A 569,525-nucleotide genomic window follows, 5' to 3' on the forward strand; every position below is an offset into this window, starting at 1 on the left:
GCTTGTAACTTCGGCCACGCTTTACAGTATCTCAACTTACAAGCAACACGAGTTTATATTACAGAAAGAAATCCATTTCACAATATTGAATACATATAGGACAGCAAATTTCTATTTACATGACAAGCTTTTCGCACAAAAATACGTAATTTATATAGAACTATTTACGCTATAGATAAGAAAATCAAAATCCTTGCCGCCGATTCGGAATTTAACACGATTCAACAAAATTGGTGGAATAATGCACAAAATAACACAACAAACTAGTGTTCCACCTTCGATTCCGCCTGACCAGATAAAAATTCATATGTATATTTCGGAATATCGACGCGTCCAATGAGCGCCGAACGGATTAAAGACATTCAATTAATATGTAGCTTGATTAGAATGACAGTTAGTAATAGTGACGACATAACTTTGTAGTATACATAGTGCATATTGATAAAGGACTCGGCATATTTGCATGTTTCTTTCATTACAAACAAACGTTGGGCCAGAATCACACCTGATAGAAAGTGATGATGTGGCCTTAGACAGGACGCGTCTGCCTAGAAAATCCTTATTCACTCTCGTTTTAAAGATACCCGGATTATAATTAATAGAAAACTCAGATCTCGAAAGAGTATTCCAAACCTTAGTCATGAGTACGAGGAATTCGTGATTCGTGAAAAAATTTCGTGCGTAGAGATAGAATGTCGACGACATAAGGATGGAAATTCGGTCGACGTCTTGCGGTTCAGTGGTAAAAAGGGAAGAGGGGACAAGATCGAAAAGTTCCTTACAACATTTTCCGAAATATATCCTATAAAACACCGATAAACCGCCGACCTTACGGCGGTGATCGAGACTTTGAAGTTTCGCCAGTAAAGTAGAAGGAGTGTCATGTCAAAGGTATGATTAGTCATTAATCTAAGGATTAACCGTACTTTTGACTTGAGCAAAACTTTGAGTTGGCACAAAGCAAATGTGACGAGTCCTTTACGCACTATAAATGCGATAACGAATAATATTTAGCAGCAAGGACTTTTTACGAAGAACGCCTATCAGAATACCTTTGACACAAGAAAAATAATGTTATTATGACCTATTATGCAACAATTTCGAAGCGCTAAAAGAATATTATTAAAACGATATCTTGCTTACTATAATATGACACATGTAAGACCGGGTTTAGAATTCGGCGATTGCAAACAAATTACTATGTTGCAATTAGTTGCAACCCGCAAATCTCAACGCTAAATTATTCCTCCTTATGCTAAGACGTATACAGCGTACTTTGACTAAGATCAGACTTAAAACAGTTCAAACAAGACAGACTTTTTTAATTTTAAGGCTGAGATCTATAGAGGGAACTTTGACTTTGCTCAGACTTAAGACACTGTTAAAACGAGACAGCGTTATACCACTGACATAACTCTGTCTCGTTTTAATCAAACTTACGAGTATGTCTAACTAAAATCAAAGTAAGCTCTATAGACCTCAGCCTAAGTCTTTGCAAATTCAAAGTACACTCTATACTTACACCTCAGCATTAGGGTGTTGCCATATTCATTCGACCGGCACGCCGTCGACCGACGCCATCGATATCCATTCGACCGACATACAGGGCGTAGACCGACGCCATCGATCGGCGTGCATCGTTTGATGTGATAGTTTCAACTGTTCGATGGATACCGGGACATAAATATACATACATTTGAACGACGCTGAGCTACGCAACCGACAGCTTAACTGCCAAGTGTACCAGGCCATAAGTGACGTGTACATGTCAAGCATATGGGGGACATAAAATTATCGATCGATGGTCGTTTAGTGGCATAGAAAATCGCTAATTTCGAGCAAATCGATTTGTTATCGATCGACTAACATCGACTTGATCTCATACTACATCGACATTGTCTAATACCATTATAAAAATGCAGGACGCCGATAGCCCAGGTTGGCATTGTTTTAAATATAATTAACATTTTGAAACTTGCGTTTTTAACTGGTTTTTTTTTTTTTCAACCCAATAATCTTTGAGTACTGTCATCTCACGACACAGTAATTTGTTTGCACTCTTATTATTTTTTCTGATTTTTTTTCTTTACGACAGTAATATGTTCATAAAACCCGGCCTGAATTCTTATATTTTAAGACAGATTTAGATGGAACCTATTTTGTACACATATCGGGTATTGAGGTAGTATTGTTAAACCGTCAGTTTCGGTCGCAGTTGTCGCTTACATATCGAGATATCATTAACACTTCCGTAAAATAGAACCACAATACCCTGTGCTCGAGTCTAACCTAAACACTGTTGATCTCGCTTTCAACACTAGATTACAAACAATCGTATCGATAAAACATTCTCTTTAGATACAGGGACGATTGAGTCAATAGGCATCTTACCTATATCTATTCTAAAGTCCACAAAATGTAATTAAGTTTAATTTTTTTTACTTGTAAATTTACGCAACGTTTTAGTTAAACTAAACACGCTCAAGATTCCAATTTTTGAAAATGCAAAAAACACGCACGCCAAATTCATAAAAATACAGCACTGTTCGATAAAATATACTCCGAATAACACTCATTTCATTTTGCAAAATATAGGCGTGTTAAAAAATTGTGTTTTTTGAAATTCAAAGTGGCACATGTGTTGGTCTTATAAATATTCACTGTAGAAATTATTTTTTAAAATCTTTCTGAATAGGAGATGGACTCGGTACTGCCTGTTTGTTATCTAGTTCAAGCGAGACCAACACTAAGACCTAAAGCTAAGGACAATAAGATCGCAAAGGTTACAATCAGGAAATTTTCTTCATATCAAAAATAAGATAGATTACATACAATTTCACCTTTTGTATAATATAAATAGTAAATATATTTAATAGTAAAACACTTTGCAAAATGCGATCGCCGCACATTAAAAATACATTAAATGCATAATAATACATATACGTCACTAAAATTCTTATGATATTAAAAGCATCAAGGGAATTTTTATATGTAGATATTTGCGATTTACAGTTATTTTTAGTGTTTTGCTGATCTTCAGATACACAGCTGATTCTGGCGGATGTCATTTTATGACATTTTGCAATTGATAAGGACAAGCCCGCACTTTGAACACTCGCTAAACGTTTTTTCGCGCGTCTTTTAAATGACCCGTGTGTATATTTCGAGGGCTTCATAGCAAAAGGGCGTATATGCAAAAATGCAATTTCTCGTTTTTTACTGCATTAAATAGCACAAAACAAGTTCCACAGTATTGCAGGTCAAATATTTACCTAGAAAGAGACATATTCCAAAATATCAGCCTTATATCAGCTATTTTTGATTTTATTTACGATTTTGTCCCACCTGTAAAACTGCACTTTTGTCTATACGCCCTTTTGCTACAAAGTCCTCGATTTACAAAATGTCCATGTGCAAAAGTGGTACAAAGATGTAAAGAATATTTTTTTTTTTGCTGTGCGGGCCAGCCCTTAAGCATTGTAAACTATGATACCAGGATGTAAGTTAAATCCATCTCTGACTTTGATTCAAAAGAAAAATTATCAATTTTATCCCGATTGTCAATAAACAAAATCTAAAAACTTCAATAAAAATAAAAATAAACGTTTAGAAAGACGTTTGTACATACAATATTAAAATTCAAACATTTGTAAACCAGATTTAGAAACACTTTCCGGCTATGATTTTATAAAATAACAAGAAACTAAGAAATAAACGATTGCATTAGGATAAGTTTTTTAGTGTTTGGGATTCCATGAGAAAATATTATCATTGAACAATAAAGGGAAAAAAAATGTAAAAGTTTAAAGAGTGTAAAAAACTCCACAATATTGCTACCTTTGCGACGAAATATACAAATAGAGAAACTGTTATTTTATTATGAATACAGAAGTTTTGAATAAGTACTATTACATTGAACGATGATGTTTATTTAAGACTATGCAACACCACCAAAATATTATGCTATGCACTGTCGTAACGGAACAAAATACACTGCGACGCAACGCTATTATGACAAATGACGGCTTTATTATGGCAAAAAAGAAAAAAAAAACAGTCATTTGAACTTAAAATTCCATCCATGTATCATCTAAAAAAAAATCTTGTATTTTTTTTTCAATTGTAGTCAGTTTTGTGGACTGAATTAAAAAAAACGTTGGAAAACATGAAGGTATCTAATGTTACTTTTAAATTAAGAGTTTATTCATATTCAAACGTAGTAGTTGGGCTCTCATTTAAATATCAATCAATCAAACTAGATAGATACTAATAAAACATTTTAGTCCAGAATATATGCTCCAGAATATAATAGCAAGGCTAATCAACATAATAAATTAGAGCCTCGATAGCTCAACGGTTGAGGAGCGGACTGAATTGCATCGCACCCGTTGCACTCCTGGTACCAGCTATACGCTTAGTTGGAGGGGAAAGGAAAGTATTAATCATGATTAGCATGGCTAATATTCTTTTATCTTTTGACCCATAAACAGTTTCGATTTTTTCCACTGCTCCGAATGAATTTGGTTCTTAGCTCAAGATTTATAGAGCGCACTTTGACTTTGCTTAGACTTAAGACACTGTCAAAACGAGACAGCGTTATATCGGTGGCATAAATCTGTCTCGTTTTAACTGAAACTAAGTCTAAGCAAAGTCAAATAACACTCTATAAATCTCGGCTTCATTCTATAATATTAATGACCTACACATTTTCCAACGTTAACACCTCCTTCCACCACCTTTTTGGAAGTCGGTTAAAAACAAGTCCCAGATAACAGGCTCGTAGTCGAGGCCTTCTGAATTTACCTGATAGAAGTATTTTATATTGAGCCTTGATAGCTCAACGGTTTAGGAGCGGACTGAATTCCGAAAGGTCGGCGGTTCAAACCCCACCCGTTGCACTATTGTCGTACCCACTCCTAACACAAGCTTTACGCTTAATTGGAGGGTAAAGGGGGGTATTAATCATGATTTGAATGGCTAATATTTTTTTTTTTAAGTATTTCATTATTAAAACAGGGGCGAAAACCTAAAGTCGCAGTGTATTTTGCAGCAGCTAGGTTTGTATTGACAGTTCCACTGCGCTGTAGTCCAGACACTGAGCCTATGTCCACTAACGCCATCTTGACACTTCACAATTTTATTTACAGGAAAATATTTATATCGCAGAAACATTCACTCTTAAACACGGGGAGACAGTTTATACTAAGAACTTTGCAAACTACAGACTTTTGATCGGCCAGTTAACTAAATAGGACTGAAATAAAAAACTGAAACTGACTGCAATCACACCAAAGTAGGTCATGATCATGATGCAGTCTAAAATGGAGTGCACTCGCCTAGGCACCTTGCCTATTCAATCTTCTTTTGAAAATCCCAAAGATGTAATTGGCACAGTATACGGAAGGTTATTCCATTTTCTAGCAGTGCGAATAAGAAACAAGGAAGCGAATCGCTTCGTAGGAGTCCGTGGAATTTCAACTAGGTGTGAGATACGGGATAGGCTTGCGACTAAACGATTTGCCGACGAAAAGTCTCTAGTGTGTAGAAGCCCTAAAAATGAGTGACTACAGCGCAGTTACACCAAGAGTGAACGATTGATAATCGAAAGGGGAGGATCGCCTAACAGGTAACCCTGAATCCTGAGTTCTCGGTAGAACTGGAAAAAGTAATCTCTCCCCACTATTACTATATAATTTTGTATTATTCCAAAGCATGTCGTCAGTCGACTTCATCATGCGTTTTGTCCTCTGTGACGGGTATCGAAACCTGCTTGTTATACTCTGCGAGCCAGCCGTTCGCGCGGCGGCCATCTTGTGTCTATTTTCGTCGAAGCCAAAATTTTGTCCGAAAGCTATTCATATTTTTTGATCACATCTGACTGTTTTCCCGGATTTACCTCCAATACTTTATTAAGTTCATTGAACTTATAAATACGTTACAGTCTTTGGATACTTTTTATCACTAAGACCCCTTCGCCGCGAATTTTGTAAATAGTTTACTCTCTCGAAAATATATTTCGGAGTTTTTTTTAATCAATATTTTTTTTCTCTTTCTTTAAAATCTAATTTTTTTCGTTTTGCCTTGCAGTAAATCTGCGATCAATTTGTCCTGTCAATTTTTACGTGAAAATCTACACGATTTTTAACCGCATATGGATTTTGTCAGGTTATGGAATCATATCTTCTTTTCAAACAAGTATTTAAAGTTATAGGTTTGCCGATTGACTCGTTGGGTGCGAGTTGTGGGAAAGTGACAGCGACATTGAATTCCTTGATTTTTGCGTTAACTGTCACTCTCCCGCAATTCGCATCCTACCTCAATGAAACGGTATACTTATAGATACGTGAAAACATCTTTTTCGATTTATCGGACATAATAACAACATACGTACGTATGTGTCACCAATACAAACAGATACGTATTTGTTCAAATGTTTGCATTCATCCATATGCGTTTAGGTTATGTAGTGGCGTCCTTATTCTCTACGCATAATTTGCGCAATATTATGACTGGTCTTTCGTTACAATACGGCAAAAGATATGCCCTTAGTGGATACCACAGAGCATTAATTTCAGACTCGCATTGCGCATCAGAATTTTGCCAGAATTTTTTGACATAAAACTTGACGAGAACTGTCAAAATTGTCGTCAAAAATGTGCTGATTGAACGTAAGGCCGCATCTAGACTAACAAGTGACTTTTATAACATAGTTTTAAGTAAAACGTCACTTGTTAACATAGACGTGCCCGAAGTTTTTCGAATAAGGACGCGCACATAATGTTGTTTTATCGTAAATAATGTATTTTGTACTCGCTCTTCAGACGACCTACTCTTACAATCTAAATATACATAAAAATATCACAGCACTATCGATTCACTTACACTAAAACCGACGACGCTTTGCGCCACGATTACAAAATTATAAACAAAAAGGAATCGAAATTGAAATGCAAAAACGTCACCGCTGGGACAACAAAAAAAAATACTATAAAAATGTGGAAAAAAATATTTTTCACAAAATTATGAAAACGTCGATTTTAAAACAAAAAATATTACAAATCAAGCGGTATAAAAAAAATCAAGCATAATAAAATGCGAATTACAGAAGTGCCGCAAAATATTTACAAAAACTTTTGGGAATTCTTCTTTTTTTTTGTTGTTGATTATAATCGCATGATAAATGCTGCCAATCCCATGAATTTAAAAAAAAGGGTTTGTTTGGCTCTCAAATTCTTTTAAAGTTAAAATTGATTCATTTAATTGGGTTATTTTTAATACTTGACATCTCTTGATTATATAAACGGGATATTTTGAAAAACTCCATTAAAAAGTAAGTGTGTAAAGGGAACATACAGCAAAGTTTTAAACACTACAAAAAAAATTGTCAAACAAAAGATTTTTAGAATTTCGGTCAAAAATGGCAACATTCATCACACGCAAAACTTTTTTCAGTCCCGAATATCATTTTTTTTAATCATTTAGTACAAATTTTGAGATGCGGATTCCACGAAATCTATTTTCAAAACAACTTCCGATCCTAGAAAACGGCAAAAGCGTTCTCATACTATTCGAGTCCGCACACACGCAACAAGTAATACGCACGCTACACGCACACACGCATCGAACTCGACGTCGATTGCAAGCAGTTTTAACCGCGTAAGGCCTGATGTACTTTATAATGCACAAACAATTTGTAATGTACGTTAAAATGTACACAAAAATACAGTAATATTTCCGGACCAGACATTTTGAGTTATGTACATTCTTTAGCACTAAGATTTCTCACACACTAGTAGTCTAACGGCCGTATTCACAATCATTACTGTGAGGTCTCACAGTGCACTCGAACGCATAGTGTAGGTTCCACCAATCAGATCATTGTAAATTGACGTGATACAGTAATCTGATTGGTGGAACCTACAGTGTGCGTTCGAGTCCCCCCTGGACCTCATAATTACTTTTGTGAATAAGGGTGTACGTCCCAGACTACTGGACGCATTGAACCAGATGTTCTACGAAACTATTCATTCTGTCACGCACTTGTTCGCGTCTAGTTGGACATGTGGTCCAATCCGTTGACTGGACGCACAGACATGTATATTCTTAGCGTTGTATGAGAGTCCGCGAACAGCTGTGACCAATCGTAGACCAGTTAAACCAGCGAGTGTCTACTGTTATAACGGTAGTATTGTACCAACATATTGGTCTTGTGATAAGTCACTAAATTAGCCTAAGCGAGCTAATGTCTAGTTGCATCCAATGGGCTTGGACTTGGATGACTAGTGTGCACGATTCTTAAAGGTAGGAAGGAATACCTTGGTGCATATAAACGTAACATAAAAACGCACAAGCTGAATAATATTGAAATACAGAGTTGTTCACTTTCGGTAGTTTTAATGCTACTTACCTTGAAAACTATTGAATGCTCAATGTGCATTATAATGTACAATGCTGTTCTTCATAAAATTCTTATATGGCCAACGTGAAATAAATTCCCGTAAAGCGTTCTTGTTCCCAACATTTTAAGTTAAAAAGTAATGTACTTTATAATGGACATTGGGTTTGTAAGTGTTACATTTCGAGGCCTTACGAAGCTAAAGAGAGAAACTTAACTAAATGAGGTAGCATCACTACGAATTATGATAACATTAACCGTCTAATGTTTGGTGGGATATATGTTAAAAATGTATACTCTATAAACATTAAAATAGATACTATTGTATAACTGAGGTACATCATCGTTTCCGTTCGAGGTAGCTGGGTGGGGCGGAACGGCGTCGTGCGACATTAATGACGGCCTTGCGACAAAAAAGTCGCATTCCTAACACGTGAGTCTGTACTATGTAACAATTCATGATAAATAATATTTTGTCATGTTATAATTGTATAAACTGTCAAAAATGTAAAGTAAATAAATAATAACTCAATCGTGATATGTTATAAATTGGTTTTCTCAGTATATTTCTCTGTTTATAAAACATTTTATGTTTATGTATATTTATTTTTCACCGTGGACAAATGTTATATAAGAGTGTTAAATAATGTAGATGTGTTCGGCAACAAGTTTTATAGCATGTTACACAATCTTAAAATGTTATTGAAATATGAAAACGTGTAAGAATTATTTTATTGTGTGATGTGGCATGTTTCACGGATTTATAACAATAAATAAGTTTTATAACATATTACACAATCTGGATGCATCTTATGACACTTATTGAAATACCAATGTTTTGATTTTGTTGTAATTTAATGTGGCAATGGTAGTGTAATTTATGGAAATATTTTAACATTTAGATACTACTGAAGGATTTTGTATATTACTAAAAGTTATATAACAAGTTACACATTACAAACTCGCATTAACACGCACGAAGTCGTTCCGGCCTTAACGCGTAGATACAAAAATACGATTATGAACTATGTAAAGAAAAACTCTTCAAAATATATCAGTGTTCATCATAGACAGCCGATTCGAGTCGACCATGTCCCCATAACCGTAGGGGTACTCGGGGCAAACCTTGGTGAATATCGGGGGCTCCCACTTGGGGGCTACTTGGTACATACCAGCGTCCAAGTCTAGAAGTGGAAGGTCGTTGTGGTTGATCTCCTCGGTCTTGATGGTCAATAGGGGGTCTATGTGAGGTAGCATGTGGTCATCTAAGTCGAGAAAGCCGTAGCTGTCTCCGAGGACAAACTCTGGCCCGTACTCTGGAGGGAAGTTGTTCGCTTCGGTGGGAGCCGTGCTTGGAGGTACTTCTGTGCCTGCTGGAATAGAATAACATACAATTGATAAAAGAGCCTGGATTTGATTCGCAGTTCCAATCCATACTAATATTATAAATGAGGAAGTGTGACTGTCTGTCCGTCTGCTAGTTTTGCACGGTCCATCCGTTTAACTGATTTAAATAAAAATTTGGTACAGCGGTAGCTTGCATCCCGGAAATTGGCATAGGCAACTTTTATCCCAAAAAATCAAAGAGAATACGCAATTTTCAAAATCTAAAACCACGCAGATGAACTCGCGGCATCATCTAGTCACTTATACATAGCATATCATATATTTTACAGTTCCAAGGGTCTATACTCTTTTTATAGAGCTGAGTCATTGAATTATTTACTATACACACACTTATACTTATATTATATTTTTTATAATTGTATATTTTGTAATGTTTGTAGCGGCGGCGGACGGACGGACGGACGGTCGGACGGACGGACGGACGGTCGGACGGACGGACGGACGGTCGGACGGACGGACGGCCAGACAACAAAGTGATCCTATAAGGGTTCCGTTTTTCTCTTTGAGGTACGGAACCCTAAATATTTGATTATTATTAGGCAGGGTACTCACCTAGCCCTGTAGCATTCTATGTATTGATTGATGATACTGTATCAACCTGCAAGTGGGTACGGCTCGTCCACGGGCACCGCGTGGATACTTTGCCTACAAGTTGCTAGTTATAGTTTTAAAAATGTACTCACCATTATCAAAAATAGTTGGATGAGTAGCAAGCACATCCACAATTTCAACATTGTTGTTCTGGTTCTCCGAAATGTTCTCCAAAATCTGTAGCTCCTTCTCAATGTCTATGTGGATTATTGACTCTGCCTCCATATTGTTATCTTGTATTTGATCTATGTGGTCTATAGTCTCTGGTTCTTGTATGTTGATACTATTTGTAGTCTGTGTCTCGTTACCATTATCTTGTACTTGGTACACGTAATTGAGTTTAATATCTGTGTCGTTTATTTGGGGGTTCACTTCTGCCAAACTTTCATCATGTTCGGATGAGTGTGAATTTGAATAGTTTATATCATTTTGAGTGCATTCTTCTTCAGAATATCCATTTTTGACATCAGAAGTGGGATTGTGTGTATTATATATTTTCTCTTCGATGTTGTGCATGCGACGCTTATGTGTGGACCAGTTGGCATAGCTAGCGAATGTTCTGGAGCAAATGGGGCATTTGTACGGCTTGGCGCCGGTGTGGATGTTGAGGTGTTCCTGCAGACGCTCCAGCTTGGGGAAGCCTTTGCCGCAGTATGAGCAGCTGTGGATTTTCTTCTCGCTGTGGGTCTTCAAGTGTTCCATGAAGTTGCGCCGGTTGTTGTACACCTTACCGCATACCTTGAAATGCCAAGAATAGGGGTTATGGATGTATTAATCTGAAATAAAAACCTCTTTAGATGTTATATGAGAGTAACTTAAACCTTTTTCGATTGGAACTAACGTTCTAACGTCACATCCGCCAAATTCGTCGCCAAACAGAACAGCTGTTTTGGGGTGGCCATCTTTTATCAAGACGTTCTCCATTTTTTTTTTGGTACAGAGAAGGTTCTTGATTCCAGATAGCGTGTGAGCTTACTCGGAACTAAATGTTAGTAATTTGACATGTTGTGTCAACAAGAAGACCAAGTGTCAATTTTAACTCCCAGTACCCGTGGGCTGGGGTGCTTAGAATCGGCAAAAAAACAATCCATAAATAACTATCATTTTATATGGTACACGGCTTCCAGCGTACTAGTATATGACGAATAGTAACTAATATGTAAACCTTAAATATAATGATGATCGAGCTGAAGTCAGGATTATAACTTTCAGATTAGATGGATTCATGGGCGCACTAACGAACTACCCTGAGCAATGATTAATATAACCCTCGCTTGTAAATCATGAGGCCAACGTCCCCAATAGACAACGCTAACTAACCCTACCTAAGTTACCTCCACATCGCCCCTTATAGCGATTTTATGAATGTCTATTGTAATGCTAACGTCTAAGTAACCTAAGAAATTAAAGTTTTACTTCAAAATACCTTGCATATATGCAGGATACTGGTGAAGTGCTGGGCGAGGTGGTTCAAGAGCATGTGTCTCTCGTGGTAGGTCTTGTTGCACACGGGGCAGCCGAACAGCTTCCTCTTGTGCGCTTCCAGGTGCTGCGAGCAGGAGATGAGCGTGGGGAAGGGCAGGTTGCACTGCCTGCACCAGTTCTGGTGGGTGCTGTGGACTTGCCGGTGGAGTAGCAGCTCTCTTGGGGATGCGAATCTGAAAAATTTTTTGGTTACCTACTTTTGCTGACACGGGGGAAGGAGGGAGAGGGGGAGAGGGGACGGTATTCATTTATAATGTTCGGAACACCATTGTAAATGAAATTTGAATAGTCCCCTTCAAGGTCAAAGTTCACAAATATGGGGTTTTTGCATTTTTCAGCTAAAAGTTTTATCATAAAAATAAGTTAAACTAAATAATCATCAAATTTATCTATCAAAATTTTCTTTACACTTTTTTCTCCTAAGATTCACCGTTTCTGAGATATTACGATTCAAATAGTTGAAAAGTCATTTCATTCATATTTTGCAAAAGTGCGCCGCGTTTAAACATCATTGAAGCTATAATATAGAGTTTTTAGTTTAAGACTATTTTTGTGACGGGTCTATACTAATTAGGAACTACTACGACTTTACGACTGTACTAGTCAGGAATATGAAATCATGCAGCATATTTAAACGACCAATACTGAAACAACAACATTACAATGATTCATAAAGTGGTTTAGAAGCTGTGACCAAAATAATGAACATTTTTTGGGTTTTTTTCATGGTTTGTTGCAATATCTCAGATGACAGCTCGGAAAGAAATATTTCATACACCCAAAATATGTTGTTCATGACAATGTACGGAACCCTAAAAGAGCGAGGAGCGACTCGCGCTTGGCCGGTTTCTTTTTCTTTGTGACCGATATTTAAGACAACATATAAATTTTTTTTAATTATTTAATTTAAATAAAAACTTGTCTCACGTTTTCTGGCAGTGCTCCACGGGGCACGTGAGGCAGTGAAGGCCGTGCTCGTCGAGCAAGTGTTGGCGCAGGCGCCGCTCAGTGACGTAGCGACGCTCGCACTCCGAGCATGCGAAGGGCTTGCCGCTGGCGTCGGCGTCGGCCTTGCATGCTGCCGTATGCACGCTCAGCAGCGATAGACGGTTGAAGGGCTTGAGGCATATGCTGCAGCTACAATAAGTAAACAAGAAAACTGTTCAGTGTGGCTCTTAACTAATAACATGTACAGTATGTACCACCACTTTTATGCACCGCATCGGCATTAACTAACAGAGTGTACACCAATGAAATACGGACCTTATAATAAAACATGGCGCGTGGGCAGCAACCAATACCCGACCGAGATGGTAGATGCTTTTGACGATTCAAAAGTACTTGTAAAAGTTTAATTGAATTAAAATATTTTGAATTTCGGATTCGGACGCGCGCTGTGTTAACAGAGATATTGTCTCGCCATTCAAAAATTAAGCTACATTTGAACTTTATTTTCTTATAAGTTAAGATCAATTTTTCATAACGAAAAATTGCTGACCTGGCTGTTTTACCCACCCCGAAATCGCACCAAGTTTTTACTATAAAAAATCATACTCACCAATATCGATTTTTAGCGCGATGATTGTAAGCATGCTCCGCAAACACAGAGTACTTCTCAAATGATTTGTCACAAACGACACACATGTACACGATATCTTCATCCCCATGCTCGTGTGAGAAGTGCGCATCGAATTCAACCCTGTTCTTCGACACCACAGGGCAATATCTACATGCTATACCTCCCAAGTATTCCACCGACGTCTCAGGGTTATCAGAATTTACCTCCAGTTTTATATCTAGGTTATCCTAGAAATAAAATTTATTTACTGAATATGAGTACAATAGATGTTTTACATACTATTATAACTTAGTATAAGCAACTAAGTATCATATTCTAGTATAGAATGCAAATATTTAATATTCATCAGGAATAATCTATATAAATAATCTTAAAGATTAATATAAACTATGAAATTATTAAAAAAAATCCTTCACTATACCAAATTATATTCATATTACTTGTTATCACAACAAAGGAATTAAAATATTGAGTATTATGTGTAAGTTTTGAGAAAAGTCTCGCCATATTTGCTGTGTCAACTGGCATATCAAAACTACGGTTTACCTAAAATGACAGCTCTACAGTGTGACAATCGCAATCATCTCTCATTGGCCGACACTCGCTCAGTATTGGCTACAATGCACTTTTGCAACAATACCATGAATTTCAGCCAATCAAAACAATTGCAATTGATTTATGCAGATTTCCGGAATCGACCTTGACACATAATGGCGCAAATATGGCTAGTCCTTTTTCAAAATGTACACACTATAAAATGATTTTCCACACAACCAAAGAGTTTTTTTTAAAGTAGGTACTTCGTACTGTTACCTCCACATTATCGAAATGTTTTATAAGATGGTCGGCAGCGTTGTCTCGACTTGGTATATTTTCGTTGCAAATTGGGCAACTATATATGTTCACGGTATGCATGTCAGCATGGTTTTTGCAACTGTCCAGGGTATCTATCTCCACTTCGCATATCTGGCAGTGGTACGGTGGTGCGTTCGATGTTTCGTGGATAGTCTGGTGAAGTACTAGCTCGTTTTTGGATGAAAATCTAATGAACAACAAAATATTAGGTATCACATGTTTACAGTTAGGACAGTTGAATGCCTACAGGTCAGCACCACCAAAGTAAAGCATTCAAATATGAGCCTTATATCATGTCTATGTGACAGTGGTATTTCAAAAAAAACTGGCCAAGTGCGAGTCAAACTCGCGCACCGAGGGTTCCGTACTCGAGTATTTTTACCGACATTTTGCACGATAAATCAAAAACTATTATACATAAAAATAAACAAATATCTGTTTTAGAATGTACAGGCAAAGCCCTTTCATAAGATACCTCACTTGGTATAGTTATCTTACTTTGGAAATTGAAGCACATTTTAATTTTTTTTTTAATGATGTAACCACAAATTCATGGTTTTCCTTTTGAGGTACGGAACCCTAAAAATGAAAAAGGTTAAAAAGGAGTGTACATCGTGTGGACCTTATGTTGCTTTCATTTGTCTTATCTCGTTGGAAGCTTGGGACGGCATCACTAAATGACCCTTTGATCCCTATAATATTTATTTTTCACAGATTTGACTCCCAAATGGGTCTATGAAGGGAATAACAAAATGAATAACGAAGTATAACAAGCAAAGCGAGCAGGACTAATAAAGGTTTGGACTCCCTAGACCAGAGGCTTGTGCCCCATTTTAGTTTGCTTAATGTAAACATAAACATCAGGTGACCAGCCTGGTCATTTGCTCACTATTTTTTTTTTTTTTTGAAAAAGACATTCCAAACTTGTATTAGATTCACTTGATGATTCAAAAGCACTTTAAAAAGTTTGTTTGAGTAAAAAAATCTGTTACTATTAGTAATTTGAATGTAATTATTAGATTTTAACATATTACATTCATTATATGATTTGGTATATTAGATATTTTCAGTTTTATTGTAACTTCTACTGAAGTGAAGACTTACTGCTTACTGCAGGTAGAACATTTGAAGATGTGCATAATTTTGGTATGTTCCTTCAGAGCTGCAAACTTTGAGAAAGTTTTGTTACAAAATTCACACCTGAAAAGAAAATTGTTTTATTTTCTGTTTTATTGCACTGTAACTGTAATAATTTCACAAAAGACAAAAATATATTTGCAATATATTTTTGTCTTTAGTAGTGAGCCTTGTCCCAATAAGGTACTATTATGTACTAGCTGATACCAGCGATTTCATCCATGTGGATTAACATTTTTAAAAATCCTGTGGGAACTTTTTGACATTTCTGGGATAAAGGTAGCCTATGTCACTCCCCAGCCAGGTCTTTAACTATACCCATGCAAAAATCACGTCATTGCAACGTGATTGAAGGACAAATCAATAAACCAACAAACAAACACACATTCGCATTTATAATATGGGTAGTGATTTTGTGGTAATACATAAAAATACAAACTTGTGTCTTTCCTTGATGACATGAATGGTGTAACAATGACCTCGGAAACTGGGATAGCTCTTAAATTCTTTGTAGCACACCACACAACCATACATGGGCTCCCCACTGCCATGTTTAGCATAATGAACATCAAATTCCTTTTTATTGGAATATGGTAACTTGCATGTGTGACAGAATATGCCACCCACTAATTCAATTGTAGTTGCTTTGGCAGTCAGACCTTGCGTTTTATTCTCCACGTTTTTGTGAGACTTTTTGTCTGGTAAATTCCCATCATTTTCTATATTATGGTGTGTAACCAAACTGTCCAGGTCTTTATTAGCCGGATCTGATATTTTTTCAACAATTCTCATTTTCTTTCCCTGGTCTAAGATAATTTTGTGAGGTTCCATGTTTCTATAAGTTGTCATTTTTTGTTTTTTTGTTATAAAATGTTGTGATAATATCTCTATATTTGGGCGGGTATGCGAAGCCATCTTTGCGCATCTATGTGCAGTCCATTTATTGAGCGTGTTTCCAATGTGTCAAGTAGGTGTTCTTGAGATGACTATTGATGGCGGTAACGACATTTTGTTTTTGTGCTCCCTACATATTTAGTAAGCTGGTCTTGGCCTGGAAGTGAAAATAATAATTTAAAAATATCTAGTTTATCCAAAGTCTTACAAAATAAATCTCTGACGCCTTTGAAGAAGTGTAACTTGAATGCACACCAAAGAACAGAGCAATAAAAAACAGAATAAATGAACAAAATAATGATGACAGGCAGCCTTATGGCGACCAGCAATCTCTTAGAGGCAATATTTGATAAAAGCTTCAATAAATTCAATAGTTTAAAATACAGTGCCAACCCTACACAGTGTGGGATAAGGACAGGAAAGAGTTTAAAATAGAAAAGCCTAATAAATCCTACCCTTATTGGGAAATACTTTTAGTTAAAACCTTAAAAAGACAAAAATTGAACTCATTCTCTTATAAGAACTCTTTGGAAGAAGAAATGTGCACGTAGCTTATTAGAAAGTAATAATACTTAGATCTAAACAAAACAGATCTCTAAGTATTATAGGAGTATAACAGACAAAATCTAAGTTTATTACGTTACGTTTCAGTTATGTTCAATGCAAAGTATTTGAATGTGTAGGTATGTTTGCCTACACATTCAATTTTACTTGCTTATCTTGTAAGGAGGTCAACAGATTATCAGTTAAACTCAAGCGTTCTAAAGTTTTGAAGTATTTTATTTAGGAGAGCTTATGAAAATAAGGATTACTCTATCCGACTCTAACAAGTATAGCTAAATATTTTGGGTACTGTAAAAACTTTCCGACACCGGCGACCTTGACTATCGGAATAATGCCAAAAATGAGCATTTTATAAACACAAACCTGTAAGGGACATTTTAAATTATGCTGCTTATCAATTAAATCACACAAGTGAGCAGCTTTTCCAGTACTCTCAATATTTCGTCTATACCAAGTAACGAAAACATTAGGATTCTAATTCCAATTCATCAATAATTTCAAGGGTGGAAACAAGGGTTCTTTTGTAGCGCTTCAGTTAAAGAAATGTATGTGAATTACTTACAGATTCGGATTTGAACTTATAATCCTGCATCGGACATTAGTCCAACGTTACATTTTACATTACAACAGCCGAAATAAAATATAAACGATAAAAAATGTAACGCCGGACGAGAAACAACGCCAAGAAAACGTGTGAAATTTTTCTTTTTTTGTCTGTGCTTTTTTGCATTATTTGACATAAGAGTAGACTCAAGACTGTACATAGACATGTCTCTACTCTATGGAATACTAGGTATATTCTGTAGAAAAATCACTAAATAATGATAAATTCACACTATCCACTAGAGGTGTAAAAGTAACGAAAACGAGCGTACCCGTATGCATTCGTTACTATAACAATTAGTACTCGTTACTTTTGTATCGTTACTCGTTACTTTTGATACCACGTAAGATGAACGAATCGAGTCGTATTGCGTACGACAGTATGATGTCGCGGCGTCCGCGTCGCAACATTCGTAATTTGTAGAAAACATACTTAGGTCTACATTACATACAAAGCTGCGTAAGGTGCATTTTCTCACTTTTCCGTATTTTGAACCAGACGTGTGTTTAAGTTATTCTCAATTTAGTTTGATTTAATAAGTGTAGAACTACAAGTGAACTGTTGACGGAATAAAATATTAAAAAAAATTACCTTGAGCTTGAGCTTATGTTAAATATCTATACTAATAAATAAAATTAGAGTGTCTGTCTACAATTTCGAAATAACTGTCTCATTATTAAGCTCATATGGTTATTTGAACGATACCATAACAGAATCGTACGTTTTTAAAATTTTAACAATAAACTAAACAAACATCGGTTTTTGTAACGTACGTTTTTAAATTCACCGAATGAGCGCGCCTGCGCGTAAAACATACGGTTAGCAAACATTTCAATACACGTATCTACGGTACTTGCGTGAACCGAAACAGTGTAGGGTCATACGACGAAAAGTGCGAGTAACGAGATGCATTTGTGAGTAACGATTCGGTACTCGGTACTAGATGGCGCACCCGTTACTCAGTAACGAATACATACGGTTCGCTACAGCTCTACTATCCACATTCAACAGAAGTCAGAACAACCATCTAAAGTAGAAAGATAATACCTAAGATGCCATCACTAGTAGAAGTAAAGAATTTGGCGGCCAAATCCCGCCAAATCCTTTACTCCTTTCCATACTCTATGCTCAAAGCTGCTTTGTTTTGCTGTCCAATTGCTGTCTTTGCTTTACTTTATGGACAAATCACGAAGCTCAAAAGTAAATAAAATATTCCCTCAAAATAAAATGTTAGACAACAAGATTTTTAAGGAAAAATAATCAATTTATTATTCCATTATTGTTGTAAGTAAATTACGTTACGTTAAAGTTTGGACTATTAATATTTCTGTTAAATTGTCTCTACAAACAGTGAAGATAAATCGTCAAAGTTGTAATGTTATTCGGTAAGTAGCAATTCAATCATTTTTATACATAATTAGACGAAAAAGATCCTAAAAAGTAACAAATTTCTGTATAATGTAGTTTCTAGTTCTTATGAAAATTATTAGGGAGATCTGTATTAAATAAATTTTTCATTAATGAATATAATTTTTTTATCAAATGCATATTCATCAGTCTATCAATATCATCAATAATACTTGTGTTACTGTCGCGCCGGTTTTTACGTTTTTCGCTAGAGTAGGTACAAGTTCACTTAACACTCGGCTCAGTCCTACGCAAACGGAATATCAAAGGCTTGTTTTTTAATCAAAACTACCTATATCTGGCATCACGCCAACCCAGTTCCAGAAATAGATTATGGAATAACGTGCGTCGCGTAAACGCGTAAAACCGCAATTTTTTTACCAAATTATATTGTGTGTGTAAAATGGACCGGCACCACAACCACTCAAGTATCCATGGCTCCTGCAGGAGTAAGGACTCCACTTCTACCACTGAGAGCGACCCCCGGGAGAAAATTAAAGACTGTTTGAGAAAATTCATAGCATTTATGTTTACACAAGTGGGAGTCGGTGCTCTTGTAGTTTGTTATGCGATTCTCGGCGCTGCGAGTTTCATGCACATTGAGAAGGACAGTCCAGACGAACAGCTGGAAAACGTTCTGCAATGGAGACAGAACTGTGTAGAAGAACTGTGGAATATTACCAATAAATACAATGTGTTAAACTACACTGCTTGGATGTCTAACAGCAATAATGTTTTGAAAGTATTTCAAAACAATCTAACAGGAGCTATACATTTGGGTTATAACGGTCGAGCTTCCGAGGATATATGGTCTTTCCCCGCTGCTTTAATGTACTCCCTATCAGTTTTCACAATGATTGGGTATGGCAATGTAGTACCGAAAACAGTATGGGGCAAAATTGGTACTATAGCATATGCATGCTTTGGGATACCGATATACGTGTTATACTTCTGTAATATGGGCAAAGTGTTGGCAAAAACTTTTAAATGGCTGTACATAACCGCTCATGAGTGCAGTCGAAGGGATGATACTTTACTTGAAGATGGGGAAATTCAACCTATTAAAAGGAAGATCACAGTACCATCGACAGCTTGTCTATGGGTCATTTCCTTTTATATTTTAACTGGAACTATTATGTTTGGAGCTTGGGAGCATTGGAACTATTTGGACTCAACCTATTTTTGTGTAATTAGTTTATGTAAAATTGGTTTCGGAGATTTTGTCCCAGGAGCAAACATTGCAGACTCGGCTGAAGGTTCCCATTTGAAATTAGTGATAAACTTTATATATGTTCTACTAGGAATGGGTCTTGTGGCCATGTGCTATAATTTAATGTGCGAAGATGTACGAGTCAAAGTGAGAGAGCTCCGACAAGACTTGAAGAATTGCTTGGATGATATTACATTGAAAATTACAGTTTGTATGAACGATACAAAATATTATCATCAGAAACAAACTAGAAATATAAAATGATGCTCTAGAAATTTTGTAGAGATTTTTTGTTTTAACAGCAGAGTCAATCTTCTTGTAGCTGTAAAGAGGTATGCTTTCTTGGATTTGGGCTGTTCTAGGACAGCAGAGAAATTTTTCTAGAAATAGTCTCATCCTGAAAGTTGAAACCAACTTTGAATGCATACTAAATATTTTTTTTTTCCACAAATCCACTGATCATTATTTTTCAGGGTTGGAATATATTATTATGATATTTCTTAAGAGTTCATTCTCTATTTTCACGTTTCAAGTTTTATGTTTAAAGTTAGTTTTAAGTTATTTAGATGTTGTATACACAAAATTTGGTCCTTTCAGGTTTATAGGGAAGTCTATTCCACCTAAGCTTTATTTACTTATGTAAGTAAGTTAAGTTTTTTTGTACGAGAATTGTAATAAACACTATCTTGGTTGTGAATATAATTTTTTTATAGTTATAAATATGTAATTACTTAATAACAAAATTGTATTCAAAATAAAGCAAAATTTTGTTTGTTGTTATTACTAATAATTAAAATAATAATAATAATTTAAATGTTTTTGTTAATTGTTAATGTTTATATTTATAAAATTAATAATTTTAGATCAACAGCTAGAAGCATTTTTCTCTAGATAATGCTAGCTTTGTCCACGTTGATATAAGTTTTTTTTAAATCTTGGGATAAAAGTAGCCTGTTAATTCTGGGTGATGGGTATAAGTTATCTCCATTTCCAGCCAAATCATTTCTGTCCTTGCAGCCATAAAGGAGAAACTAATGTCCAATTTTTCACATTTATAATATTAAAATAACATTAGGGTCAGCTCATAGGATGACTATATTATTATTTATTTATTTATTTAATTAGAACGGACATTTCAGTCCAATTACACTAATTAAATTACACAGTTAAAAATTTGTTTCATTTATAATCTTACTAGCTGACGCCCGCGACTTCGTCCGCGTGGATTTAGGTTTTTCGAAATCCCGTGGGAACTCTTTGGTTTTCCGGGATAAAATGTAGCCTATGTGCTAATCCAGGATATTATCTATCTCCATTCCGAATTTCAGCCAAATCCGTCCAGTAGATTTTGCGTGAAGGAGTAACAAACATACACACACACACACACACACACACACACACACACACACACACACACACACACACACACACACACACACACACACACACATACAAACTTTCGCTTTTATAATATTAGTGTGATATGTAAACTACAAATTCTCACAAAAGTGCAGGATCTGACCTCATAGGTCAGCCCATTTGTAAATATTTTAAACTTAATTGATTAAAATTAGAAGTTGATCATTTTAAAATAATAAATGGTTTTCTATGATTGTAACCTGTTTCATTTCCACCCAAAATACTGTCAGAACTCTAGGTACCTTATGCATGTTCTGAGTTTATTGGTAGGTATATCACAAGTACAGGAATAAATCTGAAAACCACGGATTATACCGAGTGGGGTATCAAATGAAAGGGCTTTACCTGTAGATTCTAAAACAGATTTTTAATTATTTTTTATGCATAATAGTTTTTGATTTATCGTACAAAATGTCGGAAAAATACCCGAGTACGGAACCCTCGGTGCGCGAGTCTGGCTCGCACTTTAACGTACGTTAAATCACTGACGAAACTGGGTCCAATTAAATTTAAAACCGTCCGTTTTTGTAAAAGTTTTATTTAGTGAGTCAGTATGTCGTGTGTCAGCTATGTGTCGCGGGTGAGCGGCGCGGCGATGCTGCCGCTGCGGCTGCGGCGCGTGGGCGGCCACGACGGCCGCGTCAACGACGTGCTGTTCCACCCGCCGGCCAAGCCGCCCGCCTCACACTCCTCGCCGCCAGCCGCGCACGCCCTCGTGTTCTTTGGCGGAGATGTACAGGTATAATGTAGCTACAAACGATCAGTATGTCTGTGTCAGCTATGTGTCGCGGGTGAGCGGCGCGGCGATGCTGCCGCTGCGGCTGCGGCGCGTGGGCGGCCACGACGGCCGCGTCAACGACGTGCTGTTCCACCCGCCGGCCAAGCCGCCCGCCTCACACTCCTCGCCGCCAGCCGCGCACGCCCTCGTGTTCTTTGGCGGAGATGTACAGGTATAATGTAGCTACAAACGGTCAGTATGTCTGTGTCAGCTATGTGTCGCGGGTGAGCGGCGCGGCGATGCTGCCGCTGCGGCTGCGGCGCGTGGGCGGCCACGACGGCCGCGTCAACGACGTGCTGTTCCACCCGCCGGCCAAGCCGCCCGCCTCACACTCCTCGCCGCCAGCCGCGCACGCCCTCGTGTTCTTTGGCGGAGATGTACAGGTATAATGTAGCTACAAACGGTCAGTATGTCTGTGTCAGCTATGTGTCGCGGGTGAGCGGCGCGGCGATGCTGCCGCTGCGGCTGCGGCGCGTGGGCGGCCACGACGGCCGCGTCAACGACGTGCTGTTCCACCCGCCGGCCAAGCCGCCCGCCTCACACTCCTCGCCGCCAGCCGCGCACGCCCTCGTGTTCTTTGGCGGAGATGTACAGGTATAATGTAGCTACAAACGGCCAGTATGTCTGTGTCAGCTATGTGTCGCGGCGCGGTCGTGCTGCCGCTGTGGCTGCGGCGCGTGGGCAGTCATGACGCCCGTGTCAACGCGTCCGTTATACATTCTCACGAAGACGGCGGGAAGGATGACGTAGCGATCGATTACGCAAAGTGCTTACAACTAAAAGTCAAAGCTGCGACACGGCCATACTGACTTGCGTACGTTCTCGTTCGCCAAGAATTACATAGACTTTTGAATCGTCAAATGCATCTACCACTGGTCCTAAATGCCTTTCCAAGAACACTCAGCAAGAAGCTCGCGGTTGCTCTTTCCAAAGATACCTCTGTTATAGGACTACCCGGAAGTGATGCAAGCACATCGCGACAACCGGAACTACGTGAAGTGGAACCTGGAGAGCACGGCGCGAGGGCTGGCGCGGGACTTCCCCACGCAACACATACTGGTTGTGAGACCCGCTAGGTAAAAACAACTATTAACTACAATGGTATGCATATAAATACAACTTGTTATAACTCTTGCCATTATAAAATCATTCCTAACTTTTGACCATTCGTCAATATAGAAACCTAGTACCTGCGTATGTAATAGGTATAATGCCTACAAATTGAGAACTCACTCACCATTTTATAACTGGCATGTCAAAAGTACAATTTCAGTCCTTATGTTAAAGGTGAACAGTACTTTTGACAGACAGTAGACACAGAGTTAAAATGGCGAGTGATTTCTCAGTTCTACGGACTATATTATTCAATTTAACAAAGTAAACAATCAAAAACCTTAATTTTGTCTGAATGTTTTACTCCAAGTTCAAAATACTTAATTCGCCCATGCCGAATGTACGTTAGGCTTGCAATATGCGTTCTCATTGTGTCGATAACTGTAAATAATTGTAAATTGTATGACTCATTGTATGAGGTATAAGCTAATTGCTAGCTAAGCTAGTAAGTTAGTATAATTAGTAGGGATTCTGTATGTTTACCTCCAATGCAGTATTTTCCGTGGATTGCAGGATAGAGTACAAAAGCTTCAGCTGCTACGACAACTTCGTTCCTAGCAACAACGCGGGCGTACCCGACCATACTCCCACCCATAACGCGCTGCACCATCTCGAAAGGTAAATAGATTTCTGATTTAATCACATAAACTCCAAACATAGCTCTCTCCATCGCCTGCTAAATGACTGAGTTTTGACGTGACAACGTCTTATAATTCGATAGAGCCGGCTGCACGCACTAAAAACATGCGGCGTTACCTCGCTCTGAGGCGTTCCATGTAAGGCTTGAAGTGCAAGCGAGAGCGCGGAACGAGCGACAAAGAAGCACAATCGGCCTTTGTTGTCACGTTCAACTATCGTCAGTAAACCGACTTTACAGACAACCAATTTTTTTTTTTATTAGGCCTATAGTTAACAAACATGTCTTGGAGCCATATGTCATCACTGGCAACACAAACTTTTCGATGACTTTGGTCTTCAAGCACTGAGGAATTTCAGTGAAGTTGGATACATCTAATTCGATTGTTATTGAATCATTTGATTGTTATTCGAATGATTCGATTGTGAATCGTCCAGCGCTAGTAGAGATTTATCTGTTTTGGCGGGTCTATTTGTCCGTTGTAGATCAATGACCTGCGAGCATAAAGTGGAGTTTTTTTTTTTATTCACTATAGGTAAGCGCTTGACCACAATCACACCTGATGGAAAGTGATGATGTGGTCTAAGATGGGACGCGTTTACCTAGAAGGTGCCTATTCACTCTTGTTTTAAACTTTGTTTATTGTGTTGTGTTTTTGTTTGTTGTGTTGTGTGTGTTGTTGTGTTGTTTAGTTGTTTCGTATGTAGGTTGCTGCAGAGTGTGAGCAGCAGACTAAAGTCGATGCCCACCGCGGAGCTGTTGGAGGCAGTGTCGTGCGTCTCGCTGCCGGAGGACATCGACATAGAAGAGTTACATGTAAGTATTTCTCAGGAATATAATGTAGGCTAGTCATATTAGATTTTTCTGGTTATAATTACCGATAATTCCGAACCGAGCCTCCGCTGTCTGTCTGTCTCTCTGTCAGCGGGTTGTATATCATGAAGATATTTTCGCAGAGAAATTTTCTATTGCCGCTATAAGTATAACAGCAAATAATAAAAACTTCAAAATGACTTCCATGCATATTAGTAAAAAGGTGTTATATCTTGTACAATGGTAGGGAACCCTTCGTGTGCAGTCCGACTCGCACTTGAGCAGTTTCTCGTTTCATCACGTCTAAATCAGTGATAGTAAACTAACCTATTTAACTAATTGTTAAATACATTGATATTATTATATTATAATCATTTAGTTTGAAGTGTTAGTAAAAACACTCATGAAAAGTATAAATGGTTACTCTATTGTACGCGACTTTGAGGTGGGGGACGCCTCGCTCACTCGCAGCAGGGTGTGCAGGCCTTCCCAACCTGTTTACCCTCTCAACCAGTCGCGCACTATTCTACTCGGTCAAGCTAAGTTTGCACATTGCGTCGATTACGTCACACTGACGCTTACATACGGTATACGAACCGTCCTGACGCGACATGACGACCGCGGGGAGGTGAGCGGGGAAGTGGGAGAGGCGCCGCATTCCAGCGAGGTGCAAACTTAGCGCGACCGGGTTATGGTCCGATTCGCTAGTAAAGTTGGAAATGTGAACTCAACAGAACGCGTCAATCCACCGCTCGGGCTCGGCGCACGCGAACGGGTCCGCGGCGCACGGCCCCCACGCCGCGCACACGCCGTGAGTAGGTTTAGTTCCAATGGATGTTGTGGTACTATCTAACATTACTGTAGAGCCTTGTCAATCTGGGCGATCTAACTTAGGGCGCCCTCCACGGTAACTTTTAAAGCGATTCAGTGACGATACAGTCGCGATACTGCCGCTAGACGTATACCTTCGCTCACTTGATTGAATGATTTTGCACCGCTACTATCGCTTTACAGAATCGATACAAACCTGAACTAGCATCAATAATAAATAATCGATACAGTCGTGCCACCGTCCCGTCCTCCCCTCTGCTCTTTTTGTGCCCGATGTCTCGAAACAGTCGCGCGATTGTAGCGATACAGAAGAGATACCGAATTAATACTATACCTACTAATATTGTGCGGTGTACCACTACTGAACCCCTACTGTCGCGTGTTACAAATGCAACTAACGGCCAAAAGTAGCGACGCAGACGCGCGTTAACGGGAAATCGCTGCAAAAAGTCGCCGTGAGCGACTTCCCTTAGGGCTCACGCGAGTATGATTCTTGTTTTTTTCCGTATCGTCATTTTTCATGATTTGTGATATTTTAACGGCGGCAATGGTTCAAAGTGACCGTGTTCACGTATCACTAAAGGAGAAAATGACGGATACGATTTTTGTGGCGGATCGACGCCCCGCACACTTCAGTAAATTTGATTGACTTAAGATGTTTAAAATCTGATTACAAAAACATTCTAAAAGTCTATTTGTCTAGAATACGTTTTTCGTGTTCGTGAAAGAAATGTATTGTTACGTGTCGTAATTACAGAGATCTGGAGCCACTGTGGTGGCGGGAAAAATTGGCGCTTGACGAGTGCTCTCTAACCCTGGTGGGGTTCAGCAAGGGCTGCGTGGTGCTCAACCAGCTCATCTACGAGTTCCACTACACCAAGACCCTCACTCCTGGAGACGCGCATATGATGAGGTGGGTCAAGTGATGTGGCTATACATTCCACCAACCAGCTGTAGTGGCAGTGCGCAAAACCGTGACCTCACTCTTTAAGGCTCCCACTGAAAACCAGCGCTGCAGCTTGCTGCAGCATTATGCTGAGTGGGAGACCTATATTTGGTCACATGTGACATTTTAATTTTACTATATATTAACTTATAAGTATAATATTATTAGGTAGATATTCATTCAATTAATTTTAAGACATATTGTATTGTAATGTGATGTAGTGATCAAATAAAAAAGTTTTCTTTAATTTCTTTCTTTCTTTCAAAACTGTAACTAAAATTGCGTCCACAGTTCGTGATATCCATCAAAACGTTACAATAGGGATGGTGCCTATTAGTCAAATCAGCAACTTTTTATTCAACGTCATAAGTCATAACGCTCGTTCAGTATGGGAGCTTGTATGAAATGTATCGATGTGAGGTCACATTTGACGTACTTTTTTAGTAGCCCTGTTCGAACCTTGGGAACAGCTTTAGAGAGACAAAAGTATAGTGTATAGTAATTGCAGGTTCATGTCGCGCATCGAGGACATGTACTGGCTGGACGGCGGCCACGCGGGCGGCAAGAACACCTGGATCACTTCCCGCAGCCTGCTGGAGACACTCACCAGGCTCGGTATGGCTTTCACATCATCATCATCAGTCTGTGGACGTCCACTGTTGGACATAGGCCTTCCCTAAATAGTGCCACCACAGCCGGTCTTCAGCCTTACTCATCCAGCCACTTCCCGCCAGCTGCTTTATATCGTCGGTCCATAGTGCTGGAGGGCGTCCCACACGATGGCGGGTGGCTTTCATATAGTGTATAGTCATTGCAGGTTGCAGATATGAGACTTCATGCTACACTTTTTAAAACTGAATGTATGTGTTTTGCTTATCTGGAATTTAGTATAGAAGCAGGCGTTATTTCGCAAAAGTCCATGCAAGGAACCAAAAGCTTAATTTGCTACGAGTATAATCCGTTATACCACTGTATCCGGTTTAACGTTTGGTTTACCGAATTATAGCAAATTAAGCTTTTAGTTCCTTGTATATCTGAAGTTTTATTATTAAAATCTTTGGGTATTCTATATATTTATGACAGACGTGAACATCTTCGTGCACGTGAGCCCCTACCAGGTGCAGGACTCGGGGCGGCCGTGGATCGGCCGCGAGGAGAAGGCCTTCACCGGCTTGCTGAGCAAGCTGGGCGCTAAGGTAACTTTAATTACGTACCTACGATATTCGATTTTACTAAGCAACTAATTCACGGTATGTTCGTTTACGTAGTGACTGCCCGCAGCATCGCTTTACAAAATTATTTCCCGTCCTCTAAGAATTTCGAAAAATTCGGTCTTGTTCCTTGTCTATTATCCCGTTTCCAGAAGGAGTTCCAAGAAACTTTTTTTGGAACAGAAGTCTACGCGAACTAAATCACGGGCATCAGCTAGTTATACAATAGACGAATTATTTAATGACACGGTTGCGTGGAAGCAACCAGCTACCTTTCAGTTGCCACCAAATTGTTGAAGTGTATTGTTAGTTTTATATTCTAACTTTTAATGAAAAGAGCCGAGTTTCTTGCCGGCTCTTCTCAGTAAAATCTGCTTTCCGAACCGGTAGTAGTGACAGATATCCTACATGAAATGAATAAGTGATCTTATTTCCTACTTCACCCAGGTGCGGAGATACCTCCACTCGCAGTCCAGCGCGCCGCACTCCCTGCACATGCACTTCGACGTGCTCGCCAACTTCAAGAGCATGCAGGACTCCGCTCCGCACGCGCTGCCGGACGTGTCCGACGACGAGCCCTAACCGCACTACGATACCCGAGGCACACTGTTACAAATGCTATCACTTTTATAAGTCGCATTCAACTAAGCAAATTCTTTTTCTCAGAATAGCGCAACATTACGCCGACTAAAACCGACTGTACACCAATGAAATATAGACCTTAGTAGCTGATGCCCACGACTTCGTCCGTGTGGATTTAAGTTTTCTGAAATCCCGTAGGAACTCTGATTTTTCGGGATAAAAAATAGCCTATGTGCTAAGCCAGAATATTATCTATCTCCATTCTAAATTTCAGGCAAATCCGTCCCGTAGTTTTTTCGTGAAGGAGTAACAAACACACACACACACATACACACAAACTTTCGCCTTTATAATGTTAGTGTGATTGCTTGACGATAAAATTTTACACAAGAACAACAGAGACTCGTGCTATCTCGCTCATAATTTGCGCGTAGGCAACAACCAATAGCGGACGGACGCTCGCCCATGATTGGTTGAGATTTGCACCATTCAAAAATAAGATTTCTGCGCAGGTACATCGGCGTAACTTATAAAAAGTGGTAGCACTACACGTCATGTTATTAGGTCACTTCACTAAAATAATTACTTAATTTTTTTCGAGGACCATATTTTCGTTTCAATAAGTCGCACCTTCAAAATAAATCTATTGAATGGCTATTCTGAATTTAGATAAAGCATTAATGATAAACATATACTTTTGTATTCTCTGACAGAAAAGTCTGCCTTGAATTTATTTACTTTAAAGAAAAATCCAAAGGGCAGGTGATCCAAATGCCATCATAAAAGTTAGACACGATATCAAAAACAAACTACACGTCCCAAAAGAAATGAAATGAATTAAGAAAAGAAATGTGTTTAGTGACGTGATTGAAGTATGGTCCCTTGCAGAGCCTTTTGATCTTAATACCATTCGGTATTTTCTATTATTATGATATAAGATCAGTTATGAAAGTGGACAACTTTGGGCAAACATACTGAACATAATATTATGTTTAAATAGAAATCAGTATTACATTGTACATATTATTTCTTAACAAGAGAAAGTATTTAAAAAAAGAGGAATTTCTTAAATGCTGTACAAAACGTACCTAGTAATTTAATTAGTTCTACAACTCAATTGGACATAGAAAGATGTTTTAAGAATTATTTCGCGAATAAAATCTATTTTCAGTCAAACTTGTTTGATTTTTTACTACCTGTGCAAAGGGCTCATACGTAACGTGTTTTTCTCGTACCGGACAGAAAGGGAGGATTTCTTGAATTGGATAACTAGGAAATGGGCGGGACGGGATGTTTTAGTTTTCCAATATCCCTTTCAGTTATGCACGAGAAAAACACGTTACGCATGCTTCTTTTAAATAATTGGAGTGTTATAAGTAACAACTAATAATAATAATCAAATTAAATTGTAATATACAGTAAAAACCACATAAGCTAACCTGCTGGGCGATTCAGAACACTCGATTCGGTAAGTTATCGTTCGATAAGATGTATTTTTCAATGAAAAGTACGTCTTATCGAACGGTTACTTACCGAATCGAGTTTTCTGAATCGTCCGGCTGATTCCTATCGTACGCGTAAGGGCCTGGCGTAGACGAGTGAGTTTTGTTTGCGGAGGGAAAAAATTAGATAAAATCTCTAGCTCACAACCGAAACATATGGGACAACGACTAGAGTATGGTCGATAGCCAGGCGGATTCGGGACTTCATCTCCGGGTTACTTAACATCCTTTAGGAAACAAAAATAAAACTAGTAAAATACAGCCAACAATGTATTTTCAATAAATCAAGAGACAGAAAAACTAAGCTACATCAAAATCCTTATAAAATAAACTATCGAGTGGACACTGTTAAATTATTATGTTGAAAGTTTTGAACTTAACACTAAATTGACAGCTAATAATTTTTTTTTTTCTTCTCTGGTCTGGCTTTACACTGATTAGCCAATGTCAAGTGTGTAGTTATTTACAAGTTAGGAAAACTATATTATGTATAAGTATGGACTTCGTCTGTGCTGGCGCCCGCCGACATACACGCGGCGCCCCTTTAGAGCGCTTCTCAGTCAGTTCCTCGGTCAGTTCCACCACCAATAAACACCAGCGGGACACAAAAACCGGCCACTTCTAACAAAAAAACACTCCAAAAAGTCACAACACGCGCGCCAACAAACGCCACCACAGACAAAGTCCCAGCTAATAATTACATACCTATCTATGTAATAATACAGTGCTCGGCAAACAACTTCACCATTGACGTGACTGGCTGGTTAACGGGTGCAAGCGATTGGTTGATAAGTTAGCGCGGCCGCACGCCATTGGTTGATATAATTTGACCCTTGCGTCCTACATTCGCCAACTGCCGCCCACTAAGTTTTTTGCTGGGCACTATAGCCTTTGCTTTTGTAATGAATAAGTGAAAAAGAGACAGCATTAATTTTAGTCTGTCGATTTAGTTTAGTATACAAAAGAAAAAAAAAATCTTATTAGAGAACAGAAAACCCACATTTCAAAATAGACAAACGTGAAAAGGTTATAGATATTCTTAGGAGTCTAAAAAGAATCTAATATGACACATTATTATGTATAAAGTTTTCGTAATAATCTAATAGGTACAGACCGTTCACTACATGTCCATGCTTCACTATAACTTGTCCCTTGCCGTCATGTTGGCACTATTGCAAATCACACAATAAACCCTAAGTTCTAAAGAATAAAGCACACAAAGCAATGATGCCAACATGACGACAAGGGACAAGTTACAGTTATAGTGAACAATCTGAACATTATACATGGAATGAATAAGTTTTCAAGTTTAAACGGACATTCAAAGCATTACTTGTAATTGACAAAAATTACATTTTATATTGAGTGTTGTTATTTGGTAATTAGTATTGGTCTACAAATTCTTTGAACATAAATAAAAATAAAATCTTATAGATTAGTAAACTTATATCTGATTAGGTATTTCAGGGCCGAGATCCATAAAATAGTATATTCTGATCAAATCACATTTTAAACTTATATTAAAAATGAAAAAAATACTTTGGTTTATGAAGGTTTTACTGTAATTGAAAACCTTCAGATTCTTAAGCCACCAATTTAAAAAAAAAAATAGTGTGAGATTTCATTAACGCTGATAGAATTCAAGCATAGAAACATTATCACACTAATATTAGAAAGCCGAAGTTTGTATGTGTGTATGTGTGTGTGTGTGTGTATGTTTGTTACTCCTTCACGCAAAAACTACTAGGCGGATTTGGCTTAAATTTGGAATGGAGATAGATAATATCCTGGATTAACACATAGGCTACTTTTTATCCCGGAAAATCAAAGCGTTTCCACGGGATTTCGAAAAACCTAAATCCACGCGGGCGAAGCCGCGGGCATCGGCTAGTATGTATATAATATCAAATTAAAATGGACTAGTCTCTACATTACAGTAAAAAATCTAGTACCACCTATTTTAATTTTGCAATATTTCCTACACTGGAATTCAGACAAGATAGGGGCTTCTTAATGAAATGCATTTAGGTTGAATATGACACATGCCATCTGAATGCTTCCCTAAAGAAGTCCATATCTTGACTATGAATTCGAGTCTTACAGCCCCTGGAAGTAGATGTATGAACGAATTTGAACTTTAATGCAAGGTCGTTAAGGTCCATTTTATTTTATCGATGAAGTGTTTTGTTACTCGAAATCTATCAACGCAGGCGAAATGTAACACACTGCCATTAATTATTTATTAATTATTATTATTTATACAATCACCAATGCCATAGGTATATATTATATTGCTATATTTTTATAACTAGCTGTGCCCGCGACTTCGTTCGCGTGGAATAGTGACTTTTCGCGCTTTATATAGCCACGGACGCTCAGGCGCGAGGCGCCGTGATTCTTTAAATTGACATAACTTTTTTATTTATGAACCGATTGACATGAAATAAACACTAAATCCTAAGTGAAGCTTACTACAATATATTAGTGAAAACCGTATCTAAATCGAATAAGCCGTTTCTGAGATTAGCGTGCACAAACACACAGACAAACAGACAAAAAAAAAAAAAAATTACAATTTCGGGTTCGGCATCGATATAATAACAAGCCCTGCTACTTTTTTTTTATATATTTCCATTGTACAGACACCACTTTTCTACAATTTTATTATATGTATAGATAACCAAGTTTACAATACAACATCGCAAATATTGACACAAGTGTTTGATCAAACGTTTCACATGTTCTCGAATTGTCCGTCCTTGTCTAGCAGCAGTATGTTAGGGTTCTCCTTCTCGAACTCCGTGGGTTTCCTGTCCCTCTGCTCGTCCGTCCACTCGCCCTCCCCCTTGCCCCACTCGCCAACCTTCTCTCCAATGACGTCGAACATCTGCTTGGCTTTTAGCTTCTCCACCTGCGAAACATTCACACATCCTAGAAGAAAGAGAGAAAGTCATTTTCGTCTTTGTTCCACAATTATTAAATTCGCTTAAAAATTGGAATAGGGACAATGACTACTAGTTAAATCAGTGAATTTTTATCAAACGTCAAAACGCTCGCTTGGTAAGGGAGCTTCCTTAGTATGAAATTCACAGAAGTGACATTATAAACATTTGACGTATTTTGACGCACTTTTTTTGTTAAATCGATAATTTAAAATGGTTAGCAAACTTAAAACTAACAGCGGACGTGGATTTTACGAATTTGATTTACTTTGTGTTGTGTGCAAGCCATACTAATATTATAAATCCTAAAAAGTATCTGACTGTCTGTCTGTCTGCAACGTTTTTACGGCTCAACCGCTGAACCGATTTTAATGAAAGGTACAGAGCTAGTAGCTTACATCCCGAGGTCGGACATTGGCTACTTTTTATCCCGTAAAAACAAAGAGTTCCTACGGGATTTTTAAGGGTCTATCCGTTTAACCGATTTATATGTTTGACACAGAGGTACTCGTAGCTTACGCCCCGAAAATTGACTTCAGCGACTTTTTATCCCGGAAAAGCAGAGTTCCCACGAGATTTAAAAACCTAAATCCACGCGGACGGAGTCGCGGGTATCATCTAGTAAGAATAAATAATAATAATAATTGTTAGCCCACTACTGAGAGTGGATCTCCTGTGCTCAGTGGTGCACCGGCGATGGGCTGAGATGTAGATGATGATGATGATGATGATTTGTGTGAGCTCACCTGCGCGTCGCGGTGCGCGAACTTGTCGAACATGTTCGCGTACATGGTCTTCTCACGTTGTTTCTGCTGCTGCAGCTTGGCTCGGCAAACGATGATCTGATTGGCCGCCGCCTGCAACAACACATCACTGATTGGTCAGATGAATTTGGCATTGTCCTTTTGGCAAAAAGTAGCTAACCAGTTAGAAAATAGGAATTTTGAAAAACATACGTTTCTAAAAAAGTACTTATATCCGTATTTAAAATGCCGCCAAACAAAACAGCTCTTTTGAGGCGGCCAAAATTTATTTACGCTTTTGTTACATGGTCTGTCCTCTCTGTCCTCATAATGATGTGGTAGTTATTAGGAATGTATTTTTTAATTTTTAATCGAACCTTACAGGGACGAATGACAGTACAATTATTTCAAGCTAGGGCATTATTCAAATCGCCCATCTTTTGACATTGGCAATTTTCAAAATGCAGAGAAAAATATAAAGTTAAATTGCATTAATCAAATCGCCCAGTTCAACTCTCCATTATTCATATTGCCTGGACTTAAAATTCTAGCTTACCTTATTCTGTGGCTCGGCTTCCACCACCTTCTGGAAGTCTTGCAAAGCCTGTTCAGCCTCACCCATTCCCAGCAAGGCCTGGCCTCGTCGGAACAGACCCTTCACATTACTCGGGTCAATATCCAGGGCTTTCGTTGCATGGTCTCTGGCATCGTAGTGGTGTGGTGGGGTCACCTTAAGGTACACTAATGCAAGATTGAGATAGACTGATAGTAGGAGGTCTTTGGCTTTCGTTTTGTTTTCTTCTGTGTCGATCGTGCTTTTTGGTATATCTGTAAGAAAACTATGCATTATGCTCTATCCACGGAGAGAAATTTCTCTCTGTGGATCATTTGTATGGGACTAAGGCTGAAATCTATAAAGCGCACTTTGACTTTGCTCCGACTTAAGATTGAGTTAAAACGGAAAGATTTATGTGAGAGATATAGCTCTGTCTCGTCTTAAGTCTAAGCAAAGGCAGAGCGCGCTCTATAGATCTCACCCTAAGTGATAGAGAGAGCCCTATACTACCTTGTGGACAGTGGCGTGCAGGTCATAGAGGCATAAAGGCACTGCTTACCCTAGTTGTCACTGGTCAGTGCTGATTTTCAATATGAGTTGCCACACAGTAAGTTCCTATGTATTGAATGCCTACCCTGAGCCTTTAAGACTGGGCACGCCATTGCTTGTGGGTGACTATGTTCATCTCTTTTTACTCTCTAGTCATATTCGAATTCTTAGCAGAGTCGCGTCAAAGTCGGTACGTAAAACTAATTTATTTTTTTTAAGTTGACCGCCAAACAGAACAGCTGTTTTAAGGCCACCTTTGATCCTTTTATCAAAGAGTTTAAAGCACCATCCAAAATTTTTTTAAATGAGTCTCAAAAGGATTTTATATCATATCACGGTAGTAAGTAAAAACAGATTTTTCAATCTATAGCAAAACTACTTGGTACTTATGATAGCAATATTGAAACAGCTGTTCTTTTTGGCGGCTATTTTAACACAACCGTTACTTCCGTCTGGAACAGACCTTAATTAAACACTCAAATAGTTTTACTACTTTGATTTCTGTTTGTTTCGTTTTTATCAGTGTATTTCATTCATTCATTCAAACTTCAAAAATACTTACCCTCTATCAAAGACAAAACCTTCTTATACTTCTTAATGGCCAGTTGATATTTGCTGTCCTTAAAGTAATTGGTGCCACTCTCCTTCAATATTTTGGACTGCTCTATCTTTTCGTCAGTCTCCATTTCCCAGGGTTCCTTGCTCTTTTCGAAACTGACTAACTTGACTGTGTATTCCACAACAGAGTTGGGTGGTACCCCTAATTCAACGTTTCCTTCGGACTTGAAGGCGTATTTAGGTTGGAGGGTTAGTCGGGACTTTTCCCCTTGGTTGAACTTCTCTAAGGCTTTTTCGATGCCGTCACAAATGTTGCTAGCACTCCCTTCGCCCAGTATGAAGGATACCGTGCGAGTGTCGAAAACTTTGCCATCAGGAAGCTTGCCCTCCAATTCCACTGGAATAAATCAATTCATTTTAATCCATACTAATATTGTAAATGTGAAAGTGTGTCTGTCTGTCTGCCTGTCTGCTACATTTTCACGGCCCAACCACTGAACCAATTTTAATGAAATTTGGTACAGACTTGAGATACATCCTGGGGAAGGACATAGGCTACTTTTATCCTGGAAAATTGAAGAGTTCCTATGGGATTTAAAAAAAACCGAAATCAAAGCGTGCAAAGCCACAAGCATTTTCTAGTTTATGATAAATGGTAAATAGTAATGTATAATTTACTTGCTGATAGCCTGATGCTCGCGGCTTAGCCCACATGGATTTACATTTATAAAAATCCTGTGGGAACTCTTAGATTTTCCACGATAAAACTCATGTCACTCTCCATGCTTTAACTATATCCATGCAAAAAATCACCTCGCAACGGAGCAACTGTTTGACGTAATTAGACAAACCAAAAACTAACAAACAAACACATTTTTGTATTTATAATATGGGTAGTTAGGTAGTGATTTTTCATTCAAATTACTATATTTGAAATAAATGAAAAATCTTTTTGGTGTCTGTCTGTTTGTTACAATGTTTGGGCATTCTTCATTTGATTTAGTCAAAACTTTGTACATTAGACTTCTGCAGGTCTGAACCCCAGGGTCAAATCTATATAAAGTAGTTAGTTATCACGCGTGGAAAATCTCCGCGTATAGTTTCGCGTCGACCGTCTCCGATATTCATCAAGTTCCGTGCCAATCCTTATGGCCACCAGGTACGTTTAAAATATTGATTGACATACAGCATCCGTTCACATAAATATAATATCCAATTAGGGAAAACACATTGTACACCCTTGGGAAACTACTTTTAATTCCAGTCAGGAAAGTGCTGCTGTGCTGACGGCCACAAGTAAGTATTAGCAACGATTTCATATGACTAACAATCCTAGTTTGATATCTATAGAGCACACTTTAACTTTGCTTAGACATAAGTTTCAGTTAAAACGAGACAGATTTAAGCCAGCAGTATAGCGCTGTCTTGTTTTAACAGTGTCTTAAGTCCGAGCTATACATCTCAGCCCTAATGCCTACTTACCGGTAACCTGAGCGCCATCGTTTGGGCAGTTATGGTCGTCTCCCTCCTCAATCTTGTGTCGGAGGATACCCTTGTTCTTGTTGGGACTCAGATCTTCCTCTGTCCAGTCTATCATTTCAATCTAAAAAATTATACACAATGTATAAACTACAAAGTACTACCAGCTTTATAAGTTACGCCTATGTACCTGTGCAGAAATCGTATTTTTGAATGGCGCGAAAATATCTCCACCAACCATAGCACGCGAGCACCGTGTTTTGTACACGCAAATTATGAGAGAGATAGCATGAGTGTCTGTTGTTCTTGTGTTAACAATGTTAACAGAAGAATAAGCACTAAGCAAGAAGGTCTTTATTTCATTGGTGTACATTTGGTTTTAGTCAGTGTTAGGTTGCACTGTTCTGCACAAACAAATTATGTGACTTTGTCTGCCATGGCTGGAATTCAATTGGGTGGATATTACATACCTCAAATTGCAATGTGGAGTTAGGAGGAATCTTGGGAGGGCTGCCGGTCGCGCCGTAAGCGTACTCCGGCGCGCAAGTGAGCACACAGACTTCTCCTTTCTTCATCGTGGCCACACCAATGTCCCATGATTTTATAACTGTACCTATAATAATAAAGGGAACTTCTGAGATAAGCTCTCAACTGGAATTAATGAAATGAGCTCATTAAAAATATGTTTTTTCTTGTAAGACTCTTTATCACTCTTATAACATGAAAGTCTACCACTGTCCACCAGTGTGGAAAGCAGATTCTACTAAGAAGAGTCAGCAAGAAACTCACGACATTTTTTTAGACATACAAGTGTGTTCTACAAAGCCTGCCAATGTCAAGAGTGCCTATATCGATTTGTGAAACACAATGAATCAAGGTCAAGAGTCAAGACATGTTACAAGCTTCATACATATTTATTTTCTTTTTACTTAATACAACACCTTTCTAGAACATATACAAAATGTATTACTTAATAATTTCAAAATAATGCATCACAGCTATTTTAGCCTATCAAATTTTATAAAAATAATATAAAAAAGTAGGTACTCAGAGAAGGAAACTTTATAAATTCTGAACCTATTCTGATTCCTCTAAGGCTTTAACCTGAAAGGCCAAGAGGTTTAAATATGAAGTAGGTACAAAATATGAAAATGTGATTAGTGGTTCTAGAAAAATTCTAACCTTTGCCAAGTTGAAACTCGAAGGGTTCGTTCCGGTCTCGACTGGAATCGAACTTCGTGCCATCAAGGAGAGTTCCAGTGTAATGCACCGTAACCTGGCAGCCGGCGCTTGGCGTTTCCGTGCCTTCGCCCTCCTTGGTTATGCGTTTTAGCACGCCGCGGTCACCCGCCTCGGTGATATCGACTCCTGCGTTCACAGTCATGCTCAGATTGCTCTCACTGCTATAACAAATTGATAGTGAAATCTGAACTGTATATTTTAAGTATTACAATAATTTTATTTTCATCCAAATGTGATAATTTTTTAAACTTTTCACGATGGTTTTGGGTGGTTTTGGGCAAAGAGTATGTAGTTTTTTTTTTAATAATAGAACACAGACGAATAATCTAACTAGAGTCAACTAGAGTTAAAAACTAGTGTTTATATTCTCTTTGACTAGTTGACTAGAGTTGAAATAAAATGGATAAATACATGTACACTAGAAAGGTGAACCACACAAATTGACAGTTATTTTTTACGTCGTCGATTTGAAGCACTCCACCAAGTGCACTGGGCAATAGAGTTGACTCAGCGTCAAATGGTCTTCGTGTTGAAACTACCTGAATATGAATTAGTTTATAAATTATATATGAATTATACTATGAATTAATACCTCATCACTAACATTAATTAGTCCTGAGTACGCTTACATGACGCCCATTGCTACTTTCAGTTACTATCAGCATCAAAACGAAAAAATCAAGTTGTTTCATAAAACAATTCAGCACAAGCAAGGAGCACATTAGGTATTTCACTACGTTTTAACTTTTTAAGCATTTTAATCGCAAGTCCAGCGTACTTGTTTAAGTAAAGGTTGGGGCTTGGATGGGGCTTGGTTTGATATCTATCACAGACCATAAGATTTTTTTTTTCTTCTCGTCTGGCTTTACACAGATTAGCCAATGTCAGGTTTGTGACCATAAGTTTTTTTTTTTTTTCTCTCTCGTCTGGCTTTTACAATGATTAGCCAATGTCAAGTTTGTAGTTATTCGTAACAAGTTAGCTAAACTATGCAAGTATGGACCCCGTCTGTGCTGGCGCTCGCCGACATACGCACGGCACCCCCTTAGAGCGCTTTCCAGTCAGTTTTAACAAAAAAAACCACTCCAAAAAGTCACAACACGCGCGCCAGCAAACGCCACCACAGACGAAGTCCCGACCATAAGATTGGAGATTGGAGTATCCACGGCCCACAGACTAAGTATATATAAACCACGGCCTATCGAATTTATGGTCAAAATCGGTGATTCCGTGAAACCGGGTAACTTTAGCAACACAATAAACATTGTGACCACATAAAAGTGGTTTCCAGTTAGAATCAGGGCATTTTGGTTGATTAGCTTCATAGATTAATATATTATATTATGTAAAATTATTTAACCTGATCAGCTTAGCCTTGGCTATCTGTTGATCAACATACCCTATGAATCTGTGATCAATAGGTACTAATATTATAATACCTAGAAAGAATATCTTTCCAATTTGATTAGATTTAATGGACATATGAAATCTATTCGAGGGTGCATCTTGATACTAAAATGAACATAGTCATAGTTTAACAGAAAGTTATCAAATGTAAAAAGAAAATAAATTTTTTAGCATTTAATATTTATTCATACAAATATTAGGTAATGAATTTAGAAGTTATAAATATAAGGTAACAAGGTTTTCACATTTTTTCCTGCAGACAAAATATTAAACTAACATGAAAATAAAATTTTGTTTTTTGACAAATAACAACATTGCTAACTTAGCAGCAGAGTTTAGAGATAGATTTTTTATTAATTCTGACAATAAATGGATACATAGTAGTTTAATAGTTATCAGTCTTTTATGCCTTAAACTAGTTTTGTATGATTTTACTCTTATGAAACAATAATTGAAAAAATGTACAGAAAAATGACATAAAAACATTTTCTAAAAGTTGAGACACATATTTTTTATAACTTTCCATTGAATTACTTTTTTATTTGTAATAGTTATTTCTTTGATACAATATGTAGACTAGAAACTTTTATTATTAAGTGTAAACTATAATCTATGTGCTGCTTTAATTTTTTTATATTTAGGTACATATTACTAATACCTATTCCTAAAATTAAAAGTAAGTGAATGGTAGGTTAGCTAAAGGTAGCTTTTTAATATAATGGAACTATAATTCTTTAAAATTGCCAAAATATACACAAACAATAATAGGTATTTATACTATATAATTAATAATTGGAAAAATTCATTATTAACTTAGTAGTAAGTATAAGGGTCTCCACAGTTGAGGGACTATTGTCTGTGGAGACAAAATTTCATCATCTTTAAAAGTTTAAAACACTAAATGACTAAAAACTTTAAAACATCTTTTAGGTCTACTTTACTCTCACATCATATTTTTTCTGTAGTCTACAAAGTCTAAAGGTTTAAATTCATACTAAGGTACAGCTAACTCCATATTATGGTAAATGGTAGGCACTAGGCACATACCACAATGAATATATAATGATAAAATCATTGTATCAGTTATGGATATGGTACAAACCCACTATTTACTTTATTTTATGGTGTTAAGCTGTAAAATAAGCCTAAAATCAATAGCTAATTCAAATGTAAGTGTTGGGTATGAGATTTATGCTTAAGACAATATAAGACATCAACAGCCAATGTAATCCTGGCAAAAACATTTTGTTAACTATTTACAACCTTTTACAACAACCTTGATTCATCGTAATTACTTTTGACAGACATTAGGGCACCTAGTCACATAAAATCTGTAATGTTTTGATGAACTTTGACTTAGAAGTTTACCTCCTTCATGTATCCACTCATCTGACCCATCGCAGCAATCGCAAATACCGTCATTAACCTTACCAGATGGCACAACAAATAGTTCTTGCTTCTTTTGGTTTTGAGTTTGGCAATAAAAAACTCCAGTAGGGCAAGCATTAGTGCTCGGCTCATCCGTCCCGTCTTCACAATCGCAAAAATCATCATTCATTTGCTCATAAGGTATACGTTGATCCGATTTTCTACATTTAAATTCGTTATTCGAATCCGGCCTGTAATCGTTAATTTTTGTATAGAAAACGCCTCGTATCATACCATTTTCGTTAATGTATTTATCTTCTTCTGATCGCAAGTGCAAGACTTCTCTGATGGTATCGTGGTCTAGCACCGGTACCACTCGGTTGCCCTCGTTTACTTCTGATGTGATGGTTAGGAAGAAATACAGCTGGTAGAGAATATAACATGAAGCCATGCAAGATGAGATAATGATAACATTTTTCTTCTTTTTAAGTCCCATTATAATGATCACTGTTTAAAAATGATTTACGGTGGCTTTTTAAACAGAAATTAGTTTTTAGATAAATATTGTTTTTGTACAACCTTTCTTTTCTTCAAAAATTTTGTCAATTTTATTTTGTAAATATTAGCCATAGACTTACTAAATAATCTAAAGATTATAGATTATTGTACTCTATGATTAGAATCAATCAAAGACACAATGATCCATAGAGTATACAGACTGAGTTTAAACTATAGAGTATCACACTAATATTATAAAGGCGAAAGTTTGTAAGTATGTGTGTGTGTGTGTGTGTGTATGTTTGTTACTCCTTCACTCAAAAACTACTGAACGGATTTGGCTGAAATTTAGAATGGAGATAGATAATATCCTGGATTAGCACATAGGCTACTTTTTATCCCGGGAAATCAAAGAGTTCCCACGGGATTTCGAAAAACCTAAATCCACGCGGACGAAGTCGCGGGCATCGGCTAGTAGACTATATGTGTCAAACATTGTGAGCTTTATTCTTTAGTCCTGAATGTTGAGTACTGGTCTGTGGTTGAGATAAGATCAGTGTCGCAAACTATCGATAGTTTGAGTATCGATAATTGACTTTGAAAACTTTTCAAGATATCGATACCAGTTATAGTTTACTTACAACATTATGGAAACATAGGTGACTATCGTTAGTATTGAACGTAGAATTGTCGATAGTATCGCTAGTGTTGCTTGGAAAGCGCTATCGATACTTTTGACATATGGTTATCCTATCCATAGATTGTAGTTACTATTGGTTTTGCTTTAACTATTGATAGAATATCGACAGTCTATCGATATTGAATTAATTATTATTATCGATAGGCAACACTAGATGTTAGACGGTGGATGTGTTAAGCACAGTTACCAAAGAGTATGTAATCACTAACCACAGACCAATAACATATAGGACAGTTACATTGGTATGTGTTGAGTTGTTGACACTTTTTATTTTGGGATTTTGGTATTGGTGATTTTTGGAAAATGGTTTCGGTGTGGAGTGGAATATTTAGAAAAGGTATACTTACATGATGTACACCAGTAAAAGTAATCCTAAACACTACACAACTACACAATTCGCAGTAGATCAGTGTACCAAAATGATAAGAATAAAGAATTTTTTGTTTTCTTAATGTGCGACTTCTTGAATACATTTTAATTTAATGTTAACAATAATATGTTATTTCAAATTTCCAGCGTGAATGATCAATGAAACATTGGCACCATGAATTACTTAAACGTGGACTCTGCTACGGCATCGAAAAGTGCAGATGGTAAAGATGAAACAAACAATGAAGACCTCGAAGTAAGTAGGATGATGCCCGCGACTTCGTCTGCGTGGATTTAGGTTTTGAAAAAGTGGAAACATATATTTTCTGGAATATAAATTAGAATATCCAGGATATAAGCTATCTGTGTACTAATTAGGTGTCTGTGACCCAATTGGTTTTAGGTTTTTCTCATAAATCCTGTGGGAGCCCGTATTTATAAAAGTATCCTATGTCCGTTGCTAAGATGCAAGTTATTTCTGTACCAAATTTAGACAATTTTGGTTAAACTAATGGGCCATGATAAGCTAGCAGACAGACAGATAAGTTTTAATATTTTGAAGCCATTCACTAAAGAATTGAAAATCATTGTCTTTGCCAGTGTTTGGAGAGCAGTTCAAAACACGGATTGAAGGTTGTATGTATGTATTTAAGGTGGATAATTCGAAGAGTGTGCTGTTCAAGATAGCAACACTGTATGCGGAACAGTTGATGAGTGACTTGGTGCTGGAAGTGGCAGGCGTGGGGTACCCGGCCCACAGGCTTATATTGTGCGCCAGCAGTGAAGTGTTTCAGGTCAGTTTCTCATTCTATTTTATGTAGTAAGGTCTAAAGTAGGCCAACAAGATGAGATAAAGATATTGTAAACCTATTCACAGTGACAACATTATTGCTCAAGTCAGAGTCATGGTCATAGTCATTTAAACTTCTTAATATACAGACAAGGAGTAAGGAGAAGAGAGAGAGAGACTTTCTCAGAGAGTGATAGAGGCAGAGATAATAATTACCTACTGGTACGGAACCTTGAAAAGACAGGGTTTTTTCTGATGGAAAGATATCACAACCCTCAGCAATGCTTTTGTCTTGATGGATTTCTTTTTTCTTTGTTGTAGGTAATGTTAATGAATCGTGAATGGAGCGAGTGGCGTGAGAGCCGCATAGTGCTGCAGGAGACCCCCACAGCTGCTTCTGTGTTTCCGCACTTTCTCAAATACTTCTACACGGGGCAGATCAAGATCTCGCATCAGACTGTGCTGCCTGTGCTTTCGCTTGCTGACAAATACAATGTTAAAGTAAGTTTTATAATATACAGTGTTTTTTTAAATGGGACAGTATGGGGAAATCCAAAACTATAGGAGATAAAGAAAAACTGTTTGAGACACCTTTAAGTCTTTTTTTTGTGTAAACAATTTTAGCATACTCAGTGTTTTGATCAAGCGTGAGCTGTACATAAAAATATATGAAAATGACAAAAAAATTTCAGTTCAGTTTCATGTAAGGATCATTTCATTGTATCGAAAGAAAAAAATCGGGACAGCAGAAGTTGGTTAATTAAATATGAGATGGCTTTAACAGTGAAGGAATGGAGTTGTGGAAATGAAATTGAAATTGAAGGAAAACATAGTGAGGAAACCTGCAGGCCTGATAGTTTGCCCTAATGTTCTCAAAGATGTGTGGAAGACGGCTAAAGAAAAGTGGTATGGAACCCCTCATTTGTGAATCTGACTTGTGCTTGACCAGTTTTTTATTTTGTCACCAGGATCTAGTCACACTATGCCTGGGCTACATGTCACAGCACATTCCTCAGGCAGCGAGACGAGGCCACCTCATTGCTTGGATGCAGTATACCATGGCATGTGGACACGATGATGTTGCTAAGGTAATTTCGTTTATTTAATCTAGTTACAATTTCATCATTCATTCGTACTAGCTGTCACCAATGGGCCTATTGGAAACATCTCAGGAACAATCTGACTTTTCCCAAATTCATTCCTTAGGCTCCATTTACACAAGAGCTTTTTTAACGGATGTTAAAAAAGCGTCTAAATATAACAAATGTATTCCCAGGTATCTGTTCACATGTAAAAAAAAGTTGACAGATCAGTCAGTCACCTTTTCTACATATATTTAGATAGATAAGAAAATTAATTAAATGTGACAGTATGTGTTGTGGTCAGGCGTGCCAGAACTACGTGAAATGGAACCTCGAGTGTATCCACGACAGCGAGCTGGCGGAGCTGGAGGACGACACGCTTCTGCTGCTGCTGCAGCACAGCGACCTCGTGCTGCACAACGAGATGACGCTCTACCAGTGCGTACGCTAACGTCAACGCACTCACTCACTCAAGCATGCATTCACTCACGCATGCACTTACTCACTCACATACACTCACTCATACACACTCACTCACTCACACACTCACGCACTCACTCCCTCACTCACTCACTCACCCGCTCACTGACTCCTGTACTCACACTCACACACATAAATTTGTCAAAAATGGGTTTTGTTCTTCATGAATGTAGAGTCTAATTCTGTTGTAAACTAAAACCCAACTTAATTGAAAGGTCTAAATCTAATGTCATCGTTTTTCAAGGGAGCACTATGAAAGGAAAAGACCTAAATTTAGATCTGTCAATTTAGGTACGGCTACAATATTTAAGTATTTTTCTAGTTTCGTGGTTCGTTGGCTCAACAAACAACGCAAGAGGTTAAACACGAGTGAACTAAGCGAAAACGAACTCAAGATGCACTGGGACTCGCTAGTTACTACTGTGTTCTCTCATGTCAGGTAATTAATTGTTATTATTGTTTTTAGGGTTCCATGATTAAATGGAAAAAAGGAACCCTTATGGTCTGTCTTTAGCCACTTGGCCAGCTTATTTTTTACCCTACTGTGGTGAAGCCCAAAGGGCGCTTATTAGTTTGACCTGTATTTTACTGTAAGTTACAATTAAAATTTGTAAGTATAGTAGGAATATTCATGGTCTCAGGTAGAGTGCCAGAGTATTCATGCTCCCAGATTAGGTGACAGAATATTTTGTGGTCCCAGATTTGGCGCCAGTATATTTGTGATCCCAGATTTGATGCCACAATATTTGAATAATAGGGTCAGAATATTTGTGGACCTAGGTTTGGCGTCAGTATATTCTTGATGCCAAAATGGTCGCCAGAATATTTGTCTTCCCTGATTGGCTATCAGAATAATTGTGTTGCCATATTGGGCGCCAAAATATCTGCCGATGTATCGATTTTTCTGAAACCATATTATTTAGTCTGTTGGAAGTTTTTTTTAATCATTTTGAGTTTAAATCTAATTTAATTATTTTGAACTAAATTGCAGATTTCCTATGATGTGTCCCAATCAACTAGCGAAGTTGTTGCTATGTCCGTTGACGCAGGAACACAAAGAGTTCTTTATGGAGAGAATGGCGGTAGCCATGAGTTATCAGTCAGGTATGTTTCTTATATGAATTAAAAGATATGATAGGTACTTACTTTATTATAGGGTTGGATGGTTTTTAACCCCCAATCTAAAAAGAGGGGTGTTTGACGTGTGTATCTGTGTATCTGTCTGTGGCATCGTAGCTCCTAAACTAAGGAACCGATTTTAATTTAGTTTTTTTAGTTTAAAAGGGGCCTTGATCGAGAGTGTTCTTAGCTATAATCCAAGAAAATCGGTTCAGCCGTTTGAAAGTTATCAGCTCTTTTCTAGTTATTACTGTAACCTTCACTTGTCGGGGCTGTTATAAATTTTTAATTTACACTTGTAAAGTCTATAACAGGCATAGGTAGAAACATTTTTGTGTTTTATATATTGTTGAAACTTATAAATAGGTACAATAACTTCCATATTTCAATAATATATGCTATTTGGATGTTTGATCTAAAGTTATGAGATGGAGACACAATTAAATAAAATTTCTTTGATAGAAAAAATCTGAAGAATGCTAAATTTTGAAAAACATCTAGATTTTTAGTTTTAATCGGAAACGTTAATTCTTTTTTTTTGTAGTTTTTGTAATAAGTAACTACAATTTCCAAAAATGCCATGCTATTGTTTAACACTCTTAGTTCATTTTTAGATTTAATTAGATTTTTTGCTTTCGTCGCAGCCAACATTGCTTTATTGCCATCTCTTCCTCAATACACTCAGTGAATAAATCTATCCTTCTCACTTTTTGCTCGGTTCTGGCTTAACAGGTCAATATGAAAGGATAAAAGAGATCCAGCAAACGGAAGCCGGTCGGATGCTCTTCACCCCCCGGCTTTACACGGAAGATACGTGGGGCACGGTGCTCGCGGTGGACAATTTCCACTCCCTGCCGTGCTACCACACTAGGACCTTCATCTTTTCCACCAAACCCTCGATCGCGGATGTGGCCACGGACAAACTGACCGAGTGGACTGTGGACCTGTATCCCAAAGGGGTTTGGTTTAGGAAAAGCATGCTCATTGTATGGGCTGGAACTTATGATGTGAGTTTTAGTAGTATATAAAATAAAATAAAATACACTTTATTTGCACAACCACAAGAAGGATTACATTAAAGAATACAAAACACAGACAGAGGGAAGATACAAAAGGCGGCCTTATCGCTAATTAGTGATCTGTACCAGGCAACCTTAAAGATTGGAAAGTATAAGGAAAATTAGACTGCAGGTGGTGTGTAATATACTAATAAACATACATTCAAATAACTGATACATTATAAATATTATAATTAATGTGGGTTATGTGGGTTTAGGTGTTCCAAAAATTCTGCTGAAACTCGAAGTCCTTCGAGTTCCTACTAGGGATCCTACCCATGTTATAAATGCGTTATAGGTATGTAATGATTGCGTGCATATAAATTTGTTTGTTGATTTATTAGTAATCATGGCTCAAGGGAACAAAGAATCCACATGTTTTTTTGAAAATACTACGGGAGCTCGCACATTGTGTACGAGTTAGAAGTACTTACAGCCAGCCCGAGTGCTCCCATAGTACTCGGGATTATTCGTGCGTCTTCGTACGTACTCGCACGAGTCAAATTCGTACGAATACGCACCCAAAGTGTGATCGGACTATGTGATTTAATTAATTAATTAATTAAAAATATTTTTATTGAATTAATTTTTTTTAAAGTATTTCTATAAGTATAATACTTTTGAATCGTCAAAAACATCTACCACTGGTTCAAAATGCTTTTCCTTCCGAGAAGAACAGCAAGAAACTCGTCGGTTGCTCTTTTCAGGGATTTGATATACAATATTGCTGGAGCGAGCTGCAGGTCAAATCCACGCTCTTTCATCGTTTACATAATGTTCCATTGTATAATATGCCTTGCTCAGAAGCATAGTTTTTGACCAATGAGCCCGGCCAGGTCCTAATGAGAGGTGAAGCACTAGTATACTACCTCAATCAGTCATGTCAGTCAGTTTCTCCTTCCTCCACGTCAGGTTCCCGAAGTGGTCCTGCGCACGGTGCGGATATCTATCACGTGCCAGAACTGTCCGGAGCAGGGCGACGAGGACCGCGACTACAACGACTACTACGAGCCGGACGTCCGGGTCAAGGTAAACGATACACATCGGGTCCCGGAGGTGCTGTTGCGCACGGTGCGGATATCCATACTTACATTAAACTTACTTTAAGACTTAGATCTATAGAGCGCACGTTGACTTTGCCCAGATTTAAGACACTGTTAAAACGAGACAGCGTAATACCGCTTGCATATATCTGTCTCGTTTTAACTGAAACTTAAGTCTAAGCAAAGTCAAAGTGCGTTCTATAGATCCAGCCTTAGAGCTCGTTCACACAGGCTGCGTAAGCGTTTACGTAGCGTGCGTGGCGTGAACGTTCACGTAGACGTAATGCGTCTACGTGAACGTAAAATTACGTCTATGGGTTCATGCGCGTCACTACGCACGTGTCACGTGTACGAGCTGCATACGCAATTGGTGTGAATCGGCCATGAAACCTTTAAAACCTCGTCGCATCGCTTTTAAACTCACACTCCTGTTTTAATGCAACCGTTTCTACTTAAACAATATATTATTATAATATTATGTATTATGTACAAATTCTTAGGCTGAGATCTATAGAGCGCACTTCGACTTTTCTCAGTCGTAAGACACAGTTAAAACGAGACAGCGTTATGTCGCTGGCATAAGTCTGTCTCGTTTTAACTGGAACTTAAGTATAAGCAAATTCAAAGTGCGCTCTATAGATTTCAACCTTAGTATAGCCTTATAAAGTGACGTCATTGTCCCCAGATAGGCATCCTGTTGTGGGGCGTGCAGGACGGAGTGGAGCACGTCACCTCCGTCGTAGAGAGAGTGCATCGCTTCTCCGCCCAGAACAGGTGATTCAACTCTTTCTTATATGAAAAATCTCGAGCAAATGAGTAGGCAGGTCACCTGGTGTTAAATGATTACTGCCGCCCATGAACATTTGCAGCACCAGAGGTACGGCTGATGCTTTGCCGGCCTTTCACTAATTTATTGGTCCGCTCCTTGAATAACCCCTCTTGAAGCAAGGTTGTTGTCCCCAGATAGGCATCCTGGGGTGTGCAGGACGAAGCATGTCTGTGCAAAATTCCAGATTTCTAGGTTCAAAGGTTAACCCTGATGCAGGGTACAACCAAACGATATGTGTTCAGGAATTGTTGATGGCGAAATAATCACACTATCACACTAATATTATAAAGGCGAAAGTTTGTATGTGTGTGTGTGTGTGTGTGTATGTTTGTTACTCCTTCACGCAAAAACTACTGGACGGATTTGGCTGAAATTTGGAATGGAGATAGATAATATCCTGGATTAGCACATAGGCTACTTTTTATCCCGGAAAATCAACGAGTTCCCACGGGATTTCGAAAAACCTAAATCCACGCGGGCGAAGTCGCGGGCATCGGCTAGTATTTTTATAGGTGTCGAAAACTTTATTAAAGTGGAATTGAAATGTTTTAGAGTGCTGAATATAGACGGCGCACTAGACTTTGACGAGCTAAATACCCCGCTGTACACGCCGGCCGCATCCGAGCTCTCCACGTCCACCGCCGGCTCGCCCGGCGCCAAGGGGAGCGGGTGAGTTTAGCACTAATAAATAAATTATTTGTATTTATTTATTCTTCGTTTCAGACTTATAAAAGCACTTACGAAAGTCACAATACACTGAAAAAATAAGTCTACCAAATATGTAGGATCTAAATAATATCAAAATAACAATAGTAACAATAAATTAATTTCATTTGCTAATATACAGAGTGTCACCAGAACCCTAGCAAAAATTTAGCGTTCTTATTATACTACGGTAACACAATCCAATGTCAATAACCATTTGCCTTATTTTGTAGTTTTAGTGATTTAGTTTTTTCAAACCTGCAACATGTAGCATGCAAAACTCGGGTCAATGCCCCGCCTACCACGCGGCATTGACCTCGAGTGGCCTATTTACGTAACGTTAGTTGGCCTCTAGCTTCAATGTTTTATTGTAAACTTTTAAAATAATAAAAAAACGCGTTTTTTTTTGTAGTACCTTCTCAGTAATCATCAGTACTTTCACCTGTCTTCGTCATTGCTAGTATTCTGGTGACGCCTTGTATGATCGTCAAATAAATGAATGTAATTCGCTTGCAGACGCTGTCCAAAGTGCTCGGATAGCTACGAAGCGCCTGAGACGAGGCATCTTTTTGGACCCCTTCGTGATCAATTACGGGTAACTATAAATGAGTAATAATCTGTTTAGTATGTAGTACAACGTTTCAACTCAATCGGACGAATTATAATAGGTAACAAACAGAGAGACAAACATACAATAAACCCTTAAATTGTTGACATATAGATGATAGACTTTAGAAAGAATACCCGGCTGAGTTAATTGTGGGCTCTTCTCAGACCTGAGCGCGTTTGGAACCCTTGTTTTGCTTTAGTTTTAAGTTTACGTAGTTAATTATTATCGCCACTATATCATCTTACAAATCTAACAATTATGACTATCAAGAGGATGTACAATAGTACCTACTTTAAATACTTAAATGATTTTGATTTTAATTGCAACCTTTTCTTTTCAGATACAAGTAGTGATAGTACCTCTAAACGACTTTTGCCACGTCGGCGTTCCCGACGCGCGCGTGTGACCACTCACCACGTGCAGGACTGACTGACTGTGGAGTACTGACTAACTGACTGGAGAGGCTAAGATTTCGCGTTTTTGGCGTTGTGCGTCCAAACGACTTGAACTCCTGTCATGTAACTGGACCTAAGGCTGTAATCTATAGGGCGCACTTAGACTTAAAACAGAGTTTTTTAATGTTTGTCCTATATTTCTTCTGACATGATGTTGGACACTTTTGATAACTGACATGGCTTAATTTTTTTTCATTGTCTTGCTCTCTTCGACAAGAAAATGTGACAGACTATCTTTGCATAAAGCTGTCTCTATTCAACTCCGTCTTAACTGTGGGCTAAGTCAATGTACGCTATAGATCTCAGACTAAGGCTGAAATCTATAGTGCGCACTTTGACTTTGCTTAGATTTAAGTTTCAGTTAAAACGAGACAGATTTATGCCAGCGATATAACGCTGTCTCGTTTTAACAGTGTCTTAAGTATGAGCAAAGTCAAAGTACGCTATAGATCTCAGACTAAGAATCCTAAGGTTATCTTAAAGATAGTTATTGATGCTTGACTTCAAAATAAAAACATTTATTGTGTTGTTTTGAATTTGAGGTGTTAAAGCTTTGTTGTATTGAATGTTGTAAGTATTGTTTCATTTATCTTAAAGTTAGGTTTGGTTTGTTTACTATCACCCTACGATATCTAAAGAAATGTAACTCTCATACATTGGTACTGATTCTGATCCCAACTAAAAGAGTAACTAGTGGGAACACTGCCGATGGGAGTTGATCTTTTAATGCACTCTACTTTTTAAACAATTAGGTTCATGAGTGCCACGAGGTTTGACAGTTCTAAATTAAATTATGTTTGTCTGTCCTTTTCATAATACATTAGTAAGAAGAGGATGCGAATGTTCTAATATTTAGTTGTGTTCAGAATAAGTACCAATGACGGCTTTAAATCTGAAACTTTATCGCATATCAGCTCTTCCTACACTGTGTATTCACTAAACTCTAAGGCCTCATTCGCACGAGAGCTTTTTTAACGTCCGTTAAAGCGTTTAAATAGAACAAATGCATTCCCAAGTATCTGTTCACACGTCAACGCTTTTTTAACGCGCACTTTGAATTTTCAGCGCAACGCCGGGTTTTAACGCAACGCTTTTTTAACGCTCGTGCGAATTAGGACTAAGACCTCATAGCAATGATTGTTATTACCGGTGTTAGAATATTTCGGCGTTTTCCTATAATCCTGCGTTATTTTTTTTTTCAGGAAGTTATGATATTTTTATGTTATAATAAATTGTATCTTTTGATTAGAATATGTGGTGGAGTCGTTAGGACACATCGGATTGTATGAAAACGCTCTTTCTAATTTAGATATTTTTATATTTCAAATATTGAGTGGTTTCAAGAACTTTCGAAGTGTCATCTTCATAGATTATTTATTTAAAAGTTTCGATGTTTGCAATATCTTTAGTTAGTAGTAATTAATGTATTTTTTTTTCATTACTTTATTCTTGTTTCCAAATGCATACTTTCATTAAACGTTTGTACGGAACTGGTGTGCAATGAAGTTGACATTAAAGGCCGGACTGCATTACAGCGGCGCGGCTCAGCGCGGCAGAAAGCGTCAAAATAACAGTCGTTTTCGTTTGCTTTTTTTGTGCTCATTTGCGTGATTTGAGCATGTGCAGGTGCGCGCGCCAATTTAAATTTTTAGGGTTCCGTACGTCAAAATTAAAAACGGAACCCTTATAGGATCACTTTGTTGTCTGTCTGCCTGCCTGTCTGTCTGTCTTGCTGTCTGTCTGTCTGTCTGTCTGTCTGTCTGCCTGTCTGTCTGTCTGTCTGTCTGTCTGTCTGTCTGTCTGTCTGTCTGTCTGTCTGTCTGTCTGTCTGTCTGTCTGTCTGTCTGTCTGTCTGTCTGTCTGTCTGTCTGTCTGTCTGTCTGTCTGTCTGTCTGTCTGTCTGTCTGTCTGTCTGTCTGTCTGTCTGTCTGTCTGTCTGTCAAGAAACCTATAGGGTACTTCCCGTTGACCGAGAATCATGAAATTTGGTAGGTAGGTAGGTCTTATAGCACAAGTACAGGAATAAATCTGAAAACCGCGAATTTTTGGTTACGTCATTCAAAAAAAAATTAAAATGTGTTTCAATTTTCAAAATAAGAACTATACCAAGTGGGGTATCATATGAACCTGTACATCCTAAAACAGATTTTTATTTATTTTTAAGTATAATAGTTTTTGATTTATCGTGCAAAATGTTGGAAAAAATACCCGAGTACGGAACCCTCAGTGCGCAAGTCTGACTCCCGTTTGACCGGTTTTTTTTATTATTTTATCAAAAACTGAGTGTCTTATGTTTATGATCGCATCTTCAAATCATGTACATGCCTATAAAAAAAGCAAACGAACACGACTAATTATTATTTCAATCATTTCGTATGGTGCATGTCGCACTGCTCAAGTATTAGCGGCGCCGGAATTACAACCCGTAGGTATAATTACTGGTAATGTGTGGCACAGCTTTCAAAAATAAAAGTTTTTTCTTTCTTTCATTAGAGCGTTGTTGCGCGTCGCGACATAGAAAATATTTCGACACGAAGCGACGCTCCGCGCAGCGCCGTTGCAATGCAGTCGGGCCTATAAATGCAAAAAGCTTTCATATAAATATGAGAACTGAACTCCGCATAAATGCATATTTTGTGACCAAAATGGAAACGATTTTATGGATTTACTGATTGAAATGCGATTTTGAGCGACATTGTTTCTTGTTGAGTAATATTAAAAAATATTTGATTCATCTGTGCGTTTTATTGATGCATACCTATTACCTACTAATATGAATGTGGAAGTGTCTGTGTGCTAGCTTTTCAGGGTCCCGTTTTAAAATCCGATTTTGACGAAATGTGGTACCTACACAAAATAGACATTTTCAAGGTTACAATAATTTGCATAGAGCTAAAAATTGGTACGAATGTTGCGAACAGCATCATAAATGAATCATTGTGAAAAGTCTACATCGATCCCACATTTATTATTCAAGGATAAAGTTCATCGTATCGTTCAAGTATCGGTTTGGGAAGGAATAACAATATGAATAACTAGATGATGCGCGCAGCTTCGCCCGTGAGGATTGGTCAGAACCCCTGCAGCATCAGGATTAAGGAGTTGGAATCCAAATTTCTAATGGAACAATGTCCTAAAGTTCCTCTGTCGATTTAAAAAAAAACTCAAATTGGTTCAGAAATCTCAGCGATATCGGTGCATAGGTAGAGAAACACAACTCCTCCATTTTTAGAGTCGGTTAAAAAACAGCCTATGCTACCCCTTGGTTAATCCTCTACTTGTCTGTGAAAGTCCTGTCAAAATAGGTTCAGCCATTCCGAAGATTAGCCCGTTCAAACAGACAATCACTACAATTTTATTTATTAGTATTAGTATATGGATAACCGTTAGATGTCGCTTCCTACAGATACGCCTTTGTCACGACGAAGCTGAACCAAGGTTTGCTCAGTTTGTATTGTGCAAGTTAGTATAGTAGTATTAGTTTAGTTTCACGTCACTAGATGTCACTTAACGGTTTATTGTCATAAGTTAATGGCGCTAAAAAGGACTGTTTACCGAAATATGACACTAACTGGATCAGCCAGTTTTGTTAAGACCTTACTTCATAGGATCATTTCTATAGTAAGCTCTTAACAAGACGCACACATCATGTGAGCCCAGTACAGGTCACGATGACGAGACGTGGCGCGGCGGCCTGAGCGTGAGGCGGACGATGGTGCAAACCGTCAGTCTTCGATGATCGTTCATTCTTCTCTTCGGAGAGGGGCGTGGGTCGCTGTCGCTTTCTGAGTGGCTTTTTGAACCCCTTTTAATTTAATATATCGCATTGCAAAAATTAGCAATTACTTACTAACTTTTCACTATTGTAATTTGTATCTACTACCTACTTGCTTTAATTAGTAAGTAGATTATTATGAGTTTATTTATTAGGACGCTATTACTATTTATCAAGCGTCCGCTGTTCGTCCGCTCCGCCTGTCTGTCAGTGGGCTGTATCTCGTGAACCGTAACCGCCCGTCCACACACTGCTCTACTCGCGCAATTAATCGCGAGTCACTCGCCTTTGCAACGCGATGGACGTCGAAACTGTACGCTATTGCATACTTACCGACAAAATAGGGAGCGATGGGCATGAACGAGGAACATGCGAGTAACGCGGCCACACTGTCTCTGCCTCGGTTCCTCGCTCCTTCCCATGCCACACGGGCAGTGTGTGGACGGGGGCTTATAGGCAAAGTTGTCACACGATTGTTGCAGTTGTATAGTGTACACTCTAAGTTAGTCTTAGGTTTAGTAGATCTATAGAACGCACTTTGACTTTGCTCAGAATTAAGTTTCAGTTAAAACGAGACAGCTTTTTTCAGCGATGTAACGCTGTCTCGTTTTAACAGTCTTAGTGCGATATAAGCACACTAGCGACCCGCCCCGGCTTCGCACGGGTGGACATTTATTTTTTCTATTTTCCGGGATAAAATATAGCCTGATATAGTACCCAGGTCGAACCCCGCTTCACGCCCCTGTCGTATGCGGCGAGCGCCGGTTCGTTATGCAGCCCCTCTTCCCTCACCCCCTCAGTCCGTTCTGAACCACCGAATCCCGCGCCTGTGCGCAGGATAAGCGGTGCCGCGTAAATTGTCTCGTCTAGTCGTAATAAGTTGTTTTTCATAATTAATACAGTGTTTATACGCTTACACGGGTCTTTTATTACTTACCCTATAAGTGGCGCCCAACGTGGGGCCGTGTAAAGTGTTCAGACAGTGGTTAATGGAAAAAACCCAACCACGACTAGAAAAATCGATAACTACGCAGTACTCACGAACATTCGAAGTGTTTATTATTATTCCTAGAATAGGTGTATAGACACTTACGAACAGTTTTGTGTGTGTGTTTTGTCAGTTCGGGCTCAAAAAAACAAACTGATCTAGTGCTTTACGGGTACGAGTGGATTGTAAGTGCTCACAGTTAGGCATCCTTAGTGCTTGGGTAGGTTACCTAGGTAGTGGGATAGGTGTGACGTTACAAGCCGTAAACCGGTGAACATTAGCTATCAGTGAACATTACCTAAGGTGTTTCGTACCGCTTCGTGTAGGGAGTCTATTTATAGACGGGCCCGTCGAACGTTACGTAGAAATAGGTACCTATTTGTCGGTGAACAGTTGGATGCCTACAGAGACGCTTTGTGTGATACTAGGTATTGGTACGTTATGGCTACCTAGGACCGCGACGAACGTTTATTTAGGGTAACGACAGTGACACTTTGTGCTAACCTAGATTTAGGTATTAAGTTAGGGTACCTAGAAGCCTGGAATACAGGTGTGGTGAATAAAACTTTTGAACTGAGGGGTTTCCTACAAACGCTTCGTGTGGGAGTCTAGGTATAGACGGCCCCATCGAACGTTACGGTAGATTTAGGTATTAAGTTAGGGTACCTAGAAACCCGGAATACATCGTGTAGTGAATAAAACTTTTGAACTAAGGTGTTTCCGTGTTTAGGTATTAAGTCTAGTTTGGACTTGTTTTAAGAAAAACATTCAAGTTACTACGGCGGCGTGCGCGCGTACGTATGACTTAGATACCTAACTTCGCGTGGTTTATGAACAGTTGTCGAACTTTGTTGTTGCTAGGCGGCCTAGATAGGTAGCCTAGGTACCTACCGACGTTACTACTTTTGTGGTGCATTAACTTCGCGAGAGTGCGTGTTGACTATAGGTATAGTGCGTAATAGACTTATGTGGACATGGTGCTAACACGGTCGCGTGCTAGTAGTGCTTCGCGTGGTACACAGCAGCCTGTAGCGGATACAATGCAGGCAGATGGAGGTGATTTATTCGTCGACGTGCGGACGACGACGCCGCCGCTGGCGGGCGCCGCCTCCGGCGACGCGCCCTCCCCGGCGCCGCAGCAAGTGTACGGGCGTGAGCCGCCTGACTTTGAGCAAATGGAACAGTTTGGGCAGGCTCCGTCCGGCGCCGCGTTACCATCACAACCGAGTACAGCCGCACCCGTGGTAATGACGAACCAACAACTAGCATTCATCATACAATCTTTACGGTCGCAGCCGCCTGCGCAAGGCGCGCCGCCACCGTCAACGACTGTGAGTACAAATTTAGCTAAATGTACGGCGAGATACAATGGAGTCGCCGATGTTCTGGCGTTCATAGACTCTGTACAGATTTATAAGGAGTGTGTGGGCGTTAGCGACGATATTGCCTTAAGAGGCCTGCCAATGCTACTGACGGACTTTGCAGCGACCTGGTGGCAGGGCGTTAAGCATTCAGTTTTGAGTTGGCAGGAAGCAATAAGCTTACTTCGGCAAACGTTTGGGCCACGCCTCCCGCCGCACAGAATTTATCGGGAGATATTCAGCCGGGAGCAACGTGAGGAGCGCACCGATGTCTTTGTGTGTAGAGTAAGAGCCCTTATTGCCCAGTTAGCTCCAAATACTCTACCTGAGAATCCAGTACAGCTCGATATGGTATATGGGCTGCTCCATAAGAGAATCCGTGAGAAGATAGTAAGGACTGCCTTCACATCGTTCACTGAGCTGCTGCAACAAGCACGGGTAGTAGAGGAGGTCCTAGAGGAAGGGAGTGCGGTGGCTCCCACTGGGAAAAATACATCTACATGTGCCTACCCGTCACCGTCTGTGGCACAGGCTTCAACCTCTCCACCAGCTTCTGATGTGAAACCAGAAAAAGCCTCACAGAGCAAGCCGAGACCACGGTGCTCTTTTTGTAAGATGTTCGGCCATGTCAAGGAGGACTGCCGCCGAATCAAGAACAAGCTCACTCCAGCTCCCGTCAAGAGTGAACCTGCCGCAGCATCGTCGGAGCTGCGCCCAGCCATAACATGTTTTGGTTGCGGTGCACCCGGCGTTATACGATCCAATTGCAAGACGTGTAAAGAAAAGAACACTCCACCTCCGTCAACGACAGCGTTTCAATCAGTGTCCGTAGGTGAATTCGTGCTAAGCCCGCGTGTGCGTCCAATATTTAACATTGAAGTGTTCGGGGCTATAGGTACGGCACTGCTCGATACCGGTGCAAAGCAATCAGTGGCTAGTGATAGTTTAGCAAAGCATTTAAGGTCAAATGGCCAAGTGTTCAATAGTGTAGAAACTGAATTGCGTTTAGCGGACGGAAGTCAACGAGTCCAGGTTGTAGAGACGGCTTTAGTAAATGTAAAGGTGCAGGAAGTGGAGGTGTCAACCCTTTTTATGGTCTTGCCTGGTGCTATAGACTCCCTATTAGGAATGAATTTTATTAGGGACGCTGGCATGGTACTTGATTTTCAAAAAAATAGGTTTTCGTTACGGTCGACAGAGTTCCATGAACTAATGTATGAAACCACTAACCACGCGGTGGTTAGTGCTGCGGTTACCCTTCGTGAAGGCGAAGGCACTCTCTTATGTCCAGCTGATAAAGAGCAATTGAGTAGGCTATTAGAAGAGAATGAAGAAATCTTTGGTGCAGGGGGAGGGCCGACGCCCTTTGCTATGCATAGGATCGATACAGGGAACGCCGCGCCCATTTCAACCCCACCGTATCGGGTTACCCCCGCGAAGAAAGAAATAATAAGAGCGGGAATTGATAAGATGCTAGAACTTGATGTTATCGAGGAAGCTGAGTCCGAGTGGACCTCACCTGTGGTTCTAGTACCCAAGAAAAATGGTGAGACCAGATTTTGCGTAGACTATAGGAAGTTGAACGCCGTAACACGAACGGACAAGTATCCGCTTCCATTAATAGACGATCTACTGGCTTCTGCCAAGAGTAACTGTGTGATGTCCACGATCGACTTGCGATCAGGCTACTGGCAAGTTGAGGTGGCCCCAGAGGATCGACACAAAACGGCCTTCGTTTCACCGTTTGGGACGTTTCAATTTCGGCGCATGCCCTTTGGCTTGAAGAACTCGCCGTCCACGTTCCAGCGGCTAATGGATCGGTTCCGTGCCGGCCTTAAGGATATTGCCGTGGTAGCTTATTTGGACGATATTTTGGTAATTTCCGAAAACCTACCAGCACACGTGCGCGATTTGCAGCAGGTGTTCGACCGCCTGCGACAATTCCATCTCCGCGCAAACCGTGAAAAATGTGTGTTTGCCAGGGAGAGAGTAACATTTTTAGGGCACGTGGTGACCGTCCGTGGAATAGAGCCGGATCCCGGGAAAATTGAAGCTATTGTGGGTAGACTTCCGCCTACCAACCTAAAGGGATTAAGAAGCTTCCTGCAAACCTGTTGTTGGTTTCGGAAGTTTATTCCCCAATTTTCGGAAGTTGCCCGCGCCTTGACGGATCTCACTAAAAAAGATAGACCCTGGAAATGGGGAGCGGAGGAGACCAAAGCATTCAATGAGCTTAAGAGGCGACTCACGACGAGTCCGATCCTCCAGCAACCAGACTTTGAGCGGGGATTCGTATTGCGCACTGATGCTAGTGATTATGCATTGGGTGCCGTGCTGATGCAAGGCCCGGATCAGAAATCTGAGAAACCCATTGAGTATGCCAGCAGGTTATTGACCTCCGCAGAACGGAACTATTCCACCACGGAGAAAGAGGCGCTGGCGGTGGTATGGGCCTTAGAGAAATTTCGAGGGTACCTCGAAGGCGCCCAAGTCCAGGTGGCATCGGACCACCAGCCTCTGAAGTGGCTCCTTTCTTTGAAAACACCAAGCGGTCGCCTAGCCCGATGGGCCCTTAAGATTCAGGCTTTTAATCTGAATATTGAGTACACTCCGGGGCGGGTCAATGTGGTGGCGGACACCCTTAGCCGTCCCGTCTGTGACTCCTCCCGGAATGACGTGGTAGAAACCACATGCGACATCTGTCCTGTCTCCGTCGATCTACCTCACCGTAGCTCCGAAGAGCTGCGCGCTGCTCAGCTCGGAGATCCTGAAATAGCGAAGATACTTTCAGACTTCGAAGACGGTGAAGCTGCCACTCGTTGGACCGATCGCGGATATTATGTTTCGAATGGAGTTCTATTTCGGTTTGATCCGATTTGCGAATCCGAGGAGCCCCAGTTGGTAGTACCGGAATCTATGCGTGCGGAAGTCCTGAAGCAGCTCCATGATGCCCCAACTGCGGGTCATTTAGGCCTGGAGCGCACTCTAAAACGGATCAAGGAGAGATTCTATTTCCCAAACATGCGCCAGTACGTGACCACCTATCTAAAGGCTTGTGATTTGTGTCAGAAGTTCAAGCCGACCAACCTCAAACCAGCCGGTCTTCTACAAACCCCTGTTCCAGCCCAAAGGTTTGAAGTCCTCGCTATGGACTTATTTGGCCCACTACCAGAAGGTAGCCAGGGGGAGAAATATATATTCCTTGTAGAAGACACCGCAAGCAGATGGGTGGAATTGATTCCTTTGACTGACGCCACTGCCGAGAGTTGTGCCAGAGCCCTTATTGAGGAAGTGTTCCTACGTTATGGGTTTCCGCGCCGTGTCATCTCGGACAATGGGGTCCAATTCGTTTCAGCGGTGATGCAGAAGGCCCTGCACGTTCTCGGGGTGAACCAGAACTTAATTCCAGTGTACCACCCCGAAGCTAACCCAGCTGAACGGAAAAATCGAGAAATGAAACAGATGCTGGCGATGATGATCGATCCTGAGCATCGTCGTTGGCCGGAAGCATTACCTTCGGTGGTCTTTGCGCTTAATACGGCACCTAACCAGGGCACAGGACACTCCGCCGCTTATTTAACCTTTGCGCGCGAGTTCCGGTCTCCCCTAGATGTAGCCTGCGACCTGAGGGCAGTTGTAGAGCAGGAGAACTACGTACCACAAATCACGCCGTACTTGAGGGACTTCGTAGAGCGCCTACAGGAAGTGAAGTGGCGAGTCGAACGGCAACAAGATCTTCGGAAGGAGTCCGCAGATAAAGCCCGCCGTCCAGGGCCAACCTACAAAGAGGGTGACCTCGTTCTACTGGAAAGTCATCGTGCTAGTCAGGCGGTGAAAGGTTTTACTTCCAAGTTTGCTCCCCGACGGGAAGGCCCGTATCGGGTTAGTAGGGTTATCTCCCCCACCACGTATGAGGTGGTCGATGGTGAGGGCACGCCTCGGGGCAAGTACCATGCCAGCCTCCTGACCCCGTATGCAGGAGGTTGTGGGGCCATTACTCATGTCCGAAAGAAGGGTAGGCCCCGGAAAACAGCTAGTCCCAAGCCAGCTCCAGAATCTTCTGCTGGCTTGGAGGGAGAGGATATAGTACCCAGGTCGAACCCCGCTTCACGCCCCTGTCGTATGCGGCGAGCGCCGGTTCGTTATGCAGCCCCTCTTCCCTCACCCCCTCAGTCCGTTCTGAACCACCGAATCCCGCGCCTGTGCGCAGGATAAGCGGTGCCGCGTAAATTGTCTCGTCTAGTCGTAATAAGTTGTTTTTCCTAATTAATACAGTGTTTATACGCTTACACGGGTCTTTTATTACTTACCCTATACTATACGGATTCGGAAGAATCCCTCTAAGTAATGATAAAAGAAATTTTGAAATCGGTCCAGTAGTTTTTGAGCCTATTCAATACAAACATACAAAAATACAAAGGTTTCGTCTTTATAGCGATACATAATGACTTGTTATTTTAGTTAGGATTGTGTACATAAAAATAGCTGCAATTTTTGATGTGGCCCGCTTGAAAAGATAATCGCATGTTACGAGACGATTCGCAGCGTGGTTTTAGTCAAAAGGTTTTCATATATGTTTGAGTAGGCAATAGGCATCATAAATAAGACAAAAAAAATGTATATATAATTTTTTTAATATGCATAACTCAATATTGCAGGTCTATTACAGTTTCTTTTTTATAATTTCTTTCTAAGCGATAGACCTTTATAATATAAGTGAAACTTTGTTTCTAAAACGCATCGTTTTATAACAAGCAAATTCCCTAACACAAAGCAGATAACTCTTAAGGAGCGCTCAAAACTCAGCGAAATTAGGGCTTAGGGCGCCTGCAAAGCCGCAAAGTGCAGCGTGAAAGCAAAGCAGCACGGCACAGTAAAAAAAGCATATTAGCCATGTTAAAATGACTAATATTCCCCTTTCCTCTCCAACTAGCGTTTCATCGAATAGTACCTATGGCGTTATGTTGGCTCCCCTGTCTATCCAACTCATTGGCACCATATTTGCATAAGAAGACGCAGATTTTGTTTGTTTTCAATTGATTTTCCTGAATGAATGGAATGAAAATCAAATGAAAATAAACAAAATCTGCGTCTTCTCATGCCAATATGGTGCCAATGACCACCCAACAGACAGGAGGGGGACCACTATAAGCGTCAGGCTTGTGCTAGGAGTAGGTACGACAATAGTGCAACGGGCATAGCATAGCTTTGTAAATACATATAAATAATAATGCGTGACTGGAGCGCTATGCACGCGTTGCAGCCGTGTGTCAGTTCATCGATCGAAATTATATGGATTTACAAAGCATCGCGACCACTTTACGGCTTTGAAGGCGCTCTTAACAACCAAACGCTTCCATTGCTGAAAACAACAAACGCTCTAGGCTTAGTTTTAGACTATAGATGCTTGAAAATAAAATATTAAAATTAAATTTTTGCCAACCCGCACATTGTATTGATAAATGAAGTTACTATATTATCTCACATGTGCAACTTTCGAACTAAAACTTTTCTAAACTCCAATGCAATCGATCGCTTTGATAAATAATATACCTATTACATTTCAATAGCACCCGTCGAACGACATAAGTTGCCTTCAAACTACGGAAATATAATATAATATATAAATATCGCTCACCCTACTTTTTAATGTCACTGTTCACACTTAGATGTAATATAATATTAGGTACTAGTTTGAAGGCAACTTTAACTGGTTGAGAACTATATAAAGGCCTGCACAGACTAGGGACAGTCTTCGGGGTACTTTTATGCCAGTCAAAATATTATATCGCTTACAATTGCATCGAATAAAGCATACGGGGGAATTAAAGTCCCCCGAATAGCCGAGGACATTACATACCGGATTGCACAAGTATGGGGAAGTTCTCGAAAAAATAGAACGTGTCAGCGCAGACGGCGGATTTTAGTCCGTGTGCCCGTTAGTTTGTTTGTGCGTTGAGTCCGTGCCAAGTTTCCGGTGGATATTTTACCTACACTCCGGGGATTTTTGCCCGCGCACAAAAGTCTTACGTCTGCGCAGGCCCTAAACGTGGAAACATAAAGTGGAATTCAGCTTGCAAAGCTCTGCTTGGGCCTAAAATTTAAAAAACGCGAAATATGTAGCCAAATATTAAAAAAAAATAGTATAGGTAACCTATTTACGAAAAGAGTAAAAATTAAGTACTTAATTGAAAATATTAAAAATAATGGTTGGGATACACTCGATTTCTTAAGTACAGACAATAATCACTAGGATCTCATTACATATACTATGTATTTATATAACTATGTATATTTTATCATTAGATTACACTTCGGTGGATCGTGAAGTGGTTATATTATTTCGGTTAAAAAGTTTAGTAGAAAAAGCGAACATGCTTTTTGGTATCGCCATTCGCCAGTCTTTATTTTTTAGTAAGTAGATCAAAATCAACCGTTTGGCTATCTTCGTGTTTCAGAACATTAGATAAGACTTTCATAAGTATAATATATAATTATAATATATGTATAGTATCTTATCTTATTCATACATCATATTGAAAAACTTAACGTCCGGTACTTCCCGTTGACCTAAAGTCATGAAATTTGGCAATCTGTTCTACATAAAAGTGTTAGGGACGTATATCTTATACGATGGTAGAGAATCCTGAGTGTGCGAGTTAGATTCCCACTTGACCGGTTTTTTCTACAATACGACTGCATTGAATTTGATTCGTTAGTATTCAAATGAGAGTCAAACTACGTTTGTATGGAGCCCACTACGAATAAACTCCTCTCAACAGATTTTTGTTTACCTTTTGTGCAAGAAATAAGTTTAAGTACATTTTGTTCCCAAGTATGAAGATAACCAACCGGCATAGTTAATTAGATTGCTTTATATTGGCCAAAACGTTGAACTCTCAAGTTCACAGTTAATTTTATCACAGCACGATGTCTTCGTCTTATTATAATAATTTTAAAACCCTGAACGATTGTAGACATAATAAAAATTTCGTTATATTTCATCCAAAGTAAAAATGTTTCAAACATTTCAACCAACTTTTTGTAAAACACTATTTTAATAGGATTGTGTAAACAATTAGATTTATATAAATATCTAAAGCTAGGCCAATGAGATGCGATATAATGTTTGTATTGAAACAAGATGGCGCAGCCGTGTTAGCAAGACTTGGAACCACAGATGTATAGTTATTAATATATGTGTTGGGGACAATATGCAGATAAGTAATAATCTTCCAGCGTTTATAAAATAACGAAGGCCTGGCACACGCTGGCTCTTAGTCACTTTGCAGATATTTCATTGGCCTTGCTTTAGAATCTAAAATATTGTTAAGCTTAAAATAATTTCGATAAAACTTTACAACATAATGTCTTTCGTAACTTTAAGCTCTTATTTTTCACCACAGCTTAGTAACCATACAGTTCGGAAACGTCTATACAAGTGGACCCAAAATCACTTGTTTAAAGTAATATGTATAGTATGACAAATTTTTGTCACATAGTTTCCGCTTGGGGCCCCAGTATAGAACTCGAAGTTTAAACAAACTTGTTACACTACTGTATGATTGCTGAACTATGGTGAAATCGCGGTATACACATACAAACACTGGGGAAGCGACTTGTACACCTAATTGGCAGTAAATGGTCATAGCAAAAGCTCCTTTGGGAAAAGATTCATTGAAGCATAATCTTCTAGTACCTGAAACAAATTGCAAAACACATTTTTTAATATTTTATAGCTATAAGATGGCAAACGACCACAATCTCACCTGCTGGTGAGATGGACGCGGGCTAACCTACAAGGGGTGTGGCAGTCTTTTTTAAGCTGATGCATACCCTTTGGTTTCTACATGACACCGTACCAGAACGCTAAATCGCGTCTAAAGAAGTTTTACTTCAGGGCTCCAGCGGCGTGTGCTCCAGCGCGTACTTGCGGCAGATGTCCGCTTGTGGAACGCAGCTGCTCTGTTTGGCGGCCACTTCACAAACCTACCTCTAGCAGCTTGTCGACGCTGGGTGCGGGCACGTCGGGCTGCAGTATCGCCCTGAGCTTGGCTCCGTCGAGACACAGCTGCTTGTTGAGCAGCAGTTCCGCGCCGGCGCTGGGCTCCAGCGGCGTGTGCTCCAGCGCGTACTTGCGGCAGATGTCCGCTTGTGGAACGCAGCTGCTCTGTTTGGCGGCCACTTCACAAACCTACCTCCAGCAGCTTGTCGACGCTGGGCGCGGGCACGTCGGGCTGCAGTATCGCCCTGAGCTTGGCTCCGTCGAGACACAGCTGCTTGTTGAGCAGCAGTTCCGCGCCGGCGCTGGGCTCCAGCGGCGTGTGCTCCAGCGCGTACTTGCGGCAGATGTCCGCCCACGCTGTGAGATGCTTGTCGTTAGCCTCTTCAGCTACGGACGCTATGTCGTTCTGGAACAAGTAATTTAAAAGATAAAAAAAATCTAACTGCGGTTTGCACTGCGTCTTTTTCAGTCGCACATTATAGCGCACAAAATCTGCCATTTTTAAAATTCGAGGTACGGATTTTTTAAAAAGGAAAAAAGGAACCTTTAAAGTTCAAAGGATCACTTCGTAGGCTGTCTATCGCGTCTGTCAAGAAAAACTATAAGGTACTTCCCGTTGACCTCGAATCATTAAAGGCATATAAGTATGTCTTATAGCACAAAGTAAGGGAAAGAATCCGAAAACCGTGAATTTAAAAAATAAAAAATTCCCTTCCCATTCTAAGTACGCTTCACATTCTGAGAGGAGACCTATGCTCAGTGGATCGGCAATGGGTTGATGATGATGTTGATGATGATGGTGGTATGTAGATGCACTCTAAAAATATACTTACCTTAGCCAATGTAGATATAGTAGTGCCATAGTAATCATGGTTTATCTTGAATATCTCCGCTACCAGTTCTGCTAGACTGCCTTGGCTGCTGTTGGCTTCGTCCACTACGTTGTATATCTGCCCCTTGGCGTCGGGTCTAAGGCCCAGAGTCCAAATAGCACGGCACACGTCTCTGACGTGAACGGTATTCATCTTTAGGTCGGCAGTCCACAGAAGCTTCATGGTTTCACCGAGATGCTTGTATATGCCGCCGTAGAGGAGACGCGGTGCTGGATAAAGGTCAGTCAGTTATTAAAAAGGTCAGTTAGTTGAAGGTAATATAAAAAAATTGGTACAGAAAGCTAGCATTCTGGGGATGGGCCTAGGCTTCTTTTTGTCCTGGAAAATCTGAATTCAATTTTTTTAAAATTTTAAATCCATGCAGACGAAGTCGCGGGTATCATGTAGTTGATTATATGTCAGTTCTAAGTTTTATCTTTTTACTAGTTGATGCCCGCAACTTCGTTCGGGTGGATTATGAATAAATCTCGTGAGATCTCTTTGATTTTCCAGGATAAAATGTAGCCTATGTCACTCTCCAGGTTTTTTAACTAAAATCCATGTTTTATCCATGTAAAAAATCACGTCGATCCGTTGCTCTGATATGACGTGATTGAAGAACAAACCAATAAACAACACCTTTCGAATCCATAATATGGGTAGTGACACAATTGGTGGGTCTCATAGAGTCGACAAAATTGGGCCTAGTTTCACTACATTGTAGGTATGGATTATAATACTTACTCAAGCTTCTCCTATCTCCAACACCATAGACAATGGCGGGCCTCAGGATGGTGTAGTCGAGTTGGGGCATGTTCTTGAGCTCCTGCTCCACGCGACTCTTCATGCGCCCCTCCACCGTCCATGGCTCTATGGGACACTCTTCTTTTTGCGGCTGAAAGGGTTTATTTTTGTTAGAAGAGTTTGTACTTGCATTTAATATTAGGTGTTATATAAAATATTCGCACGCCATTGCATGGCAAATGTGGTGATATGATACTACTAAATGAATAATTGTAATATCTTTGTTAACCTGCATTTAGAGCAAATAAATGATTGGTTGATTGAAAATAGCATATCGCTTCTTAACCTGGGGATCAGGATCCTTGAGGGTTGGCCAGCGTGGACTATGGCTAAACCCTTCTCATTCTGAGAGGAGACTCGTGCTCAGTAGTGAGCCGGCGACGATAATGATGATGATGAATAGGTGACGTCATACGTTTCGCGCCAGCTCATCTGTGACGAGCGCTTATTTCTTCAAGTAAAACCATCAAAGAAAATAACGCTCGTTTTTTTCTTAGACAGGATTTTAGGTACCTTGTCACTGTGTTGATTTTTTCCGAACGTGGCCGGTCGGCTTTGGTTTCTACACGGCATCGTACCGGAACGCTAAATCGCTTGGCGGCACGGTTTTGCCGATAGGATGGTAACTAGCCACGGCCGAAGCGACCCAACAGACCCAGACCAAAGAAAATTGAGAAATTATAAAATTCAAAATTGCCACGGGAATCGAACCCGGGACCTTCTACTAATAACACCACAGCGCTCTTCGTTGCGCAATGAAGGTCGTCAAAAATGACAGTGATAGATAAATAACTTGTATCGAGTCAAGAAGGCGTTATCGGGAACCCCGCCAGAAGCAAATACTCAACTTCAAGAGCCTGGATAGCTCAACTGTTGACGAGCGGACTGATTTCCGAAAGGTCCGCGGTTCAAACCCCACCCGTTGCACTATTGTCGTACCCACTCCTTTACGCTTTACGCTTAATTGGAGGGAAAAGGGGAGTATTAGTCATAATTAGCGTGGCTAATATTCTTTTTTTTTTTAAATACTAAGGGGTTATAGGGCCCATATAACCGGGAAGTTGGTGAGGCCACGGGAGGTGGAGGGTTGTACCTTGTCGCTGCTGTACATGTGCCCGCTGGATATCTCCACGAGGCGCACGGCCAGCGCGGCGCATTGCTTGGCGACGTTGGCGCTCAGCGTGACGATGCCCTCCGCGTACACCGCCTCGGTCTGTCCGCCGCGCGTCTCCCCCGCGCAGTTCACCACCAGCGCCCAGGGCTTCCCATCCGGCTCTAGCGCTGTCGCACATGATGCTGGAAACAAGTTACCTATTAATAATTTATCCTATCTTTTTCGTCTTAGCATAATCATGATCTTTAAGAGCGGTAACGCACTCATCCGATTAGTGTTCGTGAAAATACGAATAAGTATAAAAAACTTGTATACAAGGAATCAAAAGCTTAATTTGCTATAATCCGCCGAAGCAACGAAATCTGTATGGTACGCAGCACCACACAAATTCCAACACCACTCGACGCGCGTTTCGCCCCGACACCGGAGCAAAGTCTTTGCAATTAGACATTGTAAGGTCTACATCTCCTGAGGATGCTCCGGTGTCGGGACGAAACGCGCGGTGTTGGAATTTGTGTGGTGCTGCGTACCATACAGATTTCGTTGGTTTGGCGGATTATAGCAAATTAAGCTTTTGGTTCCTTGTATATCATGGACTTCCGCAGAATAACGCCTGCTTCTATAATACATAAAAAACTTGTGGACCGAACTCGGATATTGCTTACGTACTAATCCGATCTCTGATCAAAATCCTAGCTATTCAGTGGACATCTTTGACATGACGATTTGAATCCGAGGCATCCGAGATATTTTCAATAATGTCAGAATAACTCGCATGATGGAAGTCGGAGCTAGTGCGTAAGTTACACAAATAGTTCTATGACTACTTCAGAACGTATTTTCACGGATTCGGTTCGGACACAGTGCGTAATCGCCCTAAACCTCTCTTCTAATTGGCCGTATTCGTGGCATACTTGCTGCAACAAGGAACTATTCGACCTACTCGTAGTTTGCCCTCGCCATTTTACTATCGGACCGCATGAAATCAGAAAAATCATCTATTTTTGATAGACCGAGGACCACAGCTAAGTAAGCAAGCCTCTAATGTCTAGACCAACGATGCAGTTATTAATATATTCGTATAATATTATTATTTCATCCAGCATTGTGAAGGGCGGTCGCCGGCGCCCATTGTTCAGTGCAGCGATGCGTGAATACTAATCATATTACAATTTACTTGTACGAGTATTGTCTATCCGTCTAGACTCTAGCATATTCTTTTTTGATTCCAATAAGCTTCCCTCTATATTCCTCTGTATAAAGAAATTCATCTAAGTATAATACTAATGGACCATGAATAAGCGTAAACCAAAAACTTATCGGTACATCTAGAAAAGACCATTGAAATTTTGTAAAAAGGGTTATCTATTGAATTTAGAAGAAAGGCTGAATTTTTCAAAATTCCCACGAGAGCGAAGTTGTAGGCCGTTGCTAGTGATAATATAAAATATAAGGATAACACTGTATTGCTGACTAACTGACATAATAACAACTTACGAAGAGCTTAAATGGCTAAGTTAAAAATTTAAGCATTTGCATGTAGGTTTTCTTTATAATGCCTCTTCCTAAAAATATTCTTGTGCTCTCGAGAGAATCGTGGTGAATCAGTACTAATAATATATTGGCAAGGCAGAAAGAAACATACTTATTGAGGTCGGCCGTCAGGATATGTGACTCACATTTCAAAGTAGGTTCATTGGACAGAAGTTTTTCTTATGAAGTTATGTAGGTACTTATCCATATTAATATAATAAATGCGAAAATGTGTCTATCTGCCTGATAGCTTTTCATGGCTTATCCGTTTCTTTATATTTGGTACAGAAATAGTGATGAAATAATTGCAGCCCGGGGATAGACATAGGCTGCTTTGGTCCCGAAAAATCAGTCAGACTCACGCACGAAGATTCCCGTACAAAGCCTATGTTCGTTCGCTGGATGCAAGTAATCTTTGTACCTTTTTACAAAATCAGTTGAGCGAATGAGCCGTGAAAAACTAGCAGACAGACAGACAGAGTCGAGTTTCGCGTTTGTAATATTAAGTATCTATGGAAGTATGGATAGATGTTCCCATGGACATTAAAATCCTAAATCCACACAGACGCAGTTGCTGGCATCAGCTAGTGTATATTATAGTCCACAGACTACAGGAAGAGTAGCAAATAACATGGAAATGAATCATCCTTCGCGATAAGCTATCAGAGGCCAAAGTCAACACTGCATTTATAATTAAGTCTGTCTCCGTTTTAGGTCCAACCAAAAATGTCATGTATTACTTGTTAACAAGATAAAAATTAACAGCAATCCCGACTACTACCCGCGGTCTGTCGATAGATAGCAACAGATATGTATAGTGCAGAGTGTCAATAGACAGCGACATAAAAAAAAATACTATACATAATTACATTTGTAGATTGTAGAGTCTCAATAGCGCAACGGTTGAGGAGCGAACTATGATTTCCGAAAGGTTGGCGGTTCAAACCCTACCCATTGCACTATTGTCGCACCCACTCCTGGCACAAGCTTTACGCTTAGTTGGAGGGGAAAAGGGAGTATTAGTCATGATTAGCATGGCTAATATTTTATAAAAAAAAAATATGAATGTATAGTAAAATTGTTTTTTATCCTTCGCAATTGCGCGTACTTTTACGCGTTCTAACCTGCACGCTCCGATCGCGAGCGAAAGAGCGTATAGTGTAAAGGCAGCTCTATTCTCCGAGTTCAAAGGAAATTCAAGTTTTGCCTCAAGGAAGACTAGCTATGGTGATAACCACTATACCTACCTAATGATTTAAATATAATAAGTAATAACATACAGTCAAACAATAATAATAACAATCTAGTGGTCAATACAAGCCACATCCATACTAATATTTTAAATGCGAATGTGTGTCTGTCTATTTGCTAACTTTTCATGGTCTATCCGTTTAACTGATTTTGACAAAAGGCACTGAAATAGCTTGCAGCCTGGGTAAGGACATAGACTACTCTTCGTCCCAGACAATCAAGAAGTTCCCACTGGATTTTTAAATACCTTAATCCACACCAAATAAGTTACAAGCTTTATCCAAGTATTTGGTACTGGGTCATATTGAAACTTACGCGGGCATAATCTAGTTAGTGTCTGTTTTATTTGAAAGCTAACAATTATAAAAACAAGAGTATTTCAGTTTCAATTTACTTAGAATGGAACGCTTCAATAAGTTTCCAATTCATTACACACTCATTGTGCAATGTTAATTAAGTTATATCACTGTTATAATTAGGCTTCCTGCTGTATCAAATAGCACTTAACTTTTTGTGGCTTCCCTCTTTGTCTGGGTTGGTTTGACATGATTGTTTTCTAACTATATACCAACTTTCACTATGCAATGGTGCTGATTCTGACCACAACTAAATTTTTGAGTATTCACATCCTTTACTTACTTATGTAATACTAGCTGACGCCCACTAAAATCCTGTGGGATCTCTTTAATTTTCCGTGATAAAAAGTAGCCTATGTGCTAATCCAGGATATTATCTATATCCATTCTGAATTTCAGCCAAATCTGTCCAGTGGTTTTTGCGTGAAGGAGTAACAAACATACACACACACGCATACAAACTTTCGCCTTTATAATATTATAGTGTGATGAAAGGAATAACCTAGTTTGACAGGGGGTTTTAATTTAAAACTGTCAAACTTCGTGTGAATCGTGAGCTCATTGTTTTTGTAGTGAACTAAAATTTTGTCTTTAAATTTAAAATTCATTTTGTGTCCAGACAGAACACAAAATGAATGAAAACAGAACATTTAACAGAATCGGCGCCAATTGACATTTATGGATGCAACATCCACCAGGTAATTTTTTTTCATATAAGCCCATGTCACCCAGAACATAATAACAGATTGATTGTCACCTCATTGATCATCAATTGGCTCAGTAATTCAGGCATTACAGTGGAACACACAGGATCTGATACAAACATACATACATACACTGTTAAAATCATAACCCTGCCATTTAGCTTTGCTGTAGTCAGGTAAAAGGCAGCCTTATCGGTTATTAGTTATCACTACCAGGCAACTATATAATGATGCAAGTATAGGAGGCTGGAGTAAACAACGATTGAGAAGGTTAGCTGAATGAAGGGATGATGAAATAAGACTTTTGGAATAGCTCACTTAAAAGAAACAATAAATCAGTTATTAAATTACAAAGTCCACTTACTTGAATTTATAAGGTTGGCACTTTTGTACTCCACCCGAGGATCTTCAAAGCATTTCAAATGTGTGGGATTGAGGAAGGCCAGCTGCGGAGGGGTCTTGTCAACCACTCGCAACCCACTCACCAGGTCATTGCTTATTAAGTACTCCACCAGGTTGCGACCAATGAAACCACACCCTGAAGCAAACCAAAATATCTGTAAAATGCTGAAATTTGATCATAGATGGTTCAAATATAGATCCATCTAAGTATACTACTCCTACTAATATTATAAACAAAGTTTGTACGTATGGATGGATGTATGCTTGTTACTCTTTCACGCAAAAACTACTACACTGATTTGGCTGAAATCTGGAATGGTGATAGATTATACCCTGAATTAACACATAAGTTACTTTTTATCCCGGATAATCAATGAGTTCCCACAGGTTTTCTAAAAATCTATCCTCGGGAACTAAGTCGCAGGCATCAGCTAGGTTATCTGCAACACAGGCATAAGGAATTCCAGAAATTCTACCAGAGTGAAACAGGGACGGATCATTTACTTATTGTTTAACTTTTGAAGCATTGTAAATGTCTAAATAAAGCATCAAAATACACTTGCTAACAATCCAGTAGATTCTCATTCTTGCATGCAGTGACTCAATCAGAGTGTTTGCAGATATAATCTTTATGTTATATCCTTTGGTTCAGTGATGGTTACATTTATAAACTTTCACTAAAAAGCATTAAATACGAGTGTTTCGTTATTTCCACACTAAGGGCTGGGTCTTTTTATGCAGATGCACTACGACTTTTCTAGACCTTTTGTTCTTGCCCCTGGTTACACAAAAGTGAAGGTTTTCTTCGCCGATAAGCATGTTAGTTTTTGTTGAAAATTAAAAGGTTACTTGGATTTATACTCCTGATTGTCGGTAGGGATCCATGCGCTAACTACTATGCTATCAGGTCCTACGAACCCGTAAAAAGAAATAAGCCCGTATAAGAGTAAAAAAGTCGTATGACACCCGATGGGTGATGATGACTAACACAGAGAAACCGTTACGGACTTTCGAATCACAAACTTGCTATTCAACTGAAAATATTTTTATCACACCAATAACACTATTCTAAGGATTCTGGCTTAATTATAGTGATATCTACCTCCTAAAACAACAACTCGAGGTTTTAAATTATCGCCGGCGGAATCGGACATCTCGCTAGCAGTTTTACAAAAGTTGAATGACAGTTTGACAGCAATTTGACAGGTTGTCAGTTGTGACTTGAGTGAACTAGTGTTTCCACTTAACGGTTTTGGTTTACCCTTGATTCTGTAGGAAATAGGAATTCACCCTAAAATTATTCAAGATACCCCAATTTACAATAGAGCGTATTTTCGAGTCTCGGTTTGATCTTGAAGCGACGATATTATGTCAAATATTCTTTAATAGGTGACATTTCACGGTCGTAAATCTCGAGTGTCAAGTAACGAAGAAGGTGTTTGCTCGTTATTTTCTTTTGATTTCCAATTTTAATAACACTGTCTCATATGAATAGTTATATGATGTTTGGTGATTAATAAGGTACGCTATTACTCCGCGCCGCAGACTGAAATACTTTTTAATTAACCAACCTACTTACCTACCTACCTTCCTACCTACTTAAAGGGAAAGCTTTTGGTCCTTCTACTTTTTGATAAGTCTAACAAAATGCAAAATACCGTATATTATATGTATGTAAAAAATAAGCTTAACACCAGAGGGATGTTTTCACTCCTAATTATCCTAAATCCCTGTCAACGTAAAAAGCCCTAAGCCTCACTTAATATTAGTCATTTCGCCATGAATACGGCGAAATCCTTAAAAGTGAAAACACTGGTGTGAACTGTGATGTGACATTTTAAAATGTTTTTTTTTTCTTCTCGTCTGGCTTTTAAAATGTTGCTATTGTAAAAAATTATGATAAGTATTATAAGTGTGGGCATTCACATGGGATTGGGTAATGCATAAAAGTTAAGGGGAAGCTAATATTTTAATTTTAAAAATCAATGACGTTCAATCAATAATCATCTAGAAGAAAAATATTGCAAAATAGAAAGACCTACACAGAGCTACACACTAGACGTCACATCTTCCTCTGTATGCTGATATATCATCATTATCATCACCATGATCAACGCATCGGCGGGCGGTTATAATGATAACAGAGGACGGGTCTCAGAGTGGAAAGGGTTCTGGCCATAGTCTACCACGCTGACCAAGTGCGGATTGTGCGGACTTCACATACCTTTGAGAAGATTATGGAGAAATCTCAGGCATGCAGGTTTCCTCGAGATGTTTTCTTTCACCCTTAAAGCAAACAGTTTAGTTAGGTAAAACGCACATAACTCCGAAAAGTTAAAGGTACGTGCCATGGATCGAACCCCCGACTTCAGATTAGGATGCTATTCATTTGTTAAATAGTTTCGTATTACTTATCGAAATAGCGGATATGAGTGACTAAGACTGACTAGGGATTAGGCATGGATTAGGTAATAAATTCAAAAATAGGTAACGTCATTTCATAAAATTTAATCTTTACAAAAAGTTAGTATCCACACGAATTATCTATTATTTTACCTAAACCATTTAGTTAATATTATAATTTGGTGCTTTCAATGTTTTCTTTGTTGGATGTCGGTTTGTCTGGCGGCAAGAAGAACGATACGAAGAGTCCAGCTGAAACAGAATAATAAAAACGTTTTTTTAAATAAAATACTACCAAGGTCAATAAAAGAACTAACTGCATTCGACTCTTCAGAGTGAATGTGCCTGTATACAGTCTTGTAGGTACACTAATTTATTTATTTTTTAATTATAATTCAAATTGCAATAATCTCTGTGAAGATTTTAAGAATCTCTTCGCTACCTAAATATTATATGTATAAAAGGAAAAACTAACTGACTGATCTACTAACGCACAGCTCTAAATTCAAAACAATAACGTAGACATCCGTTAAGAAAGGATTTTTGAAAATTCAACCCCTAAGAGGATAAAATAGGGATTTCAAATCCGTGTCCGCATACGAAGACGCGGGCATAAGCTAGTTATGTCATAAATGGAAATACTCAACTAGCAATAATAATGAGGACTACGAACATTACGAAGTACACAATAATAATATTGTTTTGCTTTGTAACTAACTATGTGTTTTTCTGTATTAATTTGGTGGTGCACAGTAAAAGTATATTCAACCATTCATTCATTCATTCAAAAAAACTCACATGCAATAAGCACGATGTACCCGGCGATCATGGGCGTGCAGTGGTCGGCCAGCAGGCTCGCGATGAGCTGCACGCTGAAGAACCCGAAGCCGCGCGCCACCACCACCGACAGACACGTAGCCATGCCTCTGCGAAACAAAGTGTCATCAATCAAGCAGCCTGTAGGTCAATTACGGTGAAATGGCAGCTACAATGACACGATCGCAATCACCTCTGATTGGTTGACGCTTGCTCACTATTGGCTACAATGAATGCATTGTTGCAACAAGAAGACCATTTTAGCTAATCACAACAATTGCGTTTGTAATAATGATTGATGCAGTTTTCCGCGATCGACCACCTGTTTACGTTCACACTCCACTGTTAGACATAGGCCTTCCCGAGAGTGCGCCACCACACATACTCCTCCGCCTTCCTCATCCACCCACTTCCCGCTACCTCTTTAAGGTCGTCAGTTCAACGGGTTGGAGGTCGTCCCACATATTATATTGCACTTGCTGCTTCGCGACCGCTATTCTTTTTAACCCCTGACCCAAAAAGAAGGGTGTTCTAAATTTGACATGTGTATCTGTGTATCTGTTTGTGGCATCGTAGCTCCTAAACTAATGAACCGATTTAAATTTAGTTTTTTTGGTTTGAAAGGTGGCCTGATCGAGAGTGTTCTTAGCTATAATCCAAGAAAATCGGTTCAGCCGTTTGAAAGTTATCAGCTCTTTTCTAGTTACGGTAACCTTCACTTGTCGAGGGTGTTATACCTAAATTTTTAATTAACACTTGTGTTTATTGACAATAATGTACGACTACGACCGTGTGCTACATGACATGACCGATGTTAGTAGGTGCAACTTACCTCAAATACGTAGGATTCAGCTCCACCAAATAAGTGTTAACATTTCCCAAAATGAGCGCCACGTAGAGGAAGAAGTAGAACAGTGCAATGCTCATGAGTGGTATCCTGATGAACAGCAGAACTATTCCACTGACGATGGCGATCGCGAACACTAGGATAGTGGTTCTTCTCTTGCCCAGGGGTCCAACAATGAAGGTTAACATGATATTCAGGGTGCCAGAAATGCCAGAGTAGCACATGACCGCGTAGAGAGTCATCGGCTTAATGACGCTGTCGCAGTCAGTTGTGGACTGTAAAAGAAGGAATTTTTGAAGAGAAAATTTCTTTCGACGCGTTGGGCGATTTTTCTAATGGGCGAAAACTTCAAGGTCGGGTCACCGACACCTAACACATTTGGTGTACACAACTACTGTGAAATAAAGTTTAGTTTTACAGCAAAATTAGACGAGCTGTTCAAGTTTGAATAAGACATTGTCAGAGTTGTAAAATAAACGTAATTTTTTCGATTAAGTCCATCTTAACCCATCGCCGTCCCACTACTGAGAGCGGGGCTTTTTTCACCCTTCTATGCTAAGATGTGTTTAAACATTCAATGAATTACTTCTACCACGTAAAGTAGATAATATAAGGGATTTTTAAAGTAGAGGACTAAGTATTTACTAATTCAAATTCAAATCAAAATGTTTTTATTCAATTAAACTTTTACAAGTGCATTTGAATCGTCAAAAAAATCTACCACTGGTTGCATGCCGTTCCTACTGAGAAGAACCAGCAAGAAACTCGGCGGTTGCTCTTTTCAAGTGCATATTCAATTTACAATGATCACACTTCACACTAATATTATAAAGGAGAAAGTTTGTATGTGTGTGTGTGTGTGTGTGTGTGTATGTTTGTTACTCCTTCACTCAAAAACTAGGTACTGGACGGATTGGGCTGAAATTTAGAATGGAGATAGATTATACCCTGGATTAGCACATAGGCTACTTTTTATCCCGACGTATCATAGGATACTTTTATTCCCACGGGAATTTTAAAAAACCTACATCCACGCGAACGAAGTCGCGGGCAATAGCTACTATGCCATAATGCTTCTACCTCTTTAACTCGAGTAGATAGCACTATCTTATTACTTCAGGTATAATCTCATTAAGAATTATTATCTATCTAATTACATAATGGAACTGAGCAATACCAATTAATGACTTGAGTCTACTTGGGTGAGTTTCCATTAAATGTCTGTTCATAATTCATATGTCAGAGCGTCATATAAATCCTGATTGCCTGGGCACTAATAAAGTAGGTATCGTTTCGTACCGTGTCGTTGGACGTCGACGTAGCAGCTGTACTGGCCACCTCGCAGAACACTTTACCAGTTCTGTCCTCACCATCGAAATATGCGTTCGTCATTGTTGGCACCCACATAGTGTAACCGGTGGATCTGAAAATCCAAGGGCTGATTTTAAAAATCACCATCACCACCATTGTCAACCGACAGAAGCCCACGCTGGATATAAATCGCCTGCAGGGGTCTCCACACGTTGCCACGTCACAGTGTTAGAAGATTTTCCACTAGGTGGACGGTGGACAGTGACATCAAGAGATTTTCGGGGAGTAGCTGTATTCAGGCGGTACAATACCGCGGCGTGTGAAACTCCTTCAAGAGACATCCAATTCCAATTGTGGATATCCATTGGTTGACTAAGACGCCGCATAGGAACCAATACCGGGTTCAAACTACCGTACCATTTCCAAGTTAGCTGGCATTCATCTTAAAAGACTGCATCGTCATCAGGTGCGATTGCAGTCAATGGATAACTGTTCATCGAATATTTTTTTTTAGTAGGATGAAAAAAATATTGAACTTACGTCATATAAGCGCAGAGTAAGATGTAGTAGAGTTTGAGGGAGTTCTTAAGCAGCGGCGGCTGGAAGAGTGGTGCCGTTTGATTCCATATCTTGCGCAGAAACGACACGTGCCCGTTGTCTGCCATCGATGTCTCTTCTAGGAATATTGATTTTACCTAAAGATCATTGGATATTAAAGTTAAGAATAATTAGATTAGCTAGCTCTATATGTTTTATTGAAATATTTTCAGTGAAAAATGTAGTCCTTATGCATATAACCCGAATAGGATACTTCAAAGCTCCAAAGATACTTACCGGGTACGTATCTCTATCCAATCCTCGATTCCACACATAAATGACTTTCAGAACATCAATAGCATCTTCCTCCTTTCCCTTGCTCAAGAGAAACTTAGGGCTTTCCTTTAAGAAGAACATGCCAATGGCTCCGATGATACCCGGTATGCAGATGACTTGGAGGAGTAGCCGCCACGGTCGGTAGGTGAGACCCAGCCAGGAGACGTCGATGGTGAAAGATGTGCTGGTGATTGGTAACGCGATCACTGTGAAGGAAAATTATGTCTCTCTCTATATGTTTATAATCTACTGCTCTCATTTTTTGAGCACTGCTTTCATCACTTGCATAGTACCATAACTGCATCACATGTTTAAAAAAAAATTATTATCGGTCTGTTTGTGTATCTGTCTGTTTGAACGGGCTAATCTTTAGAAGCTGAACCTATTTTGACGGGATTTTCACAGACAAATAGATGATTAACGAAGGAGTAAAGGAGGAGTTGTGTTTTTCTACATTATGTACTACGACATCTTAGAGATTTCTGTACCGATTCGTGTAGATTTTTCTTTTAATCGATAAAGAATCTTTTCGGAATCAAAGAATTCCCACGGGATTTGTAAGAAACTTAACTCCACGCGGACAAAGTTGTGGGAATCATCTAGAATCATTTGGAATCACACTTTCCCCCAAGAGAACAAAGGGTGCCGACACAATTCCTCAGTTTATTTACTATTGTAACTTACCACAAATGACGAGCTGCACGTACATGGTTGCGCTGGCCATGAGGAACATGAATCGTCCCCGGAACCTGTTCGGAACACTCTCCCCCAGGAGAACAAACCCAGCGGCGTTCGCTGATGAGGTGCTGCAATCATTCCTCACTTCATAATATGGCATTCATGAAAATGTGTATATGTGTGTGTGTACTGCACGTACGTTCAGTACACACACATGGTGGCACAGACCACGAAGAACATGAATCGTCCCCGAAACCTGTCCAGCACACTTTCCCCCAGGAGAACAAAGCCAGCGGCATTGGCTGATGAAGGCAAAACGTACTAAACGTGTGAATGTGTGTGTGTGTGTAACGCGTGTATGTGTGAGTGTGATTGTATGAGTAATGAGTATGTTTGAATGTGCATCAGTCTTAGAACTCGAAGTGCACACTACTGCGGGTCTAGGGAGGTTCTCACTTACAGTATTTTCAAACTATACTTACAAGCCTGCTGAGAAGAACTTCAGTGCAGCTAAAGCGGCGTAGTTCGGCGCAAGACTGGCTCCCAGGTTCAGAAGCATTCCTGCTGGCATCGCGAACAGCAGAGTTGTCCGTCTTCCCAGCGTGTCAGCGCAGAGGCCCCAGGCGTACGAAGATATCATCACACCTGGAAGAGAATTTCATTTCATATCAAAGTTTTTCAGTTTTCTAGAGATGTGGCACAAAATGGTCTGGTGAATGATCGATGGAGGTGATCAAGGTCTTCGTCAACCTATAGACATCTACCGGCATAGATAGACTTCATATGCAACAGTCTGTCACTGCCTGTATTCAGCGGTTTTGTTTGATGTCGTCCTTCCAGTTGCACTTTCCAGTGCGAAGTCGCCATTCTAACACCTTTCGTCATGTGTGTCACTCTCAACATCTATTAGTTCTTTGAATTATGTACCCACCCATTGCCACTTCAGCTTCGGGACTCGTTGAGCTATGTTGGTTACTCTGATTCCTCTGAGGATCTTTGTATTTCTCATTGGATCACGTAAAGAAACTGCAGACACAGCTCTCTCCATTGCCGGCTAAGTGACTCTGAGCTTTCTTATGAGACCCATAATTAGCAACTCGACCATGACTTGGATCTGTACTTGGAGCCGTTGATCAGCACTCACCAATTAGCGGCACAGCAGAGAGCAGGCCCTGTTGGGCAGTGTTGAGCTGCATGTCGCACGCTACGCTGGGCAGCGCCACGGAGAAGCCGAAGATGTCGATGTACATCGCCAGGATCAAAAGACAGCATATTACCAGTTGCGCCAAGTTGTATTTACCAAACCCTGTAAGTGTTAGGGATGTTATTACCTAGTCTAAGTCAAAATCATAAGGTATCGACTGCTTACATGGCTGGATCTAGAAATTGAGATTTTGCATTTCGGTGTTCTCTATCGTAGTAATCGTAGACTCCCTCTAATTATACCAGATGGCTTACTCGCTGATGCCCGTGAATTCGATCACGTGGGTTTCATCATCATCTCAATACACTACTGAGAATGGGTCTCCTCTCACAATGAAACGGGCTTACCGCACTGGTCAAGTAAGGACTTCACACACTTTTGAGAACATTCTGAAGAACTCTTCGGTATGAAGGTTTCCTCAGACCATTTTCCTTACATGTGGGTTTAGTTTTTTAAAAGTTCCACGGGAAAAGTTTTATTTTCTTTCTGTCACTTTGTGTCCATTATAATTTTTTTCCGAAATAAACAAAAAAATCAAAGGTTTTTAAAAACCACGTGGATCACGGGGCACCATATTATTTAAGCTTCAGGGATATGTTATAAAAACTTACCAGTTACATTTAATGCAGTTTCAAAATCACACTTCTTTCCGATTTGATTTATGTTATTAGGCAAATTCATCTTCACAAGTAAGAAAGATTTAAAAATCCAAAAAAAAATCGTTTTTTTTTTTTTAAATATTTTATTATTCGGTCTGCTTAATATTAAAAGCGCACTAATACATTTGTCGGGGAGGTGTTACCTCACTGTGTTAGGTACTTAATTTTTTAATTATCATGGATAAATATTTTACTCGGTTTTTAATTTTACTTTTTTTCAGAAGAATGTAATATCTTAGTACTTATTGAATAAAGTAAAAGCTTTGGTAGCAGATTAAATGGCTGTTTCCGTCGGAATCGTCAACATGGTAATGAAGTGAGGTTCATTGAAATAATTTCTCTGTCATTTTGTTAGATAATGTATTGTTTTGTGACAAAAGTTTGTCATGGGTTTTATCAAGTCCTTTGGTAGAGCACAGAGCATTTACTGAATAACGAGTACATAAATAATAATAATTTAATAATAATAAGTACTTTTAATATTATGTAAAGAGTAAATAAAACCGGCCAAGTGATCATACTCATGCACCGAAATTAGGATACCACACATGGCATTACTAATCCTAACCCAAATATACCCCATCGGGTATTTTTTCTACATTTTGGGCGATATTAAATCAAAAACTATTATGCATAAAAATAAATAAAAATCTGTTTTAGAATGTAGGTACAGGTCTTTACAGGTAAACCCCTTTCATATGATACCCAACTTGGTATACTTGACAGTGTTATCTTACTTTGAAAATTAAAAATACCTACTATTATTTGTTCATGAACATAATTTTTTTGATGTAGGTAAGTAGGTATAACCACGAATTCACGGTTTTCGGATATTTTCCTTTACTTGTGCTGTAAGACGTACCTACATGCCAAACATGGGTCAAACATGGCCCTAGGTCAACGGGAAGTACCCTATAGGCTTTCTTGACAGACACGACAGACGGACAGACATACAGACAACGAAGTGATCCTTTAAGGGTTCCTTTTTCCCTTTTGAGTTTGACTTTGACCTTTAGAAGTAGGCATAAGACGATAATAATTTAAATTTACACTTACTAAGTAATACTTATCATAATAACGTGTTAATTTATTTTCTTGAATAAATTAATAACAGGATTCCGTAGATAATGTAAGAAGGTCCTTAGTACATCCATACTAAAATTATAAATGCGAAAGTGTGTCTGTCTGTCTGCTACCTTTTCACGGCCCAACAGTTTAACCGATTCTGACGAAATTTGGTACAGGGTTAGCTTATATCCCGGGGACGGACATAATCTACTTTTTATCCCGGAAAACCAAAGAGTTCCCACGGGATTCCTAAAAAAACCATCCGCTTAAGATCCGCTTAACCGATTTGTATGAATGTATTATAGAAGCAGGCTTTATTTTGCGGGAGTCCATGATATACAAGGAACCAAAAGTTTAATTTGCTATAATCCGCCAAACCAACGAAATCTACCTATATGGTACGCAGCACCACACAAATTCCAACACCACTCGACGCGCGTTTCGCCCCGACACCGGAGCATCCTCAGGAGATCGATTTCGCCTCTCAGAATGAGAAGGGTTTTAGACCATAGTCTGCCATGCTGGCCCAGCGCGGATGGCAGACTTCACATACCTTTGCGAACATTATGAGGAACTCTCAGGTATGCAGGTGTCCCCAAGATGTTTTCCTTCACCGTTATAGCTATTTTCTTAGTAATTAGCTCCAAAAAGTTAGGGGTGCGTGCCCGGGATCGAACCCCCACCTCCTGAATAGAAGCTTCTAATCGCCGCTCTAAATTTTATAATATTATGATCGAGTTCGCTCTGCCTGTAGTTAGTCTGTACGAAGTAGAGAAAACCACGTTGTTGAAAACACTGTTTCAATTTGTATGAATGAATACTTCAATAGCTTTTAGTGATAGCGACGTTAGAGTGCCTACCTATCTATTTTCCAACAAATAAGGAAAATCTATATATATATACTGTTATGAAGAACCTCCTTAGAAGTGCAACGAGACTTATGAAGATAGCTGTCATCTTTCGATTGTCATGGATACATCACGTCAAACAATCATTAATTAATTGTTGATATCTCAAGCTCTACAATTTCGATATTTTCCTACGATTATATTATTCCAAATTGCCCTTTTTGTTCATTTTATAAGATCAGAAGCGGGATTGAAGGCCTATTTCGTTCGATACCATCTCTGATTTTATAAATTTGAAGAAGTATCTAAATTTTGATGATTTTGATATGTTCTAAAATTTTCGACTAAATTTTTCATTGTTCTGTTAACACTGAGCAGAGATACTTACAATACCGTCTGATATCTAGCAGACGTAGTAAAACTAAAGAGGACGTCCTTTGCGGACTCTCTCAACCACTAATTGTTTGGAAAAGCTTTTACAGTGTTTTCACGTTTGAAGAAATGTCACGTGCGGGTACGGTTCCGGTAGCCGTTACTAACTTCGGTGGTGCTGATGCATGGGAGCAGCCAGACGCGATCCGTGTCGGTGCCGTATTGCGGAGCCTAGCCAGGCTCTGGTGCTGCACAGCACGTCGCCGTGAGCTTCACTGCTCTCCGCGGGCGTGAAGCCTTGCTGTCGTGCCGTGGCGGGATGCCACGAATGTCTTTGCGAGCTTCAGCGCTCTCCGGAGCGCGAGGCTTTGTTGTGCTGTGGCACGACGCCGAGTACATCGCTACGGGTTTCGACGCTCTTCGCTAGTACGAGGCCTTCTGCACGTCACTGCCAGACGTAACGCCTCGTCACGGTATCCGAGTGCGTGCCGCCAGCGCCAGGTTGCAGTCAACGGGTATCTGAGTGCTACAACATCGATGCCGCGCCGTGCAGCGATATGCATAACGCTGCAGACCGTTTGTATAAACCTATCGTTCCCTTTTTATCACTACGAGTGTTCATGATATCGATATGGTCTGGTAAAATATTTGCTTTGTATCATTGGGAAAATAGAAAACCACAATCATTGCCTTAAAGGTGAAACATACCTAGCTCAATGAATGTGAACAGACTAGCGCTGTACACATTTTATCTCTTTTCTTTATAAGTTATGCTCACGAGTTGTCGATATTACGAACATTCTCTGTTTGTTTATAGTTTAGACTCAGTAAGCCAGACAGACTTTCCACTTTTCCAGAATGCTTGCGATGCGATTTTTGAGATTTTTGCTGAAAATATGCATGTCAAATTGCTTTAACATTTTGCTGTTTGCTGTTTATTTGATTGACGAATCGAAATATAATACCTGGATTACATCATATTGCCGACCCATAGATTTGTGCCTATGCTTAGATGAATTGATTCTTGATAGCACTGTGGAATATTTGTCAAACTGCTGAAATAACAAACTCTCATAACGTGTCTAATCAAACCAGTTGTTAAATGTTTTTGAACCAGTCAACCAATCTTCAAATTAGTTGTGATTTATTACGGTTCAAATAATGGCGCGTTAGGTAGTATGCATTATATTACATCAAAAATATTGTTCCTTGTGTGTGTATCAGTCCAAATAAAACACAGTTTTGTCCGAAAATGACTGAAGGCAGATTTAGAAGATGTAAGATCTAAAATACATGGTCAAGTCAAGTAGTGAAGTTCATAATCGAAAAGTACCTATCTAATTTTATTAAGCGATGAGTAATTCAATATTGGTCTACCAAGGAATGCATTACATTACTTTACAAGTAAGAAATTTATTTTTGTCAGCAATTTATACATTCTACCGGATAGGACGATTCATAGTAACAGAAAATCAGTTCAGGAACTCCTCCAATCGAGTTCATAGTCCCATAGATGTAAGTCTGTTCTACGCACTTTGTGTCGGTTTAAAAATCGTATGAGATGACATCATTTAATAATTTTTGGTATCAGCTTTTGTTAACACCTTCGACCAGTTAGGCACCTATTGTTATGATTTTGAGAAACCTAATGGCATTGTCTTATGAAAGAATAGGGATGACGACTACTTACTAGTCAAATCGGCGACTTTTTACTTGCTTTTTACTCGCTTAGTAAGGGAGCTCGAATGAAATTCACAGATGTGACGTCATAACATTTGACGTAATTTAACATATTTCTTTGAGTTAAATCGATAATTTAAAATGGTTAGCAATATTATAACTAGCATCGAATGCGCATTTTAAGAACTTTGGAAGATACTCTTTTGAATAATTACTAAGAAATAATTTATTATGATGACATAGGCATCATCCCCATTGCGCTTATGTATACATGTAACCATTAACCTCTACTACAAGTGAGTAAGTACGCTGGATTTGCGATTGAATAACTTAGTTTTGTAGCAAATCATTTTCGTCATTCTGGTACGGTTAGCAGCAGTGAGTGAAGGTGAACTAAACGTTAGTGTTGAGATATCTATCTGCCAACGCCAGTGTAGGTAATATCGACGAGAAGACTACCAATTACTGAAACAGTGACAATTTCAATTCGTATCAAGTTATTACAAAAACTATTGTAATTTGTGTAATATTTACATCTTTTCTCGCGTACTTGTATGAATCTAATCCTATGCATATGACTTATCTCCACTGAATGACAAGATTAAAGACAAATAATAATTAGGGTCAGGTAGACCGAACGGTTCTAAAATTAATCAGACTGACTAATGATACCTATGTTCTCAGTTACGCAGACTAGTCTTGTTAGCGTATGCTGTTATACGCCTACTTGGGAATTAATTTACATATGTAGTTGAGTTTTTATTTTCACACCCTCATCACGGAAAGTTTATTTTTATTTCATCGCCAATCCTGTACTGACTAAATTCAATATTATAAAATTACCTACGGAACTACAATATTTTACACAACAAAGCGAAAATGAATGTCAATGCGTAACGATGTAAAGTCTTACTTTCTGTAGAAGTATTTAATTTTCATTACTCGGTGATAGATTAGCATGCAAGTTTTTGATATACCTGCCAATGCAAACCAGGATAATGTTTTCACTACTGTAGAGAAATATAACAGGCATAGTATTAAGCTTCGGTAACTTTTTCGTATAAAATACCTCGTGTATCGTTATAGCTTATTGCATCTTTGCAACTTATGTTATCTTCGTGACAAAAGGCTCGTATCGTTCGAAAGGTAGACATATTATGCCGATCAACTCGGTTGAATGAAATAATTAAATAGTTTCAACTGGATTTTAAGTACATTAAGATAAATAACTGATGTGTCCATATATTGCATGCTATACGGTCTATGACAAGACTGTGATCAGAATTATCTCGTTGTTTAGCACTTTTAAGCAATTAGGGTGCGATCATACTCGAATGATTAATAAAAGCGAATTTGAACAACGCTTTACTAATTTTGGGGTTGTAAACTATCAGTTCAACTAATTAATTTGGTTAAAGCAAATCTATCGGTTTAATAGTTTTATAAACTCATCGAAGTGGAGACAAATATCGTTGTGAATACGTCAATACGAGTACTTCATACTGGGTATCTAATGAACTTTTAGTTAGAACTTTAGAGTTGTTTAGAGAACTTGTACAGGTGCGTCTAAAACTTGACAGATGCTTGTTTTACATTGACGACGTGCATATTACCAGGTATTGCTAGATAGTCGTGACGACTATGTACACAAAATAGGGCTCTAATTCTTCTTGAATGTTTCTGATTAACGATTTGGTTCATAATAATGAATATGTTTGTGTTATAAACGTTCGTAAAATACTGGTTAATTAGACAGCGGCATGAGAGGTCCGAATAAAGTAAATGAAGTTGGTTCAAGTATTTGAAATGAACGTGTCTTTTGAACGTGGCTTTTAGCTATGTGACTTTTGGCTATGAAGTTTTTAGCTTATGTGATACTTATCGTGGATTTTTGTGCTGATGCTTATGGCAAGAGCAATACTGACTGAGTTCATGGTGTCGTGCTTTGAGCGATGACACCTTAATTATTACATTACAGTATTTTGAAAGTTAGTCAAGAACATCGATGGTTAAGAACATGTTGAGAACCTCCTGAGTTTTAAAATTAAGTACTATTTGAACCCAACTTTCGTTTGCTTTAGTGATTTTGAATTTTACAGTCTATGTACCAACCAAACAATCATAAGTTGCTTTCGTATTTTGTGATACATGTCTCTTCGTTCTGTTCTTCTGTTTGTGATGTTGTTGGTGATCCCCTAAGCAGAGTTAGTGCTATGTGAAAATCATAAAAATGTGCAAATAAATGAAATTGAAATGAATTGAATGTGGTGTTGCACGCAATGAAACTGGTGTGGTAACGAAGTTTATTCGTCGAAAAGCAATCAACTATTATACTGTGATGTTAGCACTGTTTATTGATATCACTATGTCATTGTTTTAATAAAATGAAGTAAAGATTACATTGGATATAATTACATGATGCAACGAACAATGTGAACCGTGCTATAGCCGATGGAAGAGAGATTGAAGGAAACTGTCAGCTTGACAGCATATAAGTCAAATGTCAGAATGATGTATTAGAGAGGATATACTTACAGATGAAAAAAAAAAAAATATTATTTTAACAGAATCTTTGATACTTACAGATGAAATAAACATTATTTTAACAGAATCTTTATGGAGGCCTCCGTGTTTGGAAAGGGGATCGACCGTTGTGGCCCATTTTGTGCCTGTGAGCATACCAGCTGAGGGTATGGCTTGCGTTTTGGCTGTCAGTCTTACCAGTTGAGGGTCTGGCTTGCAGACGAGGTGGCGAGGTGTCAGTAGGGGCCCATGCTGACCCTGCGTTATAAATCCTCGGTAGGTATCGTGTGGGTGACCTACTTTAACTGGAGTAAGTCCTTAGTGCACGTGGCATTCGGTGTGGGAATATACCACCGTGTAATTCCTACTCTTGTGATCGTCGAGACGTGTTATTTTGTGTTTTAATGTCATAAGTGTACTTGCAACTATGATGAATTGTTGCGTGCGACACAATTGTTGCGTGCGACTGAATTGTCGCGTGCGACTGAATTGTTGCGTGCGACTGTCTGATTATGTTCGTAAGTATACTTTCAACCGTGATGAGTTGTCGCGTGTGACTGACTGATTGTGTTATTCGGTACATAGGCTGGACATAGACAAAATAGGTAATGAACCATAATAATTAAATGCTTTTTAATTGCTGATTAATAATAATTACCGTGAAGTTCTTCGAAAGCTTTACATATTGAACAAAAAAAATTGTTAAATTAAGGACCAATTTTATCAACATAAAATAAGTCTTATCCGAGGTTAAATCTGAAATTTTGACAGATTATCCATATAAAACTGTCTTTACGCCTACGGTCTACGTTTATGTTTACGTTCTACGGTTAAACATCATGCAACGTTGGTGAAATCAGCACCTAGATTGTGTGCTAAATGATTGTTCTGGTTACAGGTTGTGGTTACTGCTCAGTCTATGAATAGCGGAAGGAGAGGGCACCGAGGACGGCGCCGTGGTCAGTCTGGCCGTGTTATGAAGAACCTCCTTAGAAGTGCAACGAGACTTATGAAGATAGCTGTCATCTTTCGATTGTCATGGATACATCACGTCAAACAATCATTAATTAATTGTTGATATCTCAAGCTCTACAATTTCGATATCTTCCTACGATTATATTATTCCAAATTGCCCTTTTTGTTCATTTTATAAGAATACATATTATAAAAGGAACAGCTGACTGACTGACTGACTGACTGACTGATCTATCAACGCATAGCTCAAACTACTGGACTGATCAGGCTGGGCATGCAGATAGCTATTATGACGTACACATCCGCTTAGAAAGGATTTTTGAAAATTCAATCCATAAAGGGTTTTACCCGTCAGGGGTTTGAAATTTGTGTAGTCCACGCGTATGAAGTCGCGGGCACTAGCTAGTTTTTAACCGACTTCAAAAAAGGAGGAGTTTGGTGAAGAACTGATGAATATCTTCGGAGATGGAGAACTGCAGAACTCTCACAGAACTCTCAATGGACGAGAGTAGGTACGTTAATTGCTCGCGATCAGTGTAAAATAGCTTAGTAAACAGTACGTACCTATTTAACTAGGCATAGCATAAGTAGGTATAATTGTACAGTAATACAGTGGGGCGGTGTAGGGTCACTAAAAATTGAGATAATTTTTTTTTTCAAAAAAAAAAAAAACCGACTTCACCGGCTCAAAAATATGTTATTATAGAACTACAATAATTCTTGCTTTTCAGTGTTTGCGGTAATTGAAGTCGGTTTTTTTTTGAATTTACTTTATTGCCCGGAATTCGGACGCCCAAGGAAGCTGCGCTTAATAAAAGGCATTCAAAAAATTCAATAACTTTAATAAATCTGCGAGGTAGTAAATAAATGACATCCAATTTGAAGTAGCTACTTTGTAAATATCTAACTATAGGTACTCTATCCACGGAAAGAAGTTAGTATAACGCTCTCTCTCTTTGTTACGTAATACCATACAAACGAAAGAGATAAAAATCTCAGTGAGCGATAATAATTTTGAGTCAACTACCAAACATGTATTCAAAAACTATTCGTATTTCAGTTCAATAATGTTTTCAAAAACATTCGTTTAATATGAAAACATAGTTTCGTCTGTGATTGGTTTGTATGGAAGTAGAGAAAGCGCTATACTATTATTTCCGTGGTTAGAGGTAGGTATACTAAAATAATCTCACAGGATATTCTTAAAATTTTATCTCTCGAAAAGCTCAAATCTATGCTACTACTAAAGAGTAACCTTCATTTCATCGTGTGCTTCCGGTAACTTTGCAGTTTGTATGTAACCTTTGATTTTATTCTTCTTCTTCTTATCTTGTTTAATGGCGATGTTGTCACATGGTGTACGTGAAGTTTTGCTGCATCCTTTAACGTCAGGTGGTAGAAAACAAGCTGTTATCAGACCAACTGCAAAGGGAAAACTTACATAACTTTATGCACTTAAAAACTTTTTTTAATAAATCCTCGATAGCTTAACGGTTGAGGAGCAGGCTGAATTCCGAAAGGTCGGAGGTTCGAACCCCACCCGTTACTCTATTGTCGTACCCACTCCTGGCACAAGCTTTACGCTTAATTTGAGGGGAAAGGGGAGTATTAGTCATGATTAGCGTTGTTAATATTGTTAAAAAAAATTAAAAATTAACCCAGCTGCGACCTCATGCGTTGGTTGTTTTTCCCTCAGAAAACCCCCTAATATTTATATTTCAGGGTCCTTGAATATCTTGAATATTTTGTTTAAACCTATTATAATTTAATTATTTTATAAAATGATTTGGTGACGACTGCGACTTCGTCCGCATGGATTAAGGATTTTAAAAATCCCGTAGGAACTCTTTGGTTTTCCGGGATAAAAAGTAGCCTATGTCACTCGCTATGCTAGAAATCACGTTGAACCAATCAGTTGCTCCATTGCGACGTGGTTGAAGGACAAACAAACAAACAAACACACTTTCGCATTTATAATATGGGTAGTGATTACTACATAATAGTATGGTCACCTAGCACTATGCATTTCTGCCATAATATTAATTTATACTTAGTATCGAATGATAAACTTACGTAAGACTAGTACGATGTACCCGGTTATCATGGGCTCGCAGTGTTCGAGCAGCAGCAAGCCTATCAGCTGTACACTCACGAAGCCGAAGCCTCGCGCCACCACCACTGACAGGCACGTCGCCATGCCTCTGTAGCATTAGAAATATAGAAATACAAAAAATTGGTTGTCTGTAAAGTCGGTTTACTGACGATAGTTGAACGTGACAACAAAAAGGCCGATTGTGCTTCTTTGTCGCTCGTTCCGCGCTCTCGCTTGCACTTCAAGCCTTACGTGGAACGCCTCAGAGCGAGGTATCGCCGAATGAGTCATGTTTTTTCGTGCGTGTAGCCGGCTCTATCGAATTATAAGACGTTGTCACGTCAAAAAAAGATAACCTCGACTGCGGTATGCAATGCATCGTTTTCAGCCCGCTTTAAGCGCATAAAATCGTCCATTTTGATTTTTTAAGAATTTTTTTGTAAGTAAGTATATCCAGTAACACTCTTAACGAATTTAATGACGTACCTATCATTCATCAAAATCGGTAGTAGCTAGTGGACATAAGAACGGACATATGACATATATCTAACACTATTTTGGCCTTCGCCGCAGTCGGATAAAAAAGCGTCCATACTTGAAACATAGGTAACTAAGTACATTACTAAAAAAATATATGAGGACTCTGGACTTGCTTACCGCAAATAAGTCGGGTTCAGCTCAACCAAATAGCTGTTAATGTTCCCCAATATTAGCGCCACGTACGGGAACACATAAAACATCAGGATGCTTAACATCGGCACTCTTATGAACATCAGGACGATCCCACTGATGATGCAGACCGTGAACACGAGTAGCGTTGTCCTCTTCTTCCCTAGGGGCCCGACTATGAACGTGAGCAGGAGGTTGAGTGTGCCACAGAGGCCGGAGTAGACCATCACGGCGTACAGTGTCAGAGGTTTTATGACCTGGTCGCAGTCCCTTACGATGGATGTCTGTAAATTATTGTACGGGCAATGTTATTATTTGGAAAGAATTTATTGAATCCAAAGCAGCTTAGCCAAAGAAGCTTAAAAAAAATTGCGCTTGGCTGCAATTAGAGCTACTGGCAAGTGATGATGCAGCCTAATATGGAGCACGCTTTCCTAGAAGATGCCTGTTCATTCTTGACTTAAAAGTAGGTATAGGGGAAAAATGATGTCGGAAGAGCTTTCCATATCCTAGCGGTTCGGATTAGAAACGAGGATGCAAATCGCTTCGTACATGTGCGTATGGAATGAGCCAGTGCTTCTCTTGACGATTATAAAGTTATTTGATTAAAAAAACTTTCATTTTCTATTGCATCATAAGAGGGTATTAAAATCATTTAAAAATTGACTAGCTAAACACTTACATAGTTAGAGTATCTTGATGAATGCCTGGTAGCTATGATGGAGGACGTAAGAACCTCACAAAACGTCTTGCCTGAAGTATCGTCGCCATTAAAGTATGCATTGGTCATTGTCGGCACCCACATGGTGAACCCAGTTGACCTGAAAGCAATAGACTATCCAACATTTTTGATTTGTAGAGCATTTGACTGCAATTAGACCTGCTGGCAAGTGATGCAGCCTAACATGACATAGTTTATTCCGGCATTTCTTCTACTTCAAGTCTTTAGGCTTTTTAAGAGGTAGCAGGATAACCAACTCCTTAGGTATAACTGGTGATGTGTGGCACTTGACAACTTTAAAAAACAAACGTTTTTGCGTTCTTTCTGAGATGAAGCGCGCTTGCCTAGAAGATGCTCAATTAAATCTTGACTTGAAGGTCTGATATCACCCTATGATGCCAAAAACTGCTAATATAATAAACTCACGTCATGTAAGCACAAAGCAGGATGAAGTACAGCATGAGGGAGTTTTTCAGCAGCGGAGGCTTGAACAGCGGCGCCGTCTGGTTCCACATGTGACGCAGGAAGGAGGAGTTGGCGCTGGCAGTTGCTTCCGACTTTTCAAGGCACAGAGTTTGCACCTACAGGGTACATAAATCGTTTCATCATATAACTGGGAGGTCCCGGGTTCAATTCCGGGCAATTTAAGAATTTACAGTTTCTAAATTGTCTCTGATCTGGTCTAGACTCTAGTGGAAGGCTTTGGTCGTGGCTACTTACCCGGAAAATTCGGGCCACCAAGCGATTTACCGTTCCAGTACGATGCTGCAACAACAATACAACAACAACAAGCATATAGATTTCCTCACAATGTTTTCCTTTACCGTTGGGTTTGTGCCCGGGATTGAAACCTGGTAGCGTCGAATAGGAGTCGTTATACACTTACTGGGTACTTATCATTGTCTAATCCGGTATTATAATGATACATTTGCTTCAACACTTCCAAAGCCCTATCCTCCAGGCCCTTGCTGAGGAGGAATTTAGGGCTTTCTTCCAGCACGATCAGGCCAAAGATGCCGATCAGCCCAGGGAGACACAGGATCTGCATCAGCAACCTCCAGGGCCGGTACTCCATGGCTAACCAGGGTACGGTGATGTGGAATTTCAGGGAGAAGATTGGTAGAGCTGGTACTGGTAAAAGATTTTTTAAATTCAATTCGATGATAATTTAGCTCTTGGCTGCGATCTTACTGCAGTCTTAGCTGCAAGCGGGCTAATATGGAAGGAGTATACTATCATCATCATTGTTAATCCATTGCCGGACACTACTGAGCACGGGCTCCCCTCAGAATGAGAGTCGCCCTTCTCATTCTGAGTCTACCACGTCGCTGGCCAAGACGTGCGGATTAACAAACTTCACACACCTTTACCATTATGAAGAATTCACAGGCATGCAGGTTTCTTCACGACGTTTTCCTTCACTGTTAAAGCAAACGTAAAGGTTCGAGTCCGGGATCGAACCCCTGACCTCCCGAACAGAAAGCCGATGTCTTAACTACTAAGCTATCACCGCATTAAACTCCGTATCCATAATTGGTAAAGACTAGAATGAAGCCTGAGCATCGTTCATGAGCCTGAGCGACTTTACAATTGAGCTCTCATTCATTTTATCTCAAGTGACATCTCAACAGTGTATCTCAATAAACAACGATGTGATTCCATCAGTCGTGTAATATTCACAGAAGTCATTGATTGTAGACACGACGGTGTGACGGAGCCATAACAACCTCTCATTGTTTCGTTTTCAATGATCACTTTACTATAACCAAGTCGTGCAATAGCGGCTAATAGATCGATAAAAGTAATCCTAAATCATTTCATTTCAAATCGAGAAGATACGATAATAATTTATTGATTGTGACATTTGGTACAGAGATAATGCTTGCTTGCATTCTGGGGGCGAAAATATACTTTTGGGTACTTCTCTGATTTGACGCAAATCGGAGAAAATAAGAGAATTTTTTAAATTGTGAAAATTGCTGAACTAAACTAAAATATAGGTGAAATCAAAAAGAATGACCGAGTTATATCAAATTGCACCCATGAATTTCAGAGATATATGCATTTGAAGTTTTCAGTTACTGAAGGTAATGAGTTCTAGTGTGCTGGTAATGATTTTGGTGGAGAAGGCGTTGATGTTTATGCGATGGTAATGAAGCAATATTTCATTTTCAAAAAAGAACGTATTTCTTCATCTCATTAATCAAGTAAACAGAATTAATAACGGAAATATTGCAAACTTTAACAAAAATATTATTCCAGACATATCATCACCTATAAATTTTACTTGAAATGTATAAAATAATCGTGCTGCGAGAGCATATTATCACGAAAACAAATGTTTGGTGATAGAACAGTATGAGCGAAAACATGATTATTTTAATTTGCATAGAAATGGCAGACCTGCGAAGAGTGTCGTATATAAACAGTTTAGTTGATGATAAAGTTAAACCAATTTTGGACACTGAAGTCAAAAAGAATTTGTAAAACTATATATACAAAACAATATGTTCGCAGACACATGTCAAGGAATCATTGCAACATCTTGGGAATGTTAAGAAATGCAATGAATACCGCACTATCAGCCTCATGAGTCATGTTCCAAAGATGTTTCTACTTATCAGCTCTTAAGGGATTAGAAATAAATGTGACAACTACTTTAATGAGAGTCAGTTTGGATTTAGATTTGGTGTTGTAACATGAGAAGCATTATTTGCTATAAACGTACTAGTCCAAAAATATAGAGACATGCAAACTGATGTATGAATTTCCTTCATTGATTATGAGAAAGTCTTTGACCGTGTGCAATAAGTGGTACTTATTCGTCGTTTGCAGGATGTTGAACTCGTTTGCACAAAAGGGTTCTTTATATAATCCCATCCTCGTCGCCACTGAAATATACAAGAAGTAAATAACCATGGTCATTTCGATACGCCATTTTATTCGAAGACACGTCAAAGCGTCGAAACAAAAGCCTAATATAATTATTGACATACACCATCGACAATTTATATTATACAAAGCTAGCCCTTGACGTCAATTGTTGAGGTTTTGACGAATACATAACATCTTTTATTACTATAGGAGTAGTAAGTTCACAAGGAGCACATTCTTTTTCCTGTGGATGATTTTCTTCTAAATCCCTTGTTATCTTAAACAGTATTTCTCAATCGGCTTACTTCTTTTTATTTTTTCTATATGTTTTTTTAATTTTCAAGTAACTTTTTTCGCTGTATTCTTTGTTGTCTTGGAGTCAAAAATAATCCGTAGAGTTAAGCAAGGATGTCTTCCTCACCACTGTTATTTATCTTGCTTATCGACGAAGTTATGCGTCGTGTCACCAATAGTCCGAGAGGGATATCATGGAGCAGTAGGCAACTTGAAGACCTTGACTATGTGGATGACCTGGTTCTCATATCAGATCGACTTGAATACATTAAGGGGCATGAGACGGGTCTGCCCGCGAAATTCAAATTTAATTTGGTTTTTCCACAATTTATAAACTAATACGACAACGTAGGCTTATGATATTTTAATTGTGACAATAGCAGTAACATCCTCACAGGTTTATATAAAAATCTTTACTTGAAAGGGTCCAGTTTAAGAAATTAATTCTAGTATCGACTATTCTCACAAATTAGTGAGAACAGTCGATAATAGAATTAATTTCTAGTCTGCCGATTACCACAAAGAAAACAGTGGAGATGAGGATAAGTTCTACTGCTTCAGAACCGTTTTATTTAGAATACAAACCAATTAACCGAGTGGAGGAGTTCTGTAACCTCAGTAGCATCATTTCTCCTAGCGGCGGTGCCGAGGCTGATGTCGATAACTGGATTATAAAAGCTAAAGCTCTCTCTGTTTGAATAGTTTGTAAATTCAGTCTTCTTATACAGGTGTGAAACGTGAAAATAACTATATCGCTAATCCACAGAATTCAGGTTTTCCACAATAAGTGTTTCAGTGTTATTCCCCGCATTTTCTGGCCTAACACGATCAGAAATGAGGACTTGTGGTAAAAATGCCAGCAACTCAAAGAAATAGCTTTGAATGCGATTGCGATTGGCCGGGCATATTTTGCGAAGAGAGGAAGAAAACGCTGCTCAAGCGGCGTTTATTGAAACCTGTCTGCCTGACACCCTGGCGGTCAAATAAGACCTGGTCGACCAACCAACTCCTAGGAGTTGGTTGGTCTAGAGGTCTGCTTAAAAGAGTGGAATTCTCGTGGAACCATGTCAAAGCAGCAAAAAAAGGCAGGGAGATATAGAAAATAACTGCTGCAGCCCTAATATCCAAGAAGGAATGAAAGGACTCCATCATTCTTCTTTACGTTTCGCATATTTTTCTGGATCTTTCTTTAGTTCTTCGTTTTTTGTGTTTTTAGCCTGCGCTAAATTTTTTTCGCGCGTTTTTGACTATTTCTTTTCACTATGGTAGTTTCTAAAATCGATATATGATGGTTATTTTTAATATTGAAATACCACGAGGTGCAATAATTTTGAATAGTTATTTCTAAATTGCTTGGAACAATATGGGCTACTAATTCAACTGATTAGTTAAAGAATTACTGAAGATTAATATTTTGTCACGTGATTTAACGTCAAAGGATATGAAGAAAATTACACAATTTTGGTATAACAATATTTCCTGAAAAAATCATCACCTCCTTCAATTCAACATCATTACCTTCAATTTTAAAACGGAAGGTAAATTACGGTAATGATAGTAACGGTAAAGAGGTTTTGGCAGTTTTAATTTTCTAACGTCGTATTTTAAAATGCAATATATATGAACATCAAACTACATACTTATGTTGTTATTAGTACATGAAAGAAAATAAAATTATTAAGAAAAACTAATTATTTGTCCTAAAATGATGTTGAAGGTAAAGAGTGAAAAGTCGTGCCAAACACCAGTTTTGGCACCAAAAGCGTAAATTTTTTTTTTTCTACAAGTGCACGGCCACTTTCCGCAACATGCCTAGATAGACTGATTATGGCTTAGTACGGGGCAGGGGAGAACGGAAGGCAATATGTATACTAGAAGGATATTTTGGAGGTGCCATCTCAGTTGCAGGTAATGACTTTTTTTCTGTGCCAAACATTTGTTATTTTTTTATGACGTAATTAAATGATTCGTACGTGTAAAAATGCATTTTAATTGCTTCTCAGGATGTATATAATAATATGTGAAAAACTCGAGCTCGTTTAAAACCGTCTTCTTTGAAAATCATAGCGATTTTTCCTGAGACTCCTGTTTTACCCTCAGAAGGAGGTGAGTTTTTAATATCAAAAATATTATTTCTGAAGTAACCTTTGTAGTTACAATTTTGAATTTTGGGGCACCCGTAGCTGAATATACAAGAGTTCTTTTGTAATGCAATTCTCATCTGTAACTTCATTAATTTTTTTTTTATTGGACCTGAAATGCCATTTGCGCCAAATCTGAGAATCACCGTTTTGTCCTGCAAAATCAAACAGTTCCCAGATTTTCAAAAAATTATATCCACACGAACAAAGAAGTACAAAGAAGAACATCCAGTTTTTACATAAAATATTGTAATTAAAAATTGCAACTCACGACATATGAAAAGTTGCCCCACCATGGTAGCGCTGGCCATGAGGAACATGAAGCGATTTCGATACTTCAATGGCACTGTCTCCCCGAGCAATACGAAAGCAGCGGCGTTTGCCGACGAAGAGCTGCAATTTAACAATTATCATCACCTCAATCTATGGCTGGCTTACTCTGACCGTGGGTCTCCTATTAGAATGAGAAGGGTTTAGGCATAGGGCATAATCCACTCTTCTCAGAATGTGAGGGACTAGTTACCATCCTACCAGCAAAGCTGTGCCGGGAAGCGACTTAGCGTTCCGGTACGATACCGTGTAGAAGCCAAAGGAGTGATTCCCCCTTCCTGGTTAGCCCGCTTCCTTCTTAGACTTTATAATCACTTACCACCAGATGAGATTGCAGTCAAGGGCTAACTTGTATCTGAATAACAAAATGAACTCACAATCCAGCAGACAAGAACTTCAGCAAGCAGAGACTTTTGAAGTTGGGAGCGATGCTGGTCACCAGGTTGAAGAATAGGCCGATAGGCATAGCGATGGTCATGGTCCTACGTCGACCCAGCGTGTCGGCGCATAGGCCCCAGGCGTACGATGATACCATGACACCTGAAAAACAACAAAGAAGCATTTTTACACAACATCCCAAAAAACGGTGAGACGTTTTCAGGAGTCATGTATGTAGTGTAGTGAGTTACTTCTCTATGTGAGTTTTTTATTCCGCCATAAATTTTAAAAGCCCGAACAGATTTGAACCTATGGAGCATCGTTAGAATCTTTACATTATCTCGAGTGGCTTCGGCTTTTTTTTTTGTAAAAAATAACATTAAGTATGGCGGCTGTTTGGTGCCATTTTCAAATATGAAATTTTTTAAGCGCGGGATTGCAATTATTTTTACCCGGCTACGGCAAAACCAAAAGGAATGGTTATGATTTTAGCAGTCTATCAGGCATGTACTTTTATACATTTAGCAGGTATGTACCTACTTTTATACATGGTTAAGTATATTTTGTTTTGTAATAGAATGTTTGAAAATAATTGAAAAACCATCGCCAATTTTTGGCTGGTTCGGTACAGGAATGGCATTCCGAAGTTCTAACCAGTGGTCGATGCATTTGACGATTCAAAAGTACTTGTGAAAGTTTATTTTTGTCAAATTTTCTATATTTTCAAAAGTAAGATGCGATCTATTTCTTATTTCTATATTTTCAAAAGTAAGATACGGACCTACCAACGGTATAGCGGACAGGATCCCCTGCTCTCTGGTCGTAAGATTCAAGTCGCAGGAGACACTCGGCAGCAGCACGGACAACCCGAAGATGTCTATGTACATCCCCAAGATCAGCAGACAGCACACTGTCAGCAAACCATAGTTGTATTTGCCGCAACCTGTAAATAATATGATTACGCTTAACTAACTGGAATGTTTTGCTTAAAGACATCATCACCAACAACCCATTGCCAGCTAAGTACTCCTCCGAGTACGGGTCTCCTCTCAGACATCATCAATGTTTCATTCCGATTCCCATCTCACTTCAATAAGTTTCCTTTCAGAATGAGAAGAGTTGGATTGGCGCTTGGCAGACTTCACATACCTTTGTGAACATTAAGGAGGTGTGCAGGTTTCTTCGTGAAATTTCATTCACCGTTAAAGCAAGTGACATCATCATCTTATCCCAATTCCCATCGTCTACCCATTATAGCAAGTGTTTTCTTAAAAAGAGAAGAATTTAGATCATACTCCTCCACTATTCCAAGTGCGGATTGAAAGTCGACAGACTTCACATACCTTTGAAAACATTACGGAAAACCCTCAGGCGAGCAACTTTCTTCACGACGTTTTTCTTCAGCTTTAAAGCAAGTGATGTTTAACTATGCTCTTACCTCCGAAAAGTTAGAAAGACCTTAACTTGCCCTGTGGAGTTCTGAAATCCTACTCAGGACGTGATGGAATGAGATGATGAAATTAAATTGAAATAGAAAATCAATTAATTATTATTATTTCTTGAATGATATACCTATACCTATATTATTATGATATCTATATAAAATTATATCAATGTGTTTATGCATAAAATGTTATTGGTTTGTGGTATCTTCTTACAACTGTGATGGATATTAACAAGCTCCCTCGCATTTAATAGAAGTCAATCAATGGCAAGTATTCTTATTAGATAGGATGTGTTCAGGAAATTGTAGCGACATTTCAGAAATATCTACATCTAGGTAACTAGGTATACAAAGCTCTGTGGTGTAAAATTTGATGACGCATAGTTCACGACAGGTTGACATGGCAACTGAGGTGGGGACGCCCCGCACACCCCCCGCGTTAATCCAGTGCGGGATAGTGCGGATTGAGCTGCCAGCTTAGTGCAATACTTTTAAAAGCTATCTAATGAATTTTTCGGTTTTCAAGATGTCGATGTTTAAACCGTCCTGCAACATAAAAGGTCCCGGTATATGACCTGCTGACTTGATTACCTAAGAACATGCATTTATTAGCTTGAAGTTCTAATATGAGAACTTTTTTTACAGAGCTTATTTTTCGGTCTTATAGTAATTTTTGTATGTACGAGAAAAGGACGGAAAACATACTTACACACAGCGTTACATTAGTAGACGCACCCATGAGGCATAGCCCCAGGAGCGGAGGGTGTGGCTGTGATGGGTGGTTGGTGATGAATGTTTCATCAGTCATCACCCATCCAATCACTGGCTGCCCCACCGGTTTCTTGCCTGTCCAGTTTGGTGACGGGCGAGGGATGTTTTAGATGGGGGACGTGGAGAGGGAATTACCCTCTCTGCGAACCCTAGCCCTCGGGAGGACCTGTGGATGATGGGCACGGGAGGCGGTGGTATCATGAAGTATTTTCCTCACGAAAAAAGGGCCTCTGTACAGTGTACTGAAATCATAATAAATTAAAACACACTCACCGCTCACATCTAAGGCGTCCTCAAATGTCCATTTTCCTAAAACAGCTTTGTCTTCAGTTTCCTCCATATTTTATTTAACTAACTTGTGAAAACTATAAACTAACTATTTGAATGTTAATTAAGTCTAGTTAATGTTGGTGACAATGCGCGCGCGTGCATTCTGTGTCGCCTGCAGTGCATTTGTAAATGAATGGAGTCGGCCTTTGTGAATTACCAAATTAATTGTAATAAGAAATGATTGCCCTGCAGTACCTACATAGGAGCAATAGGAGCTATCCTGGAAAACTGGGTTTTCCTGCAAAATCTAATTGTCCAGGATAAGCTAAGTAGATTATGTGCTACTAAATATTACTTATTTTATATTTTCAGATTTCAGAATAGAATAGAATATGCTGCAGAATAGAATGGACAGAGATTCAGGTGTGGTCGATTATTTTTTCATAGCAATTATCGCAATCATTATGTTGGCTAGATTGATGGTATCGACACTTCACCTATAATATGACTGTGATATAGATAAATCATTATGATCTCTACGAAGATAGCAATGTAAAGAATTTAAAATTTATTGATTGCCATTTTTCATCACGATCACAAAACAAAAAAATAACACAATAATGGTTTATGCTAAGTTGTTTCCTAGTTGCATATTTTTCTAGTAGCTACCTATGACCCTTGCCTGGGGTTAAATAGGCGCGAACTTTACCCACGTGGTAAAAAAAAATCTATAGAAACAAGACTACTTTTAAATCTATAACGCCCTGGTACAGTCGAATGTTTGGAAACTTGTTGCAAAGAATCTTGGGAGGAATTTCCAATAGGAATTTGAAAGGAATTTTTTGGAATGCTTCCGAGTGGTTTCAGAACTGCATAGTGCAAAAACTAAACATGGTTTAGAAAATAGTTTTTTTTTATGACAAATTTTTGTTCATAATGTGGCCCGCATGTTTGCATGTTTTACTAGGATATACATATCTGTGCTAGGATATGCCTATATTGGGGAGTATTCTGAGGAGTTGCTTGCCTTATTTGACCCACCTTTTTCTACAACCGCACCGCACGCAACCGAAAGCAATATCACTCGCTTGCTGATTACCCCTTCCAGGTTAGCCCGCTTCCATCTTCCATCTGCATCGTCACTTATCACCAGGTGAGATTGCAGTCAGGGGCTAACTTGTATCTGAATTTAAAAAAATCGGACAGCTCATTGTTCGCTTCCCCGAGGGTCCGGATGTCGGCGGGGAATTTCCGCTTTACATCCGGAAAATTACGCAACAACCCTAACAAACAAGTTTCCTCCATATCCGCTATACCAGGATATCATGTAGAGTAAGAATATGTATTTCAGAGTCACAAAGAAGTATGAAATTTGCTGAAGAAATGGAGATGGTAAACGTTGTAAATATGCCTGTCTATCTGTATGTCAGTTACCAGCTTTTCACAACCCATTCGCTTAACTGATTTTAAAAAAATGATTAAAAAGAAAAAAAACCTATATAAACGCTGTCGAAGAATTTTCTAAATTGAATTTTTGAGACCTAATTATTACGTAATTGTCTAACTCTAGATGATGCTCGCAATTTCATCTGCGTGGATTTAGGTTTTCAAAAATCCCGTTGAAACTCTTTAATTTTTTGGTGTATGATTAGTATATGTATAGGTGTAGTTGCGGTATAAAAAATAGGTAGCCTATGTTCGTCCCTGGGATGCAAAATTTTTGTACCGGAAAATCAGAGAACCGGTCAAGTGTGATTCGGGTCTCGCTCTTTCAGGGTTCTTTACATAATAATTATTATGAACATCATTTGGGGTTTGTGAATGTTTATGTTCCAAGCTAGAGTATCGCAATACACCGTGAAAGAAAAGTCCAAAAAATGTTCGTTTGCTTTGGTCACAGCTTACAAACTATTTCATAAGTTATTGTCACGCGGGTGAAGTCGCGGGGATCATCTATTTTTAACCCCCGACCCAAAAAGAGGGGTGTTATAAGTTTGACGTGTGTATCTGTGTATCTGTGTGTCTGTGTATCTGTGTATCTGTGTATCTGTGTATCTGTGTATCTGTGTATCTGTCTGTGGCATCGTAGCGCCTAAACGAATGAACCGATTTTAATTTAGTTTTTTTTGTTTGAAAGGTGGCTTGATCGAGAGTGTTCTTAGCTATAATCCAAAAAAATTGGTTCAGCCGTTTAAGAGTTATCAGCTCTTTTCTAGTTTTCTTGTAGAAAAGAAGGTTACATAACCGTTAGGTTCATAATATTATGTCAATTGACAAATGTCAAGCTGTCAAGATGGACGTTGCCTAGATATACATAATTATTTATTTGAAAATGATTTGTCGGGGGTGTTGAAAATTTTTAATTTACACTTGTAGCTATAGTTGTCGCGTCGCCTTCTGCTTTAAGACTTTTATTAGTTTCATAAAGGAATTTCCACTTAAATGAAACTTACAGGCTATGTTACAGAGTTCAAAATTACATTTTAGAGCGCACAATTATTATAGAATAGATATGTTAGTAGACAATTAAGATATGTTATTTCAATTTCTAACTTCTAATACATAATATTATAATATTACACTAGTGGGTAGATTTATACTTTAATTCTTAAAGTACCATCGCAACAAAAAACATACAAACGCGCGCCTTCATGTCTTTACTACGTGAATGTTTTGCATAGGGGTGCGGAAAATCAATATTATGACGCATGCGTAGAAATAAATATAACCACCAGTTGCTTAGCTTGACTTCCTATAAACTTTGCGCTCCTGGTATCGCCGCCCACAAGTCAGAAATTTTCCTGCCCTCCTCCAGGTTTTCCCGGAAGCTAAGACCTTAAGCTTCCGGCCTCTAGGGCGGGGAAGATGTTCCGTTTTCCGCCCAAGTCCAACGAAGGTGAAAATTATAGGTATTTTCCCCAGTTAAAGATAACAGAAATCTACAGAAATAGACGTTTGTTTGTTTGCGCATCTTTCTGCGCAGATTGAATCAACAGGTGCTTTTTTTTTTTTTTTTTCTTCGGGGGAGGAAAAAATCCCTACGAATCAACAGGTGCTATGACGTCAGTTTTGCTAGGTTTGATCACAGTCACAGTAAGTTTATTCAGATTTTGTTTTTTTTATGAAAGTTTAACGAAGTCGAAACTTTATATTATAATTTTTCAATTACTTTCGTAGAACTGTGCCGCTGAGTATTTACTGACTTGTTGATCTTAGAATATAAATAAACAAATAAATTAGTTGTTAAGCTTTCTTTATTGATTATTCACTTTTGTACATTAAAAGTCATCTTTAATAATAGTACAAAATATGGTAATTATGTAAGTACATACTAAGGTAGGTACTTTGTTTTTAGAAGTCAATTGACAATTTTTGTTAAATAAAACCTAAAATTTATAACAAAATATTAAGAAACATGTAAGTACCTAAATTATTTATTTACAATTTTATCATAGTCTGAAGTAATTTAACTTTGCAATAATATTTTGTTTATTTACTTGCCTACAATTTCATCAGTATCAAATTAATTATTGAAATTAAAACTAAATGGCATATACATATAATTATCTATATTTATTACATAAATTTTGGTTTAGTGCGTCTGTTTTTATTTTGTTCAAGTTAATATTTCTTAGATTTAGACAATTTACTGTGTCTACTTTGTCACTTACTGAGAAAAAGAAAAAACGGAAGCAATAAACTAAAATTCATTAATTTATCTTAAATCTAATAAATTAAAGGTAACTTATCTAAAATTACAAACCAATAATATCGCCACCCAAGAAACATCTATCTACGAGTGTAGGTATATTTCTCATCTTGTCCAGAATCTCATTGTATTTTTCAAAAACATTTCTTTATCTATGCAGCTATGCTACGTTATTAAAGCTTAAAATGTTAAAATTTGATCAACTCAAGAAAATGATCCGATTCAGTTCCATAAATTTATAAATTAGCGTTTTGAATTATGTAGACAGACAGACTCACTGGCTTTATTCTAGGTAGGTAGGTCAGTATGTAGTGATTTTTAAAAGTAGGTACTACCTGCCCGACTTCTGAAAATCATTCCTTAGTAGGAGTCTACGTTACAGAGATAACTTATTTCCAAAATGTCAAGTCTTAGACCCTTAAATTACATGCATAGATTACATTTTTGAGACGGTTCACTATTTCTAAAAATATTTTTTGCGTTTATTTAAAGTTTCAAAGTTTAAAGTAAGCAACGATATATCCTTATTTAATTCACAGCCTCTATACACGATATGTAAGGAATCCGGAAACACCCGACAAGAGCCGGAAATTTCCGACAAAATCCGAGAATACCCGACATATGTGCGAATTGTCTTCATGCAGGTTCGTGAGTTTGGTATTGTGTCGCTTCTGTCTTGTGCTTCTCGATAGGACCACTGTTCTTGCCCGGTAGAGTGAGACAGCATAATGCACATACTAAAATAAGAAAAGGAAAAAAACATTGTTATATTTGTTGTCAAAAGCATCATCCCGTGTTGCAAGTTGCCAAGAGAAAACTAATGAAGTGAATAAGACTAGCGGACCCAATATTACTCCAGAATATACCTCGTATAGTTCTATTATCTTCTTTGTACATGTATTCTGGCAATTAAACGCTATTGATTGATTGATATTGATTATTATTATTGATTGAATCAACACAGTCACAAAGATAAAATTAAAAACGTTCAGGAGAGAGTGCCATTGGAAAAAATAGAAGTACCCTGATGTTTCTGTTAGGCAATCCTTGCAATAAATGACAAATAAATATTATGTAATCTAGAAGTACAGAAAGTTACCTATAATGATGGAGCCGAAGAGGTAGAAGCTCGCGCCGCAGTTGATGGTGAGGAACAAGCCGATGAGGTTGGAGCCGGCCATAGACCCCACGCGACCCATCATCATTGATAAGCATACCGCCATTGCCCTGTAGGAAACAAGACGTAAAATTAAATATAAAATCCACGACGAATAAAGCCGCCGACATACAGCGCCCACTGATGGCCTAACCTTAGAACATCCATACTATTACCTGTTATTTACCATTTTTTACTATTATGTTTTAAATGCGAAAGTGTCTGTCTGTCTGTCTGCTAGCTTTTCACGGCCCAATAGTTTAATCTTGTCAGTTAGCCTACATCTTGGAGACAGACATAGGCTACTTTTTATCCCGGAAAATCAAAGAGTTCCTACGGAATTCTTAAAAGTCCATACGTTTGACCGATTTGTAGGAAATTTTGTAGGAAAAGCAATAGCAACCCTCACGTGATCTGTCTTATGGGCGATCTACCACGTGCTCTAGCAAGGAGGAAATTAAAACTCACCTATATTTCGTAGGGAACAGCTCGACTGTAACAGCGTTCATCAGGCCAATGCACGCGCCACACATCTGGAAGATCGCGAACAGGCCGACCGCCAGCATCTGGCTGACAGCGTGGTGCGCGGCGATGCCACACAGCCCAGTGCTGGCCAACAGCACCACGAGGATAAGCTTCTTGCCTATGAAGTCCACGAGGAAGCCCACGATTATGTACATGGAGCAGAACACCAGCCCGATGTAGATCGACATCTCAAACGTTGCAGTATTCATTGTGTCGTCACATTTGATCTGTGGAATAAATAGATTTTAAAGTATTTTAAGAAAAATATTCATGAGAGATTTTTATTCAAATCTGTCAAAATGATTGAACAAAGTTACAAGGTTTTTTTGGGTCAACGGTCTTTGGCAGTGTAGTTCAGCGCCTGTGCATCAAATTCAAATTCAAAATATTTTTATTCAATTAGACTTTTATAAGTACTTTTGGATCGTCAAGAGCATCTACCACTGGTTCGGAATGCCTGTCCTACCGAGAATTCCTATCATCATAATAGCACTACAGTCAGTCTCTGAAAAAACGTTTTTGTTTTATCAAAAAATTACGTATTTGTTATTGTTATTGTATTCATTGTATTCACAATGGCAGCACATCATTCTTCCTTCACCATTCACAGAACACTTCTGATACGAACCGCTAAGGCGTGGAATGCCTTCCAGCATCCGTGTTTTCTGTAACGTACCTACCTATAACTTAAGTATCTCCAAGGCAAGCATAAATAACCATCTTCCTCACCTTCATCTAAAACGAAACATTACTTGCCATTGCGCATGATTGGCGTCAAGTGCAAGTTTATCTGGCAATTAAAAAAACAAGGAGAATACTTCCTACCTGTGTCCCATTGGCAGGCTTGGCTTGGCTGGCGTCAAGCACGGCACATATCCTGGTCTCAACGCCTTCGTGGTTGGCGAGAGAGTTCAGAATGGTTGGAATCCAAATATAGAACCCATTTGTGCTAAAATGTAATATAGATTTATGAGTTTCAGGTTTCAAACAACATACAACAATATTATTCTTCTCCTCCAGCTCTTTCTGCTGCTTTCAAGTAGCTTATCGGGAAGTTAGTTTATAATCGATTGCATTTGTACTGAACAAACAAGCAAACAGACAGACAGGAAAGGGAGTCAATAAAAACGTGTCAATAAAATGTCAGCTGATAGAAAAGTATTATAGTTCTTGCATTTCACAAGTGTGCGTGGCTCATACTTGTGTTTACGTCGTATCGGTATGAGTAAAGTTTAGTAAATGTGTGCGTTTGCGAGCGCTTACTCGCGACTGATTGGTCCGACGGGCACACACACATAAGTAATGTTCTTGTACATAACGTAACCACTAGTAAAGTTCATGTACAGTCAAAGTCGTTAAGAACCTTAATGATCCTATTCGCGTGGCACGGTTATGCACATGCGTTAGGTGTGTGTGTCGTGTTTATAGAAAAAGCTCATACTTTGATGCCATAGTTTCGCGGAGTTGCTACTCGAATTCTGAAGCCCACCACACGCTTGTGAATTGTAAGAACTATATCAGCAACGTACGTGGCAAATATCCCGAACTGTACGAAGCAGGTGAGACATGTCCAAGGCAGCAGCGGTGAACGGAACAGAGGCGCTGTCTGCTCCCGCATCGATGTGAGGATGCCTGCCAGACCCTTGGTGTCCTTGGACTTAGAGCTGGTGGCTTCCGATACTAACGTTTTCACCTACGACAGCCAAAATAACAAATGCTAAAATAATTTTTAGTTTCACAGCGTGAATATAGCTTTTAAAAATTCCTTTGGTAATTTTAATTTTCTGGGATAAAAACACCCTACATCCATCTGCAGGATGCAAGCTTTTTTATAGGTACCAGATTTTGTCAAAATCGGTTGGGCCGTAAAATAAATAGCTTGAGACAAGACCTATAGGCTGCTGTCCCGGAAATAAAAGAATCCTACGGTTTTTTTAAGCTATAGATAATAATCCACGTGGATCATACATATGTATGACGCAGATACACTCGTGGACGTAAGCTAGTAGGTAATAAGTGATTTAAAAATGATTCATTGAGTAGAAATGAGTAATGACGTCAGAAAAGAATCTTCAAGTTAAGAGTGAATACTGAATAGGCAACTTCTAGGCAAGCACGCTCCATCTTAGGCTGCATCATCTCTTGCCAGTAAGACTCCGATTGCAGCTAAGTGAGAGTCGATAAATAAAATAAAAAAAACAAAAAACTTACCGGATAGGTTTCCTCAGACAATCTCCCGTTCACAGCGTAAATCTTCCTCAGTACTGCTAAACACTCTTCAGATTTCCCCGAAGCGCTGAGAAACTTGGGGCTCTCCGGAGCGATGATCAGGAACAGCGTGCCCAAGACAAACGGTAGCGTGCAAGCGACTATCAGTAGCCTCCAGGGCCGGTAGTCGATACCCAGGAATGGCACTGGGAGGGAGAACTCCAGGGGAAGAATGAGCCACGATACAGCTGAAGATAAAACATCAATTTGGTATTTTTAACAAGGTTTTGCTCTTTACTGCGATCCCTGAATATACGACTGCCCACAAAAGAAGTATAATGTTTTTAAGGTTCCTGTCTGTCTGTGAGTTTATTTGTTCCACCATAACTTCTAAATGCCTGAACTGATGTGGATGTATGCGTTGTTCAAACCTTAACATAATTCCGAATGGCAATGTCTATAAATTAAAAAATAAAACTAAGTCATTTATTCAAATAAATATTGAAAATATTAGGTATGTACTATTGTATAGTTACCTACGTTTTGAATTTAGATTTTTTTAATCACTACTTTTAATGTCTACAGCTCATGATTTCTTTACATTTAATATGATGTGATTTAAATATACCATGCCAATGTATTTATATCAATAATGTTTGCACGTGCATTGGCATACAACCGCATACGGTAAAATGTTATCCCACCAAAAACATTTCATGTAAAAAGGTAGCCAAGACTCACAAGTTCATAATGTTTTCACTGTTAAAAAGTTATGAGATCTCTAGTAGAGCCAAGCCCCTAGCTGAGCTTAGATTTGTGCTGGCCATGGGAGCTATCCCAAGTCCAAAGTATATAGCTTTTAAATGTTCTTGACTATATGACATTTATAACAATAAATAACAAATCACTCTACTTACAAGCTCTGATTCTACAAACCCTACATCTTGGTAAAAAAGGACGGCTTGGCCGTTTAATGTTCGTAAAACTAATACATGACATAACATATTTTAAGGCCATAAGGAATAGTTTGTTCGACAATTACTAATTTGTATTGTACTTCGTGATGGTCGCAGAAGCTATTCCGGGCTTAAATGTTATTTCAGATAAAAAATCCACGAACTGTAAACGGCCAAGCCGTACTTTTTTACCAAGATATAGGGTTTGTAGAATCAGAGCTTGTAAGTAGAGTGATTTGTTATTTATTGTTATAAATGTCATATAGTCAAGAACATTTAAAAGCTATATACTTTGGACTTGGGATAGCTCCCATGGCCAGCACAAATCTAAGCTCAGCTAGGGGCTTGGCTCTACTAGAGATCTCATAACTTTTTAACAGTGAAAACATTATGAACTTGTGAGTCTTGGCTACCTTTTTACATGAAATGTTTTTGGTGGGATTTCATTTCTTTTTGGCAGGTGCCCTAGATTTTTTTTGGATCTATTTCTTGTAGGTACATCATTTACATGGCCCACTCTCTATCGTTACCTCTTTTTTTAAAAGCTTTTATTCAACTTGCAATGTACTCGTATGTAAATATGTTTGTTCGGGTGGAATCTTGCAACTCAATTTTGAAGCAGATATACCAAACTTCAGTCTTTTCTCAGTCAGTCAATAAATCTGAAACTATAAAAGCTAGACAATTGATACTCAGTGCGTTTAATAAATCTGCCAAAGACATCTTATCCTGAAAATATCAGCATTCTAGCGACAGAATTTACAGATTTGCTTTTCTCATAAGAGGCGTAGAGGGGGGGCAATTTCCGATTTCTTAATTTTCCTGTAGTTTGTATGCAATTTCTAGTCTACATACCAAATTTCAGTCTTCTAGCACTTCGGGAAGTACCCTAGAATTACAGACTAGAAGTTTTGACTGTCAATAAATCTGAAACTATAAAAGCTAGACAATTGATACTCAGTGCGTTTAATAAATCTGCCAAGGACATCTTATCCTGAAAATATCAGCATTCTAGCGACAGAATTTACAGATTTGCTTTTCCCATAAGAGGCGTAGAGGGGGGGCAATTTCCAATTTCTTAATTTTCCTGTAGTTTGTATGCAATTTCTAGTCTACATACCAAATTTCAGTCTTCTAGGACTTCGGGAAGTACCTTAGAGGTTTTGAGTAGAGGTTTTGATGATCATCAGTGAGGGACGAAATCGGCGTATTTTAGGTATCAATAAATCTGTAACTATAAAAGCTAGATATTTGATACTTGGTATATTTGGTAAATTTGCTGAGGACACCTTATATTGAAAATTTCAGCTTTCTAACGTCATCCAGACCGAAGTTATGACGGGTCGAAAATACGGCGAAACACTTCGAGAAAAAGGTACGTAGCGCCCCGGCCGCCGTTTGGCTCGTCTTGGCGGGGGCACTGCCGTGCCCCCTGATGTACCTACCTATCTACTAGAAAATGGGCTCACTGGGCAATTAATTCCCCTGCATATTAACGATATGATTATGTTAGTAGTTATATCTTGTATACGGTATAATTTAAGGAAAAACCCCAACACATACAATGTATGCTATATTTTTTTAAATTTATAAATAAATCTAAGAACTTCTGTGAGTCTGCCAATCCACACTTAGCCAGTATGGTGGCCAAACTCTTTTCCTTCTGAGGAGACTCGATCATGATGATGATAATGATGAAAAAATATTGATAAAGAATGCCTATGTCAATTACAGGGATGCAAGCTACCTCGGTACAAAATTTCATACAAATCGGTCAAGCGGATGGGTTTTTAGAAATCCCGTGGGAACTCGATTTTCCGGGATAAAAAGTAGCATATGTCCGTCCACGGAATATAAGCTAACCCTGTAGGTACCCGTCAGAATCGGTTAAACTGTTGGGCCGTGAAAAGGTAGCAGACAAACAGACAGACACACTTTCGCATTTATAATATTATTATGGATTATTATGGAAATAATAGAATTATGGATTATGGAAATGATGGAATTGTGGATTATGGATATTATGGATTGAAGGATAAGGGCGTGAAAAATAGGAACTGTTCGTGCAGGTGGTAATGGTTAGTAATTATAATAATTGAATAACATTACTCCATTGATTAATAATAATTATTATTAACTAGCTGAGGCCCGCGACTTCGTCCCCATTGATTTACGTTTTTCAAAATCCCGCGGGAACTCTTTGATTATCCGATTATTAACTCTTTGATTTGATTATCCTTTGTTAATCCAGGGTACCTATAATCTATTTCCATTCCCAGCCAAATCCGTCAAAATCTCACTCTCAAAGTCTTTAACTATAACTATACAAAAAACACGTTGATCCGTTACTCCGTTGCGACGTGATTAAAATAATAATCAATAAACACAGTTTGGCTTTTAATGGTAGTGGTTTTGGTGGTACAGCGATTTTACTTTTAAAAAAAATTGGTTGTCTGTAAAGTCGGTTTACTGACGATAGTTGAACGTGACAACAAAGGCCGATTGTGCTTCTTTGTCACTCGTTCCGCGCTCTCGCTTGCACTTCAAGCCTTACATGGAACGCCTCAGAGCGAGGTAACGCCTCATGAGTCATGTTTTTTCGTGCGTGCAGCCGGCTCTATCGAATTATAAGACGTTGTCACGTCAAAAAGTCGCACTCTTGAAATAGGTGAGATCCTAGTCAAGAATCCCAAGAACTAACCGGCCACTACCAATCAAAAATAAAAAAGCTATATACCTGGCAGTACAACGGTCCCAATCCCAACGAAGGAAGATCCGAAGGCCACCATCTTGTCCCGATGCCGCAGGTTGGTGAACTCCCCCAGGTACGTGTACACGACTGCTGATGACCCAGACATGCTGGAAAGATGTTTGATGAGTTAGCTAACCTGGTGTGCCTGGATTTGAACCGGTTTTGAAAAGAAGACGATTATATTTTTAACCCCCGACCCAAAAAGAGGGGTATTATAAGTTTGACGTGTGTATCTGTGTATCTGTGTATCTGTCTGTGGCATCGTAGCTCCTAAACTAATGAACCGATTTTAATTTAGTTTTTTTTTGTTTGAAAGGTGGCTTGATTGAGAGTGTTCTTAGCTAAAATCCAAGAAAATCGGTTCAGCCGTTTGAAAGTTATCAGCTCTTTTCTAGTTACTGTAACCTTCACTTGTCGGGGGTGTTATAAATTTTTAATTTACACTTGTTAGAACGAGAGTTCCCCTGAGAGAAGTAGTGCATTTAAGACAAAACTTGATGGAGTGATCTACGGGTAACACTTGAACTTAAAGATTTCTTTTTATGGTCCGTAGTAAAATAAGGAATCCTTAGTTTCATCCAGTACCTCTAAATAAAAAATTTCACTCAAAAAGTTAGTGTACTTTCCAGATAACAATAAAAGGTAATACAATATTATGTTCCCAAGATAATGTATAAGAATAAAAGGATCCGTCGTAATACATAAATGTTGAAGCATATTGAACAAGTACCATTTGACTGACGTGTGGCATAATTAAAATGATAATTCCAATAATAAAAACATTATGTACATGATAAAAATGTCGATAAATACATCGATGTGTCACGCAGTTACCAACTTTATGTTTAACAATGTTATTAACCAGATACGTAGCGATATTATTGATTTATTAGCGATTTAAATGTGCCTAGGTATTTATGATTCCTACCCATCACTCTCGTAGAATCATGATAATAGGCCAGAATTTTTTTTTGAGGATTCAAAATGCGCGACTAATAGGCTAATTATGTATGCTCAAAATAAACTTGAGATATATAAATACTAGATGATGCCCGCGACTTCGTCCGCGTAGATTTAGATTTTGAAAAATTCCGTGGGAACTTTGATTTTCCGGGCTAATAAGTTCCCTATCTCAATTTCCGGGACGCAAGCTACCTCTGTACCAAATGTCATATAAATTGGTTAAACAGGTGGGAACTCTTTAGTTTTTCGGCATTAAAAGTAGTCTATGTCCGTCCACGGGTTATAAGATAACTGTGTATCATATTTCATCAAACTCGGTTAAACAGTTGGGCCGTGAAAAGCTAGCAGACAGACAGACAGACAAGTGTGCCACACGTCACATATACCTAAGAGTTGGTTATCCTGGCGCAATGAGCATTGAAGCCAAAATGCCTCAAGCAGCATAAGCGCTGGAATTATCTGAATAAGATAACTTACAAAACAGCGGAGCAAAAGGCCAGTACACCGAAGGAGATCATGTCGGGCGCGAGGCTGGCCAGCACGGAGAAGCCCACGGAGATCATCATGGAGAACAGCATCACGAAGCGACGGCCACGCGTGTCCGCCAACCAGCCCCAGAAGTATGATGTTAGGATGATAGCTGGAAAAATACGTTTCATTTTTCATTATCATCATCAGCATTTTGCATCTAATGTAGGTAGTTTTATTTTTGGGCTAGAGAAAATCCTCTAAGGCGCTTGAATACTCAGCACTTGATAGTCAGCTCTTGGGTTTTTGTTGGGAATTCTTAGTTTTTCCTTTATTTTTAGAATTGCAGATCCTTTGATGCATTCTTTTCCTTTGCTTCTTTTAACGAGAATAGAACATTAAGTAGTTTCTCTTTTAGAGTTTTGAAGTATTTTTCGATGTGTGCACCTGACCTGACCTACTTCTTGTGATAAGGAATTGTGGGGGGTTGTGAACAATTTGCATAGCTATGCATGATCATCCCTATCAGGACCAGACGACTGAGCAGCATATGCAATATTATCATGTTACCTAGGAAAGGTATGGCAGAGAGCCAGCCTCGCTGCGGCAGGGTGAGGTCCAGGTCGCACTGCGCGGCCGGCATCACGTACCCCATCACCAGACTCTGCATGATCACCCCCATCAGGACCAGACGACTGAGCAGCATATGCAATATTATCATGTTACCTAGGAAAGGTATGGCAGAGAGCCAGCCTCGCTGCGGCAGGGTGAGGTCCAGGTCGCACTGCGCGGCCGGCATCACGTACCCCATCACCAGACTCTGCATGATCACCCCCATCAGGATCAGACCACTGAGCAGCATATGCAATATTATCATGTTACCTAGGAAAGGTATGGCAGAGAGCCAGCCTCGCTGCGGCAGGGTGAGGTCCAGGTCGCACTGCGCGGCCGGCATCACGTACCCCATCACCAGACTCTGCATGATCACCCCCATCAGGATCAGACCACTGAGCAGCATATGCAATATTATCATGTTACCTAGGAAAGGTATGGCAGAGAGCCAGCCTCGCTGCGGCAGGGTGAGGTCCAGGTCGCACTGCGCGGCCGGCATCACGTACCCCATCACCAGACTCTGCATGATCACCCCCATCAGGATCAGACCACTGAGCAGCATATGCAATATTATCATGTTACCTAGGAAAGGTATGGCAGAGAGCCAGCCTCGCTGCGGCAGGGTGAGGTCCAGGTCGCACTGCGCGGCCGGCATCACGTACCCCATCACCAGACTCTGCATGATCACCCCCATCAGGATCAGACCACTGAGCAGCATATGCAGGATATTGTATATGCCGAAACCTGCAAACAATCACATTATTTCTATATTAATCTAGGCAGTTAACCCTATCTAGGTAGGTATGCCCTTGAAAAAGGTGCTCATGATCATCATTATCGTCACCCGGTAGACATCCACCGCTGGATATAGGTTTCTTATAGGGACTTGCTTCACCACATGCCTCATTCTTGCGCACAATCATATGCAAGGTAACACTATAAGTATAGATTACCACGATACGATACGATATGGTCATGATAGTTTAAACGCTAAGATGTAACACTTTTTGATTTTCATCGTAGCCATTTTGAATTTTTTATTATTTGTTGTATAGCGGCAATAGAAATACGCATTCTGTGAAAATTTCAATTCTGAGCTATCTATATTACGTACTTACGTTTCACAAAATACAGCCCGCCGTAGCTACTGAGCCGATTTTCATGAATAAGGTGTAAATCGAATTGTTATTATGATCTGAGTGGTAGGTATAGGCTACATTTTATAGTTTAGTTTTTTAGTTGGGTTTAGTACTGTTTAACTTTATCTTGTACTAGCCGATGCCCACGACTTCGCCCGCATGGATCTTGATTTTTCGAAATCCCGTGGAAAATCTTTAATTTTCCGGGATAAAAAGTAGCCTGTGCTAATCCAGGATATTATTTATCTCCATTCCAAATTACAGCCAAATCCGTCCAGTAGTTTTTGCGTGAAGGAGTAACATACATACATACACACAAACTTTCGCCTTTATAATAATATTAAGTATGATGTGAAGTGTGGTAATAAGTAGTGGCAGTAGTACAAAGGCATCGCGTCCATAAAAACATCTTAATAAATAATGAAAACAAGATAAGAGGACAATCTTACATGGCATTATCTTATAGGTACTTTATTGCATGTCTTTTCTTCTCATTAACGAAATAGGATTCAAGAAAAATGACCAGTTGCTAATTTAATGATTACTATTTAAATAGGAACAACGGCGATACTGGTCCGGGGTTCAAACTACTACACCCTAATGCCGTAGCATTAGGGTGCCTTTCCACTAGAGATGTGCTATGCAGCTATGCTACGAAGATGTGAAATCTACGCTACGAAAATATGTGACCGTTTCCACCAATACTAAGCTAGCAGGCATCTATAGCACGCAGCCATAGCACGCATCCATAGCACGCATCGTTCCATATAAAAACATATCTTAGTTGAATCCGTTTCCACCAGTGCTAAGTTATGTGAACCAATGAATATGATTGGTGGATATCAAATGCATTCATAGCAACGTAGCATAGCACATCTGTGGTGGAAAAGCAGCCTTATGCCTGCTTTTATCGACCTTACCAACTTTGCAAGTTTTTGTAGGCAAAGGCTTGGTAAAGGTCTGTCTCATAAACCTTTCGTTAGAGAGCACCTACATTCCTTGTAAATTACGTACTGTCGAATTCTAATTAGCTAAATAGGTACTTGTTGTTTCTTATTAACCCCCGACCCAAAAAGAGGGGTGTTATAAGTTTAACGTGTGTATCTGTGTATCTGTGTGTCTGTGTACCTGTGTATCTGTCTGTGGCATCGTAGCGCCTAAACGAATGAACCGATTTAAATTTACTTTTTTTTGTTTGAAAGGTGGCTTGATCGAGAGTGTTTTTAGCTATAATCCAAAAAAATTGGTTCAGCCGTTTAAGAGTTATCAGCTCTTTTCTAGTTTTCTTGTAGAAAAGAAGGTTAGATAACCGTTAGGTTCTTAATATTAAGTCAATTGACAAATGTCAAGCTGTCAAGATGGACGTTGCCTAGATATACATTATTATTTATTTGAAAATGATGTTTTAGAAAACTCCAAGTTTTTGAAAGTTATCAGCTCTTTTCTAGTTACTGAAACCTTCACTGGTCGGGGGTGTTGAAAATTTTTAATTTACACTTGATTTATTTTAGAATATTAACTTACAAAAAAAATTATCCAAGTAAACAAGCTGGGCCGCAGATACATATTATTTTAAAACTGGTCGAAATGGGTTCTACGCAAAATAATTTATGATGAAATATTTATCCTTTGTTAATCATAAAGTACCTACCTATATCCACTTACCTATCTAATTAAAATACATATACATATTATTATAGGTGTTATACCTAGTAGTAATTGCAATAATTACAAGTGTAAATTAAAAGTTTATAACACCCCCGACAAGTGAAGTTTACAGTAACTAGAAAAGAGCAGATACACAGATACACACGTCAAACTTATAACACCCCTCTTTTGGGTCGGGGGTTAAAAAAAGAATTTATTTTGTGCTTGTATTTCATTTTGTAAAACTCCGCAGGAACCCCGTTGTCCCGAATTTAAAATATAAACTTAGTAGCTTAATTCTTGTTATTATAATAGCAAGTTCTCGACTTGCCATGAAAAACACTATCAAATAGGTATGTTTACTTAAAATACATATATATTATATATAGTTAAATATCTTTGTTAATAACTGCATAGGTACGAGTTAGTGAAACCCAGTAGTTAGTTACTAATGTGGAAATCACAGATAAATATCTTCCCTACTCAATTTTATTTATTTGTACAGACTTATCTTTGCTCTCGGCTAGCCCTAATATTATGCATGCTAGGTCAATTGTTATTGTACTAATTATTTTGATCAAAGTAATTGTAGAGCATCTTTTAGCTTTATAACACAGTAGACCGTCCCACACACCTTGACTGAACATCAACTCGACTCAAAGAAAATATTTTATTTTATAAATTAAATTTATTAATATAAATTAAGTATTAATTTAATTAAAAATTTTATTTTATTTTATAATTATTTTATTGGGTTGATATAATGTGCGAAAGTTCTAACGTGGTTTTCTAATATTTTTATTAAATACTAGCTGATGCTCGCGACTTCGTTCCTGTGGATATAGGTTTTTCAAAATCGCGTAGGAAATCATTGATTTTCCGGGATGAAAAGTTGCAAATATGTTAATCCAGGGTATAATCTATCTCCATTACTTTCAGTCAAATCCATCCAGTAGTTTTTGCGTGAAAGACATCCATCCAGAACAAACATCCATATACATACCTACATACAAACTTTCGCGTTTATAATATTAGTAGGATTCAGATTTGAACTGTATTTTCATTGTGGTTTTTACGTGAATTGACAAACAAACACAATTTTATACAGTATATTAGGTAAGTACTTTATCAAGGCTTTAAAATAAGCTTGTAGCAAATACATAAACGTAATAGGTAGATATCAATTATAATGCTTGTTGAAACAAACCGTGTTTTGCGTGTGTCTTGTTAATCTAGTAAAACAGAGCTTAAATGTTATTTGCTTTGGGAAACCCCATTATTGTTAAGAAATACGTCATAAAGTGTAGTTGAAGCATTTATAGATATTTTAATTACGATGCAAAATAAAAAAAAAATTCAATCGACGAATGAAAATATTATAGAATATGTACCTATATAGAGGCAAATAGAAGAGGAGAACCATAGGATACGCATGACTCGTCAGAGGCGCATTTATTAAAAAATCAGTGAAGTGCGAGTCGGATGACACTAAGGGTTCCGTACCATCGTACTTATAACATTTAACACTATAGCTTCTTACGTTCACAAGTTTTTAATTTTCATGTCGGCATTTTGATATTTTGTTGTTATTTGTTGTTATAGTGGCAATTGAAATGCACACTCTGTGAAAATTTCAACTTCCTACCATTAAATATAACGGTTCATGATATAGGTAGGTGGAGCCTGCTGACAGACAGGCAGATGGCCGGACAACGGAAGCTTAGTAATATGGTACCGTTGGCACCCCTCGATTACGGAGCCCTAAAAACGAAAACGCAGACGAAATCGCGGGCATCATCTAGTAAGAATACATGCAAGCGGCGCAGTCATTCTATCAGTAGGTAACAAATAACAATCAAAACCCAATCAATGAGAACTCGACGGGTAAAAAACATATAAAATGTAGTCATTGTAACAGCAAGACTCATTAGAAGTAAAAAAAAATCGTGTTCTACGGAAGCTAATCTAAAGCTAATTTAAAGAATGACAATCATATAAAACCTTATCTCATTGAAAAAATAGGTGGGTCGGTAAAGCATCATCTAAACCTGTGCGACCAACGGAGCATGCACATTGCACACTTATGATGCGGCGAAAATTTAAATTCAAATTCACATTATTATTTTTATTCAATTAAACTTTTACAAGTGCTTTCGAATCGTCAAAATAATCTACCACTGGTTCGGAATGCCGTTCCTACCGAGAAGAACCAGCAAGAAACTCGGCGGTTGCTCTTTTCAAGTATTCAATTTACAATAATATGCCAATTCGGCTTTTCGGCAACCATTCGTTGGTAGGGCCGGCGTCAACCGTATCATTTGACATTCGCAAAACATTTGCCAAACATTCGTGTCTAGGCGGCAATTTGGCCTGCATCAAAGGAAACTTCTCCAAACTCCAAACATTCGCGCAGTGGAGCTACGCTAAGCGTAGTGTACTAATTAATATTAGAGCCCATAATTATTATCAAACTAAAATAAGATAAATAGATAAATAAGTAGAATACGTAAGAAATTATGTATACAATATATTAATGGAATAATATGTTACATATGCATATAAATATCAGCTTAATAGAATAAAGTAAAAAACTAAGGCTTTGCATAGAAATCATGATCACAGTACAAGAAAAACCTGTTTCATGACAATCTGAACAGAACAAGGTTAAAAAAAAATGCCGTGTTAAGCTATACAAAGTCCCCGATAACCATGTCGGAGGGTTGACAGCAAAACATACATTAAAAAAAAAGCGTAGTGTACTACGCTTGCGTTTATAGATTCGCGTGGGCGCGCCCGCTTTCCGCGTTCATTACGCGCAGGTGTGGCCGTAGCTTTAAGTAGGTAGGTAGTGTTGTTATAAATAAGCGTGTGATTGTAAAAAAAAAATACGAGCTTTATATAGAAGTATGTTTCTGTGTTCATTATTCCATGGTGCCACCCGAATTAGGGTTTCGGCTAAAAACCAGAGCTGTATATATTTGTATATATTATAACATGTAAGGCATACAGCAGTTAATGTTGAGTTTGGTCGTTTTTAACCCCCGGCCCAAAAAGAGGGGTGTTATAAGTTTGACGTGTGTATCAGTGTATCTGTCTGTGGCATCGTTGCTCCTAAACGAATGAACCGATTTTAATTTAATTTTTTTTGTTTGAAAGGTGGCCTGATCGAGAGTGTTCTTAGCTATAATTGAAGAAAATCGATTCAGCCATTTGAAAGTTATCAGCTCTTTTCTAGTTTTCTTATAGAGGTTTTTGTCGGGGATTTTTTAAATTTTGAGTTATTATTCATTTCGGGTTGTGCCACACATGACAGAGTTTTTTCTGGCGCTTCTTCTGCTTGAGGTACTTTGGCTCAAGTATTAGGGGCACCAGGATAACTAACCCGTAGGTATAACTGGTGATATGTGCCGCAGCTTTCAAAAATAACAGTTTTCTCTCTTTATTTCTTTCATTCTTAAATAAGCCGTTTCTAGTTAGCCGTTTCTAGATAAGTTTTTAAGGGCTAGGACTAAAAAGTGCACCATAATATTTCTCCCCTGAACCTTCGAAAATTGATCCTATACTCAGACCCCTTAATTTCCTACAAAAAATAACAATTTTTACAGCCATTTTAAAAGGAAACATCCAAATTATTCTCTATCTATGATCTATTTATTGCTTTCTATCTTTTATTACATCGCGGAATTGACACGAATCGACGGATTATGACGGTTTATTATTTTATTGCACTATTTTTGCGGTAAATTTTCCTTAACAGGGTTCTCTCCGTCACTCGCTTCATACAGTCGTAGTTCCAATTTCATTTGAATACTAAGCAACCAAAGTCCATGAAATTTTGCAGACATATTCTGGAAACTATATGTGCTTGTGGTGTTTTAGATTTTTCTAAAAATATGTAGTTTTAAAATTACAGGGGCTCAAAGATTTGTATGTGAATTTTTAAGACCGCGTAACTTTGAAACCGAATATTTTAACAGAAATCTGGAAAACCACGGGCATAGATATTAGTTTCTAGAATATTTCTGCAAAATTTCATGGACTTTGGTTGCTTAATATTCAAATGAAATTGGAACTACGTTTGTATGGAGCGAGTGACGGAGAGACCCCTCCTAATGAAAGAAAATCAATGTCAAACAGGTTGAATGCTTGATAAGGACTTCGCAGGGTTCTGCCACAAGTTCTGTCTTATCACATGATTACAAATCCATCGCGTGAATTTATTGTTGCTCTCGAATCTATATTTAAAATTTAAAACTTAAAAAAACTGGCTAAGCGCGTGCCTGAACTCAGATAAGGGTTCCGTAGCTTTGTTAGCCGCCAAAAACTTTTGCTGTCATTATTTCTCAAACATTTTTTTTGTATTGTAGTCTTTTTAGGGTTCAAAAGGAACCCGTAACTCCGTACCTCAAAAGGAAATCGGAACCCTTATAAGATCACTTTGTTGTATGTCTGTCTGTCTGTCTGTCCGTCCGTCCGTCCGTCCGTCTGTCCATCCGTCGTGTCTGTCAAGAAAACTTATAGGATACTTCCCGTTGACCTAGAATCATAAAATTTGGCAAGTAGGTATAGGTCTTATAACACAAGTAAAGGAATAAATCTGAAAACCGCGAATTTGTGGTTACATCACTAAAAAAAATATTAAAATGTGTTTATATTTTCAAAGAAAACTATACCAAGTGGGGTATCATATGAAAGGGCTTCACTTGTATATCCTAAAACAGATTTTTATTTCTTTTTATGCATAATAGTTTTTGATTTATCGTGCAAAATGTCGGAAAAATTACCCGAGTACGGAACCTTCGGTGAGCGAGTTTGATTCGCACTTGGCCGGTTTTTTTTAAACCGGCGACTTTCCGAGATGGTGATCGGGTTTAATCCGCACAGTTAGCACACACGCTAACGCACGGACTGAGCGTGTGTTTGGGGCGTCCCCGCCACGATTGCCATCTCGACCTGTCGTGTACTATAAGCACCCTAACATCTATTGATTTATTCTGGCGCCAGAATTGAATTCCGAGGAAGCAAAGAATACTAAAGTTTTTGGTAAAGTTTAAGTTTTACTTGTGGCTCAAAAATAGAATCCTGAGCGTAGCAAGGAATTCAAAGGCGCGAGAGCAAATTTTGCACGACTTTTCACCTACAGTGGGGAAGATGCTTGATACAAGAGGTGGTTTCAACAAGTGCTGTGGAGGTTTCAACAAGAAGTTTCTATAAGTCTTAGACCATGAAGGAGGTTCTAATTCAAGAAAATTCTAATGAATTAAGTTTTTTTCGGGAATGTCTACGGATGATAATGATAAAACTGAACAACTTATCTCACTGTAAGCTTTCACGTGTTAATCCACAGGGGATAGCGTGTCTCTACAGGGGGTCATATTGATAGAGTTTGTTATTAATTATAATATTATGATATAAACCATCGCGTTAATCGCCAATAAATATTATAATAATTTATATAAAACGTCTGTTTTCATAAACGCACATTATCTGATCTATTTGCGAATAATATATTATTTATTTAATAGAACGATCGGTATTGATATTTATTAGAGGAAGATTTCGAGTATGCAATGCCATTCATAAAGCTTTATTTACGCCAGAGAAATATAATATAGTGCGGCCATTTGCGATATTGCGACATGCCACAGAATGGCATGCTTCTTCATACAAACGTTTTACGCCCATTATTCTATTATTCGTTGTTCTAGATCTAAAACTAAGTGAGATATCGATTATCGCTCCAATTTTCTATGCCCTAAAATAATAAATATACTAAAACTGTATTTATTTTAACGTTACGAACATTGTAACACCTGTATTTTTGCGGCTACTTTGCGCGTAAATAAACCATGTAAGAAAGTATGAAATTGCAAAGATTTAAGTTAAACTTTACTTCATAATAATTTCAAATCTCTTTTATCAAAAGTTTTTAGTTTGTTAAAAGTACTAATTAATTTTCATTAAAAAAAACCGTTGGTTCGTGTTGTTCACACATCACGCATCTCACTCTCGATGTGTTCTGCCCGTAAAATATGTTGATTGCAATAGCATAATCTCATGCTCCACTTGGAGCGGCCAATCAATCAATCAATCAATCAATCAATCAATCAATCAATCAATCAATTTATTTATTTGCTGATACAGGTATTACAGGTGTAATTATAAAAATAGTCCAGCTGTATCACGCCAAGCTGGCATGCAAATACATTAATTCAAAATAGTGAATAGACAAATTAAATTAAGAGTAAAATTTTCGTTTGTTTGAAATAAATGAAGTTATACAATAAAAGGAATTTACAATTCTGAATACTTAATATTTAAAAAAAAATATATATTAGAGCCATGGAGAGCACTCTTAATTTTTTTATATTTTTTTATTTTTAAATTTTAAAGGAGGCGACAATGACCTTATTTTTTTTTAAACGCTGGGGAATGCATCCTAGGAATATGGAGCTTGCATATTATATCTCAGATTTAATCACTTTAAATCAATTTCTTTTGCTATCAAAGACCATCTGGAATCGGTAAATATTTCAATTTGTAATTATTGATTGTGAATTGGATTTGTTTGCAAAATATTTATCCTATTTAACACGAAAATGTTACAAATACAGTGTGTTCAAGAATACAAAGCTAATACATAGATAGTTGATAAGGTAGTAAGGTAGGATTTTGTCCGATATAGCCATAGCGATTTTAACCATACTTACTAACTAAACTGTGATAAGTTGTGATGTTGGACTGCTATTCCGGAGGTAGAGTGTTCATTAATCACTTGCCAAATATCACTTGCCAAAGCAAGTTTTTCTTCCTGGTTAAAACCGGGACATCGCGGGGAAACCGCTTGTCTGAGGAGTTCTTCATAATGTTCTTAAAGATGTATGAATATACCACGCTGACCAAGTGCAGATTGGCACTTGGTCAGCGTGGTAAGACTATGGCCCCTGGCCAAACTCTTCTGATTTTGAGAGGAGAGTATGCTCATCATGCTCAGTAGTGAACCGGTGATAGATTGCTGATGATGAATTTGCCACGGAACCCTAAGCACACTCTTCCGTTAACAAGACAATTGCTCGTTGCTGATATTACTGATACAACGCTCAAGGCCACGTAAATTAGGACATAGACCCATATTGATGTCTAGCCTTGATTGGACTAGATTATTGTGGAATCACACTGTATACTCCACTCAAGTAGGTACTTTGATGTCCTCATTAAAGCTAATTAATTATACACATCAGATAACCTAGTCTATTGCATTTGATGATTGCATTTAATATTACGGTCTACGATAAGATTTTTTAAGTCCTGATAACTAATCAACAATTCAACAATAGAAAAGTAAACCAGAAAATTTTGGGTTAGTAGTTTTGGAATGCTGGAAGCAGCCAAAAAAACCCGGCCAAGTGCGAGTCAGGTCTCGCTCTTTTAGGGTTCCATACATTTTTATGGACAATTTTTAGGGATCCGTACCCAAATGGTAAAAACGGAGCCCTGTTAATGTCACTCTGCTGTCTGTCTGTCCAAATCATGTCTCAGGTCTCTAGCTCGTAAATGAGTTACAAACCTGAAATTTTGGTATTCGGTGTAAAATGTTGACCCGAACCCAAATATTGAATAAGAAATTCAATTAAATTATTTTCCAGGGGGCTTCTAGTCTATACTCACTAAAAAAGGATTTTCAGAAATCCCACCTGAGCCAAGCCCGAAGAGTCAACTAGACTATACTACCTACTAGTTTGGAAAATTAAATCTCCTAAACCAAATCAATGAGGATTAAACTTGCAACCTTTTACATATAAGGCCATATAGGTACGTGCCATTACGCCACAGAGGGTGTTGGGCACTTATGTCATTTTTATTTGTTTTCTAATATTTCATACACATTTTATCTCTATTTTATTGGGACTGATACCTACTACCTAATGCTTAATCTCTTATCTAATCTATGTAATAAACCCGTGGTTGTAATTGTTACCTAGTAACTGTGTTCATTCAAAATCGTGCGTTTTTTATCTGCATCAAATTATCATGCTGCATTTTTTTTTAATCCCGTGAGAACTCTTTTATTTTCCGGGATAAAACGTTGCCTATGTCCTTCCCAGGTATGTAAGCCAACTCTGAACCGAATTTCATCAAAATCGGTTAAACTGTTGATGTTGGCCGTGATAGACTAGCAGATAGACACACATTTTTCATTTATGATAATAGTAAGTATGGATAAAAAATTTCGCTTATTGGTACTTATGTGCTGGTGATAATGTTATTTTTAATTGTATATGGGAGAAAAAAATTCTTGCAATTTAAGGCCTGGAGAGCGCCAAGATGGAATCTCGCGGAATGACGCGGACAGTTTTCTTTACTATTAAAGTTGACCCCAGGCACTGTACCATGAGCTACGAGTAAGACCCGCAAAAACTGGGGTTGTGAGTGCTCCTCTTCACTACGCATACAATATCACTCATGGTGCCAACCACGGTTAACTTTACATTACAAGACAAGTCGACTGTATAAATACATTATAATAGTTATATTAATTCAAAAAATTAAAAAAAATGAGACTGGAGCCTTATCCGATGAATTTCTAGGGGCCTCTAACATAATATTAGGGATCTATCTCTTTCAGGTTAGCTTCCATAATAGAGCTTCCATTTTTATTAGGTCAAATTAAATGCTTGAAAAAATAAGCGACCTTGTGACCAAGTGGACATAAAGAAATAAAAGGATAGGAAATAATTCTATAAAGAAATCGTTTTTCAATATTTTTATGACATTTATTGTTTTCCTAGTTCCTCCATAAATGATTAACAATGTGACTTGTTAATTCAATTACTACGATTGATTTGCATGATGTACCTACTTTGGATTTAATTAATAAACTATGGGTAATATAATAAGTAATAACCATCGTGATTCGTGGCCTCTGTTTGACATAATAATTGTTCCAATTATAAATATGTTATTTATGGCAAAAATATAAGGTCACCATCGTTTTGGCCGTCTAAGTTCAAAATCAAATTCAAAATGTTTTTATTCAATTAGACTTTTACAAGTACTTTTGAATCGTCAGGAGCATCTACTACTGGGTCGGAATACCTTTCTTCCCGAGAAGAACCAGCAAGAAACTCGGCGGTTGCTCTTTAGCATTAAATTTATACCTATTAATCACTACCTATATTATTATAAAGTGCGTTTGTTTGTTGGTTGATTGATTTGTTGGTTTGTCCTTCAATAATGCAGCAACGGGGTTGATCTGATTTTTTACATAGATAGGTATAGTTGAAGACCTGAATAGTGACATAGGCTACTTTTTTATCCCGAAAAATCAAAGAGTTCCCATGAGATTTTTGAAAATCTAAATCCACGCGGACGAAGTCGCGGATCAGCTAGTCTTAAATCCCTAGAGATTTTGACATAAAGATAATTAGTATGAATTGCTTAAAGGGCATAGCTATCGCGAGCTTCCAACACATCTTGAGTTAAAAGGCCGGCGTTAGGAGAAGCAAAAGAAGCGCCGGAAGTGGGAATAAACTATGTTAGCACTTTTCCTTAGAAACGTCCGTTTTTGAAAGTTTCCATTTCTTCGCGATAACTCAAAAACTACTTTTTGAGTAGCTAAACAACGCTCAATAAAAAAATTGATTTATTGATTCCAAACAAACACGAAAGAGTCACCCAAAATAAAATACTACTTATGACTTTTAAACTCTACTCTCTGTCTCAAAATAAATTTAATATTTCGACTTACCAGTTAATAACATCGCCTCGTCGAGTGTTGCAATGGAAGAGTCATTTTTCACATTTTTGTCCAATTTTCCGTTCACCACCATGATTGCCTAAAATAAATAAAAGAAGACATAAAAATATATACCTCATGGCTTTATCACACATTAATTTTATTCTGATTAAGTAGTCCATATCTTTCAACACTACACACAAGTTTAGACATACGTAAATCTTTTAATAAAAATGAAAGTAACGAAAAAAGCTTAATAGAGCGTATTTTTTTATATAAAAATTAAAAATCTGAACTATTAAAGCCGTGTCCACACCATTTAAAAACGCCGTGTGTTGTACGCATGCGGTATTAATATTTTCGCCGCAAGCGAATATAAGCGAATATAAAGACGTCTTACACTGACAAAAATTTGAGCTTCGACACAATAAACTTCGCTAAACACAACACAACGCAAATTTATTGGTGCGGATCAAACTTTTTTTCATTAATCAATCGGTAACCAAATAAAATAATTTCAATAATGAAAATAAAATAAATCAAATGAGAGTAAAATGACAAAGTTATTGAAAAACATTAAAACGGTGTTAAAGTTTGCTTTTATAAAATAAAAAAGAAGTTAGCTAACTAATTTTATAAAAAGAATATCAACAATATTAATAAAAATAAAAATATCACTTTACATTAAATTAACGTCTTCAAATACGCTGATAAATTGAACTCTTTTTGTTTTCTTTTGAATTAAAAAGTTTATCAGAGTTTCAATCGTCTAGAAGTAGGCGAAGAGACCGTGCGACCGCCTTGAGCCGTTCCCCTACAGTCAGTGCAATTATTAAGCAAAACAACAATTAATATCACCCAGCTGATGACGAATGATAACAAAATAATCTATCTTTACTGGCACAAAACATCTACGCAAGCGCGTATGCTTGTAAAAGCCTATAAATAAAGGAGTAAAAAAAAAGCGCGTATGCTCATCATCATCATCGTCAACCCATCTCCGGCTCAATAAGAAGGGTTTTAGCTATAGCCTATCCAACATCTGTCTGAGGCGGGTGATCGATTACTTCGGTCACATTGCTAGGAAAAACCGGCCAAGTGCTAGTCAGACTCGCGCACTGAGGGTTCCGTACTCGGGTAATTTTCCGACATTTTGCACGATAAATCAAAAACTATCATGCACAAAAATAAATAAAATCTGTTTTAGAATATACAGGTGAAGCCCTTTCATGTGATACCCTACTCGGTATAGTTGTCTTACTTTGAAAATTGAAACACATTTTAATTTTTTTTTAATGATGTAACCACAAATTCACGGTATTCGGATTTATTCCTTTATTTGTGTCATAAGACCTACCTACCTGCCAAATTTCATGATTCTAGGTTAATGGGAAGTACCCTATAGGTTTTCTTACGCACAACAGACGGAAACGTTTAAGTGCGGAAACCAGCCCAGAGAGAAGAAGATAGGTTTTCTTGACAGACACGACGGACGGACGGACGGACGGACGGACAGACAGACAGACAACAAAGTGATACTATAAGGGTTCCGTTTTTCCTTTTGAGGTACGGAACCCTAAAAACGCGAGTAGCATAGAGAAAGCCTTGGTCACTGGCAAGATCGGAGGAAAGAGACCCAGCCCGAGACGTTGGTCTGACATCTGAGAAGCGGTCGATACACTCTTGTGATGTAATGTCTTCCGTACGGCCTCTAAACAGGGAAAATGGCGCAACATCGTGAAGAAGGTCTCGAGGGAGCCACGATCCTCAAAATTGAGGGATTAGATTTATGAAATGTCATCATAAGTGTAACATAACTATCGATAGAGAATTTACTGTGTAATAAAGAGGTTCGGGTAGGCACTAGGCAGTTATCTTTATTGGCTGTTATTACGGTTAGTGGTCATACGGTCACCTTTTTGTTACCAACTGAGAAAATAATGTTCATTTTACTTTCATCAGTGAAGAAAGTTCTTCTTACCCGAAAGGAAGAGTTGTGATCTTAGCAGTCTATGCACGTATGTAGGTTTGTATTTATGTGTGTTCCATTGTAACGCCTAAACTATTAAGCCGATTTTGATGAATGAGGTATCAATTGATTCATTATTATTATACTGGTTTCTTATTTCTTAACGGTATTGTGCGGAACCCTTCGTGTGCGAGTTCGACTCGCACAGCGCACTTGACCCTTGATTTGTTTTAGGAATCAACAGCGGTTCAACTGCTAGAGTTCCCCATACTTACTCGTAGGTACTACCCAGAAACTAACTTAGGTACAACACAAAAGATTTAAAAAGCACACATATCTCCCATTTAGTAACAAACCTTTTCAGTTGCTCCATACGATTTCACGAACACTTGTAAGTTCAATTTTTTGCCAATAGATGGCGCTGTACCAAAGACCCCGGGTTTGAGATCGCGATTACAGTAAGTTTTTTCATTGGCCGCGCGTCCACGAGCGACCGCGACTGCCAGGTTTCTTGCAGACTCATTCGTTATATTATAGACACCGACTAAAGGTCTGAACACACAAAACGCGCGATAGCTACGCACAAAATACACATATGAGTAAAGTACTTAATAATAATAACATGTATTTGTATGTAGTATGTAAGTTGAAAATGAAAAATGAAAAAATATTTTTTATCATTCGGAGTTCGTCTATCATTAAATGTTGTGTACCTTATGGGAGTTTGTCCACCAAGCGCAGCATTGGCAGATCCCTTACTTTAACACATTTTTATTTTATTTTACGCACATCTGACTAATCAGAGTTATATGTGCGTTTTAAGCAATTAAGTTGCTTTAACGGTGAAGGAAAACATTGTGAGGAAACCTGCCTGAGAGTAATTCTCACAGTTTCAGGGTGCGTGATGTTTGCCAATCGATGCTTTTTAGGGAAAGAGCTTGGAAAGAACGACAGAATGTGGGTAATGCCCACAAGCCGAGACAGAGTTGTAGTTATTTGTTCAACAAGATGGCAAAGTTCATTTTTGTTGTGTGTGCCTAGTTTGAATTCCAGCGGGCAATGGATTCTATGATAGCATCACTCGCTACGCTCGTGCGCTAATTACGAGCATAGCGAGTGATTCTAAGTTAGAATCCTGAGTGTAGTGACGGATTCAAAAGTACAAGAAACAAAAACTTTGCTATCGTGTGATACATACAACTTTTCACCTCGATAGTTCAAAAAGGGCACTTTTGCTGTCTAATACCAGTGAGCAAAAGTCGTTTTTGCTCAATCAGTGAGAAAAAGTGTTGTATCAAGAAAAGTTCAACAGCTTTTCTCACCGAGTGAGCAAAAACGACTTTTGCTCACTGGTTTTAGACAGCAAAGATGCTTTTTTTGAGCTAGTGAGGTGAAAAAGACATATTTTAAGTAAGTCGTTATATTGGCGTAAATATTCCACTTTTTATACACTCACAATTCACAAGTCACAGTCATCACTGCTACTGATAATGAGATGCTGCGGGGTTTGAGCCGTTGACATAGATTAAAAGGTCAAAGTTGGAGATTTGGCTATGTACAGCAACAGCAAATGTTTCTAATTTCGTTTCATATCAAGAGATACAAGAACCACAGAATTGAAACAAATAGAATTAGTTTTAACAGTGAATAGGAAAATATCGTGAGGAAACATGTGTGACATGAGTGCATGCCTGAAGTTTTCAAATATGTTTTTTTTAACAATTAAGGCACGAGCTGACTGCAGTCACATAAAATTGTAGCTGCCAATGCAGCCTAAGGTGGAGCGCGCCAGTATAGAAGATGCCTCTGCGTTCTTAATTTGAAAGTCCCTATATTGTAGCTGGAGGGAAAACGAAAGCCGGAGCGGATAACCTGTTTTACAGGCACTATGCGGAACCCTAAAAATATATGTTTAAGCTCTAAAAGGGTTCAATTGTATTATTATATAAACATGTGACGACCTTGAAAGTAACCTGTCGCATACAGTACAAAGGCTAAATATTTCCTAGTTTTTTATTCCTATTTAGCATAAAACAAAATATGACTATTCTAAATCAGGCTGATCAATTTTTTACACTGAATTGTTTGTATTATAAAAAGGTGTTTCAATCATATCTATCTATATTGGTGTAAACACCAAAAATTCCAAAGTTCATATTAGGTACCTAAATGGCGTTTTTACTATCTTTATATAGGTACTTAATAATTATTTTCACGAAGAATGTTTATTTATGTATCTATTAGGTACAATAAAACTTTCTGTGTAAGAGCTAGTCCGCACAGCGAATAAAAATCGCGCGTTTTTCTTCCGCAAATATATTGTGACATTTGCAATCATATTATAGAGATGCGCGCACTGCGATTTAAAATTCTGATAAAAGTATGGAGTTGCATGGATTTGTATGGTGGTCGTCGCATTCGCAGTGCGGGCAGGTGAAATTCCGTACGCGAAAAATAAATCGCGCTAATCAAATTCGCACGGAATAAAAATCTTTGATTGCGATATTAAATTCGCACGAAAATTTTGTGCAGTATGGAGTTGTATGGAATTTTATGTTGGTCGCCACATTCGCAGTGCGGGCAGGTGAAATTCCAAACGCGGTAGATAAATCGCGCGAATAAAAGTCGCTGTGTGGACTAGGCCTTACTTACTGGATTATTTATTGGTTGTAGAACCTAAATATCGCAAAGTACAACTAATTATGCTAACTAATTCTAATTATGCTGGACCAATGACTTGAAGAAGGTGTCGGGGAGCGGGTGGATGAGGAAGGCGCAGGACCGTGTTTGGTGGCGCGCTCTTGGAAAGGCCTATGTCCAGCTGTGGACGCTTACAGGCTGATGGAATGGAATGGAAAAACTAATTATTCTGCGTTATGCTATTCATGCTGAAAGACGGAAATAGTTTGCAATCGAATAAAACACCTTTGTACCAAAATAAGTAATTTATTTTCGTAGATCCACTATACTTACCTAGTACAGTCACTTAATATTATGCCAATTCCTCACTCGCGCGTAAATCGCGACGCGAAAGCCCGTGAACGTAGTGCTGTCGACTGCTTCCCGAAAAACGCATTAAACTAACCACAAAAATGCACTAGAATTATTAGATAAGTGCTAATTTTGTTTAAAAAAAAGCACTAAATCGTTGAAAATAAAATTAACTCGACGATCTTTTTAAAAAAATATAATTCGGATATAGTGTGTTATTCACTATTGAAATGGTAAACGATATTCCTATCAGGTAGTTAAACATGACAATGCCAGTGATAGGGCCCACAATGCTATTAGCAACAACTATTTGTATGCTCCAGTAAAGGAGTGTTTTAGCCTCGCCTCTCATGAAAAGTGTCGAATTTGAGTTGTTCCCTTTTTATTAGAGACACACAATATAGGAGAGTTAAGAGTAAAATAAATCTCTGTATGATCAGTGACGTCAGTAGTTTTTTTAATGAAAAGAATACTCATTAGGCAGTAAAATCAAAGTATAAGAGCTGAAATATAAAAAAAATTATGTCTACTGCCGAAAGGAAGTAAGTTGGGAAAATTGCGTGGACGGAGCAAAATAATAAGTGAGGTCGTTGATTCGCGCCGTTCACGGAGCGTTCCCGGACCTTCGGGCCGCGATTTGCGCGCGAGTGTAGAGCGGGCATTACAACAAACTTTTCTTAAATACAAATAAATGCATTGTGTATAAAATAAAGCTAATATTCACATGATTTACTATTAGTTTCAGTCAGAGTATTAAAAAGTAGCATATAAAAGTAGTTCATCATCCAACTTTGCTCGCCGGCTGGTCTCGCGGTAGTAGAAAGCTCAGGCCTGCGCACACTGAAAATAAATACCTAAGTTAAAAACACATTTACCGTAGGTACTATCAGCTTGTAAAAACGGACAAGTGCGAGTCAGACTCGCACACCTCAGGTTCCGTACTACAGTCGTATTTTTTGCACGATAAATCAAAAACTATTATGCATAAAAATAAATAAAAATCTGTTTTAGAATTACCAGGTAAAGCCCTTTCATATGATACATGGGGTGGGAATTGGTTTAGTCTACGCGGACGAAGTCGCGGGCACTACCTAGTTTCCCCATAAATAATTATATGGGTTTTCATAGTTGGTATAGATTTCACAATATGATAAAATATTCTTACAGAACAGAAGCGCCGCGAATCCGTAGAACGTGGCAGTGCAGGCTCCAGCCAAGAAGATGCCAGCAGCGTTGGCGCCCGTCACCGAACCCAGGCGTCCAAACATCAGCACGGCGCCAACTGCCGTGCCTCTGGGGAAAGAGAACAATAAGATGAACTTCGGTTCTGTTCGGTTCTACCTGCCTTTGTTTCCGCTGGTGAAAATGCAGTTATCCCGCCCATATGCGGGTCTGTGGGACTCACTAGGCATGCATTTGATGCAGCATTCTACAGTATACCCTCTAAAAAGCCCAGCGGTACCGTCCGCGTCAGGTATGCCTCTTTTTGATTCAAATAAACTTTTACAAGTGCTTTTGAATCTTCAAATAATTTACCACTGGTTCGGAATGCCGTATGGGACTGAGACGTCCCGACTTTGAACCGGCACAGGTGGTTTACCTCCAATTTCTAGTGCAGGAGAAGATGAGCATAATGTCTTCTTCTTCTCCCCTGTTTTCGTCAGAGACCACAGGAACCGTCGGGAAATGATTTGGAGCCACTTCCCATCCAATTCCAACTCCCTTTACGGCGTGCCTTACGTATTAGCGCCCACGCAGTGTTCAATAAGCACTTCAAACAAAACCCGCCTAGTAGGAGTCGGACTCGTACACAAGGGGTTCCGTACCATTCTACTAGACTATATACTTTTTAAGCATGGCGGCCAGTTTGAAAATTATTAGTTGTTATTGCGGCAATAGAATATACTTACACACTCTGTGAAAATTTTAAGTCTCTACCTATTACGGTTCATGATATACAAGCCCGCTGACAGACAGACAGACAGACGGACGGAGAGTGAAGACTTAGTCTTTTAGTAATTATTTAATTAAAAATTGGGTAAGTAAAAGTTATTGGGTATTTTTCTAAACGCATATTATTTTGTTAAAAACCGTTATCTTTGACGCCATAAAGATTGTAGCATATTTAGTTTACTTCATTATTATCATAATAACAACGTTAGCAAATATTTAGTCTTCGCAGCTAACTAGTAGGGAAACCCCAAATCTCTGTTATAAATTAATCTCGCACGCTGTTGACATTGTAAAATATACCCCGCGAATTTATTTACTATAGATTATTATTTTAAATCTTGAAATAACATTATGTAATATCACTGTTTACCCACTTTTCTGGTGTTTTTCCATTTTAAGAAAAAATAAACTTTCACGATACTAAGATTTTTTTTCTTGCGTACCTACCTACCCAATTTTCTTTAATGAAAATTATTATTTATAGTTGATTTTACAATGAAGTCGACAATTTCTATAGACTTTAATAATAGTAATATTAATGTATTTCAATGATCAAGTCAACTACGGTGGTTTGGGTACGATAATATTATAGGTATTCGTTTTTTTTGCCCTAATGTTCTTTGTCCAAGGATTAATTAAAATTATTTTTAACACTTTTTTATTCCTAATACCTAACTACTCTCCATTCTGGACTTTTAACTTCAAAGGTCTCATATTTGGCTTAACGAAAATTTTTATAGAAAATTTTATTGGTCTTGATTTGTTCTAAATTTTTTTCGGACATGATTACTGTTTTACTAACTGACTGAGTTATACCTACTTGGCAGGTAATAGGGGCTTTTTCGTTACACTCGAATTTTGCATGGATTGTCGCCATTACCTTAAACTAGTAGGGAAGAGTTGCACGGTGTAGGCGCAGAGAGGACCAATGCCAAGCGCAGTTATCTGAAGAGCTGACATCGATATCCCGGCGATGATCCTGTAACGATTGACAGCAAGGTAGTTAGTTTAAGTACTGTAAGGTATATTTTATAACTATTCCGATTTAATTTGATAGTGGTTAAAGGCCGGAACACATTACAGCGGTGCTGCGCTGCATTGCATAGCGCGGCACAAAACGTCAAAATATCACTCGTATGTTGCATAATATCGCACTAGAACTTGTCCCTTGCCGGCCGTCATGTTGGCACCATTGTTTGTTTTATTTATTCCTTACAACTTTAGGTTTATTTTTGTGTGATTGGCAATGAGGCCAACATAACGTCAGGGGAGTCAACGTATAGTGAACGGTCACACTAATATTATAAAGGCGAAAGTCTGTATGTGTGTGTGTGTGTGTGTGTATGTTTGTTACTCCTTCACGCTAAAACCACTCGACGGATTTGGCTGGAATTTGGAAAACCAAAGAGTTCCCACGGGATTTCGAAAAACCTAAATCCACGCGGACGAAGTCGCGGGCGTCAGCTAGTAGAGAATATTTTGACGCGAAGCCGTGCAGCTGATGCGGTCCGGCCTTAAGTTGGATATCCTATGGCAACGTGAAAACTGCTTTTTGATACCAAAACCACACCATCGTCTAATTAGAAAACGTCATTATAGTTCATTATAGTCATTAGATGCCTTGATTACTTGAACAATGATCCAGATCATCGCGGTGATCTGGAACCCCACCTGTTGCTCGTGAGAGCGGACACGAGGCAGTTGGCGCCGACGGCAGCGTACATGCCGACCAGCAAAGCCTTCTTGCTGAGCGGGCTGAGGCTGAGCAGCAGCACCAGCACGCCGTAGACCACTGACGTCACCGCGGTGATCTGGAACGTGTCGTAGGAGATGCTGTCCGAACAGGTTGCGTCAGCGGTCTAAAAGAGAGGAAATAAGGATATTATTTTTACTGCTGTAGTACCTATCTGATTTGAATAGTGGTGTTGGAAAGCCACCACCAGCATCACCAAACTTAGTTCACATCATCAGCTGTTTTGGAAAGGAATTCAATAAGCTAAAGCTAATCCAAAAAAAATTAAATGATCTTCTTAGTAAGTTTCCCTCGCATTTCTAATAGAATTTGGCTGGTCTAATAAAGTTATCTTCTTGAAATATCTCGATCCTTTTAAGATCTAGATTTTTGTTTTTGTAAAATGCCGCTGACTGATTACGTAATGTGTGCAACAAAAATAAAAACTGACCTAGATGATCGAGCACATTAGATAATTCTAGAACTATCGTACATTTAATAATTAAGTATAACGTCGTGTGAAATGAATGTATTGCATTGATTTTAATTGGCAAAGTGAGAAGATTCCTTACTTGGTTTTCAGGTTGGTTCATCAACATACAAATCGTGGCAGGTTGGTTTGACTGAGTCATCACCTTGTTTATCGTGTTGGGAGCGAACAAGAATAGCCCGTTCAATCTGTAATGTAATAATGGACATACTTAGAGTTCTCATTATCATCTCAATCCATCGCCAGCCCATTTGTCCACAACACATACAGGTCCCTCTCGGAATGAGAATGAGAAGGATTTAGGGCATTGTTTACCTGGCTAAAGGTGGATTGGCAGAATTCACACACCTCTGAAAATATTATGGAGAACTCAGCTCTGGCATACAGGTTTCCTCACAATGTTTTCCTTCACCGATAAAGCAAGTTATAATAAGTTCTCTTACTGTGGATTAAAATTTTCAATTACTCTACGTACAAAAGTTAACTGCATCAATCAATGCTAAATTCCTAATTAGTGTTCTGTTTGATTGAGTATGTTCATGTTTTAGCTCAACGATACATGAAATGATATTTAAAGAATACGAAATTGTTGTAGAAAATAAGCCGTTTCACTAATAATATGCCGGAAACCGTGAAATAAGTTTGAAAAAATCTAAAATCAGGATTCCCCTCTCTCTTCTGCGTCACATGTATCTCAGCCAATAGTAAGAGAGTATCAGCCAATCAGAGGTCATTGCAATCATCATACTATAATAGCTGTCGAACTAGGAGGTGCCAGGTCCTGATATACAGCAGCGTTACTCACAAGGAAAACAAGCCGAACATCAAGAAGCCAGCCAATATGAGCCACTTCAAATGCGGTGGTCGCAGCAACGCCCACGTTGTCTGACTGCCACCACTCGCTGCACACTCACTGTCCACTGATTTGTCTTCTTCACTCTGCAGTGATGTAACCTGGAAAAGAATCATATTTTTTTCAAATATAATATACTTATCTCAAAGTTTGTTATTTTACTTTTAACTTATTCTAAGTTACGAACTCACACAATAGGTATTCTTCTCGCATCTGCTATTGAAAGAAAAGATATGCCTTAGCACTTCCAAAGCTTCGCCCGGTTTGCCCTTGGTCATCAGGAACTTGGGGCTCTCCTTGGCCTGTGTCAACCACGCTGCAGCGAGGATGAGAGGAGTAGCGTACACTGAGGTCAGGACCCTCCAGGGTTGAAGACCCAGGGTCTGCCAGTTGATGGATAGCACGCCCCAGGCAAAAACTGAAAGTTAATGCAGCGGATATTATAGTGCACGAGTGTGTACGCAAATACAGATGAAATCTCTATTCCCTCACTCTTATAGTCCGATGGGACTAAAATGTGATACGACTGAAAAGAGATCTAAGAGATTTTGTTCATCCTGTAAGTTTTCTTGATAGTAAAATGTTGTGCTTTCATCCTCATTCACTCACACGCGCCTAAACTAACAGGGCTAAATTATCCCTTTCCTAATACTGCCTGCGGATAATGATAGCGTTTGATTTTGTTGTGGGCTCTTCTAAAACCCGGGTGCGTTTGGAACTCTCGTAGCTTTAGTTTTAAGTTTATGTAATTAATCACAACTAGGTATAATCATCTTACAAATCTAACAATTTTGACCATCAAAAAGAGTACACTTATAGAAGTAGCTGTACCTACTTTGGTAAATGATTTGAGTTTTAGTTTAAGTTTGAGTTTGAACCTATCAATTTAGCCCGTAGTCTAATAAAAAATAAAAATTTGTTTATTAATCGTTATTAATAAAAAATTTAATCCTTCATCATCCAGAAAAATTATTAGATCCATCTTGTACATGACGTTCATGTAATTTTATCTCCCTGGATCAAAATTATCTGCACTTGGCTTCGATTAAAAAACCGTCAGTTTTAATAAAATCAACTGTCTGCCCGTCTCTTTCAATTAAGCCAACAAATTTGCGGCTGCTTTTTTAACTGTCCTGAAATTTTTAAATTAAATTTTGTTCGTACATTACGAACGTAACTAATTATTTCTTAACGAAAATCTTGAGCGAGCAGGCTTGATGATATTATAACTTTTTTTAACAAATCCTTTTGTATCTACTAGATTTGCTAGCGAAGCGAGCTTGAAAATTTTCTTTAATTTTACTGGTGGATTAATACGATTATTATTTTATTTTAAGGGTACCGTATGCCCAGGGAAAAAAGGAATCCTTATATAGGATGACTTCGTTGTGTGTCTGTCGTGTCCGTCAAGGCCTGTCAAGGGAATCGAAACCTACAGGATGCTTCCCGCTGACCTAGAATCATGAAACTGAACTTAAAATACAAAAACGGAACAGAAAATTAATTAGCTCCTGTAACCTATAATATTGAATTTGCTTTCTTTTATATTTATTGTTTTCCAAAAAAAAATTGGCAAAATCAGGAAACCGTTTTGTGGTTACATGAAAAAAAAAGGTTTACTTATTTCTTCCTTCCTTCTGGCATAGAACATAGCTCTGGCATAGAACCGGTCAATGCCAGAGCAACATTTTTAACATTGTGGCGTGCCACAGGCGACAAAGAAGAAGAAGGCAAACTTACTAGGACACAATGAAGCAATCAGCATCAGCAGAGCATTGCATATCAACACCGCGAGATCTCTCTTCGCCCTCGGCATCAGCTCTCCCGCGTACGCGAAGCCCAGGGACGAAGGGCAGGAAAGACTGAAAACTAACTTGCTTTAAGGTATCACATCAGCGCTTTTTTACGACTGCTGCAATGCTGCATTTTTAAACTACTGCGACTTTTAAAATGCTGAAGCATTTGTATCTGATGAAACAGACTAGCCTAACTATTAAGGTTCTCTATCTCTTAAAAGAAAGACATGCAACCTAACTTGTATATACAGTATCTAGTAATGACACTTGCATCGTTTGTTTTGTTGTTTTCTATCACACTTTTTTTTAATTAGTCTAATTGTAAGAGAATTTGGTTGGAGAATTTTGTTAAAAAACCCAAAAATATTCATAACTTTTAGGGCAATTTAAATATGGCCATGCTGTAGAAGAAAAAATGTTTTGTTGGAAATGACCTCTTCTATCTCCCTATTGCGTTTGATCCACGACTTATTGGACACCCTGTATATAACATAGCTGTTTTTTTCCTTTATTTATTTTGGGACTTTTATTTCTAATACACGTGTATTTAGAAATAAAAGTCCCTAAAAAAATAATAATAATAGCTCGTCAGCCCTATCATAATCTAAGTAAGTACCTACATGAAATCAAAACAAGAAATTCAACCTAACAATATAATCGAACAAAAAGAAAAAGAAAATAAAAATCATACAGTCTTCAAGAAATAAGGCTTAGCGGTTATGATGTCCACCTCTTTAATCGAAAGGTCAGGGATTTAATTCTGGGCACGCCTATAACCTCTAACGTTTCGGAGTCATATTAATTATTATTATATGCGTTTTAGGCAATTAAATATCACTTGTTTTAGCGGTGAGAGAAAACGTCGTGCGGAAACCTGCATGCCTGCATGACCAGCGCTGAGGACTTTGGCCTAAACCCTTCTCATTCTGAGAGGAGACCCGTCCTCAGTAGTGAGCCGGTGATGGGCTGACCATGATGATATTAATTATGGAGTAGGTAATGGGCTGAGCATGATGATATTAAGTATAAGATAGGTATTATAATATAGGTACTTACAACAGGGAACCAGCAAACTTGCACAACGCAAAGCTCAGCAGGTTGGGCATGAAGGAAGCCAGCAGCGCGATGACTCCAGCCACGGCGGTGGAGAACAGTAGAACTGGCTTCCTGCCGAAGGTGTCTGCCGCACGACCCCAGAACGGCGCCGTCAGTATCACTCCTGGAATATTCATAAAATTCATTTACAATACTTCACCTGGTTTGCCCTTAGTCATCAGGAATTTGAGACTCTCCTGGCCTGCGTCAGAATGAGAGGAGTTGCGTAGACTGAGGTTAGGACCCTTTAAGGTTTGAGACTCAGGGTGTGCTGGTTGTAGGATTGTGAGATTTCTTTGTTTAGGTCTATTGTTTCAATCAAATTTTCCAGGTTCAGCAAAACATTTTCATCTGACAACCTCCCTGACGCAATGATGAGCGCTCTGGTTTAATAAGAGATCCAGGGTTTGATTTCCGGCAGGGGTACCTGCCTAAGTGAGAAACTTAATACTGGTTAGTTATTAGGGTTCCGTACCTTAAAAGGAAAAACGGAACCCTTATAGGAAAATCGTGAATTTGTGGTTACATGAGCGAAGCGAAAATTGTATGTCTATGGTTACATCATAAAAAAATATTAAAATGTGTTTAAGTTTTGAAGGTAAGAAAACTATACCATGTGGCGGGTGTATCACATGAAAGGGCTTTACATGTACATTCTAAAACAGATTTTTTATTTATTTTTATGCATAATAGTTTTTGATTTATCGTGCAAAATGTCGGAAAAAATACCCGAGTACGAACCCTCGGTGTGCGAGTCTGACTCGCACTTAGCTGGTTTTTTTTAATTGCCTCCGCTTTGGTCTGGTGGAAGACATTGGCCGAGGCTATAACGCCAGGTTTCTTGCTTATAAGACGACTTCCCTGGCACAGTGGTGAGCGCTGTGGTCTTATAAATGAGAAGCTCTAGGTTCGATTCCCGGTAGGGGCAATCTGGGAATTTATAATTCCAGGAAAGGTCGCAGTCAACAGATCAGAAAGATCAGAGCAGAAAATACCTTAGCATAATATGAATAACTTATTTCATATTAAGTACAATTAGGTATCCGTTTATTTGGGATTCATCTGATTCAAATCACACTAATATTATAAAGGCGAAAGTTTGTATGTGTGTGTGTGTGTGTGTGTGTGTGTGTGTATGTTTGTTACTCCTTTACGCAAAAACTACTGGACGGATTTGGCTGAAATTTGGAATGGAGATAGATAATATGCTGGATTAGCACATAGGCTACTTTTTATCCCGGAAAATCAAAGAGTTCCCACGGGATTTCAAAAAACCTAAATCCACGCGGGCGAAGTCGCGGGCATCGGCTAGTGACAAATAAACGGAGAAAATATTAGGCCTTGTAATTTTTTTTTATCATACCTATATTAGGGATGGACGTAATAATTCCTCGCAAATGATCAGGTATATCCAAATTGCAGGCAGCGGCTGGTAAGATAAAGGAGGAGCCAATCATCTCTAGCATGGCCGCACCAAGTATGATCACCATCAAAGCACAGTGAAAAATCTGATATCTTCCGACGCCTGTGAAAATAAAATAGCAGTTTTGTACACAGTACATTGCGCCTGAAGAAATAGTTATAGCAATAGGAGTATGAATAAATTTGCGGACGAAAAAATTCGAGTTTTTTTAACGCTTCCATAATTTAGTGAAGTGAACTCACCACAAAGTTCTAAAGCTCTCTCCAAGTCAACCTCCATATTAATGTCCAACTTGTCAATGGGAACTTGCTGTAGGGGGAGGTCATCTTTGCCTTTTTTCATGTTGCTGCAAAAAACCTTTAAAAAATTACAACCAATAAATCAAAGGTTACGTTTATTGATAACAATCATCATAATCGTCGCAACCCATCGCCTAGTCCGCTACTGAGTTCGGATCTCCTCTTAGAATGAGAAGGGTTTAGGCCACTGTCCATCGTAGAGAGAGCCAGCGAGTGCCAGACCTTCGTTACTTTATAAAAGCTGAAAGTTTCTCTGCGTAGTGTTCCCATTAAAGGGAGGCATGATCAGCGACTATGAAGTTTGGATCAGGGTGGCTTTGGTAGATAACAGTTAATAAAGGTGTAAAAATATTACGTCGAAGTATAAAGTTATACCTAGTAGTAGTTATAAGTATAAAGTCAAATTTTTTCATATCTTCTTCGAAACAATATTAGAAATTACGTCATGCATTGCCAGACACTGGCATCGTTGCAACTCCTTGCAAGTCTTTAAACTTTTAAACTGGGTTGCCATATCCGGAATGAGTACCTATCCTATAGAAATGATTACCGAAGCACAACTTATTATAACTATTATTATTATCACAACGCACCGTAATATAAAGAATCTTGCAAATGGCAAAACATTTGAGAATTGATCGATTTAGAAGCATTTATGTTTGCTCCGATATGAACAATGGTCTAATTGCTAAGCAAAGAAACATCTTAGCGGTTTTTCACAAATGAAACCCCATGATTCACAACTTGCTAATTGGACAGCATATAAAACAGACAGCGCTTACTTACACCTCTCTGCCCGGCTAGCATGGGCAGTAGATAAAAATTATATCCCCCGATTATATCCACTGATGTCATAGAAATGCCCATGCTAAGTAAGCGCTGTGGACTTATTTTTAGGGTTCCGTATCTCAAAAGGAAAATAGAATGCTCACAAAAATTAGATAGGTAGGTAGTTCATTTAAAATGGCAATTTAATGGTTTTTCACTCTACTATAATATAATATTATAAGATCTTCACTTTTTTTAATAATTTGGTTTCACGATGATTTTTTCACTTTAACTACTATCTAGTGAGAATCCTAAGAACAATAAATAAATAATTAGAAATGATCATAGTTATCTATCGTAAAAACAACCATAAATAATAATTAATGATCGTTACTTTAATGAATAACTAATTAATATTACCTAAGTACCTACTACTTAGACGAGTCCGGAAAAATAAATTACATAAACAAACAAAACGAAAAAGACGATTAGCAGTAATCAAATATTATTAACCCCCGACCCAAAAAGAGGGGTGTTATAAGTTTGCCGTGTGTATCTGTGTATCTGTATATCTGTGTATCTGTGTATCTGTATATCTGTGTATCTGTGTATCCGTCTGTGGCATCGTAGCTCCTAAACTAATGAACCGATTTTAGTTTAGTTTTTTTGTTTAAAAGGAGGCTTGATCGAGAGTGTTCTTAGCTATTATACTAATCCAAAAAAATCGGTTCAGCTGTTTGAAAGTTATCAGCTCTTTTCTAGTTATTGTAATCTTCACTTGTCGGGGGTGTTATAAATTTTTTATTTACACTTTTTTAAAATTACTGTTTACATAATTATTGTTTTAAAAAGTTAAAAATATTATTAATTTTGAGACAAGATTCAAGTTAGTGAAGCAAACAAAGCCTAATGAGTCATGATGAAAGTCATCATCATTGTGAACCAATAGATGTCCACAGCTGGACATAAGTCTCTTGCAGGGACTTCCACCGCCACTTTCTTACACCGCCGCGCTGCCTGAATTCAGCGGCTCCCTGCGACTCGTTTGATGTCCAAGCAGGTATGTGCTGTGCTTTTGCCACTTCAGCGACATAAAGTATACGGCCCGGATATATTTTATACATTTCCTGAATGTTTTAGGTATTCATTTAGAATAATCACCGAGGTATTCTATAGAATGCCCAGGTATCCTATACAATATTACAATAAGACAGCCATAGTCTGAGATTAATGATTGAAAAATTACCTTAAAACCTCAGAACAATGTGCTTCCAACAGTTAATTAATTTTAATTTCTCAATCAAATAACTCAATGTTTACTATACAATTCAAACACAACGCATCGATCTCATAGCACTCACTCGGAAAGATGTGTAAACAACAATAATAATAAAATAACTGATACGTTCCAATTTCTCCGCCGCCTACTCTCTCCTTTCTCGAGGAGCCATGACCCTGTTCAGCTATCTATATCACACATAACATAGTAAAAGTGAAGTCAGGGGCGTCTGTAGGTACACAAAAATAAAATTTCCTCATTCTCATTTCAAGGACTTTCGGGCACGTAGTTTTGTTTTTCTTAATCAAGAATTTGATGCGCGCGTTGAGCAGCTTGGGCCAGAAAATGGCATTTTTCTCATTTCTGGAATACTGTACGAACATCACGTGTAGAATGTATATGCATAAACAGTTGTAAGCCCGACTATGGTGTTTCGAACCTTATAAAAAAGGATCCCGGATGGGTTCGAAACTAGTCGGGCTTACATCGCCTATACGTGAGTATAGCCGTAACAACCTATACTTATAATCGCCATTTTTGCGTCAAATTTTTAAGCCTCCAAATGCACGGACGAACAAATTACTGGCGGGTCAAATAGCCGCCTTCAGAGTGAAGCTAGTTATTCCTGTGGCCTGTGGCTATACGATGCGTTGCGTTGGCGGTGTGCTGCGTCATCCTATACAGAAATCACTGTACATATCACAGGATGCGTTAGGAGGGACGTCTTGTGACGCCGCACCGCACGCGTAATGGATTTAGGACCAGAGAGACGAAGCGGAAAGGAGTGGTGCGATAGTACCTACACCATACTTTCCGCCGGAGGGGCAATCCGGCACCATGTGGCACCCGTGTGGCACCCAATACTTAAATCCACAGCGGGCAACGCATCGTATGACCTCAGTCTAGACTGCAAGCTATTTTCTCGTCTAGTTCTCCTACGGATCTCCTCATATCTGATTCGATCATGTAGACTGTAGAGAAACACTCACAGTAAAGTCACTTTCTGTAATTTTTTTCCAATGGGTAGGAAAGAAAAAAAAAGCGTTTATTTGGAACCACAGACTTGTAAAGGATTTTTTTTTAAATAAAATAGCGAGCAAACGAGCAGGCGGGGCACCTGATGTGAAGTGATTACCGCCGCCCATGATCATTTGCAGCACCAGAGGTACCGGCCGATGCCTTTCAGGAATTTGTTGGTCCGCCCCTTGAATAACCCCACGTTGCGTTGCGAAAACAAGGTGCGTTGTTTCCGCAATGTTTCTTGCAGGATTCCTTTTAGGGGCATCTCACTGGCGTAGGTATTGCTATGGAAGTTACTAGAATTTTTTTTGAGATAACTATAAAAATAAATTTGAAAAATGGCAGACAAAGTGGCTTCCATCATCGTAGTTAATAATGTTCTAGTAAATATTTTTTGCTAATTAATTACTTATTTATTGCGAGGAATAAAAATAACAAAACTTTAATCAATTTATTGTTCGAAATGGTTCCGCAGATATTTAGTTATAAGTATTATTAAGTATCTGTTGCAAAAATTCTGAATCTACATACCTACGTTCCGAATTTTTACTAGTTACATAGCTGTTGAAAATTCAGAGTTCCTGTATGCATGTATGTACGTGAGTTTCTTTATTTCACAACAACTTCTAAATGCCTGAACTTTGGATGTGTGGAGGATCGTTAGAATCTAATACATCATACCGAGTAACACTGGCTATAGGTAAATCTCTTGAAAAAAATTCAATATGTCGCCTGCGTGGCGCTTGGGCGCTATTTACAAAAAATGTGAAAATCGCTTTTAGGCATAGGAGTCGTGATGGAGTCGTGTTTTTTTATTTTTTTTTAAATTACGACTTGTTTCTATTTCTGTTTGAAACTTGACAAGTTGTAGTATCTACTTGGCTTAGTACTTACTAAGTATTGATTAACAGGAACAGGACAGGAAAATTCGCCCAAGTAGACTCGGAGACCTCATATCACTCGGTCATATGATCTCATATAACATTGGGTGTACGGAGCCCTAAATAAATATAAATTAAAGACATTCAATTAATGGCGTAATTAGTTTCAACAATAAAGCCAGATAGCATACGCGCCCATTTGTCACAACTGATGTATTGCAATAAAAATATTCCCAGTTAGCAGAGCAATAAACTTGTACTGATATAACTGTGAGTCTAGACTCTATGTTGCGAATGTCAGTAAAGAGTAGGCACTATGGAGAAAGAGCCAGCGCGTGCCAGATATTCGTTATTTTATAAAAGCTGGGGCCCTACTACCACCGCTAAAAGTTATAATGTTTCAATATTGTTTTGATACAATCACACTAATATTATAAAGGCGAAAGTTTGTATGTGTGTGTGTGTGTGTGTGTATGTTTGTTACTCCTTCACGCAAAAACTACTGGACGGATTTGGCTGAAATTCGGAATGGAGATAGATAATATCCTGGATTAGCACATAGGCTACTTTTTATCCCGGAAAACCAAAGAGTTCCCACGGGATTTCGAAAAACCTAAATCCACGCGGACGAAGTCGCGGGCGTCAGCTAGTTTCATATAAGTTTTATATGAAAATGTCAAAACAATACATTAATAATCAAAATCAACCGGGGACCTGAGAGCTGGTAGCTACGAGTACCTTGGGTAAAGAATTAGTTGGCCATCCAAAGGGGTAATGCTGCATCTTGGATACAATCCCTCGCTGCGGTGGTCTCCATGAGGTTTTAGATTTAGTTTAGTTTATTTTAGTTTTTAATAAAAAAATAGTCTTAATTTATTTAGATTTAAGTTTATTTTATAGAATTTTCAATTACTATATTATACCTATCTAATTCTGTATGTGACTAATAAAAATAAATTATTCACAAGTTTTTGCGTAAACAAAGATAAAGATAAATAGAATATAGATCACATCGCGGAATGTTCCGCTACGATGTTCCAGCACTGATAACGTTTAAGGTGCATCTACACCTGCGCACGCGCAAGAACCATGCACATGACGAGCATCGAATACCTATGGACGCGTCACTGTCTCTGTGCGCATGTGCAAGTTGCGAATGCCTATACCATGTTCGTACTCACTTCCAAAACTCACGAATATGACGGGTTTGCCGTGGCTTGTGCAACATGCTCGCGAACCACTCGCAATCCACTCGCGGACACTTCTTCTTTTTCTTTGTTAACCCTTATTAATCCATTGTTGGACATAGGACTCACGTGCACACCAATCTTCTCGGTGTTGGACGAGCGTCCTCCAAATTTTCCCCGCAAGCTTGGTGATGTCGTCAGTCCAGCGGGATGGTTGAAACGTTATGTTCTTATTACCCGCGTTGTGATAGTCAAGTGGTTAAGACATTGGCCTTCTATTCGGGAGGTCAGGGGTTCGATCCCGGGCGCACACCTCTAATTTTTCGGAGTAATGTGAGTTTTAAGCAATTAAATATCACTTGCTTTAATGGTGAAGAATTATATTATAAGGGAACCTGCATGCCTGAGAGTTCTCTATAGTGTCTTCAAAGCCATGTGAAGTCTGGCAATTCACACTGGCGGAGTATAACCTAAAACCTTCTCTTTTCTCAGTAGGATTTGCTTTCTGAATCGGTGTTAGAGCTTTGACATATAAGTGGCACATACTGGCCTACATGATATTAAATATAATTTAATTTCATTTCATTAATCCTTCTAACTTTGAGATGTGACTCGTACTTAGTAGTGGGCCGGTGATGGATTGATCGTAATGATGATGTTGATGATGATGCGCGTTGTGTGCACGTTTCGTGCGCATGCGCAGGTGTGGATCAGCCTCAAAGTTTGCGCGTGTGTTTATTTGCACGGTTTGCCGTGGGGGGTCGACAATCTAGATGCGATAACACTATTTACATTTTATGACGCACCTACAGTTGCCGTCAGGAAAAATAAACAAGGTCAGGTAAAACCCTAGAGCAAGGCCGGCGATGGGTTGAGATGACGATGATGACTATAAGTCAAAGTCATTTATTCACAATACAATTTTACTTTTTAAATATTTTTTATGACATTCGTTAATTTTTTTGATCCAAATAGGTGAGCAGGAAGCTTGTTTGGGTTGCAACGTGTGCAGACACTTTAGCTGCATCCCACATACAGGCGACCTCGGTAGCGGGTGCAGCGGCTACCAGCGCCGAACAGGCCAAGAGGCGTAAATATAAAAAACGTCAAGAAGGGTGGAGACCTTGGGGCCGTGGGGCCCGGAGGCCTCGAGCTCTTTTTGACGAAATTTCAAAAAGGGTTATCGAGTCAACCGGGGACCCGAGAGCTGGTAGCTACCTTGGACAAAGAATTAGTTTGGCCATCCAAAGGGGCAATGCTGCCAGCATCTTGGGTGCAATGCGTCGCTGCGGTGATCTCGATGAGGCTTTAGATTTAATTTAATTTATTTTTAAGTTTTAATTAAGATTAAGTTTATTTTAAGTAATATGGAATTTTTAATTATTAAGTATAATAATGATTTGATTTTACCTTTTTGATTTTCAACTGTCGAATTGTACCTAAAATATAATCAATTACGTAAACTTAACACTAAAGATTCCAAACGAGCTTTGTTCTGAGAAGAATCCCATAACAAACTTAGCCGGGAATTATTGACCGTTTTACAAAAGCTTTGAACTTGTTGAGATACATCTCCAATTATTATTATTGTCTCCTGAGAGCTTATTATAAATGAATTGCTAAGTTTACATGGAAATGTAGATTATACATAAGAAGAAGAACCACTTACGTATACCTACGCCAGTTGATATTTTCCTCCAAAAACCATAAACGAAAAATTCAAAATTAAGTACGGATAGATAGGTACTAATAGCAAAAATCCACTACGGTCAAGAGTAGAGTAGTTTTCAAAGATTTTCAGTAAACTGAGCCATTATGCACGATGCATGGTGACCACGAAAATGCGAAAACCATAAAGCAATAAATAATATTATAATTACCTTAATACATGGTGTATTTATTACCCGGTACGCGTTACTTCCGTGAATCAACCATGATGGACAGAAGTAGTAAAAAAATCCTACTTCATTAGGATGCGGATTAGAAGGATACACACACCTTTGAGAACATTATGAAGAACTTTTAGGCATGCAGATTTTCTCACGATGTTTTCCTTCACCGTTAAAACAAGTTACCTACATTACCCCGAAATGTTAGAGGGGCGTGCCCGGTGCCTGAAATCGAACTGCAGATTCCCTGAATAGAAGGCCTAAAGTGGAATATTATAAAGGCGAAAGTTTGTATGTGTGTGTGTGTGTGTGTGTGTGTATGTTTGTTACTCCTTCACGCAATAACCACTGGACGGATTTGGCTGAAATTCGGAATGGAGATAGATAATATATATATATAATACTTTTTATTCCGGAAAATCAAAGAGTTTCCACGGGAATTTTAAAAAACCTACATCCACGCGAACGAAGTCGCGGGCATCAGCTTCCTTTATAGGTCCCAAAAACATGCTACTTACCTTTCTAATTTCATTTTGTACGAATTCTATTTTGTAGACACGTAGATACAATGGTGTTAGAGCGTAAGCACTTTTCCACTTATCAAAATTTACTGCTTCGAGGAGATCTATTCAATCCGGCGGATCTAACGGATGCTGAGGATTTCATGACTATTTGTGTGATTATTGATTAGATGAGATTAGATCAACCTATTTCCATGTCTATTATTATTAGGGTCAGCGCAGACCGTCACGTTGAGTGACGGCGAGTACAGAGTCGAGACGCGGAGAAGGCGTCGTGCAGTCGGTCGGTGGCAGGTAATGCACGGTTATTATAGAGCGAGAATCGGCTGGCTGGCTAGAGGCGCTAAAAAGCGCTCATTTTAACAATGATAAGTTCAATCGTATGTCCAAGTGAATTAACTAAGCAAAAAAAGAGTTATTTAACATCTGTCCGCGGAGAACCCTCGAGTACTTCGGTCACATTGCCAGAAAGAACGCCAGTAATATTAATATTGAAAAACAAAAACTCGTAGTCACTGGTAAGGTCTAAGGAAAGAAACTCAGTGGATGTTAGCCAGGCAAGCTACATCAATCATTATTATAATCTCAACTGTTGTGATTGGCCGAATTTAGGGTATTCTTGTTGCAACAATGCATTGCAACCAGTAGTGAGCAGTGTCGGCCAATCTGAGGTAATTGCAATCGTCACACTGTAGCTGTCAAACTACCGCGGCAAGTCCTCAGATAAATAAGCGTCCAACACATTTACCTCCAATGTCATTCCGGCAGGGAATAGAGGAAAATGGAACAATGTCATCAAAAAAATGATAATATCGAATGAGAGTCACGATCCTCAAAGTTGAGGGAACGATGCTATGAAAAGAGGAGTCAAAATAATTAATAAATCAAAGTAAGTAATCAAAAGCAAAGATCAAAACAAAAGCCGCGGCCTCAGCGCCACTCCGCTCCACCTGTGAGCGTTGCGTTTTACACTGATGTTGCAAGTTGACAGTTGATTTCGAAACTTGTAACAGTTAATATTGGTTATTTTTCTTATTTACATGGATGGCCTCATCTGATATCTTTTGATTATGGAAAATTTACGATGATAGCCTAGTCTCTAGTGGCTTCGTCGTTCCTTAGACGTCGGTCTTTTATTCGGGAGGTCTGGGGTTCGATCCCGGGCACACACCAACTTTTCGAAGTTATGTACGTTTTAAGTAATATAACATCACTTGCTTACACGGTGAAGGAAAACATCGTGAGAAAACCTGCATGCCTGAGAGTTTTCCATAATGTTCTCAAAGGTGTGTAAAACTATATAGAACTACATGCCCAACCCGATCCGTCCAGTAGTCTGAGCTGTGCGTTGATACATCAGTTAGTCAGTATTTTCATAAACCTATATTTAGATCTTAAATATGCCTCTTTTAAGTACTATCCTTCCGTCGTGGGAAATAACAATAGGAAGCTAGAACACAATCGTAGTATCAGCTCATTAGTTAATTATTTACTAGATAATATATAAAACAAACAGTGCATCTACAGTAGTGTAGGTACATATTTATTTATTTATCTCATAGTATACACAAACACGCATGGGTCGCGAAGTAAACTAATCTAATTTTAGAAGTCGGGAAATATAAAACAAACAGTACCTACGAGATATATGACGTTAGATAATAGGTAATTTCGCAAAACTATGACGTTGCTATCTATAATGTAAAAGAAAATCTGTGCGGAAAATTTGTTTGTGCAATAATTATTTTATTAAACACTGAAAGTAAAAAACCGGCCAAGTGCGAATCGAACTCGCACACCAAGGGTTCGGTACCATCATACAGGATTATTTAATTTATTTATTTTTTATTTACATGGCTCCATTTTGAAAATTTTATTATATTTTGTTGTAGCGGCAAATACACACTCGTGAAAATTTCAACTTTACCTATTACAGTTCATTAGATAGAGCCCGCTGACAGATAGACGGACGGACAGTGGAGGCTCAGTAATAGGGTTCCGTTCGCACTTTTTGGGTACAGAACCTTAACATCTGTCAAAGCAACGGAACTATTTGAAAATTCATTTATTTCACGTAAATAACCGATATTTTTTTCTACATCATAAAATAAAGTTTAGTTTAGTCTAGACTTTAGAGCCTATTTAGAGTCTAAAATTTATAGAGAGACATTCTTACTGTACTTACTCTTAGATAAGAAGAAGCAGAAAAAATCCAGATCCAATATAAGATCCAGGCTCCAAGAACACTGCCGTAGAAAACTGGGCACTATCCGACAATAAAGACAAACTTGTACACAAGGTGAATCCCTTTGACTAAAATATTTCTCCATTTAATTTTATTCAAGCGGATTTAATTTATTTAATATCCGTTTCGGTCTAACTAACTTGTTTTTTTAACATAAAGTTAGAAACACAGAATTCAAAATGGGTAAAGAAATGACAAAAAAGTGTGAGCCGTTCACCGCGCAGATGACTAGTGACAAATCATTAAGCGATACAGTCTATTGAATGGTAGAGATAGGTATTACAGTAGCGATGGTCTTCTTCTTCTTCTTAGGTGTGACGTACCATTTTGAGTGGCCAACCAATCACAAACGAACCTTGGACCACGAACTTATGACAACTGTCACCCTTCCGCACCGCTCTACTCATGCGATATACCTTAGACTGTAAGAATTATTTAGTAGGCATCTACTTATTCTTCTATAATTCATAATTCTGTGGTTAAAAGATATGATGAGGTAGGTAGGTACGATTATCATACCATAGGTCACACTTATTTTTAAATGTTTTTGATACTTAAGGAAATTCTTGCTCATAATACAATAAGGTGATGCAAAATTTCACGAAATAAAGTGCATAAAGTCTAGTAGCAATATTTGCAGAAGTTAGCTTTGACAAGTCACTTGCACTGTTGCACTTTTGTCGCTTGACTTGCAGCGAGTGCTCCACTGTGCAAGTGGATTGCAAAGCTGATTTCTGCAATTATAAGTACTAGTGATCATGATAACTATAATAAGTGCATCAATTGACAACATTAATATTTATTTGGTTACATAATATCACATAATATTATTGTCTAAATTAGAAATAAAGCAGATACGACGTTCACACTGGCAACACTAGAAAAAAATGTTGACTGATTTATTTAACTTAAACTGGCATACTCGTACTTAAGTAAAAATTATGATCAGAATTCAGAATATTAAAATATCCTCGTGCACTAGAAGATATTATTAAAATTTTAATTTGGTTAAAACGATGACTGTTGAAATAGTAAAACTGATATTATTAATTTCATCCATCTGCGGCGCCATCAATAGTCCGATGGGCCGGCAATCTGACACGACCAGAACGAGAACAGATCCAGGATGTACAGCTTTGCATGCTCTCCAAGGCACGAGCGTGTAATAAACAGCGTAGGTAAAAATAATAAAATAAAATGAACTTCACTTCTCAGTATTCAAGAATATTTATTATCAACATACAGAATGTAATAATAACTGACAGTTCTATATAATAAACTTAAATCTAAATTAAAACTAATGAAAATATTAAATTAAAAACTAAAATAAATTAAATTAAATCTAAAACCTAATCGAGACCATTGCAGCAAGGCATTGTATTGTACCCAAGATGCTGGCAGCATCGCCCCTTTGGATTCTTTCTTTTTCTTTTCTTTTACTTAAGATTAATTTCACATAGCTATTATTATACTAGCACATAGTTATTGTTGTAGTAGTAGTAGTACGTAGACAGTAGTATAGACAGCAGGCGATTGTTTTAGAATGGCTATAGATACGGTCTACGTATAATTTTGTTCGTTTAAAAATTAGCATGTCGGTGACGCAACCTTCGAGTTTTACTCATTTCGAAATCACTCAACGCGCCTAAAGCAGTTTTCACTTCTTGATATAATATTTAGGCAATAATAATTAACTAAAATTTCGATGATTATTAACAATAATAATTACCTAACTAAAAATGTTAGTTAAAATAACACACGCAAACTCGCGAACGGCGCCTAGTGCTAACTAGATCTTCAGGATGACGTCTTCCGATTTCAGTATATAAAGATAAAAACACCTAGATAGCTTCTAATTGCCTTACAAAAATAATTACAACTAGACTGAACACATAAGACTGAGTGAAAGAAATTATTTGTTTATTTTATGTATTTGTACTTCAAAAAATCAATATTTAAAATTTAGGTTGACCTAACTGATTCGAGGTAGGTTTGAAATAATCAATTTCTAGACATCATCATCTTCATGTTAAACCCTTCGGCGGCCCTATACTGAGCACGGGTCTTATATCAAAATGAAAAGGATGAGCAAATCAATAAATCAATAGTCTACCACGCTCGCCAAGTGCGGATTGGCAGACTTTACACACCTTTGAGAACAATATGGAGACTCTCAGACATGCAGGTTTCCTGACGAGTTTTTTAGCAAATGATATTTACTACGAAAGTTTAGATAAGCGTTCCCGAAATCGTATCTCCGATCCCCCGAATTGGAGACCGAAGCGGATGTCTTAATCAGTATTCCAGCACCAAGCCAGTAGGCTAGGCTAGGCCACAGTAATACCTATTTTTTTTAAATAATACCTACCTAATACCTAATTTACAAGATACCTAATTTTTTAACCGTCTCCTTTTTTAAGTAGGGTTAAAGGAAGAAGAAAACTACAAAAGAGAACATAATTATCATACAAGGAAAAGCCAGTCCTAGATAACTATAGTGAACTTACATTACAATATTGATTTATTGTACCTACGACTCTTTTTAAGAATGCATCTGAAATTGGGCAAAAGTGATAAGAAACTTGAGGCGGATAAACAACAGCCACTGAAATATGCAGCGGACATCGAAGACGCACTAGACGCCACAGGTCAGTACCTATAATCAGATAGCTTGCTCTCTCATGAATGAAGGGAGGGGATCCCTTGTATTAATGGGCTTTTATTGGCATCATAATGTGAAATACTCCCAGATTTTTTCACATTCCAGAAATAGCATAAAATTGATTTATTTCATAAGAATTTTCTAGAGTTTTTTGGTCTCATTTTTCGGATATAATGCAATCTTAGTTTCGATGAATTTACTTAAAACATTGATCGATGGAGTGTATACGGGTTCTAATTCTAACTCGTTTTGGCCTGAAACACCAATGCTTTGGAAAAACCATGCTTTGAACTCTACAGGCTCTACTTGATAACATCAAACTTTTTCAGGGCAAAAAAGACCTATAATATGTGTATATGTTAAACGAGAGAAAATTAAAGCTCCTACCCTTAATTTGTAGTGGGCACTTATCTATAAAATAAATATTAATCGTCCAAGGTTTTGGCAAATACAACTTCGGTCTGCTGCTGGTATGCAGTTGGACCCTGCAGGCCATGGGGATGGATCTGTTCGGCACCAGCTTCGTGGTCGCCGCAGCGGTGTGCGACCTTAATCTGAGCATGCAGCAGCGGGCGTTGTTGACTGCGACGCCGCTCATTGGTGAGTTTTGACGCGTCTTCATCAAATGTCAAAGTCAAAGTAGAGCCTCGATAGCTCTACGTCGTACCCATTATTATGTTTAATTGTCGTACCCACTCCTGGCACAAGTTTTACGCTTAATTGGAGGGGAAAGGGGAATTTTAGCATGGCCAGTATACATTTCATACATTTCCCCTACTCTTACTCTTCTTACTCGTATTTCCCCTAATCATCATCATCAACAACCACTGTCTTAGGCTGCCAGCGGCTGTCTGCGAGTTGCCTGATGTCGTTAGTCCATCTAGTGGAGGGTCTCCCAACGCTGCGCTTTCCGGTGTAAGGTCAACATTCCAGCACCTTGGGGTCCCAACGTCTATCGGTTTTTCGAACTTTGTGCCCTGCCCTGTGCAGCTTCACCACCCGTTGAGCTATGTCGGTTACTCTGCTTCTCCTACGGATCCCCTCATTTCTGATTTGATCACGTAGAGTAACTACAAGGATAGCTTTCTCTGAGTACTGACGGTACCTTTGATTAGATATATCCAATCAAAGGTCGGTACTGAGTTTGACGGGTAATTTCGTCAAATAGATAAATGTCCTCTAATCTTCCAAAAACAACAAATAAAAAATACAAACAGATAAAATAACATAGGGGGAACCAAGGAGCCCAACAAAGTTTATATTCCTTGGGTCCTCAAGACCTAGGTAACCACTTTTTAAATTTAGCTTAATATCTTGTTGGCTGAGCGGGGCACTGCCTCATCTTGATGCGATAAATGGATGTCAAGGCTAACGTACAGAAAAACAGGCAGACAGATAGACAATTTCGCATTTATGAGTATAGATTGGTTTGATTTTATCCACAGGAGTAGTTCTTGGCGCCCAGCTGTGGGGCTATGTGTCAGACACGAAAGGACGGCGTTTGACCCTGATGCTGTCCATGTCAGTGGGGTTTGTGTTCGCTGCACTCAGCAGTTTCGCTCCCAACTGGGAAATCATGGCTCTCCTCAAGCTGGCATCCTCTACCTTGTGAGTACCCGATTTATCCTATATTTTTATCATTAATCATTATGCATGAAGATGTGGACCGGCCAACACTCTGTCTAGGGACCAGCTTTATTCTGTTCCAAGACGGAGGAATGTGTTCTCTGAAGACCGAGCCTCTGGTGTTAGTGCATTCTTACCCATTGTGGACGCTTGGAAGAACGCATCCCCGGTAGTGTTTATGCTGATATTTGGGTGTCAGAGTCCTTGCGCTATAGACAGTTTGCTAACTAACTACTATATCCGAGTAGTCTACCCTCCCAGGGCCATCTTAACTCATATAGAGGCCTTGAGCACACAGAATTAGTGACCCTTTTAGAAGGTAATGAAAATTTCAGAATGTAATGTTCAAAGTGAAAAGTTGAAACATCAAAGTTGGTAGCAATATGTTTCAAATTAAAGAAAACTTTTGCTAAGTATAGTATTTAAGAAGTTAAAGTATTTTTTTAATTGTTTTATTGAATGAAAAATCTCTCGGTAATTTCAGCATTTCGAGGCTCCTATCAGGCCCTAAGCTCCTTCCCAAGTGCCTTTATGGTACACCATTGTGTAACTGGATTATCTGGATGATAACAACCTATTTTAGAATTCTTAGACGCTACTTCCAAAAAAAATATTGTTATATGCAGCTATAATTAAAGACATTATTTACTTTGAACGTATTTCCCAGCGAAACAGCATAAACAAATGCCTGATACCTCCCACATACGTCATAGCATCTCACATGTTACTGTTATCTTTCCTTATCTACAGAGCTATTTACTTTTCTTGACACTGAAAGTAGATGACCTAATAATTACATAGTTATTTGTGTCACTCGGGGCCAAAAATAATATTTTGTTCCTCGAGAATTAAAAAAATATGTTATAATGAATTAAAAAAAAACCATTTGTTCCCAGCACGTCAGCCAGCAACTCAGGCGCATACACACTTCTTGGAGAGAGCTGCTCGCGGCGCGCGCGCGGACGCTCCATGCTGCTCTGCACGTGCGCGCTGATGTGCTCGCAGGCTACCGTTGCTGGTGAGTTCACAATCGAATCTATCGAGCACTTCAATTTGACCTGATAGACCTCTGGTGGTTACAACTGCAAATTTTATGAAGTGAAATCTTCTAAAAGCACGTTGACCGATTTTAGGATACCTAGGCTAAAACTTGATGGTCGCGTCAGACACATGCTATTTTTATTTTAGCTACAAAATTTGTTCCTTAACGCAACTTATCGACATGATCAACCCATTACCGGCCCACTACTGAGCACGGGTCTCTTCTCAGAGTGAGAAGGTTTAGGCCACAGTCTGCCACGCTGGCCCAATGCGGATTGGCCGACTTCACACACCTTTGAGAACATGGAGAACTCTCAGGCATGCAGGTTTCCTCACGATGTTTTCCTTCACCGTCAAAGCTAGTGGTATTTAATTGCTTAAAACGCACATAACTGAAAAGTTAGTGGTGCGTGCCCGGGATCGAACCCCGACCTCTGATTAGGAGGCGGATGTTCTAACCACTAGGCTATCACAGCTTTTTATTCTTTTATCACAACTTATCGAACGAAGTGTTAAATATGATTTCGATAGTCGGAGTACCTCTTAACAGCTCATACTTTTTCAATAGTTGTAATTTTCCACTCCTGTCGGCCGTCTCCGTTGACTGCCAATATTTTTTTTAAATATAGGGGGAAGTCTCCTTCAGAATAACAATCTCCGAACAAAGTTGGATATGGCCCGCATTTGATTCCTGGCAGCAATTTGCTAATTTTTAAATTTTCAAAAAGATTCAGATCGATCTGGTGCAAAGCTTCGATCGTGGCTAGTTACGCTATCGAGTTTAAGCGTTTCGGTACGATGCAGGATGCAGCGTAAAAAGTGATTATTTAAAACTGTCATACTCCTTCCAAATAGCCCATTTCCATCGATTATATTATTACTGAATAGGTACATTAAGTTATAACTTCTCAATAAATAAATAATATATTTATTTTCTAGATGGAAGATATATTATTTATTTGAAATTGGCATCAACATAAGACTGATTTTAGTCTCACGCCGACCACACGCGCACCGTCAGCGCTGATGGCCGAGATATATAAACTTATGGGAAGCGTTTTTGAAAGGCGCGTAGCTATCAGCGCGCACGGTGGTCAGCGCTGATAGCTACGCGGCTGCACGCGTCGCGCGTCTGCGCCGCGTAGCGGTCGGCGCTGACCATTGCAAGAGCGCCTCTGCCTTCTATGAGCGTTCTAGTGTCGAGCGGAGCGGATGTAGTCAGCGTGTACAGTCATGGCGAATCGCCGGTTTCTATTCCTTTGGGATAGGTAGTACAAAGCAGCAATAATTAATACACTCCGCATTTTTGTCGTCGTCTGTACAGTAAGGCGTTCAGTACAATACTGAAACGAGCCACGCTGAGCCTCAGCGCTGACGAACTACGCGCTGAGCTATGAGCGCTGACGGTGAGCGTGAGACTAAAATCAGCCTAAGAGTTTGGATTGTAGCAAAAAAGCCAGCCACTACACGAATTCCCATGATGTCAGACTACTATTTCTACTAATTATGCACTTCATATTTCAGTGTTCGCATATCCCATTCTTCCTCTCAACTTCGCCTACCCAATCAACTTCCTGGGCATCATCTACCGGCCGTGGCGGCTCCTCGCCCTCGTCATGGCCACTCCTTGCTTAGCGACGGCTTGCCTGCTGCAACTCTTCCACGAGAGCCCCAAGTTCCTCCTCTCCAGGGGACAGCATGAAGAAGCTTTGGAGGTGCTGAAGAAGATATACGCGTGCAATACTGGAAAGAGCCCTGAAAATTTTCCAGTAAGTGACGTGTTACAATATATTTAAAAGGTAGCCTTACAATCAGCTGATGTCCACATCAAGTAGCCATGTACCAAATTTCGTCAGAAGGCTGTGAAAAGTTAATAGATTCGTAGGTAGAACATAGGCTAATATCACTGTAACAGACTGACAGATAGACTAGACGAGATAAACAGATTTAGAATATAGATTTACTTTGCCCCCCAAAGACGAATAAAGGCTACTTATTATTCTGGAAAATTAAACAGTTTCTACAGGAATTTTAGAAACTTAAAGCGGACAGAATCGCACACTTCATCTATCACAAAATAATTTATGATTCTTCTACATGATTTTCTTTTTAGGTGAGGAAGCTAATCGACGATTCAGAGGAAACTGCCTGCGAGGAGTCAATCTTGAAGGCGATGTGGCAGCAGACCACGGCGCTGTTCAGGCCGCCACTGCTGAAGGTCACCCTCAAGCTGTTCTACCTCGTCACTATCGTTTACATGACGTGAGTACATATCTACGAGGGGGTTTCGAGGTCCGAAAGGGTAGAGATCCGTACTCCGGGGATATATATAATAATAATCTTAATACGTTTTTTGAGTTATGTGTGTGTCAACCAATCACTTCTACTCTTTCTTCACTTGCTTTAATCGTGATGAAAGAAGAGAAATCGTGAGGAAACCAGCATGCGTGAGAATTCTTTATAAGTATTATTAAGTTCTCAAACAGCCATTGTGTAATTTTTACTATTTGTTGTTTTATTATTTGTATTTCACAGAGTGTGCATTGCCGCTATCGGCAATGCACACTCTGTGAAATCTGTACCTATTACAAAAATGTAGCCCGCTAAGAGACAGACAAACAGAAGGAAAGACGGACGGACGGACAGACAGACGAACGAACAGCAGAGGCTTAGTAAGAGGGTCCCGGTGGCACTCTTCGGGTACGGAACCCTAGAAATGGTTTGGGTATGAGCAGTTCTGTTATAGTACTACGTAACTCTTGTCCACAGTGGTAGCGGCTTCATCCTGTGGCTGCCGTACATCATGAACAACCTATTCTCCGTCCTGGAGTCCGGCGGTGGGAGCGGCATGAACCTGTGCACTGTCCTCCGCCACTCTGCCGACAGCACTATTGTTGTTGGAAATGGCACTGTGAGTTATTAGTTGTAGTGTTTTTTATTGTTGACTAGATGATGCCCGCGTGAATTGGTCAGATCTCCTGCAGCAGCAGGATTGATGAATTGGAATCCAATTTTTTTATGGAACAATGTCGCAAAGTTCCCGATTATTAGATTAACCCGTTCAAACAGACACGACACAGTATAGATGGATTTGCGCTAAGCTATGATTAAATAATTCCACACACTTTGAGAACAATACACACACACCTCTAACTTTTCGGAGATAGGTGTGTTTTAAGCAATTAAATATCATTTGCATTAACAGTAAAGGAAAACCTGCATGCACGAGAGTTCCCCATAATAGTTTCAAAGGTGTGTGTCATTTTTTTATTCATTATAGCAAGCGCTTGACCACAGTGATGATGTGGCTTAAGATGAAGATGAAGATGCCTATTCACTCTTGTTTATAGATAGGTACCCGGATTGTAATCTGCCACTCTGCACTTGGCCAGCGTGGTAGATTATGGCCCCCTTCTCTTTCTGAGAGAAGACCCGTGAGGTGAACTTAATACCTATTTGCTTTCAGATAGTCCAAGAAGTATGCAACGACACAATCCAAGAAACAACTCTCTTATCCGCCATGTCATACGGCGCTTTGGCCAGTTCCGCGAACCTGGTGCTCTCCCTCACATGTGGCTCAAGGAAGAGACTGGCGATGCTGTTCATCATCATACTGTCCGCGATGGCTGCTGTACTCCTCAACGTGGTAGCTGTTCCTATCGCTGGAGGGATATTCTTCTTCATCTTCCTGCTCTGTGCGCTCTCTATGGGGATACTGAGTGTTTACTTTGTGGAGCTGTATCCTACTTCGTTGAGGTAATTTTTAGAGTTCCTATCTGCAGAGAAAAAAGGAACCCTTATTAGGATCACTTCGTTGTCCGTCTGTCGTGTCTGTCAAGAGTTCAAGACCTGATATCCAAACCTGTAGGGTGCTTCCTGTTCACCTAGAAGCATAGCAGGTAGCAGTGTCTTATAGCAAGCGAAAACACATGTTACTTGACAAAAAGCCTTTCAAGTGCGAGTCAGACTTGCGTATCGAGGGTTTCGCATACTCAAGTATTTTTTCCGACTTTTTGCACGATAAATCAAAAACTATTATGTAAAAATAAATAAAAATCTGTTTTAGAATGTACATATGATTCCCCTATACACATATTAAGCCTTTTCATATGATACCCCATTTGGTATAGAGTATAGACATATCAGACAGACAGACAGACAGACGGACGGATGGACGGACGGACGGACGGACGAACATCTTGGCTGGCTCATCGCTTGGAAGTATATTATGAGTATTGTTATTACAGAGGCATGGCGTCGTGTCTGTCTGTGATGCTAGGAAGATCCAGCGCATTCCTGGGCGTTAATGCGATCGGAGCTCTCATTTCGGCCAACTGTGAGGCCACGTTCTACGCCTGGTCGGTGCTGTTATTGAGTAAGTCATCTTCATTATCATTCCAACCCATCGCCAGCTCTCCGAGTGCACATCTCCTTTCAGATAAAAAAAAATCAGATACAAGTTAGCCCTTGACTGCAATCTCACTTGGTGATAAGTGATGATGCAGTCTAAGATGGAAGTGGGCTAACCTGGAAGGGGTATGGCAGTTTTCATTAAACCCATACTTCTTTGGTCTCTACTAGACACGGCTTTGTCGGTAGGGTGGTTACTAGCCACGGCCGTAGCCTGCCACCCGACCAGACCAGAAATTTAGAAATTATGAAATTCCAAACCCTTGCCGGGAATCAAACCCGGCAAGAAAATGAGAAGGATGGACGCTAATGTCTGCTACGCTGGCTGGTTTGTTGATATATTAGCAGAGATTACACACATTTGAGAGAGTGACCCACACAAGTGTGTAACGTGAACTGGAACGTCGTCGCGTCACTTCACCACCCTCGTTCTGACAGGTCTATGCCTGTCAACTACTATCTATGGCTAAGTTAACTCTCAAGGTGCCAACGTAGTGATATTCATTTTGCAACGTACATTGTATTCTAATTTTTGTGTATTCGGTCTCTGTGACACTGTGCGCTCTTTACAAAGGCGCATTTGGAACCCTAGTCCTTTATAAGTTTGCAAATCAACTTACAAGTGTCATTTAATTGCTCATGTACATACTCGTAACTCCGAATACTTACTTAGAGGTTCATTCCTGGGATCAACCCCTCGACCTCCGAGAAGGCACCAGGACCTTCGGAGGTCGGATGGATATTATTTGTATTAGATATCTATGATCTAGGCAACCTCATATTGAAGAATGTGCCTTAAATCCAACATCCTTTTTCAGGTGCAGCGGTTTTTGCGTGGTACCTTCCGAAAGACAAAAAGCCGAATCAGTGAGCTGAGATCTACAAACTGGATTCTGAGAAAAGAACAAACATAATATTGAAGAAAAGTTTGAACTTTGAAGTGATATTAAAATTCTTCAAATGCTGTGTCAGTCTTGATGTCTGAAACCTGAATACGCTGTTGTTATTTTCGTATTAGGTAGTAGGGTCTTGGACTGTAATAATAAAATGATGTGATATGTTTGTATAGCGGTAGTTTGTCAAAAGTCATGATTTTTATTTATTTTTAACACGCTGTACGGAAGGTGATCAATGTCGAAATAAAAAAACATGGCTTTTGTTTAATTATATCTATTATTCTCTTAAGTTAAGTTTTCGTGTTTAATTGGAATTGCTTCTAAACTGCAAACAGAGCCAAATAAGAATAAAATAAATAAATATACTTTATTTGGGACTATAAGCTAGAATCGGATAGGTACTATCGATACTATCTACTTTATCACTGATTTTAAAGAATACTGCCATATTAAATTAGAATTGTAGCCATATTATTTATGTCACGTAGTTTTTAAGCAAGTAACTTATTTTCGTAAGTTAAAGTGCCTATGTTTGGCCTTTGTGAATAAGTGAAAATTGCGTTATTTTGTGCTTTATTTATTTTTGTTTTGCTTTAAATTAAATGCAATGCTAATAATGCCTCGCTGTGATGATTTCGATGAGGTATTAAATTTAGTTTAATTTATTTTAGTTTTTATTTAATTATTTTAGTTTCAGTTTAGATTTAAGTTTATTTTATAGAATAGGTACATTGATTTATTATGAGGGAACGTTAAAGTAAATGAAAACTTTGAACTCTAAATCGCCATATTTGATTTAAACCCTTCTTTTCAATAATAGTACAATATCCTAACTCCTAAGCTATAGAGAGAGCTTTGTCCAAAACAAGAATAAGAATTTTCCGACATGGTGTTCAGTCTTCGCTATAGAAATATTTTTTATTTTCTTTTCAATCGATTTTATGTAATGTAGAATCATTTCAATGAAATAAGTATTTTCCGTGTAAACTGTAATTTTCAAGATTTCACAGACAGATATAGGAAACATGGCTTTCCTATTCTTAGTTCGGACGCATTATTTAAACACGTAATTCTACGTAAATATGTAATACTATTTACTATTCATAGTGAAAACATAAAAGATGATTTCCACCTTCAAATGCGGATGGGCTCTAGTAACTAGCAGGATATAGAGTAAGTAGGTAAATTAACTAGGTAACTTTAATTGATTAACACAAGCGGCTAATAAGATAGTGTGGCTTATTTGCCCAGTGATCTCCCATCTAAGTAAACGTGAAGTGCTTGTTATAATCACTAGCTTTACTTACTTAACCAAATAATTTAATTACTTAATTAACTAAATAATCATTTATTTGTTAGAACGTTGGTACAACGAAATACTGATATTATAAATAATTATGTGAAAGTGTTTGTTCGATAGTTTGTCCTTCAATCACGCTGCAACGGAGACACGGATCGTCGTGATTTTTTGCATGGATATAGTTAAAGACTGACATAGAGTGACATAGAGTACTTACTACTTACGCAAATCAAAATTTCTACGGAATTTTGTTTCATTTTCAAACAAACGTAGTCGTGGGTATCATCTATTTCTAAATATAATAACAGATCATATAAATTGGTCAAGTGCAAGTCACACTTGCACACGAAGGGTTCCATACCATCGCAGAAGAAAGAAGTATATTTTTTTTAACTTTCATGACGACCATTTTGAAAGGTTTATTAATTTAATAAGTAATAGTATATAGTATAGTATTAATTTAATAATAATAGTAATTTTATTTGTTTTAAAATTCTGTGAAATTTTCAGCTGTCTACTTATTACTGTTCATGAGAAACAGCCCGCTGACAGACCGACGGACGGACGGACGGACGGACTGCGGAGTCTTAGTAATAGGGTCCCGGTGGCACCATCCGGGTACGGAGCCCTAAAAATGTAACTCTCGATAAAAGAGGCATACAGACCTACCTGCGCTGCTTACCGGTTTCAGCCATTTCAGCTGCGGCTTACTTGGACAAGAATAGAATAGAATAGATTTTTATTCAAATAAACTTTTACAAGTGCTTTTGAATCGTTAAAATAATTTAGCACTGGTTCGGAATGCCGTCCTACCGAGAAGAACCAGCAAGAAACTCGGCGGTTGCTCTTAGTCAAGTGCCTTTATGATCAAGTTAAACGTACGGTCTATAAACTAGTTAGACTGCATAGCGATGCAAGTATTGCACTATCGAATGGCGACCTACAATTACCATCAGTTAGATCGCTGTCTAGTTTACCTTGATCTCGAAAACATCTACAACTTAGGAGTTAGTAAGTTTAGAGTTATCACCAAAACTTGTAAATCAAAAAATTATGTTTCCAAAGAAGAATGCTACGAAGGGAGAGTAGAAGAGTTTTTAACTCGTTTTTAGGGTTCCGTACCTCAGAAGGATAAACGGAACCCTTATAGGATCACCGTTGTTGTTGACACCACCATATGTTTAGGAATACCGTGGGAACTCTTTGATTTTCCGGGATAAAAAGTAGCCTATGTCCATCCCCGGGATATACGCTAACTCTGTACCAAACGTCAAAATCGGTTAAACTGTTGGGCCGTGAAACGGTAGCAGACAGACAGACAGACAGAGAGGCGGACAGACAGACGGACAGACAGACAGACACACTTTCGCATTTATAATATTATAGTATAATAGTATATAGTAAGATAAGAAATTATAGTAAATAGTAATAGTAATAAATAGTAATAGTATGGATAGATTTTTAGTGAAACTATTGGTGTGAATGAAACAAGTGCAGTTCGTAATAAATAATGGAGAGATCCCAGAACGCGGACGCCAGCAAGGTTACGTTCGAGGAAGCACTCGACAGAACCGGTACGTGTTTCCGAACTAAATGTACTTACTTCTACTTATATAATAACTAGCTGTGCCCGCGACTTCGTTCTCGTGGATGTAGGTTTTTGAAGATCCCGTGGGAACTCTTTGATTTTCCGGGATAAAAAGTAGCCTATGTCCGTCCCCGGGATATAAGCTAACTCTGTACCATATTTCGTCAGAATCGGTTAAACTGTTGGTGGACTTCACGTGCGTGCCATCACTCATGCGTGTCTAGAATTTACCCGCGGACTCCACTGTTTTATCTTTAGTGGATTTTCTAAAAGCCGCAAGATCCCGTGCAAAGACCCGTGTAGTCCCGTTGTCCCCGTTAGCCGTATCCCCGTTAACGGGGACAGCGGGAACTAAATAAAATGATTGAAAATCAATCCCGCTGTCCCCGTTCTCTATTCCCGTTCAACGGGGACTGCGGTTTAAGTAGTTATACATCAAGGTTTTTTTATTATTATAAGATTGAAGATGATGAGAAGAGCTGATTATTATTTACTAAGAATTTACTTTCATTTAAGATAGAACTAAGTGTACGCTGATAGAGAAGTGGAAATTGGGGTGACGCCTAATGGTTCAAGCTTTGCTCTTCTATTTGGAGGGTCCCAGACACGCAACTCTAACTTTCCAAAGTTATATGTGTTTTAAGCAATTATATATCACTTGCTTTAAGGGTGAAGAAAATCATATTTGGGAAACCTGCATGCCTGATCAGAAGTCTTCATAATGTTCTCAATGGTAGGTGAAGTCTGCCAATTTACACTGGGCCAAGGTGGTGGACTACGAGCAAGTAAAATCTTCTCACTCTAGAGGAACCCCGTACTCAGTAGTGGGCTGGCGATGGGTTGATGAAGATGATTTTTTTTTTGAAGATGAATTTTGTTTTTCTCCAGGTTTTGGTCTGTACAGCTACCTCGTAGTAAGTCTAGCGGGGATGATAGTGATTGCGCTGGTGTGTACTGCGTTTGGCACTAACATCATCGTCCCCACGAGCGCCTGCGAACTGGGCACCACCACCACGCAGCGAGGGATGTTGGCCGGGGCACCGGTCATAGGTAAATGACAAAATTAAATAATATTATAAGACGTCATCATCCGTGGGATAGGACACCATTAGCATTCCACATGCTTGGACTACCGTGACGGTGCCAGCGATGAAGATCTGCAGGAACTGTCAGGAGCTTAACTTCCCGAAGTTTTTCTCCGAGGTGTAGCGGTTGCCACATTCGCAAGAAGATGTCGCTTCTAAACTCAATGAATCAACAACGCTCGAAACACTAGATGGCAGCACGGGTAGCCTAATTGAAAACTCAAAATAGAACACGCAACTTTCAATCGCAATGACAGAGCGTTTACCAAATTGCACTATATATAGAAGTTTCAACGTACTACCGTCGGCCCAGCTGGCGCCACCGAGCACAACACTGCTCGGTTGGGAAATTTCCCTATTGGTACGGTCGACCACAAGCAGACACAGGCTCCCGTACAGAGGAAACCAGATCCTGGTAGAAGACTGGACCCTCTACCTCACGAACCCCCACCCAATACACATAAGAGACCTAATTGCAGATTATATAACAGGGACTAGTCTACAATATCTTATACTGTTACGTTATCCTATACTATACCCTAGTTATTTACTTCCAGGATTGATCCTCGGGGGACCGCTATGGGGCTACCTGGCCGACGTCTGGGGGCGAAGGTACACGCTCATAATATCCCTGCTCGCGGCCGCCGCCGTCAACGCGCTAGCTAGTCTATCCGTCAACTGGCTGATGCTCATGATCCTACAGTTCTTCGCTACCTTCCTGTAAGTATGGACAAGATTATTTTAAATGTAGTATAGAAGCAGGCGTTATTTTGCGGAAGTCCATTTGCGGATTTGTTTTGCGGAGTTGAGTGGTATTGGGAAGTGCGTGCTTGGTGGCTGGCTTTTCCTGCACGTTTATCAGTGGGAGGGCGGGCTGTGCATGTCGCATGCTGCATGTTGCACCATACAGATTTCTTTGGTTTGGCGGATTATAGCAAATTAAGCTTTTGGTTCCTTGTAAGATTATTTTATTATTATTTTAAGACTAGTTAGCCTAAATAAGTGATATTTGATTGACAATTTGATGTTTTGTCAGGAGCGCAGGACAGTTCCCTCAAGCTATGACGATCGTCGGCGAGAGTGTCCCCATGGCTAAGAGGAACATATCTATCCTGCTGGTTGGGAGCATATTTCTTCTGTCCCAAGGACTTATGGCAGGTAAAGTATATAAATTAAATTATCAATCAGCCTGTTTGCGTCCACTGCTGGACATAGGCCTTCTCAGGGGCGTGCCACAACACACAGCAAAAAAAAACCGGCAAAGTGCGAGTCAGACTCGCGCACCGAGGGTAACATAAATCAAAAACTATTATGCATAAAATAAATAAAAATCTGTTTTAGAATGAAAAGCCCTTTCATATGATACCCCACTTGGTACATAGTTATCTTACTTTGAAAATTGCACCACATTTTAATATTTTTTTGTGATGTAACCACAAATTCACGGTTTTCAGTTTTATGCTTTTACTTGTGCTATAAGACCTAACTACCTGCCTTTCATGATTCTAGGTCAATTCGGGAAGTACCGTATAGGTTTTCTTGACAGACAGACAGACGGACAGACAGACAGACAACAAAGTGATCCTATTAGGGTTCCGTTTTTCCTTTTGAGGTACGGAACCCTAATTATGTCAGATGCATGTGAGGAACACAAATCTGTCTCGTTCTCACTGAAACTTATGTCTAATTAAAGTCTAGGTATAGAATTCGGTTGGAAATTTGGATAGTGAACTTAGCCAATGCGCATAATAATATACAAATTAGGAGAAACAGGCTTGTTGGTGGTTTTACTTTTAATTACATCCGAGCTAATTTCTTTTAGTTTTGGCGATACCTATAATCCCCCTCACGTTCTCTTACTACCTGCCCAGTCTTGGCATCTACTGGAACTCGTGGAGAACACTCATGCTGGTGTACTGTACGCCTAGCCTGGTCTGCGCCTTGTGGCTATACTTCATGAGCGAGAGCCCCAAGTTCCTGTTTGCCAAGGGCCGAGAGGCAGAGGCGATGGAAACGCTGAGGAAAATCCATAAACTGAATAATTTAGGATCAAATACACAACTTCAAGTAAGTAATTAGCTGTGTTAAAGCACAGTTCACGACAGTTAGGCCCGGTATCCACCTAAGCGGAGAGGAGAGGAGATGTGTACGAGTATAGTCAACCAATCGGATTTTTAAAAGATGACGTGATCATTTTTTCGCGTCATCTATTATGAATCTGGTCGAATGAACACATCTCCTCTCCTCTCCACTGAGGTGGATACCGGGCCTTAGGGAACCTCTAACAAAACGTCGGAGCATTGACTACGAAAATAAAGTAGGTATACTTAGCCATAGATATATATATATATATATATATATAATACTTGTAAGATTTTAAAACAAAAAGCATGGGGCGATATTTTCATAGCTAAATATAATTTTAAGAATTTTATACTTTTTCGTCCATTTTAAAACGTATATTTAGTTAAGTTAACGTACTAAACATTACTTACTTAATCTTTGTTTTATCAGATAAGCGGTGGAATTCTATTGGAATCTATTGAACGTGACGAATCCAAATTGGGGAAAAAGAGCAAGCAAGTTGCGCCATTGTTTAAGACACCCTTACTGAAATCTACGATTATCATGGCCATTCTGTTTTTATTTCAACAGTTAAGTATTTTGCTTTTTACGATTTTGCCTTGTAGAGCAACTAGCTACTTATTCTCGATGGCTCTTCTCAGTAGAATTTACTTTCCGAACGCTAGTAAAGTTTTGACTTGTCCTAAGTTAGTCTACACAATATGAAATAAATATTTTTCTATTGGATCATACCTAGGTATATATTATACCTATTATAATTATATTCAGTTTTGCTTTTTAACCCCCGACCCAAAAAGAGGGGTGTTATAAGTTTGTAGTGTGTATCTGTGTATCGGTGTATCTGTGTCTGTGTGTATCTATCTGTGGCACCGTAGCTCCTAAATTAATGAACCGATTTTAATTTAGTTTTTTTCGTTTGAAAGGTGGCTTGATCGAGAGTGTTCTTAGCTATAATCCAAGAAAATCGGTTCAGCCGTTTGAAAGTTATCAGCTCTTTTCTAGTTACTGTAACCTTCGCTCTTGTCGGGGGTGTTATAAATTTTTAATTTACACTCGTTATTGAAATAATTGCAAGCGAATGAGATAAATTGTTAATGACCTTTTAACATCAGCATTATTAGAACACCTAAATACGTACAACTATGCTTTGAGGAATTTTCATGAATTTATTTGTCCGGCTCTCGTTGTTCCTACTAGCGTACTAGGCCAAACTCAAGAAATTGAAGTATCCTCAAAAATGAGGGTTTGGGACTTCAATCCTTAATATGAAAAGATTTTGGATCCAAATGAGACATGAATACCAAATATTATTTTGTTTTCCAGAATTCCAGCGTTTATGATCTGGTTACCAACTATTTCCTCCCAATTCGTGGAAATACTGGAGACAGGCGAAGGTTCAAACCTCACATTATGTGCCATCATTAGGAAAAGCTTGGACTCCCCTCCTGATGTAAGAACTATATTATCTTTAACATTCTTTTCAACCAGGAAAGTTTAGCGTGGTTTAGCGAAGGATATCTGAGAAACCGTTTGATAACTTAGCTCCTCTAAACTTAATGAATTATAGAAAAAAAGGAGAAGAAGAAACGCTTGCTTATAAATTGTGCCACACATAACCAGGTAGGTCATCCTGGCTCCTCCTCTTGGGTATTTCAACTGATGCCTCTAGCAGAAAAAGCGCCCTAGTAACCAGCGTCATGTGAGACACAACCTGAAAAAAAAAAGTCTCAGCCCAGCCTGCTGCATGATGCTGTAGGCAGATATGCCCTTGCATAAACGAGCATACAACGCTGATTTTCAGCTGTGATGATCCTGGATGATTTTGCTTGACGTCTCTGATATGAACCGCCAAGGTTTGGAGTGCCCTTCCAGTATCCGTGTTTCCTGCCACATATACCTAACAAAACCTTCAAAGCAAAAGTGACAACGCATCTTGTAGACAAGGCCCTCCAACCTGTACCTCATCAGTTCTTTCTTAAGCATGATTGTCATCCAGCGCAAGCCTATCACGCAATTTAAAAATAAGTACATTAGATTGTGTAATCACTTTTGTTCCTTTCAGCCTGATGATACGTGCGCGTTAAATGTGACGTCACTCCTGATCGTGCTGGTGGTGGGTGCCGTACTATCCGTGGCGAACGTGCTTATAAGCTTGGTAAGTTTTTAACCCCCCGTCCACACACTTCCCGTGTGGCATGGATAGGAGCGAGGAACGGAGGCAGAAACGTAGTGTGGCCGCGTTACTCGCATGTTCCTCGTTCGAATGCCTATCGCTCCCTATTTCAAAATTCAAAAAAATTCAAAATGTTTTTATTCAATTACACTTTAAAAAGTGCTTTTGAATCGTCAAAAAAATCTACCACTGGTTCGGAATGCCGTTCCTACCGAGAAGAACCAGCAAGAAACTTGGAGGTTCGTCGGTAAGGATGCAATAGCGCGCACGCTGCCACAGTTTTGACGTCCATCGCGTTGCAAAGGCAAAGCGACCTAGTGCGGCGGCGCGGCTTCGCGATCATTTGCGCGAGTAGAGCAGTGTATGGACGCACAGTAATAATGAATTGAGAAACCTACGATCTATTTAGTGATCAGTTATTATCTGGGTATAGATTTTTTGCAGGGATTATCACACTTCGGGGTCTTTTTAACCGACTTCAAAAAAACAGGAGGTTCTCAATTCGGCCCTTTTTTGTATGAACATACACCGTTTGTTTCGAAGTTACTGGACCATTTTGCATTTTTTTTTTTAAATCAACAGCAAAAGTTTTATCGAAATTGATTTAAACTGTGTAGTAGTGAAACACGCATAACTGATTCAATACTGCTTTATTTAACACAATTAAATTTTATGATGTACATTCAATAACTTCAACTTTGTTTCAATTGCACAGATTGTAAATTACACCGGCCGACGCAACTTGGCGATGTTCATGACCGCCCTCTGCGGTGTTTGTGGCATCGTCGCCAACCTGATCCCCAACGCCATCGCCAGCGGACTGGTGTTCTTCATCTTCCTCCTCGGTGTCGTCAACATAGGCCTGTACACCGCCATCGCTGTTGCCCTGTTTCCCACTGCTCTAAGGCAAGTTTTATAATGTCTTGTGTGACAGTATTTGTGACTGCATCTCAGGTATTAGCAGTATCATCGTCAACCGGATCCCCAACGCCATCACCAGTGGGCTAGGGTTTTTTGTATTCCTCATAGGCATCGAGATCACACAAGGCTTGTATACCACCATCGCTGTCACCCTGTTCCCCACTTCTCTGAGTCTCTGAGTTATAATAGTCTTGTATGACAGTATTTGTGACTGCATCTCAGGTATTAGCAGTAGGTATCATCGTCAACCTGATCCCCAACGCCATCACCAGTGAGCTAGGGTTTTTTGTATTCCTCATAGGCTTGAGATCACACAAGGCTTGTATACCACCATTGCTGTCACCCTGTTCCCCACTTCTCTGAGTCTCTGAGTTATAATAGTCTTGTATGACAGTATTTGTGACTGGATCTACGGTATTGGCGGTGTTATCGTCAAACTGATCTCCAACGCCATCACCAGTGGAATGGTGTCCTTCACCGTCTTCATCGGTATCATATCACACAGGCTTCTATATCGCCATCGCTGTCACTTTTGTTCCCCACTAACTTTTAAGCCGAGTTTACATTACGAATTTAATGGCTTGAAATTAGTTTCATGACATTAATTTCGTGCGTATTAAAATTAGTTGCGTGACATTAATGACATTTATCTAAATCATATGCAAATAATGTCGTGGACTTCGTCTGCGATGGCGTTTGCTGGCGCGCGTGCTGTGCTTGTTTGGAGTGTTTTGTTTTTGTTAAGAGTGGCTGGTTTTTGTGTTAGTTGGTGTTTTTTGGTGGTGGAACTGACTGGGAAGCGTTCTAAAGGGGCGCCGCGCGTATGTCGGCGGGCGCCGGCGCAGACGGAGTCCATACTTGTATAAATTCAATAACTTGAAAATATCACAAACTTGACATTGGCTAATCAGAGTAAAGCCAGATTTAAAGAAAAAAAAAAATGTCGTAACGTAAATTCGGCCTTACGGTAAAATAAAGCATCTTAAGGAAACCTACATGAGTGAGAACTGCCCATTATGTGTTAAAAGGTGTGTGAAGTCTGCCAATCTGCATCTAGGTGTTGGCCAGCACCGTATAGTATGGTTGCTTATTCTTTAGGTTAGAAGAGATCTGGCCTGGTAATGTCTTGATGATGACGATTAGGAGTTTAATAATTGCCTGTTTCCAGAACTCTAGCAGTGGCGTTGATCTTGACCGGGCATCGGATTGGTGCCTTCGCCTCAGTGCAAATCATCAACCAGCTGTTCGAAAGTAACTGTGAAGCGGCATTCTATGTGTATGCGTCCATATTTGCATGTAAGTTTCATCCAGTGGTTTACGTAGGTTTACGAAATTAATTATCAAAACGTGTACAATGATACCCAATTTGAATAAATTATTTGATTTAGATTTTCGATATCGCGGTGCGATTTTCTAACTTTTCGGAGCTATGCAAGTTTTATGCAATTAAATATAAGCGGAATTTACATTACAAATTTAGTGGCACGAATTGGCAATTATTGATAATGAAATTAATGTCGTCAATCTACTTTTGTGTCACTAATTTCGTAATGTAAATTCCGCTTAATGGTCAAAAAAACATAGCTCGATAAAAATTTTTGTTTGCCTATCCCTCTATCTACCTAACGTTGCTAACCTACCTATGAATTTTCATATCGTACAAACTTCATCCGATTGAGTTATGACCTTAAAAATTGTTTAGAACTCTGGTAGGGATTTGCCATCAACGCCTGGCATAGAGGCGTCCGAGTCACATTGAAACGCATGCCAGGCATTAAATCACTACCCATATTATAAATATAAAAGTGTGTTTGTTTGTTGGTTTATTGGTTTGCCGATTTGTCCTTCAATCACGTCGCAACGGAGCAACTGATTGACGCGATTTTTCGCACAAGTATAGTTAAAGACCTGGAGAGTGACATAGGCTACTTTTTATCGCGGAAAATCAAAGAGTACCCACGGGATTTTGAAAAACCTAAGTCACTAACTAACTTAGTAATTTTATTAGTCGCAAATAAAAGTAAATAATGCCTAAGAAATTCTGTTTTTTTTTTCAGTGTCCACCGTAGTAGCCGCATTTTTGGTCGACGATCGGAAACTGCAAACAGAACGCGATGATGCTACAAAGCTGTAGTAGAAAAGCTAAAAGCCAATAAATCTTTATTGAGTGTGTTATATAGACTTATTGGGTTTTAGCACTAAGTATAGGTACCTACCTTCGTTTTATAAGATAGGTACTTACTATTATTATGTCCAAGTGGTCCAAATAACGATTAAGAGTTATTATTGTAAATATACGTTTTTTTTTGTAATAAGTCATCTTTTGCAATAAAGAAATTTGATTTGATTTGATTGGATTTGATTTGAAAAAAGTTGTATAAATTGTTTTTCCCATAGACATACACGAAAATTCGTATGTCTATGGTTTTTCCCCCCTTTTGTATGAAAATATTTTTCGTCAAATATTTAAAAACCGCGGGCAACACATGCTTTATGCTTTGAGCAGATTGGTCAACCTGTGAATTCTACTGTCTATGGTGTATAGTGTGGTTTTAATTACATAACCCTTCTGATTGATACATTAGAACAGCTCACATCATTCGTAACAATCATTCTTAGTTAACTATATAGTTATAATATTAATTTTGTGTTTAGAGCCAGTCTTAAAAGAACTCCATTAGGAAAAGCGTAAATAAACTAAATAATTCACTCCTTTTATTATTAAATAATTATTGTATTTGTTAACTAATTAAATGTTGTGATTGTCTGAATTTATGGTATTATTAATAGTGAGTGAGCGTTAATCAATCAGCAAAATCGATTTGGTAAGCTATCATTCGATAACTTACCAAATTCATTCATAAAAAATGGTGTTCAGCTGAATCGCCCGGCAGAGGTGATTGCGATCGTGACATTTTAGCTGTCATTCTAGCGCAATGCGAGCACCATGTTATCTAAGTAAAATGTTTAACAAAATAAACTTTTGTGGACTTTGCTGCTTTGACAGACTCCATATAGTTAAGTAAGTAAAATAATTATTTTGAAGATCGCAATGATTGTAATCGTCTGTGAAAGTTACGTAGTTGGAGCCCAAGCAAGTAAAGTACTGTCATTTAAACTGTCATTTGTCAAGCGTCAAACGTCAGTAAATGTCAGTTTCCCATGGTTTCTGCGAGTTTGCGAGTGATAAGACGATTGTAGAAGTAGAAAATTATGGTTTTATTAATAATTTCAATATCAAAATAAAATATATGGGCTGTCTATGTTAGCCGAAGGTACGGCCCACGTTATATTTGCCTCAGGGCAATAAATTCACGGCAGGAACCAACGTGAAGTGAAGTTTTCGCATGCATCGATTTTTCGATAAAAGTCTTATTAGTACTGTCTGGTCATTAAGACCGAGTTGAAGAGAAGTGTAAAGTTCACTCTTCAGAAGTTGAGACACGCCTAGATTGGCTATGTTTTTGAGTTAACGCCAGCTTCTAGTGTATGTTTTTGGAGCTTTTTATCTTGGAAGAAGGTATGTAATCATTCATTAATATAGATAATTAAGTTGAAATATCATCAATTAAAGTTGTTTAATTTAGATCATGAATTTCCATGGTTTTATTATTGTTTTAACGCAAAAGTAGAAAGGTTTTACATAATATTATTCAGTTCAGTTGACAGCTAGCCTCAGCCACCTGTTGCTATTGAATCAAATTTAACAATATAGGTCCATAGATTTAATATGGATCTGGAAAAATGCATAAATATCCAAATTACAATAAGAAAATCACCTTCTTTCTTTCTTCTCTCTGGGCTGATTTCCACACTTAAACAGTTCCGTCTGTTGTGCGTGCAAAGAAAATCGCCTATGGAGAACTATTCTTCACACAACTAAGTACTTCTTTATTACTTACTTCTGGGTGTTAATTTTATGGAGAGTGGTTTCCATCTACAATATATGTGTTGTTTAAATAGCTACACTTATGGATAAAGAAGCAATGGTAAAATAATGATTAAAATCGCTTCAGTAGTTTCAGAGTTAAAATCTATTCTCTCTATAATGTTAATTTAAGGTACGCTTACATGGGCAATTAAAATTCCAGAATTCCGGGCAATTTAGTCAATTTTGATGCCAAAACCACATGAAGCAATTAACTGTAATACCCAGCAGTACCTAAAAATTTCAGCAATGTTATGTGAAATAATTTCTCTAGATTGCGTTGCAAGTGTTGCCGTGCTACAATTGCTCAAAAAATTTACAATGTCAGTGCACCATGAGATACATACCTCATTGCCACAAATGTGAAAATTATAGAACCATTTCACTCCTGGTCTTAGAAGAAGCCCAATTGAAAACTGTTATTTCTAGTATGATGGTATGGAAATCTTCATGTGCGAGTGAAACTTGCACTTGACTTTATTTTATTAGTACACCCCTTCCACTTTCTTTAATTTTTATTATCTCCTCACCCTAAGGTTGCCTGGAAGAGATCGCTATTTTAGCGATAAGGCCACCTTTTGTACATAAATCTATAATGTTATTTATATATTACTGTCTTGTTGGTGTACAATAAAGGATATTTTACTTTTACTTTTTAATTGACCCGTTTGTTTTATAAAACTAGTGGGCAAACAAGCTTTATTGGGTCACCTGATGTTATTAATCAATAACCACCCATAAACATTTGCAGAACAGATGAAACTAATGCCTTGCAGGAATTTCATGATCTGCCTCTTAAATAAAACTCGTCTTGAGATTACCATTGAAAACGGTTTGTTATTTTTTGGTGACTGGTTAGTTGGTTAATTAGTAGAATATTCATAAAATCTTGTTTTAAGCAACACAACTCAAAATAAGAGCTGACCAATCATTCATTTTATGCATAATAGTTGTTTTAAAATGTACAGGTAAAGTCCTTTCATATGATACCCCACTTGGCATAGTTACCTTACTTTGAAAACAGAAAATACTATTTATTTTTCATGAACACATTTTAAGAGGATCCTTGTCAACGATCCCCCGTTGATTTCCTACGTATGATATTATTGTTCTCATCTCTATCTGCCCTGGTTCGTGCATTCTCGGTTCCTAGATCGGTACATTTGTGATATCCAATTCAAATTGCTGTGATTGGCTGAATTTACCATGTTCTTGCTGCGACAGTGAGTTTGAGCCACTAGCGGAACAATGTTAGCCGGTCAGAAATGATTGCAATTAGTCAACCTGTTTGACGTCCGTGTTCTGTTTCCGATTACATAAAAGAAAATATTGTTGTTGCAATCATCAATTTTAGCAAATAGTGAAAGAGAGTTGGCCAATCAGAGGTCACAACTACCGTCACACTTTCTGTCACACTATGGCAGTAGGCATACCGAGTAATGAAAACAATTTTTCATTCTGTCTAGGTCTAGTCTAGGGTTGCCACCTGCCTCTTTTTGATTTACAGGCTACCACCATCAAAAATACGGGGTTTAGATTTGAAGAAATTTGAAAATTTGAAGTATTTGAAGAAATAGGCGGTGGTTCTCTCTGAAATGCATGGAAAGCCTATTTAGATATTTCAGTTTATTTGTAAGTTTTGTATTTTTTCTCTGTATGTTGCCGTGTCTTGATTGGTGAACTGTGTTTGCAATGTGGTTTTAAATAAAAGATTTATTTATTTAAATAGCTTTTAAAAACTCTTAGTTTTGTAAAGCAAAATGTTATACATTTCATGCATACAATCTTTTCATTTTAACTTAAAATTACATTTAATTTGTAATTCCACCTTCACAGTATCAATACTATGGCCGTAGCCAGGAATCGATTTCGGGAGAGGTTTTATCAGGGCCGGAACTGAATCATGTCATGAGGAAAAAAACATTCGCTCAACTTTATGGGCTAATTACCTGGTTAGTGGAATTTCGCCTTTCAATTTGACAGTGAGATAAAATACAACAATAAAAAAGCGCGAGCGCAGTGAGCGTAAGTGTTTTTGGTTCAATACAGAAAGAATTAAAGTGAAAGGGAAATGAGTTTAGCCATAGCAAGATTTTATTTTTAAAGCTCCCTATCCATACTAATATTACGAATACGACAGTATATCTATTTGCCTATCTATTTGTTACCCTTTCACGGCCCATCTTCTTTACCAAAATTTTGGTACTTACTATTCAGAGGTAACTTGCATCCCAGACATAAGCTTTTTAGTCCGGAAAATCCCCCACGGAATTTTTAAAACTCTAAATTCATGCAAACGAAATTGCGGGGCTTACACCAAGTAATACAAATTCAAAGCGCGAGTGAAGTGAGCGCGAAATGTTTGATATATTTCCAAAAAAAAATTGGTAAGCAAATGCAAGAAATAGTGTAAGTATTATTTTAGGCTTAGGTTTTTGACGGCTTCCCAGGCGCAGTCGCCATTTCTAAATTTCTGGTCTGGTGAGAGGCTTCGGTCATGGCTAGTTATATGGTTAGTATGGCCCTAACGGCCAAAAAATTAAACTGCATCATCACTTACCACTAGAAAAGATTAAAGTCACGGGCTAACTTGTATAAAAAAAGGCTAACATCCTCAAACCAAGCCCCGCCGCCTTGGCTACGACCATGATCAATATCGAGTGGGTTTCGGCTACGCATTGCCGCAAAAGGAAAATATTCTTTCTACAGGACATAACGTCAGTGTTCGGTTTCGCCAGCCAAGTGCGAGTCAGACTCACGCACCGAGGGTTCCGATTCAGGTATTTTTTTCGACATTTTACACGAGAAATCAAAAACTGTTATGCATTAAAAAAATTATGCATAAAAATAAATAAAAATCTGTTTTAGAATGAACAGGTAAAGCCCTTTCATATGATAACCCACTTGATATATGTAGTTATCTTACTTTGAAAATTGAAAATACTAATATTTGTTCATGAACACATGACAGACGGATAGAAGGACAGATGGACAGACGGACAGACGGAAAGACAGACAGACTGATAGACAACGAAGTGATCCTATAAGAGTTCTTTTTGCTTTTGAGTTACGGAACCCTAAAATATTTAGTTTTATTTGCCCCGTATTTTATTTTCATAATTACCGGTTTCTCGATCCTGAAATACGGGGTAACCAGTAAAATACGGGGCCTCTGGCAACCCTATTCGGAAAACACTGTCACATTCAAGTTAATGTCAAATATTTTGTTTTCAATTACAGAAAGCTGCATCAATCATTATTACAATATTTTCTTTGTTGTGATTGGCTGAATTTTTGAGTTTCAGCCAATAAACAGACTGTTTGCCAATTAAACGTCGTAACAATATAAATGCCAGAAAGTTTAACCAAATAAAACAAACTTAATGAGAACTTAGTGAGAATGCAAACGGCACACAATTTATAATACATATTATGTTAGTCGTATATAATAGATATTATAGTAGTCATTCACTTTGGTGTAGTATAATAGTCAGATTGTCATCAGTAAAATTGATATTGGTTGATGTATCGTAAATTATTGTTTCGGTGACAAATATTTTTATTTTCTATTTATCTTTGAACAGAATGGAATAGAATGAAATGGAATGGAATACAATGATAAATTTTTATTCCTGTAAACTTTTAGGTAAACTTCAAAGTGTTTTTGAATGGTCAGAAAAATTTACCACTGGTTCGGAATGCCGTTCCTACGTTTTCTAGGGTTTCGTACCTCAAAACGAAAAACGGAACTCTTATAGGATCACTTTGTTGTCTATCTGTCTGTCTGTCGTGTGTGTCAAGAAAACCTCTAGGGTACTTCCCGTTGACTCAAAACCATGAAATTTGGCAGGTAACCTAACTGCGTAATTTTGGGTAGTTTTTTGCGACATTGTTCAATAAAAAATTTGGATTCCAACTCCTCAATCCTGATGTTGCAGGAGACCTGACTACTAAAGCTAATGTCGATTATTAATTGATATTGAAGGTATCTATACCAAGTAAATACTTTGTCGTTGACCTCAACCCTGATGCTGTAAGAAATTGCATTCCTAAATCCTGGTGATCCCTCGGGATTTGAAAAGGATCATCCGTTTAAATGTTCTTACGTGATACAGAAACAAGTTGCATCCCGGGGACGGGCTATTACGGAGAGGCAACTTTTGTTCTGGGAAATGAAAGGATCGGGATTTTTAATAACCTAAATCCACGCGAGCGAAGCTGCGGGCATTAGCTAGTTGTAAATATATTTAGAAGCTACTATAAGATAATAGATAAGGTACTTATTTCCTTATATTTTTATTGTATGGCAGCGCGCGGTTTTAAATTATAAATTGCACGTCCTGTCCTTTTCTGTAATACATTTTTTTCTCAATATCTACCGCTTTATCTCATAGGAAGAGTCCGTAAGACATAATACAGTGAAAATAGGCAAAATATACAATTTTTGCAGTTTCCACGTCAGTACCTGTCGATTTTTTCTAACAGTGTAAGCAGCAGAGCTGAGTTTACCATCAAGTGTTGATATATGGGTGTTCCATAGAAGCTTTGCATCTAACGTTATACCGAGAAACACGGGGTTCTCCTTTATTTTCAACATATGATTATTTATCAATGAATTTATGTCATTTAAGGTCCTGGTATTGGGCAGTGTGAATTCAACACACTTAGATTTCTTTGCATTTGGAAGTAAATTGTTAGAAATAAATCAGAGAGTGACCTGTGATATGGCATTACATATAGTATACATTGCCAGCAAACATGAGACATATTTTTATCTACAGGCATACGTCTGAGTAGGTAACGCATACGTCTAACGCAAGTTGAAATGTACCAGTGTATTTAGTTAGACCTATCGACAAGTTTGGAGTCGGGTTCAGTCTAAATGTGGCCCGTGTGTTTAGACTGTCAGTTTCTGTCAGTTTCACGTGTCGTCCCCCGCACTTCACCACCCCGCTTGCACAAATCGAGACAGCACGAAATTTTCAAGATTTCTGGGTGTAATTTCTGCTTTTCGTAGTTCCAACATAATTATAACAATATAAAATATATAACGATAATTTTTTTACTGCATAATATTCATTAAATTTTCTAGGTCTGTGGTTTTTCCAAATTTCATTAAATTGCTTCGTTGTCTAGAAAAACGAGCACAAAGTTAGGCCTTTTTTTAAAGAAAAATACAAATTTTTGAGCCCCTGTAATTTTAAAACTACATATTTTTAGAAAAATCTAAAACACCACAGACACAGATATTAGTTTCTAGACTATGTCTGCAAAATTTCATGGCCTTTGGTTGCTTAATATTCAAATGAAATGGGAACTACGATTGTATGGAGTAAGTGACGGAGAGTGCCCTGTTAATTATTTTTTTTGTGATGTAACGACAGATTTTATCATTTACTTGTACTATAGACCTGCCTACCTGCCAAATTTCATGATTCTAGGTCAATGAGAAGTACACTTTTCTTTCTTTCTTTCTTGTCTCTGGGGTGGTTTCTGTACTTAAAAGTTTCCATGGGCACGTACCCTGTAGGTTTTCTTGACAGACATGACAGACAGACAACAAAGTGATGAGATAAGGATTCCCGTTTTCCTTTTGAGGTACAGAACCCTTAAAATATTTCTTATGATTGTTATAGCGTGTAGTTACAAAGTATTAGGAATACCCACAAGAACATGGAAGCTACAAAGTAACTACTTAGTTATGTGTGTTAAATAGATCTTAACCTAAATCCTATTATCAAAATGACTCGTAAGCCAATTTCATTTGACTTTGTTTCTATAGAACAAGTAAAATTTTTGGTATTTTGTAACAAAATGCACTAAGTCTGTCTGTCTGTCACAACAGCTTATTTCATTTAACCGACTATTCTATTTTTAACCGACTTCCAAAAAAGGAGGAGGTTCTCAATTCGTCGGGATCTTTTTTTTTTTTATGCCGTAATATTTGTTTGAATATTATTTTCGCAAAAAACCTCGCTCTAACTAATTGGGAGCTAGAGTGTCCCTCTTAACCTTTGTCATTTGCTTTTCAAAGTGTGGGATCTGAATTATAAAGAGAAACTGGGAACAATTGTGCTAAGTGTGGTTGTATTATCACTGAGGATGATCTGCCTACGTCAAGAGTTTTGCGTCATGATCTTGTGAGCGAAGTTTGTGATTATTATTTTTTTGCGGCGTAAATCCCCGGCTAAAGGTCGTGTTTAAAGTTTAAACAGAAGTGTCACATCTTTCTTTATATCAACACATCGGTGTATATTATTATACTAGTAGCGTCGGCCCACTACGGGTTTCCTCTCAGAATGAGAAGGGTTCTGACCAAGTGCGGATCGGTAGACTTCACACACCTCGAGAACATTATGGAGAACTCTCAGGCATGCAGGCTTCCTCACGACGTTTCCTTCACTATTAAAGCAAGTGATATTTACTTTGCTTAGTAGGGTCGATGTACCTATACTAGCAGCAGATTCGCAAATTTAACACAGCATATTGACCTCTATCTCCACATGTAAAGCACCAATTTCGCGCGAATTCGCTGCTATTCTGCCTGACCTTATCCCACGCTACGTGGGGTCGGCACAACATGTCTTCCTCTTTCACTCCCTTCTGTCATCCATCAACGTATCATCCACCCCCTTTTATACGCATATCTTCTTGCTGCTAGTATAAAATGTATCGACCCTTAAAACGCACATAACTCCGAAAAGTTAGAGGCGCGTGTCCAGAATCGAACTCCCTACCTCCCGAATGAGAGGCGGAAGACAGAACCACTAGGCTTTCACGGCTTTTCTTGTTTCAGTTAGTATAAAATGGCGAGTGGATCCTGGGAAGAGTTCTTCGCGGTGCACCTGCCTCCCACGGACTTCGAAGACAACCGGTCGCTGCTGAAGGAGTTCTGCGAGAGACACGACCAGTACGGAAACAAGATTGTCCTTGTAACTGTAAGTAACCAAATTACTTCATAACCGCCCAAACCTCCTTCCTTCATGGCGCGTGAGTTCTCAGAATGTATGCATTATAAAATGTTTGACCGGCAAGTATTTTTCCAGTCAGGAGGAACAACGGTCCCCCTGGAGCACAACACGGTGCGGTTCGTGGACAACTTCAGCGCGGGCACGCGCGGCGCGGCGTCCGCCGAGTACTTCCTGGAGCACGGCTACGCGGTCATCTTCATGCACCGCCAGAAGTCGCTGGAGCCGTTCACGAGGAACTTCAGCGGGCAGAAGCTGTTCGACATGCTGGACCTGCAGGAACGAGGACCTAACACTACTATCACTGGTGAGGAGAAAGTTTTGAGGGCTGCGTACCCGATGAGTGCCAACGGGAGCTTATCACTAGACCTCCGCTGTCCGTCCGTCTGTCCATCTGTCTATCAGCGAGCACAGCGCTGTCTGTCTGTCATACAATTTACAGGGTTAGTTTCAACCCACCTCCCGTGGGCCCAACAACCACGCGGTGATATGGGCCGAAACGCGGGAGGACGCCCGTTCGGTACTTGCTTTTTGGTGTAACTCCCCTGGCTCCTCTTTGACTCCCTACAAACCCTACTCCTCCCTTTTCTGTCTACTTCCTTGTGCCTAAGTGTCACTCTCCCCTTTTTGGTGTAGACGCCACAGTTACAGGAGAACCCCATCGCCGTTCGTGGTGTCTCCTGTTACCCACTTTCTCTCACAGACGGGCAGACAGGCTGACAACAAAGTGATTCTATAAAGTTTCCGCTTTTCCTTTTTTCCCTTTTTGAAAAAAAATATTGAAAAGTGTAATTTTTGTACGATGGTACGGAACCCTTAGTGTGTGAATCCAACCTGCACTTGACCAGTTTTTTTTTAAAGATTTACTTCACAAATATTTTCGGTCTCCACCACCGATTATTTATTATTTATCCATCCATATATCCATCGGCTATGTATGGCCACAATTCGCCTTTGCTTGTTATCGCTGCTCAGTCTATACATGGCCTTAAACTTTGAACTAGAAAAATAACGTAAATAGACGCCCAGTCGTGATACAAAGAACATAAAGCAAAGCACCATACGAGTAAGTAGGTACTCATGCAAAGCTTGTGTGTGACGGACAGCCGTCAAGTACACACGTGCCAGTTCAAGGCTGATGCCCGACAGCCGGCATTTAACTTTGTTTGACTAATCGATGCCACGAATACGGGGGTGCTTGGCTATTTGTGGCTCTGACCTCGACATCTATCACTTATGTTTGTCTGGGCATTAGCAACGTCCAGTTGAAATTACTGATCTACAAAAACAACTAACATAGTAAGAAAAAAAATCGGCCAAGTGCAAGTCAGACTAGCTCACCGAGGGTTTGCACGATAAATCAAAAACTGTTATGCATAAAAATAAATAATAATCTGTTTTAAAATGTACAGGTAAAGCCCTTTCCTATGATACCCCACTTGGTATAGTTATCTTACTTTGAAAATTGAAAATACTAATTATTAATTGAATATACTCCTTTTTTTTTGTGATGTAACGACAAATTCAGGGTTTTCGGTTTTTTTCCCTTTTGGTGCTATAAGACCCACCCTACCTGCCAAATTTCGTGATTCTAGGTCAACGGGAAGTACCTTATAGGTTTTCTTGACAGATGCGGAAAACGGACAGGCGGAGGACAAACAGACAGACATACAGACAACAAAGTGATCCTATAAGGGTTCCGTTTTTCCTTTTGAGGTACGGAACCCTAAAAATAGGGGAATAAGTCAAAAAATTATTTTAAGTAGGGCAAGTAATGTCTCATTACTATTATGCTTCGACTGTGCCTCTACCGCCAGTTCAAAAAACAGATTTTACTCGGGAAATAAACTCAGCTCATTCAATTTGAACACGCCTGGGATTGTTGTTGAGCTCATTGCTTCGGCTTCAAACCGCAAGGGCATGTCAACGGTCTCACTCTGGAATCGGAAACTGACTAAACATTTAGCTGACGAGGATCCAAAGCCAATGATGTCCTTGGGCGAATATTATTTGTCCTAAATAAACTCAATCTTTCCAGTAAAGCAAGACAGCGTATACGTGCTGGCACCCATCCTGGCGCGATATCAAGCTGCGCACGCGGCGGGGGCCTTGCTGCACGTGTCGTTCACCACAGTGTCGGAGTACTTCTGGCTGCTACGAGCCGCCTGCGAGGTGTTGGCGCACACCGGAGCGCGCGCGCTGCTGTACCTCGCCGCCGCTGTGTCCGACTTCTATGTACCCAAGGATAGAGTTGTGAGTATCAGCTGCACGTGTCGTTCACCAGTGTCGGAGTACTTCTGGCTGCTACGAGCCGCCTGCGAGGTGTTGGCGCACACCGGAACGCGCGCGCTGCTGTACCTCGCCGCCGCTGTGTCCGACTTCTATGTACCCAAGGATAGAGTTGTGAGTATCAGCTGCACGTGTCGTTCACCAGTGTCGGAGTACTTCTGGCTGCTACGAGCCGCCTGCGAGGTGTTGGCGCACACCGGAACGCGCGCGCTGCTGTACCTCGCCGCCGCTGTGTCCGACTTCTATGTACCCAAGGATAGAGTTGTGAGTATCAGCTGCACGTGTCGTTCACCAGTGTCGGAGTACTTCTGGCTGCTACGAGCCGCCTGCGAGGTGTTGGCGCACACCGGAGCGCGCGCGCTGCTGTACCTCGCCGCCGCTGTGTCCGACTTCTATGTACCCAAGGATAGAGTTGTGAGTATCAGCTGCACGTGTCGTTCACCAGTGTCGGAGTACTTCTGGCTGCTACGAGCCGCCTGCGAGGTGTTGGCGCACACTGGAGCGCGCGCGCTGCTGTACCTCGCCGCCGCTGTGTCCGACTTCTATGTACCCAAGGATAGAGTTGTGAGTATCAGCTGCACGTGTCGTTCACCACAGTGTCGGAGTACTTCTGGCTGCTACGAGCCGCCTGCGAGGTGTTGGCGCACACCGGAGCGCGCGCGCTGCTGTACCTCGCCGCCGCTGTGTCCGACTTCTATGTACCCAAGGATAGAGTTGTGAGTATCAGCTGCACGTGTCGTTCACCACAGTGTCGGAGTACTTCTGGCTGCTACGAGCCGCCTGCGAGGTGTTGGCGCACACCGGAGCGCGTGCGCTGCTGTACCTCGCCGCCGCTGTGTCCGACTTCTATGTACCCAAGGATAGAGTTGTGAGTATCAGCTGCACGTGTCGTTAACCAGTGTCGGAGTACTTCTGGCTGCTACGAGCCGCCTGCGAGGTGTTGGCGCACACCGGAGCGCGCGCGCTGCTGTACCTCGCCGCCGCTGTGTCCGACTTCTATGTACCCAAGGATAGAGTTGTGAGTATCAGCTGCACGTGTCGTTCACCAGTGTCGGAGTACTTCTGGCTGCTACGAGCCGCCTGCGAGGTGTTGGCGCACACCGGAGCGCGCGCGCTGCTGTACCTCGCCGCCGCTGTGTCCGACTTCTATGTACCCAAGGATAGAGTTGTGAGTATCAGCTGCACGTGTCGTTCACCAGTGTCGGAGTACTTCTGGCTGCTACGAGCCGCCTGCGAGGTGTTGGCGCACACCGGAGCGCGCGCGCTGCTGTACCTCGCCGCCGCTGTGTCCGACTTCTATGTACCCAAGGATAGAGTTGTGAGTATCAGCTGCACGTGTCGTTCACCAGTGTCGGAGTACTTCTGGCTGCTACGAGCCGCCTGCGAGGTGTTGGCGCACACCGGAGCGCGCGCGCTGCTGTACCTCGCCGCCGCTGTGTCCGACTTCTATGTACCCAAGGATAGAGTTGTGAGTATCAGCTGCACGTGTCGTTCACCAGTGTCGGAGTACTTCTGGCTGCTACGAGCCGCCTGCGAGGTGTTGGCGCACACCGGAGCGCGCGCGCTGCTGTACCTCGCCGCCGCTGTGTCCGACTTCTATGTACCCAAGGATAGCGTTGTGAGTATCAGCTGCACGTGTCGTTCACCAGTGTCGGAGTACTTCTGGCTGCTACGAGCCGCCTGCGAGGTGTTGGCGCACACCGGAGCGCGCGCGCTGCTGTACCTCGCCGCCGCTGTGTCCGACTTCTATGTACCCAAGGATAGAGTTGTGAGTATCAGCTGCACGTGTCGTTCACCAGTGTCGGAGTACTTCTGGCTGCTACGAGCCGCCTGCGAGGTGTTGGCGCACACCGGAGCGCGCGCGCTGCTGTACCTCGCCGCCGCTGTGTCCGACTTCTATGTACCCAAGGATAGAGTTGTGAGTATCAGCTGCACGTGTCGTTCACCAGTGTCGGAGTACTTCTGGCTGCTACGAGCCGCCTGCGAGGTGTTGGCGCACACCGGAGCGCGCGCGCTGCTGTACCTCGCCGCTGCTGTGTCCGACTTCTATGTACCCAAGGATAGAGTTGTGAGTATCAGCTGCACGTGTCGTTCACCAGTGTCGGAGTACTTCTGGCTGCTACGAGCCGCCTGCGAGGTGTTGGCGCACACCGGAGCGCGCGCGCTGCTGTACCTCGCCGCCGCTGTGTCCGACTTCTATGTACCCAAGGATAGAGTTGTGAGTATCAGCTGCACGTGTCGTTCACCAGTGTCGGAGTACTTCTGGCTGCTACGAGCCGCCTGCGAGGTGTTGGCGCACACCGGAGCGCGCGCGCTGCTGTACCTCGCCGCCGCTGTGTCCGACTTCTATGTACCCAAGGATAGAGTTGTGAGTATCAGCTGCACGTGTCGTTCACCAGTGTCGGAGTACTTCTGGCTGCTACGAGCCGCCTGCGAGGTGTTGGCGCACACCGGAACGCGCGCGCTGCTGTACCTCGCCGCCGCTGTGTCCGACTTCTATGTACCCAAGGATAGAGTTGTGAGTATCAGCTGCACGTGTCGTTCACCAGTGTCGGAGTACTTCTGGCTGCTACGAGCCGCCTGCGAGGTGTTGGCGCACACCGGAGCGCGCGCGCTGCTGTACCTCGCCGCCGCTGTGTCCGACTTCTATGTACCCAAGGATAGAGTTGTGAGTATCAGCTGCACGTGTCGTTCACCACAGTGTCGGAGTACTTCTGGCTGCTACGAGCCGCCTGCGAGGTGTTGGCGCACACCGGAGCGCGCGCGCTGCTGTACCTCGCCGCCGCTGTGTCCGACTTCTATGTACCCAAGGATAGAGTTGTGAGTATCAGCTGCACGTGTCGTTCACCAGTGTCGGAGTACTTCTGGCTGCTACGAGCCGCCTGCGAGGTGTTGGCGCACACCGGAGCGCGCGCGCTGCTGTACCTCGCCGCCGCTGTGTCCGACTTCTATGTACCCAAGGATAGAGTTGTGAGTATCAGCTGCACGTGTCGTTCACCAGTGTCGGAGTACTTCTGGCTGCTACGAGCCGCCTGCGAGGTGTTGGCGCACACCGGAGCGCGCGCGCTGCTGTACCTCGCCGCCGCTGTGTCCGACTTCTATGTACCCAAGGATAGAGTTGTGAGTATCAGCTGCACGTGTCGTTCACCAGTGTCGGAGTACTTCTGGCTGCTACGAGCCGCCTGCGAGGTGTTGGCGCACACCGGAACGCGCGCGCTGCTGTACCTCGCCGCCGCTGTGTCCGACTTCTATGTACCCAAGGATAGAGTTGTGAGTATCAGCTGCACGTGTCGTTCACCAGTGTCGGAGTACTTCTGGCTGCTACGAGCCGCCTGCGAGGTGTTGGCGATTGTAATAAGCGCCTCTCTTTCTATCGCGTGAACTCGTCTGTTAGATCTCTCCATTCTTATCTATGATCTGCTGTGTTTATGTTGGGTTGTCGCTACAAGATGTGCTAAGGGGGTTAAAGGATTTAATTATTTCAGCCTACCCACAAGATGCAGTCGGCGAGCGGGCCGCCAGTGATCCAGCTGCACTTGGTGCCCAAGATGCTGGCGCCGCTCGTCAACCTGTGGGTGCCAGAAGCGTACGTGGTCTCCTTCAAGCTGGAGACCGACGAGAACCTTCTCATCCCTAAAGCGCGGGCGGCGCTCGACAAATATAAACACAAGGTGATGTGTATATAGGTTTGGTTAAGCAAAGACAATAGCATCTGTCAGACATAAAGTGAATAGTTACTTTGACAGATTGAAGAGACATGTATTTTGTGACTTGTGACTTGGACGCATTTTTTTTTTTTTAATAACCATAAAGTACTGACAGCAGTACTTTATTAAGATTACAATCTAGCCTACGAGTAAAGCTAATAAGTAATATTATGTTAACCTAAACTTATAAAAGTACTTATATCTAAGAGTCCGTCCATTGACATATTTCTTAGGACGCATGGCAACAAAATGTAACCACGTGAGTCCATACGTTATAACACAAGGTATTGCCGCTCTACCCACCTCTAACCAGACCCATTGGTCTGGCCATCAATTTTAGTCAAAGCGATCTAGGAAAAGGTTTTTAGTTTTTAATATATTTTAAATATAGATAAGGGAGATACTGAAGATCAATCTTAAAAAAAATTTAACCTGATACTGTGACAACGCACAGCTCAAACCGGTGGACATCATAGGACTTCGTCATTTCTTAGTTAAGTTTCCCCGCCCACCATAGAGTTGTCCCACCATAGAGCATTCAAGAAGTTTGGCGTCACCAATACCGGTGTTGTTTTCAGATGGTAGTGGCGAACATGCTGCAGACACGCCACCAGAGGGTGATCCTCGTCACTCCTGACTCCAACCAGGAGATAGTGCTCTCTAGAGAGGAAGTGCATGCAGGTATACTGTCTGTCTACTATTATAATTATTGATTTTTAGGGTTCCGTACCTCAAAAGAAAAAACGGAAACCTTATAGGATCACTTTGTTTTCTGTCTGTCCATCTGTCCGTCAAGAAGTTTTGTGTCCACATTTTGATTTTTTTATTGTGATGTAACCACAAATTCACTGTTTTGACATGATGAACATGATTCTTCAGGTCAACAGGAAGTACCCTAAAGGTTTTCTTGACAGACACGACAGGCGGACAGAAGGACAGACAGACAATAAAGTGATCCTATAAGAGTTCCGTTTTTCCTTTTGAGGTATGGAATCCTAAAAATCGGTACAAAGGATGTTATTATCGGTCGTACAGGCATAGACATCGAGGGTCTGATCGTGGCGGATATCGTGCGGCAGCACGCCGCGCACACCACGCGCACCGCGCCGCCGCCGCGCCCCGCGCGCTGAGACTCGCGCGCGCGCCTGCCGAGGCTCTACCTCACCGACTAGGCGCCGCCGAACACCCCACCCACGATAAACATACTCGCGAAAGACGAAACTAACACCCCTCACAAACGGTGAACTAAACGTAATTACAGTGTGACTACAGTGACAAAAGTGTACAAACTACACAGTGAATATCTTTAATCAGGGTTACAGATAATCATTTTTCTCTAGAACACCCGGCAAGTTGTGCCGCCAAGCGATTTAGCGTTCCGGTACGATGCCGCGCGGAAATCGATAACCGGATATCCTTCCGGTTATCGGTGTCTACTATATTGTGTCTTTTAACGTATTATTAATGGCGTGAACTTCATAGTTTAATAATTGTGGATATAAAACCTTATTGTATGTCAGAAGCCTAGTAACATTTCAAGTTAGCTTACGTGACAAATAAGTCGTGATAGCCTAGTTGTTAAGACGTCCGCATCCTATTCAGAGGTCGGGGGTTCGATCCCAGGCACGCACTTCCAACTTTTCGGGGTTATGTGCGTTTTAAGAAATTAAATATCACTTGCTGTGCAAAGAAAACATCGTGCGGAAACCTACATGTCTGAGAATTCTCCATAATGTTCTCAAATGTGTCAATCTGACATGATGATCAAAAATGAAGTCTGCCAATCCGCACCTGGCCAGCGTGGTGGTCTACCGTCAAATCTTTCTCGTTAGATTCACCCGTATGTAGTTAGCTAGTGATGGGTTGGTGAAACATGCGTAAAGAGCCTTAGGGCCTGTTTTACAACCACCAGATAAACTGTATCTAACGAATTTTGACGTTATGACAGTTTTTGTATGGAAAATGACAATGATATAGTTTATCTGGCGCTAGTGAAACAGATCCTTTATATGTCATGTAGTAAGAACGTGCAAATGTAATGACTTGATATCTCTGTGACTAATAGCAAGTTAAAAGTATAGTTCGCGACAGGTCGACATGGCAATCGGGGCATGAGGTGAGTAGTGGAGGGGGGCACACTCCGCACACCCGCGCAGTGTCCGTATCCCGCACCGGGTTAGCGCGGGGGTTGTCTGTGTGTGCCGGGCGTCCCCACCCCCACCCTGTCGTGAACTATAACTTCCATATTGTCAGGTTTGTTAACTTGAAAACTTACAAAAAGCGCTCAGAATTTACTATCATAGATAGTTGAATGTTATTTTAAGTTTTAAGAAAAACTGATAGAATATACTTTGTATTAAGGACATGAATATTTTATGTAAACATAGCTTTAAATGTTTGGTGTTATGATAATAATTTTATATTTATCCTGGGTATATACTAGTTGTAACTTGTAGTTATTACTCTATCCACGGGAAGAAGTCAGTGTAGCGCTCTCTCTGTTACATAATGCCATACAAATGAAGGAGACAAAAATCTCAGTCGGCGTTTTGATACACCAATCAATCACAAACGAAAGTACAGGACCCGGCAGAAAATATTGTACATCGACCTTTAGAAAGAGATAGCGGTGTCGTAGAGCGTTGTCTCTATCGTTGAGACCGATAAAACGTCACATAGGTATGAATAACAGACACTCTACGAAGACAAAATCTCTTTCTAAAGGTCGATGTTACAATATTTCCTTGGCCATAACTGTATGTTTTCTAATTGAATTTCGAATGTTGTATGAAAACATTTCCGAATTGAATTTCAAAATGTTTGTGATTGGTTGGTGACCCAAAATGGTTAACACCCACTGAGATTTTTGACTCTATTATTTGGATAGGAAAGAGTTATACTAACTTCTTTCCGTTGATAGGGTATAGTTATATTTTGCTGCAAAGCTTACATTTTTGAGTAACTAAGTCCTCAAAAATTCTATTCAATTGAAATAAAAATTGAATTGAATCTTTGAGTCACTAATCAATTGTACTCTGCAGCAAGGCGGGTTAACTTTAAAGAATAGTATTAAAATAATATGTAAAATTATCATACAAGATCTTGCAGTGAAACTGTTATTTTAAAAATAAAAGTTACTTTTGTTTACAATTATATTGTGATTAGTTATTTTGATATTTGAAACTATATTAGTAGGTAGTTCCTATCGTTTTACTAAAATAATATAAAGGTAAGCTCAACCTGCTTATACAATGAGCCTCGTAGCCATGATACTTACCTACCCTTGATATGAGGACTTCAAGAATTTGTTTAAAACTCCACTGTGACAACCCTGCAAACAGCTGATCGCGGAACTGTACTCGCAAAAAAACTTCTGTGAACTCGAAGGACCGTTCGAACATTCGTCAAGTAGCAGAGACAAACACGCTGTATATTTGAGTTACTAAGTATAGTTTATACAGGGTGTAACCAGAACTGACAGAGGGATTACAGATAAAATGCCATAAAAAAATCTTGTATTTTATAAAAGTTCACAATATATTGCAAATAAAAATTCTCAGTGACGCTTGAGGTCAACGAACTTTTTGTAAATATGTCACTCGAAGTCAATGCCACGTCGTAGGTGGGGCATTGACCCGAGTTTTGCACGCTATACAATGCGGGTTTGGAAAATACTAAATAACTAAAACTACAAGATAGGGTAAATGGTTATTAATGGCATTGGATTGTGTTAAGGTAGTATAATAATAACGCTAAGTATTACTATCGTCCCGGTTACACCCTGTGTTATTCATAAAAAATAATCTTTGTCTGTCTGCTGTCCGTTACCTATGCGCTCGCGCATCGTTCGTCCGATTGAGTTAAAACTATGTACAGTTGTTGTTAAGTCCCTAATGTGGTGTCTTCTCGACAGGCCGAAGTTTGTCGGAGTATGGGCCTCGAGGCTGAGCCTCCTTGCCCGGGCGTGTCCTCTTGTTTTATATTTTGGACATTTTTCATACTGAGCTCATAGTGCAGGCACATAAAGTTAAAAAGATAAGTAAATAAAGAAAGTTTTGTTTCTAAATACCTAGTTGGGCCAAATAACAAAATCATATCAAAATGCATTTATGTTAAGAAACTAATTGAAGCCTACGACATAATATTTATAAATATCTTTTTTTTTTTAACGGCGTGATCGAGAAAAATTTTGTTGCTTAAGGGCCGTTTTACTATCAAATGTCTTGACTATGACTATGTTTACGCCGGCCACATATTGTCAGAAATTGTCTGTCGGAAAACTTTCTGTCGCACTCACTCAGGTCGTAATCTATAGAGTGCATCTTGATGTTGCTCATACTTAAGACATTTTTCATGGTTTGAGTTATTATAAGTACCTAAGTACTTATCAAAGTTTTTATAAGCTGACCAGCTCTGGCTTTGCTCAGGTGAAATTTCCGAAAATCGTTTCCACTGATCCGAAATTGGATATAATATAAGTTATTTTATTCATGTATTTGAGTTCTTGTTAATGCGTATCAAATTCTTGGGATGAATAATATGTGTAATAATTTAAATTACTTATATCAAAATTATTATTAGCTTGCATGAAATTTGTAATCAATATTTATCAAAGACATGTGTTATGTGTATCAATCGTTACGTATTAAATATATTTCTAAGAAGATTAGTGTATAGTATTATTTATATAAAGAATAAACATATTTGTTTACAATATTGCTAAGTTGTTTATTTTTAGAGATAAAGTGAATCATCTATGTTTAATAGCCAAATAAGAATATAGGTAGATTGGATTCCTGTAATATTTTATTTATTATTGTTTTTCTTACATAGCAGCAGTGTAAGCTAATTTTTTGATAAAAAACGTTGCTAATTAACTAATGACAGATTATGGATATCGAAGATCATGTAAATCCGACACTTTAAGCCTTTCTTCGAGGTTATATCAAATTGATGTAAGAGCTACTTATTCTCAATTGTTTTATCTTGATGGGTATAGATAAATAGATTGTAAGAAAAAATGTCCCTGTGTCATGTATTTTGTATACCTACTATTTACCAGTTATTATTGTATTATTAAAACGTCAAAACGCCTATTCACCTATGATGTTCTATACATTATAACTATTTTTGAAAACAAATAGTTTGAGCAGATGTTTAGAACAAGTTTGATTGTTTACAGGCCTTAAGGCCTCGTTTAGGGAGACGCGGGGCGTTTTCCAGCGTGCTTTTATATAAAGTCCATTTCGGTTTGCCTTCTACCGAATCCAAATCTGTATAGACTACCATGTTAAAGCCAAACGCGCGTCGCAACGAAGAGTCCCTATGAACGATTTTGTCTACAGAAGTTTCATTTGGTCAGGCTACGCACAACGCGCCTCGTCTCTTTGAACGTACCTTGGTAGAGTTCCAACTCTATCAAATAGTGGTTTACCTGTCATCTATAGAATGAGGCTCTGAAGGCTTGGACAGAAACTCTGTGACGGCAACGGCACGGCAAGATACAGTCCGATAAGGCTCTTTTGGCGCGTGGCCAAAATCGGAACTAAAGCCGCCATCTTGAGAAGTGCACTTGTTGATAGTTCGCTGTGTCGGCATAAAGCTACAACAGCGCCCTCACTCAAGTGCCAAAAGAGCCTTGTCGGACTGTATCACGCGTATATCTAACGATTTGTAGCTATACCTACAGATGATGTAAGGATTCTAACGATACCCCATCATGCGTCTAAATCTGATCAGGGCATAATTACAATTAGTTACATTACATTATGAACTCTGAAAACATACACTCCTTTTTTGGACAGTTGTGCAAAATAGTAGTAGTCTAAAGAGAAGTCTGCAAGAAACTGTAGTTATATAGGTACCTACTCTTCAAAAAGCAAAATAACGGTTCCTTAGTTATTTACATTACAACTTGAGGTGCTTTGGTGCTGTGGCCGTCACGCGTTGTGTTTGTCCAAGCCTTTAAGTTCTTTTTGTTGTATTGTATAGTAGAGGTTTGGTGTGTACTGTAATGTATTATGTAACAAATGGGTATCTCTTGTTGTGATAACGTACTACACGGATGATGTAGCCTTAGACGAGATTTTAATACACCTGAATATATATTTCGTCATTTTACATTGTGTTGTTACTTAATATCCCTTGTACTTACGTCTTTGGAAGCAGGTGTTAGATAGATAGATAGATAGATAGAACTCTTTATTGCACACAAAAACACATGTAAAGGATCACAACACAGAAAGAAGAAAACAGAAAAAACAATTGTGTGCAAAGGCGGCTTTATTGCTTAAAGCAATCTCTACCAGGCATCCTTTGCTGAAAGGAGAAGCTAGTGTTGGATAGTACCAAGTCGCAAAGAATAAAATATAATTATAAAAAAAGTTATTTTTGATGACATTCTCATTCATACAGTGTCATGGCCTGTCAAAATCTAACATAAATATTTGCGAAATAATATAAAATCTCGCGTCCTCGTGGTTACACTTGGTTCAAAATCCAAATGCGGCGTTTTACGTAGTTTTTGTTCTAAATTCCACTAGCATGGTAAGTTAATATGAAATTATTAAAATCCCTTAGTAATATTAAAACAATTCTAAAAGTTTGTCAGTCTGTTTGTCACGTTCTGCCGGCGAAATTAAAATCCATGTCTTTGATTGAACCTGGATAATAACAGAGATAGAAGATAGGTAGGTACAAAGCTTTTATTCTGATGAAATATATCCTGTATCCTGAAAAACTACGTTGTCAATATCTAGATAAGTCCAGTGGCATCTAACTTCAAATATAATACGTTATCTATAAAGAAAAACACAGGTGGTGGTCTTCATGTCATCTTTTTGACTTGAGAGGATAACTTCCATCATTGACTGGTCGGACTGACTGAATCAATACGTGCGTTTTCGTGATTTCATTAGTCCATATAACACGTTCCAGTTAGCTAGGTATGTGGAAATAATCGTTAAATGAACCAAAAGTAATTGGCAACCTTATCTAACAGGATGATGAAGTCGAAGACATCGTAGGTGACGTACGGTATACGGATTCCCAAAAAAGTGTAACCACATCGGTCGTCTATTCCCTGGACTTCACAGACAGCAGTCCCGAGCGATACAACTCATCTGGCAAGGAGACGTACATCATAGAGCAGGATGAAAGCGACGACAGCGAAGCCACCTTTCACACACACATAAACGAAAGCTTCAACAAGTTAACAGAAGCAAAGTCTACTGATACGCAGCAATTAGTCCACAATGAAATCAACAAACCCATTCTTGCCAATCTCAATAAACCAAACTTAACCCACGAATTCACACAAACAAGCAAAACTATTATTGAACTTGCAAAAAACGAAATTGTCGTAGTACACCAACCGACACAAAGTAAATCTTTAGAAACGCAAACCTCTTATGTATCAATAAAAGAAGATAAAACAGTAGATTGTAAGATACACCTTGATTGTATATCTAATGAAAATGAAGATATACGTGATGATATGTATGATATCAGTCCTAAGTTTAGGCCGGTCACTCAAAGTGATCATAAAAATATTGATGAAGAGAATGCCAATACAGTTTTGAACCCCGATGCGCAAAGTTCTCCAAACATTACAAACGAACAAGCTACTGCAGAAAAAAATACACGTTCAAACGTTCAGGAAATAGTCTTGGAAACTACAACAGGCGATCAGGGTGAACACAAATCTGAAGATAAAATAATACCATTCATTGACGATGAATCAATAGAGAGAGAGGATCAGCAAGAGGCAAGTTATGAAAGTACTAGTGAAGCTGAGTCTTCCAAATATGATTCTGATATTGAAGAAGATTCTCTAATGTTAGAAAGTGAATATCGAAGCAGTAGGAGAAGTAAAGGAGACAACGCTAGCGAAACGAGCGAGATACAAAATTCTATAGAAAACGACGTAGCAGAGTTGTACTATAAGTTATCAGAAAGTCCTCTTTTGCTGTCCCCTGAAAATTCTATGGAACCGAGTGCACGAAAGATTGGAACGCTGACGCCGCTTACTGAGGAAACTTCACAGAAAAAAAGCTTTCTAGACATTACTACCAGTTCCCAAACGGTAATGGAACCCATTAAAGACACATATTGTAATGAAGCACTAGTTGACAATGCTGGCGTGAAAGTGAAAATGTTTACGAACAGTGAGGTTGTTAAAGAAAATGACAAATTCAGATTACCACCGATTCCTAACAAGTCTTGCCCGACTAGCCCACACTTAAACTTTTTGTTTTCTGTGAACACTAACCCATTGGGAAAAGTGCGGAACTTACCATGTCTGTTAGAAGGTCACAATGATGGAATGTTCCAGAGCTGGGAGATCGGCGCGAATCAGTTAGCATCTGGCGAAAGTCCACTCATAAGTGAAAGAAGTGGTAAATATTCTACCTTATATTAATACGTATTGAGTATTCTACGGACAATGTCACCGTTCTTAGTATAAGAGGCTGGTGTTAAATTTATTTCATCTCTCTCCGAGCATGTCGGAATTTCGGTCCCATTGGACTTTGAGATGAGAGTAAGGACATAGAAAGGGCACCTGTGTTTGCGTACATACTTGTGCATTATATTATCTGCCAAATCTCTGGAGATGGACCACCGGGCCGCAATTCGGTCGCGAGAACATTATTTATTACATAGGTATCCCTTCCGATCCTAACCCTAGGTAGTGCGCTTAGACTGCATCATCACTTACAACCTGGTGAGATTGCTGTCAAAAGCCAACTTGTATCAGAATTCAAAAATATCGAACCATCAGCGCTGACAGGTTAGAAGGAAACCAGCCTAAGTGAGGATACTCTTATAGGTCCTGTCAAGATACCACGAGAGTCAGTCCACTTACCACCGATCCACATAGAGGGAGCTATATACCACAACACCACTAAGCCCATAAGCCTTGTGTCGCCAACCCAGAACACCTCGTCCCTTGATGCCATCAGCATCAACGACAGGATCAGAGAGCTCAAGACGATGACCTATAACACAACCAGGTATAAAATTGTTACTACCCTTAGCTCTGTCATTAGCTTAAGCCGTAGGAAAAATATAAGCGAACTGCGGACTTTGAGGGGCGTGTGGCCTAGTTGCGACAGCGCATGATAGGTATCAAACGTACAACGTGGTTGGTAACTGGCTTTAGGTGTCGGAATATGGCTTTTGTGTTTCCGCCGTGCCTCGGAGAGAACGCTAAGCCATCGTTCCCGGCTATTACTTACTATACAACATAATATTGACTATGGAACAATATATACCTACTGGAAACATACAACATACCTATAACTGGAAAGTTTCACCAGAGCATTGGTACCTACGCAATTTTTTTAATCAGGTCAAAAGCAGAGAGCAGAAGTATGTCTCCAACCAGCATCTCACCTTGCGAGGAGAGTAGGATGTCTGACCTGGCTGAAAGAGGATGTGACAATGTCTGTATCGATCTACTCAGGAGGCTGCGATCCTCATCGTGGTAAGACCAAGGGAATACTCAAATTGAAAGCCATAGTTTACATTAAAATTCTGCTGCTAAGATGCACTACATCTACGCACTAAAATAGAATCATGGTCATTACCATGCGATCAACCTATTGCCGGCTTACTACAGAGCACGGGTCTCCTCTCAGAGAAGGGTTTGGGCTATAGTCCACTACGCTGGCCAATTGCGGATTGGCAGACTTCAGACACCTTTATGAGAAATGTTCTCATAATGGTGTGTGAGGAGTACTCTCAGGCATGCAGGTTCCCTCACGATGTTTTCCTTCACCGTTGCCTCCCCTGCCCCCACCTGCTCGTTTGCTCACGATTTTTATTGAAGAAAATCCGTGAAATTAAGTGATATTTATTTATGTTATTTATTTATTTGTACCAGAAAGTTGTAATAATAAAGAGAAAAAGTGGACAGGGAAGCACTTATCTGTATAAGAGATCTCTACCAGTGACCCTTTGCAGTGCGAGAGGTTGTAAAGGGAGTAGAATAGGTACAGCAAAGATTTAATTGCTTAAATGCATATAACTCCGCGAAAACAGAATCCCGAATAGGCATAGTAGAAGGCGCGGATGTCTTAACTATAAGGTTCTCATTGTTTTAGGGTGGAAGTCTTAGAGAGCTTAGAGGATATACCGAGATCTCTCGAGAAGTTTTGGTCGGTATTGACGGCCAATCGAACTGCTGAGTTGATAAGACAGGTAATTAATTTAGCCAATGCATTTTTCAATTTTGACCTTGTGTGAGCTCACATGGGCGACTATAAGGGAACCGGGTCATCGGTCGAGTCATCATCATCATCTTTAGAAGTTCAACCTATTTACGTTTTTGCGATGACATCATTATTCTCTCAGGTAACCGCGCATGTAGACTCTCCACGGACGCAAGTCGCTCGCTGCGCTTGCACCATTCTCGCGCACATACTCAAGAACACCAACTATACCAGAAAACCGGTGAGAGGTTCACTTTACTCTCTCTCTTTATCTCTTTCTCTCTCTATCTGTCTCTCTACCTCTCACTTTCTCTCTCTCTCTAACTATCTCTTTATCTCTGTCTCTCTCTATATCTCTTTGCGTCGTGTTTTCCACCTCCGAGGGTTGCGACCCGTTCTAGCAAGGATGCTTTTGCGCATCAAGCATGCGCATGCGCAAGGACGCATCGAGCTACGTCCCCGAGGTGTATTTCCGTCCACTTTCAGTTTAAGTTTGGGGTAAAAAAATAAAATATTTTAGAAAAATAAATAGGTAAATAAGTGGAATTTTAATTTTAATAATAATGTTTTAAATAACATATTATTATTTCTTAGTGTGTTACTCGTAAATATAAACCAGGACTTCTACGAAGCGATGGCAATGCTGTTGACTAAGACGGGCAGCTTTAGCCGGCCGGTGCGGCACGCGGCCAACGTCGCGCTCGACGACGTCGCGTGCGGCCTCGACGTCGCGCACGCCGCCGCCGCCATCTGCATCTACGGAGTCGGGTGCGACACATGTTACTAAAGATCGGGCCCTTTCCCATGGGTGAATCATTTTTAGGGCTTTTTGGCTTGCAGCCCAGAGCCCCGTGGCTATACAGGACCCGCAGCCCCCGTTAGACTAAATGGACAATATATTGCGTTGCGAGTAAGTCAAAATTAAAAAAAAAATAAATGTTTCATGAGTTTAGCAACCCTAAAATCAATTGAACCGTGTGCATGCCTATCAAAATATGAAACGAGGGATTTCCCGAAGCTATTTTTGGTTGTATTTTCTCGCTATTACGCTCCTCGCTCCTACAATAGGTACTACCACAACGGTTCGTCCCTGTTAAAAATTGCTCAAGTTAGCAGCGTGAACCGCCTAACGTGCATGACAGAGACGCATCGCTATTGCTGCTGGGTTTGCGCCTTCGTACTATCTATATAAAACAAGAGAAGACCAATCAACACGCCCCATCAACGCGTGCGTGACTCTGAACACCAGACGCTATAATATCTGGAGTGCACCTTCTATCAAAGTCCATCACTCGCATGACAACAAAGCCTCAGCTCTCTTTATGAAACTGTCAGGCACAAGAGCGCACTGGTGCGTTGTGCGTCAGCGCGTCTGCTAGTGGTGTGCTGTGCGTTGGCTGAAGGCGGACGTCAGATCCTGCGCGCTCGTCCGCCGACCGCTGCAACTGCGCGGAGGCACGTGCTGCGCGCCCTCGCGGAGCTGCTGCAAGACAAGAACATCGACACTAGGTAACGCACAAAAGCGCACTGGTGCGTTATGCGCCTAGAACTATTTGCTGTCATAGCTTGACGCAACTGCCGACCGGTTAATTTGCCCAACTAGTTACTTATTTAATTTAAAAATTCAAACAAAACACATGCCGTGTCCCGAAAAGTATTTTGCCGAATGCCGAACTATCGTAAGCCCGAAATCTCATTAGGTATTAAGTAGGTATATTTTTTACCAAGCAATATAACAATTTGCTCTACAGTATCATAAAAAATAGAGCTGAAAATGTTATTGATATTACACACCTTGTATTTAATATTGATTTACCTACTTTTACCTTTTATTTGATATACCTACCTTAACAGAAAATACGCGGAGCGCCTGTACACGATCCTGCGTCCCCTGCCGACGTTCAAAGCCTACTTCCTCACAGACGTGGACGTGGAGCTAGCGTCACGACACATGAAGAAGTACGACCCACTCCTCATACACAACCAGAGAGACAGGTGAACCTTTTTCATATCCTATACAGTGTTGTTCCCGATACGATAATAGCTAATAGTCTGTACCAGTTAGTGAAAGCTGATAGCGGGAAAGAGCAGTAAATAAAATTTTAGGGTCCTGTTTCACAACCTCCAGATAAACTTTCAATTCAATTCAATTTCAATTTCAATCCATTTTTTTATGCTCTATATTTAACTTAAATTCCGATTCCATTTCAATAAAACTCAACTTTTTTTAAATATTAGCTTTTAGGTGTGCAGATAAACTTTATCTAACGAATTGATATTTTGACAGATTCGCAAATACAAAAACTGTTATAGTTAAAATTTATCTGAAGATGGAGAAAGAGGCCCTTAAAAGTTCTAGTTAACTAAGAAAATGACGTATATATATATTATGCCTAAAATCTAGATAAACCATTTGACCAGAAACTTTTTTAGTTACCCATTTTACACATTGTTTTGTTCCAGCGTGGAATCTTTGTCTATCTTCAGTTGAGCAAGGTCCGTGTCCTTTGTCAAGACTCACGGATTGAGATTTGCGTTTATATTACTAGACTTTACTTGTTACTGTCAAAATCTGATTACCTACTCAATCCTCATAATATTGTGACTATATCCACTCTTTCCATGAAGAGAAGTTAATACGTATGAGGCTCTCTCTTTTTTTATATTTTCTTCAGAATTGTATTCATGCATTGTGCCAGACACTTAGTATCGTGGCAACGCCCTGCCAGACACCGTTAAACTTTTAAACTTTAAAGGCATCTGGCAGGGGGTTACGACGATACTAAGAGTCTGGCAATGCATGACGTGATTACGCAAAAAAAAAAAATTAGACTTTATACTTTGACGAATTTTTTTTTTACACCTTTGTCACCTGATATCTTCCAAAGCCACCATGATCCAAACTTCATAGTCGCTGATCGTTCTCCCTGTTGGGGACAAAACGCAGAGAAACTTTCAGCTTTTACAAAATAACGAAGGTCTAGCACTCGCTGGCTCTCTCTGTATTAGATAGGTACCTACTGATTATAACGAATGACGTGGAAAAACCAAGTCGTTACATTGTTAAGAGTATCGTTATAACGATAAAAATAACGAAGCCTCGATAACTTTATCTGCAACACAAAACAATCACAATTTATATTTGTGTCCTGTCCGATTGTTGACCTTATTATCTCCAAAATTGTTGCATCATTTCATAACAATTTTCCGTGAAGTTTATTTGTAATCAAAACATTACATGAAAAAAAAATTTAAATGCGCGTAATAAATAATTAGGTATTTATCATGTAGGTAAGTTAGAACGTTGAAATGAAAGCCTACGTGGTGTAATTTGGTGCGTTATTTTATTTTTATCTGTTACGATCAAATAAATGATAAATTATGTAACTATCCATCTTTTATTTAATGCATATCTTTCCTATCCCCTTCTTATCCTTAAGGTATATCCTTTGACCCTTTTAAGGCATTATTTAGCAACGTTGAACTTAAATGAAATCTATGTGCTAAGTGGCTAAGTGCTTTAATGACAATTTACAGATAGATAGATATTAATTAACTGAAATTAATTCTTGCACCGTTCGTGCACCACATTTTCAACAGTTAACTCGTTATACAAACGTTTTAAGTCGCACGTGAAAATGTTACCGTGGCCCGTGTGTGAAGTCTCTTATAATGGGTATCTAACATAAGCTACCCAGTCCTAGAATTGGCTAGCTTTGAACTTTTTCACGACTATACACATATGCAATGTATGTATGTAGGTTTATATTTATGAGTGTTCCCCCGTAACGCCTAAATTACTGAACCGGTTTTGATGAATGAGGTGTCAATCGATTCGTTATTAATATAGCATGGTCCGGGTGACGCTACATTTTATACGGAAAAAAAAATCGACCTGATGGATGATACATCCAAAATAGTGGGGGTCTCCAAAAAACTTTTTTTTATGAGTTCATAAATATAAGTAAATATAGCAATGCTAAAATACGATAAGTCGGGTTTTAGTGCAGTTTAACTTTATCCTGTTTAAACCCTTTAATTTCTATAGTACGCGACAGGTCGAGATGCCAATCGAGGTATGAGGCGACGCCTCGCACAACTGCACGTCACCCGCGCTACCCCGTACGGGTTTGCGCGAGAGGCTATACGGGGTGTTCCTACCCCGATTGCCATTGCGATCAGTCGCGCACTATAGATAGTTAGGTTTTATTACCTACTGTTGGTTGTTTTATTTATAGGATCATGTTTATTAATGGATTAATGTGATGCGATTGTAATCAATTGCTTGTGTCGGTCAATACTTACCAACCAACGTAGGTCCTTGAACTGTATTGGTGCATCCACACTGGCGCAGTGCACGTGCACTTAGCTTTACGTGTAATGCACGCTTAACAAATAACAACAACGTACGTAACGTAGTATCTACGTAAGAACATTAAATCCAAACGTGTAAGATAGAACATACCAAGAACATTATTCAATGCGCAGAGTGTTTAGACTGTTTAGTGTACCTACTACACTCCGGTGTTAGCATTAATCGATAAATTTTTCAATCGATTAGTTAATTAGATTAATTTTAGTCAGATTAAATTAATCGCGATAAAATTAACCATAATCGTTAATCATTAATTTGATTAATATTTCTGACAGATTCAGGTTAAGGTTCAGGTAGATTAAGGTACCTAAGTATTTTTAAAACAAGACAATTTACAAGGCTCAGCTAGCGTTACCACAGTCGCTATTTGTAGTCCATAACTCACTAGGTATTGTTGGTACGGGACCCTTCGTGTACGAGCCCGACTCGCACTTGGCCAGTTTTTATTTGTACTCATTGTTGGTAAAATGGAACGCAGCCCATAGACGAAATATTCAATTGACTATCTGCCTCTGGCAACACTGCTCTCTTACGTCTTGTCTCCGCCGCGTAATAAAGTTTGTTCTCTTGTATTTTGTGAATATATTTAAATAATTATAAATTCCAAGCCCGTGTTTTAATTTACATCTCATCACTCATAGAAGATGGATAGAGTCAACCAGATCTTTGGTAGGTATCTATGTACATTGCGCGAGTAGCACACAGATAACTTAGTGCACGCGCACTCAACTGTCCTTGTAAGCAATACATACGATATTCCCTCATCGTCCCATCTCCCACCCACGTCGCGTAATCTTAATGACAGTGAAAACACTCTCCGAGTCTCTGTAGTATCGATAATACGCTGACCTCTTATAGAGCAAAATACCGGAACCGCCAGACCTTACTTATTTTCTGAGAAACAAAATGGGTGCGATAGAGTAGTATACTATTTATTTATTAGAGTAGTATACCTACTACTAAATATTTTTTTTTGTATACATATTACTAAAAAAAATACTATTAATGTAGTAATGTACTGAGTGTAACTTGTACTATTAATGTTGTTGTATTATCGACTACTATTAATGTACGCATATATCGAAAAGATAATTATTATAAATCTACTAATATTACAAAGAAGTAAAGTTTGTAGGTTTGTTTGTAGGAAGTAACATTATTCTTAAGTAACATAGGCTATATTTTATTTCCAGAAAATTTGAGATTCCTTCGAAAATTGAAATTAAGCTGCCCGTGCGAAGCCGGGGCGGGTCGCTAGTCTTACGCATAGTCTGAATCGCAATTTTTATATCATGATAATCCAGAAATATACATAACAAACATCACTCAGACTTTTAGAAAAGTGAATTTATTACGTACCTTTAGCATATAGCTAAAGCTAATTAAGCTAGCATTTATGCGTACGTTACAAATACAGACTAATACTTTTCTATCACACATATTTCGTTTCTCACAAATTAAGTAACGTCTGGCGATACTAGGATCTTGGACCATTTTCTCTATTACAATGTCATAAGGTTGATTATCGTTTGGCAGAGATAACAGTTGATTGATTTATTAAACTTGGTGTCGAAGTGCGTCAGTAGACTTAATGTAAGATCCATATTTCCATACTAATGCTATAAATGCGAAAGAGTGTCTGTCGGTCTGTCTGTTTGTCTGTTACGTTTTCACGGTTCAACCGCAGAACTGATTTTAATGAAAGGTAGGTTTAGAGTTAGCTTACATCCCGGGGACGGACATAGGCTACTTTTTATCCCGAAAAATCAAAGAGTTCCTACGGGATTCTTCAGGGTTTATGCGTTTAACCGAGTTATATGAAATTTTGTACAAAGATAGTTTACGCCCCGGAAATTGACTTCAGCAACTTTTTGTTCCGGAAAAGCAAAGAGTTCCCACGGGATTTAAAAAAAAACCTACAGCCACGCGGACGGAGTCACGGGCATCATCTAGTTTTACATACGTTGACTGAATTCGAGCGTCGAAACACTTCAGCGAGAAACTTCATCTACTTCTACCTAGCCAGCGCACAAAAATTCGGTACCGCTTTTAATATCCAACGTGCCCAACGTTGGATATTAAAAGCGGTACCGAATTTTTGACTTAAAATCAAGTAGATTTATGTCCATTTTACACTGAAGTTAGTGTTTTGACTGTCGAATCTTCCAACGTTCGCGTTGGTGAGATGAGAACTCATACTAACGCTTCATGCTGAGTTTTGCTTGCAATTTGCAAATGCAACGGTGCGTGCTCGTGGCCATAGCTACGTTCATTCACGGTTTTCGGATTTTTTCCTTTAATTGTGCCTTAAGGCTATCGTTGTCAACGATCCCCCGTCGATTTCCTACGTATGATATTATTGTTCTTATCTCTATTTGCCCTGGTTCGTGCATTCTCGGTTCCTAGATCGGTACATTTGTGATAACCAAATTTCAAATTGCTGTGATTGGCTGAATTTACCATGTTCTTGCTGCGACAGTGAGTTTGAGCCACTAGCGGAACAATGTTAGCCGGTCAGAAATGATTGCAATTAGTCAACCTGTTTGACGTCCGTGTTCTGTTTTCGATTACAAAAAAGAAAAAATTGTTGTTGCAATCATCAATTTTAGCAAATAGTGAAAGAGAGTCGGCCAATCAGAGGTCACAACTACCGTCACACTTTCTGTCACACTATGGCAGTAGGCATACCGAGTAATGAAAACAATTTTTCATTCTGTCTAGGTCGAAGTAGGGTTGCCACCTGGCTCTTTTTGATTTACAGGCTACCACCATCAAAAATACGGGGTTTAGATTTGAAGAAATTTGAAAATTTGAAGTATTTGAAGAAATAGGCGGTGGTTCTCTCTGAAATGCATGGAAAGCCTATTTAGATATTTCAGTTTATTTGTAAGTTTTGTATTTTTTCTCTGTATGTTGCCGTGTCTTGATTGGTGAACTGTGTTTGCAATGTGGTTTTAAATAAAAGATTTATTTATTTAAATAGCTTTTAAAACTCTTAGTGTTGTAAAGCAAAATGTTATACATTTCATGCATACAATCTTTTCATTTCAACTTAAAATTACATTTAATTTGTAATTCCACCTTCACAGTATCAATACTATGGCCGTAGCCAGGAATCGATTGCGGGAGAGGTTTTATCAGGGCCGGAACTGAATCCTGTCATGAGGAAAAAAACATTCGCTCAACTTTATGGGCTAATTACCTGGTTAGTGGAATTTCGCCTTTCAATTTGACAGTGAGATAAAATACAACAATAAAAAAGCGCGAGCGCAGTGAGCGTAAGTGTTTTTGGTTCAATACAGAAAAAATAAAGTGAAAGGGAAACGAGTGTAGCCATAGCAAGATTTTATTTTTAAAGCTTCCTATCTATACTAATATTACGAATACGACAGTATATCTATTTACCTATCTATTTGTTACCCTTTCACGGCCCATCTTCTTTACCAAAATTTTGGTACTTACTATTCAGAGGTAACTTGCATCCCTGAAATTTTTTTTTAGGCGGCTTTTTAGCCCGGAAAATCCCCCACGGAATTTTTAAAAATCTAAATTCATGCAAACGAAATTGCGGCGTTTACACCAAGCAATAGAAATTCAAAGCGCGAGTGAAGTGAGCGCGAAATGTTTGATATATTTCCAAAAAAAAAATTGGTAAGCAAATGCAAGAAATAGTGTAAGTATTATTTTAGGCTTAGGTTTTTGACGGCTGTCCAGGCGCAGTCGCCATTTCAAAATTTCTGGTCTGGTGGGAGGCTTCGGTCATGGCTAGTTATATGGTTAGTATGGCCCTAACGGCCAAGAAATTAGACTGCATCATCACTTACCACTAGAAAAGATTAAAGTCACGGGCTAACTTGTATAAAAAAAGGCTTACATCCTCAAACCAAGCCCCGCCGCCTTGACTACGACCATGATCAATATCGAGTGGATTTCGGCTACGCCTTGCCGCAAAAGGAAAATATTCTTTCTACTGGACATAACGTCAGTGTTTAATTTCGCCAGCCAGCTCCTGCTGAATTTGTAAAAAACCGGCCAAGTGCGAGTCAGACCCACGCACCGAGGGTTCCGTATTCGGGTATTTTTTCCGACATTTTACTCGAGAAATCAAAAACAGTTATGCATTAAAAAAATATGCATAAAAATAAATAAAAATCTGTTTTAGAATGAACAGGTAAAGCCCTTTCATATGATAACCCACTTGATATATGTAGTTATCTTACTTTGAAAATTGAAAATACTAATATTTGTTCATGAACACATGACAGACGGATAGAAGGACAGATGGACAGATGGACAGACGGAAAGACTGACAGACTGACAGACAACGAAGTGATCCTATAAGAGTTCTTTTTTGCTTTTGAGTTACGGAACTCTAAAAATATTTAGTTTTATTTGCCCCGTATTTTATTTTCATAATTACAGGTTTCTGTATCTTGAAATACGGGGTAACCAGTAAAATACGGGGCCTCTGGCAACCCTATTCGGAAAACACTGTCACATTCAAGTTAATGTCAAATATTTTGTTTTCAATTACAGAAAGCTGCATCAATCATTATTACAATATTTTCTTTGTTGTGATTGGCTGAATTTTTGAGTTTCAGCCAATAAATAGACTGTTTGCCAATTAAACGTCATAACAATATAAATGCCAGAAAGTTTAACCAAATAAAACAAACTTAATGAGAACCTAGTGAGAATGCAAACGGCACACAATTTATAATACATATTATGTTAGTCGTATATAATAGATATTATAGTAGTCGTTCACTTTGGTAATAGTCAGATTGTCATCAGTAAAATTGATATTGGTTGATGTATCGTAAATTATTGTTTCGGTGACAAATATTTTTATTATCTATTTATCTTTGAACAGAATGGAATAGAATGAAATGGAATGGAATACAATGATAAATTTTTATTCCTGTAAACTTTTAGGTAAACTTCAAAGTGTTTTTGGATGGTCAGAAAAATTTACCACTGGTTGGGAATGCCGTTCCTACGTTTTCTAGGGTTTCGTACCTCAAAATGAAAAACGGAACTCTTATAGGATCACTTTGTTGTCTATCTCTCTGTCTGTCGTGTGTGTCAAGAAAACGTCTAGGGTAATTCCCGTTGACTCAAAACCATGAAATTTGGCAGGTAACCTAACTGCGTAATTTTGGGTAGTTTTTTAATCGATAAAGAAAGTTTGCGACATTGTTCAATAAAAAATTTGGATTCCAACTCCTCAATCCTGATGTTGCAGGGGACCTGACTACTAAAGCTAATGGGATTTAAAAAGTGTCGATTATTAATTGATATTGAAGGTATCTATACCAAGTAAACACTTTGTCGTTGACCTCAACCCTGATGCTGTAAGAAATTGCATTCCTAAATCCTGGTGATCCCTCGGGATTTGGAAAGGATAATCCGTTTAAATATTCTTACGTGATACAGAAACAAGTTGCATCCCGGGGACGGGCTATTACGGAGAGGCAACTTTTGTTCTGGGAAATGAAAGGATCGGGATTTTTAAAAACCTAAATCCACGCGAGCGAAGCTGCGGGCATTAGCTAGTTGTAAATATATTTAGAAGCTACTATAAGATAATAGATAAGGTACTTATTTCCTTATATTTTTATTGTATGGCAGCGCGCGGTTTTAAATTATAAATTGCACGTCCTGTCCTTTTCTGTAATACATTTTTTTCTCAATATCTACCGCTTTATCTCATAGCAAGAGTCTGTAAGACATAATACAGTGAATATAGGCAAAATATACAATTTTTGCAGTTTCCGTCACGTCAGTACCTGTCGAATTTTTCTAACAGTGTAAGCAGCAGAGCTGAGTTTACCATCAAGTGTTGATATGTGGGTGTTCCATAGAAGCTTTGCATCTAACATTATACCGAGAAACACGAGGTTCTCCTTTATTTTCAACATATGATTATTTATCAATGAATTTATGTCATTTAAGGTCCTGGTATTGGGCAGTGTGAATTCAACACACTTAGATTTCTTTGCATTTGGAATTGATTTGGAAGTAAATTGTTAGCAATAAATCAGAGAGTGACCTGTGATATGGCATTACATATAGTATACATTGTCAAAAATTATAATATTAAAGCTGTGCGTATTGCGTGAGGAATAGGTTGCAAGAGAGTTGCAACTTGCAGGGTTTGATGCATGCGCTATTGCCAGCAAACATGAGACATATTTTTATCTACAGGCAACGTCTGAGTAGGTAACGCATACGTCTAACGCAAGTTGAAATGTACCAGTGTATTTAGTTAGACCTATCGACAAGTTTGGAGTTGGGTGCAGTCTAAATGTGGCCCGTGTGTTTAGACTGTCAGTTTCTGTCAGTTTCTGTCAGTTTCACGTGTCGTCCCCCGCACTTCACCACCCCGCTTGCACAAATCGAGACAGCACGAAATTTTCAAGATTTCTGGGTGTAATTTCTGGTTTTCGTAGTTCCCACATAATTATAACAATATAAAATATATAACGATAATTTTTTTACTACATAATATTCATTAAATTTTCTAGGTCTGTGGTTTTTCCAAATTTCATTAAATTGCTTCGTTGTCTAGAAAAACGAGCACAAAGTTGGGCCTTTTTTTAAAGAAAAATACAAATCTTTGAGCCCCTGTAATTTTAAAACTACATATTTTTAGAAAAATCTAAAACACCACAGACACAGATATTAGTTTCTAGACTATGTCTGCAAAATTTCATGGACTTTGGTTGCTTAATATTCAAATGAAATGGGAACTACGATTGTATGGAGTAAGTGACGGAGAGAGCTCTGTTAAGACCTATACCTACCTGCCAAACATGATTCTAGGACAACGAGAAGTACCCTATAGGTTATCTTGACAGACAGACAGACATACTTCAAAATTATCCTAATAAGGGTTCCGTTTTTCTTTTTGAGGCACGGAACCCTAAAAACCTAAATCCACGACAACAATGACGCTTGCGAAAACTAGCTATATACCTCCGTTAATCGTGTTTTGTACATAAATAATTATTATTGTACTACAAAGAAGCAAAGATATCGCTTTAAACGTGGCATGATCGAGTCGCGTAGGTGCTACGAACTTTTACATTTCGTAGCACTTTCGTAGACCATGTAGATTGTAGACCATACTACACCGTCTCATTTCTACTGCGAAAAAATATATTATTATAATTAAAGTCGGGGTTGGTATTGTTAACAAAAACAATTTTAAACAGTCTACAACATGTTTTAAATCCTATTTTAAACAAAAATGTTTTAGATAAACATCCAAAACATTTTTAACCGACTTCAAAAAAGGAGGAGGTTCTCAATTCAGTTGTTTTTTTTTTCAACCATTCCTCAAGCCGGTCCTTTTTATTCCCTATCCCATTGGAACTAAAAAAAGATCGTCTTTTTACATGACTGCGTAAAAAAGGAGTGTAATGTTTTCAGGGTTCATGTATATGTGTAGAGGGTATGTGAGTGTATTTGTGTCACCATAATTTCTAAATGCTTGAAGATATGTGGATGTAAGGGGTATCGTTAGAATTCTTATAATTTCAGCCTGAGTGACTCTTGCTATAATTTTTGAAAAAAATCAATATGGCAGATAATGAGAGTCTTGTTTTTAATTATCTCTTGTGATGATTTGTTTATTTAAAAAATCTTAGTGTTTGGGACACTTTTTCAGTGGGTATAAAAATTAATATTTTGGAATATTACAAATCACAATTCTATCTTGAAACAGTATTTTATTATTTGATATTATTTTCTTAAAATTTATCAATGAAATTTAATATTTAAGTAGGTATAAAGAATAACAAATGTAAGCATTATCGTAAAATGTAAGCATACGACCGGCAAAAGCATACAATCATAATTAAACTTAACCCTTCCTTGCGATGGTCGTAAAGACTGCTTAACACCTTTTAACACGGCACTTATGACCCGACACACCCCCTGGTTTTATCAAACTACAAGACATTGAACGATAAAAATATTATCTCTAATAAGCTATCAATAACGCATACTAATTATATTAACCTAATACAATTTGAACTAATTATTTCATACCTAATCTTTTTGTGATTAGTAAGAAAGTAGCTACTTGCAATATATTTGTATTTAATCATATTACTTATCTATGTTTTGATGACGTAAAACCTAGTTCTTAGAAATCTATGTGAAGCAATGAAATTTTATATTCTGAATTACAAAAAGAGCCATTTAAGTATTTTGCATACTTCGGATTTTTCAGTGTAATTTCTTTACTTACATTTTTTTTAGAATCTAAAACAGTCTTTAATAATATCCTAAACAATGTTTTTTCGTGTTTATTAAATGTTATTTATCTTGAAATCAGATGAGAAGTGTCGGAGATTATCACCTACAACCAAACTTACAAACTGTAGGTACCTCTTTATAATATTAGTGTATAAAATCTCTGCACTGGTATTAGGGTATTAGGGAAATAAAAATAAAATATTTTTGACATAGTTTATAATTTATTTAAAATTGTTTTAAATAAGCTTACTTATAAATATATAATAAGTCGTATACAATAGCTAAAAATACTACATTGATTACTGTGAGTTTTACAGTACAATAACGTTTTACATATTTTACGCTTGTAACACTTATATTAAGCAAAATGCCTACTCTACAAAATTACGTCTAAATTAACTACATTTTTCTATACACTAAAAAATACTTGGATTACATTTTTAAGTACAGATTTACTTCTGTTAGGCAGTGACCTAATGTAGGTCGAAAAAAATGAGTACCTAAATAAGTACTCCTAGTAATAAAATAATTAAGCTATGCATAAACCATCATCTTTAACACAATTGTACAGTTAAATTATTCATGTGCTTTTTATCAGCACATTATTGTCATGGCATAGTCTAAGAAATGGTATTATACGCTGGAGCTAAATAATCATAAAATTAACTTAATCTAGTGATTCTTCATTATTCACCATGATTAAACCTGTAGCGAGAAATTTCAGCTCTCCAAGACAAAGATATCTCAATTTGACATTGATTTGAACTTGAAAAGATATTTGTACTAAGTAGCTTGTATCTTCAATTCTTTTACTTCAGTGTCCAACTCCAAAAAGTGCTTGTGGAGTTCAAAAATCTTGTGAAATGAGCTCTACATCGGGCGACGAAAGTTTCTACGATTTTCGCCCTTCTAAAATCCCAGTCATTGACGAAGGTTCCGTTTCTTCATGCTTTACTTTTGTCTGAGTATGCAATGGGCGGCCAGCTACATATTTTGAAAAAGCACCACGACCGTTTGCGTACGTGGTTCCTCTTGATATGCGGTGCACAACCGCACGCCTGCGCGGACAGCAGCAGAATGGCGAAAATTACGAGGAATATGTTCAAAAAACGCATCTTGGGTGTCACAATTGCCTCAACAATGTTCAGGTCAAGAACTGATGTAACAGTAGTACACAAATTGCAATCGCTCGGGTACAAATAGTCCACATACAGTACTGCAGGGTTAACGCGGTCAATGTAAGAGTTATCTCGGAGTATGAATGTGAACTGAAGATGTCGGTGTATATCCCAGCCTTATATAGAAGCCGGGGTTATCTTGGCGCGTGTAGTGATAACCAATAACCCACCGAATTGTGATTACTTCGATTACAAGTTCGATGACTGGCCGCCAATGTCATGCGACTCATTGTTGTAGTAAAATTATCTTTCTATAGGTAGGTTATGGAGCCACTAACGTAAGATGCTTAATTAATATTTTAGTTTTCGTTTCAGTTGATTAATTAGTGCGTAATTGATATAAAATGTGTTGTAATTATGTGTTTCATTGACGGTTGCCACTTTGAGATATCTATTACTGGCTCTTCGGTGATTAACTCTAGAATCTTGCAAGTCTAATACGGCATGTAACATGTTATTTTATTTCCTGGCTTTCTTACTACTCTCTGCCTAGTTTTTCTTTTTTAATTTTTATAAAAAAGTAGGAGCAGCGTCTTTTTTATTTTGAGTAGGTAGATGAAACCCGCGATTTCATCTGCGTAGATTTGGTTTCTTGAAAATCCCATGGGAACTCTTTGATTTTCCGGAACAAAAAGGAGTCTAGGCCCGTCCCCATCAGGTTGCAATCTATCTTTGTACCGTCAAAATCGGTTAAACAGATGGGCCGTGAAAAGTTAGCAGATAGACAGTCAGGCACACTTTTGAATTTAAAAATTAATATAGATAATAATATGGATGGTAGAATGGATGTTGCGGTGCGTTGTGTTGGGGCGGAGTTACCACGTTTGGTGGTCTTCTTGAGACATTTCAAAACGCAGGCGTGCGGACGTATTACAATAGATTTCATCGACATATTGCTAGGTAGAAGATTTACAAAAAAGTTTCCAGCCCCTGAAATTAACGACCCGTAACCCTTCCGCCAGCAGGGCCGCGTCGCGACGGCCGTAGAGTATCGCTGGATATATTATAATCAAATGCACGTAAATAATATAACACTTAGAGATTAGACCGCAAAGACGCGCGCCACAAAATGGTACCTACATCGATGGTCCACAATTACCAGGGGCGGATTTGACATCTTGGCTGCCCTAAACCTATGGAAGTTTGCCGCCCCGCTAGTACTGCCTGTAAAACACGGGAAATTGAACGAGCAAAATGAAAAGATACCTATATATTATACACTTGAACTTGAAGCAAATTCGTAAGTAAAGATCCAGTTCGATGATCCAAATTTTTAATAAACGTAATCTCCATACGTACCTATAATTTTTTTGCGGGGTGCTACATTATGGGCGCATTCGTGGGTTCGCAGAAAGCGCGACTACTAAAAAAATCTTACCAAATTTCGTCACCCAATAAATTATACCGAAATCCTCCCATGTCCACAACTATTTATATTGCATCATGCATACGTAGAACAAATATGTAACCTACTAGTTATTTATTAATCCAGGCTATAATCTATCTCCATTCCAAATTTCAGCCAAATCTGTCGTGTAGTTTTTGCGTGAAAGAGTAAAAAACATCCATCCATACATACTTACAAACTTTCGCGTTTATGATATTAGTAGGATTCAAAAAGAAGTAGGTACGTACCTACCTACCTAAAGTAACTACGTCATAGACTGTAAGTTAAGTTTTTTTAAACAGAAAGTAGGTGGTACATCTACCTAGGTAGATAGGTACTAATCGAAATAGATAGTGCAAGGTGGTGAGATTAAATTCGGTACGTACCACGTACGACTTACTACTTATCAAAAAAATGTATGATGAAATCGCTGTTCAATATAAATCACACGCAACTGCGCATTTTAAAACTTTGGTAAAAGGGAATTTTATCATTTATTTCTGGGTTTCTTTAAGGAAAACTATGTGGATTTTATTAGACAAAAACATCACGTGCATCAAATGATTTTGGGATTTGTGTGGTGCTGCGTGGTGGTGCGTATTGCTTGCTTGGTGGCTGGTTTTTCCTGCATGTTTAGCAGTGGGAGGGCGGGCGGTGCATATCGCATGCTGCATGTTGCACCATACAGATTTGTCTGTTTCAGCGGATTATACTTAGTACTTTTAAACTTTTGGTTCCTTGTAAATCTTAAAGATATGAAATAGTTTGACCATTTTTTTCGAACCAACACGAAAGAATTTTGGTGGTCTTAGTTCATGACCGGAAATGAGTCAACGGAACGACGAGATTTGGTCAGGTCATGACATCCAAATGACGCCGATAGATGATAACAATTCGGGGAAGTTGAGTTAAAAGTGCTGGATCAGATAACGAAATTTCTCTATATCGAAGCTTTGCTACTTGATTATTCTTGAGTTATACTGGGGGCGACAGCATGGGGTGCGAAAGGAAACATTTCCGTATCCTTATAATTTTATAAGTAAGCAAAATTTTACATATATATGAGGCTTTTACAGTTAATTTGTGATCTGTACCTAGTACTCGCGGACGCTGCTCGCGATTCTACGATTTCTGCCGCTTCAGATAATAGTGACTGAAATAGGGTTGCGGCCTGACTTTACCTGCGTACTACTTGTAAAGTATGTCCTTTACTCTGCCGGAAAAAAAAAAAATTGGTTGTCTGTAAAGTCGGTTTGCTGACGATAGTTGAAGTGACAACAAAGGCCGATTGTGCTTCTTTGTCGCTCGTTCCGCGCTCTCGCTTGCACTTCAAGCCTTACATGGAACGCCTCAGAGCGAGGTAACGCCGCATGAGTCATGTTTTTTCGTGCGTGCAGCCGGCTCTATTGAATTATAAGACGTTGTCACGTCAAATAAAAAACAAACAAATAGAGCTCTGTAGTTCCCGGGGAACCAAGGAACCTACGCAACGGAATTGTATGCGTTAAACATCGTAAGGAAACCTGCATACCTGAGAGTTCTCCATGATGTTCTTAAGGGTGTGTGAAGTCTGCCAATCCACACTTGGCCAGCTTGGTTGACTATGATCAAACTTCTCATTCTTTAACCATAACATATGCTTAACCCAAGCAACAGCTGGCTGTAATAAAATAGTAGGTGCCTATTTAGAAAATTGGATACCCATACAGATAAGTAATCCTACTAGGTAATTATTTTAAACGCGAAAAAAAATAAGTTTGTATGTATGGGTGGATGTTTTTTAAGCTCTTTCACGCAAAAACTACTGGACCGATTTGGTTTAAAGGAATGGAGATAGATTATACCGTGGATTCACATAGGCTACTTTTATCCCGGAAAATCAAACAGTTCCCACCTGGAAGGATCTTTGAAAACCTAATTCCACGCGGACGAACTCGCGTGCATCCTCTAGTGTGAAATAAATAGAAGGATCTGAGAGGAGATCCGTACTCCGTAGTGGGCCGACTATGGGTCAATGACGATACAACAGGATGTTGCATTTAACATTGGAATACTATTCCATATAACACAAGTAGGTATTTACTGTTACCTAACCTAATTAGATAAACTGTTACTGTCCAAGTTATTTACAGTGATCAAGGCTCCCTAGTATCACTGACCTACTTACTGTGTTTATGAGTTAGGTGTGATAGCCGACACGAGGTCGCGGGTTTGACTCCGGCGGAGACTCGTCTAGTCTCAAATTAGGTTTCTAGAAAATGCCCTTGCAGTTTTGCACGCAGTGCATGTGTGATGCGATAACGATAGTCTTTCTGACACAGAGCGAAGAAGAAAAAGATTGAATAGGCATCTTCTAGCAAGCGCCCCACTTTAGACGGCATCATCAACTAAATACCTACTGTTTAGGTATGATTGCAGTCAAGCGCATGCCTATTAAGTTAAAAAAAAATTACTAAGCCACTTAAGCTACTTACATTTCATCAACATAAAATACCTAAGTCTTATCCGAGAGTATAAAGTTATTTTGGGAGGTTTTCAATACAAAAACTGTCATTTAAAAAAAAAACAATATGGAAGGGCATTCATGTTTTTAGATTATTTTGTTTGTTACTTCTTTACTCCTTTTCTTTGTTTGTTTCTTCTTTAGTTGGTGCCTATAGTTAGGCTATAAAATCAGATATCTCTGCTATCACCAATAATTCTATAAATATTGCAGATAAGCACATCTTACGACGCAGTATGCAAATAATAATAACGTAATTAATCAATACAATATACCTATAAAACTGTATCTTGATTTGTGACTAACAGACAATACACAATAATATATGTACATTGCAGAGCCAAACCAAAGAATTATGTTATTGCACAGCCCAAACCACATTTCGCATAGCGCACCCCTATGTCAAAACTGTTTCAACTCAAAAACCTCATTTTTTTCATAAAGAATATTAGCCATGCTAATCACGACTAATACTCCCCTTTCCCCTCCAATTAAGCGTTAAGCTTGTGCCAGGAGTGGGTACGACAATAGCGTAACGGGTGGGTTTGAACCCCCGACCTACGAAATTCAGCTCCTCAACCGTTGAGCTATCGAGGTTTATTTTATTATCGGTGATTCAATTATATCTGGATGAGAATAAGTAGAACGTCTTAATACGGTCTAAACTAGCGAATCAGCCCGCTTATCGAACGATACTGAAAATTACTGGGCCGATTTTGATGAATGAGGTGTCAATCAATTCGTTATTGTAGTCCGGGTGATATAGGCCACTACTATTTATACGAAAAAATCGACCTGACGGATGTTACATTATAAAAAAGGGGGGATCCAAAAGTTTTCTTTTGCTATTTTATCGAGTGGGGATATCAAAAGATAGAAAAAAAATCTGAATTCATAAATATATTATAGTACAATGTTAAAATACACCGAGCGACAGAAAAACAATTTTACTATATTTATCGGTAGTTCGCCGGTAGTAGTTGGATTTTGTTCTATTTAGGTAGGTACCTAACAAAATTAATTTATCTCAATATCATGAAAAGTATTTATCCGCAACCGGATGAATCCAGATTTTGAGTTAATTTTATTTATTTATATTTAAGAAATGTCTTACCTAATTAAACACATCATTCATTTGTCACGCGCCGAAGATAAAAATAATTGCGTCCCACGTACCGAAGTGTACCGTAAAGTGCGTGTTGAATTAGCCCATCAGTGTTCTGTATAGCCCAAAAAAGATATTCTTCTAATTTCTTATAACAATCTCTATAAAATTTCGCTTCCTTATAACTACTTCAATATGGACGATGTATATATGTAATGATATACAGACTCTCCTCTGTATATATCTACCATATTGATTTCTTTTCCATATACATACCACAGATACCATACCATTCTACCCTATTGATTTGGTTTCTATCCACGCAACCTTATTGAAACTATTTTTAATTCCAACTTAGAGTTCTTATATTTTATTCGAGCATCTATCTTGTTAAAATAAATTTAGGTACTTATACGGAACCCTTAGGAATAATTAAGACATTCGATCAACAATCACTCATTATTTGAAGCAAAAAATTAATGATGAAATTATAGTTCTGATATTCTGTTATCATTATCATGAAAATTCTCGTATCTTTCACCTTACACAAAACGTAACTAGGGTACCTAACTATTAAAATTTGAAATAACCTACTAAAAAACCGAATAAATATGAAATACATAATAAATAAACAAGAAAAATAATAAATCTAATGAATAAACAAGAACTTATTTGAATACCTAGGTAATTTTTCATTTTGTCTACAAATTTTTAACAGCCTTTTAGTTCAAATGAAAATTACTGCTGAAAAATGTTTTCTTGCATTGCTTGGTATTAAAGTCTAGGATAACTTAACCAAATAGGTAATAAGTAAATAAAATTGTTGCCATTTGCTAGCAAAATAATCGAGACGGATAAAAAACACGGAAGGGTAGTTTAAAAATAAATAGATTAGGTATGTAGTAATGATGTTTGGGTGCGATTCTTTATTTAGCTACAAATACTTATTTCTGTTTATGTACTGATAAGGACACAATAATTGTTCCGCGATCCGCGATCCGCGGACGTAGATGTTGGACTACCTACCCATTTTTAGGGTTCCGTACCTCAAAAGGAAAAACGGAACCTTTATAGGATCACTTTGTTGTCTGTCTGTCCGTCCATCCGTCATGTCTGTCAAGAAACCTATAGGGTACTTCCCGTTGACCTAGAATCAAGAAATTTGGTAGGTAGGTAGGTCTTATAGTACAAGTACAGGAATAAATCTGAAAACCGCGAATTTGTGGTTACATCATTAAAAAAAAATTTAAATGTGTTTTAATTTTCAAAATAAGATAACTATACCAAGTGGGGTATCATATGAAAGGGTTTTTACCTGTACATCCTAAAACAGATTTTATTTATTTTTATGAATAATAGTTTGTGATTTTTCGTGCAAAATGTTGGAAAAAATACCCGAGTACGGAACCCGCAGTGCGCGAGTCTGACTCACACTTGGCCGGTTTTTTGTTTAATATAAGAACCGTGATAGGTTCCTTCATCCGCATCCTATTCGCGAGGTCAAGGGTTCCATCCCGGGCTCTACACTAATATAATTTGCTTTAAAGGCGAAGGAAAACATCGTGAGGAAACCTGCATGCCTGAGAGATTCCCATAATGTTCTCAAAGGAACGTTAAGTCTGTCAATCCGCACTTGACCAGCGTGGCGGACAATGGTCTTATATATGGCCCATCCGTTAAACCGATTTTCTTTTCGCGACACCCAATAGGTAGGTATGTGATCTGATACATAATATCGATAATCGAATAATGACTAATGCGAAAATACTCTTACATAAAAATGCCTTTATCACCATTATTTAGGTACAATGGATTAAATAGATTTGATAAAAGACACAGATAAAACAGCATTTCTCGATGATAAGATGTGATAAGCGCATCGCGCGATCAGTGATGTATTATTGTTTGGGCAAATGTCAATAATAACATGACGTATTCATGGTCCGATATCTTAGAAATGCGTGTAGGTACCTATCTACTATGATACCACAACAATGTTGAGGCAAGTTCCTTATCACTTGCAAGTACCTAGGTAGATGAAAAGTGTATATAGGGACCTTCTAGGCAGGCGCGCTCCATGTTAGGCTGCATCATCACTTACTACTTGGTGTGATGAGTGATCAAGCTCGGTGTTAGTCAAGCGCAAGCCTAACTATAGGTATCTATAGTTTAAAAAATTATAGCCATCATGTTACAAATTGTAATTATGTTCGTTTTTAGGGGTTTTCCGGAATAAAAAATTGTCTATTACATCCCAAATTTCAGCCAAATCCGTTTTTGCGAGAAAGAGTAACCATACCAACATACACACATACAAACTTTCGCCTTTATAATATTTCGGCCGTTAGTTAGTTAGTCATCACGCCACCTTTTTATCATATGATGCAAGAACACTCCGCAACATTTTCGCACGCCTGAAACAAAAGACTTCAACGTGAGCTTCATCCACTCGCACGTGATTACGGATGACTTAAAGCTTGGAGATGTATCAAAAATTTTTGTTTTTCAAGCTATATAATGATTTGTTTAATTAATAATACACTAAGAATTTGTAATAGTGTCAATATCTTGACTCACTCACAGATTGACTCATCAACGACCAGCCCAAATTCTTCGACCTAGAAAGCCGAATTTAGTCAGAGTTTTTACATCCGTTCTTTCACGGATTTTGATCGGATGACTGCGTAACCGCTCTAAGAGGCGCACTATACGCGGCCTATGGGACCTTCTCTCCGCGAATTGACAAAAAGTATGTGCAAACCATTGATTTTGAAAGAGCCGCCCTGCAAACCTACACAACAAACTCCAGAAGGTCTAAAGTGCATAGCAAATTGCGTCGCTTACGCGTTCCTCCGAGAAAGTTTCTGCGATTTGTTTGTTAAGTCAGCCAAGGAAAACTAAAGCATAGCTACGCTGGCGCACGTGGTAGGGTGTGTCACGGCCCATTGCTTTTACAACGATAACAATCAGCATGCAATAAACATAAATAACAATATCTGTTGACGTAATGCTGCCATTGATGTAGGGTTGCGAATGGCGATAGCCTGCGCGATACCGTGTTGACGTATCGTTTTATTGTTGTGCGCACTTTAGCGGAAAGTATAGATAAGGACCAGCCCTTCGGAGATACCTACAACGAACAGTGGCGTGCACTCAATCCTACTAATATTATAAACGCGAAAGTTTGTATGTATAGATGGCTGTATGGATGTTTATTACCCTTTCACGCATAATCTAGCTACCGATGGACGGATGGACGGATTTGACTGAGGAACGGAGATAGATTATACCCTGGATTAACACATAGGCTACTTTTTAATCCGGAAAATCAATGAGTTCCCTCGGGAATTCTAACAATCTAAGTATATCCACGCGAACGAAGTCGCATGTATAGGCATAAATTTACTGATTACTCTAGTTGAAATAGGTAGCTCAATGTTGGTTTTTCATCATGACCTGCCACCGCCAGTAAACATGATCCTGCCGAATTAATGCTTAAACCCTGTATTCAAAATCAGTGCACACCTCTGTCAACGAAGTAGGTAAAATCTTAAGGTTACTAATTTCAAGTTAAAAGGTTCAGTTTTCCTTACTTTGCTTAAGATAAACAAATCACAGATGCCTTCCCAGAGAGACGCGTAGGTGACGCTATTGCCTATTCGGCGTTTTAAACCTACCGGAGTTAGGATTTTCACTTGCATCATGATTTCACTGTCGGTTCGCGCTCCTGCTAATTTCGACTTCGGCTAGCCAACTACGCAGGCGATATTGCAGTTTCTCTTTCTATTCCTTAACTCTCATTGTATGAAGGGACAGCAATACAACACCACCGGAGAGAAATCAGGAGCAACACCAACTGCTTACATGCTCTCCGAGGCACGGGATTGTCAAACCGCTTTTCAACTCTGAACTTGGTACTGAAATCTTGTTGACAGAAAAGTTCATTTTGTTTTTGGTTCGATCTGGGATTCGAACCAGGGACCGCACATCTGCAGCAAAATAAGCACTACACCAACGAGGGATGTGATGTTACACGTGTCATATACTTTTACAATGTAACATCCTACAACAATCATATTAATTGCTAGGTATCGAGGAAATAATAAAATATATCGTCTCCGTAGAGCGAAAAGCCCGTAAGTCAAAAAGTTGAAAACTAAAACCCGACTGCGATCGTTTTAATAAACGCTGAAATATTAGAGTAAAATTGTTTTTCTGTCACTTGGTAGGTATATATTAATGTTGTTGTACATTTATAAGATCAGAATTTTCTCCTCTTTTATTTGACATCCCACTCGATACAATAGCAAAACACTTTTTTTGGAGAATTCCACTTTTTTATGCGTTAGGTAGATTTTTTTTGTATAAAGTAGGTATAGCCTTTGTCACCCGGATCTTTACAACGAATCAATTGACACCTCATTCATCAAAATCAGCCCAGTAGTTTAGTAGTAGTAGTTAGCTACAGTGGATCACACATAATCTGGATACAAACATACATACATAGACTGCTAAAATCATAATCCTTCCTTTTGGCTTTTCCGGAGTCGGGTAAAAATGACCAAACTGAGATAGGAACGAAGCTTCAAAAAAATCACACTAATATTATAAAGGCGAAAGTTTGTATGTGTGTGTGTGTGTGTGTGTGTGTGTGTGTGTGTGTATGTTTGTTACTCCTTCACGCAAAAACCACTGGACGGATTTGGCTGAAATTTGGAATGGAGATAGATAATATCCTGGATTAGCCATAGGCTACTTTTTATCCCGAAAAATCAAAGAGTTCCCACGGGATTTCGAAAAAACCTAAATCCACGCGGACGAAGTCGCGGGCGTCAGCTAGAGAAAAATAAACCATCAAGTCTACTTATTTATTACAATTCACGAGATACAGTCCGCTGACAGACGAACGGGTCTCGAACCGACGCGACGGTCGGGTACGGAACCTTAAAAATAAGTTTACTAAGGTTCCCTAAACTTTAGGGTTCAACATGTTAACATGACGTGTTTTAACCGTCGGCGGCGTACCGCGTAGCGCGGCACTGCCGCGCGTCGCGGCTGGAGAGACTATCGTGCAGCGCGCTGCCGCGACGCGCAGTTCAGCTGCAGTGCAGTTCAAGTGCGTGGGCACCTTTAGAGTTGATGGCATGAATAAAAATTCGCCATTTTTGGACTTAGCGCCTTTTCGCTCTATGGGTACGATACACGGTCGCCTATTTTGTTTTGTTTAGTGATGAATGGAGCTGACGTAGCCAAACAAACATTATCTATCGATGTAATGTTTACACTTATTTACATTTATCACCAACCATTACTTATGTGAATTGATAAACATCTTATAGAATTCATGACCTTTTTATCTCTACATTATACTTTTTACGCCTGCTATCGGATATATACAGCTACAGCTCTTACAGTTTATTTATGAAATGCAGAAGACGAGCAAATTGACTGGACAAAACTATAAAAAATCGGTCAAGTAGGTACGAGTTGGACTTGCAAATTCAAATTATTTTTATTCAATTAGACTTTTACAAGTTCTTTTGAATCGTCAAAAGCATCTACCACTGGTTCAGAATGCCTTTCCTACCGAGGCGAACCAGCAAGAAACTCGGCGGTTGCTCTTTTCAAAGATTTGATATACAATATTACAATACACAAGAAGAAAGATTCCGTACCATCGCACAAGAAATAACACTTTCTTATTTGACAGCCATTTTGACATGTTTAATATAATAGAAATACACGTTCTGTAAAAATTTCAACACTACTTATAATAGTAGAGTTGAAATTTTCACCTTGGTTCACGAGATACAGTCCACTGACAAATAGACGGACGGACGGACCAACAGCGTAGGCTTAGTACTAGTCCCGTTGCCATGTTTCTGATACGGAACCCTAAAACATACATCTATCTATACTTAAGCAAAAAAATGATTAAGTAAATTTAACTTTCCAGAAGTTTCCAGGTTTACGTGTTCCACTTTGCCTATCTGAAAATTTACACAATAGAAACTACAATCAAATCAAAACTCATTTGTGTTGAGAATAACGTAGAAATTTGTTTGCATTTAGAAAAGGCCTAATTTGGAAACTGATAAACAAATTGGTTTTAACTAAATTTTGTTTAAAGGTTATCGTTCATAGATAGCGAAGTAGGTATAAATTCTACATTTTACGCATGTAAGTACCTACCTACCTACCTACAGCCTGGGGTGCAGTTTTTTCACAAGTACAAAATATTAGGTTCGTTTTTTTATATTTTTCGAGGAAAATATAAGAAAACCGGCTAAGTGCGAGTCAGACTCGCGCACTGAGGGTTCCGTACTCGGGTATTTTTTTCCAACATTTTGCACGATAAATCAAAAACTATTATGCATAAAAATAAATAAAAATCTGTTTTAGAATGTACAGATAAAGCCCTTTCATATGATACCCCACTTGGTATAGTTATCTTACTTTGAAAATTGAAACACATTTTAATTATTTTTTTGCAGACATAACCACAAATTCGCGCTTTTCAAATTTATTCCTGTATTTGTACTATAAGACCTACCTACCTGACAAATTTCATGATTCTAGGTCAAAAGGAAGTAACCTATATAGCTTTTTTGACAGACGGACAGACAGACAGACAGACAACAAAGTGATCCTATAAGGGTCCGTTTTTCCTTTTGAGGTACGGAACCCAAAAATTAGCTTTATACTTTGAAGTTAGATTTTTTTACACCTTTGTTACCTGTTAACCCCCAAAGCCACCATGATCAAAACTTTATAGTCGCTGATCGTTCCTCTTTTTGTTGGGGACAATACGCAGATAAACTTTTAGCTTTTATAAAATAGCAAAGGTCTGGCACGCGCTGGCTCTCTGTCTATAGGTTCGCGTTATTTGCGGGTTGTCATTCATTTACGCCTATTGTGTAACATTTTATACGGGGTCACCAACCTGATACGAAGATAAAATGATTATTTTAATAATATTGGCGATAGCTGTGTATGTAAATAACCCTGTTTTTATATCTCCCACTATCACTTATAAAACAAAAAATCGACTCGAATGTGGTCTTTCTTGATACTACAGACGTACTTACTATCAAAAAGCCGGCCAAGTGTGAGTCGGACGTTGTTTTTTTAGGGTTCTTTCCGTACATAATTATGAACAACATATTTTGGATGTAAGTGTGAAAATATTTGATTGATTATATTATCTAATAGTGATTGGTTGGCCACTCAAAATGATTAACGCCCACTGAGTTTTTGTTTAGGCCAGGAAACTAGATAGTCCTCTCTGGAGGTGCTGGGGGGGGGGGGGGGGGGGGGGGTGCGCACATAGACGCCAAGAGGCTCCCTCGGGCTTTTTAGATATAGTTTTAGTTATAGAATTAGTTGTTAAGCTAAGTACCTACTAACATAGTTTTAAGTGATTTGTCATACTAACACAATTATGGGTCTAATGGCCTGAAATAAAAGTTAATTTATTTATTTATGTCATTCGTATATTATATATATTGTACCAAGTTAAAAATAGTTAAGTATGTACGTAGGTAGTTGTGACATGCCCCGCGACCCGCTGGCTGATAACTTGATTGCCTCAAGTTTCCCCCACCCGGCCCGTTACAGCGTGCTGCGTTTGCATTTATCTTATACTGAACGGAAATTACAAAAATATTATTACATATTTCAAAATGTAAATAAAAGAAGCCGAAATAGGGGTCAAAATTCTAAAGATCAAGTAGAATATCTTCTATGATTCATTAGATTTTTAGTTCTTATTTGTTTTAAGCGTCGTAGTTTTTGACTTGTGATGAAAAATGTACATGAATCGATAGCTATCTCGTTCGTTATTTTCTCTCCTGAAACGGGCATACTGAACGGGCTGTAAGTAAAACCAAACATGAATGAACTTATTATAATTATTTATTGCAGACACTAGTGTCCAGCCCAGGGACCCCGCCGAGCTGAGTTTTGGTGTACGGCCCACGTGTACAAGTTATTACTAAATAAACTAATCGTATGTATTTACAAATTATTTTAAAATAAATAACCAATTTATTCTAATAACCGAGTAGGGACCAAAGCCTATTTCGAAAACGTTCGATATTGTAATCCCCGTGCGATATGTTGTTTAGTTACATAATCGATCGATAATAATAATTATAACGACTAGCAATTAACTACGTCACATAATTTATAGCTTCAAGCTGTACAACATGAAAACTATAACTGCGCAAGCGATGATTTTCTCGATCTAACGCCGGTTTCCCACGGCGCGTGATTATGCAGATTATCACGCACGGCCGACGACCACGGACAGCCTCGCACCGCGCAAGGCTCGGACGACACGACGACGTGTTCTTCTCGTGGTACGTCGGTGCGGGCTGGTCCGCGTCCGTCCGCAATATCATGCTCCGTGGGAAGCCGGTATAAGGGATGTTTAGAAACTTGGTAGGTACTGGTATTAAAATACGTATGTTGCCTATAATATTGAGATTATAAAAAAAAAGTACGTGTAACCTACGCGCGGCTGAAGTAAAAAACAAGACAACTTCCATTTCAAGGCTTCCATTTTGAAAACAAGTCAACATGTGTTTATATCGTATTAAGTAAAAAATAGATTAGTTAGGTACTTTAAAACACATATAAAATACCGCCTGCAAAACAGTTGTTGTTTGGCAGTCATTTTCAACGGAGTTACTTTCAAATTGCGCCTTAATAAGTTCAACTTTGAATGCTTTTTATAAAATGAATTCACTCAATCAATCTATTGAGAAAATATTCGCCTCCACACTTAATAAAGTTTCCACCCCTCTATAGAACATACAATCTTTGAAACCTTTTGTAAGTCTCTGTGAATTCTCTGACTTGTGACGTAATCAATGGACGGTTTCTTTAATAGATTTTAATCGAACGTTTCAAAATGAGGCCAGGGAATTAATCCTATCCAATTTTACTACAATAAGTAAAAAAAAACATTAAACTTTTGTTGTGTTAAAATACGAGATCATTGTTTTACGTTTAAAGAATACAAAAATTAAAATACGACATTTAGACATATGGGTGATGAACACAGCTGGTGTGATTCATTTGCAACTCATACAACTTTTTATTTATCATATTAATTAAATTCCATACCTTTTTAATCTATTGAACAAAAGTATTTGCACAAAACTAAAACTAAAACAAATTCACTGCATAAAAAGGGCATTACCCTTTGCACTATGATAAGTTTGATTAATTAAATTATTAGGTATAATGCTAAAATTTAGTTTCAAGTTTTGTGCACAACGGAATAAAAATTAATCAAAACAACAAAACTGCATTTACAAATTGCACATTTTGCATATTTTTTATAAAAAAATATAAATTAAAATAGAAACAATGAAAACTATCTCCACTCATCACAGAACATAAAAATATTACATAAACGTCGTATCATGTAAATTGTAAACGTTGTTACGCATAAAAAAGCACACGTCGCGTCGCCAACGACTTTATGGCAACGAAAAAATCGAACTTATGTATTAAAATTATGCAAATTAAAATCAAAACTGTCGTAAATGTAAACATAATATATATATAGTACACTGCCAGTGCGTCGCCGTTCTCATCAGAATTTTTTTTCATATAAGAACTTGGCTGGACACACTAGCCGTGCGTATTGATTCTGAAATAAAGTCGTATTACATGCATTATCCGTGCTAAGTGACAATAAACGGTGGGGACCTATGGTTTTTGACCCCCAACGCAAAAATGGGGTGTTATAAGTTTGAGGTGTGTATCTGTCTGTGGCATTGTAGCTCCTAAACGAATGAACCGATTTTAGTTTAGTTTTTTTTTGTTTGAAAGCTTGATTCAAACAAAAGCTTGGCTTGATCGAGTGTTCTTAGCTATAATCGAAGAAAATCGGTTAACGCCGGGTTTTAACGCAACGCTTTTTTAACGCTCGTGCGAATTAGGGCTAACTGATAGATAAAATAACGCCTGCCCATGCAATTCGCTATGCATATTATGTGAAAGGGTGAATCCCTTGGCAATTGTAAGTGTGCGAAATACGGATTTAATAAAAGGTAAAAAGCGGATACCTACTGCAGTTAATAAGAAGATTTAAAAATAAAATTATTAAATTTAAAAACTTCGTTTTTTTAATAATTTAAATCACTTATGGCGATACTAAATATTTTTTAATATCAAATCAAATCATCAGCTAGTAATTAAAACAATTTCGCTTAGCACAGATAATGACAAGTAGTAAATATATGTAGCTAAATATATATGTATAACATACGAATTAATGACATCTCTTATTTGTGCCGATTCGAAGCGCCCCAACGAGCGTACGGGAAATTAAGATTGACATTTTGTGTAATGATCTTCATGTTGACAGGTATTCTCATCACTAGCATTTAGTTCCGAGTACGCTCACATGACGATCGCTGCTGCTATCAGCAACAAAATGGTGATAATCAAGTTGCTTCAAAAACACGTCATCAATCGCATAGGTACATAACTACATGGCGTACTTTATAAATAGTATTATTATACAGGGTGTAATTAGAATGCTTGCAAAAACTACGCAATTATTTTAGGGCTATCTAGACACAAACCGACACCAATAACTACATTTGCCTTATACTTGTAGTTTTATTGATTTAATATTTTACAAACACACAATGTATAGCGTGAAACATTACAGGGGTTAATGCCCCGCCTACGACGCGGCATTGACCCCGATGCCCTTATCTACGCAACGTTCGTTGACCTCTAGTGTCAGTCAGATGTTTTATTTGCAATACAAGGTTTTTATTTTTTTGCGTTTTACTGTGGTATCTTATTAGTAATCATCAGTACTATAACTTTTTTCGTTTTTGCTAACGTTCTACTTACACCCTGTATGCTATCAATAAATATATTAAAAAATGAAATTTACATCAATAAAAAAAAAGTATACATATATGAATTTGGATAAAATCTTTCAATCCGTATTTCATTAGTGGGATATGGAAGACAATGTTAAAGATATCTTTCTCTTCAATTTTGTCAATGATTCAAAATTAAATGGTACGTAAGTAAAATTAATATTAAGAAATACAAGTAAAAATAAATAATGCTACAGCTAATTAATAATTAATAATAAGAAAAAAAAATTACGTTTAATAGTAATATAAAATTAAATTAAGTTCTCAAAAGTCTACCATGTATGGTAATTCTATTTTTTTTTCATATTATTCACTCCGATTTTTTTTCCCACTGACTTCTTATGTTAAACAGATTTCTCCGAGATTCCAAAATCATTTTTTGATGATCATCAAATTTTGATGATCATTTCAAATGATTTTTTTAAAATTAAACTTGCTAATCCTTGGTTGAGTACTAAGTAGATTTTAATTGATTTTTGGTTTTTTAAGATATTGTATTTTTCAAATTTGAAACTTCTTATTTTTGTTCAATTGATTTACTTACTTCATTGAAAATATAATTTCAATTTTAAATACATCTTCACGTTTACATTTGATACATTTTTGTATCGAAACGAATAATATGAAAACATTTTCACTATTATATTAGCATTATTTTTATGGAGACTCATATGAAAATGCTTTTGCAATGATACCTTTTTCTTATAACCTTTTTTGGTTTCTAGATTTACGAAGGCATTTAATGGCAGTGACGTAATACTTTTTAGCGGCAAAACCTTACCACCAAGTAGCACGATTTTGTCAACCTTTTCGACAATTGGTATGGTGTCTGGTTCTTGGTAATTTCGTAGGCGGCCAAAGGGATCATATCACGTTGAAGGTTCAAAATTGCGGCAACTCTCTTGCCAAGTTCAGCCGTTATGCTTTTTGCTGTCAAGCTTGTCGGGCCTGTCTCCTGTCCGTATCGACAAGACCGGGCTTCGTGCTGCGTTTGAAACTCCAGCTGTACTAGTGGAGATGCTCATGATCACCCTATAACTCCGCTAACTCCTGCTCATGTTCCCACAAGGCGTAAGAGGGACTTCGAAAATTCGTCCGTCCACTGTTAATTTTAGGTATGCTAAACATTTTGAATGAAGTATGAAAAATTACGCCAATGTTTATGACGTCACATCTATGAACGTATGTAATGTATTTCATACAAGCTACCATGCAAAGCGAGTGTTTTGACGTTTGATAAAAAGTTGCTGATTTGACTAGGCACCATCCCTATTATCATCATAGTTCGAAGAATACACATACAACGAATTGAAAAATGCAATTTAATTAATGGGTGGAAGTTATTACCTTTTGGCTATGTGAAGGATCCTATAGTCCAAAAACCAAATGAGTGAGGCAATCTAGTTAATTTTAACCATTCTAATAGTCCAATCGTAAATAATTATAACAAAAGACAATTTTTGAAGGACTATCATAAAAGCGAAATTGTAAAAGAGTTAAGTGCTCCATAAAAATAAACTAAAATTACCAACCAAAATATTCATAGACAATTTTGTTATAACTATTCTCTATAATAAATTGATTTCTTGTGCTATTCTTTTCGCAGGGAACATTAAAAAAGGGATAGCAATACGTTTAGACGTGTCATTTTAGTTTAGAGATTGTGTACAACAGAATTAGCCATATTGACGTCTATAACTCTAATGTTGAGATCTATAAAGCGCACTTTGACTTTGCTCGGTCTTAAGACACTGTTAAAACGAGATAGCGCTATACCGCTGGCATAAATCTGTCTCGTTTTAACTGAAACTTAAGTCTAAGTAAAGTCAAAGTGGGCTCTATAGATTTCACGCTAAGTTTGAGCAAAACTTTCGATATCTTAGTCTCGCAAAAAATTCTGTGAAATAATAATTTTCAGTTTTTAAGTAATAAAGGCATATAATAAAGGCAGGTTTTATTACTAACATGTATTGCTTTGCTTTAGAAAATTTGTACTCAATACAAACATTTAGTGTCTTCAACAAGACAAAATGGTTACCGCCATCACTTGTACCTATATACTCGTATGTACATAAATATAACAGAAAAATACCTAAAATTTTAAACCGAAAACCTTTTAAACAAAATACATGAGTAAGTAATTATTTACAAAATACATAATATTCCACAGAAATTTAGAACTATACGATAATTATTTATTTCATAGACTCAATAAAATTAAAGCTAGTTTAATAGAGAACAAAGTGAGGTCTCTATAGATTAAAAAAAAAATTACACAGGCTGAATAAAAAACTACTTTCAGACTTCTTACATCTTTCTCATCAAAGTAATCCCAAGTTGGGGTTCCAAGGTGCTGACATGTCGACCACGCACCGGCATGCGCAGCGTTGGAAGACCCTCCACTAAGTGTCCAGACTATATAAAATGAGTCGCAGGGAGCCGCTGGATTCAGGCGGCGCAAGACTAACGTGTGGAAGTCTTTACAAGGGACCAAGTACTCGGTCAAGCTAAGTTTGCACCTCGCGTCGATTACGTCACACTGACGCTTAGGTACGGTATGAACCGTACTGACGCGACAAGACGACCGCGGGGAGGTGAGCGGGGAAGTGGGAGAGGCGCCGCATTCCAGCGAGGTGCAAACTTAGCGCGACCGGGTTATGTCCAGCCGTGGGCATCTATCGGTTGACAATGATGATGATAAATCTATCTCATTTTAACTATAGATCTCTTTCTAAGGTTTCTTTCGTACGGAAGCAATTTTAAAATCAGCCTGTATAAGCGGGGTACCTTTACCGAAATGCCCATTTATTAATTTGACTAAAATACTCATTAGATTTACCGTAACATCACACTAGAGATCTTGTTTACCCACCCCTTAAATAACCCCATGTTAAAACCTAGGTAGCGCTAGAGAAACTTCTCTTAATAATATAGTGGATTAAATATCATAGCTGACATTAGTACTGCTGCTGATCCCAACTAAATAGAGTATTCGCATCTTTTTCTTACATTGGTAATAAGAAAAGGACATACAAACTCTTTTAATTTAACACTGACAAACCTCGTGACTTTAGGGTTGAAATCTATAGAGCGCACTTTGACTTTGCTCAGACTTAAGACACTGTTAAAACGAGACAGTGTTTTACCGCTGGCATAAATCTGTCTCGTTTTAACTGAAACTTCAGTCTAAACAAAATCAAAGTGCGCTCTATAGATTTCAAACTAGGTGCCATCTACCAGTCTTGAGCATAGTGCTCTTTGTAGAGCAGCATTAAAAATTTAAGTCGTTTATTTAAAATTCATTTTCCGTCCTCTTTAAACAATATTAAAACAAAAAAGATGCAGATTCTCTAAATTTAATTTTGAGAAAGACATTGGATTCGACACCAGTATGAAATGTCGCCCTTGGCCGGGTTTTGATTGATTTGTCTCTGTCACATCATTCACTAGCAAGATGTTGAGTTTCTTGCTGGTTCTTCTAAAGGGCATTCAGAACCAAAGGTAGATGCATTTTGACGATTCAAAAGTACTTGTAAAAGATTAATTGAATAAAATTGATTGGTTGATTTGGTTGAAATGAAAATCCCTAGTATGATGTTACCCTTGCTTGTGGTACGACTGAATTTATTATATTGGTTTTCTATACACCTATTTACAAAAATTCGTTTAGTTTTGTTGAGTTAACATCATTTACCTCACAACCTATTGATATTCCAAAATTAAGGCTCGCGCACATTTAGGTAGATGGAATATCCAAATCCAAGCTACGTGGACATCTTTGACATATCTACGTAATATGTCCGATTTGAATCCGCGATTTTCTTACGGATGATGTTCAGAACTCGGATGACGGAAGTCGCAGTTAGTGCGTAAGCTACCATACAAATAGTTCTATGACTACTACGGAACGTATTTTCTCGAACTCGGATCGGGTGAGTGCGAAACCGCCGTAAGGTTATGTTAGTTTCATTTTGTTCCAGTGGTACCAAACATAGTATATGTAAGTTACTTAAAAATAGGATACTTTAGAACCGTAAAATTGCATACTAAGCAGGAAAATTTTTAATATATCAACTTTTTATTAAAATAGGAAGCGTTTATTATAACGTAGTTACCAAAACACAATAATCTCAGTCATACCACAGCGTTGAATTGATTTAATTGTAAAATGCTCTCCGTGACACACACAGTCAATTTACACAAAAACCTTGGTCCTGTATTTACACAATAAAAATTATTAATTTACCTAGATATTTACAACGCGGTGATTCGGGGTGTCTTTTTGAAAAATTGTGTCATTTATGGAAATTACTGGCTGGTGCCCGCGACTTCGTCCGCGTGGATTTAGGTTTTTACAGTCACGTGGGAACGTTTTGATTTTCCGGGATAAAAAAGTAGCCTGTGTCACTTTCACACGCACAGCGACGTGAAAGTGTGTTGTTGGTTTGTCTTTCAATCATGTCAACGTAACGACGGGTCGACGTGCTTTTTTGCATGGTTAAGGACCTGGCGAGTGACATAGGCTACTTTTTAACCCAGAAATCAAAGATTTCATTTATTTAATTCGACTCAAGACTCAAGTTAACCCTTGACTGCAATCTCACCTGGTGGAAAGTGAGGATGCAGTCTAAGATGGAAGCGGGCTAACCTGGAAGGGGTATGGCAGTTTTTATTATACCCCTTCGGTTTCTACACGGCATCATACCGGCAAGCTAAATTACTTGGCGACACGACTTTGCCGGTAGGGTGGTAAGTAGCCACGGCCAAAGCCTCCCCCAGACTAGACCAGAGATTTAGAAACTATAAAATTCCAAACCCTTGCCGGGAACTCGGGACCTCCCACTAATAAGTCCACAGCATTTACCACTGCGCCCGAGAGGTCGTTCCCACGGGATTTAAATAAAATCTAAACCCACGCGTACAAAGTCGCTAGCATCAGCTAATATTTTAATAAATATAAGCTTCGATCATTCGAAACAATTCGTCCAATGTTTAACAATTCACACACACATTATCAAAAGTGACACTATTAAAAAAACTCATAAAAAAAATTCGACCCCGAATAGAAAAGCGACGTACACTTACGCCTCAGTAGCGATGGGTTCCCGCGCGTGATGGATCTTCACGTGCTTATTATGATTGGACTTGTTACTGGAAGTCTTTCCGCAGATGTTGCAAGAGAACGGCCTGGCGCCACTGTGCACTTTCATATGTTCAGACAGGTAGTAACTCCTATGGAACGTCTTCCCGCACTCGGGCACTTTGCACGCATACTTCTTCGCCATTTCGTGTTCGCGGACGTGCCTTTGACAGTTATACTTTCTTATGAACTGACAGCCGCAGTATTTACAGGTGTACGGGCGAACGGATTTGTGCGCGTTCATGTGGGAGACGTACTCGGTGTGTCGGATAAAGGCGCCTTTGCACAGGGAGCACTTGTACGGCTTCGCGGAGCGGCCGACGTGGGTCCAGCGGTGGAGCTTGAGGTTCCACTTGGTGGTGAAGGACTTGTTGCACACCACGCAGTGGAAGGGTCGCTTGCCGCTGTGCGTCAGCAGGTGCGCACGCAGGTTCGGCCGTAGGTACATCTGCGAGAAAAACTACTGTAAAAGACACTATCCCTGACATTTCTTTTCTTTTTATTGTTAGATAGGCTTGCGCGTGACTACAATTATGCCTGAGAAACATAGCAATGATGAGGTCTAGCGTTGGAGCGCGCCTGCCTGTGGAATTAATTACCTTCTTTATTTGGAGAATTTAAGACATTACACAGTTGTTACTGTGTAATTATTATGATCTTAATTAATATCGGAATACGTAATCACGTTTCAAAGTAATATCGTTACAGCGTGCACTGTGGTCTATACAGGGCATGTGAAAAGCTCACCTGCTTGCACACGGGGCAAGGCACGTTGTCTATCTTGCCTTTGTGACTATCGGACCCTTCACTAATATCGGTATTCGTAATAACGTTCCATATACCAAATTAAATATAATCCTCAGAGATAAGGGTTTATGTTTCAAAGTAATATTGTCATAACATGTTCAATGGTCTACACTTTACACAGGGCATATAAAAAGCAAACCACCTTGCAGTCTGAGCAAGAATCAGCCGCAATAACGCGTTCATAGTTCATATCAACACAGATAATAACGTTCCATAGTATACGATAACGATATACGAAGTAACGTTAAAAATGTCGTTAACGAAAAAATCGTTATAACATGCTCAGTGGTCTAAAAGCTCACCTGCTTGCAGACAGGGCAAGGCACGTTCTCGATCTTGCCTTTGTGTGTGTCAGACACGAAGCACTCGTTGTGCGCGCGCCGCACGTGGCGCGTGAGCGACGCCGCGTGCACGAACTTGTCGCTGCAGTAGAGGCAGGCTTTGGGCTTGTCGTCGTGCGTCTCCTTGTGCCACAGCAGCTTGGCGCGCGAGTGGAACACGGCCCCGCAATGATGGCAAACAAAGTCGCGCACTTTCGCCTTCTTCTTCAAATGGTGGCGGTCTCTGGAATAGGAAAATTCATGCATTACACTTCAGTTAACCTAAACGGGTGACTGTTACTAATTATTATTAGTAGATTTAACCAATCAGAGCTCAGTGTTTTTTTTTAATATAGATATAGACTCACCTTCGACTGCAATATCAACAAACAGTAGACCTTGAACACTGTTTCAAGTTTATTGTCATTCCACATACCTGTGCTGCACCATGTTGGAGTAACGCCTGAAGGTGTCGTCACACTCGGTGCACTTGACGGGCGCGCGGCCGGTGTGGATGTTGTGGTGCTCGGACAGCTTCTGCCGCGTGATGAATGCCTTCCCGCACACATCACATCTGTGGACACAGGACATTGGGTTAGCTAGTGCCCATAAGTGTTACACGCATGACACTGATACGAAAATTCATACTTCCATACAAATATTATAACTGTCTGGCATTTCGCACTAGTCCGGTAGACAGACTATGGTCAAACTCTTCTCATTCTGAGATTTCTTTCTTGTTGGGCGAAATGTTCAATCAACTTTAATGGTTTAATTTATTTTCGTGATACCAGATGGCACTAGTAGTGCGTAAACTCACGCTTTTGTTTCATTAAGATATCTAAGTAAGCAAATTGATTGTTTCTTACAACAACAGCAACCAGCCAACGCTTGGCTTTCCTATATTGTACCTATAAAGTTTACTGAATTCACTCACTTATAGTTCCTGATGCCCAGATGCGTCTTGAGATGCAGCGCGAGGTTAGCACGCCGGTAGAAGCACTTTCCACACGTCAGGCAAAGCAGAGGGTGCGTCTTAAGATGCGCGTGGAAAGCCGTATCCGTCACTTGGTCCACTTGGCAGGTTGGGCACTTGAAATCCTTGCGTCTCCTCTTGGTCTCTTGCTTGATGAGTCCAACTATTGGTTTGGTTTCCGCCATAGTGTCGTATACTTGCTGCATTGTGGTCGATATGGCTTCCTTTGAGTCTATTGATAAGAGATTTTCTGGAAATAAAAAAAATATTTTATTTTAATCTTAACTCTTAAGGAAACACAGTAACCAACGAGGCAATGGACGCGGTGCATAGCGGCGAAGAACCAATATACTTGGGATCCCAAGGTGCTTGAATAGGGACTTTCCATCGGAAAGTGCATCATTGGCACACCCTAAGGCCTTAGTGAACAGACTTCATCAAACGAGTTGACGGCAGGGAGAAAAGGGCACTTTGTAGATATGGGTATACCTAGGCATATTGTATCGAACTGGGACCCTATGTTCGCTACCAAGCGAGTTGCGCTATAGTTTCAACATACAGCACTAAATATCCTCCTTAGGTTACTGAGCTAACAAATTATGTAAGTCCTCACCTGACAACACAGTTTCATCAGGTTTCTCCTCCTTCTTGATAGCCCTGGCAGTGACGAGGCGGCTGTACGTGGTCTTGGCGTTGGAGCACGTGGGCGGCGCGTGCGCGAGCGCTTTGTGCGCGCGCATCTCCTTCAGGCACGCGAACTTGTTGCCACACTGCGCGCAATTGTACAGACGAGTCTTGGGGAAGTGGAGATCGTCTTCACTGTAAGATAAAGGAAATTTTGTGCTGAAGTAGGCGTTAAAAAGAAAATTGGGAAAAAATTAACGTTGGTGCCATGAGCAAGGGCAAGGCACCAACCTGAAAGGGGCACAAACTATTAAATAAGATTTAAAAAAAATTCAAATACACATGTGTACTGCGCGTACTATCCAACACACCTGCCTCTCCTCTTGCCTGGTGGCAACTTGCTTTAAAAAATAAGGCCGCCTTTGCATACAATTGCTATAAGTTTTTAGTTTCCTTGTGTTTTTTTCTTGTTTTGTGTGCAATAAAGTTTTTCTATCTAACCAATATAAATAATAAAATTAACCAAAAGGAGGATAAAATATTTTTGATAACAGCTAGGATGTGAGGGAAGGTATACTAACATGTGATCAGCCTTCTCATTGGCGTCCACGTCGGAACCGTCGGAGACCCAGCTCTCGCGCGCCATGAGGTCGTAGGGCTCCGCTGGCGGCACGCTCGCGTACATCTGCAATGTAACACAAATATTCTTTATAACAAGTAATTTAAGCAGAAAGACAGACTATGGCCTAAACTCTTCTCATTCTGAGAAGACTCGTCTCAGTAGTGGGCCGGCAGTGGGTTGTTCATGATGAACATAGTTTTGTTTGTGATGAATGATGGTTGGTGTCTCAAAATGGTTCCTCAGACGAACATAGGCTATTTATTATCCCTGAAAATCGAAGAGTTCCCACAGGCTCTTCAAAAACCTTAATGGATTAAGGCTGCGTGGACGCAGAGGACTACATTTAGTAATATTGTAAATGTAAAAGTTTGAATGTTTGTTAGTCCTTCACGCACGCCACAATTAAATCCCATGGGAACTTTTTGATTTTCCGGGATAAAAGTAGCCTATGTGTTAATACGTGGTATAAGCATCTCCATTCCAAATTTGAGCCAAATCCGTCTATTTGTTTTTAAAACAGTAAAACACACACACATACCTACAAACAAACTTTCCACTTTTTGATATTAGTGAGATTAGCATACTATGTGTGTATACTTCTAGTATTTTTATTTTTTATACATAGTTAAGTAAATAATATTTTTCATTAATCTGACATAAGAGATATTGATAACCATTTATCAATAATACGGTATTACGCATTATTCGCATTCGGTATTACACATTACGCTAAATAATAATGAAATGATAAGAAAAATGACAGTAATTATTACAAAAAATTTTATCAATTTTATTAGTAAAAAAATCATGCAATTATGTGCGCCCTGAGTACATGTTAGGAAACCTGCATGCCTGAGAGTTCACCATGACATTCTCAACAGTTAAAGTGTGAAGTTTGCCTATCCGCACTTAGCCAGCATTGTGGACTATGGCCAAACCCATTATGAAAGGAGACTGCACTCAGTAGTGAACCGGCAATGGGTTGATCATGATGATGATTATCTTTTCAGTTGTATAAAAATATTTCCTAAACTATACCATCATTGTATAGCGTGGAATTATATTAATCAAATCATAACCGATCAAGTATACAACCTTGGCACAAAAACCGCGCGATTTCAAAGTTAATTGTATAATTGGTAACCTCTGATAGTATACTAATAATAATAAATCCATACTAATATTATAAATGCGAAAGTGTGTCTGTCTGTCTGCTACCTTTTGACAGCCCAACAGTTTAACTGATTCTGACGTTTGGTACAGGGTTAGCTTATATCCCGGGGACGGACATAGGCTACTTTTTATCCCGGGAAATCAAAGAGTTACCATGGGATTCCCAAAAACCCATCCGCTTAACCGATTTGTATAAAATTTGGTAGGTGCCGAGGTAGCTTGCGTCCCTGTAATTAAGATAGGTAACTTTTTATCCTGAAAAATCAAACAGTTCCCACGGGATCTTTAAAAACCTAAATCCACGCGGACAAAGTCGCGGGTATCCTCTAGTAATAAATAATTAATAAGTTCACAGCATTCCAGTTGTTTGGAATATCTATCTACCTATTTTCAACCCATCGCCAGCCCAGTACTGAGTACGGATCTCCTCTCAAAATGAGACAGAAGGTCCTAAAACTAATCTACCACTCTGGCCAAGTGTGGATTGGCAGACTTCACACACCTTTGAGAACACATTATGCAGAACTTTTAATTATGCAGGTTTCCTCACGATGTTTTCCTTCACTGTTAGAACAAGTGATATTTAATTGCTTAAAATGCATATACCTAGCTCTGAAAAGTTTCTTTTACTTATAAAAGTCTATTTGCAAATATAATAATAAATATTAAAAAAACCGGCTAAGTGCGAGTTAGACTCGCGCACTGAGGGTTCCGTACTCAGGTATTTTTCCAACATTTTGCACGATAAATCAAAAACTATTATACATAAAAATAAATAAAAATCTGTTTTAGAAGATACAGGTAAAGCCCTTTCATATGATACCCCACTTGATATAGTTATCTTACTTTGAAAATTGAAACACGTTTTAATTATTTTCTAAATGATGTAACCACAAATTCGGACTTCGTCTGTGGTGGCGTTTGCTGGCGCGCGTGGGTGCTTTTTTGAAGTGTTTTTTTTTTTGTGAGAAGTGGCCGGTTTTTGTGTTCTGCTGGTGTTTATTGGTGGTAGAACTGACTCGGAAGCGTTCTTAAGGGGCGCCGCGTGTATGTCGGCGGGCGCCGGCACAGACGAAGTCCATACTTATACATATAGTTTCCATAACTTGTAACTAACTACAAACTTGACTTTGGCTAATCAGTGTAAAGCCAGACGAGAGAAAAAAACCCACAAATTCACGGTTTTCGGATTTATTCTTTTACTTGTGCTATAAGACCTACCTACCTGCCAAATTTCATGATTCTAGGTCATCGGGAAGTACCCTATAGGTTTCTTGACAGACAACAAAGTGATCCTAATAAGGGTTCCGTTTTTCTTTTTGAGGTACGGAACCCTAAAAAACCTAAATTCACGCAGACAGATGAAGCCGTGGACAGCAGCGTTTTTATAATTGAAATATAGATCACTTAGCCCCCCTAGCATGAAACAGTTTACTCCGTAGCCGATAAGTACGAAAGAACCCGTTTTTTCGATTCGAAAGTCGAAAGAATCCGTGACATAAGTGTTGTGGTTAATGAATTGAAATTGTTGTTGTTCCGTGATCCAATTCGTTAAATTGCATGTATGCCTGAACTTTTACTGCAATATTTAAACCCACTTTCCCTGTGCGACTCAATTTTCGTAGCTATGTTGCAGTCGGGTGGGCATGAAAAGAAAACCCTCAAGGATCTCCAGTCTCTTTGAGGGTTCCTTGCCCGAAGGGTGCCAACGGCACTTTATTACTACTAAGCCTTCGCTGTCTGTCCATTCGTTCATCTGTCTGTCTGACCGCGACCTGTATCTCGTGAACCGTAATAAGTAGAGAGTCGAATTTTTTACAGAATGTGTGTTTCTATTGCCGCTATAATAACAAATAATAAAAATTTCAAAATAGCCGCCAGAAAAAATTTGGTGTCATTTCTTGTACGATAATTCGGAACTAATCGTGTGCGAGGCCGCTCGCACTTGACCGAATTTATTTTTTATTTGTACTTACCAAAAATCACTATATAATATTATAAAGGCGAAAGTTTGTATGTGTTTGTGTGTGTGTGTATGTTTGTTACTCTTTCACGCAAAAAGTACTGGACGGATTTGGTTGAAATTTGGAATGGAGATAGATAATATCCTGGATTAGCACATAGGCTACTTTTTATCCCGGATAGTCAAAAAGGTCCCACGGGATTTAGAAAAACCTAAATCCACGCGGGCGAAGTCGCGGGCATCGGCTAGTTATGAATAAAAGTATTCTTGTATTATTAAGTACTATCCTCTCGTCGAACGTGAAACGAACTAATTGTGGAATTCTGTGATCCTGTTCTATCTCATGAGAGAGAGAACGAGCGATATGAGAGACGCGATAGAAATAGAGGCGTTTATAAAACTTTAGACTATGCTGTGTAAGATGAATCAGAATTAATTGTGTTGTGTTAGGTTAGTCGCTATTATTGTGTAAAGTCGCTATTTAGTCAAAACGCCTTGGCGGTGCAAGCCTTCTGTACCGTAAGGTACTATCAAGTATTCTGAGACTTATAGCTCTATCTAACTATATTTAAAGTTTAATTTAAGTATAAGCAGAACTTGGTTAAATACTGGGAATGTACTAAAAGAACAATAAAAAATAACTTACTCCACTCCAAGGGGACTCCATATCTCCATTGCTCTCTTGCCCGCTCAGTTCTCCTCTCGGCGGCATTTTCTCGTCCGTGCAAATGTTCAATGGAGCCTCACTTTCGCTCCTACTCTCGCTTAAAACATCTACTTTGCTGTCTCTCTCACACCTATCACCATCTAATTGCTCTTCTGCACCCATTTCTGAATAGTCGATGCCATTAGATTCAGCAATTTTGTAGCTTTCGTGAATGAAATTGGGTAAAACAAACTCACTCTCCTTCTGAGAAGGCTCCCCCCAAATATACATTCCGTCTCTGTTATTATCTTTCGAATAATTTGACTCTTTCTCAGCTTCAAAAGCTTCCACCCGATCAGGAGTAAAGTAGTCCGCGTAAATATTATCACCAAAATAATTTTCGTTCATCATCGATACAAACTGTTTATTCTTGGATGACGCTTCCAACTCCAACAGTTCTCTATGATTTGAGTCATCGTCGAAGTCCCCTTCCATGTTACTGTAGCTGATCACATTGATTGGCCTCAAAGTAGCCATCGGTGCAAGATCTATGCCAGACCTGTCTGCTTCGTTGCTGAAATCATTACTTGAATTTATTTCTTCTTTGACTTGCACCATGATATCTACCGAGGCTGAGTACTGGTTGGAATGATTAACATTGGAAGGTGTAACAGGCTCAATGTCCATTGATTGCTCTTCCGTGTTTGCATCAAATTCATTGTCATTATCATCATTATCTTTGATTTTCTCAATTGAAACGGTAAGAAGAGTTCCTGAGGATTGTGTACTGCCATTGCTTTCTTCTTCGTGATGCCTTTTGTTCATCTTAAAGCCTTCTGGTGATTTTGCTCTGGAAGAAGAAGCTACAGGTTCCTGCTCAGATTGACTTGAGCTACTTGTACTAGCTGATGGGAATTTAGCGTTTTTTATTTGCAAAACCTTCTTTTGCTTTTTAAACACATTGTTTGTCCTCATAGGGTTGTATTGTCTCGGTTGCTTATTTTCAGTATCAGTACTACTTATCACACTTCTTTGGTAAGTATGAGTGGGTTCTGGTTTGGGAGATATTGTTATCCGATCAGTAAAATTATCCCCATGCTCGGATAGTTCACTGCAGGGCGATATTGAAGGCTTCTCATTGCAAATAAGATCTGGTACAGGACAGCTGTCTGAGAAGTCTGTGTCCATTTTATTGTCTGATTTGGATGAATCTTTACCAGACAGATTGCTGGCATTCTGAATCACACAGAATGTGTTGGAAGTTATACTATCACTGCTTGATGTGGAAGGTTGGGTTGAATCATCACACAAACTTTGGTTGTTTTCATCCAAATCTGGTAAAATCCTCTCTGGGCTTATTGGCCGTGCTGTGTACTCAGATTCACCTGAACCGGTCAAATCCATAATAGTATTGAGCATGTTTTTGTGATGCTGCACAGGAACCTCCACCTTTATATTGCTGAGGATTTTAAGACCTTTGTTAGGGCCTGGGGTACTATCCCTTGAGGTTGGCCGTTTTTGCTCTAGTTTTTTATTTACATAGTTGGGTTTACTCTGAGGTGGTTGGTGAGAACTGGTACTTGGTTGAGCTGTCTCAGATATGGGCCTCACTTCTATCAAGAGGGTCTTATTTTCATTGGATATATTAGGTGCAGACTTGTCCACAACAGTCTGCAAGTATGTCATGTTCTCACTAAACACAGTTGGGTTGCAGGGTTTAGTGATCAAAGTCTGGGGTGCTGTATACATGCATGATGTGTTACCAAACTGGTCAACTACCATAAGGTTTTGGTACATGGCACTGCTCTGTGCTACATTAGTGACATTCTCGACTGAGCCCAGAACTGTAGGCATAGTTGGTATAAAAGGTTTCTCCAAGTTATGTACCATCTCTCTGTAAATTATCTGCGAGTTCTGGGTGACCACAGTGGTTCCAGGTGTAAAAGTCCCCGAGGTGAGCTGGTTGAACTGATTAGTCAGTGGTGGTGCCATTAGTTTGGGATCAATTATTTGGCCACTAGCTAAATTGCCAGTCACAATCATGTTGTTTTGTACATTCTTCTGCACAAACTGAGGTGCTGTGGGCATCACTACATGCAACTGCTTAGAGGCTGGTGTCACATACTGCACTCCACTTGCAACATTTGTTTTTAAGAGTATATTACTTGGTTTAGGTAAAATTTTAACAAAGTCCCGTTCATTAGCCCTCCTCGACATGGCGGGCATGACATTGGCTTGTTTGGGGGCCGGCCCCGAAGGCATGTTATATGAAAACACACTACTAGAATTGACATTCTGGGCAGTATATTCCGAGCTGCGGGAATATTTGATCTCTGCCTCTTCCTGCTGTTCAGGGTAGAATGGATACCGCTGGTCATAGCTGCAGCCAGACAAGTGAGAGGTTGATCCATAGGGCTGCTGAGTTTTATCAGACCTCCCAGTATACACATCTGAACACTGGTCGGAATTGGTGTTCAAGTTATTCTCATTCTCAAATGTAATATTGCCAATCCTGATGTCCGGTGTGCCGTTCCTACTCGAGAGTGGAGTGGACTTGTTGCGACTGGGCGTTCTTCTCCAGTACCTGTCATTTTCATTGTTGCGATGAGAACTAGTCCATCGCCCGTCATCAGTGGCAGGAGTCCGAGACCTGCTCCTGTAAGACCGCTCCGAATGAGGGGTGGAGGTCCGGCTTCCGTACCCGTTACTCTTGGCAGAGAGGTTGCACAGTGCTTTTATCACTTGGTCCTTTGGATGCGTGTCCAAATGGGACTCCAATGACATGCCACTGTGCAGGTACAGCGTACACACGGGGCATTGCACCCTCGAATCCATGTTGGCTATGTTTTATAAAAAATATGTACAAAAACACTTGTCGCGCAAGCTGGGCTGGCGCGGCGGCGACGCTATGTCCGCCGCGCGCTCAGGCCGGAGCACCCCGCCGCCCGAGGCCCGTCACGCGCACGTCCGCTGTACACACGCAAGGCGAGTCGCCCACAACACATATCTTCGCTATATCTCCTCGCCTTATCGATCTGTCGGACAAAATAAACCTATGTCAATATAAAACGTGCGAACTCGCATGACCGAATGTCACAAACCCGTTCGACGCACGGCCGAGGGACAAAAGAAAACAAAAGTCCAAGATAAAGGCCATTGATACATAAAAAAGTCGAATACGAAACGAAAGAATGGAATACATTTATAATGTTCGCATTATAACGGGGCTTACCTCTTGTTTGTCATATATGGTCCATAGCATGGACTATGTACTCTTTAGTGGATTTTATTATTTTGGACTAAGATAATTCTTTATTCTAAAAATATTTCCAAATAGTCGGACATATTGTGATATTGCAGACGTCTCGAATCACAAGTTCATCACAGAGTACTTTTGCAAGTTCACTCCACTTTGATACCACTTCTTTTCATGTCTCTTCATTTCATTCGATAAATAATGTCTGTAAGTTTCTTACTCTATGCTGTGGTGTTTGTTTTCTCTTTGGTTTGTCTTTTCAGCAGTGCACAGATACGGAAATATCTTATAAACTCTATGGATTTTCTTTTGCCAAGGTATGAAGATCCATTGAAAATCCAAGTTTAGATAAATCTTTAATCTGATTTGGCATGCGTTTGGTATGCCACATGGCCAGCAGCGCGATGATCGTTTTATTGTGTTGTGCACGTGTTGTTGTAAATTGTGCTATGGTGCTGATCTCCGGATTCGTGGTCTGTGGTGCTGATGGCTAGTTATGGCTTGGTTAAATCCATAGACTTACGAATTTTTCGATGGTTAAATCACGGTTAAATGGCCTCTCTATCTATGCTCTTTGTACTGCGGTTTGACGTTCCGCACTTGTTGTCTATAGGTATCGTTTCATCGAATAGTTCATATAGTTCCTATGGCGTTATGTTGGCTTCCCTGTCTTTATGGTGGTCATTGGCACCATATTGGCATGAGAAGACGCAGATTTTGTTTATTTTCATTTCATTCATTCAGGAAAATCAAATGAAAATAAACAAAATCTGCGTCTTCTTATCTGGACAACTGTCGGAAACCCAAATGCAAACTTAACCTCTTAAAAAATAGCAAATATGGTGCAAAATGCCAATGACTTGGACAGACAGGGGAGCCAACATAACGCAATAGGAACTATTCGTTGAAACGATCTGTAGTGTTGTGTCTCTGTCAAAAATCTAACCTAACAATGACAGTTGACAGTGACAGTCAACAGCAAGAAAAAAAGTAAAAACCCCAAAATTCTAATTTTTTTTACTCAAAACAAAATAATAAAATATTATCCCTTATCCATATAAAATAAAATACTAATTACAAATTATAATTTGATTAATTCATTTCCTTTCAACACCTATTTCACAAATTAACACAGTGTAATAATGTCGTATAATAGTTACGAAGACCTGAGCCGAAACGGTAGGAGCTACACAGAGAAAACCATATATAATTGAGGTTAAATTAATAGCTTCCATTTTATTAATTTTAAATTTCAGAAATAATTGATTTGCTACGACAATGGCGTGAAAACAACGAAAGGAAGGGCGAAGAAGTTTTAACCTTATTTGACACAATCATTCCAGTATTTAAGAAATTAGGCAGCGAGAGTGAGTATTGTCATTATTTCATTATACATGTGAACTCTACTGTCGTAGAGGCGATGGCCGTTGGAGCCGGAAAGTCCTTGAGTGGAGACCGCGTTTAAGCAAACGTAGTGTGGGACGCCCTCCAGCACGATGGACCGACGATATAAAGCGGCTGGCGGGAAGTGGCTGGATGAGGAAGGCTGAGGACCGGGTGTGGTGGCGCTCTATAGGGAAGGCCTATGTCCAACAGTGGATGTCCACAGGCTGATGATGATGATGATGATGATGACATGTGAAAGTTTGGATGCTGGTTACTCCTTCACCCCACAACAACTGAAACGATTTTGCTGAAATTTGGAATGGAAATACAAGTAACTTATAATCCTGTTATTAACACAGGAAACCCTGCCTTATTTCTTAAAGGGGACCTCTGTACTCTAGGTCCTTTTGGGCTGGTTGAGTCAGTCAGTGAGGACTTTTCTGTTTATAAGTATTGTATTGATTTGTAGAGTATGTAATACTGGAGCAAGTGATATATGCGGCTCTGGACTGCCACTACTATGAGACGGCCATGTGGTGGATCATGCTGCTCAACATGGAGTTCCCGGGCAGTCTGCGCGTCATGCGCTACAAAGCTGCCTGCTTGGAGGCTGAGGAGAAGTGAGTTGTGAATTAGTTTGTTAGGAAAAATGGAATCATTATAGGATCCTTTGTTGTCAACTTTGATAGGCTACTTGCCGTTGACCATAACATGGTTAAACCATACCGTAAACCAAACCATAAAGTAGTTAAATAACTAAAAAAAAGTAAAATGTGTCTATGAACAAATAATTAGAATTTTCAAAGTAAGATAACTATAACCAAGTGTAGGGTCAATATGACCTGTACATTCTAAAACAGATTTTAATTTATTTTTATGCTTAGTAGTTATTGATGTATCATGGAAAATGTCAGAAAAAATACCAGTACGGAACCCTCGGCGCGCGAGTCTGAATCGCACTTGGCCTGTTTTTTTTTATAGATACGACGAAGCGCTAGAGCTGCTGGATAATATAATAAAGTCAGATGAGACGAATGCGGCCGCTCGCAAACGGCGCGTCTGTATTCTGAAGGCACAGGGACTCATTACTGACGCTATCAAAGAGCTGGTGGATTATTTGAAGAAGTGAGTCATGGATCATTACTTACTATAAAACAAAGCCTATCTGGCGAGTTGGCTGTTCGTTCACACTGATCTCAGAAACTTCTTTGAGGATTTTCATACCAATAGATTGATAGATTCTTCAAGAAGGTTTGTGTCCGAACTATTTATAAATGATACCTCCTGATCTCGGATGATGATGAAAACTATGATAATGATGTTCCATTAGATTTATAAAAAACACGGTCTTTCCATAATACTTACAATGCAACATCTTTGCACCTCAATGCAAATGCTATGTAAATTGCCATGATGTATTGTGCGTTGTCAGAATTTTACGATGCTATGTTGTACTGCAATTAATTTGAAAAAGCTAAAGGAAAAAAATTGCTTAATTATGTTCCAAAGTTAAATCAAAAAAAAAAAAAATAACCAAATTACAAAAAAAAAACTTTTTCATTAAAAACTTTTCTTTTGTATGATTAAAAAAGAGCAAAATTTTGTAGGTTTATGTCAGATATGGAGGCTTGGCAAGAGTTATCGGAGCTGTACCTGCAGGTGCAGGAGTACTCCAAGGCCGCCTTCTGCGCCGAAGAGCTGATCCTGCACCAGCCTCACAACCATCTCATGCACCAGCGCCTTGCTGACATACGCTACACTATGGTTAGACATTTTTTTGACATTTCAGTGATTATAATTTTAATTAATTAATTTATTTATTTAGAAGTCTTTATTGAACACACATATAACAGAAAAAAAAATACCTACATAGATACTTAAGAAACTATACAAAGGGCGGCCTTATTGCTAAAGCAATCTGTTACAGGCAATCTTTGGTGAAAGGATTTTTAGTTATGTAGCGCAATGTTGAGGTTGGTTTAGTACATTTCTTGGAAAGCAGTTGGCAACACTGCATTCTTGTACTAATGCACATGCAGAAAAAATCCCCCCAAAATACTTCTAAACTAAACTGATTCAAGAATCTTATCACTATTAAATCTTAAAATCGTTCAAAAATCCTTACACTATTAAATGTCAAATTCATTTCATCATGTGATAGGAGCTGTCGAATAATGTAAAGTATCATTAGTCATACTAGCAGTGGCGTAACAATAGGGTGGCAGGGCTGGCAAATTGCCACGGGCCCCCGACCCAAGAGGGCCCCGGCCCAAGAGGTCCCGAAATCCCAGACAAAGAGAAATCGTTTTCAAAATGCATGATAACTAGTTCTCGAATTTACAAGCTTTTTGTAAATCTATCAAAAATTTTGCGCTCGCTTCGCTCGCGCTTTTATATTGTTTTAGTAGATTACCGGAACTTCGTTCAAACCCCGTGCGGAAATTCTGATTTTTTGGGATAAAATACCTATACAAATTACAATGCAAGCTACCAAATATATAATATAATAGTACCAAATTTTGCCCAAGAAGATAAGCTCTGAAAAGGTCGCTAATATTAATATAGATTTTTGTAAACACAATTAATAAAAATTTCGCCCTCCTTTCGCTCGCGCTTTTGTTGTATTAGTTGTTATTGTAGTACTTACCCGGAACTTCATCCGCATGGGTTTACATTAATAAATATTCCTAGAAACTCTTTATTTTTCATGAGAAAAGTTGAGTGAGGTGCTTTAAAACATAACATTTTTTATGGCTGAGCTCGTTCATCTCTCGCTTTTTTATCTGTATTAAACAAAATAAATTGCGCTCGCGCTCCTATATCTTGTTGTTTTCTATCTTGCTGTCAAATTGAAAGGTACAATTCCACTAAGCAACTAGGTATTCACCCCGTCAAGTCGAGTAGAAGTTTTTTTCTCCGGATAAACCCCCCCCCCCCCCCCCCCCCCCCCCATCAATTCCTGGCTACGGCCTTGCTTATGGCCGTTAGATATGTAGGTACAACGTGTAATTGAGTAGGTATGCTGAAACTCTCGAAGTTTATTAAAATTAAACTGAGTACAACGTGACGATTTTTACTGGTAGGGCCCCATTAAAAGAATTTGCCACGGGCCCTAGATGATATAGTTACGCCACTGCATACTAGTATATAAGTATCCGGTTCATTAGTGATACTTCGATTTAAAATTCTTTTTTCTTGTATTACAGGGTGGAATAGAAAACCTGGAGTTAGCAAAATCATATTACTGCCAAGCATTGAAACTCAATCCAGACAATACAAGAGCGACGCTTGGTTTGTTTTTGGTAAGAGAAAAATTAGTTCAAATTCAAATTGTTTAAATGAAACAGGACACACATAATTCATTGATTGATTATAATTTTTTTTAAATCCAGATAAAAGACCAGAAATTATAAAATTCAAACCTTTGAGGCTCGATAGCTCAACGGTAGAGGAGCGGACTGAATTACGAAAGGTTGGCGGTTCAAACCCCACCCTTTGCACTATTGTCTTACCCACTCCTGAAACAAGCTTCACGTTTAATTGAAGGGGAAAGGGGAGTATTAGTCATGATTAGCATGGCTAATGTTCTTTTTAAAAAAAAATTTAAAAAGAAGAGGGAAAGGAAAAATTGAAAGGGAGGGAAGAGAAAAAGGGAAAAAAAACCCGGGCCCTCCCACTAATAAGACCACAGCGCTTACCACTGCGCCAGGGAGGCTGTCGATTGAATATTAACTCCATTATTTAAAGTGGAATAATTATTGGCAGGTAACAAACGCGCTGGTGGGCCAGTACAAGAGCTCGGGCGGTGCGAAGCGCGCGGACGCGTGGCGTCTCTCGCAGTGGGCGCAGCGCGGCGCGGCGCCCGACCTCTCCGCCGCCATGCAGCACCTCGCCATCACTGACTGAAACTGACTGAACACTATAGCTCGCGACAGGTCGACATAGCAATCGGTCCCCCCTGACTTACCCGATTGCCATGTCGACAGACGAGGGATCCTCGGGTTTTTGTCCATCAAAATAAATGGCTTACAACTGCACCATCTGCACAGGTCTTAGGGACCGTAAACGGATATTTATTATGTTATTGGGTTATATTATTGTATTAGTTAATTTTACATTCTAAGTAATAAGTATATGGTTACAATAAAATATTTAAGAAAATGTGGTTTTTATTTCGTTTAGAATATCAAGCCAAATATATGTATACGTGCGTGTTTTGAAATGAGTAATACAAACGCACCCTTACATTTTTAGGTAATGTTCACACCCAATCCGATCACAATCATAGTGCGTCCTTTTCACTTCCATAAAATAGCGCAAAAGAGAGCGACCATATTAGCTCGACTCAGTGAACCAGGTATTTACCCTATCAGCAAAATGAAGGTAGTTTAGCACTGTCTATCTAATCCCATACAAAAACAGAGCGCTACACTAACTTCATTCCGTGGATAAATCAATAAACACTATAACGCTCTCTCTGTTACATACCCATACAAATGATAGAGCCAAACAGAGAGAGCGTTATACTAACTTCACTCTGTGGATAGGGTATAGTAATAAAATCCCTCGTATTGTTTAAAAGCTATTTATTGGGCTTAAACTAAGTATTTTTACATTTGCTCAGCTCGATCCAGTACGAGTTGGCTATCAGCTCCTTCGCTCGCTTCTCCTTTCTCTCTCTCCTTGTTAATTCCCCCACTGTGAAGTACTTTTCCCTGCAACAAAAGCAATTTTTTTAATTTATAGACTAGCGCCTGGCTGTAATCAGCTGCTGGAAAGTTATGATACAGCCTAAGATGGCGCATGCTTACCTAGAACTTATAAACATCTTATGTTCAAATTAAATAGTGTATAAAATTCATGCTTGGTGATGAGTAAGACAGAGAAGATACAAAACGCACGAGAGAGAGAAGAGATCGTGCTCTTAAAATGTGACAAGTAGCGTCTTAAGCCTTCATTTTAAGTGTTTTCAAGCGTCGCATAAAATATGCAAAAGATTGCATTTTCTGTGTATTTCCCAATTTACAGCACTTGCTCAAAGTTGGTCACCAGCTGCAAGCACGGCAGTGCTCTTTGTACAAACTTACCTAAAGTTGTGCTCAGTAGCATTAGGGTCGACTGTTCTGGCGGGCACGTCTTCGCTGATCTTCTCGTACGTGAGCAGCCTGCGCGCGGTCAGCTTCGACAGCACTTGCTCCGAGTTGGACACCAGCCTCAGGCACGGGTGATATGGCAAGTGCTCTTCTTTGTACTCCTCTCTACAAAATTAAACAATAAGTAAAACCTGCAGTATCATGGGACACAAATCACGCATTTTTTGGTGAAAGTAATTCTGAGCAGTTTAAACTGGACCATTCCTGTCCCATCTGATCTGGTCTGGTCCAGTCTGGTTTGGTCCGCTCCCATCTGGTCTGGTCCATCCGCCAGGCCGTACTCCACTATGGCAGGGATGTGATTGACAAGTTGTTGCTCAGTTATTTATTACTTCCTTACCTGACTAAAGGGTACCAGCACACAATCCGTCTGCCCATCTCGAGATGTGTGGCCGCGAAGTTCAGCAGGTCACTATAGATGTGGGGCAGGCCGTACTCCACTTTGGCGGGGATGTGGTTGACCAGGTGTTGCTCTGAAAGGGTGTAGTTTTCTCTCTCTATGCCAATCTTCTCTATCGGTTCCCGCACTCCGTAAGGCGCTGTAATATTGTCATGATGTAAGGACGTGTATCCAGTACAAGGTACCGCTTTTTAACCCCCGACCCAAAAAGAGGGGTGTTATAAGTTTACGTGTGTATCTGTCTGTGGCATCGCAGCGCCTAAACGAATGAACCGATTTTAATTTAGTTTTTTTTGTTTGAAAGGTGGCTTTATCGAGTGTTCTTAGCTATAATCCAAAAAAATTGGTTCAGCTGTTTAAAAGTTATCAGCTCTTTTCTAGTTACTGTAACCTTTACTTGTCGGGGGTGTTATAAATTTTTAATTTACACTTGTATATCTATACAAAACCTAAACCCAAACCTCATTTAAATATCACAATAACTGATCGAAATATACAGCTACTTACGGTCAGTAATGATGGCGTCGAATTTGAGATCGCTCCTCCACATCGGCAAGGAGAAGTCGCTCACTATGACGTCCAAATACTTTGACTTGGTTCCGTAGCTCTCCATGTTGCCCCTTATACTCTCCTCCTTCGTACGTACCTGACGATACCAATTCAGCAAGTTATCTAAATTATACAGGCTGTAACCAGAACAGTAGCAAAAACGAAGACAGGTGATAGTACTGGTGATTACTGATAAGGTACCACAAAAAAAAGCGTTTTTTTTTTAAATTTCAGTATTTTTTAAAAGTTCAAAATATTATTTTGCAAATAAAACATCTGATTGACGCTAGAGGTGAACGAACGTTACGTAAATAGGCCACTCGAGTCCCAGAGTCAATGTCGCGACGTATAATACATACATTGTTACCTTTCGCCTGTATAATACATACATTGTTACCTTTTGGCCGACGCGTGTGGGGCGCGAGCGAGCATGCAACATCATGAAGTCTATGTCCGAACCCCATACATAGCCTGCAAAAAAAACTCAATTTATTCAAAAAAACATTTTACTATCATCATCATTATCAACCCATCGCCGGTTCACTACTGAGCATGGGTCTCTTCTCAGAATGAGAAGAGTTTAGGGCATAGTCTGACAACCTGGCCCAGTGTGGATAAGCAGACATTCAGGAATGCACATTTCCACACTGTTTTCTTCTCAGACATGGGCGCGTTTGCAACCCTTGTATCACTATTGCATTTCTTACAAACCTGTAATTGACAGTCAAAAAGAGTTCAATGGTATCCCAATTTGAATATTTTTGAATCTTGTTTAAATGGTGTTGCTGGAGTGTGTTGAGAATGAACTTTTAGGTTAAGGCTGAATATTTAAGATAAGAGGGTATGATTTTGGCAAAAAGTAATAACTGTTTTGGTTTAATTAACAAAGTGACATAGTCAGTAGTCACTAAGCGGCTAAAATTCCAAAGAAAGAGAAAAAAAAAGGATACAAACCTCCAAAATGCGCCGCGGCTACCAACAATGATCCTGAGCCTACAAAGGGGTCCAGTACAGTATGTCCGGGCGCCACTTGAGCTTGGTTGGCCATGATGATGGACAGCTGTGCATCCATACTTGTGTTGCCGATGAATTGACGTCTCTTCAGTGAATGCACTTGAATGAGGTCACGTTGACCATCTGCTACCTACAGAGATAATTTAAGCTCAGCAAACATTTAATATTGAACAGAAAAATAGAAAAATTCTAATTTTTATCACTACAGTCCATATTATAAATGCAAAAGTGCATTTGTTTGTTTATTGGTTTGTCCTTCGCTAGATCAATCATGCATCATCTTGAAATAATAATGTTTAGTTACAACACATACCCATCTACCAAAGAACAAATCATGGGGATGTTCAGGCACATTGTTGGGGTCCACGCCATAAAACTCAAGGTAGGAGAGGGTAATGTCTGGGTTCTTCAGTTTCACTGGACCCTTCAGAGGTAGGTAGCTAAATTTCTATAACAAACAAAATATATCTATTTTACAATTTTGCTCCTATCTACATATATATTGATTACCTTTGGTGATCTTTTCCTCAGACATCCAGAATGCAACTGTATTTAAAGATCTTTATTTTGCTTACTTGAACTTACCTCAATTTTATCAACCTTCTCCTTCATAGTGAAATGCTTACAGAAAGTCTCAACTTCAATTTTAAACGATTTTTCACCATCACTACATGCTTCTAAAAGTTCGCTAGGACATATATGGAAATCACTATTATCATCTGATGTATCTGTACAAATCCAACTGCCTGTGTCATTACTGATGGAACTTTTCAAGTTTTCATGTAAGCGAGCTTCTGTTTTAGCTCTCCCCCAGAGTTCTATACAGTTTTTAATTAAAACCGAACGTGACGCGATCTTTTTCACGCACTCCTCGGATGGTAATTCTACAACCCAATATGGTTTGCTTATACAAGGTTTTTCAATGTATTTTATTGGCATATCAAATAGTGATAGTATGCTCTGTATTTCCTGAAAGCATTTACAGCAAATTAACATACAAATACTTAAGTTTCGAGCAAAACTTTTGATGAATAATGAAGAACTTACAGCGTATCTGAAATCGACATGTTCGTGTGCAAACCATATCAAATATCGACGCCACATGATTAGAAAATGTACCCTTTTACAAACTCTATAACTTGAACATTTAATAAAACGATAATTTTGTTTAATGATTAAATTTTAATTCAAAAATACGTGCTACATTATGCCTAACCTCAATTTTTGTTTACAAAGTAACTGTCAGTGTCAACTGTCAAAACGGTGAGATGTCATTTTTTTTTTAATGAAAATTCGAGACCCAAGCAAAGATCTAAAACCATTCAGCCTAAAGAAAAAAATTGCCGTGAATTCAAACAAAATATTCATTTAGAGTATTTAGTTTATAACAGTAGTATTCATGTATTCAAACCATTCAAACATACAATAGTTTGCATTGCAGCATAGGTGACTGATTTTACAGCCATGCTTTACAGTCTGCTCTGTCTTGTTCTTTGATACTTTTGAGGAAAAAAACAAAAAAACAAATAAAAGTTGCAAATAACTTTATTTCAACCTTATCAATAAGTCTCCACACTTAATTCAACACTAAAATCTAGTCTACGAATTTCTTCTATTGCTTCTCTGTGGCCCCTCTATCAGATCCTGGTATCGATCATGGAAGAAGTCCAAGTACGCATCTTTGATGGAACCGGAGCACGCCACGTAATGTCCACCAGAATGCTCGGCTACCACTGGCTTTGTGAACAAATTGATAAGTGACTCGCTCATTTCTGTAAATAAAATAAATATTTGTATTAAAATCTCAAGAACAAGCTCTCAAAAAGACAGTGCAAGATATAACAGTGTACTTTTTTCAAATTTGCATAGTGGCCATTTTTAAGTTCGCCATTTTGGTTTCAACTACCTGTTCATGGGTAAAGCCCACTGACAGGCAGAATGCAGATGGTCAGACAAGAGAAGCTTAGTGCTGTTAGCAACCTTTGGCTACAGAGCCCTAAAAATGGACTTACTATTGTAGCGGCATTTTTATTTATCAGTTATCTATCATACGCTGCATGGCTGCTACATATTCTGGTGACCCCGACGTGATCTGAACACGCAACCTTCTGATACGCTGCATGGCTGCTACACTATACAATTTTAACATCAAAGTTACTTTCTGACTTTTGTCTACACATCATGATCATCATCGTCATCAACCCACTACTGGCGCACTACTGTGCACCCTCGGAATGAGAATTTGGCGATAGTCTAGTCTATCAGACCAATAGTAAATTCAAAATCATTAGAATGTGTTTGATTACAGATAAAAAATCTTTTATCTGTAATCGAAAAGCAGAATCTTCAAATTCTAATAATATTTTAAGCATTTAGTTTAATCAAATTCAATAAAATATCAGTATCAGTAAATTTTCACCTTTTGGAATTATTGAATCACTTTCACCATAAACGTGGAGGGATCGTAGGTTGATATCTTCATCATAGAAGGCTTTGTGAACCAAACTTCCTGATCTGAAGCCAGAGGCAAATATTGCAAACTTGAATGTATATGGTAAATCTGAAAATGAAAAACATATTTATTTAACATGGGTGGTGAAGCTTTGCATGTTATTTTTTATGTGAAAACAAACTCAGGGATGAAACCTATTTAAATAGATTTGGAAAATACATAAATCATTATCTCTATACAAGGTTTTATCCATACCATTAAGAACAATTTCCAAGAAACCTATTTCTATGTAGAATTAATTCATTGAAAGACTATCTTTATTTGATAAACATTTACAAGGTTAATCCTAAGCAAACCTATGTAGAAGATATTCATTTATACAAAAATTGCTTGCTTAAAGTATTAGGATCTTACATCCTTTCTGCTGCATGGCAGCCAGCAGTCCCACAAGGCAGGCCCCCTGTGAGAAACCCATGAAGCCATCAAATGGGCCATGCTCTGCCACCACTTGCTCTATGAGCCGCAGCGTGTCTTCAAACCCTATCGCTGGCCCACCCAGACACTTGCCACTAAATGTGTTGTCTTCTGCATTAAACCACCACGATCTGGAATCTAAAACATACTATATTATATGTATAGTACAGCCAAAATTAATAATAAATCAATCCATCTATAATCTATTGATAAGTAACCAAGCAACAATTTAATTTGTCAAAAAAGACAACACTGCTAAGTAACGTATCCACAGAATACGGATCTGGTTTGCAGCTTGTAAAGAGCACTCGCCGAGATTTTTGTTGGTTCTCAGTAAGAAAGGCATTTCAACTAGTCAATGGTAGATTGCATTTGATGATTTTAAAGTAGGCACTTGTACAAGTTTATTTGAATAAAATATATTCTATTCTTAAAGTATTATTTTCCAATCATTTTCATTTCTTACAAAAAGAAAGTTTTGAAACCTCAGCAACAGTTCTATAAGGCCTGCATATTATCAGAAATAGTCACAAAACTTTGTCACACTCACTCTGCAAAAAAATAAGAAGCAGCATACCAATCCTGCATTATGATGGGTCTAATATTATATGATGCATATCATAGTGCCAAAGTGCCTTCCAACGCCACTCAGAGTTCTTTCTGGCAAACAATTTCTGATAATAAGCTGCTAGATTAAAGCTTCTATAATTTTTTTAATTTATTGGATATCTCCAAAAAAGAGTACGAACTCTCCCAACATATCCTTAATAATCCTATTTGTTTGTAGTCATCAAAATAACTAGAGCTGAGCGAACTAGGTCATGAAAAACAGCATTAACATGATTAGTGCAGCCAATAATAGCTTGAGGAATCTATACAAATGCTGGCATTAATAAAGCCATATTATACCTACAAATTACATTACGAACAAGTAGATTTTGAAGCTTTAAAAATCAAAATAATACCTTCTTCGCCCCCACCATCCTCACTAAAAACTTTGTGAGGTGCTGATATGAAAGTTAACTGTGCATACTTAGACACTGCTTTCCTGAAGGATCCTATCTTGTTCTTGAACACTGTGCCGTTTTGACGATACGCATGAAAAGCTAATATTTTGAGTTTTGGCCTATCTTCTCTGTTGTTTGTAGACTGGTTAGAATTCGAGTTATTTTCAGACATTGTGACACCTTGTAGAGAATAAGATCTGGGCCATTTAAATCTATGAAAAACTGACTGCCAGCGCACGCAAATTATTTTTCTAGCTATAGATAAAATTATAACTTTAAATAAATCCTAATATTACTGCTTTTTTTATAATTTCGAAAACTTGAGTGAACTTGAAACACTTTAAATTTGACAGATTTGACAGACGACGGGATGACATTCGCAGATTCACACAGAATTAATATCACAGCTTCTAGCAAGCCCAGGCTTGGCTACGGGCATAGGCCACGTGCAATATCACTGCCACTGAATCAGGACTGCGTGTCAGGATATGGTCAGGAGTCAGGAGGACTTAGAAGTCAGACTCAAGAGGCATAGGCAGCAGAGCTATGGCCTGACCCAGGCCTTGCCCGCAATCATGCTAAGGGATAATAACAAATACTTGACAGTTGACAGACTCAAAAGAGCTAGAAACCAGGGCCGTAAAACCAGTTAAAAAATTGTCAGTTGACAGTTAATTTGGCGCTAAAGTTATGAATTATTGTTTGACTGACAAATTATAAACACAAAGTTCTTGCTTGTTTGTACCATCTTTTCTTGGTAAAATATTAAGTAATAAGTAAAAGTAAATAGAAAAATGGAAGATGGGGATTTCGATCAACGTTTAAGGGAACTGCAGCGAGAATACCTCGAATTTTTGGACGATGAAGTAAAGTTCATTTTATAACCTACAACGTTATCACAGGTTACTTCTTATTCAATTTAAAATTTCAATATTTTATATCTTTTCTAGGAGGATCAAGGCGTTTATATGCAAAAAGTGAAAATAATGATCGGCGAAAACAGTAGACGACTTATTGTGAACATAAATGACCTTAGGAGAAAAAATCCTGAGAGAGCAAAAAAGTTGTTGGAAACTGCCTTTGAAGAGCAGATAGCGTTCCAGAAAGCTTTAAAAGAATACGTATCTTCTATAGACCCTACTTATGCTAAGCAGCAGGAGGAGTTCTTTGTTGCTTTTGCAGGAAGTTTTGGCACAAAACATGTTACACCTAGAAGCTTGACATCAAGGTATGTTTAGCCTACTTGTATTCTACATATTTTGAAAGTAAAAACTTTTTGGTATGAAACTTGATGAAATGAAAAACAACACATAAAAGAGATGTTCACATACATCTGTAGGATTTAACTTGTGAGAGAATAAGATTACAGTGTTTCCTGTTCTTTCTGGCCTCCTTCTAGTTCCTGAAGAAGTAGGAGACTTCCATGTAAATTAAAGATTCTAACAGTTGCTGTTGACTGAGTTGTCTGGCGACTAGTCAACCAGTCTAACTTTCTTTTACCGATTTGTTGAAATTGAAAACTTGGGAGTCTGCATAGTTATGTATTTTTTCCACACTTGCTTGCAGGTACCTTGGCAACCTGATATGTGTGGAGGGCATAGTCACAAGGGTGTCGCTGGTGAGGCCCAAGGTGGTGCGTAGCGTTCATTACTGTCCCGCCACCAAGAAAGTCATGGAGAGGAAGTACACTGATTTGACTTCCTTTGAGGCTTTCCCCACTACAGCTATTTATCCTACAAAGGTGAGAACAATATCTATACTTTAAATTGAAATTAAATAAATAAACTGTATTCAGCCCAATAAATACTATTACTTTTAAAACTGCTTTTTGTAAAAGCATCATTATGGTATAATGTGTACACTTAGCTACTTTCACAATGAAATGCTTACTACTCTAACCATATGAGCTTAGATATTTTATAGATATTTCTTTATCCAGGATGATGATGGAAATCCTCTAGAAACAGAGTATGGTTTGTCCCGTTACAAAGACCACCAAACTCTGACTCTGCAAGAGATGCCGGAGCGCGCGCCCGCGGGGCAGCTGCCTCGCAGCGTGGACGTGGTGTGTGATGATGACCTGGTGGACATGTGCAAGCCGGGGGACAGGGTGCAAGTGGTGGGCAACTACCGCTGCTTGCCCAACAAGCAGGGGAGCTTCACTGCTGGCACCTTCAGGTATATCATATGTTCTCTGCAAACCCTGACCCTGCAAAAGATGCTGGAAGTGCTGGAAGTAAATATAGCATGGACATGGTGTGTGATGATGACCTAGTGAAAATATGCAAGCCTGGGGCTGCTGTGCAAGCAGGGGAGCACTTTCCAGTGTGGATCACCATTCTAGCTCCTTGGGACCCCAACATCTATTGCTTTTTCAAACTAGTAGCCTGTCCATTGCCACTTCAGCTTCACAACCTATTGAGCTATGACTTTGAGGCCCATGGATTACATTTTTAGTGATTCTTAACAACTGACACTAGTTACATTCATGTAAGCTTAACAAATAATCGATTCTTCCAGAACAATCCTCATAGCAAACAATGTAACACAAATCAACAAGGATATGAACTTGAATGTCACGCTGGGAGACATCAAGTTATGCAAGAATCTGGCTAAGCGGACCACTTTGGACATGTTTGAGTTACTCAGCAAGTCACTAGCGCCGTCTATACATGGCCACGATTATATCAAGAAGGCCATTCTGTGTCTACTGCTGGGCGGCATGGAGAAGATACTGCCTAATGGCACGAGACTTAGAGGGTAAGTCTACTTGTGACTTTTTTCACAGAGATTTAGCATGTGAATAATGAGTGTTGAGTAATCTTACAACTAAAAATTAATTTAAATTCTAAACTAATAAACAAATATTAGCAAAGAGTACAGCATTTTTACATAATGCTTGTACATAAATTAACTGGTTTCAAGTAAAAACAAAAGGCATAAAGATGTGAAACTCCAATACAAGTAAATCTTTGACAAAATTATGTTCTAATTTAAGGAAATCACACTAAAAAATCTGTGTGTATGTTTGTTACTCTTTCACGCAAAAACCGCTGGACGAATTTCGCTGAAGCTTAGAATGGAGATTATACCCTGGATTAACACCTAAGCTACTGTTTATCCCAGAAAATCAAAGAGTTCCTATGGGATTTTGAAAAACCTAAATCCACGCGGACGACGTCGCAAGCGTCAGCTGATTGGAACTATGGTAATTTACTTGTTTGTTTTCTACAGCGACATCAACATTCTCCTAATCGGCGACCCGTCCGTGGCCAAGTCCCAGCTCCTGCGCTACGTGCTGATGACTGCGCCCCGAGCCATCACCACTACTGGGCGAGGCTCGTCGGGCGTGGGGCTGACGGCCGCCGTCACCACGGACCCGGAGACTGGCGACCGCAGGTGGGCCTTTATAAACATTAGCTTATGCCCGCGACTTTGCCCGCGTGAAATACACTTTCAAACCTCTATTGTACTTCCTTGGGGGTTGAATTTTAAAAAATCCTTTCTTAGCTAATGTTTACGTTATAATAGCTATCTGCATACCTTTCAGCCTGATACATCCAGTAGGATGGATAATCCATTGACAGATGAGAGAAATTAGTTTAAGAGGAAGACATGTTGTGCCGACCAAACATAGCGTGGGATAAGGACAAGAAGAAGAAGACATCCAGTAGTTTGAGATGTGCGTTGATTGATCAGTCAGTCAGTCTGCACCTTTTGCTTTTATATATTTAAGAAAATTCTGTAGGGCAAACTGCAGGTGGGCTTTTGAAAAGTTTAAATTACTTGTATAGGTTAGAGGCAGGCGCGATGGTGCTGGCAGATAGAGGAGTAGTATGCATAGACGAGTTCGACAAGATGTCGGACATAGACCGTACCGCGATACACGAGGTGATGGAGCAGGGTCGCGTCACAATCGCCAAAGCAGGCGTGCACGCGTCCCTGAACGCGCGCTGCGCGGTGTTGGCCGCTGCCAACCCTGTGTACGGCCGAGTAAGTTGTACAATTACACACACGCACACGCACACACACACACACACACACACACACACACACACACACACACACAGACACACACACACGCACACACACACACACACACAAGAATCAGGGCAACCAAAAACACATAATATAACTCTTGCCAAGTAAGAAAGGAATTTAAATTACAGCATTAATCGTTCCCTCTCACTCAACACTATACATGTATAGAGTGTGGTGAGGACATAGACTACTTTTACTTCCAGAACATCAAACAGTTTCTACAGTATTTTATAAAAGTTTTTCAGATTTCGATGGAATTTGGTACAGAGATAGCTCGGAAATGGAAGTAGGGTGCTTTTTATTCTAGAAAATCAAAGAATTCCTACAGAATTTTTAATTCGAATACACTAGGTATCTTAAGTAACAGGTTCTTTTAATTTAAGTAACAGGTTTTAAAAAAAGCTCAATCCTTTTCCACCTGATATATTATTTCTGTCCACAGTATGACCAGTACAAAACCCCAATGGAAAACATCGGCCTTCAAGACTCGTTACTCTCTCGTTTCGATCTGCTGTTTGTGATGCTGGACATCGCAGACGCGGACCACGACAACCTCATTGCAGAGCACGTACTCCGGATGCACAGATACAGGTAACTCCCACTCAACACGCTAGATGGCGCTGCATGAATCTCAATCGCGGTGGAGAGGTAAATACCAGTGCAGAAGCTTTACCTTTTTTGAGTTGACTTGTTTTTTTTTCAGGAATCCGAAAGAACAAGACGGAGATGTTCTCCCAATGGGCTCTTCAGTTGAGATGTTGTCCACAGAAAACCCTGACAACAATGAAGTGGAGGTAAAAAAAAACATAAATGTTCTAGTTAAATGATTATAATTATAATATTCAACTTTATTAATTTCTAAAATCCTGTGGAACTCATCCCATCAAACATCGGCTACTTTTATACCACAAACCCAATTTTTTTTAAATAAAAGTAAGAGCTCGCTCTGCGCCGAAATTCGTCTAGAATTGAGCCAAAGGGTAAAATACACACAGGCAGTGCACCCATCGGCGGTGTTCAAAATGGGGTTATTCAAGGAGCGGACCAACAAATTCCTGAGAGCCTGGCAATGCATCAGTGGTACCACTGGTGCTGCAAATGTTCATGGGCGGCGGTAATCACTTAACATCAGGTGACCCGCTTGTTCGATTGCTCGCTATTTTTTAGTAAAATAAAAGGCAGAGAGACAATATGTTCGCATTTATTAGTCTGAATATTAATTTTTTAACCCTGTTACCTTTCAGGATGCAAAAGAGACGATGTACGAAAAGTACGATCCCCTGCTGCACGGCAAAAGCCGAAGTAAAAAGGACCAGATTCTGTCCACAAAGTTCATGAGGAAATACATCCACGTAGCGCGCCTGATGAAGCCCAAGCTGACGCAAGAAGCTTGTGACACCATCGCGGACGAATACGCCCGCCTCAGGAACCAGGATATGATGGACAGCGATGTAGCCAGGGTATGATGATTGGGTTCTATTATTCTTCCATGGAGCTTAAGGTTGCAGCAGTTGTTTTCCACCTTCTCCTGTCTTTGACTTAACATGGTTCCATGAGAGACCCACTCTGAAGGTCTGCCTCAATGGACCTCCTCCAGGTGTTGGTTGGTCGACCAGGTCTTCTTCGATTGACAGACTGCCATTGTAACGCCACTTAAACAGGGTTTCCCTCCTCTTCGCAAAACATACCCGACACATTACTATCGCTTTCTTAACAGCCGCTAAAAAGAAAGTTTGACGCTCGCTTCGCTCGTTCCCATTAATGACGAAATACAATTCCTATGGTTCCAGACGCAGCCAGTGACCGCGCGTACACTGGAGACACTCATCCGCCTGTCGAGCGCGCACGCCAAGTGCCGCCTCGACAACCAAGTGACGCAAGATGACGCGCTCGTAGCCATCGAGTTGGTTCACTACGCTTACTTCAAGAAGGTAGGCTGCTGCGACTTTACGCCACTGTGTCTTGAGCCTTATACAGAGACTATAAACTTTAAAAAAGTCGTCTTGCGGTACCGTGGTAAATTGTTGAAGGGGGATCTTTTGGGTGTAGACATTACCACTTCCATTTGTCTGTCCATTTGTTTGTTTTCTCCCTAGCGTTAAGATTTTCTGGAAGAAATTGCTAGTTTATGTTATTTTATTTATATTTATTAAACTTATACCTTCACCACAGGGCATTCTTATTACACACAGTGCCATAAAAACCACAGTCGGTTTTACCGGGCACTGCGTTAACTTATTATAATAGTATATAGTTAGCGATAAGACCGCCTTTTTGTAGCTTTTTAAGTTTTCTTTTCTTTGTAACCTGTCATTTGTGTTTTATGGTGCAATAAGTATACACATACATTCATACACTCGATGTTTTTACAGGTGTTAACAAAGGAGAAGCGTCGCAAGCGGCGCGCGTCGTCGGGCGACGAGGCCAACGGCTCTGATGCTGAACCTGCCCAGCCAAAACCCAAGAAGTCCAGGCGGACGGTGAGTTACATTCTTAGAAAGAAAGAAAAAAACGTTTATACTTTGAAAGTTGTGTCATGCATCACCCGTGCACATTCCTAAGGGTTTTGTTGTCCCGGCGCCTCTAACACTTGAGCATTAAAGCCAAAAGGCCTCAAGCAGAAGAAGCGTCGCAAAAACTGTGTCGTGTGTGGCATACCCCGAAAAAACCCGGCCAAGTGCGAGCCAGACTCGCGCACCGAGGGTTCCGTACTAGTCGTATTTGTTCGACATTTTGCATAGAAAATCTAAAACTACAAATAAATAAAAATCTGTTTTAAAATGTACAGGTAAAGCCCTTTTTCCTTCTCACATCTACTGAGTGCTGGCCTCTTAATTATTCTGTCTGTATTCAGGAGGGCGGCGCAACGCAGGATCCTTACACGTTCGACTCAGATGAGGAGGCAGAGCCCATTCTGCGAGCGGCGCACTCCGCGCAGCCGGAGCCCTCCCAGCGGACCACCAGGTCCTCCCAGAAGCCCATAGACCCCACCCGGTGAGAACAAAATATCCCTACTTTACCCCTTTATAACATTAGTATAAACTATAGACAAACAAAGTGTATATCTGGGATTATTTCTGCATTTTTTTAACTATTTAACAGTTAAAAAAAATAAAAATCCTTTTCCCCAGTCTGGCGCAGTTCAAAGACACGCTGCAGCAAATGTTCCGATCGGAGTGCGTCAACAACCTGCCGCTGGACCGCATCACGGCACAACTCAACGACAAGTTCTGCCACCAGCTCTTCGACAGCGACGAGATCCACGCGGCGCTGCAACGCATGACCGACGACAACCAAGTCATGATGGCCGACGACATGGTCTTCCTTATCTAGAAAACCGGCCAAGTGCGAGTCAGACTCGCACACCGAGGGTTCCGTACTCGGGATTTTTTTCCGACATTTTGCACGAAAAATCAATAACATTATGCATAAAAATAAATAAAAATCTGTTTTAGAATCTACAGGTATCCATTTCATATGATAGACAGACTGACAACAAAGTGATCCTATAAGGTTTCCGTTTTTCCTTTTGAGGCATGGAACCCTAAAAAGTAATTTCATTCAGTCATTGTAAATCTTGTTTTAGGTTTTAGGTAGATAAGGTTAAAGTATAAATCGCCACACCACAATCACACCTGATGGAAAGTGATGATGTGGCCTAAGATGGGACGCGTTTACTTAGAGAAGTAAATGTTGTACAAAACCGTGTACACAAGTACTAAATAATTAAACTTATCAATTTAAGAATGATAATAATCTTTTTTTCGATCCGATTTTTGTTTCGATCGAAATGTGCCTCGAGAGTCAAGCTTGTTTGTGATAAAATCTCATGTTTACAAAGCCATAGAATGTAACAATCTTGAATAATAAAGTGATTTTTAGGACAACTTCTTTCATTTAGCTACTTTTATTATATTACCTAACGAAGAATTCTTTAACATCAATGAAGTATCATTTTAGTTTGCGCCTCAAAAGTTGAAAAAAATGTTATACTCTCACAAGACTCTCACGCATACAAATGACAAAAATCTGTGGATGTAAACCGTTTTGAGTTACCAATCAATCACAAACTCAGCATTCAAAATATTTTGCACACTGTCTGCGGCAGTAGGTTGTGTTCGGGTCTATGTACCCGTTATGTATCTGTTATTTACCCACAATTTTGCAAAATAAATATGATTATTATGATTTTGTCAAAAAAACATTCGAAATCAGTTTCATTTGTGATTGGTTGCTGACTCAAAATTGTTGACGCCCACTGAGTTTTTTGTCTCTGTCTTTTTGTAAGGTATTACGTTATACGTAACAGAGATAGCCTTATACTAACTTCTAAGAGTATAGACTGCATTGCTCTTCGCACCAGTGTGGCAGGTATTGGGTGCCTAATTCCTATGCAATTGAACGTTTCACCAAGGTTTATAGAATTCGAATTTCAAAAAACATTAACACCAGAGTAAAAGAAACCTAAGTGACTTGTTTTAAAGCTCAAATTCATTCATACATCATACAGCCAGCGCTTCAAATTTGAAACCTTGTGATATTAAAATCGGTGGTACTAAATTTGACTTTAAATTAAGGACATTTAGGTCTATTTTAACCTGACACTCGAATTCTACTTTCGTGACTAGAATTTATATAGATAAAATAGAACACGGCAGTGTCCCCGCCAAGACGAGCCAAACGGCGGCCGGGGCGCTACGTACCTTTTTCACGAAGCGTTTCACCGTACTTTCGAACCGTCATAACTTCGGTCTATTTTTTTCATTATGGGAAAACTAGGATATAAAAGGAATAACAAACCAAGCCATTTAAAAATTTTATTACATAAAGTAAGTTTACAAATTGAATAATTTATAATTAACACTACTTTTTAGATTTTCCCTTTCCTTTCCCTGTTTTCCCCTGCCTGCTTTTGCCCATTTTCCCCATTTTGTTAAATTTACCACCAAACACTTTCTTAGTTTTTCCCGATTGATTATTTCTGTTAAACTTTTTATCATCTTGACCTCTAAAATTCTTTCTTTTCTTTCTTTTGGAAATGTCATCTTTATTTTGGAAATTGTTTCTTCTGTCACCTTTGTTTTGGAAGCTTCTTTTCCTATCATCTCGATTTTGGAAGTTTTTCCCGCCATCTTTTTGGTTCTGGAAGTTTCTTTTCGGTCTTTTGTCGTCTTGCGGCCTGCTCGCATCTTTGTTCTGATATTTCTTTTTCAACTTTTTGTCTAATCTCATCTTTTTGAAGCCCCTCGCTTCTCCATCTTCGTCGGATTTTCTCTTTCTTGGTGGATTCTGAGTGAAGAGATCTGAAAAGATATTTTACATTTTGACAACTACAGCTTAGTTGAAATTTTAAAATAGAAATAAATAATAGTGCACATGTGGCACGCAGTGATGACAAGTTCGTTAATCGTAGCGTAAGCATAGTGTGTCCATTCATTTAAATTTAAAAGAAATGGATTATAAGATTTAAAAAAAACCGGTCAGCGGTTATAAGATTTAAAAAACCGGATTCACACAAAGGGTTCCGTGCCATCGTAGAAGAACTGACACATTTTTTTTATTTCACAAATTCACGGTTTTCGAATTTTTCCCGGTTTCATTGATACATGGTGGCAGCCGTGGGATGATAACTAAGTTTTGTCATAAAAATCCACAACAGATTCCTTTTCTCGCTGGAGATACGGAACCCTTGAAGAGATTTAGACGTGTTTTTTAATTATTGAAATAATTATCATGATCCAGCATTCAAGTATTTATTTACCATGTTCGGGCTCCGCGCCAACCTCCTCCCTGTAGTAATCTGCGTCGTTGTCGTCTTGCTCCATATCCGACGCATTCTGAGACTCAGCGGCCGCCAGCTCCATCAATCTGATACACAGGTAATACATGTTATAGCTTATACATTAAAATACGTACACATGGTTTCTATTATACACAATTTCCACAGGAAGCATTGTGAACTAACCTTTTAATAATTAATTTTTAATTAATCTAATTAATAATTAATTTAAGAATTATGTGCCTTTTAAACAATTAGTATATCACTTGAAGTGTTACATAGTGAGGAAACCTGCATGTCTGAGAGTTCTCCACAATATTCTCCAAGGTGTGTGAAGTCTGCCAATCTACTGGTTAATCTACAGCGTGGCGGACTAGGCCGCCAATCTACTGGTCCAGCGTGGCGGACTAGGCGGCCAATCTACTGGTCCAGCATGGCGGACTAGGCCGCCAATCTACTGGTCCAGCGTGGCGGACTAGGCGGCCAATCTACTGGTCCAGCATGGCGGACTAGGCCGCCAATCTACTGGTCCAGCGTGGCGGACTAGGCGGCCAATCTACTGGTCCAGCATGGCGGACTAGGCCGCCAATCTACTGGTCCAGCGTGGCGGACTACGCCTGAACCTATCTGATTCTAAGAAGAGAGCCGTTCTCAGTAGTAGATACATAAACAAATAATTTGGTATCAAATGAAAGCCAGCTTTTTACGGCTCTAAATTATGTTTAGTCACACCTTTGGTTCTCTGTCACGTCTTTCTTCTTCTTGATTCCCTCGAGAGCCTTCTGCTTCAACTCTTCTTTTTCCTTCTCTTTGCGTTTGACGTTCTCGTCTTGCTGTGCTTTGCGTTTCTCTTTCAGACGTCTGGAAATTAATACGACAATATTTGTAATCAGTATTATAGTGCACAGCTATTATATACTTAGATGGAGTAATATTTACCAAAGCACATACTAAATCTATTCTAAAATCTCTTTATCGGTACTTTAAACTATCGTGAGTGATATCAATCCATACCTTACCTACTATATAAATTTATAAATGCGAAAGTGTGTCTGTCTGTCTGCTCGGTTTTCACTGCTCAACAGTTGAACTGATTTCTATGAAATTTGGTACAGAGTTAGCTTACATTTCGAGGACGGGCATAGATTACTTTTTATGCCAGAAACTCAAAGTTCCCACGGGAATTCTAAAAACCTAAATCCACGCGTAAGTCGCGGGCGTTTTTGTGAAGACGAATAAATCGACAAACGATAGTTCAATTGTTCGATTCCTTCGTTTTTTTTTTTGCTATACTCACCTATCGCTAGTTGATACCGGCTTTACTCAGTGGTTAGTAAAGTTAAGGGATTCAGCGCGCTGCGCGTTGCGGTTAAGACTCCGAACTAATTTAATGTGGGTACGGTTTTAATAATGAAACGTAGATACCTCTTTTCCTCTCGTTTCTTCTTGATGAGAGCCTTTTCTTCATCTGTCTTCTCGACCAGCTCGTGGAAGAGAACTTCGCCGTCCATTAGTCCGTCTTCTACCTACAATGGATGAACAGAGTTTATTCATAGGCTGCACCATGCAAATGTTTGATTTTCATTCATGTTAATCAAAAAAAAAAAAAAAAATTTGTGGGCATATTCTATAACATCGAAGCTGTGATAGCTTAGTGGTTAGAACGACCGGCTCCTAATCGGAAGTCGGGGCTTCAATCCCGAGCACGCCCCTCTGACTTTTCAATTATGTGCGCTTTAAGCAATTAAATATCACTTGCTTTAACGGTGAAGGAAAACATCGTGAGAAAACCTGCATGGTGTGTGAAGTCTGAATTTTCGGAATTCAAGTAGCAATTCTGCGAAACTATTGCATCAAAAATTTTTCGCACTTATGACCTTTTCCTATAAACACGCCACACACACCTAACGCATGTGTGTAACGCGAATATGATCACTAAGGTGCTAAATGACTTACAGCTTTTGACTGTATAATCAAACCCTCCGCGAATGGTAGGTTTATCTTGTATTGTAAATAGTAGCGGTCAATAACACACGATGTACTATTGACGATGTAAGATTTAGACTTAAATAAATAGATATTGGTTTGTGTGTGATCATTGTTTTCTTTTGAGAACTTCCTCTTTAGGCGACAAGTCAGGCAGGGCTCCCTATCCTTATGTACGTAGTAAGGACGTTGCAACCCACAGCCTCCTAGCTACGGTACAACGTCAAAACTAACCTTAATAAGTTGCAGCGCCATTCTAGGTCCCAACTCCACCAGCCTCAGGGCGGACTTGGACTTGGCGGAGGCGCCGCGCGACGCGAGCGCTTGCGGCAGCTCCACCTGGTTACCGTCGTCTTCGAACTCACTCTCCGACAGAAGCGCAGCTCTGAACAACACAACAACAGAACAATTTTATTATTTATTTGTACCAGAAAGTTGTAACAATAAAGAGAAAAAGAAAGAAAAAAGGACAGGGAAGCACTTATCTCTATAAGAGACCTCTACCAGTGACCCTTGGCTGGTCGAGAGGTTGTAAAGGGAGTAGAATAGATACAACAAAGTTACAAAGTTTCATGAAAGAAGCTAAACAATCATCTAACTTTTAGAATGTTATATAGAAGCAGGTGTTACTTTGCGGAAGTCCATAATATATAAGGAACCTTAATAGCTTAATTTGCTATAATCCGCATGCGATATGCACCGCCCGCCCTCCCACTGCTAAGCATGTAGGAAAAGCCAGCCGCCAAGCAAACAATACGCACCACCAACACACAGTGAATGGTTTTGGGATTTGTGTGGTGCTGTAGGTGTGTGGTGGTTGTGTAAATTAAGCTTTTGGTTCATTGTAACATTAAGAAGAAAAAAAAGAAAGAAAAAGTGAAACCACAGATGGTGTCTCATTCTGTGGTTACACGTGGTGTAGATAAATAATAATAATTCAGAACAAGATGTGTGGTGTGGGTGCCAAAATGGACTGCACTCAGCAAAGTATCCTTTTACATCGTTAGTTTCAAAATATTGAAATTTTTTCAATAGTCATTTTATATTGTAGATAAGGGGTACATGCCACAATTAATTTTTCGTTTTTACCTGCCGATATTTGGACTCAGCTACATGAGTTCTGAGTGAGTGAATTTTTCTATAGTGTATTTATGCATGAAGAAGCGTTTTGTATAAAAGCACAACTTACTTATCAAAGAATTCAGACATGTCTTTACATCGATTAAGATTTGGAATTTTGCCTTGCACCATCTGAAACACAATTGCACTTTATTTAAGTTATTTGGAGAATATCTTTAGATGTGTAAGTGTTTTATAGAGGAAGCATCCCATAGCTAACAGCTATTCTATAAGAGAGTAGAATGTATTTTTATCCAAGTAAACTTTTACAAGAGCTTTTGAATCGTCAAAATAATTTACGACTGGTTCGGAATGCCGTTCCTACTGAGAAGAACCAGCAAGAAACTCGGCGGTTGCCCTTTTCAAGTGTTTACTTTACCATGCCATACTATACATGCAATTGCAGCCCAGCGCATTGCTGGAGTGAGTCAAATCACACTTTTTTATCATACAATCGAAGATTATATAAAAACTCATAGGCTACTTTTTATCCCAGAAATCAATGAGTTCCCACGGGATTTCACAAAAGCCTATATCCACGCGAATGAAGTCACGGGCATCAGCTAGTAGTAAATAAATATTTAGATTACCTTCTTAGTTCCCTTGTTGAGTCCCACAGGGATGGCTCTGATGACGTAGTGTCGCAGATCTATCAGTTTGCTCGCCGGGTTGTAGTTCATGAGTACACAGCGCCTGATGTTTTTCAGCTTCACCTGACAATGGCAATGTTTTTGGTAATGGTGCTTGTACTTTGTATCTATATGTCACCGTGAAATTGTAAATACCGTTAGTATAATCGACAGACAGGCAGACAGACATCGAAGTGATCCTATAAGGGTTCCATTTTTTCTCTGAAGATACAGAACTCTAAAAATAAAACTCACTGTAGTGATGTTGATGGTGGGGAACATGTTCTGAAACATGGTGGCCATGAGCTTCATGTGCATGCCCTCCCCGGAGAAGCTGTTGAGTACTATCAGCGGTGCATTCTGGAACGCGCGCGATATCACGTACTGCTTGCGGAGCGATGACACCACATCCCTGGATAGACTGTACTAGAGGACAGATGGAATATTAGAATAGAAATATTTTTTATTTGATTAAACTTTTACAAGTATTTTTTGAATCGTCAAATGCATCTACCACTTTAGACATAATGTAAAGATATTAAATGGGTATTCTGCCATCCCATATTTAAAAAGTGGTTAGTTACAAAAACTTTCGCAATCATTGTTTTAGATCCCCAATCTCCTAAAACCAAAGCCTGTGTCTTAAATACTAGGCTATATACTCTTTTACTTAAAAAACTACATGCTTATTTAGTTTAAAAAATCTAGCTACAGATTGTCCTCACATTGTGTATCCGAAAGGTTAGCGTTGGTCCGCGAGGCAAGCGTGCGAGCCTCATATAGGAGCCCAGTTCTGTTTCCGTGAAAAGCATCAAGTGTGATACATGCAGGTAGCCAGATATTGACAGGAAATCTTTTATTGTGTTCTTCTTACGCTCCTGAAACACGTTATTGGCAACCACGTCACAGAGGATATAATGACTAGTAAGAAAGGGTGAAACGATAAATAAAATAAAAAAAATGTGGATTTTGTTACAATCCATTAAAATTGGTTAAACAGATAGTTTGTCAAGAGGTAACAAACACACACATTTGTTTATTCCTGTGACTATTTATTATGTGCTTTAGGTTTTTAAAAAAAGCTGTAGGAAATTCTTACCTAAGGGTCTTCATTTTAGAAAAAATCAAGATGAAAATCTCAAATGACAGATCCATTTGAACTGTACCTTCACCATGATATATCTGAGCACAGGTCTCTCAGAATGAGATAGGTTGACTGTAATGCACCATACTAGCCAAGTGTGGACTGGTAGACTTCACACATTTTTGAGAACACTATGGAGAACTCTCAGGTACACAGGTTTTCTCGAAATGATTTTCTTCGCCGTTAAAGCAAAAGATATTTTTGCAATTAAAACTACTCAGAATATATGGAGATAACCGGAGCATAAGACTGAAGACCATAAGTTACCTTTTACTATACATACTTTTAGCTGGGACGCCGTGAAAGGCTCCATAATCTTCCTGAAGTCTTTAGTTAAATCCATAAGATCTTTTGAACATTTTCCACGATGAATTACGAAGGAATGCGGCGCTTTTACTAAATGTTCGGGCTCGAGGGCGCCTTTAGTGGCTGTGTTTTTCTTGGCACATTTTCCTTTACGCTTTCCCATTATGTTTAATTTTTAAAATTGAATTGTTTTACTTTTTAGCAGCATGAGTTTTTGAGGTTATGTTTTGTGTGCACAGACCACCGACCAGAAAAAAGCCACAGACTAAGTCACTAGTCTATCAATGTCACGTTCGTTTAACTTTTTTAACTGGCTTTATGACTCTGGGTTCATATGTTTTCAAATTCAAAATCATAGATAACATATAACTCGTGCGCATTAACATGGCACCTGGCTCGAAAACAACTCTCCTCCCACTTCCAAGCGCGATGTCCCGCTCTCGCCGTGCCGCCGCGCCGTGCGAGACCAGTAGCGGCACGGCGAGAGCGGGGCATCGCGCGGGGAGGTGGGAGGAGGAATTGTGTTCGAGCCGGGTGCCATGTTAATGCGCACGGGTAATACATTATTATCGGTTCACAGAGTACTTTATACATATAACATAGGTAATTAAACCAAGTTAAGCCCGTTTTACCCGGCAAAAGAAGGGTTATGATATTTAAATCTAGTTAAATCATATTATTTACATTATTATAGGCAATTAAAAAAAACAGCAAAAAATCAAAACAGTTTTATTTCCTGCCCTTTCTTTCTAGATTTTTACAGTTAGGTGAATACTTCAAACTACCTACCTTAGTTCAGTGGAGGATCAATACATGTATTACATTTGGTTCCTATTATTGATTATCATGACTACATGAATAATTTTAAACTTGTTACAAATTATATACAAAAACTTTTTATTTTGAAAATCTTAGGCAAAATAATTAGGTACTTATAAAACTTTTAGGTAGTTAGGGTTACCATCTTCCAAATTAGAAAACCAGGATATAATATAGTGTTCAAAGGTGCATAGTAAATATCCCGCCAATGTCTGTAGTAGTGTAGTAATTTGTCTTCACTTTTTAAAATACTACAATAATTGTATTGCTTAATATTGCATATGTGGAGTTTAATAATTTTATTTATTTGGTCTATAGATAAATGATTGAACAGCCTCTTAGAACACGAAGTGTGCTAGAAAGTGGTGGTTGGCAACCCTAACATGTTTAACATTATATTTTTTTATTTTTATAGTAGGTAGAGTAAGTAGTACAAACTGAGTGAATTTCAAGATACAGCAAATTATGGTAATTTAGTTTTAGTTTTATCTCAAAATCCCTAATAACTTTGCAATATTAGTAGGATCAGTATTATCCTTGAACGAATTTTTTAAAATTTCCTAAAGCTTGATGTGCACTGGTGTGCAATTTTAGAATATTGCTAAAATTATTTCAATTAATTACAGATTAGGAAAAAAACATTAATTTATTTGGCAAGTAGTAGTACAGTTAATTATTTTTTAAGCTGTTTATTAGCTAGCTACACATCAGAAATTGACCTGACTAAAAACTAAACTACAGTGTTTATAAGAACTAAATTGCGGTGAACCAATTCTGTTATTTAATAATAATAATGACTAATTCAGCTATACAAAAAACTAAATTTACTTTTTCTAGAAATTAACAAAACAAAATGGCTTTCAAAAAATTTATATTGCACTCAAAATCTGCAAAAGAAAAAAAAAATTGTTTTAGACTGCTACATTCTGCTATAATATTATAAAAAGCCCCTATGTTACCCTATTAAATTAGCTATTTCCTGTGGACAATATTTAATTGCACAATTAATCAAAAATTATTATAAATAGGTACCTACCCACTTCAACTTTATCGTGATCAAAAACGATTATTTTGGAGGTTTAGTAGGTATTACAGATATTCAGTACCTTGTTTAGATTGACATTTACTTTCCCTTAACTATCATACTTTTTTTACTTCTGTTAATATAAGGAGTTTATAAATTTAGCCTAAAACAGCATATAATGCGTTGCGCCATTTTATCTTATTTAAAGTGCATTTAAATATTACCCTTTCTACCTATTAGTCCATACTAAACTATCGTCAGATTAATACCGTATTTATTTTTGTAACAGACATAGTATTCTGGCATAATCTGTTCTACACAATCCTAAACTAAAATGACGCGTCCTAAATATATTGCTATCCCTTTCATAATGCTCCCTGCGGAAAAGGATAACAATAGATTTAATCCTTGTTAATTTACTTTAGTTTAGAGATTTGTACAACAAAATTAACCACAATGTTTCTCAGAAATGGAAATCTTTAAATAAACATGGCTGTACATCGAATTTTCTTTACACTACAATTTTTTTTTGCTTCCTGGTGTACCTAGGTACATACCATACTAAATACGCGTAGTCGAATTTGTCTATGCTAGCAATTTTATTGTACGAAAAATTAACATAACAGTATTTAATAGAACTTATAGCATTTTGCCCTTTTCCGCAAAGGAAATTATGAAAAGGACAACACCATTTTTAGTACTTACTCTTACTTAGTTTTGTTAACAACAATTCGGCAAATGTTTCAGATTAGTCAACCCATATTTAAAGTAAAGTGCATATTCCCAATTTTATTATTAATGATTGATTAATTTATACTTAATATTAACATTAGGGTTGATGCACACCAACATGTGAATAGTTAGATTAGTTTTAGTCAAACTTAGTTTGCTTTGGTCCAATCAAACACTGTTTCGATTTATAAAAAACTTTTATTTGTTCGTAATAGGACTAGTTACAGAATTTTAAACATCATTTTTTTATAATTAATAAGAATTAAGATTTTGGCCCAATAGCCCGCAAGCAATTTTAAGGAATTACTTTTTGGAAGCTGAAACTAACAAAAATCACAATTTTACGATCTTATAAAGTATGTTTCATGTGAAAATGTAAATCTCATCACCTCAAAATATTTGAAACCTAAAGTCAAGTTTTATTTGAACTGGCTTCATTATGGCTCACATCTAGATATTTTGTCATCAGCAAAAATTGCCAAAATCAAGTAAGAAACTAAATTTAAAAAAAGAAAAGCCAATGCAAAACAGGTCTTAAGAACCAACAACTAAGTTTCAGTTTCCAGCACACCTCAAAACCTACGGGCTCTCATGCCAATTTTATACAATTCAAAGGATGAATGAGACAGCAATGTGATATGATAGGACCGTGAGCGTAGATCGGCAGTATAATGTGCACTAACCCTAATTCCAAATACAAATTAACAATGGAGAAAAGACATAAATTGATTATGATTTTTCCTACTCAATGTTTTAAGGCCTGGCCTATGAGCGTAGCGTGCAAAAGACGCTTAAAAACGCTTTTATAGAAGTTATCTTTTCCTTCTGACGAACAAATTTTACATTAATAGGTACAATATTTTATTCCTACAGAATGACTTATAATTAAAAACAGTCGTATAAGCACAAAGCTGTGAAAGTACTTAGTGTTGAACAGTTAAAGGTCTATGCCCACTATACAGGACCGTACCAATCCGCAAATGAAGCGATAAAGGGACTATCGTCGCTGCGCATGCAAATTCCGGTATGTGCAAAATCACAAGTTTTCAGAAGACTATTAAACTTAATTTTTTTGAAAAATATTTGCTTTACTTTTACATTGAAATCACATAGAAACCTAGCTTGAACTAGCACACACGTACGCTAAAGAGCGGATTTCTGCTTGCGCCTTTTAAAACTGAACAAAATAGCATAATAAACGAAGATTCTAAAAATTACATACCGGATTTTGCGTTCACGCCAACGCTACGTTGTTTTTAAAATCAGTTATAAGGATGGGGATGGGCACGGTTCGAGATAGTAGACAGACCTTTACAGAATTTTACTAATGACAAAATACTTGAAAACAATTAATCACAAAAATGGACCACTAGATGTAATCGGAAAAGCTAAGAAAACAACATAATATACAGATCGATATTTAAGCAGAACTTTAAGAGCTCTGAATACTACAAAAATGTTTATTTGAAATACATTATATTATATTATAGGTAGTATCGATTCTATACCAAATTCAAACTAAACTGAAAGAACTGAAGAGACTAAACAAAAAATCATTTTATAGAGGACAGAATGAAAATGAAAACTATTTTCTTCAATGCTTTCAATTTAGTTAAGTTTGAATTTTGTAAATAAAGAATCGATACAAATGTCAATACTCGCTAGGGCAGTCGAATGAAACTAACGATGGTCGATAGGTGACAATATTCCTAAAATACAATCGATTGTAATCGATATACAGAGACGCAACACTTAGTTGCAATAAATACAAGTATCACGATATGGGTCCAATCACGCTAAGACACCATATAATACTCAAGAATTTTTACACAACTCAATAGGCTGTATGATCATGAATTTTTACCTGTCTTAGGACAAATGGAAAATAACAATATTCAACACCATACATATCCAAGTGCACTTCAAAAATACGCTGCCTGCTTCAGGAGTGCTTAAAGTGCAAATTAATCTTTTCATTCCGAAGTTCTTTAATAAAATTTTCGAGGCATATTTTAACTAACTATATTTTATTATTTACAATGTTACTCTGTATCCATGCTGGTACCTATGTAAATGTATTTTTACAGTGATCCGGATTTTGTATTACTTTATTTGCAAAGGCGTCTAACTATGGTGTCTTAACGTAATGGGGCACTTTAAATTAAAAAATACCTGTCTCTTTAGTAGTTAACTACAAACCCTTTTGCATAAAGCGCCACAAAAATACTACAAATAACAAAATCAATATCAATTTCATACGGAGGATAAAGTTAAACGTAAGCGAAACTACTTTTTTAGGGCCCTGGGGAATTAATCAAATTGAACCTTATTCGTAGCGTATTTAACATAAAGACCATTGCACGCAATTTAATTTTTACGACAAAAAATCATTTTTCTAGCATTTAGAAATCAAATCAAAATGCTTTTTCATTTGAATATCATAAAGACCAGGGCCCAGATCACAATGTTAGTAGCATTAATCAACTAGGAGAAATATACGCCTCTCCATAACTCATCCACTACATGGGACCTAACATACTGACTGACACAGCAACAGCACAAAAGCTTATTCTAGAAACTTAAGATTTTGCATATAAGTTCTCTTTATAATGTTGCACTCCCACTAAGAAAAAATGTCTAGAATTTCTAGCTAGTTATAAATAAAAAAGTCCAGTTAGAAATCTTTTAAATTATATTCTGTACAATCGAACAAACACTCAAAATTTCATACATTCCGGTTTGACAAGTAGAGTACTCACATTTTCATTACAAACAAAATATACATTTCCTCGGATTATAAAAAAATTGACAAAAAGTAACGCGATATCATACAAACAAAAGTATAATATATTTTGTCTACATTAAAATAGTAGGATATTAAAAGTTTAATATTTCTTAAAATATTGTGTGAAAATTTTAATTATTGACAAATATTTGTTAGATTATTTGGTAGATTTTAAATTTTCATTGAACTTTTGTCCTATACAGATTGCTTTATTTGCTAATACACATTTAATTGTGTATTGTTTTCAAATTTGAGTCTAGTGTACTATTGCAACATTTGGTATGGTCCCATATAGTGGATGACAACCCTTAAAATGTAATCGTATCGTATATTTTCTGGACCTGGATGTTTTCTTTAAATACAATAAGAGGAGCTGGCGAACAAAACTATGTAATTGCGCAAAATAAAATTTACAGGAGCAAAGAACTGAATGAAAGCTTCTAAAACTATTCTACTAGCGGATTCCCGGCGTGTGCTACTACGCTAAAATAAAAACACTTCGCATTATTGCCTTTCTAATGAGACCAGTGGGATAGTTTTAAAGTCTAGAACAGATGTCTGTTCGAGACTTTAATATAAGCACAAAAAATGTTTCTATGTAGAAACATTTTTGTGCTTATAATTAGGAGGATTTTATAACGTCTTGTTCGAAATCACGAACTTTGGACTCAATTTTAACACACTTTTAAACCATGGTTGGAAATGAGTTCAGATTTGTATTCAGTGTGCGAAACACGATTTGACAAAAAAATGTCTGAATTAAAGAAAAAAAAAGTATTTCGATCAAACTACGTGGTTTTGTTTGCCAGCTCCTTAATTAATATCGAACACAAGTTATAAAAAAATCGTTAACAAAAATAAGTTTATTTGTAAAAATTAATAAATCGTCTGCATCTATCATTCAGGTAGCATTAGTTTGACTTGAACTAAGCTCACTTTCGATACGAGGCTGACAGTCGCATCGTGTGGTGTAGAGTCTGTGCAGGTGTCGCGCCGCTTAGTGTTGGTCCATCTGGAAATATACAGGTTAAAACAAAACGGAAGCTTTGACGTGGTATTTAGTATATCATACAGTTATAGTTTTAAAGTACACGTTGTATAATGGTGAATGATAAGAAAGCCTAGGAATGAGTTGCCCAACAGCTTTGACAGTTCTAATAAATTATTTATAAGTGATTTTGTAAAGTGGTGATGAAAACTAAAACCCGACTGCGATCTCTTAATCAACACTGAAATATTACAGTAAAATTGTTTTTCTGTCACTTGGTAAATGTTGTTGTACATTTATATTCATGAGCTCAAAATTTTCTCCTCTTTCGTTTGACATCCCACTCAATACAATATTAAATAAATTTTTTCGAGGACTTCGTCAGTGTTGGTGTTGGCTGGCGGGCGTGCTCTGCCTTTTTGGAGTGTTTTTTTTTTGTTAAAACTGACTGGAAAGCGCTCTAAGGGGGTGCCGTGCGTATGTCGGCGAGCGCCGGCACAGACGGGGTCCATACTTGTATAGTTTAACTAACTTGTTACAAATAACTACAATTTTGGCTAATCTTTGTAAAGCCAGACGAGAGAGAAAAAAAAATTTTTTTTGGAGACTGCCACATTTTTTGGTGTGGAGGTCTAACAGATCTAACCTAACAGATGTTACCAGTTAGGTCAATTTATTTCGTATAAAATATAGCCTTTGTTACCTGGACTTTTACAAGAATCAATGGACACCTCATTCATCAAAATTGGACCAGTTGTTTAGACACTACGGTGGAAGTTGGAACACACAAAAATTGGATACAAACCTACATACATAGGCTGCTAAAATCATTTTACCCTTCCTTTTGGCTTTGCAGCAGTTGGGTAAAAAAAAGAACTTGTGGGCTCTTCTAATACTTGGGCGCATTTGGAACTGGACTTCACCCATTCACGTTCCTTGGTGTGAGCACCGCCCATTAATTTATTTTAGTCTGAGATATGATTTTTTTTACCTGTTCCTGTCCATTGGTTTCCTGGGACTTCATCACGTCAGGCAGGTCGGGGGGCGAGGAGTATGGAGTCAAATCCAGAGCCTCAAATTCACCGTTTTCTTTTCTGTAATAAAAATATGACTCTTAAGTTAATAGTTAAGTCACTTTCATATGTAACGTTTCATAAGTACAATTTTCAAGTTGTTTGATAAAAATCAGTCAAGTGCGAGTCAAACTCGCAAATGACTTCCATACCATCTCACAAAAAAATACTAATAATGTTTTTTTTAGTTTTCAAGGCAGCATTTTGAATTTTTTATTATTGGTTGTTACAGCGGCAATAGTAAAACACATACTGCAAAATTTTCACCTTTCTACCAATTTCAGTTTACGACATACAGACGGACAGATGGAAAATATTAAATATATGTGCTATTATCAAACCAGTAGCAGTATGTAAGATTATAATAATCTAATCTGTCACAGATAGATATTTTAATGTTTATCAATAAGTGCATTTCGAACAGGAACTAACAATATATTATTATACACAAGTTCAATAAACTTAGTTGCTATGTGTAATCTATTCATACTAATACACTCTCACAACATTTGTTATACTCTGACTCTAAATAGAGCATCCTCAGAAGTATTCTGAAAGATTGTATGGTGTTGTGTTTTGGTTGTATGTATTGCTTGCTTTTCCTGCTTCTTTAGTGGTGGGAGGGTGGGCAGTGCATATCTCATACTGGACGTCACACAACACAGATTTGTCTGATTTGGCAGTTTTTTAACCTTTTCATCATATTTATTATAGAACCCCCTACAGAATAACCATTTTGGCAGTATTCCCACTAGATTTCAACATAGAGCTATTCAAGAGGCGGATAAACAAATTCCTAAAAAGAGGGGCAACACATTGGCGGTTCCTGTGTGCTGCAAATTTTCATGAGTTTTGGTAATCAGACCCGCCTGATTGTTTATTAGCTATTTTTATTTATAAAAAATACCTTAGAGCAAGTCCAATGGGGGCGGGACATTGAGCCTTGGCTGTGGCTGAAGTGAGCCCATACTCTGCCAGAGTCTTCTCGTCCTCCATCAGCTGGCTATCTTTGTTGAAGAGCATCTGACTGGGTGGAGGCACCTTCAAGATCCCTGGTAAAAAGGTTATTCAGTTTTTTAAATAATGCATAAGGATTTGGGAACTCATTCATTGCATTAATATCTTAAAACCTTACCTGTAGGTGATTAATGGAAAGACAATGTAGGTATGATACAAAGATAATAACTCATGGAATATTATTTTTATATAATCCAGTATTCTTAAAGGTATGTTTAATATACCTTAAATAATTGTTTAACTTAATAAATAAATGATCAACCATCACCCATATACATATAAATGAAATTATAGATGTAGTAGTGATTTTACACTCGCTTATTAGTTAAAAATATATAAAATGGGATCACAATTTTGCAAACAGGCATAAGGGAGAGAAACTTAATATTTAATAACTTGATAAGTTACCTACCCAGAGATCACTAATAATTACTCAATGCGTAAGGTTTTTCGCATGTTATTTAAGAGTATATTTCGTCGCTGTTTTTAAAAAACAGCGCTCTTAGTGCAGTGATCTGCCAGACAATGTCTTAAGACTAAAAATAGATTTTACGAATTTCGTGTAAATCGCACTCACCCTCTATCATTTTCTTCAGTTCTAGAACAGTCGTTGTATCCTTGGCGTCTGTGAAGATGGTTAATTTTTTTCGCCTAATCATTAGAAAGACGTCCTAAAAACAAAATCCACTTTGAGGTTACAACATTAACAACTAAACCGCACCCGCCTTGGGCAAAATACTGGAAAAAACATCTGCTAACGTAGCAGAATTAAATAAAATACTTACCATTTTGCTAATATGTTTAAAAACTACAAACTATTCGTTTAAAATATAAAAAACGCTTCTTCAAAGCGTACGAAGCGAAATTAAATATTGAAATTGAGTGACAGCTGGCGCATAGACATAGAGCTGCAGACCCCAGATTATATAAAAGCTACGATGATAATTAATACATAAATGGAAATTCCTGAACAATTATTTTGGAAATATTTACATGTAAGTTACTGCAATCTGTTTATCCTGTTAAAATACAATTCAGACACCATTTTTATTGTTTTGTTGATTTTGATCACAATAATTATAGGTAATTTTTCAAAAAAATAAGAAATAATCTAGATCTCAGAAACTTCTGTCACTTGTCAAGCATTTTAAATGTTTCAATGTTTCAGAACGTAACATATATATTTTCATTTTTCAATCATATTTTGGTGATATTTGGATTTCGGGGCCTATTCGCTTCAAAGATTCTGTGAATTAAAATGTTTTTGTATCGCTATTGTTTGAAAGTGATTTTTTAAGATAATGCCCTTAATTAAAGTTTAAAAGATGTGATTTTATTTTAAAAATATTATTAATAACCTCTATATTGTCCCACAATGAATGCTGAAGTTTGTGTGAGTTGTTTTAACAAAAAGAACGTTAACCAGACGGATAATCGTCTGGTAACGGAGAGTTGTGGTCATGTAAAGTGTATGGACTGTCTTCTTCATGAGAAAACCGGTTGTGGAGCTTGTATGAGAAATGGTTGTGAGAAAGAAGTGGTGGCAAAGCAGGAGGTGCTTAAAGCCCAGTATAGTCCAGTAGAGAAGGTTAAGACTTTCACCGTTCCTGTGGAATTTGAAGAGCTCTCCCAAGAAGAGCAGGAGCTGTGCACGAAGAAGAAACTGGAAATTGCACACATAAAAATTGAAATGGAAAGTAAGTCACTACCTAATTTTCATTGTTTTTCGTGATCTTTCAAATAATGAAAAAGAAAATGTGTTGTTGTTGTTGTTTAGAACCTAATTTTAAAGTATGGTAGTGTACCTAACATAGATTAACATAAAAAGATAAAACTGAACTGCTAAGTCTAGAAACTATGAATTTTGCTTTGAGATTTTCTCCAAAATCTAGATTGTAATTCAGAAAATCCACCTCACCAAAGTTGGGGCAGGTAGCAACAGCAGTAGGGCAGCTACAGTATCCAGCAGCATATTAAACATCAAGCTTTAGAACATGACTGCTCACAGTTTTGTCCTGTGGAAATTTTGAAATATCTGGCCTTATTTTTCTATCTAAATTGTAAAGGGAGGTTCCTTTCATTGTGTAAAATTTCAGCTTTATAAGTCTAAGATGTTTGAGCTGGGCATTGATGAGTCAGTCAGAGATTGAGTCAGGATGATTTTCAATATACTTATCATTGTCTTGGTTATCACTAATAATCCTAATAAATTATATCATCATAAACTGTACAGAGAACTATAACACTAGTCAGACATTCTTCTTTTTTACAAGTTTATTTTTACTTTTAGGTGGCAAAAAAGCTTACTTTTGTACAGTATGCAAGAAAAAGTTCACAGCTAGAAGCCAAGTATCGTACCATGCGTACTGCAACGGTCAGAAGAAACCGTATCACTGCCAAGCTTGCAAACAGAGCTTTGCCTCCCACTCCCACTATAAGTATCATTTGAGAACACATAGCCAGGAACGCACGTACAGCTGTGATGTCTGTGGTCTGGCCTTCTTCGACCCATCTAAGCTCAAGAGACATGCGCTTAAACATACCAGTGTGTACCTTATTGATTCTTATATTAAGTACTTAATCATAGGCATAGTCTTCATAGCACAAATTCTTGAACTGAGTAGGAAATATTGCATATCAATCTTTGTTTCATGGATTTCTTTGTGGTTCTGTTTCTTTGTCACTCATAACACCTATGGTGGCTTTTATTTTTATTTTATTGAATAAGGCACACAAAACAGGTTTCAGTGGTCTCTACCACAGAGAGTGCTCTACAAAACTGTTATCTCTTACTAAAGTTTGATATGCAATATTTCCTGCGGGGTACTCATATTAATACTGATAAAAATAAGAATCTGATTTCAATCAAATGATTGATTTAGAGGTTGAGTGTGGTAAATTGACAGTTACATGTGAATATCGCAATCACCTGCGATTGGCTGATACATGATTGGCTGAAATGCATTGTTGTTGTAAGAATTCAGCCAATTTCAACAATTCAGACTAGCAATGATTGATACATCTTTTCTGCAATCAACCAGCCAATGTAGAAAACATTTAGGATAGTTTTAATAAGGCTAAATACTATTAGCTAATCTGTTTCATGTTATTATATTGCATTCAAAGCCAAAACCTAATTTAAGCTAGTTGTCTTGACAGGAAGTGCCTTTTTCCGATTTCTCTAATTGGGTTCCCTTGTCGGCGATAATGTTTGTTGGACAACCAAAAATAACATTTTAACTCAAATCATTTTTTATAATTGTACGCTCCAATGCAAAATATGTCATCAATTTTTGTCATTTTAAAGTGGCCTTAATTTTTTATTTATTTATTACTAGAGACATTGACAGTGTGGATTTAGATTTTTCTAAAATCCAGTGGGAACTCTTTGCTTTACCGGGATACAAAGTTGTCTATGTCAATTTCCGGGACGCAAACTACCTCTGTTTAGCTGTCATATAAATTGGATAAACGAATAAGCCTTTAAGACTCCCATGGGAACTCTTTGATTTTCTGGGATAAGAAGTAGCATATGTCCATCTCTAGGATACAACCAGCTTTCATCAAAATCAGTTAAACTATTGGGCCATGAAAATGCAGACACACTTTTGCATTTATAATATTTGTATAGATAAGTATAGATATTTTTCAGAAGAAAAAAATTACACATGCAAGGAATGTGATAAGGCTTTCAACAACCTAACTGCTCTGCGCAAACACACCCTGATGCATACGGAGGAGCGGCCATACGAGTGCGCCACGTGTAGGCGACGGTTTCGAGACAGCTCCAACTATAAGAAGCATCTCAACAAGCATAGTATGTGAATTTAGCTATTGATTCTATGAATGAAGCAGACGACTTTGTCCGCGTATACATTATTGCTCTTCGATTTTCAGAAATAAAAAGCAGTTTATGTGACTTTCCATGTTTTTCCTATATCAATCCAAAAAAAAAAACACGTCGATACGTTACACTTCTATAGCGTGCTTCGTGATGCAGCGAGAGTTCCGTACCTTGGAAGGATATGTATAATTATTTTGTTGCTTATGGTCAACATGAAGTACCCTATCAGTTTCTAGACTGACAGACAGACAACAAAGTGATCCTATAAGGGTTCTGTTTTACCTTTTGAGGTACGGAACCCTAAAAATGGATTACTTGTATACATTGGGACTCACCACTGCGCCGGAGAGATGGTCAAGCTCGACATATTGTTGCAGAGAGACAATGCCACACTTGCGGGGAAGAGTTCCAGGCAGGGGAAGGCGCGGAGGGGCACCAATGCGCGGGCGCCGCGGGCCCGCGCCCGCACCCGTGCCCGCGCTGCCGGAAATCCTTCCACTCCAAAAAGGACATGCGCAGGCATGCCGCCACGCACTCAGGTATTTATATAATACTAGATGATAGCCGCGTTTTCGTCCGCGTGGATTTGGGTTTTTTAGAAATTCCATGGGAACTCTTTGCTTTTCCAGGATGAAAAGTTGCATATGTCAATTTTTGGGACGCAAGCTACCTCTGTATCTTTCATATAAATCGGTTAAAAGGATGGGCCTTTAAGAATCCCATGGGAACTCTTTGATTTTCCGGGATAAAAGGTAGCCTATGCCCCAGGATGTAAGCTAACTCTGTACCCATCAAAATCAGTTAAACTGTTGGGCCGCGAAAAGCTAGCAGACAGACAGACCACACTTTCGCATTTATAATATTAAATATTGAGTATGGATGGATATGGATTTATTTAAATTACAGATTCCAAACCATTCCGCTGTAAATTATGCCCTGAAGAGCGTCGTTTTAGACGAAAGGACAACTTAGAAAGACACGTGAGAAACGCGCATCCTGACTGTTCGCCGTCCGCCGCGCTAGAGTGCGACATGTCGGCCCTCCAGAGCATAACGGACGCTGGCACCGAGATCTACGAGAAATCCGAGAAAATCCGACTCGAAATACTCAACCCCCTCCCACCGTTACCTCAAGAAGTCATCAAAAAACACATCGACGACGTGAACCAAGAGCCAGACGTTAAAATAAGTGAAAGTGTTATAGAAGAGAAGATTAGTGAAACCAGTAAAACCAGTGACTGTGTAGTGGACAAAAAGTCGATAATCGAAGCGAACAACGCGCGCGAAAGTGTAATAGTCGAAAAGAGGAATACAGACAATGAAAAAAAAGTGCCAAGCCCCGAGAACGAGTACGTTCACAAAATCCGCAAAGCCATAATACCTCTACCACCCATAGATCAGGAGAAGTTCCGAAGTGTTCAAAGGGGGCATTTACCTGGTAGTGTTACTATAGCGCCGATTAAGAATATGGAAATCTATAAGAAGATCTTGTTTGAGAAGGTGGAAAAAGACACAACAGAGGTGATACAGAATCCAAAAATGCATTGGAGGAGGAAAATGGAGCAGGATATCAATTAGTGAGTACTTTTATTAATCGTAATTCGAATTACCTTGATGAGTTTCGAAGCTGAAGAGGCAATAGAAGAACTGATAGTTGTTGGGGTCCCAAGGTGATTAGACCCCTATTTAAAGTAGAAATAGAAAGAGAACGACTTATTCACATAAACTTTTACAGTTGCTTTTGAATACTCAAGTGAAGCTACCCCTGATTCAGAATGCCTGTACTACCGAGGACCACTAAGAAACTCGGCGGTTGCTCTTTTCAAAGATTTTACTCACAAAACTATGCTGTGTATTCACAAAACTTACCAGCATTATTAAAACTTTTAAATGTCTTTTTAACCAAAATTCCAAAAAAGGAATGTTCAAAGGTGAACTTAATATCATAGGTATTCTCTTCCAGTTAACCTTTGGTAATGGGGACAGCATGATAGAATCAGTATTCAGTATGTAGATAGTTAGAGTGAATTAAGTAAAAGAAAAAGAAATATACTTGTCCTTGTCTACCACCCAGCTTTTCCTGGCTTCTCACTGGATACACTTGTCCCTTTCTATCTTTTTCATTGTCTGTGGTCTCAAAAAGATCTTCAACTAACATCCCTCTTTCAGGTATATAAAGAAAAGGCTGATATGGATAGCAAAGCGATCCTGACTGGTACATTGGTAATGTTTTGTATGCACTTATTTCTTAAGATATTTGTCTATAGTCTGATGTAAAATAGTGTAAACTATTGTTTATTTACAATAGTGACAATTAACAGGCTGGCTCCTTTTTAAATTAGTTTATTTATTTTTAAAATGATTTAAAATACATACATACATACATAATTTATTATAATTTTAAACTTCAATTTTGGTACATGAAAAATAAAAATAAATAAATAAAATACATAGTATGCATGAATTGTAGTATTTGCTATACGCCATGATTTTTCAGTTGTCCTACAAAAATGAATATTGTATTTAATTATACCTACATACAAGGTTACCTTGAAAGTATCGATTAATAAAATTAATTAAACTCTATTGTTTTCCAAATAAAATGGATTTCAAATCAATTGTAATAAAAAAAGAAAGCAAGTAATAAAGAAAATGAGTAAGTGTAATTTGTATAAAATACATACATACATTATGTATTTTACACATGCATTTTTAAATTTTAAGGTATGAATGGCGAGGGTGGCAGGGTGAAAAGGTTTTGTGATATACAATCGAAATAAATATAATCATGCTATCTGTAGTCTGTCGATATGTTACTTGGCAACATTGTTATCTGTCAAGAAGAACCATACAGTTTTAGGCAAATAATAATGTTGCTAAGAGCGGTTACGCACTCATCCGATCCGCATCCGTGAAAATACGGATATAAAAACTCGGACCGAACTCGGATATTGCTTCCGCACTAATCCGATCTCTGATCCAAAGCCAAGCTATTCAGTGGACATCTGTGACGTATCTACGTCATACATCCGATTTGAATCCGAGGCACATCCGAGGTATTCTCACGGATGACAGAGTGAACTCGGATGACGGAAGTCGGAGCTAGTGCGTGAACTACCATACAAATAGTTCTATGACTACTTCGAAACGTATTTTCACGGATTCGGATCGGATACAGCGTGTAATCGCCCTGAGTAACTTTTAGTCAGATATGTTGATGCTCGCGACTTTGTCCGCGTGGACTTAGGTTTTAAAAAGCCCCGTTGGCTATGGATCAAAAAACTTTTTCTATTAAACTTACAGGAGTAATTTTTTTTTCCTCAAAAAATGTTTAATATTAATGGGCTGGTCCTGTAAGTACCTAGTAAAACAACAATTATAATAAAAAAGTCTTGTAAAGGTTTTTATGTAATCTTTCGAATATAGACTTCAAGCTTTATGTTTCTCCTAAACAGTAAAGAAATTATTACCAAAATAATAAATCCGAATGAGGGGCCCCTATTTTTTTCAATTTTTAGGGTTCTGTAAAGGCGAACTTGTCTGTCTGTCAAGAAAACTCTCATCTAGATGGCGCAGTCCGTCATTAACTTGCAATGTTGCACATAAGTGTTTATAATATCTTGTACGATGGTACGGAACCCTTGCCCGGCTCGAACTTGACCGGTTTTTCTTAAAAAAAATCATTTAAAATAAGCGAGGTATGAAGATCAAAGTTTATCCGCTCGAAGTTTCTGTCAGAATGGGTTGCGTGCCTAGTTACAAAACCGCAGATGACGTCGTCCGGAGCGTAATTACATCAGGCCTCTCCAAGCGCACGTCCATACCGCGCGAATGTGTCTTGAGTCTCGACCAATCACTTTGGTTAAATACGCATCTGTTTAGGAAAGATGAAAAGCATTAGTAGTGGTGGTATCAGATAGTTCATTTCTGTCTTTCACTCGGCATCTTTTACTCTAAATGAAACGTCTGAACACAGAATGAATACAAAATGACAAACATTCACTCAATTGAACCTTCACTCCGAATGAATCGTCTGATATCACTTATACGAAACCCTCAAATGTTGGGGTTTCATCAATAAAATGTTCCTGTCAAGTTATCACATCGATGTTACCATAAGTATAGCAAGATAAGTTTATATGTGTATTATGACTATTGGCAATGTTTGAAAGACTGTTTCTGAAGTATTATTTGTAAAAATACTTGAATAAAGTTTGAATTGAATTTTCGGTACGGATTTTTTTTGGCGTTATTGAGCTTTGGTCTGCCAAAAATTGTGATAAATTAAATAGGGATTCACTTCACATTCACAGAGAGAACATAATATCTCGGGCATTTTTCGCGATAGAATTATTATCAGTATATAGATTTTTTTTTGTCTCACCTTGATCTGAACTGTGTGTGTACTTTTTTACTTTCTTTTCTAGCTTTTACCTGAAAATTGATTATTTTACTTGAAATACTTAATTTACTTTAGTTGAAATTGAAGAAGCATATCGTCGCTAAAGTGCTATTACCACGTAAGTCATTTTTCGGCGGTTTTGACATGCTGATGCACTTTTTACAGAACCGAGATTTTCGTCGTTTCCGCCTATTAGAAACAAGAAAACGTTCAATAAAAACTCTTCAAGGAGTAATAAAAACAACGGCAAAGAAATACACATTCTGTAAAAAAAAATCAGCTCTCTACTTATTATGGTTCACGAGATAGAGCCTACTGACAGACAGATGGACGGACGGACGGACGGACAACGGAGTCTTAGTAATAGGGTCCCGTTGGCACCCTTCGGGTACGGAACCCTAAAAATGTAACATCACAAATCAAACATTCCAAAGCTCTGGAAATAGCAAGTTTCTTCACTCTCATGTAAAGTTGCAAATGACTTACACCGTATTAGTGTTACTTACTACCTGAGCGACGATATGTGACGTCATCATAAATTCAATATGGCGGATACTTAACATGCGCGCAGTTTGCGAATAACGCCGATGGTATATTAGTATGTAAACGTAGACTGATCGCGATCTCTATCTCACATTGATCTCAACAATTTAAACGTTTCTTTCTAAAAATGTTAGAACAAAAAGCTTTTGTTTGAATTACTTGAAATAACTTGCAGTGAGTGAACAATGAACATATGTATACAGGTTATAACCAGAAAGCTAGCAAAAACGAAGAGAGGTTATAGTACTGATGATTACTGATAAAAATACCGATATACTGATAATAAAACTACGATATGTTTTTTAATCCTGTATTTTTGAAAGTTCACAATATATTGCAAATAAAACATCTGGCTGACGCTAGAGGTCAACGACAGTTCAGTAAATAGGTCACTCGAAGTCAATGCCGCGTCGTAGGTGGGGCATTGACCCGAGTTTTGCACGTTATAAAATGCGGGTTTGAAAAATAATAAATCACTAAATCTACATGATAAGGTTATTAGCATTGGATTGTGTTAAGGTATAAAATAATAATAATGAGTTTTTGCTAGCGTTGTGGTTACATTCTGTATGAGTGATATTTTACAATAAATTGAGATTTATAAGCATATGGTCAATTTTCTACTTCAATGCATCCATTTGCGGTGGTCGATATGTTTCCTCAAATCAACTTTTCGAAAAGATGGTCCATTGAAATGTTATGCCAAAGATAGGTTGCATTGGAGAGAGGGATTGTTTCAACTTTCAATGGGTCACAGTACTACCACTTTTATGTCGCATCGGCAAAATTCGTTTGCGCAGACAGAAAAGCGCAACTAACGCCGACTGAAACCGAATGTATACCAATGAAATACAGACCTTATTGCTTGACGTTAAGATTTTACACAAGAACAACAGAGACTCGTGCCGTCTCGCTCATAATTCGCGCGTACAAAATATGAGCAACCAATAGCGGACGGGCGATTGGCAGAGATATTTTCGCGCCATTCAAAAATAAAATTTCTGCGCAAGCACATCGGCGTAACTTATAAAAGTGGTAGTACTGCAATATGAACGAGGTTCTTGAAGTTGGTAGCTGTAGTTTTATATGTATATTTTGTACAAAGAGCTTCACAGGTGCACTGTAGCATGAAGTTTTTATTTATAGGTACGGTAGAACTGCATTTGGACAAGAGAACTCAATTTGTATGGACTGTAATGTTTCACTATGTATTTTTGTAACGGGCAATCGTTTCACTGAGGCGACTCGTCTGTTAGAGCGAGAGTTGCGGACAGGGTTCAAATGAAGTAAAAATCAAGGGACTCGACGTAGCTTTTGACAACCTTTCTGGCGCAATGGTGAGCGCTTGGCCTTACAAGCGGGAGGTCCCGGGCTCGATTCCTGGCGGAGTAATTTGGGAATGTACATATAAAGTCTAAATTAATTAAGCCTCAATATCTCAACGATTATAGGAATGGACTGAATTCCGAAAGGTCGGCGGTTCAAACCCCAGCCGTTGCACTATTGTCATACCCACTCCTAGCACAAGCTTTACGCTTAGTTGGAGGGGAAAGGGGAATGTAAGTCATGATTAAAATGGCTAATATTCTTTTTATAAAATTAAAAAAAAAAAATTGACTCTAGCGTTCCGGTGCGATGTCGTGTAGAAACCGGTAAGGAGTATGGGTTTAATGAAACTGCTTTTTTCAAGTTAGCTCGTGTCCATCTTAGACTACATCATCACTTACCACCAAATGAAATCGCAGAATTAACAAAAGCTGTTACCCTCCTGCAGCTTGCACTCTACCTACCTCACGAGCCGTCTCAGTCATGCGGTGTATAATCCGTTTAAAATAACTTCTCACGCGCCATTTTAACTCTATGGATCAACTGTTGTCAAAAGTACGGTTCACCTTTAAATATGGACAAGTGTAAATTAAAATAACACCCCCGACAAGTGAAGGTTACAGTAACTAGAAAAGAGTTGATAACTTTCAAACGGCTGAACCGATTTTCTTGGATTATAGCTAAGAACACTCTCGATCAAGCCACCTTTCAAACAAAACAAACTAAATTAAAATCGGTTCATTAGTTTAGGAGCTAAGATGCCACAGACATATACACAGATACACACGTCAAACTTATAACACCCCTCTTTTTAGCTCGGGGGTTAATTGAAATCGTACTTTTGATTTATATTTGGCACATAAAGTTAAAATGTCGCGGGAGAATTCCTTTTTTACGCATTATACATATTATGTATATATGTACCTGTAATCGGGCAATAAGTTATTTAGCTACGTTGTTATTTATCAAAAACTATCTAAGTACCATATATTTTTCACAAATAACAATCGTAAATTGTAACTTGTTGACCGATTGCAGATGACTGATTGATAATTTCGGCCGTTAGTTAATTAACCAATTATCCATTTTGTATTAATATTCTGTATATTATTTTGTTATTGATTTTTGTATACTTTACCTACTACATATACAGACCTGTAATGTATATCTTCAGATAATGTAAAGCTTGCTTCAGTTTCATGCCGAGAACATCCAAGAAATATTGGTGAGAATCTAATGCCGAAACTCGGCCTGTCTGGACGTTGTTTAGTTTCTCGAGTCCACTGTCTTCAACGATATAAAACGTTCCACTAACATGCGGCGTTTCATAGTGCCATGTTCCAAACGATTTCCATGTTCCCAGTCCGTTTGTAAAAATGCGACAAGTCTAAAACACGTTACCATAATATTTGAGTAGCTTTAGTATCTACAACGTGTAACCAGAACGCTAGCAAAAACGACGACAGGTAATAGTAAGTACTTATGATTACTGATAATAATTTGATAAAGTAACACCAAAAAATGCGATTTTTTAAAAATCCTAGATTTTCAAAAGTTTACAATATATCTATACATATAATAAAATTGTAGAAAAGTGGTGTCTGTACAATGGAAATAAGTAGCAGGGGTTGTTATTATATCGATGCCGAACCCGAAATTGTAATTAATTTTTTTTTGTCTGTTTGTCTGTGTGTTTGTGCACACTAATATCAGAAACGGCTTATTCGATTTAGATACGGTTTTCACTAATATATTGTAGTAAGCTTCACTTAACATTTAGTGTTTATTTCATGTCAATCGGTTCATAAATAAAAAAGTTATGTCAATTTAAAGAATCACGGCGAACATTTTTAACGTACAGACTACAGAGTATATGCTGCCTGAAAAGTCACTATTCCACGCGAACGAAGTCGCGGGCACAGCTAGTTACAAATAAAACTGACGCTAGAGGTCAACACTGACAACAGTCCCCACGGGATTTTTAAAAAACTAAATTAACGCGAAGTCGCGGGCATCAGCTAGTTGGCTATGATGGTATGATGGGTTTATGGTATTCTTGTTGCAAACAAGAATATCATTTTATCATATCCAATAATAACACAATAATTGATACAGGTTTTCCGGAATCGACATGCAGGTTTTCCGTAATCGAGCTGCAGGAGTACGGAGATCGATGTTCGTTGGAACTGTCTTGGAAAAACCATCAGCGACTCGAGAATACCCCATCCACACTTACGTTCTCGTCTCTTCTCGAATGTTCTCGGTTTGATTCTGGGGCTGACTAAACTATGCAATACTTTTATACAAATAAACTTCATTTCTAAGATAAATCTCTTTTTTTTTGCCTGTTCTCAGTATAAGTTGTCCAATCTGAAGTTCATAGACATAATAAATTCACAAACCTGGCTAAGATTTGCCTATTGATTTGCTAACTCAGTGTCTTAACACTGAAAATAATAGCCACTGAGCTCATTTATTGGTTGGTTCTACATTGCTGCTTCACTGTGTGATATAAAAATATTTTTTCGTAGAAAACCTTCAATGGATTGGAAATAAATGTTAAATGAGCTTGATGGCTATCACTCGGTGTTATCACTGAGTTATCAGCTGTTTGTGCATTGTGTACAATACGCAATCACACGCCTCGTGTTCAGATTGTACTACTTGTTTTGTGCGCAATGAAAACCTATTACTATGTCTTTCCTAATTGCCACAAGCGGGGTAGAAGTTAGAAGAACAAAATACAAGTCATGTACTAGAATTAGATTTAGAATAATGTAAGTAATACGTCACAGCCCAACGTATGGTTTGGGTGTTCGCCAATTTTTCCTAAACTAATAACTGCTTAACGGACAGAGCCGGATTTGGACCTCAAATATTTATTTTATCGAAATCTTAGTCATAAACGTCGGCTTCTATCCATACTAATATTATAAATGCGAAAGTGTGTCTGTCTGTCCATCTGTCTGTCTGTCTGTCTACTACGTTTACACGGCTCAACCGCTGAACCGATTTTAATGAAAAGTACAGTTTTAGCTTACATCCCGGGCACGGATATAGGCTACTTTTTATCCCGGAAAATCTCTTAAGAATCTATCCGTTTAACTGATTTATGGTACAGAGGTGGCTTACGTCCCGGAAATTACCTTCGGCAACTTTATATCCCGGAAAAGCAGACGGGATTTTTTAAGTAAACCTAAATCCACGCGGACGGAGTCGCGGGCATCATCTAGTTTTCTTATATATCTTCTATTCGGGAGGCCTGGGGTTCGATCCCGGACACGCATTTTTAACTTAAAGTAATGTGCGTTTTCAGCAATCAAATAGGTATCACACGGTTTAACGGCGAAGGGAAACATCGTGAGGAACCTGCATGTCTGATAGTTCTCCATAATATTCTCAAAGGTATGTGATATCTGCCAATCTGCACTTGGCCCATGCAATGTAGTGTGGTGGGATTATGGCCAAAACCCTCTCATTTTGAGGGGAGACCTTATACTCAATAGTGATCTGGCGATGGGTGACGAATGATGGTGATGAAGATCTAGGAAGGATCTAGAAGATTCTAGGAATATTTATTGTTTGTAAATATAGTTCATCCCTGTGAACCGATAGAATCAATCACTGCAGTTAGTTACGTAAAGAGACGTTACGTCTGCGTGTAGCAGTTGCTTTGTTTCAGTGTCAATGTTATTACAGTTTACACTTCGCACCTATACCTGCTAGTACATTTTATTTACACTAACTGCCATTTTTGATTTTTAAAGTCATTTAAAATAAGTGACCGTTATTTAAAAGTGGATAAAATACTACTGTGTTACCTTTGATGGTTAAACTTTTTCGATCTGATAGGTACTTCGAATCTTGAAATTAGTGCCGCGAATACCTAAGTACCTACTACTTTTTCGTAAAGGTTTAAGATAAGTCAATCTTTATAAACTTTTTTCATTTTAAAAGTGGCGCTTCCAAAATCGATGTATGAAACATACTTAAATCATATTCAATCTTCCGCGAATATCGAAATATCTGTCTTAATTAAAACCTCTACCTCCGGATTCGTAAACTGGGGGCTACAGTTAAGTTACGATTGACATCAGCCAAGTTCGTTGATAGATCTTGGAACGTGAGCTTTTTGAATCCTCGTTTGTTTCCTGTCCTGCGGAGCCCTGTGATTTCTTCTCTGCCGTGCCCTGCGGAGCCCTGTGATTCCTTCTTCCCTGCCCTGCCTTGCATAGCCCTGTGATTTTTTCCCAAAATGATGGAAGACATTGTAGCCTCCGTTACTGAACTGTACAAGCAGAAGGATTGGAAAACTATAGTGGAGTCCTACCGGGACCATCCAGACAGAAACAAACTGCTATGGGTGTTCCCCACTGAAGACAATTTTCAGTTCATTGCAAAGTGTATGGAAGAACTGTAGTGCAATGAGATTCTGAGTGTTGGCTGCGGCAGTGGTCTCCTTGAATGGATTATTACGGAAGCTACAGGTAATAAAAATCGGTCAAGTGCGAGTCGGACTCGCACACGAAGGGTTCCGTACCATCGTAAAATTTCAACTCTACTTATTACGGTTCATGAGATACAGCCCGCTGACAGACCGATGGATAGCGGAGGCATTATAATACGGTCCCGTTGGCACCCCTTTGGTCACGGAACCCTAAAAATGTTATTTTTATGTATAGGTACCAACTACAGATGATTAAATAAGTGAAGGATTGTACTTACTTAGACATTTTTAAGTGTTTAAATCAGAGGAGGTTGTGTACCTACTTTAGGGTTTCGAGGCATAAACATGGAACCAATAGTTTTGCCACGTCAATCCGCTGCTTAGTTCAGAGATTATTATTATTAATTAGAAGGTAGTTAGGTACTAGAAAGCTGTAATTTGCATGCCCCGGATAGGTAGTGATAAAATAAAATCTGGGAGATTGAGCGATGTAGTTTTCTACTGGTGAAAGAATTTTTAAAATCGGTTCAGTAGTTCCTGAGATTACTTCCTACATACAAACTTAACCTCTTCATAATATTCGTATAAAATTTTAATCCTTTCAGGTTACCCAGTGTCAGGGTTAGAAGTAGACGGTGCTTGGTGGCAATGCAGATACGCGCCCCCTACATTCATACCCCTTCAGTTCACCACACCTGAATTAGGCAAAGACATCATCACTATGTTACAAAATTGCAACAATACAGCTCTACTTTTTTGTTACTTTAACAATGGGCCAGCTTTCAAACAGTATGCCGAACTTTTCTCAGGAAAAATGATGATTATAATCGGACCTGGTTATGGGAAAGGGGTCCATACAGATCCGAGGCCTTTTGGAGACGTTCCTGAGAATTGGAAGCTACACAGCTGGCAAGAAGTCGCGTGTACTAGAGATTTTATAGCTGTTTACCGTAAAATTACGAGCTAGTTATGGAATTAAAGTTATATTTATTCTCGTTTGCTTATATTTTCTTAGAATCTCCCGATGCCTTTAAAAATAAACAAGTTTTCCTGTGAGTAGGTAGTTTCAGTTCCTGCTACTAATTATATGTTACAGCTTCTAAACTCATATTATGTAGGTGAAGAGGTGATAGGCGATAGCCGTAGTACTTACGACATCTGGCTTCTATTCTAGAGTTCGATTAGCTTTTCCGAGTTATGTGCGTTTTAATAAATTAACTGTAAAGTTCGTGAGAAAATCTGCATGGCTGAGAGTTATCAATAATGTTCTCTAAGGTGCGTGAAGCCTGCCAATTTGCACTTGGCTAGTGTCCTTCAGCTACGCTTAAAATACCTACATTCGCTTCTGGGTCTAAAAATTGACAGATAGGCTAAGAGATAAGAAAACTCCAAAATAACAAAAATAACAATCAACAGTCTTTTATTATAAACATTATCATTAAAAACTTAAAAGTGAGTACTTATATACATTTTATATCTATTAATTTACAATTGTATCTACATAACTAATTAAAATAACAATTTCAACAAATCAATTCTTCATTAATTCAATATTTTTGACGTTTATTTTATTAGTTGACGGCCTCACAGACGTGTTCATCATAGGGTCCTTTTTGCCCTGGATGTAATTTTGGCAGTCGTTGCTATCTACTGGCACTACATCTAAATTATCCTTCTGGTTTATTACAGGCACTTCGGTTACCATTCTGTTCATTTCATTGACAGGTAATTCGGTGGGAATATTATTCGCTGGGATGTCGTTTTCAAGGAAGTGAAAGTCGTTGTGCATCAAACACAATGATTCGAGAGAAAAATTCATATCGAATCGTGGCAATAATTTGTTGTCGTCCGAATTGTCATCGATTTCTATAACATCATTTTGCTGGTCCGGTTCTTCTGGCAGAACCACGCTGGATAGGTCCAAATGTGCGGGGTATTGTTCCGGTATGATATTGTCTATCATATACTGGTCTATCAAAGGTGGATTGGCGGCAGTGTTGTTTAGTGCCATCGTGTAAAACGCGTCGGATTTTACTTCATTTTTAATTTCATTCATATTTTTGTGAATATCCTCTAAAGGAGGTGACGCTTTGTATTCTCTACTAATAGCTTGGTTGTTCAGTAAATTCGCGTTACACATTCGTTCTAAGCTTGGAGATTGCGTGTTCTGTTTGATAGTAGTCTCGAGTTTGATGTAGCTTGGATCATTAGTTTGTATCTTCTGGGGCGGCGGAAGCATCGTCATGGCCGTCACATTCATTTGCTGGTTGAATGAGAATATTTGAGGGTTGTCGTTGATTTCGTTGTCTACAGGAGTTGTTGCAGAATCTTGCGGGTACGCCATTATGGTGTTCGGAGATTCACTCAAGGCGGGTTCGGGCGGCAGTTGCATGAACTGAGTTGTGATCAAATTGTTAAAAGTCACTGGACCTCCCAGACCGTATCTTTCGTTGTCCTCCAGTTGTTTAAACGCCATTTTCTGTTGCGAATGGAACATGTTAACCTGATCTGGCCCTTTCAATATCAAATTGCTTTTCACCGATATCTTGGGTTTCTTCCGTGGAACTCCATCTATTTCGTTAGAAATATTGATCGGGGAGTGTCTAGAAGACGGCACGGGAAGGATCATCGGTTTTATGATTGGGCCGATGACTTTGGTCATGGGAAATGATATTTTATCGACCGGTCTTAAAGTGATGTTGTTGCGTACTGCAATCGACGATGGTGGTAATCGAATAGGAAAATTGCTCATAATATTGTTGCTCATACTGTTACTGACTGGCGAATGGGTTACGGCTAGTGAATTTACATTACTGCTTTGCAATAAATTTTGATCTATAGAAACTGATGGGAGGAAATGAAGATTTGTTTGCGACGAGTCGTAGGTCATTTGCAAGGGACGTTGCGAGGTGTACTGATGCCTTTCCTGTATATTAAAATTTGCGGAAATCAAGCAGTCGGAATTATTATCGTCTTTGCTCAAATCTGTTACAATTTCGGGGTTAAAGTTCGCCTGCTGGTTATTGTCTGAGGAATTAGTGCAATAGTTTTTTGGGTACTCCTGAGGCATTGTATCAGGTAAACTGTCACAGTCATATACTTCTATAGGGATTGTGTTAACAGTTTTTGGACTACCCTCAACATTTTGTTCGCTAGAGTTACTCTGTACTTCTTCTGGTTTATCGGAAGTCTCGCTCGGTATCGTCCAGCTCGGTTTATTAGCTTTCAATTTAGTCATTTCCAGTAGTAAGTTACGGCTTTCTTTATCTCTGTGTGTGCTTAGATGTATGGAGTATTTGTCTTTGCTAACGGATTTGAAGGGGCAATATGGGCAGCAGTGCACATCGTCTGGGGTCAATTCGGGATGTTTCGAGAGCATGTGTGCGGCGTATCTGGTGGACTGGATGGCTGTGTAAGGGCAGTATTTGCATTTGTAAGCATTTTCTTGGGAGTGTTGCTTCTTGTGGCGACGCAGCGCGTTGTGGTCCCCGGATCGGTACTCGCATTGATCACAGGCGTAGGGCTTGTCGCCTAAAACAACGAAATGGAATTGATCTACTCTGCACTTTTCACAATGAAGGTATAAAACTTTGCGCATGCAAAATTGGAACCAACTCCCTTCTGTGGTGTTCCCACTAGATTTCAACATAGTTATTCAAGGGGCAGATCAACTAATTCCTGAAAAACAATTGGTGGTTCCTCAGCAAATGTCTTTGCTCAGCTGTATCATCAGCAGAAAATCAAAAAGTTTTCATAATTTATAAAAACCGATCAAGTGCGAGTCACACTTGCACACAAAGGGTTTCATACCATCATACAAAATTGTTTATTTTTTATTTTTACCATTTTGAAATTTTTATTATTTGTTGATATAGCAGCTATAGAAACACACTGTGATATTTTCTATTCTCTACCTATTATGGTTTTAGGAGATATACCTAGCCAACAGACAGATAGATGGACAGACAACTCAGGTTTAGTAATAGGGCATCATCCATTATAAAATAATACATTGTGCAATATAATTATAAAAAATGGCTAATGCCATATATTTTCTGACAGCCGAATTTTCCGAATGTACGGCTAAAAGCCAAAACAGTTCTTACCAGTATGTGACCTCATATGCAGCTTGAGTTCTTCCTTCCTGGCGGCGGTGTAGTCGCACTCGCAGCACTTGAACGGCTTCACCTTGTCGTGGACGGTGGCGACGTGCGTGCGTAGTTGGCGCGCATTGCTGCACTGCTTGTGACACACTTCGCACTCCACTGGCGGGCCGTTGCGGCGGTGGTACAGCGTGTGTTTGGACAGCTGGTTGGCGTTTTTGAACTTTTTTGGACACATTGTACCTGTAATGTCAAAGTAAAAATATTTTTTTTTAAATATTTTTTCACAAATGCTTTTGAATCATCAAGGTTTTGAATACCCTGGAAGAATCAGAAAAACTTAAGTTATTTTAGAATTGAACCAAACTGATGCAGATTGACAAGAAGCATGTCTTCTTTCTTTCATAAATGTAGAAGTTTAGTTTAGATGTTTGCTACTCCTTTACATCACAATGATAGAACTGATTTGGCTGAAATTTGGAACAGAAATAGTTTATATCCTGAATAAACATAAATAGACTTTTATCACTGAAAAACCTAAATCCTTTAGACAAAGTTCAGGCCTCATCAACTTGGCATAGAGATAACTTGGATCTTGGAGATAAATACAGACTTTTATTCCATGATAAGATAGCCCTTGACTGTGATCTCACCTGGTGGCAAGTGACGATGCAGCCTAAGATGGTAACAGGCTAACTAAGAAAAGGTGTGACAGTTTTTATTACACCCATATTATGATACCCCTTATTGGTTCTTACAGGGCATCTTTTTTTTAAATATTTCTAGGCTATTTGCAATCAGTCATTTATGTGGACTATAATCAGATTACATATATGAGTGTTAAGGGTCACACAACAAAGGGTATATATGGCATCTAAAGACTACTTTTATCCTGGAAAATCAGAGTCCCTAAGTCAGAAAGGGAGTTCTACATCTTCATTCTGGGCTGGTTTCCGCACTTAAAAGTTTCCGTCTATTGTGCGTGCATTGCCCCTCTCCACATCTCTACTGAAGTCTTCACTCCAGCCATCCAAGCTTGCTCCAGAAGCTGAGTGGACCGCTCAGGTTGCTGCAGGCTTCATGGACTGAGGAAGGGTATTATGTAGTCACACTAATATTATAAAGGCGAAAGTTTGTATCTGTGTGTGTGTGTGTGTATGTTTGTTACTCCTTCACGCAAAAACTATGGACGGATTTGGCCGAAATTCGGATTGGAGATAGATAATATCCTGGATTAGCACATAGGCTACTTTTTATCCCGGAAAACTAAAGAGTTCCCACGGGATTTCAAAAAACCTAAATCCACGCGGACGAAGTCGCGGGCGTCAGCTAGTATAGAATAAAAAGAAAATGGTCTCACATGAATAAGCTCTGTATGTCCCATGGGATTTCATGTGTACACGCAGCCTGTACCTCAAGGATGTCTTATATCCGCAAAGCTCACATGTAGGCAGTTCCAGATCTATCTTGTGCAGCTTCCACAGGTGTATGTGCAGCTGCTCCATCGTCACAAATCTTTCTGAACATTCTGGACACATGATGTCTCCATCTTTATGGCACTTCCTGAAATTTATTTATTCAAATAAGCTTTTTTAAGACTATTTGAATATTAATAGACTAAGTAGCGTTTGCTAATGCAATATCAGAAGTACTTCGAGTTTGCCAAATATTTAATCTATTCTTGAACTGGCTAACAGAGCTTGACATAACCACATCCTTGGGAAATTTATTCCATATACGAACAGCTCTTTTGGTCAGGGTGTATTCCCTATTCAAAGTTGGTAGTCTTATACAGTAAAAAAATAATTGTGACTAAAGCATGAAACAAACTATGGGATGGACAATCTATCTCGTGGACATTCAAGCACTCAAGATTACATCAGTGATTTATGTTCGATAGTTTGCACAATTCAGTGTACTCTTCTTCTCTCTGGGCTGGTTTCCGCACTTGAACGTTTCCGTCTGTTGTGCGTAGTTCAGTGTACTATGTCTTATACAAATACTTATCAGTGGGGCTGTCAGTTGCATCAGATATAATTTGTTTCAGACCTAATTCACTGACTGACTCATCACCACCCAGCCCAAACTTATAGACTTACAGCCAAAATTCATAATCAATCTACCTGTAATCTGTCAATAAGTTACTTAGCAATGATGTTATTCATCAAGTCTTTTTGACAAATAACAGGGTTGCTAAGTAATTTATTGACAAGTGAAAGATAGATCAAGCATTAATTTTGGCCATTAGAAAGCTGAAATTTTGTACAGAGGTTTTCTTTACTGGACAAGAAATAAAGTCAAAATTTCCATGGGATCAAAGCTGCAGGCCGGCTCTACTAATTTATAAAAATTCAAATGGAAAAACAATTTGCTGAATACCTATGATATAATACATTTATTTCCTCCTTGAAGTGTACGTGGCAATTACCAACTGAGCATATATACTTTTTTTCTATTGTCTCTTCAACTTTTCTGGCTTCATTTCTGTTTGGATAAGGAGTCAATCTTCCTCTATCTGGCTTCATAGGAATGTGTTGGACTTCTTGGCTCTCTTTAGTTTGTGGTGATGATACTGAGGATATATTCTTGTCTATGGTTGGTATCCGAGGATGTATGGAGGATATCAAATCTGGAGTGACACTTGACATTTGTATAAGGTTACAAGTGGTGTTAGATGTTGATGTATTTGAGACATTTACATATTGAGTTGAGACATCATTAGTATAAACTATATTTATGCTAGCTTCTTGTATGACTTCTTTGGGATCAACTTTCTCAAAGTTGGGCATGCTCATTTTGTTTAGTTCATCCACAGAAATAAACGCTACACCTTTTGGTAGCTGCTTGTTATTGGCATTCACAATGTCAGGGACTATTTCTATTAGTTGTGGTATTTTTACTTCAGCTAGTTCTGGCTGCGGTGGGGTAGGTTCGTTGACAGTTATTTCCTTTTTTAACTTAGCATCTTTCAGAGCGATTTGTACAAGACTTTTTACCATTTTCTTAACATCTTTTATACCCATCTTATGGTGATTGCGAAGATGTGTCCGCAGAGTTTCTTCGGCGTCGAACACGCTTGTACATCCAGGACAAGGGATTTGAATGTTGTCTGCTAGTCCATTACGTTTTGCCAACTCAGGATGCACAGTAAATAGGTGAAACTTTATATCGTCCTCAGCGAATGCCATGAAAGGACACGCCTCGCATTTGAAGAAGGCCGTAGATCCAACAGATTTAGCCTCGTAGGACATTACTTTTTCTTTTGCTAGAGCTGGTTTCGAGTCCATATTTTCTTGCCCGTTTTGAGACACAACCCTGTTCATGTTCATGATGTAACATTGCGAGGACATCGCTTTTATGGAGAAAAAATATGTTTAACTCCTCATGGTATTTAATTTCAGGGAATTCAATAACTTCAGCTGCAAAATAAAATGTAAACACGACTGCGGATATAGAATTAGAAATCTGTTTCTGTCAGTGTCATCTGTCATTGTTGGTAAGTGTCAATCAAACGTCAAATGATATGAAAGGACACAGTTGAAGTTTCCGAAAGTCGCGAAAAGCGCCCACAATGGACTATTGGTCGACGGTTGGCATCATGTTGAGCCCAACATCCAATGCAACCAACCTCACGAATAAGCATAGATAAATTACTTAGTTGACATTTCAGATGACGTGTTATTAAATTATTCGTCTGTGTTGTTTACCAAATTTTTGGTTATAAACCGGCGCTGGATTTTTTACCAAAAACATCAATTTGTTGCTTTTAAAATACATTAAAAATGAGTGTAAGTACGATTTAGATACTAAACTGTATATTTTGTATAATTTTACAGAGTTTTATATTGATTTTGTCATGTAATTTGTTCTAGTTGGAAATTGAATCGATGGTGCGGTACGCGTCACCAATAAACCCGGCTGTATTCCCTCATCTGACGATGCTTCTGCTCGGTATAGGAATATTCTTTACCGCGTGGTTCTTTGTATATGAAGTCACAAGCACGAAGATGTCGAGGGACCTATTCAAGGAACTTCTGTTATCACTAGTGGCCGCTTTATTTTCTGGGTTTGGTATTCTATTCTTGTTGCTATGGGTGGGTATCTATGTCTGATGGTGTCTTTGCGTTTAATTAATGTATCATTCCTTGTTAAAAATGTCTAATTAATTTTGTATATTTTAAGAATAATTTAAATGAAACGTCACATTTTAATTTTCATGTTTTATTTACCTTATCATTATTTATTGAGCAGTTTTAGGTATGCCCCACCCGTAAATCTTGATTGGAACAGCATACGCTCACGCTCGATTTGTAGTAGCGACCATGAAAAGCACTCATAAAAGCACTCTTACTTAATAATTACTTATAAGGTACAGAAGTGGAGGTACGAATAGATTGAAAAAAATGCTTAAAATTTTGTAATTATTTTAATATCACACTTGCAAATTTTAATATTTACATTTTCATACTAATATAAGGTTGTTACATTGGCTATAATCTAGGTTGCTTGTTTGCAAACTCTGGTCTTAAAGGTGCAGAATTGAAGCCGAAGTTATTGGAGTGTGTAGCGACTGACTAGAAAAGAAAAAGAATTTATTAGAATAGAAAGTCAATGACCTCATTACTAACCGAAAGACCAAGTATAAAATTTTTCACGATAAAAAATAAAAAAATTACAGACTTGTACAAACTTTTATACCCTTGGGGGTGGACTTTTTTATTGATTACAAGTTAGTCCTTGACGGCAATCTCCTTGTGGTAAGTGATAATGCAGACTTACTCCTTTCCTCGTTCATGTACTTAGGTCGTCAATAAAGGGGGTAAGGAACCTCCTGACAAAAATTTCAAGTTAGTAACCTGAGCAGTTTAGGTTGTGTAATAGATCAGTCAGTTGTTCAATTGTAGGTATTAACACATACAGGCCGTTCACTCCAATCTAAGCTGTTCAATATTATAATTTGTCCCTTGCCGTCATGTGGGCACCATCACTGTCTGCTTTATTGCTTAAAGTTAAGGGTTTATTATTGTGTGAACTGCAATGGTGCCAACATGACGGTAAGGGACAAGTTATAGTAAACAGCTGCCTGTAGAATTTACATCTCACCTCTGCTGGACCTATGGAGTCGCCGCCCTCAGGAGGGAAGTAGTCTTTGCTGAACTGCGGTAAGTCCTCGATACCTATCAGGTCGGAGTCATCTGAAGCTTCGCTGAGGAAGTAAAATTAAAATACCTAGTATACAAGTCTACATTCCATTCCGGCCATTAAATTGACGTCGATCGACATAGATCGGTTGATTTGATATCATAACATCACTGATAAAGCCCATTAAACATTCGAACTTATATAATAAGTAGGTAGGTACCTGATAGCATCAAAATCAGGTGCATTGATAGCTTCGTTCCAGATGGGGTTGGAACCTTCCTTAGCGTGTTTGTTGGTACCGGGTGCCTTCAGTCCGACGCGGTTCAGCCCTGACTCCTGCGACCCGAATTTGGGGATCGACAGCGCTTCTAGGCGACGATTTAAACTAGAATAGAAAGATATGACTTAATCTATGTGAGTAGATGGTTCCATTTTGGATTTCTTTCAGTGGATCACACGGAAAAATTTATTGGAACCATCACAATATTGAATTGAAACTGCCTGAACTTAGCATTTTCATAAAAGTCTGGATGCTTTTCGTGGTCTCCATATACCAACACTAGATCGCGCCAAAACTATCTTCAATCACTATCAGATGGAGTCCGAATCGCGCAAACGAAACTTATGAAACACTATAAAGATTTTTCTGTTGCGATATGGTTGAGACCACATCACCTGCTCCTGTACTGGCTGAATGCAACAAGATAACTCACACTCTAGTCCTACAGATAAAGGTGGCGAGCAGTACGAGGCACAGCAAGCCCAGCACGGCGGACAGGCCCGCCAGCACGTACACGGCGGCGCGGCTCGAGTCCGCGTTGATCTCAGGGCTAGAACCGGTCACGAAGTCCCGCAGTACCAGAAGCTCTGTGTTGAGGGTCGTCTGGATCGCGCGAAGGGTCTGCGTGTCACTGCGTAGACTGGAAAAAAGACTTTAAGCTGGATCGACAATCTAAAAGTTCTAGAAGACGCTGTGATTTTTGGCAACAGAAGTTCTACAGCAAATCCGACCTCAACATCTGACAAAGATTATTTTTTCCTCATACTCACTCTTCTATGACTTCGGTAGACACGGGCGCATTGTCGCGTATGAAATGCGCGCGCACCTCGATGACGTCGTCCAGCGTGGCGCCGGATGTGTCCGTGGCGGGCACCACCTGGTCGATGTTGCACGTCATGTTGAAACCCGCGCTGAAGGTCTGGGCGATCTGTTGACGGAGAAATTAACTGACTGAAAACAGCAGCAGAAATCCACCAGCGATAACATAGAAAACCGTGCCATTGCTGGGTGCAAAGTTGCAAACAGATAAAAGAATCTTGATTTTGCTACTCACAAAGTTTGTGTGTGCCTCCACTTGAGTCAAAGCGTTTACGAACATAAAGAAGACTCTGTTCTGCGATGATATGAGATAGATCTTCACTGCTGCAGTGTCGTTTCCACCATCTGCAATTTACGCAAATACTTAGCTCATATTATCGTGTCAGGCGCAGAGCGTACTAGTTCGTGTAGTAAAAATATCTACCTAACCAAACCTGTATCATAAATTCTACTGTACGTGAGCAGTTGTAAGCTCGACCTAACATTTCACAGCTAGTACAGCCGTTGTATCTTGGTACTGGTGTACATAGGATTCCAGGATTAACACTTTGTAAGCGTGATTCAAGCTTAATTTTTTTGTGATGTGGATTGAAGATGCTTGTGGTGCCATCTAGTAAGATGGTTGCAAGTTGCTTCTTAAGTTCGTGTCGCGTGATTGCTACTTTCGTTTGAGTGTGAGAAGAAGTGTCATCTAGTATCAAGATGCGGCGACCGCCATACTACATGGCATGCTGGCAGAGGTACCATCTCCCTGATCGGTAGCCCTTCAGAATGGAATACCTGGGTCAGTCGCAATGACGTCGAATTCGAACATGCCGTGCATGCTGGCAGTGGGCTGCATGTTGAGCGTCAGCACGCCGGTCCCGTTGTTGAGGAGGAACGCAGAGTCGCGCACGTTGGCCAGGCTGTCGTCTGTCACCATGGAGGAGAGGTCGAGTGTGTAGTTGATCGGTAGCCCTTCAGAGTGTACTGCCTGTGGAAAGGTAATTTCTTTTCTATTTTCTGTAATGCTCATGGGCATTTCCCATATTCTGTCCATGTCCAAGAAAACAATCAGTCAGGACAATGTTCCTCACACTAACATCTCTCCATTTTAGATATCACCAACTGCCCTATATCTATGCGAACATGCACTGGAACATATAAGTACTGCTTAAGCTGTGAACGAGCTGATGCAGTGGTGAGTATAGTATTGACTTCCCAGCAACACTCACCGAAGTCCTCACCAACCTAGGTGGTCTGCTTGGATTCTGGAGTGAGCTCGACTAAGTAGCTGGAGTGATCCAACGAGGAACTGCTCCAGCAGCGATCTTAAGTACAACTAAATACTGTGTAGAATAATGTAGTTTCAAATTTTTAAGATGGCCCGTGAAAAGCTAACAGATAGACAGACAGAAACACTTTCGCTTTATAAATAGTGTCAACTTATGGATTGGATTACCTGTACAGTGAGCAGTTCTCTATTGACACTGTCGAGTGTCGATATCCCAGCGGTGTACAAGCTTCGCACGAAAATTGGCCGAGGATTGGCTTCTCTCACCTGCAATTCATCATAAAATTAACTCAAGGTATCATATCAGGGCGTCTTTTAGTTTTTTTTAGGTATTGGGACATTCTTGCGACGCCGGGTAGCGTGGTGGTGACATTGCGTGAGTTTCTGGCCACCACTCACAGCGTGTAAATATCCCTCTCACTCCAGTTCAGCGCTTTGTCTTGGTCTGGACATATTTTGCTGGTACATCTAGTTAATACGAAGAAGTCTTCTTTCAACTCACAGTAACAGTGACGGTGAGGACGGAGCCAGGAAGCGCGGTGGCGACATCGCGTGAGTTGCTGGCTGCCACTCTCAGTGTATGAGTTTCCCTCTCACTCCGGTTCAGCGCTTTGGCTAGTTTCAGGACGTTTGTTGATGCGTCTAGTATGAAGTAGCCTTCGTCGTTGCCATCTGCGGCAGAAACTTTTTGTATAAGTGTCTATTTTATCTATTTATTTATTTAATTACGGACTTAATTAAAAGTTTTACACCAAACTTTGTAGATCAAAGCACAGGATAAAACTAAGACTGGTGTTTGCAATTTGCAGCCCTAATAGACTGTAGTCTGTGCTAGGGCTGGCAAAAATCGGCCTTAAAAGATTAATTTATTTTAAGACTTAAAAAATCCATGGGTATATCATTTCACCTGGACGGCGCCATTGCGGGGGACAGATAACGATAAAATCAAAGAATTCAAGTCGCTGTTACCTTTCCGCAACCCGTATCCTATATACCGAATTCGATCCGAACTCAATCCAAACTCAGCAGTACTTACTAACACATATTATGTATGTATACTCACCTTTAACTACGAAACTTAGCAAGTCATCTGATTTTGCCAAACCGATATTGCCAACTATATTGTTCTGGGCAGAGGAACTCCCTTTTTAAAATATGGTTGGCAACTGGTAAAGGCCTCCAATGCTCCAATGTTTCAACAATGTTAAAATTCATTATGGGGTATACTTTAGTATAGAAATTCTTTTGGAAATATTAAATACTTTCTTACCAATGATCCTGTAGTAAATACTGTGGCAATCGCCATCGCAACGAAAATTCTTCAGGTCCGCGGCATGAGGCAACTTGTGCTCCTCCTCCAGACCGGCTTCTTTCTCTACACAAGAAGAAGAAATAAAAGCGTCTAGTAAAATTATTTAAAACTAGCTCATACCCGCGACACTACACTTTACATCGCTAATTTATCCCTTTAGGGGTTGAATTTATAAAAATCCTTTCTTTGTACATGTTTACGTTAGAATAGTTCTCTGCAAGCCAAATTTCAGCCTGATCCGTGCAGTACTTTGAGATGTGTGTTGATAGGTCATTCAGTCACCTTTTCCTTTTAGATAGGTAGGTAGGTATTCTAGGTCAATGGAAGTACTCTATAAGTTTTGATTCCCTTGGCGAATCTTGACAGACACGACAGACAGATATCGAAGTTCTAACACAAGTGTTCCTTTTTTCTCTGGACATACAAAGCCTTATAGATGGACGATAGGTATATAGAGCCCTATCTCATATAGGAGAAGCCCATAACTTACACGAGTAAAACAATTCATTATACTTTTAAGAGTTAGGTCTCACCTACGAACCCCACATCAGCAGTGTTGGCGCTAAAGGTGGGTTCTCCTTGCGTGGGCACGAACACGGCTTGTAAAGTCACCACCGTAGATAGGGATTTGGGTTCTGTACCACCGTCGGTAGCACGGATGCTCACCTGTATACAAAACTTAAGGTTTGTACGTCATGAAATAATATGGTTAATTCTGCTGTACCTTCACATTCTTTAAACTAAACTGACAGGCGTGATTTTTCATATCTGATTTTTTGAGTATCCATTCCTAGTAATAGTTCGGCACCTGTTGGAGATTACAGTTCCACACTACTTATTGATTTACATGAGAATAGATCCGGTCCCTGAATTCATCTCACAGTTTTGACCAGTTACTAGGAATCTCTTGAAACCTCTAAGTGTACCATAACACACAAATTAAAGGACCCGGTTTTGTCTGGAGATACGTCGTAGGGTATGTGGAAGCGAACCCTATGATCGGAACGCGAAGTGACAGAAGGTTGAAAAGGCACATCGGCTTGATGAGGTTGTAAAATATAAGCCGGTTTCAAACGATCAATGCTTACTGTAGTTTGGTTTGCCCAGATAGAGACGCTATTCGAGATCTCCGATATTAGAGTAGGCTAAACAAAAAACTATGTTATTATATTACTCAGCTTGACACACGTGTCTGGTTGAGGTTGAGGGCATATCACTCAATCCCCACCTACTGATTGGTTCGCGTTGGAACCTAAAGAAGGAGCTCATCCGTCGGCACCAATAGGTACTTAATTTTCGAGGGTTACCTGAAATTCTTTGACGTCTTCAGTAAACATTTTTTGGAGCATCAGAATCCCTTGGTTCTCGGCGCTTGCCAACACCTGGAAGTACTCTGACGCCTCATCTACATAAAGGGGTTTTCATTCATTATTCAAATTAATTGAGAATATTATATTTTCATTAAAAATATTAGATGATTATTACCATCTCCTGATACATCAAAGGTAACCTGTCCTGCTTCTAAGCCATCTTCATCTGTAGCGTGAATTGAATCCAAAAATTCGCCAGAGGTCAAGCCTAGACGTGCGTTGACCATGGCTCGCTCCTGTTATGGCAGGTATAATATAAGGTAGATCAATAATTACGTTATTATATTAGTGGTCAGAAGTCAGAAAACGAATAAGATACAGTATCGTAGCCATGCTACCTAAGTACCTAGTTAGTAGTTACCTACTAAAAAGTTTTACGGTAATTTTTCTTAAACGGTTGATTTTTTCAAAAACCGTATAAAAAACTAATAGGTAGTGATTTTAAAATACTTGTTGAACGAGCCCGTGGCATCGCTCGAAGGGATGAACCAAATTTTTTTGACTCATACTCTCATGAACAGGAGGTACTTATTTACCCTGAATATTTTTTTTTCAAAATTTTAATATGCTCGTAAGTGGCGGTAACAGGTTCCTATTAATGTGCTAAATTTCAATTCTGTCTACTCTTTATAGATTATTTTTAAAATGGCTATGACTCACAGATAGATTATAACTAAATAGTTATTAAGGTATTGTGGTTATTTAACCAGAGCCAGTACATCCGATAACGTGGGCCATTATAGAATTTAGCCCCGCTAAGTTGTACCTATAAATGATTACAGCTCAAGGTTCATAATAATTATGTCCAAGCAGACCTTAAATAGTAAGTATATCAAGAAATTAAGGTATGTGGGAGTAGAAGATAAGGAAACAAAAACGTACCTACCCTGGCAAATCGCAAGACAGCACCGTTTTGGGGGAACACAAACACTGGCGCGTGGAAGTTGTATGGCCTGATGACGAGCTGATAGATCTCACTGGACTCTTGCTGCGGTTCCCCGTGGTCGTATGCCTGCATCATAATAAGAATAAGCAACTAAGGTTACTAATATAAAACAGGAAAAATAACAGGCCCAAATGAACGCCTTGTGGGACTCTAATAAAATTTATGCTAATGCCAATATCGTAGGTTCTCCAGAAGCCTTTCAAGTCGACGAGTGTTTCCATTTCGCCACTGACGTTATATTAGTATTAGTGTATGCGTCGACAGCGGTGAAGAGGTCGGGAAGGACGATGTCGCGCTTGGTGAGTAAAGTAAGGTTAGCGACTTCGTAGCCCATGTGTGAGTTGTCTGTGTTAGCCTCGTCGTGGTATAAACACGCTGCACTGTATATATCTGGAAAAATAGCGGCTCCAAAGGACAGCCTTGTGGGAATCTATAAACTTACGCGAATGCCAATATTGTAAGTTCCCCAGAAGCCTTTCAAGTCGGCGAGTGTTTCCAATTCACCACTGACGTTGTACTTATTGTCAGTGTATACGTCGACAGCGGTGAAGAGGTCGGGAAGGACGATGTCGCGTTCGGTGAGTAAGGTGAGGTTGGCGACTTCGTAGCCAACGCGTGAGTTGTTTGTGTTTGGCTCGTCGCGGTCGGGGGCGAAGATGTAGGGGTCCAGTCTGCTGCCCTAAGACAAACAAAATAAAAATATTAGTGCGTGTGGCCTTTACGAACGGTTGAAGAAAACGTCTTTGACATTGCGACAAATTATACAACAAAATATTAAAATTAAACAATGCGGTTACATTAAACAAGCCATAGAAATTTATATATAGAGCTCTATATATAAATCTAATCAAAAGAATTTAGCAATTATGAAAATGAGGCGTAGTAAGTGAAAAATCTTTGGTACTAACTTCTGCATCAAAACAGCTGTTCTATTTGGCGGCTATTTCAAATAACTACGACCTTCTCTACTGTCCGCAAAAAGACCTGAGTTACTCTAAATAAGGTTTATATCAAAAAGAAGGTATAGACATTACTTTGCTCAAGTTCTCGGAGACGGACCAGGAGAGGCGGTCAGCGGAAGGCAATTCCGGAGCGTTGTCATTAACATCCAGCAGCACTAGTAGCACCTCTGTAGTGTTTTGATTCCTGTTGCCATCTGTAAAAGTAAGTATTTTTTATTCAACATCATCATCATCAACCATCGATGTAATCAACCCATCGCTGGCTTACTATTGAGTACGGGTCTCCTCTTAGAATGAAAAGGGTTCAGGCCACATAGTACCGACTTAGATGGTCGAGTGTGGAATGGCAGACTTCACATCTACACCTTTGAGAACATCAACTGGCGAACTCTTTGACACGTAGGTTTACTTGCAATATTTTCCTTCACGGTTTGACCAAGTGCTACTATATTGCATAAAATATATAAACCGAGTTTAGAGATGCTTACCTGAGATCAAACGGGACCGGGACCACAAGAACAAGAGTTCGATGACGAACAACGGGGCTATTATTGCTTAAGATTTTGTTGAGATCTAGAAAATTATTTGGTTGCCACAAACCTCCCTCAGAATAGAAGTTATCAATGAGGTTCAGGAAGATCCGATGTCTGGGCTCGTCTCCGTCTCTGTCCAGGACCTCATCAGTGGTGTAGTCAACGAAGACTCTTCCCGTATCCAGCTCCACGGAGAAGAAGTTACGGAGACGAGAGCTTACCGCATAGTTAATTTGGTAACTGACTGTGTGGTAGATCACTGTAAAAATAGATTTTATAGACTTTTGTTAATGTTCTAACACCACGTAAGTCAAAATTAGTAACTTTACCTACAGGAGAGCTAAAAACTTGCTGTTTTCAGAGGTTTGGATTTTCTGATGGATACAGTGCACTTACCTAGGTACCTACTTAAATACCTAATTTCTTTGAGTTTTTGTTGGACGTTTTTTTGTTTCTGACTGATCGAAACAAACGTCTCGATTCTATAGCGAATGGCACCAAAAATGACTTGCGTCGTGTTTATTTTACGACTGAATTAATACCTATCATCAGCATCATGAAAAAAATCTGCCATGAATACGTTTTTCTTACACAATCGGGGGGCTGATCTCTTTATACAGATTAAAGCATAGTAAATTTCAATGTTGTCGTTTCGATTGACGATCGATAGACATTCGCAGTAGGCATATAAGTCTCTTGCGGAGATTTCCATATGCTACGATTTTGCTTCGCCTAGGTAAATCCAGCGGTTTCCTTTGACTCGTTCGATGTCGTCCATCCATCTAGTAAACGGTTTGCCAACGCTTCGCTTTTCAATGCGAGGTTGCCATTCTAGCGTCTTGTATTTAATAAAAGTCAGATAATCTCACCATCTCGATCCAAGTCCTCCGACACAACCACCACCACTTCATCACCTTGGGTCGCATTTTCATACAAGTACACCGTAACATTGAACAAGTCCGTGCGGGCCATCGGGCTCTTGTTATTTGTATCGATTATTTGGATTGTGATCTGAAAAGCGCCACTTGTTAATGCTGTTAGTCTTAAAAAATCAACAGATTGATTTGGCGGCTTACAAATCTAGGTCTACACTGTGTGACCCGACCCTATTGCAACTGAAAAACTTCCAGCCAATCAAAAACTTAAGACTTGATCGCAATTTCATCTCGTAGGTACTCGATCTAATTACATCTCGTAAATTTACTTTAAAATGTTTCTTCAAATCTTGTTGCTAGCACTGTATTAGAGGTTATCCTGTGAAGATGTATTGGCTCAGAACACTGAATCTAAACGGATTCATAGTTTTTATGGATATCAACTTAGGCGCAAAGTACTTTGTAATATATGACCTTGGGTATCAACATGGAAAGTAATGTTTGAAATATTGTTTTCATGTGGAAAAGATCCTAGTTACTCTTTTACTTGTTTTCATCAGTTAAACTTACATTTCCTTCAGTATTAAAGTAATTCTTATCAGGGGGACAGTCAGCTGGGTCTGCTTCTGTACACTTGTCGCTGGCTATTACTGTGTAATAGAGGTTGTCCCGCGGCGGGATATCGGCGTCTATTGCGTTGTCCAAGTCCACTTCGATCTGACCGGTGACGAAATCGATCTTTACTAAATCTTTTGGTGTATCTTCTCTTGGGCTGGAATCATCATTAAATAGTCAAAATGCTGCTTGCTAACTACAGACCTCATAAGAAAACTCAAAGTCATTCAATGGGTGATGGAGAGAGCTAAGCTTAGGGTTTCTCTACGTGATCAAATCAGAAATGAGAAGATTCTTACTAGAGTAACCGACATAACTCAACAAGTTGCGAAACTGAACTTGTAATGAGCAAGGCACATGGTTCGAAAAACTGATAGACGTTGGGGTAACAAAGTGTTAGAATGGCGACTTCGCAGAGCCCCAACTACTTGAATAGAGGATATCAAACGAGTTGCAGGGGGTCGCTGGATTGAGGCGGCGGCGTAAGACCGTATAGCGTGTGGAAGTCTCTACAAGAGACCTACGTCTTGCAGTAGACGTCTATAGGTTGATGATAACGATGATAAGTTAATGAATTCAATGTAATATTTGGAATGATGTCATCGTGAATATGTGAGGATAAAAAAGGTTGGAGTTACTTAAAAATTATTGTTTCTAAAGTGGATGTGACAAAGATGAGGATGATGATGGAAAATAATAGAATTGACTTACAATATTGTATACCGGACTTGATTGTAAAGAGGGCCGTCGATGTCAGTAGCTTGGACGGACCCGATGATGGTGTTGGATGCGGAGTTCTCACGGACCCTCAACGTTTGGTTCAGGGTGTTCTCCACCCACTCAGGGGCGTTATCATTCATGTCTATGATGGTTATTGTGAACGTTACTGAAAACGACAATCAGCTCTGAGTTTGAGATTTGTTCAGACCTACTTAAAATTTTCGCTTTTGCCAATAGACAATATTAAAATTGGTATAATGTAATTAGGATTATCGATATTTCGACTCTACAACTGGGTCAAAATCCTGATGCCGTTAAACCACGAAATAAACCATAATTTTTTTGTGTGTAAAGGTCAGGACACCAGAAGTGTATTAATTTTATTACACAATAGATGATGTCCGCGACTTCGTCCGCGTGGATTTGGATTTCAAAAATCCCGTGGGAACTCTAGCTCTGTACCAAATTTCATATAAATCGGTTAAACGGATGGACCTTTAAGAATCCCTTGGGAAATCTTTGATTTTCCGGGATGAAAAGTAGCCTATGTCCTTCCCCGGGATGTAAGCTAACTATGTACGAAATTTCATCAAATCGGTTAAACAGACAGACAGACCGACACACAGACGACAGACACATTTTATAATATTATAATAAAGTATGGATGGATATGGGTTTGATACTTGAATATTTCTAGTAAGTATTTATTCGACTTCCAACACTACGTTTATCCGTAGTCTCCACTCTAACATACGTACGTTCATCATAATCAGTTCCGATGACAGTGTTCTTATCCACCACCTTGATGGTGACGTATAGGACTTCGAACTCCTCGAAGTCAATAGTCACGTTGTATCGGATCTCCTTCACCACGAGCCGACCAACGGCAGACCCGCGGTTGTCAGGGTCGGGGTATGATGTCTCTATGTCCAAACAGCTAGAATAAAAGTTGAAAAACTGAAAAATCCTTTTGTGCCTTTCTATTATTTGCAGAAGACTAGCCGTTGACCTCATCATAATTACAATGCCCTGTTCTTTGATGAATAATTACTTACCTATTTAATTTTTTTGACTCTGCTGTAAACAAAAAGCCGAAGCGACAAGTGATATCCTCACCAGGCATAATATTTGCAAGTTGTAGAGTTTACTTATGTATATCTCCCGAGGGTGCTTGGGTGTCATGGAACGTAATATGTAATGGCCGGGGGCACTACCGTGCCCCCAGAAAAAGTATGGTACCTATCGTGCGGTTGTGGTACCAGGTGGTACGCTGAACGTTATACCATACAGTTTAGTTTGTTTTGGGAGATTAATAAGCTTGATTTTCCATGTGTATATCTAATAAATATTTAAAGTAATCAGATTAAAAACATTAAGCTGAATTACTAAAACTTACCCTACATATTCAGTTGGATCAGTTTCCCTGCCCTGTTTAGTCGCGTAGGAGGAGTTCCAAACGATTTCAAAGTTCAGATCGGCCGTGGTGTCGGGATCTGTCGCTGTGATGACCAGCGAGTCCCGCGTCACTATGTACCCTTCTGGCACGTTCTCTTCCACTTGTGGACTACCTCGGGGCTATATAAAAGTGATAAAATATATGATAACTAGCGACCCGCCCCGGCTTCGCACGGGTGGACATTTATTTTTTCTATTTTCCGGGATAAAATATAGCCTATACGGATTCGGAAGAATCCCTCTAAGTAATGGTAAAAGAAATTTTTGAAATCGGTCCAGTAGTTTTTGAGCCTATTCAATACAAACATACAAAAATACAAAGATACAAAGGTTTCCTCTTTATAATATTAGTATAGACTAACTTAAATGCCCGCGACGCCATCCGCGTGGACTACCTCAAATCCCTATTTTACCCCGTTAGCGGATGTCTACGTCATAAGCTATCTACATGCCTCAGCCCGATCCGTCCTGTAGTTTGAGCTGTGCGTTCATAGATCTGTCAGTCAGTTGCAGCTTTTCCTGTTATATATTTAGAGTGTTGTGAAAAGGTGTTCTTCTGAATGCAACACCAAGAAGCAACGATGTAGTAGTGTGAACTAATTTGGTCCAGGTCTTGATTTTCAGATTAATGCTCAAATCTGGTCAATTGGGAGGCATTTACTGTTAACTAGTTTGGTTTCTACTTGCAAAGTCGTCACAAGATCAAAATATAACTAGGCGGACTTGTTTTATTTTTCAACTCATCATGCTTTTCTTGAAAGGTTCTGGGGTATAAGTACGTGTAGTTTCGAGGCTCTAGCTGCTTACTTTATAATATGAGAAAGGAGGGCTTTAGTCTTCCAACAGTGTTATTTCAGCGTACAATGATTTTTGTGGAGATCCCTGTAAAACTTACCAGTCGAAGACTGGGCGGAGTGTTATTGATGTCAATAAGTTGTATGACAAGCTGAGATGTATCCGTGTTGACGATGGGCGTTCCATTGATGCTGCTGGGTATCCCCAGAGTGTCGTGTGCTTGGACCTGGAACGTAATATTATTTGAAAAAAAAAAACAAATATATTTTTGAACTAAGTAGCTAAGCTATGTAATAAAGCTTTTAATAGGTTGTGGGTTCAGATGCATGACAGTTGGTTCAAATTAGGTTTCAGTGACTGTCTTTGACCGTCCATAAAAGTCAAATGGGTTGCACAAAATCAGGATGAGCTAACTATAGACCAAAATTATTATTTTAACCATAATCATGGAGATAACTATGAATACTAAAATACTGAAATTTTAACAACTTTGTCTCCGCTTTTTCACAAACGACCAACGCGTTCTAGATATAAGTACCATGTTATCATGGCATGGAAGAGAGGTTGAAAGAGAATTTGCTAACCTGAACCAGCAGTTCATTTTGCCTGTGGTAATCGAAAGCGTCATTTATCGAGACGTAGATGTCTCCAGTGCTTTCGTTTATTCTTAAGAATTGCTGAGCGTTGCCCATAAGTGTGTGACTGTGAAAATAGAGAAACAGAATTGAATGGAATCTATAGTAACCTGGAGTGCCTCTAGTTGTCACGACTGTAGGGTTCCAATAATGTCATCTTTATTGATATCTCATCAGAATAGGCACCTAGTACCTTAAGCACGGATAATGCCTTTCCTACCGAGAAGAACCAGCAAGGAGAGTTCCTTCATCTTTTTTTCATTCTTTTTTATCTAATCTAAACGGAACTTTAAGGCTTGGCACAATCTTCTTGCTGCTAACTACGGCTTGGTAAACTTTTGAAGGCAGCTCGTATAGATAAAATGTTGGTTGGAACCCACGGTTTTAGACGTGTTGGACAGCCAAACAACTAAAACATCTCCAGGAACAAAAAAAAAACTCGCTCGAAATCCTCGTGGCTACGGAAAAGCTAACTTACACTACAGTATCATTGACGTCTCGGTCAGTCGCCCTGACAGAGGCGACGTGGTAACCTTCCCCAACTGTCTCCTCGAAGGTGATGTTCTGAGAACTGGTCTCGAAGATCGGCAGCTCATCGTTCCAGTTGATCAGGTTTATGTGCACTGTGGCTACTCCGATCAAGGTCGCGTTGCCCAAATCAGTGGCGATTACCTGAATGGAAGAGGTATTTTGCTCCATAATTAATTAAGCTCTATGTACAGAAATGTGCATGGGAGAAAATTAGCTGGTCAAATTACACCCTATGAGATATTTTTCGTTTTGCAATTTTGAGTGTTCAAAGCCAGTAAATCGCGATTGTAAACAAAAAGAGCACTATACAAAAATTGGCAGTTCTGAGCATTAGTTCTTCTCGTGAAAGGGTTCAGTAAAAAAATAGACCCTGTTAAAATTCTCTCCTCCATCCACCCCCCGCCCCCCCATCTCCCTTACCTCGAATAAATCGTGAAACTCTCTAAATTAAAAAAGGGTAACTACCTATCTGACTTTTTTATGGATGTATAATAGCTACTTATCTAATTTTTATTGTAATCCACGATTTGCCGGCTATATACGAAGTATTTGATTCAGATAAGTCACCTGGAGCTCAATCCCGTATCGGAACAGTTCATCCTCGAAGTCCAGCATGCTGTGGTTAGCGGTGGTCATGAAGAACGTCTGTCGCTGGTAGCCCTGGCCTGGTTGGATGAGGAAGGCCTCTGCTGCTCCTGGAGGATGCACGCTCTCTATCCGAACGCTGTACCGAGCATTCTCACCCTGATAACCAAACAAAGCGGTGATAACCCAGTGGTTAATGGTCTCCTATGCGGGAGATTGCCCTCTGACCTTTCGGAGTTATGTGGGTTTTGAGCAACTAAATATCACTTGGTTTATTTACCAGTAAAGGAAAATATCGTAAGGAAACCTGCATGCCTGAATTCTCCATAATGTTCACAAAGGTGTATGAGGTCTGCCCAAGAGTCTGCCAAACCGCACTATCACTAACCACACGTCAGCGGCGTATAGTGGCTTATGGCTTGCCTTAAACTGTCCTCAGTCTGGGAGGATACCCGAGCTCTATAGTTGGCCGGTGATAGGTTAACGATAATGATGACGCAGACGCTTGTCAAATACCAAGAGCTTGTCAGAGACAAAAACAACATGCAAGTAGTTCATTATCTTGCAGACTTACTGTATCTCTATCATGAAACCCAAATTCTTTGTCGAAGTTCAATGTCTGAGGAGTTTCTTCAGGAATACTGATGGTGTACTCCTTGTGGATCGGCAGCGGAGCCTGGTCGTTGATGTCATTGATGATGATGACGACATCTTGCGGCGTTGTGTTGCTCTCATTGTTAGCTTTATAGGCTATCAGTGTCACGCGGAAGATTTCCCGTTCCAGCTCGTCCCTGTCGATTGCTGCTACTTGGAAGTTGGCGCCGTTTCGTCCCCCGTCTATTGTGTCGATTGCGAAGAATTCTTTGTCCTCTGCAAGTGATATATAAAATTACACTGTTACTTTGCAATTGTGCACTGTGGAGTCTACATCTCCTGAGGATGAGGAAGATATGTGTGTGGTGCTGTGTGTTAGTGGTGGTTATTGCTTGTTTTTTTAGGTTAGTAGTGGGAGGGCGGGCAGTACATATCAAATACCAACTGCACGTTGTATCTTATCTTATCTTATTGGTTTGATCTTTGGTTGTTTTTTGTTGGTTCCTTGTATAGATCACCAATACCATCAGCTAATGCCCGCGACTTCGCCCGCGTGGACTACAACAAACCCCTATTTTACCTGCTCAGGGGTTGAATGTACAAAAATCCTTTCTAAGCGGATGTTGACATCGTCACAATAGCTATCTGTATGCCTTTCAGCCCGATCCGTCCAGTAGCTCGAAATATTAAAACGTGATCATATTTTATTATTACAATTGCAATTATTGTTTTATACGCTACCTATTCTTGTTCCAACAATTCTTGTAATAAGCCTATATTAGTACTAGTAGCTAATAGTGAGCGAGCGTCATCATCAGAGTTGTTGCGATCGTGACATTGTAGCTGTCATTCTACAGCAATCGGGCAGCAGTAGTTTGAACTGTGCGTTGATAGATCAGTTAGCCAGTCAATCAGTCAGCTTTTCCTTTTAATCATTTAAAGAATTTACCGTCGGCAGCTCGAAGCGTGTAATAGATGCGTCCGTTGATGCCGGTGTCGGCGTCGATGGCCCGCACGCTGAAGTTCATGGGCGTCTTCTCGTCGAACTGCTCCACGGCGAACACCTCCACCCAGCGCGGCGGCCGGTGCTCCACGTTGTCCACTTGCACCATCATTGTTACTGTGTGGGTGTTTGGGAGCGAATCCTGAGGGATTTATTTAAATATTGAAGGTGGACTTTGATACACGTGACCGGACCGTGCGGCTGCGGTAGGCTACACTTGCATACTTCCTGCTTTTCATAATAATTTACCGAGAACATTTGAGAGGAGCGACCGAAGAGCGCGACGCGACGCGCGAATATTTGCATGCAATCGTGCGACGCTTACGTCGCGTGTCGCGGTTGCTGCCACACAGTCTACCCTCACGCTTCGAAAAAACTCGCTCAATGAGACTCGATTTTCAAGAAGGGGCATACTTTTTGAAATGGGTAAGTAACATGGAGTTATTCAAGGGGCGGACCAACAAATTCCTGAAAGGCCGGCAACGCATTGGCGGTACCTCTGGTACAGTAAATGTTCATGGGCAGCGGTAATCACTTAACATCAGGTGACCCCCTTGCTCTTTTGTTCGCTATTTTTTATTTAACAAGTGTAAATTAAAAATTTATAACACCCCCGACGATCCAAAGTATTTGAGTTTTCCAAAACATCATTTTCAAATAAATAATTATGTATTTAGGCAACGTCCATCTTGACAGCTTGACATTTGTCTATTGACATAATATTATGAACCTAACGGTTATCTAACCTTCTTTTCTACAAGAAAACTAGAAAAGAGCTGATAACTCTTAAACGGCTGAACCAATTTTTTTAGATTATAGCTAAGAACACTCTCGATCAAGCCACCTTTCAAACAAAAAAAACTAAATTAAAATCGGTTCATTCGTTTAGGCGCTACGATGCCACAGACAGATACACAGATACACAGATACACAAATACACAGATACACAGACACACAGATACACAGCTACACAGATACACAGACACACAGATACACACGTCAAACTTATAACACCCCTCTTTTTGGGTCGGGGGTTAAAAAAAATAGTATGTTGACGTACAAATTCTGCTCTTTTTTCTTTGTACATTAATTATTTAGTTCCACTTGGTCTTTTAGTCTAAACTTACAAATGCAGTGACTCTGAAAATGTGCAGCACATTGGCAGTGAAGTCCAAGGAGCGGTTGAGGCCGAGGCTCATGGTCATCCTGTACCAGTCGTTGGGGATGTTGTCGCCCTGCACGTAGAAGATCTCGTCGTCGTCCCGCTCGCTGTCGATGCTGAACGTCATGTTGCTGGTGCTGATCCTTCCGTCTGCGTCGCTCACTTCGTATGTGCAGTTCGTGAGGCCTAGGCTGCCTAGTTCCTGTAAAAAACCGGCCAAGTGCGAGTCAAACTCGCGCACCGAGGGTTCCGTACACCGAGTAAACCTGGTCGGGTTTATCTGTACAACGGAAACATCAATAAACCATTATGCATAAAAATAAATAAAGAATGTAAAGGTAAAGCTAAGCGGTAAAGCCTTTTCATATAATAAATTCCCCACTAGGTATAATTATCTTACTTTGAGTTTGAAAACTGAAAATACTAACTTTTGTTCATGAACACGTTTTAATTTGTTTTTGTAATTCACGGTTTTTGGATTTTTCCTTTACTTGTGCCATAAAATCTACCTACCTACCTGCCAAACATGATTTTAGGTCAACGGGATGTACCCTATTTTCTTGACAGATACGACAAACGGACAGACGACGGACAAACAACAAAGTGATCTGAAAAGGTCCTTTGATCCTTAAAAGATCCTGTTGAGTCATGGAACCCTAAAAAAATTCATAATGGCTTAATTATAGTCATCTTTTTATGGATAGTTACTGGGACGACGCAGGAGTCCAGCAAACGTATGATCGGCGCGTTGTCATCAATGTTGACTATCTGCAGGGTGACCCTCCCCACGACCGCGTCTCCCGGCACACTCACGTCCAACATGTACCGCTGCATGTTTAGGTTCTCGTAGTCCTGTCTGTGAACAGAGTAAGAAATAGAAACAAACAATTTTTCCTGCCACGCACAATCTTAATTTCATCAAAACAAGAGTGAATTGGCATCTTTCAACAGATGGACGAACAGACAGACAACAAAGTGATCCTATAATCCTCCTTTTTTCCTTTTGAGTTACGGAACCCTAAAAACTTTTAATCGTCGAGTGAATCCACGAAGTGGTACGAAAAGACGTTGCACTTTTCAAAATAAGCGTAGATCCCTACCTACTTGTTAAAATTAATATTCGGGAGCGAACTTTTAAGTATAATAGGGAGGTCGTGGTTTTAAAATCCAGGGGTTCTCGACCTCTAACTTTACGGAATTATGTATGTTTTAAGCAATTAAATTGCTTTAACGGTGAAGAAAAAAATCGCTAGGAAACCATCCCATGTTTCTTGGAGTGCAACATCGGATAAAATTCTACGTACTTCTGGGTGATGTACAGAAACCATTCGTCATTCTCGTTCCGAAGGACCGGTCCTAGCATGCTGAACGAGCCGGACAGCATCCGATCGATGCTAGGTGCTGCAGTACCTGCAATTAAATGTTCAATAATATAATAGGTATGTAGTTCTCTTCAGTAAAAATAGAATAACACATTACAGTCCAAGCCTGAAATAAAGTAATTACCAATCGAGTAGGTAATATTGGAAGGCCGAGGCGAAGTCAAGGACTTCTGATGAAGGTGTTTTTTTTTCTGTTCTGAAGGTTTGGAAGACCGTGGCATGAGTCCACGTTCGGCTGACATTAGAAATCGGGGAGTTCGTCTTCGCCGGCGAAGACGCTGTACAGAGGTACCGTCGGAGTCGTTTTAAGGACGTAGTCATAGTCATTTATTATTCATAATATACATTATACGTCACTTATTTACAAATCAAATACTTAGGGCGTACTTAGGGCGTACTTAAGGCGTCTTTTATCAGGAGAACCTAAAGGTTTTTTTAGTACCTTTATAGTTGAGTTTAGCAATCGCAACGTCCCCCTCGATCTCCTCGTCCATCAGAATGATCTGCGTGGATGCTGTCGAGATGAACCGGTCCATGCACACGTCCTCTCTCGTGGCCACCGGCAGGAACTGCCTTTGGCTCCATGGCACTCCTGCAATTATTACTGGACCAGTAAAAACACAATAAAAACCTACTTAATTAGATTTTTCTATCGGATTTATCGATTATCTTTATCGAAAGCATTTGATGTAGTCGATCACAATATCCTGTTGGCAAAGCTTGCAAAATACGGTATTTGTGGAAATCTTCTTAATTGGTTAGAGTCATATTTAAAAAACCGCAACATGAATGTGGTCATCGGAGGGTATCAATCCAATTCCTTCGTTGCAACTTCAGGAGTACCACAGGGATCCATTCTTGGCCCTACGCTATTTGGTATTTTCATTAATGACATTGCCGAATGCTTTTTGTACTGTCAATTCCATCTTTATGCAGACGACCTCAAATTGTATAACACAATTAATAATGTTAGTGATGCCATAAACATGCAACAGGATATAAATAGACTTTCAGTGTGGTGTAATAATAATAATTTAAAATTAAATTGCTTAAAATGTTATAGTATAACATTTAGCAGGAAAGTAAACAATATTAACTTTGATTACAGCATTGATGGCAACATTTTAGAAAACGTTAAACAAATAAGTGACCTTGGGATCATAATCGATCATAAACTCAGCTTTATACCACATACGGATTACGTTATTACAAATGCACTTAAATTATTAGGTTTTATTATTCGAAATACCAAAGAATTTAAAAAGTCATCAACGAAACTAACGCTTTTTAACTCATTGATCCGAAGTAGACTCGAGTATTGCTCTGTGGCTTGGAATCCGTACTACCAAGTGCATAAGGGTAGGATAGAGAGGGTGCAAAAGAAATTTTTACGGCACGTAGCCTACAAAGAAAATATTTTGAAGGAAATTTATAATTATAATGATCTTTTAAAACGTTATAAAACCCTTTCACTATCCAATCGCAGAGAAATGATGGATCTTTGTTTTTTACACAAGATTATAAATGGGGATATTGATTGTCCAAATTTATTAAATAGAATACAACTGTCAGTACCAAAGCAAAACGCAAGATCGCTTATAAAGAGCAAGCAAACATTTAGGGCCAGAATATGTAAAAGTAACCTTGGTAGTGCTGCTCCTCTTAATAGAATTGTGATATCTTATAATAATGTGTTCAGAAAAGCTAACCTAGATATTTTTCAACACTCCGCTTCGTTATTTAAAAAGAAAATTAAAAACCACCTAATGAGTCTTTAAATATTCCATAGTAAGTCTAATATAAAATGTTTAAAGATTCATTTTGAAATTGTAGGGTACTATTGTTAGTCTTAATTGTAGTTTTTATTGTTAGTTTTAAGAATTATTGTACTTTTGGCTTTTTGAGTAGTTAATTTATTTATTATAGAATTTATGCAAAGAATGTCTTAGGTTAAGTTTTACTATTTAGAAGTTGTAGATTAAGCATGTTGAGTTAGCCTGTAAGTGAGTATACATTGATAGTCCTAAGTTTATATAAGTCGTCATAATTATTTTTCTTTGTATACCGTTGGCTTCCTATTAAATAAAAATAAAAAATAAAAATTATCTGATCAAACGCAGATCTATAGTGTGTCTGGTGTAGGAAAACCATTTTTTTGTACATTTTTACTGTCGTAACTGTATTTGTTTTTTAGACCTCGCACGGGAAGAGCGTTGAAAAAAAATCAAACCAAAAATCCATTCTATCGGTATTCCTTATTATTATTATTATAAATGCGAAAGTGTGTCTGTGTGCTGGCTTTTTACGGTCCAACTGTTCAATTGATTTTTATGGGTAGGTATAGGTACACAATTAGTTTACATCCCAGGGAAGGCCAGTTTTTATCCTGAAAAATCAAAGAGTTCACACGGAATTTTCAAAAAACCTAAATCAACGCGGACGAAGTCGCGGGCATCATCTACTTAGTAATACCTACCTAATATATAAATGCGAAAGTATGTCTGTCCGTCTGCTGGCTTATGACGGCCCGTCAAAATTTGTAGATAGCCTTGCATCCTGGAGAATGGACATAAAATAAGTAACTAAGTACCTACTTTCATCCCAAAAAATAAAAGCTCCAACGGGATTTTTAAAAACCTAAATCCACGCGGACGTAGTCGCAGGAATCATCTAGTTTTGAGTTTCGACTGACCGCGGTTTCGCACGGCGAAAATATAAATCCCCTTTATTACCTATCCACTGGGAATTTTGACAGGCACACCTACTGTCCAGTCGTAGATCATGATATATTTTCTAATTACTTAGATAGATCCCTTAGTTACCATCAAAATCTAATTCAGGCATGTCAGGCATAGACTCTCTCGGTATAGCGGTCATCCAAGCACATCGCTCCAATTGCAAATCTGAAAACCAATAAAACAATGAAATTAGCCTGAAAACTTATACCTACCTGAGTATTTGCTATCCAGCAATCTAAATAACTTTTACACAACCCTGGTAACGGGTACGGGCAGCCATTTTTAGGGTTCCGTACCTCAAAAGGAAAAGGAATCCTCATAGGAACACTTTGTTGTCTGTCTGTCTGTCCGTCTGTCGTGTCTGACAAGAAAATCTATAGTAGGTACTTCCCGTTGACCCTAGGTAGGTAGGTCTTATACCACAAGTAAAGGAGAAAATCCTAAACCGTGAATTTGTGGTAATATTACATAAAAAATATGAAAATGTATTCACAAAAAATTTAATTTACTAAATCAAATATAGATGGCGCATACCATTATTAACTAGCAGTGTTCTACACGGAAGTGTTAGGTATACTTTTTATAATGGTACGAAACCTTTCGTGTGCGAGTCCGACTCGTATTGACCGGGTTTTTTGAAGCACGCTTAAAGGTGTCAAATGGTGCGTAGGTAAACCCCGCGAAAATGTCTATGTAAGTACATACCTATTACATTCTGAGAAGGTGTTATCCTGATATTTTTAAACAAATGATCGATAAGACAAATCCTTTCTTTTACTAATAAGTCATATATTAGTAAATAAACAATCAGTAGGAATATGATTCATCAAAATAAACATTTAACCAATTATGTATTAAGGTAGATAATTTTACCGATATTCTTTACTTCAACTCGTTTCAAGACCTTATTGTAAGAAAAAAAATGTCGCAAATTCTTACCTTGTGCAGCGACCAATGGAATTCCAATAATAAACGCTATCAGAATCATTTCACCTAATCGGACTCCCATCTTTCATTTTCACTTTTCCTGTTGGGAAATATATTATTCGAGTACAATCAATTTGGAATTATTGCATGGCGAAAGGTAAATTGAGAAAATGTGTTTGTTGGTTTGTCTTTCAGACACGTCGCAACCATGTCGCAACGAAGCAACGGATCGATTTGATTTTTTGTATGAACCCAGGTCTTTAAGGTATAGGTATACTTTAAAGACCTGGAGAGTGACATGGGTTGTTTTTTATCCCCCAAAATCAAAGAGTTCCCACGGGATTTTTAAATATTTTTTTCAAGTCACTGGCATCAGCTTATTTAAAACGTTAGTAGGTACTTTTTCTAGCTAAATTACGCCCATAAATATCTACAAAATAATTATTGGCTGATCTTACAGTAGGTAACATCAACAAAAATTAAATTGTAAATAGGTATAGCTACCTATTAGTTTACAATTGAATTTTCTATACGAACGCGCTTTAAATATTTCATGAGAAGTAGGCACCTCTTATAGCAAAAATTACGATTAAGTATAGTCAAACTACGAAGCATTAAACTGTATTTTTCTAATCCACTCTTAATTTCTTTATTTCGCAACAGCACTGAAACTAGACTAAAACATTTCTTCCCCGATATGACACACTAGTCGATAAGATTATGAGTGATAATGGTTCATTATAATATTGATTAAAAGACAATTTAATCTTACACGTAGGTATTACCCAGCAAATACAAGCTTTGATTTCTGGCTTGCACTGAAAGTTTTCTATTGACTTACATAATTACTCAAAGGTATTTAGACGCACGCCCAAGGGTGCTCGGTAAATGCTGAAAGTGTGCAAAGATATTATTTCTGGTGACTATAGGTCTTCTTGACAAACACGATAGATAGACAGACAGACAGAGAACGAAATGATCTTATTAGGGTACCTTTCAACTTTTGAGGTACGGAACCCTAAAAAGGAATGTAAAGCATCTCAAAAATGGCCTCTTTTTAGGCGCTATCTCTCCATAGCCTGTCCCAATCGCTCAACCCGTATTTTTTTTTGATAACCACCCACATACGAGTATCATTTCCGGGCATGCGTTCCCCCGTGGTCCGCTTACCAGTTCAATGGTGGTGGTTATCAACTACCGTTCCCCGGCTTCCTTCCTTTCATCACAGAATACTTAATATCTTACTATATAGAAGGCTCACGCCGAAAAGACGATCCCGTACATACTTAATTCCACGGAGTTGCACTTTCGAAGCGATTTGCTTCCTCGTTTCTAAAAGTAGGTACCCTACCACGTACCTACGTACGCATTGCTAGAATATGAAATGCCCTTCCGACTTCCATTTTTCCATCAGCTACAATATTGGGACCTTCAAAAGAAGAGTGAATAGGCATCTTCTAGGCAGGCGCGCTGCTGCATCATCACTTCCTATTTGGTGTAATTCACAATCAAGCTCAATATGCCTTTAAACTCGTAGACTTTGAAAAATCTTTAATTACCTATCTGGCCTACAAACTATTTTTAAAATATTTACATTTAATTCATCATGATCAACCATAGAGGGGTAAACGTAGCAAACCCCGCGCTAACGCGGTTCGGCAAAGCGTAGGTGACGTGCGGGTGTGCGGGGCGTCGCGTCCCCCCGCCTCATACCCCGATTGCCGTCTCGACCTGTCGCGCACTATCTTACTTACCTAATTTTGGTAAAATTTCAGACTAGATCTCCTAGGTCTCGACGTCTCGGCTAACATCAACTTCGGAAGATCCATCGAAGCCAAAGCCAAGACCGCCGCAAAAAAACTAGGCATTCTTAACAAGGTCAAGCAGTACTTTACGCCGCGCTAACTGACTACTTTGTATCAAGCACAAGTCAGGTCGTGCATGGAGTACTGCAGTCACCTCTACGATGGCTCCGCTAAGTACCAACTAGCGGCTCTGGATGCCGTTGACCGTCGAGCTAGGAGACTTATAGGCGAAGACTCTCTTTTGTTGGCGAAACTTCAGTCTCGATCACCGCCGTAAGGTCGCCGGCTTATCCGTGTTTTATAGGATATATTTCGGAGAGTGTGCACAGGAACTTTTCGATCTTGTCCCTCCTTCACCATTTTACCACCGAACCGCAAGACGTCGGGCGAGTTTCCATCCTTATGTCGTCGACATTCCATCTGTCGCACGAAACGTTTTGCGTCTTCATTCCTCATACGCATGGCTAAGGTTTGAAATACTCTTCCGCGATCTGTGTTTCCTACCAATTACAATACGGGTATCTTTAAAACAAGAGTGAATAGGCACCTTCTAGGTAAACGCGTCCCATCTTAGACCACATCATCACTTTCCATCAGGTGTGATTGTGGTCAAGCGCTTACCTATAGTGAATAAAAAAAAAAGACTGGTATATCGTGATCTGTGGGTAAAATGCAAAGAAACTTAGGGAAAGTAGGTAGGTATTTTCTTGCTAAAATGATTTGAGACTGTGTGTGTGGTAACTTGAAGGAGACTTCAAGGGCAGGACCGACAGCGGAAATTAATTTATTTCTGCAGCATTTTAAAGTACATAATCTTATCGATATTGGAAGTGCCATTATTATCGGTGAACCCTGATAATTATCATAAAGATTTTCTGTCATTGTTTTTGGTTTTGTCAGTAGGTACCTAATACTTACTTATCATGTATCTACTGCCGTCATTTTGCTAACAGCGGCTAAGTCCGAAAAGTAGTTTTTGAGTTATCGACTTATCGCCAAAAATATGGGCCAAAAAAAACGGATTTCTACAAAATATGCTAAGTAGGAGGACCAAACTAAAAACTAACTATGAAGCATATTTTTTAAGAACATCAATTTTCCAAAATTTCCGCGTTCTTGGGGTGATAACTCAAAAATAACTTTTCTAGTTGAAAAGCATGAAACCGACTCGACACGACTCCCAGCCCAAGCCAAATGTAACCATTTTGAATAGGGAAAGTGGTTTTAGTTTTTGAACTGTATCTTGTTTATCAACTTGTAGGTTTGTATAACGTTGTATCAAATTATGACAAGCGTAAACCTATAAGTGTAAACATAAGTGAGTTATCAATATCATTAGTTTATAGTTTTAGTTTATCGCTGTATTCTTTTCTCGGACGGACTTTGCCGAGACTTAACGACATGATTTACTGATCACTGATACAGGAGCGATATGGACTTTTCAATACGGTATTTGCCTATACCAAAAATAAATTATTTTTATTTAGTTATTATTAAATAGAGGGTCTTCCAAAATACATAAAATCCACTATTTTAAATTATTGATTAAACTAAAAAATCACGTCATATCATTGTGACGTCACATGCAAGAATTTCATAGACGCTCGCATACTAAGCGCGTGTTTTGATGTTTAGTAAAAAGATACCTACTGATTTGACTAGTTGTCAGACAGCGGATTAGGTTATTTTTTAATTTTAGAATTTTATTTTCGTAAGCACTCAAATTACTATTTATTTGCTGTCACTTTAAATAGGGCCCTTTTCAATTCATGTTTTATCGAAGACGTGACGATAGCTAAGTGATAATAACCTACTGGTGAAGACGTCCGCGTCAGTCAGTGGTGGACCGGAGTTCCATAGGCTACTTTTTATCCCGGAAAATCAAAGATCTCCCGTGGGATTTTTAAAGGCCCATCCGTTTAACCAATTCAATGGGATTCATATGAAATTTGGTACTGACAGAGCTCATTTGCGTCCCAGAAATTGACAAGGCAACTTTTATCCCGTAAAATCAGAGTTCCCACGGGATTTTAAAAACCTAAATCCACGCGAATGAAGTAGCGGGCATCATTTAGTTTTATATATAACAACAAATAGTAGATATTAGAAAAAAATGCCAACCATACAAATAAAATAAAAAAAATAAAAAGTTCATAGCGTTATCTTGTATGATGGTGCGGAACCCATCGTGTGCGACTCACACGACGGGTTCCGTACGGTTTTTTAGGGCATTTCGTTCAGTGGTATAATATTATAAAAGTCCGTGTCGGTCGTAAGCATCCGCGTGGTATCTTGCGCATGCAGAGCTTGTGGTCGGCTCAGTCGGAAGCCGGCGCGGCGTATCAGTTGACCGTTAGACAGGGGTATTAGAGCAGGCTTGCACTCTCCACTCACCACCAACCAACAACGTGCCTACATACCTACCACCTCTGCGACAATACCACAAGTAAGTGCATTTTTACTCATTTCTAACAACATTCTTTCCTTCCATATTATTTAAAAACATTTAAATAACAATCCGCGTTATAATTTCAAAAAAAAAAAAACACGACTACCCTTTCTCGAATTTGGCGAATTTTCTTCTCGAAAAATTTAGTGGCAGTGCGGCGTTTGTGCACTCATTCGTATTCGATTCGTTTTAGTAAAAATACGATACGTATTTTTGCGTAAAAATTACATCAAATACGAATCGTAAAATACGAATGAGTGCACACGCGTACTTGTAATTACGTTTTGTATGGCGGCCCCTTAGTATCGCAGCCACGTTTTCTGTGGGTACCGCCATCCAGCCGATTAAAAAATAAAAATACTTAGCTCTAGGTTGAAGACCGTTTATCTAGATTATTTAGGGCCTAAAACCGAAGTGTTGTCTTCTGCCGTATCCTTATCCACAAGCATTCAGTACACTTAACTAGTTGGAGGAGAAAGGAGAAGTATTTTATTAATCTTGTTTAAAAATAAGAGGGTACTTTAGTAGAAACTGAATTTTTCGGCGCTTGCGTTTGAGACTCTGGGTTTCATGGTCATCGGGTCCCATGAAATCCTAAGAATCTTGGGTAACCTGATGTGTTGGTCAGTTGCCAGGATTACCCGTTCGCCTTTGGGATGAATAAATAAACTCTTGGGCCAAGATTGTTATTGTTCATTTAGCCCAAAAGTCATTAAGCTTGTTTACAATTTTGCTTAGGTACATAATCTCTTACTTAACTAAATTGACAGGCCTAAATCTATTGCTATCACTATTTGCAGAGAGCATTATGAAAGAGATAGCAATATATAATTTTAGACTTACCACCTTAGTTTAGAGATTAGGTCTTCAACAAAATTAGCTAGGTTTAGCATTTGGGCTAAATAAACACTAGGGTCTAAGAGCTAACGCTAATTAGTTTAAAGACTCTTGGGATTTCTGGGATACAGCATTAATTCGTATCCGATGACCAGAGGGTATCAAACGTAAGCGCTGCAAAAACGAATTAGAGACATTAGAACCAGCTTCTTGGGCACTTTAGATTTGGGCACCATGCCTATGAATGATCACATGGACAGATTATATTTTTCGTAAATGTCAATTTTCGTAGTAGGTAGTAGGCATTTGTTAATATTTTGTTTGCCTAATCTTCCTGTTTCACATTTATTGCACCATATCCATACTCCATAAGTCCATAGGTCTATCACGCAGCAGGCAGGCAGGCAATCATTCACGGTTAGGAAGCATTTCCGTAAAGTTCAAGTTTGTTCGCTTTTGTGTTGTCGAGATAGTACCTACTGATAACGGCATGGTCCGGGTCGAGGGTCACTTTTTCATTTTTCATTATGTGTAGGTATCTAGGTATTTCAATTAAATATGATTAATTTATTGCACAGATTACACACTAGGTATATTAATATTGTAATAATAAAAATAGCACTAGCTATAATCTACACTGCGGAATGACATTCAAAATATGTGTTCATATCCTGATCCTTAGCATCCTTCTTTCTATTCAAGGAATACGGGTTTCAAACCACGACGGGTAGGTACCTGCTACCTACTTATAAATTTTAGAAATAATGTTCATGTCAAGCAATTATTAAGTTTACTTATTTTTACGGTAAAAGAAAACATATTGAGGATAATGCGTGCCTGATAATGTTTTCAAAGGTTATGTGATTATGAAGGCTGCCAAGTCGCATTTCGTCAGCGTGGTAGACTATGAACCTTCTCTTCCTTTCAATTTTGATTTTCCAAATCCATCCCCTGCTCCTCCTTCCCCCTTTAACCTGCGCTGAAAAGATTCTCAAAATTGATTCTTCCAGTTTCGTGACGTTCGTTGAACTGAGATTGAAAGTGTTTCCTTTCTGATCTTCAATTTTGTTGCATTGCCACAGCATAGTACTGATAAACTGGCGATAACAGCGTAGTTCCGGGTCGCGCGTACCTACTGTTTATTTGTTTGTAAATAGTTTGCGGCAAATTCCGCTACCCGAGTTACGTTTGTGGCAGCCAGACAGATTTTTGAAGGAAACGAAGATAAAAATTATAACTACTTAAAATTATTTGACCTAAAGTTGGCGTCAATATTACACGCAGAGATCTACATTACTGTATTTTTGTCTATTTTAGATATTGGGTAATATAACCTTTTGATAATACCTACTTAAAAAATCTAGTCATTTACCCTTGTAGATAATAATTTTAAATTGTTTAAAGATCCGTGTATTATGTCGATCTCGCTAACATTTACGTAATCTTTATTAAAAGCGATGTGGCAATGCCCTCATTTTATAATTAGTAACAAAATAAAGACTAGTCAAGTTCGAGCCTGACTCGTGCTTGAAGGGTTCTCACTTCTCTACTATCATATAAGAAATAAAACTTTTTTTTTGTGGTGTAACCACAAATTCACCGTTTTCGGATTTTTGCCCTTTACTTGTGCTACTAGCCAGTGCTACCTGCATAATTTCTTGATTCTAGAATCTAGATGAATGGGGAGTTTCCTATAGGGTATAATTCCGTCTTGATAGATATGACTAACAAACAGACAACGGAGTGATCCTAGATAAGGGTTCCCTTTTTTCCTTCTAAGGTAATGGAACCCTAAAAATATCGATTTGCGTTCCAAAGAAGATAGATAACCTCTTCTCACCTTTGTAGAGTACGTAATATAGGTATTGAATCAGTTTGCGACGTGAAAATACACTGTAAACATATTTGACTAAAATAAAAATTAAAAATAAAATCCGTGGGTATTAGGCACAATAACTTTTCTACTAACTAAAATATTCTTGCGTAAAAAAGTTTGCCACGATCGAACCAACATGACAGTTGGGAATTATAGAAAGAATATCGCAGAAACCCATTCTGCAGCCATCAGCAGAAGAGCAACAGGCTCAATTGCTAAAAAGGCTGAAGCATACTTACAGGCTGTCAAGCAGAGCCAAGAGCCGAAAGGTTAGTCAAATTTTTAAGAATTACTTACTAGATTAAGAAGGTATACCGTAGGTACTAAATACCTAACTAAAATCATTTGAGTAATTAAGAGATTTCGAGAAAATAATTTGGTTTCTAGAATTTAAAAGTTACAAGAATTTAGGGTAGACTGGATCTGATAGTTTCAAATCTATTTGAATCTTACGCACTGATTTAAACATTTTTAAGATAAACGACACATTTTATAAAAACTCAGCTAAGCATAACAATCCAGAGAGGCAATTTTTTATTTATTTATATTCAAATAAACTTCTACAACAGCTACTTTTGAATCGTCTAATGCATCTATCACTAGTTTGGAGTTCCTTTGCCCTTTTCTAATGAGAAGAACCAGCGAGAAACTCGGTGATTGCTCCAACAGAATAATGCCCTGGGATCTTGGGCACCATGCCCATAAATGATCACTTAGACGGATATCGTTTTTGTACTATTTTTGTAAATATGTTAAACAATATAAATTACTAATGAATAATGAGAATAAAAGTATTATCAAGTAAATAACTCGATACTTTATACGTAAATTAATTACTTTTAATTTCTTTTGACCTGCAATTGATCCTGCTTGGCCGTATGATAATAATATACCTATCAATGCTTTGCAAAATAAAAAATAGTACTTAATTAAATAATATTTCCTCATAATAGGTATCTTATTTATAATGTTTATTATGTTTATTAAAATAATATAAATCAAATTCCGGATCGATAGACCGCCCATCTAACTTAATTTTTTATATATGTAGGTATCTAGTTTTTGGTAAATAAAACGGTGAAGGAAAACATTGTAAGGGAGCCTGCGTACTTGAGAGTTCTATTTGAATTCTATTGTGTTTTATTTATTTATCTAAGGGCTTTTACATCTTAGTACATAGACCTCATCATTGCTTTCGATAAAGCATGATTGTTGTCAAGCGCAAGCCTATCCTGCGATAAAAAATTTTTTTTTATTCTATTTTCCGAAAAACCTCTGGGCCAACAATCTTTGATGTTTGCAGACTTTGCCCGTGGAGACCGCGATCACGGAAGTGCGTGGCCTGCGCAACATTCTATTCCACTCCACTCCACTCAGATTTATTCTATTCCATTCTATTTCGCTCCATTCTGTTCCAGTCCATTCTATTCTTTTATTAAAAGGAACATTTTTGTCTGCAGTGACAAAAGTCCAGAAGCCAGGTCTGCCGCGGCTGGAGGCGTTGGAGCGGGTCGCCAACATACCAATAGTGGAGTCTGGCATTGAAGTCACTGAGAAGATTTACACTAAAATTAGGGTACGCAAATTAATCATTCTTGCCAAAAAGATCTCATACAGCGAAATAAGAATCCTCGCGCACTAGGAAGTCAGGCTATGGCAGCCAATCCGATCTATAAAATTCGCATCTCATCGAATTCGAAAATCAAAGGTTGGATTCGAGTTGGTGGTCGCTGCCTGTCTGGTTGACACAGTCAGGCTGCCTAATGGGCAAGAGCTTCAATCCTGGAAATGAAACAAGCATAAGTCAAATATGATCTTGTAGGATGAAAATATAGAAGTCTTGCTAGAAAGAAGAGGAGCACAGGTTATCTGAGAGGCTAATTAACTATAATTTGGCATAAGTACTTAGTGCTTTTCATGATGATATTAAAGTCAGGGAATTACTTAATGAGGAATTTCACTGTCAAGCTGTTGTTTGTCAGTTTCTGTAGAGGCAAATAAATTATAGGTCCCTAATTAATATAGCCACTAAGATTCAGATTGATATTTGCGGAAAACATTTCACGAACAAAAATCTTATATTTCAGGAATCAAACCCGATCATACGATGGTACTTATCCCTGGGAGAGAGATCGCTCGCCACGGGAGTGCAGCTGGCTCTGCCCGCGGTGCAGATGCTGGAGACGCCCATCCACCAGCTCGACAAGTTCCTGTGCATGTCGCTAGATGTCGTCGAGAGAAGGGTGCCTTCGATTCACTTGCCACCGCAAGATGTGAGTAGCACTGGCACAATTTCAGATTGGATTACCCTTCAATCACGCCACAACAGAACAACGAAATCAAATACATCTTAAATTTTTTAAAACCTAAATACACACGGAGGGAATCATAAATTATCGCAGTGTTACCTATTATGGCTAAAAGTGTAACAATAGGAACAACAAAACTTGTACCAGACTGTACCTACTTAGCTTGTTTCGTTGAGTTTCGTTTAAAAAAGAGTCGCTTTGCTCTGAATTGAATTCCAACCGCCTTCCAATGTCTTCACCTAGTCTGCCCATCGTCAGATGTACTCGGAGACGCGTCAGTTCGTACTGCGCCGCGCGGACTCCGTCAAGCAACTGGGGACTGCGGTGCTGGACTCCAGGGTCACCGCGGTGACCGCCAGCGCGCTGGACAGGGCGCTGTCCACGGCTGACAAGTACGTCGACAAGTACCTGCCGCCTGATTACCAAGATGCTGCGGACGGTAAAATTGTTTTGGTGATTTTGGAAGGTGTTTATCTTTTACTCGACTACGCTATGGTCGGGTATAAATGTGCAGTCATGATCAACCCATGGCCAGCTTAATACTTAAATGAGTCTCCTCTCAGGCAGAAAGAGAAAGGTTGGCCACAGTCTGTCACGCTGGTCCAGTGCGGATTAGTAGACTTCACACCACACATGACACATCTTTGAGAACACTATAGAAAACTCTATGGCAGGGGCACTCCCGTGCCCCCAATATGACGTCCAGGTTTCCGCACGATGATTTTCTTCACCATTAAAGCAAGTAAAATTTAATTACTCAAGATGCACAATACCTAAATAACTCGGGAAAGTTAGAGGTGCGTGCCTGATCGAACTTCGAACCCCCCAATGGGATGTCTCAACTCTCTCTTAGGCTATGACTGCTAGGATTGCCAGATGTCCCGTATTTTACGGGTTACCCAGTGTTTCAGAGTATGACAATACAGACACCCGTAATTGCAAAAACAAAATACGGGGTACCGTATTTTTTACCAATTCAATCGGAGCGGCTGGCGAAACCAAACCCTGACTTTATGTCCAGTAGAAAGAATAGTTTCCTTTGCGGCAATGCTTGGAGCAATACCTGCGTCCTAGCCGAAACCGACTTAATATTGATACTGTGAAGGCCGAATTGCAAGTTAAATAGTTATATCTAATTAGTTAAATGAAGCGGAATAAACTATTCCAATTAATGATGTCAGACACTGCATAAACCACAAAACGTTATCGACAGACAACCCTCTATGTAATTGGCTATATTAATGTCAAATCGATACTGATCCCTGAACTTTGGTGATTTGAGTCTTCGTCTGAGCGATGTCTAATTCTGATAGGGCCTATCAGTAGGTACTCTCAGTAAGTTTGCCTGTAATAAGGTAGGTTCTAAATTATTGTAATCAATAATTCGTAATCGATATCGATAATCGATAATTTTCGGTTTTGGAACCTGCTTTATCTAGAAGTAACATAGGATAGATAGGTATAACTATGGATAAATATTAAATACTTATGTATTATAAAGAGGAACGATCTATTTGTTGACCCACCCCGGCTTCGCACGGGTAGCTTATTACAAGTTTCGCACGGATGTCTCATTTTTTTTGAAAATAAAATAAGTAAGTATAGCCTTCGTCACTCGGGAATAATGTAGCTTTCTACTGGTGAAAGAATTTTCATAATCGGTTCAGTAGTTCCAGAGATTAGTTCCTATACAAACAAAACTAAAAACTAGTATTTAGTCGTCTATTTCTAGTATTGCTAGATGATGCTCCATAATTTACAGCACGAAAGGGGAGGACATTTATTGGAATGCCCCCTAAATTAATAAATTCACAACTCCCCAAATCTAATTATGGCCGGAGGGCCGATCGCAGATGGACATATACCTACTGGAAACGAAAAAAAAAAATCTAGTATTAGTATAGAATAATGTTAACCCTATCCGGTGTCCTATCGAGTGTATTGAGTGGCATTTACCGTAATAAGCATTATCTCGGGTTATCGCCAGTTCGAATGACAAATGACAATAACAAATCACGCGTTTTGCTGGACTTTGCGTCCGCTGAAGCATGGGGCGCTGTTCTTTGCTATATCTTGCCATCCTATCAACTATTACTTGGCTATTACTCATTTAACTCGAAATAAACATGACATAGTTAGCACGATAAACTAATGTAAATACTAATTTTATTCCACGGTCTTCTGTTTATGAACAAGTCAAAGTAATGACTTATTTACCTAGGTTGGACTTATTTGCCTAGGTTGATATAGTACGCAACAGGTCGAGATGGCAATCTGTTGGTGTGGGATAGTGCGGGCGACGTGCGGGTGTGCGACGCGTCCTCCCGCCTCATACTATGATTGCCATCTTGACCCGTCGCTACTATACTTAGGTATATTTGTTGACTTACAATATCTAAGTAATGAAAAGCAAGAATTAGGTATAAGTACCTAGATACCTACTTAATTTAATGAAGTTGTAGGTACTTCTACAATAATAATATTATGTGAAAGTGTGTAGCTGTAAGAGATCTTTTAAGGTCCATACGTTAACCGATTCTGACGTTTGATTCAGAGCTGTAGCATCCCGAAGACGAATCTTTTTTAACCCAAAAGTCAAATAAGTATTTTCCACGGGATTTATTAAAACCCCGGTCCTACCATCTAAGATTGCAAGAATTTTTGTTCTTACTTTGAACTAAGTGTTAGGTGTCAGGGTATTGATTGCACCCGGGCCCTACTAGAGTCAACTCTGGGTACGGAACACTAAGAAGATAGCGTTAGCGATTGCAGCTTTAAAACTTTACAATAGTGGTGATCATAGTGACGGGCGCGGACGTGGTGGACAGCAAGGACGAGTCGGGGCGCGCGCGCGCGGCGCAGGCGGTGGAGCACGGCGTGCGCCTGCGCAAGAAGCTGCAGCGGCGGCTGACGCGCCAGGCGCTGGCCGAAGCCAAGGCCATCAAGGAGCAGATACACGTGCTGGTCTATGTTGCGGAGTTGGTGAGGGCTTCTTCTTTTAATTAACTTATCTCTCCTCCTAGTCTAGAGTCGATTGGATAGCTCTATTTCCCCATTTGTCATAATTTTCTACGGGAGTAGTCAGCAGGGAATGTACCGTTGTATCTTGGAAATTGTAAGAATAATATTATGGTTTTCCGAGGTTACTTCATATTCAGTCATGATTGAAGATACCAGATTAGCGCCATCTATTAGAGACGATATGTGGATAACTTCAGCCAACGAAATGTCTGGTAACCTAACCGGTCGCCTAAGTTGTCAAGGGCTCAAGTCTAGTCATAATTCTCCGTCATTAGATTATAGTTATAGCCAAGCGGAAACATACAAAGAAGAAAAAAAAAATAGTATTCACGGATCAACCTGTATATTCTGGTAAGGATTGGTACAATGAGAATCTGATGCACAAGTTCTGTCCCTAATAGAATATTGCAGGACATGTAGTAGATGTAAAGACAAACCTAATGCTGACTTACCAACACTTGGTTTGAAACAGGTGGCAACAGACCCAGTCCTCGCGTGGGCTAAAGCAAAGGAGCTGTACGCGTCCCTGAGCCGGCCCGAGCCGGAGAACCAAGCGCGCCCGGCAACTCTGGAGGAACTGCTGGTGCTGCTGTCCAGAGAGAGCGCCAGGAAGATCGTACACCTGATTAACTACACACATACGGACCTGCCTAAGTATGATCTATCCTAATCTCTCATCATTTTTTTCTTCTAAAGATATAAAAGGAAAAGCTGACTGACTGACGGATCTATCAACGCACAGCTCAAACTACTGGACGGATCGGGCTGAAAATTTCCATGCAGGCATATGATGTATAGACATCTGCTGTAAAAGGATTATTGAAAATTCAATAGAATAGATAGCGAAATTTGAGTAGTCTGCGTGGACAAAGTCGGGGGCATAAGCTGGTCAGCCTATATAAAATTTCCGAGAGATTGCCAATTCCTTGAGGGTTAGAATCGAGAGTTTTGTATCGCTAATGTCTTATCTTTGCAGAATGTGATCAAATAAGACGATGGAACATATTAATATGGTTATATTTTGTTGCAGCAATATCCGCCAAGGGTTATCCATGGTAACGAGACACCTGTCCACAGCTGCGGATGCTCTACTCAAGGTATGTAGACCTACTGAGAAAAGTACGAGTACATGCAGTTAATACAAACCGATTGTATCTTCAAAGATAGAGTTGTAGCGGTTGCCATATTCGCAAGAAGATTTCGCCTCTATACTCAATCAATCAACAACGCTCGATACACGACCTACGGCCTAGATGGAAGCACGGGTAGCTTAATCGAAAAAACTCAAGGAGAAACACGCAACTTTCAATCGCATTGACAGAGCGTTTACCAAATTGGACTATATATAGAAGTTTCAACGCATAACCGTCGGCCCAGCTGGCGCTACCGAGCACAACACCGCTCTGTTGGGAAATTTCCCTATTGCTACGGTCGAGCACAGCACAGCTCCCGTACAGAGTAAATAGATAACTTCTAGGCAAGCGCACTCTATTTTTTTTCCCTTATGGGCTTTTACATCTTACCTCATCATTGGCATGATTATCGTCAAGCGCAAGGATCTATATCCTGCAATTTAAAAAACTTTTTTTTTTAAATGTATTTCCTGAAAACTTTGGGCCAACAATCCTTGATGTTTGCAGACTTTGCCCGTGGAGACCGCGATCACGGAAGTGCGTGGGCTGCGCAAAAGGCTTCAGGAATTGCTGAAACAGCTGCAAGACACCTCCAAGACCTATATGGTATTAAGACTTTCGTAAATATTGTTTTATGAAAACACCGACTAAAACGAATGTACACCAATGAAATACAGACCTTATTGCTTGATATTATAAGATATTAGACACAAGAATAACAGAGTCGCCTGTCTCGCTCATGATTCGCGCGTACGAAACATGGCGCGTATCGGCCAATGGCAGACGGACGTGCGTTACGATTGGTTGAGATATTTTCGCGCAATTCCAAAATAGGGTTTCTGCGCAGGTACATCAGCGTACTTTATAAAAGTAGTACCTAGCACACGACTATACAGTATACACATATATACAGTATCTAGTCGTGTGTAGATACAGTGCCTGGGAGGTGGTCTGTGCTGCAGCATAATGTTTGCATTTCAGGAGCACCTCGCTATGCTGGTGGCCGGCAATGAAGAGAGAGAGAAGATAGCGCCGCGCTCTGTGTACGAGCAGAGGGACGACCTGGCGACCTTCAATGGCGTCAACTAGACCATAGATTGTAGAATGTAGATACGTCGAACCATCGTCCAACTTTTGTAGAATCTGTCTAATGAAAGCTTAGTGAAAAATGGCGGCAAATATTAAGAAAATTGGGTTGTGCACCTCCATACTCTTATTACCTAACTTTAAGTAAACGTATTTGATGTATATATATTTTTTTTATATTTTGATTGTAATTATCTACTCTGGTTGCTTACCATAATTTTTATTCATTAACCCTATCACGTACCTAACTATGTATTTTTGCTATGGAGGATAACAATTTACTTAGTATCAAAACAAAGTTATGAAAGGCGAGGTTATAAAAATAAGTTTGTATATGCCGCATTGTTGCCAGTTTTCTGAAAACATTAAATAATCACTCGCAGCTTTCATTAGATAAACTCCTATCCTATCTATTCGTCAATTTTTACCTAATTAATTACATTAATAATTTTAGTTATTACAAATTACAATTAATTATATTACCTAATCATGATTCATTTGTCAATTTAACGGTAGTTAGGTATTTGCGTTAACTAAAACTAATATATCTTACATTTTAAACTAAGCTAGACCGGCTAAATCTAACTAGTTACCTAATCATATTTTATACCTATAAGTTTTTTTTAAAGTACTACCAATCTAGCTAATAAGTCGACCTTTATTTTTTAGGAAATTTGTATAGGCACGATTTATATTAATATGTTGTTTTTTTTTTACTGAATGAATATACGCAGAATTAATTAATACAGCAGCGTTTTTATTTTTCTCTCTGAAACACTTTCTTATACTTACCTACCGTAACTATATTTCATTGTAATTTGTTATTAGAGTCGCAATAGCCTTGTGGTGGCGCGTCGGTTGGGAGGACCGGGATTGCCCCCAGCCCCAGTACCCCTAATATGTCATAGTTTTTTTTTTTTTTTCTTTAAATCTGGCTTTACTCTGATTAGCCAATGTCAAGTTTGTGATATTTTCAAGTTATTGAATTTATACAAGTATGGACTCCGTCTGCACCGGCGCCCGCCGACATACGCGCGGCGCCCCTTTAGAGCGCTTCCCAGTCAGTTCCACCACCAAAAAACACCAACTAACACAAAAACCAGCCACTCTTAATAAAAAAAACACTCCAAACAAGCACAGCACGCGCGCCAGCAAACGCCATCACAGACGAAGTCCTATGTCATAGTTATTGTGTCAAGCAATAAAATATTAGTTACTTGCTTAACGCTTTTAAAGTCTTACGGTGAAGGAAAATATCGTGAGGAAACCAGCAGGTCGATTACGAAAAAGCTGCACCAATCATTACAAAAATTTCAATTATTACTGTGCTGTGATTGACAGAATTTATAGTATTTTTGTTTCAACAAAGCCCCACATGCCTGAGAGTTCCCCATGATGTTCTCAAAGGTGTGTGAATTCTGCTAATCCACACTAGGACAGTGTGGCAGACTATGGCCTAAGCCTTCTCATGCTGAGGAGATCAGTGCCACAGTGCTCACTGCGCAATAGTGGGGCGGCGATGCGTTGATCATGATGATGATGATGATGATTGTTAATAATAGATAGCTAAGAAACTTTATTGCACACATAACTTGAAATAACCAAGACAAATTAAAGAAACTAAAATAATTATATGCAAAGGCGGCCTTATTGCTCAGAGCAATCTCCACCAGGCAAACTTTGGTAAAAGGAGAAACCATTGTAGCTCAACAATTTTTTGGTGACCACGCCGGCCGGCTGGGTCGCCCGGCCCTGGTTCACTTACTCACGTGACCCGAGATGCGTGCGGTGCGAGGCGCCTTTTTACTAACGGACTATTCATTGGACTATTGATAATAAATTGTCATTGTTTTGGTTATTTGCTTAGGTTATTCATCTGTGGGTCTGTCAATGTCAACGTCAAATATCTAACCTAAATTTGACATTTGTGATTTAGAGTTTGATTTCGCGTTCTTTCTGTTTTCATCGATTTTCGCTAATTCATTAGGAATTTTGATGCAATTGGTGTGAAAATTAAATTACGTGTTGTTAGTCGGTAGTAAATTGAAAGGCTATAATGCCTTCCATCGATGTGATGGCCCCTCCGGGGCAAACTCTCGACGATGTGCCGGAGGAGCCCCAAGCGCCTCCGCCGCCAGTTATTGGCATCATATACCCACCACCAGAAGTCAGAAGTATCCTTTAAATTTCACAACGTAGGTAATTTGAGAAAAATACTTGAGTAAATACTAAACCAAAAGTCACAACTTGCGCACCAACTCTTAGAACATTATTCATAACGACGTCTGTAATTACAAGATAATTTTAGTACAAAATAAAGTAAATATTTATAATAAAAGAATGTTAACTTACTTTATTTACTTTACTAAGCTCTAGGTTAAGACAAATAAGAAGCCTCAACAGTACAGTAGTTAAGAAGATGGACTGAAATTTGTGAGCGTTATTGGTTAAAATCCAACACGCTGGACTATTGATGCTTAGCACAAAAAATAAACATGATGGATTCTGTCTTTCCAATCTTTATTGTTTTTAAAAGATATGAAGTTTGCAAAGTATTTGATAAGTGTGGTGGATTATAGCCTAAACCATCTCATTCTGAGAGGAAATTTTTGCTTAATTAGCTGTCAAAGGGTTGAGATGATAATAATGTTACTTTAGTCAATACTTATTGGTTGAATAGATCAATATTGTTAGATTTAAGGTTAGTTAGATTAGATTTATACCAAAAATTAAAAATCTGTGTTAAGACAAATTCTGTCTTACAGCATGCTAAAATCCAAAATATAAACTTACTGTATTGTTCAGATGCAACTAAGATTTTAAATAGAATACAATAAGTATATACCTAGAATCATGAAATTTGGTAGGTAGTAATGTCTTATAGCACAAGAGAAGAAATAAAACCATAAACCATGAATTTGTGGTTACATCACAAAAAAATTAAGTTTTATTTCTTGTATAATGATATAGAACTTTTCATGTGCAAGTGCAACTCACATTTGTCTGTATTTTTTCATAATCTGTATTTTACTGGAATAGATTTCCTTAACTGTTGCACATAGATATTGTTGACAAGACAGCGAGCTTCGTAGCTCGCAACGGGCCAGAGTTTGAGGCTCGCATTCGGCAGAATGAACTCGGCAACCCAAAGTTCAACTTCCTCAACTCTGGGGACCCCTACCATGCATACTATCAGCATAAGGTCAAGGAGATCAGAGAAGGGAAAGGTAAGTTGAAGAAGTGGATATTTTGAAGATTTCTTTAGTTTAATTTATGTCAAAGGGGCCTGTTACACTATCAATATGACGACCTCCAAGGGGCAGTGGTGAGCACTGTGGTCTTATAAGTGGGAGCTTCCGGGTTCGATTACAGAAGGGGGCAATATGAGAATTTATAATTTCTATATTGTCTCTGGTCTAGTCTGGTGGGAGGCTACGGCCATGGCTAGTTACCACTGTAGCAGCAAATTAAATCAAGTTCATTTTGCAAAGCTGTGCTGCCTAGCGATTTAAAGTTCTGCTACGATAGTATGTAGAAACCAATAAGATATATGCAGTATGGGTTTAATAAAAATGGCCTAACACCTACCAAGCTAGCCCACTTCCATCTTAGGCTGCATCATCGCTTATGACTACGTGATATTGCAATTAAGGGCTATCTTGTATCTGAATTAAAAAAAAGGTTTTATAGATATCTTGTTTTAACTAGAGAAGGTATTATTCTTTCGACGCGCAGTATAGCATGCAAAATAAGTAGTCCAATCTGTACACAAGGCATGTGTATTTAGTCCTTAGTGTATGACATGCACAGATTGCCTTATTGTTACACCAGATTAGACTACTGCTTTGCAATCACTGTATACAGTTTTAATTGTCCAATGTTTGGCAGGAACAGATACAATTGTCCCCAGCCCGGCTGGGCCTCCGCTGCAGCGGCCCGGCCTAGCGCCGGCACAAGCTGCCAGACAGCAGGAACTCCTTAAAGCTGCAGCTCCCATAGAGCCCCCTCCCCCTCGCGACCCCCCGCCGGAGTTCGAGTTCATCGCCGACCCCCCATCCATATCAGCACTAGAGCTCGACATCGTCAAACTAACCGCTCAATTCGTGGCTAGGAATGGACGACAATTCTTAACTGATCTAATGAAAAAAGAAGAACGAAACCATCAATTTGATTTCCTGCGCCCACAGCACTCTTTGTTTCAATACTTCACGCGACTTTTGGAACAGTACACGAAAGTTTTGCTTCCACCAAAAGAATTAGTCTCGAAATTGAGTGGAGAAATACGCAGCGGTGTTCTAGAACAAGCTCGGAGCAGAGCAGCGTGGCACTCTCACCAGGCGAGGCGCAAGGCTGCTGATGAGGCGAGGATCGAGAAGGAAAGGCTGGCGTATGCGTCTATCGATTGGCACGACTTTGTAGTTGTGGAGACAGTAGACTACCCTGCAGGGGAACCGGGTGATTTCCCGCCGCCGACGACGCCTTTAGAGGTTGGCGCAAGAGTGCTAGCTCAAGAGCGTGGAGAGGATATTGTACAAGCAAATGAAGAAGATGATACAGAAATGCAATTGGAGTCTGATACTGAGTCGGATTCGGATGAAGATCTAGCTGAGATGGAGGATAGGACTCAACAACAGCAAAGACCTGACGATAATCGTGTTCAGGATATGGAGGAAGATAGCTCGTCGTCTGAGGACGAAGGCCCTCCAGAACCGCCGAGGATACCTAGCGAGGAAGCACCGTTGCCGCCTCGACCAGATCGCGTGGTCGTTAAGAAGTACGATCCTAAACGCGCGCGGCCTCAGCAGACCCCTGCGAGCGAGGAATGGCTCGTGTCTCCGATCACTGGAGAGAAGATCCCAGCTAATAAGGTCGCGGATCACGTAAGGATAGGGCTGCTGGACCCTCGCTGGTTGGAGCAGCGGGACCGCGCCGCGGCGGAGAGGTCCGACCGCGACGAGGCACTCGCTCCAGGCGCTGCTATTGAAGCCTCGCTGAAACAGGTCTGCTAGTTAATTTTATTAATTTTTCATTGTGACTTTTTACTTAAAGTAATTCTGTACAGTTTCCATTGGCTAAGTTTAGTGGGAGTCAGTAAAGTAGGTCAGATTAATTATCCAAAAAATTCTGTTGTTGTCTGAAATCTGAATCTTAGTAATCTGAGTATTATGTGTAGGTCAGGCATGTACAAAAATTAGGCCAATAACATTGCCCAAAAATTCTATAGTAATGGTACTTTGTCTGCAGCTCGCCGAGCGTCGTACGGACATTTTCGGCGTGGGCGACGAAGAGACGGCCATCGGTAAGAAGATCGGCGAGGAGGAGAAGCGTCGCGACGAGCGCGTGACGTGGGACGGACACACGTCCAGCGTGGAGGCCGCCACGCGCGCTGCCAGGGCGCACATCACCCTGGAGGACCAGATCCAGCAGATACACAAGGTATGGCCTTTGCTCATCTGCAGAATGTGCCAGGAGTCTGTCAAGCCTCGGATACTACTGCCCGCTCTAATTATAAATGTAGCATCCACCTAGGGAAACACATGGTATATCCTGAGGATGCTACTCTTATTCCAGTCAGAAAAGTGCTGGCGGCCACAAGTGTTGACAAGGAATTATAAAAGTGGTGGTGATCCTAATAGATCAGAGACGGTTGAAGTGCTACAAGGTATTCAAGAACTTGCATAGCTCCAAGGAATAGGATGAAGAAGAAGAGCAAGAAAGACCTACAACCATAATATGTGGTGACTCATTGATGATGAAGAACTGGTTATTTGTAAGTTTCTAAGTTTGGAACATAATTTTAGAGAATAATAGAATGCCACAATTTTATTATTAGTTATGGATGTCTAAAATCAGCCATTTCCTAGGTCAAAGGTCTGCTGCCAGATGAAGAGAAGGAGAAGATCGGGCCGAAGCCGGTGCTGCCCTCTGGCCGCGGCTCCAACATGCCGCGCGCGCCGCCCGCGCCGCCGCGCGCTGCACCTCAGCCGCAGCCGGTGCTTTTGCAGCCCATACCGCCGCTCATGGTGAGCATTTTAACATAAAGATTTTTCCCCTAAGATCAAGTATGAAATTAAAAAAAGAAATGAAATTAGAAAACAATATTAAACTATATATATGAAACCTCACTCTATATATTGATATTTATCTATTGACGCAAGCTTATCACACAATAAAAAAATCTTGTGATGGTTTTTGAAGGTAATACCCCCCATGGCGCCGAGGCCCCCTCTGATACCGACGCCTGTGGGAGCCCCCTTCGGGTTCGGGGTGGCGGGGGTGCCGGGCGGCGTGGCGGGCGTGCCGCTGCCCCCTCCGCCGGAGGACGACGAGCCCGCGTCCAAGAGGGCGCGCACCGAGGACGCGCTGGAGCCCGAGAAGGCCTGGCTCGCGGCACACCCCGGCGTAGCGCCACTGCAGGTATGTGGCCTTCAACCTCTCGTCAATCCATCCTGAATCGCAGTGACGAAATTTTTTTTGAAGCAAGCAATCAATCACTTTATTGCGGCAGCTCGATTGTGGTAGAATGACAGCTACACTGTTACGATCGCAATCACCTGACGCTCGTCACTATTGGCTACAATGCATTGTTGCAACTAGAATACCATCAATTTAGCCAATGACAACAATTGCGAGTGTAATAATGATTGTTGTAATAATGTTGTGTAACGAGCTACTGTGCGCGGCATTATATTTATTTAATAATTTGTCTACCAGGTGGTGTTACCATCTCTGCCGGATCGCGCGGACTGGCGACTGGATGGCCGAACACTGCAGCTATCCCTTTCCCTCGCGACTTCCGTGTCCGAACTCAAGAACATCGTGCAACGCGCCACCAACATGCCCACGGCCAAACAGAAGCTGCAATACGAGGTAAGGGCGTCGATTTCGATTCTCTAAACTGAATTTAGAATATCTGCATCTTTTTTTTAATATTGCTGAAGAAAGACGGCAAATGAATAAAGACTAAATTTTAGTCATGACTGGCACCAAAAGATCAAATATTTGCGGAACCGGCAGGATTCGAACCCTCCATGGGTCATTAGATCGCTTATGATATGAATGATTGTTGTCATGTGTTGCAGGGGTTGTTCTTCAAAGACACCAACACCTTGGCGTACTACAACGTGCCGCCCGGCGCCCTGCTGCAGCTGCAAGTGAAGGAGCGCGGTGGGCGGAAGAAGTAGAGCTGAAGTCTTGTTCACCGCGTAAGGTCGCCGGCTTATCGGTGATATATTCCAGAAAGTGTGCACAGGAACTCTTCAATCTTGTCCCCCTTCACCATTTTACCACCGAATTGCAAGACGTCAGGCGAGTTTCCATCCTTATGGAATTATTATCCTTCCATCATTCCTCATACGCATAGCTAAGGTTTGGATTAATCTTCCACAATCTGTTTCCTACCAATTACAATCTGGGTATCTTTAAAATAAGAGTGAATAAGTAGGCATCTTCTAAACGCGTCCCATCTTAGGCCACATTATCACTTTCCATCAGGCGTGATTGTGGTCAAGCACTTACCTATAATGAATAAAAAATAACAATTAGTGTCATGTAACTCGGTTTATGTCAGAGCATAAAACCCAAAAAACCCTCCCATTTTGCATATTTTTCTTTGGCCTTGCATGTATATAGACATTCAAATAGTATAGATAGAATTTGGTAGAATGAAGTAAAATTTGTTTGCCCATTATTACACTTTCTGCTACCATGTTTAAGATGATTTATTTTGTAAGAAATATGGTATAAATAAATGATTTATCCTAAAATCATGTTTCATTTATTCCTAAAAGAGTGTAAATAAAACGACTTGTTTAAAAAGCATGTTTTATTAAAAACGTGTAAAATCATTAACAAATATGCGTGTAAAATATAATTTATTTGCCTATTCTATGTGGAATGTAAATATGAAATAATTTGCCTAAAGCAAAAGATGAGAGCACCAGCTTTTAAGTATAATATAAAAACCAATAAAATAAATTAATCTCAGTAAATCAAGATCTTTAAAAAGAAATAACAAAACAAAAACTTAATAATTAGTAAATGTGTAACAAAAATGCATAATTTTAATATACTTAATCTATGGAATGTTTATTATATAAATAAGTTTTTTTTTTTTTTTTTTTTTTTTTTTTAAATCTTTATTTTACGAGATTATTCGCTGGGCGAATATGCCTCTCTATATAGCTCTAATATATGAGAGAAGGAATAGGACTGGCATCGAGAGAAAAGACAGAAGTAATTATTGTTGTCTTTTCTCGATGCCAGTCCTAACCAACCGTAACAATTGCATGGCCTCCGCCGAGAGCGGGTAGGCCAACGCAGTATTAATAAAGCCGACAGAATTGGTGGCGGTATATCTAAAAAGTCTTCTTCTATGTTCCTCATTTCGGGCACATTCCATTGAAATATGGACAACATCTTCTGGTATATTGCAAACACTACAATTAGGCGAGTTAACTTTTTTCATAAGATATGCAAATTTATTCAATGGAATGTGCCCCGAACGAAGACGCATCATGAGAGTCATATCCTGTCTATTTAAGGAACTATTGTCAATCCACGACAAAGTAGGTGGCTGTGGCTGGATAGTTTTATACCATATACCCTTCTCCTTTGATCTTTCATCGAAATACTCTTTCCAAGATTCATGACTGGTCTTCATGAATCTTGGAATAAGTTTTTCTTTGCGAGATTTAAGTGCCTCTTATAAGATAAAATTTCTAGTAAGTATATAAATTTTATTTTTTAAATTAATCTAAGTTAGTCATTTGGTAACATAAAAGTTAGGCAGTTAAATGATGCTGCTGGTATCAGCGCCAAAAGGCGATAATCAAGTTTCTTCAAATACAGATCGGCAATAGCAAGTCAGGCGTACTTGTATTCATAGAGGTCAGTGAAATGGAACACAATTTTGTATGGAATAGCCGCCCAAGTGAACGACTCTCGGTTTGATCCTTTGGACGATATCAAATATTAGAAAATCAAAGAAAAATAAAGCTGCTTGTATGCTACTTGCGTCAAATGTGCTAAACATTTGACGCCTGCCAGTGACGTCAAAGCTTCGACGCTTTGTTAGAAGTTCCCTAACTGTCGTGAACTGTGTAGCCGTTCCATACATGTAATCCAATGTACTCTGTAACTAGTGTAGCGCAGGAATGTCTTTGAGCATGTCTCTGTATCGCCTGAGCATGGGCGCGTAGATGCGCTCCGCGTCGGGGTAGGGCTTCGCCACCGGCGACACCGTCGGCTCAGAGCCTGAGATCAACAAAAATACATTTATCAGTCTCCATATACAACGTTGCTAAGGAGTAACCCATATGGCAGGCATAGACCCTTGCAAGATGAAACGTAGTAGTAAAAGTTATTTGTCGGCAGTTTTCGACTCAATATAGAGTAGATAGAATCCCCAAAACTTATTTTGTTGAAAATATTGAGTCCAAAACTAGACTGTATCTTGAGTAGGATAGATACCAAAACTCGAAAATCGGTCTCTACCTTGCCTTGGCGAAATGACAGACTGAAGAAATACTAACCGTTAAGTGAAATTCCAGTATGCTCACTCCACACTTCGGCGGCGCGGACCGCGGCGCCCAGCAAGGCGGCATTGGCGTGCGAGTCCTAGTCAATACAGAAACAAATAGCACATTACTATCCAGGCCGGAAATAAAGCACTTGCCAGACTAATATTGGAAAAACATGCGTGTTGATGGCTGTTTGCATATGTTGCCAATGCTTGTCGTTCCATCCGATTAGCTGCAAGTCAAACCATAGCCAAACACATGTATAAAAAGAAGTAACAGTAGCCGGCAAAAAATATTGTACATCGACCTTTAGAAAGAGCTTTCGTCATATAGCGTTGTCTCTCTCACTCATTCCTGTGACGTTTTGTCGGTCTCAATGACAGAGACAACGCTCTACAAAATCGCTATCTCTTTCAAAAGGTCGTTGTACAATATTTGCTGCCGGGTACTGTACTATGTGGTGTTTCCCGATGCTTGCTGTATGTAGTTTGCCACAAACATGAAGCGACACCATGAAACTCGGCTCTACTGCAATCTAGCAGTGTACCCCGAAGGTTATAGATCAGTGTAAAGTGTTGATACCTGCACGTAGACGGGTGTGTTGAACACGTCGGCAAAGATCTGCAGAAGGGCCGTGTTGACGGACGCGCCGCCCGTCGCCACCACACGCGACCCGGCCTCTGCGACACGACACATTGATTGAGCAAAGGGTGTTCCCAACCGAAAAACCCGAAAAAAAATCCGAAATCCGAAAAACATTTGTAAAAGTTCATTTAAATAAAAATATTTCTATTCAAAAACATTCTCGAAGTTCAACATTAGTAGTAGGGTTAGTAGGAAGTGCATATTAGAAACAAGAAAGCGAACGTTTTCGTGGAGAGAGTTCAGACAGAGCTCTATGGCCATAATAAGGGATCTTATTACTTGAAACCAACTGTAAAAGTACTCACCTAGTGTGAATCCCATGTCCTCAGCGTGCGCCCTCCTGGCGAGCGCCTGGCCTTCTAGCAAAGCTCTTGCTTCAAACTGTGAAGCAAGCTTTTCTACCGGTCGACCGTTAGCGTCCACTAGTCGACGCAAGGGTTTGGCTCGCGGCACTATTTCTGCCGTGTCGTAGTAAATACCTAAACAAAATCAGCCAAGCTAAGTTAAAGCCTGAAATGTTTTACAAAAAGCTCCCAGAAGACATTTCGGAGATGTCTCGCAACAAGTTCAGTTTCCATAAAACATATTTTTTTTGAAAAATCCTATTACAATATAAAGGATTATTTAAATTATATGAAAGCCTAGGAATGAGTTGCTTTTTGGTGTATACAAATAATTTGCTACATGATGTTAGAAATGTTTGCGACACTGTATTGCGTGATCCCATGAGACTCACCCATATAGCCCATGTTGCCTCTGACGGTGGCTCGCAGCAGGTCGTCGAAGGCGCCCCAGCTCGGCCCCGCCAGGCGGTCCCGGTGAGCCTGCCGCGTGAGCGAGCCGTTTGCGAAGCACAGCAGCGCCATGTAGGGGGCGCTGGTGGGCCCCACGAGCACGTGCCCCGCGGACGGCGCCGCAGGGCTCTGCAGACCCAGCAGCAAGGTGTCGCTCGTGCCCAGGCTCAGCCCCACCCAGCCAGCGCGCAGGCGGAGCCCTACAGTGATAGCCATTGTCACATGTACATGTGCAACACATACTTTTGCATTTCCTTATAAATAGTACGCTCACTGTGTGTATCTTACACGCATAATATTTCCGCAGTCATGTCGCGTCAGTAGTTAGAAATATACATGTGGTTAAAAGGATTAATTATTTTTATTTAGGAATCAGATTGTACTGTCAGGTTTCATTTATGAATAATTTACGAGACGTAGTACGCGAAACTCTTCAACGGGCAACAAAAAATCAATCGCGATTAGTTAAATCACTTAGGCTATACATAATACATAATTATATTAAGTAACACACATACATTTTCATTTCCCTATTAGTAACCGTTTCAATTTTGGTTCAAAAAATTAAACTTTTTCTCACTGCAATTTAAAACGAGCTGTTCTATTGAGAGTACAAATCTGAAACATTCAAAGTTCCACTTACCAGCGAGCGCAGAGCAGTTGTCGCCGGTGAAGGCGACGACTTTGCAGTCGGGTTTGAACCCATAACGTTGCACGTAGTAGTCCGATATCGTGCCCACCACTGAGGCACTGGGTACCGGCGCGCCGAGCTTGTCTGCTAGCGTCTCGTCCCCGCACGCCTGAAATTCACTTTTTAACTTGAAAATACTTTCTTTATTGTACCTATTCTACTTTCTTTACAGCGTCACAGTCACACACTTCATTACAGTCTTCGTGAAATAGAATGTCTGTACCTATCAATGAATACAGCTCACCTTTAAAGCTTCTTCGCACCATGTCTTATGGTGTATATCGAGGAGATTCATGCCAGATCCGTCGGACAAGTCGAGGGGCGCCACTTTGCCCGCGAACAGCGAGCACGCGAAGGAGGACACCAGCGAGATCCTCTCCGTGGCGCTGTACGCGCGGAGCCGCGTGCGGTGCAGCTTGCGGATTTGCGGGCCCGTGAAACGCTCGTACGCTCGAGAGCCGGTTATCCTTGCTAGTTCCTGACCCAAATAAAAGAATTGTAAAGAAACAGACATACAATTCAGAATGGGTGTAGGTGTGGCCTAGTAATAGTAACACATCAATGCGCGTTATTGCAAAAAGAGACTTATTCAAATAGAGTTACACTTTAATTTACGTTGTAGCTATCGTAAGTGATATTCTTCATTTTTTGTCACAGTTGACCCATCCCAGCCCGGCTAGCATGGGCAGTAGATAAAAATTATATCCCCTGATTATATCCACTGATGTCATAGAAATCAGTGGATATAATCGGGGATATAATTTTTATCTACTGCCCATGCTAGCCGGGCAGGTCCATATTAATGAACCTGCTCGCGCGACGCGACAGCGCTTGGCGCGCTAAGGAGAGAGAGAGGCTGTTTGTTTGCATAGAGCACTATCTTTGTCCAACACGATTGGCTTCATTCAGACCTCACCTTTACCATTATCCCCACACACAAATCGTGTGCGGACAGGCCGATGTCCCGGTAGTAGTATACATAATTAAATCAATGAAATTCTATGGAGTGTCAGAGGTGTGCGTCATTTTCCAAGGACACTAATGATGGGTTTCCCTCACCTCAGCACCGCCCACAGCCTCCTCCAAAGCGCGGCAATCGGCAGAGGTGCTGCAGTCCATCCACACGGGGGAGTCCACCACAAATGCTGATGCTAGCTGCGAGTGCAGGAACTGCTCTGATGATAGGTTGGCTAACCTGTCCTCTGCACCCTTCGCCCACCACACTGAGCCGTGTTGCTGAAATACAACATTATTTTGAAACAGTATGAAAGTAAAAATATTAGGTAATTTTTTATAGCTTAATTGTTAGTCAATCTCATTGCAAGACTGCAGAATATGATTGGTCTACAGAAAAACTGAAACTCCATACAAAGTAACAAATTCAAATTCAAAATATTTTTATTCAATTAGACTTTTACAAGTTCACAGGCAAATAATATTCAACTAAAAAGAATTCTGAAGCTGTGCTAGAACCATTATCCAAATACATAAAAGCAAAAACTGACTGAGTGATCTATAAATGCACAGCTCAAACTACTGGATGGATTGGACATAGATATCTGCTAAGAAAGGATTTTGAAATACATAGTTTGAAATTTGTGTAGTCCACATTGTAGTATAGTAGCAGTTATACTTATAAATAGATATGCCACTAACTTGAACATGTGGTTTCAAATGTAGCATAATACCTGAGCAGCCCCTGACAAGGCTTCGACGTTAGCAAATTCTACACCAGCCACAATGAGTTTGTCCATCACCATGTCCAGGGCTTTCACCCACAACAGCGGCGGCGCCGTCACCTCGCCGTGCTCCCCGCGGAGCACCCCGCCCGCTGTCCTGTGACCATACACTACTCTAAGACTGATAAAACAGCTATGTGATCCTAATTCTGATCCATGCTAATATAAATGCTAAAGTGTCGGCCACTAGGTTTTCATAGCCAATCTATTCAATGGATTTTGATGAAATTTAGTATAGAGATAGCTTGCACCTTGAGGACATAGGCTAATTTTTATCATTATATTTATTATTTATATTAGAGGGTGATATCGGTGATGCCTCTATATCGATGTGCTTCGAGTTTTCCAAATGTTTGTGCAATCTATTCTTGAACTGGTTAACAGAGCTTGACATAACCACATCCTTGGGCAATTATTTATTCCAAATATAAACAACTATATTGGTTGTTTAAATGGATTTGATTTCTGTCATAAAAAATGGAAAAATTTCCCAAAGGATGTCCATGTCCATGAAAGTGTCTTTTACTAGGTACAGACATAGCTTGTATCCTCCTTCTTTTCACTCACTCATCTGAAACCATGTCTGTGTTTGGGTCACAAAAATTCATATGTGAACCAAATTTCAACTTAATCCGTCCAGTAATATACTTACCTAAATTCTGGTAATTCGACATCAAAGTCAACATCAGCTTCTTGTTGGACAACATAGTCTTCATCTATGACCACCGCTTTTAACTGTAAATTAAATTCAAATATAAATTAACTAGCCATCACATTCACAATTCACAGCCATCTTTTTAACCAATTTTGACGAAATTTTATACAGAGGTAGCTTGCATCCTGAAGGTGACTATACACTACTTTTTATTCTGGTAAAGTTCTCAGACAATTTTTAAATAACCAAAATTTAGGGGTATGAAGTTGCAGACATCATATAATATTAAGTAAGACATTGAAGTATACATTACACTGCGTACATAAATTGAATTATAAGTAGGTACTTAATTAAAAACACTATCTTATCAGACAGTATTGGTAACTGCTTATTTCATCATTAACAATTTATATAGTTCAATTTATAGAAAGTTGTGAGCACAATGAAACTGCAGAATATGTGTCTAATTTATAATTCAGCGTTACACGAATTTAGACCAGTATTTTCACATTGAATCACTCACTTTCACTTTTAAGTATAATTTTATCTTTTACGGCATCATCATAAAATCTATCTTACTGGGTTTTCATAGATATGGCTACTGGTTCCTTCAGATAAAAATCCCAAGGGATTCTTATTTCTTGTTTACATATCGTAAAATACTTCGCAAACACTTTGTCAACATTTCACTGTGCCAAAAATCAACAAAACTAAAGTTTAAATTAAGTTATGTTTTTCTTTTGTTATAAAATAAAGTTGCGAGCTGTTTAAATTATTTATTCATTTCTTTGTTTTAACACTGTCTTGTATAGTATTTTAAATTAATTGCCTACCCTTTGAGTGCTAAAATCAAATCCCAAAAAAGTTTTTTTTCGAGTTTCGTCAAGCATTTTATCACAGTTTTTCTTAATATTTTGATTTTTGACAGCTCACAGCTGCCGGTAGATGATGACACTGTTCGTTCGGAAACAGGCGCACCGGTTTCTATCGTATCACTATCTCGTGACTGAATGTCGTTTATTAATTAAATTATAGCGCGATTTCAAGTTATCCGTCTTTATCAATGACTTTCTAAGCATGGACACATCACGGCATACAACAAAAGAGCCCAAACATGGCACACGTTTCTAAATTCACCTTATGTAGCTTCAACTGCTCCATTTATACATTCCCGCTAACATTCAAGTCCTGTAAACTAACCTCAGTGATTAAGCCGCAATGTAAATCGATAAGCACTCGAAGCTGAATAAGGTGATTTTAGAAGCAAACTTGAACAAAAAATGGAATGGAGTAGTGTAGCACTATTAATTTTTGTTATTTCTTTGAGAGATTTTTCGTTTTTGTAAATATGAAACTATTATACTATATCTATACTATATAACTATTATACTATATCTGCTCGTGCTGATTCACTGACTGACTGACTAACTGACTGACTGACTCATTTGATCACCTCTTTGTATGTTTTTTTTTTAACCGATAGTTTCGTATAGAGGACAAAAAATGATTCGCAGGAAAAATATGGATAGAGCTGATGATTGAGGATTTCGGTGAGGAGCACGGCCAGGGTATTGAAGATAGGTGGGGGGTGCTCGAACAAATGTCACTCAGAACTTCATCCAATAGACAGGGAGCTGAAAAATAAAACCAAAATGGCGGATTCAATATGGCGGCCATACAAATTTCGCCGGTGTCTATCTCGAAGATTATAAAAGATGGAAGAGTTGTTTTCCTGGCAAAAAATGATCAGGACCCAAAATTCAACTTGATGAGCAGAAAAATTGCGGTCCACTTGCGGGCCGCGAACTCACACGCCCTACTAGTTATATGTATATGGTTTTACGTGGGATGATTTATATTAAAAAAAAATTAAAAGCCCTAGATTGCAATCACACCTGGTGGAAAGTGATGATACAGTCTACGGTAGTAGCGGGCTAACTTGTAGGGGTGGGGTAAAATCCATACCCGTTATAGATGTTTCTATATGGCATCGTACCGGAACGTTAAATCGCTTAGCGGTAGAGTGGTAAGTAGCCACGGCCAAAGGCCTCCCACCAGCCGACCTAAACCAATTAAGAAAATCTCAATCGGCCCAGCCGGGAATCGAACCCGGGACCCTCGTCATACAAATCCACCGCGCTACCACTGCGCACCGGAGGTCGTCAAAAGATAATAAATTAAATGTGATACAATACCAATATACCAATAATAGATTTTACATTGAACAAAAAAAAGCTACTCCACAGTTTTGTTTTTCCGACATTCGTGACGCGCCCTTCCACCTGTCTCTTTCCGATGTGCGTGAGAGAAAGGAATGGGAACATTGTAAATAATTTTAGATGTTTCTAGTGTTTTCAATGGTTTTACTAAGTATTTTACACTTTTTCGCATGTTATCTTACGTAAATAAAATTAACTTACCGGTGGTAAGTCACACCATCTCTTTTCTGCGTCGTTAACGTATTATTTCGGCACTTTTTGATCGCGCATTTAGGCATGTTGACAGCTTAGCAGTCAACATGCGACTAATGAAGAAAGTGTGCTTACACCGAGTATAAGCACACTTACTTGGTCCCTTGTTATGCGCGCCAGTGCGATGTCCTTGCTTAGAAAGTCATTGGTCTTTATTAATTTATATAATAAGATACCTACTGATAATAATCAGTAATGTTTGTTGTTTGCCGTCACTGATAAGCAAAATCAAGGTTACAACTTCTGTCACTGTAATAACTTGGCGAGTTAAATAATAATTAGGGAAGTAGTTAGGTAGGTACCTACCTACCACCGAAATTGACAAGGATTTCTATGTAGGTACCTACAGACGCTAAAGGCTGAGGTCTTGGATAGATTATTATCGAGAGAGAACGAAGAGCTTTGACAGTAAAGTGCAATAAGTTGGCCCGCAGGTTCGCCCGATGTAGCACAGAGATCCTTTTTGAAAATCGGCAAAGAGTATGTAATCGGTTAAAAATAAAACGCTCTTCAAGGCATAGATACATTACTGCATTATATTTGCTGAAAATGTTTACCGTAGTTAGTACAGTTAAAGACTTGGAGAGTGACAAAGAACTTTTAAAGAAGAAAGACTTTTTCTCACGGAAAATTCCCACGGGATTTAGAAACTAAATCTTCGCGGACGAAGTCGCAGGCATCAGCTAGTCTCCAATAAAACTGCTAATCAAATTTTTAACTAGGTAACCAACGAACGGTAACCACTTTTTATGATAACGACTGAAATAATAAATATGTAATGTAACGTTATAATATTTTCGCTCACTAATAATGCGTCGCAATTTATAGGTACCTATAGTTTGCGACAGGTCGACATGGCAATCGGGGTGGGGACGCCCGCATAGCCCCTCGTGCTAACTCGGTGCGGGATAGCGCGGGCGACGTGCGGGTGTGCGGGGCGCCCCACTGCCTCATACCCCGAGTGCCATCTCGAGGTTTCGCGTACTATGGCTGTGTGTCAAAATATAACGAATTTTAAGTGTTCTCATTCTATGCCTCAATATTTTATCGGCTTAGTTTGTCCTGTTTGTAATTTGAGACCATCATCATCATGATCAATTCATCGCCGGTTCATTACTGAGCACGAGTCTACTCTGAATGGAAAGGGTTTGTCCATAGCCTACCACGCTGGCCAAGCGGATTGGCACATTGAGAACATTATGGAGAACTCTCAGGCATGCAGGTTTTGTCACGAAGGTTTCCTTTTCTAGCAAAAGGCCTGAACTTAATGACATAGTGATATTTTTGATCTGACAATTTGCATCTTTATTCGAGTAATAAGTATCAGCTTATTTTAGATGTCTCTAATGCAAAAAGATGATTATTAAGTGTTGCAAAACAGTACTTATCGATATTCGATAGAAGTAGGTGTTATTTTGTGGAATTCCATGATCTAAGGATCATGAAATGAAATCAAAAAAGAAGGACATCTCCTAAGGATGCTCCGATGTTGGAGTGAAACGTATTACATTGAGCGAGTTCTGAAATATTTATGTGGTGTCGTCGTTGACGTGTGTTAGTGGTGTCAGGTGTGTATTGCTTGCTTTTCCTTCTTTAGTAGTGGTAGGGCGGGCATATCGTATACTGTACTCTGTACAAAATACTTAAATTTGTCTGTTTTGGCGGACGATAGTCTAAACATCGTGAAGAAACCAGCATGCCAGTGAGGTCATCATAAGTTCTCAAAGGTGTGTGAAGTCTGCCAACCCGCACTTTGCCAGCGTCGTTGACTATGGCCGAATCATTTGGACAGAAAACCCATGCTCAGTACGTACCTACAGTGAGCCGGCAAGGGATTGATCATGATGATGATGAAGCCTGTATCTGTACTTCCTTGTCATACTGGTTTTATAAACTACGTTTATTTCATGAAGGCTTTTAAGGCTCTTTGGATGTGACGTCTGCCTGTTCTGCTCGCAACTTGAGCTTGGAGATGCTCGTGTGTGTGGTGTGTCTTGTGTAGAACTCGGCACCGTCGTCGGTCTCGCTCGGCGCGGCCGGCGCGGCCGGCGCGGCGGGCGGCGGGCGGCGCGGCGCGGCGGTGGCGTCCGCCGGTCGCAGGATGCTGGCTCGCAGCTCATGTTGTAAACAAGAGCTTTTCCGTTGGAGGCGGCGAGGCGCACGCGCGACGCCGTGGCTTCGTAAGGACGCGACGTCTAATTTACGAATTTAATCATGACAAAATATAATGTTTTCATACTATTTACTAGATTTTTATTCAAACACCGCCTCTGCTATGCCAACAGGCCGGGATAAAATCTACAGTTTTCATGTTCTCCAGCACCTATTCAAAACGAGAGCGTAGTTTCGTAAATAGCATCATCAAAGTACCGTACGGAGCTTATGCTCGTACCTACTGATCTATTTAAAGCTGAATTTCCTATGTCAGGAAAACGTTCGGTACGTACGCGTCGTGTTTTCCTGTTCAGTACGGGAACAGATCGATCGGGTCGCAGCACGTCGCGCGTCGGCCGGAGCTGCGCGCGGCGCCGCCGGCGGGGGGCGAGCGGCAGACGCGCCGCGATGGTGGGCCGCGACAGCCGCTCCGAGAGCGCGGCGCGCCCCTGGGCGCCGCGGCATGAGTAGCGCCCGCCCGGCCGGCCCGCGCGCCCGCCATGGCGCAGGCCGCGCCCGCGCCCCAACGCACCCACTCCTTCGCCAAGAAGACCTTCCACAAGCCCACCTACTGCCACCACTGCTCCGACCTGCTGTGGGGGCTCATCGGGCAGGGCTACGGCTGCGAAGGTACGCGCATGCGCCCCGCCGGCGTCGATAGCCGCGCGCCGCACGACCAGCGTTATGCAACCGCCGCGCCCACCGCTGGGCCGGCCACCACCTCCACTTCCCCACCACTCGACGGCTCCCCGGCGATCCCCTACAGCCTCATCCTCTCCCACCGGTCCCGAGTTGCATTCGAGGGTGTAAGTCTGTAGGATGTAAGATCAGCTGAAAGCGAAACGTAGTTCCCGAAGCGAGTGAGCGTTGATATCGATCGATCTGTTTTGTACGAGGTTTTTGGTGCGGGCGGGGCGCGTCCCCTCCCGGCGGAGACGTGGTGATCTCGGGCTGCCAGATAAGCCGGCGGTCGTGGTGAGTGTGGGAGCCCTGCCGCGCCGGATGTGCTGTCGGCTATGCCTTATCGGGAGGTAACGCCGCCTGGGCGTAACGCCGCTACGCATGAACACCTTGCGTGCGGTATTGAACGAAGCTCGCACTCTGTCTACCTAATTGTTGCGATTGATTTGTTTATGTCATAAGTTGTACTTAATTCGAAAATAGGTACCTAATTAATCGAAGAGCTGGCGAACAAAACTGTTTCCTTAGGTAATTACATTACTTACTCTTCTGATCAAAATACTTTATTTTCCTTTAATCCAACGTTTTTGGCCCACTAAATACAAATCTGAACTCTACAAAACTGTGCAAAACTGTACTATTACTGTAAATTGAATCCAATGTTCATGATTTCGATCACTAGATAAATAAACTCGAACTCATTTCAAAACAAAACTATGCTAAAATTGAGTCCAAATTTTATAATTTCGATCAAAACGATACAATTACAGTATTTACAGCTTTCATTCAGTTTTTTAGTCCTCAATTGTAAAGGTATATTTCACGAAATATAATCTTGCAATTACGCTGTTTGTTCGCCAGATCCTCAATCATTAACGTTATGTGACAATAGTAACTCATCAAACTTATCTGAAAACATGCTCGGGGCTGAAAGCTCTAAATTTTCTACCTTCTCTAAAAAGCTCTGCACATATTTCGCAAAAACAGAACTTTAAACTAAGTAGTAGCACAGAATTATAAGTATAATAATAGGTAGGTAACTATGTTATTCGTTATATTTAAATACTAATTATTTTCTGATAAAAAATTACCTATTCGTGTATGACTTCTAGATTTCAATATAAATCTTTGATTTTGAAAATTAAAATGATTGATTCACGTAGATATTTGTAATGTAAGTAGGCAAACGTAACAATACTTAGAATAAGTGATTCAGTCTACAAGTGTAAATTAAAAATTTATAACACCCCCGACAAGACGTGAAGGTTACAGTAACTAGAAAAGAGCTGATAACTTTCAAACGGCTGAACCGATTTTCTTGGATTATAGCTAAGAACACTCTCGATCAAGCCACCTTTCAAACAAAAAAAACTAAATTATAATCGGTTCATTCGTTTAGGCGCTACGATGCCACAGACAGATACACAGATACACACGTCAAACTTATAACACCCCTCTTTTTGGGTCGGGGGTTAAAAACATACATCCTTGAGCGGTGATAGCCTAGTGGTTAAAAGAGGTCTGACTCCTATTCATGGGGTCAGCGGTTCGAGCCCGGGCGCAAACCACTAACTTCCCAAAGTTACTTACGTGCGTTTTAAACAATAAAGCATCACTTGCTTTAACGGTGAAGGATAACACCATCAGGAAACCTGCATGTCTGATAGTTCTCCATAAGGTGCTTAAAGGAGTGTGAAGTCTAACAACTACACTGGGCTAAACTGTGGTGGACCTTCTTATTCTGAAAGGAGAACGTGCTCAGTAGTGAGCCGACAATGGGTTGATGATGATGATGATGATGACAGTATAATTTTAAATCTTAAGTCGTAGTACTAAAATAAGTAGGTATATTTACTTGCCTAACCTGTATATTATGTATTTGAAAATCGAAACAAAATAAGTAGGTATGTTGTTTAGTTTGCACCGAGGTCTATGTAACTAGGGATTAGGTAGGTAATTCTTAAAAATATCCTTTTCACTTTTCTTATCTTTAAATTACTCACTACTTGCACATATTAATTATAAAACAAAGTGGAGTTTATTCGTAATACGGGGCGTATTACGAACAACAAACGTTGTTTGGCTCTCATTTGAATTAACCAATCAAACTCAATGAGTTTTTTGTAGATATGTAGTAGTAAGTATACTAGATACGTTCTAGAAAGTTATACCTAATAAAAACAACGTACTTAATAAAAAAAAAATACTGCCTTGCCTAAAAAATCTAAAGAGTAAAAGTTTTCAGTTTTTTCAGGATTAAGTGAAACAAAATTACCACCAATACATATAGCTACTAAGTATATGTTAAAAAAAAGTATAAATGTTCAAAAGATATTATTGAACCCAAAATACTTGCATTTCTATCTTACAATGTTAAAATATCGTTAGTTGAATAATTAATTAATCACTTACAATATTTTATAATTAATTCGTTTTCCTTGTTATTCGCCGCTTTATCAACGAGCACCTACCTATATAGGTACCAGAATGAACTGAGTAGACTGTAGAGTGAATAGGTACGTCATTGTATAGTTGTATGCCAATAGTTTCTAGGCACAGTTAATACGATAATGTAGGCTGATCGCACTTTAAGAATTCAAAAAGATTTTTAACAGAAAAATGACTGGAACTTAAAAATAAGGACTAACTACGGTGCTACGAATGCTACGAAACTATGAGTAAGTGCTACGTATAGGCAGGTAGAGATGGCTATCGGGGTATGAGATGGGGGACGCCCCTCCCCACATACCCGCACATCACCCACGATATCTTATCACGATACTTAGTACATTCTTCATAGTAAAGCAATACTAATAATTAGGGTTCCGTACACAGAGAGTGCCGAATTGTTTGTCAGGCGCTACCATTTTAGCGTCTATCATTACTTGTCGCCATCAATTTACCAAATAAATCGATGCTTGTCGCTTATTGATGATAATAAATAGCACCATAAATATTATTTGTTTTTGAAGAGGCAATCGAACATTTTTTAAATAAAAATTACGAGCAAACGGACAGGCAAGCCACCTGATGTTAAATGATTATTATCGCCGACCATGAACATTTGCAGCACCAGAAGAACTGCCAGCCCTTCAGGAATTTATTGATTCGCCCCTTGAATAACAACATATTGTAATTGTATTGTAGTGTAGTATAAATTACTTATCGTTTCAAGGTATGTCGAACCCTCGGTGTACAAGTCTGACTCGCACATGGCTGCTGTTTTATCATAAAACTACCTACCAAGCTCAAAAATAAGAGCGCTATTTTTCGCCCAACATTCGTAGCTGTAACCATTTTATATACACGACTCATGAACTCAATAGCACTTCCTCCAAAAGACACGATAACGAGTAACAACAACACAATGCAACACACGACAACACCGGACACTCGACAACACCCGCGGAGACAACAGCCGACACGAGACAACAATGCACAGACGCACAACAATGGCTGAGAGAGACAATGGCTCGCAAGTGGAACGGCAGATAATGTGTTGAAGCTCACGACAGTTGTATTATAATGAAACGTGTGCCTCCCACGAGCTTTTATTATTAAGCTTTTTTTTTTAACTCGACTATGGTAAAGCCAAAAGGAAGAGTTATGATATTAGCAGTGTATGTATGTTTGTATGTTTGTATTTATGTAAGAAAAGAAAGAAGAAATGTTAAATACCTAAGCGCTTGGTTACCCTGGCGCCTCTAACACTCTAGCATTAGGTAAAGCCAAATGACCTCAAGCAGACAAAACCCGGAATTAACTGTGTAAATAATTATCTTCTATCGTAGCGCCTAAAATACTGAACCAATTTATTCATTTATTTATTTTCAACATTTTTTTCATTTATTTACAATAGTATGCTCCTGGCAAAAGCATATTACACAATCGAAGATTATGTAAATGATAAAAAAGCATGGATTTGACTCGCTCCAGCAATGCGCGGGTCTGCAATTGCTTGTATAGTATAGAATATTATTGTAAATTGAACAATTGAAAAGAGCAACCGCCGAGTTTCTTGCTGGTTCTTCTCGGTAGGAACAGCATTCCGAACCAGTGGTAAATTATTTGACGATTCAAAAGCACTTGTAAAAGTTTATTTGAATAAAAATCTATTCTATTCTATTCTATTCTATTCTATTCTAATATTTATTTATTTATTCAATCTCGGTACACCAACAGCAAATTCACAAAGCACACAATATTATAGTATTTTTCTGTGTGACATGTGTTATATCCCTTAGGGATATGGCCAACTCCCGGTTTATGCCATTTCGCTGCGACATATAATAATATTATGTACACAACTATTTTGAAGTTTGATGAATGAGGCGTTAATCGATTTGTCATTATGATCTGTGTGAATTATATTTTATTAGCTGATACCCGCGACTTCGTTCGCGTGGATGTAGGTTTTTTAAAATTCCCGTGGGAACTCTTTAATTTTCCGGGATAAAAAGTAGCCTATGTGCTAATCCAGGGTATAATCTATCTCCATTCTAAATTTCAGCCCAATCCGACCAGTAGTTTTTGCGTGAAGGAGTAACAAACATACACACACACACACACATACAAACTTTCTCCTTTATAATATTAGTGTGATGTGATTTGAAAAATCAAAATGCGGATGTTACACCCAAAAAAGCGGAAGTGTGATTTTCTTGCTATCGTATCGAGTGGGGTGTCACATGGAAGAAAATTCTGCGTATTCATGCACTGAGGTAGATATACGTGGTATTATTAGTTCAATGTTTTCATGCTTATGAAAATAGCAATTAATATTAAAATATAGGTAGGTAGAGTACTGAGTAACAGAAAAACAATTTCACTATAATGTGTATTTCAGCGTTTATTCAGTGTAGTCGGGTTTTATTTTTGAACTTTTTCTCTATAGGTATGAATTGCACGTCTATATATTCACCGCCAAGTACGTAAAAAGTATTTTAGTATAATGGTATTATGATTAAATATCGGGTAGGTAAGAGTAGGTTCGGGTATTTAGGTACATGGGAGTCATTAGTTTGATAGCCGCGAGCTATTTATAAATTAAAATGGAAAAGCCAACCGCTACTCTCTAGGGAAATTACTTCATGTGTTGATACGATTAATGAAACTATAAGCTATCGGGTCGTTACACTGCGACCAACAAATTGAAATAAGTACGTTCACGTGTTACAAGTAAAAAGTCGCTCTTTTAGGGTTCCGTACATAATATATTTTGGTCACAATATACTTTATGAATCGTTCTTTTCAGTATTTTTTGTTAAAATACATCCATACTAATATTATAAATGCGAAAGTGTGTCTGTCTGTCTGCTACCTTTTCACGGCCCAACAGCTGAACCGATTCAGACAAAATTTGGTACAGGGTTAGCTTATATCCCGGGGACGGACATAGGCTACTTTTTATCCCGGAAAATCAAACAGTTCCCACGGGATCTTTAAAAACCTAAATCCACGCGGACGAAGTCGCGGGCATCCTCTAGTACATAATATATCCAAATTCTATATTCCTAACTATAAGTAGTTTGTCCGAAAAGTTAGGGTGCGTGCCTCGAACCCCTAAACACCCGAAAAGCAGTCCGACATCTTAACCAGTAGACTATCACCTCTTTGGTAAAAACTAAAAACCAGAGCCACATAATAGTATTAAATCTACAGGTAGATAGTAAGGTTCAAACTTTGATGGCAAGTTTATGTCGCGACTTTATCGTGACTAGTTTGTTCCCACGACTTCGTCTGCATCGAAATTTCAAACTACACAAATTTCAAACTCGTATTTCACCCCCTTAGGGGTTTAATTTTCAAAAATCCTTTATTAGCAGATGTCTATCTGCATGCCTTTCACCCGATCCGTCCAGTAGTTTGAGCTGTGCGTTGATAGATCAGTCAGTTAGTCAATCAATCAATCAGACAGTCAGTCAGCTTTTCCTTTTATATATACATAATACATCATATACTTATAGATATAATTCGGCACTAAGGATTTTATTTCGCACGCGCACCCTAAGACAGATTAAAATCTAGTGTTTCATTCTCATTTTCCAAGAGGTTTTAATATAAGCCCAATTTTTTTATTTACACGACACCGGCCCCGCTCCGTAAACACGTGTAATAAGTGATGGCAGTCAAGCTAAGCTGTAGGTTCGGGTGTAATGTGTATATTTAGCGGTTGCAAGTTGGGGCAAGCCGGGATCCGGCGCGTATGTAGGCCAGCGCTGACGTCACCGTGGTGACCCAGTTGCGACGCCATTGAGGCACGCGCGTCAATGGTGCCCCTCGGCCGCGTGCTCCCCCCTGACCTCGCGGCGCACGTGGAGGTGTGGCGAAGCGGCCCAGCGCGGCTCTCTTCGCGCTCCCATTGTTGCCATGAAAACCGTTCGCCGATTCCGGAAAAGCTGCATCAATCCTTATATAAATACTTACTCGTATATAGGTAATAAAAGGAAACGGTGACTAACTGATTGATCTATTAACGCACAGTTCAAACCACTTACTCATGTGGTTCAAACTACTGGACGGATCGGGCTGAAAGGCATGCGGATAACTTTTATGACGTAGACATCTGTTAAGAAAGGATATGTGAAAATTCAACCCCTGTGCGGGTAAAATATGGATTTGAAATTTGTGTAGTCCACGCGGACGATGTCGCTGGTAATGCAATTTTGCCTGTAGGTTCCTTTTATGATCTAGGCGTATAGTAATAAGGTTCCATTGGCATTTTCCGAGTATGGAATCTTAGGGTTGGTACCTAGGAAATGTTTCGAGGCCGAAGTTCTCCAAGTAACAATCCTGCTGGTTATATAGGCAGCGAGCAAAGTTCCCCATTCACACAAACAGGCTGGATGCTCTGATAACCGCTAAACTTGCACTCATGAATACCCAAGTTCCAACAGTCGACAGTTCAGGTTAAAGTTACTCAAGTCTCTTTTGTGTTGAATTCGTCTCAAAGCACACTAAAGTTTATCTTGCTTCCTACTCATAATTAATCTACCACTGGCTCACTACTGAGCACAGGTCTCCTCTCATAACGAGAAAGGTTTAAGCCATGGGCCGCCACGTTGGCCAAGTGTAACAGACTCTACACACCTTTGAGAACAATATGGAGAACTCTCACGCGTGCAGGTTTCCTCGCGATGTTTTCCTTCACCGTCACAGCAAAAGATATAGTGAATTGCTAACGCACACAGCTTCAAAGAGTTAGTCCTTGTGCTTAGGATCGAATCCCTGACCCCCAAAATAGGACGTTTTAACCACTTCTCTATCACTACTTAGTGTGCAAATAATATGATGCTATTTATAATAGAGTGTAGGTAAGTATACTAGGTAGGTAAGCTTTCTCGAGGCCTAATTTCTCCATAGGCAGCGAGCAAAGTTCCCCATTCACACAAACCGGCTGGGTTCTCGATAAGCGCTAAACTTGCACTCATGAATACCCAACTTTCAACTGTCGGCAGTTCAGGTTAAAGTTACTCAAGTCTCTTTTGTGTTGAATTCGTCTTAAAGCACACTAAAGTTTATTCTTGTTTGCTTTCCTATGGCTGGATTGCAATTCAAAGCTCTAAAGACCGCTGAACTAAGTATGCATATGCATATTCTTATTATTCATATCCGTACTAATCAATATTAAATTTAAATAATATATACAAGGAAAAACTGACTGACTGATTAATCTGTTAACGCACAGCTCAAACTACTGAACGGATCGAGCTGAAAAGCTTGCAGATAGCTATTATGATGTAGACACTAGACATCCGCTAAAAGAGGGTTTTTGAAAATGCAACGGCTGGGGGTAAAATAGGGGTGCGAAATTTGTGTAGTCCGTGTCAAAGTCGTGAGCATAAGCTAGTTAAATATTTATTTAAATTTTAAATACAACCTACTTACTATTATTTTAATATTATAAATGCGAAAATGTGTTTGTCTGTGTAACTGCTAGCCCATCCGTTTAACCGCTTTTATTAAAATGTTGATGATGTTTTTCGAACTATGTGCCCTACCCATGATTGCCACTTCAGCTTCGCAAGCTATTGAGCTAGATGTTCGTTACTCTGGTTCTCCCACAGATCTCCTCATTCCTCCTCATACGTAGAGATCCTCCGCCTCCTCCTCTTCCGCGATCTGTGTTTCCTACCAATTACAATCCGGGTATCTTTAAAACAAGAGTGAATAGGCACCTTCTAGGTAAACGCGTCCCATCTTAGACCACATCATCACTTTCCATCAGGTGTGATTGTGGTCAAGCGCTTACCTATAGTGAATAAAAAAAAAAGAGAAAGTTCAAGCATAGCTCTCTCCGTTAGATATGTCCGTAGCACCCGTAGCGACATCAAACGCTTGCATAATGAATCCGCTACACTGTACAATCTTAAAAATGTGTATAAAGACACTTCTACACGGTGCAAGCCACGACCAAAGAGAATGGTTAGCATTAAGAATTCACATTGCGCCAGCGTTAATGATAGCACAGATTCACTTTGAACTTTTTCTCGTCCAACTGTCATTGTTACTAACATGCGACCCGGATCTTGGCTGTTATAATGAGCTTCGTTTTAGGCTGCTTGTATAACCCTATTGTTATAGCACTACTATAAACCCCAGGTATATTATATCGTGAAATGTGAACCTGTTTGTTAGGGCGCGTTTGCACGAGCCATCGCACGGTACGATTTGTGGTTACGATACACAACACACTGCACACGACAATTTTATAACAAAATTCCTCAATCAATTTTGAATTTGCCTATACACAAGTTCAAAGAATCTATTAAAAATATGCTCCTGAGAAAAGTATATTATACTATCGAAGATTATGTAAATGATAGAAGAGCGTGGATTTGACCTACAATTTGCTCCAGCAATGCGGGGGACTTCAGTTGCTTATGCATGGCATAATATTGAATATCAAATCTTTGAAAAGAGCAACCGCCGAGTTTCTTGCTGATTCTTCTCGGTAGGAAAGGCATTCCTACCCATTGGTAGATGCTTTTGTCGATTCAAGAGAACTTGTAAAAGTCTAATTGAATAAAAATATTTTGAATTTGAATTTGACGACGCGCGACGTGACGTTCTGTTAGTATGGTGGAAGCTTATAAAAACAAAACACCCCTAAGTTCGATAAACACCTCTTTTTACCCGTAAGCCAAAAGAAAGGGTTGTTTATGATTTTAGCAGTCTCATGTATGTATGTAGGTTTGTATTTATCTGTGTTCCACCGTAGCGCCTAAACGACTGATCCGATTTTGATGAATGAGGTGTCAATCGATTCGTTATTATGGTCGGGGTGATATTATAGGTTACATTTTATACGAAAAGAAATCGACCAGACGGATCCAAAAAAGTGGCGATCTCCAAAAAAATTTTTTGCTATTGTATCGAGTGGGATACCAGACAAAACAAGAAAAATTTTGAGCTCATAAATATAAATCACACTAGATAATATAATTATTATAAAGGCGAAAGTTTGTGTGTATGTGTGTGTGTATGTTTGTTACTCTTTCATGCTAAAACCACTTGACGGATTTGGCTGAAATTTGGAATGGAGATAGATAATATCCTGGATTAGCACATAGGCTACTTTTTATCCCGGAAAATCAAAGATTTCCCACGAGATTTCGAAAAACCTAAATCCACGCGGGAGAAGTCGCGGGCGTCGGCTAGTAGTTAATATTATATTAGATGGTAATATCTGTATTATTTGCATTATAAAATTACTATTAGCCTTCCGAAATTCTGTAACAACAATAGGCATTAAATTAAATATGTAAGTAGGTCAAAACATGTTCACATGCATCTATTTATATCAAGTAACGCTAAAATAAAATCTAGTATTCCTGTACGCACAGACGCAAATAGCATCATTCCGCCCGCACATTGGAGACATTCTATGCACCATACTAATTAAATGCGAAAGTTTGTCTGTCTGTTTGTCTGTCTGTCTGTATGTGTACTAGCTTTTAACCGACTTTGATGGGTACCGAGTTACCTTACATCGCGGGGACGAACAAAGGCTACTTTTTATCCCGGAACATCAAAGAGTTCCCACAGGATTCTTAAAAGCCCATCTGCTTAACCAATTTATGTGAAATTTGGCATATGGTAGAGGTAGTTTGCGTCGGAAATTGAGATGGAAATTTTTATCCCGGGAAATTAAAGAGTTCCCACTGGATTAAAAAAATTGAAATCCACGCAGACGAAGTCGTGGCCGTCATTTAGTATTAATATAAATGCAAAAGTGTTTGTTTGCTAGTTTATTGGTTTGCTGGTTAATTGGTTTATTGGTTAGTTGGTTTTTCTTTTATTTACGCTGCAACGGAGCAACGGATCGACGTGATTTTTTGTGGCTATATAGTGAAGTAAAGACCTGGAAAGTGACATAAAGCTACTTTTTATCTCGGAAAATCAAAGAGATCACGGAAATTCACGCAAGCAAAGTCGTGGCTATCAGCTAGTATTGAATATATGGACTTGATTGATGGATAAACCAACAAACAAAAACCCTTTCGTATTTATCATATTAATAGTGAATTGATAGCCATCCCGGTACGACATCGTCAAGGGAGCACTTAGAAGTAACGATATAAACCAAAAAGTATCATTGTATTCGTGGTATATTAATAACTTCCATATTTTTTCCGGGTACGGCCATCTTTTATGTCACACTGCAACATTACTTTTCTTGCTTACGTAATATATTGGTTGATGGTTCCTGTCTTCCTTATTCGGGGAATTATCTATCATAGCATCATCTTCATCACTATCATGATCAGCTTATTGCCGGCCCACTACTGAGTAAGGGGCTCCTTTCAGAACGAGAAGGCTTTAGGCATTAGTCCGCCGCTGGCCAAGTACGGATTGGCAGAATTTACTCACTTTTGAGAACATTATGGAGAACTCTCAGGCATGCAGGTTTCTTCACGATGTTTTCCTTCACCGTTAAAGCAAGTAATAGCTAACCACTTAAAACGCATCACACCAAAAAGTTAGAGATGCGTGCCCGGGCTCGAACTCCGACCTTCCGAATAAAAGACTAGGTGAATGGTATACACTGATATAATTTTGCAGACTATAAAGAAAGTGTTGTAGCTTGTCGTAGCCCGTAGATGCATCGTAGCAGGGTCTGCGTAGATAGTTGTAGACCGTAGCATCTACGTAGTTTGAATGAAATTGTCTACGAAGAATTACCTATTCCCTATTGTAATTTTTACTTTTCACATCGCATTTTAAGCCACGTAGTTACGGAGTACGGGAAATTTTGTCAAATATGAGAACTAAGACCATATTATGATTTTTATTTGCAAAAAAACATTGATACTTGCAAAGAAATTGCGTTCTTTTGTTTGAATCTTTTGAAATTGTAAAGGGATTTGCAGACTGATGTCGAATGGAGATATAGAGAAAGCTTATACAGAAACTTTATGTAAACTTATTACATAAGATTCCTGTCAGTAACTCCTATGGGGTGACAATAACTGTGTCACCCGTGACGTCATATCCTTGTCGCCGATGCGCGCGCTTCCAGATTTGTCACTAGGTACGCGGTCGAGTCGCTTTGTCAACTCACCACTTTTTGCTTAGTTCGGAAAGTAAGCAGTTATCATTACTGTTTCATGGGCCTTATACATATTATACCCATCCTCAGATATTTTTCATCCAGCTATAATTTATGTACATACTAGCTGATGCCTACGGCTTCATCCGCGTGGGTTTAAGTTTTTAAAAATCTCGTGGGAACTTTTTAGATTCCGAGGATAAAAAGTAGCCTACGTCATTTTTAGGGTAGGATCACTTTATTGTCTGTCTGTCTTATATTCTGCGGCCGACTACCTAATCCTCGCTTTGCAATGCAACCATTATATTACGTAGATTGTGCCTATATACCTAATATGTCAGAAATTTTCACGCAAGGGCCAAAAACAACTGGCTAAAATCAACCGAATGAACGATGTGCGAACACAAGGGTAACGAACAGACAGACACACAATTTCTAACTGACAAGGTTACATGGAAACGGTCGACTTTGCATTCAGCGGCCCATAATGGTTACATTGCTTATATACCTAAGTATGTAGTTACATTTTTATTTTTTAAGCCGGTGCAAAATACGTGAACGCTCTTGACTGACGAAATCCGTCATTTATTAGTCATTGATTCGTCACTCACAGAAATTGGTCGTCTTCTGGGTGAAGCCTTATATTTTGAAGTATGTATTGCATATTTACATATTGTAAGTTACAAAAAAAATGTTACAATTTGTAACATTTTTTTTAAAGAGCAACTGCTGAGTTTCTTGCTACCTCTTCTCAGTAGAATCTCCTTTCCGAACCGGTGGTAGAGTCTTGACATATCATAAGTTGCACATATGTGGCACATGAAATAAATGAATTCATTTAATTTGATGTCATACGCGTATAGATAGGTAAAACCTACATAGTTGCAAACCTGCCCATAGTGTCTATTTTTGACCGTGTGGACTCCATTGCAGAAGTCGTCAAGTTCCGGGTCGCTAAGAGGTGAAGCGTTTGATGTTCCCTGTCCCGAGCTGACGCGTAAACAGTTGATCGATTTTAATAGTGTTTTTATGCTCTCGCAAGCGACGGGTATCTATCATGTTTGTACATTACTAAATTTGAGCACTTTGTGAATCATTTGTTTAGATACGAACGATGTCGATCTAAAAATGTTGTTTTTTTGCATGCTGTTTGCTAAAATTTTATAACTGTGCCTTTTTACCAAAAATTGATACCTATAATTATCTAAGTATTTAAAAAATACGTATCTAAGTACGTTAGATACCTCATTACATCACACTAATATTATAAACCGTAGCCTGGAGCTCCTAATTGGAGGTCAGGGGTTCAATCCCAGGCACGCACCTCTCTCTATCTTTTCGAAGTTATGTGCGATTTATGTAATTAAATATCACTTGCTTAATTATGAAGGAAAACTCTGAGTGTTCTCCATAATGTTCTCAAAGGTGTGTGAAGTCTGCCAATCCGCACCTTGGCCAGCGTGATAACCTATGGCTAAAACCCTTCTCACTCTGAGAGGAGACCCGTGCTCTGTAGTGAGCCGGCGATGGGTTGATCATGAATGTTGAGGGCGATTAAATAAGTACTTATGCGTTCTAACGATTAGCATGGGCCGGGATAGGTAATACAAACTTGAGCAGTTTTCGAATGAGTAGTTCTCCTGTAAGTAGCGCGGGGCGGGGGGAGGGGCGGAGGGCGCTATTGGCTGCCGGTGTGACGTCAATGCCGACCTCCCGCCCGCCCCGCGCGCGCCACCCGCCCCCCCGAAGGCCGCTCGCCTCTGAAAAATATACACGCTTTTCGGACGAAACGACTTTTTTTTCCGAAAAGCGTTTCGCGTATTCCTCAACTAGAACCTCCAAATGCTATAACGACTACTTGTGTGGCGGCGTTTATTTCGCCTAATTAATCGCTTTATAAGTATATCTGTTTTAATTCCATTTATTAACTTAGGCACTTATAAGATGTCCAACACAGCACAATAAAAAATTACGTTTAATTTTTGTTAAATAAAAATTGCATTACATCACTAAATATTCAGGTTAAAGTCACCTTTAAATGTTAAAATATCTCTTGAAGCAACGCAGAAGCACACATGTAACTGAAAAATGAAATTTTGCAGGCAATATCACCTTTTAAAACTGAACAAAATTGCATTTCAAAATTCAGAAATAATTACAGCTAATTTTGTTGGCGCAGCGACGACAAGCTATTCATTATGGACTGAAACCATTTTTCGCCAAGTATGTAACAAGCTGTAGCTAATAGCGAGTGTAGCTGTATAACAAGCTAATAAGCTAGTCGTGTCAAGGGCCGGATGCAGTACGAGATGGCCGTCCCACTTACTGGCGCAAACTCTCCATTAGTAGCCACGCTGTTAACTAACCTACTAGCTCTCAACACGTTCAAGTAGGTACGAGTGCGAACACAGTGTGAATTCCATCCAGTACTTAAATACTTAAAGAATATGCAAATTATGAATTAAATAACATTCAAAAGTTTCCATAGGTAACTAGGAGAGTAGGTACCTACCTACTTGTAATACGGGTTCCGTACCTCAAAAGGAAAAACGGAACCCTTATAGGATAACTGTTGTCTGTCTGTCCGTCCGTCCGTCCGTCGTGTCTGTCAAAAAAACCTATAGGGTCCTTCCCGTTGACCTAGAATCATGAAATTTGGCAGGTAGGTAGGTCTTATTAATATAGCACAAGTAAAGGAATAAATCTGAAAACCGTGAATTTGTGTGTACGTCACGGAAAAAAAATTAAAATGTGTTTTAATTTTCAAAGTAAGATAACTATACCAAGCGGCGTATCATATGAAAGGGCTTTTATTTATTTTTAAGCATAATAGTTTTTGATTTATCGTGCCAAATTTCAGAAAAATACACGAGTACAGAACCCTCGGTGCGCGAGTCTGACTCGCACTTGGCCGGTTTTTGTCGTAATTTTTAATCACACTAATATTATAAAGGCGAAAGTTTGTATGTGTGTGTGTGTGTGTGTATGTTTGTTTTTATCATTTTTTTATTTTAATACAGTCAGTGAGTCAATGTTACTCCTTCACACAAAAACTACTGGACGGATTTGGCTGAAATTTGGAATGGAGATAGATAATATCCTGGATTAGCACATAGGCTACTTTTTATCCCGGGAAATCAAAGAGTTCCCACGCGGGCGAAGTCGCGGGCATCGGCTAGTTCTTTCATAAATAACTACTTATACTTACCAGGATTTGAACCCAGGCCCTTTAAGTTTTCGGAGTTATGCGTGTTTTAAGCAAATTATCATTTGCTATAAAGGTGAAGGAAACCATCAGTGTAAGTAACAGGAATTCAAGGCAATTTAGCTGAGGCCCTCTCCCGCTTATCTCAAAGATCACCCGAACACATTATCGCAGATAGCGAGCGTTAGCAAAACCCATAGTAGCCGTAACATTATATTTTATGGATTATAAAACAGTACATTCACTGTTATATTATGTGCTCATAACGAGGCCAATGACCTTAGAAGTTATTTCAAAAAATGGAGGAGGAAAACTTTACAATTTGACGCATATTTTTTTGGCGGATTTTCTCCATAATTCTGTCAAATCTGACGCGATTTTCAATACTTCTTTTTACCCGACTGCGGCAAAGCCAAATGGAAGGGTTATGATTTTAGCAGTCTATGTATGTATGTACATATGTTTGTATCCAGATTCTGTGTGTTCCACCGTAGTGCCTAAACTACAGGGCCGATTTTGATGAATGAGGTGTCAATTGATTCGTTGTATGTGAAGTTGTTGTTGTGAAGGTCATGGTGACATAGGCTAGCGAAAATATTGACCTAACGGATGTTACATCAAAAAAAGTGGAGGTCTCCAAAAATTTTGTTTTGCTATTGTATCGAGTGGGATGTCAAATTAAAAAGCAGAAAATTCCGAGCTCATGTATAATAACTTAAAATTTAAAAAAAAAACCCCTGACACAAAAACCTCTATAAGAAAACTAGAAAAGAGCTGATAACTTTCAGACGGCTGAACCGATTTTCTTCGATTATAGCTAAGAACACTCTCGATCAAGCCACCTTTCAAACAAAAAAAAAAAAACTAAATTAAAATCAGTCCGTTTGTTCAGGAGCTACGATGCCAAAGACAGATACACACGTCAAACTTATAACACCACTCTTTTTGGGTCGGGGGTTAAAAATGTACAATAACATTAAAATATACCACGCCACAGAAAAACAATTTTACTCTAATATTTTAGCGTTTATTATGACAATCGCAGTCGGGTTTTAGTTTTCAACTTTTTCATTTGAAATCATGTAGTATAGATACTTGAACCATCATGTTAGTGTCATATGAATCTAATACCTTCAAGGCAAGAGTGAACAGGTATATTTTGCGCAAGCACGTTGTAACCTAGACCCTTCCTAGACCATAACATTGCTTTTATTAACCGACTTCCAAAAAGGAGGAGGTTCTCAATTCATCGGATTTTTTTTTTGTGTGTTCCCCGATTACTCAAAGAACCCTGGACCGATTTGGATTTTTTTTTATTTGAAAGGGTATACTGTGCAGGTGGTCCCATATAAATTTGGTGAAGATCTGATGAATATCTTCGGAGATGGAGAACAGAACTCCTCAATGGATAAGAGCAAATTGCTCGCGATCAGTGGAATAGCTTAGTAAACAGTAGTAGGGTTTTAACTGGGCATAGCATATTATAGTGCAGTGGGGCCACTAAAAAGTGTGAAATAAAAATTTTTTAAAAGAAAAATAAAACCGACTTCAAAAACCACAAACACTAAAAATTAGCATATTAAAAGAAAATTAGAAATCCAAGAGTGAAGCTCGCCCGACTTCATACCTAGGTACATTACACGTGTAGCTAAACAAAAATTATTTTGTACTTTTTAGTGTTTGTGGTTTTTTATTAGGCATGATTGTCATCAAGCATAAGCCTATCTCACTATATAAACAAAATCTTCGGAGATAGAAGATAGAGGACGGAACGCAACGGATAAGAGGTTTACTCGGGATCAGTTTAATACTTTAGTAAACATGGTAGACTTTTGACCATAGATAGTAAGTACATATCAAAATCAAAATCATTTATTCAAAGTAGGTACAATTGTACTCCTTTTGATGGTCGAAATTGTTAAACTTGTACGATATAGTGGTGATAATTAATTACGTTACTTAAAACTAAAGCTACGAGGGTTCCAAACGCGCCCAAGTCTGAGAAGAGCCCACAACAAACTCAAAACTATCAAAATAATATATCACTAGTTAGCTAGCAAGGCTTATTCAATCCTGTGTGCCTACCTAATATTATCACTTCCTATTTTTAAACTGGTTAAAACAAATCCCGCTAGAGTAACTGGAGGTTAAATATAAATCTTCTATTAAGGGCAAGCGTCGCGTACGTAGTAGGTACTTACTTACATCTGTTTGTGCTATAATTAGACACGATTTGAGTATTGTCTGATTCATATCCTTAAATAGCATTCCACCTTATATGTCTGTAATATCTTTAACTGTACATTTCACTTTTAAGTTCTCAACTAAAGTGTCAGTTTAGTTTCTCAACTAAAGTTAAAGGAAGGAAGTAAAAGGAAGCAACTAACCGTCTGCAAGCTTTCGAAATGTGGATTTATAAGAAAATGCTCAAGATAATCTGAAAGTGAACAGCCTAACACCGAACACCTAGGTACTAGAATTAATCCACGAAGAGAGAAAACTCATGTCCACCATCATGCGCAAGAATCCCACTTTCCTTGGGCATTTACACAAAGGAAACCCTTTCTCATTCCCAAGATTAGTGTTGGAAGGAAGAATTGAAGCCAAAGTCCAGGTTGTCGAAGACGCAAATGGTTGAACGATATAGGGGTACATAGGGCTTATAGTGAGTAGTCACCAAAATTAGACGACTTTTCTTTTGATGAAAGTTCAGAGATTATAATATTAAAAAATTGGCGGAAAAAACAGTTCTTAAAAATGTGGGAGTGACTCCCCACAGTTAGTATAGTTCGTAATATCCGCTGTTTTTGCCGAATTGGGACCTCCAAAGTCGTCGTTGGATTAACGTTGCTTAATAATCGCACTCGATTGATACGTTGTTACAACTATTAATAGTACGCGACAGGTTTTCATTTCATTTAAATCTCCTCAATATCTCTTTTTTATTTGACATCCCACTCGATATAACAGCAAACAAAAAATTTTGGAGACCTCCACTTTTTCAGATGTAAATTTTTTTCGTATAAAATATTGCCCATGTCACCCGGACCTTTACAACGAATCAATTGACACCTATTCATCAAAATCGGCCCGGTAGTTTAGGCACTACGGAGGAACACACAGAATCTGGATACAAACATACATACCTACATAGACTGCTGAGACCATAGCCCTTCCTTTTGACTTTGCCGCAGTCGGGTAAAAGGGGGAGACAAAGGATGGCTGTTTGGAAAATTAATCGAAGAATTTGGTTGCTAATTTCGTCGTAGGCTTGTCGTAGGTAGGGTATGTAGAATACTTCAGTTTGTAGAAATCGGAACTTTGCAGAGTATGTTTTTGAAATACTTACATATTTTATCTTACTATCATCACTGAATTCCGCCGTAATCTTTCTATTTGTAAATAGTAAACTTGAACGACTGTTGTCCTGTAAGCGGCAGGATAGGTCGAGGATGTTCATTAATGTGATGTCAACTGACACTAAACAGTCCAGTTGGCACGTCTGATGACGGAAAACAACGATGAAGTGGAGACATGCACCAGACGGGACACGTCACGAGGCGGGACCGCCGACGCGTGCGCAGGTCCACACCCCGCCCGCCGCACCGCCCTCGCCTGCCCCTCAGTACACCCGCGTGTTTTGTTTTGAGTGCACGTGTTGATCGAGAATTCAGCACTTGCATAACGGATTTCGCGGACCGCTTCCTTCCTCCTTTTTAAAACTAAAAAGCTGACCTTGTGCCTCAGAAAGCCTAAACGCTTGCCCAAATTTTTCTTAAACTAGCCATAAACATTGCTTCAAAAAAACTATTTAGATTTTCAGTCAATTAACTTCCTCTATTTATGTGGTGTTTCAATTTTAAAGTCATCGCCGTGCGCTTCGTAACCTCCAAAGATGGCTGCTCAGACTTTGTCTAAATCTGGCACCATCTTCAAACATTGAACTTCAGATACTCAACGGGCGAATGCCCTGAGACTATTTCGATCCCCCATGTTTATTTTGGCCGAGAGCGTAACTGCTGTCATAAAACCTCCGTTTGACAGGTTTCAGGCTATTAGGGAGTTTTCCAGCGACATTATTGATATGGAATGGCGACTCCTGACGCGGGAGGTGGTGCCGGCCAGGCTGCACGCGTCTATTCCGGCCCAGCCCCGCCCCGTGGGTATTTAAATATCCAGTGACGTGCGATCGTCAGTTCTACACATTCTAACTCTGTTTCCTTGATCCGTCCGTTTACCCTTCCGTCGCGTGGAAAACAAAACTGTCCATCGACGAACTGAGTTCGGATGTCGGGAAGATTGTTGTTGTTATCATACTGTGTTGCTATACTTTGTTGTTGCTGGTAAATCGCGCGTTATGCTGTGTTACTACACTTTAACTTTTACTTCTATATGTAGTACAACCAGCGTTGCCAGAATGTTACTTTTGTAACATTTTACGTTACTTTTGACCCCCTCATGTTTCCTCCATGTTACACGACTCAAAATGTTACTTTACGTTACTTTTAGGACTTCATAAAAATATCCAAATTTTTCCCAGCAAACCAAAATCGTGAAACAGAACGCATCCAAAACAGTTTTCGTTTGTCGTAATTGACCCATTTGTTAGTTTATTTCACTTTCTCTAAGTTATTGGTCTAAGTTCACTTTGTTTTGTAATTACTCTGTGATTAAAAAAATGTTTTGTTTGTTTTTCTCTGTGACTCAAATTTGTTTTGGATAATAAAGTTATTCGTTGCGGGGTAGTGATATTGTAGTTATGTATCTAAGTACAAAAAAAAAATTGTATCTTTATTTCGTCAAAATTCGAAAGTGATTGGTTTGTTCGTTATCCTTATCAACTGTGTATATGTGTTGCTAACACTACTTGCTTGGTAAGTAAATGTTGTATACAATGTAGTTTTAAGTAAATAAGTAAGTAGTTAACTAATTAGGGAGTCAGTAATGCAAAAACGAAGTCATAGTATTTGCAACTGAAAGCAGTTCGTTTTTGTATCGACTGTCATCTTATTATTAAGTCACATTAGTTTCCAGAAGTTCATTTAGCTATTTACTACTTAGTTATTGTTGTAGGTAACTTCGGTTTTCTTTACAGGAATGAGAGCGAGCTGAGTAGATACCGGCCGGCGTAACTTAAAATTTGAGTTTTGCTATCGAATCTATCGATCTCTTTGCTGAGACCAAGGTAAGTAGTTAGGTACCTACCTAGTATTGTTCATTTAAAAAAACGAATTTGAAATTCCCGCGTAATTTTCTTCACTGCGTACCTACCTAGTGCATTTTTTTTATTCTCTCGTCTGGCTTTACAAAGATTAGCCAATGTCAAGTTTGTAGATATTTTCAAGTTAGATAAACTATATAAGTAAGGACTTGGTCTGTGCCGGCGCTCGCCGACATACGCACGGCGCCCCTTTAGAGCGCTTCCCAGTTAGTTCCAGCATGGTTCTAGCACCAAAAACGCCAGTGAAACACAAAAACCAGCCACTTTAAACAAAAAAAAAAACGCTCCAAAAAGGCACCACACGCGCGCCATGAAACGCTACACAGACAAAGTCCACCTAGTGCGTAGCCTCTCAAACTCAAACAGTCCTGTGTTGCCAGATCGCCCGATATAAGACGATTTTAATCTTTTTAACCCCCGATCCAAAAAGAGGGGTGCTATAAGTTTGACGTGTGTATCTGTCTATGGCATCGTAGCTCTCAAACTAATGAACCGATTTTAATTTAGTTTTTTTGTTTGAAAGGTGGCTTGATGGAGAGTGTTCTTAGCTATAATCAAAGAAAATCGGTTCAGCCGTTTGAAAGTTATCAGCTCTTTTCTAGTTAATGTAACCTTCACTTGTTGGAGTGATATAAATTTTTAATTTACACTTGTATTATAAATTGATTACCTAACAAAAAAAGTTATAGCTATTCAAAGACATTTTTAGATCCGTTGGTATATTATTATTTTACATATTGATTTGTTTTTCTTTTTCAGGATCAGCAGTCAATTTATTCAATCAACAATTATTATTACGATTCTTTTTAAGCTTAACTAATGGGACAAGAAAACTGTATAAATTTTTGTATAATAAAGTGCCATATTAACCTGTGTACCTTATTACTTTTATTTTCCACGAAAAATAAGAAAATGTTACTTTTCTCGTGAAAATGTTACATTTTGAGATGTCTCGTGTTACAATTGACTATCTGCCACTGGCAACACTGAGTACAACCTAATTGAAGTGGTTAGTGTATTTTCGAATGAAAATGTCCTGTGATGAGATAGTGGCGCGGGTTACGGACGCGTTTAGCACAGCGCTGAAGAAAAGTGGGAGGATATTGAGCTACCCACAGAGAAGTGAGTATCTAGAGTGTTTTATATGGGAATATTATGGTAATTAGGAGCTTCTTCGAAAAGAGGACAACTGCTAGAAGACTAGAGAGACTAAAACAACTTGACAGCATTTAGATATAGTTTATTTTTAAAATGCATGTGTCCTGTGACACACAGACTGTCCGACTGTCCGGACTGTCCGCCTATCTGTCGATAAGCGGACAGTCGGACTGGATGAAACTGTAAGGGTTCCTTTTTTTACAAAGCGATAGACATGGAAAGGAAAAGGGATATAGAAGACTAGGGGTACGGTACGAGTTCTATGTTCCGACTGAAACTAACTACTGACGGGCTTCCGAGACGGTCAATCGGCTTGCACGTAGATTTTTGCTTGAGCCTAGCATTTTGATTGTTTACAATGTTTGCTTGATGATTGAGCATTACGCGTGCTTGACGGTGATTGATGCCATTTTATACATTTGCTTGACGCGACATTCGGATAGATCATGATATAGTGCTGTTGGCTTGACTGGCACAGCAAATGGCTCGATGCTCCCGTCAAGCAGCTTGACCAAGCAAAACAAATGTTGTAGGTATCTAGAAGCAGGCGTTACTTTGCGGAAGTCCATGATAATACAAGGAACCAATAGCTTAATTTGCTACAATCCGCTAAACCAGACAAACTCGTATGGTGCAATATGCAGCATGCGATATGCACCACCCGCTCTCCCACTGCTAAACATGCAGGAAAAGCTAGCCAACAAGCAAGCAATACGCACCACCACGCAGACTTAAGTCGTTTTGTCTGGTTTAGAGGATTATAGCAAATTAAGCTTTTGCTTCCTTGCAAGCAAAACAAAACTACGAGCTTGATGTCAAGCCGCTCAGCCGTCTCGGAAGCTCTCAACGACCGTCCGAGAGGAAGTTGTAACGAGCAAAGATTCGCAAACGCTCCAGGAACAGCCATCAGGCATTCTAAAGAGCCTTGTTCATATTGGCTCAACATGCCTACTCATCGAGCATGCAAAGATACACTGACTAATTTTTCAACTTTTCATATCATATAAATACAATCATCATAGGATCGTCATGGGGTTTCCTACAAACATCAAAGGATTTTATCAAAGGAATTTTTTTATAGAGTTCTTTTAATTGATTACAAACTACTAGCCCTTGACTGCGATCTCATCTGGCTGCGGATTAACCGGAAAGGTGTATGGCAGTTTTTAAATGACTGCCCAAAAAAAAGAAAAAAGGAATGTGGTATTTCAGGGTTTTGTACTTATGTACCTACCTATATCTATGTTTGTGAGTTTCTTTATCCCACCATAACTTCCAAATGCCTGAACCGATTTGGATGTAGGTGGGATCTTCAGAATGCCTTACATCATCCCGAGTGACACTGGTTATAATTTTTTTGAAAATAAAAACCAATAGGTATGGTGCCTATACCTACTATACGGCACCATGTTAAAATGTTTACTGTTCAGTTCGTTTTTTTGGTACTTCCTGCCAAAAAACGAACTTCCGAATGTGGTATTTTTACCTACTTACCTACTCACTATAAAATATCTTATGCTTATAATAGGTTATATCTTAAGTACCTAGCTTAAGTTACTCATAATCTCTTTAGATACTCTACCTTTTTTATTCTTCTAACATGTTCTTTATGTACCTAAATTTTGAAAATACTGAAACAGTATTTTTGTATACATTGGCCAGTGGTTTGGTTATCGTGTACTGAAGCCTTAACATGGCGGCGCGCATGCGCGGCTCTATCGATCGCGAGATGAGGCTCTTGTCTATGCTATGATTGAAATCGCACCAAAGACATTGCGTTTTCTTTTTGTAATGACCTTTGTAAGTGGCACTACAATATTGATGTAAATAAGTTGTCCGATTGTGAACAACTTAACTTGGCAAGCTTTCATGCTCTTCGTTAAGATTTTACCTATGTAGGTACAACTAGCTAATGCAGGCGATTTCCTCGTGGATTTAAGTTTATGAACTCTTTGATTTTCCAGGATAAAAAGTAGCATCTTCAAACATAGGTATCCATGGAAAAAATCATGTCGATCCATTGCTCTGTTGCAAGGTGGTTGCAAACCATTGAATGACATAAACCAACAAATCGTTAAAACCAACAAATAAACAAACTTTCGCATTTATAATAAGTATATTATGTAGGTAGTGATAGCGATATTAGATAGATTGTAGAGCGGTGATAGCCTAGTGGTTAACACGTAGGCTTTCTATTCGGGAGTTTGCGGGTTCGATCCCAGGCACGGACCTCACTTTTCGGAGTTACGAGTAGGTACGCTTTAAGCAATTGACGGTGAAGGAAAACATCGTGAGGAAACCTGGTTTTAGGTTTTTAGAAATCCCGTGGGAACTCCTTGATTTTTAATATAACAAGTAGCCTACCTAAGTATGTCGATTTCGGGATGCAAACTATATAAGCTATGTTTGATCCAAATCGGCCGTGAAAAGGTAACAGACAGTTAATATTTATAAAATTAGTAACAATACTTAGCACGGGTCTCCTTTCAGAATGAGAAGATAATTTTAATACACGTAAACTAGAGTAACTACAATAATTTAAAAGTACCTATCTAATACATGTATAATATTGTTACCTTCGAGTCTCCGCCGTCAATTGTTCTATTTCAGGCCTAGACAGTGCCGTATTAATGTTACTAAAATGCGAGCTGCCTGACTGTCTATCCGATTAAAGGTATCTCCGATTAAAATAGGTGAACTTGAATGCGGTTGCGTGCAGGCCGCCCGCCGCGCAATCAATGCCTCGCCGCCGCACTTGACCGTAAATTGCCGCGCGATGTACGTAATATTTTGTATTGCCCACTGTTTCTGTTGTTCGATCAACAAGTGGTGGCACAGGCTGCTCGTTGTAATATGCTATGCTGACATATACCTACAGCCCTTCTATCGGTAAAGCCACGGAGAAGAACTTATCTGTAAGTGAAGTTCTATCATAATTATACGAAGGCTTTGTCCGAAGAAATTAGCATGTTTATACTCATTCGTTAAAGAATGCGAAGACTAGGTATTTAATACTTACCTATTGAGTTTTACATTCATCGCTCTATTCTATACTAACTAATATACTTACTATTAAGAGGAAAGATTTGTATGTTTGTTTGTAATCGATACACTCTGAAATTACTGAACCGATTTAAATAATTCTTTCAAAGTAATTAAAAAGCTACTTTATCCAGAAGTAAGAATTTTATTTCAACAAGTGTAAATTAAAAATTTTCAACACCCCCGACAAATCATTTTCAAATAAATAATTATGTACCTATATCTAGGCAACGTCCATCTTGACAGCTTTACATTTGTCAATTGACACTTGAATATTATGAACCTAAGGGTTATCTAACCTTCTTTTCTACAAGAAAACTAGAAAAGAGCTGATAACTTTTAAACGGCTAAACCGATTTTCTTGGATTATAGCTAAGAACACTCTCGATCAAACCACCTTTCAAACAAAAAAAAGTAAATTAAAATCGGTTCATTCGTTTAGGCGCTACGATGCCACAGACAGATACACAGATACACAGATACACAGACACACAGATACACAGATACACACGTCAAACTTATAACACCCCTCTTTTTGGGTCGGGGGTTAAAAATAATACTTAATGGTATTTACCTGTTGATAAAGCAAGCCTGTACATGTAAGGATTTTTTGAAATTCCACCTCCAAGGGCGTTAAATAGGGGAAGAAAATTTGTCATGAAAATTGATATTTGTTTGTTGAAAGTTTTCTATAAAATTATACCCACGTGCGCGTCCTAACCTACTCAATTATTTTCACATCGAAATAACAAGATGATTCTCTAACGCAAGAATTTTCCTCAATGCTTTTCCCAAAATGTCTTCTAATTTCGTGGAAATAATGTATTTTAAAAGCCGTGAATTTGATAAACAAAACATTACTAATATATTGAAAAAAACCAGCTTTCCAGTAAACAGGTCTACTTCACCTCCGTGGAGAAGGAAGTTCCTGTTTATGTTTTTTATTTACTTAAAAAATCGCGAAGTTTTCTTGGTTTCGAATATAGGTAGGTGCGACTCAATTCGTAATCTGTGAGCTATGGATAAAAGAGTTTGAGATCTATTAGGAGTAAGTTAGTACAGATTCCTTCATGGCAATGCGTCTTGACTCGGTCCATGATGGTGGGGTATAATGCAGCTATTATACAGCTGATGAAACCTCAAAGTTACGTGAAAGCTACCCGCTGTGCTTCCAGTTGTCCACAACATAATGTAGTAAATCAATATCCATACTACCATACAAAATAATATCATAAATACGAAAGTATGTGTGTCTGCCTGCTAGCTTTTCACAGCTCATCTGTTTAACCGATTTTGACGAATTAACTAAAGCTACGAGGGGGCCAAACGCGCCCAAGTCTTGAATCTCGCGTTCCCCGTCCCGTTTCATCCCGGAAAATCGAAGAATTTCCATGGGATTTTCAAAAAACCTGAATCCTCGTGGACTAAATCGCGGGCATCATTTACCTATTTAGTACAGGTAGCTTGCATTCTGGAGACGTAGGTATATAAACTATTTATTATCCCGGAAAATCAAAGAATTTTCAAAAAACTAAAAATGACGCGGATAAAGTCGCGGATATAATATTTTGACGCAAATTGTAGGTAATAACTTGTACTTAATTGTAACGATTTTGTTTTTGTGTCATTCATTTTGTATCAAAAAATATTTTAGGCCGAAGGTGGTATAGCGCTTAAAATGTATGTAATCATTGTTTCAGTGTGCAACTTCATAGTGCACGAGCGATGCGTGGGGCAAGTGGTGACGCCGTGCTGCGGGGTGGCGCCGAGCCTCATCAAGGTAAAACACACCCTCGCCTTTACGTAATTAGCGCTATTTTGCGATGACAGCGAGCCCACGGGGTGTGACTACCCTCGCTAATAATAGCATGGTTGTTAACATGTACCCTTCCACAATGTTCTATGACCTACTTATTATCTACTTACCGATAATAATTTGATGGCTGCTCTACGAAATATCGAAAATTTAAAGAAAATGATTCAGGTAGATATCACCTTTTTTTATCCCGATACAAGTTAGCCCTTGAATGCAATTTCACCTGATGATAAGTGATGATGCAGTCTAAGATGGAAGCGGGCTAACCTGGAAGGGGTATGGTAGTTTTTTATTTAACCCACTTCGTCATCACATCAGGTGACCCACCTGCTCGTTTGCTCGCTATTTTATTTAAAACAACCCCATACCCCTTTGGTTTCTACTAATGGCTATTTTCTTGTTGTGTACAGAACCCAGTGGCTCACTGCTGGTCAGAGCCGACACACCACAAACGGAAGTTCTGCACGGTGTGTCGGAAGCGGCTTGACGAACTGCCAGCTTTACATTGTATGAGTGAGTATCAAGTTGACTTCATTTGTCTCCTCTCAGAATAACAAAGGTGACCAAGACCAGGTGAAAAGACAATTAACACTCATTCACACACACACACACACACACAAGTTCTCTATAATAAGTATTTTCGAACCAATTTTTACGATGATGAAAATTCATTTGTTTTGAAGAATGACTGTTTAATTACTGAGTTTGTCTTCAGAGATAAACTATTGAGTTTCTTCTTAATAAAAGAAGCGCTTTAAAACCAGTAGATTTTATCTTGTTACCGATATGTGACGACAAGATGCTATAAAAGCCTACTTCATTGAAGCACTTGTCGAGCTCGACGATAGAATCAGCTCTCCGAATCGATGGTAGAGTTATTAACGGCTTGATGTTAATTAATAAAGAAAAGATTGTTTTTATTTTGTACTCCACTATCTAAATGAATATGAAAGGAAAAGCCTGACTGACTGTCTATCAATGCACAGCTCAAAGTTCAAACTACTGGACGGACCAGGCTAGACTGCAGAATTAGACGTAGACATCCACTAAGAAAGGATTTATCCAAACTAATATTATAAATGCGAAAGTGTGTCTGTCTGTCTGCTACCTTTTCACGGTCCAACAGTTTAACCGATTCCGACGAATTTTGGGCTTATATCCCGGGGACGGACTCAAACAGTTCCCACGGGATCTTTAAAAACCTAAATCCACGCGGACGAAGTCACGGGCATCCTCTATAGTGATCAAAATTTCAACCCCTAAAGGAGTAAAATAGGGGTTTATTTGGACAACCCACGCGGATGAAGTCGCGGGCATAAGATAGATGCTTGCTACATACATTTTTTCCAGTATTCTGTAATGGATTAGGTACGTCACGTTCAACAGGTTAAAACTTCGACCGGACGAACACCGCACCCTGTTATAAAATACAGCACAATTTTTGTATGTCGATTTCAATATTAATTATTGTATGCTATCAAGTATTTGCTAGATGCACTGAGTGGCCAAAAGGTATAGAAATCTATACTAATAAATAAAATTGGAGTGTCTGTCTGTAATTTCGAAATAACTACCTCATATTAAGCTCATAGGGTTATTTGAACGATACCTTAACCGAATCACACGTTTTTAAAATTTTTGTCTGTCTGTCTGTCTGTCTGTCTGTCTGTCTGTCTGTCTGTCTGTCTGTCTGTTTGAAAAGGCTAATCTTTGGAACGGCTGAACCGATTTTGACGGGATTTTCACAGACAAGTAGAGGATTGACCAGGGTGTAACATAGGCTACTTTTTTAACCGACTTTCAAAAAGGGAGTTGTGTTTTTCTACCTATATACACCGAAATCTCTGAGATTTCTGAACCGATTTGCGTAATTTTTTTTTAATCGATAGAGGAACTTTGCGACATTGTTTCATAAAAAATTTGGATTCCAACTCCTCAATCCTGATGCTGCAGGGGATCTGACCAATCCACGCGGGCGAAGCTGCGGGCATCAGCTAGTAAGTAATATAAGTAGATAGATAGAAATGTTATCAGTCTTCCTTCGAATAATTTGCTGTTTATAGCTGCAGAGTTACATGCTCTACGGAAAAATCATTAGTCTATCCTTTCGTTGACAGAGCGTACTGGAAGTATTGTAAAAGAAACATCATTCCATATATCGCTACTTTACAATTGCATCCTTTTATATTCTTTGGAGGAAGTAAGGTGCCGGTAAGTTAGTGTCAGGAGCTAGAAGTTGTGGCAAACACACGAGACTGCATAGTGAAATAAATCATATCGTTCATGATAATATTCGACCACAACGCGTTATAGCAATAAAGCCAATTTAGGTAGGTGTACTGAATTCTCTTTGGGTGTAACTGCACTGTCGGTTTTTAAGAACAAGTCATTTTGCGATGTGAAGCAAATCACAACGTGTTGTGAGCTGTTTTTTCGCTCAAAGAGTGTTCTGGTTCTTAGAGCATGAGGGAAACACAATAGCTGATGATGGTGTGGTGTGGTTTGTGCAGTATGCGAGTACTACGTCCACGGGGAGTGCGTGGACTTCGCGGCGGCGGACTGCAAGGAGAACGCCACGTACTGCGCGGGCAGCGAGCCGCGGCACGTGCACCACTGGCGCGAGGGCAACCTGCCCGCCAACTCCAAGTGCGCCGCGTGCCGCCGCGCCTGCTGGTCCGCCGAGTGCCTCACCGGCTACCGCTGCGAGTGGTGCGGGAGCACGGTGAGCTACGACTCTTTCTAGAACGCCACGTACTGCGCGGGCAGCGAGCCGCGGCACGTGCACCACTGGCGCGAGGGCAACCTGCCCGCCAACTCCAAGTGCGCCGCGTGCCGCCGCGCCTGCTGGTCCGCCGAGTGCCTCACCGGCTACCGCTGCGAGTGGTGCGGGAGCACGGTGAGCTACGACTCTTTCTAGAACGCCACGTACTGCGCGGGCAGCGAGCCGCGGCACGTGCACCACTGGCGCGAGGGCAACCTGCCCGCCAACTCCAAGTGCGCCGCGTGCCGCCGCGCCTGCTGGTCCGCCGAGTGCCTCACCGGCTACCGCTGCGAGTGGTGCGGGAGCACGGTGAGCTGAACCCTTCTAGAACGCCACGTACCTACTGCGCGGACAGCGGGCGACGCCACATGCGCTACTAGACTAAAATAAAATTGTTCCTCAAAGTTTGTTTCCTTCAACGATTTTATTTTACATTAGAATAGTTAGGTTAACAATTGCTATTATCACGAGTGTTGACAATCTACCTCATCGAAGATACCAATGAAAGCTCATACATAAATCGACTTCAACGGACATAATATAACCCAGGAATTCTTCTAATGATGGGGACAATTATGCACCATTCGGACCAAACTTATTTGATTGTGATTTATGAGATGAAAATGTTCTTCAACTGAGCAGTAATGGCAAGTAACGCTTTCTGGTGGCAGTGTCACGCAGGCTGCCGCGCCCTGATACCCGAAGAATGCAACTTCGGTGCCCTGCAGCCGATCTTCCTGCCTCCGTCGGCGGTGTCCATCCCGCGCACGGAGGTGCCCATGGAGGCGATCATCGGCGTGCACGTGCGGCCGCCGCCCTCGCAGCGGGACTTCGGATGCCGTAAGTGTCGCGTCCCTCGCGCAGTATAACCAGTGCCGACGGCTGGCGGTGGTTATACTGCGCCGGCATGTGCCTCGCGGGCGGCGGCGGTGGCGGCGGGGCACATGCGGGCGGCACAGTGAGCGGTGTCTTTGGGCAGCGCGGCGTCGCGGCTGGGCGCCGGCGCGGCTGGTGACGCTGGCGCGCCGCCTGCTGCCGGCCGCCTGCAGCCCGCACGGCGGCGCGTCTCCGCCCTACTCCCGAGGTACTCCCCAGAGCGACACTCTTAACAGAACTGCACTGACTCCCAAATAATACACAACCGTACGATACCACTTCTATCAGCAAAATTCGTTTGCGCAGAAAAAACGCAACCTAAGGCCGACTAAAACCGAATGTACGTACCCCAATGAAATTTCAAATTCATGCCTTATCTTAACGTCAAGCAGACGTTAAGATTTTCAACACAACAACAGAGACTCCGCGCGTACAAAACATGACGCGCACAACAACAACCAATAGCGGACGGAGGCGCGCTATGATTGGCTGAGATCTTTTCGCGCCATTTTAAATTTGCATTAGTTAAAGAACTGGAAAATGAGAGGCTAATTTTTATCCAGGAAAATTAAAAAGTTCCCACGATATTTTTAATTATACTAAATCCACGCAGATAAAATCGTGGGAATTATCTAGGTAAAGATCAATAAGTGACTGACTGATCTATCAAATTACAGCTCAAAATAACTGCAACTGGGTGGATCGGGTTGAAATTTGACATGCAGATAGCTAAAATTGGTAATATAGGGGTCTGAAATTTGTGTAGTGAACCAATTAAAATGACTATCAGAAAAACGAATTACCTAGCTAGATAATGTCCCTTTTAATTGGGTAGCATTTCCGGTGAAAATTCTGTTAAGATGCCTGCAGTATAGCTTCCTTCCTGCTTTACAACCCTACCAGCGTTACACAAAAATTGGGAAAAGGTTCATCAAAATACTATTCTTCCAGAAGGCTAGTAACCGCAATAAAATCGGTTATGCGTTAAGCTGCTTAGACAAAAGAATATGTACCATGATTTTAAGTAAGAATAGTGTTTTGATGACTACAAGTTTTTTGCATGCCCACAAAGTTTTATTCAGATTTCGCTTAAAAGCTTTTCAACACTTTCATACTTCAAACATTTGCACTGTTTCGATAATACCCACCACACCATTCTAATTAACACTTTCCAACGAACGACGCCTAAGAATTAACGAATTCTCAATCTGTCACTATTGAAATTCTCAAATCATTTAAGAAATGCCTCTACCAAAATCACTATTTATTTATAAGGGTTAAAACTCTCCAACATTCACAACTTCTGGACCAGCAAAGTCTTCAGTCATTTCGCTATCACTTCAGTTATCAATTTATACATTCAAGGAGCACAAAGCTTTTTCATCTTGGAAGTTGCCTTGTTCTTTCATCTCTCGAATATCGCTTTAAACTCTGGAGAACCCCTCGAGGATGCTCGTGCTGCAGCAATCCGACGGCATTGCAAGGCAAGGTAATGTGCACTGAACACTTTGTCGTTGTGAATATCCAACTGGGTATGCCGTGTATTTCACACTATATGGCTACAATTTCGATGTGGCACCACCTTTTGTGAGCTAAAGTGCACTATAAGGTACTCTTACAACAGTTCCTTTTCCTTTCTGGCCGGGAGACATGTTCCGAATATCTTAACTATACTTAAACAATTCTTAAGGTGCTCAATACTGGAGCATATTGGAAGGCTCCGGATTATTTTTAAGAACAATACAAGCGCTTGGCTGCAATCAAACTTGCTAACAAATGATGATGTAGTCAAAGGTACGCCACTAAAGCAATTGTACTGAAACAGCACTATTAATCTGCCAAACAATTTCTTGGCAGTTTTTATAACAGAATAGGCTTGCGCTTGAAGACAACCATGCCTTAAAGATGCCTATTCACTATGATGCCTTAAAGAAAGCAATGATGAGGTCTAAGTTGGAACAATACCGTCCACTGATACCAATATCGTGTCCGAAATGAAGTATTTTGATTTTTTAATTGTTTTTGATTGGCTGATTTACTCCCTGGGTTTAGTAAGCCACTGTGCTTGGATGTACTTGAAGCGGTTTGTTTGTAATCCTAATAATGCACTTTAGCCGACCGTCCCAAGCGTCATGTGTCGTTAGAAACTTCCGCAGAAATGGTGTATTAGAGGAAACGCTGCGTAGATTTTATGTGTGATTTAGTTGTTCGTTATAATAATTTGAATAAAAGAAATAATTAACAAACCATACTAAATAAATGTGTTTTATACTAGTTAATAATATGTAATACCTACGATGATACTAAAATGTTCAATATAACAAAGCCTATTTATATGTTTTATGTGTTATGCGATAAAATGTGTTGAATACTAAATATAATGATATAAATAATTGTTTATTAAATATTAGTGTTTAAAATTTAAATATTCGGTTAATTTAAATGAGTAGGTATTTAATGAATTTTTCTTGAAGAGACATGTTAACCGAGTATTTAAGTGTAAGCAGATTCCCACTGCCTTGATTTAAAGTCCCTGCCGCCTTAAGTAATTTGAAAACCCAAGACGATTATGAAATTAATTTCAAAGTAATCTGTTAGCAAATCAAAAGGCAAAAATATTTAAAAATCCTTAAAAATATCCTGAATAAGAATTTTAAAATTTAATAATATACCTAATTGTCGCTGACTGGATATAATTCGGGCTTCTCATCAAAAGAGAAGACAAGACAAGACAAATTACATTTTTAAACTAACTCGATACCAACAGACAAGACAAAGACAATTTTACTCCAAAGTTTCTAAATTACCTAGTACAAAATTCATAACTACCTACACGACTTTGACGATTCCAAAACCCCTTAAACCCAATAGAATACAAAGATTGCCGCGACAAAGTTCCCTCAAAGTTCCTAAACTACTTACCTACTCCAAGATTAAGAACTACTTACTTAAAAATAGATCTTTGACGACTCCAAACCCCTTATGTAGTTGTCGCTGACTTGATAAATTTTACCAACGGACCAGACAGACTACCGTGAGAAGGTTCCCCGAGCGTAGTGGTAGCTAACGGCACATGGCGACGTGTGCGATACGTATGTGTGTCCCGCAGCGCGCAGCGTGAGCGAAGAGTTCAGCTCGGGCTGCGAGGGCCGCTCGGGCTCCGGCGGCGGCTCCACGGGCGCGCCCGCCGACCAGGACCACCGCCCCGACCACAAGCAGCACCGGGACAGAACGCCGGATGATAGAGATGAAGGTACTTAACTACTTATATTATTCTTGCTCTAAATGTGTAATCTCCTGTACCTCTTAAGCTTGAGCGGGAACATAAGTCCAACACATGGAAACTTCATTTAGAGAATTCGACTACAATATCCAGATTTTATACTTGGGTCCAAAAATAACCGGTGATAGTCTAATGGTTAAGACGTCGGGGTTCTACTCCGGGCTCGCAGCTCTAACTTTCCGGAGTTAAAAGTGCGTTTTAAGAAATTAAATAACTTGGTTTAACGGTGAAGGAAAACATCGTGAGCAGGATACCTGCATGCTTGACAGTACTCCATAGTGTCCCCAGAGATGTGTAAAGTCTGTCTATCCGCACTTGGTCAGCGTGGTGGACTATAGCCAAACCCTTCTCATTCTGAGAGGAGACCCGTGCTTAATAATGAGCCGTCGATCGTTTGATGATGATAAACACATGCAAAATTCCACAGAGGTAGTAAAAGTGTACGACGGCGAAGCAGCGTGGTCGAGAAGATTATACCGACCCGTGGTGGTGGGGCGGAACTTCAGCGAGCGGGAACTGGTGGCAGCCGCACTGAGGGCCTTCCACGTCGCCAGAGACCCCGAGCAGTTCGAGCTGACGGACGCGCTGGCTGGCGACGAACCGCCTCTCAAGGACCCCACGCCACTCGCCAGGGTCACGAGGCTGCCGAACAAGAGGCCAGCGCTGTTCTTGCGCTTCAGGTAAGGCCAAGATCTTTTCTGTCAAGAAATTCTCAGTAGCAGAGCTGTTGGGTGAGAAGTGTGCATCTCGGAGAGCGTGTAAAGCTTTTAGTTCTGAGCTTGTTTTCTTTCAGGTTGTTTCAGATATTGACTCCTACTCCTAAGGGAATCGGAGTATGAGAGTGAAGGATTATGCACCTATGTTTGCAGACACTTGCACTATCTCATGCGTAACTGATTAGTTTCCTTTGGGATTGGCTGTCTGAGCCGAAAGCAATAAAATCAAGCAATTACCTACATATCACTTCGACGGTGTGGAAAAACATCGTGAGGAAATCCATCGTGATTCCATAATGTTCTAAAAGATGCGTCTGCCAATCCACACTTGGCTAGTGTGGAATATAGCCTAAACAGTTTTCATTCTGAGAGGAGAGTGAAACCCGAAGTTCGGCCAGTCATCGGTTGAAATGATGATGATGACTCCTTCCAAGTTCCAGGTTATCCTGCTATAATTCACCGGGATATGATGCGATGATGATTTTCGTTAATTTAGAGAGCCAGAGACGGGAGGCGGCGAGGTCCGCGTGTACCCCGGGCGAGTGGCGGGCGCGGGGGACACGTTCGTGACGGTCACGTGCTCGGGCGAGCAAGCCGTGGCCGACCTCATGGCCTCCGCGCTGCAGCGCTTCGGCCTCGACCCCGCCAGCGCCACGCTCGACTACCGCTGCTCCGAGATCCTACTCGACCGTGGAGGTAAGCTGAACCTTTCCTTCTGACAATCCTTTCAGTTCTTAATCTTCTTTTTCTCCTATCATCTACTGTATCGCTGCGTACCAACTGCCGAGGTTCTATACACTTTAGGCTTCTTACCAACAGTCGATATGGGTGTTCGAAGTACCTCTAAGTTCTCTGAGATCATTTGCTTTAACGGTAAAGGCAAACATCATGAGGAAACCGCATGCTTGGGAGTTCTCCATAATGTTCGCAAAGGTGTCTGTCAATCCACACTTGGCGTACTTAACTGTTCGCGGAAGTACGTTAGTGATGAGTTGAAATGATGATGATGAGGTTCAGTGTGCCCACCGATTGATGCATCACTTCGGGATATTTCAGCAAGTATGTGGGGTTTTTCCCAACATCACAGCAATCTTCAACTTGCTTTCCATTGTTACGAAATCTATCGCCGCCGCTGGTGCACTATGAGCTCGGTCGTATTAGTGGGTTTGCCATGGGTCGAAATGTAGGGCTGCAGTGCTTGTGAACTGTAACGTGGATCGGCCGGTTCCCTCAGCGGTGTCGGAGCGAGTGCTGGAGGAGGAGGAGCGGCCGTGGCGCATCCTGGTGCGGCTGGCGCGCGACTCGGTGCGGCGCATGGAGCTGGCGCGCTTCTACCTGCAGCCGCGCCGCGACCCGCACGGGCCCACGCTGGCGCTGTTCGTGGCCTCGTTGCCGCCCGGCCTCTCCGAGCGCAACTACGAGAACATCCTCGTCGAGTTCCTTGGCACCGGTGAGTGGCATGAGCTCCGGCTACCCAGGACGACCCGCCACCGCGCACGGCATATGCGTGCTCTATGTGGACGTGCCATGCACGATACATGTTACACCAGGATCGCAAGTTTCCTATAGCCGGATCAGAGTAGTACAATCCATGTCTTATGCTCTACGATCCTGGATCGTCGATCGCAGATCGGCAATGCGAAGCGCGGTGGATCGTCTAGTGTAGACTCCTATACATCTTTACTAATTAAATAAGATTTAAGTAGTTTGTATTTACGGGGATATGTCTGGAACTAATGATCCGTTTCTGAAAATTCGTTCACTGATTGATAGCTACCTATATTAGTTATCCCTGAGTGCTATCCCAACCCATATTATAAATGCGAAAATGTTGAAAGATGAAGTTACGAGTCTTTTAAATGGATATTTAACAAAATGTTACTGTCCACCAGATAACAAGTTCACATCGATCGGGCCCATCTACTACGAGTACGGGTCGATGGTGATCACGTACGAGGACGCGAGCAAAGCTGTGCGCGCCCTCTATGCGCTCCGAGAGGCCAAATATGAAGATAAGCATTTATTAGGTGAGTTTCAGTGCCGGCTTAGTGCAGAGTGGGTAGCACACACGGGCGAAGGGCCTTAGGGGCGCCAAGTGCCGCGAGCGACATCTCCAAGACCCTGCACCCTTGTAATGGCCAACGCTGGACGGCGCAGCGGTAGCAAGGCGTGCCAAGAGTTGCTCCTTTAAAAATTGAAATAAGTAATTTAGTCATATATTTTCCCACCCTCTACACAATAACTCTTGTTTCAACGTGTAATCAGGCGTAAAACAGATACAAATTAAATGCTAAATTGGCTGAGTATCGCATCGCTTACCAAAGACGCATCCCGGCATCAAATCAGGTTAAACAATGAGGAGATCTTCCACGGGCTTCGAGGCATGGCTTCCTTAGTCAGGTTGGGTGCAGGGCAACTTAATGCCCCGGTGATTTCCTAAACCGGTATTTCACCGGTTAGGGCCTGCCATTCTTGGGTCCTAGGACTCGTGGTCCGTTTGTTCTCCACGCTGCGGAGGTCATGTCGGCTCGGTATTTGTTTCCTGGCTTCGTGGGATGCTTTTGCCAACGTGCGCGGATACAATATTTGGTCCGGTGATGGAAAATACAACTGTATTCCATTTTAATCCTACGCCTACTAGGGCGCACCAGGGTATTGATTGCATCCGGCCACTATATGGGCGTAACGCGTAAATCATGCAATTTAGCAACATAAGAGTAGGTCAACGGGGTTCCCACTAAACTTTCTTTTAAACAATTCCTTTAAAGCCAGCAACGCATTGGCGGTTCCTCAGGTGCTGAAAATGTTCACGAGTGCTGGTAATTACATAGCCTTCAGTTGTTGTTTTGAAAACGTAATCTTTTAATCTTCCATCTGATATCTTGGTGAGGAGTAGTTTTTTATAAAGAATCGCTTTGGCTAGAGTCTGAGTGAAACACACACACGACAATTTATCATATTGTTTCCAATCTTCCTTTATACGTTCGCCAATTCTACAAAGCATCAATCAAATTCCAATCAATTTCTAGAGAAGTGGTCAAAAAGCTAACTTTAAGTGATGTTCAACAGTGATGCTGCTACCCAGCATCGAACCGTCAATGGTGCCGGCGGGCGTGAAGCCGCTGCTAGTGTTTGTAAACGTGAAGTCTGGAGGCTGCCAGGGCCTCGAGCTCATCTCCTCCTTCCGAAAACTCCTCAATCCCTACCAAGTGTTCGATCTAGAGAACGGAGGGCCTTTACCGGGGTAAGACCATCTTCTTTTTTTTATTACAGTTGCTTGCGCTTGACGATAATCATGTCTCAAACAAAGAAATGATGAAGTCTAAGTTGGAGCGTGCTTGTTTAGAAGATTCGTTCTTCTTCTGTTTCATGTAATGCGTATAGATTTATTTAGATCCTAAATAAGCAACGAAGGATTTATTCGTGAAGTCATTTTTATGACGATGATAGATTGGTTATAATAGCACTTGTTGGAAGAGTTAGGGCCAATTTTTGTAAACAAGTTTGTGGTATTCTTAGCTTCTATACAAAATTTAATCTTGCTGATGCTCTTTTACCAGCACTTAATCATATGTCTTAAATAATTTTAGATAAAAAAAACACCTACAGATCAAGATAAATAGATCAGATGTTGGCGTATTGACTGATGATGATTTCCTAATGACAATACTACATGGAAGCAATCGGCTCTGTATTCTGCCCACAAGATAATATTAATCGATAACTTACGTAGCTATACTATATACAATATACCTACATACTAGCTAACTTATAACATTTACCGTTTACTGCTGAGTTTCTTCTGCTGCTTTCAGTAGCATCTGCTTTTCGAACAAGCACTACGGTCTTGACGTAGCATTAGAGACTTCAGTCTTATTCATAAAAATTTGTAGAAGCTTTATTAGCTTGTTATAAGCAAAGTTCTCAAAAACATGATTCATAAACGTTCAATAGTGCTAAAAGTGTTCAATAACGGCTCCATAACTTATAACAGGCTGAACCCTACTATAAACCCTTATTAAAGAATAAGATGGCCGCCGTCTTGTCTTAACAGCTGATAATTTGTTTGGAAGTGAGGTTATTTTGTTTTGGTTGATTCTAGTGTCATTGCATTGTCATTATTATTTGTACGTTATTTATTCTGGATTCGAAAGGCTGTGGTAATTAACTAGAGTTGCAAGTTTTAATTGCCATAAGATGCTAGGGACGGACGTCGTGAAGTAGGTACCTAAAAGTTTCTACCTGATTTCGAAGTTTCTTTTCATGTAATCATTCTTTTACATAGGTATGTGATTTCTTCTAACGTAAGAAATATGGCGGTGATGCAGCTCAGTACCTAACTACATAAACCGAGAAGGATTTGGGTAAAAAAAAGGGCTGGCTTATTTTTGGCGCAACGGATCAGCCTGGCTGTCAAGCGTGGAAATGCAGCCAGTATTCTTGGCACCATTCCACACGGGCATGATTTGTATAGTAATTAGATAAGGCTAGCTTTAAGTTTTATTGTAATATTTTCAATTAAAAAAAAAAGGATTTTATTCCATGAATGTCCAGGTACTGTATCTAAATTCTAATACATACTTTTACCTAATACATCTTTTTTTTTTTTAAATAGTATAATAAAATCTAACGCTAATTTCTAAATTCCTTCCTGTTTCCATTTTTATAATTAAATAAATCGGAACAAAACTCCGAACGATAATACCTAACTATCCTCCAGAACTCAGACAATTGACCGAAATTCGAAAACAAATGTCACACCTGCGTCACTTTTCTGTGTAGAGCCCAGTTTTTTTGCAATTTTGTCTATGAATTCATCAGAACGACAACATAACAAAGCGAAACTAGCCTATAGCGAGAATTTAGTTGTGAGAGGTTTATTGAACCTTTATGAATAAAGAAAGTTATGAAACGTTTAATAGGCCTAATGAGCATTTTAGCTAATGAACGTTTTAAACCTATATTAAGGGATTTTTATGAATAAGACTGTAGAGCCACAAGTTAGCGTGCATGTAATACAGAATTAGTATAGTTTCGAACTGTTCGCAGGCTATACGTGTTCCGTCACATACCTAACTACAAGATCCTGGTCTGCGGCGGCGACGGAACCATCGGCTGGGTGCTGCAGTGCCTCGACAACGTCGGCCAGGACTCGCAGTGCTCCAACCCGCCCTGCGCCATCGTGCCGCTTGGCACCGGTAACTATAACCAACTACACTTCTAGAAAACTCCATCTGTTCTCGCTCATCTCAATACCTTACTCGTGGACTCCGTGTGCTTATAGACACCCAACACCATCTGAAACTGAAGATTGACAGCCAATGATGAATAATTAGGCAACAATAATTCTGAGACAATAATTGGGAAATGCAAACGATGAGAAAAAATGCTGGCGCTACCTTAAAAGCTCATGTCTAATAGTGGATGCATACCTAAAGGCTAACGAGAAGAAGGAACGGAGTAACCAGTACCTGAATTCTATGAACATGAAAAAATTTGTTTTCCGCTTCGCTTTGGTGAAAATTTAAGAGCATAAAATATTATCTATGTTCCGAGCTCGCGCATCTACCTGAATTTAGGTTTTTAAAAATCCATCTTCGATAGGTTTTTCGGGGGAAAAATACTTAACTATGTCAGTCTCCAAAATGCAAGCTAGTCTGTGCCAGAATTCGTCAAATAGTTGGATTTTTGTGCAGGCAATGACTTAGCCCGCGTGCTGAGGTGGGGCTCCGGCTACACGGGCTGCGAGGACCCGCTGTCACTCCTCCGTGACGTCATCGACGCGGAGGAGATCCGGCTCGACCGCTGGACCGTCGTCTTCCACCCCGAGGATAAGCAGGACGAGCCCAAAGAGCTCTCCAAGCAACTTCCAGGTACATTCTTCTTCGTTTATAGTTTTTTTATTTCCTTCTTCAAATGTAGGTAACAAAAGGAGAAAATAAACGAATACATATACAAAATACATACCTACAATTCAGCGAAGGGACCGTGGTCTAAAGGTACTCCAAGCTGCGATAGCCAGAGGGATTCAAGAGTTCATCAAGAGACATCCACGCCATGGTTTTTCGTCGCCTGAATCCAGTGGCAGCATTTTATGACGTCTGGCCATATCTACTGTACTGTACGTACTGTCTTGTAGGGTTGTCTTGTAACATTGCGCTTACCTGTGCAAGATCTCCATTTTAGCACCTTGGGACCTCAACCAGCCCCAACGTCTATAGGTTTTTCGACGAACATATATGTACCATTTACCACCATTACCTAACTAGCCATTCTGGGCTTAGGTAGGTAGTTATACGGTTTTGATTTTGCATTAGAAAACCCATCCTCTTCGCTTAATTCTCAAGAAAACTTTTGGTCAAACACAAACTTCCTAATAAAGTAGCTAATGATCATGATTTGTTTTTATTTATCCTGCAGGTTCTCAAAGTGAAGATAATTCTCAGATTCTAGTAATGAATAATTATTTCGGGATCGGCATCGATGCGGATCTCTGCCTTGACTTCCATAACGCACGAGAAGAAAACCCTAATAAATTTAATAGCAGGTAAAATTTAATGCATTTATTCAATTTCATGCAAACATGAAACAACACATGCAGCCATCGCATTAGCCGTCGCGTCGGTTGCAGACGGGGTGCTGCTGGGATTGGAACAAAACTGACACCAAAACCTTTCGTGTATTCATATAGACAAAACATATTGCTCTCTAACTATATAAAAGCTAATGTCCAGCAACTTTCTAGGAGCACAAAAGTAGCTTTAGCAAAGCTAACTCTTCAAAAATAACATACGAATAGTTTGTGATACGTAGATATCTGTTTCATTTAAAAATTACTGTCTTAATTAGTAGGTACCATTGCTTTTATTATTATGATGAAATGTTAAGCTCCCAGATCAGATTTTTGAGGTTAATAAGTACTCGTACCTTTTTTACTAATAAAATAATATGCAGTATTCAAGAGTCATTCAAAAGCAATTGTTTGGTTTGGTGTAGACTGCGGAATAAGGGCGTGTACGTGAAGATGGGTCTGCGCAAGATGGTGGGGCGCAAGATGTGCAAGGACCTGCACAAGGCCGTCAAGCTGGAGGTGGACGGCAAGCCCGTCGACCTGCCCGCCGTCGAGGGCATCATCATATTAAATATTCTTAGGTAAACCGCACATCACATTGATTACACTTCCTAGTGTTAGATAATATCCGTACCATCCCGGCAAGCTGAGGTTAGGACCGATGTGTACATGTACCACAAAAATAATGAAACCCGTGGGAAATAAATGAGAACTAAAATAATTTGTTTAAAACTCCAATGTAAAATCCTGCAAACAGCTGATCGCGGAAATGAACTCGCAAAAAACTTCGGTGAATTCGAAAGAAGGGCCATTAATTGTACCTTTGTCAAGTAGCAGAAACAACGAAAGAATCTATGGCACTAACTACTACCTACTTGCTTACACTCTCACATACTAGATACATAATACCTCAGTTGTCATCATGATTTATCAAACACGCTGTATATAGATAGCGATGAAGGCAAGAGAGCGAGAATGTGATCAGCTGAAGGAGCTCAAATTCGTTCAAGTGTTAGGTTAGTTAAGTAAGAATCGCTAGAATAGAATAGAACAATCTCCACCGACAGAGGAAAATGGAAACAGTTATACCCAAAATAAAATATTCAAGCTGCTAGGATTTGGAGCAATCGTCGCCAACTTTGAAAATAATGAATTTTGCAAAATGCATTTTTATCGTTACAAAACCATATTTCTGAGTCGACATGTCGAAAAGTTAAAATAAATCTTCTGAAAACCTTTGAATGCATATTTGTCTGGCAGTTGGGGGTCGGGCGCCAACCCATGGGGCCCGGAGAAGGACGACCAGTTCAACAAGCCCAACCACTGGGACGGCATGCTGGAGGTGGTGGGCGTCACCGGCGTCGTGCACTTGGGCCAGATCCAGTCCGGCCTGCGCGGCGCGATGCGGATAGCACAGGTATCTCAGGGTCTAAGTAATCCCTTCGTAAAATATTGGTCTAGCCTTCACTGAGATTTTAACTCTTCAAGTTATAAGTCTTCTTCAACTTTTTAATGTATTTTTCGCTTCATGTAATTTATTTATTTAAGTATTTCCGACAATATTGGCGCATATTCGCACAGACTATTCCAATAATGGAACATTCCAGAGCAAATTACTCAATAATTGTATCACCTAGATACTTTTCATTGATAAAAAATAATCAAAAGTGGTCATGATCCTTAGCAATGTGGAATAAAACGCAGAAAGTGAGAGATCCCGTACCCATATAGAACATGGAAAATTAGAACAAACTAATCCATTGTATCCTCTATGGTGTTCCAGGGCGGTCACATCAAGATCAACCTGAAGAGCGAGATCCCCGTGCAGGTGGACGGCGAGCCGTGGGTGGCGGCGCCCAGCGAGGTGGTGGTGCTCAAATCCGCGCTTAAGGTAACCCCTGCTGGCCGAACTGCCTGCTACTCCAAGTACTTGTCCAGATAAAGCGTTTTGACTTGGTTCCCCCCTCAAAAAAAAAAATGTACCACAAGGCATCGCCAAGGTCTGCACTCGTGGGTAGTCGATATTCCATGGACAGGTGTACACACGATTTGCTTCCTCGTTTCTAATTCGAACCGCTAGGACATGCGAGTGCTCTTCCGGCTTCAGATTCCTCCTTCACTTTCATTGTCAAGCATGAATAGGCACCTCTTCTAGGCAAGCGCGCTCCGCTCCACCTTAGGCTGCATCATCACTTGTCAGCAGAATCGATTGCAGCCAAGCGCTAGTCTATAAGTTCAATAAAATCTTCCTAGCGTTTGTCCCGGCTTATGCCAGGATTCGCTTTTCTGCTAAATCGCTTCCACCTTTTTAACCCAAGATTGTAGGTACGTGTAATGACAATCCATCATGTCTTTGGAGTCGAGGAGTGCTGAGCTAAGAGGTTCTATGTTGGCATTGCCTTGTTAATCCAAACTGGTTTCTATCCAATAAATTTCACTTCTTGAAATTGCTTTACCTGGACAAGTTCTTACATTGAAAGGAGATGATAAAGTGATAAAATTAAAAGCCTTTGCTATGCTTTTTAAATGTTCCTTATAGTTGTCATTCCATGTGATATGTGTTTTGAATGTGCCTTGCTTGTTTTGATATGAAGGTTTTTAAGATTTCAAGACATTTAGTCCGATGTTATGGCATGGCTAAATACAATGCATGATCACTAGAACGACAAACGAACGAGCTCATATTCAATCTCATTTTAAACACAGAAAAGGATAGCAGATATAAATTTCAATGTGTTTGTGACTGACAAGAACAGGGGAGAACGGAGGAACAGAACTTTTTCTTGATCCCTCTAGGGAAGAAGTTTTCCCCACAGGTTTCGAATCAGCTGTATTTAAACCAATGAAAAGTCTATTCTAAAAATCAAGTCAAAGTTAAATCGTGGCCACTGGCCAGTGTCGATAAAGTCATTCTGAGGTTAATGAGTAAGTAAATGATGAGGATCAAACAGGTTCTGAAGCTGTTTTCTTACGAAGTTGTAAAGTTTTGTTCACCTGTTTCCTATGTTCTTGATGCCGTGCTAGTGGTACTTAATCGGTGAATGCTGCACGCACGCTATGCCCGTGTTTTCACTGCTCGAGACAGCGCCGGCCCTATAAAGCAATGCCATTCCTATTTTTTTAACAATTTACTCTTAATGTTACTGTATCGTATGTGAAGAACCTTTGAAATCCACAATTAAAAGTTTAATAATATAATAACCCTAAGATATGTGGCATCGTAGTTTCCAAACCGATGAACCGATTTAAATGTTTCTTCTAAGACCAAATCCGAATGAGAACAAAAGTAAAATGAATTCTGTAAATGTCGGATAGCACCAGGTCTTATTTTTGGAAAATCCATGATCTACAACAATCAAAAACAAACAAGCTTAATTCGCCATAATGTATCAAAACAGAGAAATCTGTATGCGATATGCACCACCTGTTACTACTGAAGGAGCAAGAGAGCAAGCAATATATATGTACACCACTAACACAAAACACCACACAAATCTTCTAGAACACACTGAACGTATGTTTCACTCTGACACCGGAGCATCCTCATGAGACGCATATTCTACAATGCTCAATTAAAAAGTATGCAGTTGTGCATTGAACATAATATATCGTACGTTGTATCACACAGATTTGCCTGTTTATAGTGAATTATACGTACTTGTGGTTCCTTTGACATCCTGTAAAACATTGCTAGCGACTGAGATCTTAGTCCATTATGAAAACCAGCTACTTGATTCGCTCAGTGTCTAACACTGATTGATAGCCACTGGGTGATAGTAAAATATTTTTCGTAGAAAATCTTCAACGGATTAAAAAATGAGCCTAGTGGCCATTCAGTGTTAGACACTCAGTTAGTGAATCACCTCACGTTGGTCTTTATTTCTCATAAATGTCCAATGATTCGAGAAATAAAACCAAATAAGACCATCAAAAGGCCAGGTAAATAAGCCAAACTAGAAAACTACCTACGACCCACGCCTTTTGAAATGGATCCATCAGTTTGGACAGCTTCTATGCCACACTTAGAGGACACACTGCTTAAAAACCATAAAATAACTCCATAATCTTTTTGAAATTGAATTTGCACGTTTGAGATTAATTCGCTAGCTACAGTAACATTTCTAAAATTAAACACATTTAGTTAGCACTAACCGCGAAACGCAATCGGCCATTTTTTTAGAGTTAGTTCCACAGTTTAAATCTAGGTTAGGATCGTTTTCTAATTTTGGTATAGAATTCACACGAGGTGCTGATCTGATGCTGGAAATATTTTTCTAAATGATGGTTTATTTTGGATAAAATCAAGAGTTTTTAAACTTTTTGAGCTCAATCATATAGTGAAGTTTTGAAGAGTTTAGTTCTTTTAAGTGCTAAAATCTTTTAGCATGCGTAGAAACATCAAATAAACCAACATTTCATCGTCAAATTCATTTGCAAAATATGTTACGAGATTCGAAGTAATATGTACATTTATTTCTACGAAAAATCTAAAAGTTCTTTTACAAAAACTTGCAACTAAAGTTACGAACCTCGTGATATCGCGTTCAGGGTTATTCGCTAATTCAGTGATCATCACTCAATGAAAGCTGTCAAACTCATTTGACCAAAGTAGGTTCTATTGATGCTTCACTGAGCTACTTATATAAAACTAATATTTCGTAGCAAACCTTCAATAGATTAGAAATAAATGTCAAATGAGCTTGATGGCCTTTATTCAGTGATGATCACTGGGTTAGCGAATATCCCCCTATATCGGTGAAATGTTTTGCTGATGGATTTGACTAGTTAGTTGCGAATAAGCCAGTCGTGTGTTTTCTAATGTCCCTTCGCCGGTCACAGGCTGGAGCCGGCGCTGCCCATCGAACTAACATTTGCTTTGATGTTGCATCTGTGCTGACGAGAATGTTTGTTCAGTGAAAACGCGGCCTCTGACTCCGATGATATACCTACTTACACTTCGGACTAAATTGACACCTAAATTGATTTCATGTTCCATGCAAATCTGGGTCGATGTCCTACGGAGCGAGGGACTCTATGCTCATTTGTTCAGTCAGAATCAGATTCGGTCGATTATCACTTGCAATAGCGTCGGGTATTCCAATTTTTGAAGACTTGTTTCGAAATCTTGAGCGATATTGTGGTCGATTCCGTTGTACAGAATTTCTTAACTAAATTGACAAATCTAAATCTAGTGTTATCCTTTTCACAGGGAGCATTATGAAAGGGACAGCAAAATATTTAGACGTGCCATTTTGGTTTCGTTTAGAGATTATGTCCAACAGATAGCCACATTGTATCGCCCTCAGGAAATGTTTTGTGCATCGACAAGTCCATAAGATAGCACAGAATTGTTCCTCATGCCTTCGTGACTCATGAGCTAAAACGAATAGTTTGATATGGAAAAAAATCGAAAAGGGTTGGGATATTTAGATTCAATCAGACTTTTATCGAATATAGAGAAATACCTGTTTAAAATAGTTTCATATGATTATTTGGTAAAATCATTTCCAATCCGAATAAATTGAATGAAAGAATACCCTTACGATGGACAAGTTAGCGGGTTAGCGGGTTAGCGGGTTAGCGGTAGTGTCGCAGTGCGTGTAGAGTCCCTGGCGGCTGTAGCGCGGTTGTGTGACCGGCAGGCGACGATGCTGAAGAAAACGAAGCGCGGGTCGGGCGCGGGCCCCGCAGCGGGCCCGTGACGCCGGCCCGGCTCAGTGGCGCGCGCTCCGCAGGCCACCATGCTGAAGAAGCGCGGCAAGGTGCGGCGCCGCAGCACGGAGCCCGCGCTGGCCGCGCCGCCGTCGCCGCCGCCGCCCGCGCCGCCCGACTCCTGAATCTGGCTGAGCGAGCGCCTCATCTGACGCCCCGGGCTCAGGGCCGCGGAGGGCGCTCGCCGGGACCGCCACCTCGAACGCTCCCCTACGCATAACAACAGATATGTAAATAAATTATTAAACAAATATAATATAATAATACAATTGACAAAAAAAAGTTTATAGTCCTTAGACGTTGTTTCATTTTTAATTAGTAATATTTGACAATGTGTATAAAATAAAAATTCAAATATGTAAACTTTTGGCAGTTTTTACTTCACTCGATATTCCCTTACACCCTCATCGCACACAAATTATATCGCGACTTTAGCGTCCGCCCTCCCACTACTAGGTATCAGGAAAAGCCAGCCACCAAGCAAACCCCAAGTAAGTACTACCACGCAACAACACCAGAACTCATTCGACGCACGTATGCCTCCGACACCGGAGCATCGTCAGGAGATGTAGACCTAACCTAACAATGCACTTTGCAAAGTAACGCCTACTTCTATATATTATATAATAATACAACTAAAATGTTAGTCAGACCTGCTAGGTGATTCGCTAACTCAGTGTCTTGCCGAATGATAGCCACCGAGGTTGGTTGGTTCTACATTGCCGTTTCACTGGGCGATATTAAAATATTGTTTCGTAGAAAAACACCAATGGATAAAAAATGAGCTCGGTGGCTATCAATTATTGCTACACACTGAGTTAACGAATCACCCCGCTGGAGTAGTGTCCACAGGAGAAGGTTGTTAAATGTATCCTCAACAACTCGTCATCGGCATAAGCCGAGCGCGGGTCTCCTCTCAGAATGAGGTTCGGCTATGGGCCACACCACGCCAGCCAAGTGCGGATTGGCAGACTTCACGCATCTTTGAGAACATTACGGAGAACTCTCGGGCATGCAGATTTCTTCACAAATGGTTTCCTACGTTTAAGCTAGTGATATTTAATTGTTTAAAACGCATAGAAGTGCATGCCCAGGATCATCAGAATCGGTACAGGTTTCTTTACATTCAAAGGTGTTGGCAACACCAACAAAACTTAATCTGGAACGTATGAAAGGTAGTCAGTCGACCATTATTATTCACTCTCTTGCATAGATTAACGGACCGCTGCCATGTAAACGCGTGTCCTTTCCAATAATTATAGTGTGTGCCTCAAGACATTTTCGTGGTTTTATTCATACGAAGCACCAACTTTGAACCTGTGCCTATAACACTCCATCAAAAGGTAGGTATTATGGATTTATAATGAGACAGCTAAGTAATATAAGAACTTTATTAAGTATAGCCCAAAAATATAGTTACAAAAGCATAAACGCGAACGTCCATTGCTGCGCATGGACGCATTTGCTTTGAATGAAAGCATAGATATCATTCGCTGCCTGTAAAATTGGCCGAGCGACGACAGTAGAGGGACCATTTCTCAGAGAGCCTGTGGAAAACCACAAAGCAAAACCACATAAAGTTTGAAAATTATTACATTGAATCGCGCTTTATTGTTTTAATAAAGCGCGCGCAACATCATCGACCCGAGCTAAAGAGCACGTGAGCGAGAACACTCGATCTAACACGCAGATACCTGCGTGTTAGATCGAGTAGGGAAAAATCTAGTTCAATTCATGTAGCAAAGAATCATCAGAATTTCATGTAGAAAAGCGAACTTTCACTCTTACAATCATATGTGCGAAAATTCATTTTCCGTGAAGAACAACCTGCGAAATATCAAGACTTAGTCTTGATCATAATTGCTAGTTAAATAATTAATTAGAACCCAGAACCGAATTTTTTTTATAATCAATGTAGCAAACGATTTTAAGTGCGAAAATTGAAAAATCACTTCCCGTTAATAATCACTTTCCGTGAAAAAAATGGCCCGTGAAATCATTGTTATCAAAAATAATAATTTCACCACATGAAAATAATTTAAAATTAGTAATCATGCCCATCGCTAGACGAAACTGACGTTCACCGTGTCCGTGCACAGCAATGGAAACGCGCCGTAATTATTCAAACTGTCCAATCTAACAAACAATAACAGACAAATCACAAATTAATCGACAAAGCATCACTGTAATGTATTAGCTTAACGAACATTACAAATACCTCTAAATTAATAAATTAGGGCCGATTTTTCAATCGTCAAATAACTTTTATGTGGGGAATTGACGTTCTGACAGATTCCCTATAGGAAAAATGTCAAAACCTCAAATTCGTTCCTCAAATAAAAGTTATTCGACGATTGGAAAATCAGAGTATAATCTGATTAAAGATAACTATCGATAAGATTCTGAGCGCTTCTAAATTTTAGAGTATTCGCATCATTTTCTTACCAATGTAATGAGAAAAGGACAGATAAACCTAATTTAATTTAGAACTGTCAAACCTCGTGTCTTTAGCTGTTAGTCATTAGCCTATTCTTTTTTGTAGAGTACGCCAAAATTTAAAGTTTTAAATTTAAAATACATTTTCCGACCTTTTTTAGCAATATTAAAAAGGATGCAGATACTCTAAAATTAGTTTAGAGAAAAACATAAGAATCGACGCCTAGCCTCACACGCAACGATCCATCGTATAGCGCCAAAGATGCGAATGACGTGACATACCTACTATTTTTAATATAAAAATAGCGATCAACGAGCAGACAGGTCACCTGATGTTAAGTGATTATCGCCGCTCATAAACATTTGCAACAGTAGAAGGACCATTTCCAGCCCTTTCAGGAATTTGTTCATTTGTTGATTCACCCCTTGAATAACCCCATGTTAAAATAAAGTGGGAACACTGTCCATAGGAGTTGATTCCAGTTCGGGCGGTCGAAATGTACCAGGCAGTAGGCACCCAAGTGGTGAGGGTGAAATCGCTTACGGCGCGGTGGCATGCGGTCCGGTTGTAGACAAAGGAGGTAAAAAACTATGTCATTCGCATTTTCAGTGTTAAAGTGAAAAGCACGTGCTGTGTTGAGCGGTCAGCTTTGCAGATATAAGCGTTTACAGCTAGACTTACTAGTTACGGAGCTGTGCTCCTTAGTCACTGAATGAATCGTTAAAACTTCGCTTCGACTTTGCTGCAATCTGCCACGAGCCTAAAAGCAGAGGCTCACGACTTAAATAAATCGAATATTTCTAAAATATTTCCGATTTGCTTAGTAGACATTAAGTTGCTTATAAATAGGAAAAATATTATATAATTTGTTTATCCTAATATATCTTTTCCGTCTTTGAGTTTTTTACTTTTTTTTACAATAATTTGAAAGCATAGATTAGGGCAACGCCTAATACGATACCCACTCTGCGTATTGCGTATGTGTTTAATGCGTGTGCTTTCACTCTATTTTTTGTACTCCAACAGTTCAACAAGTAAAAAAATCAAAAGTACAACATTTTTACACAACCATAATATTATTATATTTTGTATAAATTAGTATTAGATAATATAGTAGTAGTAGTATGTCCAAAATATTCTTTCTTCAATTTAGGATTAATTAAGCAAAGTGAAGTTTTCAATGTTAAAAAAAATACTTATTGTAAAAGTAAAGTTTGTAAGAATAAAAGTTTTTATACTTAATAAATATTCAACAAATCGCCAATTTTTTAATCGCCAAATAAACTTTAACTGACAAATAAATTTGACATTTTGCCAGATCTTAATACAAAAACTGTCAAAACCCCAAATTCACTCTTTAGTTATTCGACGATAGAGCTAAAAATAACATAGTTTCTTTTTATTTTCATTGAAACGAAAGCTCATTTTCTCAAGCCTTGTGACAAGTTCTACATAATATATTTTTTACTTACATATTTATTTTTACATTAAGGTCAAAGACTAGACTTAAATTTAATATCCTTAGTATTATACAAAAAAAATGTATCTAAATCCAAAACAGCTTTTCTGACAAATAATTTTGTTTCTCTTAAAAAAATAAAAGCCACAGTTTTGTGAGTAACAACTCTTATGATCTAATTTAAAAATTAAAACAGCGATCAAAAAAATTCCATTTGCACAGCTTTCTACATCTGAAACAAAAAATATATCAACGATAACATACGACTTTCGTTTTAACATACTAACTTAGGTAAGTGTAATATCAGAGTAATGTAATAATTATATCAACTAAATAATTCTCCTGAAATGGTGAAACAAATATTCAAAGTTCAAATCATTAAGTTTTAAATTAAATTGGTGCAAGAAAACTTAAAAGTGCATCACGGAGTTTTTCACAAGCTTCTAAAGATGGCGCTGATGGTAAAAACTATTGCATTTCTTGTTCTCATTGAATAATTTAAAAAATAAATGTTTAAAAAAGCAAAAAAGTTACAGCCGTTACTTTAATAAGTGAATAGACGATGTTTTTGTAAAAAAAAGTTATAATTTGTAAAAATAAGTCAGAAAATTGTATGGAAATCCTAACTCGCGCTGTCGGAGTTTTTCGCCCGGTGGGGTATATATGCAGGCGCGGCTGCAGTACAGTCGGAAGTGTATTGTCTCGTGTGATGCCACGCTTGTCGACCACCGCTTGCCGGAGGTCAGCACGTGACGTCACGCGCTCGTTAGGCGACGCTCCCTGTAGCGTGCGCCGCGGCCGCTCGCCCGCGCGGCTGCGACGGCCACGGCGCACATTCCTCGGGCGGCCCCTATAATAAACCTTACGCGGTTTTCATTAACTCGTTAGCTTAGCTCCGGTTTAATATTCGAGCACTTCTATAACATGGCGGCGAGAACACCCTCGATTGCCAGCTTTTTGAACCTGTTTGTATGAAGTTACACAAATCCGCCTTAGGCACATTTTATATTGGTTTTATAGGTTTAGGAGGTAGAGACAGGCGCCAAGAGACTTCCTCGGGCATTTTGAGGTGAGGATTTGTTGTTAAGTTAAGCTACAAAAAGTACTAACAGTTAAGTGATTGTTGTTGCTGTGCATAATTATTATGGGTTACGGACTGAAATAAACGTTTATTTAATTCATTATTTTTTATATTTGCGTCGACTAGAAGCGCGTCTAGTGGATGCCGTATTGAGTACGCAATGCTCGCCGCACCATTGCGGCCCAACCCGTCTCTGGTGGATTACCTAGTAGGCGCAGGTCTGCATCAGCGGCGCGTGCGCCTCGGCCGTGTAGTTGCGCACGGTGCTGAAGGCGAAGGGCGGGAACTTGCTGGGCGCGAGCTCGAAGGCGCTCCACTGGTCACGGCGCGTGGACACGGCGTAGCGGCGCCACACCAGCTGCCAGTTGCGGTGCGAGCGCACCGTGCACACCTGCAGCTCCTGGGCAAACAGAAACAAAACATGTTGTATAGAGACCGGCGTTACTTTGCGGAAGTCCATGATATACAAGGAATCAAAAGCTTAATCAGACAAATCTGTATGTTGCAACATGCAGCATGCAATGTGCACCGCCTGCTTTCCCACTGATAAACAAGCCTGAAAAGCCAGCTACCAAGCAAGCAATACGCACCACCACCACGCAGCTTTGCAATTAGGCATTGTAAGGTCTACATCTCCTGAGGATGCTCCGGTGTCGGGGCGAAACGTGCGTCAAGTGGTTTTGGAATTTGTGTGGTGCTGCGTATTGCTTGCTTGGTGGCTGGCTTTTCCTGCATGTTTATCAGTGGGAGGGCGGGCGGTGCATATCGCATGCTACATGTTGCACTATACAGATTTGTTTGGGTTAGCGGAGTATAGCAAATTAGGCGTTTGGTTCCTTGAAGAAAAGAAACATGCAAATCACGTATTTAGCACTCAGGGGATTGTACGTAGGTTCCGTCGATATAAGAGTGAGAGGTGCTCACCAGCTGGAAAATTTGCTCGTGCGGCTCTTGCGCCTCCTTGCGGCGCGCGCGGAACCGCGTGTTCGAGGCCGGCGTCTTCTCGCTCACCGCCTTCTTTATCAATATCACCACCTAATGACAAGTCACCAGGTTTCCATCAACTTTTTAAAGTGATTAAAGCAAACCCACACAGCGAAACTCCGCGCGATTTGGCCCACAGAAATCTGTGACATGGTAATTATATGAAACCATTCGCGCGTTTTTTTTTACGAGAGCGTGCGGCTCTATAAAATTTTCATGTTACAGTCACAGCGAATCGCGCGGCGAAAATTCGCAGAGCAAGCTTAGTCTATTCGATAAAAAAGTTCGGCTGATGGGCGGCTTCCGCTGTGGCTAGTTACCACCTTACTGGCAAAGCCGTGCCGCCAAGCGACTTAGCGTTCCGGTACGATGACGTGTAGGAACCAAAGGGCTATAGGTTTAAAAAAAGGTCTAGGTTAGTTCGCTTCCATCTTAGACTGCGTCATCACTTACCACCAGGTGAGATTGCAGTCAAGGGCTAACTTGTAACTGAATAAAAAAAGCATTAATCGGCTATATGAATGGATCGCAGAGTCCAATACATAAGCTAAGTCACAATGAACACACCGACGAATAAATGAGCGCATCTGAACAGTACAGGTACACAGACTAAAATATACAAGTACTCTGGAGTATAGTTCTCACCGTGTCTCCGACCAGGCGGTAGTGTCCGGACATGATGCCGAGGCTGTTCTTAGTCTCGCGGTACTTGAGGTGGCCCACGCAGGCCGCCGGCTCCTCCGCCGTGGTCCACATCAACACTAGCCCTTCAGGGAAGAACCTGTATAATTCTTCAAGCTTAACTAAACGTTTTTATAAGAAACTAGCTGAAATCCACGATTTTAAAAATCCTGCGGGAACTCTCAGATTGTCCGGGATGAAAAGTTCCTTCTTCGAAACGAAGTTTGGCGATCATCTGGAAAGCTTCTCTATCTAAAGCCGCCTCTTATAACTTCAGTTAACTGAGCCCTGTTCCACCCCATTATATCGTCCAACCATTTATATAGGGATAAAAAGTAGCCTATGCCAATTTCCAAGTATTTAACTATGACAGACTAACAAACAAACACACTTTCGCATTTATAATATGGGTAGTGATTAGATATATGATAGTTATCATACCGTACCATAAAACTTCCCGAAATCAAAGCAATATTAAAATAAGGCAAAGTAAATATGAAGGAATGAGAGATCTTATGGTCAGGTCGGCGCCAATTAAATAGTCGTTCTTGAACTTAATCGCAAGACGCATCGCGATAGCATGTTTTAGGCGTCAGTGGGGCACGCGACGCGTCACACCTCACGTTTATCATCTGCATTAGTGTTAATTGCCGGTAAGTATATATCTCACCTCAGGTATCGGTAGTAGTCAATGAGGTACCACGGGCGGTAGAAGTGGTCCTGGAAGCTGTTCTCGCCGTGGCGCAAGTAGGTCGTCTTGCTGATGTAGCACCCGTTGAGGTTGAGCCGCGCCCGCTCGATGTACATGTGCCGCCAGTTCGCGTAGCCGTGGGCGCGGGGAGTGCCGCAGTCTATGCCCCACGTCCTGATATAAAATATCATATATTTTATCAATCAATGAATTGCGGGAACGGGTGAAGAAGGGCGGGATATTAGCTAGACCACGTTCCACGATACTCACTTGACACACATGCATCGCCACAGGTCGGGCTCCCTGGCCGCCACGTACAGGCCGCGGCAGGTCGCGGCGGCGCGCTCCAAGGACCCTGCGTCCATGTCCGCTCCTACCACCCAGCGCAACACTAGCTGGACCACCTCGTACGGCAGCCAGGAGATGTGAGCGCCCTGGGAAACGCATCCAAAACAATTTATAAACCAACAAATAACGAAAAAAAACCAAAGAACTCTAATTATAACTTTGACGGACGTACGGAATCCTAAGAGGAAGGCGATGAGGAAGGAAGTGAGGAAGACGAGACGAGCGCGGAGAAGGAGGGGAGCGAGAGCGAGATTCCTATAACAGGGACACCACGACAGGTTGTGCAAATCTCCGTTTACGTGACGTGTGCCATAGAAAAGGGAGGCGACAAAATAGAGAGAAGGAAGTGAGAAAAATAGGGAGACAAGGCGCCCCAGGAAGCACGCCAAATTCATGTACCGAACAGGAGCCCTCCCGGGTTTCGGTAGACAAGAAGTTCGGAAGACTATCCAAGCCGAAGGTTATCCAGCGTGCGTCCGAATTTTATCTGACAGATATCTCCTGCTCGAGGCCTCAATACTTTCGCTCAAGTAGGAAACAAGAAAGTGAAGCCTGATTATGTGGAAGAGTGATTTTGAAGGTATTCCTCACCTTGCTGTGATACTCCGGCTGGAACAGATGGCCCTTCCTGGTGAGGATCCTCTGCAGCCGCGCCACCAGCTCCTCACCCTCCACCGCATCTTCATCCTCGCTGTCCTCCGCTTGTTCAGAGTGACACACTTCCTCGATTTCATATTCCTCTGCAATACAATTACGCGCAAAATCTGTCAGAAAGCAGTCAAGCAAAATGTCTAAAAGAAAGCAATTTTGTATAAAAACACATAAAAGTAAATTCTGGATTCTTCTAAATAAACTTGCATGTTTGAGGCCATAGAAGATAAAATAATAATACTTTAAGTGGCTCTGAAGGGGATGCCCCGTTTCTGTAGCTCTTTAGGGATGTTTGCTGATGCCAGAATATCAGAATTCTGGGCATGATAGCCAGCAGACTGATGCTTTCATCCAGTGTTGAATCCACAGTAGTGGTTCACATAAATCTAATTCTTGTAGTGCTGGATGGCTTCATACAGCTTGCCGCCACGCCTCAGTTCCACGCCGCGTACAAATGGCTGTTTGTAGTTATTACCTTCCGGCGTGTCCGCCCTCAGTTCAGAGCCTTCATACAGTCGTGTCTCCACATCGGGCAGGATCTGTATGGCGCGCTTGTAGTGCTGGATGGCTTCATACAGCTTGCCGCCACGCTCCAGTTCCACGCCGCGAATAAATAGCTGCTTGGCCTTAAAAAAAGGGAAAAGGATTTTTAAAACAATTTTTAATTTTGCAAGGATACTGTTTTTTAATTAATTAAAAATGATTTCCATTGGAATGAAATAAAATTTATTTATTTGTTAATCATGCTATCTCTGTAGTTCATCAAAATTGGTTAAGTGAAATGGTGACAGACAGACAGACAAACTTTCACATTTAAATTACATATTAGTGTAGACTAGCTAATGTGTTGCAGCTTGCAATAAAATTCGCTACCCTGTGGGTTAGTGATACTATGTTCGAAATCATGTCATCATGATCTCACGTTGCCATTGTTAAGCTCATCTTCAATACTGTTTTTTTGTGTGAGACATAAAGGCAGTTTGTCAGAAACATTTGTTAGAAAAAAATTGACTGTGCACCAAAATTCTCTCTGAACATACATTTTGATTAAGACCATCAGAAATATCAGAATGCTACTGTATATTTTTGATATATGCAGACTGTGTGGTACGGGAAGTTTTCGGAGACAATTCCCGATAGCAATATTCTGTGGCCAGCCTAAATCACCAACCTTCTCCTCGTCGGTGAGCGGTGGCGCTGGTTCCCGCGGCTGAGCCGGCTCGGGCGGCTGGCTCTCCTTGTGCGGGGACGGCGTGGACTCCAGCTCGCGTTGCCATTGCTCACGGAACACTGTCAGCTCGTCAATGTTCTTTTTCTGTACAAAGAAACATTTTCTGTAGAAGAAAGTAGGTATTTTTAAAGACAACTATGCATAAGCTTTGCCTCCTTCATATTTACTTGGAAGAATCGTTATTTTCTCCAGATCATGTAAAAAACTATTCGTTTTTATTTTTACAGTGGCACATAAACTTCTATTCTCTATTCTGAAGAATATATAAAATTACTAGTTGAGACCTGCAACATGGTCTGCTGAATTTAGAATTGTAAAAACCCTGTCCGAACCCTTTAATTTTCTGGGATATAAAGTACTAGATGATGCCCACGACTTCGTCCGCGTGGATTTAGGTTTTTCGAAATCCCGTGGGAACTCTTTGATTTTCCGGGATAAAAAGTAGCCTATGTGCTAATCCTGGATATTATCTATCTCCATTCCAAATTTCAGCCAAATCCGTCCAGTAGTTTTTGCGTGAAGGAGTAACAAACATACACACACACACACACACACACACACATACAAACTTTCGCCTTTATAATATTAGTGTGAAGTGTGATATCACTCTCCAGGTTTTCAACTATACCCTGGATACAAAAAAAAAAACATGTTGATCCTTTGCTACGTTGCGACCTGATAGAAGGAACAAATGAACAACCTTTGGCATTTATAATATGGGTAGTGATTTTATAATAGAACCAAGAAATATTACATTCCCAGGTTACTTTCATTACTTACTAGCTGATGGCCGCCATTTCATTCACGTGGATATAGATTTTTTTTTAAATCCCATAAGAACTCTCTAATTTTCCAGAATAAAAAGCAGCCTATGTGTAATCCAGGGTATAATCTATTTCCATTCTAAATTTCAGCCAAATCCGTCCAGTAGTTTTTGCGTGAAAGAGTAACAAACATCACACATACACAAAATTTTGCATTTATAATATTAGTGTGATAAAATGAATATTATGAACCTCATCATCAAGTTCCAGTTTATCCAATGCCTCAGTGGCATCGCACACTGAGTGACTAGAGGAGGAAGAGTCCTCCTGCTCCTCACCCTCGCAGTCGCCAGCACCTCCCGCACCAGCACCTGAACCTGCAGCTGAAGCCTAGAATATTTTTTTACTTTTCTCAGTGTGATTTGCAAACATGAATCTATAAATATACATATACCCAGGTTGCTTACTAAAAACAAAAGCCATACAGTAATAATATATGACAATTACATAATAATAACATACATATAGAATTAAATTATCGAAAATACAATATACATACTTATAACTAGGGTCTAACATATTCTACTGAGGAATCAAGCGATTTAAGTAACTTGAGTAGCTAATTTATCACAAAATAAATCAATGGCCTTTTCAACTACTAAGAACGAATTTTTAGTTAAAAAACTAAAAATTCGTTCTTAGTAGTTAAAACACTAAAAAATCGTTCTACTTATTGCTATCCCGCTTTGACTGCAGAGCAAGAACGAGAGGTTGAACCCGCCACAGGTCCAATCTCTGAATCTAATTTGGCATAGTGATAAGTAAGTATTTTCTTCAAGGAACTCTCCATTACTTCTATTACATGTTTGAGATCAACTTGAGGACTTTTTTTTTTGAAGAATATTAGCCATGTAAAATGACTATTATTCCCAGTTCCCATCCAACTAAACATCAAGCTTGTACTAGGAGTACATACTATAATTGTGCAACAGGTCGGGTATGAACTGCCAACCATTCGGTATCAGTCCACTCCTTTAATCATTGAGCTATTGTAGCTTTTCTTCATTAATTGAAAGCTACATGTTTTGTAAAGACTACTCCTCTTTAAGACCTTTCCTTTTGTTTCCTATCAGGAACCAAGGCCAAGAATGTATTTTCTCTTTAGGTGTCTTGGTCAGTCCAAGAGCTAGTAGTTAGTGGATTCAAATGTGTCGGAAACTGTTCTTTGCTCCTATATAGATAATATGTAGATTTTTATGGGGTTACTCATTTGTTATAAAGCACTGTGTGTTAGCAATAGAACATAAAATTATATTTTAATTTCTTTGTATTAAGCTAAGGCTGGAGTCATTATACACTACCCCACAATAATTGTACGCCATATAATTATTATTAACTGCTGAATATAAAATTTATTTTTCGAGTGTAGCTTCTCAAGAGATGTTTGGGATGAGGACCTAGATAGCAAAAATCATAACCCTTCCTTTCGGCTTTGCCGTAGTCGGATAAAAGTGAAACAAAAAATGTGGCATCTTATTGGCTTGGCAGCGTATATTGTAGCCTGTGTGAATGAGCAAGGCAGAGTACAGCTTTGCTTCTGTCGGGTATTCCACAACATACACAGAGATACACACACACATTGTTTTTAAAATAATATGTTACTTTAATTTTAAATTAGAAAGGAAACAAGCTGTATAAAACAAAAACATAGGACAATAATTAATTTATGTAATCCTCTGCCCCCCAATTATTAATTTCTAAAAATAAACAAGTTAATTAATCAATAATAATAAACAATATTGCGCTGTTCCTTACCATAGTGGTGTCTTAACTTTGTTAAGTTTTATTAGTATTCAGAATAAAATCCTTAGTTTATTTGGTAGTATTATTACTGCTAGTCCTTGTTGATTCTATGAAGTTGAATAATAAATTGATAAACAAAGTTCGCACAAATCTACAAAATCTGCAAATCAAAATTGCAATATTTTTATTTGTTAAATGTCAAATGCAACGTTGCCAGAAGGTTACGAAATGTACCTAATTGTGTGAAATTCGTACTTTTTGGATCACATTCGTACTGTCTTATTTTTTTATCTTTTTCAAATAGGTAGTTACTTAAATTGGGTTGTTTTAGTATATTATATTTTGTGATATTTTTCTTCCTCAGAAAACCATCAAAGCAAATCCAATTTTAAATCTACAGCTCAAAATTCAGCGTAATCCGAATGAGTAAAGCGAATCCTGAGTAGTCTCGTTGGTAGAATTTACCTTACCTTATATCTGGCAACGTATAAGACAAAATATGTCAATGATATATTATATCCACAGACTATGAAGGATTCCTGATCTGTGCCACGTACGAAGACTGAGTTCGTCTGTGTTGGCGTTTGCCGGCGCGTGTGCGGTGTTTTTTTGGAGTGTTTTGTTTTTTTTTTTTTTGTTAAAAGTGGCCAGTTTTCGTGTTTCACTGGTGTATTTTGGTGGTGGAACTGACTGTGAAGCACTCTAAGGGGGCGCCCTAATTAATAGACGAGGTCCATAGTTATATAGTTTCGTTTCCCTAACTTGTAATAACTTAACTACAAACTTGACATTGGCTAATCTTTGTGAAGTCAGACGAGAGAAAAAAAAAATGGGAGAATTTGGTCAGCTGCACAGACCACGAATCCGGAGGTCAGCTGTCAGGTGGCTGTCAGTCAGACGTTCTCAACTTCTCATGTTCTCATTTGCGTTCTCAGTTCTCACTTCTCATCTTGATTCATAGAGTAGGATTATATTAGGGTATAGAGTTATCGCTCCCAAGAATTAGGCATAGTATGGAAGTCAGCACTCCAAGCGATTGATGTACGAACTAATTTTCTCGTATATATACCTATAGCTATCACTGTCAATATCTATAGGTATAGCCCCTTGCCCATTGTATTTAAAAAAATCAGGGAATATTTTGACACAAGTTTAACTCTTTCATTGTTAGTTAAATTACAAGATATTAATATATTTTAATATACTAAATGTATAATAATTAATTAACTTGTATCTTGTTATAACTAACATAGCTGAAAGAGTTAAACTTGTGTCAAAGCGGTATGGTATAGAAAATAAAATATAAATGATTCATTTTTTTCTTTTATTATAATATTGTAAAGCACAATTTTGGATATAATCATCCTCATTGGCATCCTTCTTCGCGCCACTTAAAATGCGATTAGTATTTTTACACCAGCTATATAGGAATAAGTTGCAAGATACATCTATTACATAATCAGACAATTGAGTACCATGTTGTTTACATATTGTTATAAAATCGAAATTGCACTGGACAAGTATTAATGTTTTGATATAATTTTTTATGTTATACATGTTACTTTTTTTTTTTAATATATACGTAACTACATCCTGAATGTTAGAAAACATCTCTACAGCTTTTATGGCTGGATATGTAAGAACATGTTTGCCTTTAATTCTTTCTTTACTTTTTATAAATTCAAAATTATTATGGTCATTGCTGTATAGATTATTCATACAAACTTTACAATTTTTGAACACATTCGTCCTAGCTTTTTTTATTACATACCCAGTAACATATTTTAAAACATCGAAAATTTTATCATCCGCCTTTTTTTTTTGTATGCCAATCAAGATATGGTCGTTTATTACTTCATCATATTCAATTTCAACTGGATCACTGTTTGAGGTTACCTTGGCTCTAAAAAAGATTTTTTTTAAGGAGTTGAACAACATATTTTTGGCAGAATCTGCTTCACAATTAGACCCTTTGGAGTGGCTGGATAGATTATTAATAAGCACAGCAGCAAAGGCAATTTCGAAGCCAGCACACGTCGGATTTATATTTCGTACGCCGTGGCTTCGAATAGAGCCAAAAAAGTTCTCCAAAGGATCTTGATTGAAATGCCTCATCCAAAAGGCCCTCAAACAGTGATCCTTGAGCAACTTCTCTTTCAAATAAATAACATTTTCGATTGTCCAGATCCAATTATTTATAGATGGGACACTGCAACTTTTCCCATTCCTATCTACAAATTTCATAGATTTCAAGACTTCTTTTGCTTTTGTCCAAGTTTCTTGATGACTGGATGAATGAGTCACGGGCCCGAGCAATGGTTTCCCTGGCTTTTTTACTGAGTTTCCAAAACTTCCATTCATCGAGTCGAAAAGTTCATCAAAAAACTTAATTAAATCCGCAGTTTCCCTACTCTCTTCAGGTATTATTTTTTTATCTGTAACAAAGTAAATAAAAATATCTATGTAAAATGTTGCAAATATTAATATTCTAATCACACTAATATTATAAAGGCGAAAGTTTGTATGTGTGTGTGTGTGTGTGTGTGTATGTTTGTTACTCCTTCACGCAAAAACTACTAGACGGATTTGGCTGAAATTGAGAATGGAGTTAGATAATATCCTGGATTAGCACATAGGCTACTTTTTATCCCGGAAAATCGAAGAGTTCCCGCGGGATTTCAAAAAACCTAAATCCACGCGGGCGAAGTCGCGGGCATCGGCTAGTAATGAAATATATCTGGGACACCGGATATGAAACTTGTTTCTATTATGGCGCATACAGATAGGGCAGTGAAGGCAAGCAAAGGCAATTTGCTATACGTAAAGTTCTATACAATCAATCTCTATTTTTGTAAACAGTTATCACACTAATATTATAAAGGCGAAAGTTTGTATGTGTGTGTGTGTGTGTGTGTGTGTGTGTATGTGTGTGTGTATATGTGTGTGTGTGTGTGTGTGTGTGTGTGTGTGTGTGTGTGTGTGTGTATGTGTGTGTGTGTATGTTTGTTACTCCTTCACGCAAAAACTACTGAACGGATTTGGCTGAAGTTCGAAATGGAGATAGAAAATATTCTGGATTAGCACATAAGCTACTTTTTATCCCGGAAAACCAAAGAGTTCCCACGGGATTTCGAAAAACCTAAATCCACGCGAACGAAGTCGCGGGCGTCGGCTAGTCAATCATAATTTTAAACAAATTAGTTGGATCGGAAATACAATGGTTCAAAAAGAAGTTAACCATTCCTCACCTGCAAAATATCCCATACACTTGGCAACAGATGCGCTAAACACCTGAGTCGCACATTTCACCTTCATTTTTTTTATTTTAGCAGGTATGACATGGTTATCTGTAAGTTTTGGCAAAAATTTCAACCCTTTGTATTCCGGATTTTCTTCATATAATCTTATAATGTGATCCCATTTCCCAGTACATAGAGTATTATTTATTTTATATAAAACATTTTTAGTCAGCATATTATTCCTGATACCTTTGAGCATGTGTGGAACATCAAAAAGAGGGACAATTTCTTGATCATTGATTATAAAAATGTTTTGTTTTAGTTCTCTGTTATTTTTTAAATATAAACTTTTTGTTTCATTCACAAGTTCTTTGATGGCACTAACATTTGAGGATTCCTGATCACAAATGGTTGCTACAACTTTTAATCCAGTAGATTGCACTTTGCTTATAATAGCTTTGATTTGATTTTTTAATTCTAGTTTAGATGTGCTTCCGCTGCAAAACGTGTAAGCCAGTGGCTGCTTATAATTTTTTTGGATACCTCTTATCATGAAAACTAATGCATGGTCCGCGATTTTGTTTGCTGCTTTTATTCCATTATCTACATAACCTCTAATTAAATCTTTTTTTCTATTATAATCGAAATGAGGTGTGAGTGCCATCTCATCAAAAAGTAACACACATAATTTTTCTGTTTCTGACATTTTTGAAGCTCGTTTTTTTAAATGGGAAAATATGCTTTCATTTATGCCTGGTTTCAAGTTTGCACTAGAAATCATGCGACTTAAAGTTACAGGAGCAGGTAAAACTAAAAAGCTTCTAAACCATCTGTATGCTCTTGGTCCCATTTTATAAAATGCTAATGACAATATTTTTTCTTCTTTGGTGTATCTCCTTCCAAATTTTCCTTTATTAGCAAGATTAATCTGCATCATGAAAAACACCATGGCAGCAGTTGTAAAATTACTCGTAACTTTTAAAAATGTAGAATTTTCTGTTAATTTAAGTGCTTTCTTCAATTTTGTTGCATAGTTATCTTTGGTTTTTTGCATCTTCTTAATTTTTTCCTTAAGGAAAGATAGTTCTTTACATTGTGGTAGTCCACGTTTTACAGAACCTGTAAATTGAATAAATATTAATTAATGCACAATATGGATCCAAGCTGTCACAGCCTAGTGGTTATGATGACTCTTAATCAGAGGTTGGGGATTCGATTCTGGGCATGCACCTATAACTTTCAGAGATATGTGCATTGTAACAAATTAAATATCACTCGTTTTAACAGTGTAGGAAAACATCGTGAGGAAACCTGCATGCCTAAGATTTCTCCATAATGTTCTCAAATGTATATGAAGTCTGCCAATCTGCACTTGGCCAGCGTGGTGGATTATGGCCATAATCTTCTCAAATTGAGAGCAGACCCGTGCTCTGTAGTTAGCTGGCTATGGGTTGATCATGGTGATGATGATGATGATGATGTATTAGTAAGAGAAAATATATTATTAACTAGCTGACGCCCGCGACTTCGTCCGCGTGGATTTAGGTTTTTCAAAATCCCGTGGGAACTCTTTGATTTTCCGGGATAAAAAGTAGCCCATGTGCTAATCCAAGATATTATCTATCTTCATTCTGAATTTCAGTCAAATCCGTCCAGTAGTTTTTGCGTGAAGGAGTAACAAACATACACACACACACACACACATACAAACTTTCGCCTTTATAATATTAGTGTGAAGTGTGATATTGTAATTTAACTATTAATGTACCTTTGAAGACAGGCTGGTGGATTTTTTCTTTACCATATTTCTTCTTTGTAAATAAATCTGTAAGAAACAGAAAAAAGTCACTTTTAAAAGAGTATAAGTGAGAATATTATTTATACTAGCTGATGCCTACAACTGCAAAGTTTGGATTTTTCAACATCTTGTGGGAACTCTATGATGTTCAGAGATAAAAGTATGTGTAAGTCTGCCTGTGTCCATTTCCAAGTTCAAAGCAATCTATTTGTCAATTTTCGTTAAGATTGGTTCAGCAGTTAAGCCATGTAAAGGTAACAGACAGACAAGCAGACATTTCCGAATTAGTAATATTAGTCATGATCAACCCATCGCCAGTCCACTACTGAGCGCAGTTCTCCTCTCAAAATGAGAAGGGTTCAGGCAATAGTCCACCACGCTGGCCAAGGGCAGATTGTCAAACTTCACACACTCATGAAAACATGACAGAAAACTCAGACATGCAGGTTTCCTCATAATGTTTTCCTCCACCGTTAAAGCAAGTAATATTTCATTACTTAAAACTAGTGTTGTTATGGATATCCATATCCGTAACCGAAACTATCGGATATCCGAAATAAAAAAATATCCGTAACCGTAACTGAATCCGTAATAAAAGTTTTGGATAGTTTCGGATAGGGCGGAGTCTAACTAAATACTACACTCGTACGAATTAACTGTGCACTCCGCTGGAATGCGACACCTTCATCAGTTCACATTTTACATTTCCTTAAAAAAATTAATATCCGTAACCGAAACTATCGGATAATCCGAAATAATTTAATATCTATAACCGTAACCGAAACCGATATTATTTTTTACCAATATCCATATCCATATCCGGATCCGAAATTATATATCCATAACATCCCTACTTAAAACCCACATACCTAACTTTGAAAAGTTAAAGATTTACATCATAGCACTTGTCAATAACTGTATTTTTTTACATTTCAATATCAGTGAGCTTATGCAAAATGAATACTAATTTACTTTAATAAATGAGTTCTGTTTGAGAACTATATCTCTTAAGTCTCTAGTATTGCAAGAGTACTAGAAACAAAACACAATGTACATGTACTCACTATCAGAAGATGATGGATTGCTCAGATTTATGTCTTCAGCTTTATCCGATTGACCAACTATTTCAATATTTATGTTGCCAATTTCTTGCAGGGGCTTTCTACCGACTGGAATAATAAAAAATAGTCATAAATACATTTATTTCAAATTGATAGCTACAAATAATTTGTCGTAAACAAACTTTGTCTGCATGGATTTAGGTTTTTAAAAAACCCGTTAGAACTCTTTGATTTTCCGGGATAAAAAGTTGCCTTTAACAATTTCCGGGACGCAAACTATCTCTGTGCAAAGTTTTATATAAACTGATTAAACAGATGGTCCATTAGAGATCCTGTGGGAACTCTGATTTTCCAGGATAAAAAGTAATGTCAGTCCTGGTATGTTAGCTAACTCTGATTCATTTCTTCAAATCTGTTAAACTGTTAGGATGTGAAAAGCTAGCAGACAGACAGACACTTTCACATTTATAATATTAGTGTGAACTGCTAATGAATAGTATGCATTGATATGCATCTCTTGCACCATGTAAAATTGTATGTTACATTAATATGATGCTTACTGTTAGAAGATGATGGTTTGCTCTGATGTATGTCTTCAGCTTTGTCCGACTGACTTATGATTTCAACATTGATGTTGCCAACTTCTTGTTGGGGTTCCCTACGTTTAATTAAGAATCCTGTAACAAAGTATGATAATAGTCCGTTACTACCAAAAATCATAATGCTATTTAATTTTTTTAAACATATTATATTACACAATAGAAATCACAAATGTTGTTTTTAAACTACACTAAATAATTACAAAAATATACTAACCTGGTAGATTCAGGGTTGGTGTTGCATTGGCACATAGTCTATTACTAGCAGTATGAAATCGAGCTTGAAAATGATGATGACATATTCTTCCATATTTATGAATGGTCTTGTTGTCCAGTGCTAATATATCTCCACCAATTGCATAGAGCCAAGTACGAAATCGGTCCGGGTCTTTTTCAGGATTAGGAAAACGATGTAATATTGTTCCATCCAATCCTATAACAAACAATGAATATTCCACTTTTGAGTATTTTATACCAATATATAAAAAAACATAACTTACACCAGTGCCCTGTTTATCAAACGTTACAAGTCTACAAGCTCACAAATTACATCTACCGCATTATCTGTCGGTAAAATAGAAGGTATGGTAGAATTACTTGTTATTTAAGTCAATGTTTAAAAATAAAACTTTTTTCAAAGACATAGTTTGATTACAAACCTCTTGTAAAACCTATTTTATTAGTTTTATGAATTATGATTAGAAATTTAACCATTTTTTCTGCAGATCTATAATTTGGCAAACATAGATGGTTTATTGAAGACCCATGTTAATACCTAACCTATGGTACTGTTTTATATGAGATCTTTTAGAGAAAAGAACATAGCAGTGAATCATTCATGCCATTCATTGATTTTGTTACTTGCACGAAGTTTTTGTCGAGAAATAAGAAAATAAACACAACTCTAATGTTATAAATCTTTTTATGTTACACTAGCGACCCGCCCCGGCTTCGCACGGGTGGACATTTATTTTTCTATTTTCCGGGATAAAATATAGCCTATACGGATTCGGAAGAATCCCTCTAAGTAATGGTAAAAGAAATTTTGAAATCGGTCCAGTAGTTTTTGAGCCTATTCAATACAAACATACAAAAATACAAAGGTTTCCTCTTTATAATATTAGTATAGATAGATTTAGTCAACAGAAGCTCTTAAATTTTTTCGTAACAAGTTACAAGCTACAAAGGCATTTATGGCTTTTTCGTACAAAACGAGACTGAACTTTTGTAATGCAAGGTTTATAATGTTTGATAAACAGGGCACAGGTGTCATGCTTCACATTTTATGGGTACAAATTGTATGCATTTCTTATAATATTTCTAGAATACTTGTTTCGACTTCGGTCCCTAAAGTCTCTGCCATAAACTACCACTAACATTTACTTCATATGTAATCGTATTATACTTAGTAAAATAACATGAAATTGTAATAGTTGTGAAAAATATTTTACTTACGTGTCTTGCTGCAGTTCGGTACACAGCATTTTCTATCAAGCGGCATCGTCGAAAGTAACCAAATCGAAATGAGAATCAGAGTCCAAAAAAGATAGCGTGGGTCAACAATAGAAAACAGGTCCGTCGGTGTCCAGGTAAAGCTTAGTCGCATAAAATTAAATATAAACGAATTAAAAACACACTAACTTCTCTAACAGATGGATAACGAATGTTTTTTTTTTTAAATCGAGTGACAAGACGTGTCATTTAACAATGACCACTAGTGAAACGAAACGTAACAAGTTAACATGCATTAAATTCAAATTATAAGGTAATTATTAAAAATAGTTATAACTAACTTTATTTATTAAAAAAATTAATAATTTTTAAATGTAATAATTTTTACAGTCAAATTTGTCTATTTAATAGATATCATTTTCTGTCTTTTATTAACGACAAAGCTGCGTGAAATGAAACATGTAACGACTCTAGAGAAAAGGGATGCCAGCATAAAAAAATCTTTGGTATTGCCACTACAAATATTGTTGGCGCTCCCTATCGGTTGATGTACGAACTATATCAGTTCATACTTCCATAGTTTTGTTCGAAGCGAAAGCACCGTGTCTTGATTTGTGTACTCAGGAAAAATGGATTGAGTATTCTTTTAGCTTTCTTTGTTGTCTTTTAATAATGTGAATACAGTAAACGTACTTCCAATTAATATTATTGCCACAAAGAAATAACGTGTAACATTAGGGCACTACAAAGTTTAGCAAAATGGTGAGTCTGGGATTAGATACTTGATATAAAGCTATCCTTCGCTAAGCTAAGCACAGAGAAACGCTAAAGTGATTTCGTAGCTTGTTCAATAATTACTATCACAAACTCTAAGTGTGCGACTGTTATTGGACTTGAAATTTTTATGCAGGCTTAGATGCCCGGGTTAGCTAGGCCCTGCTATTTGGTTTGGTTTGGTGTAAGCAGTTGGGTGGATCTATATCATATTTCACAAGATTGAGGCCAGGAGCTGGCCTTTGCACAATAGATAGACAAACTAAACATGATTTTGGAATGTCTGTAGGTAGACTGCAGCAACATGAGGTTAACAACAAAAATTAATTTCTATAGTGAATATTTTTTATGTTAGACGCTGGGACTCCATGTATATTCATTGTAATGAATATACTAACTGTTAATCTGGGGTAGGTGTATTCTTTCTTCTTGGTTAAAGTACACTTATAGAAACTAGTGATTGTCATATTGTGCTCAACCAAAACAAATTCCATGCAACTAAGTTGGTTTTTTTGCTACTTAACTGGTGAGAGTTATGTTTTCTCAACAATCAAAAAATTCTCATCTAAAATTTAACAAACACCAATATTTTGCCACAAACTCAATTCAGTGAGAAACAGCAGTTGCCTAGTGCCATGTTGTTGGCAGACAATGTGCTGTTCTAAGACATAGTGAGGCGGCCGGGTACTATACTTCCAAACAATACATACATGCATACAGCATAATAAATTTTTCCAAATGATGATTTCTCTGTTAAATTTTTTTATTTTAAGACTAGGTTCAATATAAATGGTTGAAATGATAGTACTGCTTAACGTGATTCACTTCACCACTGCTCTAAATCCACTGAGATGTCACCATGTAGAGAGTTCACACTGTTTACTAACAATTTTCCAGATGCAATTCATGCTGCTGTTTAGCCGCCAGGGCAAGCTGCGGCTGCAGAAGTGGTATGTGGCGCACCCTGACAAGCTAAAGAAAAAGATCACGCGCGAGCTCATCACCACAGTGCTGGCGCGCAAGCCCAAGATGTGCTCCTTCCTCGAGTGGAAGGATGTCAAAGTGGTTTATAAGAGGTGATTATTTCTTGTTCTAGATCTAGATCTATAACTAAGCCAGATATTGATTTATCTCTTCATTATATATACTGTCAAACAATAAATATAGTAAATTATGTTTGTTGCATGTTTACTTAGTTATTCTGAAAGTTATGACCCTTGAAACATCTCTATTTTAAGCCAAATTTTGGCTTCTTGTGTAAATACATCATTTAAGAAACTACAAAATTGGCTCCCAAGGCAAACTTTACTTAATAACAATTTGCCTTCTCATTTCTAGTTTGAACTGCTAGCGCTAACACCCTTCCAGCATCAGTTTTCCCCTCCAATTATAATATAGGCACCTTCAAGTCAGGAGTGAATAGGCATCTTCTAGTTAAGCGCCCTCCATCTTAGACTGCATCATCACTTGCCACTAGGTCTGATTGCAGCCAAGTGCTAGCCTATAAATTAAAAAAAAACTCTGTTGCAGGTATGCGTCTCTGTACTTCTGCTGTGCTATGGAGCAGGAGGATAACGAGCTACTGACGCTGGAGCTCATACACCGCTATGTGGAGTTGCTCGACAAGTACTTTGGCAGTGTGAGTTTTTCTCATCCATGGTATTATCTTTGTTTGTAAACCTTGTAACTTTTATTTTAACTATGAGGGAATTCAGACAATATATACAATGTGTTTACTAAATCATATAACATGACAAATGAGGTATGTAGTACCAATGTAATGTATTTTTAGTGCCATACATTCCTTCATTGTTTCTGCTACTTGACAAATTTTCAAGCAGCCTTTGAGTTCATAAAAATTTTTCACAAGTTTATTTTTGCAGGGTTGTCACATCGGATAAACAAAATATTCTTTAAGCCCATGGATATCAGACTATGGTCATTTGTTTTTGGTACATCTACACTTTGGTCCTAACCTCAGCTTTCTGACATGTTACCAACATTGTCTAACACCTTGTATAATGAATAGAAAAGTATTTCAGCAAGCTATATAGAGTGATGTGTGTGCGCCGGCAGGTGTGCGAGCTGGACATCATCTTCAACTTCGAGAAGGCGTACTTCATCCTGGATGAGCTGGTGCTGGGCGGCGAGCTGCAGGAGACCAGCAAGAAGAACGTGCTCAAGGCCATCGCGGCGCAGGACCTGCTGCAGGAGGTCAGTAGCCAGGACAGCGAGCTGGTCTGAACACCACACACGCAACACGCTGACACCCCCTTCACATGCCATCAAAACACCTATTTATTTTGGGGTTCCGTAAATCCGAATTAAATAACCGGTAGTGCGCGTTGGAGATCAACACGTACTTTACGGTTTTTCGCAGGATATATCTTACCAAATACATACTAGCACAAATCTTGAGTAAAGAATCATTCACACGTGACTGCATAAAAACGTTCACAGTTTGAACCATGTGAATGATTCTATAGTCTCTGCGCCAATATTTATCTTGCAAATGAACCTGCGGTATTAATGCCGTGTGAACGGGGTCTAGCTACTCTTCCCTAACTCACTTAAAACATAAGAAAGTTTCTCCCAGAACAGCTGTCTCACTCCGACCAACAGAAAACTAAAGGTCTAAAACCCTTAGTTATTTAAGAAGGTCTATACAGATTAACATACACTTTATTGTACTTGTATGTCATGCTACTTGCCATTTTCCGTTTTCGCATTATATGTTCATATTTCATATATTTATTTATTTTAAGATTACTAAGAAAGTGAAACTATTTAGCTTATACCAAAAAACTTTCAAAATTATGCATTTCATTTGTTCTAAATGAATTTAAGGAGGGACCATTTTGATATATTGAAAAGTTTAATCAATATTTGAATGTTGTAAAAATATTTAAAAAGTTTTTTTTTTTTAAGAAAGCTGTTGCATGATCTTTGCATGTATTTGGACTAATATTTACTGATATCTAATATTGAGATTTGAGACTCTAACTTGGGAATTGAAAAATAAATTATTATTTTAAGAACAATAATATTTATCAAACATGCTCAAACGTTTTGTTTTTAGTATGCTTTATAGAATAGACAGACTATTAAAATTTTAATTTATTTACTAAAAATTCATATATAGTAAAATTGGTTAAATTTTTACTTTTTTTTCAACATTGTATATCTCAAGTAAATTAAAATAATTGAATTTAGTTCAGTTGCTTTATATATTTAGACAGCGGTCTTAAAACGTAAAAACTTAATTTAATAGTAATAGAGTGAAATTATTCACATTTTTATTAAAATACATTTCTCTATAGTTAATAATATTTGTAGTGTTCACTAACTAGTTTTTGGCTACAGTAATGACTTCTTATCAGAGGAGTAGCTAATAATGGATCAGTACGGAAAAAATTGATATTTTAACTTTAGTTTTAAATCTTGTACTAATTGTCACTGCTCGGGTTGTTTTGTAGTAATAGTTGAATTGAACTAAAGAGGCATTGTTATTACTAAGCGGACCAGTTTCATAGGACAGTGGCCTGAGTAGTGCCTTTTGATTATAATTATTGTACTAGTGTGGTAAAATGCATATAGACATTTGTCACAGTGGCGATGGATAGTGTAGTCTACTCACCTGCTCTTGTGTCATTTAATGTAAGGAGCACCGCCTTATATAGATCGTAAAAGATGGCACATAAAATTACAAATAAGACATATCTAAATACATAAATTTTTGGGAGTTTTCGAAAAATAAATATCACTTAGGTTTATTACAATTTAGGCGAATCAAAAGTAGTTGCTGATTGCGAGGCAATCCGTACTATAAAGTGAAATTATGTCTTACATATCTTTAATTATCGAACTTTACATATCAGCTGTTATGATGAGTCTACTTTTAGATGGTGAAATAAAAGAACTGTACAATATCTAGTTTAACCAGTATATTTTTTAATTCATTAAAGCGATTTTTTAAAATTTTAAATAGCACACAGTAGTAAAAATATGTATGAGTATGTACTCAGATAATTTTAACGAAATGGTAAGTGTAACTTATGTTGATAACATATTAGCTATAATTTAATCTATTCAATCAAATTATTTATGCATCTTTTGTTACAAAGATAAACTTTATTTTATTGCACTTTGCTTCACCATCCAAAAGAAAGTCAAATTATTAAGAATAAATATTTTGTATTTCTTAACTTCTTCACTGCCGTGGTTTTGAATGATGATTTTAAACGTGATCGGCCAAAGCTCAATAGTATTGTCCTCTAGCTTCCTTCTGTGGCTCTGTGGCACTGCACTCTGCTAATATTCCCTGTTTTGGTGTGATGTGTGCATGCTCTCCGTCAGGACCTGAACGACGGGCTGTTACACTGATGACAACTAACCAGATAACGTTCGCCAAACAATATTTATTATACATATGTATATTGTATATGACACATATAAACACTTTTACATAAAATATCATATATTATGTTGGTTGCAGCTAATCAATTTCCCAAAAACTCTAAAGAAGAAACAGTAATATTTCTAAATATTATACATTAAAAAAAATTGTTACTTCAAGTCGGATTAAACTAATACGACTATATCTATCTAATCTAATTATTAATCTCTTTTTCTGTGCCATTGTAGAGTAAAAATATAATTTAAAATTTTACCTTTCCTGTTTGTTATTATTTGAATTCAAATAAGTTATATTTTTATACATAATATTTCGTTCTGTACTCGCAAATATGTACTGACTATGAAAGTCGCGACGATATTTAAAATATGTGGAAGAGTTTATGTGCAACTTACGTCAAATATTTATATTTTTTATTATATTCTGTAGCTAGACTATGTATTCTGAGCTGATTATTATTTACTGCATGCCAGCTATGTATATCTTCACTAACGTTCACAATCTTCTAGCGTGTAGATTTTTACTGTTTTGATTTTTATTTCGTTTTAAACATTTTTGATAATTTATTTTTAACGTATATTTTAGTATCGATCATCGCAAGTAAATAATTATCACAATACACATTTAATGTTTGATTACCAAAATAGACATAACTACATACATAACAGAGTCAGTTCGTTTGTAGTTTGTAGTATAATATGACTTCGAAATATTTTATCTCGAAGACATTATTAAAATTATTAGTTGTTATTTCTTATTTTTAATAAAATAATAAAGGTAAAATTAACTACTGATTGAAAGTTAATAAATAAATTTTATTTATATTTTTTGTAAACTAGTTTTAAACGTTTAAATATAATCGAGCTTAAATTAGAAAGTTTTAACCATTGTGTATGAGTAAGTAGGTAATTTGCTGCTATCATATTTGAATTGATTGTATTATCACTATCCAGTATATGTTGGGCTTAATGATCAGCTTTGTATTTATGTAGCTTAGAATTTAATTATTGTAACGTGGACATTGCTTTATAGAATACGATTAAAGCATTAATAAAAGGTCGTCGAAAAAGAGCTGGTTTCAAGCTACAATCTTATATTTCCTTTTTCAAAAGGAGTTTTACAAAGTAGTCAAGTCTTGAATATTTTAGATTGGTATTCGCGCCTGAATTAGCGTTTCAAGACCCAAATTTTTGCATCGAAGTACGATTTTTTCTGAATTTTCATACGTAGCTTCTTTTAGGCGATCTATAAATTTTGCTTCATAATTTTGTCACGTGAGAAAAATTCAACGAAATAACGTTTTCTTACGTAGAGCAGTGTCCGTTTTTTATTTGTAAGGTATGGCTGTCCGTGCATTGACTGTAATTGATGTTTAAATACATTGGTTTTTAACTAAAACTACTGTTTTCTTGCATGGCTCCACTCCGTAACCTCACACCATGGCATGAGTACGTTTCTGTTAACCTATTAACTTCGAAATCCTTAATTAACATTGAAACATGTCATTCAAATCGTAACACTCATAATTGCATTTTGTGACTAAATAAAATGAAGAGGAATCAAATTTGATGTCACAATTTTATGTGTAATTGTGATTTCATTGTCATTAAATACAGGGCCTCATGTTTGACTAAACAAATGCTTCACTGCAGTTAAATCTGTTTGATTAATATAAATGACGTGACTTTTCAAATCTCGACATTCCCATACGTAATATTGACATTCCTTACAAGTTCTAGTGAATAGTTTCATGCAAAATTAAAAAAAAATTCATTTGAGGTGGATAGTTGACATGTTATTTTATTTGAAGTAACTTATTTCTATCTAAATTATCTCTTAGTAAATCAATAATTAATGGTAACTCCACAATAATAATTACTAACTCTCTTAATTTACTTTATTTTTAGACAATCATAGATTTCTAACAGTAAGTTTCATAATTTTTACTACTCTCATGCTATGGTAATCCCATCATGTAATATAGGTTGACGAATCATTTCATGGGAGTGGGAAATCATTTCGACATTATTGTATGCTGTGTGCTTGAGGTGTGGGCTAACATATACTTACAAAAAAGCAAGCATGCGAATACGTAGGTAACTGTCTAATATGACGCTTGGCTATTAGTAAGTATAAAATCAGCCTCGGATTTTTCGCATTTTAAAATATTTGAAGAGTGTGGATATTTTCCTTTTAATATACGCTAAGTAACAATGCTGCGGTAGGCCGTAACAATAATGCCAATATGGTTTTGTCTGTTGCATTTTATATCTTGGCGAGAAGGACATAGCAAGAATACCATACAATAAATAGGTACGAACGAATAAATTCTTGGCTATGCCTATTATGTAGATCTCTGGTAGGAACAAACAAATATATGTACTTGAAAATATAAAGGTGAGATGAGTATGTTAAAGTTAACGAATGCCTTACGTTGGTGGGACGATGTACAATAGGACGAAGCAGTCGACGGAGCGCTGCGTGAGGTGGGCCTCCTCTGAGCCCTGCCCCCGGCTGACCCCTGCCAGGAGCCTCCCTGAGTATTCTACGAGTCAGCGACCCTAACTTGCGTAAAAGTGTTATTTTTTTGCTAATGGTACTAAATTATTAGGTTATATATCTGTTAACATATATTTTACGTGCACATTGAACTCGTGAAAAGTACATGAGTAAAGCAAAATAATTAATTCAGTAATGCTGTCAAAATTTAAGCAGATAAAGTCCATATGTGCACACTTCAAAATGCGTGAAGTTACTGCTCAGCATTATAATATAATGCATTCCGCATGACCATTTATTTACGCATGCAATTCAATGCGGTGATTTTCAGCTGAGACTTGGATGACATCACACCTATTTAATACCTATTGAAATACTATCCTGACAATAGTGAACAGGTTAAACGTTACAAGACAACGTAAATAGGCGTAAACGTAAAATTTGATTTTGGAATAGTGAATAATTATAGCGAATTAAGAAGCAATAACATTTTAACAATAAATATTTATTTGAAAAGTGGCATTAAATGTTTGATGTTCGTGTATTAGCTGTAGAATAATTTGAATTAAGATATCCAGTAATATAACATAATAGAGAAGCATCGATATTATGCTATGTGCTTGTACGAGTATTTGATCTTAAAATGAGAACTAAATACTACGTTATTTTGCAGTGATTGGACAACTCTTTGCGAAACTTTTACTCATTATTTTTCTTTACTCTGGCAAGTGGCAATATAATAACAGATGTATAATCTAGGGTAAAAGTGTACATTTTGTTTTACTACTACAGTATTTAAACGGTGCGTTATTTTTCCTATGAATAGATTTTACTTTAGTATAGTTTTACAAAATTTTATATGAAAATTTGTAATATTTTATGCCAAAGCACATTCAGATTATTTATTCAAACTTTGTTCAAACCATTCCTAACTAATATTTTATCGACAGTGGATTCACATTTTTTAACTAAAATACAATTTGACAATACCTGTAAAATAAAAGTAAACCTACCAAGTAATAGTTTGTTAATTTAAAGTTATGTAGATTCCTTAATATGTTTATTTTGAAGAATTGTAGTCAACGTTATTTTTAACCGCCGAAGAAAAAAAAAAGAAGCGTTATACTCATATGTTTCACTGTTTTGTCAGTCTATCTGTGGCATTGTAATGCTTGAACTGATAAAACTTATTGAATGTTTAATTGAAATGGTTCTCCAATCCAATGGTGGTCTAATCCTGATGACACTAAAATAATACGGTATCCTTGATCTGATGCTGCAACCAGCGCAATCTACAGACAATTCAATTCCTCGACAACTTGCAGCAGATGCGTTTGGGAAATGAAATCAAAATCAGGTCAAAAATCAATAAGACTTGGCCTCGATAATTAATCACCAGGGTATGGTCAGGATCAGGGATGATGGAGGAGGAAGTTAGTTACAGGATCTTGACTCTGTTAAACGTAGACCACCCACCTAATTTGAACTCGTTGGATTTGCCTCCAAGACAAGCTGGTGGACACAGTGATCAAGGTCTGATGTTGGGCAAGAAGATGATGGGATGCAATCCGCCCTGATGTAGGTGACTTAAATTCGCTTAAATGACTTAAATACACTCGTTTACAAACCGTTTTGGATATGACAATTCAAAAAATATATTTAGTAAAAAAACTGTTAATTATAATAAAAGTTACTAAAATGGCAGTAAAATATAGTAATAATGATTAATAAGTAAAAAGATAGTAAAAGTTTAGTAATAATAAGTAAATAATTAATCAGTAATGACTTAATGAGTAAAGTGATTTTTTAGTAATTAATTATTTACCTACTATTAGTTGCCTTAAAATTCTCTTGTTAATTTTGTTTATTTTAAAATCTTTATTTTTGTTAATTTTAATTTAATTTGCTACAACGAATTTATGTTAAAAACAAATTATTTAATTTTTATTTATCTTGTTATGTTTAAAAAGTATTATGTGTCAACTTTTATAGTTATAATTAATAATAAATAATCTAACATTAAAAGTTTTAGATACGTAAATATAGGTAAGTACATATTTTCAACAAGTTGGTAAGTATAAAATAAGAACCTAATTAAAAAAAAAACATACTATTGATAAAGATTTCTTGTAAGTACTTAAATTCCTATTGAATTGTGTATTTTAATATCATATTACATATTCTGTCTTTAGAAATTATGTCTGTCTTTTTAAAAATAAGTACCTAAGTAAGTACCTACATATTTATCAAAAGATAATATTTCTAGCTCTGATAAGTAGGAAGGTGTGTAATGTTTTTAATTCCTTTTTCGAATACAATGATATTTTGATATGGTGATTGCATTTATTTTCGAAAATTTTAACCTAAGCCTATCTAGCATAATATATTTTAGAAGTAGGTAGATACAGCTGATTTCGATTAGTCGCGCCGTGCAGTTTCCATTTAAAAAAAATGAGTTGCAATACCCGGCAGGAAATATTGTACATCGACCTTTAGAAAGAGATAGCGGTTTCGTAGAGCGTTGTCTCTATCGTTGAGACCGACACAACGTCACATAGGTATGAGTGATAGAGATAACGCTCTATGAAGCCGAACTCCTTTTCTAAAGGCCGGTGCCGGCTACCCTACCACCGAGTAATCTATTGTGTACAAATCGCCACATTTTGCACTTTTTCGTCGTGTACGGATGGAACTATAATGACCTGTTTAGAATCTTGAGTACCTACTGTACCTACAAGTACTTGTAATTACAATCCGGGTATCTTTAAAACAAGAGTGAATAGGCACCTTCTAGGTAAACGCGTCTCATCTTAGACCGCATCATCAGTTTCCATCAGGTGTGATTGTGGTCAAGCGCATGCCTATAATGAATTTAAAAAAAAAAATGTGGTGCATATGGTGCTTGCTGCTATAGATAAGCCTTTGGATGTATTAGGATTAGTTCGCACTGCGGAATATTCCCGCGCGATAATTTTCAAAAACCACGAGGAGTTATCAGGTCCCTACACCTGGGGCTTGTCTCAGTTTACGATATCAGTTTAATATTAGCAATATGGTACACTGGTATTATATTGAGGAATAATTTCTAATCATTAACATTAAAGACCTACCTACTTTTAATTAGATCCAGCTAAACCATGAAATATAAGATAATTTCTAAATTTATTTAGGTACCTAAGTATATCATAGGTAAGTATAATATTCATACAAATTACTTATTGATGTTTATATTTTTATGCCAGCCCTTTTTACATTTTTTATGAGCCATTTTATAAATTATCTATTTTATTTCTCGTTAATTTATAAAGCCTACTTAGCTGTGAAGGTTTTCCTTCTATCCAAAAACTCAACCCGATTTATTGCAAGATTTTATTTTACTATGTCAGCGTGATTAATATTTATGCCAAATTAGTTTTCTATACTTAACTAATAGTCTCGGCCTAAGCCGTGGACAGACGGACATGGTAAAACTGTAACGATACGGGACCCTAACAAACCAGTACTTTTACCCGACTGCTGCAAAGCCAAAAGGAAGGGTTATGATTTTAGTAGTCTATGTATGTATGTATGTATGTATGTGTGTTTGTATCCAGATTCTGTGTGTTCCACCGTGGCGCCTAAACTACTAGGCCGATTTTGATGAATGAGGTGTCAATTGATTCGTTGTAAAGGTCCGGGTGGCATAGGCTACATTTTATACGATAAAAATTACCTAACGGATGTTACATCAAAAAAGTGGGGGTCTCCAAAAAAAATTTTTTTTGCTACCTATTATATCGAGTGGGATGTCAGATGAAAAAGGAGAAAATTCTGAGTTCATGAATGTAATGTACTACAACATTAAAATATACCAAACGACAGAAAATCAATTTTAGTAGGTATAATATTTCAGTGTTTATTAAGACGATCGCAGTCGGGTTTTAGTTTTCAACTTTATCTTGTTTGTATACCGAAAAGCGATAGGTCGGCTAACACGGCCACGAGCGACACTGGCTCAGTGATGACCCTTGTTGCAGGAGGAGACTCCGCAGGGCTTCTTCGAGGACCACGGCCTCGGCTAAACCTGCCGACCCCGGCGAAGTGAATAGCTAGTTTAGTGATACTGCTTAGAGGCAAGGAATACGGACTTTTTTTAAATGACTATAGAGCTCTGAGTTTTAAGTCTTATAGTATTCTGTGATTCCACGAATAAGCCACTGTGCGGCGATTTTAAACGGTGCACATTAGCCCCTGAACTCAAGGCAAGTTGCACTACAGAAAGTAATCGTTAACTTAAACTAGGAAGAAACGTGGGTTACAAAAGACAAGTGGTAAAACATTAAAGAACCCTGACTTACACAACCCAAAAATACTTTTTTTTTGGTGGCCAAAGTTAACGGCAACCGCCTGTTGTACAACAACTAGCCCGATAGTTTAAGACTATGAAATTTAGAAAATTTGAGCAAACAAAGCAAATAAAGTTAGATATTCTTGAAACAAAAGTTTATCTAAATAATAACTAGGTCTGTATTCTTTTCCTCTTAAGTAAAATTTTGATATTCTACACTTTCAACCCTACGTTTTATGCATTCATGTTCTGTTTATATTTTGACAAATGTCCAGTCTACAAAGATCTATCAATTTTAACTATACAGTTGTTTATACTATAAGTTCATTAAAATTATATAAATGTACTTAATGCAAAATTGTCCCAATGTATCAATATGCACTTAAATTAACTAAAGTTATATTTTGCGTAGTCCAAAAAATGTTTAGTGTATTAATTAAGATCATTAGTTACTAAGCGATAGGTAAGTCATATTGTGATTCTAATTCTGTTGTTCACAAAACTGAATTTTATTTATTTTAGTCCTGTGTATTTTACCAAAACTAAATCTAATATTATGGTACTAGTTTTTAATTTTGGTTTGAATCGCTTTGGAAACTAACTAATTTTATAAACTTAGATTTTAGTAAACTTTGGCATTAGATGTGCCAAAAATTACCAACAAGTTAAGTTTGTTTACTTACTTAGTTTTTAAGTACCTACCTAATTTGGATATGTGAATTTTTTTAGAACTTAAAATTTCATACGTTCTCAGAGAAGTTTTAGTTTTGTTTACCACAGAATTAGTGTTTACTTTCGCATAATTCCACACGCTTGTTCTATTGTTATAATATCATGATACTTAAGTACTTAAGTTTTATTGTTATAATATTTTATAAAATGACGGCAGCTTTATTATTATTCCTGCTTAGTGCTAGGCACTCTGGTTTGTACTTATTGGTCCTGGATGAATACTTATCTCCTGTTTGAAACAATCAAATTCTTAGGCAATCACTGACTGGTTCTGTTGCCCACAATCTCTAAACTAAAAAAAATTCAAGTCAGAATCCCTGTCCCTTTCATAACGCTCCCTGTGGAAAAGGATAGCTCTAGATTTAGACTTGTCAATTTAGTTGAGTGAGATTGTGTACGAATTTCCATTATTCACCTTGTTTTGATTCAAGGTAAACTAAATATCCGTTTACATAATGACGCAAAATGGTTAGTTAAATTTTTAGTTTTTAGGTCTCCTTACATTCCTCTATGCATTAGCTGTAAATCCTTTGTAGGATTTAGGAAGTGCCAAATGCCACTTTATATTTCCACTATTGAAATTAGAAATACAGGTGTTTTATTCTTTACAATTTTAAAATTCTAGTTGAATTGTACAAAAATCTTTAGAGGAAACCTAATTCCACAGCTCAAAAACTATTGCCATCCTTTTCACAATATTCTCTGCGGAAAAAGACATTATTTTTACTATTTTTACTCTTGTCAATTTTAACTAAGATTTGTGATGGGCCATAGCAGACATGCTTTTAGCATCAGTGTAATTTAATTTTGCTCGATGAACTCTTCACTCTGCACACACAATCTCGAGTTGCAGCAAAGAGGTCGATTTTATTATTTCAATACAGGGATCGAAAGCAGAAAGTCTGCTAAGCACGATCACTGATGCTAAAAGGAACGTGTCTGCTATGGCTCTATTTAGACATCTATTTACTACAACCTACATAGAATTGTTGAAAATGCTGTTTATTGTTATACAATCTGTTTCACTGTAACATACCTACTCGTACATAGACGTAGAATTCGTCGGAATGATACTATGCAGTATTAACTTTACTGCAGTTTCAGATTTTCTCATATCTAATTCCATATCGCAGATAAGACTTAATGAAACAATAAGATAGGTATTGTGTTTATCATGGGCCTAATTTACCTTGTCTTGTATATGTATGAAGGTAAAATTGCATAAATTAGATTAACTATTTTTAAATAAATAAATTATTAAGTATTTGCTGTTTTTTTCATAATCCTTGCGTTGCTCAAGCCAGTATCTATGCCTCCATTAACAGGTTAGGAAAGGCATTCCGAACCAGTGGTAAATGCATTTGACGATTCAAAATTAGGTACCTATTTGTAAAGTTCAATTGAAAAAAGAAATCATTTAGCTTCTAATGATGATCAAAGTTTAACCCTAACGTAACATTAACCGCCTGTCATGCAAGTGGACCTGAGACGAACACTACCTTTGTATTAGGGCATATGTACACTATCAATATTAAATACCTACTTATTGCTATCCCACTTCGACTCGCAAATTAGAGCGAGAAGCTCGGACACTACTAGGTAATGGGGACCAACCTCTCGCTGCAATTTGAATAAAATACTCCTAATACCTATAATGCGTAAAGTATGCGTTCTCATGTGCCATTTTTAACTTTGTGCCAAATATCACAGTATGATTTTAGTTCTTATTTTAAAAGTGGACTGCACTTTTGAGATGACAGTTGACCCATAGAGATAAAATGGCGCGTGAGAACTTATTTTATACTGACCATATTATCTACTTATAGGTATGAGGGAGGAGTGTTATATCCATAGGTACCTATAATTATAATATAGATTCATGGTCCTAGGTATAGACGGACGGTATTGTCTATGGAACTACCATAGAGTAAAAATAAAGTAGGTAAACTGTAGGTACTAGGTGCCAAATAAAAAACCACATCAAATTCAATTAACGTTTACTCATTAAAACTTGATAAAAATACATTTCCAGTACAAAAGCTCATAAATACATCCAAAACCCCTTCAGCCTTTATACAATTTCACAGTAAATAGTAAAATACATTCAAAATTCAATTCCAATTCACCAAAACAATATCGATACACTATGATATATCAAAATTGTGGTTTTGCTTATGATTAAAATGATATGAACTTAAAACTAAAATTATTTTTATACAGGTGGTTTGGAATATACCGGCATGCCCTTTTAGAAGAAGTTTCCCACTTTCTTTCCTATTTAGCTTTGTATAAAATTTTGATTACCAGTTATAGCAGTAAAATTGGACAGTTAAATATTAGTGCAGAAAAAGGATAACACTGTAATTTTAAAGCTCATAAATTAGGTTCTATAGGTTTATTCTATAGAATATTCCTATCGGCGAAAGTTATTGACTGGTCGAATCTTAAAATATATCAAGTGCATTTGGACTTTGACAAACTGTACAGTTTTAGTAAGCACTCATTACGTCGGCATAAGCCTAAATTTATCGTCCTGAGTTCTAACACCTCGTAAGTCAAAATTAATAACTTTACAGGAGATGGAAAAACTTTCTGTTTCCAGAGGTTCAGATTAATTTTTGGACATCATGCAGTCACTTTTTATTTCTTTAGGAGTTTCTGTTAGATGTTTTCTTGATTATGTCTTGCCGAAATGACGCGTCTCTAGATTTTCTTGTGAAAGTAGTCCCTCGGAATGCCAAAAATTACTTGGTTTAGATTTTTAATGACGATAATGCAGTATAGTAAAGGAGTCCGCGCCTTGACATGTAGAGCCAGTATAGAACCACCTGTATATACCTAAACTAACACTAAAATAAAGTATAGCATCACTGACGTTTACTGTCCGGCTTGGCCTCTGGAGTGGCCTTCACTTTCTCAGTAGTGGTGGGCGTGGTGGGCGCGGTGGGGCGGGTGGTGGTGGCCGCGGTGGAGCGAGTGGTGGTGGGCGTGGAGTGGTTAGCGTTGGCGGGCGCGGAGTGGTGGGCGGCGATGGGCCCCGCGGGCGGCGGCGTGTGGGTGATCTGCGGCGCCGCGCTCACCGTCTCTTGCTGCTGCTGCTCGCTGGTCACCTTCGCCAGATGTAACGCTGCTAGCAACGCGGTGATGTAGCGACGGACATCCAGCTCGATTCCTGTAAGAAAGCACCATCATCATTTTGAAGGTTCCATACTCGAAGGATGCCATCAAGACCCTACTTAGCCTCTGCTATCCGTCTGCCTGTCTGTCAGCGGGCTGTAATCTCGTGAACCGTTACAGGAAGGGAGTTTCACAGAATGTGTACATATTTCTATAACAACAAATAATAAAAATTTCAAAATAGCCACCATGAAAATAAAACAAATAGTGCTATTTTTTGTACGATGGTACAGAACCTTTCGTTCGATTCGCACTTGACCAATTTTTTATTGTGTTCAGTCCCTTCGACCGCAACATGGCAATCGGAGAGTCTGGAAGTACTATGATGAATGACTTTTTGCTGTTTTCCTTTTATTCTAATTCATTGTTACTAATCAATTACTAATGTTACTAAATGCCGATGTTCATCATTATCAATTTTCAACCCATCGCCGGCTCACTACTGAGCATAGGTCTCCTCGAGTGGGAAGGACCATAGCCTACCACGCTGGCCAAATGTGGATTGAGAGGTATTCCAGGATGCTAAGAATTCCTTGACAGAAAACCCCAACCTTTCTTGGCTCGACCTCAACCTTCTAGACCTCATTTTTATTTTATTTATTCAGATACAAGTTAGCCCTTGACCGCAATCTCACCTGGTGGTAAGTGATAATGCGGGCTAACCTGAAAGGGGTATGGCAGTTTTTCTCATGCTCTATTATTGGTAGTACTCGTACTCACCGTTGGTCTTCAACTGCTGCACCCTGGCGGAGAGGTTGGCCCACACGCGCCTCGCCGCGACGGCACTGAGGCGCCCCACGGTCTGCACCGTGTGGAGAGCGGGGTCGTTCTCCAGGGGCACGATCTCGTTGCCCACGCCTGAACACACATTCAAATCTTTTTATTTATATGGCTCTTTTACTACGTCAAGACAGACTGCATGCCGGTTCGTTCGAAAAAAGAACCGACTAAAAACTCTGCAATTACCTACTCAATGTAACAATCTATTTTGTAGCTATGTAACAAATAAACAACTGACATCAGAAGTTGAAGAAAGAATATTGTCAATGCTTAGGAAGTTAGATGGTGGTAGTCTCCGTTATGTCCCGGCAAATTGACGGCCAACAACGCGATGTTCAACGGCGTTTTCTGCTGTAGCGACAAGGTACAACAGCATTTACAACCGTTTGGCGTTACACAATTTTAACCCCAATTAGCCCCATTGGCATTAGACGTAAACCGTTCAAGTGTGGCTACTTATAGTTTAACGCGTTGATTATCGCGATAATTATGGCGTTGTTGGACATTTACGTTAACCTTAATGTAGCCGCAACATTAGTCTCATCCTGAGCGGGCGTTGGACTCGTTGATGTCGTCGGTCCTAGTGGGGGAGGGAGTAACACTGTCAACGCTGGCAGATGGGAAGGTGGTAGTTACCGTTGGCCTCGTCACGCGCGGGCGGCAGGTAGTGGTTGAGCAGCTGCATGGCGTAGCTGGCGCCGCTGTCCACGCCGTGCATGGCCTTCTGCCCGTACGCGGTGCTCAGCAGCACGTTGGCCTTGGCCCACGTCAGCTCCTTCAGCGACTTCACGCGCTGCTGCGCCACGTCGCGCGCGCCGTAAACCTGGGGGAACAATATACCGACATTTTATATAAGTATTGTGTTTATTTAATATTCCTACATTTTGCAATACAGGTACCTGCTAGTGGTAGGTATTTCCTAGTGCAGAGGGTTGGAAACTCGATTTTGTTGTTGTATGTATGTAAATAAGTTCAATAAATTATTATTTAACTATAATGATATTAAATAAAACAAGAAAACAAATTGATCAATAAGCAGGAAACGCAACGGGCGCGGTGCAATTTTTATGTATTAATCAATATTTTTGGAGCAAACTGAAAACCAGCGCTGAGCATTGCTATCAATGCTTGGCCATGCTGAATTTGCGACCCATTGTTTAATGTTAGCTTTTAGTTTTAGATAAAAGATATAACTCACTTTACCTACGGTTCAAGGTGTACCGCAAGCGAAGTAAATTGGCTAGTGCATCCTTGAATAACTGTACACCTTACTGTCTATATTGAATAACGCAAAACGTTCATACAATCCTGTGTGTAAAGCTCAGCAATTATGTAAAATGTCTGAACGTCGTTAAGCTGTTTTTGGAGCTGTTTTGTAAAATACCTACATCTGCTACACATACCTACATACCCTCAAATCGCAAGATTTGGCTTAGAAACTACATACTTAATATTCCGGAAGACTAAATCTATTAATTAGAAATATAAGTGTGGCGCGCCTACAACTACATGAATAAATAAATAAATGTGTAGCAGTCGGTCTGATCAAATCTTTTGGTTGTCTGTTTACGAAAAACCAGTTTGATTAACGTGATTGGTAATGTATAATAATAACTAGCTCGAGTGGCCTCGATTTATTTTCGTGACGATGTCAGTCTATTTACCAGCTAATGTTTTTCTTCATTCAATTTGATACGACTTGATTCATTTTTACCCGACTGCGGCAAAGCCAAAAGGAAGGGTTATGATTTTAGCAGTTTATGTATGTGGGTGTGTATGTTTGTATCCAATTTCTGTGTTCCACCGTAGCGCCTAAACTACTGGGCCGATTTTGATGAATGAGGCGTCAATCGATTCGTCGTAAAGGTCCAGGTGACATAGGCTACATTTTATACGAAACAAAACATTTTGAACAAAATTGGGGGTCTCCAAAATTTTTTATATTGGTGGTACTATAATAGGTACCTACCACACCACAGAACAGCGAGAAAACGAGAAAGTTGGTATCCTCATCGTCACGTTTGGCTTGCAGATAGCTATTATGTCGTAGACATCCGCTAAGAAAACATTTTTGAAAATTCAACTCCCAAGGGGGTGAAATTGAGGTCTGAAAGTCGAGTCCATGCGGACAGTATCGCGGGTATAGGTACGCTAGTTTTGCAATAAATAAATAAAAACTTGTCGCCAAAAAAGTGCATACCTAGTGGGTATTACAGTGTCTAGAAGAATTAAAATTCCGGTCCAACGTCCGTTGACCGTGCTCGACCGATAACAATATCTTATCACGACGAATATCGCAGGCATGTGAATAAAAAATATAATAGGACCGCCTGTTTCGAAACTTCAAGAGAATTGTGATTGATTATGTATGACGTATTAATTATAAGTATTTACGTATTCAAAGTGGGTACAAATACAATAAAAAAAATTATAAGGACATGGTCAGATTATTAGGTATTATTGATCTAAGCTACCTGTCTGCAAAATAAAATGTAGGTAGGTACCTACTTAAATAATTATTATGTCATTGAAGTATATTTATATTTCGATGACCTGTGCAGTATTTATTATGCAAGAGGTTGCACTTATCTACAATAAATAACAATGCCTGATAGCCTGATAGAAAGCAATAAAGTTTTTAATTGGAATGTACCTACTTACAAGTCATTACCTAATTAAAATAAAATCAGTCTAATGTGAGATGTGCAATGAGGATACGTTTTTTAAAAAAAATTTATAGACTAGCCCTTGGCTGCAATCTGCCTGCTGGCAGATTGCAGCAAATGATGCAGCCTAAGACGAAACGCGCTTGCCTATAGAAGATGCCTCAAACAAAGTGGTGGGGAAAACTGATGCCGAAAGGGTGTTCTATATCCTAGAAATTCGAATCAGAAACGAGATCTGTAGGTATGAGTACATGTCCGTGGAATTTGGACTACCTGCATACGTAGGTGCGGGTACAGAGTACAAACCTTGACGATGTATTGAGATAAGATAGTTTAAAGGTGAAGGAAGAACCAGCCAGAAATATAGACCCTATTAATTTATTCAAACAGCTAGGAGGAACCAGCCAGTCCAAAAGTTCTTGGCTACTACACTCTCCGAAATATAGATCACTAGAGGATGCCCGCGTGGATTGCAGTATTTTTAGTCCCGTAAGAACTCTTTGATTTTCCGGGATAAAAACTAGCCTATGTCCTTCCCCGGGATGTATCCTAAGTTGTACCAAATTTCATTAAAAGCAGTTCTGCGGTTGGGCCGTGAAAACGTAGCATGCAGACAGACTGACAGACAGACACACTTTCGCATTTATAATATGTATTAGTATGGATATTAATTTATTTAAACAGATATCTTCGATTGCATCATATCATAAAGTAAGCATACTATTAATTACTACCTGACCACGACCAGTTGGTACTAGGTAAGTATCTTAGTAGGTATTATAAATTAAACTTATTTACCTGGGTTGGCTTAAAATAAGCAATTCTTGTGCAATCGTAACCAATAACTAGGTAAGTCGTGCATCGACCTTTGGACGTTTAGTCACTTTATTTATAAGTGAGTAAAACAGATGTGTGACGTGTTACCGGTTTTGCCGGGGAATGAAACCGCTACGTAGATGATTAATGACAAAGGGTAAATATTAAATGAACTTTGCACATTGCAGCTTGAGCTAGGCCGTAGGCGAGCCTAGAGTTTGGACTTTACCTACTATTTGAGCTAAAGCAGCTAAATTAAATATGTACCTACTCGTATAACTAGCTTAAAGCTTAAGCCTATGATTTAGCCTTGTTTTTAAAATCCCGTAAGATTATTTTATTTATTCTTAATTACACTGTTTTGGTAATTAATATAGATAGAAGAGTGACACGAAAGTTGTGTCGTCATCAACGCAAGTTGCTATCGAAGATAAACATTTCTACAAAGTGCAGGCAAAATAAGTGTAGGTAGGTAAATTCCTACTCATATTCTATATATCTACATAGTAACATGAGGATTAAATGGACAACAATTTACATACAGATAATAATAAATGGTCTGATAACAATAATAATTCTTGATGCGTAAAATGCATTAATTGTCATTAACTTATTTTACTAGGTATTAGGTACCTACTTGATATTATAAATGGGAAAGTTAGAATGTTTACTCCTTCACATCAAAATGACTGAAGCAATTTAGCTGATGGAATAGAGATGGCTTATGCCCCTGATTAAATAAAATTAACGTGTAGGCTATTATATTATATCCCAGAAAAATCAAAGAAAATATTATGAAAACCTGCATACTTGAGAGTTGTAGACAACTCTCAAGTATGCAGTATAACAATATAATTCAAAAATTAAAAACTGTTCTCATTCTGAAAGGAACTCTCAGTAGTGGGCCGGCCATGGGTTGAGATGATGTCATAGCAGCTTCAGCTAATTCACAGCAAATCTTACCTTGTTCAGCTGAGGAGTGATCCTGGAGAGCACAGCCTGCTTGGTGGTCTCCACGATGACCTTGGGCTGCTCAGTGACCAGCGGCACCCTCCGCTCCAGTTCGTCGAGTGCTGCTGCCACTTTGGCGTCGCCCGCTGCCAGCGGAGCGGCCACGTAGGGCGCTGCGGTGGTGGCAGCCAGGGTTACACTGGCTTCAGCCGTGGACAGTGCCCACTCTAGCAGGGAGTGTGCTCCTGAAATAGGGGTCATCTTTGTAGCTATTGTTATATTTATGAGGACCTGCCTGGCGCAGTACTGAGGCGCTGTGATCTTATAAGTGGGAGGTCCCAAGTTCAGTTCCTAACAAAAGCAATTTAGGATTTTAATAAAATAAATTTATTATTAATTTATCTATTATCTAAATATTCTCTGGTCGCCCGGAGTATGTTACCACTACTGGCAAATTTGCTGGTTCTTCTCGGCAGGAAAGACATTGTAAACCAGTGGTAGACGCAATTGATGATTCAAAAGTACTTGTAAAAGTCTAATTGAATATAATTTTTTTTTAATAGCCCTGCCGCCAAGCGATTATAGTGTTCTGCTATAATGCCTTGTGGAAGCCGATTAGGAGTACTGGTTTAAGAGGGGTCCCCCAGTCACTCACTTCATACAAACATAGTTTCAATTACATTTGAATATTAAGCAACCAAAGTCCATGAAATTTTGCAGACATATTCTAGACACTAATATCTATGTCTGTGGTGTAACATAACTGTGTGGTGGCAAACATACAGTGTACATAGATGACTTACCCTTGACCCTGGTGTAGAAAGCTCCTACTTGACCAACAGCTGCTCCCACCGCGGGCAAGGCCATGGCTTTCTGCACCGACTGCAGCTGCTGCATGCTGGGGGCTGAACCTACTTCTGCGGCCATCTGTGTACAATCAATATACAAATTATGTAGATAATACTTCACATAAACATCTCAAGAATCTGTCACTTAACTGTTGGATCAAGGGACACGTTTCTGTGCTGGATAGAATACGCGGCCCTAACAGTAAAACTAACAAGAAACTGGAAAACATAGGCAAGTGTAATTGAATGTAAAGATTTAAAAAAAAAAACGAGCAAACAAGCAGGCAAGTCACTAGAGTTAAGTAATTACGCCGCCCATGAACATTTGCAGCGCCAGAGAAACCGCCAATGCGTTGCCGGCTTTTCAGGAATTTGTTGATTCGCCCCTTGAATAACCCCAAGTTAAGTTAAGTGACGGCTGAAGGGAGAAGAATTCAATAAGATGTCAACCCAAAGTCCTTAATCCTTAGGGAACTCAGTACCTAGTTTAGAAGTTAACTGCTACAGAGGACACAACAAGGTCATTTCTTCACACCTCATGTCCGGTGATAATAAGAACTACATGCGAAAAATAATTTAAAAAAGAGGGTAGACACCGCATTTACAAATTCCACCATAAAATAAGTTTTTAAGACTAATTTTAGTTTATTAATTAGTTGATTACCATTTTTAGACTCCTATTTGATGTTTTAAAGAGATCGAGCAACAAAAGTCTAATAAACTGAGGAAATATTGTACAATGGGTCACATTGGTGATGAATGCAGTTAGGTACGAGTAAGTAGGTATGTGCTAATTCGATAATAATTAACTTACCGTATAAAATTATTAATTCTGTGGATAAAACGTATAAATATCAATTATTTAAAAATTTCAATATCGTCAAGCTCGCAAGTGGAATATTAAATTAGTAAAAAGTAAAAGTTTCACTGCAACAAAAAAAAATCACGTCAGCTCGATACGGATACTTTTTAGAGAATGAAACAAGAATGAAACCAACCGGATTAAAGGTCTGTGAATGAAACTGAATCATAAAAAACATTAGGGAGAACATTTGGTACCTACTCTGTGATTTGTGAATGAAATGAGGCAAAATTAATAGGAACAGTGTTTCCACTTGTGATTTTGAAATCTCCCTAATTTTTATAAGAATTATCTACAAAAAAAAACTGACCCTGATTTAGGGCGCATAAAATATATTTTTAACTATTATAGTAAACACAGAAAAGAACGTCATAATTATCAATTTTATTTTGCAATCTTGTGACGAAGGTGTTTAATACAATGTTTCCCTCTAAAATCACATCCTAATTCGAAGAAGACGTAATATTATTGATACCTATTACCTACCTAGCTAATAAGAAATATTACTATAACAGTATAAAAATACGTCAATAGTTCTCGACTCATCAAGAATGCAAAAACTTATTCATTCCATCTTTTTGAACCTATAAATAATAAGGTTACCACTTGTGTTCAATTTTACCCTAAATCCCTGTCGATATTTAAATTAATTAAATTAAACCAAATTAAAAAGGCGGTACGCTATACCTAACATAATTATTAGTCGTTTCATCCTAAACGAGGTCGTAATCTTTAAAAGTAGAAACACTGTTAGGAATCTTCTAGCTGGTGACCGGTTCAGTGTGAATGAAATGATTAATCGTAACGAAAAAAGTGACAATCCTGTTCTACAAGAGGACGTATACGATTTTCTACTTTGTGTTGTACACTCAAAGTACAAAATCGTGTAAAAGTAATGAAAAATGGAGTTTACTCTGAACTAAACTTGAATGACTCAACAATAAGTACCATAGACAGTAGAAACACCGCCGTATACAAAAAGACTGATTCTATAAATGAAATAAATACTTATTTTATTATTAAAAGTACTGTAATATTATGTAAGTAGGTAATTAAATATCACTAGTTAATTATTTACTTTTGAACAGGTAATAATATCGTATCGTAATATTGTATCATCTGCACAATTTGACCAACAATTGAATAATATAAACAAACATTGGACGCCACTGATTGGCTAATGGCTTGGCTCTGTGGCTTGGCTCTTGCATAAGCCAGGGTTGGCTTGCTTGGACGTATTTTTAACAAGTTTGGTCTAACATTTTACAAAGATTTGTGAATTGTGATGTCTTGGACAAACGATGTGGCACTGGAGTTCTTGGACCACTACAGAATAGAACAACTGTTATGGGATCCCAAACATCCATTGCATAGAAACAGATGCGAAGTAAACGAAGCATGGCGTCGTATACAAAGCAATTTAAGCATAAGCTGTTCAATAGTGGATCTGAAGAGGAAAAAGGAGTCCTTAATGACATCCTTTAGATTTCACTACAACCGAAAAAAGAAGTGCCCCGTAAATTATCGAACGACGTGGTTTGCGTATTCGTTTATGGAAAGTTTTTTGGGCGGTAAATATGAATGCGATAGCACAGATGAAAATGGTCACGACGAGGTAAAAATGTTGATATATTTTTGCATTGCAATTTTTTCTAATATTTAACGTTCCTTTAAAGTACCTACATATATGTAAATCTAAGAATAATATATCTTACAATTCTCAGGACCCTATCGCCAATACAAATCAAAACGTCAGCGTCATGGTTGAGCGGCAGAGCTCTTCAAGTAAGCGGTTGAACAGATCGTCTAGTTTGAAACCTCAAGAATATGTCTACAAAAGACAACTAGACAATGTTAACTATGTCAAAGACGAAAAGACTAAAATTGAAACGGACGAATACGACTTATATGGGCAACTTTTAGCCAAAAAATTAAGGAAACTCGATGAACATCAACGTGATATGGCGATGCATGAGATTGATAATATTATGTTTAATGCCAAAATGCAAAGCGGATCAACACAAAACAGAAGTTACTCAACACCCCCTTCTCCTGTACCAAGGAAGATCAAGTCTCCAGTGTTCATAATAACCCAACAGAATCACGACCAATTTGAAGACGAAAATAATATAGCATATCAAGACCAACAACAATCCTAATTATTACGAATACACCGATTTATTCTCTCAAGTTTATTAGATAGGTAAAAAAATTACGACTAGGAAGATAATGTGGGAAGTGGTCCCTCACATTATTTTCCTCTGTAGGCTGTAGGGGACTTAGAGGATATCAATATTTAAAGGTACGAGTATAGAATCAAAAGGAATCCTATCCAGTTAAATGTAATTTAACCATCAGTAATTGTTCTTATTTCAAAATTGCTGATAACGTTGTTTCATATAATATTTAAGTATAACTTTCTTATTAGAATACTTATTTTTTTCAAATAATATTGTTATCATTTGTGTCATTTCTAAGTTAACTTTCAAATTCAAACATCTGAATAAAGTAGAACAGAAGATAAATTTGTACTGAGGTAGGTACCTACTTACCTAGTTTGTTGATATGATAACTTAGTTAATAATAATTATTGTACCTACTATTGATTATTATCTTGTGGTTTTTAGTAACTTGTGCTAAACAAAGATAATACACTAATACCAGCCAGTGCCCACATACTGTAGCCAAAATTTATTTCGCTAGTGTAACGTTGGGGAACGGAGATAATATTATATCATTTACTGATATTTACCCTATATATCCAAGTATTTACAAATTTTATTTTCATATTCTTCAAAGTTAAGGCAAAAAGTAGTGTACAATTCCCTAAGTCAAAATTCAAAATGTTTTTATTCAATTAAACTTTTACAAGTGCTTTTGAATCGTCAAAAAAATCTACCACTGGTTCGGAATGCCGTTCCTACCGAGAAGAACCAGCAAGAAACTCGGCGGTTGCTCTTTTCAAGTACATATTCAATTTACAATAATATGCCATACTGTATACAAGCAATTGCAGCGCCGTGTATTGCTGGAGCGAGTCAAATCCAAGCTTTTTTGTTATTTAGATAATCTTCGATTGTAAAATAAGCTTTTTTTAGGAGCATACTTTTAATAGATTTTTTAAACTTGTGTAAAGGCAAGTCTAAAATTGACTGTGGAAAAACTGTCCAAAAATACGCTTGGAATTCAGAACTTCATCTTTTGCAAAAAGTCGGTTAAACTATATGATCCAGATTCCAGCATGACCACGAAAGCAAAGTGACCCAACGGCCTTGAGAGGACAATGGACAGCTCAAGATTATTGAGTGAATGGATTGTCTATGCTTCAAGCAATCAACTATTCAGTTGGCAGCATTGTATTTATTGACATTGGCATTTGTCATTTTTGCAAAACAGCAAAACAGCTGGTGAATCAAAATAAAATACATTCATGTAAAAAATACTGTGTAAAAAGGAAAACTTAAATTATAAACCATAAATTCTTTGCTCTGAGGCTTACATGATAGTTTTAATAACTAATCATGGCTACTATGGTAAAAGAAAAACGTCGGGAGGTAAGATATTAATGTTATTAGTATTTATAAATTTTGTTTTCATCCTTTGTTTATGCATTTACCAATGCATTTACGCATTAACATTACATTCTCTAACATGAAACATCGCTTGTGATATCAATCTTGACTATATACCTACAGTTTTTGGGTTTTACAGTGATGTTATGATTTTTATTTTTTAACTATTTTATTTACATGTTAAACATTTTAAAGTAAAACTAATATTTTGTTGATAATCTACCTAATACTATAATCTTGGTTTTAATACAGAAAAAGAAAACCAAGATCAAACAGTTTCCTGAGATAGAATCAAATGTTGAAGAAAACCTGGTATCTTCCTTGCTGAGTGATTCGAAGGAAAAAGATATTCTTCCTATAAATGTTATTCAGGAAGAAGCTTCAACTAGTTCCATTACTGAAGAGCAGCCTTCCTCAACAACACACAATAAACAAGAAACACAAGTTACAACTAGTTCTATAGAAGAAACAGAAAAACAAGTTGCCTCAATACTCGATACAGTTCAAGAAAATCCTATTCACTCAAGCTTTCTTAGTCCTGTCCCTGAATCGAAAGCTGAAGAAATAACTAGTGAAGTTACTAAAGTAAAAGACATTATAACTAAGGAAAATAAACCTCTTGAACAAGAAAACTCAATAACTAACGAATTACAAAACATTTTAACAGAAGCCAAAAAGAGCTTAAATGAAATAATTTTAGATGAATATTCTGTAACTAATTATAAAGCTGACTCAGTGATGACCAGTGACTTTAATAAAATACAAGAAGTAACATTGGATAATTTTGAACTTGAAATAACTACATTAGATTCAATCAATTTTCCTAATTTAGAAAGTCAAGAAGAAATTGTGCTGAAGGAAGATTTAAGACCATCAGCTCCATTAGCCCAAACAGAAATGGAAGCTCAACCTTATATTAGTAGCATAACATGTGAAAAAGTTCTAGAAAGAGCTAGATTATCTTGTATGCCATTGGAGGAAGCAGTCAGGGTATTTGGTGGGAAAGAGATAGCTGAAGTCAAAGCATTGAGCAAGAAAGAGGAAGCTATTGTAGAGGCGGGGCCACAGAGTGGGCCTGACCATCCTTTGGTTGACCTTCTGTCTACTTTTAGGTATATTTTACTTCTTCATAAGTTTGCAGTAGTCCTAAATGGTGTCAAACATAATGATGAAACCTAGCCTGTATTTTAATTGTAACTAGACTTTGTCTATAGATTTGAAATTTGAGAGGTACATCAGAAACCTAAGTAAAATATTTTTGAAATAAAATTTCTGCAAGCTAGGCACCAAGATCCAGACCTGTCAAATGTCTTTACTTGAACCACACATGATGCCTGTGACTTCATTTACGTGGATTTAGTTTATTAAAAACCATGTGGGAACTCTTTTATTTACCGGGATAAAAATAGCCTATTGTCACTCCCCAGGTCTAATTATAACCATGCAAAAAATCACATCAATCTATTGCCTGTTGAGACGTAATTTAAAGACAAAGCTACATACTAATAAACAAGCACTTTGGCTTTTATTCTACGGATAGTGATAATAGATATGAGACAGCAGAGCAAACTGCAATGGTGTTATTAAAAACTTTTAAATTACCTGTTTACAGAACCTCCCTAATAGCGATAGAACGTGAACGCAACCGCATAAGCTCTGGTTACGTTAATGAAGAAAAATCACAAGCTACTCTATGGGTAGTAGAGAAACGCAATATAAATGTGACACAGCAGTGCCCGTGTGGTTCGCCCGTAAGTCTTAAGCTTGTGTATGAGGTGGCCAGGCTGCAGACTGAGAAGATGCCGGCAGCGAAGTTAAGACTGGAGGCTTTGTTGAGGGATGTGCAGGAGTGCTACTGCCATCATCAACATGCAGCATTGCAGGCGCATTATGATGTAAGTTTAAATTGACGAGAATACAACATTTAGGCTAGCTGCACTTTGGATCTACGAATTAGACTCACGTGAATATGCACAAACAAACCTTACCTTCCTTAGTTTGTGTGTTGTTACTCTTTCACGAAAAAACTAAAAGACGGATTTGGCTGAAATTTGGAACGGAGATAGATTATACCCTGAATTAACACATAAGCTACTTTTTATACCCAGAAATCAATGAGATCACACGGGATTTTTAAAAAACCTATATCCACGTGAACGAAGTCGCGGGCATCAGCTACTTTAAAATAGGTACCTTTGTATACTTGTTTTGTCAATTGTGGAAAACGACCACCCAAACATCCTGGTCTAACAAGAAGCCCACAACAAAGTCAAGCAACACAACTCACAACCCAAAACAACACAAGTGTGGAGACAGGGTGCGAGTCAGTAGTACGGAAACGCGTCCAAAGTGCACTTGGCCTTAGTTCTGTTACTTGACATTGAAGGTGGATGAGCTAGTGGCGGAAATCCTCCAAAGCAATAAGAGCAGCATCCGCACGGCGTTGCTGCTGGTGCTGCAAGCGCTGCAGCTCAGCGACGCGGCGCCCGAGGCCTTCGCTGCGGCGCTGCAGCGTTGGGCGAGCATCCTGGCCTCTTCCTTATTGGACAACAGGGACTTGGGACATCTGCTGTTTCTGCTGCATAGTCTCTTTAGGTAATCTCCAGAAAAATTTTGCCGACATTATACATTTTATGCAAAAACAAATGAAGGTGGCCCTTCTTAAGCGCTTCACCATACAAACGTATTAAATCTATTATTCTATTCTTTGTTGTTTTAAATCTACTTATAAATAAGCCATATATCGATTTATCTCTCTATTATCTAGGTATATGCCCTAAAACAATTAGGACAAATTTTGAGGCAACTTGGTGCGTAAATAAACTATATAAGAAACAATGCATTCATTGCAGACACTAGCCCGTGTCACGTGTGCCCTAAGAGGTCCGCTAAGTTTGGTTACGACTTTACGAGGCTTTATTAAACACCTATTATTACGAGTGTAAAAAAATTGGTCACGTGGTCTAGACCATGGTCATTTGTCCACCTTGTTTAAAAATGGCTACTAAATTTTTAGATTTTAGGAAAGCCCTTAAATCCTTCTCCTTTCTGGGACAGACGTTTACATAAATGCAGATCCTCGAGGTCCGGATCCTCTTTCAAGCAGCCACTGGTCCGCGACCACGGTGCCAAGCTGTTCCGCCTGTTATGCCACATGTTATTGGATAGTATAGGCTTGTAACTTGTGTGTCTGTGCAGACAAACGCGTTCGGTGCAGTGGGCGGGGCGAGTCATAGAGCTGCAAGTGTCGGACACGCCGTCTGCGGCGCGCCTCCTCGCGCTGCTGGAGCTGCTGCTCACGAGGCCTTTGCTCGAGGAGGCGCAAGAGTGCACCGAGGGTAAGTTTTCATGATGCTTTTATGAGTGATGTAAGAATTTCATCGATCAATTTTAAAAGTATCGAAAGCCGCATTCTAAACTGTTGCAGAGGAATCTAGGTTTAGGCAGAAAGAACTTCATGTTGTGTCTTTTGATATAATTCAACATCATTCCAACTTGTGCAATGTTAGCGAAATTTTGCTTAAATAATCTTTACATATTGATGATTTTTTTGTAACAAAGAAGTAAAGATCTGCTTGGCTATGTTTATGCGAATGCACCAGCGCCGTTCATAGGGGACGCCTGCCTGGGGGCAATTTCAGGGGCGCATATAACACATATGCTTGAAAAAAAAAAACACTTGTTCCACAAAGCCTCGTTGCTTTTTTGTCGTACCCACTCCTGGCACAAGCTTTACGCTTAACTGGAGGAGAAATAATCATGACTAATACTCCTCGTATTAGTCATGATTAGCATGGCTAATATTCTTTTTTTTTTTAAAAGCGTCCTCTTGTTTGACAGAATGTGAAGCGTGGGAGGAGGTGGACACGCACGGGGAGGGCGGCGCGGTGGGGGAGGGGCGGTTCCGCGAGCGCGACCTGCTGGCGTTGCTCGACGCTTTGCCTCTGCAGGATATGCTTGCCAGGATGCTGCTCTTTTCGAGGACTGTGAGTATAGGGCCGCGATCACTTCAATAAAAGCGTCATTTTCAAATGTTTTTTCTTTACTTTTGAATTCATTTTTTTTCATACGGTTTTTTTTTCATTTCATTGGTACGAGAGTTGAAATGCATTTTACCGTGCTCACTCCAGGATATAATAAAGGAAGATGAGCAGTCGTGGGGCGACAGGTCGGGCGGACACGGCGTGCTGAAGGCCAGCTGCGGCGTGCGCGTGCTGCTGGGCGTGCTGCAGCGCGCACTGCACGCGCACGCCAGCTACTCGCGCCTGCGCGCTCGCCTGCGACGACTGGCCAGCGCCGCGCTCGCGTCGCTAGCCGCATTGCATTTACACTCCAAGTAACACGTTGTCCACAGCTTAAAGCTCACTTCGCTTGCGCATCTAGGGATTGTACGTTTGTTTATATGCCGTTAAAACGATGCTTAAGTACCTTCGCTGTCTTGTTCTGAACAATTTGTTATTCGTCTGGTGGGAGGCTTTGGCCGTAGCTAGTTATCACCCAACTGGCAAAGCCGTACCGCCAAGCGATTTAGCGTTCGCTGTGTAGAAACTAAAAGAGTATGGGTTTAATGAAAACTGCCATTCCAGGTTAGTCCGCTTCCATCTGCATCCGCATCGTCACTTACCACCAGGTGAGATTGCAGTCAAGGGCTAATTTGTGTCTAAATAAATAAAATAATAAATAAATAAATAAGAAATTTGTCTAGGGTGCCGAATAAGCTCGGGGCGGCGCTGATACAGACTGATGGATTGATCGTGTGAGAGTGACAATGTAATGTTTACTCTCCAGATCTGCGTACGCGCAAGAGCTAGAGGAGCGTATAGCCGCGGAGCTGGAGGCGTGCTTCGTGGCGGGGTTCTCCGTGCTTCAGGAGGAGGCACACTCGCTGCCCGCCACGCTGCTGAGCCACAATGTTGCCAGAGATTACTGCCACACCTTGATCACTGGCTTACATGGTAAGGAGTTCATCTCTTCTAAAAGCTGTGGAACACCCGACAGAAGTCAAGCTTATGCATTCTCCTACGATTTTTGTTTCTTATACAATTTACTAAATAAATGTTTTTCTTTCTTTAGTTCATTGTATATTAAATCCGGTACTCTGTTTCGTTCACTGATGTAAAAAGTTTTTTCCTACAATTTCGTTGGATCTAGATTTTCTTTAAAACCCTCCTAAAATACTAAACCCTTAAAAAAGAATATCAGCTACTCTGGATGAGTGCATCAGAGAAAGCAAATAAATTCATAATTAAGGTATTCAAAAAAAACTGTATACTCTATTTTATTTCAATAATGTAATTTAGTTTTTGTTATTTTTTTTTTTATCTAAAAATGTGAATGATTGTTAGATTAGTAATAATTGTTTAATGTAATGTTATTAATAACGAATAGTATATAATAATAATGTAAAAACCAAATGTGCAATGAAGAGAGATAATAAAAGGCTTATTTATTTAGAGAGACGTCCGCTGCGCGTAGCATCACTTGCAATAGTGCTGGAGCCGCAGGCGTGCGAGCGGCGCGTGCGCACGGCGACGCAGGCCGCGCTCGACAGGGAACTGGACGGCGAGCTCTCGGCCACTGTGCTGGAGTTTCTTTTCCAGGTGACTGCGATGTCTTAGTTTTCACGAAAATTTACTTGTTCTTAGGTTACTCGCGTATATTATTGATTAGTTGACGCCCGCGACTTCTTCCGCGTGGATTTAGGTTTGTAAGAATCCCGTGGGAACTTATTGATTTTCCGGGATAAAAAGTAATCTATGGTTAATCCAGGGTATAGTATCTATCTCCATTCCAGATTTCAGCCAAATCCGTTTAGTTTTTGCGCGAAAGAGTAACAAACACACACACACAGAGATACACACATACACACAAACTTTCGCCTTTATAATATTACTGTGATAATAATAATATGTGTATGTGTGCGTGTGTGTGCAGGTGGGAATAAAGCGCAAGTGGGCAGCGTGCGGCGGCTCGTGTGACGTGACGGCGCGCGAGCTGTTGCCGCAGCTGCTCGCTCAGCGTCGGCTGCACTCCACAGCGTTCCACAAGCTGGCCGACCTCAACCAAGGTATGCCCTCAACAAATGTACTCACAATCGTGTTTTTGTGATACAGGACCCAATTACACTAATTAGGTCACTGATTTGCTATGATTTCAAACCTTACACGAATATGTACAAAAATATTTTATCGTACTTGAGAATTTGAATCGGCCCCAAGCGGTAGCAACCAAAGATTTGAAGGGGATTGATGAAACTGTGAGGGTCCTGTTTTACTGCGGAACCTTAAAAAAGATAAAAGTTGTCTACGTTTGTTTGGCAGTGGAAACGATAGACCCATCGCTACTGCAGTCGCTTGCACCCCGCGACTGGCGGCCGTCGCCCGGCGAGGCGTGCGCGCTGCTGGACGAGTGGGCGGCTCGGTGTGCGCCGCTCATACAGCATCTCCTGCTTGAAATGGACTATACGCCACACACGTACGATCGATGTTATATTATATACTTACTCTATGATGCCCGCGATTTGTTTTTTTGAATCCCGTGGGAACTCTTTCATGTCCCGGAAACTGACATAGGCAACTTTTTATCCCGGAAAATCAAAGTATTCGCGGGATTTTTAAAAAACCTTAATCCACGCGGACGAAGTTGCGGCCATTATCTAGTTTTCTAATAATCGTGTTCTTATAGGGGAGTATCGTTGGAAAGTCAGCTGGCAATCGGTAGCTGGCTTTGTTCCTGGCTGCGCGCGAAGGGCGAAGCGTCGGAGTGGGCGTGGCAAGTCCTGCGCGCCCTGAGACTGCATCGCACGCAGTGGGGCTTGCCACTGGAGGCGCCTTCTCCTGAACCGGCTGAGGATCTGTTGTCCACAGCATACGCGTTGATGGCCAGCGATTGGGGACACTGCTTGCCTCTGGTGAGTTATTGGTACTGATTCTGAGCGTAACTAAATTTTAGAGTATTTGCATCTTTTTCTTACCAATGTAATAAGAAAAGGACAGACAAACTTAATTTAGACCTGTTTAACCTTGTGGCCAAGCGCTAGTCTATAAATTAAAACAGTAATAATATAGGCTATAAATAGTAAATAATATATTATAATATACACTATACAGTATATAAATTAGTTTGTCCTAGTCAATAGTAATTAAGTAAGTAAATCAGTTCGCTTCTATGAAGACACTTCATCTGGAGGTGAGCCTATGGGCCGTCGACGGTAGCGCTGTAACAGGCCATGGGGGTTGCAGGTGTGCGGGCCCGGCGTGGAGGCGCTGTGGCGGCTGGCGCGGGCGCGGCCCGAGGACACGGCGCGCTGTGCGGGGCCGCTCATGCGAGTCATGGCCCAGTCGCCCGAATCCGTCTCTCTCACACCCAAGTAAGTAACTTACTCAATTTGGTGATGTGTATTGGCCTGTCCAACTAAGCAAACCTAAAAAGATTGGGACTCTCGTGGAACTATCTCAGGGCAGCGGCTAAAGATAGGGAGATATACAAAACAATTGGGTATTTTCCTACTTTTGAATTTGATAAATATTATTACTTTATTATAAACTAGGATAAAAATAATGACGTACGCTAAAAAAACTATTAAAAATCCAACAAAGATTTACAAAGTTGCAGAGGGTCTTCTATCCCTTTCTCGCAAAACGAAAATTTGTATGAAACCGCAGGAAGCTACTATGGCATTAGCACAGAGTGATGTCAAAATGCTATTATTGCTATCTTTGTCTAATCTGAAATATTTAAATGCTTATAACTTTTTTGTTATTTGATCGATTTAATTAGTGTTTTCAGTTTACGTCATTATTTTTATCCTAGTTCATAATAAAGTAATAAAATACCCTATTGCTGCAACCCTAAGTTCCACGAAGGTATAAGAGGAGTACATCATCATTGGCCTTTTCGAATCCAACTTGGTTGGGCAGCGTTTGGGAAGCTTTGAGATGTCTTATCATCCAAAATTGCTCAGTGCTTGAAGACCAAAGTCTTCGAACAGTGCGTGTTGCTAGTGATGACACGTGGATCCGAGACATGGTCGCGAACTATGGGCCTCTTAAGGAAGCTCAGAGTCACTCGGCGAGCGATGGAGAGAGCTATGTTTGGATGTTACTCTATGTGATTTATTTATATTTATTTAAGTTTTAATTGTACAGGGCCTTTTTGTCCCATTCAGTGTCACAAAAACCACGGTCGGTTTTACCGCGCACTGCGTTAACTTATTGAAGTTATATAATAAAACTATAAAACCAGCATAATGATTATATTGTATAAATAAATAAAATAAAAATCTTCAACCAAGGTATGTACTTCATTTTCTGCGATGGTGTAGCTCAAAATCAGCTCTGTTTCTGCCCGACCATTTACTCTTCGTGTTAACTCTTTGTAGATTTGCGGAGGTGTTCACCGCGATACTGAACTCCGGGCCGACGCTGGTGCAGCGCGCGCTGGGGCGCCGCACCGCCACCGGCGCGGAACTGCTGCAGCAGCTGCTGATGCGACACATGCAGGACACGCGGTGAGTTACACGATCACACTACAAAACACCCTCTTAGTGATATAATAGGAGGAACGTTTACCCTCGTTACAATAACATGAACAACAAGAATGCAGTGCAACTTGCCCCGATCGCAATGACCCTATAAAAGGCGTTTAGGAGATTGGTAGGTTCTATATGATGAGTGCCATATTATATGCATCTCACGCTGGTGAAAATATTATTAACACGTTCCTTCAGTAACTTCATTTATTACAACGTGTTACTAGTACAAGATAGAGGGACTGCCTTGATACGAAATAATAATTACCATAATAATTGACACATGCAAAGCGAAACCGTTGTGTTGCCGTTTCATACACAATAGCTAGTATGCAATCGATATTCTGGTCGAATATGCCGGTGAGTGCTTCCTTAAATTTTGATAAAGAAAAAAATGATTATTTTGTCCACATATCACATTATACCTAAGAATTGATTATCCCGGCGCCTCCACCACTTGAGCCTCAAGCAGAAGAAGCACCGGAATAAACTGTAACATAACGGTGTATTTTAGGATGTCAGCGCAAGAGCGCAGCGCGCTGCTGTCGGCGTGGCTGCACGCGCTGTGGCGGCCGAGCGTGCCGGCGTGCGCGCGCGCCGCGCTCGACCAAGCCATGCGCGCGTGCCGGGACTGGCGCACGTTGGACGCGCACGCTGCTCTCTTGTTGCAGGTAATGAATGAATGAATGAATATACTTTTATTGTACACCACGATATTAACACATACAAAACACATACAAAACAAAACAAAATATAGATACAATTGTAGCGAAGCAAGTCGCTTCGCTACAATTTATCGTTTATTTATTTATGTACTTATTTGTTTATTTTAATATTATAAATTAATGTATTTACGTTAAGGCCGCCAATATTTTGTTTTGCTTGGTATGTATTTTTTCTGCATTAATTCTGTGGTGTACAATGCAAGTATATTCATTCATTCATACAATTTGGTACATTGGTACAGGAAGAAAACGCCAAAGAGTACATAGTCGATGCAGTCCGAAACGTCTCCGTAGCTCCGTTGCTGTGCGAGTCTATAGTGCGCAACGCACACGCGCTGGAAGTGCAGACGCAGATGCACGCGCGGCTGCTGCTGGAGCTGGCCAGGCAGAAGGCTGCCGGCCACAGGATCCATGTGGATAATGCACTCAAGGTATGACTTACGGCGTTAGCTCATTAAAATGCCGGTCAAGCGCATACGAAGCTTTCTGTACCATCGTACATGAAATTACATTTTTTTGTGATGTAACCTTCACTACCTCTTCTCTTTCAGAACGCTCCCCTCACCCTCTTTTGGGTATATAATACAATAAAAATGATAGTAAATTTTTTTTTCTTGATCGTAAAGTGCTGGCAGCAGTACTTTATTAAGTAATACTATTGTATAAAACTAAACTTATAAACGTATGTAAATGTATGTTGTATGTCTAAAATGTATTGTTAATTGTAAATTTATTGTTTAAGACTTGGCCAAGCCACATTTGTAAAAAGTATACTAATTTTCATAATTTTTTATGATAGTATTTTTACCTATACTTCAATTGATTGTACTAATTTTTTCACAATCATTGAAAATGTTAGAATATGCAAGAGAGAAGGAACCATAGCTAACCACAGCGCTTTGATTATCATGAAGCGCAAGCCTATCCTGCAATTTTTTTTCTAGCAAATAGGGTCATCACTAACGGACGACGAGCTGCCAATCCACCGCTGCGCGTGCGCCGCGCTGTGCGCGCCGCCGCAGCACCCCGCGCACCTGCTGCTGCTGAGGCTGTTCCTGCACATGTACCTGCAGCGACCGCCCGCTGCGCCGTGAGTCTCATTCATTCCAATTGAAAGCTCCAATGAAAATGTGTCCAAGTCCATTTTTTGTTGCCTGACTGTTAGTTTAATTCTATAATGTAAACAATTTGAAAGAAAGAAAGAAAAATAATTTATTCATCTTGTGTACAAAGTATAAACAAAAAAATGAGTAGTTAGTAGTACTTATTAATTAAGTACTTAATAATTACTTAAAATTAGTTCTTGCACCCACATGACACAAGATGGCTCAGCATCAATGTTGAGCCGGGGCCTTGTCATTCAGGGGCAATTTTATTATCACACTAGCTGACGCCCGCGACTTCGTCCGCGTGGATTTAGGTTTTCCGGGATAAAAGTAGCCTATTTGCTAATCCAGGATATTATCTATCTCCAATCCAAATTTCAGCCAAATCCGTTCAGTAATTATTGCGTGAAAGAGTAACAAACATACAGACATACACACAAACTTTCGCCTTTATAATATTAGTGTGACATTCAATCAAATAAATTATTTCATTTCATTCAAGCGGGTTATTAGCAATGGGTGTACAGTATGCAAAAACTACTGGATGGATTCAGCTGTATGAAAAGGAGATAGCTCATGCCCTGACTTAACACATAGGGTACTTTTTATACTGGAAAATGAAAGAGTTTAAAAACGTATATCCACCCGGACGAAGTCGTGGGTATCCTCTAGTATATCATATACAGTTCGTGATAATTTGTCAACAGGCCAGATTCGCCACCGGTCGGACCACTGTTCTTCAGCGGCCTGGTCAAGTCCCGTACACTCTCACAACTAAAAAAACGCCTCCAAGAAACTGCCACTTACCACCGCGCCCAAATAGAAGTACTAAAATCCACAGAAGGAAATGTAATGAGCCCTAGTACCTCCGAAAGTTCTAAGGAGAACAATTCTAATCCCACTACTGAAAATAATTTGTTTTCAACTTTAGCCATCTTGGATTTGACGGGTGACGATTCGGAATCGGATGAGAGTTCGTCTGACAGAGAATGCGATATAAATGATGATAGAGGTGCGAGAGAGGCGAGCGTCGATCGAGATACACATAATCTTATATGTTATCATACGGCTGCGGAAAAGTAAGTTTAATTCCACGGACAAATAAGTAGAACGGAAATTCGTACGCAGAAACTCTCTTCGCTGTTTTGTCCGCGCAGATAGATAATATAATTCTTCACTAGTGCATCCATGCTGATATTATACTTCAGATAAATAGAAATGACATTGATAGGGGGGAGGGGGGGGGGGGGGGGGGCGTAATTATCGGGCGTTTTATCTAATTTTAACCAATAATAAAAAAAAAGCCATCGATAGGTCACCTATCATGTTTACTTGCTCCAATATTATACTTACCTAGTGCTAAATATAGCTATAAGATGCAGACACAATATGTAAGCTGTATTTATTATCAGGATATATCGCGAAGTTATGTATATGAAATGGCTCTAATATTTAAAAAAAAACCAGTGAAATTTTGATTTTTTATTTAGCAACTAGCGACTCGCCCCGGCTTCGCACGGGTGTTCTATGGAAAAGTGGTTATAATGGCTAAAATATAAATGTTTGGTTTATACTATCGCGGACTTTTTTGTAGGCATTATTGAGTTCTACAACTTTTCTATAGAAGTCAACCATACATCTCTAACCATTTAGGCAGCGTTCGCGAGAATCGTTAACGTACGGCAGTTTTTTCGACGCCTTACTCCACAATTTTCACTACCACGAAAAATCCTATCTATTTTCCGGGATAAAATATAGCCTATACGGATTCGGAAGAATCCCTCTAAGTAATGGTAAAAGAAATTTTGAAATCGGTCCAGTAGTTTTTGAGCCTATTCAATACAAACATACAAAAATACAAAAATACAAAAATACAAAGGTTTCCTCTTTATAATATTAGTATAGATACCACATACAAGGGGATGACACTTCACGAGATGGCGGCGTTAGTTCCAATTTTGGCCACGCGCCAAAAGATCCTTGTCGCACTGTAAAGTTACGTATTCATGTGCTGTGTTTGGTGGCGCAGGGTAGTTCGTGAGTACTGGCTGTGGCTGGAGGAGGGAGCGAGCGTGCGCGCCGCGCCGCACCACGCCGACATCGCGCGCTTCCTCTCCGAACAGGTACTCATTGAAAGTGTTCATTTAAACGTTTCCGTCTGTTGTGCGTGCGTTGTCCCACACCGCCGAAATCTTCACTCCAGCCATCCAAGCTCGCTTCAGAAGCCGAGTAGACCGACCAGTTTGCCGAGCGCTTCATGAAGTGAGATTGGGGATTCCAAATGGCGCTCTCGTTGCTCTACATCGGCTGTACACTCTAGGCGCACGTGCATCAGTGTGTCATCGACCTCCATGCAGGTCTTATACAGAAGACTGTCGGTGACACCTATAACGAAAAGGTCTTTGTTTGGTGGGCTATGCTCTGTCCCACCACCTTCCCAAGTTTACCTCTGCCCAGGCGAAGTAGTTAAAGCTCTTTTAAAGAAAGAAGTCCTGCAGAGTGAAACGCTACTTTATGGTCGTTATGAAGGCGCAAATCGGTGCTTTCTTCATACAAACCTATAGGAGTTTCAATCGCCAATTAAACTCTAAGGAATATGTTTTACGTTTGGCCAAGTTTTTATTAGAAATCAGTTAAAATGTGAAAGTTGTTCGTCAATCAAAGATTATCATTATCAATCATCTCAATCCATCACCAGGCTACTGCTGAGTTTTTGGGTGAAGTTGTTTGGTATTAAAATATTTAGGGCTGCTAAATTGACTTTTTGTAGGCGTTGGAAACAGCCTGGCGTGCCTCCCTGAGCAAAGTGTCATCCGCGCCCAATACCCCAACGTCCCCCGCGTCCGCACGACCAGACCCAACGACACTCCCACAGTCGCACACCACGCACTGCGAGCGAGCTGTCCGAGCTATACTGGACGTTAAGAGGAGAAAGAGACGCAGGTTCGTTCCATTTAAAAAATTGCGAAAAAAAATAGACTTCAAACACGAAAAAGTAAAAAATAATATAATTTATTACCAAATATATTATCTATTAAATTGTGTTAATTCATTCTATATATCTATTTTACTCCATATTTTTATATATTTATTCTACTCCTTTGACAACCTCTCGCACTGCCAAGGGTCACTGGTAGAGATCTCTTATAGAGATAAGTGCTTCCCTGACCACTTTTTCTTTCTTTTTCTCTATATCGTTACAACTTTCTGGTACAAATAAATAAATGATTTGCCAGAATTTATTAATTGCAGATACAAAATCCCAGATCTACCGAGTATCAATGATGACGCGTACTTCAGAGACGCTCAGCTGGTCGTTAAAACTATCCAGAAGGAACTGACGGAACTGGAAAAACTCACAAGGCGAGAAATATTTTTTTAATTTCCTGAGACTTCGTGCCAATGAATCACTAATGCAAGTGAAAATAATAATAATTAGTGTGACGTTGGGGGTCGGTCAGTGGTGAAGAGATTAAAGAAACACCCCAAAGTCAACACAAGAATTTATTTAGTAGTAAGTAGGGTCGTAGGTTTTCGCGGTTGTCACTACAGTCTCTAAGGCTTGCAGTAGGCGGTACTTCCCTGCTGTGCCGTGCGGTGACGTCCCGGAGATAGCGGGACCCGGCGAGATGGTCTTCGAGGGAGGTGGAAGATGCGCTGGTTGGTGCTCGGTGGCAGGCCGCCGGCCAGGTGCGGAGAGGTTCGTGGCACCAGAAGAGGGTGCCGCGAGGTGCGCCTGGAGGTTCGTGACACCAGGAGAGGGTGCCACGAGTAAGCGTGCCTGGCGTAGACCTAAGGAGCACAAAGAACTCGAGGTGGTACCGTGAACTTCGAGGGGTACCGGGAAACTTGAGGGGTACCGTGACTCTTGAGGGGTACCGAGAACTTGAGGGTCACAGTGAAACCTGGAACGCACATTCCAGTGGGTGAGCAAAGTTTCTCACTACGCATCCGATCGTGAACCACGCGGTACAAGCAAGCGGAAGCACAGCGTGAGATGGTAGTATGCGTGGTCACAATCAGACGGAGTTACAAGTAAAAGAGTGAAGCTACGTTAACATAGGTACAAAAGAAAAGATCATATTAAATGCAGAAGGCAGCTAGTATAATAATTTACAAAGTAAGTAGCTAGGTATGTTATATTATCGAGGTGAAATACTAACTATTAAAAGGCTATTATAGGTCTAATGTAATTTGAAAAAGATTAAATGATTATTAAACAAAATGAAAGGCTTGCATTGGCTAAATACAGTAAAATATGGTAAAATGATTTTCTAAGGAACAATGCAAGGTCATCCATGACACGTGGGTTAGCTACGAAATAAAACTATCCTACGGCGAATAATTCAGTACTTACCCGTATAACGGGTTTACAAGATCACCGTAGTAGTTGGTAGTGCAGGTACAGGGATATTGTGTTCCTGTATTCCCAACAGGAACACGTTACCTTTAGATATGTTCACTGCGACGCGTCTCACGTGAAAAACGATTCGAGCGTCACCCTAACCATTCCTGCGCACGCGCCGCGCGGCAGAGGTGCCCTCCTGCTTCAAGCGGCTGCACGGGACAACTCGTCGCAGACGCAGTGGTGGCGGGTAACATTGTCCGTCAGTATTGTGTCATGCTTTGAATTATTTATTTAAAAAAATGTAACGCCTTCACAACGTTACATTAGTTAGAAAAAAGTCTCCGTTTTTTTCAGTCCACCATGGACGCTCCTGCTTACGTAACTTGCCTAAGCCCGTGCCCCAAATATACACCTTTCCTCATCTTTGATGGTTGGCATGCTCGATGAGGAATGTTTTATAATAAGAAAGAATGTTTAAACTTCTTTACTGTTACATTTTCATCTAGAGAATGGATGTCGGACGTGGACCGCGTGTCAAAGTTGGACGTCCAGCTGTGGGAACTGGTGGGGCGGTTGCGTGCGCGGCGCCCGCTGCCGCCGGTGCAGAGATCCTGCGCGCAGGGCTGCAAGCCCGTCACCATACATGTCGCTGTAAGTCGTGGTTTAAACTGAGCCACATATGATACTGTAGCTCAGTTTAAGGAGTTCTCAAGTTCATTTTTAAAGTGAGAACTTCTTTAGTGCCATTGTGATTTGATACTCTATAAAACAAGACTTTGTTAGGGGTTCCTTGTTTTACTACAAAGTCCTGAAAACCATTTACTACGAATTGTGTTCTAGACAAAATATACGTTGAAACTATTAGTATAGATTGTTTGGTATTTACGAGTTCCCTATAGTATAGTATAGTTAAGTTCACTATTTTATTCACAGAAAGATGAGTGGTGTATATCGAGTGGAGCTGAACAAGGAATACAAGAAAACAGGTACAATACTAACACTTTTATAAGGTACGCCGATGTGCCTGCGCAGAAAACTTATTTTTTAATGGCGCGAAAATATCTTGGCCAAACATAGCGCAAGTCCGTCCGCTACTGTCTACGCGACATGGTTTTCACACGCAAATTAAGCGATATCGCACGAGTCTCTGATGTCCTTATGTTTAAAATCTTAACGACAAGCTCTCTTTGCGTGTTTTATCGCCTTTATAATGGCGAGTGCTCTGAAGAGCTGTTTGACCTCATTCCACCCTTCTTTTACAACCGCACCGCACGCCGCTACAAGCAATTTCACCCTTGACCCCTGGGTGTCTGGTGCTCATCGGCCGCCCGTTGTACCAGATCCTTTTTTACCACTCACAAGCAAACTGTGGAACCAACTCCCATCGGCGGTGTTCCCACTAGATTACATCATGGGGTTATTTAAGGTGCGGGCCAACAAATTCTTGAAGGCCGGCAATGCATCGGTAATACCTCTGGTGCTGCAAATGTTCACGAGCGGCGGTAATCACTAAACACCAGGTCGTTTACTCACTATTTTGTATAGAAAAAAAAAAGCAATAAGATCCTTATTTCATTGATATACATTCGGTTTTAATAGGCGTTAGGTCACGTTTTCTGCGAAAATGAATTGAGCCAATGCGACTTATAAAAGTGGTATATATTCTGAGTAAAGTATTTGTGTGTTGTTCAGGCGGCGAGCGCGCGCGGCCATCCGCCGGCTGTCTCGGCCGCGGCCGCACGACGCGAAGATCACCTCGAGAGTGCATTCCTTAGGCAGGTCGGTGAATATGCGATGGATTGTGTTGTTTCGGATTGACTATGCTACGTACTGGCCGCTCCAGCGTCACCGGATGGGGTGGCGAGCGCGAAGCTCCGCCAGGGGATGAGCCCTAAGCCTCGAAGAAATAATAATTGGAGAGGTCGGGGGGCAACATTCTCCTAATCTTATCACCGCTTTATTAGAGTAGACCAGCTTATTCCCACGACTTTGTCCGTGTGGACTACACAAATTTCCCTATACACAATAACCCCTATTAGGGGTTGAATTTAAAAAAATCCTTTCTTGTCTGTGTCATAATAGGTAATTGCATGCCAAATTTCAGCACGAGCCGTCCAAGTAGTTTGAGCCGTGGGTTAATAAATCAGGCAGTGAACTTTTCCTTTCATATATAGCATGTAACCAGAACGCTAGCAAAAACTTAGCGTTACTATTATACTACCTTAACCAATCCAATGCCAATTATATTGTGGTTTTAGTGATTTAGTATTTTCCAAAACCGCTTTGTATAGCTTGCAAAACTTCAGTCAATGCCCCATCTACGATGTGGCATTGACTTCGAGCGACCTACTTACGGAACGTTCGTTGACCTTTGGCGTCAGTCAGATGTTTTATTTGCAATATATTGTGAACATTTAAAAAATACAATGCAGCTTTTTTTTGTGGTATCTTATCAGTAATCATCAGTACTATCACCTATCTCCCTTTTTGTTAGCGTTCTCGTTACACTGAGGTGTGCGGGGATCGGGGAGTATTGAAAGGAAAACACGTCTACTATGTTTAAGGTTTACTCGTAGACTATCTTAGAGCTATCCTACACCACACCACCGGGGCAGGAGAAAAAAAAAAGAAAAATGTAAAGTAGATAATTTACATTTTTTTTTTTTTTTTTTACTTACTTCCACTCGCAGGTGGTTCTATACCTTATAAACTAGGAACAAAAAGCTTAGTTCTATTCTTATGTACTACTTCACTTTTGTTATCTTTAAGAATTATTACGTTTGGTCCGACGTCATTTATCACTGTATAAGGGCCCTCAAATAAACAGTCAAGTTTTCCACCGCACTCATTTTTCACTAGCACTTTATCGTCTTTTTTATATGTCACTGTATTCACTTTTTTATCGTACTTACATTTCCTATCTAGTTTTGATTGTATTAAATTTTCACGAGCGTCCTTTTGCGCTACTTGCATTCTATATCTTAATTCTAAACTATAGTTATCTGCATTATATAATGGTTCTACATCACTACTTAATCTACTTGGTATTCGACAACTTTTACCAAATACTAATTCATATGGGGCATATTTGGTCGATGTATGAACGGTATTGTTATATGAAAAACACCAAAAGGGTAGCCAATAACTCCAAGTTTCGGGTTGTTTATCACACATTATCCTCAGAAATGCACCTAGGTGTTTATGTGTATTTTCTAATGAACCTATACTTTGGTGGTGGTAAGCAGTTGAATTTAGTTTTTCAATTTCTAATAATTTACAGACCTCCGTCATCGTTGAAGATAAAAATTCGGATCCCCTGTCACTCACCAGGCAATTTGGGATTCCAAATCTTAAGATAAAGTTATTTACAAATGCTCTAGCTACAGTTTTTGTTTCCTTATTTCTAATAGGATAAGCTTCTACAAATTTACTAAGTTCACACTGGAGTGTGAGTATGTAGACATTTCCTTCCTCATCTCTATCTAAAGGACCTACTAAATCTAGAAAGATTTTTTCAAAAGCCGATGTAGCGGTTGTTGTAATTACCATGGGTTCTACAGTATGTCTCGAGTGTTTCATTTTTTGACACTTTTCACATTTACGTATATAGTCTCTAACATCATGTTCCATTCCTGGCCAGTAAAATTGTTTTCTTAAATTATTAATCATTCTGCGTACCCCTGCGTGTCCGCTAGTAGGCAGCAAATGAAAGTCATTCAAAATGAAATCCTTTTCTTTATCATCCTCTATTCTTTTTATTCCTCTTAAAACACAAATCCTAGGGCCCTGATATGTGTTTTTACTTTTAACTTCATCAATTAAATCTCTTATGAACAATGCATTGTTTACTGTTTTTATTATACAGATTTCATTAATTTTTAATTCTTTACAAAAATTACTCAATTTAACCACAAATTCGTCTCGCGTAAAATGTGATTTAAAATCAAGATTAATGTATAATATTTTCTTTCTGTTCGTAAAAGCAAAACATTCCCGTTCCGCATTTATTTTCTCCTTTTGCTTTATTATTTTTAATTTATTCCCTTCTACTAACATCATCTCTACTGAATCATTTGGTATCCGTAATATTTCCACGACTCGCGGTTGATCAGGCCGCTCGTCCTTGGCTATACTAGGGATTACACTCCTATCTGTATGACTTTTATCCTTCTCTTCCTCTCTTTTTCTTTGCGCTCTAGTCATAACGTTTATGATATTATTACTCATATTTTTTAACTCGTCAGACGTAATTATTATTCTAGACAACGCGTCCGCGACTGCATTATCTTTTCCCTTTACATACACTATCTTGTAATCGTATTCCTCTAATGTTAAGCGAAATTTTAACAATCTACTACTGGGATCTTTCATTCCAAACAGATATACTAACGGCTTGTGATCGGTCATAATTGTAAAAGCTTTTCCGAATAAATATGGTCGAAAATATTTAATACCCCAAACAACTGCAAGTAATTCCTTTTGAATAGTTGGATAATTTTTTTCGGCTTTGTTTAAAGGTCGACTCGCATAAGCTACAGGTCGCAAATCTTTATTACAAAGTACAGCTCCTATCGCTATACCAGAAGCATCGGTTTGAAGGATGAACTCGCTATCTGGCGAAAAATCGGGATATTGCAGAATAGGTGGAGACATTAATGCTACCTTCAACAATTGAAACGACTGATCACATTCCGCTGTCCATACAAAAGGTACATTTTTCCTACATAAAATATTTAAAGGTAATGTTAATTCAGCAAAGTTTTTTATAAATTTCCTGTAATAATTACTGAAAGCAACAAAACGTCTCACATCGTCCGAATTTTTCGGTACTGGATAATTTTTTATCACAGCAATTTTATTTGGATCCGGTAAGATTCCGTTTTTTGTTACTGTGTGACCTAAGTATAATAATTCGGTCTTTAAAAATTGACATTTGTTAGGGTTGAGTTTTAAATTTACTTTTCTTAACCTTTCGAAAACATCTATGAGATTCTTATTATGTGTTTCTAAGTTTCTGCCGAAAATAACTAGGTCATCTAAATATATGAAACATTTTTCATAGGTAAGGCCAGACATTGCAACTGTCATGACACGGGAAAAAGCACTGGGGCTTATTTTTAAACCCATAGGTAATCTTTTCATATGGTACTGTCCGGTATTAGTTGTAAATGCTGTCACCCTACGGCTATCGGGAGTAAGTGTAACTTGATAGTACGATTGGCTCAGGTCTAAATGTGTGAAGTAAATAGCACCTGACAACGAATCTAAAATCTCGTTAATATTGGGAAGTGGGAATTTATCGTCTTGAATTGTTTCATTCAATTTACGGTAATCAACAACTAATCTCCAACTTTTTTTTGAATCGTCACTTTTCTTTGGAACTAATAAAATAGGACTGGACCATTCGCTCTGACACTCTTCAATAATATCGTCTCTAATTAAACCTTGTATTTGTTTCTGTACCTCTGACTTTAAGCTATTGGGAATACGGTACGGTTTAGTATACACTGGTTTCGTATTAGGTTTCAGTGTAATAGATTGCTCATATACCTTAGTAGTTGTGAGCTTATCGCCGGGCAATTGGAATATGTCAGCGTATTTCGTACAAATAGATTCTATTACTTTCCGTTCGCTGGAATGCAAGTGATCCAATTTCAACAAAGGCAACAACTTGCTTGCTCGAATAGAATTAGAATCACATTTTTCAAAAGAACATATTTCATAATTATTTAATAATTCGAAATCGGGTTGAAAAGTAGGAATATTAACAGTTTCGTTACTCGTATTAAGGATTTTAATGGGTATAATATTGTTTTTCGGTTTTACTATGATACTCGCGAGAAATATGTTTTCTTGTAATTCTTTAGGAAGTATGACGCAATCTTGGGTAACGCTATTTATATGTATGTAATGTATTGATTCGCTACGAGCCGGAATAGTTAAAAACTCTGAGCATAACGTAGGATTACTGTAAAGTTTAAGGCTATATTTATTTTCAGAACTATGCAAGGTTAATACTGAATTTTTCAAGTCATAATTTATTGTATTAAATTTATTAAAGAAATCTTGACCCAAAATTCCGTCAGACTTGCAAGGCAATTTTTCAAAAATGTAAAATTTATGACGAAAGGGTATGCCGTCGGAAGTTTTAATAGTGAGAAAAACGTAACCATTTGAATAGATTTTCCCTCCGATGCCATGTATTACAATTTTGTCTTCATAAATAGGTATTTTGTTTGGTAGGCACGATGTGCGAACTACTGATAATGACGCGCCGGTGTCGAGTAACCATGAGCATTTTGTTTCGTTTACGTTTAAAAAAATGTATTTAGCGTTCCTTATATCGCATGTTAGAATGTAATCTTTAGGCCCGAAAAAACTGATTTTGATTTGTGTAACTTTGGCCTTCCGAATTTTCTCTCTCTTGAGTCTCTTGCTGTGCGAAATGTACGTTACCACGATAATATCCCCTATTATGAGTTACTCGACCTCGACTGCGACTCGATTGCGTGGCAGTTCCACGTGGCTGTCTCCCGCGGAAATTATTATTTCGGTAAAATCTGGCATTGGGGTGGTTATAATTCAAATTTTGGTTAGGTTTTCCTCTATTACCTCTGTAGTTGTAACTACCCCGACCTCGAATAAAGGGTCTACCTCTAGTACTTACCATGTTTAGCACCGAGTTGGAAGTAGATGGTTGGGCCAGCTCCTCGTCCTGTGCAGCACGGGCTGCGTCCTTGAGCTGCGTATAGTTTCTAGCTGAAATGATAGTGCTTAAACGCCTATTGCGGAGCCCATCTGCAAATTTTTTAATCGCCATTTGCTCATTTATAGGTTTTAAAATTTCGTACGCCTTCTCGTTAGAATTAGCCTGGGAAATAGTGAGGTCTACAAATAGTTCTTCGATACGTGACGCGTATTCAGAAATTGACATTTCATTTTGTGAAACTCTATTGAGCTGCGTTAATAATGAATTAGGTGACTTTTTTGTTAGTAAAAACGCTTTTATGTCCTTCACCAATTCGGTGCAAGAGTCGTACTCTTGTTTAAGTTTAAGTTTGGCTGATTTGCTTAACCTAGTTTTTAGAGTAAAAGTAGCTAATTGCTTCTTACACCTAGAGTCTTTCAAACAACTCTCGTAGAGCTCTAAACTGTCAATAATTTTTTCTAAAGTCTCTTCTTTTTCGTCCATAACCGGTACCAAGCTAGCTGCAGTTTTTAAATTAAATGTCTCCATGTTTAAAAGTTGATCTTTGGTCGTTTCACTAGTAGAGCTATATGTCAAAATTTTATCGTACGTCGATACTATTTTTTCATTTAAAGCTTCGTAAATATATTCAGCTAATTCTAATGAGCTTTTCTGTAAGGAACAAGTACTAATAATATTTTTATACTCTGAGTATAATTCTTTAGCTTTTAAAATACTTTGATGTACTTTACCTTTATACTGTTGTCTTCTACGTGGACCTAATTTCCTTAAATTAGTTTGAATATCTAATAACTCGCTTAAAATACTTTCTAAATCATTTTCCATTAAAATTAAAACTTATTACATATTTAAACCTCACACTAAATTATATATTATTATATGTAGACACTAAATTATATTAAAACACATATTATCTTTTAAGAATAAAACCATTATCAAAGACCTAGATATGTCCTTATAATACTACGTTACAGTTTTCTTTCTTATGAAGCACTGTTCAAACACTTTTTGTTATTTTTCGCACACTATAGATAAAAGGTCCGCACTGCACTGGAATGGTCATCAGGCTGGGGATGGGTTTTGCTTATCCTGGGTGTCACGCGCGCGGCCGGATAACCCTATCCGAATTCTCCTGAAGGCGTCATTATTTATTTCTTTTTGTATCATTGTAGCGTGACACTTTTTGTAGCTTCTGAAGGCTATGAGCAATATGGCTAGTCCGCACACGCCGATGATGGTCGAGAGTAAAATATTGTTGGTGTAAAAATGATTGGTTATATCTGCAATTTGATCAGTTCCGTGTTGGTTAATAACCACTTCTTTTTGTTCACAGTTACACTTGCTACATTTAGTTCCCATTTTTTTTCTTTTTTACCACACGAAGAACACGGCTTTAGTATCACTTATTACTTTTAATTATATACGTTCCTACTCGATGCGCGGAGGCACACAAGAATCCGCCTCCTCAGCATAATTCGCCCGTCATTCGACACCCGGCGACGGCCAGGCGCCGAGTTCGCTAGGCAGGGTCGCCATGAGGTGTGCGGGGATCGGGGAGTATTGAAAGGAAAACACGTCTACTATGTTTAAGGTTTACTCGTAGACTATCTTAGAGCTATCCTACACCACAACACCCTGTATTTATGTAGATGTGTATTATTTGCGCAGACGTATCCGCAGCCAGGCTGCAGCTTTGCGCGTGGCGGAAATAGCAGCGAATGCCGCCGCGCGCACGGAGGCGTACGCGCCCGCGCACGAAGCCGTCACTGGACTCGTCGCTGATGTCGCTGCGGTCAGCATCACTTATCTGCCCAGGATGAACATACGAATCATACGTTCATACAGAATGCGAAGACCCTACATTGCGGTGCGACGCCGCGTAGTGAAATTACAGTGTTTTTAGCTCAAAAGGAAAAACGGAACCCTTATAGGAACACTTTGTTGTCTGTCTGTCTGTCTGTCCGTCTGTCCGTCTGTCGCGTCTGTCAAGAAAACCTATAGACTACTTCCCGTTGACCTACAATCATGAAATTATGCAGGTAGGTAGGTTTTATAGCACAAGTAAAGGAAAAATCCGAATTTGGAATTACATCACAAAAATAATTAAAATGTATTCATAAACAGATAATTTGTATTTTCAATATGAAAGAGCTTTACCTGTACATTGTAAAACAGATTTTTATTTATTTTTATGCAAAATAGTTTTTGATTTATCGTGCAAAATGTCGAAAAAATATCCGAGTTCTGATCCCTCGGTGCGCGAATCTGACTCACACTTGGCCGATTTTTGCCTTACCTAGCCAAAGTACTGCCTACTTGGTCAGCGCTATCCCACGTAGCGCCTGGTTGAAAACAGAACGGTTTTGAAGCAACTCTTGATTTTCAGAGGTTCATTTGCTGCGACGCAAAGCTTGCCACGCAGTACCTTAACCGCTGGAGTGCGGGTGCGGGCGGTGCTCAACAGAAACTCTGTCTTATGCTCATCATCCCTTCGCGGCTGGCCGTGGCGGAGTGGCCCGCGCTCTACACGGCCATACTGGCGCTGAAGTTGCCGCCACATGTCACCTTTACCTATATCTCCAAGGTACTCTTTTCTTCTCTCTCGATACGCTCTTAATAGAGTGGCCGAGGTCTTGACTGCAGTGCTGTAGCACGCCTAATGTTTTAAAAACACTTCTGACGCGCTTCTCCATACAAACGTATTACGCCTTATACTATAATATTTTATTCATTGTTGTTCTAGTTAGATCTTTAGCTAAGCTAGATATCAATTTCATGAACCCTAAAAATATTACACTCCATTTTTTTAATCAGTCGTAGAATAATACTGTAACGGTTACCAGTCTGATATCATGTGGCTTTTGAAACTCGGTGATACTTGAATGTTTGTAGTTCGATCTGTCGGTATGGGCGGACGCCGTGGAGTCGGATAAACGCACCGAAGTTCTGGAGGCGCTGGAGAAGGCTGCCCAGCGCCTGGGCCCGCAGCCGGACGACCAGTATCTCATGTTGTTAGAGGTATGTTTAAAAACTAGATCGGCGTCGGTAAAGTAAAAACTCTTTATTGTACACATATATTTACATGTAAATATGATGGGGATAGATTGCATGGAAAGAGGTTGGTGTAACATGCAAATCGTAGAGAATAAAAACGTGTTAAAAAGGGAGTGGGCTTAGGTCTCTTAAAAATTATGTGGTAACTCTTTGATTTTCCAGGTTAAAAGTCTCATGATCTTTCCTGTCCTTTCCAGCTACTGGGAGTTCAATCATCATCCGCGGTGCGCAGACCAGAGCTGTGCGCACACATCCTGCGCTGCGCACACGCGTGCGTGTCGTGTGCGGTGCCGCCGCTATACCTCAAACATCTGCCCAGTGTCGTGGACAAATATGGCGATGGACTCGATTTCGATCAGGTATTTTTCTTTTTTTTTTTTACTTACAAATATGTGATGCGCTACATAATATACATGCTATTATACTAAAAAAGGTGATACAGCCTAAGGTGGAACGCAGTTGGCTAAAAGGTGCCTGTATTCATTATTCTTTTGAAACATATTGAAATTGGCGGGGAAAACGAAAGCCGAAAGGCTATTCTAGCAGTACGCATTAGAAACGAATTTGAATCATTTGTTGCTTCAGCTGGGCCATTTTCTCCGTCAACTGGGCGTGATATTCTGGAAGGCTCGTGCGTCGGAAGCGACGAGCCGCACGCTGTTCGCTGCGTACGCGCCGCACTTCGCCGACACTCTACACGCTCTGCTCAGGGAGTTCGTAGCGGCTGCAGTTGGACGGACTTATGGACCGGAGAGAGGTAAGAGTTTACTTAGGGGTTTGAAAAAAAAAACTTGTGTACAGCACGCAGGTACGGTACGCAGCAGAAGTGAAACCTAAATATGTACCTACTCATACTTCATAAAAAAACTCAAAAATTGTATTATTAAATAACTTGACCGTAACTGGAAGCTTTATATTGAGAGTAGCATTTCCGTTTCCGTCGATTTCATGCCAGTTTTCGTACTTTTATTGATGTCATATCCGGTTTTGTGGCGCCACCTGGCGGGGTCGCGCTCAAAGTTTTCGTAAATTGCTCAGCGCGGCCATGGCTTCATTGGCGTTTTGTTTGCCGTCGAAGCAACTTGCAATCAGTCAACACGAAACGTTGCAAGATATTTTATTTTATTGTGTGGTACTTTATAAAGTGAATTTGGTGAATAATTCGCAGTAAGTACTTATTTTTAATTTATATTACATTATGTAAAATGTAAAATATAATAATATGTACGTGATCAATAATTTTAACGGTTTGTCCGTTCGGATCACAGTACTTCATATTTATTTGCCAGAAGGTAGTTATTAAAAACTTTTCGTACTTGAGACGATGTAACAATTAGAAACCGATTATTAGAAATGAATTTCAAATATTTGAAATTAATATTATTTAGCTAAAATTTACCTTTAAAGTCTGTTACAATATGCTCATTTTATTTAGAGGGTACATGACGATAGTTATGACCCCGATTGCATTTTGAAATGAATCCTCTCGGATTTATACGAGAAATTCTTTTAAGATTATGATATGTCTTTTCTAGTTATTGTTATTGTTAATTCAAATTGTTACATCGAATAGTAATGAAATTACAGGTAACCTTTATAAAAATAAAAATATCACACCTGACGATCATCAGGATGAAATCGAATAACAAAGTTCGTGTTTAGATTTTACTTTCAACAGGTTCTAACCTTTAATTAACCAGGTTCCAGGTTTTTCAGGTTTAGCTAGCGCATCTTGGTTTTTACGTGTACCTACACAGTACATTAAAAAGTCTTTGATAAAACTCAAGGTTCATAGACCTAGAAACAAACAAAGGGGTAAAAAAGTATGATACCTTGCAATTTCTAGCAGATAAAGCTTATGCAGCTATCACATACTGCATAAACAAAAATAAGCCTAGGTTTTCCTAAAAATTGTGCTTTCTTGACTTTATTTTTATTCGTATATAAATTAACTGAAAATCAATATTAACTTAAATAATAATATTAAATTAACTAAAATATTGACTGAAATCAATTAGTGGGTAGCTACAGCATAGAAGGTATTGCGATGCGCTGCGAAATTATCACGAGCCAGGTGGGTCTTTTGGTTACATCCATATGGGAAAAAACGAGTGGAGTTTGTTAATATTTTTTGGGTCGAAAAGAACACATTTATTCAGTCAAAAATCAATTATTATTAGTCCACTGCCTCTCGCGGGGGCAAGGCATTGAAAATGTTACCGTTCCATCGCGTGGAACTATTTTGCATACACTATGGTAAATTATTTTGACGATTCAAAAGCAATTGCAAAAGTGTATTTGAATAAAGATAAGATAAATTTATTTGACCCAGCAATAAATAGAAAACACATTGAACGCGTTCGCCGCTTCACAAGCACAGAAAATTATAATTGTTGCCGTTCCATCGCGTGGAACTACTCGACATGCACATTGCTTTTCTGAAAAATGGTCACCCGCCCCTCGTAGGGGCCATGCATTTCAAATGTTACCATTTCAATATATAGAGCTGCCATGACTACCTTTGCCGTGCATTGAGCCTATTCAATGATCAATATTATCCACTCTCGTGGGTTGGATACCAGTATGATCAATATCATTCAACCTTCGCAGGGTTGATCCTAACATGAGCAATATTATAACACCCTCGCGGGGTGGATACCAGTATGCTCAATATCATCCACCCTCGCGGGGTGGATGCTAGTTTGAGCAATCTCATACACCCTCACGGTGTGAATACCAGTATGATCAATATCATCCACCCTCGCGGGGTGGATGCCAACATGATCTATATCATACACCCTCGCGGGGTGGAAACGAACATACCGGTAATATCTACAAAGGTCATCTAAAAAGTTCTTATCGTTCCTCAATCAGGACTGGAGGTCCAAAAAGGTAAGTAAGCCACAGCATGATTATTTGCACCCGAATTCTCCAAGACAAATCAGAGAAACTAAACCGACCTCGTTCCAAGCAGGTTATTTAGTGCACTGTCTTTCGCAATGAAAGAAAATAGAGGCACCAGAGGTTATACAAAGGTTATTTCAATGGTATCGCATACCAACATTTAAAAAGCCACCTATTGTTTTTCCCAAGGAACTGTACGCAATAGTGCGTAAAATGAATCATGAAGCTTGCACCGCACGCCAAGCTTCCTTTTCACCTTAACTCCGAAGTGCCATCCCGACCAAGATCACATCTTAGAGTACGAAACAACTATGTATGTTATGGAAGAACATTTCATTTTGATAAACATGAAAAGTCTGTTTTCATGTAGTGAAACAGTCTTGTGTCAGTGCTTCTTATTGAGGCCATACGGGAAAGTTAGATAGATTAGATGATAACCTACCTGCCGTTCGGGCTAACCACGGTGTCTATGGGTGATATTAAGAGAATGGTGAAATATGAGTCCTATTTTACTTATCAACTTGTCATAGCAAGTTAAGGCAAGTAACTACATGCTAAATGTACAAGAGACTTAATACATGTACATTTTTTACATGCATTAAGTTAATATCTACTACAGTCGAACTTACTGTTTTTGGTATATAAAATTTGAGAATTTTTTCTTTGACCACGAAAGAGTGAGTCTAACTATTTAGAAATACTATGGAGACCCTAGAAAATGCCTCCAAAGAGGGCTGATGGATGTAAGAACAGTTAGAAACGCTAGTTAACAAACCAATGACCGCTGGATAATCCAAGATCTATCCAATACTGGTAGATCACTATTATCATTCGTTAGACGTCCACGCTGGACATAGGTCTCATAAAGAGACTACCACATGCCACGTAATTACACTGCATGGATCCCTGCGACTCGTTAAATGTCGTCTATCCATCAAGCGATCTCCACGCTGCACTCCAAGCTGGCAGATGCGATAAATAAATTATAAGGGCTAAAGGAGAAATATTAGCTACCTCCACTAGTTCATGTTCTAGTAACGGATGCTTTGGATCAGGCTTGGGAGCATTAATAAACAATCTTCATCTATCATGCTCTTTGACATGAAAGGAACAAATGCTTTACTCTTATCAAAATGATAGTCTAATTTACCCTTCAGAAGCTTCAAGAAGGCTCACTTCTTACGCCTTAGTTCAAGTCTCATTCAAAGTAACGACGAGACGTTACTCTCTCATTTACTAAGAAAAAGAGGAATGATGTTCATTCTTTCATTCATTCATTTGTTAATAAAGCATATTTACAAGGTTTAAGGATGTTGTTATCCTTATTGAATAAAACATTCCAGATACTGGAATTATGGCTTTACAAATACACCATAGCTTACAATATTATATCCGGTATGTATAGTAATCATGTAAATAATTTGTATCTAATGTCATAGCCAACCTCCCAGAGTGGCAATACGAGCTTGCGTGGAAATAATATTTGCAAAGTGGGTAATCCTGGAGGTCGATCTATTCACCTCGGAGAAAGCATTCGAAGTACACAACTATGCACTCTTAGATTTGATGGACCATCAAGTCCTGTTTCACGATGCTGTATCTCATGAAAGTTTCCATTGGCATAGTTGGTTTACGCCATTATTTTCAATTCTTCGTCTTGACTCTTGACCCATCTCAATTGGTCAAAAGGAATATTTTTTGAATAGTTGATTTAGTTTATATAATTTACTCCGATCGAAAGTGTTTGGCGGGCCTCGACCGTTTATATAAAACACAGCCTCATTGACTCGCAATGGGTCTGTCATTGTCTTAAGAAGTCTAGAAATAATGAGTGGTCCTATACATTAGACACATAAAACCTAAGCAGTAAATCACTGCTTAATTTCAAGCGGAAATCTATCTTGAAACTATTGAATAAGCTTGAAAATGTTGATCATCATGGTCTTTAAAGAAAAATATTGATACGAACCTAAAGTATCACAATTAGCACCAGTTTTGGCACATAATATAAATGACATAATTTAGAATTTTCATTCCTCTTACACGAATCTGTAATTGGATCTGTTATTGGATGTATGAAATAAAAGTCAAGTAATGTTTGTTAATGCGCGTGTTTTATATGTGCTATATTAATGAATAAAAGCAAATTCACTCAATTATGTATTCATGTCCAAGCATGTTTTAAAATCGATTTCTTCAGAGAGATTTGAAATCCACCCGTTTGGGGTGCTAATAATAACTTATTACTTAACTAATCATTTGTAATATCTGCGTTTTTATTACTGCTTACTATTCAGATAACTTCATATTGCATCAAAATCGTACCTTAGAACGAATGATGTGTATTTAATAAAATTTGATGATTATAAAATTAAAATCTGACATTTGCCCTAAATTCGGCTCAAAATCTGAAATAGACAACCAATCAGAAATTGCTTGTAATAGGAATAGTCATAACGGATATCTTTACCCTCTTTTTGGATTTATATGTGTAATTGGTAATTAATTATTGAACGACAGAGTATGATATGCTACAAAATATAATGCTCTATATTTTATAATGGTTAACGGATTAAACGTGCCTCTCGTACAGTAGGTATAGCAGACTGGGTAAAAACCTTTTTGAAAGAAGCAAGCATATCTGCTACTTCTCGTAGCATACACTCAACTCAGGGAAAATCATTCTTATGATGAGATGGCCCATGAAAATTAGCAATCAGCTAATACAATTCAAAATTTTTCTAAATGTAAAGTGATTGAAGGCAATGTACTTAGTCCAGGTGGTATCGCTCAACTAACTATTCTTCAGTTCTATGACTGATAGTTAAAATTCTTTTCTTTACTGATTTCGTATTCAAATAAACAAAATTTTGTTTATGAAAAAGAACATAATATCATATAAGTACTCATTATGGTACAAATGTTATCACATTGGCGTAGAATTCTAATATCTATTATGTGGCGTCACCAGGCGAAAACAAACAGGGTCTCAATATAAAGCTTCCAGTTACGGTCAAGTTATTTAATAGTAGCGTTTTACCTGAAAATAAAACGCATATTAAAATACTTACCTCACTGGAAGCTTTCAGTAATTCCTGCCTGGTGATATTGAGCCAATGAAGCCATGGCCGCGCTGAGCAATTTACGAAAACTTTGAGCGCGACCCCGCCAGGTGGCGCCACAAAACCGGATATGACATCAATAAAAGTACGAAAACTGGCATGAAATCGACGGAAACGGAAATGCTACTCTCAATATAAAGCTTCCAGTGAGGTAAGTATTTTAATATGCGTTTTATTTTCAGGTAAAACGCTACTATTGTCGTGTTGGAAATTGCTGGCATGCGTACAGAAAAGAGCCGATTGACGTCTTGTTTTATTTTTACTATTGCCAGTGGCGGTGTACGCGTGGTCCGGCGTGCGCGAGGCGTGGTCGGCGTGGGTGACGCCGCACGCCAGCGCCCCCCTGCTGCCGTCCACTGCCGACCAGGAGTGCTACACGGAGATGCTCGCGCGCTTCACACGGACTGTCACGATGATCATGCAGGACTGTCCAGGTATGGTTAGTAGCAGTATACGCATTTCGTTCTGTCACAGCGATTCTGTACATGTCTGTGTATAGGATGTAACCAGAACGTTAGCAAAAACTTAGCGTCATTATTATACTACTTTAACACAATCCAATGCCAATAACCATTTGCCTTATCTTAGTGATTTAGAATTGATGTAACCCGCATTGTATAGCGTGCAAAACTCGGGTCAATGCCCAACCTACGACGTGGCATTAGCTTCGAGTGACCTATTTACTCAACGTTCGTTTACCTCTAGCGGCAGTCAGATGTTTTATTTGCAATATATTGTGAACTTTTAAAAAATACAGGATTTTTTATTTTTTTGTCGTAGTTCTTTATAGTATCTTACCAGCAATCGTCAGTACTATCACCTGTCTTCGTTTTTGCTAGCGTTCTGGTTACACCCAGTATAATAGCCGATTGACATTGTAGGCAGTGAAGAGGTCCTCCTGCGGCGCGTGTTCGAGTGGACCGTGGACACGTACCTCGGCATGGAGGCGCGCTGGCCGCAGGAGGGCCGCGTACAGATGTCCGCGCTGCTAGTGCATCTCGCCGCGTTGCCATGGCAACGGCAGTGGTTCCACGTCGAGATACTGCCGCTGTGCTTGCAGGTGAGAAAGGCAATAGGGTAGTTTACACCGAGCGAGAATAAATCTGAAGCGCGCTATGTCAAGACAGAAAGTAGCGTAGCGAAAAGTTTGTATCGGCCTACTTTAACAGATCCGAAACTTTTAAGTCTCAAAGACTCGAGACAAATTTCTGTCCTTCTTCATATTGATCAACTAAAGACCAAGTAATTTATTCAAATTAGCTGCCGAATTTCACGATTCTAGGTCAACGGGAAGTAACTTATAAATTTCTTGAAAGACACAACAGACAGATAACAAAGTGAGGAAAGAGTTCTTTTTTCCTTTTGAGGTACGGAACTCTAAAAAAAAAATAAAACAAATATTATGAACCCGCAGATGAGCAGATCAGCGGAACACGAGCTAACGTCCTGGTGCAGCGCATGCATGCGGCACCTGGAGACTTATTCCTGGGTCCAGGGCGCTTCGGACGAGCGGTTGACGTCCACGCTGGCTGATCTGCTGGAGATCTTTACCTCCAAGCAGCTGGCTTTGTCCCACGAGGTACAACCTTATCTAACCAAAGCTCAGTTAATGTTAAAAGCTTATTCTGCTAATGTTAAATAAAATCCCTATCTGTGTGTGCGTGCGTGCGAACGGGCGTACGTGTATGCCTGCGTGCGTGTGAGCAATAAAATTGACCATCGCTTCTAAAAAAAATTAAATGTCCAGCAGTGGACGTCTATCGGTTGACGACGATGTTGTGAACGTATTGTTTGTGATATCATTTGAAAAGAGCAACTGCTGAATAACTTGCCGGCACTTCTCAGTAGAATCGACATTCTGTAATGATGGTAGAGTCACAGACCTAGCATAAAATACACTAGATTCTACATGAAATATGTAAATTAATTGTGGTTGTGTCCAGACGCTGGAGGGCGCGTGCGCGTTGCCGTGGTGGCGCGTGCCCGAGCTGGCGCTCAACCATGCGCTGGAGCGGTACTTCGCCGAGCATCACTCCCCTGCTCTGCCGTACCACCACGCGCCGCAATTTAGGTGCGCAAGCAGATGTTGAGTTACTTGAAGTAGAAATTTCTCTAGGCGCGACTTGAGAGGAACTCAGTTCTTTCCTCGGACGGAGGTCGTGGTCACGACTCATGCAACTGAGTCAAAAATATTGATAATTAGAAGATGCCCGTGACTTTGTCCGCGTCTATTAAGGTTTTTATAAATCCCGTGGGAACTCTTTGATTTTCTGAAATAAAAAGTTGTCTATGTCAATTTCCAGGATGCAAGCTACCTCTGTACCTCATTTTATAAAAATCGATTAAACGGATGGACCTTTAAGAATCACATTTGATTTTCCGGGATAAAAAGTAGCTTACATCCTTTCCCGGGATGTAAGCTAACTCTGTACCAAATTTCATCAAAATCGCTTAAACTGTCAGACCGCGAAAAGCTAGCAGGCAGACATACGGACAGACACACTTTCACATTTACAATATTAGTATGGAGTAGTAGAAGTATGGATTCAAAATCATCGTATTAATCGTGGTACGTACCCGCTATTTACATTATAATTTAACGTTCAAACGTCACTCAGCAAAGCCGAGCAGATTAAGATATTCAGGTAGCTTTAATAGATAAATTGTGTACAGCGGAAAAAGATCTTTATATTTTTCTACAGAGTATTGCTATTCGCTAACCACCTCATCGCGCCGGCGGACGTGTGCCCGGCGCGCCACGCGGCGTGCGCGGACAAGCGCGCCAACGCCGTGTCGCAGTGGGTGCGCGCCGCCACCTCGCCCGCGCTGCTCGCGCACGTGTCAGACCACTCCACGTGCCTGCTCAGCACGCTTACGCACTTGGGTAAGTGTGTTCTCTTCATGTTGGTTTGGCGGCTATGTAGGGCACTTCAGACCCCGTATCACTTTGACCGTTGCCGATCTATTGCCACCGTTTCACAGTTCTCGTCCAATACTAATTGCCGCCAGGAACGGCAGCAGCTTCTTGGCCGAGATGTTTTTCGGTGCAGTATAAGTATATGTTTCCCTATGTGAAGACTATGTTTATGCATTAATGCCTGACATTGACAGATGATGTGTAGGGGTGTTTCCGCATCCTCTTTACAGAGTCTACACATCTGCACATGTATATGTGTATAAGTTGGTAGTATAGCTCTGTAGCATCACACGGATCAGGGTCTCGGCTGAAAATCAGCGCGGTATGCTCTTGTATAGCACAAGACATACGATATTATATCACCACTTTGATACCATTGTACATATTTTGATTGCCAATTGTTGAATTTGTAAAATATTGATGTAATGGTGATTAAAATAATTAGGTACGTAAACTTAAAACTAAAGCTACGAGGTTCCCAATCGAGTATGAATATATGCTGACTGCTGAGCTAGGAGTTTTTTTAGGTTTGTTGAGAAATTAGGTTAGTGAGATACCCAATTTATCTGCTCCTAGCTCCTCACCTGGAGGAGTCGTGCGGGGAGCTGGAGCAGCTGCTGGGTCGCGGCGTTGTGGTGCTGGGCGTGGAGCCCGCCGCCGCCATGGCCTTACCGGTATGACTTCTCTAATTATAATACATTTTGAGAAAAGACTCGCCATATTTGTTGTGTCAGTTATCATGTTAACTGTAAACTAAGATAAGTTAATGGACCGATTCTTAGATATAAGTACTTTTATAAGTTTAGGTTAATATAAAACTGCTTATTAGCGCTACTCGTAGGCTAGATTGCAATGTTAGTAAAGTTACTGTCGTCAGCACTTTATGAAAAAAAAAGAAGTTATGTTAGAAGTACGGTTCACTTTTATATAAAGGACTTAATCATACTTTGACATGACAGTTGACACAAAAGCAAATAGGTCCAGTCTTTTCTCAAAATGTAAGTGCCATATTTATTTATACACTGATTTTTTTGTGGTATGAATATACAGATTGTAACTAGAATACTAGCAAAAACTTAGCGTTAGCACAATCCAATGCCAACTACCATTTGCCTTATCTTGTAGTGATTTAGTATTTTGCAAACCATATAGCGTGCAAAACTCGGGTCAATACCCCACCCACGGACAATGCATTGACTTCGAGTGGGCTTTTTACGGAACGCTCGTTGACCTTTAGCGTCAGTCAGATGTTTTATTTGCAATATATGTATTGGTAAGTTTTAAAAAATACAGTATTTTTTAAATTTAAATTTTTTTTTTTGTAGTTTTTTATTTATCTTATCAGTAGTCATCAGTACTATCACCTGTCTTGATTTTTGCTAGAGTTCTGGTTACACCCTGTAAAATGGAAACAGTTGATATAACGCCCGAGTCTAATAATGGGATACTCACGGTCAGGTGTGGCAAAACTGGGTCTCTACATGTCCGGCGCGGTTGCGCCACGCGGCGGCTTCGGCCGCGGCCACGCTCACCACGCTCGACTACTTCGCGGCTTTGGGCGAGGCCGTGGCCAAGGCAATACTCAACGAAAAAGGTCAGATATACCTACTAATATTAAAGTAATCTGTAGCAGGACCGGAGTAAGCGACATAATTCAGCGGGAGCTTTCAGCTAAAGTGGCAATGAACAAGGCGCAGCGAGCTGCTGGATTCAGGCGGCGCAACTCTGGTGTGTGGAGCAGTGGACGCCTATCGGTTGATAATAGTGATGATGATGAATCTATGTTTGGCGGCCATTTTGACTATGAACGGCGCTGAGCGCAGCGATTCGCACGCGACTGAAGAGCGGGCATGGTGCACTTTCGAATCGCCTTAAAAAAGTCTTGATTCAACAATACAGTTCACTGTTACCTAGCGATTTTGAATATGTACAACATTTTAAATGCTACATCAATGCTGTGGAGTGTGTACAGATAGCGCGGGCTGGTCGGCGGTGTCCGCGCGCTGGGCGCAGTGCCCGTGGTGGGAGGGCGGCGCGTTGGTGTCGCGCGGAGGCTTGCACGCCGCCTACGCGATGCTGCTCGCGCGCCCGCACTCTTACGCGCACTTGACACAGACGCTCAACGCGCTGCTCAACTATGACATCAACTTGTGAGTATACCAATCACAAACAGGATATTGTACGGGTGCAGGTAACTGACTCGACCGACACAATAGATTTTCCCCTAGACTTTTATGCCCGACGACCAAGTTGTCCGATCATTATATCTTGGGACTTTTATGCGATACCGTATGTAAATGAACTTATGGCAACTGTAGTCTGTATTTAACAGCGCAAACAACGAGGTGATGGTAGCGGTGTGGATCAGCGTGGCGTGTCGCGCGGCGGTGCAGCCGCGCGGGGACGCAGACTGCGCGGACGCGGCGCGCGCGCTGCTGGCGCGCTGGGCCGAGCAGAAGCGCACCTTGCTGCAAGTGGTCACGCTGCACTCCGCCGACAACTGTCCCACGACGCAGTCAGTACTATGCTATTTATATTTTCTGTACCCGGAGGGTATCAACGGGATCCTATTACTAAAGGTCGAGTTATACGTAACGTGATTAAGATTTCGTAAACTTCTATTGGATAAATAGAATGTCCCGTCCCATCGTGTGCACATTAGGTATAACTCGACCTTAAGTCTCCGCTCTCCATCCGTCCGTCCGTAGTCCGTCTGTCTGACAGCTGTACCTCGTGAACCATAATAGGTACAAAGTTGAAATTTTCACATAATGTGTACTATTGCCGCTATAACACACACATAGTATCCAAATAACCGCTATGAAAATTACAAAAAGTGTTATTTCTTGTACGATGATACGGAATCCTTCGTATGCGAGTCCAACTCGCATTTGAGCGATTTTTATTTACATCTGTCCCTCAGGCACCGGTTGCTGTGTCGCCTGGCGCTGTGCGTGGTGTCGCCGTCGGAAGCCAACGTCAAGGCGTACGAGTCCGCGTGCAGCGCACTGCTGGGCTCCGCGGACGCGGTGGCGTGGGCGCGCCGCGCGCGCGCGGACATGCTGCCGCGACTCGCTGTGAAGCTTTACTTACAGCATGAGGTGCGCTTTGGTTTCACATTAATTTTTTTCCATACTTGTACAAGATGTAACCAGAATACTAGCAAAAATAAAGACAGTGATAGTACGGATGATTACTGATAAGGTACCTTAAGAAAAATACCAAAAAAACCTGTATATTTCAGAAGTTCACAATATATTGCAAATAAATCATCTAATTAATGCTAGACGTCAACGAAAGTTCTGTGAATAGGTCACTTGAAGTCAATGCCGCGTCGTAGGTGGGACATGGACTCGAGTTACAAGGTTATACTATTTTTTTATAGGGTTATTGGCATTCGATTGTGTTAAGGTAGTATAATAATAACGCTAAAATGCGTTCTGGTTACACCCAGTATAATATAAATAAAATGTTTCTGTCTGTCTTTTACGGTCATCTGCTTAATCGATTTTGACGAAATTCGGTACAGGGATAGCTTACATCAAGAGGTAGGACATAGGCTATTTCCTATCCCATAAAATCAAAGAGTTCCCACAGGATTTTTAAAAACCCATATCTACGCGCACGAAGTTGCGGGCATTGTCTAATTGTACATAAAAGTAGAAGAAATATTACTAATATCAAGTTATTTATTTTCAGGTATACTTCAAAGAGGAACTGGATCTAACTGCCAATTTAGTATAATCTGACTGAAATTGCTACTATTGTGGATAAGAGGGCAAAAACCAAAGATCTGGATCCATAGTATTTAGATAGATCAATAAATTGTGGACATCTTGAGCTCTCGATAAAAATACGTTTTTATGTAGGAATACATATTTTTTGTTTGGTAGTCTTTAAATTATTGAATACAATCATTAATTCAATTGTCTTTAGATTGCCTGTCTGTGTGAGCTGAACTTTTTTCGCAATTTTTATATAGTGGTAGGATATCATAAGTTTAACCTACTTAAAATATTTATGATTGTACCTAAGAAAAAAGATACGGAACGTTCTAGGTTTTTGAAATTAAATAAAAGGCGATTTTAGGTCTATATAGGTTTTATTTTAGTCTAATTCGATAAACAATCATTAATATTGGTGTGACTAGAAGAATATTGCTAAAAAGATATTTAGCAAGAACTTATATTAGTGTAACATTATTTTTGTACTGGCCACTTTATTTACTTAAATAAAGAAAACGTTGTAATAGACAGTTTTGTTTCATTTCATGTTACAATGCATCTATATACTCGGCATCGCTCACGCTCTTTATGTCGTCGACATGTCGCGACGAATGTGTACAACAGGTAGCTCGCGCGTCCGACTCGCCACTCTTTACGACTTATCTTGCGAATGCGTAAATACACCTTTACAGTTACTTCATAGAATAATCAAAACGAATTGTCTAAAAGGCCTAAGAGCGATTACGCACTCATTCGATCAGAGTCCGTGAAAATACGAATATAAAAAACTGATATTGCACGCACCTTATCCGATCTCTGCTCCAAATCCAAGCTAAGTGGGCTTTGACGTATCTATGTCATGCGTCCGATTTATTTTCAGGAACTCGGATCGGACGAATGCGTAATCGCTCTAAAACTAATTGCTGATAGCTAAACTTGATACCATTAACAACTTTATGTAATACTTATCAGCAATAGGTATGTACAGAGAAAAAACTTACTGTTTTTCATAACTACTAAGTACAACTAATCTAAGAAAACGCGCGATCTGTTATGTTTATCAATTCCGTCATTTATCAAGAAAAAGCGATAGCTATCACGGTGTTATATACCTAAATCGCGGTAACAATAGGAATTTAATCGAGTGGATTAGATAACAATGCTAAGCCCATGTTAACTATTTTGCATTTTTATTGAAGAAATTTTTTCGAGTGCAGTGCTTTGTATCCTATAAATGCATAGCCCTTTTGCATTGCTTTGTAGGTTTTCCTGTTTGCATCTCTAAAAAGTTTGACTTAACATAAAGAGATTTTTTATTTAATTAAGAATTGAACCTTATCAGTTTGAATTAGGGAACAAATTTTAAAAACTGATAACTTCACTTGTGGCGTGTGGTGGTATATTTTAAATCAAACGACTGTTCGTATTTGAATGATCACTTCCTTTTTAAGAGTTCCGTCCGAAGGGTGCCAACGGGACCCTATTACTAAGATTCCGCTGTCCGTCCGTCTGTCTGTCAGTGAACCATAATAGACCGTACCTACAGTAGTACAACAAAATATTAAAAGTTTCAAAATTGCCGCTATGGAAATTAAAAAAAAAAGTTTTATTTCTTGGACAATGGTACGGAACCTGTCTACGCGAGTCCATCTCACACTTGACCGATTTCTAAATTCTGGTGGCGATACCTATGAAATAGGTTCCGTTACCGCGGCAGAAGCTTCTTCCCGCGGTAATGTATCACAAGTCCGAGCACGCCCGACAGAGTGGCGATGCCCGCAGCGTGAGACGTCTGCAGGGCGCTGCCCCACAGCCAGCCGCGCGGCAGCCAGCTCACCACGTGGACCACATCCAGGAGCAGCTTGGTGCTGGTCAGGGTTGCCTGCCTGAACCTCGCGGGGGCACACTTGGTGCGGGCCGGGGCTTGCAAGTTGTTGGCTGCTATGTGGAGCGTTCGGAGTGATCTGTCAAACACAAAACAATTCATGTATATCTTTTATACCTATGCCAATATCGCTAAAATTATAATTTAGGTGAGGTACAGGTATCCCTACATATACGCTAAAATATGGAACGGTTTTCCGAAGTCAGTTTTCCCCTCCAGTTTAGTATAGATATGTACCTTCAAGAGAATAGGCATCTTCCAGGCTAGCGCGCTCCAAGGCTGCATCATCACATGCCAGCAGGTCAGATTGCAGTCAAGTCTCAAAACAAAAATAGGTATGGTATCTACCTGCTGAAGACAAAATAAGCGAGAAAATCCCACAAAAACTTGCTTAAATAAGTACTTAAACTTAATCCAAGCTGACGATTAGGTCGACGGAAGTTGAACTCCGTTATGATGACTATAGATCCTACACATTTTACTACTTAAGTACTACTTCCTAAGTAGGTAGGTATTAGCTGTTTTCCTTCAGCGAAGCGTAAATGCAAAGATACTGGTAATAGGAAAACACGTGCTTAGAGTTTAAACCTATCTCTGACCATAAGGATTCAGTTATCTTATACCCAGATATAGGCAAATCGAGACGGATAAGATGAAAGCGTATTGATTTGTTATCAAATGATCTGTTGACAGTAGCATCAGAACCTGTCCATAATATTTAAAAGCTGTTACGTAAATCTTGATAACATTTGCTCTTCCGGATATCTTCTGCGACCACTGGAATATTTTTCAACAAGTCGCAAATACAATTCTTTTGAAACGAAAATCAAGTAGGTAGTAGGTATGAGCTTTTTATAAGTTGCTTTCCATTCTTTCTCTTTCCATTGCTAACGCTTTTAACACCCCGATGCATTATCCTACTTAGTCACAAGTAACACCTTACCTGTGTTGTGGAGTTCTTAGGATAATACAAAAGTACCTAGGTACATACCAAACAAGAAGATACCTAGTTGAATATCTTTGGATACTAAGCTAGAGTCCCTCCAAAATGGAAATGTTACATCGAAATCTGTACACCTTTATTAATAACTTTTAGTCGCCTAAACTGAACTAACTAACGATATTTGTTAACCTGAGAAACCCGACGAAAGTATACAAAGACCAGAACAGCTTATGCGCTGTCCTGATCTTGTGTGCGTTCTGTGCGTCCAACACCAGCACGCCTGTGTCCAGCAGAAACATCAGCTTCTCCGCCTGCAGGTATGCCAGCGTGAAGATGCTGTGCGATGTGCCTAATGGGCCCCACAGTGGCCCGTCCTGAGGACAAAAAGTAGACACATAAGTAACTTACCTAACAATTGCAGGAATGATACGAGCTAGTCTAATAGGTTTCTAAACGTTTAATTTCTTAGGGGCTTGGCCGTTAGGGTTTGCTCTCTTATTTCTTACGTATATTTTTGGGATAATAATGCGACTCCCATATCTTTTTGCATAGGTCGTTACCTACCTACCTAAGTATGCGGAAAGATATGGGAGTCGCTTCGACTTGCATCCTACTCGACTAAGAGGACGAGATTTCAGATTCTGTCTTTGCAGTTTTATTAGCATTTTTAAAACCCGCATTGAATAGCGTGCAAAACCTACGACGCGGCATTGACTTCGAGTGACCTGTTTACGAAATGTTCGTTGACCTCTAGCGTCAGTCAGATGTTTTATTCGCAATATATTGTGAACTTTAAAAAATACAGGATTTAAAAAAAAATCGTAGTTTTTTGTATCGTGTCTTATCAGTAATCATCAGCATTATCACCTGTCTTCGTTTTTGCTAGCGTTCTGATTACACCCTGTAGATATAGTAGATCCACACATATCGCCGGGTTAAATCCGTCCAGCATTAGGTATAAAGGGACCTGAGTGCATACCTGTTTGCCGAGCCCGTAAGCCTGGAGCGTCTTGATGACCGCGGCGTCGTCGAACAGCCTCATGGCGGCGCGCGCAGTCGCCAGCCGCGCGCTCGCGGTGGTCAGAGCCGGCCGCCTGCCCGACGCGCCCCAGAACTTGAGCGAGTAGCATGCTAGGTACACCACCTGGAATATGGAAGATGGCTCTACATTCTAATAAAGCCGTAACTGCAAACAGTTGTCTTTAAATTATAGCTCAAAACTGAGGATTTTTGAAACTAATGCTTATAAAGAGAATGCTAAGTATAGTTACTTTAGATCATGGTTAGAGGTATGCTCTTACATGTCAGCTTTTTTAGAAACACCATTTTTTCTAAAATCCCATATGTTTTGGCGAAAACTGTTTAAACTATTGTTTGCAGTTATTGGCTTTTTAGTTGAGAGGACGGCAGAATGAGAGACCTTCAAATCGTATGGCAAAGGGACAGTGCTTTCTAAAATTGTAGGCTTGATATCCTACAATCTATTTTTCTTTAGCCGACTTAAAAGGAACTAAGCACACTTTTTTTAATGTTGATAAACTCACGTACCTTATCCCGGTTAGAATGCGTTTGCAGCAAGCTGCAGAATTCATCCACCAGCTCCATGGCTCTCTGCAGGCAGTCTCTGCGCGCTGCACTGCACCACTACTGGTTAGTATCTATGTATTACTATTGGGTACCGCTCGTTCTGAGTTGGAGAGCCTACCAATATTAGATATCAATTCTTTTCTGATAAGATAATTTTTAAATGATAGGTCTAGGAAGTTGCTTTTTTAGAAATCCTCAATCCATACTAATATTATAAATGCGAAAGTGTGTCTGTCTGTCTGTCTGTCTGCTACGTTTTCACGGCTCAACCGCTGAACCGATTTTAATGAAATTTGGTACAGAGTTAGCTTACATCCCGGGGACGGACATAGGCTACTTTTTATCCCGGAAAATCAAAGAGTTCCCACGGGATTCCTAAAGACCCATGCGCTCAACCGATTTGTATGAAATTTGGTACCGAGGTAGCTTGCGTCCATGTTATTGATATAGACAACTTTTATCCCGGAAAACCAAGCCGTTCCCACGGGATCTTCAAAAACCTAAATCCACGCGGATGAAGTCGCGGGCATCCTCTAGTTAAATATATAAATGAAATACTAAATTGCCGGTATTTTATCGCAATATACGCTAAGTAACTGTCGTGGAAGATTCAAAAATTTTACCACGACATACTTAACTATAAAAAATTAATTTCCTATTCATAAATCGAAGGGATAGAAGTCTAGAAGGTACTACATAAATAAAATTAGATAATCGGTAAAAATACTTTATTTATCACTAATGTTAAGTTAAAAATAATTATTTACAAACCCGTCATACTTAGTTACACAGAAAAAGAGGATGCAGGGTATATAAGCCTAGAGAGACTTCATTTTTAGGGTTCCGCAGTATACAAGGAACCCTTGCAGTTTTCTAAAGATTAGTACGCAAGTACTGGAAAGTTATGATTTGGCATACTTAGGTAACATATTACATAGCTAGTAGGTATATTGTGACGGAACCCTACCCCGCGCGTGGCCTGATACGCACTTGGCCGGTTTTTAAGAAACTTACAGTGGGTGAAGTTATCGTATATTGATACGGAATTATTTAACACCATATAAGTATAGATGATTTAACATAAAATCATCACTTGAAATTAATTTAAATTACCAAAATTACATTGAAAATAAAAAGTTCTTTAGTCATAATTAAAAAAGAACAACAACAATATTAGTTAGTAGACAGTGTTGATTATGGACATTATAGTTTTAATTTAACTCTGATAATAACTGTAAAAAGAGTCGAAATCTCGTTCGCTTAGTTGAAAGGGTATGGAAATCCACTGTGTTACACCTAATCTCCAAAACTTCTACCTAAAGACTAATGGGAAAAGGTTTATGACCCTTAGGCTGAAATCTACAGAGCGCACTTTGATTTTGCTTAGACTTAAGACACTGTTAAAACGAGACAGCGTTATACTGCCGGCATAAACCTGTCTCGTTTTAACGGAAACTTGAGTCTAAGCAAAGACAAAGTGCGCTCTATAGATCTCAACCTTAATTACGATGAAGAGGGATATCTTAATTGGTACATAAAATATCATACCTATATATACATTCAAAATAATACAAGAGAATTATATACATAAAGTGTTATTTACATAAAAAATTAAAGTTAACATAGTAAAAGTTAAAACATTGAAATATACACAACATAGGGTTAAGCTGGACATCAAAAAGTATCCGTTAAAATATCCTCTCACTTGAGTTACTCTAACAATAATAACAACAAAAGGGTAAGGGGGAAGAAAGATCATAGTCTTATGTTTTTTTACAATCAATTATAATATATTTTTTTAAATTGGTCAGTCACAAATCACCGCCGTGTTTGTTGGCTCTTCTCGGTAGGAAAGGCATTCCGAAACAGTGGAGATGCAATTGACGATTTAGAAGTATTTATAAAAGTAATAAAAAAAAAAACTTTGTTTCCAAGACTGTGATCTAGTTTTTTAAGTTCCATGTTTTTTGACAAACCGTTTAGCCTTGACAACTGTTTTCAAGTCTAAATCCTTTTATTGCAAAATGTAATTTTGAATCATGTATCGCCAATTTTTAAACTATCCCCTTTGTGGCTCTTCCATTCTACGTTACATTGGCGAAGTGCATTGTGCTGCTGTGGCACTACTAAAAGCCATTATACAAAATAAGAAGAAAATAAGAAGTTTTTGTTTTCATCACATTTAAGTACACCCGACAATGAACTAGATGGCGCACTTAACCAAATTAAGAAAAACACCGCCTTTGATCCTCCTTCCCCAAATCTTTCAATTTATTTACACGACCATCACTTATTAAGTAATCACAAATCATTTGAGTAGTCGTTTCCTCGCGAAGTACAACCCGATGCCGATCAGAGAGGATAGGGTGGCTATCGCGGAGACTTTGGTGGCGTCGATGCGCTCGCCCCACAGCCAGCCCGGCGGCAGGCAGCTGACGGCGTGCGTGATGTCGAGCCCCAGCTTGCCTGCCGTGACGCACTGCAGCAGCAGCCGCGTGTCAAGGTTGCGGCGCGCGTCGCACGCCGTGTCCGCGCGCAGGCAGTCGCGGCTCCACCAGATGTGGCGGATCGATCTGAACGTCCTGCAAAAATAATTATTCTTTCAATAGGGTATTTTATACCAAGCTAGAAACAATCTAAAAATGTATAAATAAGATAGTATTATCAATAAGTAATCCAAAAATGTTAATTTTAGTTTATAAAATTGTAAAGAAACTGTAGCTGCCCATGATCAATTCCGACTGAGTGGTTTTGGGATTTGTGTGGTGCCTGGTGGCGGGCTTTTCCTGCATGTTTAGCAGTGGGAGGGCGGGCGGTGCATGTCGCATGCTGCGCCATAGAGATCTGTCTGTTTCAGCGGATTATAGCAAATTAAGCTTTTGGTTCCTTGTATATCATGGACTTCCGCAGAATAACGCCTGCTTCTATACAACATTTATCAAACAATTAGGTATCTACTTACTCGATCGTATTATAAGATCAACTTACATTGGAATTTAATTAACTCGTGTTAATGACATTGAATTAAAGTAAAAGCGAAAAAATCCAATTATGTCCTCATGACTAATTGTAACCATTATGAGCTTATGACGCAACTACGCTTCATACCTACCTTCGTTCGCTTGGCACAACTAATGATGCATAATTTTCCCTGTTTTGTCTATTTGTTTAGCATGTCAAGCTTTATTTACGTAGTTAAAAAGGTACATATTGAGCTAATATTATACCTACTTGCAATTTTAAACACCTACTGTAGAAATATAGGAATAGGCTCTTGGACTGTAGTAATAGAATAATGTGATGTTTTGTACATGCAGCGGTAGTTTATGGGGCTAGAATTCATAACTAAATTATAATAATTCAAAAAATCATGTTTTTTTTTTATATAGTAAATTTTACTAACGTCACGCTGTACAGAAAACGATTAATGACGTCACAAGGCGTAAACGACAAATATTGTTAATTTTTTAGGGTTCCGTATCTCAAAAGGGATAACGGAACCCTTATAGGATCACTTTGTTGTCTATCTGTTTGTCCGTCTGTAGTGTCTGTCAAGAAAATCTATAGGGTACTTCCCGTTAACCTAGAATCATGATATTTGACAGGTAGGTAGATTTTATAGCACAAGTAAAGGAAAAAAATCCGAAAACCGTGAATTTGTGGTTACATCACACAAAAAAAAAAAAAAAATGTGTTTACGAAATATTTAATTTACTAAATAGATGACGCAGTCCGTTATTAACTTGCAGTACTCTACATAAAAGTGTTAGGTATACCTTGTATGATGGTACAGAACCCTTCGTGTGCAAGTCGAACTCCCACTTGGCTGGTTTTTTTAACATAAAAATTTTTTTCCCGCGGAAATTACTTTATTTTATGTTAAAAAATTGAAAAATAATTTTCAATCGTGCCCAGGTAGATAAAGGAGTGTTCAAGGGTTAATTCATTCACCGGTGATATATGATACTCACTGTATTAGTGATATGTAGAGGCTGGCGGCCCACAGCGCCGTGCTGAGCACCTCCAGCCGGTCCGCGGTGCGCGGCGACAGCTGCAGCACGCCCACCTCGTGCAGCCAGCACGCCTTCTCCACCGGCAGGAACGTCTGGTCCACTATGTTTGCCAGTACGCCAAGCACTGCTGCTATTTTTGACGACTCCTGAAAATTGTAGCAAGTAATTTTTAAATCATCATGATCTACCCATTGCCGGGCCACTACTGAGCACGGGTCTTTTCTCACAGTGAGAAGGGTTTAGGTTAGTGGTGGTGGTTAGGGTGGCCCAAAGCGGATTGGCAGACTTCACACACCTTCTGAGAACATGAAGAACTCTCAGACATGCAGGTTTCCTCACAATGTTTTCCTTCACCGTTAAAGCAAGTGATAGTTAATTAAAAAGAAAAGTTACAGGTGCGTGCCCGGGATCGAACCCACGACTTTCCGATTAAATACATATCAAAAATTGCGGTCAGAGCGTCGGAACCCAGAAGACGCGGTTCGAATTGGGCCAGTTCCACAATTTTTGATATGCATTTAAATAAAAATAAAATAAATAAAAATAAAATAGTGAGGGTCTATCCTATTGACAAAATTTTATGTTTCTAACCCTCAGCGGTTTAGGCTGTGTGTTGATAGAGCAGTCGGTTGATAGCTTACACTTTACAGTGCCCGGCAGGAAAATTTTACTTGGAACTTTAGAAAGAAATTTTGGCTTTGTAGAGTTGTCTATCACTTATGTGACGTTTCATCGGTCTCAACGACAGAGACAACTCTCTACGAAACCGTTATCTCTTTCCAAAGTTTTATGTACATTATTTCCAATATTTATTTATTTATTTATTTTTCATACTGAAATTTAAGATTTTACATTCAAATTCAAATCTCATGCAATTGTGGTATTGTGGTACTCAAACTATAGAAAACTTTGTATAATAATATGGTATAATTAGGTGTACTATCAATGTGGATAAGATTAATTGTTGATAAGCAAATCCAATACCATAAATACATAAGATGTTATCACTTATCATAATCATTGGAAAATACATAATAATATGTGTAGGTAATTATTATTAATCTTTTAGTATATTCTTTTTATGCACTAATATGCTGACTGAGGTGACTACCAGCCTTCCGGGTACATCTTTCTCCCACCCCAATTCGCAAAATTATATTTATTCTATTCATGGTTGAACGAAATTTTACATTTAACTATGGGTTGGGATGGGATTGGATGGGTCTATACCACAATTAATTTGGTGTTTTTAACTGCCAATATTTATTTACGCGTCGTGGTCACGACGGTCACGATGTAGCCCCGTCGTGACCACGTCGCGTAAATAAACTTCGGCAATTAAAAACACCAAATTAATCATGGTATATACCCCGTTATGTACAAAACTCACATGTCTCCCCAAGCCGTAGTTGTATGTGTGCCGGATCATGGGGATGTCGTCGAAGAGCCGCAGGATGAGCCTGGCGCCCGACAGCCGCGACCCTGCCGTCTGCCAGGGCTTCTCTCCGCGCAGGCAACCATATAACTTGCATGAGTAGCAAGCTAGGCGGACCACCTGAAAATTTACACTATTTTTTAAAAGTAATAAATAGTCCTCTTTTCCCTCCTAGTAAAATGCAAAGCTTGTGTACTTGATTTGAATCTATGCTCTTGCAGGTTTTAATAACATACTGCAAACTTAGTAAAACAAGTAAAATGATAAAAAATATTTTCCCCCTAAATATTGTTTTAACTTTTATGCTATTATGTTTTATTTTATGCTATTTCATGCTATCACACTAATATTATAAAGGCGAAAGTTTGTATGTGTGTGTGTGTGTGTGTGTGTGTGTGTGTGTGTGTGTGTATGTTTGTTACTCCTTCACGCAAAAACTACTGAACGGATTTGGCTGAAATTTGGAATGGAGATAGATAATATCCTGGATTACCACATAGGCTACTTTTTATCCACGAAAATCAACGAGTTCCCACGGGATTTTAAAAAACCTAAATCCACGCGGGCGAAGTCGCGGGCATCGGCTAGTTATAAATAAGCTATAAATTTCAGAGATTTCCCTTCCCTTTCATAAATAAAATGATACATAAGATAAAGTATTATTTCCTTACAAATCAATCAATGACAGTTTCAATACAAGTTCTAAAATTTTTGATTGATGATTTTAAAAATGAGATTTGCAAATATATCCATTTACAATGGAATCTCCTTAACAGAGCTCTCTCCGTCACTTACTCCATACAATCGTAGTTCCCATTTCATTTGAATATTAAGCAACCAAAGTCCATGAAATTTTGCAGACATAGTCTAGAAACTAATATCTGTGTCTGTGGTGTTTTAGATTTTTCTAAAAATATGTAGTTTTAAAATTACAGGGGCTCAAAGATTTGTATTTTTCTTTAAAAAAAGGCCCAACTTTGTGCTCGTTTTTCTAGACAACGAAGCAATTTAATGAAATTTGGGAAAACCACAGACCTAGAAAATTTAATGAATATTATGTAGTAAAAAAATTATCGTTATATATTTTATATTGTTATAATTATGTGGGAACTACGAAAACCAGAAATTACACCCAGAAATCTTGAAAATTTCGTGCTGTCTCGATTTGTGCAAGCGGGGTGGTGAAGTGCGGGGGACGACACGTGAAACTGACAGAAACTGAAAGTCTAAACACACGGGCCACATTTAGACTGCACCCAACTCCAAACTTGTCGATAGGTCTAACTAAATACACTGGTACATTTCAACTTGCGTTAGACGTATGCGTTACCTACTCAGACGTTGCCTGTAGATAAAAATATGTCTCATGTTTGCTGGCAATAGCGCATGCATCAAACCCTGCAAGTTGCACCTATTCCTCACGCAATACGCAATTCCTCACGCAATACGCACAGCTTTAATATTATAATTTTTGACAATGTATAATATGTAATGCCATAATTTTTGACAATGTTTAATATGTAATGCCATATCACAGGTCACTCTCTGATTTATTGCTAACAATTTACTTCCAAATGCAAAGAAATCTAAGTGTGTTGAATTCACACTGCCCAATACCAGGACCTTAAATGACATAAATTCATTGATAAATAATCATATGTTGAAAATAAAGGAGAACCCCGTGTTTCTCGGTATAATGTTAGATGCAAAGCTTCTATGGAACACCCACATATCAACACTTGATGGTAAACTCAGCTCTGCTGCTTACACTGTTAGAAAAATTCGACAGGTACTGACGTGGAAACTGCAAAAATTGTATATTTTGCTTATTTTCACTGTATTATGTCTTACGGACTCTTGCTATGAGATAAAGCGGTAGATATTGAGAAAAAAATGTATTACAGAAAAGGACAGGACGTGCAATTTATAATTTAAAACCGCGCGCTGCCATACAATAAAAATATAAGGAAATAAGTACCTTATCTATTATCTTATAGTAGCTTCTAAATATATTTACAACTAGCTAATGCCCGCAGCTTCGCTCGCGTGGATTTAGGTTTTTAAAAATCCCGATCCTTTTATTTCCCAGAACAAAAGTTGCCTCTCCGTAATAGCCCGTCCCCGGGATGCAACTTGTTTCTGTATCACGTAAGAATATTTAAACGGATGATCCTTTTCAAATCCCGAGGGATCACCAGGATTTAGGAATGCAATTTCTTACAGCATCAGGGTTGAGGTCAACGACAAAGTGTTTACTTGGTATAGATACCTTCAATATCAATTAATAATCGACACTTTTTAAATCCCATTAGCTTTAGTAGTCAGGTCCCCTGCAACATCAGGGTTGAGGAGTTGGAATCCAAATTTTTTATTGAACAATGTCGCAAACTTTCTTTATCGATTAAAAAAACTACCCAAAATTACGCAGTTAGGTTACCTGCCAAATTTCATGGTTTTGAGTCAACGGGAAGTACCCTAGAGGTTTTCTTGACACACACGACAGACAGAGAGATAGACAACAAAGTGATCCTATAAGAGTTCCGTTTTTCATTTTGAGGTACGAAACCCTAGAAAACGTAGGATCGGCATTCCGAACCAGTGGTAAATTTTTCTGACCATCCAAAAACACTTTAAAGTTTACCTAAAAGTTTACAGGAATAAAAATGTATCATTGTATTCCATTCCATTTCATTCTATTCCATTCTGTTCAAAGATAAATAGATAATAAAAATATTTGTCACCGAAACAATAATTTACGATACATCGACCAATATCAATTTTACTGATGACAATCTGACTATTACCAAAGTGAACGACTACTATAATATCTATTATATACGACTAACATAATATGTATTATAAATTGTGTGCCGTTTGCATTCTCACTAGGTTCTCATTAAGTTTGTTTTATTTGGTTAAACTTTCTGGCATTTATATTGTTATGACGTTTAATTGGCAAACAGTCTGTTTATTGGCTGAAACTCAAAAATTCAGCCAATCACAACAAAGAAAATATTGTAATAATGATTGATGCAGCTTTCTGTAATTGAAAACAAAATATTTGACATTAACTTGAATGTGACAGTGTTTTCCGAATAGGGTTGCCAGAGGCCCCGTATTTTACTGGTTACCCCGTATTTCAGGATAGAGAAACCGGTAATTATGAAAATAAAATACGGGGCAAATAAAACTAAATATTTTTAGGGTTCCGTAACTCAAAAGCAAAAAGAACTCTTATAGGATCACTTCGTTGTCTATCAGTCTGTCTGTCTTTCCGTCTGTCCGTCTGTCCATCTGTCCTTCTATCCGTCTGTCATGTGTTCATGAACAAATATTAGTATTTTCAATTTTCAAAGTAAGATAACTACATATATCAAGTGGGTTATCATATGAAAGGGCTTTACCTGTTCATTCTAAAACAGATTTTTATTTATTTTTATGCATAATTTTTTTAATGCATAACAGTTTTTGATTTCTCGTGTAAAATGTCGAAAAAAATACCCGAATCGGAACCCTCGGTGCGTGAGTCTGACTCGCACTTGGCTGGCGAAACCGAACACTGACGTTATGTCCAGTAGAAAGAATATTTTCCTTTTGCGGCAATGCGTAGCCGAAACCCACTCGATATTGATCATGGTCGTAGTCAAGGCGGCGGGGCTTGGTTTGAGGATGTTAGCCTTTTTTTATACAAGTTAGCCCGTGACTTTAATCTTTTCTAGTGGTAAGTGATGATGCAGTTTAATTTTTTGGCCGTTAGGGCCATACTAACCATATAACTAGCCATGACCGAAGCCTCCCACCAGACCAGAAATTTAGAAATGGCGACTGCGCCTGGGAAGCCGTCAAAAACCTAAGCCTAAAATAATACTTACACTATTTCTTGCACTTGCTTACCAATTTTTTTTTGGAAATATATCCAACATTTCGCGCTCACTTCACTCGCGCTTTGAATTTGTATTACTTGGTGTAAGCCCCACAATTTCGTTTGCATGAATTTAGAGTTTTAAAAATTCCGTGGGGGATTTTCCGGACTAAAAAGCTTATGTCTGGGATGCAAGTTACCTCTGAATAGTAAGTACCAAAATTTTGGTAAAGAAGATGGGCCGTGAAAGGGTAACAAATAGATAGGCAAATAGATATACTGTCGTATTCGTAATATTAGTATGGATAGGGAGCTTTAAAAATAAAATCTTGCCATGGCTAAACTCGTTTCCCTTTCACTTTAATTCTTTCTGTATTGAACCAAAAACACTTACGCTCACTGCGCTCGCGCTTTTTTATTGTTGTATTTTATCTCACTGTCAAATTGAAAGGCGAAATTCCACTAACCAGGTAATTAGCCCATAAAGTTGAGCGAATGTTTTTTTCCTCATGACATGATTCAGTTCCGGCCTTGATAAAACCTCTCCCGAAATCGATTCCTGGCTACGGCCATAGTATTGATACTGTGAAGGTGGAATTACAAATTAAATGTAATTTTAAGTTAAAATGAAAAGATTGTATGCATGAAATGTATAACATTTTGCTTTACAAAACTAAGAGTTTTTAAAAGCTATTTAAATAAATAAATCTTTTATTTAAAACCACATTGCAAACACAGTTCACCAATCAAGACACGGCAACATACAGAGAAAAAATACAAAACTTACAAATAAACTGAAATATCTAAATAGGCTTTCCATGCATTTCAGAGAGAACCACCGCCTGTTTCTTCAAATACTTCAAATTTTCAAATTTCTTCAAATCTAAACCCCGTATTTTTGATGGTGGTAGCCTGTAAATCAAAAAGAGGCAGGTGGCAACCCTAGACTAGACCTAGACAGAATGAAAAATTGTTTTCATTACTCGGTATGCCTACTGCCATAGTGTGACAGAAAGTGTGACGGTAGTTGTGACCTCTGATTGGCCGACTCTCTTTCACTATTTGCTAAAATTGATGATTGCAACAACAATATTTTCTTTTATGTAATCGAAAACAGAACACGGACGTCAAACAGGTTGACTAATTGCAATCATTTCTGACCGGCTAACATTGTTCCGCTAGTGGCTCAAACTCATTGTCGCAGCAAGAACATGGTAAATTCAGCCAATCACAGCAATTTGAATTGGATATCACAAATGTACCGATCTAGGAACCGAGAATGCACGAACCAGGGCAGATAGAGATGAGAACAATAATATCATACGTAGGAAATCGACGAGGGATCGTTGACAATGATCCTCTTAACTTCAAGGTAAACAAACTTCACAGATACAGCTAAGGCCTCATACCTAATCAATTAATAAAAAACCGGCCAAGTGCAAGTCAGACTCCAACCAGGCGTTTTTCAGACATTTTGCATGATAAATCAAAAACTAATGCACATAAAAATAAATAAAAATCTGTTTTAGAATATACAGGCAAAGCCCCTTCATAATATGATGGCCTACTTGGTATAGTTATCTCACTTTGAAAATTGAAACATATTTTAATTTATTTAAATAATGTAATCACAAAATACAAATTCACAGTTTTCGTATTTATTTCTTTTACTTGTGCTATAAGATCTACCTGCCATATTTCATGATTCTAGGTTAAGGGGAAGTACCCCATACGTTTTTTTGACAGGCACCATGGACAAACGGACGGACGGGCAGACAGACAGACAACAAAGTGATCCTATAAGGGTTCCTTCATCCTTTTTCTTTTTGAGGTATGGAACCCTAAAAATTGTCTCTTATTCCTCATTTACATAATTGAGTTCATATGAAAAAGTTGAAATAAATTATGAAAGCCTCACTATAATAATTACACATTATAATTTTACTTATAGGAATCTATAATTCTACAAGTTCTAAAGTAGTAAGTAATAACTTGTAGCCTGTCATTTATAACAAGGAGCCTGGTAAATATATAGTGAACTTGCTAAAAGGAAGAACACTTTAAAAAGGATTACTAGGTTCAACTTCAACTTAGGAATCCTTCATTTGTTTTTTTTTTTAGCAAGATCAAGGACAAAAAGTATTCCACTCCAGGTTCCAGAATCTGGAAAATTTTGGCTAGATCAGTGGTTGTGCTGTTAGAAAGGCTTCCTAGAGGCAAGGATTGTCTTTTATCATATCTGTGTAATAAAAAACCTTTCAGGCATATCTTTACAGCCACTTATTTTTATTTAACCTGCGCTTGACCTTAATTGTAAAACAAATCCTTGTTAACAAGATAATATATTGTATAATTTGTACAAAATTAGTGACTACTACAGGAAATGATAAATGACATAGAACAACAGGTTATTGACTGGTAATTCCACTTCTACACAGTTCAATACGAAGGCGGCTATATTTCCGCATAGTTTACCTTGTCACGCCCGTTGTAACTATCTAATAATTCACAGATATCCTCCACAGCCGACGACATGTTATACAATCACAACTTTGTATCCTTTTTAATTCACTGATAAGTTATCTTTCGTAGCTAAATTGTGGACGGCAAGCCCACGTCTGATTGTGCAGATTTTTGTTTGGAAACTACAGCATTTCTCCATTCTCTTCGCAAAACTTGAGGACCTTGATTTCGAAAGGTTAGCCAACGCCGAACAAACGCAACAGCTGATGAGATATGTTGTCAACAAAAATGACGTTGACGTTGACACTGACGTTCATTGCAAAAAACGACAGCGGACAGAGACAATAATTCATAGAGATAATTGCTCTAGCTAATTATTGAAATTGAAATGTCATAACAAAGTACAACTACGAACTCAAAGGCACTCAAAGGCAAAACTTTTGCTCTGAACACAGGCTCTGAAATGAAAACGATTAAAAATGACAAAATTATTTTCCATATCTGATATTCCCGAGTTTTCTAAAAAAGAGCGTATTGTTGTTGTGGGTGTGATAGGAAAGTCGCCGTACCGGTACCCTAACAAAACAACCCCACTTCTGCCGGCCTCCCAGTGTGAAGAAGTAAGTAATTTATTTGCCATACACCCTGCTTCAGTAGTCCACACTCACCTGAGTACCTATATCAATTGTTCTGTGGGTCCACAGCTTTGACACTAACGTAACGTTCGAAGCTGCGTAGAAACTGAATAGTTGTAGGTTATAGGATAGGACGATAGGTATTTTAAGAACTTCTGCTTTAGTCATCCTTCAGTCTATGATAGACCGCATCATCACTTGCCAACGGGAGAGATTGCAGTCATGAGCTAACTTGTAGTTAAATTTAATGATTACAAACATTTAGAAAAGGCTTTGTCCTAGTAATGTTTCACACTGGTTATAGCCTACTTTTTCAATAGGAGCTTAGTTGCACCACAAATCCTTCTTGTGTACTCTTTCTACTTGGAAGTACACCATAAACTTAACATATTAATCAAAATAATATCAATAAACTTATATTTTCAGAATGGTATAGAATGCCACTGGGATGAAAGGAAATCCATCCTCTATCTCCATGCAGTCACTTACCTGGACACCAAGCGGCTGGTGTCCTTAGCTGCAAGCTTAAATGAGGAGGCAAAGAGTACAGTCAAAGATGCAGATGCAGCACACTGGCTGGTGGCGTCGGGAGAGCTAGCAATAGACTCATGTAGAGCTATTGCACTGATCTTCCATCTCTGTCACATTGTGGTGCTGTCATCACCCACTTCTGTGTTTGATATGGGCTACTTGCAGTTGTTTAAAGCTGTTGATGGATATAGGTATACTACAAATTATATTACAATTTGAGACATTTTTGTAGTATTTAAACTTAAAAGTCATAACTCAGAACTAATTGCTTCATGCACCCATGAATGTATTAATGTATTACATACTTGCAATTAGCTGATGCCCATGACTTCATTTGCGTGGATTGAGGTTATTACAAATCCATGGGAACTCTATCGGATTTTCTGGGATAAAAAGTACCTAGTCTATGTCTCCAGGTCTTTAACTATAACTGTGAAAAAATGAGGTTGGTCTGATTATCTAGTATTTGCCAGGGCAGAACTGACCGCAGCAACCACAGAGGCTCTCCTACGCTCAGGTGTGGGTGGTGCGTGGGACTCCCATGGGCGCCCATGTTGCCCACGCTTGCTGTTCCATTTCCGGCGCGCGCCCACGCCGCTGAAGCGCGCACCCGCTGCGCTGAAGAGACTGGAGCATGCAATGGAAGATCAGATTTACTTCATACTGAGGAAAGCCAGGATCATCACTAATGTATGGTAAGATTTATGTTGCCCATGTTGCCCACGCTAACCTTCGCTTCCATTTGTTGACACATTATGTTTATGTAAGATATTATATTTGTTTCCAGTGCAAAATCCCTGTTTGCGATCCCAAAGAACGAGGAATTCGTGTACATAAGCTCGGACACTGAGGCTGGCTCTGCTCGCGACGTGAGTTCGCTCATCAAGGGGCTGGTGCAGCTGTGCGCGGGGGCGGAGCCCGAGCACGCGCCTGCACGCAGCTTCCGCGCCTTCCTGCAGAGCCATCTGGACTTGGCCTTCGGGGACGGCTTCGACGACAATGTGGGGAAGTATGCCATGACCACCTCATTCTTTGAAGTGAGTATTAATACAGGCAGCATACCCTTGAATTCTATTTTTTTAAAAATAAATCTTCTCTAGCCGCGACTTAACAGCTCGTTCACACAGGTTGCGTAAGCATTGCGTAAGCGTAGACGTAACGCGTACCATTGCATTGTAATGTATGGAACTGTATGAGACATGACATAAACGCGTGGCGTGAACGTTCGCGTAGACGTAATGCGTGCAGTTATGTAGTCTGCAGATTCATACGCGTCACTACGCACGTGTCACGTGTACGTGCTGGGTGTGAATCGGCCTTAAATGAAAACAAAAATATTTATTCTAAAATAGAACTTAACACCTAATAAGTCTAAAATTTGAGTACGTAATTTGAAATAAGGACCTTTGGCTCCTATTTTTCGGGGCGCATTTGAAGCACTGATTTCAATTGTTGAGCATTGTATTTGTAGCTGTAGTCTGCGTGGTATACTTTCAGTTACCGAGCGCGTCGTCGTGGCGCGCGGCGGCGCGGGCGCTGGCGCCGCTGTACCTGCGGGCGCAGGGCGCGGAGGCGGAGGAGGGCGGCGCGCTGTTCGACGCGCTCGCCACTGACGTGCGCTTCTCTCAGGCCAGATGTGCCAAGGTTCAGTACCAAATGTTTTAAGTCTTGTTCCTACGAGTTTTTTGTACCTATGTAGTCATAGTCAAAGTCAAATAGTTATTTCTTCGAAGTAGGTACTATTATAAAGTTTTTGATTGTCATTTGTCGGATTACTAACATGATGTAATGGTGATAATTAATTGAGTAAATTTAAAACTAAAGCAAATAAAGCTACAAAAATTTAAACTCTAAAAGTTCATTATTTATCACTTAATTAGCGACACGCCCCAGCTCCGCACGGGTAGTTTATTAGTATTTTCGTAGGGATCTGTAATTTTTTTGGGAATTTTAAAGCCTATTTTACTTGTTATTCTTATGATAGGAGTTATATTCCAGGTTCTGCCCATAGCTCAAGCGTCGTATGCAGAAGGGTTGCCGTCACACTACTCCAGTCAACACCATGCGCATAAGGTAAGCGGTGAGGAGTCTAATGTGTTGTTGCATAAAAATATTAAAATGGAAAGTAAATTTAGTTCAGAAAATCACACTATTGTTTGTAATTGTCCTAAGCTTGTATGTCGATCAAGTAGGTTATGTTATTGAATTAAATAATAGGAGTTAAGTCCGGGATCAATTATCCAGTTTCTCTGCCTTGTGTTTTATTTTACCTGCATCTACATGTAAGTGAGTGTACAGACGGTAACTCAGGCTTGCGTGAGCTACCGTGTTACTGTCCACACGCATGCGCAAATGGCTTGTGCAGGTTCACGCGCAGACAGGACGGAGCGTGTCGCTTCAGTGACTTGTCATTTGTCAGGTGGGCGTGGCTCTGGGTGTGGTGGAGGCGATGGCGCGCGGGCCGCTGGCGGGCGCGGCGCGCGAGCGGCTGCGAGCGGCGTGCGCGGCCACGTGGCGCACGCGCACGCTGTGCGAGGCGCCCTCGCTCACCGGCCACCCGTGCGTGCACCCGCACCAGTGAGTTACTTCTTCACTCTGACGGTCTAGTTATAGGCGCCCGAAGCGTGCGCCCTGTACGCTTTATTTAGGGCGCTTATTGAAGTTGTGTTACTATTTCAATATGCTTCCAAAACGCAGCACCTGTTATAACTAGTCCCATTAGTTTTAAGCATTCAATTAAATGTAAGAACTGTCTGGACGACCAAAAATTGACGCTTAATATCAATTTAAAAAAAAAAAATCAAAAGAAAAATAAAACCGACTTCAAAAACCACAAGCACTAAAAAGTAATAAATAATTTTTGTTTAGCTACACGTGTAATGTACCTAGGTATGAAGTCGAGCGAGCATAATAAAACAAAATTAGAAATCCAAATGTAAAGCTCGCCCGACTTCATACCTAGGTACATTACACGTGTAACTAAACAAAAATTATTTATTACTTTTTTAGTGCTTGTGGTTTTTAAAGTCGGTTTTATTTTTCTTTTGAAAATTTTTTGTTTCACAATTTTAAGTGGCACCACTGTACTATAATATGCTATGCCCAGTTAAAACCCTACTGTTTACTAAGCGCTACACTGATCGCGAGCAATTTGTTCTTATCCATTGAGGAGTTCTATTCTCCATCTCCGAAGATATTCATCAGATCTTCACCAAATTTATATGGGACCACCTGCACAGTATACCCTTTCAAACAAAAAAAAAAAAAATCCAAATCGGTTCAGGGGTCTTTGAGTAATCGGTGAACATACATTAAAAAAAAAAGATTCTAACGAATTGAGAGCCTCCTGCTTTTTTTGAAGTCGGTTGAAAATAACAATAAATTATTAGCTTTTAAGATTTGTTCTGTAATGCAAACTGTTAAGGTTCAATTTTTAATGCGTGTGTCAAGTATGCTTTCGATAGCCGAAATAACTCTTAAATCCAAAGTACCCTAGAACGAAATTTGATCACCCCAACTCCACGCAGTCCTGTCTGTCCTACAGTAGAACGTATGCACGTGAATATATAAAGCACGATGCTGAAAGTTCGCGAAGGTGCGAGCGACGCGACATCATCTCATGTTGTTTGCAGCGACAGTTCCAAGGAGCACTCGTCAGGGGTCCGCTACATCAGCGCGTGCAACTGCGGGCGCAGCAAGTGCTCGCGCGAGGACCCCTACACCGTGAAGCAGGCCAACTACAGCTTCTACGTGCGCGCGGCCGACGAGTGCGGCGTGTGCAACACGCTGCAGAACATAGAGTTCCCCGTCTTCCAGCCCTCCACGCCCAGCTTCAGGTGACACTTCCAAATCTTCATCATTACCAACCGACAGACATCCACTGTTGGACATAGGTCTCTTGTAGGAACTTCCACACGCCGAGGTCTTCCAGCGGCTTTCACAGACTCGTTTGAAGTTGTCCATCGACTTAGTAGGGGAGTCCGGTGCAAGCTTGTAATTCGAACATCCTAGTACGTTAACATCTATCGGTTTTTCGAAGAAGCATGCTCTGCCCATTGCCACTTCAGCTTAGCAACCTGTCGAACTATGTTGGTTATGATATTATGAAAGAAATAAAAAAAACTGATTCGGCAGTAATATCTATTACTCTTTGGTAATATGTCTTGTGTGAACCCTCAGAGCGGCATCAGTGAAAGGCGCAGAGGAAGCCGCCTCGCGCTCCGAGGGCAAGGAGGCGGAGGGGGAGGGGGAGAGCGAGCCGCCCGCCGCGCCCTCCCCCGCCTCGCCGCGCTCCCCCTGGACGCCCCCCGACGAGCTGTCCCCGGGCTCCGCGGGGGACGACGACGAGGAGGAACCGGAGCCCTGCAGCGATACCGGGATAGAAGTTGTCACCGTGCAGGAAACTAGTGCACCCGGTGAGTTACATTTTCACTGGCTCTAAACAGGCACGCCCATTATTATATCTGCAAACTATGCCAGGAATCGCTAGAGGGTGAAATGCCCTTCCTGCGTACCATGTTTCCTGCCACAAATAACCTAAATATTTTCAAAGCACAAGTGAATAGGCAGGCATCTTCTAGACAAGCACACTCCAACTTACACCCTAAGGAGGCTTTTTGATTCAAATCAAGGTTTCTGTGCGTGTGAGGGTGGGCGGTGCGTGCTGTATGTTGCGCCACAAAGATTTTAAGCGAATTAAGCTTTCGATTCCTTGTCTTACAAATAATATTTCAAGAAATAAAATAACAGTAACAGTTTTGTGTTCCAGAGAAAGGAATCAGTCGTCAGCCGTCGACGACGGAGTACCTGCCCGGCATGCTGCACACGGGCAGCCCGGCCGGCCTGCTGCCCGCCTTCCCCAGCTGGTCGCTGGTGTGCCTGGGCGCGTCGTCGCTGTACTCGCACAGCGCGGGGCTGCCCGAGCACCTGCAGCCCGGCTTCCTGCCGCACACCAACTACCTGCTGCCGTGGGACTGCAGCGTGCGCGCCGAGCCCGCCGCGCCGTGGCGCGGGCGCGGCCGCGGCAAGCCCGCCTCGCATAGCCTCACCGTCAAGATCTTCATCGGCTTCGAGTACGAGTGTCCTAGAGGTCACAGGTATCTCAACATTTTATTTGACACTAGATGATGCCCGCGACTTAGGATTTAGGTTTTTAAAAATCCCGTGGGAACTCATTGATTTTCCGGAATAAAAATGTGTTAATCCATATACATAAGTGTGATTAAGTGTGCTAGTTTGATGTAATTTGACGCTAGGTAGGCTATGAAACGACTAGGTGTCTTGGACTTCACGTCACCCCTAAATTCAGGATTAACACCGAGAGCTTCCTCACTTGTGTCAGGTTCATGATGTCGTCCCCCGACACGGTGGTGTCCGGCGGCGGCGCGTGGACGCGCGAAGTGGGCGGCGCAGGCGGGCCGGGCGCGCGCCTGGCCGCGGCGCCCATGCCGCTGCAGGCGCCGTGCCTCTGCCGCGCGCACGTGCACGCGCAGCTGGCGCGCCTGCACGTCGTCACGCCCAAGGCCTCCGTGCACGTCACGCTCGACCCCAAGGTTTGTGTATCGTGTATCGTCATCGCCATGATGCTCAGAAACTTCACAACCTCGTTCCTCCTTCACCATTCTACAGTACAGCTAGAAATCGTGAACTTTGGTTCCTTGTGTGGTTGACATTCAATCTACTTTATTTATTTATTTATTTATTTAGTAATAGACTTAATTTAAAGAGAAACATTTTTCACCATTTTTTATAGACCAAAGCACTAGATAAAAAACAGACTGGTGTTTGGAATTTTGGAGCCCAAATAGACCGTAGTCTGTGCTAGGGCTGACAAAAAAGAAAAAAAGATTAATTTATTTTATGATTTTACGATTAAAAAAAAAAAAAGAGTTAAGCCTATATTTCCATTTTTTACAAACAAAAGAATAAAAAAATAAATTATTTTTTGTACTTACTTTACTTTTATTTACTTATACGAAACATTTCTGCTCCACGTACTCGTATCAAACGTTTTCGGTCAACATACTCGTAGGAAACGTTTTCGCGCAACGTATTCGTACGAAACGTTTTTCTTGGTGGTGTGTCTTCACTTCTCAACTTAACCTAACAATAGCAACCACTTTGATCGTCATTAACTCAAGGCTTTTTCCCAGATCATTTTGACAGTTACTGAGACCCATTACTATGACTGCTGCTACCCTAAAGTTGACAACAGTATCATATGTGCAGGTGCAGCCGGTCCCGGGCGGGCCCGTGTTCACGCCGCTGGGCAGCGGCGCGGCACCGCTCCGGCTGAGCACGTCCGCGTACTGGGTGCTGCGCTTCCCCTTCGTGTTCGCGGACGAGCGCGGCGTGCTGCCCCGCGCGCGCGACCACGCCGCGGGCACCGTGCGCGCGCCCATGTTCGGCCTGCAGGAGTGAGGACACTGAGGTAGTGCTACCTACACGCCACCAGTTCCGGGACGCCACTGCACTCGGTTGCAAAAAAGTCGTGCCCAAAATGACACCTTGAAGTTTTTACCCATTTCGCAATCCACACCTCCTCCGCTTCCGCAGGAGCCTACTCAATTCTTCGCTATACCTATAGTTTTAATATTGATACAGTAAATTGACTAATGTGTATGTTCTATTTTAGGTGCAGTCGGTGCCGGCCAGCTCTCGCAGATTCGGCCTACGGAGAAGATTCACAGCCATTCGTTCTACCGAATGTGCGAAAAGGAGATGCTTCCGCAGACAACACTTCTGTTATTGGCCTTTTTAAATATGCTATGAAGTTGCAGCTCTTTTATATGTGTTACTCCATTCAATATATCAAGGTATATACTATGTACACTAAATGAAAATCAGCGTTCCAAGTTTGGTAGATTGTCAACTGATTGACGTCCACTGTTGGACATAGGTATCTTGTAGGGACTTCCATACGCCGCGATCTTGCACCTCTTCAAACTAAGGGAGTTTTTCGGTCTGAGGTCGCCATTCCAGTACCTTAAGATCCCAATATCAATCAGTTCTTGGAATGATAATAATTTAGCAGTTGAAAAGATAAAACCAAATGGTGGTTATGCCCACAGAGAAAGTGCGCGAGAACAGAATGTATGTAAAATATGACCTCCCTGATCATGTAGGCCGATATTTAAATGACGAAAATCTCAGTGCATTTTGGAAGCAGGAATTTTCCTAAAAAGAATCTGGAATTATTTGAAAATGTAAAAGTTAAACCTAAGGCAAATGCCTCTACTCGTTTCTCAAGATATCTCACTAGAACTTTATTGTTGTGTATTTTACTTGTATTCTTAGTTGAAACTGGTGCGGTTTGGTCTAGTCTTCCCACGAGTTAAACCAGAGTTCTGCTAAAAAAGCCTCAAAAAGATTGGCACAATGAACAGAATCATTATGGTAGCCATATACGATCAAATTCACCGTCAAGTAAAACTTGTCGGTGTATGCCGTGCATGATGTCTTGTGAACTTGACCGGCAAACTTGATCGTGTTAGCGAGATAGTCGGCTAGCGTTAGGTATACTCCAAAGAACTACAAGACATCATCCATAATAGTAAATGGTATACAGGTGAAATATTGGTTACATTAATAAAATATAACTTCTGAAAAGATATATGGGTTTTATTTGCTGTTATTTTACGTTGTTATTTTTAGTTTTTACCTAATCAAAAGTCTCAGCGGAAAATGTCGTCTATGTTTTCCTCTGAGACCATAGTTTAATGGTGAGAGGCTTGGAAAAATCCTTGATAAAAAATAATGTATGTATGCAACGCAACTGTTATAAGATTTTTGGAAATTTTGATGAATTAAATTAGAATTAAGATGTTCAATTGACTGGATAAATTAAAGTTCTAATTTAAGATGCTAAATTGACTTGTTGCAACGCTAACTACAGCGCATGCGCCATCTTGCCAACCAATGGTGGACGATGGCGGCAAAATAAAATCAATGTTTTTTTAATTTAGTCTTATTTTAGAGCTCAAATAAATATTGTACATTATTGAATATTAAACTTTAAATTGTTTTCTCATTAATTAATAGCCAAAAAATATTCTATCATAATTAAAACAAAAGGAAGTATTGAAAATGTTGTGTGAAAGTGGGCGTGACCTACGCCGGCGGGGCATCGTTGGCGAGGGAGTGGGAGGTGGGTAGGGATAGTGGAAGGGTGGATGCGGCTTCGTGGTTTCCCTGCGCACAAGTTGCTTCTTAGTTGGCGTTTTGCTGCCGAACAGGCAACAGCTCTCTGCGAAGGTGGAGCAAGCCGAAATTATAGTTCAGAAGAAACTTTGAAATTGTGCGGCAACCATGCCGCTTTTACATCGGGTGAGTTTTTTTATACAATTTTTTTGATACTTTTGAAATCTAAATTATTTGCATGCTACTTGTATTCTATTTTTTTTTTAACCCAGCCATAAATCTTTTTTTAATTGTGGTAGTGTCTCCTACTCTTAAATATTTTGTAACTGTTTTAAACTATGAATTCTATGGATTGCAATTTTTATCTGATCTAATCTATCCTACTATATTTAAATCTACCTTATAGTAAAAAGTTTTTTCGTTACTTAACACACCTACCCTCTTGGAAAATTCACTGAATCTCTAAATTAATTGGTATCTCCGCTTACATGTATTGCCCAACATTTTCGTTTAAGGCACGTTAGGGATAGAACTCTGCCTGAATTCGGATCGAAGAAGCTCTGCACTTCTGGTTGGGCAGCGTAATTAATATGCCTGTGTGACCGAGACTACAGCTGGAGCTTAGTCTTTTTTTCTTTTTCTTTTTTTTTTATAAAGAATTAGCCAACCCCTTTCCCCTCCAACTAAGCGTTAAGTTTGTGCTAGTCTGAGGACTAAATTATCTTTTTCGCTAATTGCATTACATTTCCAGGAGAGTAGTCGCGGTGGCGGCGGCTCGCAGGAGAGCCGTTGCTCGGTGGCCGAGATCATGGACGCCTCTCGCGCCGGCGACGCGAGCGCGCCGAAAGCAAATCTTGCTAATGTGAGTACCTTGATATTTTTCGCATGCTGATTTTCACATCCAAACCCAAATTTTGCGAAACTTATAGTTAGGGTAGGGTTTTATGAAAGTAGATAATTTTTCAGTAAGCAGATGTTTTTTTTTTTATCGTAGTGGGTAGATTGATCTGTTCTGGCTCTAAACTTTCAAGGTAGTTTTTTATATTTGACCGTAGCGAAATTATTTTTAATGAAGGGTAAATAAGATTCGGTAGATTTTTTATGAAAGTGTATATTTTTATTTATATTGTGGGTAGATTGATCTGCTCTGGCTCTAGCAAAACTTTAAAGGTTGTTTATTTGACTGTAGCGAAGTTAGTTTTTTTAAATGAAAGGTAATTTGGTTCGATAGATTAGATGTTTTTTTTAATGAAAGTGGACAACTAGCAAAGGTTAGTTTTTTAATACTGTGGGTAGATTGATCTGTTCTGGCTCTAGGAAAACTTAACGTTTTATTTGACTGTAGTGAAGTTGTATTTTTAATGAAAGGTAATTTGATTCGATAGATAGTCATGTTTTTTATGAAAGTGGATAATTTTTCAATTATCAATGGTTAGTTTTTATATTGTGGGTAGATTGATCTGTTCTGGCTCTAGGAAAACTTTGAAGGTAATTGTAGCGAAGTTGTCTTTTTAAAGAAAGGTAATAATTTAATTCCATACACAGGTTATTATTTTATGAAAATGAACAATTAGCAAAAGTCAGTTTTTTATATTGTGGGTAGATTGACCTGTTCTGGCTTCTTTTTAATAAAGGATAGTTTAATTCGATGGATAGGCATGTTTTTTTAATGAAAATGGACAACTAGCAAAAGTTAGTTTTTATAATGTGGGTAGATTGATTTTTTATGAAGGATAGTTTAATTCGATAGATAGTTAGTTTTTTAAATTGTTGGGTAGTTTGATCTATTCGGCTCTAGGAAAAACTTCAGAGGTAGGTAAACTGTAGCAAAGTTCTTTTTAATGAAAAGCAGTATGTGCGGTAGATAGGTTAGTATATTTTTTTATGAAAGTGGATACTTTTATAAGTTGGTATTATTTTTTTGATAAAGTGGCTAGATTTATTTTGAATAGGTTAAAATTTATGTCCTTGGCAAAGTTGTTGCGTTGTTTTTTGTAATTAAATTTTTCGGTTTTTAATGTAGTTAATTTGTTAAACTTTTAACGTCTAATTTTATCTTGGTTCTTTACCATCCCGTTTTGATGCGGGTAGTTCATGATCTCATACTTTTATACATTTCATCATTTTAGAGGTAGTTGGTCAGAAAGTTTTATTTCTTCTCTGTAGTTAATTTCGTTTTTCTTTAGAACTAAAGTAGTTTTGCATCCAACCGCCCGTTATTTTTGATATTCTTTTATTTTGGAAAAGTTTTTCCACGTTATGTGGGCATGTTTCATGAGTTCGTACTTATTATATATTTTGTATGCAGGTAGTTTTTATTGAAAGTGCGTAGGTTAAAGAAACAATATTATAATCTAAGCGCGTGCATTGATTGGCGCCCAACGTGGTCGACATATTGAAAGTCCCATGTTGGGTGCCAAATTGTTTCTAAATTAATTCCTAAATGTTACTTGACGAAAATTATGTAGATATAGTTCGCGACAGGTCGACATGGCAATCGGGATGGGGCCCCTTCCTATCCCGGTGTGGAATAGCGGGGATGTGCGGTGTTGCCATGTCGATCTGTCACGAACATACATTCATTTCGATATTAATTTTAAAACTTGCAATTTTTAAATACGCATATTACCTAAGTATTTGAATGCATCATCGTGAAAACAAACTCATTCGGTGTCACATCGAAGCCGCGTACCGCTCGCTGCATCATAAGAGCGTCCCACTTAATACCTTAAACCCATTCAAATAGAGGCTAGGCTCGATATTTAAGTACAAAGCACTCTAGGGTTTTATTGTCCGTTCATAATGTTCGTACGACATCCGTTTTGATGCCAGTTAATGTGGGGGGAGGCTGCCAGCTCCCTATTAATGGGCCCGCCGTGCCAAGATGCACCCGAGACCGGGCGGTAGCTTGCATTAGCCGGGGATTTCCAAATTTTTAATACTGTCTATGCATTGCATTGAACCTAGACTTCAAGTTTCTCTAGTAGAACAAAACTGAAAAGCTCGTCACTGTTAGTGACTTAGTCAATGCGCGTCTCTTCAATTACTTTTATACATGACATAATTTGTATATCAAATCTTTGAAAAGAGCAACCGCCGAGATTCTAGCTGGTTCTTCTCGGTAGGAATGGAATTCCGATCCAGTGGTAGATGCATTTGAAGATTCAAAAGTACTTGTAAAAGTTTAATTGAATAAAAATATTTTGATTTTGAAAGCTTACCGTTATCTGCATTTTAAATAAATAAATAAAAATTTATTTAGCTCCATAAAAGCACAATAAAGAATAAGAGTTAAAAAAAATACAATTGATGTTAATTCTACAGAAAAAAATCGAGGTCTAATTCTTTTATTCACAAATCCAATATATTTTTAGATAGCTGACTATGCTTTTCCATGCGCCTATATTTTAAATTCAAATTCGTAAACATTTCAAGCAAGGTGCATATAAGCACCTTGTACTATTAGGTGTGTCTGTGTACCAAATAGTTATTGGCATAGATTCGTTGTCGCTGCTTAGTAGAGTTCATATCCGCGATCAGCTGTATGCGGCGTTGTCATTGGATTTAAATCCTCTCTCCCACGGTATCACCCCACTATGCTCTACGGCTTGGACTGTATGTAATGTTTGTATTGTTTAAATATTTTGGCCTCGCTCGCAAATGTCCTCAACTTTATAAAATCGCAATACAAAGACCTTCCTGTGTCATGGGTTGTTAATTTATATTTCCAGCATCGCAGCTTCTGCCAAGTGTCCATATAACGTACCCGGATTTTCTTTTATAATCTCGTATTTACTAAATCAAATTTTGGCGTTTCTTCGAACACAGGGGCAATTATTTTAAAATTTATTACTTGCAAAATGCTGTAACGGAATCCTCTATATTTTGAATTCGTTTTGCCAAAGTCTTTAAGAGTAGTGGTTTTCTTAATGCCCTTGCTACAGCATCCAATCACCACCGTACTCTAGTACCTTTAAATTATTTGGCAGCTATATTTTTTAAATTCACTTTACACATATTATGCTTGAGCACAATCACACCTGATGTGGGCTTAAGATGGGACGCTTTTACTACGATGTTTATTCATTTTTGCTCTATTTCTCCAGTTCTACTTAAAATTGCTCTAAAATAGCTAAAAATAGCTATAAATGAATAAAATGCATCTAACTTTTTTTTTAGTTTTATCATCTAACTTTGATTATTATCTATTTCTGTATTGACAAAGGACTGTCCGTCATTTGCTCCATATATAATTCATTCTCATTTGAATAATAAGCAATTTTGTGATGTAATTTTTTTAAGAAACTATCTGAAAGCTAATTTGGATCCTAGGACTTGTATATTATTTTATTTAGTTTGGTTGGTTAATTAAATTCAATTCATTAAGTTTGGCCGGTTAATTAAATTAGGTTCATTGAGTTTGGTTGGATAATTAAAAACAATTTATTGAGTTTGGTTGGTTAATTAAATTCAAAGAGTCAAACTACGTATGTTTGGAGAACACTGCGAATATAAACCCCTCTTAATTTTACATTAATCAGAAATCCTCATACGTTCAGTCACAATTTCCGAGTATTTAATAGATTCATCAGGCGAAGGTAAGTAACTATTATAGGCGAATCAAGACCTAATTTGTCGCCTCCGTTCCGCGCTATTTCTAACTTCCACGATTGATTTTCATTTCCGGTTTTAGAGTTCATATTATTTTAATATTGGTTAGTTCGTTTTCCGTAAATATCTCTGTACATTGGCCCCTGCACCGAATTAAAATTTATCGTCGTCCGCAGTAACCTCTAGACCCCTAACCATAACTGAACTTATAAATTCACTAGACATACTTCGCGATTAGTTTCTACGGTTCTATTTTCGCAATAACTGTTTACAATAATATAAATTTCCATCTAAACTAATATTTTTAAGAGGAAAGATTTCTGTTTGTTTGTACTCGATAAGCTCAAAAACTAGTGAAACGATTTTAAAATTCTTTCACTTGTTTCCCTTCGCCTTTAGCTACATCATCAGTGAGTAACACGGGCTATATTTTATTTAAAAAAAGAGGTAGTTTACATATGTTTATTTGTAGGAAGTAATCTCTGAAACTACTGAACCGATTCGGAAATTCTTTCACTATTAGAAGGCGAACTAGAACTAGAAGAATTAGAACATTATTTTTGAGTGACATAAGCTATATTTTATTTATTTAAAAAAATGGATTCCTACGAAAATTATTAAGCTACCCGTACGAAGCGGGGGCGGGTCTCTAGTTAAATATATTTACGGATAAAATCTGATTGGGAAATAGCGTGTTATCGGTTTGTATTGACAACTCTCCTTATCTCCATTGTTACGTTGCCAAACACAAATTCGGAGGCAAAGCGCTTTAAGCGTTGTGACCAAGGTTGTAGGGGTCCGTACCCAAATGGTAAAAACGGAGCTCTATTAATGTCACGCTGCTGTCTGTCCCTCTGTCCGCGTGTCACAGGTCTCTAGCTCGTAGACTAAACGAGTTACAAAACTGAAATTTTGGTATTTGGTGTAGAACGTTAACTCGAAACCAAATATTGAATTAGAAATCAAATTATTTTTGGGGGGGCTCTCTATATTAAAAAGGAGCCGAAAAATAACTATTTTCTTACCCTAGCATGTTAATTAGAGTACGAAATATTGTAAGGGTTTAATAAAAGTGATATTCCTTCAGTATTTAGAAGCTTGATTGACAATGTCGCTAAGTCCGCTTCCATCTCAGACTGCATCATTTACTTCCTACGGTGAGTCTCGAGTCTCGACTCTCAAGGGCTAAGTTGTAATTAAATAAAAATTGGCTTAGCCAGCTAGCTTTGGGGATAGTTTCCTAGATAAAATTAAAATTGTTTGCAATTGGTTAGAGGATCTGGATGGTAAAAATTTCAATCAGATAAGTTGGCCGCTGTAATCGCGGGTGTAGTTGCAGTTTATTTGGCAGGCGCCTTCCGCGGCTGTATCGGCAGCCCAGCCATTTGATATTATTTGTGGAGGCTCGCGCTACGCTCGCGCCAGCCTCGCAACCTAATCGGTATCGCGGGACGCGACCCGGAATAACTGCTCTTGATTTCTTTACATTTCTCATATTATCGAAGATTACATTATTATTTTTGTCTTGAAAAGTATGGAAAACGATTGGTTTTTATAAGTCATGCGCGCAGATTTCTGGTATCGTTGCGAGTTTTCTATTTAATCTAAAGTATGAAGCATGGTCACTAGGGCGATTTAGATACCTTAGCGGTTCCCATAAGAAACGTTGATATTAGCCTTTTTGTATCTACTTAAGTTTTCTTTTTTGAAACCTGTCATTTGTTTTGTGGTGCAATAAAGCATATACACGCATTAGATGTCGACCACATAAGGATGCCAACGTTCACGGTTTCTCGCTGTTCTGTGATAGAATAGTAAGAATTGCAAGAATTATACCTACCTAATACTTGCTTATTAATCGTTTAGCCTTATTAGGAAGTACCTATTGCCTGTATTAAATGGAGGGATGTTAATAAATATTTGGTGGTCAGGGTTCGAGTTCCGCGTGGCGCTGGGAACCGCCGGGCAGCCCGGAGGCGGCGCAGAGTCCCCGCGCGCTGGTGCCGGCCGCCTGCTTCCCGCCCCGAGAACATCCCCAGGCTTTCTCTAGCTTCAGGTCGGTTTCTTACCTCTTTTTTTTCTACTGACCCTAGGGTAACAATACTCCTAAAGACTAGCAATACCCCTAATTCCACTATTTGTATTCATTATTTCAGATGTTTTAACTTGGTTAGCCTATCGTTACATTTAACGATAACCCTAGTAACAAATAAGTTAAATGTTAAACTATTATATTATAGAGCCAACAATTTTTTAGGGTTCCGTACCTCGAAAGGAAAAATATAGGATTACTTCGGTACATGTCTGACCGTCTGTCGTGTATGTCAAGAAAACCTATAGGGTAGGTAGGTAGGTTTTGTAGCACTAGTAAAGAAATAAATCCGAAAACCGTAAATTTTTGCTAACATCAGTGTTCATGAACAAATAGTATACATATTATACATAATTATCATATGAAAAGGCCATTCTAAAACAGTTTTTTATTTATTTATTCATCACGCCGCAACAGAGCAAATGGATCGACGAGAAAGCATGGATATATTAAGATGGAGAGTGACATAGACTACTTTTATTTCGGAATATTGGAATTGCCACGGGATTTAACTGCAATCGCATCAGCAGCTAGTGCTTTGTGTAAAGCACATTTGAAACTCCACTAGTTATTGTTTTATTTCTACTTCTAGAAAGATTTTACAGCAGTGCAAATTCCGTGGGAATACTTATGAATATGTAGGTGCATTCCAGAGTTCACGAACTATTGTGTACTTGTTGTTGCAGTGAGCTAGCTGAGCCGGGCAGCTGGTCGAAAGAACCCATCGAGGGCCTTGCGGACCTGGTGGACTCCTTTGTGAGTAGCCTTTATTCTTGCCTTTATTCTTATTGTCTTCCAAATCCCAAAGGTATTTATTCGAAGTGGTTCCATTGTCGTCCAAACGTGCACTGGTCCAGAAGAGTCCAGAACCAACTCTGCATAACCCCATTATTAAAAATATTAATCGCAACGCTGTTAAAGTAACTCATTGTCAAATAAATCGCAATACAATTTTTCAATGTTTTATGAAAACATAGGTAGACATCTCTAATTTGTCCTCTGGGAACTTGTCATACATAGTCATATGCCGCTTTTAGTTTGTTTTGATTATTATTTCATGTTTTGTGTACAATAAAATTTTCTATTTATCAATTCGACTTTAATTTTACTTCATAATAATTTCGTGTAAAAAAATCAATTACTTTCCAAACATTTGCGTTTTTATAACATCGTCGATCTCTCTCGTGTATGGGACGCCCGTAAATGTTGATTGAAACAGCGCGGCATGTGCGCTGACCATGAAGGGCATTACATTTAATTGGGCGCGTTTGGAACCCTCGTAGCTTTAGTTTGAAGTTATCGTAATTATCACCACTATATCGTAAAATATAAAAATTCTGACCATCAAAAGGAGTACAATAGTACCTATTTTGAATAAATGATTTTGACTTTGACTTTAATTTGGTTTGGGCTTGCTCGCAAAGCCTAGTGTACATGAGGAGCGTGTTTCAGAAGGCCCTGGCGGCGCCGTCGCAGGTCCTGCGCCGCGCGCCGTCCGCGCAGAAGCGCAGCCGCTCCATCCAGACGCGGCTCAGCTGTGAACTTACCGTGAGTAGCTTACACCACTCTACTGCCAGTTATACTATTGTAACCGGGCTGTACAAGTCGGAAAGAGTCTAGGTATTTCATCGGACTTGTACCTTAAAGTTAACCGCACTTTGAATGCGAATTTGTATCATGATATTTTTCGTATTTGAAAATCCTAAAAATTTCGGATAGTCAAATTCGTACGAAAAGGCATCCAAAGTGCTTTCGGCCTGATTAGACTTCTACAACCTAGTTTCCTGTTTATTGGTTAGTTTAATAACGGTAATCATCATCAGACTGCCTCATCGGACTAGGCTCTACCACTTCTCAAAATGTCCCCCGAGCTGTTCAATTAAAACACAGAATTTTCCGTCGCGGTAAAGCGCATGGCTTATATTGTGGTTCCGTACGATTTTTAGGAAATGCATTAGATATGTAAACGTCCACCTTTTTGTAGGTGGAGTCGTGGCCGTCTGAGGCAGCGTTCTCGCAGGCGCAGGCCGAGCGTCAGGACGCGGCGCGCCGCGCATCTTTTTGTGAGTAAAGGGCTTCCGGGATGGTCAAGTAGCTTGACACTTGCTTGCTTGAGCTCCAGCATTATTTCCGTGCTTGCCCGTTATTGGTGCGATTTTGACGTGATGTTTGGAATGTTTAAGAAATGGGAAGTGCCTCTTGCTCGATGGGCATATCAAGCTGCTTGAGCAAGCAAAACATAATTACGTGCTGGCCATCGAGCCGCTTGACCATCTTGAAAGCCCTTAATATTTCATTTAACAAGCTTCGTAGCAATGTATGTTTCATACAGTTAATGTTATTAGACCTATACACACGTGTGGCGGTTCATTATCATCGCGTCATCGGCTCGCTATTGACGACGGGTCTTTTCTCAAATGAGGAGTTTCGCTCATAGGACTCTGGCCAGTTGCGAAATAGTAGACTTTACACATCTATGGAGAATTCTCAGGCATGCAGACCCTAACGTTTTCTTTAAAAGTTAAAACAAGTGATATTTAAATTGCAATAATTCCGATAGAGGTGCGTGGCCGGTTGTGAAACCCGGACCCCTTCAAATAGCAGGCAGTTTTAGCCATTATGCTATCACAGAAAGTTTACTAATCTTTTGACCCTCAATGTGGAAGGATACGATCGCGTTGAATTTTCAGTTGTTTGTTTGTGTTCCAAACAAAGAAATTCCAAAGTTTAATGCTGTCATTGTTACATGGAGGTTTGTGTTGGTCAGGCGGCGCCGTGGACCCCGCCCACAAGTTGCTAACTTGGAGCGGCGTGCTGCCGCTGCGCTGCATGGACGCGAACCCTCCCGGCGGCTTCTCCGCCAAGGTGTTCATGGGCGGCCTGCCCTGGGACATCAGCGAGGAGGCGCTCATACACGCGCTCAAGGAGTTCCACCCCACATGGTGAGTGTTCATACATTTGTTTTTTATTAAGACTCGATTTATTCGCAGTTTAGATCATCAACTGGAGGAATAGTCCTCCAATTAAATCTATTCTGTTATTAGTTTACCTTCAGAATGATTCCGAGCTATTTTAACATTTAAACTAACGTTTTTAGTTGTTCTGAGCTGTATCAATTCTGGTTCTGATTCTGCATAGGCAATGCCCTAATTTAAAAACAAGAATTGAGAAGTCATAATCTTTTCCGAATTAGTGGTGAATTATTTTGACGGTTCAAAATTATATAAAATTGTATCGGTTGTAAAAAATTATTTGAATAAAAATATATTCCATTCTATTCTAAGCTAAACTTGATGGTGAATTGATATATTTGCTCACTGAGCATTGGAGTCGAGGGGATTCAGAGGGAGTAAACTCAACTCTTCAATCTTGATTCTTCAATCTGGTTACGTCTTCGTCTCGTAATACAAGACTCCCTACAATATCAAAATGGATATTTGTTTTGAGTTGTGACATGTCATTTTACAGTAATCGTCTAGTTGTAAATATCCCAATTTGAAGATGTATATATTGTGTACTGTTGTGCAGCGTGCAGTGGCCGGGGCTGGACGCGGCGCCGCGCGGCTTCGCGTACGTGACGCTGGAGAGCGAGCGCCGCGTGCGCGCGCTGCTGCACGCCTCGCGCCGCCACGCCGGCAAGTGGATCTACCGCGTCACCTCGCGCAACATGCGCACCAAGGACGTGAGTATCACACCTTCTATACCATTATTTTAGAGTTTAAATTCTTGCTTTAAATCCAGAATTTAAGCATAAACCCTCAAGTGTGAAGATGTCTGGCTGGTTGTGTTCAGCTTGATGGTAACCCGTATCGCCCCGAATAAGCTGTATCAATTTATTCAACAAAATTAATTTCTGTTTTGCCGGCTCTTTCTGCCGACTTCTTTTCGTCAGACTCATCATGTCTGACGAAAAGAAGTCTTCGGCCATGTCGCGCTACCCACGTCCCGAACGTTTTGACCTGGACCCGCAATGGCTGGCTCAGATTTAAGTGGGCCCATTGGAAATACTCGTATGACAATTTTATCGCACAGGAAGCCAATGTTGTTTGAATTTATCGTTATGTATCATAAGCTAAATTTCAGTACGATATAAAATTATTGGGCTTCCGTTTTCGTCTTGGTTGCCACTTGACAAAGTTTTACGTATCCCGCATACACTAAAAGCTATTTTTTTTACGTATCCCTTGTCTGATGTTAAGTAAATTGCAGGTGGAAGTGATTCCGTGGGCGCTGGCGGACTCCAACTGGGTGTGCCCGACGCGCGGCGGCGGCAGCTCGGTGCGGCTGGAGTCGGCGCGCACGGTGTTCGTGGGCGCGCTGCACGGCGTCATGTCCGCCTCCGCGCTCGCCACCATCATGGGCGACCTGTTCTCGGGTGTCGTGTACGCAGGTTCGTGTCAAGTTTCATACACCAAAGATAGAACCCTTCTCAATGTTGTCGACTCTCTGGGCGTATTAAAGCAGTTTTTCCAGAATTTGCTGGAGGTATCAAATCCATATTAAGACCTTTTCAAAGCGTATTTTCATATAAAAGTAGAATCATCTATACCTATAGGGTGTACTTCCCGATAAACTGGAATTTTGAGCACAAGCATGACCTATCTAAAAATCGTTCTTTGCCAATCTTATGTGAAAACTGTTACGTGACAATTTTTTGTACATTTAATTTAGAATCACGACCCGATTTGCAGATGGTCTAGCAGGCTGCCGGAGTGGTGGTCATCCGATCACACTGTTATGTTTTCCAACGATGGCAGCTTACTCGTTTGTTTGGGTCTCTTGTTCAATGTCCGCTCGTTGCAGGTATCGACATGGACAAGCACAAGTACCCGATCGGGTCGGGGCGCGTGATGTTCAACAACGTGCGCTCGTACGTGCGCGCCGTCTGCGCCGCCTACGTCGAGATTCGCACCGACAAGTTCACCAAGAAGGTATGTATCGAACACCATCTGCCATAAGCCCAGCTTAAAAAACATCAAAATAAAAATATTTCAGTGGTTAAACATGAACTGTGTTACGGCGAATAGGCCTGAGTCCGACTGTGACGACCTGTTTAACTCTTGATTGACTCTCCTTTCAGATCCAGGTGGATCCATATCTGGAGGACGCGATGTGCTCAGTTTGCAATCTGCAGCAGGGGCCATACTTTTGCCGGGAGCCAGGCTGTTTTAAGTAAGTATTGGCAATTGATTCGAAATTAGTCGCCACCCGCAGCATCACTACCGCAAGAATTACTAAAAATCTATCTATTCACCATCTACATTATAAGACCTTTTTGTTTTAAACCACTTTATTGGCTTTGTGTAAAGTTTCAGCTTTCTAGGGCCAAGGGTTTTGATATTGTAGTCGGTTAGCGAATGAATCGGGACGAAGCGAGACCTTCCTTTTGACTAAAAAGGTTCTCAATTCGGTGCGTTAGGTTCCTGAACAGGTTTACAATTGGTTTTTTAAATCAATGGAGGAAGTTCGCCAAATGTTCCCATAAATCTTGGCTCAAAGTTCTTAATGTTGCCTGGCTACTACCCGCCTAAGTTATGGAAATTCAGGAACTTGTTGGTATAAGAGCACGATAACAAGTGTAAATTAAAAATTTCTAACACCCCCGACAAGTGTAGGTTACAGTAACTTGAAAAGACCGAAAAGACCTGATAACTTTTAAACGGTTCAACCAATTTTCTTGGACTATTCCGCGCCTACGATCTAAAGTATCTGAGTTTTCCAAAACATAATTTTCAAATAAATAATTATATATTTAGGCTTGCGTCCATCTTGATTTAGATAGAAAACTAGAAAAGAGCTGATAACTCTTAAACGGCTGAACCAATTTTTTTGGATTATAGCTAAGAACACTCTCGATCAAGCCACCTTTCAAACAAAAAAAAGTAAATTAAAATCGGTTCATTCGTTTAGACGCTACGATGCCACAGACAGATACACAGATACACACACACACAGATACACTGATACACACGTCAAACTTATAACACCCCTCTTTTTGGGTCGGGGGTTAATAAAATAGAAACCGACCCTGGACGCTCGCCCGGCTTCCTCACTCCTCCGTGTAGACCCCAATTGTAGGCTTGATCTTTCGTGTCTGAATACGACTTGTAAAGATTTTCTCATTTCAGTTACTTCTGCCGTTCTTGCTTGGCGTGGCAGCACCCTTTGGAGAACCACAGGGTGATCACGCGCAACTGCAAGTTTAACAAGTTCAACGGAAGCAATGGCATTGTCAACAACGGCAACAGCTACAGTAACGGCAATGGCATTGTCAACGGCAATGGCTACAGCAACGGTAATGGCTACAGCGATGGTAATGGCATTGTCAACAACGGCAATGGCTATAGCAACGGTAATGACTATAGCAACGGCAATGGAAGCTATAGCAACGGCAATGGAAGCTATAGCAACGGCAATGGAAGCTATAGCAACGGCAATGCAAGCTATAGCAACGGCAATGGAAGCTATAGCAACGGCAATGGCCATGGAAGCTATGTCAATGGCCATGGAAACTATATCAATGGCAATGGTAGCTACAATGAGAATGGTAGCTACATCAACAGCAATGGTAATTACAATAATGGGAATGGTAGTTACATCAACAGCAATGGTAGCTACAATAATGGGAATGGTAGCTACAGCAACGGCAATGGCTACAGTTACGGCAATAGCAGCAACGGCAGCAGCAACTGTAGCAGCAACGGCAGCAACGGCAGCAACGGCCAGCGCCAGTCTGCCAGCGAGCTAGGCAGTCTGTGCAATGGCCGTGTAACACCAGCTCGCGGTGAGCCCTTATACTTTTATTTTGACTTACAAATGTTTTTTTTTTCATTCCAAAGTTGTTTACCACATTTAAAAGGTATAGCTGACTTGCCTTTGCTTTGCTCGGTCGGTTCTCATTTAGGTGGTAAAAAAATATCAGGTGTAGGTATTCCCCATCCCGAAGGACTTCCGTAGAGGGCACCCATGTGCAAAATTTCAGCTTTCAGAAGGGTGTGAATTGGATATTGATACAAAACCTTTTCACCTCACTAGCTTAAAAAGGGCGTCTTTGCCGTCTAAACCAGTGAGCAAAAATCGTTTTTTGCTCACTCAGTGTCTCAAGACATGTTCGAAATCTTCCACGCATATTTTCATACGCCAACATTTAATTTGATAAAAACTTTTAGAATTCTCTATTTTATTATTTAAACTTGATATTGATTTTCAATAAAAATCTGTTTTACATCTTGTATTTTTCTTAATAACTATATTAAAAACGAATCATTCTCTATCATCGCCTTGGAGGGAAACTATTCCCTCAAAGGCGATGATTTAGCGTTGAAACAGATGTTAGGGGTTGGTATTTGCGCAATTATCTATTTTGCTCTTCGATGTTAGTATAGTTGTGTTAGGCACAACGGGTTATATTCCGGCAAGTGATAGTTTGCATTTGTTGCAGCGACCCCGGCCACGTCCACGAGCGGCGCGTCGGCGGCCGACGGCGGCGACGAGCTGGCGGCGCTGGGCTGGGGCTCCGCGGAGCCCTAGCGGCCGCGCACCGGACCGACACAGATCCCACGATTGATGCGCACAATCCTCAACATTCCAAGTCGGGAAACTCTATAGCATTGTGAATCCTGAACACCTTCGAGGCTTAGAGGTTCGCTAAAAATATCTAGGAGGACTTTCATATTCTTCTGAAACATTGTGGAATGCATTCAAAAACTTCGGAGCGTGATATTCCCGCGACATTGTGCGAGATCACAATGCAAAACGTTAGTCGAAATCTGTAGCTCTGATGTAGTCCGACCCAAAGTATTGCTCCTGAAAACCTTAACGGTGATAAAATTCCCGAAAATTACGCGAACTCTTTTGTGTGGAAAGTGCGTAGCCAGTGTGGCGTAGTGTCGGTCTGCACAGTGGTATTGTCGAGCCGCTATTAAGTTGGGCGCTTCGTCAGCCGTAGCTTATAATGGTTAGTCGTAGTGTCAATCGATTTTAATGTGATTAATCCACTTATAAATCATTTTTAGTTGATTTTTTTTGAATACAATTTGTATTAAAATTTATTTACATTTTTTTTTTTATTCGAATTTTTAAATACAGTTTGTATAAAATTTTATTTACATTTTATTTTGTTATCCTTTTTAAGTTGATTGGATGAATTTATTTTATTCAAAACTTATTTTTATTAATAAAGTTGATTATTTTAGGTATGCAAAGTATGGTATTTATAATTTTGCGTTAATTGACTTATTTTTCAGGACCCTTTAGTGCAAGTTTTAAGTAAAGTCATTTGACAATGTGGCCAATTATGTACACAATCTCTAAACTGAAAAGTCTATATAGCTATTCTTTTCAAAAAGCTTCTTGCAGGAAAGGGATAGCACTAGACCCATCAGTTTAGAGATTGTGTACAACAGAATTCGCTACACTAAATCTCAAAGAAAAATACCTGACAACTTGCACTTTAGGTTCTATATTGACTAATTTGTTTACCGAAAGCCCGCGAGTGCCAGACCTTCGTTATTTTATGAAAGTTTCTCTGCGTATTGTCCCCAACAACGGGAGGAACTCGGTGACTATGAAGTTTGGATTATGGTGGCGTTGGGAGATTTTTTCATTTTTTTCGGTATAGTATTAGAAATCGCGTCATGCTTTGTCAGACTCTTAGTGTTTGTGGCAACTCTCTGCCAGACGCCCTTAAAGTTTAAGGGTGTCTGGCAGGGAGTTGCCACAAATAAGGCGTGTCTGGCAATGCATATGACGTTTCTAATACTATTCCGAAGAAAATATAAAAAACACTTTGAAGTAATAACGCCTTTGTTACCCTGTTATCTCCCAAAGCCACCATGACCCAAACTGCAAATTCGCTGATCGTTCCTGTGTGGGCGATAATACGCAGAACCTCGGCTTTTATTATAAAATAAAGGTCTGGCCCTCGCGGGCTAGTCCATTAGTTTTAAGTTTATTTATTGTGTAATTATTTTTGAATTGCCAAAACAAAGCCACTATATTTATGTGTAATTATTTTTAACTGGCATATTAAAGCCACTATTATGTATAATTATTTTTTGAATGTTAAATTAAAGCCACCATTATGTAAAATTATTTTTGCATTGGCAAATTAAAGCCACTATTTTTATCTACAATCATTTTTTAATTGGCAAATTAAAGTCACTATTTTTATCATGTAAGTTAATTTATAACTTGTGCCTAAAAATTAGAGAAATTTTAACCAATTTTAAGGTGCCTTTAGACTAGGCTGTCCATTGTTAACTTTTAAACATTTTTAAATGGCTTTTAAATGTAATCGAAGTAAATTTTATAGAATTTTAGGAATGTTTATAATATTGTAAAATAGCAGTATTGAATGCTGTTTTTAACTAGCTTGTTAATTGGTTTTAAAATATACAGATCAATGTTATAACTAATTATAAATTATATTCAATATAACAACGCGATTTTATTTAATATCCCAATCTTATTGGTCAGGAAATTAGTCGAAATTTTTTGCCTTCAGTAAAAGGGGAGCAACTCAAACTGGACTCTTTCAGGAGACTCAAAAAACGAATCATTTTTTCTTCTGGAAAGTGTTCCCCTTGTTACTGGAGGCACATAATATCGATTTTTAGATGGGTCTGCGCAGACCACGGTTTAAAAGATTAATGGTCGTGTGCTATGCGATCCAGTTTCGAATAACTTAATACTTCTCGGCGGATAGTAAGTAGTCTTCGATGGCGTAGGCTCAAGGGTCAGCATTTTCACTTGGACATTTAATAGACCAATAAATAAGTAGGTAAATTTTGCTAGAATATGGTACATGCATAATATTTACATGGTCTTAAAGATTAGGTAAAATCGCATAAGCATGATGTGCAAAATTTATTGAATCTAGTTCAGTATCGTGCCCATCTCTCAAAGATACTCGCTAAGGGCCGGCGCACACGTGTCGAGACGAGGCGCAACGCGCAGAGCATTTCTCACTGCCTAGCCATTATATTAGGCCAGTTTCTACCTAAGCTGGGCGGAGAAATGTGTATAGTCGACCAATCAGATTTTTAGATGTAATAATTTTTTCGCGTCATCTATTACAAATCTGATTGGTTGACTGAACACATCTCTCCGCAACCGAAAGATGGCTGGACCTACGCAGCGAATGTACCGCCAACGAGTCTGCACTATCATCGTCGGGCATCGGTCGCTATCGTATCGTCGCGGCCACGTAACCGATAGCCGCGTGTCCGCAACGACTTAGAAGTACAGTTTGGTTGAAAGGGAAAACGCTAAACAAGTAGGTCGCGGTAGGTTTTGTCTATCACGGGTTAGGTATTAGTTACTACGTATGTGTTGTGTTAACAACTACCTCAAGATGCTGCCTTAATATCATGAGTCATAGACATCTAGACCTATATCAGATTAATTATTATTATTTATAAATAATTGGCGGGAATGGATTATAAATCACATTTAGTTATTAACTATTTAGATCAATATATATTGTGTCGTATTTTACATTTAGCTGATATAATTGTTACGTTAACTGTCTATTACATCACCATGGTTTTACCTCTGTGGTAATTTGTCAAATAGCTTTCCGAAAACTAGTACCTACCTACCTTAAAAATATATCTGTCAAACTGATATAAATAGCGAAGGTATCGAAGAAAGACGGGTATTGAGAAATAATAATTGTAAGAGAAAACTATTCTCAAAAATACAGTGAAGTGAAATTGGAAAGTGTCTATTATTCAAACCTATCCCCATACTTCTGCAACAGTTGTCTTTGTCTATCTATGTCTCTGGCGTTTTTCACTAGCCGGCACGGCAACGACTCTGCGCGGCAGCCGGAAACTGTGGCCGGGAAAGCATAAATGTATCAAGCCGGTTCCGTTGCCGTACCGGCTAGTGGGAAAACACCAATTAAAAACAAACGAATAAACAAAATATTTATTTAAAAACAAATTAATGAAAAAAATAATAAAATATAGAAAAAACGAATAAAAAGATTTAGAGCTTGCCCAGAAAGAGCGTTATCTACGCGCGAGCATTTGGGGACGCATTTACCCTGGATACGTGCATTCGCTCTGGAGTTCGCGCGTTAACTGGGCGCAAGAAGGCGTTAGGCGTCCCTAGTATCTCGACTCGCGCGCATTATGCGCGAATCACGAGCGAGTCGAGAGTCTGGCATAAAGCACGCGATTTACGCGTGTATTTTGAATTCGCGCGATGCTTGTGGGCGCGATGTATTGGCGCCTAGTATCTCGGTAACGCGCGAATGAATTCGCGCGAAACGTTCGCTCCTTCTGGACAAGGTCTTAGAAAATTTATGAATAAAAATTATAAAACAAAAGGAACAAAAAACAAAAATATTTATTCAAAAAAAAATTATATAAAAAAAATAATGAAAGAAATAAAATAAAAAGCAAAAAAGTTGTAGGTACGTTAAGTCAGAATATTAAAAACTAGTTTAAAAAAAAAACTATGCCTAAAACAACCTAACTACACTCAAAAAACCTCATCAGTATGAAACTGTCCAGCAATTTTTCCATTACAGTCCTCTGCTGGTGCTGTTGTGGTCCTCTCTGTTGGTCAGTTGCTGGTGTGCCGCCAGTAAAGGCCCGATTACAGTCCTCTACAGTACAACCTTTCTTTAGTAAAGTAGCAGTTTACGAGCAAGTGTTGGTAATGTACTATTACATTTCCTAGAAATTCTACCATCCATGTACTACCATACTTTATTGATACTCACATTTGGCAAAATAAGACCATTTCATAGATTACCTAGTAAGGTTGGCAAACGGGATGTCAATAAAAATCAGTTTAGTTTTAAGAAGTATTATTTTACTATACACTTTGGGGTTCTTAAACTATATTTACAAATTAAATTAAAGTAACATGAATTGTAGGCCTCGATTCTTACTCGGGCAAGCACACACTATGGACAGTCTTCACTTATTTTTATCCGTCATAATAGGTCACAAAAATGCGTTGCGTTGCGCTTCGTTAGATGTGCGCTGGCCCTAAATATGATTTGAATGTGCTCGAGAACCGTGCAGCTGATGGTTTCGGCGTGCCAGTACGACTGCGCCGCCAGGAGAGGTACGCAGCTCAGTCGAAGCTCATGCTCATGCTCATGTCGGATGTGTCGGGCGGCGGGGAGGCGCGGGGCGCGGGCGTCGAGATCTCCACCGCTGGGAACGGGAACTGTGGGATCTCCTCCTCTGTGGACATAAAAGTGATGGCTTAGTTCACAATTGCACTAAATTGCAGTTTTCCCTTCCACCTATAATATGGGTACCTTCAAGTCAAGAGTGAATAGGCAACTTCTAGACAAGCGCGCTCCATCTTAGGCTGCATCATCACTTGCTAGCAGGTCTGATTGCAGCCAAGCGCTAGTCTATATAATTTAAAAAAAAAAACATCATCTTATTAGTGTGTTTAGTGAAGTGACAAATAAATTAGTGTGATTATACTGATTTGCTCTTTTTATTTAAACCCACTGTGTCGTTTGTATGGAGAAGTGTGTAAGAAGGGTCACCTTAACGCAAAACCCCCCTTTCCCCCATTTTTCCAAGTTTTTTCCATAAAATTTGAAATCTACTCGCAAATCTCACCGAAGAACCAATCTCGGTTTTTATTTACCTCTTAAAAAGTTTTCTATTTGATTAAGGGTTAAAACATGACTAGTACAAAAACCGGCCAAGGGCGAGTCAGATTCGCACACGTAGGGTACCATAGTACAAAATTATGTACTTTTCCAGTCTTTCCCTTTTATGTAATCTTGGCGGTGGTTGCATCAATTGATTTTCAATACTATTTCAACATACTGAAAGTCGATATTGGTTTGGCAGTGAAAAATGCTTGCGCTTCGCCAGATGTGCACCGGCCCTAATAAGACACTATAATAGACTAATAGTACAGCAAAAAACTATATTAAAAGACGACAGAGGTGAACAATAGTCATTCGTCTTCGCAGGTCTCTAAAGTCGAGCTTTAAAACAAGGTACACTCGGAAAAATAATTCGCTTGGCAGAGCATACTAATGCGCGCGTATGTATACAAACACGATACACACAAAGATACGACCCGATGCTATCCGATAATAGATACACTCACACTTACTACACTCACTCACACTTCTAGATAACCTTACCAGTCGTATAGGGTTGCAAATTTCACATTCGTCAACATAGTTCTGATGGCCGAGTGGTAATAGTGTTGAAGTTCTTAAATATGGCGTGAGTTCTAATCCTAGTGGGGGATTGCTTTTTTATTTTTGCAATTATTTATTTTGTCTTCTTTATACAGTCAAAATTATCATACTTTCAAACAATATAATTATAAGCAAGAAAAAACAAAAATAATAACACTTTTCTATTTTAGAAGTTATTTATTTGTCTTTTGTGCAGTTCATAAATTATTATAATAAGCAAGAAATAAATAAGACGCTTGTCAAAAAATTAACACATCAAGTTAACAGAAGGTATACAAAAGAGGAAAAAAAATTGACATACTTTATCTACTCCTATTACTCCTATAGTAATTTAAAACCAATATCGATGTGAAGTATGCTAAAAGTCGGTCAAGTATGAACGTAATGTTTTATTTACGTTTTGGGTTACTTTTAGGTTTGTGAGATGAATCAACATGTTAATTACTTAGTTAGAAATCAAAATCAATTATAACTTCTAACTGCAATAACAATAACATCACTCACAAATAGAATTAAATTAATTACCTATACTTTATTTAATAATGTATAAAGGTAGGCCACCCTCGTAAGCTATTACTTTTTGTAATCGACTCGTCATGTTAGTAACCATATTCCAGCAAGTCTATGCTGCCCCACAGAAACTCCCAGGTTGAAGTTACCACTTTATTCAAAGTATAATATATCGTTGACCTGTTGTTCTATTATTATAGTATTTTACGTCCATCCTTGTCCGACTCAAAAGATTTTTCATTATTAAAAATAACAACGTAATTACATCAGTCAAAGTTTATATATTTCATTGCAAAATGAAAGTCTATGGTCCTGGTGCAAACCATTCGTAATATTTTCTTCGTAATGTATTCCGGCCGCACGCAAATGCTTCCGCACAGTTTGTAGAACTACATTGTGCTTGGTCGCTGTCAACCAAATTTTTAAAAAGGAATCCACGCTATGCATTGCAACGATTTCTTGGTGGTGATGTGACTCCATCTTATAAGCTGATGGTTTGGGCCCAGGTCAACAATTGTCTACATGCCCCGTTTCTCCGTAGTGACAGACCCACAAGCGCACGGTATTCATCTGTAAATGATTATATCCTGGATTAATACATAGGTTACTTTTTATCCCGGAAAATTAATGAGTTCCACGGGATTTTTAATAACCTATATACACGGGAATGAAGTCGCGGGCATCAACTAGTATTTAGTATATTGGTTACATTGTTATATTATAATGCGTCTGATTAAAAGTATTAAATGGACTAAAAACATTACGCTAACATTTAGAAAATACTAAATGCACATAAGTAAAACCATAAACATAATTTCAATACGAGTAGGTTATATTTGTTTACTTACCGATATCATCGATTTCGGTTATCGAAATATTCCGCTCAAATAACAATCTCTGCTTTTTAAACAAAGATAAATAAATGTTCCATGGTGGTGAGAAGTTCAGTAGTTATTCAGTGTGAAAAATAACACAATACACCATAAATGAATTCACTACTAGGATCTATTAATCCGCGTGCTCAAGTTCTATTTGACAATAATTTATAAAATAGGTAGGGTAGATTTAAAAAATGGGACATCAACTTGATATTGCCATTCTGTAATCTATAGGTATACCTACACCGCATAATTTATCGTTTTGTGGGTTCGAAACATTTCAGTGATGAATAGACCTTAACTGTCTTGTTTTAAAGCTTAAATTCGTCCACATATCTACAGCCAGCACTGCAAGTGAAAACTGCTAATTAAAGTCGTGAATTTTAGACGTTATCTCAAGGTGGTTTAAGTCCATTTTACTCTGACATAATTGTGCTTCGACGATCGGATTCTATCAGCGTGGGTAAGCGGCAATACTACCTAGTGCCTGCTGTGGGGAAATCAGCGAAATATGTAATTTGTAATTATTGCACGTAGGTATGGTGAAAAGAGACCGACAATTCATTAAAGAGAGATAGGTGTAAAATAATAAGTAAACGAGTTATGCACACACATAATGCTTCGTTGTGTTGCCTGCTTACCGATTTGTTTTGCTTTGTGTACTTATGGTCCATTTTACTCTATCATCATTTATCATTATCAACCGATAGACGTGCACTGTTGGATATTTCTTTCTTGTAGGGACTTTCACACGCGGCCGGCAGACTAGCTCGATGTCGTCTATCCACCGAGTAGGGAATCTTCCAACCCTATGCTTTAGTGCGTGGTTGCCATTCCAACGCCTTGGGATGTACAGTCAAAGGCCGTAAATCATTTAGCACCCTAATGATCCTATTCGTGTGGCACGGTTATACACATGTGTTAGGTGTGAGTGGCATGTTTATAGGAAAAGGTCATAAGTGCGACAGGTTCTTGATGCAACAGTTTCGCGAAATTGCTACTCAAATTCTGAGGTCGACCGTACTATGTATCTTATTCTGCGGTAAGGAGGTAAGGAGTGCTAACTCGCAAGCTACTGACTCACCGGTCAAAGCGGCGTCGAGTCTGTCGACGATGGCATCGAGCAGCGCTAAAGCGACCACGTGGTCGGGGTCCCGCGCGAGCGCCGCGTGCAGCGCGTCCGCCGCCTCCGACTCGCGGCCCAGCAGCGCCAGGCACAGGCCGCGCGCCGCCAGCGAGCCGGCCCGCGCGGGCCGCAGCGCCAGCGCGCGCTCGTGCCAGCGCAGCGCCTCGGCCGGCTGCCCCAGCGCGCGGCTGGCGTGCCCCAGCGCGTCCAGCGTGGCCGCCCAGCACGGCGCTAACTGTATAACCATTCATATATAATTCCTACGATGACAAGTCACGCACAAAATTCATCGCTCAATTGACTATGTTTGCTACATACTTTTACTACTAAACGTAAAAAAATATAACAAGATAGTTGGCGTCTACTTGGCGCATTGTCCCAAACATTGGTCAAACAATAACAATTGCTAAATTGGGTGTAATCAGAATGCTAGCACAAACTTAGTATATTGTTATACTACCTTAACACAAACCAATCTCCATAAACATATTTTGCCTTATCGTATAGTTTTAGTGATTTAATATTTTAGCTAACCTGCTACGATGCAGCATTGACTTCCAGTGGTCTATTTACGGAACGTTCGTAGACCTCTAGCTTCACACAGATATTTATTTACAATATACAGGATATTTGGTAATTAGTATATAATGACGACACGTACCCATGCTACTTTGATCTAATAAATACAATGCTGAAGTAAAATGACGAAATAAAATTATAAAAATTTCCATACAAAATTTTAATTTTTTTCATGTCCAAGTTTTCATGGCCCTGACGTGCCCTTACTCACTGAGATCGTTGGCCTCGGCCTATCTAAAGATGGCCAACGATCTCAGTGAGTTAGGGCATGTTAGGGTCATGAAAACTTTGACATAATTTTTTTTTAAAGTATGGAAATTTTTATAATTTTACTAGCCGATAATCGCGATTTTGCCCTCGTGGATTTAGGTTTTTCGAATTCCCGTGGGAACTCTTCGATTTTCCGGAATAAAAAGTAGCCTATGTGCTAATCCAAGATATTATCTATCTCCATTCCAAATTTTAGCCAAATCCGTCTTGTAGCTTTTGCGTGAAGGAGTAACAAACATACACACACACACATACACACAAACTTTCGCCTTTATAATATTAGTGTGAAGTGTGATTTCGTCATTGTACTTCAGCATTGTATTTATCAGATCAAAGAAGCATGGGTACGTGTCGTTTTTATATACTAACTAGCTGATGCCCGCGACTTCGTCCGCGTGGATTTAGGTTTTTCGAAATCCCGTGGGAACTCTTTGATTTTCCGGGATAAAAAGTAGCCTATGTGCTAATTTAGGGTATTATCTATCTCCATTCCAAATTTCAGCCAAATCCGTCAAGTAGTTTTTGCGTGAAGGAGTAACAAACATACACACACACACATACAAACTTTCGCCTTTATAATATTAGTGTGATTATTACCAAACACCCTGTATTGTCAACGTTTTAAAAATACAGGATTTTTCAAATTTTATTTTTGTATTTTTTTGTGGTATCTTATCAGTAATCATCAGTACTGTGTTAGTTTTTGCTAGCGTTCTGGTTACAACCTATATTGATGGCACCGGCGCGGTCTCACGCTCGACTCGGAGCGACTATGAGCACTCCTGAGGGAGCACGGTGTATTGTCACCTGGTCGGGCGGGCCGGCGGCTCGGAGCGCCTTCAGCCACAGCTCCTTGGCGGCCTCGTACTGCTGATGAGCGTACGCGGCCGCACCCGCCTCGTGCGCCACGTGCGCGGACTTCACGCTGCGCGCGATGCGCTCCCAGCCGCCCTTGTTCTCTATGTCCGCGTCGTCGCCCGCCGAGCCCGACTGGAATATTGCAAGCTAGTGGTTAAACATGCGTCCAATACATCAAAACAAATTGTTTCGTATCGGTAAGCAAACTAGACAAATCGATTTCACAAAATCCGTTTATCACGGCTAATTTAATCTTTTATTTTATTTGTACCAGAAAATTGTAACAATAAAGAGAAAAAGAAAGAAAAAGATTTTGTTTTTTCAGGTAGTGTAATAGTTACACCATTGTAAGCTATTGCTGGGAGAATTTTTAACCCAGCACGAATGCGAAATTGTCTGCTACCTATAGCCTGCGATTTGGTCGGGTTCACTAAAAGACCATTGTACAAAATATAGCCTGTCACTCGGGCCTTTACAACAAATCAATTGACACCTCATTCATTAAAACCGGCCGAGTGGTTTAGGCGCTACGGTGGGACACACAGAATCTGGATACATATATACATACATACATAGACTGCTAAAATAATTACCCTTACTTTTGGCTTTGCCGCAGTTGGGTAAAAATAGTGTATGAGCTGGGACAGTGTGGACGTACCTCTGCGTTGGTGTGCAGCGCCGCCGCGCGCGCCATGAACCGCTCGCACATGCTCACGTTGTTGTTGAGCGAACACTCCACGCCCACGTACAGCGGCGGCAGGTAGCAGCCCGGCATCAGCTGACTCGCCTGCCGACGCCACACCAACAATCGATATTAACCATTATGTTCAAGTGTTAAGGTTTTTCTCCATTTGATAAATAATAAGAAACATGGAGGGGATTGTGTAAATGTGGTGATTACCTTGAAGTAGGCCGCCATGGCCTGATCGTGCTCGTTGTCGGCCGCGAAGCTGTGTCCGTAGGCGAGCCACACGCAGCCCGCGCCCGGCTCCAGCCCGCACGCTTTGCTGAGGTAACGCCGGGCGAACTCGCTCTTACCTGCAAATAAACCTTCTTTACCTGACCCAATTCAACTGCAGCAGATACATTCCTGTCCAGCCCAGAAATAAAGCAATTGCCAGCCGAGTAATATTGGAATGACGAGGCGAAGCCGAGTACTTCGTAAGTAATTTCCAAAGGGTAAAACACCAGCTGTGTGTGTGTACTGTGTGCGTGTGTATTCCTTTTATTGTATAACTTCATTTATTTTAAACAATCAAAATTTTTACTTTTACTTTAATTTGTCTATTTACTATGTTGAACACAAAATTAATGTATTTGCATGCCAGCTTGGTGTGATACAGCTGGACTATTTCTATAATTACACCTGTAAAACCTGTATCAGCAAATCAATAAATTGATTGATTGTGTGTTACACTTTCACAGGAAAACTACTGGTCGGATTTGGCTGAAATTTGGAATGGAGATAGCTGATACCCTGACTTAACACACAGGCTACTTTTACAGGGCACACCTCACTTCACTCACCTATGAGGTAGTAGTAGCAGCCCACAGCGTACCACGCCGTCCACGACTGCGGGTAGGCGTCAACGAGCGCGTGCGCGAACGCGAACAGCTCCGCGCTCTTGCGCAGCTCCACCAGGCACGCGGCGCGCACGTCGGGGCAGCACGCCGGCCCCGCGCGGTCCAGCGCGCGCAGCGCGAGCGCCCACTGCCCGCCCGCCGCCAGGCGCCGCCCCAGCGCCTCGCCCGCCTCCGCGCACAGCGCTCGGCACGACTCCACTGGACCCATGCTCTGATAACAGACAAAAAACGATATTTGGACGTTGCTACGCAAAAGTGTCAAACTGAATGCTCTTCGGAGGCGTCGCTCAGCACCACGGGCAAAGCTGGCACTAGCCGCAAGCCACTCACATTGCTATCCCCGTCCGAGCTGGGCGACTGGTCGCTGTGCAGCGGCGCGTACCGCAGCAGCCGGTCGCGGTAGGCCACTCGCAGCAGCGCAGCTTCCGATGCACTCATTTGATTGTTGATGGGCAGAGACTCTATTAGCTCACTCTCTGAAACATATACATATATTTCACAGTTTGAAGGCTTTATTATGGGAGGAATAATTAGCAGGTTCATACCTTGGCTAGGAGTAAGCGCGTGCTGCTCGAGCAACAGATCCAACGCCTCGTAGCAGGCGCAGTCAGCGCGCAAGGCTGCCGTCAGCGCGTCCGCGGCCGCCTCGCGCCGCTCCAGCGTTGCCAGCGCGCGCGCCTGCCACACCAGCACACCCGCCAACGCTCGCTAACACACAAAAATATGCACATATTTTTGCAACAACTGAAATAGTTTAAAAATGCACCCCGTTCCACACCATATAGTTCCATCTGTATACGAAAAACCAAACAGTAGTTTTAGGATTGATACTTAGAACCCAAAGAAGGATTTAAAAAGTGGAGTTAAAATTTTGATGTTGGGGAGGGTAAATAAATAAATTTTGATTTTGAAAGAAAACAAGAAACAGTTAAAATTATTTTGCTATAATCCGCCAACAGAAAAAATCTGTATGGTCAAACATGCAGTTACAAGCTAAGCACCGCTTACCTCCCCAACCAAGCAATAAAGCCAAGCTCCCAAGCAAGCACTGCCACCACCACTCACATGCACCACCACACAAGACTTTTCCACTACTCATGAACAAACATAATATGAATAAACATGAACTTCCGCAAAGTAACGCCTGATTCTATCCAATATTTGAAAGAAAAGTCAAAATACAAATAATAGATTAATTAAATTTTTAGCTAAATAAATGACAATCTGGATATGTTTCTCTTACATTGTGTGTCTGGTCCATGCTGCGTGGTTCCAACAGAGCAGGGTCGCACTCCTCCAGCATAGTGAGTGCGGTGCTAGGCTCCTTGGCTGCGAGGTAGGCGCGCATGGCCACCCCCAGGCACAAAAGGTGCCTCCTACAAAATTACATCATTGCTCAATACTATTAACAGATAAATATAAAATATAAGAACAACTGGAATAATTGGATCAGTCCTTGTGCCTGACTAGTGGAACTATCCATCCGAGGTCCTATTTTAAAGTGCCTCTGCTCGCGACGTGGCGCGAAGTAAGGCACACAGGCTATGACCCACAAGGCATAGAATACAGCTAGACAATGTCACCAACCACGGGCTGGGACACCATCAGTTCCTCATGCCTGAACTATGGTACCAGCAATGAAGATCTGCAGGATCTATCAGGAAATGATCCTATTTATCACCCATGCTCACTAGCGAGCCGGAATCTCACGCATAATCCAAGATGCCCAAAAAGGTTAGTAGTAAGTTAGTTACAAGAATAAGATGACAGACCTATGCAGCTGTCTAGATGTGACAGCATGCGCCGCCCTGTGCAGCTCCCCCCGGGCCAGCATGGCGCTGGCTAGCAGCCAGATGTCGTCCCCGCTGGCCGCCGCCGCGGGCCCACTCGATGCCGCCGCCGCCGCCGCATCCGCCCAGAAAAATGCACTTGTCCATTGCCCCTGACATAAATAAACAAATAAATAATAATCATAAAGTTTTTTATTAAAAGCAAAATAACCCAGTATGCATACGCTACAAAATATACAATTGTAAAAAATATAAGTGAAATAAAATAAGCTATAGGTACATAAAGCATGTAAAGTTATTGTGCAGTTAACTCAAATATTTCCATACAATTCATATTTAATGTTCATTTATCGTATATATCTATATACTATTGAATAAAACAGAAGTAACTACCTCATATTATGGTTATTTGAACTGTACCATAATAGAATCACACGTTTTTAAAAATTTTGTCTGTCTGTCTGTTTGGATGGGCTAATCTTCGGAACGGCTGAACCTATTTTGACGGGAATTTCACGGATAAGTAGAGGATTAACCAAGTTCTCCTTGGTTATTCTTCTACTTATCCGTGAAAGTCCCGTACATACTTTTTAACAGACTTTCAAAACTGGAGGAGTTACACCTATGTACGCCGATGTCTTCGAGATTTCTTAACCGATTTGCGTAATTTTTTTATATCGATAAAGTAACTTTGCGAAATTGTTCCATAAAAAATTTGGATTCCAACTCCTCAATCCTGACAGACAGACAAAAATTTTAAAAACGTGTGATTTTGTTATGGTACATACAGTTCAAATAACCACATGAGCTTAATATGGGGTAGTTATTTCGAAACTACAGACAGACTTCAATTTTATTTTACATATAGTAAAGATTCACCAGTTCAGAGTACTGTTTCACAAGAGACCGCATAAAATCTACGTTAAGACTCTCCACATTATTTCTAGCGGCAGATTCAGCTTTGGCCATGGCATAGATGGATATTATGTACGATATTGATAAATTATTGTGAATATGGTACTATTTACAAATTCTATTTTTATTTAATTTCTTTGAAAAACCGCTTTTGAATCGTTTGTTTATTTAATTATTTATCGGCTGCCAATGTCAAAATTCAAAATGACAATCACAGATCACTTACCCTTCGACTAGGGAATAGTCTAAGATAAATAACTTTTTTTTTTTCTCTCTTCTGGCTTAACAAAGATTAGCCAATGTCAAGTTTGTAGTAATTATTTAGTTAGGGAAACTATATGAGTATGGACTTCGTTTGTGCCGGCGCCCACCGACATACGCGCGGCGCCCCTTTAGAGCGCTTCCCAATCAGTTCCACCACCAAAAAACACCAGTGAAACACAAAAACCGGTAAAAACATTCCAAAAAGGCACCGCACGCGCACCAGCTAACGCCACCACAGACGAAATCTCCAGATAAATAACTACAAACTTGACTTAAAGCTAATTTTTGTACAGCCAGACGAGAGAGGTTATAAATAATAAATATATAGGATTCTACATTCATTCGCAGCTAGACCAAAAAGGTAAATAGCTTTCGTTCAGAAATAAATCAAAATTGTAAAACTTCTTATCTGTGAACACAACCCATGCTGACAATGACATTTGACAGTTTGTGGAATTTTGATGACGGAAAGAAAAAGGTTATATACAGAAAAAGAGGGAATAGGCTGATTATGTTTAATTTACTGCAAAAATAAATAAATAATAAATAAAGTGTTCATAAATTTGTTACTTTATATATTAAGAAAATATTAATATCACTAGTTGTGGAATCTGTGAAAGGAAAAAATAGCAACGTGTCCTAGGTTAGGCCGTTGGGGAATCATGTTATTATTGGCGTAACATGAGTGAAAGAAAAATGTGCAAGTTCTATAATTTGAATGTACCTGACCGCCGCCCCGGGGAGACCCCAAACCAGAACAATGATAACAACGATGACGATCGCAACTCAGATCATCCACTGGAGCCCTACGTGCCTCCACACCACCACAAACTGGAGTACAGCTACTGGATGTGGTTCTCGCGTAGGCCGCCCGCCCGAGAGCTCTCCGCCTCCACCACTGGTTATGGACAGGTCTGCTTTGATACTTGTTATTCAAACTTCTACCATATGGGGGCGCTACTCTCAATACCTCGTATTATGGTTCTATGATCACAAGACTTCAAAAACAACCATACTTGACACTGAATTGCATGACATGATAGTGTAACAGGTCCCTAAGAGACATTGTCATCAACCACATTATCCAATCCAATAGACTTGTAATAACAGCACAGTTTGTGTCAAAATAATATTTGAGAATATAGTATAAGTGGCTCCTCTAAAATTTTGCATTAGTTTCATTACTTTGAACCACTTCCATGTGTGGATTTAGGCAGCACAAGACTGTGGTATGTGGAAGTCCCTAAAAGAGACTTGTGTCCAGCCAAGGATGACTATCAGTTAATGATGATTATGATGACTTCAGTGCACTGCTTTGGCGAATGAAATATTGCCAATAGATAGCTTACTTTCAGATGTGTGTTTTGATACACACTTAAGCAATAATTGCTGGTGAACTACTTAGTGGTGTTGTTTGCAGGCGCTTCGCATGGTGGGTCGCATAGCGTCGGTGGAGCAGTGGTGGGGGCTGTACCTGCACCTCACGCGGCCGGCCGAGCTGCCGCCGCTGTCCGACCTGCACCTCTTCAAGCTGGGCATCAAGCCCATGTGGGAGGACCCTGCCAACGTCAACGGCGGCAAGTGGGTATGTGGGGAAGCTCTAAACACTTGATTTATGCCTCTAGCCTCTTTTCTTTTTCTTTCATACATGTTAGCCCTTTATGCAATCTCATCTGGTCATGCTCATAAGTCGGCTCATTAAGTGATGATGCATTCTAAGATGGAAGCAAACTTATTTGGAATAGACATGGCAATTCTATTAAATCCACACTTCTTATCGGTTTTGACTATTTTACCAGAATGCTGTACTGGTAAGCTGTACTGGTAAGCAACTGCTTACCAGTACAGCTTTGCTGGTAAGGTGGTAACCAGCTAGGCTGTAGCTTCCTACCATTCTAGACTAGATACAATTTAGAAATGATAAAGTCCCAAATTGCCCCTTTGTCTATGGAAAAATTGTGGAGATGTGTGAACTCATATCTACATGTTACGTGCTAGGTGGTAAGGCTGCGCAAGGCGCAGACAGGGCGAGCCTGGGAGGACCTGTGCATGGCAATGATCGGCGAGCAGTTCATGGTGGGCGAGGAGATGTGTGGCATTGTGTTGTCCATTCGCTTTCAGGTATGCACCGAAAAACACATTATTGAGAAGTATAATAATTATTATAAAGGTGTCCCCTTGGATATTTTTCTACCTATCTAAACTGATGCATTCCATATGGCCAGCGATAGGCCCCCACTGAAGTGTTCTTCCTGGTTACAATTAAAATGAAGTATCCTTCCAGGAGGACCACCTCGCAGTGTGGCACCGCACGGCGGCGGACGCGGACGCGAAAGCGCGCGTCCGCGACACGCTGCGACGCGTTCTACTACTCCCCGCCTCTGTGCCCCTCGAGTACAAAGCCCACGGCGACTGCCTGCGCGCGTCCGCCAACCACAACCCCCACAACCACAACCACCAGCCGCACGCCTCCCACAACCCTTTCCTCCACAACGCGACCGGCGCGACCAACGCGCACTCCAGCGCGACTAACGCGCACTCCAGCGCGACCAACGCGCACTCCAGCGCGACCAACGCGTACAACAGCGCGCCGCGCGCCGCTGACGAGCGCTCCTAGCGCCCGCAGCGTCCCCCACACATGCGCTAACGTGTCCAAACTTGCACCTTGATTTTATACACCCACTATCTAAACTAACTTTACCTAGGTATTTGAAATTTTGAAGTATTGCCACTCGAACTCAAAGCATTTATTCAAAATGGGTACCATCACATACACTTTTTAACTGTCGAAATTGTTGGATTTGTTTAATAATGATGTAATGTTGATGAAATATTTAAAAGTACCTTACTAGTACAGAAGGTCCAGGCTGCCAAGATGTTGCAAGACTCTTGTAATGAGGCAATAATGTGGAATTTAGCTCCAGTTTAGTTTAAAATTAACAATTCTTCTCTTTCTATAGCGTGAACTCTCTTTCTCTCTTATGAGATAAGACTTACGCGGGAGCCGTCGAAAAGGAGCACAGCTGTATGTATTATTCTCGAGTCACGTGACCAATTGAGCCTGATAAAACTTTAGACGATTTTAGACTTGAAAGTAACTTAGATCCTTTTACGAAAGGAAGTAACGTTCTTTCGACGAAAATGGTTGCCCAAAACAAACAGCTGTTTCGAGGTCACCAGCTTTTATCTAATGGTACCAAGCATAATAGCAAGTGTGCATAGTAAAAATAGTCCTAAGAGTATAGAGTTGTTTTGAGATTTATAAAAAGAAAACCTGTTGCACACAGCATTTAAAAATGATTTTACTTTAACCATGCGTAAAAATTTCGTCGGTCAAGGAGCAAACTGAACCAAAAAGATTGTAGGTTTAAGACCCAAGTTGTTGTACTACTGTTGAGTCGGCTCCAAATAGCTACAAGCTTTACGCCAAATTGTCGATCGAAAAGGAATTTTTATATGAATTCATCAAAATTCTTAATATGTGACTAGTCAGTCTGAAAATGAATTGGAATAGTATGAAATGTACGGTCGACATCAAAGTCCATATAGAGCTTAAAGGCAGGTAAACGGCAAGTACTCGCCTTTACCGTTACACGACTAACTAAACTACCGTGATATGGTTAAACTACCGTGAGTGATATCCATTATAAATATAGTTATATTTATTATTGATATTATAGTCTATTTATACCTAAAGCTTGACAAAAAAAACTAAGCTACTCATCTTGCTGATAAAAAATGAAATTCTTTTAATTCTATCGACTAGCTTTAAAAATAACAAACTTAAATAATATTTAGTAAAAAGTTCAAAAGCTGAAAGAACGTCTCCTACTAAGTCTACTAACCAATTAATGTATCTAACCATTGCCTTGGGTTGTACTGGCTATTCTCTTATATACCTATGTATATTATATCTTGTAAATGTTGCCATATCTGTTTAAATAGTTGGCCACATCTATAAAATCAAGGTGTAAAATTTTATTGTCAAAGAATGTTTATTAGGAAACGACACAAATCAACGTCAGCCGTGTCGAGCCCTCCTCCCTTGTAATAAAGTCCAAATCAGTTTATTAATATGTGTCATTTTTTGTTCCTTTTTTAACCCCCGACCCAAAAAGAGGGGTGTTATAAGTTTGAGGTGTGTATCTGTGTATCTGTCTGTGGCATTGTAGCTCCTAAGCTAATGATCCGATTTTAATTTAGTTTTTTTTTTGTTTGAAAGGTGACTTGATCGAGTGTTCTTAGCTATAATCCAAGAAAATCGGTTCAACTGTTTGAAAGTTATCAGCTCTTTTCTAGTTACTGTAACCTGCACTTGTCGGGGCTGTTATAAATTTTTAATTTACACTTTTAATAGGCAGCGCAAAGACACGGAGTGGAACAGAGGAGTAATAAAAACTTAAACTCAACTTATGTCTGTTGACATATGGTTGAAATTGGTATACAGAAAACAAAACAGAGCACATTGCGTAAGTGTGCGTGCCTGTCGGACCAATCAGCAGCGAGCAAGCGCTCGCAAACGCACATATTCACTTTAATACCGACACGACTTAAACACAAGCATGAGCCACGCGCACTCTACAAATGCAAGAACTATAGGAAATTACGAGAGTGATACTGATTCTAGGCGCAACTAAGAGTATTCGTATCTCGTTCTTGCCAAGGTAACAAGAAAAGGGCAGACGAACCTAATTTAATTTGGAACTGTCAAACCTCGTGACTTAAGACTTTAGCTGCCAGTCGCGAGCCTATTGTTTTTTGTAGTGTGTAAAAAAATTTAGAGACTAAAATGTTGGGTCCTTTTTTAGCAATATCAAAGAGAAAAAGATGCAGATACTCTAAATATTTTAGTTGTAGAGAAAAAATACGAGAATCGACACCAACGTCTGTTTGTCACCGTTTCACGTGCTCGACGGCTGAACCGATTTTGACGATATTTCACACAGACAGCTTGCATCCTGGAGATCCAAGGATTGATTATCCTGGGCAAAAATATTTTTTATCCTGGATAATCAATAGTTCCTACGAAATTTTCCACGCGGACGAATTTGAGAACATCTTACAAGCGTAAGTATAATTAGGTATGTATAGGTAACGCAATGATCACTATGATTAAATTAATCGCAAGCCTGGACAGATTATGATAAGCTTGTAATAAAGCTTGTGATCTTAGAATAAAACCCCAGCTTGTGATAAAAACTGCACAGATATGTCTAGAAAATATATTTTAGTACATCAAATTTCAACAGACATTTATATTCGTTATTTAAAAAATAAATGATAAACATCGCTGACGTCACGACATTCTTACTCGCCTACGACTGAAGAATCTCAGAACCAACGTCTAAAATTACCTAATTCACTAGACAGTAGACATCTAGTAGACTCCGCTACACCGACCTTAACACAATTACACTAAAGCTGTGGACACATTGGAAGCTGGCCCCTACGTTTAAATATGACATTCAAATCGTAACTGTGCCTTTATATTTTTCTGGAAGGGGCGAATTGGCCGCGATTCGTTTCCGCTTATGTTGCGTCTTCAACAATCAAGCGAGCAATCATGCCGCTACCTTTCCCTCTCAGACAAAGAATCAAGGCGGACATGTCAACAAAACAAAATCATACTTACGCCTGAAATGTTGTTTCTTTATTTGCGCTCGCTACGACTGTTACGGCATCACGCAGCAATGCGCCTAAATGTCTTTCAGCACTAAAGTAACAGAACTAAATAGAAACTCATGATATTCGCAATAAATTAATAATAACTGGATCACAGAGGCTTGTTGGCTAAAAAAAGCTAAACGATGACAAAAACAAAAAATGTGTTTGTCTTTATCATTCTTCAGAGCTTTTTCATACACTTAGCTTGTTCTAACAAGGTATTATTATTTTGATGTCGAGTCCATCTTGATTCTTTGCCTGAGCCTAAACTCCACGAGTGAAGTGGGCGCAACCAAGGAGTCTAGTAGGGATCTTAAATCGCGCGAGCGCCGTGCGTTATACGCGCGAGTCGAGTCTTAGATAATTGAGTTGAGATTAAAACACAAAAATAAAACTTATTGAAAGAAAACTGAATTATTAAATGTGAAGTACTGTTATATTTTTCATAATTAAATCTCAGCGTTAGAGCAGGCAGTTTTACTCCTTCACAATCCATATTATAAACAAGTGACAGCAGAAGCTCAGCAGTTTAAAATCCGACGCAGTTCCATACATTAAAATTCAGTGGTACGCGCACGTGCACGTCTACGCTTACGCCGCCGGTATGTTTCAGCTTTTATCAAGCAATCACTTGCGTTCGCGCGGTAGGAATCGCCTTGCGTCTCCTTCGATCCCCCAGAGACTTTAAAACCGCAGTTGATATCATTTTTAGGATTCCGTACCTGAAAGATACCAACGGGACCCTCTTACTAAGACTCCGCTGTTGATCCGTATGTCTGTCTGTCAGTAGGCTGCATCTCATGTATACGTAGAGACTTGGAAGTTTTCACAGGTGTATTTTTTATTGTATATTATTTATTTATAACAACAAATACTAAAAATTTCACATTGCCACCATGAAAATTTAAAAAATTAAAAAGTGTTATTACGATTGTACGATGTTAGAGGTACGGAACTTTTCCTTTGCGAGTTCGACTCGCACTTGGCCGGTATTTTTAACATGTTTGGCGAATACTATGTACTAGTTTCTGTCGCACACGTAATTTCGATTTCAATGTCATACGAAATCAGGACCATCGATAAACACAGGTAACATAACAGAATAAACTATCAGATAACAGAACTAGGGAAGATATTATACAGAACTATAGATTTTATCAGTAAATTACATAATAAATACGCAACCTTTTTACATCTGTTTTTAAAGCATTTGATTTTAAATATTCTTTCATACTTACTTTACCTACACATTTACAAAATATGATCTTTAATAGTTTACAACCACTGTTCATAGAAAGTGCAATACGCTGACAACTCCTTTTAGTAAAATTAGAAGTTACAATATTAAACAGCTAAATATAATTTGAAATAAATTATTTTACCTAAATCAACAATAAATTGCCTAGATATTCATAAAAGCTAATATATTTTAGGCCACAATAATATTGTTTGAAAATAGTTCTCGTCATGTAACTTGAAATTGTTTAAATAGACCATCTAATCGCAAGAGCGAAGCAAGCGCATAATATTTGTGCATGTAAGATACTAAGGATGTGTTTTCACTGAAGCCAAACGGATCGGAGATGTGCTTTTGACCAATGAAATTATTGAGAGATGACATGACAAAATTGTCACCTTGCGTCGTCGTCTAAAGACGGAAACAAACTATGTGACGCGTTCGTAAGCCGCGACTGATAGGTAGGTATGCATAGTCGTTTGGGACGCGCCTTGCGATATATTGTTTGGACGTCCGAGCGCTCAAGATTACGCATTACTTTTAATTTGCACAGTTCAGTGCAACATACATAGTACTATGTATTATCCAGATGCCTATAAGTTGCGGCTATCAGCCGCGTCCGATAATTTTGTTTTCGCCTTAACAATAACTTGTTTGGTCTATTGAACTCGTCTCCGCTCCGCTTTAGTGGAATGGAAACGCACCCTAATTCTTCATTCTTCCTCCACTGTTAAAGCAAGTGATATTTAATTGATTAAACTAGGCTATCACCGCTCTTAAAATAAATAGAAATAGTGAGCTCGAAATAAACTTTGTGATGTCAAAGACATTACGATTCACACAGTTCAAATCTGTATGACCTAGGCCTAGGGAATAAAAGTTAAGCCAGACCGTTGCAATTTTCGCCCCATTTTCTAACCTTTGTGACGAGAACTGTATTCAAATATACATAAATCGCTACATGTGTCCACAACCTAAAACTGCCATCCAGAGAAAAATCCTAAAGCTATCTTACAGCTACAAGTATTTACATTTGGCAACCTTAGTCTAGTGTGGTGATATGCTCCGAGGAAATCAAACCGTATTCCCTATTGATATTTGTATCAATATAGTACATATACAATCACAATCATTAATGATACAATCTTGTTCGATATATTTTGTTTCTTTGATAAGTGACCATGGGCTTTGACAGAGGCTGCTTTTAGCGTTAGTGAATACAAAGAAATTATTATTATTAGTTCACTACTTACCCATATTATAAAAAATGCGAAAGCGTATTTGTTTGTTAGTATATTGGTTTGTCCTTCAATCACGCCGCAATGGAGCAACGGGTCGGCGTGGTTTTTTTCATGGATATAGTTAAAAGAAATTACTTCAACTAAGGTTGAAATCTACAGAGCACACTTTGACTTTGCTTAGACTTAAGTTTCAGTTTTCAGATTTATGCCAGCGGTACAGAGCTGTCTCGTTTTAAGTGTTTTAAGCCTAAGCAAAGTCAAAGTGCGCTCTATACATCTCAGGCTAAGGCTACTTTTATCCCAGACAATACAGAGTTCCCACCTTCAAAACCCTAAATTCACGCGGACGAAGTCGCGGGCATCAGCTAGTGTCTAATGTTATGTTAAAAAATCTTAATTAGGTATAATTATGTTGAAATCCTAATCCACAATATTATTTACACAAAATTGGGTTTATAGCGTACCTGATAAAAAGTGTGACAAAAGTTAAAATTATGTTACAGTTAGTTTGACTGGGGTTTGAAATGCTCAGTATAAAAATAAAATTTTAAAGTCACAAAATTAAACTAATGACTCGAAAATGAACACGATGCTCTTAGGCTGCTCTTTCTAATTTAGTTGCTATTTCCTTTCTTTACGGCCTGCGCAGACGAAGGACTGCGTTGTCGGAGGACAAAAATGGATAAGTAAGAACTACATCGCATAAGAGTGATTACGCACTCATCCGATCCGAGTACATGAAAATATCTCGCCGTCATCCGTGACAATATCTCGGATGTGCCTCGGATTCAAATCGGACGTATGACGTACATATTAGGTCAAAGATGTCCCACTGGATAGCTTGAATATGGATCAGAAATTGAATTAGTGCGTAGGTACCTAAGCAAAGAGTTTTTTATATCCGTATTTTCACGGACGCGGATCGGATGAGTGCGTAATCGCTTTAACACACACGATAAACTAATGGTACGGCGAAATACCGTAGTAAAAGATGGGGGACTTTTGTCCTTCGCGGACGATAGTCCCTCGTCTGCGAAGGCCCTCAGGCTGAGATCTATAGAGCGTACTTTGACTTTAATCAGACTTAAGACACTGTTAAAACGAGACAACGTCATAACGCTCACATCGATCTGTCTCGTTCTAACTCTGACTTAAGTCAGCAAAGTCAATTATAGATCTATAGCATAAGCTCATAGATCTCAGCCCTAGAGTAGCAGATTCTACAACTTACTACTTTTTTCGTATCAGCTTGAAACATACAGCTTTACAAAAACTATTGCATTTTGTTGAGTATTTGTAGCAAATACATACGATTGAATGGACGCAAATTTTTAACGAATTAAACTTATTTGAAGTAATACTAGATAAGAATTCTGCACGATTGCATCTTTCCAAAGGATATCTCAAAATATCAAGATGCGTCTTGTACCATTTATTAAATGTTTAAGGCTGCATTCACATTGCTGTATTTTAATTTGTTGTGAATTGTAATGCAATTTCGCGGGATAATTTACTTCTGCAAGCGCCAGAGACGCCACTATACACGGGTAATTGATTTTTGTAGTTAAAATAATATGTGAATGACTGCGGTCGCCTTCTGTCACGTCACGACACGTCACACTAATGTGTTTGCGCCTTAATTTCTGATCGTTTTAAGATGAATGTTTTTAAGCACTTTAATTAATTCAGCTTATTAACTGTTTTGTAACCTTTACTATAAAAGTAGTACTTACAACATTTATTGGAACTTTTAATAAATTAGATCTATTTAGTACTACAAAAATTGCTTAATGTTACCAAATTACGAGTAATTTTTAAAATTTAAGCAAAAAAAATAGAAAAATAATGCCAAGGGGCCGTAGAAACACATTGACAAGATATGTTATAAATAGTGTAACTACCAGTCTCTAACTTCGGATGGACGTATCTTAAGACCCCAAAAACTATCTAAAAAGCCAATACATTCGCTTAAATTATATTATGCTAAGTAATAGTTAATGTACTTAAAACAATATTATACATAACATTTGTAAGTATAAATAAAAAAAAAAAAATATGGCCACTAAAATGACGTATATAAAATAGTTTGGAAAGTTATTTCCTTTGAAATAACTTTAAAATAAGACTAAATTACTTAACTAAGACTTAGAACAAATTTTTTATTTCATTGTATCATTCATCATTGTTAAAATAAAATGTATGTTCAATCAATTACGCATGCAATAGTTATTTATTCTTATAAAAAAAAATTAATAAAAATATAAGTAAATGCAAAAATGCATAGTGAAAATAAATGATTTTTACAATGCAAAATATAATATTTACATCAATCTATGGAATATCAATATAAAATGGCATCAAATATCAATTTTTGAGTATAGAGGACCCAGTCTAATTGTCGGACACTTTTTCTTACGATCAATGTCGGAAAATCTTTGACAATTTGCATAACAGTAAAAGCAAATAGGCCGAGTCCATTGCTACTTTGGACGCATTTTATTGCCCATGCTACTACAATCATACTACCAGTAGTAATATGGGTAATTTGATTACCTTTGCTACTAATGCAGTAGTAAGTAGTAACACGGGAAATAAAAAATGGTACTGATTATCACTGTACGACCATGGTTGGTTTGTTGGGTTAGTGGTACCATGGTAAAAAAGACCACACTATTATAAAAGGTTATAGTAGAAAAATAGTATGGTATTATTTGACAAACCTCTTCTACTAAACCGCTAGGCTGGGAGCTCTATGTCACATAATAAGATGCTAAGATCTAGTGTTACTGGCACATCAAATTATGGAAGTATCGGTCAAAGACCAAATCGAATCTAAGGAATTTAATTCAAGTGTACTCTCAATCTATAAACAATCATAAAATCATTCATAAAGAGGTGTCAACAATGTCAAAAATTATCACTTTTCGTAGTTTTGATTTCAAAATCCAAGAATCAGGGCTTTGGAAAGTGGTGAAGCCAAGCTCCTTACAACACCTCAATCTCAAAATGAAACTCCACGAGTGAGGGAAACAGAGTACAGCTTCGCGTCTGTCACAGCTGTATATTGAACTCATTTAATTGAAATGTGTTGTGCTGCAGATTTATTTCATAATAAACCTGTAACTTAATATAATCTATCTTAGGACACGAACATTAGCCTATGTTATTCCCTTAACGTGATTATGTCATATGATCTGATATGACAATTCTTTACTAGTACTCCCTAGGAAATATTCTGCAAGCATTGGCTTGGCCCAGAACTCTTATGAAAATCTTTAGAAGAGGGCCAACTCCACTTTATAGACTTTCTTGTTTGTGGTAGGTAGGTACTATTCTCAAATATATTTGAAAAAATAAAATGAATTTGGCTATCTATAGCCAAATTCAAGAGGATTTCAAGGTTAGAGATATCAAAATAATCTAAGAAAATGACAAGAAAAACCTTAAATATAATAATTCAATGTATAGTTCGTACAAAATGAGTTCTCACGCGCCATTTTATGGGTCAACTGTCATGTCAAAGGATAAGTCCTTATTTTAAAGATGAATCGTACTTTTGACAAGTAACACAAAGTTAAAATAGCGCGTGAGTAGCATTTTATACGCACTATACCTAATATTTTTACAATTTAGGTCTCACTTTAATTTGAAAGAAATCTAGTACAAAGAAAGGCCTTACACCCAGAAGGCGCAGCGTTGGCAGACCCCCATTAGATGGGCAGGCAACTTCCAACAAGTAGTACGGGGCCGCTGGATGTTGGCGACGTGTCCCTACAAGAGACTATGTCCAGCAGTGGACGTCGACGACGACTTCGATCCAATAATCCAACTCTGACTCTAATCCAACTTGACTGAGCTGTGTTTGGGAAGCTTCGAGATGTCTGCTAACGTCCAAAATTCCTCAGTGTTTGAAGACGAAATTCTTCAAACAGTGTGTGTTGCCACTTATCAGTCATGACACATGGACCTCATAAGAAAACTCAAAGTCACACAACGGGTGATGGAGAGACCTATGCTTGGAGCTTCTCCAAGTGATCAATTGGAAATGAGGAGAACTGTAATCAACATAGCTCAATGGGTTGCAAAGCGGCTCGCCAATGCTTGCAAATTACACACTTACTCCTAGTTTCCACCAAGATTTATCACAATGGAGAAAAAGATTCACTTTCACGACGACCGAAAGATCTACACATTACAACATACACTACCATCATCGATTATTATTATTGTTTACTCGGAAAGTACAAATTATACTGTCGAAGTATCTACAGAACAGTGCGCGCAATTTGTGGGTGTTGCAGAAACTTGTACTTAAATTATTTATTCATATTCACTTTTCTATGAAATGCCATCAGTGTTATGATGGTGTGTACACTACAGGCTGTGCAGGTATAGAATATTTTCTGCTCTGAAATAAGCTGTAATCCCCATCTGTGAAATACTTTATACAGCGTTTCAAAATCTCAGTTTTCTCTCAGACAAGTGACTGTATGTACATAGTTGCCCTAACACTACATCCACATGATGCGTATCCGGTGCGTTACGGCGCTGCACGGCTGTGCATTTGAGTACTGTGTGCCACACGGGCGCTGCGTTGCGCTCCGGCAAGTATGGCGTTGCGACGCACCACCCCTCCCCTCCCCGCCTCATCTCTGGCCCCAAATCCGTTGCGCGTGCGGTGTGGCCCGCCGGTGCGGTGTTCTATGCCGTGGTACAGCGATATCTATGTAGGATGACGTAGCGGCAACGCTCAGGCCCCGCACCACCAACGCAACGCATCGTGTGGCTTCAAGATACAACGGTTGGACCAGGTCGGCCCGCTGGGAGGAAAATCTTGCTATTGCTACGTCGAGCCCACAACAAACTGCTCCCGTATACAGAAGTGGTTAAGTTGTCTCACGTCGGTGCGGGCGCGGCGCGTCACAGCAGGATGAGCGGCACGTCTTCGCCGGGCGCGAGCGACGCCGCGAGTGGCGACGCGAGGCGCGGTCAGCAGGCGCGTGGCAGCTCGTGGATGAGCAGCGGCGCGGTGTCGGGCACGGCGTGGCCCGCCACGCGCTCCAGCACGCAGGACGCGGACAGGCGCGCCTCCGCGTCGTGGTCCCAGCACTCCTCCATGGTGTCGCATACCACTGACAGGCCCTGCGCCACAAACACTTGTTACAGTAGCCGGCAGGAAATGTTGTAAATCACCTTTAGAAAGAGATTTCGGCTCCGTAGAGCGTTGTCTCTGTCACTCATGCCATGTGAAGTTTTGTAGGCAGAGCCTCAACAACAGGGACAAAGTTCTACGAAACCTCAATATCTTAATGGTTGAGCAGACTATATTCCAAAAAGTCGGCGGTTCAAACTCCACCTGTTGCACTATTGTCGTACCTACTCCTAGCATAAGCTTTACGTCCCACCTCTATACGTATAACATACTAACCATGCTATGCTAATATTATAAATGCAAAAGTGTCTCCCTGTCTGCTTGCTTTTTATAGCTCATCCACTAAACGGATTTTGACAGGATTCGGTACAGAGTTAGCTTACATCCCATCTTTTTTATTCAGGAAAATAAAGACTTCCTACAGGATTTTCAAAAACCTAAATCCACATGTACGAAGTTGCAGACATCTGTTTGGCACAGAATAAGCTTGCATCAGTATCCTGGCAAAAACAGCTTGTAAGAAGATAGTTTTAAGTCATGCAAAAGATTAAATCCCTTTTAAATTTTAAATATGTTCTATTTATAATGAGTGACTCACGGGATGGTCGCGCCACTGCGGCGGGATGTGCGGGCGCAGCTTGCGCTGCACCACGGCTTCCTGCATCTCCTCCAGGCCGGGGTGCGAGCCCACTTCCTCTTCCAGCGGCAGGCGGTACTGCGCCGTCGGCTCCATGCCGCCCTCCTCACAGCTGGGGGCACAAAACAATCATTTTTGACATTCACATTAAAGTAAACAGCTCCAGATTGGATATACTTACAACCAAGGGACTGACTGCTCTACAAGTTTTGAGTGTAGAGAAACATATCTGCGCAGACTTCATAGACTAATTCACGGTCGTGATTCCGAGTGAAGATCGTGTTTAACTACAATCTGCTTCACTACAATAACTTGAATAAGCTAAACATGTGATCAGTATGAGCTAAACAAGTTTAATATTAGTTTAAGCTGTGGCTAAGTTTTTGGTAAGATAGTGAATTGTAGCGTTTACCGTGAACAAATCTCCCACAGCACTAGCGCGCAGGCGTACATATCAATCCTCAGGAAGGCGTCCTTGGTGAAGTTGATGGCGCCGTCCAGCACCTCCGGCGCCATGTAGCGCCGCGTGCCGACCTGGCCGTGCGCGTCGCCACAGCCGCGCGTCGCCTCGAACACCAGCGCCAGGCCGAAGTCCGCCACGCACGCTGTCAAGTCCGCTTTCAACAACACATTCTTGGACTTGAAGTCCCGATGCGCGATGGCCGGCTTGCCTCCCCCCTCCTCGTGCAAGTGTGCCAAGCCGCGGGCCACGCTGGCGGCCACGCGCCACGCTTCCGACCAACTCAGTGTGTGGCCTTTCAGGTAGTCACATAACGAGCCCTACAAAATGAAGTTTCATAGGTCAGCGACAGACATTCATAAATAATTATGATTCAATATTTAACTATTAAGCTAAAAATATTCTGAAGCACAGATTTCTCCAGCATTTTCAAATAAATGCATTGTCACAATTTAAATTTTAACATATGGAGCAGATATGTGTCGAACATTGATAACATAGTACAAATATTTAATAACTGTCCATAACACATACCTTCTCATGATAAGCAGTAATGAGCCAGTACTCCGCCTGCAGATTGTCTCCCTTCTTATCCACACCAATATAGTGGAGGATATCTGGATGGTCCATACGTGGCAGTCTGTAAATTTCCTGCTCAGCCAACCACGACTGCTTGTCTTGTAACGGAAACACTTTGACGGCCACATCTTTTTGGCCAAGCTTCGCTCTCCACACTGCACCAAACCTTCCTCTTGCCCGGACTTCACATAACGTAATTTGGGCAAGTAAACCTGCCGATTCATTTTCCATTCCCGCTCCAGCGGATGGAGGTCTCGATAACGATGCTTCTGCACTTCCCAGCTCGGCAAAGGAGCTTCCTTTACGTTTCCGATACAGTAAGTAACATCCAACTAGAACCGCAAACAAGAGAAATAAAGGTGTTAACGTATAGGCGATAACTGCTTTGGTATCATCTTCCGGAGTTGGCAGAGGTGACGCTGGAACACGTTCTGGAGGATACTCTGTTTGAGCAGTCGCCCCAGCTGAGAGACCAGGGAATGTCGCATTTTCGTTGCACATGTCCCCCTCACAGCAGCAGTGGAGGAGGGGCAGTTTGATACTGTGAAGCCTGCAACTGGAAGCTCTGTCGTTGCACGCTACAGTATCGAGGAAACATCCCTTTACTTTTACTGTTGCTGTATTCGTTATGTTATCAAACTGCCATAGGGTAAAGCAATGGTTGCTTTTATCAGTTTCGATCGGTTGGCATTCTTCCTTGACCACAGTAGTGGGGGGACATGTGGCGTTGTCGGCGTGGTCGCATGGCGGTGGTAGAGTGGTGTTGTAGAATTCACAGTATTTAGTCTCAATACCACCCTCTTTTGGACGTGGTGGGAGGTTTTCGTCTGATGGAGGGGCTGCAAGTGAGCTCATTGTTGTTCCATGTATACCTAGAAACAATGATTTTAATGAATAACATTTTTGTTTAGATATTGAAATCTTGGAAATAATAAGTCTAAGCAATCAAAGCAAAGGCTAGATCTTAAGAATTTTTCATTTTACTATAAGAAGTAGCAAGTTCAAAAGTTTTGGTGGAACAAAGAAACTCACATACATATATACACAATATGTGAACCCCGAAAACATCACATTCCTATTTTAGGGTAGTTGTGAAAAAACAGTAACTATATTTAGACATGTATATAAGTATAAATATTAACATAATTTATTCATGATAGAGAATGGCTTTTGTGTTATAAAAAAGTGTATCAATGTATGGAAATTAAGGTGAACCAATCAAATGGAACTAATACCTATGTTTTAGGAAGTTTTTCATTACAATGAAATGTTATAAAGACTTAAGGATATTGTATTAGGCACTTAATTCTGTTTCTGTAATTTTATTGCTCTGAGGTCTTAAAACTCTTGCCCAATTTAGATATTAGAGAACACCTTCTATTCAAATACGAATTTAGAAGCAAAGTTTATTTTTGTTATTTATAAAATGCTGACCTAGCTATCTTGTATACATAATTATAGCTATATTAACTTTGCTGGTTTATTTACAGAATTAAGTCGAGAACCCAGTCCCAGACTAGGCAATTGAATAATCGTTCGAGACGTTCAAGTCGTCGTCGAGACGTCGGTCTATAAATTAGCCTAGCACTTACCTATCACAAGCAAAGATATATGCAGCAGTATCTTGGGCGCCATGGTTTGAGGGCGCAGGCGGGATTAGGCGCCGCCGCGCGACCGTTCACTACAGCCCAATGTTATTTTTATACACGGCCCCGACATCAAAGGTCTATTTAGGAATTCTTAACATATAAGTACATGTCACTTCGTCAGCCAAACAACGCACTTGATATTATCACCATTTAACACAACACCACCATCGTAAACTCCGTAAAATATCCTACGCCAGCAATGTAGACAAATCAAAACAATTAGATTAATCGCTGTGATTTTCTAAATTAATAGGACAAACAAGTTTTCAAGTGAAAAGCTTGGATTTTTAGTTTTTTTGACATTTGTAGAATGTGCACCACAGACACATAATCCAAATAAAATCAGACCGCTCAAATCTGAGTGAGGCTGATTTCAAAATCGATGATCAATGATCATGATTCTATTGTTGCCACTGCCAAGCACTGCCAAGTTTACCAAGTTTAACCTACCATAACCAAACATCGGTTGCTCATCTGCGGTCTGCGTCTCTAAATTTCTAATCTGTAGCACAGTTTATCCATAGAGTAGGATGTGTCTATTGGTATCGTCTTAGACTATAGAAAAATCTTAAGATTCTTGTCATATGCCTGCAAAGACCTTACACTACTAACTAGACTGTGCACCATGGCGAAAAAGCCGGTCCGCATGAGAGGGCTCCCGTTGGTAGTGTGTCCCTTTCTAATTAGGTGACCATGATAAAACAGAACACAGGACATATTGTTTTGTATACTCCGACTTTTAACTAGATGCAGTAAAATGACATTTCGTCTTTTACTAAACTCCAATAAATCTCCTATTTTACACCTAAATAACTGAAAATATTATGTACGCATGTACTCGCTACACTGAGTCTATCTGTTTCTCACACAATATTAGGTTAGGTGAAATAGCAAGCAGGTTACACCGTTACCCACGTGCGCCGGCAACTTCGGTCGAGCTTATTGCGTACTCATAAGGGTCAGAAGTACTTGTTTCTTCTCTGTACAATAGGCATCATCTGACATACCGTTAATTTGACAACAACCTTACTAACTTTTCACTCCGTATTGAGTCCGTACAAAAAAGCTACATAATATTATTATTAAATGATTGATATGTCAAATGAACGTCATGCATATTCTAGACGAAAAAAAAAGACTAAAATTGCAATAATTATTTAATGATTTGTTTTTATACATTGCATTTTCCTAATATAACCAGGAATAAAGTCGTCACATTTAAAATGCGCACTGCAAATAACAGACGATTTTGAGATTTTTCCAGGCACTGCATTTCCCCACATCAATTTCTGATTTCCATTCTTTGGAAACCTACAATACAAGAAATATGATGACTAACATAGATTAAGTTTCTGTTACTAACAAAACTTCGAGTCAACTTAAGTTAACATAACATAGTGTAACCTTGATAAGTAGGTACCTACCCAAAGGTGTATGCAGAGGTGAATACCACCCACATTACACCAGCTATGTTTAGGACCCGTAAGTAATAGTGGGCAAGTCAAGAGCTTCGCCGTTCGTCGGACAGTATTTCCAACTTCGAACTAAGATTTTTCTATATTAAAAACTAGCTGCCCGACCCAGCTTCGCCCGGGAATTTCGAATAATATTTTTTATAAAAGCATCTCCTGATACTAACAAACACAATAAAAAATGAAATATCCAATTTGGTGCCGTCGATCGGAAGCTATGCGCGTACAAACATTTCAGAGATTCATTTTTATTATAATAGTAGATTATTAGTTAGTATAAATCTCCAATTTAAGTCAGTCGGGACGTATCTGCCTACTACGAAACTAGAAAAATCTTTGATCCACATAATTCATGGTTAACCTAAAGAATATGATTGTTGTTTTTACTTACCTGTGGAAAGAAAAGCTGCTACCAGGATAAAACTCATTTTTGCACCTGTCACACAACTTGAATTCACCATTTTTCATGAAAAACAAACAGGTTTATTATGAAAATGTACACAATCGCAAATCGAAGTACGAAAATCAACCAAACAACCAAGTAAACAAACCACCATATTGCATTTAGTATTACCAGTCCCAAACATTTAAGTACTACTTTTACTCAGTATTATTGGATTATTTTCTAAATACAACGAGATAATTATTATTCATATAAACTGTAGAAATATTAAAATTGAGTTTCAAAGTTTATGGATTGTTCGTTTTGGTAAATCATAAAAATACTAAATATAAAATTTTCTACCATTACTACCAAACCCAATAAATTAGTTGAGCTGGCAAGACGTCAGACAAGGACACACTACCCCCGGAAGCCTTCTCACCAGGACCGCTTTTAGATAGCTACCGATCATAATGGAAATAGCTACCCTAAGATAATGTAATAGATCTCATTTTAGCCTAACAAACATTTTTGGTACACAGTCTAGTTAGTAAATGTAAGGTCTTTGTATGCCTGCTTTTGTTTCTGGTCGGAGGTCATATTATATAGGTACTTCTTGTATTCTCACGTAGTGATTACATACTCTTTGGTATTCTGAATTCTCTATTGACTATGATTCTATCTGTTATTGTTGTTTTGTTTACAATTAAAATTCAATGATTTGATTTCGTAGTTTTGTATTATTTTATTTCTGTTTTTTCAATTTACTAATAAAAAATCTGGCGAGGTTTGCAATGAATTGAATATGTCATTTTTTTATTTGGCCACTGTAAAAGGAGATATGCCAGTGCACCTGTTGGAAACTGTCGTTACTAAGAGGTTAGAATACTTAAACGCGTTAATTAAAAGCCAAGAGAACGCTTACAACGAATATGTCGTGGAAGGAAGCGTATACGACGTTGTGGGACACTACATGCTGTGCATCGTGGCTATATTGGAAGGCAGGGAGGAGTTCACACAACTCGTTATCAGAGGTGAAGGTATTCTGTTTAGACGCAGGCTCAAAGCTTTGTCGGCATACGATTTGAGATCTTTTGCCAAAAAAATTCTACGAGTGATAAGGAAACTACGCTCAGAGGTGTATTTTCTTACGCCTCTTAAGCTTCTATGCCAACACTTGATGTTAAGAGACATGGCTCATCACATCTGCTCTGTATGTTGCGACAATTGTTCTCTCCACAGTTTCAAAGTCAATTTCAAACACTGCCTTGCATTTGTTGCTAAAAGACAAGTAATACTTAGGAATGGCAGCGCTCAGATACCTTGTAGCAAGTGGAAAGTTTATCTTGTACAGCTTTTTAACACTAATCTAAAACATAGGCTGTATGAAACTGATCTAGCTAGCTTGAGGAACGATCCTAGGATCACTGAGCTGCTCAGAAAAGTAGGAAAAGATAGCAGTCCTCTAAACAGGCATAATATTAGTATTTTGAAAAGCGAGGAAATTGATGCAACTTCGAGGTGGTTTCCTCCTTGCATGCTAAACCTGCATCAGCATTTGAGAAGGAAGCACAGATTAACTCATGATCAGAGGTTTTATTACAGTCTTTTTCTCAAAGATTTGGGTATGCCAGTGGAAGAAGCTGTTATATTTTGGAGAACAGAGTATCAGCAAGTTCCAAATGGAAAATCTACTTGTTGTCACAACTGGGCAAAAGATGAAAAGAAGTTTGTCTATGGAATTAGACATATGTATGGATTGGAGGGCGGCAGAAAGGGCTACAGCTGTAGAAGTTGTCACCAAATTCAAAATTCTGACACAACTTATTCGGAAGGAGGGTGTCCATTCAAATCCTTTGATGATAACAAAATGGAACAAATATTAAACATTCCTAAGACTAATCCCTTATTGTCACAGATTAGAGAACTTAAATCTCAAGAAAAATATACATTGGCTTGTATGAAATACTTACAAAATAAGCTCTTAAACAAGAGCTCCCGTAACATGCACTGTGAAAGCATTAACTTTAATTTTACACCTGTTAAATATTATATAGCTTTGACAAATTCTATGACTGAAATAGTTAATGAAGTATGATATTTTTTATTAAGTTATACTTAGAATCTTCTTTTACTTAAGTAGGTACTTAGTTTACTATAATAAAGTATTGTTTATTTTCAAATGGATTTTTTTAGAATTTGTAACCATAACTAAATACAATTTCAACTAAAAGAAGAAACTGAGTTACATAATATTTTACATGTACAGCTTCTACCTACTGCTGTGTTCAGAACCTTGGGACCTTGAGAACTTCCAGTAAGGAAAATCTTTTCTACTTCATTATTAAACTACTTTAAATTTTAACTATTATCTACCTAACATATTATTATGTTATCTTAGAAATAAGAGGAAATTGAGGTTGGTATTTATGTGAGGAAAACAGTTTAGCAGCGTCATCGTAACCAGGTGATTAAGCTTGTTGCATGTGTCACATCAAGATAATTTTATGTCTATAATTATTATGTTGAAATTGACCCAATAGAGTCTGAAATAAATATTTGTCTTAATATTTTAAACCAGTTTAGGATTTTTACTTTTAAAAAATAATACAATAGTTGCTTTGCTTGATTTTAATTGTTATTTAATTTAATTTTTACGCCTTATCTGACAAAACTACAGCTTGTAAAATGTCAAATTGTAGGTACTCACAATTTTAAATGAAGGATAGATAATAATTTTTATTACTCGTCATTAAGTCCACGCTAAATCTCACACATGCTTGTGAACCTGTGGCTAGGACTAGGACATTAAGTACTACTTAGTTGGTTTAATAATACGTTTATTTAAAACGAAAACGAAACCACTCGTATTATATCGATCGAACTCCACTTAAGAAGTATCTTGGATCATATAGCTACCTATATCTTTGGTTGCAACATTGTTCCAAGTAGTTAGTCCGTAGTTATCGGAATAGGTGACCAAATATAGTCTGAGAAGCCCAACGATTATTATCATTCAGCAAAGCAGACGATACGTTAGCTTTTGGTATCGGTAACGAGCATACTGATTGCCGCTGCAGATGGATACCTTAGATCAGCCCATCCGCACTGGGTCAGCGTGGCAGACCATGACCTAAACCCCTTCTCACTCTGAGAAGGGCCCGTTCTCAGTAGTGGGTCGGCGATGGGTTGATCATGATAATGATGGTACCTTATGCGACGACTTTTCTGACGACCTGCCTGAATGCCCCGGGTTCGATTCATGGTAAGGGCAATTTATGAATTTACAATTTTAAAATTATCAGGTTAATTATGACCCCTGTTATAGGCATGGACGATTTGCCAAGCGATTTAGCGTTCTGGTACATTAGTGACAAACGACAGTAGTTTCATTCAATTTTTATATCTATACATATAATAAAATTGTAGAAAAGTGGTGTCTGTACAATGGAAATATATAAAAAAAAGTAGCAGGGGTTGTTATTATATCGATGCCGAACCCGAAATTGTAATTAATTTTTTTTTTGTCTGTTTGTCTGTGTGTTTGTGCACGCTAATATCAGAAACGGCTTATTCGATTTAGATACGATTTTCACTAATATATAGTAGTAAGCTTCACTTAACATTTAGTGTTTATTTCATGTCAATCGGTTCATAAATAAAAAAGTTATGTCAATCTAAAGAATCACGGCGAACATTTTTAACGTACATGCTGCCCGAAAAGTCACTATTCCACGCGAACGAAGTCGCGGGCACAGCTAGTACCTAATATTTTAGGTATGAGATTCAATAATTAAACTGCTATACGCCTGCTAGGTGAGCCCGCTTTCATCTTAGACTGCTACATCACTTACCACCAGGTGAGGCTGCTGTTAAAGTTTCACTTCTAAAAAAATACGAGAATTCGCCGCCATGCGGTAACGATCCCATGTGAAACATTACAATAATGGGCATGTGTTATTCCAAGAAAACGATCCTTGATTACCTACTAAAGGCCTGTGTAGATAGAGTGCATTTAAAATAAATATACGCTGAAAAATTGTACTTTGGATGCGAAAACTACGACGACTAAATAACGCTAACGAAGTTTGGACCAGTTGGGCCCCGAGCTTGACACCCGCCCCAATGATCGTCCTATTAGTCGGCGCTACAACACTGCTCCTGCACCCTACATCTCAGCGCAGCAGGCGCGGCTCCAGGCTCCAGCCCTCACAAAAGGTTGTGGTCACACCCACCCAGAAATATGGGCCAAGTGCTAGTCGGAGTATGAACTCGCTCATGATTGATATAGGGCATTCGAACATAGAAACTGTAGTGCATACAAAGATGTTTATATGACGCTTTCACCAAGATTTTGTACAGTGTCCCATACACCACCGATCGAACACGATAGGCCGTGAAGGTGTGACGTCATAAGTGTATTAGGGTTGTGGGCATGCCCATCGTGCCCACAACGGTGGATCCGCGCTTGCAGTGCAGTTGACAACTGCCCATACCTAAGAGGAACTGCGTCGAGTTCCACACGTCCGATTGATCAAAAGCGAAGTCCACCGCTGCTGCTTCTAAACTGAAATTGCAAGTTTGCAGTCTAAATGGAGAGCGTCTGTACTGACCTTAAGCGAGTGTGAATTTTGTGCAGTTGCAACATGGCATCAAGGTGGCGGTATCGATCTGTGGCTATTAGAGCCTCAGATCCAATGGCGGTGATGGAGGCGCGGCAACCATGAATATTAATAATTCCACGGCAAACACTGTTAGATTACGCTTTCAAAGAGAATTCCGAAAACTGGGACAATAAGTCACGAGCTTTGTCAATAGGGTGGGTTTTACCTTGAGTCCTACCTTGTATCTGAATTAAAAAAAAGGTAGGTACCTATACCTACCTTTTTTAAATTCAGATACAAGTTAGCCCTTGACTGCAATCTCTCCTGCTGGTAAGTGATGATGCAGTCTAAGATGAAAGCGGGCTAACCGGGATGGGGTATATCAGTTTTTATGAAACCCATACTTCTTTGGTTTCTACACGGCATCGTACCGGAACGCTAAATCGTTGTGCCGCACGGCTTTGCCGGCAGGGTGGCTAGCCACGGCCAGAGCCTATTACCAGTCTAGACCAGTGATTTAGAAATTGTAAAATTCCAAACCCTGCCGGGAATCGAATCTGGACCTCCCACTAATAAGACCACAGCGCTTACCACTAAGCCAGGGTAGACCTTTGACGGTTCTCGCGTACTTAACTCTATCTCTTATGAAAGAGAGAGAACGAGAGGCATTCATTAAATAGATCGCACTACTGTGCGAGCTGCGTGCCTGCCTGGCGCCTCACTTTGTGCCTACCAATAACATCAATCCATATCCATACCACAGTTGTACAGTGATTTTCACATTTGATACGTAGGTAGGTATAAGTCCTAAATTATTAAATTCGAACTATGAGATAAATGATAATTATTCATCTCGTCAAAAGCTAATTAATACTGGCACCAATTCTGGCACAGGTAAGCCACGGTCCAGTAGTTTTTGCGTGAAGGAGCAAACATACACACACACATACACACACACACACACACATACAAACTTTCGCCTTTATAATATTAGTGTGATGTGTGTATGTCAATAATTATACTAGGCTTTTGTTTCGACGGTTTGACGTGTTCTCGAATAAAATGGCGTATCGGAATGGGCCACCATGGATATTTACTTCTTCTCTTTGCTTCTTCTAGTATATTTCAATTAGGTAAGTTGAAGAGGGCTTATCGCCTGCAAATTAAAGGAATAAAATATCATGAAAAAAGAATTTATTAGCCTAATTTCTTATTATCGGGCTCATTAAACAGTTTTCCGTTACCGATACGAAATTCGGGTCGAAATAATAATAATAATATGACATTATCTTTAGCAGTTAACAACTCTACGAAATTGTTACAGTATTGCGCGAGGCTTCAAAGCGAATGAAAGGTTCCCGATCGTCTGACTATTATCACGCGGAAAACTGATAAGTTTCTGCGGCACTGTTACAGTTTTCAGTTGTCGGCGCGCCACTGACCGGCATGGCTTCGACCGAGTTCGCCGTCAATTTGGGCGGGAAAACTTACGACTTGCGGAACTTCGTCCGCGACCACCCCGGCGGCATCAACACGTTGGAAAAATTCCGCGGAAAGCCCGTCGGCCAGGTGATGAAGTTGTACGGACACAGTTACAGTGCCTACCACATGTTGAACGACTTTAGGGTGGACAGTGGCAAGGACGCGAACCTGACGGGGGGAGTGAGTGCGAGCGGGAGGATCATCACCAAGGGAGAGGCTGATATGGATCACGAGCAGATTGCCTTTTTAGAGGAGCTCGAGGTACAGTTGAACTAAATACTTATTCCTACTTACCACTTTCTAAAAAAAAAAAAAAAACTATACGCGCCCGATCAGGTTCTATCTCGGGTTCTAGTCACTAGTGGGGCAACGTTAGGGCAGTTTGATTTAAAATAAGCCGTATATTATTATGAAAACTTTATATTTGACTGAAAGTTTCATCTCAGTAATTGTATAGGACTTGCGATCGTAGCCAAGCGAAGCGGCGATAGTCGTAGGTTAAGATTCGGGTGTCCGGGGTTTGATCCCAGACACGCACCTCTAACTTTTGAGTTGATCGGTAGTGGGCCAGCGATGGGTTTAGATTGGGTGCTTGCGGCATGGATACAACCGCAAGACAATATGGACAATAGGAACATACAATTTTTTATAATGTAAACTTACTAGATGATGGTCAGGTGTACGACGTCGTCCGCGTAGATTTTTTTTTAAGTCCCGTGGGATCTCTTTAATTTTCCACCTAGCCTGTATCCATCTCCGAGACGCAAGCTACAAGTACCTAACCAATCTATACTTGTAATAAAACTGTAACCGGACGATTTCTGTACAATTAATATGGTAGGTATCTCGTCAAGTTTTCTGAAATCCACTCCTAGCTATGACCATGAACCTAGATAGTTGCTTACATAGGTTCTCCCTGTGTATCGTACTATTCATTACTGAGGGTCGTGGCCCATTTCTATTAATTCATTTCCCCCCTCCCTCTGGCTAAGGCCGTGCCACAGTAGGCCGTGCCTAGGTTAAGTAGGTAGGTATAGGTAGGTAAGCACAATCCAGACTGAATCGTGGAAGCACGACGATTCTGACATTAACAGTTAATTAACTGAAGTGATACTAATTGGCGCCATGCTTGACCTGGAATATTATTAAAACAGGTCAAGAGCGAGCTGCAATAAACGTGAACCGAGGTTTATTGCGGAAATGTATTCAATTGCAAAGTAGTACAGTTATTATAAGTAACTACCACTTATGGGTTGGCTCACATTGACGCAGAGTCGACGCGAAGCGAAGCGCACCGAGCCGCTCGCAGTTGCAGAAAAAAAACCGGCCAAGTGAGAGTCAGACTCGCGAACCAAAGATTCTGTACTCGGGTATTTTTCTCGACATTTTGTACGATAAATCAAAAACTATTATGCATAAAAATAAACAAATATCTGTTTTAGAATGCAAAGGTAAAGCCCTTTCATATGATACCCCACTTGGTATAGTTAGTTATCTTACTTTGAAAATTGTAACACATTTTTTTTTTCTGTGATGTAACCACAAATTCACGGTTTTCAGATTTATTCCTTTACTTGTGCTATAAAAGAGCTACCTACTTGCCAAACATAATTCTAGGTCAACGGGAAGTAAGTATACTATAGATTTCCTTGACAGACACGACAAACGGACAGACAAATAGACAGAAAGACAGACAACAAAGTGATCCTATAAGGGTTCCGTTTTTCCTTTTTAGGTGCGGAACCCTGCAGTCACGTGCCTTATAAGGGTTCCACCGGACTTCCGGTACGAAGCCGCGTAGAACAACTAGGCTAGGAACAGCTTTGAGGCACATTGGAGGTATTAATAATTTTCGCCTCATAGTTCGAGTATATATCTGTTAGGAAAATGATCAATGCTGAGTAGCAGCAGTTGGGAATCAATAAACAGCTATTTAATTAAGCTCAAAGCTTTCCCGCGCCGGACGCCGCCACACCGCCAGTACATAAGGTAGGTAAATATTACGGCGTAGACTGTGTTGATGACTCATGCGACTTGCAGATTAACTTTATTAATTGCCGATCGATAGCGGACACTCGGAAAAATAGATATAAGTAGGTACCATACACACTGATAGCAACCGTAACCTAATTCTAAGTATCTGATAAAGTAGTCCTCCCACCTGGATGTCCGATAGGCATATTTAGGCGATATGTGACACGCAGATTATGGCAGACCTTTAAGCCGTATTTAGACTATCAGATACCTGAGGCATAGGTACTTATCACAAAATGGCTCCTTTTATGGTCTTTTTGTATTTTGGGAGGTTCTCAAAGGCAAAATTAGCAACAAGACACTGAACAATATGAAGCGGAGCGAGCGCGAATTTTTTTTATACAAAAACGAAACCTACGAATGAGTTCTGATGAAAATGAACGAAAATCAGCTACCAGATATTCAAGAGCAAATTCATGAGCTAAGTAAGCACAATTTATGTATGCACACCGATTTATCCGAGGTTTCTGGATCGATTTGCATTTTGCTTTTTGAATCAGCAGTAGAGGTTTCCGTGGTGATCCTATGAAAAATTCTGGATCCAACTCCATAATCCTGTTGCTGTAGGGTTTCTGCCCGCCTTAGTTATCAAGATTCGGGAAGTGTTCATAGTGAATTAATATTGTAGGTACTAAGTAACTTGGACTCCAAGTCTTAACTACTGAACCCTAACAACGCAGGGTGCAGCACTCCTAAACTATAGTGGATTCAGGGACTGCGGATGGTGCAATATTATTTTAGGTACTAAGCACAGCCATCCCAGACCCAAGCACCCAAGGCCTGGTATAGTCCGCCAGTGCCTTCAGTCGTTTCTGTTGGACATAAAAAAGATAATTAATCGATATTTGGTGACGCGCTTATCGGTTCTGACAAACTATTGCTTCACGGAACAGATAACACAGGTGTGTGCTGTTGACTTGGCATGACAGTTCGGGAAAATTTACCTACGAGTACGTACCTGACGATCTACTTAAATATGCAGAACTACACAAGGAACACGCCTTATTTGCTACTAGCTGATGCCCGCAGCTTCGCCCGCGTGGATTTAGGTTTCTAAAAATACCGTGGTAACTTTTGATTTTCCAGGACAAAAGTAGCCTATCGTGTTTCTGTACCACGTAAAAACATGTAATGCCTATAGTACGCGACAGGTCGAGATGACAATCGGGGTGGGGACGCCCCGCACAACCGCACAGCCCCCGGTGCGGGACAGCGCGGTTGAAGTGCGAGTGTGAGGGGCGTCCCCCCGCCTCATATGCCATCTCGACATGTCGCGTACTATCTATAGCTTTGAGTAAGCAGGCAAGGAAATTCGGCGGATTAGATATTTGTAATATGCGGCGATATAATCGATAATCAAGGTGAGGTATTTTATTTTATGTTACAACTGATAAGGAGACGCGTAATTTCTGTTATCTCGATAAACGTTTCTCACACCCAATGTGTAGGTATACTTACCTAAATATTTTTTAGACTGATTTTATTTGTATTGTTTTTTTTTTATTCATATACAAGTAAGCCCTTGACTGCAATCTCACCTGGTGATAAGTGATATACATTTACTCTTTGGTGATGATACAGTCTAAGATGGGAGCGGGCT

The 569,525-nt window shown here is 39.2% G+C and overlaps 46 protein-coding genes, 3 long non-coding RNA genes and 1 other non-coding gene across 83 annotated transcripts in view; 26 read left to right on the forward strand and 24 right to left on the reverse strand.

Moving 5' to 3' along the window:
* Positions 1–7,902: 7,902 nt before the first annotated feature.
* LOC123868723 (zinc finger protein 676-like) lies at positions 7,903–17,614 on the reverse strand. The gene is made up of 9 exons (XM_045911290.1): positions 17,470–17,614; positions 15,889–16,500; positions 15,417–15,512; positions 14,271–14,499; positions 13,437–13,684; positions 12,806–13,015; positions 11,820–12,051; positions 10,486–11,131; positions 7,903–9,768 (listed from the first exon to the last, which is right to left on the reverse strand). Exons 2-9 carry the CDS (start codon positions 16,362–16,364, stop codon positions 9,440–9,442), a joined length of 2,466 nt encoding a protein of 821 aa, XP_045767246.1. The 5' UTR covers positions 16,365–16,500; positions 17,470–17,614; the 3' UTR covers positions 7,903–9,439.
* A 1,405-nt stretch (positions 17,615–19,019) lies between these two features.
* Positions 19,020–30,440, forward strand: LOC123868761 (TWiK family of potassium channels protein 7). The gene is made up of 3 exons (XM_045911365.1): positions 19,020–20,602; positions 27,432–27,434; positions 30,431–30,440. Exon 1 carries the CDS (start codon positions 19,322–19,324, stop codon positions 20,390–20,392), a length of 1,071 nt encoding a protein of 356 aa, XP_045767321.1. The 5' UTR covers positions 19,020–19,321; the 3' UTR covers positions 20,393–20,602; positions 27,432–27,434; positions 30,431–30,440.
* Positions 22,517–28,606, forward strand: LOC123868757 (mitochondrial protein C2orf69 homolog). Its single transcript, XM_045911357.1, has 9 exons — positions 22,517–22,919; positions 23,274–23,401; positions 23,952–24,056; positions 24,783–24,891; positions 25,623–25,699; positions 26,477–26,632; positions 27,174–27,280; positions 27,749–27,861; positions 28,324–28,606. Exons 1-9 carry the CDS (start codon positions 22,701–22,703, stop codon positions 28,456–28,458), a joined length of 1,149 nt encoding a protein of 382 aa, XP_045767313.1. The 5' UTR covers positions 22,517–22,700; the 3' UTR covers positions 28,459–28,606.
* A 1,416-nt stretch (positions 30,441–31,856) lies between the features above and the next one.
* LOC123868753 (FK506-binding protein 59) lies at positions 31,857–49,585 on the reverse strand. 2 transcript variants are annotated; one of them, XM_045911352.1, is made up of 10 exons: positions 49,581–49,585; positions 44,624–44,628; positions 37,970–38,218; positions 37,258–37,400; positions 36,791–36,911; positions 35,313–35,705; positions 34,202–34,473; positions 33,649–33,759; positions 32,638–32,871; positions 31,857–32,268 (listed from the first exon to the last, which is right to left on the reverse strand). In XM_045911352.1, exons 3-9 carry the CDS (start codon positions 38,169–38,171, stop codon positions 32,695–32,697), a joined length of 1,419 nt encoding a protein of 472 aa, XP_045767308.1. In that variant the 5' UTR covers positions 38,172–38,218; positions 44,624–44,628; positions 49,581–49,585; the 3' UTR covers positions 31,857–32,268; positions 32,638–32,694. The 2 variants fall into 2 exon arrangements, with proteins under 2 accessions (XP_045767308.1, XP_045767309.1); XM_045911353.1 differs by lacking the exons at positions 31,857–32,268; positions 44,624–44,628; positions 49,581–49,585 and having other exon boundaries at positions 32,757–32,891; positions 37,970–38,313.
* LOC123868778 (glucosidase 2 subunit beta) lies at positions 39,662–41,433 on the reverse strand. Its single transcript, XM_045911386.1, has one exon. It carries the CDS (start codon positions 41,298–41,300, stop codon positions 40,728–40,730), a length of 573 nt encoding a protein of 190 aa, XP_045767342.1. The 5' UTR covers positions 41,301–41,433; the 3' UTR covers positions 39,662–40,727.
* Positions 42,219–51,420, forward strand: LOC123868738 (BTB/POZ domain-containing protein 17). 2 transcript variants are annotated; one of them, XM_045911323.1, is made up of 14 exons: positions 42,219–42,339; positions 42,519–42,627; positions 43,025–43,165; positions 43,483–43,662; positions 44,130–44,249; positions 44,548–44,681; positions 45,046–45,162; positions 45,715–45,827; positions 46,575–46,849; positions 47,813–47,929; positions 48,629–48,717; positions 49,325–49,441; positions 49,994–50,072; positions 50,428–51,420. In XM_045911323.1, exons 2-14 carry the CDS (start codon positions 42,547–42,549, stop codon positions 50,491–50,493), a joined length of 1,629 nt encoding a protein of 542 aa, XP_045767279.1. In that variant the 5' UTR covers positions 42,219–42,339; positions 42,519–42,546; the 3' UTR covers positions 50,494–51,420. The 2 variants fall into 2 exon arrangements, with proteins under 2 accessions (XP_045767279.1, XP_045767281.1); XM_045911325.1 differs by lacking the exons at positions 49,994–50,072; positions 50,428–51,420 and having other exon boundaries at positions 48,633–48,717.
* Positions 51,421–54,133: 2,713 nt separating this feature from the next.
* On the forward strand, positions 54,134–54,336 carry LOC123869263. Its single transcript, XR_006796853.1, has one exon. It is a non-coding gene; the product is annotated as a small nucleolar RNA U3 (small nucleolar RNA).
* Positions 54,337–63,483: 9,147 nt separating this feature from the next.
* LOC123868760 lies at positions 63,484–72,913 on the reverse strand. Of its 2 annotated transcripts, XM_045911364.1 has the most exons (8): positions 72,810–72,913; positions 71,670–71,843; positions 67,441–67,643; positions 66,288–66,438; positions 65,505–65,773; positions 65,018–65,077; positions 64,660–64,812; positions 63,484–64,365 (listed from the first exon to the last, which is right to left on the reverse strand). In XM_045911364.1, the coding sequence occupies exons 1-8, from the start codon at positions 72,859–72,861 to the stop codon at positions 64,312–64,314; spliced, it is 1,116 nt and encodes a 371-aa protein (XP_045767320.1). In that variant the 5' UTR covers positions 72,862–72,913; the 3' UTR covers positions 63,484–64,311. The 2 variants fall into 2 exon arrangements, with proteins under 2 accessions (XP_045767320.1, XP_045767319.1); XM_045911363.1 differs by lacking the exon at positions 64,660–64,812 and having other exon boundaries at positions 64,865–65,077.
* A 1,287-nt stretch (positions 72,914–74,200) lies between these two features.
* On the reverse strand, positions 74,201–80,831 carry LOC123868744 (synaptic vesicle glycoprotein 2B-like). 2 transcript variants are annotated; one of them, XM_045911337.1, is made up of 10 exons: positions 80,451–80,831; positions 79,780–79,941; positions 79,118–79,280; positions 78,642–78,763; positions 77,919–78,163; positions 77,625–77,779; positions 77,073–77,196; positions 75,759–76,048; positions 74,909–75,036; positions 74,201–74,362 (listed from the first exon to the last, which is right to left on the reverse strand). In XM_045911337.1, exons 1-10 carry the CDS (start codon positions 80,518–80,520, stop codon positions 74,283–74,285), a joined length of 1,539 nt encoding a protein of 512 aa, XP_045767293.1. In that variant the 5' UTR covers positions 80,521–80,831; the 3' UTR covers positions 74,201–74,282. The 2 variants fall into 2 exon arrangements, with proteins under 2 accessions (XP_045767293.1, XP_045767294.1); XM_045911338.1 differs by having other exon boundaries at positions 74,895–75,036.
* Positions 80,832–88,789: 7,958 nt separating this feature from the next.
* Positions 88,790–100,233, reverse strand: LOC123868735 (putative transporter svop-1). 2 transcript variants are annotated; one of them, XM_045911316.1, is made up of 10 exons: positions 99,952–100,233; positions 98,245–98,406; positions 97,463–97,625; positions 97,027–97,148; positions 92,333–92,577; positions 91,873–92,027; positions 91,408–91,546; positions 90,714–91,009; positions 90,038–90,165; positions 88,790–89,386 (listed from the first exon to the last, which is right to left on the reverse strand). In XM_045911316.1, exons 1-10 carry the CDS (start codon positions 100,016–100,018, stop codon positions 89,208–89,210), a joined length of 1,656 nt encoding a protein of 551 aa, XP_045767272.1. In that variant the 5' UTR covers positions 100,019–100,233; the 3' UTR covers positions 88,790–89,207. The 2 variants fall into 2 exon arrangements, with proteins under 2 accessions (XP_045767272.1, XP_045767273.1); XM_045911317.1 differs by lacking the exon at positions 99,952–100,233 and adding an exon at positions 98,902–98,957.
* Positions 100,234–102,610: 2,377 nt separating this feature from the next.
* LOC123868790 lies at positions 102,611–103,780 on the forward strand. Its single transcript, XR_006796718.1, has 2 exons — positions 102,611–102,944; positions 103,001–103,780. It is a non-coding gene; the product is annotated as an uncharacterized LOC123868790 (long non-coding RNA).
* A 364-nt stretch (positions 103,781–104,144) lies between these two features.
* Positions 104,145–128,298, reverse strand: LOC123868741 (synaptic vesicle glycoprotein 2C-like). 3 transcript variants are annotated; one of them, XM_045911331.1, is made up of 11 exons: positions 128,145–128,298; positions 125,832–125,919; positions 113,880–114,041; positions 112,695–112,857; positions 111,240–111,361; positions 107,550–107,794; positions 106,868–107,031; positions 106,164–106,287; positions 105,282–105,565; positions 104,757–104,884; positions 104,145–104,394 (listed from the first exon to the last, which is right to left on the reverse strand). In XM_045911331.1, the coding sequence occupies exons 2-11, from the start codon at positions 125,911–125,913 to the stop codon at positions 104,294–104,296; spliced, it is 1,575 nt and encodes a 524-aa protein (XP_045767287.1). In that variant the 5' UTR covers positions 125,914–125,919; positions 128,145–128,298; the 3' UTR covers positions 104,145–104,293. The 3 variants fall into 3 exon arrangements, with proteins under 3 accessions (XP_045767287.1, XP_045767285.1, XP_045767286.1); XM_045911329.1 differs by lacking the exon at positions 128,145–128,298 and adding an exon at positions 126,503–126,655; XM_045911330.1 differs by lacking the exons at positions 113,880–114,041; positions 125,832–125,919; positions 128,145–128,298 and adding an exon at positions 113,256–113,376.
* A 2,938-nt stretch (positions 128,299–131,236) lies between these two features.
* LOC123868745 (putative transporter svop-1) lies at positions 131,237–148,007 on the reverse strand. The gene is made up of 12 exons (XM_045911339.1): positions 147,963–148,007; positions 140,364–140,467; positions 140,062–140,223; positions 138,660–138,822; positions 137,548–137,669; positions 135,999–136,225; positions 135,760–135,908; positions 135,037–135,142; positions 134,404–134,591; positions 133,613–133,711; positions 131,945–132,072; positions 131,237–131,619 (listed from the first exon to the last, which is right to left on the reverse strand). Exons 1-12 carry the CDS (start codon positions 147,974–147,976, stop codon positions 131,561–131,563), a joined length of 1,521 nt encoding a protein of 506 aa, XP_045767295.1. The 5' UTR covers positions 147,977–148,007; the 3' UTR covers positions 131,237–131,560.
* Positions 148,008–152,755: 4,748 nt separating this feature from the next.
* Positions 152,756–160,921, forward strand: LOC123868743 (synaptic vesicle glycoprotein 2C-like). The gene is made up of 10 exons (XM_045911336.1): positions 152,756–152,858; positions 153,311–153,472; positions 154,318–154,480; positions 155,395–155,516; positions 157,064–157,308; positions 157,653–157,801; positions 158,309–158,454; positions 159,010–159,295; positions 159,787–159,914; positions 160,768–160,921. Exons 1-10 carry the CDS (start codon positions 152,759–152,761, stop codon positions 160,818–160,820), a joined length of 1,554 nt encoding a protein of 517 aa, XP_045767292.1. The 5' UTR covers positions 152,756–152,758; the 3' UTR covers positions 160,821–160,921.
* Positions 160,922–162,319: 1,398 nt separating this feature from the next.
* LOC123868750 (putative transporter svop-1) lies at positions 162,320–172,314 on the forward strand. Of its 4 annotated transcripts, none has more exons than XM_045911347.1 (12): positions 162,320–162,424; positions 163,603–163,719; positions 164,622–164,783; positions 165,376–165,538; positions 165,855–165,976; positions 166,641–166,885; positions 167,333–167,472; positions 168,227–168,353; positions 168,966–169,058; positions 169,792–169,982; positions 171,166–171,293; positions 172,055–172,314. In XM_045911347.1, exons 2-12 carry the CDS (start codon positions 163,656–163,658, stop codon positions 172,129–172,131), a joined length of 1,512 nt encoding a protein of 503 aa, XP_045767303.1. In that variant the 5' UTR covers positions 162,320–162,424; positions 163,603–163,655; the 3' UTR covers positions 172,132–172,314. The 4 variants fall into 4 exon arrangements, with proteins under 4 accessions (XP_045767303.1, XP_045767301.1, XP_045767304.1 ...); XM_045911345.1 differs by having other exon boundaries at positions 162,320–162,420; XM_045911348.1 differs by lacking the exon at positions 162,320–162,424 and adding an exon at positions 162,530–162,562.
* An 834-nt stretch (positions 172,315–173,148) lies between these two features.
* Positions 173,149–189,445, forward strand: LOC123868766 (phosphopantothenate--cysteine ligase). Its single transcript, XM_045911372.1, has 7 exons — positions 173,149–173,517; positions 180,722–180,863; positions 180,972–181,200; positions 182,932–183,146; positions 186,668–186,853; positions 187,468–187,570; positions 187,925–189,445. Exons 2-7 carry the CDS (start codon positions 180,732–180,734, stop codon positions 188,017–188,019), a joined length of 960 nt encoding a protein of 319 aa, XP_045767328.1. The 5' UTR covers positions 173,149–173,517; positions 180,722–180,731; the 3' UTR covers positions 188,020–189,445.
* A 3,854-nt stretch (positions 189,446–193,299) lies between these two features.
* On the forward strand, positions 193,300–224,869 carry LOC123868726. Of its 3 annotated transcripts, none has more exons than XM_045911296.1 (10): positions 193,300–193,435; positions 193,890–195,285; positions 195,717–195,900; positions 196,239–196,373; positions 196,993–197,089; positions 197,243–197,341; positions 197,720–197,868; positions 198,436–198,609; positions 198,955–199,095; positions 223,837–224,869. In XM_045911296.1, the coding sequence occupies exons 1-10, from the start codon at positions 193,433–193,435 to the stop codon at positions 223,841–223,843; spliced, it is 2,385 nt and encodes a 794-aa protein (XP_045767252.1). In that variant the 5' UTR covers positions 193,300–193,432; the 3' UTR covers positions 223,844–224,869. The 3 variants fall into 3 exon arrangements, with proteins under 3 accessions (XP_045767252.1, XP_045767251.1, XP_045767253.1); XM_045911295.1 differs by lacking the exon at positions 223,837–224,869 and adding an exon at positions 199,564–199,933; XM_045911297.1 differs by lacking the exons at positions 197,243–197,341; positions 223,837–224,869 and adding an exon at positions 199,564–199,933.
* A 902-nt stretch (positions 224,870–225,771) lies between these two features.
* On the forward strand, positions 225,772–229,083 carry LOC123868791. Its single transcript, XR_006796719.1, has 2 exons — positions 225,772–227,758; positions 227,942–229,083. It is a non-coding gene; the product is annotated as an uncharacterized LOC123868791 (long non-coding RNA).
* Positions 229,084–231,458: 2,375 nt separating this feature from the next.
* Positions 231,459–242,502, reverse strand: LOC123868720. The gene is made up of 8 exons (XM_045911288.1): positions 242,330–242,502; positions 239,098–242,132; positions 235,275–235,378; positions 234,683–234,888; positions 234,031–234,319; positions 233,530–233,667; positions 233,076–233,337; positions 231,459–232,414 (listed from the first exon to the last, which is right to left on the reverse strand). The coding sequence occupies exons 2-8, from the start codon at positions 241,930–241,932 to the stop codon at positions 231,908–231,910; spliced, it is 4,341 nt and encodes a 1,446-aa protein (XP_045767244.1). The 5' UTR covers positions 241,933–242,132; positions 242,330–242,502; the 3' UTR covers positions 231,459–231,907.
* An 815-nt stretch (positions 242,503–243,317) lies between these two features.
* LOC123868769 (ER membrane protein complex subunit 2-like) lies at positions 243,318–247,900 on the forward strand. 2 transcript variants are annotated; one of them, XM_045911378.1, is made up of 8 exons: positions 243,318–243,532; positions 243,610–243,720; positions 244,209–244,359; positions 244,721–244,864; positions 245,347–245,503; positions 246,946–247,041; positions 247,505–247,648; positions 247,794–247,900. In XM_045911378.1, exons 1-7 carry the CDS (start codon positions 243,496–243,498, stop codon positions 247,643–247,645), a joined length of 837 nt encoding a protein of 278 aa, XP_045767334.1. In that variant the 5' UTR covers positions 243,318–243,495; the 3' UTR covers positions 247,646–247,648; positions 247,794–247,900. The 2 variants fall into 2 exon arrangements, with proteins under 2 accessions (XP_045767334.1, XP_045767332.1); XM_045911376.1 differs by having other exon boundaries at positions 247,505–247,900.
* A 408-nt stretch (positions 247,901–248,308) lies between these two features.
* On the reverse strand, positions 248,309–252,095 carry LOC123868752 (tRNA (guanine(10)-N2)-methyltransferase homolog). Its single transcript, XM_045911351.1, has 9 exons — positions 251,903–252,095; positions 251,441–251,824; positions 251,169–251,303; positions 250,796–250,985; positions 250,239–250,312; positions 249,800–249,938; positions 249,233–249,431; positions 248,827–248,997; positions 248,309–248,454 (listed from the first exon to the last, which is right to left on the reverse strand). The coding sequence occupies exons 1-9, from the start codon at positions 251,957–251,959 to the stop codon at positions 248,340–248,342; spliced, it is 1,464 nt and encodes a 487-aa protein (XP_045767307.1). The 5' UTR covers positions 251,960–252,095; the 3' UTR covers positions 248,309–248,339.
* Positions 252,096–252,384: 289 nt separating this feature from the next.
* LOC123868772 (esterase CG5412) lies at positions 252,385–255,146 on the reverse strand. Its single transcript, XM_045911381.1, has 4 exons — positions 254,747–255,146; positions 253,722–253,919; positions 253,275–253,415; positions 252,385–252,627 (listed from the first exon to the last, which is right to left on the reverse strand). The coding sequence occupies exons 1-4, from the start codon at positions 254,958–254,960 to the stop codon at positions 252,455–252,457; spliced, it is 726 nt and encodes a 241-aa protein (XP_045767337.1). The 5' UTR covers positions 254,961–255,146; the 3' UTR covers positions 252,385–252,454.
* A 347-nt stretch (positions 255,147–255,493) lies between these two features.
* LOC123868725 (DNA replication licensing factor Mcm3) lies at positions 255,494–262,711 on the forward strand. Its single transcript, XM_045911294.1, has 14 exons — positions 255,494–255,654; positions 255,739–256,016; positions 256,355–256,529; positions 256,728–256,966; positions 257,309–257,548; positions 258,023–258,187; positions 258,583–258,781; positions 259,272–259,420; positions 259,533–259,623; positions 260,074–260,289; positions 260,620–260,760; positions 261,202–261,309; positions 261,684–261,823; positions 261,961–262,711. Exons 1-14 carry the CDS (start codon positions 255,583–255,585, stop codon positions 262,160–262,162), a joined length of 2,415 nt encoding a protein of 804 aa, XP_045767250.1. The 5' UTR covers positions 255,494–255,582; the 3' UTR covers positions 262,163–262,711.
* A 921-nt stretch (positions 262,712–263,632) lies between these two features.
* LOC123868739 (protein Peter pan) lies at positions 263,633–270,050 on the reverse strand. 2 transcript variants are annotated; one of them, XM_045911326.1, is made up of 10 exons: positions 269,770–270,050; positions 269,068–269,220; positions 268,598–268,768; positions 268,304–268,426; positions 267,784–267,845; positions 266,829–266,979; positions 266,034–266,134; positions 265,341–265,469; positions 264,591–264,697; positions 263,633–264,132 (listed from the first exon to the last, which is right to left on the reverse strand). In XM_045911326.1, exons 1-10 carry the CDS (start codon positions 269,953–269,955, stop codon positions 263,693–263,695), a joined length of 1,623 nt encoding a protein of 540 aa, XP_045767282.1. In that variant the 5' UTR covers positions 269,956–270,050; the 3' UTR covers positions 263,633–263,692. The 2 variants fall into 2 exon arrangements, with proteins under 2 accessions (XP_045767282.1, XP_045767283.1); XM_045911327.1 differs by lacking the exon at positions 268,598–268,768.
* A 1,230-nt stretch (positions 270,051–271,280) lies between these two features.
* LOC123868785 (elongin-B) lies at positions 271,281–279,136 on the reverse strand. 2 transcript variants are annotated; one of them, XM_045911397.1, is made up of 5 exons: positions 279,016–279,136; positions 278,808–278,901; positions 278,121–278,265; positions 277,132–277,234; positions 271,281–276,161 (listed from the first exon to the last, which is right to left on the reverse strand). In XM_045911397.1, exons 1-5 carry the CDS (start codon positions 279,016–279,018, stop codon positions 276,150–276,152), a joined length of 357 nt encoding a protein of 118 aa, XP_045767353.1. In that variant the 5' UTR covers positions 279,019–279,136; the 3' UTR covers positions 271,281–276,149. The 2 variants fall into 2 exon arrangements, with proteins under 2 accessions (XP_045767353.1, XP_045767352.1); XM_045911396.1 differs by having other exon boundaries at positions 271,281–276,164.
* Positions 276,205–287,900, forward strand: LOC123868742 (zinc finger protein 345-like). Of its 3 annotated transcripts, XM_045911334.1 has the most exons (8): positions 276,205–276,394; positions 279,120–279,225; positions 279,619–279,927; positions 280,521–280,775; positions 281,883–282,047; positions 282,452–282,613; positions 282,981–283,650; positions 284,243–287,900. In XM_045911334.1, coding segments are annotated over exons 3-8 (1,479 nt in total). In that variant the 5' UTR covers positions 276,205–276,394; positions 279,120–279,225; positions 279,619–279,701; the 3' UTR covers positions 284,244–287,900. The 3 variants fall into 3 exon arrangements, with proteins under 3 accessions (XP_045767290.1, XP_045767288.1, XP_045767291.1); XM_045911335.1 differs by lacking the exons at positions 276,205–276,394; positions 279,120–279,225 and adding an exon at positions 279,429–279,490; XM_045911332.1 differs by lacking the exons at positions 276,205–276,394; positions 279,120–279,225 and having other exon boundaries at positions 279,426–279,927; positions 282,981–283,652.
* Positions 287,901–291,878: 3,978 nt separating this feature from the next.
* LOC123868776 lies at positions 291,879–293,789 on the forward strand. The gene is given in 2 exon segments (XM_045911384.1): positions 291,879–292,831; positions 293,397–293,789. Coding segments are annotated over 2 exon segments (594 nt in total). The 5' UTR covers positions 291,879–292,599; the 3' UTR covers positions 293,759–293,789.
* Positions 293,790–294,263: 474 nt separating this feature from the next.
* Positions 294,264–300,362, reverse strand: LOC123868722. Its single transcript, XM_045911289.1, has 4 exons — positions 299,274–300,362; positions 298,255–298,457; positions 296,898–297,137; positions 294,264–296,322 (listed from the first exon to the last, which is right to left on the reverse strand). The coding sequence occupies exons 1-4, from the start codon at positions 300,242–300,244 to the stop codon at positions 294,323–294,325; spliced, it is 3,414 nt and encodes a 1,137-aa protein (XP_045767245.1). The 5' UTR covers positions 300,245–300,362; the 3' UTR covers positions 294,264–294,322.
* Positions 300,363–300,533: 171 nt separating this feature from the next.
* Positions 300,534–301,105, forward strand: LOC123868786 (transmembrane protein 258). The gene is made up of 2 exons (XM_045911398.1): positions 300,534–300,682; positions 300,767–301,105. Exons 1-2 carry the CDS (start codon positions 300,677–300,679, stop codon positions 301,004–301,006), a joined length of 246 nt encoding a protein of 81 aa, XP_045767354.1. The 5' UTR covers positions 300,534–300,676; the 3' UTR covers positions 301,007–301,105.
* A 210-nt stretch (positions 301,106–301,315) lies between these two features.
* Positions 301,316–324,254, reverse strand: LOC123868719 (cadherin-23-like). Of its 3 annotated transcripts, none has more exons than XM_045911285.1 (35): positions 324,117–324,254; positions 323,561–323,648; positions 322,706–322,786; positions 320,326–320,475; positions 319,806–319,911; positions 319,210–319,357; positions 318,467–318,703; positions 317,286–317,481; positions 316,317–316,612; positions 315,725–315,901; positions 315,105–315,298; positions 314,576–314,693; positions 314,092–314,217; positions 313,138–313,316; positions 312,500–312,678; positions 311,733–311,907; positions 310,977–311,178; positions 310,401–310,542; positions 309,599–309,790; positions 309,071–309,192; positions 308,479–308,715; positions 307,977–308,102; positions 307,206–307,326; positions 307,028–307,125; positions 306,254–306,386; positions 305,679–305,783; positions 304,911–305,080; positions 304,577–304,675; positions 303,916–304,108; positions 303,371–303,480; positions 303,087–303,244; positions 302,750–302,956; positions 302,257–302,421; positions 301,998–302,100; positions 301,316–301,468 (listed from the first exon to the last, which is right to left on the reverse strand). In XM_045911285.1, exons 2-35 carry the CDS (start codon positions 323,628–323,630, stop codon positions 301,385–301,387), a joined length of 5,199 nt encoding a protein of 1,732 aa, XP_045767241.1. In that variant the 5' UTR covers positions 323,631–323,648; positions 324,117–324,254; the 3' UTR covers positions 301,316–301,384. The 3 variants fall into 3 exon arrangements, with proteins under 3 accessions (XP_045767241.1, XP_045767243.1, XP_045767242.1); XM_045911287.1 differs by having other exon boundaries at positions 324,086–324,254; XM_045911286.1 differs by having other exon boundaries at positions 324,053–324,254.
* Positions 324,255–327,652: 3,398 nt separating this feature from the next.
* LOC123868758 (lipid storage droplets surface-binding protein 1) lies at positions 327,653–338,810 on the forward strand. Of its 4 annotated transcripts, none has more exons than XM_045911358.1 (9): positions 327,653–327,799; positions 331,976–332,091; positions 332,603–332,788; positions 333,068–333,263; positions 335,616–335,806; positions 336,318–336,499; positions 336,876–336,942; positions 337,486–337,584; positions 337,960–338,810. In XM_045911358.1, coding segments are annotated over exons 1-9 (1,146 nt in total). In that variant the 5' UTR covers positions 327,653–327,798; the 3' UTR covers positions 338,068–338,810. The 4 variants fall into 4 exon arrangements, with proteins under 4 accessions (XP_045767314.1, XP_045767315.1, XP_045767316.1 ...); XM_045911359.1 differs by having other exon boundaries at positions 335,628–335,806; XM_045911360.1 differs by having other exon boundaries at positions 333,083–333,263.
* Positions 338,811–339,968: 1,158 nt separating this feature from the next.
* Positions 339,969–345,830, forward strand: LOC123868729 (splicing factor 3A subunit 1). The gene is made up of 8 exons (XM_045911304.1): positions 339,969–340,238; positions 341,127–341,291; positions 341,953–343,064; positions 343,309–343,500; positions 343,929–344,087; positions 344,263–344,481; positions 344,779–344,934; positions 345,147–345,830. Exons 1-8 carry the CDS (start codon positions 340,121–340,123, stop codon positions 345,246–345,248), a joined length of 2,223 nt encoding a protein of 740 aa, XP_045767260.1. The 5' UTR covers positions 339,969–340,120; the 3' UTR covers positions 345,249–345,830.
* Positions 345,831–346,741: 911 nt separating this feature from the next.
* Positions 346,742–353,140, reverse strand: LOC123868740 (xylulose kinase). Its single transcript, XM_045911328.1, has 11 exons — positions 352,943–353,140; positions 352,107–352,189; positions 351,404–351,551; positions 350,775–350,951; positions 349,960–350,193; positions 349,668–349,824; positions 348,967–349,224; positions 348,536–348,709; positions 348,168–348,265; positions 347,598–347,682; positions 346,742–347,319 (listed from the first exon to the last, which is right to left on the reverse strand). The coding sequence occupies exons 1-11, from the start codon at positions 352,997–352,999 to the stop codon at positions 347,204–347,206; spliced, it is 1,587 nt and encodes a 528-aa protein (XP_045767284.1). The 5' UTR covers positions 353,000–353,140; the 3' UTR covers positions 346,742–347,203.
* Positions 353,141–357,119: 3,979 nt separating this feature from the next.
* Positions 357,120–403,621, forward strand: LOC123868787 (diacylglycerol kinase theta). Its single transcript, XM_045911399.1, has 18 exons — positions 357,120–357,364; positions 383,293–383,372; positions 383,819–383,921; positions 385,919–386,130; positions 386,841–387,009; positions 390,155–390,298; positions 390,756–391,008; positions 391,541–391,740; positions 392,279–392,494; positions 392,937–393,071; positions 394,114–394,288; positions 396,094–396,242; positions 396,741–396,917; positions 397,465–397,591; positions 398,041–398,196; positions 398,876–399,032; positions 399,399–399,506; positions 403,351–403,621. Exons 1-18 carry the CDS (start codon positions 357,235–357,237, stop codon positions 403,450–403,452), a joined length of 2,793 nt encoding a protein of 930 aa, XP_045767355.1. The 5' UTR covers positions 357,120–357,234; the 3' UTR covers positions 403,453–403,621.
* Positions 403,622–404,704: 1,083 nt separating this feature from the next.
* On the reverse strand, positions 404,705–415,660 carry LOC123868755 (F-box only protein 9). Its single transcript, XM_045911354.1, has 11 exons — positions 415,470–415,660; positions 413,907–414,044; positions 412,831–412,974; positions 412,135–412,285; positions 411,600–411,748; positions 410,931–411,094; positions 410,640–410,834; positions 409,934–410,069; positions 409,229–409,339; positions 408,510–408,704; positions 404,705–407,455 (listed from the first exon to the last, which is right to left on the reverse strand). The coding sequence occupies exons 1-10, from the start codon at positions 415,470–415,472 to the stop codon at positions 408,510–408,512; spliced, it is 1,386 nt and encodes a 461-aa protein (XP_045767310.1). The 5' UTR covers positions 415,473–415,660; the 3' UTR covers positions 404,705–407,455.
* Positions 415,661–420,410: 4,750 nt separating this feature from the next.
* On the reverse strand, positions 420,411–423,812 carry LOC123868774. The gene is made up of 5 exons (XM_045911383.1): positions 423,610–423,812; positions 422,372–422,587; positions 422,116–422,232; positions 421,559–421,663; positions 420,411–420,521 (listed from the first exon to the last, which is right to left on the reverse strand). The coding sequence occupies exons 1-5, from the start codon at positions 423,758–423,760 to the stop codon at positions 420,424–420,426; spliced, it is 687 nt and encodes a 228-aa protein (XP_045767339.1). The 5' UTR covers positions 423,761–423,812; the 3' UTR covers positions 420,411–420,423.
* A 403-nt stretch (positions 423,813–424,215) lies between these two features.
* On the forward strand, positions 424,216–437,618 carry LOC123868782 (AP-1 complex subunit sigma-2). Of its 3 annotated transcripts, none has more exons than XM_045911393.1 (5): positions 424,216–424,368; positions 425,278–425,456; positions 425,911–426,019; positions 426,457–426,594; positions 435,310–437,618. In XM_045911393.1, exons 1-5 carry the CDS (start codon positions 424,366–424,368, stop codon positions 435,352–435,354), a joined length of 474 nt encoding a protein of 157 aa, XP_045767349.1. In that variant the 5' UTR covers positions 424,216–424,365; the 3' UTR covers positions 435,355–437,618. The 3 variants fall into 3 exon arrangements, with proteins under 3 accessions (XP_045767349.1, XP_045767348.1, XP_045767350.1); XM_045911392.1 differs by lacking the exon at positions 435,310–437,618 and adding an exon at positions 431,251–432,631; XM_045911394.1 differs by lacking the exon at positions 435,310–437,618 and adding an exon at positions 428,737–430,192.
* Positions 437,619–438,334: 716 nt separating this feature from the next.
* LOC123868764 (lipid storage droplets surface-binding protein 2) lies at positions 438,335–446,568 on the reverse strand. 3 transcript variants are annotated; one of them, XM_045911370.1, is made up of 7 exons: positions 446,255–446,273; positions 445,546–445,669; positions 444,755–444,987; positions 440,946–441,132; positions 440,250–440,387; positions 439,329–439,524; positions 438,335–439,296 (listed from the first exon to the last, which is right to left on the reverse strand). In XM_045911370.1, the coding sequence occupies exons 1-7, from the start codon at positions 446,255–446,257 to the stop codon at positions 439,269–439,271; spliced, it is 909 nt and encodes a 302-aa protein (XP_045767326.1). In that variant the 5' UTR covers positions 446,258–446,273; the 3' UTR covers positions 438,335–439,268. The 3 variants fall into 3 exon arrangements, with proteins under 3 accessions (XP_045767326.1, XP_045767324.1, XP_045767323.1); XM_045911368.1 differs by lacking the exon at positions 446,255–446,273 and adding an exon at positions 446,405–446,568 and having other exon boundaries at positions 438,335–439,524; XM_045911367.1 differs by having other exon boundaries at positions 438,335–439,524.
* Positions 446,569–447,607: 1,039 nt separating this feature from the next.
* On the forward strand, positions 447,608–448,642 carry LOC123868770. The gene is made up of 2 exons (XM_045911379.1): positions 447,608–448,067; positions 448,177–448,642. Exons 1-2 carry the CDS (start codon positions 447,738–447,740, stop codon positions 448,609–448,611), a joined length of 765 nt encoding a protein of 254 aa, XP_045767335.1. The 5' UTR covers positions 447,608–447,737; the 3' UTR covers positions 448,612–448,642.
* A 946-nt stretch (positions 448,643–449,588) lies between these two features.
* On the forward strand, positions 449,589–487,692 carry LOC123868718. The gene is made up of 40 exons (XM_045911284.1): positions 449,589–450,006; positions 450,277–451,136; positions 451,637–451,919; positions 452,411–452,619; positions 453,223–453,362; positions 453,865–454,010; positions 454,155–454,360; positions 454,813–454,979; positions 455,479–455,624; positions 455,959–456,091; positions 456,345–456,498; positions 456,709–456,934; positions 457,266–457,393; positions 458,405–458,533; positions 459,069–459,225; positions 459,522–459,710; positions 460,224–460,369; positions 461,093–461,464; positions 462,415–462,508; positions 463,156–463,328; positions 463,638–463,748; positions 465,240–465,384; positions 465,667–465,719; positions 466,426–466,512; positions 473,111–473,234; positions 473,829–474,026; positions 474,335–474,460; positions 474,694–474,855; positions 475,082–475,253; positions 480,795–480,956; positions 481,404–481,582; positions 481,937–482,101; positions 482,466–482,593; positions 483,225–483,406; positions 484,016–484,113; positions 484,898–485,033; positions 485,412–485,589; positions 485,772–485,954; positions 486,363–486,540; positions 487,139–487,692. Exons 1-40 carry the CDS (start codon positions 449,974–449,976, stop codon positions 487,181–487,183), a joined length of 6,903 nt encoding a protein of 2,300 aa, XP_045767240.1. The 5' UTR covers positions 449,589–449,973; the 3' UTR covers positions 487,184–487,692.
* On the reverse strand, positions 463,877–464,988 carry LOC123868789. Its single transcript, XR_006796717.1, has 2 exons — positions 464,743–464,988; positions 463,877–464,290 (listed from the first exon to the last, which is right to left on the reverse strand). It is a non-coding gene; the product is annotated as an uncharacterized LOC123868789 (long non-coding RNA).
* A 1,171-nt stretch (positions 487,693–488,863) lies between the features above and the next one.
* Positions 488,864–491,597, reverse strand: LOC123869111 (peroxisomal membrane protein 11C-like). Its single transcript, XM_045911850.1, has 4 exons — positions 491,541–491,597; positions 490,972–491,136; positions 490,182–490,366; positions 488,864–489,128 (listed from the first exon to the last, which is right to left on the reverse strand). Exons 1-4 carry the CDS (start codon positions 491,595–491,597, stop codon positions 488,870–488,872), a joined length of 666 nt encoding a protein of 221 aa, XP_045767806.1. The 3' UTR covers positions 488,864–488,869.
* Positions 491,598–492,292: 695 nt separating this feature from the next.
* On the reverse strand, positions 492,293–503,625 carry LOC123868773 (peroxisomal membrane protein 11C-like). The gene is made up of 4 exons (XM_045911382.1): positions 503,365–503,625; positions 496,983–497,147; positions 495,551–495,738; positions 492,293–494,161 (listed from the first exon to the last, which is right to left on the reverse strand). Exons 1-4 carry the CDS (start codon positions 503,422–503,424, stop codon positions 493,888–493,890), a joined length of 687 nt encoding a protein of 228 aa, XP_045767338.1. The 5' UTR covers positions 503,425–503,625; the 3' UTR covers positions 492,293–493,887.
* A 113-nt stretch (positions 503,626–503,738) lies between these two features.
* Positions 503,739–531,535, forward strand: LOC123868724 (protein SMG8). Of its 2 annotated transcripts, none has more exons than XM_045911293.1 (13): positions 503,739–503,972; positions 504,414–504,709; positions 504,992–505,213; positions 505,306–505,555; positions 506,016–506,162; positions 506,517–506,591; positions 506,938–507,095; positions 508,151–508,354; positions 508,698–508,933; positions 509,287–509,614; positions 509,860–510,070; positions 510,747–510,939; positions 531,506–531,535. In XM_045911293.1, exons 1-12 carry the CDS (start codon positions 503,832–503,834, stop codon positions 510,936–510,938), a joined length of 2,460 nt encoding a protein of 819 aa, XP_045767249.1. In that variant the 5' UTR covers positions 503,739–503,831; the 3' UTR covers position 510,939; positions 531,506–531,535. The 2 variants fall into 2 exon arrangements, with proteins under 2 accessions (XP_045767249.1, XP_045767247.1); XM_045911291.1 differs by lacking the exon at positions 531,506–531,535 and adding an exon at positions 511,153–512,128 and having other exon boundaries at positions 510,747–510,948.
* LOC123868730 (cytoplasmic polyadenylation element-binding protein 1-like) lies at positions 512,243–528,790 on the forward strand. 5 transcript variants are annotated; one of them, XM_045911308.1, is made up of 14 exons: positions 512,243–512,843; positions 513,409–513,519; positions 519,200–519,324; positions 520,047–520,116; positions 520,813–520,908; positions 521,345–521,423; positions 522,128–522,302; positions 522,889–523,042; positions 523,570–523,750; positions 524,164–524,291; positions 524,441–524,532; positions 525,474–525,915; positions 525,958–526,144; positions 526,802–528,790. In XM_045911308.1, exons 1-14 carry the CDS (start codon positions 512,826–512,828, stop codon positions 526,888–526,890), a joined length of 1,947 nt encoding a protein of 648 aa, XP_045767264.1. In that variant the 5' UTR covers positions 512,243–512,825; the 3' UTR covers positions 526,891–528,790. The 5 variants fall into 5 exon arrangements, with proteins under 5 accessions (XP_045767264.1, XP_045767265.1, XP_045767261.1 ...); XM_045911309.1 differs by having other exon boundaries at positions 525,474–525,736; positions 525,803–526,144; XM_045911305.1 differs by having other exon boundaries at positions 525,474–526,144.
* Positions 531,170–541,256, reverse strand: LOC123868731 (cell division cycle protein 16 homolog). Of its 2 annotated transcripts, XM_045911311.1 has the most exons (11): positions 541,033–541,256; positions 540,136–540,305; positions 539,607–539,739; positions 538,909–539,071; positions 538,694–538,839; positions 538,307–538,574; positions 537,681–537,817; positions 537,438–537,566; positions 536,729–536,911; positions 535,031–535,307; positions 531,170–531,566 (listed from the first exon to the last, which is right to left on the reverse strand). In XM_045911311.1, the coding sequence occupies exons 1-11, from the start codon at positions 541,120–541,122 to the stop codon at positions 531,454–531,456; spliced, it is 1,809 nt and encodes a 602-aa protein (XP_045767267.1). In that variant the 5' UTR covers positions 541,123–541,256; the 3' UTR covers positions 531,170–531,453. The 2 variants fall into 2 exon arrangements, with proteins under 2 accessions (XP_045767267.1, XP_045767268.1); XM_045911312.1 differs by lacking the exon at positions 537,438–537,566.
* A 509-nt stretch (positions 541,257–541,765) lies between these two features.
* LOC123868767 (eukaryotic translation initiation factor 4E type 2) lies at positions 541,766–545,406 on the forward strand. 2 transcript variants are annotated; one of them, XM_045911374.1, is made up of 5 exons: positions 541,766–542,244; positions 542,753–542,917; positions 543,331–543,453; positions 543,617–543,833; positions 543,864–545,406. In XM_045911374.1, exons 1-5 carry the CDS (start codon positions 542,014–542,016, stop codon positions 543,947–543,949), a joined length of 822 nt encoding a protein of 273 aa, XP_045767330.1. In that variant the 5' UTR covers positions 541,766–542,013; the 3' UTR covers positions 543,950–545,406. The 2 variants fall into 2 exon arrangements, with proteins under 2 accessions (XP_045767330.1, XP_045767329.1); XM_045911373.1 differs by having other exon boundaries at positions 543,617–545,406.
* Positions 545,407–552,962: 7,556 nt separating this feature from the next.
* LOC123868737 (activin receptor type-2A-like) lies at positions 552,963–558,305 on the reverse strand. The gene is made up of 5 exons (XM_045911322.1): positions 557,895–558,305; positions 556,258–557,174; positions 555,676–556,043; positions 555,225–555,375; positions 552,963–554,616 (listed from the first exon to the last, which is right to left on the reverse strand). Exons 1-5 carry the CDS (start codon positions 557,935–557,937, stop codon positions 554,464–554,466), a joined length of 1,632 nt encoding a protein of 543 aa, XP_045767278.1. The 5' UTR covers positions 557,938–558,305; the 3' UTR covers positions 552,963–554,463.
* A 2,181-nt stretch (positions 558,306–560,486) lies between these two features.
* On the forward strand, positions 560,487–562,320 carry LOC123868756 (DNA primase large subunit-like). The gene has a single exon (XM_045911355.1). The coding sequence runs from the start codon at positions 560,611–560,613 to the stop codon at positions 561,901–561,903; it is 1,293 nt and encodes a 430-aa protein (XP_045767311.1). The 5' UTR covers positions 560,487–560,610; the 3' UTR covers positions 561,904–562,320.
* Positions 562,321–565,481: 3,161 nt separating this feature from the next.
* The window catches only part of LOC123868763 (dihydroceramide fatty acyl 2-hydroxylase FAH2), a 7,658-nt gene continuing 3,614 nt past the window's right edge, over positions 565,482–569,525 (forward strand). Inside the window, exons 1-2 of the mRNA XM_045911366.1 lie at positions 565,482–565,542; positions 565,734–566,152. Coding sequence (XP_045767322.1) covers positions 565,856–566,152 — 297 coding nt within the window. The 5' untranslated portion in view covers positions 565,482–565,542; positions 565,734–565,855. The remainder of the gene's footprint in view (positions 565,543–565,733; positions 566,153–569,525) is intronic.

The sequence above is a fragment of the Maniola jurtina genome, chromosome 10 (genome assembly GCF_905333055.1).
Source record: "Maniola jurtina chromosome 10, ilManJurt1.1, whole genome shotgun sequence".
Classification (NCBI taxonomy): domain Eukaryota; kingdom Metazoa; phylum Arthropoda; class Insecta; order Lepidoptera; family Nymphalidae; genus Maniola; species Maniola jurtina.

What these genes read in the sequence shown, in the direction of transcription:
- LOC123868740 (XM_045911328.1), bottom strand. Translation starts at nt 352,999, where the DNA reads ATGCTTGACGAAACTCGAAAAAAAACTTTTTTGGGATTTGATTTTAGC. An exon ending in AGGCAACATGGGCTATATGG is followed by an intron (nt 348,710 to 348,966) that starts GTGAGTCTCATG and finishes GATTTTGTTTAG; the next exon opens with GTATTTACTACGACACGGCA. An exon ending in ACACACCCGTCTACGTGCAG is followed by an intron (nt 347,683 to 348,167) that starts GTATCAACACTT and finishes TGTATTGACTAG; the next exon opens with GACTCGCACGCCAATGCCGC.
- LOC123868731 (XM_045911311.1), bottom strand. Translation starts at nt 541,122, where the DNA reads ATGGCCAAAGCTGAATCTGCCGCTAGAAATAATGTGGAGAGTCTTAAC. An exon ending in CCATGGCGGCCTACTTCAAG is followed by an intron (nt 537,567 to 537,680) that starts GTAATCACCACA and finishes TGGCGTCGGCAG; the next exon opens with GCGAGTCAGCTGATGCCGGG. An exon ending in ACTCGACGCCGCTTTGACCG is followed by an intron (nt 531,567 to 535,030) that starts GTGAGTCAGTAG and finishes TTATGTCCACAG; the next exon opens with AGGAGGAGATCCCACAGTTC.
- LOC123868725 (XM_045911294.1), top strand. Translation starts at nt 255,583, where the DNA reads ATGGAAGATGGGGATTTCGATCAACGTTTAAGGGAACTGCAGCGAGAA. An exon ending in TTCACTGCTGGCACCTTCAG is followed by an intron (nt 256,967 to 257,308) that starts GTATATCATATG and finishes CGATTCTTCCAG; the next exon opens with AACAATCCTCATAGCAAACA. An exon ending in AAGCCCATAGACCCCACCCG is followed by an intron (nt 261,824 to 261,960) that starts GTGAGAACAAAA and finishes CCTTTTCCCCAG; the next exon opens with TCTGGCGCAGTTCAAAGACA.
- LOC123868723 (XM_045911290.1), bottom strand. Translation starts at nt 16,364, where the DNA reads ATGGCTTCGCATACCCGCCCAAATATAGAGATATTATCACAACATTTT. An exon ending in TGTTCTACCTGCAGTAAGCA is followed by an intron (nt 14,500 to 15,416) that starts GTAAGTCTTCAC and finishes GTTGTTCATTAG; the next exon opens with ATTTTCATCCAAAAACGAGC. An exon ending in GTGGAGCACTGCCAGAAAAC is followed by an intron (nt 12,052 to 12,805) that starts GTGAGACAAGTT and finishes AAAATTTTTCAG; the next exon opens with ATTCGCATCCCCAAGAGAGC.
- LOC123868750 (XM_045911347.1), top strand. Translation starts at nt 163,656, where the DNA reads ATGGAGAGATCCCAGAACGCGGACGCCAGCAAGGTTACGTTCGAGGAA. An exon ending in GGCCGGGGCACCGGTCATAG is followed by an intron (nt 164,784 to 165,375) that starts GTAAATGACAAA and finishes ATTTACTTCCAG; the next exon opens with GATTGATCCTCGGGGGACCG. An exon ending in CGAACGTGCTTATAAGCTTG is followed by an intron (nt 169,059 to 169,791) that starts GTAAGTTTTTAA and finishes TCAATTGCACAG; the next exon opens with ATTGTAAATTACACCGGCCG.
- LOC123868757 (XM_045911357.1), top strand. Translation starts at nt 22,701, where the DNA reads ATGTACAGGTATAATGTAGCTACAAACGGTCAGTATGTCTGTGTCAGC. An exon ending in TCTTTGGCGGAGATGTACAG is followed by an intron (nt 22,920 to 23,273) that starts GTATAATGTAGC and finishes CCTCTGTTATAG; the next exon opens with GACTACCCGGAAGTGATGCA. An exon ending in TGAGCAAGCTGGGCGCTAAG is followed by an intron (nt 27,862 to 28,323) that starts GTAACTTTAATT and finishes TACTTCACCCAG; the next exon opens with GTGCGGAGATACCTCCACTC.
- LOC123868737 (XM_045911322.1), bottom strand. Translation starts at nt 557,937, where the DNA reads ATGGCGCCCAAGATACTGCTGCATATATCTTTGCTTGTGATAG. An exon ending in TATATCTTTGCTTGTGATAG is followed by an intron (nt 557,175 to 557,894) that starts GTAAGTGCTAGG and finishes CATTGTTTCTAG; the next exon opens with GTATACATGGAACAACAATG. An exon ending in TTACTGCTTATCATGAGAAG is followed by an intron (nt 556,044 to 556,257) that starts GTATGTGTTATG and finishes TTCATTTTGTAG; the next exon opens with GGCTCGTTATGTGACTACCT.
- LOC123868735 (XM_045911316.1), bottom strand. Translation starts at nt 100,018, where the DNA reads ATGGAGGAAACTGAAGACAAAGCTGTTTTAGGAAAATGGACATTTGAG. An exon ending in AAGTTCTTGTCTGCTGGATT is followed by an intron (nt 97,149 to 97,462) that starts GTGAGTTCATTT and finishes GTTAAATTGCAG; the next exon opens with CTCTTCGTCGGCAAACGCCG. An exon ending in GTACATCGTACTAGTCTTAC is followed by an intron (nt 89,387 to 90,037) that starts GTAAGTTTATCA and finishes TTCCCTTTGCAG; the next exon opens with TTGGTCTGATAACAGCTTGT.
- LOC123868782 (XM_045911393.1), top strand. An exon ending in GTCAAAGTGGTTTATAAGAG is followed by an intron (nt 425,457 to 425,910) that starts GTGATTATTTCT and finishes ACTCTGTTGCAG; the next exon opens with GTATGCGTCTCTGTACTTCT. An exon ending in TCGACAAGTACTTTGGCAGT is followed by an intron (nt 426,020 to 426,456) that starts GTGAGTTTTTCT and finishes GTGCGCCGGCAG; the next exon opens with GTGTGCGAGCTGGACATCAT.
- LOC123868720 (XM_045911288.1), bottom strand. Translation starts at nt 241,932, where the DNA reads ATGGATTCGAGGGTGCAATGCCCCGTGTGTACGCTGTACCTGCACAGT. An exon ending in TGGAGTCCCCTTGGAGTGGA is followed by an intron (nt 235,379 to 239,097) that starts GTAAGTTATTTT and finishes GTTACATTGCAG; the next exon opens with ATGTACGCGAGCGTGCCGCC. An exon ending in TGATGAAACTGTGTTGTCAG is followed by an intron (nt 234,320 to 234,682) that starts GTGAGGACTTAC and finishes TTTTATTTCCAG; the next exon opens with AAAATCTCTTATCAATAGAC.
- LOC123868742 (XM_045911332.1), top strand. Translation starts at nt 279,606, where the DNA reads ATGAATGCTGAAGTTTGTGTGAGTTGTTTTAACAAAAAGAACGTTAAC. An exon ending in GAAGCATCTCAACAAGCATA is followed by an intron (nt 282,048 to 282,451) that starts GTATGTGAATTT and finishes ATATTGTTGCAG; the next exon opens with AGAGACAATGCCACACTTGC. An exon ending in GCATGCCGCCACGCACTCAG is followed by an intron (nt 282,614 to 282,980) that starts GTATTTATATAA and finishes TTTAAATTACAG; the next exon opens with ATTCCAAACCATTCCGCTGT.
- LOC123868743 (XM_045911336.1), top strand. Translation starts at nt 152,759, where the DNA reads ATGCATCTGAAATTGGGCAAAAGTGATAAGAAACTTGAGGCGGATAAA. An exon ending in CTGTATCCTACTTCGTTGAG is followed by an intron (nt 159,296 to 159,786) that starts GTAATTTTTAGA and finishes TTGTTATTACAG; the next exon opens with AGGCATGGCGTCGTGTCTGT. An exon ending in CTGGTCGGTGCTGTTATTGA is followed by an intron (nt 159,915 to 160,767) that starts GTAAGTCATCTT and finishes ATCCTTTTTCAG; the next exon opens with GTGCAGCGGTTTTTGCGTGG.
- LOC123868760 (XM_045911364.1), bottom strand. Translation starts at nt 72,861, where the DNA reads ATGTCCGATTCCGCCGGCGATAATTTAAAACCTCGAGTTGTTGTTTTA. An exon ending in CTATATCTACATTGGCTAAG is followed by an intron (nt 65,078 to 65,504) that starts GTAAGTATATTT and finishes TACTTGTTCCAG; the next exon opens with AACGACATAGCGTCCGTAGC. An exon ending in ATCTCACAGCGTGGGCGGAC is followed by an intron (nt 64,813 to 65,017) that starts ATCTGCCGCAAG and finishes CCACAAGCGGAC; the next exon opens with ATCTGCCGCAAGTACGCGCT.
- LOC123868739 (XM_045911326.1), bottom strand. Translation starts at nt 269,955, where the DNA reads ATGGGAAAGCGTAAAGGAAAATGTGCCAAGAAAAACACAGCCACTAAA. An exon ending in TCACGGCGTCCCAGCTAAAA is followed by an intron (nt 269,221 to 269,769) that starts GTATGTATAGTA and finishes AACGTGTTTCAG; the next exon opens with GAGCGTAAGAAGAACACAAT. An exon ending in AAGAAACGAGAGGAAAAGAG is followed by an intron (nt 265,470 to 266,033) that starts GTATCTACGTTT and finishes ATTAATTTCCAG; the next exon opens with ACGTCTGAAAGAGAAACGCA.
- LOC123868729 (XM_045911304.1), top strand. Translation starts at nt 340,121, where the DNA reads ATGCCTTCCATCGATGTGATGGCCCCTCCGGGGCAAACTCTCGACGAT. An exon ending in GGAGATCAGAGAAGGGAAAG is followed by an intron (nt 341,292 to 341,952) that starts GTAAGTTGAAGA and finishes AATGTTTGGCAG; the next exon opens with GAACAGATACAATTGTCCCC. An exon ending in CCGGCGTAGCGCCACTGCAG is followed by an intron (nt 344,482 to 344,778) that starts GTATGTGGCCTT and finishes TTTGTCTACCAG; the next exon opens with GTGGTGTTACCATCTCTGCC.
- LOC123868718 (XM_045911284.1), top strand. Translation starts at nt 449,974, where the DNA reads ATGGCTACTATGGTAAAAGAAAAACGTCGGGAG. An exon ending in GCTGGCCGACCTCAACCAAG is followed by an intron (nt 456,092 to 456,344) that starts GTATGCCCTCAA and finishes TTTGTTTGGCAG; the next exon opens with TGGAAACGATAGACCCATCG. An exon ending in CAGCGACCGCCCGCTGCGCC is followed by an intron (nt 460,370 to 461,092) that starts GTGAGTCTCATT and finishes ATTTGTCAACAG; the next exon opens with GCCAGATTCGCCACCGGTCG.
- LOC123868719 (XM_045911285.1), bottom strand. Translation starts at nt 323,630, where the DNA reads ATGGGAGTCCGATTAGGTGAAATGATTCTGATAGCGTTTATTATTGGA. An exon ending in TAACTTCTATTCTGAGGGAG is followed by an intron (nt 309,193 to 309,598) that starts GTTTGTGGCAAC and finishes TTACTTTTACAG; the next exon opens with ATGGCAACAGGAATCAAAAC. An exon ending in CGTCATTGCGACTGACCCAG is followed by an intron (nt 303,481 to 303,915) that starts GTATTCCATTCT and finishes CGTAAATTGCAG; the next exon opens with ATGGTGGAAACGACACTGCA.
- LOC123868756 (XM_045911355.1), top strand. Translation starts at nt 560,611, where the DNA reads ATGTCATTTTTTTATTTGGCCACTGTAAAAGGAGATATGCCAGTGCAC.
- LOC123868758 (XM_045911358.1), top strand. An exon ending in TTCACTTGCCACCGCAAGAT is followed by an intron (nt 332,789 to 333,067) that starts GTGAGTAGCACT and finishes GTCTTCACCTAG; the next exon opens with TCTGCCCATCGTCAGATGTA. An exon ending in ACACCTCCAAGACCTATATG is followed by an intron (nt 337,585 to 337,959) that starts GTATTAAGACTT and finishes TTTGCATTTCAG; the next exon opens with GAGCACCTCGCTATGCTGGT.
- LOC123868764 (XM_045911367.1), bottom strand. An exon ending in CGCGCGTGACGAGGCCAACG is followed by an intron (nt 440,388 to 440,945) that starts GTAACTACCACC and finishes ATGTGTGTTCAG; the next exon opens with GCGTGGGCAACGAGATCGTG. An exon ending in GCAGCAGTTGAAGACCAACG is followed by an intron (nt 439,525 to 440,249) that starts GTGAGTACGAGT and finishes GCTTTCTTACAG; the next exon opens with GAATCGAGCTGGATGTCCGT.
- LOC123868755 (XM_045911354.1), bottom strand. An exon ending in CGCTCACCGACGAGGAGAAG is followed by an intron (nt 412,286 to 412,830) that starts GTTGGTGATTTA and finishes CCTTTTTTTAAG; the next exon opens with GCCAAGCAGCTATTTATTCG. An exon ending in GAGGGCGGACACGCCGGAAG is followed by an intron (nt 411,749 to 412,134) that starts GTAATAACTACA and finishes ATTGTATTGCAG; the next exon opens with AGGAATATGAAATCGAGGAA.
- LOC123868744 (XM_045911337.1), bottom strand. Translation starts at nt 80,520, where the DNA reads ATGAATTTGCCTAATAACATAAATCAAATCGGAAAGAAGTGTGATTTT. An exon ending in CGTGCAGCTCGTCATTTGTG is followed by an intron (nt 78,164 to 78,641) that starts GTAAGTTACAAT and finishes TTTCCTTCACAG; the next exon opens with TGATCGCGTTACCAATCACC. An exon ending in GTACATCGTGCTTATTGCAT is followed by an intron (nt 74,363 to 74,908) that starts GTGAGTTTTTTT and finishes ATTCTGTTTCAG; the next exon opens with CTGGACTCTTCGTATCGTTC.
- LOC123868773 (XM_045911382.1), bottom strand. Translation starts at nt 503,424, where the DNA reads ATGTCGTCGGCTGTGGAGGATATCTGTGAATTATTAGATAGTTACAAC. An exon ending in GTTACAACGGGCGTGACAAG is followed by an intron (nt 497,148 to 503,364) that starts GTAAACTATGCG and finishes GTAAATTTTCAG; the next exon opens with GTGGTCCGCCTAGCTTGCTA. An exon ending in CTCTACATATCACTAATACA is followed by an intron (nt 494,162 to 495,550) that starts GTGAGTATCATA and finishes TTATTTTTGCAG; the next exon opens with GACGTTCAGATCGATCCGCC.
- LOC123868752 (XM_045911351.1), bottom strand. Translation starts at nt 251,959, where the DNA reads ATGTGGCGTCGATATTTGATATGGTTTGCACACGAACATGTCGATTTC. An exon ending in ATTTGTTCTTTGGTAGATGG is followed by an intron (nt 250,986 to 251,168) that starts GTATGTGTTGTA and finishes TTATCTCTGTAG; the next exon opens with GTAGCAGATGGTCAACGTGA. An exon ending in AGCCGCGGCGCATTTTGGAG is followed by an intron (nt 250,313 to 250,795) that starts GTTTGTATCCTT and finishes TTTTTTTTGCAG; the next exon opens with GCTATGTATGGGGTTCGGAC.
- LOC123868726 (XM_045911295.1), top strand. An exon ending in CCAACTATACCAGAAAACCG is followed by an intron (nt 197,342 to 197,719) that starts GTGAGAGGTTCA and finishes AATATAAACCAG; the next exon opens with GACTTCTACGAAGCGATGGC. An exon ending in ATCTGCATCTACGGAGTCGG is followed by an intron (nt 197,869 to 198,435) that starts GTGCGACACATG and finishes TGAAACTGTCAG; the next exon opens with GCACAAGAGCGCACTGGTGC.
- LOC123869111 (XM_045911850.1), bottom strand. Translation starts at nt 491,597, where the DNA reads ATGGAGCTGGTGGATGAATTCTGCAGCTTGCTGCAAACGCATTCTAAC. An exon ending in CGCATTCTAACCGGGATAAG is followed by an intron (nt 491,137 to 491,540) that starts GTACGTGAGTTT and finishes TCCATATTCCAG; the next exon opens with GTGGTGTACCTAGCATGCTA. An exon ending in ACTTTCGTCGGGTTTCTCAG is followed by an intron (nt 489,129 to 490,181) that starts GTTAACAAATAT and finishes TGTGTTTGACAG; the next exon opens with ATCACTCCGAACGCTCCACA.
- LOC123868772 (XM_045911381.1), bottom strand. Translation starts at nt 254,960, where the DNA reads ATGTCTGAAAATAACTCGAATTCTAACCAGTCTACAAACAACAGAGAA. An exon ending in GGATGGTGGGGGCGAAGAAG is followed by an intron (nt 253,920 to 254,746) that starts GTATTATTTTGA and finishes AGTATGTTTTAG; the next exon opens with ATTCCAGATCGTGGTGGTTT. An exon ending in TGCCATGCAGCAGAAAGGAT is followed by an intron (nt 253,416 to 253,721) that starts GTAAGATCCTAA and finishes TTTCATTTTCAG; the next exon opens with ATTTACCATATACATTCAAG.
- LOC123868722 (XM_045911289.1), bottom strand. Translation starts at nt 300,244, where the DNA reads ATGTCCTCGCAATGTTACATCATGAACATGAACAGGGTTGTGTCTCAA. An exon ending in GACATACAGAGCTTATTCAT is followed by an intron (nt 297,138 to 298,254) that starts GTGAGACCATTT and finishes TTGACATTACAG; the next exon opens with GTACAATGTGTCCAAAAAAG. An exon ending in GCATATGAGGTCACATACTG is followed by an intron (nt 296,323 to 296,897) that starts GTAAGAACTGTT and finishes TCGTTGTTTTAG; the next exon opens with GCGACAAGCCCTACGCCTGT.
- LOC123868753 (XM_045911352.1), bottom strand. Translation starts at nt 38,171, where the DNA reads ATGACTGTGAACGCAGGAGTCGATATCACCGAGGCGGGTGACCGCGGC. An exon ending in CGAGTTTCAACTTGGCAAAG is followed by an intron (nt 37,401 to 37,969) that starts GTTAGAATTTTT and finishes TTATTATTATAG; the next exon opens with GTACAGTTATAAAATCATGG. An exon ending in AAGCCGAGCCACAGAATAAG is followed by an intron (nt 33,760 to 34,201) that starts GTAAGCTAGAAT and finishes GTGTTGTTGCAG; the next exon opens with GCGGCGGCCAATCAGATCAT.
- LOC123868745 (XM_045911339.1), bottom strand. An exon ending in GAGAGCTTTAGAACTTTGTG is followed by an intron (nt 140,224 to 140,363) that starts GTGAGTTCACTT and finishes TTATTTTCACAG; the next exon opens with GCGTCGGAAGATATCAGATT. An exon ending in ATGTTCGGCTTGTTTTCCTT is followed by an intron (nt 135,143 to 135,759) that starts GTGAGTAACGCT and finishes ATTACATTACAG; the next exon opens with ATTGAACGGGCTATTCTTGT.
- LOC123868741 (XM_045911331.1), bottom strand. Translation starts at nt 125,913, where the DNA reads ATGGTGGTGAACGGAAAATTGGACAAAAATGTGAAAAATGACTCTTCC. An exon ending in CTCTGCCATACCTTTCCTAG is followed by an intron (nt 112,858 to 113,879) that starts GTAACATGATAA and finishes GTATTTTTCCAG; the next exon opens with CTATCATCCTAACATCATAC. An exon ending in CTTCGGCTCCATCATTATAG is followed by an intron (nt 104,395 to 104,756) that starts GTAACTTTCTGT and finishes TTCTTATTTTAG; the next exon opens with TATGTGCATTATGCTGTCTC.
- LOC123868787 (XM_045911399.1), top strand. Translation starts at nt 357,235, where the DNA reads ATGGCGCAGGCCGCGCCCGCGCCCCAACGCACCCACTCCTTCGCCAAG. An exon ending in GCCAGCTTTACATTGTATGA is followed by an intron (nt 383,922 to 385,918) that starts GTGAGTATCAAG and finishes TGGTTTGTGCAG; the next exon opens with TATGCGAGTACTACGTCCAC. An exon ending in CATCGTGCCGCTTGGCACCG is followed by an intron (nt 396,243 to 396,740) that starts GTAACTATAACC and finishes ATTTTTGTGCAG; the next exon opens with GCAATGACTTAGCCCGCGTG.
- LOC123868770 (XM_045911379.1), top strand. Translation starts at nt 447,738, where the DNA reads ATGTCTTGGACAAACGATGTGGCACTGGAGTTCTTGGACCACTACAGA. An exon ending in ATGAAAATGGTCACGACGAG is followed by an intron (nt 448,068 to 448,176) that starts GTAAAAATGTTG and finishes TACAATTCTCAG; the next exon opens with GACCCTATCGCCAATACAAA.
- LOC123868724 (XM_045911293.1), top strand. Translation starts at nt 503,832, where the DNA reads ATGACAAAATTATTTTCCATATCTGATATTCCCGAGTTTTCTAAAAAA. An exon ending in CGGCCTCCCAGTGTGAAGAA is followed by an intron (nt 503,973 to 504,413) that starts GTAAGTAATTTA and finishes TTATATTTTCAG; the next exon opens with AATGGTATAGAATGCCACTG. An exon ending in GCAGGAAACTAGTGCACCCG is followed by an intron (nt 508,934 to 509,286) that starts GTGAGTTACATT and finishes TTTGTGTTCCAG; the next exon opens with AGAAAGGAATCAGTCGTCAG.
- LOC123868778 (XM_045911386.1), bottom strand. Translation starts at nt 41,300, where the DNA reads ATGGGACTTAAAAAGAAGAAAAATGTTATCATTATCTCATCTTGCATG.
- LOC123868730 (XM_045911305.1), top strand. An exon ending in CGAAAGCAAATCTTGCTAAT is followed by an intron (nt 513,520 to 519,199) that starts GTGAGTACCTTG and finishes TTTGGTGGTCAG; the next exon opens with GGTTCGAGTTCCGCGTGGCG. An exon ending in CCGACAAGTTCACCAAGAAG is followed by an intron (nt 524,292 to 524,440) that starts GTATGTATCGAA and finishes CTCTCCTTTCAG; the next exon opens with ATCCAGGTGGATCCATATCT.
- LOC123868774 (XM_045911383.1), bottom strand. Translation starts at nt 423,760, where the DNA reads ATGCGACTAAGCTTTACCTGGACACCGACGGACCTGTTTTCTATTGTT. An exon ending in ACCGAACTGCAGCAAGACAC is followed by an intron (nt 422,588 to 423,609) that starts GTAAGTAAAATA and finishes TGTTTGTTATAG; the next exon opens with GATTGGATGGAACAATATTA. An exon ending in CAAACCATCATCTTCTAACA is followed by an intron (nt 421,664 to 422,115) that starts GTAAGCATCATA and finishes TTATTATTCCAG; the next exon opens with TCGGTAGAAAGCCCCTGCAA.
- LOC123868785 (XM_045911396.1), bottom strand. An exon ending in ACTGAAGAAAATGATAGAGG is followed by an intron (nt 278,266 to 278,807) that starts GTGAGTGCGATT and finishes CCTTTTTACCAG; the next exon opens with GGATCTTGAAGGTGCCTCCA. An exon ending in CCCATTGGACTTGCTCTAAG is followed by an intron (nt 277,235 to 278,120) that starts GTATTTTTTATA and finishes TTTTTATTACAG; the next exon opens with AAAAGAAAACGGTGAATTTG.
- LOC123868769 (XM_045911376.1), top strand. Translation starts at nt 243,496, where the DNA reads ATGTCGTATAATAGTTACGAAGACCTGAGCCGAAACG. An exon ending in CTGGTGGATTATTTGAAGAA is followed by an intron (nt 244,865 to 245,346) that starts GTGAGTCATGGA and finishes AAAATTTTGTAG; the next exon opens with GTTTATGTCAGATATGGAGG. An exon ending in CTGACATACGCTACACTATG is followed by an intron (nt 245,504 to 246,945) that starts GTTAGACATTTT and finishes CTTGTATTACAG; the next exon opens with GGTGGAATAGAAAACCTGGA.
- LOC123868766 (XM_045911372.1), top strand. Translation starts at nt 180,732, where the DNA reads ATGGCGAGTGGATCCTGGGAAGAGTTCTTCGCGGTGCACCTGCCTCCC. An exon ending in ACCTAACACTACTATCACTG is followed by an intron (nt 181,201 to 182,931) that starts GTGAGGAGAAAG and finishes CAATCTTTCCAG; the next exon opens with TAAAGCAAGACAGCGTATAC. An exon ending in ATGTACCCAAGGATAGAGTT is followed by an intron (nt 183,147 to 186,667) that starts GTGAGTATCAGC and finishes TAATTATTTCAG; the next exon opens with CCTACCCACAAGATGCAGTC.
- LOC123868767 (XM_045911373.1), top strand. Translation starts at nt 542,014, where the DNA reads ATGAGTGAAAGAAAAATGTGCAAGTTCTATAATTTGAATGTACCTGAC. An exon ending in CCACCACTGGTTATGGACAG is followed by an intron (nt 542,245 to 542,752) that starts GTCTGCTTTGAT and finishes TGTTGTTTGCAG; the next exon opens with GCGCTTCGCATGGTGGGTCG. An exon ending in ACGTCAACGGCGGCAAGTGG is followed by an intron (nt 542,918 to 543,330) that starts GTATGTGGGGAA and finishes GTTACGTGCTAG; the next exon opens with GTGGTAAGGCTGCGCAAGGC.
- LOC123868738 (XM_045911323.1), top strand. Translation starts at nt 42,547, where the DNA reads ATGAATTACTTAAACGTGGACTCTGCTACGGCATCGAAAAGTGCAGAT. An exon ending in CTGACAAATACAATGTTAAA is followed by an intron (nt 43,663 to 44,129) that starts GTAAGTTTTATA and finishes TTTTGTCACCAG; the next exon opens with GATCTAGTCACACTATGCCT. An exon ending in CCCGGCGCCAAGGGGAGCGG is followed by an intron (nt 49,442 to 49,993) that starts GTGAGTTTAGCA and finishes ATTCGCTTGCAG; the next exon opens with ACGCTGTCCAAAGTGCTCGG.
- LOC123868761 (XM_045911365.1), top strand. Translation starts at nt 19,322, where the DNA reads ATGGACCGGCACCACAACCACTCAAGTATCCATGGCTCCTGCAGGAGT.